Below are 521,707 nucleotides of genomic sequence, written 5' to 3'. Positions count from 1 at the left end.
CTTAGACCTGACATTCACTGGATTTTTCCTTTTTGTTCCCTCATTTCATCTTTTTTTAAAAACAAAGTGTAATTAACATACAGTGTTATGTTCGTTTCAGGTGTACAATATAGTGACTTAACACTTCCATACATCACCCAGGGCTCATCCTGATAAGTGTCCTCTTAATCCCCTTCACCTACTTCACCCATCGCCCCCTCCTCCCCTCTGGTAGCCTTCTGTCTGTTCTCCGTATTTGGGTCTGTTGTAGTTTTGGTCTCTTGTTTTGTTTGTTTTGTTTCTTAAGGTCTACATTTGACTGAGATCATCTGCTGTTCATCTTCGTCTGGCTTATTTCACTTAGCATAATACACCCTAGCTCCATCCGTGTCGTGGCAAATGGCAACATTTCATTCTTTTTTGATGGCTGAGTAGTATTCCGGTGTGTATATTCACCACATCTTCTTTATCCATTCATCAGTCAGTGGACACTTGGGTTGCTTCCATATCCTGGCTGCTGTGGATAATGCTGCTTCAAAGACGGCGTGCATGTGCCTTTTGAACTTCATTTTACCTTTAAATCATCTTTTCTCTTCCTCTCATTTTAGGGTCTTACCATCTACCTCATTTTTTCTAATCCCGCATTACTATTTGGACTCCCTTTACCAATTCTCCCATTTTTTGCACTTAAATAATTAATTTACTGTCACTTTGACTTTTAGAACTGGAGCCACTCTGCCGGTTGCTCCAAGCGAGTCCCTCTCACTTATACAGCTTTGTATCTCCCAGATTCTAATATCTTATTTTTTAAATCCCATTGAAACTCCCTATTTTCAACTCTTGAGTTCCTTTTTTTTTTTTTAAGTTTTTTTTTTTAATGTTTATTTATTTTTGAGACAGAGAGACAGAGCATGAACGGGGGAGGGGCAGAGAGAGAGGGAGACACAGAATCGGAAGCAGGCTCCAGGCTCCGAGCCGTCAGCCCAGAGCCCGACGTGGGGCTCGAACTCACGGACCGTGAGATCGTGACCTGAGCTGAAGTCGGATGCTTAACCGACTGAGCCACCCAGGCGCCCCTTGAGTTCCCTTTAATATTTGTTTTTAAAAATTTCTATCATCTTATTCTCATTTTAATTTTGACCTTTTATAATTCTCTTATCCTACTTTTATTTTTAAAAAAACATTTATTCATTTTTGAGAGAGAGAGAGAGAATGGGGGAGGGGCAGAGAGAGAGGGGAACAGAGGATCTGAACGGGAATAGAGCCATCTGTGCTGATAGTGCAGAGCCCATTGTGGGGCTCGAACTCATGAACTGTGAGATCATGACCCGAGCCGAAGTCAGATGCACAATTGACTGAGCCACCCAGGCGCCCCTCTTATCCTACTTTTTATTATTTCTCCATTCTTTATTTTCTCGTCCTCTTTGTAACCCTTTTTACCTGGGAGTGGCCATTTATGACAGACAGCAAGATGAATGGGTGCAAGGGAATCATAATGAAGAAGGGCCCTGTGCATACCTGGGGATGGGTGGATGCGTCAGCTTCCCACTGTTTTTGTGGTTGGCAATCTGACGTGTCCATTTAAGGAAGGGGCATTGTATCCCTCAGTTAACTCAGTGTGGTCACAGGACCGGTTCTTTGGAATCAAGCTGCCTTCTGGCCATTCGTGTCAATTGAGACTTATGAAGAACCACAGGTCTTAAAACCCATAATCTTCACGGTGTCAAGGCCATGGATTTGGAACAACCGTGCCAACAGCATGTTTCTTGTTGATGGCACCTCCTGATATCAATCAATTTTCCACTCCTTTCCCCCCACCCCGACCCCAGTCCCAGCTGCCATCATCTCTCACCCTGTCCACTTCAACAGCCTTTGGACTGTCCATCTAAATTTGCACTGTCTCCAACTCCACACAGCAGCCACGACCTTTATCCTGGTGTGACATCTGACTGTGTCATCCTCCTGCTTAAAAGCCTCCAAGGACTGACAAAACAGTGGGAGGTTAGGAGAATCAGGACCATCCTTCCTGGAGAACACATACCAATTACTCAGGCGCATGAGCAGGGCTCACAGTTAGTGGGCTAGGAACCCCCACCGTCCTCAGCAGGACTTTTTGCCCAACAGCCACCATCCATCACTGCCACTACCCACTGGATTGGGCCATCCTGCTTCCTGCTTTCGTTTCTCAAATTGAGAAAACATGCTAATCTAGCGTTGTGAAGAAAGCATAGAACACCCTCTGTTTCTAGCAATATGACAGTTTGGGTCATTTAGACTAACCCTCAGGGTAGAAACAACTATAAATGTTGAATACAATGAAAGATATCTTCTTACAAGCATTAAAGAGCTGACAAGAGAGTAAAAAGCTACATGGCCAAAACCTCATTGACAGCAGGGGCTCTGAGAATGCTGCAGCTGCTTGTGCCTTAGGGCATTTGCCCAACCAGCAAACTTGAGCTTCAGCTTTGACATTGCCAAGGGTTCAGGGGAGAGAATATAAAACCCATCAGCAAAGATGGGGAGTCTAATAGGATGTTCTCCCTCATAAAGGTGGAACTCCAAAGGGAAACCCTCAGTGTATGTGTGAACCAAAAGAAAAATTGCCCAATCTCTCCCACACCCAGGGACTGTGAGAAAAATTGCCTTGGTTCTGAGCAGAAGAGAGAGTAAAAAGAGCCACCCGTGAAAAATGGATTTGTAGCCCAAATCTATATCACCTGAATAGTCAAAATAACTGTAGCCATGAACCTATGTAGTCTTGGACTGGCAAGACTTTAAGGTACCTGGAAGAAGTAAACACAGATCTTTTCATCCCAGTTTCCAAAAAATTACCAAAGACAATTTCCCAAGGAAAATGAACAACTCAGACAAAAAATAACCAAGTACCGAAGGAAGCAAGGCACCGGGAATGAGAACCCGAAGAAACAGCAGAAGCATATCTGCAAGATTTCAGATATTGGACTTATCAGATACAAAATATAAAACAACTATTTAAAAGGAGTAAAAAGATAAGGATGATAATATCTGCAGGGAACAGGAAAATGTTAAAACAAACAAAAAAAAACAGATATAGAGACTTAACAGATTGTAAAAAGAAGGAAATATCACATTTAGAAATGAAAAACATAATAATTGAACACTCTATGAATCTGTATAATAGTAGATTAGACATAGCTGAAGAGAGAATCCATGAACCGGATGAATGCAGCAAAGAGAAAAAGGAGATGGAGACTATCAAAGAGAAGTTAAGAAATATGGGAGATAAAATGATAAGATCTAATATATATCAAATCAGAGTTCCAGAAGGAGAAGCTTAAGAGAATGAGATGGAGGCAATGATTTAGGAAATAATGGCTAAGAATTTCCAGACCTGAAGAAAGATTTTGATCCATCATTTTGAGATACTTAATGAAACCCATAAAGTTTAAATAAATAAAATTCACACGTAGATTCCTCAGAGTGGAGCTTGGGAACACCAAGAACAAAGGAAAGATTTTTAAAGCTTCTGGAGAAGGAGGAAAACAGGTTACAATCTACTCAAAAGAAAAATGTAGATTAGCAGCTGACCTTCAGCAGCAGCTGTGGGAGCCAGAAGATAGTAGAATATTTTAGCATATTGTTGATTAAAAATAACCACCAACTTAGAATTCTGTAGTGAGTAAAAATGTCTTTCACGAATAAAATAAAATTAAGGCTATTCATATAAAAAGTAAGAAGAAAAAAATTTGCCATTCGCAGAGCCTTCACCAAAGGCAATGCCAAAGGTTGTACGAAAGGGAGAAGGAAAGTTATTCCAGAATGAGGAACAAAGTGTATAGACAGATGAAGAGCATAGAAGCTGGGAAGTATATAGGTAGACAAAATAAATACTAACTGCTTTAAGCTGTAACAATAGTGTTATTTGAGATTTTAAAAAAGATAACATTTAAAAAATGAAAACACCAACATCTAGGTCAGGGATTGAATGGATTTTAAAGTATTTTAACATCCTTGTACAGTCCTGGAGGATGCACTGGTTAATGTAGTGCACTGGTAATGTAATGCACTGGTAAATGATAGTTTTTGAGTACAGGTTGTTGTAATTTCCAGGTGAACTTTTAAGAATAAAAACAGAGAACACACCCGTTGAACTAATTGGAGGGGCAATTCTGAATGGTCCAAAAATATTCCATTAATACAAAAATACAAGAAAGGAGAGTACAAGGAACACAGTAAGGTGGGGCAAATAGAAAGCACAAAATAATGTAGGAAAACATCTAAAGTACAAAGATCCATCCAAATGAATGGAAGAAAACCTCTCATGCAAGTATTGAAAAAAAGCTGATAGAGCTGTATCCATATCAAACAGCATAGTGTCTAAGGCAAAAAGAATCATTAAAGATAAGAAGGCTTTTGTACAACAAAAAGGATAAAATGCAGTTACATGCAAAAACATGGGTGAAACTCACACGTAGTGATGAGTGAAAGAAGCGAGACACCAAAGCATCATTAAAGTACGATTCCATTGACATTAAGTTCAAAAAAACAAAAGCAGGAGAAACAACTAAACTGCATTGTTTAGTGACCCCACAATTGGTAGTAAAATTATAAAGAAAGGCAAGAAAATAAAAATCACCAAAGTCAGAATAGTGATTACATCTTGGGAGCAAAGCAGTTGTGATCCCAAGGGGGGCCACACAGGAGTTCTGGGGTGCCAGTGAAGTTCTAAGTCTAGTGGTCAGGGCTCATTTCATAATTATGCTTTACACTATATATATATAAAGTTAATGTATTTTTGCACAATTGATTTAACAACTGGAAAAAAAATGGACACTCTTGAGTTCTAGATCCTTTTCCAACATGTGGTGTCCATAAATTCTTTGATATTCCTCCTTTCAAGAGATGGAACCTAATTCTCCTCCCCTTGAATGTGGACTGGACTTAGTAGCTTGTTTCCTACAAATAGAATAATGTGGAAGTGATGATGGGTGATTTCAGAGACCAGGCCATAAAAGGTGCTATAAATTCTTCATTGTTTTCTCTTCCATTGCTTGCTCTGGGGGAAGCCATGTTGTGAGAGCATCACGTGATGAGGAACTTAGACTGTTAGCCAACAGCTCAGTGAAAGAGCTTCCTGGGCAGCAGATCCTCCCGCCCTAGTCAATGCTTGGATGACAAGCTGCTGTCACCAACATCCTGACTGTGACCTCACAAGAGACCCTGGGCCACAACCACCCAGATAGGCTGCGCCCAAACTTGTGTCACACAGAGACTATGAGTCAATAAATGTTTGTTTTTTTTTAAGTTGCTGAGTTTGGGGATGATTTGTTACACACAAGAGATACGGAATTACACATCACTAATTTGTTGTTGACCATGGCTGCATTTCCTCTCTGGAAACGTCTTCCTCTGTTTTCTCGACTGTGCAGCAGAGAAGCTGGGCTGCGTTGTGAATGGCAAATACGTATCGCCTAGCCAAAGAAATGCCAATCAGTTAAGGATTCTGAGACTGCCCCTAACATCAGGGTGACAGTGCAGCAAGTGACTGGAGGGCAGCTTATTTACCATGCATACCTTCCCCAGACTAAAGGATCACTAAATCCACGGAGGGGGTGGTTATCTCAATTCCACACCCACCCACTCCCCCCTTACCAGGTATAGTTGTTTTGGAAGCCCAAGCTCCTTACCACAGCAGTGACAAAAGCATCTGGTCTCCTTGTCCTCCAAGACCGCGTGTCGGAAATCGTTCAACTAAGACGTATTGGCCAGAGCTCTGGCGCGGAACCCAGGTTCAAATTCGTCACTTAATATCTGTGTGACCTTCATCCACTTCATTTCTCAAAGCCTCAGCTTCCTCACCTGTAAGATGGAGATTTCTCTAAGGATGGAATGAAAGTCCGTGGCAACTGGTCGGTCGGTTCATCAGGAGTCCTTGTCTCCATCCACCATGAACCCATCCTTGAGCTCGGGGCGTTTCGGGGGATATAGTGAAATATGCCGGTGTCTCTTCCCTCCGGGAACTTGCTGCCTATGTGAGGAGACAGTGGCCATGCGCCGCTATCAGAGAACCTTTCAAGCTAGTACAAGTACAGTGCCTCATGGACTGGATGGACAGTATATGCTCTAGTACTTTTCCAAGTGTGGTCCCCGGACCAGCAGCATCCGTCAGCATCACCTGGGAACTCATTAGACACTGAGACCTAGGGGACCACCGAGGAAACCCAGCACGCTAAGGGTGGCGCCCAGTGATCTGTGCTGTAACAAGCCCTCTCCACGATTCTGAGCGCACTCAAGTCTGAAGACCATTGCTCTATGGGAATTCGGGAGCCAGGGGGACCCGGAGAGGCCTGATGGAGGATCTGGAATTGGAACTATAAAGAAGGACTAGAATATGAATAGGCAAAAGAAAGGGTGAATGTGGTTTCGGGTAAGGGCAACAGTATGAGCAGGGGCAAGGAGACAGGACAGCTTGGCATGTACTGGGTCCGGTGAGGGAACCAGCTGACGGAACAGGGTGCAAACGCTGAGAACAGTGGGAGCTAGGGTCAGAGAGGTAAGGGCCTCAAGTGCCAAGAAGGAGGTTGGCCTTGACAGAGCAGGCCAAGGGAGCCATTGCAGGTTTTTGAGCAGGAGAGTGGTGACAGCCTGGTACCTCTTCCAGACCCACAGGCTAGAGCCCCTCCCTAGGTCTCACTAGGCTCAGAAGGCAGATGAATACCTACCTGCACCAGCATCCCCTGAAGCCAGGGATATCCTGCTATGAGGCGAGGAAACTGTAAGGGAGAAGGCAGGCCAGCAGCAGCCCCGCGGCCTCCCTCCCACAGAGGACCTCTGAGCCCCAGCCTCACATGGGCCTTGTGCAGGTATTGAATTATGAATGGAGATTGTCCAGAAATAATTGCAAACATTATTGCCCCCCCCCCCCCATGTGTGTCCTCTGCAGGGCTGCGGCAATAGATTTTGTTGCTTTAACTCTCCAGGGTAGTTGTAAATTAGAGCTCTCCCTTAACAGTGGGGCAGGGATCCTGAGGAGAGGGAATCCCTTTTGAAAGCCCTAAAAGGGACAGACCCCTCAACCATGTGCATTGGTTACCCTCAACTTTTCCTTTTGTTTGATCTATTCCACCCATCCCTATTAAATAACTAATTATTTAACATCTTTTAAAGCTTTGTTATATATTAGAACAGGCAGGACACAAATGAGTGCTTTTAATAATATAAAAGCCCATTAGCTTCATTTACTGTTAATGTTAAAATAAACATGAGGCAATTTAGATCTACTATTCCAATTTCACGGAAACTTTGATGTTTTTCTTCTCTAGTCACATAATTAAGGGAAAAACTACTAATGATATTAAGTTTGTACAGTGTTAATGACAGAAACAGGCACAAGCTGAAATTGCAGCCATTAATATGAAAAAATAAAATATTTAACAGGGGAGATAGATGAGTGCAATTTTAATAAACCAAAATGAAGAAAATTAATTTTAGAAAGTTCCACAGTCTTTCACATGCTACCATTACACAAGCTGTCTAATCTATTATTTTTGTGGTCTGGATTATTTATCGACGGTCCGGAGGAATGCCCTGGTTTTTGCGTATTGTTTTGTGGATGATGAAGATTTTGCCTTTCTTTGTTTAATTCTTTCCCTTTGCTGTACCGCCAGTCCCCAAACGGAAATGGCTTTATTTACAGTGTGTGCTTGGACAGAAGGACTTTACCAACAGCCTGTAGGTGAGACGGAAGGGGTGGTGTAATGTAACCTATGGAGAGATTCTAGTGTGACCACTGACTGCCAAAGCCTGAGTGGTTACAGTGGCTGAGGTTTGACTCACGCGTGACAGCTGGCTCCCGAAGAAGAACCCCCTGTGTCCAGTGGGTTCAGCCATTGCTCTAGCTTTAGCTTTCCTCTCTGGGTCTGGGCCTTGCCACTTATAGTGGGTTGAATAGCATGTCCCCCAAACTCACTGGAAATAGAGTCTTGCTTGGTAGATGTAATTAAGGTAAGGATTGAGATGAGATTGTACTGGATCAGGGTGGGCTCTAAATCGAATGAAGTGTCCTTATAGAGACAGAAAAGACAGAGACACAGAGAGAAGGCCGGGACGAGTCAGAGGTAGAGGCTGGAATGATGTCGCCGTAAACCAACAAATGACTGGAGTGAGCAGAGCTGGAAGAGATAAGGAAGGACTCTTTCCTATAGCCTTCAGAGGGAGTGTGGCCATGCTGACACCTGGATTTCAGACCTCTGGCCTCTAGAATACATTTCTGTTGTTTTAAGCCACCAAGCGTGTGGTTATTGGTTACAACAGCCCTAGGATACCAGTGCTGTGCTGGAGAATGACAGCATGGAAATGAGCATCCCTGACCTGTCTCATGAAGGCCACGCTTCCGTGGACTTCCCCCCATTCCATTCCCATTCGGGAATGGGGGGAATGGCACAAGCTGCCCAGAAGGGAGTGGAATGTGGAAGCAGGAGCAGAAGGAAGGGAAGTCCAGGCTGCTAGGACACAGCCCCTGTAGCCAACGTAGCATATGTGACAGAGCAGCGGCAATAGGAAGGCAGCAGGATGGACTGGCCCAGAGACACAGGGAGGAGTCCTGGGCCTTGGTGGTGGCTACTAGGCAGGTCATTGAGCCTGTGACCTGAGTCCAGGGAGGTAAGGCATGGAGCCTGGCGCTCTACCTATGAGGTGCTGGGTGCTGGGGGAGCCAGTCCAAAGCCCGTTTGTCAGAACAGCAGCCTAAAAGCTGATGACCAGCAAGGACAGGTAATGGCATTTATGGTGTGTAAGGCGGGTAGACATCAGCTTCTCACCTTGCCTTCAGCGGGATCCAATGAGATAACTGTTCTTAACACCCCATTTCATAGATGAGAAAATGGAGGCCGGGAGAGCTGAAAACTGGCCTGAAATGGCATAATGAGTGAGGAACAGGGCTTCACCCCAGGAGTCCCTTCCCCCCCCAACCCCCCCACTAGCTGCAAGAGAGGCTTCCATTTGACTTCATTTATGTTTCCAGACGCGCAGCCCTGCACGAGACCTGTGGGGGACAGAGCTGAATATGACCAGGCGTGGCAGTACCAACGCTGGGTCAGTGACAGGAAAGCCCACAGGAACGGGTTATGGGTGGGGACAGCTCCATGGTTTTTTACTTCAGTGGCTTAGCATGTCTTCCAGAATTTAGGCGCCCCCCATCTGTACCAGGGATCAGGGGCAAAGCCGCCCTCCTGCACTGGGCCTTGGGCCTGGGTCGCTGCAACCAGACCTTTCTGCGTGGCCCGCCGCTCCCTCAAAGTCGGCCAAGAGGGGGCGCTGGAGGGCAACCGCGCGGCGGAGCAGGGGCTTCCCACTTCCTCCCGGAGGCTTCCAGCTCCTGCCTCGGGCCTTTCCTCCCGGCAGAGGCCAAGCCTCCAGCAGCCAGGCCCAGTGAGCTTGCTGTTTCTCCAACACGCACAGATACAGCCTCACCGCACACTCCCTCAGAACCTGGACCAGGCCCCCAGCGCGCGTCCTCCGAGCTCCAGCTCGGAGACGTCAGCACCTGCCAGCAGCTTCCGCAGCTTTCGGCCCCCATGTCAGCTCCGCGGCCCTCTCCTCTAGATCAGCGCGAATGATTCTGCTTCCTGCAGTTGCTACCTCCCTTTTTACCTTTCAAGTGACCTAGTTAACATTCTTTTAAAAAAAAAAAAATCTTTAATGTTTTATTTATTTTTAAGACAGAGACAGAGCATGAGTGGGGATGGGGCAGAGAGAGAGGGAGACACAGAACCCAAAGCAGGCTCCAGGCTCTGAGCGGCAGCACAGAGCCCAACGCGGGGCTCCAACTCACAAACTGTGAGATCATGACCTGAGCTGAAGTCAGATGCTCAGCCAACTGAGCCCCAGGCGCCCCAAGTTAACATTCTTTATACCTAGTTAACAATTAGTAATGTCTGCTGTTAACATAGCCTGTATGGTGTCCGACTCCTGCCTGGACCCTGCCTGATACCACTTCTTTCTGCCCTGATATGCCCAGTGTGTTGGTGATGTCGCTCCTCTAGTCACAGGGTGGCTGCAGCGATGCCAGTTGACAAATGTCAATGAGCAGGCCCAGAGGTGGAGAAGTACTTCTCTCTTCTTGTTCCCAACCGGAGCCGTTTTAGGAAAAGAAACATTCCTGCAGCCCCGCCCCCAATTTTCCTTCACATTCCTTTGGCCAGAATTAGGTCACAGGATCCCTTCCCAGAAGCAATACCTGGCAAGGGGAATGGGATGTAGTGATTAGTGTAGACTGAACAGGCCCCATCTCTCTGGGGCTGAGGCTGCCCTCACTCCCGGGGCCAGGCAGAAGTGGACCAGCTGAACAAAAGCCGGGCTCTGCAAGCAAGGTGGGAAGAAGGGGAAAGGTCCTGAACTGAGGTGAGTGCCCCATCATCCCTCCGGCCCTCCAGCTGGAGATGCCCGGGTTTACAGATCCCCGTGTTGGGTGCTGACTCTGGAAAGGCACAGCAGGGCACTGTGGGGCCCCGAGGGGCAAGCAGGAGCTCTGGAGAAGATCAGGGGAGGCCGTTGGGTGTGAACTGAGTGTGAAGGATGAGGTGACTTTACCAGGTAGCAGGTAAGGCTGGACTTCCCAGACAAAAGATGGCCTGAGCAAAGGTGCAGAGAGGTAGGGAGAATATGGCTCAACTAGAGACAAGGTGGCTGAGTGTTATTTGAGCACAGGAGGCACAGGGGAGTGGCAAGTGACATGGCCTTCCAGGCCTGCAGGGATCGAGCAGGGAAGGCCTGGTAGGGTATATGGTAGCCTGGGGTTTGCGCCTACAGTGCCTGCTTCTGGAAGATTGGCCTGCAGGAGATGTCTGCCATGGGGGCAGAGAGCTGCAGCGCCCTTCTCTGGTCCTAATGGGCCGCTGATCCAGAGACGCCCTCCCTTCCTCCTTCCCTGCCTCTCACCACACAGCCATTGCTTTTGTTAATATCACTGACCAGAAACCAAAGAAGTAAAAATTACAGGCCCAGCCCCAAGGAGCTCACAGCTTAGATTTAGTTTTCTCTTTTGGAAATTGAAATATAGTTGATATTTTTATCAACTCACATAAAATGTATCCTTGTAACCACTTTCAAGTGTACAGATCAATGGCATGGTCACATTGTGCAACCATTACCTTCATTTGTGTTCAGAACTTTTTCATCTTCCCCATTACCACCATCTATTTTCAGAACTTTTGATCTTCCCAAACTGGACCTCTGTCCTCATTAAACACTAGGCCTCCATTCCCCCCTCTCCCAGCCCCTGATAACCAACATTGTACTTTCTGTGTCTGCGTATTTGATTATTCTAGGTACTTGATAGAAGTGGAATCTTAGAATATTTGTCCTTTTGTGTCTGGCTTATTCTGCTTAGCATAAATCTTCAGCGTCTATCCATGTTTAGCATGTGTCAGAATGCCATTCCTTTTTAAGGCTGAACAATATTCCATTGTATGGATATACCATATTTCATTTATCCATCACCCAATGAGGGATATTTGGGTTGTTTCCACCTTATGGCTATTGTGAATGCTGCTACGAACATGGTGTTCTCAAATATCCATTTGAGACCCAGCTTTCACTTCTTTTGTGTATATACCAGAGGGGAAATTGTTGGATCAAATGGCAATTCTATGTGTAATTTGTTGGAAGGACTGCCATACTGTTTTCTACAGTGTCTTCACCATTTTATAGCCCCGCCAGCTGTGCGCCAGGGTTCCCTGTCTCTCCACCTCCTCATTTGTTTTCTGGGTTTTTGATAATAGCCATCCTGATGGGGTGAGGTGGTACAGTTTAGCTTTTGAGCCAAGGCAAACGCATGTGAAAAGTAATCAGTAGAATAATAACACAGTAGAAACATCAACAACCATGAGGAAGTGGGGAGGGGGGACCATGCAGATAGTGGATAAGAGGATTGTGTGAGGTGTGAAGGATGCCTCAGACCCAGGAGGATGTGACATTCTGGGAGAAGGTGACATCTCGAGGCAGGGACCTTGGGGGTGGGGGAGTTGGCTTTGGTTACTGCCTGGGAGGAGGGAGGCTGGGGGCTGGGCGAGCAGGGGCAGGTCTTGGGGGTCGTGGGCCAGTGGGGAAGGCCATGAATTCACGGGTGGGGCCTGTCCCAGCTGGATAATATTCCCCCAACTTGTACCCTCTCCACATGTCTTGCCATCCTTGGCCCCTCCCCACCCCACCTCTTTCTCCCTCTCTTGCAGTTGTATTTCCAGTGCCTGGTCCAGAGTCTGCACACACCAGAACCTTAATGAGTGTTTGTCAAAGGAAGGAAGAGGGGGGTGGATGGAAGGATGGTTGTTAGCCCACAGATAAGGAAAACTGAAAGACAGGCTAGACCTCGACCCATAGAATTGCAGCCGTGGCTGAGTTTTCACGATGCTCACTGCCCCAAACCACCCCACTGCCCCCCTTTGCCACTCCATCCATGGGCCATGCCAGCTCCTCAAAAGAAACTCCCCATGCAGAGACGAAGGACATCATGATTTTCCCCATGCCCAAGCCTTACAGGAAATAATTACAGGAATTAATTAATTAACAGCAGGAAATAATTGAGTAAATTACTTTCGCTTGCATGTATGAAACTGCTTGTTTGGGGGGGTGGGGACTGCTTGTATTTGAGGGTGTGGGAGAGCTAGAGTGAGGCCCCCAGCAGCCCGTATGGTGGGCACAGAGTCATCTGTCTCCTCCTCTCTGCTGTTCATGAATCAAGTTCTTATCTGGAGAGAAGAACTTGACTGGTGTCACCAAGGCGTTTAAGCTGTAATGTGTAACAAGGTGGCCACTGCATTGCTGACAGTCACTGATCCGGAAGCCAAAGGGAAATGCATTAACCAATTTAACTGTCTGGAAATCTAGCATAATGAACATCCCAAGGTGTCTTATTACTAGCTCACTGTTGCCTGCCTTGTTACCATTTAAATTTTTCTTAAATTTCTTGGGCGGGAAATGTTTCCATAAATGCAGGTCTGGGGAAAAGGACTCAGAGTCTTTCTGGCAGTGGAGGGCTCAAAGCCTCATAGATTTAAGCCATCTGGTGTTTTCCAAGACACCTTCACCTCTGCTACTGAAGTGTTCTTAGTAAACTGTGTCAGGGAGACAGGGCTAGGATGATTCCAAGATGTGGCAACATGGGTGAAGAAAGAGGCCATGAGGGGTATGGGGGCAGAGTTGATGAGTCCAAAGACTGGCCTCTCTTTTCAGGCTGTGGCTGCCTTGCAATGTGACCCAGAGTGAGTCCCTTTACCTCCTTTGGGTCTCGGTTTCTATAGAGGACTCTCTCAGTGCCCCCAAGAGCATCCCCCAAAAGTACCGTGTCCCTGCGTGTCACTGTTCCCCCCACACCAAAAGTTCTCTACCTTGACACTATTGGTATTTGGGGCTAGAAAATCCTTTGTGTGGACGCTGTCCTTGGCCTCCAGATGCCAGCAGCCCTCTCTTACCCCATCCCCCCCAACACCACAGACGTGACAACCAAAAATGTCTCCAGACATGGTCCAATGTTCCTGGGGGCAAAGTCACCACCTAGAGAACATCTGATCTGTGCATAGCTGTGGGCTCTGGGTAGAGCCACTCATTCATTTCTCAGACATTGTGAAGCCCCTCTCTTATGCCAGGTCTTCGGGATACGATGCTACCTCTCTTTGTGGAGTTCACGGAGTCTCAGGGGAGGCAGGCCATCGGAGCATTGATAGTGGGAGAGCATGGGGTGCTCCAGGAGCTGAGGACAGTGGCCTGGAGGAAGATGATCCGAGCTGAGCCCTGGAGAGAGATACCTGCATGATGGGCTCCCATGCTAAAGCCTACCATGATGCCCAGCATGAGATCAGCTCCTTTGGTTTGAGGCACTCGAAGCCCCACTTAGAAGACAAGAGTGTGTTCTGGGAGGTATGGGCAATAGGTGTTTGTCAGCCATTAACATCTTGGCCTGGGTGGAATGACCCCTGCCACTTGCTGGCATCCTTCCAGGCCTAGCTGAATGGCTGCCTGATCCATGAATTTCCCTGGAGGGCTTAGCTAAAAGCAGTCCTTTCCTTCTCACCTCCTAGAGCCCAGAGGGAATGTGACTTGTAAGTTAGAAATAGAGAGTGGGAAGTGAGACCTTCAGCATCCCTAGTGCTTGGAAGGGGCAGGGCAGGTAGGGCAGTGTGTTGGGGGCTGAGTTCGAGGCAGCCGGGCAATGGAAGTCTGGCTGTGGGGATCCGGAGCCTGGAGTCTGATGAAGAGGAAAGAGGAGAGAAAGGTATCTAGCCTAAGCCCCATCTTCACGACAGTGTTATCTTTTGCTGATCCTGAGGGTACTCACAGACTTTGAGGACACACTTGATGCAATTGTCATTCAAAGTGTGGCCTGTGGACCGGAGGCATCAGTGTCATCTGAGAACTGGTTAGAAATGCAGAGTTGGGGCCCCAATGCTGGACCTTTTTAATCAGAATCTGCATGTTAATAAGATCCTAGAGGACTCATGTGTGCCATTTATGCGTCCCTCCCTGTGCTAGACGTTGGAGAGGAAACAGAGTGGGCAGGCGCCTCTCCCCATGGTATTTCCTGCTGGCCAGGAGACAAGAGCCCCACAGCCACCTCCCCTCGTACATTATCTGAAGGGTGAAGTCTAATCTCCTTTGCCTATCGCCGAAAGCTCTTGGCAATCAAAACCACACATCCCTTTCCAGACCCGTCCTCCAGAATTCCCCTCCAGGTACCCTGGGCCCTTGCCAAGCTAAACAACGAGCAGTTTCTTAGCACACGCCCTGCCTTCCAGACTCCACAGCATTGTCCAAGTGGCCCCGTGGCTGTAAAGCACTCTCCTGAGTCTAAATCTTGCAGTGCTCACGCAAGGGTCACCTCCTCCTAGAAGTCCATCTTGTACTGCCAAAGTGAGCTCTATCTCCTGTGACCCCTCCCCACCCACTGCTGGCCCTTCTCTCTCCCCTGCCCTTACCCACATCTTCAGCCTAGATCCATGACAAGACTGAATCTGCCTGAGGGCAGGAGCCAAGTGCAATCATGCGCTCAACGCAGTGCCAGAGGAGAGCTCTGTGAGGGTCTCTTCACTGACTGACTGACTGGCTGACCGTGGACAGAGGCAGGGGGTATCAGACCCAAAGGGAGGCATAGGAAAGCGGAGAATGGAAACGGACACTTGCAGAGCGTTAACTGTGTGATAGACACTGCATGGTGTCCAGCTCCATCCTCGGAGTAACCTTTCGGGCCTCTGTTGGAGCCTTGTCTGCAGATAAGCGATGTAGGTTCAGAGATGTTAAGTCACTTATTCAACAGCGCAGAGACAGTGAGTTGCTAAGCTGGGATTCAGATATCTGTCCGCTGGCTCCGAAGTCCATGTTTGTTCACGACGCCATGAATCGGTCTCAGAAGACCCACAGTTCTGGTTGTGCTGTAGCAACCAATGGGAAGGCAAGATTTAGAGAGCTGAAGATCAGTTTGAGGTCACTTGGTCTAGCTACTCATTTTTACTGGCGGTAAATTGAGGCCGAAGGAGCAATGACTTGCTCAAGGGTGTGGCAGAGCCGGGAACATACCATGGGTGACATCAAGGCCGTGTCCCTTTCCTCTGTGCCAGACTCAGGAGGAGTGAGTGGTCAGGGCTGGGGTGGTCAGGAAGCCATTCTAGAAGGGCAGAGCCATATCTGGGTAGGGAGAGGAAGGAAGTTTCACTGGCCATCCACTGCACATTAGACAGTAAACTTTTGCCATCTCATTTAATGCTTGCGACAGCCCTTTGGTCATCCCATTTTCCAAAGTAGAAAGAACTGTGCAAGTCTTTGGAATAAGCAAAAAGAGATTAGTGGTAGGCTCGAATAGTATGCCTTTTTGGGCAATCTGTTCGTTTTATATTGTCTGAGCGATTTTTACAGCTAAGTTCCAGAGAACTGATAATAATGCAAATGATCTTGTCCATAGAGATGCAAATAAATTTTGTCTGTTGGGATGCAAATGATAATGACCCTGAGGATATTGACCATCTTTGCAACTATTTGTAAATCCATTTCAGATTGTCTAATATGTGTGCTCTCTAGATTCTCCTTTGAGCCAGTTTTTAATACCTTACTGGTCCCCTCATTAATTAGTGAGTTAAATAAAATCTTTGTTCATCTTTATATTTGTAATAAAGTACTTCTTTTACATTTTAAAAAGTGTCCTTGGGGCGCCTGGGTGGCTCAGTCAGGCGACCGACTTTGGCTCAGGTCATGATCTTGCGGTTAGTGAGTTCGAGCCCTTGTGTTGGGCTCTGTGCTGACAGCTCAGAGCCTGGAGCCTGCTTTGGATTCTCTGTCTCCCTCTCTCTCTGCCCCTCCCCTGCTTGCACTCTGTTTCAAAAATGAATAAACGTTAAAAAAAATTTTAAACAAGTGTCCTTTAACATAGAATTGCTAAAAACAAGACAACAGGCCCAATATGGAGTCACTTATGCTAAGCCCCTCATCACCAAACTGAGATTTACTTTAAAGTTTCAGCTCTCCCAGAAATGGAATCTTAAACCAATCAGGAATTAGCTGATGGGCACTAGTGAGGTCATCTGCCTGATAGATAGACCCCTGCCATTTCCTAAAGGAAAGTGACCTTGCCACAACCAATCCATTTTTTGCTAGTATAACTTCCTTGTTCCTACCCCCTTCTGCCTGTAAAAGTCCTTTGTTCTGCCTGGCTCCCCAGAGCTCCTCTCTATCTGCTAGATTGGATGCTGCATGATTCATGAATCTTTTCATAAAGACCATAAGATCTTCAAAATTTACTCAGTTGAATTTTGTTTTTTGTTTTTTGTTTTTAAAAAAAAAATTTTTTAACATTTATTTATTTTTGAGACAGAGAGAGACAGAGGATGAGCAGGGGAGGGTCAGAGAGAGAGGGAGACACAGAATCCGAAACAGGCTCCAGGCTCTGAGCTGTCAGCCCAGAGCCCGACGCAGGGCTCGAACTCACGGACCGTGAGATCATGACCTGAGCCGAAGTCGGACGCCCAACCGACTGAGCCACCCAGGTGCCCCGAATTTTGTTTTTTAATATGACAGAACTTAGCACTTAAATACCTTGCCCAGGGTCACAGCGTGTAAGAGCTACCGAACATTATATTCCAAACATCGTGTTCTTTCTGGAACACACCCCCTGCCCAACTTGACACTCCTTCTTCTAGCTCCTGGTTTGTGAGGGGTATAGCCTTGTGGCCACTTTCGCTTCTGGGAGCTTCAGTGTCCTCAGTTATGGGTTGAGGATCTCAAACCTTCCCTGCTTACATCAGTTAGTCAAATCGAGTAACTTATATGGAAGCCCTTTGGGAAAGACGAAAGCCCAGCTATACGTAAGTGGATTATGATGAAGGTGGTCCGTGGGGCTGTGGACTTGGACTTGGATCTGAGGGAGCATTCTGGCTCTACCGCTTGGTAGCCCCGTGACCTTTTTCAAATCACAAAGTCCTATCTGGGACCCACAGTCCCTGCAGCTGTCAGATGGGCTTGCCCTGCCTTCCTGAGCTGTCGTAAGGATGGAGGGGAGGTAACAGATGTGTGAGTGTATTAGACTCTTAGGTGCCAGAGAGGGGTTAAGCTTCAGTGGGGTTGTGACAGCTGTTGTTACTGTCCTCACTCCGCTGCTCTAGAGGGCGTGGGGTGGATGAAGTTTGAATGCAGGAGCTCTTGGCCCTACTCCTGGCCTCCTTCTCTGGGGACCAACGGGGCTGCTGGGAAGGCTAGTTCCTGCCTCTGGCTATCTGCCCTTGCCTTCCTCTGCATCCCTCAACCCAGCCAGCGGCAGATGTCAAGTCTGCCTTCATCTGGAGGCCCTTTCCCATCGAAAGCTGGGGAGGCATACGTTTTCCCAGTCCCTTTAGACACACTGTGGAGCCAGCGCTGGTGTTCCATGAGAAGGTCATTCACACAACCCTTGTATCAGCTCATAGGCACTTCCCCACTTGTTTATACCCACTTGATCCTGGAGCCCCGTCCCACCTGGATGTGTCTCCAAGATGACTTTTCAACAGGTGTGAGCAGGTGTGGAGGTCCTGCTTGGTGCCGGTGTGCAAAGCAGGAGGAAGGCTTGGTCCTCTCCCTCCTCCCTCCACTGGGAGAGCACATCACAGAGCCTCAGGGTCAAAGGCAGGCCGAGAATATCAAGTCCAGAGGGCGCTGCTGCTAGGTTATCAGAATCACCTGGGGAGGTTTTAAAAATCCGATTTGAGGACCCAGAGCCTCTAAATCAGAATCTGAGAGGGCAAGCCATGGCAAGCTATATTTTTAAAATCTCCCCAGGGACTTCTGGTGCCCAGCAGCCTATTTTGGAAACCCCTCTTCGAAAGCAGTCCTCCTTCTCTGAACAAGGAGGAGGCCATGACACAAAGGTGCTAAGTCAAGGGTCAAGGTCACTAAGGCTGCCCTGCATCCCCTTTTGGATCCATTGTTCCAAAAGGCCAGGTTCTTAAGGGGTTGGCATTTTCCTGGAGTGAAACTGTTTGCAGGAGCTGCTGCAGGGGGTAGAGGAATGGGGAAGGAGCTCTTTGCTTCATTCCAGAACAGATCTGGCTGTGAACAAACGAGAAAGAGCTTTAGCGTAAGCCCGGCTGAATGGATAATTAAACAGATAGCAAAATGGAATGTAGCTTCACACACCTCCTGGGAGCTGGCTGGGGGAGATAATATGCTTTCCTGTTGTCAGAAGGCACAGGAGGAAAAACAACTGGGCCTGGCCGTTGGCCATTTAACAATATTGCTTTTGTAAACAAGTTGAAAAATCCAATAACTGTAAAACTTATGGCATGTCCTTAAAAGCCTGTCGCTGTTTTTGCCATAAATGGATGAGTGTTTCCAATTGAAGGTGTTCTAATTAAACAGTCCACATCCCCGGGGTGGTGAGGTCATCCCTGCGAAGGAGGGTCTGATCCCTTCTGGTGGTCTCAGGACCAGGGGTAGGGGTGCAGCATGGCAATTTTTGGTTTTGTTAGTCATAGTGCTTGCTGTCTTACAGCTGAACAGCTTACTTCCAGCCTGTGGTCTACAGCTAGAGGTACCTCCAAAGAACATTCCAGCATAAACTTGAAGAAGCCAAGGCAGGGAGCGCCCACCAAGGGCACCCTTGGACTGGGAAGGAGGAAAGGCTGGTCAAAGAAACTCTTTGGTGGTGGAAGCAATTCAGTAGTAGAAAGTGGGGTTCTGCTTTGGGAGCTGGCGGTCTTCACGGAAGAATCACAGAAACTCAAGGCTGGTTGGGATTCCAAAAGCCAGTTGATCCACCAGCCAGCTCTCACTTTCAGCCTCCCCTTGCACCGTCTACCTGGAATTGGGCCAGACTTCGGAGGTCAAGGGCACAGTCCTTAACAAGGCTCTCGCTCCAGACGCCTGCTGCGAGGTCAAGGGTCCCTGGGGTCACCCTCACTCTGACCAGCTGGCTACAAGTTCAGGAGTTCCTATGACCCCCCTCAGGTTGACAGTTTGCTAGAAAGACTCGCAGAACTCAGGAAAGCATGATAATTTTGATTATAGTTTTTTTTTTAATTGTGATAAAATATGCATAACGTAAAATTGACCATCTTAACCGTTTTGGGGTTACAGTCCAGTAGTGTTACGTACTTTCACACTGTTCTGCAGCCAGTCTCCAGAAATCCCCTGTTGCAAACCTAAACTCAATATCCATTAAACAACTCCCCATTTTTCTCTTCCCCCGGCTCCTGGCAGCCACCCTCTACTTTCTGTCCCTATGAATTTGACTATTCTTAGGTACCTCATATAAGTAGAATTATACAGTATTTGTCTTTTTGATGATTACGGTTTTATTTTAGCAGAAGTTTACAAAGCTGGGTTGGCCCAAGGGAAAGACGCCTAGGGCAAGGTCTGGGAGGGTTCTAAATGCAAAGCTTCTGTCATCCTCAGGGATGTATCACCCTCCCATTCAAAGGGTGACAGACTCAAAGCATGTTGCCAACTGGAGCAGGTCACCCAAGCTTGGTGTCCAGAGTTTTTTTTCTTTTCTTTTCTTTTCTTTTTAAAGCTTATTTATTTATTTTGAGAGAGAGTGTGCATGAGTGGGGAGACAAAGAGAGAGGGGAGAGAATCCCAAGCAGACTCCACACCGTCAGCACAGAGCCCAATGCACGGCTCAAAGTCACAAACCGTGAGATCATGACTTGAGCCGAAGCTGGATGCTCAACTGACTGAGCCACCCAGGCGCCCCCAGAGTTTTTCTTGAGGCTTCATTATGCAGATGTGATTGATTGGATCATTGGTCATGTGAATGAACTCAATCTCGAGCACCCCCTCCAAGGTCAGGCTGATATTACATGACTCAGAGCCCCAATCCTCAATCACATGGTTGGTCTTTCTGATATAGTTAGAAAGATTGTATCATCTTTCCTAATCTGAGTCATCTAGCATAAACTATGGAGAGGCCCACCATGAATGACCGCATTAGCATAAACAATCAGGCAAGCTCTGAGGGGGCCGTCATGAGAAATGAAGAGATACCAAGGGATTAGAAGTTACCTGCTAGGGAAAGGGGACAAAGGCCAGCTAGATTCTTTATTACACACCCTCCCAACTTTGTTGCCCTTAACCCGTCGCTCTCATAGCGCTTCCTAGAAGACCAGTGAGCCATCCACTGGCGGACATCATGGCGACTCGGGGCTGAGCCTGGTCTGGTCAGTTAGCGGTATGTGGCCTTCAGCGAATCACTTAACCTCCCTGCTACGTGTCCGCTCCAGAAGGGCAGGGATGTTGGTCTTGTTCATTGATGAACCCCCCGGGGCTGGAACAGTGCCTAACGGGCACATAATAGATGCTCAAATATTTGTTGAATGGTAGACGACATTTCTGTTGTTTTAAGCCGCCAAGTTTGTGGTAATTTGTTACAGCCGCCATAAGAAGCAAACACGGAGACCCTAAACTGTACACCATGGCCTCTCCTCATCCTGCACTTTACCTGTACCAGGAGGGTTGCTGTGAGAGTCTGATGTGTGGGGGCCCAGGCAGAGCTCAGGTGCCAGGCAGAGCTGTGAGGGCCAATGACTCTCTCGTACCATAGCTGTGGTTGTGGCCAGGTTATTCCCTCCCTGGTAACAGGTGCAGCTTTCTCTGAGGAACTTTCTAGAGACTTCATGCTTTGGCTCAAGGGAGCAACTGGGAGAGGAAGGCTGGCCAAGTCCTTTGACTCTCACGGAAGATCTGAGAGTATTTTTCTAACACCTCACCAGGCCAGTTTCCCCAAAAAACTTGGTTCCCCAGACAGCAAAAGTCAACGTGCTTTTTCTCTCACAGGACAAGAAGCAATAAGAAAACATGTTGCCTCTTGATGTTTTTCCAGATCTTTACGCATCAGCTCCTATTCAGGCCTCTATTTGGCAGATGAGGACACTGGAGCTCGGGGTCAAGGTCTCACGGTAACAAGTGAGAGGCTGTGACTCCAGGCCCTGCCCCTCTAAGAGACTGGGTCGGCTTGGGGTGGACACAGTCTCTGTAGTGGGCTGAATAGCAGCCCCCAAAGATGTGTCTATGCCCAGGAGCCTGTGAACATGACCTTATTTGAGATGAAGGGTCTTTGCAGGTGTAATTCGAGGTCTTCGCAGGTCTTTACAGGATAAGGTCATCCTGCATTATTCGCTTGGGCTTGAAACCCAGTCACAAGTGTTCTTATAAGAGACACACAGGGGAGACACAGGGAGAAGGGGGGAAGGGCATGTGCCGATGGAAGTTAGACCTAAGAGGTTGCAGCCACAGGCCAAAGAACGCCTGGGGCCCCGGGAAGGTGGAAGAGCGTGGATGGACTCTCCTCTAGAGCTTTCAGAGGGAGTGTGGTTTGACTTACACCTTGACTTTGGGCTTCTGGCTTCCAGAACCGTGAGAGACGACATTTCTGTTGTTTTAAGCCGCCAAGTTTGTGGTAATTTGTTACAGCCGCCGTAAGAAGCAAACACGGAGACCCTAAACTGTACACCATGGCCTCTCCTCAGGATAGTTCTAAAGAGGGACCAGGAGGGAAACTGAGGCAGGAACCAGGTGGAAGGGACAGTGAGAGACTATGGCAGATGTGGGTGGCAGTTCAGCCCACAGACTTCTCCCTCTTCTTCCTGGTGGGAGCAGGCTCAGGGCCTCTGAGCCTCATCTGTGCAGCCAGTGGGTGAGGAAAGAGACCTCCCTCCTGGGTGGTCTAAGCCAGTCACAGTAAGTCTTGTCTCTTTTGCCAGTGATTGGTTAGAAGGCGGGCAGGTGACCCTGTTCTGGCCAATGAGACATGAGAGAAACGGTTGCCACTTCTAAAAAGGGATGTAGGGGACCAAACAGGTTGCTCATTCTCTGCTGGACCTGTGAGGGTTAGATGGAGCCCTAGCAGCTGCCTTGTGACCATGAGGACAGTGAGCTGGCTAGCTGAGGACAGCTGAGAGCAAAAGGAGAAGGGAAAGGGCCTGAGGATGCTGCCTGGCAGCCGCCAAATTCCTTCTGGAACTTCTTGGGTCAGAGATCTCTGCGCTTGCAGCCAAAGAAGGTCCATTTAGTGGTTTTTTAAGATGTTTTAAAAATCAGATCTCATAGCGAAAACATTTTACATGTGAACCCAGTACACACAGTCATGTAGAGAACTGAAATAATTCACAAAATTGGATGTGTAACACATTCTGAAATTTTCTATTTTGCTTATTGAATTGCTGGTCACAATCCAGTAAGCTGATATTATGACCCCCCTATGGTCCTGACACACAACTTGAAAAACACTAGCCTAAATATACAGAAATAGATGTCAGAGAGAGAGAATTAAATGAGGTAAGATCCCACAGACCCTGCCTCAGACCCTGAGATATTACAGACGTCACCGAGGTCGCTCAGGCACAAAAGACAGATGGAGAGGGAGAAGCAGGGAGAGAGATGGATGGGAAGAATGAAACACAGAGCCAGCCACTCACCCACAGATGCTGACGTGACCTCCTGGGAAGGCAGAGAAGGGGACAGGTGTCAGCAAATGGAAAACACAGAGGCCCAGGACAGGGAGTCAGAGATGCAGAGACGGGGCATTTAAAACAAGATGCAGGTTGGGGCGCCTGTGTGGCTCAGCTGCTTAAGCGTCTGACTTTGGCTCAGGTCATGATCTCACGGTTTGTGAGTTCAAGCCCCACATGGGGCTCCGTGCTTACAGTTCAGAGCCTGCAACCTGCCTTGGATCCTGTGTCTCCCTCTGTCTACCCCTCCCCTGCTCACGCGCTCCCTCTCTCTCTTTCTCAAATAATAAATAAACATTAAAAAAAATTTTTTTTAAAACAAAATGCAGGGATGGAAACACAGGCCTGGGAATGAAGCGTCTAAGACTGAGCTGCAAAGAGACGCGTCCCAGGCAGAGGACCGGACGTGGGTGTGTACAAGAGCCAGGGTCTTAGAGAACAGAGGCCAGATCCCCTGCTGGGATTGGCCACTGATCAGCTGTGTGGCCTTGGCTGAGTCACATGGCCTCTCTCACCCTCTGCTTCCCTCTCTGGGAAATGGAGTGAATGATCTTTCACACGAGTGCGGGAGGAAGTCGCTACGGATGTACTAGGCCTTTCCGGTCTCTGAGGACCCGTCCTCACGGCCCTCGACCCGATGGAGACCCTTAACTGCCACCCACCTGAGGCGTCCCCAGTGTCCCTCCCCCAGCGGTCCCTTCCCCCACTCCTCTGCCCAAAGGAGGGAAACCCATTTCCCTGGGAACAGCTGTGTTTCCTCAACAAACAAATGTTCCCTTTAAAACGGTTCTGAGGAGGAGCGGATGGTAATGAGCGAACATCTGGCCCGGCGGCACACTTTCGTTTTTTGGCAGCTCTGGAGCCCGCCAAGTGACTATTCCCTAATGTTCACCGCGTCCCAGCACCTGTTATTCCCAATCAGGCTTGTACCAGTACGCCTCAATTAAGAGCAGATGCGGGGCTGAGCGCGGGGAGAGAGAACCCCCTTCCCCAACGTCCCTCTGCTCTGCTCCGGCTCCGGAGAGGTGGTCTGAAAACAGCAAGGGCACCAGCCTCTGCCTTTGCCCTTCCTCCTCGCCCCTTCCCCGCCGCCTCCCTGCCTCCTTCCTGCTCTGCCTCCCTCCTGCCTGCCTCCTTCCTTTCTTCCTTCCACCCCTCCCTCTTGCCCTCCCTCCCTCTCTCCCCTTCCCTCCCTCCTTCCCTCCTTCCCTCCTTCCTTCCTTCCTTCCCTCCCTCCCCCCCCCCCCACTTTGCTTCCTTCTTTCCTTCCCTCCCCCAGCTACCTGTGTTGCCGCCTTTGGGGATGCAGATCTGGGTGACACATTCTTGCCCTCTAGTGACCCACAAGGTCCTAACCGACACGCGTCCTCCATGCAACACGGGGGTCCGCCAACTTGTCTCTGAAGGGGGCCAGGTGATAGGGAGGGGGCTCTGCAGGCCGCACGGTCTCCGTCACAGCTGCCCAACTCGGTAGCTGTGGCACCAAAGCAGCCACGGACGATACGTGCGTGAATGAGCATAGCTGTGTTCTGATACCATCGTATTTCTGCAAGTGCTTGGCAGGCTGGATTTCGCCCTCAGGTCGGAATTCGCTGAGCCCTCCTCTGTTCCAACACCCTGAGTTGGGTGGTCACGTCTTGGAATATCTGCTGTAACTGTCCCTCCCACCCAGTGTAGCACTGAGCCCTACCTGCCTCCCTCCCAGCCACTGAGCGGTGACACCTGACCCGTGCTGGGCCACTCGGAGTCCTTCCCCCGACCTGGGAACTGGGCTGAAGGCTGATCTCCCCGCAGCTGCGTGTGCCATCCTCCTCCTGCCCTCTGCACAGAGAAGCAGAGGGGCAGCGCCCGAGGAGAGAGGCTGCCCGGAATCCCAGTGCCCTCTCAGACTCTGCCCCGTCCCTTCCTAAGCCCTGACTACCTCCTGGCCCTGTGTTCCCCCAAAGCCCCTGGGTCCTTATTAAGAAGTCTGCTTTTCTGTTTATGTTTGTTCGAGTTGGCACCTGCTTCAAGTAACGCATCCCGCACCACTTTCTGCCTCTGCACGCCTTTCGTGAGACTGTGGGACATTCGTGCCCGGGCTCGCCCTGTGGCAGGTGCAGGCACTAGTGGGCTATGTCCTTGCCCTCCAGCAGCTGGTGGGTAACACATGCGTAGTGGAGATGTACATCCCTGTTCCTCACTCCAACACAACCTGCCCTGTGCTGATAAGGGGTGGGGAGGAGGAAGTGGGGGAATCCGAAGGCTTTGGCAGGGGAGTGGGTCCCCTGCCCAGGAGGGGCCTTGGAGAGCGAGTTGACTTTTCACTGAAAACATTAGGGGACGCGGCATTCTCCAAGTCAGGTTCACAGAACACCAGTCCCGGGAGGGGTTGTACGGTATCCATTCTTCCTTAGCCCTAGACCTCCTGTTCCATCCAGGTGACAATGTGCCCCTTAAAATTACTCACTCTTCCGGGCTCCCTTGCAGGAAGGGTGGTCACGTGACACACTTGTGACCAATGGGATGTAAGCGGAAGTCTGCTGGGTGGAGGGGTGCCTCCAAGGTATAAAGGTTCAGACTCACTTTTGCTCTTTGCCTTTCTCCTTCTTCCTGCCTGGAAAGCAGCTGTGGTGCCTGAAAAGGCTGTGCCAGTTTGCAACCACGGGGATGAAAGGAAGGCAGAGTGGGAAGCTAGAAGGAGCTTGGGATCCCAGTGCCAAGTCAGAGCCACCACATTGGCCCTGGACTGCCTCTTTCTGTACTGGGTCCTGGCCAGTAAGTGGGGGGGGGGGGGGGGGTGGGTGGTGGCGGGGATAGTTCTCCTGCAGCTCAACACATTCCTAACCAATGCAGTGTTTTGTGATAAATGGGGGCTGTGGAAAAATTATGTTGGGTTTTACCAGTTTCCACCATCAGAGGGTCACAAAATAGGTTAGTCAAGTTCTGAGAAATCCTAATGTAAGTATAACGGTTGAACTCAACGTTTCCCAAGATCTTTGTCCACCAACAGCCGCCCCTGCCCCCCATCACTTCCAGGACACCCACGGAACACACTCTGGGAAACAAACCGTAGAGGAAAGAGTCAAGGAAGATTGGGGTCGAATGCTGTGTGGCTTTGCGCCTGATGTTGAACCTCTCTGATCGTGAGATTCCTACTCCATAAAGTGAGAGAGGGTCATGTAGATAAAGGATAATCCAGATAAAGCACCCGGTCCTGTACCTGGTTCCTAGTCTGTCATCAGCACTTCTCATTAACCGTGCATCGTGTTTGGAAAGAATATGGCACTGGAGACGGAAGTCCTGGGCTGGAGTAATGGCCCCACCACTTGCTTCTGTGACCCTGGAGAAGGGACTCACTTCTCAGAGGCTGTGTGTTCTGAGCCGTGTGGCAGAGGTGACGATGTCCGTGTGGTGGAGAGGCCGTGTGTGAAGGTTCTGGCACAAGGGAGAGCCTCACTCAATGTCGGAGGCAGTGTCTGAGCCCACCCCTGCCTCCAGCCCCTGCGGGCCAGCTCGGTCACCCCCATGCCCCGGAAGGCTACACAGCCAGCATTTAGCTTAGGAGTTCAGGCGTGATTGCTTTTGAGTTTTCATTTTGTCAGCTGTCCGCTCTGCCTCCCAACCTACGTCCCACCTTCCTCGGGGATGACCACTGGGCCCGTCTGGGGACCCCCCCACCCCACCCCGGGCAGCCCCTCTTCTCCAGCCCACTCTGTCGCCTCACCACCCGTGCCCACCAAGCTAGCGCGGCACCCAGCCTCTCCCCGGGTGTTCCCCGGATCACGAGGTCCAGCGAGTGGTGGAGTCCTGGCGCGGCCATGTGGGGCCTTGGGGAATCACCTTCCCTCCGTGCCTCAGTTTCCTCCTCTGTGGGAGGAGGGGTTGGCAGTGAATGGTCTTGAAAGCGGAGAGGAGGACACAATAAGACTTGCTTCCCAGGGACGTGAGGAAGATTAAGTGGGAAAAAATGTGCAAGCGACAACACGACATTCACCAGTCACCACTGGTCATCTTTTGTCTGCCCTGCTTCCCTCTGAGGCCTTTCGTGTCCTCAGGTACCCTCTCCCATCAGAGCCGAGAACTTCACTTTGTATGTAACACTCATCGCGTGCCAACCAGTGCCAGCTTCTTTCCCCAACAACTCTGGAATGTTCCCAGCCCCACGTGCTCACCAGGGGCTCCCTCCGTGCCTTTCCTCGGTCTGGTCCTGGTCCCGGTCCCGGTCCCGGTCCCGATGGGACCCGCCATCGCTCAGAACGTGGTTGTGGGGCCACTCCGCCCCAGTAATGCTCTGCTCCAGTCCTGCCCACGGGCTGGGGTGTGGTGGGGAGAGGGCAGGAGGCAGGTGGCATCTTGCTCATCCCAGGCACGAACTGATGTCCAAAGCTTAGAAAGAAATGCGCCCAAAGGCTCACCGCCGCTCCGGTCCTTACCTCTTGCTCCTACCGCTTTCCACCCCGCTCAGGGCCTCTTGCTGGGCAGGGCCACTGCAGGAAAGGCCCTTCTCCCAACTGGCTAATTCCATGAGGGAAAGTTGGGAAGGTGTTTGGGGCAGGGAGGGGACTGGTGTCAGAGAGGCTGATGGTCTTGGGCATCTTTCTTCCCAGGAAGAGAAAGCTTAGGCCACAGGAGCAGACCCAGCTCTGAGAGAGCAGACCCCCCAAGGCAGGGCCAGCTCCAGTGGGCTCCCCCAGCTCTGTCCCCCTGGCCCCACTCACTCACACTAGGGTAGGGGCTGTGGGGAGAAGAGGCTCTGTGATCCTCTGTGTAGCACGGAGGGGGGACAGGTGGAAGGCGGGGGAGAAAGAATACGGGAAACCAGTGGGGGAAGGATGCTTGTCCAGTGTCCTAGAGCAAGTCTACTGGTTCCCCGCCTCCCTACCCCCTTTCCCTTCTGAATGTTGGAGCCAGGGGCTCCCCGAGGAAGCCTCTGTGGTGAGCCACATCCTCACTGCCACCTCCCCTCCAGGGCATCCGCTTTGGCTCCAGGCCCCGGGCAGGAGGGGACGCCAGGCTGCCCTGTGTCCGCGTTCATTGCGTGAAGGGGACAGGCAGTGGCACACGGAGAGCTGTCTGGCCAAAGACTCGTAGCTGCCAGCTACCTTCCCAACTTCGGTGCCCCCAAGAGGTGAGGCAAGGCCCTGGGGTTGCTGCACTGGGTTGGGCTCTCTACGTGGTACCTCTGTCTCCCCATAAAGCTCAGAACTGCCTTTCCCAGAATTCCCTTCCCTGCAGGGTTTAAGCTGGCAAGATTTGCAAAAGGGAGTCCAGAGCCCGGGGTCGGGCCAAACACACAGAGGTGCCCGGTGGGCCCAGCTTGTCATCGGTCCCCTCCTGTCCCAGCTTGGCTTCCTGCCCATGGGCCTTGGTAGGCATCAGCGGTCCCCAGGCCACCACCATGCTCCTCCACAGGCCAGCAGGGCCACTGTGGGACCTGTCTCCACGGCCCCCTTCTCCAGTTTCCCCACAGGCTGCGGCCTGCCTACCACGCCATAGCCTGGATTCCGTGCACGCATGGGGAGTGAGCGGCACCACTGGAACATGGCTCTTCCCTGTGGGAGAGGCCGTGGGGTGTAGTGGCCAGAAAAATCCAGGCCTCAATGCTTGCCACCTGTGAGAGCTCAGAGTCACTGCCCCCCGCCCCACCACGGAGGTTCAATTTCCCCATCCAGAAAATTTGAATAATGGTACTTCTCCCCAGGGTGGTCGCGAGGGTTTCAGATCATGTCGCAAGCCCCTGGCCGCGGAAGTTTCCCCCAAAGGGTCAGTGGTACAATCACCTCTTATTATATGAACATTCATATTACTTCTAGAACATACGTCCCTTTCGCAATGAATGTACTTAAGAAAAACATACCAGGAAAGAAAAATGGAACTTTAACACCAAGTGTCTGCCGGGAAAGAAAAACATACCAGGAAAGAAAAATGGAACTTTAACACCAAGTGTCTGCCGTGCCCCAGCCCCAGCCTCCTATGAGCCTTGTCCTTCTTTGAGGAACTCCCTCGGTTTCTGTGACTGGTCTGAGAGCTCCTCTATACCTGGATCTAAGAAATGTCACTGTTCTTTACTGTCCGAAATCAAGCTCAGCCTGAATCCACATGCCCTTACAGTTGGTTGTAAGGGCCAATTTCGTGTGTTTCTACAGCCTCCTATTTTTTCCCACTCCCTTCCCAGATCTTACAGGAAGTCTGACCACATGGCATCCCGGGACATAGGGCAGGGCCTGGCCTGAGTCCTGGCTGTGGCTGTTGACAATGTCACTGCCTCTTCCTCTGCAGACGATTATGTGGGGCCTGGTCTCTTTCCTGTGTCCCCTGCTGTGTGTGGGGCTGGCCAAGTGCCCATCCATCTAAGATGGGCTTAGCTCCCAACTCAGAATGGGATTTGCTAAGAGGGATGCTAAAACGAGTTTGTACCCATTGCTCCTGCAGGTGTCACCTCTAAAGTGGAAGGGGTCGGAAGAAACCACAAAGGCTTCGAATCTTGAAGGCTTTCAGAAATCCATTAAGATGCAAGCCCCCCGGTGGCAAGTGGCCATGTGGTTTATCACCCACTTGATAGATGGTTTATCCTTAGTAGTGACCACATGATCTATCAGAGAGAAAGAGGGGTCATTAGTAATTATGCTGGGAAGCGAGTGTAAATCAGGCCTTTCCCAGGCAGCCTTGGGTGTGTGGTTACCCATTTATTGAGAAAGGGTATCTATTATTTGTATCTCATTAGCTCCTGTGGACGGCTGGGCAGGTTTCATGGTCTCTAAACTGCAAACGTACAGAAAAAAAGGAAGTGATGTTGAGAGTAGACAGGTGATGTGCCCAAGACCAGGCAGACAGTTAGAAGCAGCCTCTGGGCTTCTATCTGGGTTCCATCCCCCGCAGCCCTTGTCTCTGGCCCAGCCCTTCATCAGGCTGGCTCATGGGTCCCCTCTCTGTCCAGAGAACCTCCAAGGGATCCAGTCCTCAGAGCTGTTCCCAGCATCAGGCCAGAAAGGGACACATCTAGAACTTTTAAGGCAGAGGCTACAGGCACAGGGATCTTTATGGTGTGGCTGAGGAGAAACCCCGGCCTGAAGTGGGGGACTGGATGAGATGACCTCTGAGGACATCCACCACTGGGAAGAGACGCGAACTCCTGGACTCCACCTGGATGCCGAGTGCTGCATTGTGCTGTGGACACCACAAGAGGGCGCCCTTGTACCAAAAAAGACAGCTATCTGCCTTCAAAAGTTCTCCCAAAGCCACCGAGCCAAAAAAAAAAAAAGCCCTTTTCACTTTTTGTTACTTGTCTGATCAGTCTTCTTTTTCATTTTTTTTTTTCATTTTGAAACAATGTCATACAAAAATGAAAGTTGCAAGTGCAATACAGGTCATTTTTGCCCCGAACCATTAGGAGTAAGTTGCTGAAACGACTCCCCAGGTCCACCTAATTCTTTAGTGTGTGTTTCCTACAAACAAGGACGCACTTTTGCGGGACATATACACTAAAGAATTTGGTGAACTTGGGGTATCATTCCAGCAACTTACTCTCAAGGATGTACTCTAACCAGGCAACAGCAGAGTAATGTCAAAACATCATTGCCACCTAATGTTTAGCCCCCATTCATGTTGTGTCAGTTTCCCCCAGGATGTTCTTTGTAGCAGAATGTCCAGATCAGAAACATTCCTGCACTTGTCAAGTCCCTTTAGCCTCCTTTGGTCTAGAACAGTTCCTTGGTATTTCTTTGACTTGTATGACCCCCACGCTGTTGGAGGAAGTCCCGTAATTTGGAGTTTTCTGATGTTCATGATTATATTCGGGTCCTACACCATCAGTGGGGATTCCACAGTGCTATGCTATGACGCTCTCTTCTCGTTACTTCTACCAGGTGGGGCTTCATTTCAGTTTGTCTTATTCCTGGTGATGTTCACTTTGATCACTTGATTTGGGTGCTATCTGCCAGACTTCTTCACTGCAACATTATTATTTTGTCCTCTGGAATTGATAAACATTTTGTGGGAAGTACTTTGACGGTGTGTAACTATCTTGTTCAATTTATTTATTTAGTTACGTGAGTATGGAGTCATGGTTTCTTATTTTATTCAGTAGATTACAATCTGTTACCAACATTATATAATTTGGTGCTCAAATTATCCCAGATTTGCCTAGTGGGAGCCCTTTCAGGGTGACACCTGTGTCCTTTGGACACATCCCCAGCATTCTTTGAGCATTTCCTTGCTTTCTGGAACCACAAGATGTCTTGGGCTCATCTTGTACTTCATCTGCCCCAATTTTGGAATTAGTCACCTCTCCAGGGAGCACTGGTTCTCCAAATAGGGAATGGTTTTTAGAAGCCAAGATCTGGGTGCTAGGTGTGCTTGCTGCTGTTGGGATGTTGCTGCTCCCAGGTGCTCACAGTGGTTAGAGCTAGGGAATACGTGTATATTTATACACCTGCTTACATGTTCATATCAATATATACATGTTCGTATCTATCTATCTCTGTTATTTATACACGTGTTTACATGTTCATATTAATACATACATGTTCGTATCTATCTCTCTCTCTATCCATCCATCCATCATCTATCTATCCATCTGGAAAACCATGAGTCTTACCTAGACTTTTAGTTCCAGCCTCCACCACTACCATTTGGTTCTCTCTCTTCCATGTTTGTAACTCACCTTTCTGACAGTGCGGAACCCACTGTCTTTAATAATTATCTCCCATTATCTTTAATAAATTTACATATCTAATCAATCCCCCACAGGTAGCCAAGCTCTCACAGCTGACAACACTCTCTCAAGATTCCCACCCCCCCCCCAACCCTGCCTCCGGCTCTGACACCCCTCCATGGGTCACTGCAACCACCTTCCTCCCCAGGGTTGCTGTCCTCCCCTGCTCACCAGGCTGCGCCCCGTGGGGGGCCCTCCTCGCACCATACAGGCTCCGACCCCGCTCTCTGGGTGGCCTCCTCTGAGGTTCTGGAGCCTCCAGTTCCTGAACCTTCTAAAAACTCTGCAACGTAAGCCTGGTTGGCTCTTGGCTTTCCCCACTATCGTGTTGGTATTCCATTGCCTTGGGTTCTGTCTTCCCGTATTTTGTTGCCATTGTTTCTTCTCTTGTTCTCCCAATCTTTGTACTTTTTAAAAAGCCACGCTCTCTGGGTTCTTGTCTATCTCACATGACGGATGGACTGTTTGGTTATCATCTATGTCATCCCAGCTCCCCAGCTGGACTGTGAGACTCTAGCTGGGCATCCGGGACAAACTCAGCACATCTTTGACAGACAGATACGTCTTCTCTGCAAAGGACATGGCCAAGAGTGGGTCTGTGACACGCTGCCATCCATCATTCCTTCAACACTGCACAAATTAAAGTGGCCCCACCAGGAATTTGACCCTGAGGGCCTACTGACCTCATCCTGTGCCCTGGACATACTTCGATCAGCTCCAGTCAGCTCCTGGGCCCTGGGCAGCCCCTTGCAGGGGCCAGATGGTACCAGAGAATGGGCTGGGCTTTGCAGCAGTCATGAATGTATCAGCACAGTCCAGCTGCTCCCTTGCGTGCCCTTGGGTAGGCTTCCAACCGCTAGGTCCCCAAATGTAAGCTGGCGATGCTTATGCTCTTCTGTTTTCAGGTGTTTCTCCGCACCTGTGTGGTTGGGGCCATGTGACTAGTTCTGACTGATGACTTATGAGCGAAAGTGTCATGCGTATTTTTGAGTTTGATCAGGTAATCACTGATGCAGGACCCCCCCCCCCCAGAGCCTTCTTGGTCAGCAGTGTTTCACGTGGTGCCTGTTCTTTCATCCTGAGTCTTACCCCAGCCATCATGCAAGGTCATAAACGAGAGACAAACACAGGGTAGGCTATGGAAATGTGAGGGTTCTTTGTTACCGCAGCATAACCTAGCTTTCCTGACTGATGCACCCCACAGAGTTGTGAGGATTCAGTGGTGACATATGTGAGTGTGTGCGCTAGGCTCTCAGCAGGTACTCCACAAATGGGATCTCTTTGGGGGTTCAAGGAGACCGGAGAGAGAGGGTGTGACTCAGGCAGCCCGTTCCATATCAGACACAAGAGTGAAAGATCAGCAAGGGGACTGAGCTGGCCACTCTTAGGGGGAAATAAACCCACATTTTTTCAGCTCCCAACTCGGTGCTGGGCTCATTGATGTGCATCAAGCCCCTACTGTGTGACAGGCTGGTGTTCATGATATAGGGAGCCACCGTCTGTTTGGGGTCGCAGACACAAGGGACCATCTCGTGTAATGCGGCAAGTGACAGGGGCACGGAGCAGTGGGGTGCTGGGTCCCCCTGGAGACTTCGTTGAGAGCAGCAGGCCTCCTTTCTGAGAAGGCACATACAAGCATCTGTGCACACACCCACACATTTCTGCATACACTTTCAGGGGGTTCAGGCCCAGGTTAAAATGCCTGAGCCAGGGATGCCCAGAGGCCTGGGTAGCTGACACGCACCTGGCCACATGTGGCCCTGGGAAATGTGGGAGGAGCCACCAAGGCTGGGTTTCTGTTCCCAGGAGCATATAGTCTAGGCATGGGGAAGAAAACCACCAGCCAGGTAAAGAGCAGTGGCCTCTGGGAACGGGGTCCTGGCTTGGGTTTGGGGGGGATTCAGAGATGATAGCCAAGCCGGGGGCGGGGGGCAGGGGTGTGTACGGGCACAAATCACCTTGAACTTCACAGTCACTCCCTTCTGTCAGTCTGAGAAGCCCCCTGAGCCTCCACGTACTCACTGTGATGCTGGGTGGGAGGGCACAGCAGCTGCCATCAACCCTGTCCCACAGGGGGAGAAACTGAGGCTCAGAGAGGGGAGCGATTTCCTCAGTTCAGCTCAATTGCACAAACCTTTCCTGGTGGCTCCTGTGCGTGGCAGGTGCTGAGTGTGGCAGGTGCTGGGTGTCCGCCCGCCGCTGGAGACCAGTCGTGTAAGTGATAAATCAACAACAGGGACAGTTGTGGAGCTGAGGGTGATGGTGTTCTTGCCAGGGAGGGGAATGTTGACATGTTTTGGCCCCATATTCACCAGTTTAGTCCCTCTGGGAGGAAGGAAGTCTATCACAGAGTAGACAGAGAGACAAAGGGAAGTGTTTCTTTCTCTCTTTTTTTAATGTTTTATTTATCTTTGAGACAGAGAGAGACAGAGCATGAGCGGGAGAGGGGGAGAGAGAGAGAGAGAGGGAGACACAGAATGCGAAGCAGGCTCCAGGCTCTGAGCTGTCAGCACAGAGCCTGACGTGGGGCTCGAACTCACAGACTGTGAGATCATGACCTGAGTTGAAGTCAGATGCTTGACCAGCTGAGCCCCCCAGGCGCCCCTGGAGGGAAGTGTTTCTGGCAGGAGGACCAGTGGGCCAAGTGTGGGCAGCAGAGGGCATGTGAGGGCACAGGGTGCACTGTGGGGGCTGTGGGGCGGTGGAGGCTGGGCAGGGTCCCCACAGCAGGAGGGCAGCGGCCGGAGAGGCCTGGCTGTGTGACATTCTCCTTTCAGGAACCATGTGTCTCTCAGCACCTGGCCTGGAGCTCTCTGGCAGGGTGTCCCCACCACCCCCTCACCCGAAGGCCTGGACCAGGTGCCCTCATTTGATCCCATTCTGCATTTCTGTGGGCTGATAAGGCCTTTACCCGCCTGCGACGGCATCCTGGCATTGTTGTGAGCAGGAATTAGGCCCAGGCTCCGCCCCCAACTTGCCACGTGACTCTGGGCCTCTGTTTGCTCCTCTCTGAAATGGGGATAACTCAGACACTTGCCCTGAGTGCCCCATGGGAGCCTGGTGAGGCTCAAATATGGAAGTGGGGATTTAAAGGCCTTTCCGAACCTGCAAAGTCCTACAAGAATGGAAGTTCACTGCAGGGATAATTTCCAGCCTTCCCAGAGAGTTAGGCAGGACAGAGAATATTATCCCCATCTTACAGATGAGGACTCTGCCGCACAGAGATGTTAAGTGGCTTGCCCGAGGCCCCACAGGGAGTGAGCGACAGAGGCAGGATCACAACGCTGTGACTCCGGTCTAGTCTCCGCTTTGCCAATCGCTTCCGCACAAAATCCCCCACGGAAAGAATATCTCTGCGAATTCTCCGCAGCTGGAAATACTCCTCCAGCCCTCGGGGTCCACCGTCCTCGCAGCAAATGAGCAGGTCAGGGGGCGTCACCCAGAGGTGTAACCAGGAGGCTGTGCCTCTGCTCATCCTGACACACTGGAGTTTGGGGACAGAGGTGGAGCCGGAATCTGACAAGATGTGGCCGATGTGGTTAACGTGGCTGCACATTCTAGCAGACTCAGGCCCTACTGATCATGAAAGGGGCCTTGCCCTCCATTCCTTGTGCCCGGGAGCTGGTGACTCATGGCGCCCTTGGTCTGTGGTTGTGAAGTATGCCATCCGTCCATATGTGCCTCAAACACAGCCCCTGTGCAGCCACCTGTGACTAAGCCCGCCTCGGTCAACAAGCAAGGCAGCATGCTGGGGACAGTTGGTGGGTGAAAGCTGTCGAGGATATTGGGGGGCTGTGTGTTTTTTCTGGCACCAGGCTCAGGGTGACTAAGGGAGGCACACGTAACCATAAAAACAACCCCCCCCCCTCCTTGCACCGTCTTAATAGTCTCCAAAACATTTTCCCACACTGATCTCGTTGGGCCCTGCAGCTCTATGTGGTAAGCTAGGGTGGGCAGAGCTATCCACTCTGGGGTGCCAGGGCAGGGACCGCCAAGGGCTGCGCTAGGCCACTCCTCGCCAGTCCCTTGCCTGTGGCAGACATCACTAACCGATCACATCGCTCTCCCTTTCCGGTCCAGAATCTTTCTCCACACAGCCCTTCGGGCAGCAGTTCATTGAGGACTGGCATCCCTGGGGCAGGGGACGGAGGTCAGTTACCTAAGCAGCTGGCTGACGTGGCCCGAGGCTTGTCAGTTTCCCATCTGAGACAGGAAGATGGACCAGAAGTCCTGTGTCTCTGGAATGCTCTGTTGACAAGTCCTGTCTCATGCTTCTCTGCTGCCTTCCACCCCGCCGTAGCTCTGTCTTGTGACCGCTGAGGGACCCCGTGATGGTCTCCTCTCCGCCTCCAGTGAGTTGGGGGAGCTCATCAGCACGCCCTTCCTGGAGTTCTCTGCTCAAATGCTCCCAAAGGCTCTTCACAGCCTTCCCAAGAGAGCCCGGCTGCAGAGTGCCCAGGACCTTCAGCTCATCACCCAGTGCAACTCCCAGACTCCCCTTTACTCAGCCAAAGGGAACGTTTGACCCTGTGTGTGGCCTCCCCTGAGGGAGCAGCTGAGAAAGATTTTGGCACCCTCCCCTCTCCCCGCCCCCCGATCCTGGCTGATTAGGTTCATGCTGAATTCTAGGGAGTGGAGCCAGGTGGCTGGGCTTCCCCACGGCTGCCCTCACACTGAAAGGCCTTGAGCTGTTCCACCTGGAACAGAGTAGGGACTGCTGGGATGGCTGGAGGAGGGACGGCTTGTGTTAGAGGGACTGCACGGGCCCATGGGGAAAGAGACTGTGAGTTCAAAGCCTGGCTGGGTCTCTGACTAGCTGGTGACAGCAGGTGAGTGGCTTAGTCTCTCTGAGGCTCAGTTTCCTTGCTTTAAAACGGAGCTAGTAATCACAAAAAGACAAGAACTGTAGGATTCCACTTACCTGAGTGCCTAGGGTGGTCGGACCCAGGGGGACAGAAAGTAGGCGGGGAGGATTGTTTTGGCGGTTTGCTTTGCAAGATGAAAGGGTTCTGGGCACACAACCATGTGACTATATCAACACTGCTGAGCGGTGCACTTAAAAATGGCTAGGACGGTGACTTATACTTCATGCGTATTTTACCACAAGGAATTATTTTTTAATCTAAAAAATGGAGCAAAAAAGAGCATTTATATCGTGGGGCGGTTGTAGGACTTAAATGAGATGACCCTCCCCCCCCATCACTCTGCATGTGTGCGGTGTGGAAAGGTCACGTGATGAATCCTGTCCCTTCAGGCTCTCTTCCTAAGAAGGGAGGTCGCTGCATGGAAGGGCTACCACGGGGGGTGGTGAGTTTCTCGGCAGAAGAGGTGTGCAAGTGGAGGCCAGGTGGCTGAGTGCTGCTGTGGAGGTGACCTTGGATTCTCTTCCAGCCCTGGATTTTGGGGGGGGAGGGGTGGTTCTGAGCTGCACCCATCTTGTCCTGCCCCACCTCCATCTGCTTGTGCCTCTGTCCTGCCCCTGCACCCACCGCCCATCCATACCAGGCCCCCAGCACCTGCCTCCCTGACAACAGCCTGTCCAAGGGGCCACAGTGGGCTGTTTCCATCTCGACTCGGGCCCCCGCGAGCCTCAAGAGGGACAGTTGGTGGGGGAGAGCGGGGTCAAGGGCAAAGCGTGGGGGGTCAGAGAGAGGCGGACTCAAGCCTGCCCTCCCTTCTCTGCGTGCGGGCTGGATAACAACACCCCTTTCGTGGGGTCCTCGTGGTAGTAAATGACAGAATGCAGGAAAGTGCTTGGAACCCAGTGAACTCTCGACAAACTGTAATTTATATAAATTGTTAGTTTTTGAGTGTTGAGTGGTGTGTGTATAATTTGTTTCTGAGAGAGAAGGATGGGGGCAGGGGGGAGGAGGGGTTCCAGGCCCAACCACAGGAGCTGTGTCCTTCCTGGGGTGAGGGACCTTCCACACGCCAACCAAGACCCCTGTCAGAACAGGTCAAGAGGCCCAAATACCCCTGGGGAGTCCCCCAAAGACCCCATCCCCTCATCTAGTCCTCCCTCAGTGGACAGAGGCTTGGAGGGGGGCAGGGACACCCCAAGGAGCTAAATCTTCAGCTCAGGGCTCTGTCCTCGGCCCAAGGAGAGCCCCCTCTGAGCCCACTGTCCACACAGGGTTTGGGGGCTCTGGCCCAATGTGGCTTGAAAGCTGTCTCCATTTCCTCTGTCCCAGGGAAGTTCACTCAACCATTGGAAGTCTCAGTAAAAAAGAAACCCCTGACAGGTGTCAGAAAGCAATTTAGAAGTGACAGCTCCCAGGGACAGTGTTGGAAAACCCATCACAGGACAGCCTGGGTCTCACCTGGCAGGCGAGAGTGGGGAGCAACCGTGGTAATCAGGTCTCTAACTTCCTATGAACCTTCTATGGGAGGTCAGGGCCCAGCATGGTCAGGGTTCAAGTGAGACAGAACCTGGACCAGTCCCACTAGTTTCCCATATTTGCATGATGTAAATATTATGTAAATATTTGCCAGCGATGAATTAGTATAGTCACAACAAAATCATTATTTTTTATTTTTCTTTACTTAAAAAAATGTTAACGTTTATTTATTTTTGAGAGAGAAAGAGAGAGACAGCGTGAGCAGGGGAGGGGCAGAGAGAGAGAGAGGGAGACACAGAATCTGAAGCAGGCTCCAGCCTCCCAGCTGTCAGCACAGAGCCGGACATGGCACTCGAACTCACAAACCATGAGATCATGACCTGAGCCGAAGTCAGGTGCTCAACCGACTGAGCTATCCAGGTGTCCCCAAATCATAATTTTTAAAAAGAGCTAATATTTCTTGTGCTTGCTCTGGGTTATAACACTGCCCCGGGTGCTTCGACATAGATTGATTCTCTTTTCTCGATCTTCATCACAGCAGTGAAATAGACACGGATACTCTCCCTGTTTTCCAAGGGAGGAAATGGAGCTCAGAGCAGGGAAACCAAGGCACGAAGATGGCAAGTGAAGGGTTGGGATTGCGGACCCCACCTCTTAGCCCCTCTAAAAATCCGCTGGACACGGGATATGAGCCCCTGGCTCAGACACTTCTTGTGGGGGTCAAACCAGCGCATGCAAAGTCGCTCAGGAAACTGTAAATGGAATTATTACTAAAACAACAAACTCCTTTAGATTTCCTCAGAACCAAACATAACCATCCCTCTTTTTCTGCAAGAGCGATCACTAGGGCCCAGAGGAGGCCAAGGAAGGGTTCAATGACCACTGTCTCAGAGTGGAAGGCATAGGCTACGTTGGAACCAGACTGGGCTCCCTGAAACCAGTCAGCATTGCTTTGATCCGGGTAGAACTCGTTTGATCCAGTTAGATTTAGTCGGAATCTGTTTGACGAGTCCTGAAGGAGTGTGATCCAATCAGATCATGTTAGAACCAGGTTTTATCCTGACCTGGTTAGAATCAGAATGAGCCAGAACTAGCTTGGACTGGTTAGAAGTGGTCTGAGCCTGTTGTGACTGGTGTGAAACAGCCGAAACCTATCCGGAATGGCGATAGACCCCGGCTCTGGTTTCACAGGAGCAGCTCCGAGAACATCTCGGAGATCGGGGAGCAGTGGCGCACAATGGGGAAGTGTGGAGTAGGCCGGTGGGGGTAGCGAGAGCCAGGCCTGGCCCTGCCTGGGGAGGGCCTTGCATGCCACGCTGGAGCCTATGATGTCATAGCCGTACTCACACCACATATAACCCTCCGGAGTGTTGCGTAGGCCACGTGGCTGTAAATCAATTAGCCTCTTGCCCAATGATTAATGGGAGGGAAGTTTTCATCACTTGTTCTGGGTAAATGATTGCATATGGAAGCACATCTTTGATTGTATGAGTTCTTGCTGGAGCATGACGTTTCTTGGAGAGGGTTCCCTGTGCAATGTGGAGCCCCTGCAGCCCTCCCGTGCCCCCACCCCCCTGCAACGTACATCCTGCTCCCTGTGTCCCCCTTGCTGTCTCCTCTTTCCCCCTCCCTCCCCAGCTTTGTCTCTCCAGGAGCCTCCGTGGTATCTTCCCAGGCCAAAGGGCTCACCCAGGGCCCAGGAGGAGGTCGTGTTGGCCAAACCCAGGGCCAGTTGTGCCTTGTGGACAAGTGTGACGGCACAGGACAGAGAACGACTTGCCACTGTTTGGGGCCAGAGGTGATCTACATAGTCCAGGCCCATCTACAGACAGGGAGCTGGGAGGAGAGAGGGGCTGGGGTACCCTGGGGGGTTCCCACAGAAGCAGGTCGACGAAGCCACAGGTGACTCCAGATATGAGTCCAAAGTAGAAACCCAGCTGGTCAGAAATTCTCTGCAGTGGCACCGGGGTGGCTCAGTCGGTTGAGCGTCTGACTTCAGCTCAAGTCACGATCTCGCAGTTTGTGAGCTCGAGCCCCGCATCGGGCTCTGTGCTGACAGCATGGAGCCTGGAGCCTGCTTTGAGTTCTGTGTCTCCCTTTCTCTCTGACCCTCCCCTACTTTCTCTCTCTCTCTCAAACATAAATAAACATTAAAAAAATTAAACAAAAAAGTTCTTGGGAAGATCCTTCAGAATGCACATAGGCCAGACCCTCCTCTTCCCAGAGGCCTTGAGCGGAAGGGGCTGGCTCTGGGCCACACAGCCAGGACAAAAAGAGCCTCCGGCCCCCAGACCAGAGCACTACCTCCCTCAGGAAGTGGGGCCTGTCTTTAGGGCTTTTCCATCCATCCTGCCCACAGCCGGAGCACCAGCCTGAGCCCTCTCGAAGCCCCCCCGAGGGCCTGGGAGCTCCGATCAGCCATGGTGTTTAAGAGCATGGGGTCCTGCGGGCCGTGGAGCCAGACAGACTTGGATCTGAGTCTGTGACCCTGCCTTACTAGCTGAGCAACCTTGGCCAAGAGTCTTCACCTCTCTGAGCCTCAGTTTACTCGTCCACAAAATGGGGATAATACTTGAAGTCAGCTCGTAGGCTTGTTGGGAGTTTAAATGAACTGATATGCAAAGTTCACGCTACAGGGTCTAGCTGTTCACTTACTGGTGAATCAACAATACTGTTAACATTTATAATAGTGATTATTGTTATCACTGAGCCCTTGCTTTTTGTCACAGAGGCGCTAGAAGATGACTGAGGATGCTGGTAGGGTACCTGTTCAGTACCATCTTACTTGACGTGTGGCTTCAGTTTGCCCAGATATAAAGTGGGGTAAGTACCTCTGCTCTGCCTGCACCCCAAGGGGGTCGTAAGAATCCGGAATGTGAAAGTGCTGTGCAAATTGCCACTTCTGGGGAACACGGAGATGCCTGCCCACTTCTCTGTCCGGGATGCTGCCGGAAGTGTGGTCAGTGGTCACGTGGCCTCCAGCTGTCAGCCCCTGTAGCCGGGCTCAGCTGCAGATAGCCACCTCGCCCGAGGTCGTGCCCTCCCCAGGGCAGCCTGCAGCCGGGGGATGAGACAGCAGGGGGCACAAAGTCCCAGCCATTTGGGTCCACAAGGGACACTGTCGGGCACTGGTTGAGCCTGTACCATCAGACCTGCATCGAGGTCTGTCTCTGCCCACTACCTCCTCCCCCCCCCCTTTCCTCTCACACGTGTTGGCCCCTCGTAACACCTTGCACCCCAAACTTCACCCCCAACTGCTTTCGGGGAACCCCGCCTGCAAAAACTGTGTAAGAAGGTTGTGTTGCTAACACCGCTATCCTCATTACACAGAGAAGGCAGCCCCTGGGGCCCAAACCACCCACCCCTGAAAAATAGGCCCTTTCACGCCGGCTCAGATTCCCAGAAATCCGGAAATGCAGTTCAGCTGGGAGGGAGGCTGTCCAAGTTGAGTTTTGTGTGAGTTGCAGGTGACGCTACACTGTGGGATAGAAGGTGTGTGGAGCTCCATACCTAATACACACCTCTTTCCAGAAGGCCCTACTCAGGGAGCCTGGGCAGTGAGTGTGTCCCACGGCGATGGCCAATCCTCGGTCCCTGGGCAAACCCCCACCTCTGCTGCTGCCAGTAGAGTCTTCACAGCTCGCGGCGAAGTGGGGAAAGTTGGACAGAGCGCTGGGTCTTAGGGGAGAGATTATGCTGGTCATAATTGTCTGCGGTTAGTATGACTACACAATGCTGAGAATAGAGGGTAGCTTGTTATCTCTTTCGATCGCTTCACTTGGCCAAAGCGGTTCCACCCGGAAATCTAGGTCTGAGGGCCACTGACAGGTCCCAAATCACCTGAGCGGGCTTCCTGTCCTGCTGGCCGAGAGGTCTGACCGCAGGCAAGGATCAGCAGCCTGCTGACCTTGGCCTAGCAGACAAGGTGGGCACCTTGGCCGTGGTTGTGTCCAGGACGGCCAATGGCTTGCCGATCATCCTTTTTGGGGCCTCAGCCCCCTCCAAAAATTGAGCTGCGGGTGGGGTGACCCCAGGTCCCTTCCTGCCTTTAAGGTGCCCACAGTGAGATCCTCAGAGGAGAATTCCAGAAGGAGGGGCCAGTAAGGACCGGCAGGCTGTGGGTGCCTGGCCCTCAGCCCCGTGCTTCAGGTCCCTCCAGAGAAGGAATGAGGGCCAGGTGGGTCAACAGCACCCCCGCGTGAGCGGTGAGCCCCCATCATCACTCCTGGACTAATTGCCACCCCACCCGCCCGCCAGGTGCCCGCCCGTGTGTCCCCAGCTCTGGGGCTGCTATTAACGACATGTTGCAGCAGCTTTACGAAGCGTGGCTCGGAACAATTTTACACCTCATTTGATTTATGTTCCCGGATTCGCTCCTCTCTCAGAGACTCCCTCCCTCCGGAGAGACAGCATGTGTCATCCACTCCGGCTCTCCTGCGTTCCCACAGAGCCAGTCTCTGCGTCAGGAAGGGCCGGCCTCAGACCCTAGGTCCTGAGCAAACAATCCCGTGACCTGGCTCTTCCTCCAGGGCTTTCTTCCAGATGTGTGTCCCTGAGCCGGGACACCTGTGACTGAGGCCTTCGGAGGTGGGCTTAGCCACAACAGAATCCCAGAGCAACGAAAGTCCTTGGGGATTGGTTGCCAGCACACCCGTATCTTACAGATGGGGAAACTGAGAGGTGGAAAGAGTCCTCGGTGTCTTCTAGACCCTTCTGAAGGTCACATGGCCAGTCTGTGGCAGACGCCTGCCTCCCCTCTCAGCAGTAAAGAGGGCTGGTCCTCACAGGGAGTCACCAGGTCAGCTGTGAGCCAGCCTTCCCGCCAGTAGGACCTGCTGGACTGGACTCTTTGTCCAGACAGTGTCCTTGACGTAGGCTGAAGAAATAGACGAGCAACAGGGCCATCTGGTCCACCTCCCTCATTGCAGAGGGAAGGCAAGGAGGATGGGAGAGGAAGAGTGATTCCCCGCAAAGCACACAGCCAGTAGGATGCAGGCTGGGCTAGAACGCTGGCTTCACGACCCTGGGATCTTATCCCCTTCTCCCTAAGAGGCAAGAACGTTCCTACAACCACGTCTTCTCATTCACTCACTTTTGAACGGATGCCTCTCAGGAACCAGGCTTGGTGGTAAGCTCAGAGGACGCGAGGATGGACCAGACAGAGAAGCACCCGGCTGTCCCAGCCCAGTGTAGTGAGGCCGCGAGGGAACGTGTGGGCCCCAGCAGCGGACCCCTCCCTCTGCTCAGCGAACTCCTGCCATGGGGAATGTTGCTTGCAGGGGAACCCGCTGCCCACCACAGAGGCCGGTAACCCGTAATCCCAGCCGCCCTTGAGATATGTGAACAAGGTTTGACCCGTTAGATATACCCGTCCCAGGTTATACTCAAGCTGGTGACATGAAGAGAGAGGGGACAAGGATATTCTCTGTGGCCACAGGGCTGGGGCAGCTGCACTAAGATCAAGTGCCCAGAGGTAATACTGGTGACATGGGTGGTGCGGGCCACAGTGTCCCCGCAGCCAGTTCTGGCTCTTCGTGAGGGTGATAGTTCCCACTAGCATGATACCCCGACCCACCTGGAGGACAGGGGAGGCTCTCCGTATTCATCAGAGATAACTTCTGATTTCGGAAACTTTCAAATCTATACGAAAGCAGAATAGCACCAAGAACCCCCACGTGTCCATTGCCAAGCTACGAGATTCACAAACATTCACGGTTCTTTTTTTTTTTTTAATTTCTTAAAATGTTTATTTTTGTGAGAGAGAGAGAGAGACAGAGTGTGAATGGGGGAGGGGCAGAGAGAGAGGGAGACGCAGAATCTGAAGCAGCCTCCAGGCTCCCAGCTGTCAGCACAGAGCCCGACGAGGGGCTCGAACTCACGAACTGTGAGCTCATGACCTGAGCTGATGTCAGCCGCTCAACTGACCGAGCCACCCAGACGCCTCTAACATCCTGCCATTCTTGTTCGTCTTCCCTCCTGTAGAGTTTCCAAACACTTCTTTCCTCAAAACATTTTAATTAAGAGTTCACTTTTCGGCAGAGTTTTAGATTTACAGAAAATTTGAGCAGGTGGTGCCACGGATTCCCCTAAAGTCCATCCCATACCCAATTTCTCCTACTATTAACATCTTACGTTAGTATGGTACATTTGTTACAAGTAACAAACCAACGCTGATATGTTGTTATTAAATCGAGTCCATACGTGATCAGACTGCCTTAGTTTTTCATCAGTGACCTTTGCCTGTTCAGGATCCCATGCAGGAGACCACATTATGCTTAGCTGTCAGGTTTTGGGAGCCCTTCTGGGTTGTGATAGTTTCACAGACTTTCCTTGATTCTGATGATCTTAAGAGTTTTGAGGAGTGGCTTATCAGGTATATTGTAGGTTTCCTGCTCTGGGGATTTGTCTACTGTTTTTCTCATGATTAGATTGGGGTTATGGGTTTGGGGAAGGAGGATCACAGAAGTAAAGGGCTATTTTCATCATGCCGTATTAAGGGCACTGTATTGTGATAATGTGATATGATAAGATATATGTATTTGATCTTGTCCCTGAGTCCTGAAGCCAAGCTCCTAAAACCCCCCCACTTTTCTGAGTGATAGGAGCACCTTCTGCTAAAATATTTAGTCTTTGCCCGTGGTTCCTGACACAAGAGCTTTAAGACCCTTGGGACCTCCTGAGTGATGGGTGTCTTTGTATGCTAACCGGATGGCTGTGGTTGACAAATACGGTCTTTCTTGCCAGAAAGACTGAGGCAAGATGGGAAGGTAGCAGCTCTCAGTCCCACCCTACCCCCATCCTCTGGGGCAAGGAGAGGGGCTGGAGATTGACTTAAATAATTGATAGTGCCTACCTGCTAAAGCTTCCATAAAAATCCCTAAACGGTGGAGTTCAGAGAGCTTCTAGGTCAGTAAACACATCCATGTCCTGGGATGTCCATATGGCAGGGAGCGATGTACCTTCGCTTCTGGACTCTTCTGGACTTCATCCTCTGGACCTCTTCAACTGGCTGTTCCTCTGTACCCTTTATAATATCCTTTATGATGCCACCAGTAGATGTGTTTTCTAAGTGCTGTGAGTTGTTACAGCAAAGTATCAAATCTGAGGAGAAGAGAGTGGGAAGCTTCAGTTTGCAGCCCAGTCACAGCGAAGTGTGGGTAACCTGAACACCCGCTCCTTGTGATTGGTGTCTGTGGAGGGGGAAGTTCTGTGGGGCTGAGCCCTTCACCTATGGCATCCGTGTCAACTCTGGGTCATCAGTATCAGCATTGAATTAAACCGAAGGACACTCAGTCGGTGTCTGTAGAAAATTGGCGAGTTGCTTGGTGTGGAAAATCCACATATCTGGTGTCAGAGGTGTTGTGAGTAGAGCAACAGTTTTTGCTCTTCGGACTCCCCATTGTTTTTGATGACCTTGACAGTTTTGAGAAGTTCTGGCCAGCCATATTGTAAGATGCACCCCCCCCCCACCCCGTTGGAATTTGTCTACTGTGTATCTCATGATTAGACGGGGGTTATGGGTTTGGGGAAAAACCCCAGAGGTGAAGTGCCACTCCCATTACACTGTATTAAGTGTATGTGCCATCAACATGATTTATTATTGATGTTGGCCTCGATTGCCTGCTGAAGTGGTGATCGTGAGGTTTCTCCACTGTTGGGTTACCCGTATCCCCCCTTTCTGTACTGGACTCTTTGGAAGGAAGTCACTATGTGCAGCCCACAATTAGAAAATTAAGGACTTGTGATCGAACTCCTTTAAAGTGGACACCTAGGGGCGCCTGGGTGGCTTAGTCGGTTAAGCATCCGACTTCAGCTCAGGTCATGACCTCGCGGTCCGTGAGTTCAAGCCCTGCGTCGGGCTCTTGTGCTGACAGCTCAGAGCCTGGAGCCTGCTTCAGATTCTGTGTCTCTCCCTCTCTCTGCCCCTCTCCTGCTCGCACTCTCTCTCTCTGAAAAATAAACATTAAAAAAAATAAAAAATAGTGGAGAACTTACATAATTTGAAGCAACTTCCAGACATCCTATCTTTTTACTCCTAAACACGTCAGTATGTATCTCTCACATATGGACTTAAAAACCACACATCCAGCTACATTACCACTATGCCACCCAACACCGCCAACAATGATATCATTTAATATCCAGACCATGCTCAATTTTCCCTGATTGTCCGGAAAAAAGCATTTCTATGGCTGGTTTATTCAAATCAGAATCCAAACAATATCCACCTGTTAGATTTGGCTAACATGCTCTTAAATGTCTTTGCGCTTATAAAAGTTTTCCTTCCTTTTTTTGGTTGTGTGCCTCTTATTTCCTGAGGAATTAGGGTCAGTTCTTTTAGAGAATTTTCTACCTCTGGTCTTGGCTGATGGCTGTCTCATAGTTTTGTTTAATAACTCCTCTGGCCTCTGCATTTCTTGGAAACTGGTGGTTACATCAGAGGCTTAATCAGATTCAGGTTCGTTATTTTGGCATCATATCAGGACATATGAATGTCCAGATGTCCCTCTTTTCATGGTGCTGAAATTGACCAAGGTTGACATGTTGTCAACATTTCTGCTCATGAGCTTAGCAAGTGCTGCTCATTGATGCCTAGACCGATAGCCTCTTAATAAATCCCTTTCCTTCTTAAAGAGAGGAGTTGATTTCTGTTGCTTGTAACTAAAAACTCTGCTGAATAAACGGATGTCCATTCTAGTGTGGTTTTTCTTAAGTTTATTTATATTGAGAGAGAGAGAGAGAGTGAGGAAGGGGCAAAGAGAAAAGGAGAGAGAGAATCCCAAGCAGGCTCCATGCTATCAGCCCAGACCCCAGCACAGGGCTCGAATTCACGAACCATGAGATCATGACCTGAGCCGAAACCAAGAGTCAGACACTTAACCGACTGAGGCATCCAGGCGCCCCAATCTTATGTTTTTTCACCTCAACCTAGCAAATGTCTGATTAAGTGCCCACTCATGACATGGGCATAGCATGGAAGGTCTCTGGAGCCAGAGCTGCCTGAGTTGAGATCCTACTTCTACCACTAACTAGTGTATGCTCTGGGCATCTTTCCTCAATTTCCTCACCTGAACAAATGGGGATGTTGCTAATGATAGCAATGCCTAGCTCGTAAGGTTATCATCAGAAATGAAGTAGTTAAGGGGCGCCTGGGTGGCGCAGTCGGTTAAGCGTCCGACTTCAGCCAGGTCACGATCTCACGGTCGGTGAGTTCGAGCCCCGCGTCAGGCTCTGGGCTGATGGCTCGGAGCCTGGAGCCTGTTTCCGATTCTGTGTCTCCCTCTCTCTCTGCCCCTCCCCCGTTCATGCTCTGTCTCTCTCTGTCCCAAAAATAAAAATAAAAAACGTTGAAAAAAATTAAAAAAAAAAAAAAAAGAAATGAAGTAGTTAATATATGCAAAGCCCTTAGGATACTGCCTAGCACACAGCAAGCATTCAATAATTCTTAACTGATATTACAGTAATACTACGAGTTATTTTATTTTATTTCATTTCAGAGTTCTCTTCCTACCTTTCCCACCCATCTTCTTGGGTAATTTCACCCATCCCTGGGAGTTGGCTATCATTTCCCCTAATACTTCAATGCCAAGAACTACCTTGACTGAAAGATACACCACTGATAGAATATCTTTGTTTTGGTTGGTATGGAGGTAGGGTGGCGGGAGTGGGGGGAGGCAGTTGCCAGTAAATGTAGACTTTGCCATAAGACCTACCCATTTCAGAATTGTTAAAGTCAGGGGTGGACTTTGCTATAAGACATACCCATTTCACAATTGTTAAAGTCAGGGGTGGGTGGAATTTGTGCTTAAAACTGAGAAAATCTGAAATATTCTGACAACTTCCTCAGCGATACCAACTAAAACAACCCGCTACCCTGAGGTTAGTGGAGTTTGGGTTGTGGCCTTGCCCTCTTCCAGTGCTAGATTTGTATCCATGCCTCCGTGCCCTAGGGAGAAAGACACGAGGAGGAACCTCGGCTCTGTGCTAAGTGCTCTGGGTATTGGGAATTGGACACGACCAGGACAGGGAGATAGATTTCTCCCTGCCACCTTTGGGGGAGCAGCCCGGATAGAAAAATAACTCACTCTTAGGTAAGGGGACCAGTTGACGTGGTCTGTGCCTATGGACCACCAGGACAAGACTGAGAAAGCAACCCGGTGCCTGGGTCCTTGAGTGGCTGTTCCAAATCAGAGAGATTTGGGCACTTTCTAGAAAAGATTTCTACAGCATTATAATTGTGGTTAGAGAGTTCATTAGGAATCCCGCCTTAAGGGCATGGCATGTGGAAAGAGAGATCCACGGGTGAGAGATGAGCGAACAGTGCTGAGACAACTGGTGGCAACTTGATAGCACCATGGCTTCACTCAGGGATGCCCCTGAAGGACAGTGGTGGAGAGAAGTCCTCCCAGGGCAAAAGCTTTGAGTACACTCCTTCATGGACATGGCTAATGGCTTAGTCAGAGACTTGGAAGAACACAATTGGAAATCGATAACAAGGAGGTCTGAGAAAGAGGTATTTGGGTGGACCTCTCCAAATGGTCTCAGAGGTGAAGGCAATTTGTGTCCTAGGTGAATCCTCATCAAAGAATCACATGGTCAACAAAATGGCCCATTCTGTGTATGTTAGTGGGATCATAAACCAAGCAGCCATGACAGCATGGACGTTGGTTTTGCATGGGCCCAGCAACATGGACTTCCACTCAACAAGACCGATCTGGCTACAGTCACTGGTGAATACCCAACCTACTTGCCAACAGCAGAAACCAACACAGAGCTCCCAATATGACACCACTCTCCAGAAAGTCCAGCTAAATATGTTGGTCTCTTAATGAATAGGTTGGTTACATTAGATGCCTATTGTCATAGGTGGGTATTCTGGATCTGGGTTAGTCTTTGCTGCCCACAATGCTTCTGCCCACATCATCATCCATGGACTTACACAATATCTTATTTACTGTCATGGCATTTCACACAGCATTGCTTCTGACCAGGGAACTCATTTCACAGCTAATGGAGTGCATCAGTGGGTTGTGTTCATGGAAGTAGCCGGCCCTACCATGTTCCCCATCATTCTAAAGCATCAACCTAATAGAACAAGGAGAATGGCCATTTGGAGATCTGGATTTGGAGCCAGACAAACCCGAGTATGAATTCTGCCACTGGCAAGCACAGTTACGTACATTGGGTAAGCTAGATCTGTTTCCAGATAAGGTGGAATGCACACTAAAAACATGGCAGCTATTACCATCACTTGTAACAAATAATTATAGGTGTGCCCAGAGACTTAGCCTCATGGATGTTCATCATAGTGTTGTTTATAGTAGTAAAAAATTGGATGCTACCTAATAGCCATTAATTGAGGATTGCCTTAAAAATTGTGATGCATCAGCCGAATAAAATACGACGTACTTGTTAATGTTTTAGAGAAGTATGTAATAAAATGGAGGGATATTCATGATAACACCACTAGGTGAAGAAAGCAAGCTACTTATTAAAAAGCAAGTCATTTATTGTTTTTAAAAACCACTAAATGGGAAATTGGGCGATTTTCACGTTCTCCTTCCGCTTGTGCATATTTTCCAAATGTGTTTTAATGACTACATATCACGTGTGTAGTATATAAAAAGTAAGCTCTCCCCCACGCCCCAAATGATGTTTTTAATGTAGCGAGGCGGGGGGTGGGACTAAGTAGGCTCTGTGTGCTCTATCCCAGGGAGGCTTCTGCACCTGGGAGGATACTGCCATGCCATTTCTGTGACCTCCAAGTCACAGCCGTTCCTTGGCATAACTCCACCTCTACCCCAGAAGCCCCCAGGATGCTGAGCCTGTAATGGCAGGGAGAGAATCCCATAACCCTACCCACTGGTAGAATGGGAGAATGTCACAGGGGCCTCCTCCACGACCGGTACCAGATACACCATTTTCACAGCATCCATCAGGAACGTGGCTGCCTGGGAGAAATGGATGAGGCTTCCACCCCCCACCCCCCAGGCCTATAAGTACTGGCAGAGGTTCACAGAGACACTGGACTCAGTCTGGCGGATTGAAAATATTTTTCAGTGAAGCCCCAGTATTTGACTGGAGAAACAATAATATTCCTTCTCTGGATGTCAAACATCCGGGTAAATAGAAGCCTTTTTTCCCGCCTGCTCTCTTCCCTGAGTGTTACAAAGGATGCTCTGACATGGGTTTTTGGAAGGGACTCACCTCGCCGGGGGAGGGCCAACTAGAGCCACAGGGAGTGCTTATTTTTAAAAAGAGAGGGAAATATGTGGCCCATCACAGGTTTGCTCAAAGGGCCTGGTTTCCTCAGGAGAGAGGGTGTGGGCTGGTAGGACCTGCCTTCACTGGTCTTGGTGGTGGGTGTTGGGCGGGGCGGGGGGAGCCTGGCAGGGAGAATGTATCCCACCCAGAACTGGGGTTGTGGGTGCAGCCAGAGTCAGGGAGCCGTGTAGGGGCAAGGAGAAGAGAGGGGGGTTGAGGGCAGACATTAATTGAAGAACTCCCATTATTTTCACTGAACTGGAACCTGAGGACTATCAGGCCACAGAAAGTCAATCTCACCCAACAGCTGGGCAAATCCAGTGGATTTGACTAACCCTGGAAATTAAGTGAAGGCATCTCTACCAAGTCTTCCCCCAAATGTAACTGGCATTTGGGAGATCCATTGGGGGAATTTATGGGGAAGAAGGCAGAGAAGAAAATAGTCCTAAACCTTTCTCAAGTTGGAAAATGAATCACAAAAATCTTTCCAGTTACATGGATTCCATTGAGCGCCATCTTAACCCTGTCCCGCCAGTGACCCCTAGGCTGGGTTTTCTGTTCCCCTAACTCACTGTCTGTCTCCACATCGCGGGCACCACCTGCTACCTGACACATGGATGCTCTGCTTGGATATCTGGACCCCACTCCTCACCCCCCCCCAAGGACCAGGGTATTTTTTTTTTACCTCCTTCCAATATTTCATCCTGGTCTGATGCATCTTGATCCAACTGGCAACCCTGTGGGGCAGACCACTGACCTGCCTTTCCCCCTGATGGGACATGGTGGCCGTACCCAGCCCAGTGCCAGGCCTTTGCTCTGTAATGATCATACCTGCACAGTCAGAGCCAGCCCTCACTTGAGTATCTTTCTATCACTGATGCTCAAGATGAAAATTCAGCTGCTTTGACTTGAGGGGATAAACTTGAGTCTCTTCACCAGAAGTTCTTGGAAAGCCTAGGCAGGGTCTCCCGGTTCATACAGGTTGGACTAAGCCCAAGCCCCAGCAACGCATGGAAGTCTGACTCCTCTCTGAAGTCTCCATAAGTGAGCCCTGCTTGCCACCTTCACTTCCTGTCTCTGGTTCAAGCCCCTCCCACTCTCTTTGTTGGACTATTGCAATAGCCCCCTTCCCCTTTCCACTCTGGTCTCCAGCCAGTGCACTCAGCATGCAGTGGTTCTGCTGCTTAAAACTCTTCCAGGGCTTGCCACAGCCCTCAGCACAACCCAGGTTCCTCACCCAGTGGCCCTGCCATCCTCCGTCACTTGTAGCCTATCTGCATCCACGGTCCTCTGTGTCACAGCTTGCCGCACTGGTTTTCTCTCAGCTTCTTTCTGTGCCCACCACCTTCCCACCTCAGAGCCTACGCCACTACTGTTCCCACTGCCTGGAACACCTCACTTCACCAAGAAGCTGACTCTTTGTTATTCTTTTTTTTTATTCTTTGTCTATCAAGTCCAAGCTTCAGAGAAGCTTCTCCTGACCATCCAAGCCAAGAAAGCCCATCATGGCATTCTCCTCTTTCCCCTCATGGCACTTACCATACTTTAAAGTGGGCTTCTCACTGGGCATTCACTTATTTGCTATCTGTCTTGACCACCAGACCATGAGCTCCGTTAGGGCAAAAACTACGTCTGCCCCATTCATCCCTATGTGGCATCCCCCACAGAAGAGAAGTTCAGAAATATTTCCTAAGTGAGTGAGTAGGTAAAGGAAAGAAAGAGACTGGGATGCAATATTCAAAGGGCATCAGGCGGCAGTGTGATTTAATAACCCAAAGGTATACTCTGGGGTTGGACGGTCCCTGACTGGCACCTGGGCTCAATGTTACCTGTGTGACCTTGGGGGAAACTACTTAACCTCACTGAGCCTTAGTTTCCTTATCTATAAAATAATGATTAGAGGGACGCCTGGGTGGCTCAGTCAGTTGAGCGTCCGACTTGGGCTCAGGTCATGATCTCACGGTTCGTGGGTTCGAGCCCCGCATCGGGCTCTGTGCCGACAGCTTGGAGCCTGGAGCCTGCTTCGGATTCCATGTCTCCCTCTCTCTCTGTCCCTCCCCTGCTCACACTCTGTCTCACTCTGTCTCTCAAAAGTAAGTACATGTAAAAAAAATTTTTTTAAATAGGGATTAGAGTAATTTTCCTTGCTAGGTGGTTTTGAAAATTAAAGATAATATATTTCAAGAATCTGGCCCAACACCTGGCACTAAATGAGTGTCTGAAGTATCCATGTATCCAAAAAGCACGTATTGAAAGTGTACAGAGAACTTGACTTGTGCTCGGGTCTTGGGGCTCCACAGACCCCAAGTTCAAGGACGATACCATTCAGAGGCTCTACAAATTGTAGCTATTCATAGTAATAGTACTATACTGCTACTACTAGTAATAATAAACAAATTGTTAGGAAATTCTCTAGCCAGAGTGAATGAACCAAGCCTGATGGAATCCTGCCCGGGAAAACCAGGAGATGAGAAGGGAACAGGGTGTGAAGGGAAAATACAGGAGCGAGTGTGTGTCGTTTACCATAAATTGTCCTTTGATCTTTCTTGCATGGCTGGCTTAGATTTTCCATTTAATTGAATTCAAGAATTCCCTGACCAAAGTATCCATTCACTGAATGGATCGGTATACGTAGGTTGCTTTCAGGAGGTGAATGTGGCATTGTCTTTGCCCTCAAGAGGCTTACAGGGGAACAAAATAACACACAAAAATCCTATCACCAAGCAGACTTCAAAGAGACACAGATGAGGGACCCTGGGAATTCCAAGACAAGAGCCGTAGGTTTCATGGCGAGGTAGCATTTGGATGGACAGAAGGACACAGGAGAGAGAGAAAAAGGGAGAGAACATGATGTAGGGAAAGAAGTTCGGGATGTGGAGCCAGATGACCTGCTTCCAAACCCTGGCTTACAATGTGCACCTAGAAAAACCACAGTGTCTCTGAGCCTCAGTTGTCTCACCTGGAAAATGGGGATAATAATACCTCTGCGTTATTGTGATTATTTTATGTGGTCATCTACACACACACACACACACACACACACATGTTTCCCAGGAAATGTTGGAGCCATGGCACTGAGAAACACCTCCATCTGGGGAGGTCACCAGAAGGCTTGTCCCCACTACTGTCCTCCCTGTGCAGAGAAAGACAGATTCCATAGGTCCAGGGGGCATGTGGTTGACGACGGTGCTTCGTGGCAGTGGTGAAGGCAGTGGTGCCACATCCTGCCGGGCTCACTGCTCCACACCCTTCCGCTGAATCCATCTGAGATAGAAATGGCACTTCCCAAAATCCCAAACCACTCCCATTTCCAGTCAGAGGAATTTCAGGAACCCTAGGCTGGGCCGAGCATCTGAGCCAAGGTGGGCCATGAGCCCAGCCTGCCAGAGATGCCAGTGGGTTGAAGTCGGGCATCTCACAGTCTGGCTAACTGTTCACCCGACATGCTTCTCCTTCCTGGGCTCACAGCTAGTCTCCATCCTTGTAGTTGGGGGAGGCCATGCGACATGGTGCTGATCAGTGAGAAGTGACAGATGTGTGTTCCTTCCAGGCCCGGCCAGTAAAAGCCTTCCAAGCTCTTTCTATTGGTCAGATGACAGCGGTCCCCCAGCATGATTCCAGAAGCCATTTTAAAGATGGCATGGTTGCCATCAGCCAAAGTCTCTGACTTCATGGAGAAGGATGCCCCCACCTTCACCACACCTGAGCCCCAGGCTAGAACCACCCTGCGCTGTCAGTCGAGGCATGACATAAACTTCCATTGTGTTCATCCATGATACATTTGGGTCTATTTTTCACAGCAGCCATACCTAACTAATACATCAGAGTCGGGGTATCTTACCTGAGGAGGTCCAAAGCAGGAGGGCCCAAAGAACAGATCTAAATCAGCACCCTTGGAGAATGCAAGATGTTGCAACCAAGGTGCCCAGATACCATTGCAAGGTCTGGGGGGGTGTCAGTGGAGCTGAGAGTGAGGAGCTGGGCAAAGTAAGATCAGAAATGGAGGGAGGTGGGTGATGGGGGGGCTGTTCAAGGCAGTGCAGTGGTTCCCAGCTTGTTACCATGAGTTGAGCTGATCTGAAGGCTTCAGCCATTGCCCTTGTAGTTGTACCTGCCTCACGCTGGGCTTTTGCCCTCTGCCCTCGCCCCAGCCCCTGCCTCAGGCCCAAAGCCAAGTAACTGGGACTCCATATCATTTTCTTGGGCCCTGAGCCCTGAATATCTGCTCTGCAGCCTGATGGCCCAACCTGTTTTACAGATGAGGAAAAGCAGACCCAGAAAAATGAAGGGACTAATTCATAAAGCCCAAATTGATCTTTCCACCTGGTCTTGGCTACGGAGCACAGTTTCCAGCAAAATCCTGCCTTTTGAATGTCCTGGCCAGAGCCTTCCCCAAAGGACTGCTTCTCTGCCCCCTTCCCCTCTTCTGGCAAGCTGGATTTCCAAGCCTGGCCATTGAGAATTAAAAGGAGCTGGTTTCTTCTGGTCCCAAAGCAAAACAAGCTGGTCAGTTTTTTGTCGGTCCCGAGGCAGCTCCTCACTGCCCTGGAGCCAAGCAGACACTGGCCAGTCTGTGCTCAGGGCTGAGGCTGCAGCACCCACCGGGTGGTAATGACTTCTCGGAGGGAGCTGGCCTCAGCTCAGACCGCTTCGGGTGGGGGGAAAGGAAGCTGAAGACAAAACTGTGCTTCTCGTAAAGGTCTCATGCTAAAAATAAAGCCAGAGTTAGCCTAGTGAGTGTCTGTAGGGATGCTTGTCTGAGTAGAGGAGTGTATTACTTAGTCTGGGTTCTCTAAAGGAACAGGATTCGTAGGAGGTGTGTGTGTGTGTGTGTGTGTGTGTGTGTGTCTATATATGTGAATTAATAGGAGATCTATATGTGTGTGTACATACTCGTGAACCACAGGCAGCAAACTGGAGACCCAGGAGAGCCTATGGTATAGTTTCAGTGTGAGTCCAAAAGTCAAGGAACCAGGAGAGCCAATGATGTAAGCTCCAGTCTGTGTCCAAGTCTGAAGGCAGAAGACCAATCTCAGGCCTTCAGTGGATTGGATGAGATCCAATCACTTTGGGGAGCTGCCAGATGCTTTATTTGGCCTACCGATTCAAATGTTCATCTCATCTGGAAACACCCACACAGATACACCCAGCATAATGTTTCACCAAATATCTGGGCACCCCATGGTCCTGTCAAGTTGACAAAATTAACATCATGAGAAGGGATGGAGCCCTGTAGAAGTTCCTGAGTAGGGCGGCCAGACTAAGAAAAGGATGCAAAGCAAGCCTTCTCCTAACAAGATCTGCACCCCTAAAAGATCAAAACTTTCAGTTTTTGATAAACCAGTTAAGATGAGGAAGTTCCTAAAGATTGAAACTAGTCTCAAATCTAATTAAACAAAGACGGTTTATTGGTTTGTGTACCTGAAAATTTCAGAAGTGTGGGCTTCAGGCAAGGCTTGATTCAGTGGCTCAACTGTATCACCAAAAGTCCAGTTTCTTTCTGGTCTCTCTTTTCTGCCCTCCATGGAATCATTGGGTTGTCAGAATTAGCAGGAAAAAATTACAGGATGTCTAGTTGAGTTTCAGATTAACAATGAATACTTTCTTTTAGTATGTCTCATCCTAAGGCTAATTCTTACTGTCTCTCGCTCGCTCGCTCGCTTGCTTGTGTTCTCTCTCTCTCTGTTTGGTAGCTCCTAGATAAGAGAGTACAGTGCTTTTCCAGGGCCCCAAGAAAACACCTCTTTTTGTCTTCTTGGCTTGAAATGCCTATTTCTGAACCAGTTTCTGTGACTGGGGAATAAGATGAACTGATTGACTTGGGAAGGAAGCTACTGGCCTTTTAAGAAAGGAGAAGAGGGAGAATAGATGTTAGAGGGCACCCAGTAGATGTCTATCTACTACAGTGGACTTTCCAGTGTCAGTCACAGAATCCAAGCTCCTCAAAGTTGGGTGGAACCTTAACGATGACTTAGTCCAACCTGCCACGCCATGCCTGAATCCCCCTTACAATATCCCAGTCTTTATGTTCATATCGCTAGTGACAGGGAGCTTTTCTCTTCCAATGAGCCCCTTCCTTTGGACTCCCGACAGTTGGAAAGTTGTAGCTGGAATCTTTTGTCGTGTATCTCCCACTCACTGGTTCCAGTGCCAACTAGAGGAAACGACAGGACCGTTTTCTAAATCAACTCCGGATGAATGAGTGCCAACTCTACCCCAGGTGCTGGGCTATGTGCTCTTCCCTTGTTCATCTCGATTCATTCTCCCGGCGCCGTGGGAAGTAAGCCAGTCCCTTTTTCTGGATACAGAAACTTGGGAGTTAAACCACTTGCCCTGATTACCTGGTGACAGAGCTGGATTTGAGTACGTGTGATTCCTGATGTCCCACCCACCTGCCTTTCTGCCATGCTGAGAAACCAGCCATCTTTCAAATATCTGATGACAGTGTCCTAGTTCCCTTGCTGGCTATGGACCTTGCTTTTCAGTCCTTAAAGTTGGTGTCCCACATGGAACATGCTGTTCAGATGTGGTCAAGGGTAAAAAATTTGTGGAGGAGAAGCAATGGATCCAGAGAGCTTCATACATAAACCACTCGTCAGTTGATTTCAGTCACTTCTCAATAGAAGTTGAGCACCTGGCATGCGCAGATGACATGTGAGGCATTGAGGATGAATCGGATGGAGAGGAGAGAGAATCTGTAGCTCATGGCCCAGAAGGGGAGACAGATGCAAAATAATTATAGCAAAATGTGATATAGATATATTTGAATATCACCATGAATAGAATGCTGTGAGTCTAGTGACGGGGAGGGGGAAAAGGGCACTCCAGGCAGGGGGAACAGCCTAAGTGAAGCACAGAGTGGTGAGTTCCCACCTTCAGACAAAGGGTTGAAGGAGCACCTAGATGTGAAGGTGCTTGGTTGAAAGACTGCCACACACATGTGCCAGTAGGATTTTATCGACAAGTGGGATATTTGCTTCCCAAGGCACCCCTGGCTGGGACCTTCCTTCCTGGAATGCCATACTGGTTCTACAGCCAACTCTCTCTCCGTACATTTCAACAAATTGGTGCTTCAGTCCCACATAGGAAGCTGTTTTATGGCATTTGCAAACACCATATATGGGCAAAGGATGCAGGCAGTTCAAAAAGGAATTTGGTTAGTGAACAGACAGGAGGGAACACGGTCAACCTGGCTAATAGTCAAAGAAATGCAAATTAAAATGACTGAGGCGCACATTTCCACCCATTACATTAACAGCCATAACAAAAAGGGTTTAGATGAGTACAGTCGATTTCAGTGAGGTCTGGGGGAGAATAGCTCTGATATTGGTGGGAGCCGGACCAGCTATATGATCTGCAGGTCTGGTGCAAACTGAGAATGTGGGGTCTCTTGTTCAAAAATTATTAAGAATTTCAAGACAGCAGCAGCAGAGCATTAAATCAAATGCTGGACTCTTCTTTTTAAAAAAATAGTTAAGTATTTATTTTTGAAAGAGAGCACAAGAGGGGGAGGGGCAGAGAGAGAGGGAGGCAGAGAATCCAAAACAGGTTCTGCATTGTCAGCACAAAGCCCGATGTGGGGCTCGAACCCACAAACTGTGAGATCATGACCTGAGCCAAATTCAGAAGCTCAACCGACTGAACCACCCAGGAGCCCTAACCTTGAGCTCTTCTAAGTCCTCCTGGGAGGTTGTATAAATGGATACAGCCCTGTTACAGGAAAGGAGGTGTTCCTTCTCCTACCCAAAGCCAATCCCTTCACCAGTGTTTCGGACCTGATCTCTCCCCCCCCACCCCCACCCCACCTGTGCAGGGATGGTGTTATCAATTGTCACTCCTCTCTTGACATTTACCCACTTGCTCTCAGCCCAAGTTTTCCCATCAGTAGTCAACATACACACAGTTCTTCCTTTCTGGAAAAAAGATACAAAAGCAAAAACCCTCCCTCGAGCTCTCCTCCACTTTCTCCAGCTGTCCTCCCACATCCCTGTCTCAGCCACACTTCTGGAGAGGGGCATAGGGACATGCCATTCCCTTGTCCTTATTTCCCTGTCATTTTTCCTTCCTGCTTGTCGCCATCATTACAGGTCTTGCCCAGGTCACCATTGGCCTAAATCCATTTTCTGGGACTGCCTGGCAGCACTCGACACTGGTGACCACTCTCTCCTTCCTGTAACACTCTTCCTTGGCTTCTGTGACATCGTGTCCTCCTGGTTTTCCTCCCATATCCCTTTCAGTCTTCTTGGCCCGCTGTCTTCCTCCATCTGGCCATGAAAACTGGGAATCCCTCACTCACCTGGTCTAGATTCCATCCACCCCCAGTCTTTCTCCTTAGGCAAGCTCATCCACGCCTGTGGCTTTAGTCCCTATGCATATATTGACACCTCATAAGTTCATGGCTTTAACCCAAACTCTGGTCTGACTTTTCAGACCCACAGTCCAACTACCAATTGACAACTCCTTTTGCCTGTCTCAAAGACACCTTGAACTCCTTACGTGTAGCTCCCCACCCCAGCTCTGGTCCACTTCCAGCTTTCCTGTATCTGTGAACGACACCACATTTATCCTGTTTCCCACACCAGAAATCTAGCAGCTGTTCCTCAGTTTCCATCTCCTTCCTCTTCTCCCACAGGCCTTAACTCAGATCTACTACCAAGTTTTGTTAATCTTACCTCCTCAGTATTTTCTGCTTGTGTCCACTTCTCTCCATTTCTATTCCTACTCCCTTCATCTAAGCACCTATCATGTTTCATTTTGGGAGCTGCCCGTTGGTACCCCGTATCCCTTTCCAAACTCCCTCTCCTCATTTACTACAGCCAGTACTGAGTGTTTCAAAGCACATATCCGGCTCAAGAGGGTCCCACTGCTCTCAGAATAAAGACCAACACCCTTCTCATGACCCACAGGCCCTGCCTGGTTTTGCCCGTGGCTCCCCCCGCTTTTTGAGGTCCAGCTATTGTGGTCTTCTTAACTGTGCCAAAAGACATTTGTACACGCTGTTCCCTCTGTCCAGAATGCTATTCTTTCCTTCCCTTTGGTCTAATTAGCTCCTAGTCATCCCTAAGTCCTTAGCTCAATCACTTTTTCCTTAGGAAATCCTTCCATTAGCCACCAGCCAAAGTAGGGTTCCACCATGAAATACTTTTATAGCCCCATGCCTCTCTCCTTAGTAATGCTGAGCATGGTTATAATTTTATCCATCTGTGTGATGACCTGATTGAGTCTGTCTCTCCAGCTAGAAGGTAGGGCCTATGAATGCAGACTGGATATTCTTCCTCACCATTGTAATCTTAATACTTAGTCAATGTCTGGCAAGAAGAAAGTGCTCAATACATATTTGGTGAATGAATGAATGGAAATCCATTTAGCAATTTATTTTGAGAGCTATGGAAATGTTCATATGTTTCGAACCAATAATCCCACTTCTAGGAATTTATCCCAAGGAAGTAATCCAAAAAAAAAAAAAAAAGAAAGAAAGAAAGAAAAGAAAATGTTTTATACATGAAGATATTAACTACATTTTTTTCTAGTTGAACATTAAAAAAACAACAAAACAAAAAACTAGAGATGTCCAGCAATAGGGGAAATGTTAAAGACTGGTAGAAGCGCAAAGTAAACAACACGCTCATTTAAAAACCATTGTGAAGACTAACACAATATGGAAAATAGTTTACAATATTACAATTGTTTTTCAAAAGCTGAATGCAAAACTGGAGTTTTACAACTATGTAGGAATGTTTTATGCATGCAGACAAGGACCAGATGGGAACAAGGAAAAATAAATGAGTTGATTTGTCAGAAAAAAGTGGATCATGATTGAATTTTCCATTTCATTTTGATTTCTCTTAGTGTGGTTATATTGGTTTTGCTCAAATTATACTTTAATGTATTCTGTGAGTTTCAGCTAGCAATCATAGGTTGAAGAAAACAGCCATGTTAAGCTAAGGATCCATCACAGCACAAATGCCTAATAAATAATGTTATTTTAGAACGACCTCATTAACCACTTTCGAAATAGATTTCATGATAATTATACTCGATGTGTATAATATTTTATGAACATTCATGTACATGTCTTTTTGTGGATATGTTTTTTTCCTTTGGGTAAATACCTAGGAATGGAATAGCTGGGCTATATGGTAGGTGTATGTTTAATTTTTTCCCACACACTTCACTATGAACGAGTTTTGTATATTTTAAAAATGATTTTCTTTTAATTTTTGTAGAACTTATTTATTTATTCCGAGAGAGAGAGAGCATGAGTGCACACCTGGGGAGGAGCAGAGAGAAGGAGAGAGAGAATCCCAAGCAGGCTCTGCACTGTCAGCACGGAGCCTTTGTGGGGCTCAAACTCACGAACTGTGAGATCACAACCTGAGCCAAAACCAAGGGTTGGATGCTTAACCAACTGAGCCACCCAGGTACCCCAAAATATATTGTAAAATAATGATTGTAGGGGTATCTGGGTGGCTCAGTCGACTGAGCGTCCGACTTTGGCTCAGGTCATGATCTCATGGTTCATGGGTTCGAGCCCCACATAGGGCTCTGTGATGACAGCGTGGAGCCTTCTTCAGGTTCTGTCTCCCTCTCTCTGCCCCTCCCCCGCTCACGCTCTCCCTTTCAAAAATAAAGTAACATTAAAAATTTTAAAAAAATAATGATTGTATATAGTTAAGGCATACACCATGATGTTTATATGTATGTGTATGTGAATACACACACACACACACACACACACACACATACTTACACATGTATACATGCACTGATTACTACAGTCAAGATAATTCATATATCATCTCCTTACATAGGTACCATTTTTATATGTGGTGAGAGACCTAAAATCTAGCAATATAGCATTCCAGTATTCAACACAGTACGATTAACTATAGTCACCATGCTATACATTAGATCTCTAGACTTATTCATCCTATGTAACTGCCACCTTGTACCCTATGACCAACATTCCCCCATTTGCCCATGGTAGCCACCCTTCTACCCTCCGCCTCTACGTATTTGACCTTTTTAGATTTCACATATAAATGGGAGTGTGCTGTATTTGTTTATCTGTGCCTGGCTTCTTTCATTCGGCATAATGTCCTCCAGGTTTATCCACGTTGTCGCAAATAACAAGATGTCCTTTTTTTAAAAGGCTGAATAATTTTCCATTGTGTATATATATAATATGTATACACATACTATATATTCATACATATCCATGTATATGCATATATACATATACATACATATACACACACATATAGATCTCCTCAAATAGTTACATTTATTTGTGGTGAGAGAAAAAATAGTACATATATGCCAAATCTACCTACACACCTCCTAGGATGCCTGCAGCAAAAAAGATGGGCAACAACAAGTGTTGGTGAGAAAGCGGAGAAGGCAGAACTCCCCTGCATCGCTGGTGGGAGTCTACAGTGGTGCAGCTTCTCTGGAAAACAGTCTGGCAGTGTCTCAGGAAGTTAGACACAGCGTTACCATACGACCCAGCAATTGCATTCCCAGGGATACCCCCAAGAGAAATGAAGACATACGTCCACACAACAATTTGTAACTGAATGTTCATAGCAGCATTATTCCCCAACACGTCCACCACCCAAATGTCCATCAGTGATTACAAAGATAAACTAAATGTGGTATATCCATGCAAGAGAAGATGACTGGGCAATATGAAAGGAATGAAGTACGCTCCAACATGGACAAAGCTTGAAAGCGTTAAGTGAGAGAATTCAGTCACAAAAGACCACCTATCGTATGACTCCATTTATATCTAGTGTCCAGAGTAAACAAATCTATGGAAACAGACAACATATTAGTGGTTGCTTAAGGCTGGGCACTGAGTGGTGGTGGAAGAGAATGGGGAATGACAGCTAATAGGTATGGGATTTCTTTGGGGGGGAGGCGATGAGAATATTCTACAGCTAGATTGTGGCGATGTTTGCACACCGGTGACTATTCTAAAAACCAATGAGTTGTGTACTTTAAGTGGTGAATTATACGACAACTGAATTGTGCCTCAGTAAGAGGGTAAAAAACTCGATTGACCTATATATGTGCATCTATTTCTGGACTCTTTATTCTGTTCTTTTTTTTTTTTAGCATTTATTTATTTTTGAGACAGGGAGAGACAGAGCATGAACGGGGGAGGGTCAGAGAGAGAGGGAGACACAGAATCTGAAGCAGGCTCCAGGCTCCGAGCGGTCAGCACAGAGACCGATGCGGGGCTCGAACTCACGGACCGCGAGATCATGACCTGAGCCGAAGTCGTTCGCTCAACTGACTGAGCCACCCAGGCGCCCCATCTTTATTCTGTTCTTGACGCCAATACCAAACTGTTTTGATGACTATGGTTTTATGGATTTGGAAATTGATTAGTATAATTTCAACATCTTTTTTCTTCATTTACAAATTGTTTGGGTTATTGTAGGTCTTTTTAAGAGTGAGCTTGCCATTTCCTACGGGGGAAAAAAAGCCAGCTATGGTTTGATTGGAATAGCATTGAATCTGTAGGTCAACTTTGGCAGAACTAGCACCTTGATAATATTGCCTCTTCTGATCCACAAGAATCTATATAAAATCATATATAATCTCCATTTATTTAGGTCGCCTTGAATTTCTCTCAGCAACGCTATCTAGTTTTCAATATGTAAGTCTTATACACCTTGTCAGATTGATCCTAAGTATTTCTTATTTTTGATGACACACAACATTTTAAAAGAATTATATCAGCAGAAATACTGTAAGTTTAGGCTGAAAGGACAGAGATACTACAAAATGAAAAGAGGAATCCTCCAATTCTCCTGGCAGGAAGCAGGCTGATAAAACTATTCGGCTGCAAATACATGTTTCTTTTCATTAAACTGTATTTTTTTAAAAAAAATTTTAATTCCCAATCACTCATTGCTAGTATATAAAAATACAACTGATTATCAAAGACATCAATCTTGTGAGAACTGTGAGTTTCCTAAATTCATTTATTCGTTCTAGCAGCTTTTTTGTAGATTACAATTTTCTACCCAAATGATTGTGTCACCTGCAAGTTAAGAGTTTTACTTCTTCCTTTCCAATCCGTGTGCATTTTATTTCTTTTTCTTGCCTTATCGTATCGGCTGGAACCTCTACTACAACGTTGAATAGAAGTAGTGAGCACACACGTCCGTGTCTTATTCTAGGTCTTAGGGAAATACATTCAGTGTTTTAGCATTATAAAGCCATTGGTAACTAGTTTCCAAGATAGTCCCATAGAATCACCTGTTTTTGGGGAAACCAGCTGCCATACCAAGCAACCCTACGGAAAAGCCCATGTGCGAAGGAACTGTGTCTTATTGACCATAGGCGATGAGGGATTGAGACCTGAGTCAACAGCCGTATGAAAGATGCCGTATCAGGAGTGACTCCCCCATCTTCATGACTGCGAATTTTCTTGAATGCGGCCCCAGAGAACAAATAGACTGCAGTCTCTTTGAATACCCTGAGCCAGAACCACCTAAATAAGCAACTCCAAACTCCAGACCCTCAGAAGTTACCTGAGATAAGAAGCGGGTTTTGTTTAAGCGGTTAAGTTTTGGGGTAACTTGTTACAAAGCAGTAGATGACTAATAATCATTTTGGTGTCTGGAAATGGGGCATTGCCATAAGACAAAAACTTAAAATTTGTGTTTTTGAATTTTTTTTAATGTTTGTTTCTTTTTGAGAGGGAGACAGAGTGCAAGCGGGGGAGGGGCAGAGAGAGAGGGAGACCCAGAATCCGAGGTCTGGACTCTGAGCTGGACTCTGAGAAGACTATTGGTGGGGGCTTAAGGGCAAGTGAGGAACTTGTTCTTGGAAACTGGAGAGAAAAAGAGGGGGTTCTTGATTTGCGGTTGGAGAGAGTTTAACAACACTACACCTGCAGTTATATGCAAATGAGGTGGGTAATTGGGCTGAGGAGATTTCCACCCACACTGCCTGCAGCACTGTGGAAGGCACTGCCTGGCTAGTAAAATGTCAGAGGAGAGACAGACGCTGAAGGAAAGATTGTTTAAAAAAAAAAAAAAAAAAAAAAAAAAGGAGGCAGGACTTGATGTTGGTGAAAATTCCCACGTCTCCGGATAGCGAACGATGCTACAATTAAAAAATGGCTGCTGAGTGAAGAGCAAACACAGGCGTCTCTCAGGACATCACGGTCTAAAGATGAAGCTGAAGGAGGGAAGGACGGTGGCGTCCTTTGTTAACGCTCCAGAAAGATCAAGGGCGGCGCCTGCGAGTGCTATCCTGCCACACTGTACCTCCAAAGATTTTAAGGGTGTGACTGGCTAGAAATGAGTCACCAAGTGGGACAAGATTCTGGAGCCAGACAGTTGGAAATCCTCAGCAGTAAGACTGGGATCATAGTACCTACTTTATGGAGGTGTTGTGAGGGTTCAATGGCTTAGTACCTGGGAGGACCTAGAACAGCACCTGTTACACAGACTGTGGTAAAGGAGTGATAGTCATCATTTTCATCTGGGACGGTGAAGTAAAAAAGCCTATATTTCCTTTTTTTTTTTTTAAGTTTACTTATTTATTTTGAGAGAGAGAGAGAGAGGGAGCTGGCGAGGGGCAGAGTAGAGGATCCTGACGCAGGGCTTGAACTCATCAACCGCGAAACCAAGAGCGGGACGCTTAACCGCCAGAGCCAGGCAGGTGCCCCGCCTATATTTCTTACAGCAAAGCTGGATGTGGCCTAAGCTATACTTTGGGCAACAAAAGGAACTGTAGCCTTAACATGTTGTCACAGGCCAGAGAGGCTACCTCAGGCTACCTAGACATGGCAGTAACCCAGGAGCAAACACGAGGCTAGGTCCTCGAGCTGTTCATTTGCAAGTGGCAAGCAGACAAAGCTCAGAACTGAAAGGGGGAGAGAGAGGTTGCTGTGCTCTGAGAACACTTAGAATCAGACAATCAGAGGGGTGCCTGGGTGGCTCAGTCGGTTAAGCGTCCGACTTCGGCTCAGGTCATGATCTCGCTGTTCCTGAGTTGGAGCCCCGTGTCGGGCTCTGTGCTGACAGCTCGGAGCCTGGAGCCTGTTTCAGATTCTGTGGCTCCCTCTCTCTCTCTCTCTCTCTGACCCTCCCCCATTCATGCTCTGTCTCTCTCTGTCTCAAAAATAAATAAACGTTAAAAAAAAAAAAAGGAATCAGACAATCAGAGCTAGAAGGAGTTTTATGAACTCGTCCAAATGTCATGACTTTTGTCAGAGGAAGAAGCTCGGAGGGGAAGGAACACAGCTAAGTAGGGCAGAGCCGGACCCAGCACTAAGGCACCCACAGTTTCCTGGTGCCTGCAGCCCAAAAGTGGGTCTCAGCACCACCTACCTTCTCTGTACCAGACCGGGCAAAGCCTGGCCAAAAACAGCTGTTTACTCACTGTCAGAGAGGGGCTGAAATAATCATAAATGTTAATATCATTTCTTTAATACTTCTAGCTAGCACGTATTAGGTACTTACTATGTGTTAGTCACAATTGTATTAGGATAAACCAGTTTAAGGACAATAAAAGTGACAATGTCATATGGGTCAACCTAATACATTTCTTTAATCATGATAAAACCCAAAGAAGTATCCCCATTTTATAGATGAGGAGACTGAGGCACAGCACAGAGAGATTGGCTTACCCAAGTTTACACAGCTGGTAAATGATGGAGCCAGTTTATAAATTCACAGGGTCTGACTCCAGAGCCCAGGCTTGGGTGAACCCCTTCTCTAGACACTGACAGTCTTGGGGCTCCTGGGTGACTCAGTCGGTTGGGCGTCTGACTTTGGCTCAGGTCATGATCTCACAGTTGGTGAGTTCGAGCCCCGCATTGGGCTCTGTGCTGACAGCTCGGATCCTGGAGCCCGCTTCAGATTCTGTGTCTCCCCCTCTCTCTGCCCCTCCCCTGTTCGTGCTCAGTCTCTCTCTCCCTCTCAATAATGAATAAACGTTGAAAAAAAAAATTTTTTTTTTAGACACTGACAGTCTCGGGGGCTGGCTGTGGCACCTGACCCCCAGAGTGGTGGAGCCGGCTTCCCTCGGGGAATTAGATCAGCCTCAACCTCCTGGGGTCTTATCAGAAGCTAGACCGGCCCTGTGACCTCATACTGACGGGGCTTCAAGACAATGGGACAACCTGTGAGCACCAGGCATCGCGGTGGAGACAATGCACTTCTCCAAACAATAGCCACCGGAATAATAAACACCGTGGACTTCCACAGCCCCGAAGTCTAAATATTGAAATGGAGCATCCGTGCCTCGCCACGTGCAGTGGTATCTCAGTGGAAGAAGTCAGCCGTTGCTATTGTCTAGATTCCCCAGAGAGAAGATCTGAGACTCTCTCTCTAGTTCTGAGAGACTTCCGCGACCTCTCTCAAGCCCCTCATCTGAAAGAGGGCTTGTTTGATGTGAGCCAGACGGAGGGACCCCCAAGATCCCACTGTGATCTTCGGTGGTCTGTAGCAAAACAAGGAGATAAGGACAAGGTGGAGAGTTTTCCCTAAAGCTAAAAGTATTCCATTTAAACCTTGTTTAGGATGCACAGCTTCCTTTTCATGGCTCCTGAGTGCTTGCGTAACTCCATACTCCATGTTCCTCTCTGTACTGACCCGCTTCCTCTGCGAAGGCACGCTGTGCATTTGCCCAAGACCCTAATAGCGGCTTCTCCGTTATCAGCTCTGTTTCATGACTTTTCCATCTCAGTTTCCACTGCTGGCTTCTTTCATTCTCTCACTATTTCTTTGCTCACATTCTCACAAGAGAATCTGATTGACCTAACAATGCCTCTTTTACACCAGGCTGTATCATATGCTGCTGGCCAGCCCGTCAACCAGATGGCCACCCCTGGTTCAATCAGCTGGTGGGGCCCCCAACACAGTTGCCCTTTGAGCAGGTGGCAATAGTGGGCCAGTTCCCCTCAGAAGGGACTGACATGGCTGCATGAGAGTCCAATTTGGATTTGGATTGCTCAGCTTAGGAAGGTGTCTGGTCATGGCTTAGGGGGGCCCACCTGAAACACACAAGGGGTGCCAGAGCAGGTCAGGCTCCAGGGAAAGCAGCCAAGGGGTGGACTCACACCAACTGGGCAGGATTCAGCCCAACGGGGTAGTTGCTGAGGCAGAGAGGAAGATACAGATTTAGCCATATTTGGAAGAAAACCAGTGAGGCTTGGTGAAATACTGGAAATAAGGAATGACCTAGAGGGAGGAAGGATAACGGCATCGTTCGCCAAGAAGGAACACAGAATAGGCCTGGGAGATGACGGAGAAATGGCCAGTTCATCTGACGTGTTAATGAGACCACAGCAAGTTGGTTGTTCAGGTGTGAAGTTTGGGAAGGAAGTCCGGGTTGGAAGGATAGATGCGAGGGGCATTGGTGGTTGAAGCCAGGGAGTAGATGATTTCACTTGGGAGAAGTAGAGTGCATAATCAACACTTGACAAATGTTTATGGGGTGGGTGAGTGAATGAATGGGAAAATGACCGAATGACCTGGCCAGGACTTGGGATTTGCTGGTGTTTCTCTCCTTCCCAAGTGACTCAGCCACGCGTTAAGACCCTGTGCTATGAAAAAACAAGATGGCAGATGGAAGGAATGTGGATTTGGGAGGCAACACTGAGTTCAACTGCAGGGTCTACAAGTTAGCAGACGTGTGCTTTCGGGCTTCACCCTTCACCTCTTGCAGCCTTAGCTTCTGCAGCCGAAAATGGGTGTAATGACATTTATCTCATCAGGCTATAGTGAATACTAACCAGGATAGCAAAAGTAGAGTTTCAGGCAGAGGATTTGGTATGTTTCGCAGGCACTCAGAGTCCTGCCTCCTCCTGAAACAAACTTGGAGATACTGGAGAGCATTTTGGGGAAGAGCCTAAGAGAGATTCTGAGGGTGTCATCCCGTTAGCTCACAGCTTCTCAGAAGGACCCACTGACAGTGCAAATAATCTTATCTGGAGCTAATGTCAAGACTGTAACTTCAAGGCCTGGACCAAACAGTTCTCCTGCTCTCTACCCCCACCCCCTGCAGAGGCCCTCTGTGACAGTCATGTGGTCTCACTCCCCAGTGGGTGCCTCCCTCTTTCAGGACTCTCACAGGCCCCAAGGATGTGCTCATCCCCTGCCGCATCCCCCAGAGAACCTTTCTCCCACTGCCTGAGGCTGTCTAGCTGCCACGTTCCAACCTGAAGGCCCAGTTTCCAAGTCATGAAACCCTCCCCAGAGCCAAGAGCACCCATTCTGGCACATAGTGCTGCATAGAGAATGCACAGGATGTTGCCCTCATTGAACATCAAACATTAAATACTTGAACATTAGTTTACTTCAAGTCACAAGATTTCTTCAAAGAAGGTTCTAGAACCCTATTGAGAGAAATAAAGGAAGATGAAAATGAACAGACAGCCCACCCACTCCAGGCTAGAGGATTAGAGATAGTAAAGGCAACACTGCTCCTTGAATTCTGGATATCTATAATGTACTACTGATTAAGGCTTCTAAGGGATACTTTGTAAGAACTTGGTAAATGAATACTGATGTTCAGTTACCACATTAAATAGTTAAAAAAACTACAGCTTCCTGTTAAAAGTGTATGATAGTAAATTTAACCTACCAGATTGCATAACATATTACAAAGTGACAATTATCCAAACCATATGGTAACGATGGGGGGAAAAAAAAACCAGTGGAAGCAATTAAATGATCCAAAATCAATTCAATATATAGGAAAACTATAATTGATCCAACAATGAGGAAAGGGATTACTATATAATAAATGTTTGGGAGAGAACCATAATTAATACAGAGCAGAGTTACACCTTATACTATTTTCTATCATAAATTACCAATGAGATTTTGTGCATGTCTGAAAAAGCATTAAAAAAAAAAAGAAGCAACCAAATCTGTAATTCCATGTTCATCACATTGGAAAAGGAGCCATCACCAGAGACAAAAAAAAAGATTTTCAAATCAAAGAACAGAGGACTTTTGTTGAATAAAATACAGGAGAATCACAAGAGGAAAAATAACAGCCTGGTACAAAGAAACCACTGATACATCAAAAATATATTAATTTTTGCCTTTTCACAAAAAAGCTAAACTCAGTGCCCAGATTCTGCTCCGAAAGCAGCAAAAGAGATGAACAGACAGTTTATACGGGAAGTACAGATGGTAGGTCAAAACGTGAAACAGTACGTGACTCCATCAGAAACGAGAAAGCTGCAGACAAACCAGCTCTAAGGTATCAGCACACGCTTCTCAAACTAGTCAAAATAAAAGAGCAAAACACTGTGTTGGTCGAGCTGAGGGAAGCAGGCAGAAGAGTAGAGGGCGGTTCAGAGCAGGGACCTGGGAGCCAGCCGGCCGGATTAAATGCTGGCTCTCCCACGTGCCCCTTCTGAGACCTACAGCAGGTGACTTCATCTCTCTGTGCCTTAGTTTCCTTGTCTGTCCAAAGAGATTTAGCAGACAAGGGAACCAAGGCATATAGGTGTGTATGTGTGTGTATGCTACGTAAGTGTTAGCTATCATTACGGGGGGTGGGGTGGGGGGTGGGGAAGTGACTGCCCCGTCGTTTTTTCTCAGCTGTAGTAGAAAGGGCATCCACTTCGGAGCCAAAAGATCCTTCATTCAACAGGTATTTACCACAGGCCAGATCCAAGGTGCAAATCCCAGTTCTCTTAATTATTAGGGAGGTCATCTTGCGAAAATTGCTTAGCAATACTGCATCTCAGTGTTCTCCATCTGTGAAATGGAATAATAGCACAATCGATGGCTCAGTCTGGTTTGAGGTGTGATGCAATTCCGCACCACAAAGTCCCTGGGACGGGGCGTGCGGACATCCTAAATACACCTTAGATTCCTCCTCTCTGTGCCTAGAACTTCAGCCCAACCCAGTGCTCATCCTGTCTGTATCCCAGACTGTGACATTTGCTCTCAGCTGCCTGCCAGCTCGACCAGATTAAGATCCTTAGATGGCCTCAAGCCCTGACGCTCAGGATGCCACCTCCCTCCGAGATACGTAAATCAAAATAACATCACCAACCCACAAAACCCAAGTTGGTGTTTTGCTCTGCCACAAAACTCACTCGTATGCTGCAAATGTTATCGCTCCTTTCTGTATTTTCTCTCTCACCCTTGCTTTCTTGTTTTGGTCTCCCTGTTGCGACTCGCCTTTTTTGGGTGGCTTCGCCAGCCTGCTGCCATATTGTCCCCATGCCATGGGGGCCATAAGGACTTTAGATCTCTTCCTCTCCACGGGTATTTGCATTTTAGGTTGTGGGGAACAAGAACTCCTGGGGGCTGTCCATTTTTTCAGTACCTCCATCCGCTGCCTTGATCATGGGCCGCACCTGGCTGAGTTGACTTCAGGAAGTTAGCTGGGCACGCGCGGAGCGCAGGCTGGCCCGCACACGGTGGCTGTCTTCAGTGCCCAGTGAGCCGCTGTGCCAAGGCGGGAATGTTCTCCCACCCAGCCCTCAGCGCTTCACTGGGAGCAGGGCAGGTGACTGAGTATTGGGGGGTTTTGTTTATTTCCTTTTCGCTCAGGTCTTTGTTGGAGGACCGTTCTTTCCCCCCTTTGCTTAGTATCCGAAAGGAGCTCAGAATTCAAGCACTGGGTTCAAGTCCTCCCACCCGATTCTAATTTGCTGAATCTCAGTGAACCCCTGTCATCCATTTTCTGGCTCTCAGTACCCACCCACCCACCCCGGCCCCCATGGCAAAGGGATATGGGCACAATCGTGAGGAGAGGAGCGGCTGAGGCCAGAGACTGGAAAAGGGTTTTGGCAAGGCCCCGGCCACAGCCCTTCCCCGTCGTCCGCAGGGGAATCTCGCCCCACTGAGCTGGCCCCTGCGGCCTGGAGGGGAAGAGAGAGGAGACCTTCCGCCCAGCTGCTCCGTGCCCTCGGGAGCCCCTCTGCCGCTGGCCTGCGACCGATGACTTCACCGGCTGTGTGGTTGAAACCCAAGCCTCTCACTAGGGGCTGAGCAGGAAGTTTTTTCCTGCGGTGGGAGCTTTTGTTCTGCAAGCCTTGATAGCTGGGCAGAGGAATTTCCAGCCGGCTGACGTCAGCCCCAACTGTGGCCAAGCCCAGAGACCTGCAGGGGGAGGGGCTGAGGGAGGGCTGCCTGAAGGTCAGAGGCGCAGGGTTTCAGGGGCGACTGGGGGGGGGGGTCCTCCTCAGTCCTCCCCCGAGGAGGGGGAGGGGCGTTCCCCTGCATCCACTGGCGAGGAGACCCCCGAAGAAGTTCATTCACCCTGAAAGTATAAAGAAAGGTGGGTGGAAAGTGGATTCTAATTCCGATTACCCACTTACTATTGGCTGAATGCCCTGGGCTAGGCGCTTGACCTCACTGGGACTCAATGTCCTCATCTATAAAATGGACATAATAGTGCCTCAGACCTCCTGGTGGGGGGTATCAAATGTAGGGCATTAAAAACTGCCAGATACCTAGCAAATGCTCCCTAAAGATGAGCCATCCTTTTTATTCTTAGCATCTCTCCAGGGAAGAGGCAATGAGACGCCATGTGTCGAGGCATGCCGCAAAAAGTTGAGCTCAAAAACAGAAGCTCCCTTTGCTAAGAGAGGATACTCTTCTGCTGAAGGAATCTGGCTGTGATTTTCTCCGGAGGATCACGAGACTCCGCAAAGATGATTGTATTGGTTTCCTAGTGGTTTAAACGGCAGAAATGTATTGTCCTGCAGTTCCGGAGGCTGGAAGTCCAAGGTCAAGGTGTCCTTCTGAGGGCCAGGAGGGAAAGGACTGTGCCAGGCCCCGCTCAGAGACGGCCGCCTCCTTCCTGTATCTCTTGACCTGGTCTTCCCTGTGTGTGCATCTCTGTGTCCAGATCTCTTCCGATCAGGACACCAGTCACATAGGATTAGCCGCCTTCCCCGTGACCTCATTTTAGCTTGATCACCTCTGTGAAGACCCTCATCTCCAAATAAGGTCACATTCTGAGGGACCGAGGGTCAGGACTTCAACATACGAATTTGGGGGTTACATATCCAGCCCATAATAAATGGCCTAGAGGAAAAGGCAGTTGCCTAAAGGGCAATGCTTCACTTCAAGGTGGATTTCACATTTTTTAACGCCAGAGTAGAAAAGGTAATTTGGAGCCAAAGGGCCTTCCTAAAGTCTGTTAAGGGGTGCCTGGGTGGCTTGGTCGGCCGAGCTTCTGACTCTTGATTTCAGCTCAGGTCACAGTCTCATGGTCCTGAGATGGAGCCCCACGTGTCAGGCTCCCAGCTGGGCATAGAACTTGCCGAAGATTCTTTCTCTCCATCTCCCTCTCCCTCTCCCCCTCCCCTTCGTGCGCGTTCCCTCTCTCTCTCTCTCAAAAACAAAACAAACAAACAAAAAGAGTCTGATAAATCCTCCCTGAAACGTGGCTGTTAATTCTAATAATAGTGTCAAGTCTCAAAAGCATCAGAACCTAGTTGTGGGGCCCAGAGAATTAAGTCACTTGTTTTCTACCCTAAACCTCCTGTAACCCACTTCTCAGTTCATCTGCCAGAGTCAAATGTGAAATCCAAGATCCTCCAATAAGGCTATGCCGTCCTTGATTCCCTGGGCGACAGAGTTGGGTAGGAGGAGCACTGGATAGAGTCCACGGACCCAGATTCTCGTTTTTGCCCTTGCTGCATGACCTTGCGCGTGTGACCTCCGCTCTCCGAGCCTCAGGCTCCTCGACTGTAAAATGTGTGTGCATGTGGGTGCAGATGTGGGGAGGGAGAGGCCGAGGGGTCAGACCCCTGCTTGACTGGAGCGCCATGGGACAAAGCAGGTACATCTTCCTTGAGGGTCAGTTTTACATGAAGGTAAGCAATTTAGAATGTAATTTTTAGAGTCTAGAATACACAAGCACCTCACAGGGTAGCAGGCAAAATTGCATGAATCTTGGGGTGCCTGGGTGGCTCAGTTGGTTAAACATCCGACTTCGGCTCAGGTCATGATCTTGCAGTTTGTTAGTTCGAGCCCCGCCTCGGGCTCTGTGCTGACAGCTCAGAGCCTGGAGCCTGTTTCCGATTCTGTGTCTCCTTCTCTGCCCCTCCCCTGCTTGTGCTCACTCTCTCTCTCTGTCTCTCAAAAATAAATAAACACTAGGGGCGCCTGGATGGCTTGATTGGTTAAGCGTCTGACTTCGGCTCAGGTCGTGATCTCACGGTCCGTGAGTTCGAGCCCTGTGTCGGGCTCTGTGCTGACAGCTCAGAGCCTGGAGCCTGTTTCTGATTCTGTGTCTCCTTCTCTGCCCCTCCCCTGCTTGTGCTCACTCTCTCTCTCTCTCTCTCTCTCTCTCTCTCTGTCTCTCAAAAATAAATAAACACTAGGGGTGCCTGGGTGGCTTGGTCGGTTAAGCGTCTGACTTGATGTCGGTCCGTGAGTTCGAGCCCCGCGTCGGGCTCTGTGCTGACAGCTCAGAGCCCGGAGCCTGTTTCAGATTCTGTGTCTCCCTCTCTCTCTGGCCCTCCCCCGTTCATGCTCTGTCTCTCTCTGTCTCAAAAATAAATAAACGTTAAAAAAATTTTTTTTAAATGAATAAACACTAAAAAAAAAAAAAAATTGCATGAATCTTGAAGCTAAAACATGAGTCTTTAGAGAAACACTGGGCTTGTGGTAGCTGCTCCGAACTCCGCTTTGACCCCTGACCCCGGGGGTCTGAGCTCTTCCCCATGTGTGCCAATAGGGATTCTTCACTGGAAAAATTTGAGACACTTTGGACTGGGTGCTGGCAAAGAGTTCCAGTTCAGAGTCCACGGAGCTTTGAATCTGAACTCCCTGCAGCGCCCTGCGAACCCGGGGCGTCTTTCCCTGGCGGGCGTGCGGCGCCATGCTGGGTGACGGGGCTGTGCTGTGTCACAAACCCCCACCGGGGTGTGTGTGCAGCTACCAAGAGGAGGAAGCAGTCTCTGGCAGCTTTGTGGGGAAACATCTCGGGGCTTCCCCCGTCTTCCAGTTCCCCTGATGGTCCAGATGCCAGGGATTTAAAAGTGAGAGTGTGCCTTCCCTCCAGCCCCAGCCCTCTCTCCTCCTTTTCACAGGGAAGCTTCTCAGAGGTGGGGTCTGTCCTCACCTCCCACTCACTTCTCCGCCCAACTGTATTCCAGTTTCTGCCCTGGGGGGGGGGGCCCACCTAGACTTCTCAGCAGGGCCCGGAGCACACCCTTGTCCCTAGGGGCTGGTGGCCCTCCTCTGTCCTCGTGTCACCCGCCCTCCTGGCAGGACACGCTGGCTTTCCTCCTTTCTCTCCAGCTGCTCCTCCCTCCGCACACCCTCCCCGCGCCATCTCCCCAGCTCCCGCAGCTCAAGCCCTGTCTTTACCGTGACCGCAAAACCGCCGGTCTCCATCTCAAGTTCGGAGTTCAGCCGGAGCTTCCGGCCCAGCCAGCTGGGCATCCCGTGGACCTTTCAAGTCAGCAGGGCTCCCGTGGGGTCATCGCCGTTTCCTGGACCCTGTCCTTCCACCTGTGCGGCAAAGCGCCCAAGCCAGGTTCAGATTAAAGCTCCGCAGACCCTGAACCAGAATGCCCTCCCGCCCTCCTTCCTCCGCTCGTTTCACCCACAGAATACTGCGTAGCTTCTAGCTCGCCTCCCTAACCAGACTGGACTCTCCCTGAGGTGAGGGTTTGCGCCCCGCACCTCCCAGCGTGACCACTGGAGCCTGGCACCGTTGAGCGCACAGTAGGACCTCAACAAATACGTGTGCCTTGATCCTTAAAGGTCAGCTTCTGGGCTTTTCTTCAATACTCTGAGAAGAACCACCAACAGGAGGTAGGAGAGGGGTGATCCAGAGACCTGGGATTTTTGCCCTTGTTTTCTTACCGATGATCTGTGCGCCTCTGGGAGGGCTACAGCCTGCCATGCAGCCTCAGTTTTCAAACAGTAAATGGAGGTCGAGCGAGCAGATTCCTTCCCACGGAGGGGAGGCCCACAGGGGGCACACGTTCCTCACAGGGTAGCGTGGGGCGGGAGGAACATGCTAGGAGCAGGGGCAAACAGTCCTGCTCTGTCTGGGGCCAAAGCCACCGCCGGACTCACCTACCCTCACAAGGCAGAAAAAGGCGAGGACCTTATCTTAGATTTCACAGACAAATACTAAGAAGCAGCCCGGACTGCTTCTGGGACTCAGGCCAGAATGCAGTAAAGAAATCTAGCCCCCCTCCCTGCCCCGTCCACGCTCTCTGGTGCTCTACGCTTTGGTCGCCTGTCCGAGTGAAGGTGCTGCGTGGTCAGCCCCCTCGATAACCCGTCACCACCTCTGTCCCATCTGCAATACGTGAGCAAGAGCTCGCTTTGCCAAACCGGCAAACTGCATTGCGATGGGTGTGTTTCCGTGGGTCCAACTGATCCTGGACGACCGGATAAGGACGATGGGATTTGTAAAATTAAAAGCCGAGGACCCTTGTGAAGACCCCTTTGGGAGACGTGATGTGAGCAGCCTCCTTGAGTCTCCCTCCTAGATGCCACATCTGGCACCATCCGGTTCGTGCCCATCAGGCAGGACTTAGCAGGGAATGGCTCTGGCCATAGCACAGCGGTTCCCACGGAGAAGGAGGACCTCTGGCAATGTCTGGAGACCCTCTCAACTGTCGCACCGGGGGTGGGGCTGGGGGCGCCACTGACCTCTAGTGAGTAGAGCCCCGGGATGCTGGTAAGCTTTCGATAGTGTGCCGGACAGCCCCCACAGCAAAGAATGATCTGGATGGTCTACCCTGACGACTCAAAAGAGCCAAGGTTGAGAAACCTTAACTATAAAGTCAGAGTGCTTGGCTTCCTAGCCCAGCTCCACCTGGAACAACCCATCTGCCTCGGTTTTCTCAGCTTGAAAGCGGGCATGGTTTTTTATTTAAAAAAAAATTTTTTTATTAAAAAAATTTTTTTAATCCTTATTTATTTTTGAGAGAGAGAGAGAAGAGAGAGACAGAGCGTGAGCAGGGGAGGGGCAGAGAGAGAGGGAGGGAGACACAGTATCCGAAGCAGGCTCCAGGCTCTGAGCGGTCAGCACAGAGCCCGACGCGGGGCTCGAACTCACCAAGCACGAGATGGCAACCTGGGCCGAAGTCGGATGCTTGACCGGCTGAGCCAGCCGGGTGCCCGGGCGTGGTGTTTTAAAAGAATAAATGGTCTAACTTACGTGAAGCACTTGGAACCATGCGTGTTACTCAGTAAATCACTCAAGAGAGTCTTCTTACCACCGTTATTGCTTGTGGGATGATACGGGCCTTCACCGTGCTGCTTTTCCAAGCAGCGTGGATACCAGTCCTTTCAGAGATATAGTAATAGTATATACATCTTGTATTCACAAGCGGCACCGGGGTCAGGAGGCCCCACGTCGTCACGGGGGCTCGGGCTCTGATGGACGTGCCGTCCTGTGTTCTGTTCGCTGATTCTAAGGTTGCCGAGCTGTGCTCTGAGACTCACACGGGCAAGGAGCGAGGGCCGCCCGCCTGAGTGGATTCGGTGGCTCACCTTCCTGGGCTTGCTACAGCCTCTCCAGGCTCAGATCCTGAAGCTGGTGGTCCCCTTCCTGGGCAGATTCCCAGGCAGGCCCCACTCAGCTTTTGCTGGAGGACCAAGTCTGGGCTCTCTGCCCACTCCCCGGCTGGCACTCTGGCCTCAGCTCACCCCAGTATTGATGTTGGCTGCCTCAGGGGCCTCCGTTGGCTTTCTGTTCTGCAAGGGCACAGTAAACACTGGGGAGGGGGACATTTCTATTTTCCTAGTTTTCAGCTAAACCTGACCTATACCTGGAGTCTTCAAAGCACCCAACAAAGGTAGCAGTGGTAGAAGTTTGTGAGAATAAAAAGAGAGCTGGGAGAAGCATTTTAAATTTCATGAATTATAAATACACCCAGCTTACCTTTTCCGTATATGAAAAAAAACCTTGCGATCAAGTATACGGGTTGCCAAAATATAATCACCTATAATGTCATACAATCATTTGCAGAAAAGGAAACACGATGCTTTTGTGGGAGAATTAGCTAGCCTTTCCTTTTAAGGAAAAAAAGAGCCTGGTCTTCAAAAGGAAGAGATTAAAATGTGCTATCACTTAGGGAACAATGGGCTTTAAAAAGGATCCCGGAGGAACTCACTCCTGGGATTTGCGGTTGGAGGGGTCAACCGGGCATTCTCCCAATAGGCTGCAGCTCCAGAGCGCTTGGCAGTAAAGTTTAAGGAGCGAGACCCAGTTCCGCTCCAAACCTGTTCTTCCATTCGTTGGACAGACAGGCAGGACGGTGACGGGGCTTGCCATCCTGCTGGTTATAACAGACTGGCCTGTTTCTTGCAAACTGACTGTTCCTCTCTTTAGGAAATTGGGCGTTTGAAGAAGCTTCTCTCACCCCATTTGATTCTGATGACAGGCTAAGTGCCCATTTTCTCACTAGCAAGCCATTAGCACGACGTTCAAGGTGCAGTCATCCGCTACATGATGCATCGATGCTCTGTGTTATCAAAGCGGGTTTCAGGAGAGAGGAGAGGGTGCAGCTTTTCCCATGAGATTGTGGCTTCAAAGAGCCCCCGACCTTGGCCTTCGTGGGGCTAGGATGTTCAAACTGGGGCTGGCTCTTTGGCTCTGGGATAACGGTACCCCGGACCTCTTTGTTCACTTCTGGCTTCATTCATTCGCGGACTGTTTATTGAGCATCTAATCGATGCCCCCAGGCATGATTCTGGGCACTGGGGTTACAGCAGAGAATGAAACGGAAAAAGTCCTGCCCTTGTGGAGCTAATATTTTAGTGGAGACAGGAGGCCATGTGTGTGGGGAAGAGGTGATGCCATTTTAGGGAGTTCTGGGAAGGCCTCACTGAAACGCTAATGTTTGAACAAAAACCTGGGAGCGGAGAGGGCGCTAGGCAGATGCGGGGGAAAGTGCCCAGGAGGCAGCCAGTGCACGAGAGAGTCGCTCACGTGCACGCAGCACGAGCTGCCAGGCCTCTAAAGCCGACTCCTCTCCCTTCCAATCCAGGGCTCTTTCCACTCTCACGTGTAGTTTCCAAGCATGCTGCCCCCTGCCTCTGCCTGAGAGGGCTGGGGAAGGGGCAGACAGGGCTGGCTCATCTTCCATCGGATCGCCGGGCACCTGTTCTATAGCATCATCTGAGAGCATGTCCCGAAAGTGCTCTGGAAACGAGCAAGTGTTGCGCATCTGGCAGGTGTTACAGCAGCTTATTAAGAAGCTCCTGATGATTCCTCCTGAACCCAGGTCCCCGGGGCCCGACAGGCACCCCCGCCATTTGAACACCAGGTTGAGCCTCGCTGGTAGCCGTTATTCGTGTAGGAAGGAGCCCGTGCCACACAGCTCCTGTTTCCACCTTTCCTACCCCTCACCTGGGGATCTGCTGCTTAACCTACATGTCCAGCCTTGCCTTGGTTCACACACCGGTTGGCCTGTATAAGGAAGCACTTTTGCAGCTGGACATCAGCTCACAGAAAGTGCTATACACCCCTGAGTCACCTTGAACGCTGGGCCTTGCCCTCCTGTGTGGCCCATGCTGCTGGGTCAACCTTCTCCTTCTGTGAGGGCTGGGGCGTGCTGGCCCCAGGGCTGCCCCGGCTGGAGGCCACTGGGTCCTGCCGTGCATAAAGAGCCAGCCGCGACAAATCCAGGAAACAGGCCCATGTAAGGAGTGTGAAGTGCCCAGCCGCGGTCTGGGGAGCTGAAGGCCAATTCTGCCAGTTTCCCAGCAGGCCGGAGGTGGGGTGGGGACGCTTGGCAACTGGTCCGGTGGAGGGAAGCCCCCATCCATCCCGAAGACATTGTCCACCTCCCTTTGTAGCTCAGCTCCTGATAATATCATCACCAGAAGGGTTTTCCACCCTGGATTTCATAGAGGGTAGCTGGACTTACCGATACAGAGTGGCCAGAGTTTTAAAGGCCTTGAGTATCCCTAGCCCATCCCTTCAAAGAAAAAGAAAAAGACAGGGTGAAGCAAAATTAGAAGGAAAGAAAGAAAGACTGTAAAAGTTAAACAAAACCACCCACAAATAGCCTGGAAAAAAAAAAAAAAAAAGACTGTACCATATCATGGCAATTGTGGACAGTTTGGCAGCTGAGCCGGGGATGACTCATTCCTAGGCTCTGGTTGCATAATCTTCCCCAGCCCAGGGAGGAGGATGAAACTAGGAAACTAATGCAGTGACATTTAGTAGCAAAAAGGAAGCCCACACAACATTTGTGCAAGGCCCTCCGAAAATAGCGGGCTCCTCCATGCTTGGGTTTGGAAACTATGCATTTCACTCGAAATGCCTGAGTCGTGGCACGTTTGTCTTGGACCACCCACACCCCCGATTCAGTTCATTTCGACTCAGCAAATATTTATGGCAGGCCTACTGTGTGCCGAGGTCCACGCTAAGGACTTGGGAGTGGGAAATCCAGGGATGCAGGAGGCACTACAGGGCAACGTGGAAGGAAGAATGAACGGGTTGTGGAGCCGGAAGGTGATGGCCTCAAACCCCAGCGTGGTCCCTTACCAGCTCCGGACCTGGGCTTCCTTGTCTGTGACGCTGGGCGGAGCCATGCCCACCTCTTTAAACCGTGGGAGGGTTGAATGGGAGAAGGTGCTTCCGTCCCCAGCATGCGGATTTAGCACACAGTAGGTCTTCAGCATACGCGGCAGCTGCCCGTGTGCGCTCTGGAAGAATTCCCAGCACGCGTGTATGCACATGTACATCACGGGACCAAAAGTGCCACGGGAGAAGCGTAAAGCCCTAAGGGGACTTGGGCGGGGTGGCCACGAGGTCCAGTGAGGAGGAAGAGGACTTTGCAATGAGTCTTGACTCCTTTCAGCTGAAGGGAACTGCCAGCCGGAACGGTGGCAGGTATTTCTTCAACGTTCACCGGGTGTCAGGTGTGTGGTCCCCGGCCACGAGAACGCAAGCACAAAGGAAAACCGACCCATCATCAATGAGTAACAGTCATAGCAATAAAAATAGAAATAACAATACAGGGGAGCAGTTTGGCATGATGGTCGTGGTGCCGGTTCTGAAAACAGATTCCCTTCGTGCGAATCCCAGCTCTTCGGCTGCCAGGTGTTGCGGCCCGAGCAAGTTATTTGGCCACTCTGTGACTTAGTTTCCGTCTCTCTAAAATAGGGGTGCATATAGCAACTTCCTTACAGGGTGGTCGTAAACATTAACTGCAGCATTTAAAGAAAAAGGTGGGGGGCGCCTGGGTGGCCCAGTGGGTTACGCGTCCCACTCTTGGTTTGGGCTCAGGTCATGATCTCGCGGTTTGTGAGTTCGAGCCCCTCATCGGGCTCTGCTCTAATGGTGTGGACCCTGCTTGATATTCTGTGTCTGTTGCTCTCTCAAAATAAATGAGCGAGCTGAAAAAAGGTAAGCTGCCAGGATCTTCATCACCACCACCATCTTCATCACTGCCCTGACCGTCACACATCACACAAGAGGGGGTGGTGCCGAGTTGTCCCGGAGCGGAGGAGAGCTGGGAGAGTCAGGGAATGCCAGGGAATGGAAGTGAGCTTTGAAGGACACGTAGGAGTTCGCCAGGACTCTGGAAGGAAGAAGTATTGCAGGCAGGGGGATGATATGAGAAAAAAGCCCGAATGCTCAGGAGATGAAATGTTCAGGAAACAGGAAGCAACTCGGGCAGAAAGCCAGGCTGAGAGGGTGAGCTGAACAGGGAGAGAGAGGGCAAGCGGAAAGGGGGTAAAGATCCTTCCTTTCTTGGCATTTTCCAAGGGCTTTCCTGGAGCGTGTCAGGTGGTGGGGAGGTCCTGGGCCAGGGTGGGACATGAGCACTGGCTCTCTCTTAGAGCCCTTTGCTTGCTCTTGGCTTCTTTCCGGGAGATGTCAGACACAGGCTTACTGAGAAGGCAGCCACGGTTACTGTCACATTTTTATTGAGAATACTCTTATGCTGCTCTGAGCTCTCTGCATAAGGAAACCTCAAGATAAATACATCTTGTAATTCAGCCAGGAAGAAACATTGATAATCACGATTTCTAACCTTTATTGGGAGTTACCAGTGTGTCAGGCTCTGTTTGAAGTGCTTTGCATGTATTAGCTCATTTAATCCGCACAACAACCGTAGGTAGAGGGCACCATTATTTGTCCCATTTTGTAAATAGAGGAGCTGAATCGCAAAGAGAGTAACTAATTTGCCAAAGCAACATAACTGATCCATGGCAGAGGCAGAACTCAAACCCTAAAGTTAGGCTTCAGAGCACATGCTTCTTTAATCCTTTGTAACACGTAAAGCTCGTTTCCGTGTTTCTCTTTTTGCCTTGGCTGCCGGGAAGCTCAGCTAAGTTTTCTGATGAGGTATTGTATCTTCCTTTAGCCCACACTTTCTGGCATAATTAATTTTTTCCTTTAAGGCCCTCTAGGCTCATGTGCCAAGCGACCCATCCAGGTTTTACGCCCACTATACCCCTCTTTGTAAAATGCATTCCCACTGCTCTGGATTCCCCACTTTTTCGCTATGCATTGTCATCCCTCCGTGCCTTTGCTCACGCCAGTCCTCCCACCTGGGATGACTTCCTTTCTCTCCTTCTGTCTTTCTTTCTTTTAAGTTAATGACACGTACATTTTATAATGTAGTGAGTAGAAAAAGGACGTTCTAAAGCTACGTGTATAGAAATAGAATACGCTCCCATCTTTAGTAAATAACAACTGAGACACGTATATAAAAACAACCCCAGAGAGTTGCGCCTTAAAATAACATTATTTACGGCGGAACGGTGAAATCACAGATTATTTGACTTTTCTTTTTTTGAAGATCTCTAGTTCCTGAATGTTCTCAGGAAACACACATCCCTATAGTGAGTGGTTTGTAATAGACTGTAAGTTAATTTTTTTCTTTTTCACTACAAATTTGACATTAATCCCTCAATTAATTAGCATTTCAGCCATTTTTCAGCGAACAGTTCTGTGGTATTAAGCGCCTTCATATGGTTGTGCAACCATCTGGGATGACTTTCTAACCTCATTCTCAGCTTAGCCACACACATTATCTTTCCATGACCCGAGCGATTTTCACTTTCCATTTAAAGCTTTCCCCATCCCCCTCCCCCCCACTCCCCTCGAAGAAATGGCAGCTCCTTCCTCTCCACTTCCTCATTACGGGGCCTCTGGCTGTTACTTGTACCGGTCTGTGGTATTGGTCAAGTGAGCAGGCTCTATGCTGTATTGAAATCTGGGGCAAGTCTCTTAACCTATCTGCCTTGGTGTCCTCGCCTTTAAAAATAGACACTGTTCGTCACGGATGAGGGACTCATTTTGCAAATGAGGAGATCAAAACGTGCTGAGTTTGAGAAGTTTGCCCACGATCCCAATGCCGGGAAGAGGTGCAACACACTTGAAGCAAGCTGTCTGAATTTCTGCCTAGGCACTTGATGTGATAACCCATCTCATCCTTACAACTAGCCCCAGGCGAAAGGTCACTGTTATCCCATTTTACAGATGCGGAAACTGAGGCTCAGAGAGGTGAAGTCACTTGCCTTAGTCCCTCGGCAGATCTGGGATTTGTTGGCTGTGAAGAACGCCTTCTTTTTCACCATACTATTCAAAAAATGGTCCATTCGTAAAGTATATAACTAAGGACTAAGATGGCAAGTGCAGATTACTTAGGACAGAAAAGGGCAACACTCTGAGAGTTCAAAGAAGGGGCTCGGGTGAGGATTCGAGACTATGGAGGAGCTTTCACAGAAGAGGTGAGGCTGTGCTGAGTGCTGAAGACTGTTGGTGGAGAGGCTCTCCTGTCTTGGGCCGGAGGTGAGGCGGGGGGGAGCTCCATAACCAGCCATCTCCCAGTTAAGACCAGCAAGGCCACAATGAAGTCTGGGCCTGGGTCTACTGCCCGGGAGAGGAGGCTGAACAGGCAGAGGGTGGGACGATCCCCAGGGGTCTCCTGTGGGGCCTCCCTCCCAGAGTCAACAAGGCTCCTCTCCCGAAAGCCACAGCCGCCACCCAGAAGGATGCCCTTCTGCTAGTCTTTATGACTCAGTTGACTTAGGTCTCCAACAAGGAGAGGTAAGGGAGTATTCCAGAAGCCAAAGGCTAAGAGGTGAGCAAGAGTCTAAGGCACAGAGACTGACAGATGGAGATGGAGATGATGAAAGAGGCAGAGAGTCTAGAACACGGAGAGGCATTTAGGCAGAGATGGCCTGGAGGTAGGGCCTTTCCAGAGACATGCTAGTGATTTGTTCTGGGTGGACCCCGGGGAGTGGTAGGAGATGTAGCTGGTGGACGTAGCAGGGACTTAGGGGTCCTTGTAAGAAATTTTGACTTTATTGTGACAAAGCAATAAGCAGCCACTGAAGGATTTCAAACAGGAGGACGATGAGGTCAGATTGAGTGTCTGAGTTGAGCGCTGTACTCCTGACAGTCTGGGTGGCCCATGGAGCCCTGATGCTTGATCCTGAATGTGACCTTAGGCAAGTCACGTCCCCTCTCAGGACTCGGGTTTCCTCATCTATAAAAATGGAAGAGGGGCGCCTGGGTGGCGCAGTCGGTTAAGCGTCCGACTTCAGCCAGGTCACGATCCCGCGGTCCGTGAGTTCGAGCCCCGCGTCAGGCTCTGGGCTGATGGCTCGGAGCCTGGAGCCTGTTTCCGATTCTGTGTCTACCTCTCTCTCTGCCCCTGCCCCGTTCATGCTCTGTCTCTCTCTGTCCCAAAAATCAATAAAAAACGTTGAAAAAAAATTAAAAAAAAAAAAGGGAAGAGGTTGATCAGATGGCTGCTGGGCTCCTTTCCAGCTTTCACATTCTAAGAGGAAAAAATTGACCCCTCCGGGGGAGACAATGAGGTTCCCAGATCTCTTTCTGGCTACTGGTCCATCTAGATGTTCTACAGACCAAGATGGCAGTTAGATACAAGAGTTTGGAGTTCAGGAGAGAGGTCAGGTTGAGGAGAGAACTTGGGGAACCCTTGGTATAGATGACAGTTGAGGCCATGGGACTGGATGAGATAGGCAGTGAGTGTTATCACTTCACCCTCCTTCTGAAGTGGGATAATGAGAACCTTCCTTATAGGATGGCTGTGGGCATAGAATGGGGTGGTGCAGGGGGTGGGGGGAAGGCACTAGATCTGTGGCCACGTCCCATAGGAGCATGCCAGGCAGGGAAACAGAAAGCTCCCGGGAGCCAGGAGCCAGGGAACCACCAGAATGTAGCTGGAGCAAAGTGGGACAGGCAAGCAGGTCCCGGGTTTGGTCTTGACAGGGCTGGGATGTCCACACCCCCCTCTAGCTGGGTGCTGGCTGCACGGAGTACTCATTGGTAAGACAGCCTGGATTAAAGAGCCAAGGTCCAGAGGGCACCTGGGGATCTGATCTCTGCAGAGAGGGTGACCCCACTCTCCGGGGGGGAGGGGGGGTTAAGTTCTACTATTAATAATCTATCTGCACCCCCTCCCAAGGCCTCTGCTCCTGTCCAGTCACCTTTCCTTCCTGACCTCCCCGTACCCATCTGTAATAACCAACTGTCAGGCTAGGCACCTACCACTCACCATCCCATTTCATACCCACAGCAGCCCCTTGAGGAAGGTTCTCTCGTTACCCCTCTTCAGGGAACAGGGGTAAAGTGACAACATTCACACCTAGGTCCCATGGCTTTATGTATCATCTATTTCTCCCAAGTTTCTCAAGCAATCAACCCTCCCTTCTGAACCCCAAGTTCATATATCCAACTGCCTTCTAAGAACTCCCCTGTTGGATGTCCAACAAAATACGCCCAGTAGGTAACTCCTGATCTTCACTGCCCCGACCCGTGTCACCCACCTCTTTGCCATCTCGGCGAATGGCAACTCCGTCCTTGTAGCTGACCAGGTAAACTGTGCAGGTACTGCCCGTGGTCCCTCTGTAGCCCTCATACCCCATATCCAATCAACCTTCCTCTACTCGCTGTGGATGTGCTGAAGTCATGAGGTGGGGGCAGTCTTCCAGGAAGACCGGGAAGAGGTGGCTGTGAAGGGCTACTTCTCTTCCTCTCGGGCCACAGAAATCACTGACTCCCCAACGAAGAAGAAGGGCATTGTGGGGCAGGGGTGTCCTCTCCTCCGCCCAGTCCTCTCTCCGGGGGATATCCATGCAGGGACCTCAGGCAGCAGAACCTGAATGGGGGGACCCTGGAACGAGGGAGAACCAGAGAAATGTAGAATCCTTTTCCGCAGAAGCACGCCCTGGGGGACAGGCAGCACTGGGTGAGGGTGCACGATGATTGGCCCTCCGCCGGGCATGCGCACCCCTCACCCGGCGCCGCCCGCACCTGCCCCAGCACCCACCTACGCCTGGCCTTGAGCGCCCTGGGCTTTGCGACCCTGCCTGGCTGGTCATGGAGCCACCCTGCAGATTCCATGACTCAGGGTCCCCCCTCTTGGCTGCAGTGTCAGGCCTGGCTGCACAGATGGCCTTGCTGAATGTGATAAAAGGCCATCTGCTGGCTGGGGACCTTGAGCTCTCTGTCCTCTTGGCAGGAGAGGGTGTCTCTGTCTCCTCAAGACTCAAAAGGGCCGAGTGCCTGCTGTTCTGTCCCCCTGGGGAGGAGTAGTAAATGCATGCAGAGCTGAGGAAAGGCTGCAGCTTAGAAGCTGGAACACCCAGATTCTGGTCTCACTGCTGTCTCTCACTGGCTGGGCGACCTTAAGCCAGTTACTGGCCATCTCAGATTTCCTAACTCTAAAGAGAGAGATGTAGATAAGAGGATCTCTACCATTCCTCCTGGACAGAGATTGTCTTTTATTTATGGTTTCCCATGGTCCCTGAAGCGAGAGGCAGGAGCATACATTCAGTTAGGAGTGACTGTCTCCACTGTAATGTATTCCTGTTGGTGAGTGTGTGTGTGTGTGTGTGTGTGTGTGTGTGTGTGTGTGTGTGATTTGAACCAGATGTTCTCATTCCATGTGCAAAGTTATAAATGGCCCCCATTGTCCTGCAGCTGGGGACACAGAGCAGAGATTTCACACAGATGCCAAATGTGTCTTAAGGTTCAGTTAAACCCCAACCTCCAGGGACCAAATCACAACCCTCTTGGCCAGAGTAAAGCTCCCTCCAAGTTGTACTTCCCGAAAACTTCCCTGCATCTCTGAGGAAGGATGAGGTCCCAGAAATGCGGACTGCCCCAAGCCCCTCATGAGAACGGATGAGCCTCAATGTCAAAGCCTAGGGGAGTGAGGAGAAGCTCTGTGGGTGTCAGGGTGGACTCCCGTGACGCCCCAGTTCTATAGACAGGGTCTGCTGCTGGTGGGTGGGGTGGAAGGGGACAGGTTTTCAGAGCCTTTGAGGGAGGCCATCGAAAAACAGTGCACCGGGGCGCCTGGGTGGCTCAGTCGGTTAAACGTCCGACTTCGGCTCAGGTCATGATCTCACGGTCTGTGGGTTCGAGCCCCGCATCGGGCTCTGTGCTGACAGCTCAGAGCCTGGAGCCTGCTTCCGATTCTGTGTCTCCCTCTCTCTCTGCCCCTCCCCTGCTCATGCTCTGTCTCTCTCTGTCACAAAAATAAATAAAAACATTAAAAAATAATAATTAAAAAAATAAATAAAAACAGTGCACCTCACAGCTTCAGGTGCATCTGGCATTTTTACGTGTCAGACATTGTCCAGCGTAAGGGGGTGTTGTTAAGCTCGCTGCTGCGGGCAAAGGGGGTCACAGCTCAGCTGGAACCTCCCGAGAAGTATACAGAAGGCCTCCCAGGTTTGTCTGAAAATGAGGTTCAGAGAAGTTAAATAGCTTGCCCACGGTCACACAGCTGGTCAAGGAGTTGGTTCAGCAGCAATGAGAAAACCCTCTATGCCCTTCCTACCATACTATGGGCCAGCATCTTGTGAGGGCTCTGATTTGCCGGGGGACTTGGGTGTATCACCTGACCCCTCCCTGGAGGTGGCTCGGTTTCTTATCTGGACAGGGGCAGGGATGTCCTAAGAACCCAGGAAGAGAAGTATCACAGCAAGTGTAACGACGTGAGCAGGGCAAAGCGTGGGGAGGGGATGGGTCCTATTGGGTACAGGGACTGTGGGTGGAAAGGGGACTTTGCCTTCAGGGACTCTCTGGGAGGCCAGGCTGCCCATCTCACTTCCCTTTCCCCACTCCAGGCCACTGGTCTTTCTGGGGCCCCTTCCCTCAAATCTGCTCACATCAACAGCTGGTTTGCATCAAGAAGTTCCTGACTGCTGTGGGGAGCCTCTTACAGAGACTTACCTTTCCAAATCACATAGGACTTTACAGCTTCCCAAGTATTTTCGATCATGTTAAAAATTTTGATCTCCCCATGCCTCCTTGAGATCAACAGGAAAGGAATATGATCCCGCTTTTACAGCCGCAGGGATGGGACCCTGCACAGACCACAGCCCAGCCCCCTCACTTTATAGAGGAAGATAATGAGGCCAAGAGAGTAGAAGCCACTTGCCCAAGGCCACACAGATAATGAAGAGCAGAGCCAGGACAAGAAGTGAACTCTTTCGGCTTACGGATGGCATTCTTGCTGATACGTGATTTGACCCATGGTGTCGAGACCCTTAGGACCCCCGTCATCCCGGAAGATGCCATTTAAAACTAATCCCCTTACCAATATTTCTCCCAACATCTTTCCTTTCCCTGTGAAACTCAGATAAACAGAAGGAAAGGAAAGAAAGATTGTGCCACGATCTGACCCTGCTTTTTCCACTGATGTGCGTGATGGGAGGAGGCAGCGAGAGAGGGAGTGAGGGACGTGACAGCAGGGGCCTTTGTTCCCATGGTGCCCTGTGGCCACGTGGTTGGGGGTGGCTGACCCATGTCCTTCTCCTTTCCATCTCCTTCTCTAGCCCCTGCCTGTGGTCACTGATGGCCACACTCCTCCTCTGTGGCCTCCAAGAAACCTCTTCGGCAAGGATCCATTTAATCACAAAGGGAGGACAGCATGAGCGGATTCAGACATTTTTTAATAACCAGAGCCACAAAGAAAACTAAAACAAATTGAGTTTTATCAGCAGATTCCTCTATTGCCCAGAAATGGTCATTACCCTGCATACACCATGCCTCGAGCTTTCTGCTTAATAGAGTATGGACTGAAACACACATTTCCAAAGTCTGGTCTCTGAAGAATGGAAGGGGGGGGGTGAGGAACCCCAAATAAGTCAGAAATACAGGACACCCTGCCAAAGTTTTACTCTCTGATGGATTTTGGAGGGTTGCTGGGGAAAAAAAAATTAACCAAGTGATAGGCTGAGGTCCAACTTGAAGCAAAAGTTTTGTGGACGAGCTGTATAAATGTTCAGTGTCTAAGGACTTGTCATGGAAGACCCAGCAGAATCTTGAATGGCAGCTCAGATGGGTGCTTCTGTGATTCCGTGCTGTGTCCCACACCTGCATAGAAGCTGGGTCTTGGTGCCTACCTAGCAAGGAGAGTGTGTCCTTGCCGTCTGATCCAATTGAGAAATTCCTCTTCCACTTTGTCATTTGAAGTCTTTAACATGCTCTCCTTTTCTCTCTCCCCTGTCCCTCACTGAAAAACTTAGCCATTTGTGTGAATGGACTTCATAACCCAACTCATCATAGCAGTCAATATCCCTACCAGAGAAATGAACCGCTGCCCTTTGGAGTAAGTAGGCAACCATCTTGAGCTCAGTTTTCTTCCCCAGCATGATCCTGAGCATTCACTGGCTCCCTATTGCCTTTAGGAAAAAGCTTAGACTTCTTTGCGTACATCTCAGGTCTCCCAAATCGGGACCGGGGTTGTCTTTCCAGCCTCGTCTCCAACAATGCTACGTCATATACCATCTGCCCCAGCCAAGCTACCTTGGCTTTGGTTTTGCTATGTTCCTACCCATTTATTCAAATTCTTCTCAAAACATATGAGGGCCAGAGGAAAAGATATTCAATCTCAGTGAAATCTTCCCTTTCCCTCCCCCAGCCACAGGGATACTTCCCTGTCCTGCCTGCGAACACTGATGCTCTGAGGCACTTTTTTTTGCCCTTGTGTGTTACAAGTGTGACCAATGTAATCCATCGTTTGCATTTATCCTTTTTCTTCAACCATAGAATACAAATAATGAATTTTCTGAGTGGAACAACGAATGACCTGACAATTAGCCCTTCGCAAATGCTCCATGGCAAGGCAGACATAGAGTGATCTGTTGGAGGGGTCTGCAGTTTAATGTTCCAGACTCAGAGAGGCAAACCGGCATAACATGCTCTTCGTGGCCTAAAGCTTGGCTCATTTAACTGACCAGCTTCATTAGGGTTGTTAGCACATCAAAGCAGTGTTTATTGAACCTGGAAAAATGTCACATTGTGCTTAGATTCCTCAAACTTCTCCAGAGCCAGGTGATAACATCTGCTTTCTTTTCAAGAGAAAAAGAGTTTCCTTTCCCTGAACACACAATATCTTTGTTCCTTCTGTTGACTAAGATGTCAAGCTGCCTTGAGTTATTTAAAGAGACAGAAAATGTCTTTGTTCTTCCGTGATAGGTCCCCTGGATTCCTTTCCCTGACAATAAACAGCTTCACCATTATAAGATGTATTTGCTTGCTTTTAAAAGGCACCTCTCTATCCATCTACATTCCATTTTCTGGTTGCTATCTTTACGTGTAATTGCTCTGGCCCCCTTAAAGTCATTTCTGTGGTATCACAATGCTTTGATGTTGATTATGGAAAGACCCCAAGCATTATGTCCCTTTCCCTCAAGGGGTGGTGGTGGTGGGGGGGAACCCACCTCCTCCTTTTTTTAAGGGCTAATAACTCCATTTTGCAAACATGCCATTTAAGTCCCAGCAGTGGAAACCAAAGGATGTGGCCACTTTACTGAAATCAGATAAATGGGGTGGCTGTCCTGGTTACCACAGAGACAAAAGCACACTTTCCAGGATAATGAGGGTCACATCTGGGAGCCTCAGACCTTCACCTCTTCCCCCTTGCTGAGGCCTTTTGCTTTCTGTTCAAACAAGAAGGGAAGATGAATTTCTGCTGCTACCTTCTGACTTTGGGGCGCCTCAGTGGGTAAGCAGAGCAGAGGGAGGACTAATCTGAGACATGCCTTGTCTACTGGGTAGGGCACTGGACTGGGCAGGCCTAGACTTGCACCCTGACTCATGGTCAAAATATCTCCTCTCGGGCCTCAGTTTCCCCAGCTATAAAATGAAGGCGGTTCATTAATTGTTGTGATTTGGTTTCCCCAGAAGCCGGCCTTTAGTCAAAGATTCAAATGTAAGTAGTTCATTTGGGAGGTGATCCCTAGAAACCCAGGTCAAGGGGTATGGAAGTGAGACAGCGAAGGAAGCCAGCACAAGGTATGCTGTGGAGCGGGCCATCACTGTGGATGACTGGGGGCTCGATCCCTTTGGGGGACTGTGGGACCTCAGAGTTCTCCTGCCTCAGTGGTGAGGAAGCTGGCGACTTAGCTGCCAAGTCCTGATCCCTGACTAACAGAGGGCTGTTTCCAGAAGCATTCGCTCTTGGGCGCTTACCTACCATGCCCGTAGGGATGGGAGTGAGCAGCCTTCTGTGTGGGGGTGGGTGCTGAGGAGGTAGGGAGAGGGCATTGACAGAATCTGCTGTAATAACTATCTTTACATCCCCACCGACCCCGAAATGTTGCAAGTAGGCACTTGGGCAAGGGAGGTGGATTTAGGGCCTCGGTATGATATGCAGAGCAAAGGACCCCATCTTCTATAACCAATGGTAAGCCTCTGGCTCTTGCCCCAGATTCTAGACCTCTAGACTGTTCCCAGAGGCTGATGCCGGAATCCATCTCTCACTATTCAGAATGGCCGGTTCAACCACTGGCCAGAGGAGAGGGTGACGTTCTTACAGATTCCATCCTACCTTCCTTTCCCATTGAGACCGGGAGACTGACCCACGCTCCCCATCCCAGCTTCCAAAGCTTTTCGTAGTCTAGTTCCAAGATACCTTATTGTCTTCTGTTTGCTGACCAAAATCCTCGCTGTTGTCAGGTTTTCTCCCTCCCCACCTCTGCAAAGGCCATTCCTTTTTTTTTTTTTTTAATTTTTTTTCAACGTTTTTTATTTATTTTTGGGACAGAGAGAGACAGAGCATGAACGGGGGAGGGGCAGAGAGAGAGGGAGACACAGAATCGGAAACAGGCTCCAGGCTCCGAGCCATCAGCCCAGAGCCCGACGCGGGGCTCGAACTCACGGACCGCGAGATCGTGACCTGGCTGAAGTCGGACGCTTAACCGACTGCGCCACCCAGGCGCCCCATGCAAAGGCCATTCCTATCGATAACCCTAGAGTGTCTTTCATCTAACTGATCTGTCAGCACTCAGGGCCCAACCCAAATTTCACCTCAACCGGAAAGCGCTTCATGACCACCTAAGGTTAGAAATATCCCTCTTCTCTGAGCATAGACTGCCCGTGACCTTCATCTAACCCTATCATGCAAGACTGGCATTTCTCAGAGACATACCCAGCCTCCCTCAAATGGAGGATACTCTTCTTTGTACCACTTGGCTGCCTATCTTCCAGAGCCTAGCAAGTGTCCTAAATCTAGGACATGCTGACATAAAGAATGAGCCAATTAATTCCACTTAGCAAGTATCTATTGAGCACCTGAGGATACAGACACTGTGCGAGAAGAACAGGGTGACTCACACGTAAGTAAGATGCCATTGTGGCTATGCAGGATGTCAGAGTCAAATCTGTCCCGGGTAGAATTTGTAACGCTGGCCCTTGGAGATCACCATTCCAAATCCCTTCCTTCACAGATGGGGGATCACAGAAGAAAACGGACTTGCCTGAGGTCACATGGCTAATGAGTAGGTTTACATATAGTTATTCACGATAGAAGGTCCTAGACTTTCTTATCATTCATGCAAGTTCAGAGACAATCTTCCCCTCCCCCCTCCCCCACCTTGGTCTTTTTTTCCCCTTGGAAGGAAAATGAGATTGAATAATGGCTTCTCATTCTGAAAAGAAGGGGCAAAGAATAAAAATATCAGTTACATAATAGTCATTTGCCTTAGTCATGCAGCCGGAGAGCCGTTGGAACAGAAAGATGATTAAGTTAAACACTGCATATTTATTCCCCTGCGGTCACCCTAATTGGTTCTGCCACTGTAATTGATTTGACAGGTTATTTTTACTCAGAATGAGCTGGGTTCCTCTGCTGGCTTGTGGATTTGCTATTGTTCCCAAAGTCCAGGGTGGCAATTGTCCAGATGCTCGGATGTGAGCTGGTTTCTACTTGAGAATCAGGGGGGTGGGGGGGGTGGAGCCCCCCCAGCCTAACCTGGGGGGGAAGTGGGCCTGCGGTGTGCAAGTGTGGGTGTGTTCAGGGCGTGGGCAGGGGAGAAAAGGGTAGGGAGCTACAATGTAATGCTTCAAGGAATCAAATTGGGAAGGAGCTGGGGGAAAAAAATGTAACATGAGGTGAAACTATGTTAAGGACTTTATCTTGAGGGCAGAGGGAGTCTTGCAGCGGCTCAGAGCAAAGGAATGGGGGAGAACTGTTTGCCTCCGGGGCCTTCTGTAAGTTTTGTCTATTCCAAGAAGCCACCTCTTCCCACTGCTGCAAACTGCTCCCCAGAGTACAGAGTACGGAGAACCTAGAGCCAGCATCGTCTGGTAGCCTACAGCATTGGCCACCTACACATCCTTCTTCATCTCTGTACGTGGCTCAGTGCCTTTCCCTGTGTGGTGATCAATGCTCAGAAATCCACGGGAAGTCTGCAGAGGTGAGAGGCAGGACCCTTGAGGGAGCTGGCACCTTACGGGCCATGGGGTAGGGCCATTTTCATGACCGTATGTGACTTTGGACATCAGCTCAGCTTTGAAGCCGAGTGCTAATCATCGGCCCATATGGGGTAGCCATGGTCTGTGCCATCCGCTCACGAGCTTACAACAAGCATAATCACAAGTAATAACTGAGCATGTGTGGCATCCGAGTCCCAGACCAAGTGGTCCCCACGCTCGAGCACGTACCTCCTCACAAGGTGATGGAGAAGGTGTTAGCATTATTCTTAGTCCTTACAGGTAGAGACACTGAGGTTCAGAGAAGTCAAACAAGGCTCCTGTGGGTGCACAGCTCAAAAGCTGTGGAATGCAGGGAGGCTGACCCCAGCCCTTGCCTCTTAATACTGTAATAATACTCCGTTCAATATTCTGTGCCAGAAAAAAAATATATATATATATATTCGAATATATATATATTTATATATATATTCGAATATATATATTTTTATAAATTTTATATATTTTATAAATATATATATATATATATATTCGAATATATACATATATATGTATTTGAAGCTGCTGGTTTTACCATGACGGTGAGGCATATCAGTGTGAGAATGTGACTGTATCCAGAGCAGTGTGATGCCGTGGAAAGAACACATGGGTGGGAAACACAGTCTCACCCCTTGCTAGTCTTCTAACTTCCGGGGCGTCCCTCCTTCTCATCTGTAGAATGGGCATGACAACATCCATCTCCCACGGCTGTTCTCGGGAGTGTGAGGTCGCCCACGTAGAGCTCTCACTACAGGGCCTGGTATACAGCAAGCGCTCACGTAAAGCGCTCTTTCCTCCCCTTTTGCTTACCCAGAAAGCCGAGCCACTAGAGCATCCACTCCCCCCACCTCTCCCAGAGTGGGGAATTTCCTGTGTGCATTTAACTTTGAACAAGGGCCCGGGCGCTGGACTCCCCACAGCAGGGAGTGAGCGACGGCGGGGGCCTGATCAGGCCCTGCTGGGTAGCGCACAGCGCTTCTGAGCCAGGCCCTCGCGGAGCCCGAGCCGCTGCCCTCCCTCCTGTCTGCCCTCCTGTCCGCCCAGCATCCGGCACGGCCGAGGAAGTGAGGTCATAGCCTCGGACAGCGGCTCGGAAGTCGTCGGGAGAGGCCTGCCAGCCCCTGCCACTCCGGGGCCTGCACAGAACAGTTGTTTCGTGCCTCGGCTGGAATCGCAGGCGGGAATGTTCAGCAGAGGGCAGCGGGGCAGGTGTGAATGGCGGAGGCCGCGGCAACATCTTGCAGGGGAGTCTCCCCATCCCCACCCCCCGTCCACCTCCAGCCTCGAGCGAGGGCTTCCCGGGAGCCGGAGGCACCATGTGGACTTGGAGCAGGGCCAAGATGGCCCGGGAAGCAGCTCCTCCCGTGGTCCAGGGAGACAGTCGGTGCACGCAGGGCGGGCCAGGCACTTTTACCCACTTTTACCCACCATTTTCTGGCTCCAGTTGGATTCAACGTGCACGCAAAAGTCAACTTTACCCTCCCCCCTTTTTTTCCTTGTCCTTTTTAGACTCCTGTCTTTCTTCCTACCCCTAAATAAAATCTCAGATAGGTCTTATAGCGTTTGGGGGCCCTTTTAGTCTTTTTATTTTTTTAATTTTTTAATGTTTATGTATTTTTGAGAGAGAGACAGAGACAGAGAGTGTGTGAGCAGAGAAGGGGCAGAGAGAGAGGGAGACACAGAATCCGAAGCAGGCTCCAGGCTCCGAGCTGTCAGCACAGAGCCCGACACGGGACTAGAACTCACGAACAGTGAGTTCATGACCTGAGCCAAAGTTGGCCGCTTAGCTGACTGAGCCACCCAGGCACCCCCGATCTTTAAGATATGAGTCCCTGTCCGCTTTGAGGTGTCATCTGCAGTGAAATCTGATCAGACGAGACCCAGTCAGGCTGCCCTTGACCCAACCACAGTGCGATGCTCCTTCCCAGAACAGCCCCTCTCTCCCTGCTCCAGCATGTCTGACCAGCTTCCCACCTTTAGATCATGCTGGCATGTGTCAGACATCAGTCCCTGTGTCTCCAGAACTCTGGGGCCACATAACATCTCTCTATGTCCCCTCTTAAAGAGACTCTTCCCTTCTCCTACATATCCTGGGAACATAAGACATATTTTCTTTCTTTCTTTTTTTTTTATTTTAAAGATTTTATTTTTTTTAAAGTAATCTCTACACCTAACATGGGGCTCGAACTCACGACCCCAAGATCAAGAGTCTCCTGTTCCACTGACCAAGCCAACCAGGCGCCCCTTCATACTCTTGACTCTCTTCAAAGAATTTCTCACAACTGTTCTCTTCCAATTCCACTCCTTGTTACCATGGAGGTGCTGGCAGACTGTTCCATGCTCTCTTAGCTTGTCCCACACAGATGGCCCAGGCCCTTCTTGCTTTATGATGTGGGCCTTCTTGGCACCTACTGTATTATCTCAGGCCTCTGGGGCATCAGCTGAGATAAAGAGGGTAAGCACACCATGGTACATCTTGTTGGGAGAGTTCCCTAATGTAGCGGTCATGATGGGTGCACTGCTGGGTCTTGAGAACAGCAAAGAATGAACTATGCTATCTACAATAATCTTTTAGGTGAATCACATGGGTGAAATAAGCCAGATACAAAATAGAATATACTATAGACCGTTCATACAAAAATCAAAAGCCAAAAAAACTAACCTAGGTGTGAGAGGTCAGGCTAGTGGTACTTTGGAGAGGTGTTGACAGTGAATAGGCATGAAGGAACTTTCTGGAGTCTTGGAAATATTCCATATCTTGATCTAAGTGGTGGTTACACAGGCATACTCATTTGTGAAATTCATCAAGCTATAGATGGTTAAGATTTATGCACTTAATGGAAAACAGTATGGAGGTTCCTGAAAAAATTACAGGTAGAACTACCCTGTGATCCAGTAATCACACTCCTGGGCATTTACCCCCAAAATACAAACACACAAATTCAAAGGGATACATGCACTCCTATGTTTATTGCAGCATTATTTACAATGGCCAAATTATGGCAGCAGCCCAAGTGTCCATCCATAGACGAATGGCTAGAGAAGATGTGGTATGCACACACACACACACACACACACACACACACACACACAATGGAACATTACTCAGTCATAAAAAGAATAAAGTCTTGCCATTTACAATGACGCGGATGGAGCTAGAGAGTATAATGCAAAGTGTAGTAAGTCCATCAGAGAAAGACAAATACCATGTGATTTCACTCATAGGTGGAATTTAAGAAATAAAACCAATGAGCAAATGAAAAACCGAGATGCAAACCAAGAAACAGACTCTTACTTAATGATGGTTGCCAGCCAGGAGGTGGGTGAGGGATGGGGGAAATAGGGGGTGGAGATTAAAAGGCACACTTATCACGATGAAAAAAATGATTTGTGCCCTTAATGCAAATGCCACACTAACAACTGACACAACAGAAAGACGTGTATGGGAATGAAAATGACTAAGTTCAGGGCAAGTACTACATTCAGAAGTGTTTTCTTATGTGGGGAGGGAGAAATCACCTCGAAATTTTCTTGGAGAAAGTAGGCTTTTAATTGGATCTTTAAAATACAGATGGGGACAGAGTCATTTCAAGGGTGCAGACTGGACAGCGAGTAAGCACAAGAGGGACTTAGCGAGCAGAGACAAAGAGGCTGTGGCTGGAGAAGAGGATGTGGGGCAGGGCAGAGGGGACCAGAACGGCTCTTGCATGGTGGAAAAAGGTAGGACTTGGGTCTAACCCCAGCTCCACTACAGACAAGCTCTGTGACTTTGAGGTTGGTCACTTCACCTCCGAGTCTCAACTCCTCCTCTTGTAAGATGGGAATTGCTGGGAAATAATGCATCCCAGCTGCCTAGGGTAGTGGTGATCCTGGTTAGTTCTTTTTTTAAAAATTAATTAATTGTTTTAATTATTTTAATTTGAGAGAGAGAGCAAGAGCATGTGAGTGGGGAGAAGGGCAAAGGGACGGAGGGAGAGAGAGTCCCAGGCAGGCTCCAAGCTCAGCACAGAGGCCCTACGTGAGGCTCGATCCCACGACTCTGGGATCATGGCCTGAGCTGAAATCAAGAGTCAGATGCTCAACTGACTGAGCCACACCAGGCGCCCGCATGGTTAATTCCTTTCATATCTTGTTTAAGAAATCTTCACCTTTGGGGCGCCTGGGTGGCTCAGTCGGTTAAGTGTCCGACTTCGGCTCAGGTCATAATCTCATAGTTCATGGGTTTGAGCCCCGTGTCGGGCTCTATGCTGACAGCTCGGAGCCTGGATCCTGCTTCGGATTCTGTGTCTCCCTCTGTCTCTGCCCCTCCCCCACTTGCACGCTGTCTCACTCTGTCTCTCAAAAATAAATAAATGTAATTTAAAAAAAAATTAAAAAAAGAAATCTTCGCCTTTGTCATGAAGGTATTCTGCTATGTTTTTCTCTAGAAGCTTCATTATTTTCCACGCACACCTTCATACTCAACACGTGATATATCTCTAAGCATACACAATGTTGCTTTGTATATTTTTAGGTGCTACGCCAATAATATATAATAATAATAATATTACATAATAGCATATTCTGCTCCCCGCTTGTTGAGCCCAACAGTACCTTCATGAGATGCGTCTTGGTTGATATGGGGAGCTCCCATTCAGTTTCACTGGAGCAAAGTTAATTACACAGTATACATATAACGGCATCTGTTTGCCCTTTCTCTTGTGGCCGGACATCGAGGTCATTTCCAGTGTTCGCCATCAGTAACAGCGCTCCATAAATACGCATCCGGGTGCCTCCTCGTGCAAGAGCATCTGTGTGTGCACACTGCACCCACGCGGCTGTGGCGGGAGAGCCGTTGAGGCTCGGCACGCAGAGTAGGAGCCTCCGGGCTGCTGAGGAGCAGGACTGGGGAAATAGACGGCTGGTGGGGTGGGGTGGGGGTGCGGGCTAGCCCTGCCTCCGAGCCCCGACCCGTTTCCTCCCGAGCAAATCTGCTTTCCTGCGTTATGACGTGCGGTTCTGTTGACCTCTTCCCTGGAAAGCTGGAATCTGCTGTTTCATGAAGTTGAAGAACAGGTAACGGAGTCAGGGCATTGCCTGCAAAGGGTTCCAGGTACCCTCAGGCTGTGTCAACCGGGTGGAGGTGAGGGCTGCCCCCTCCAGCCCAAGCCGGTCTGCCCCTCGGCTGCTGTGCGTGCTTCCTTCGCTCCGTTCAAGCAGGTGCCTTTTTCGTTTCTCCAGCTGGACTCCTCGCTCCCGGGCCCTCAGCGTCCAGCTCCCTAAGCACTGGTTGACGGATTGACTGACAACCTATTGACCAGCTTGGCACCGGTCTCCGGTTCACAATCCACTTTCACGTGTGTCTTTCTCTCCCAACCTGGCATGGCAGAGCCTTGCAGATTACCCAGGGGGATTACCCCCACTTTTCAGAGGAGAATACGGAGGCTCGGAAAGCTGAAGGAGGCTCGAGAGGTCCCATGACTGGTAGGTAGCAGATTCGGGACCTGGACACGTGCCTCCGTCACCTGGCGTGGTGCCCACAGGTGTGTGTGGCCGGAAAACACAGCCTTAAGCCAAACAATTCATTACTAAATAACCTGTGCATTGCCCTCCACAGTTTACAAGGTACTTTGTCTTACAGAGTCTCTTCACCTCCTCAACCGTTCTTTGGGGCAGATGCTTTATCATTACCCACCCCCAAACCACCGTTTTCAAAAAGGGGGAAACTCAGACACAGAGACTGGGGGTGTCTTACCCAGGGCCACACAATTGCAGTGTCAGAGCTGAACCTACCCCACTCTGAGCTTTCCTGTCCATCACCCTCTGCTCCCTCCCTCCCCTTTACTCCCTGGGGCAGGACCCAGAGATGTCTGGGGGCAGGTGGGCTCTTCAGGAGCCCTTCCAGGGCCACTCCAGCAGCCCGAAGGCCTGGCCCTTCCAGGCAGGGCCCAGGAAACAGGATTGGCTCTGCAGAGCCCTTCCCATGAGGCCTGGGGTTGTTTTTCTTATCTAAATAAACTCTGCACAAACATGGCCACATTACTCATGAGTAAGTTATTTGCCATAGCATAGCCCAGAGCTGGGGAAATTAGTTCACACTGGAGCCATGTCTTAACCTGGTAAAGTGGATGGGGAAGTGGAGTTTTAGACCCAGGTCAAAGAAATCCAAAACCTGTTTTTCGCGGCACCCCACTCTTCATCTCAGACCTGGGTGGGGGGAGCACTTTGGAGGACTGGGAGAACCCACCTGTGCCTGGGGAGGAGGGGGAGTGAGCTGCAAGGACCAGGACTCCCTCATCCATGGCCCCCGTCTTTCCCTGCTGGGCCTTCTGAGGAAAGAGGAAGATACGCCCACGAAGGAGGGGAGCCCTGCTTTAGTCTCCAGCCTTTTGTAAAACCAGTGCTGGAATCAACCCCTGATTCTTTTCCCCACATTTATCTGGATTTGTTCAACTTCTGGAGTTGGACCTTTCATAGGAAGGCCCTGGGGTCAGGGAGGGGTTTAAGGAGCTGTTATGTAAACGAACCTAAGTGGCCATCGTCACTGGTCACTGTCACTGTCGAGGAGGCACGTAGTCAGGAGGGTGGGGCAGGGGGAAGAGCGTGATGCCAGAGCAGGTTATCTTGGCCCACCACCCTGTAGCTTTGCAAAGGCATTCACATCTACTCCCTCGGGTGTGTTTATTACCTCGTTTTATAGGTGAGCGCGTGACTCTCAGGGAAGCTCTTTGATGCTCTCGTGAATCATACACCACAGCAAGCAGGGTTTGCATTTAGAAAGGACCCTTGAGTGTAGGATCTCAGTGGAAATCCTGGCAGAGCTGGGAAAGGAGCCTTAGTCCTTGACTCCCGGATCAGCAGATTCTGGTTTTAGCAGAACGTTTCTAGGATGCCACCTCTAGTCCCTGGACATGATGGTGTTGGTCCCAGGGAACATGGGCACTCCCTATGGCTCCTGCCCAGGGCTTTGGAACTGTAGCGACCCGGCAGTGTGGTCACAGGGATCCCTCGCTCCTCCCACCAGCTTTAGAGCAGCAGAACGGGGCTTGGAGAGACTGTGGTAATTGCACTGTGTGGGCCTCGCGCTGGAGAACTTGTCTGGTCATGTCTGCATTCTCATAGACGCTGTCACTAGGACGGGGCTGGGCTAAGACCCCCCGGATGCCCTGGAGAGATCCAGGTTTCTTGTATGAAATTCAAGCCAAAACAGTTCTAACTGTTCAGTTCTAACACAGAAAAAGTGCCACCCGTCCATGTGTGCTGAACTCAAAATAGATTCCTTCTAGAGATTCTGATTGCAAAATCCTGGATGAATACAAGGAAGCTGAAATTTTCTCTCGGGCCAGGAGTGGGTCAGGAAAGGGGAGCGGGTGGCTTGGCCATTGGCCGAAGGGGACACTGGCTCTGCCTCCTGGGTCACCCAGTCTGCCAAGGGGGGGCCTCACGCATCGTGGGTCCTCAGCACACATCTTCTAGATGGGATGAGGTGTGAGCGCTTCCCAGAAGAGGACTAAATCCAAGCAGTACTGCGTGGACAGGCTCTGTGCCCAGTGCAGGTGCACACATACAGACACGGGCAACCTCACTGAGCTCCAGGTTGAAGGGACAGCAAGAGAAAAACACATTGTTCCCTTTCGTAATTGGTATCCGTGTTTGGAGTTTCCTCATCTGGCCAGGTGCGGACTGATTCCTGATGCTGACTGGCCCTGGTGGACAAGTTTCCCACAGAAGGATCAGCTCCTACCCCTGGACTAAAAGGCTGGAATGCTGGGCCTGGACCCCCCCCCCCCAACTTTACAGAAGATGGGATTCCACAGAGAGACTGTAAGATCTCCCGATGCAGCCCCATTAGATGCATTGTCTGGGCAACTCATTCCTACAAAAACACTGGCCTGGCTCTGCTCACAAAATAACAACAATGGCAAAAATACACTTGATGAAGGTGTAACACACAAGGCCACAGAAAGCGGGGCTTGAATTTGAAGGGGAGTATATGATTGTGTGTGTTTTAGACAGCAAGCTAAGGTAACGTGGCCTCACTTGAAAAAATCGAAAGAGATGCGGGAGGAAACAATGAAAATATGAGCCTGTGCTGGCTGGGAGGTCAACCCCACCCAGCTAAGGTTCAAGGGTGGAGAGTGTATCTCTGGTAGTGTGTATGTGTGTTCGTTTTTCATTCATTCATTCACTCATTCACTCACTCACTCACTCAGATATTTGTTGAGAGACTACTTTGTGCCAGGTGCTGTCCCGGACACTCGGTGACACAATCCATTAATTAAATACACGAGTTCCCATTCTGTCTATTCAAGTCAGCGACGACAGAGCTCTTACTTCCTGGCTCCCAAATTAAACTGCATGCCACCCAAGGGCAGGCAGCCAGGCTCTGCTCTTGTGCCATTTCTTCTGCAAAGTGCCCCGAACAAGGGTGCCCACAATGGATGCTCGGGCAGCAGGCCCAGTGTGCTCACGAACGAAAGTGGAATCGTGTGTCTGGCCGCCTCCGGTGGGTGCTGGATTTCCTTTCCTTCTGCCACCTCCTCTCCTAGCTTCTCTTCCCCGGGGCCTCCTGGGTGGCCTTGGCAGGATCAGGCCCTGAGAATAGGTTGTGATTAGAGCTGACAAGAACGCGAGGTGTTACTCTCCCGCAGTCATTTGCATCCAGTTAGGGGATTCCCGAAGACCAGAGGAATGTGTCTGTTGTGGAATTCGAAGGGCAGAGCTAGAAGAGTCTCAAAGGCAAACCGGCTTCTTCAGCTGGAAGAATGACAGCTCCGAGCAGCTCCTAGGCAGGGCTCAAAGAAGGATCCCAGGGTGGGAAAGAACTCAGGAAATCCATTTGCAATGTCTGCCGTGGGGAATGCAAAGGAGTGTAGGTGGGCATGGTACCTACGGCCAGTCCAAACCCTTCCCTTCACAGATGAGGACACTGAAGATGGGGGTGTGACTGGCCTGCAGGTAGGGAGCAGGTCCACCCCCAGAACCACACCCCAGGCCAGCCGGCACTCTGGGCTGGCCATTCTGCCAGTCAGCCGAGCTCCCAGAGCTTCAGAGGAAACGCTGCCCCCCCTCACAGCCATCCCCTTCCTCTGTGAGTGAAGTCAGTCCCCATCCACAGCTCTGTATCATCCCGCACCCTGCCCCTATGTCTCTTTTGGCCTCTGTCATTTCCTGGCAATTATCCGAGGATGGTAAAATACAGTGAGGCCCAAGCTGAATCTGTACCAGCAACAGCAGGACTGTGGTTCACGTTGCCTGGATGTTAGCAATCGACACCTCAAACCAACCTTCACGGAAATCCTTGCAGGCATGTCCCACAGAAGAGGCTTTCTGATGTCCCCTGACCCACTGGCCGAATGAGTGCTGGGCTGAGAGCCTGCAGTGTAACTCAGGATGCCACGTTTTTGTTATGAGACCATAAGCACATCACTTAATGTTTCTAGGCCTCAATTTTCTTTTCTTTTCTTTTTTTTAATTTTTAATGTTTTTATTTATATTTGAGAGAGAGAGAGAGAGAGCACGCTTGAGAGACAGAGCTTGAGCAGGGGAGAGGTCGAGAGAGGAAGACACAGACTCTGAAGCAGGCTCCAGGCTCTGAGCTGTCAGCACAGAGCCTAACGCAGGGCTCAATCTCACAAACTGTGAGATCATGACCTGAGCCGAAGTCAGATGCTTAACTGCCTGAGCCGCCCACGTGCCCCAGGGCCTCAGCTTTCTAATTATCAATTAATTCCTTCACCCCAGGCACAGGTGCTGGGGAAGGAAAAGCAAGACAGGATCCCTTGACCTTAAGGGGTTTAATATCTAGTATAATGGATCGGTTAAATAAACAGATAGATGGACTCCCAGGTTCTAGGTATTAGCATGAAGGTCTGAACAGGGTTGAGGGGGGCTTAGTTCTAGAAGTGAAGGCTTCATGAAGGGCTTGAACCTCATCTCAGATGAGGAGGAGGTGTTCATGCAGCTAGAGAGGTGGGATGTGGAGACGGCAGGAATGGAAAGGGCTCTGAAGGCATGAGCAAAGGCACAGAGGCGTGAAAGAACCGGGAATATCTGTGATTCCTGGAGAGAAGATGTGGTGTGGGGCACAATACCCGGGATAAAGCAGAGATGGGCTGGGTCACATCACTCAGTGCCTGGAACTCCATGTCAAGGACTAGGGACTCTTCTCTAGACAAGTGTTCTCCAACAGGGTAGCCAGCCACTGGCCACATGTGGCTATTGAGCACTTGAAATGGGGCCAGTCCAAATTGGGAGGTTAAGTGTAAAACACACAGCAGATTTCATAGGCGATGCAAAAAAGAACATAAAACAGAGATTTGTTTCTATTGATTACACGTTGAAATGATGATATACTGGATATGTTAGATTAAATAAATTATCAGACTTGACCTGTTCCATTTTCCTTTTTTTTTTTTTTTTTAACACGGCCTGGGGAAAGTGTAAAATGACTTGTCACTCTCCTATATTTCAGTAGACAGCACTGCTGTAGGCAATAGGAAGTCACTAAAAAGCATCTTTTAGGAGCAGTGAGACATAGATGTGTGAGGTTAGATTTGTGTCCTAGAACGCTCACTCTGGCAGCAAGAGGAGGATGGAGGCGATGAGAAAATTACTGTGATAATCGGTGGTGAGCAGTGACAGGCCCCTGAATTACGATGGAGGCCAGAAGACAGGGAGGTGGATTCTACAGCGTTTGGTGACAGATTGGACGTGGGGGTGAGAGAAGGGAGGTGTCTCTAGGTTGCTGGTGGGATGGCTGTGGACACTGGCGATCGCTCAGGAGGACGGAGGACTGAGAAGGAGGTTTACGGAGGCGCGGACGAGTTCAGCGACTCGAGATGACTGTGGGCCTTTCGTGTCCAGGTGACAGTTTGAGACTGAGTTCCTTAGAGCTGGGAGTTAGTGCATTCAGGTCAGGTAGGACTTCAGGGTGAATCAGATCACCCAGGGGAAGGATGTAAACGAAAGGAGGCAAGCACCTGGCTCTGGGATACACAAACACCTAAGGGAGAGCAGGGGAAGAGGTCTGAAAAATGTATCTTTATACCGCCTGCCAACAGTGACAGCCTGGGATTCTTTACCTTTGCAGGAAGCCCCCGGCTCCGGGCCGAGAGGCGTTTCCTTCAGCAGACTCTTTTTCCTTGGTTGATTTCAGAAGAAACCGACAGCAACAACAAAAGTCATGGCTAGAAAGAAGCGTGGTCCCCTTGAGTGGAGTGACTGACACTGAGGGACACAGAAAGAAAAGAATGTGTTCAGGAGGGACCTCACTTCATAAAGCTGATGTGGTCGGGGGCCCTTTGTTAAGGGCATCAAAAGTTCTAGTTCGCCTTCCAGGCACTTACTCTAAGTAAACAGAGACGTACACAAGGCAAGCGCCCCAAAATGTTTAAAGCCGCACTGTCCTTAATACCAAAAAAAAATTGGGGGCAACCTAGATAGCCAATCTTGAGAGACCGGGGTCACAAATTATGACAGATCTGTGCGACAGAATCCTCCCCAGTCACTGGAAGGAATGTAGTCGGAGTATATTTGTTGACATAGAAGGATGTCCACAGTATATTCAATGAAAAAGCAGGTGACTGTGGCATGGTTATTTTTAGTTAGTGGTTGTGGTTTGTTTTCACATGGTTACGGCCAAGGGCCACCTAGCAGGGTGCTTGGATTGTCTAAGTGAGGCCACCTCATCCTGCCTCAGTGTCCTCTTCTGGGAAGTGGATGGTAACATCCTGCCAACTCCAGGCAGTTGTAAAAATGAGTTCATGTCATCCATGTGACATGTTTAGAACGGGGCCCAGCACTTGTAAGACCTTAGTAGCCCTTAGCGCTATTTCTAAAAGCATCTTTGCGGAGCTAAAACGCGCATATCGTACGATGCACCCATTTCAAAATGAACAATTCGCTGGTGTTCAGTATATTCCGAGACTTGTGCAACCATCACCTTGCTCGATTTTATTTTTTAATTTTTTTAACGTTTATTTATTTTTTGAGACAGAGAGAGACAGAGCATGAACGGGGGAGGGGCAGAGAGAGAGGGAGACACAGAACTGGAAGCAGGCTCCAGGCTCTGAGCCATCAGCCCAGAGCCCGACGTGGGGCTCGAACTCACGGACCGCGAGATCGTGACCTGAGCTGAAGTCGGATGCTTAACCGACGGAGCCACCCAGGCGCCCTGCACCTTGCTCGATTTTAGACCATTTCCACTACCCTAGAAGGAAACTCTGGGCCCCTCCCCCACCGCCACCCCCTGGCAGCCAGTAATCCACTTCGTGTCTCTGCATATTGGCCTATTCTGGGCATTTCACAGAAAGGGAATCATGCAGCATGTGGCCTTTTGCAACTTGTTCTTTCACTTAGCATTATGTTTTCAAAGTCATCATGCCATAGCGTGGATCAGTAAGTACCTCACTGCTTTATTTCTTTTTTATTTCTTTTTATGTTTATTTGTTTTTGAAAGAGAGAGAGAGAGAAGAGGGGAGGGGCAGAGAGAGAGGGAGACACAGAATCTGAAGCAGGCTCCAGGCTCTGAGCTGTCAGCACAGAGCCCGATGCAGGACTCGAACCCACGAACCATGAGATCGTGACCTGAGCCGAAGTCAGACGCTTAACCGGCTCAGCCACCCAGGCGCCCCTCCCTGCTTTCTTTTTATTGCAGACAGCCTTCATTACTGATGTCATTATAAACTTTGAAAGATTTCCCTGCAATGAAAACATTTTGTTTCTGTAACAAAGCACACAACCAAATTCATCTATCCCTCCTTTCAGTGAGGGTGAATCTCTTGGGAGAGGGACAGCTTTTCCTTATTTCCTTCAGTTCTATTTCATTCCTTCAAAGTCTGAGTCAACCACAGGATGTTTGTTTTCAGATGCTGAGTTGTATACAAGATGCAGAGTACCCTAGGTGTGTGTGTTGTTTTGAGCGGTAAGGAGTCTGCTCCTCTCACATACCCAGGGCCTGACTACACAGAAGGAGTGACGGCCCCCCTGGAGCATGACAGCTGTCTCAGACCCGACAGGGAATCTGAAGCCCCACCTTCGGGTTCCTTTCCACTTTCCAGAACCTACGGTCGTCACACTGAAGACAGCTGACTCCACTTTCATCCTACACATCGTTTTCTTTCTCTCCTTTAAATCCTTTTAAGGGGCGCCTGGGTGGCTCAGTCTGTTGAGTGTCCGACTTCGGCTCAGGTCATGATCTCCCCGTTCGTGGGTTCAAGCCCCGCATCGGGGTCTGTGCTGACAGCTGAGAGCCTGGAACCTGCTTCAGAGTCTGTGTCTCTCTCTCTCTCTGCCTCCCCCATTCTCTTTCTGTCTCTCTCCAAAATAAATAAACATGAAGAAATTTATAAATCTTTTTACAAATTGAGGTATAACTGTGATATGGTATATTCTATTCATTTTTAATATAAAAATAGCATGCCGGGGTGCCTGGGTGGCTCAGTTGATTAAGTGTCCGACTTCGGCTCAGGTCATGATCTCACAGTTCATGAGTTCAAGCCCCATGTCAGGCTCCGTGCTGACAGCTTGGAGCCTGGAGCCTGTTTCTTATTCTGTGTCTCCCTCTCTCTGTGCCTCTCTCTCTCTCAAAAACAAATACACATTAAGAAAACAAAACTAAAAATAGCATGCCAATATATTAAGAATAATTTAAAGGGATATGATCTCATTGCCTTTGTAGAACTACATTTTCATTTTGGCATACCACTCTTTGGTGGCTCTCTGTATGTGTGTGTGCTTTTAAAAGTAAATGCAGTTAGGGGCGCCTGGGTGGTTCAGTCGGTTAGGCGTCTGACTTTGGCTCAGGTCATGTTCTCATGGTTCATGGGTTCGTGCCCCTTGTCAGGCTCTGTGCTGACAGCTCAGAGCCTGGAGCCTGCTTCAGATTCTTTGTCTCCCTCTCTCTGGCCCTCCCCTGCTCATGCTCTGTCTCACTCTCTCTCAAAAATAAACATTAAAAAGATTTAAAAAAAAATAAATAAATGCAATTATAATGAGCCAACAATTTTCTAACTAGCATTTTTTAGGTTCACATTATAAACTGAACCCTGGACTGGAGGAGAGCCTGGGCCTGAGCCAAGGCTCTGTTTGTGACTCTTATTATCCCAGAAAATAAGAAAGGGCAAACACAGCGACCTCTACAAACATACAGGCATGTAAGATGCAAACACAAAAACACACGGGCCTTGGGAGAAAACGCACAAAACATATACCTGTTTCACTTACACGTGTAAGGCTGGACTCTGTGAAATAATGTGATTCAAACAAGACAGATCTCAGAGGCATGGGCATAGACATCACACACACACACACACACACACACACACACACATGAGAATCTCAACAACACCTGCATATACAGACTGACCAACATATCAGCATATACACAATGGTCAAGCCACCCCCCCCCCCCCACACACACCCATGTGCCTATCGGGATTCTCTCCTAGCCCCCAACTCCTACAAGTTCTGAATGCTGGCAAGGAGCTCATGCAGATCTCAGAATAGCTCTGTGAACCCTGCCATGGGCTCCTACCACCTGCCCGAAGACCCTTCCTCTCCCCCCGCCCCTGCAGTCCTGGACCCACACCTCGGTGTGCACACAGCTGCAGGTGGCCACACCTCACCCTAAGTCCAATGTCTTGTCCCCATAGCTCCCCAAGTCAGACCTGGTCCCTCTCAGTACCTTCCTTAGCGCCTATGCTCGAGCTCCTTTAGGGATAGTCTCCTCTCCCAGGGATGCTCTGTCCTCAACACCACCAGGAAGCCTGCTAGGGGGCTCCAGGGACAGAAGAACCCATGCTGGGCTGGCAGTCTAGGGTTAGCTGTCCACTTTGGGCGACTGCAGCTGAATTCCCTGGGTTTCTGTGGTCCCTGCTCTAGGAAGTGGCCACAGTGACAACCATCTTGTGGCAACTGTGAGAACTTCAAACAAGACCCTATCCTTGAGGTCCGGGGCCCAGACCCGCAAATGGTATTAGTCCCCTGACCCTCAGTTCCCTAAGCTGTCAGATGGTGCAAAACTGGAGTCTTTGTGTTCCTACGGGGTTGCCATGAGGTGGGACATTTTGTTTTTTATTTTTGTGTGTGTTTATTTATTTTTGAGAGAGAGAGAGAGACAGAGCACAAGCAGGGGGGGGGGGGGTGCACAGAGAGAAGGAGACACAGAATCCGAAGCAGGCTCTAGGCTCTGGGCTGTAAACACAGAGCCCGATGCGGGGCTCAAACCCACAAACTGTGAGATCATGACCTGAGCGGAATTCGGACACTTAACCGACTGAGCCACCCAGGTGCCGCAAGGTGGGACATTTTAAATATTTTTGGCTGGGTTCTCCCAATGTGAGATACGATCACTAGAGGCTGGAAGGTTCCGGAAACCAAAGGCTCTACCTTATGAGCAAACTAGAGAACAATGAATTAGTATATTGACTACCATGGATTGAGCACCTATACGACTTCAGCTCTGGAACAGAGGGTGAGGTTAATCACCCTCCTCATTACCCCGCACTTCATCACTACAAATGCACAAATTCATAGATTTTCCCCTTTAGCCTCATCCCCCGTTCCCATATGTCCACCCTCAAAATGTTTCCCTGTATATGCCTTTTATTGTGGTAAAATGTACCTAACTAAAAATGACCATTTTAGCTATTTTCAAATGCACAGTTTTGTGGCATGAAGCAGATTCACATTATTGTATGACCATCACCACCATCCGTCTCCAGAACCCTCTCTCCATCTTCCCCATCTGATACTCTGTACCCATAACACACGAGTCCCCTATTGTTCCTTCTCCCTAGCCCCTGGCAACCACCATCCTTTCTATCTCTATGAATTTGACTATTTCAGGTACCTTGTATAAATGGAATCAGACAGAGTTTGTCCTTTGGTGATTCGCTTAGCACAATGTCTTCAAGATTCATCCACACAGTAGCATCGGACAGGATTTCCTTCCTTGCTCAGGCTGAATGATATTCTATTGCATGTATATGCCACGTTTTGTTTATCCCTTCTTCCATTAGTAGATACCAGAATTGCCTCCACCTTTTGGCTATCACGAATAGCGCTGCTATAAATGTGGGTGTACAAATACCTGAGTCCCTGATTTTTCTCCCTTTGAGTATAAACCCAGAAGTGAAAGTGCTTGATCAAGGGGTATTTCTTTGTTTAATTTTTTTTTTTTTTAAGGAAACACCATACCATTTACCACAGTGGCTGCATCATTCTGCATTCCCATCAGCCATGCACAAGGGCTACAATGTCTCATCTTCTCAGACACTTGTTATTTTGTGTATGTGTGTGCGGTGTTTTAAAATAATACCCATACTAATCAGTGTGAAGCGTTTCAATGTATATCGTCTTGCTTAAGACACCTTTCACAATGCACACAGTTGTTTTGTGCATGTGTAATCTTTTACGTAAGTAGCATTACTTACTTATGTAACACATTACTCTGTGTTACTATTTTCACTTGGAACTGTTTTTTTTAAGAGTCCTCTGTTTGCTTTGTGTATGCAGAACTTACTGCTTCTAACTTCTGCATAGTAGGCTGTGGTAAGCATCAACCGTATCCATGTATATTGGGAACATACTATGTGCTTGTGACAAGCTCTCCACATGGGTTATTTGATTCCTTCCAGCAGCCCTAAGCGGCGGATGTGATTATTATTTCCATTATATGGAAGAGGAAACTGACATACCGATAGTTAAGGGACTTGCCCACAATCACAGAGCTGGAAGTGGGAGAGCTAGAAATTTACCCCAGCTCTGTCTGGCGCCATGGGAGAGCTCACAGGTATAAGGTGCCGCCCACCGCTACAGACAGAGGCGCTCTCTCTCAGGTGAGGGCACTCCGAGGAGAGTTCTAGGCCTGCCTAGATCCTGACTTCTGTCCAGACTGCCAATCACCTCCCTTCACCACATGTCACTTGATGTCTGTGTGAAGTGAAGGCAGAACAATGTCAAAGCTCTTTCCAGATGTACCACTTGTGGATTAAACACCCTTTAGCTAATGGAAAAACAATCAGAATTGAAGTCATGCGTTTGTCTCTTTCCAGGGTTCCACCTGGGAGCCACTCCAAATAGATGAAAACCCTTTGGCAAGTCCATTGTGAGGCCATTCCTGATAGGACTGGCTATTCCCAGGGAAACAGCGTTGCTGCCTCTGGCCCCATCCCACCTCTCTTGAACTTTGCGCTTACGGTGATGAAAAATTAACTGGGCTAATGTTTCCCTTCCAAGGACAACCTCTGCAAAAGCTGGCCTGGCTGGGCCCCAGGAGACCAGGCGCCAGAACAGAGCTCCTATCCATCCGGAGCCGCCCACCCATTCACCGCCCAAAGTCAAAGGAGCGTGCAGGGTCCTCTTAAGCGGTGGGAAGCATCTATCACTCAGCTCTCCTCACTGCTCGGTTGAAACTGGGCTTAGCCCCTCAGTTCTTCTTGTGGAGAGACTAAGCCCAGAGGAGAGAGGACTAGCCCCAGAAACGGCACTTGCTGGCCTCACATGTGGGTCCCAGCACTGTTTTTCTGCACGCACAGCTGTCCCTGTCACACGGATGATGGCATGCGAAGGAAGGGCACGAAAGCATGGGTCAGCCACACTAGCTGCTGACTAGTCATTTCCTCCCCTTCGGGAAAATGGGAGGGCTGAAAGAGGGGTTTTTCCCATGCCGTGATGTTACAGGGCTAGGTACCCCCCAGGCCCTTCCACTTCATTTACTTCTCAGATCTCTGGCTCCTTGCTTCCGTGGTGCCCGTCGCCTCCCTCCACCAGACGTGGCTTCTGCTTGCGCAGAACAAGAGGCTTGCGTTGCAGGAGAGCTCTTTCTAGACTCATCGTGTTTGCACAGTAACAGCTGTTTGCTCCATTCTTACAGCTGAGAGATGCTCAGCGAAGTGAAGGGAGGGAGGGAGCCAGGGTAAAAGGTCAGATCAAGTCACGGATGGACCTGGAGGTCCTCTATCTGCCCCTCCACAGTCCCAGCTGCATGAGTTGATGCTCAGGTTAAGATTAATGTTCTCCGAAGAGACGGTGACTGCAGGGGCCCTTTCTCCCAGGCACACACTTCCTTGCCTCGCTGCGTCTCTAGGCTGAGGATAGGGGCCTGTGGCTTCCTTTTCCGTTTGCCCAGAAATGAAGAGGAGGGCTGTAACACCGAGGAGCTGTTCTCGCTTAACCCGCACACCACCCTGCACCAGCAGGGCCCCAAGATGTGGGTTCCATCCCCTCGCAGCACTTGACTGCTTGCAAAGCTTTTCATACTGGATTCCCGTGGCTACCGCCCGAGGTCCAGAGGAAAGCTGGTGGGAGCCCTGTTGAGTGCGCGAGCAAACATTCCTTGTCCTGCCACAATGGTGCACCTAGGTAAAGAACTTTTGTTTTGCAAAGAGCTCTATCAGGGATGTCATCTTTGTCTTCCAGGACCCTGCAAGGCAGTTAGCTGAACGCAAAGGCAAGAATGTGGACTTTGGCCTCACAGAGCCTGGGGTTCAAATTCCAGCGGGGCCGCCTGGAATCCTGAGTAAGTATTGTAAACGTCTCTGTGCCGCAGGCGCCGCATCCGGACGAGGGAGGCACGGGACAGCCACCTGGAAGGCCATTACGAGGATTAAATAAGAGGGCACCATTTGCGTTACCTGGCCTGAAGAAAGCCATCGATTGCTCTTTCCTTTGCTTTTTTGATGAGGGCTGGGGAAAAGGGAGTGCAACCGGATACTACAGTGGCTGCAGGTTACTCGAGGAGGACTAGGGGGAAAGGGAAAGCCCCAACTGGGGTTCAGGGGTTCTCAGCGGCGAGCGGCAGGGGAGTTAGGAGGCGAGTGAGAAGAGCACAGCCCTTTGCAGCAGCAGCTGACAGGCCTGTGGGAGGCCATTCTCTTCAACGGCAGGGACCCCTGCAGCTTCTGGGCCGATTTTGTGGATTGGGCCACACCTCACAGGGCTTTGTAACTCCCCACCCGCTAGCGGATAACGTCTTTCTCACCAGGGGGGTTTCCTGCTGTTAAAAACAAACAAAGACCTTAGACATCGGGCTAGAGGCCTGGCAGGGGAGGGGCAGCAGGATAAACCCCCCGAGGGTCGAGGTGACTCCAGAAAGCAGCTGCCGGTGGTGGGGGCGGGTGTTGCGCTTGGAAGCCCCCGAATTCTGCCGGTGGCGAGAAAAGCCCCGGGCTCCCCCAGTATCCCGGTGTTTCTTTGCTTAACACAAACCTCCCGAGTACTCCCCCTTTTTGCGAGTTCACAGCTTTGTAAACAAAGCTCTGTCCCAGTTAGTTTTGGGGGCGTCGAATTTCGGATTTTTTTTTTTTTTTTGTATCATCAGATTGCAACCACGCAGTAATGTAATCTCCCCTCCCCCAGGATAAATTCTAAAGCGCCCCCATTCATTCCTTCCTGAACTCAACAGATGTCTTTGAGGCCCCTTTTCTGCCCGGAACCTGATTCACAAGGCCCAAGGGACCCCTGGCTCTGGCTGTTGTCCAGGGAGTCTTTGGGATCCCCAAATCTCCACTTCTGAGAGCACACCCCTCCCCCCTCCGCCCCAATCTCAAATCCCTCCTTCGCACGCACACAGGCTCGGGGCTCTCGGCCGGTGTGATCTCACCGATGAGAGAATTTTAAAAAAACAGCTCCCGGGTCGCCGGCGCCGCCAAGGCCCCTTCCCGGGATCAGCGCGCACGCGTCCAAGTGCGCGCCCCGACTTCCTGGGCCTCAACCTTCCGCGCGCCCTTCCTCCGACCGGGGTGCCCCCAGGGGTGCCCCGCCAGCCTCCGGCCGGCGCTCACTCGCTGCCAATCTAACCCCCTCCGGCCCGCCACTGCAGCCGCGCTTCCCGAGTGTGGGTGCCGAGAGTGGACGCCACGGCAAGAGCCCAGCCCTCCCCTCTCGCAGCTCCGTTCCCACGACTTCCTCCCGGCGCCCGCCGGACTTGAGGTCGGGGCCGCGCGGGGTCCCGCGCGCACCAGCCAGGGCCGCCGCCGGCCGCGGTCGCCCACGTGGGCGTGCTCTGCGCCGAGCGGGGGAAGGCCGGGCGCCCTCCCGGAGGCTGGGGGTGGGCAAGGCGCCCGGGGGAGGAGGCGGCGGGGCGCGGGGGAGGAGGCGGGGAGCCCCGGCGGCGGCGAGGGGGCGGTGACAGCGCTTGGAAAGGAGGCTGCACGCGGATTTGCATGAAACACAGACTGGGAGCGGGCGGGAGCGGGAGCGGGAGCGGGAGCGCGGCGCACGCCCCGGGCCGGCCCAGCGAGCGAGCGAGCGAGCGAGCGAGCCGGGAAGGAGGAGGGGAGCGGGGAGGCGAGGCTGCCGAGGCGGAGGGATCTGCGCATCAAAGCGAGCGAGGCGAGCAAAGTTTGGCTGGGGGTTGGACTTTCCTTCCTGGAGGCGGCACCCAAACAGCTACCCCGTGCGGAAACCCAAACTTTCTTCTGCCACTCCGAGTCTCGCGTCCGCCGCCTCCGCCCCGCGTTCGGGGCCTTCCCGACCCGGCGCCGCAGTCGTCCGCCCGCCCTCCCCGCCGCCCTTCTTCCCGCCGCGGGAGCCGCTCGGGGCGCAGGGCCGCGCGCCGAGCCCCGCTGGCTGCAGCGCCGCGGCCCGGCCCGGAGCGCGGGCAAGTTCGCCGAGAGTTGAGGCGAAGTTTGGGCGGCCGAGCTCCCCTCTGCGCCTCCGGAGCCCCGCCGCGCCCAGCCCCGCCGGGGGCGCCCCTCGCCGCCCGCGCGCCCTCCCCAGCCATGTCGTCCATCCTGCCCTTCACCCCCCCGATCGTGAAGCGCCTGCTGGGCTGGAAGAAGGGCGAGCAGAACGGGCAGGAGGAGAAGTGGTGCGAGAAGGCGGTCAAGAGTTTGGTCAAGAAGCTCAAGAAGACCGGGCAGCTGGACGAACTGGAGAAGGCCATCACCACGCAGAACGTCAACACCAAGTGCATCACCATCCCCAGGTGGGGGGCCCCAGCGACCCGGGGGGCGCGCCCGCCCAGCCCCCTGACGCGGCAGGGCCGGGTGGGGTTGGAGCGGGAGGGTGTGTGTGTGCGTGTATGTGGGTGTGTGTAAGGGGGGGGGGCAGTGGGGCTCGCGGTCCGGAAGAGGCTGGAGGGGACCCCAAACAAAACCTTCTCTGGATTTGCAAAAATTCAGAGCGTGGGGCTTCCGCGGGGCACTCTCACTTCCAGTCGCTTTTCACCTCCCGGAAAGGGGGTTGCTGCTGGAATTGGGCGCCCCCCACTCCCGGGAGCTCCGGGCTAGAAGTTGAGGCCCGCTTTGTTCAGCTCCGCGGGCCGGAGCCCCTCCTCCGCCGCCGCCTCCCGCCCCCGCGGCCCGCGCTCGTGGAGGTGGTGGTGTCTCTCCCTTTCTTTTCTTCAGTCCTGTCCCCCCACTTCTTTCCTCCGCAACAGGAATGCAGTCCGTACAGCTGGGGCTGTGGGTGAGGAGCGGGAGCCTCGTGATTGACAGATTCCTTCTTCGTTCTCTCTTTGCCTTCGGGATTAGCATTTTTATCGAGTATTTTTAGACTCGGTTGTGCCAGTCTCCCGCCCCCCTCTGCACACACGCACTTTCGTTGCAGCGCAGGGCTTTCAAATGAGAGACAAGTGGCAGAGGTTAGGGTCGTCTCTCCTCCCCCTCCTCCAAAGGATTATTTGCCCTGCTTTCAGCCCGAGATTGCGGGTTGATGTAGGAGAGAGGGAGCTTCGAGCTGATCAGATAACGAAACGCACCCCAAAGTGGGCCTCCTCAAATGGGCCCTCGCATTCCTGCAGAGCCCTCCTTCCCCAAGCGCTTTGCCATCTGGCCGGACCTCCTTTCTCCTCCGCAGCGCGCTAGCTAGGTCAGGCGAGAGCTCACAGATGGCTGATAGAAGGGGTCAGTGACTTCTCTCCACTCCCCAGGGCCCTCTCTTAGCTTAGCCGCCCCCGGCTGGGAATTCGGGTGTGTGGCGGAGGGGTGGGGGTGGGGGAAGCGGGGGTCACCTGAGCCTCCTGTCTGTCCCTCTAGGCTCCCTTTAAAGTCTGATTCTGCACCAAGGGAGTGTGTGTGCGTGGGGGCGGGATGTCCTTGGGGGTCCCAGGCTGCAGAGGAATGAGTAGAGGGTCCCCAGGGCTTGAGCCCCACAGAGATCGTTGTCCTTCCTCCTGGGCCACGAGTGGACTGCATCCTTGGCCACCTGCTTGGGGCAGCTGTACAAGGCCTGCCAGCCGTGTGAGGCAGGCACAAAGCCACATCTGTCCACGGGAGCCCAGAACGGGCCTCCTCTGGAAATAAATACCACATATGGTGGGAGTGCTGGCTTAAAAAGTAATATATATTTTTTTAACTGGGTGGATCCAGTCAATACAGGGGGAGGGAAGGCGGTGTGTTTTCTGGGAAGTGCGTTCTGGGTGTGTGATCAGGAGCCAGAATCCACTTCAGAGGAGTTGGTGTGACGGGATGGGGTCGTGGGCCTTGGGTTTTGGTCCCAGCTCTGGTTCCTAATTCTGCTTTATTCCTTCTGGTGTGTGTGTGGGGGGTGGGGGGGGTGAATGAGTGTACTTCTCCTCCCCCCCGGGGAGGGGTGAATGCAAAACCTGCCACCTTACCTGTCTGGGTGCATTGAGGACAAGTGCTTTATGCCTTGAAGCAGAAGGAAAAAAAAAAAAGGCATCAGTTATAAAATGAGCAGCCGCGTGAAGTATTTTACAGTTTACAAAGCACTTTCACATGGTTTTAATGAGATCAAGAAAGAAAGAAACTCCTGGAAAATAGCAAGGGCAGTCAGACTTCAGGTTTACCTCCTTTTTAAAGTTGAGAAAACTTTGGAGGAGGGAGGGAGGGGAAGAGATTTGGCCCAGTGGACTTGGGACTCGGATCGAATGTGCTCCTTTTCCCATCAGGAGCTGCTCTGTACTTTGAAGGTTCTGAATACATTCTTTGCTGAATGCCAGAGCACTGTTAGGTTGGGGTGGGGGCGGCTGTGGATCTTTGTTGGTAAAGTTGCTAATGACTGGCGACTGGTTGCAGGAGAGCCCTTGCTTCCCCTGGTTCACCCTCTGGGGAGGCATAGCTATGGCCTGCCTTTTCCTCTTCCAAAGTCCTCCACCGCCTGAGGCGAAGGAAAGCTCTGGATGTTTCTGAGAGTTCAAGCTGACTTGCCCCTGGCCTTCTCCTGACTCTCTTAGGAGCTGGGCATCTTCTACCTGCCTTGGCAAGGGCCTATACGAAGGTAGATTTTGTTTTTAGTCTCTTCTCAGGGAAACCCAGTTGGTTGGGCGGACCCAGACAAAATGGATTTTCATCCCTGGATTCTGTGCCCACGCCTCTGGGTCACCTTGTCTCCCTTGGCAACAGCTGCCACTGTTTTGGTCGTGGGCAGAAAACTAAAGGCCACGTCTTGGGGGAGGTGGCTAGCTGGCCTCCACGTCAGTGATATCAGCACGTCTGCTCAGCCCCAGAGAGTGTGGTGGTGTTTGTCGAATTGTCCGCGCTCTCTGTGCTACCTTTCATAACTAGGGCTTTGGAAAGTTGGCCAAGGGAAATGTTTAACCTCGTTATCCCATGATGTGTATGTGTGTGTGTGTGTGGGGGCGGGTGGGTGTTGGGCAGTGGGCGCCTAAAGCTACCCTGGGGTTTCAGAAGACCTCAGTCTAAAGAGATTTGACGAGAGTGTTTTGGCTAATGTATAGTCACAATCAGCAACAGCAACCTTTGGCAATTACAGCTGTATCCTAGGATCTTCCAGACGGCATGCTTGCTTATGTTATTACGCCAGCTCTAACCTGTCTCAGTGGTCAGGAGAGCTGGAGCGATACAGGCTTACTGATACCAGGCGTGTAAAAGAGACCAGTGCCAAGGAAGTGGTAAGAGCTTGATTTAGATACATCAGCAGAGAGGCTATCAGGATACTCTGAGGTCTGGCAGGATGGGCAGAACTTAGACGAGTTGTGTAACAGCATCTTACTTGTCACCTGCTTGAGTCTCTGAGTAAAGCAGTAGGCATCTTCCTGGCAGATGATAAGAGTGGAGTCCTCGCATTTACCACCGCAAAGTAGAGAAGGTGTGTGCCTGTTATGTCAGTAATAAGGAGCCAGGCACACTTAAGAATGACTGCTCTCACCGATGGGATCTGTGCCTTGGTCCAGTTGCTGGGAGCTGGACCAAGCTTAAAGTCTGGTTCGTTTGGAAAGGAATTTAGGCTTTCTTATGTCAAAGCACTTTCTTGTGTCGATGTCCAGAGGAAAATGGGGGAATTGAACCCAACACCAGGTCTGACACATACCCGTCTCCCCTTTCTCTGTGAATCCGTTCTTCTAACGTGGCCTCCTCCTGTTAGCCACCTGGACTTTACCAGGCTACTCTCACCCTAGGGAGAGAGGAAAAAGATAGTCATCTTTAAGGTTCCTTTCTCAGACGTCTGGGGACAGACCTTTACCAAGGCTGCAGGAGTGGCTTCTTGGTCTCCTGTCCACCCACCCCTCTCGCTGCTGCTCAGAGCACCATTCTGGTATCGCCTGTTGGAAGCAAGCCCACTTCTGGCTGCCAGGGAGGTGGTCCATCGGCTCTCCTTTCTCTCGTTAACCTTGATTAAGGGAATGACATACAGGGGCCGGGAAGAAGAGGGGCCCACAGACCGTGCGTAGCTGACTCTGGGGGCTGGCTCAGAGCTCCGGCTGAACCCAGGAGCCACTGGATGTTGCCTTGACGTTTGGAATCTTGGAACTTGCTGCTTGCACCCAGGAGTTAAATGTTTGGGCCAATTCATGTTACCGACAGCCCCTGGCTCCGAGTTCCTAATCAAATGTTACAGGGTTGGATTTTGTGGATTCATTGATAATGACTGGCCCCCTCCCAGGTCTGTGTCAATATTGCAGGCAATGGGAGAGGATGCAGAGATAAACTTGAGACGGCCCCTGCCTGTAAGCAGCTTCTACTTCAGTAAGGGAGACATTCATAAGGCATTATTTGCACGTCTAACCACTATCTCTTTTTTATTCCCACCGATCAGAAGAAAAAATGAGTTCTAGTATGGAGTGATTTCAGGGTGGAGGTGGGGACTATAATATGTCTTTTAAATACTGTTAGAAGTCACTGTCAGAAAACAGAATAATGGCAGCCATCTGTGTTCGCCAGAAAGAGCACAAAATTCAAGTCCTGGACCTTGCCATTGTAATATCTGGACGGATTTAGGAGTTCACTTTAATGTCTCAGATCCTTCACATCTATACCTGTAAAATCAGGATGATATAAGGCCTTCAGGGATGTTTTGTAAACCAGAGCGTTTGACAGATACAAGTATTATGTTTTAGCCTCCTGTGTCTATCATTTGTTCATTACTAAATTATTCACTCATTTATTAAATACCTTCTACACTGAGCAAGGCAGGGCACCGGTTCTCAAGGAGCTCCCTGTCTAGACTGGAAGATAGACTTGGCCAAAGATACAGGAAATGGACTGCAGCCTGGGGATGTACAAAGCGCCCAGAGACGTGGGGACAGACTGTTAATTCTGTGGGAGGAGGTGGGGGAGAGGAGGGAGGGCTCCCTGTAAGGTGGAAAATCAAAACGAGGGCAGGAGTTATTATCCAAAGGAAGTTTCTGAACGACAGCATGATCAGGTACATGGTGATACCTGCCTGCAAGAATCAGGACATCTTTATCTTCTGCCTTTTATTGAACGGAGTCCTGTTGTAAATATGGTACCTCGTAGCATGCACCGAAGGGCCAGGGACCTTTGTGCAGTATTTATTCCAGTGTACAGCTTTCTCCCTTTGAAGTAAAACATCATTTAGTATTGCAAACCTGAAATTCAGGTTTCCTCGGTGCGAACAGTGAGTGACTTTAGACATACTAGCTTAGAACATAACAGGGTCAATAAAAACTGGATAACTTGGAGATGATCGTGGATACTTGGAATTTCAGAATTTTGGTGGGACCTAGCGTTCTCTGTCTCTGGTTAACACTTGCTGAAATAAATCCTATACGCCCGGGTTTCTGCGTGGACGTAAGAGCTTTGAATAGCGTATTTTTAAAAGTCTTTGCAAGGACATCAAGTTTCAAATGACAATTTTAATAATGGAAAAAAGTCCGCAAATACAGTAGTCCTTTCGTTCTAATGAGAAATGCCAGAAGCTGGTGAAAATGACAGAATGTGGCTCAAGCTTATCACATCAGGAACCCAATTAAAATGAGTTTTTGAAAAATAAATATTGGTTTAGTAATGTAAAGTTGTAATTGCTGTATTATTTTAATGGAAATAAAATTAACATGATTTAATGGACTGAGCGGCCATTAATTTTCACTTGTTAATTTATTAGGGGATTTTAATGCCATTGAATGCACAATACAGCCATTGTTTTGTGTGAGCTTCTCTATGAAATAAACAGGACCAAGCAGCGCTGGTTTTAAAAGTTGAAATCAGACTTTATTTCCACTACCTTGTTCTCCCACCTTCTTTATCCACTTCTCCCCCAGCTTCCTATATGTGCTGTTAAATTGTGTAACGTGCATGCAGCTTTCGCAATCAACAAGGCTCACGATTAGTCCTAATTAACTTTTGTCCTTGTCTCCTTTGGTGAATTGACCTGTTAAAAACATATATCAACTCCGCCCCCTTCCCCAAATCCACATCTGCTCGTATTAGTTGGCTGGGAAGACGAGTGCCCAGAAAGGTTGCTCCCGAAGGCAGCCTGGGACTGGGTGGTTTACCACCTTCTGCAGACAGGAATGGTTGCTGAGGTGTTAGATGGTCCTAGCTCCTCCCCAAGGAGGGTGGGGAATCATCTAGTAACCGCTGAGAGGTTCCTGGCCTTGGAGCCTTCAGTCTCTCCACTTTCAGGCACGGTGGTTCCTGGAAACAGTTGGAAATTGCCATATTAACGCCACCCTACAGAAATTTGGTTTCTAATTTTACTCTATGCCAAGTTTTAGAACACAGATCCCCAGAGGACTTGTCCGGTTCATTTTTATGCTCTCCTTCCTTGTGCCTACCTGGGGCCAAATCCTGTGCTAGATGGCCGGGAGGAAATCGTGAATGAGACAGACACCACACCTGCCCTCTTACGTCTTCTAGTCCACTGGCTGCCAACATGGGTTCTCCGGAGTTGTAATAATGCTGTTAAGTGTTCCCAGGAGTTAAATTTGTAAAATACTGTTTTCTTGATGCCAGAGAGCCAAATCCCTCAAACTTTACAGTTTATTGAGTCTCGACAAGGGCAATTTGCGTGTGTGTGTGTGTGCATGTGTGTGTGTGCATGAGCGTGTAACATTATTCTTTGTTTTGATTTAATTAACTATTTTAGAAATAACAAATCTGTAGCACAAGTCACACTCTCTGCTGTTGATTATCTGAGGCCTCTGCTGTAAACAGCAGCCTGCCACAGTGCATACTACTGCAGAATGTTTTGACAGAGAGACTCAGTTGAAAATGAAAACACCATAGAAGCCTATTAATTAAGAAGTTCGCCTAATTCTGGACTAGGCTGAAGTTTGTTGAGCAGGCTTTTTCTCCCCATGAATGCTGTCAAAGAAAAATTTATTATAAACAAGGTTTTTGGGGTCATTTTGGACGCAGGAGTCAGCAGACCTGGGTAGGTTTCTAGACTTAGCTCTGTTTCTGATTAGCTGTGTGACCTGAGGCAAATCGCTTAACATCTCTGGGCCTCAGATGTTCTCTGTTGGAAAATAGGGGAGCTAAACCTTACTGGAGGGCCTTTCTAACTCTAAAATGCAAGCATTTTAGAAGCTCCTATTTGCATGCATTCAGTTGAACGATATATCATAGGTCTTTCTTAATTATTAATGTCCTAAGGCCCCATCAATCTAGTGCCAATTAATTTACATAAATGAAGGTAATAAAACTATAATCCAGTCTTTAATTTTAGTTATGTTACCCTTCTCTCCTCCCTGCCTCTCCCTTACCCTGTGAGTCTAAATCAGTGAAATTTAACTACAAAGGAATATAAAAATAGCTGAATTCTACGAGAAAGATGTGAAGGCTGTGTGTCTTGAGATGCCACGAGCAATTTTTCTTCTTTTGTTGCTATTTTTGGCTCTTCTCAGAGCAGGAAGTTTACTTAAACTAATGACCACAGACGCCTAAAAATGGTTAAATGTAAGAGGTAGGCATTATAAAGGATACCTGTGGAAAATGTTTGCTCATATGTCAGAGCTTACCCAGGAAGCTTCCTTTATTTATTTTCAAGCATCTATATAAAGAAAGACTATGCTGGATTTCGAAAGCTCGTGCCTTTTGTTTGGCAGCGTGGAGGTTATGAGTTTAACCCCCCAGCTAAGAGATGAAAAGGGAGTTTCTCCTGAAACAGTACTTTTTCTGTGTCACGTGGCTCTCCAGGCTTATAGGGGGCAAGTTTCTCCTCTAATGCTTTGCTGGGAGTTTGGGACTGGAGTACCGCTTTAAGAACCACTGTGTAAGGGTTTACCTTTGAAACCTACAGAGTTATAAATCCGGCTGCTTCTGCTGCTAAGTAAGTATTGCATCACCAACTGCTAAGCCAAGTTGTAGCGCTAAGGTGCCACCATTTTTTTTTTCTTTTTCCTTTAGACTGGACTCTTGAAAATAGTGATGCTTTTTGGGTGTGTGTTTTTTAAAGGTCTGTTTTTACGCTGTCACAGCTCAAAAATGCCAAAAGGCATTTTTTCCTTAAAAAATCACCTCTGGGCTAAGCCCAAATGTGGAGTAATGGATCCAGAAAGGACTTTTTGAGTAGTTGCAAGTGGCTGAAAGCAGGCACGGATGATGGAAATTGGGTTTTTCCTTTCACTTCAAATCTTTCCCGTTGTAAAGTCTCTCTTCCCCTTACTGGATTCAGACTCAAGGGGAGCCTTATTTCTCTGTGTGCCTGGGACGGCAGGGTGAGTTAGCCTGCTCTGCTATCCCTTTAAGTTTTGTGTGTAACCATTTATCTCTAACCAAGCAGGTTCTTAAAATATTACCTGAGGAGCAGGGGGGAGGGTGTGGGTGGACAGGAAAAGCATGGTAATGAAGAAAGAGCAAAGGGCGCTGGAATCTGACAAACTTGGATTGGAGTATGCCAGTTGCTAACTCTGCGGCAGCCTTGGGAACCTCTGCCTCAGTTTATTGAACCCGTTTCCTTATCCGTAAAATGGGGTTGGGACTGCCATAAATCAACCCAAATGAGATAAGAGAGACCAAGCCCTTGGCCAATATTTGCAGCTCCCAGCACATAGTAGGTGCTCAGCAAACACTCCTTTTTCCCTTTTGAGGGGGCTATTTGACTGATGGCATCCATCAGTTCCAGCAGGGGACCTCCCCCCTCCCTTTCTTTATTGTCATTTAAAAAAATTGTTTGGCTGACTAAAAATAATAGTATTGAAAACATACTTTGATGAATCAGTGCTCCTGGGGCGGGGGATGGGTAAGCTCCTGAAGAAGAAGTGCTGTGACTCATGCACTTGTCACCGATAGCCTGCCCGTAAGTGCGTGGAAGTGCGTGGTGTTTATTGTTGCTGGTGTTTTTCTGAGCCCCGGTTGGGAAGCAGTTCCGGTTGGAAGCCCCACCTCACCAGTCAGCGTGGCCGTCAAGTAAGGATGGTCGGCACCAGAAACTCGTGGCTCTGAAACAACGGGGGTGTGGGTGGTGGCACCCTGGGCTGCCCTTGGATAGGCACAGGAGGACTCGTGCCTGCACGGCTGGGCTTTGACCCTCCTTCTGGGTGTACTTCTTCTCATGGGGCAGAGCCCCAGGGCCAAGGGATGGCCCATCTAGAGCTTGCACCTCCTCCTTCCAGACTGAGCCATGAGTCCCGACCTTCAGTTCCCTGCCCCAGTGGTCTCGAGACTGCTTTCAGGTTCTGTGTGGGCCTCTTCCAGGTCCATCTGCCCAGGAAAGGGTATACTGCATCTTCCATGGATGTGTGTGCCCCCATGGGCCTGAGGGCTGACAAGGCAGGGCAGGGGGATAGACAGGCTGGATGGAATTCACGCTCGTGGGTGTCTGTATGGGTGTGCATCGAGCCCCTCTGAGTGTGTGATGGCACCAGGTGGGGGGCGGGGGGCTGGCACTTGGGCCCAGTTCTCCCTGAATGTCTGCATCCCAATGTGAAACCAAGAGCCCAGGGAGCTCTAAATGCCCACCCGGACTTCCACCTTGTGTTAAAGTGTTTGTCAAGGTAAGGAAGATAGAATATATTCCGTTCATCAGTTGCACTGATTTCCATCCCTTGAACGTGACATACGGCATGTGAGCCTTCACATGTCCTCTGCTTGGGGCCTACCAGGGGTGGAGCTAGCTTGTTTCTAGCCACCCCCTCTCTATTGTCAAGCCACGATGGAGGCCCCGCCTAGGTGCACCACTGTATGGACAAGACTGTGGAGACTTTCACAGGGATTGATTTCCCTCACCTTGAACCCGGATGGGAACAAATTACAGATCAGGGAGGAGGTGATAACGTGTTGCAGCTGCCCGTCTTAGAAGTGGAGCTAGAGTTTGACACCTGCTAATGCATTTGTTGTTGGGTAGGCTTACTGGGCACTGACTTTGTGTGGGGCCTCAGGGGATATAGAGATGTCGAGGTCAGGTGCCTCTGAACTGTGCAGAGGCAAAAAAGGGTCACAGCGACCACAGTTGTGGCGGGCTCAGGGGACAGACACTCTAGTAAAGGTCAAACAAGTGTTGATTTGGGAGCCCTGAGGAGGAGCAGCTCTCTTCCTCGGGAAGGCAGCAGGCTTCACAGAGGAGGTGGTGCTCCGGCGGGACCTTATGGATGGACAGAGCATGGGCGTGGGGCGAAGGCTGCCTGGAGCACTGGCCAGACGGAGCATGCAAGGACCTGGTGTCTGGGGCCGGCAGGACATTCCGGAGTGGCCAGGGCATGGAGGTGTCTGGGTCAGGCAGAACATTCCGGGGTGGCCAGGGCATGGAGGAAGGAGTGGCCGGAGAGGAACCAGGGAAGGCTTTGGTAGGCCAGGCGAGGCATTTGGACATTGCTCTTTGAGCGCCTCAGGGATTTTCAAGTAGGGGCATGGCGTGGCCAAAGCCACTGCGGGGTTTGGGCTCCATTTCCTCCCCCACCCCCATGGCCAGTAACAGCAGGTTTTCTGCCTGAGTTATCCAGGTCAGAGTCATAATCCCTTACACCACCATGTGGACAGCTTTAGGCTATGTCTGGACCAGGGTGAGAATAGTGTTTTGTTCACCGTCAGGAGAGAAGACTAGTTGTACAGCCAGGAGGGCTCTGGGAGCCCAAGTGTTCAGGTAATTAGCTGGTGAGTCATGCCCGCCTCTTGCCATGGATTCCTTGGGAAAGTGAGTGGAGTGATGCCTGGTCTCTCCAAGCGAAGGCCTCGAGACCAGATCTCGGCCTCCCCCTTGGCCTACCCTGTGCCTGGCGCACGGCCTTAGGTGGAATGTCTCCGGACAGTGTTTTTAATTTCTTCATTGATGATCATCTAGGCCAGCAAGCCTTCCACTCCCCGACCGCACTGCAGTCGGCAAGAATGCCTCAGTTCTGTCCTGCAGACTTACAGAATGTCCTGAGTGTATTAAAAACAGATTCTGTTCCTTAACAAGAGAGCAACATAGTTTATTTAAGTCAGTGTTGTTCATTTAGCACCCGGAGCAAGCAGATATCATGGCCATTTAGAGATTGGGTACAACTTCCCTTATCTGGTTAGAGTCGGCTTTTTGTTGCTGTTGTTGTCTGTTTAAGCTTACAGATTTTCAGAAGATAAAGTTTTGAACTGTGGTTCATGGGCCATTTTTGAGAACACTGCTAGAGACCTGCTTCTGAAGGGACAGTGCACGGCAGCGGAGAGCTCTGGATTTATGTTCAGGAGATCCACGTTCAAATCCCTGCTCCCCACCTGCTGCTTCAGTGACGTGGACAGGTCACCTAGCTTCTTTGATCCTTCTTTCCTCACCTGTAAAATGGGGAAAATAATACCTCCCTTAGTAGGATTATTGAACTTATTTGGTTAGATGAGCTATGCATTTAGGGCTCCTGGGTGGCTCAGTCGGTTAAGCGTCTGACTCTTGATTTTTGGCTCAGGTCATGATCTCGCAGTCATGAGACGGAACCCTGCGTCGGGCTCCGCACTGAGTGTGGAGCCTGTTTGGGACTTTCTCTCTCCCTCTCTCTCTCTGCCCCTTCCCCTGCTCATGTACTCACACTCTCTCTCTCTCTCTCTCTCTCTCTCAATAAATAAATAAATAAACATTTGGATGAGCTATGCATTCAAAGCACTTTGCAGACTGGAAAATATTACAGTGTCACCTGCTATTTCTTTATGAAGCACAGCTCTGTAGTGTTGCTAAAAACCCTTTCTGACAGAGATGGATTAAGGCTTCTGAGTTTACACCCAGATTTTCACAAAGGCATTAGAGAAAAATTATACACGATGCTCAAAATTCAGTAGGAATATGAACTCAGGGCGCGCATGCTCTGGGGCCTGGTACCAGAATCTTAGGCTCGCTGTGCCAGCTTGTCAGCTTTGTGGACCCGTGGCCGGTCACCTGAGCCCTCTCACCTGGGCGTGAGACAGCATGAAGTGAGTGCTGACTGTATACCAGACGCTAGCATGGGCCACTGATTGACTAGTTGGTTTTTGTTACCCATCTGTACTACTCTAAGAAGGATGAGTTACTCATGTTCACAGAGGAGGAGCCTGAGGCTTTGAGGGGTCAGCGGCTGAACAGGAATCTGAACTCCAGTCTCTGGTTCCTGACCCTGGTTGCCTGCCCCAAGGCTCCCCGGAAGAGGCTATACCATTATTACCGTTTTCAGCCTCATAAGAAGGTCAGTGAAATTGTGTCAGTAATTTGCTCCAGGTCCCATGATGAGAGATGGACTCCTCTCTGGACTTGCCTTGGAGTCTCTAGCCCTTCTGGAACCTACGGTGATGCTCGAATTCATTGAACCGACCAGGACACTTCTAAGAGTGAAAAGGAGCAGTGCGATTATTAATTATGGCCAGAAGGTGAGCATAAGCCTGGAACGTCCAGCCAAACCTGGGCAAATAGTAACCCTAAGTCACCCTGCCTCCGTGCCAGTGGCTAATGATACCTGACTAGGTAACGGGAGGATTAGATCAGCCGGTTCGTATGTTACTGCTGAAGGGTCAGGGACTGAGCTATTTGCTCCTGGTCCAGGTGAAGTGACTTTGCCTGAGATCAGGCAGCAAGTTGGCAACATGATATCCGAAAGCCGGATGAGGCCTCAGAAATAATCTAACACAGTGAAGTTAGCGCTAGAGCTTTCTTAACTGGAGCAGGAGTTAGGGAATGTTTGGCTGTGCGGATGGCTGCTCTCCAGCAACAGGAATAGAGGTTAGAGGTCAGAGCGGGGGTGGCTGCGAGGAGATGGTGAGGCATTCACCCGGCTCTAGAATGTCTGCATCCTCTCCCGGCTGTGTCCCTGCAAAACCCAGGAGATGCTCTCAGGCCCAGCGCAACCCAGACGACATTTAATGGCCAGGAGCAAGAGACTCCTCCTGTGAGCTGACCTTTCCTGCTCCCCTGTTCCGTTTTAGAGTCCCGGAGGATACCACTGGCTGGTTGTTGGTACAAGTTTAGTGGATAAACCCTCTGCTGAAGAATTTTGGAAGGCATTGAGGAAGGAATTAAAAATAACAGCAAGCATGCCTTTTCTTTCTCTCTGATTGTGGTCAATGCATGGAATGTGCCAGGGCCTCTGTGGAGCACGTGGCCCCAAATAACCCCTCTGCCAGTGGAATTCTGTAGAGAACACGGAAGGGCTAGGAGCCGTCTCACTGCCGCTTTGTGTTCTCAGGATTCGTTCCTGCGATCTTCTCTTGCCCCGAATAACTTGTTGGAAGTCTGGAGAGGGACTTGAGTCTTCTGTGTTCTCCAACCAGGCGGCTGTCATAGGGGAGGCCCTGTCTGATGAGCTCTAAGGAGAGCAGCTGGAGTGACAAAAGTGGACCGGTCACAGGCTGAGAAAAGGGAAGTGTAAATTCAAGCCAAACTTGGCAGCATTCGCTTTGGAGAACTTGAGCTGATACTATGGAGCTCTGGTCGTCATCCTTTGTGGCTACGCCGTGTCTTATAAATAGAACAAGATGCATTCTCATTCCCCCCCCCCCGCCCCCTTTCTCTACCCCACAGACACAAGGAGGCATGTGTGTGGGTGAGTATGGGCAGGGAGTATTAATTATTTATGTTCCAGTTCTTCAGAGAGACATCGTGGGAACTGGGCCCTGGGCTCCATGGAGATGACCAGGCCATGTCATGGGTAAGGCTGGAATCTCTTGCTGAGTTCCAGCAGTCCTGATCATGCAGCCCTCTCCTGCCTGGTAGTGCCCTGAGCCCGCTGGCCTTTCCCTCTGTGGTCCATCCTATATTCTGTATCGGGGCCAGACTCACTGCGTGAGGATACTTTTGGCTGCAGGTAACCTAAAACCCAACTAACACCTTCAACGGTGTGGAGGTTTATTATCTCCTCTACCGTGTTTGGAGGCAGGGAGGCTTCGGGCATCACCAAGGACTTGGGAGCCTTCCGTCTTTCTGCTTTGCCAGCTTCAGCCTGAGGGGTTTTGCCTTCAAGCTTGACTCCTCCTTGGTCCAGCGATGGCCACAGCTGCCGCAGGCATTACCCTCTTTATACATCCAGGGGACAGAAAGGGCTGCTTCTCCTTGGTGGGGGCATGGGGGTGGGGTCTCTTTATCCAGGAAGAGCCTGCTGGAATCTCATTGGCCAATGTTGTGTCGCGTGCAGTCAGGGCAGCGATAATGGATTGCGATAAGCCTCTTGAGGTCAAGGATCCAGGCTATTTCTTTGACACATTACTATACTTAGTACCTGCTAGGCACTTGGTGAATTTCAATCAATACTTGATTACTGTTTACCTTCTTCTCTGAGTAGATTCCTGAGCGCTTACCTAATGTCTTGCTAATTCGGGAGTTGTGGTGGTAAACCATTCAGAGACCAGCTGCCCCCATGGAGTTTACAGTCAAGACAAGACCCAGAAACAATTATGTAACTGTGTTTGGAGCCTCTAGTGGGTGGATTGTTGGCAGTTGGCCAACATGGCAGCTTTGGAAGAGGTGTGAAATTGGGGTTCAGGGAGATAAGTGGATGGGTGATTCACAGGGGAGACCCTCGAGGCTTTTGAAGTCTATGCCTGAGGATGACATCTTGTGACCCAAGCCAGGTCTCTTTAAGCAGTTCAGATTTCGGTCTCCACCCCTCCAGTCTTGTTTTCCTGTTGACAAAATGAAGGTAGAAACTTGCCCTTGAGTCTGGAGTGGGGGAAGGGCAGAGAGCTGAGAGCTCATGCCCCCAGGGGAAATCTTCTACTGGTTCCTGTGGTATTCTACCTACAAAACCATGTGCAATTCAATGGCACGCTTAGTGTCGTTGTGAGTCTCACTGGCTTTGAATCTCCTAGAAACTTTCTCTGAAAGCATATAGATGAAGAAATGAAAACTCTATAGATGTTTAGTGGTTAAAAACAAAGTGCTGGCTGATTTACGTAATTTTTTTGTCGTTTTCTTTTTTTTTTTATTTAAAAAAAAATTTTTTTTTTAATGTTTATTTTTTGAGACAGAGAGAGACAGAGTATGAATGGGGGAGGGTCAGAGAGAGGGAGACACAGAATCTGAAACAGGCTCCGGGCTCTGAGCTGTCAGCACAGGGGCCTGATGCGGGGCTTGAACTCACGGACCGCGAGATCGTGACCTGAGCCGAAGTCGGCGCTCAACCGACTGAGCCACCCAGGCGCCCCTTTTTGTCGTTTTCTGATGGAACTTTCTGCAGAGATAGAATACCCTGGAGTCTTCCTGCCACAGTCAGCTAATAACTGACTTCAGGTCTGCAAATATGCTTTCATTCCAATTCAGAAAAAACAAAACAAAACAAAAACAAAAAAACACAGCCTGTCCCAAGACCTCGTGTTTCATTTTCCTATTGATCTAGATGCTGGGAGAACTTGGGACCCCGGGGGAGCATCTAAAAGCTAATTAAAGATGTTTGCTTGAGGTTTGCCTGTTTTTCTTGCTTGGTTGAGAGAGTTGCAGTTTTTGCTTTTATTGTTAAAAAAAAAAAAAAAAAAAGAGAAGCCATCGCCACTGCTGATCCAGGAGGTGGTGGCTGGGGGTGTTGCACCCTTCGGTAAACACGTGACATTGTCCTCCTTCCCTCTTCACTCGGTCCCCCACAGAGGCACCTTTGAGCATAGGCCTGGAACCAAAGCAGCTACTGCAGCCACTTGCCTTGAAAATTCCCGAGTTTCCAGGAGTAGTGGCCAGGTGAGCCTGGGTGTGAAACCCAACTAAGCTGTCCCAGCGTGAGGCTTCTGGTTCTGTTTGATCAGCTCTGGTTCTGAAGTTAATGGCCCGAGCTCCCCACTCACAGAGGGAGAGTCAGCATGTGGGGAGGCCGGGGGCCCGCCTGCCATCCCAGGGGTGCCCCCAACCCTTTGTTTAACCACGGCTGTGGACCAGTGGTCTCAGATGTTTACCATCGCCTGTTTATAAGAGGGAAGTGTGGTCATATTTCTATCTCTTTTGTGGGCTGCACGGTTGCCTTACTGGGGCTCATGTGGGAAGTGGTTACCGTTAGGAGGAGGGTAAAATAACAGTACTCACAAAGGGACTTTGATCCAAGAATCCTTTTGAATGTCATCTTTTGGCCACCGTGTTTTTATTTATTTATTTTTTTGCCTATCGGCCTTCACGTCAGTAATGAGAAAATCCAACCACATAAGTGGGCCTCATGCTCCCCAGTGGGGCTGGATCACAACTGCAGTGCAAACTTCTCCTCTCCCCGGGTTTCACTGTGGGGGTGACCCCCAGCTCTGTGTATCTGCCACAGCCGGAGACCCTCCCCTCCAGCTGCTCTCTGGACATCAGTACCTGAACGTCCCAGCAACACCTGGAATTGACCTTGTGCCTTTCCTTTCCGTCCTCCTCCCACAACCTACGTTGGTTTACATCTTCCTTCTTATTGAAGCCACAGGTTCAATGAAGTGTTCAATCCTTGAGTAAACAGTCAATTGCGCACGCGGAGGAAATGCAGTCGCGGTGTCCCGTTTCTTCGGTGAGGCGGTGGGTCCCCGGCCACTGCCTGGCAGAGGTTGGCTTTATGAATTCAGGAAGGTCAGCTTGGCTTCTCTGGGGCCTTTGCAGCTACAACGTGACAAGCTTTGAGAGAATCCCGGGGCTCAAAATGAGCTGTAATATTTCATGACACCTCTCTGTCCTCTCCCCCTTGGCTTCTTGCCTTTTGCTGTTTTCTTGATGCACATGTTTTCCTAAGGGGACACATCTAAGTTTTCATCTGATGCTCTATCTTCAGAGGTGGCTCATTACTTAATGACCTTATTTAATTCAATCATAGGTGGTGTTGTTTAACGCCCCCCCCCCCCCGATATTTACTGAGCATCTTTACTTGGTGGTGGACCAGACATCATGGCCCAGGAGTTGTGAATGCATTGTTGGTTTGGACAGCCATACATCCTTCTGCCTTCCTGAAGCTTCCAGGCTTGTGGTGGAATGAGGCCCACCTGATGAGAATCTAGCCCTTGTTCCCCCGCCAGGGGAAATCAATCTGCAGGCAAAGAGGAATTCTTATTTAGCCCGAAGCACACGCTTCCTGAGCTTCTAAGGCACCGGCTGCATTCCAGTCCTGGTGCCATAAAAATACAGGAAGGAAAGGAAACGTGTTCACAGGTTGGTTAGAGATTTTAAACCGACAATCAACTCTCTCTTGTCCACAAGAAACCAGAATCTGCCCCTGGCTTTCGGTCTCTCAGGCCTATAGCTCAACAGAGTGCCCTTTCAAAACTGGGGTAGATTCTCTTTGCTAATGGCTTTTTCCATGAACCTCAGCCAGCAAGCATATTCTTTGAGGATTACAGTTTGACCGGCACACTCAGGAAGCTGTAAAGAGAAGCATCATTTTGTCTTTAAGCTGTTTTAAGGCCACTGAGGCTTGGAGCCTTCCAGAGATTAATTGGAGAATGGCGTCTGAAAGCATACCATAAGTTGGCAACGACCATTCCTTTGACGTGCTGTCAGGAGAGGGAACGAGAGGCAGAAGGCCTGAGTCCTAGCCTGGTGAACCAGCTTTGTGACTTTGGGTGAGTCACTTTACTACCCCGGGCCCCTGGTTTCCTCCTTTACAGACCAAAGGCGTTGGCTTACCAGGATTTTAAAGTTTCTTCCACTGTAAAAATTCTAGTTCTTGAGCTTGCATTCAAAGAAATGACTGGCTCTGTTACTCATTCAGATAGTTTCGGGATCACTGTACAATCACCGTGGGGGCTAGGGGTTGGGGCCCCCAGAAAACAGAACGGAAAGTGCTTTGAGGTGCAAGGTGAGCTGTGGTGGCTGGGACTCCTGCTTCATAACGATTCACATCTGGTTGTCAGGCTCGCCATGGAAGGTTCTCAATCTTGGCTCTTGAGAAAAATTCTGGTGTCCGGACCACACCTCAGACCGATGAATTCAGCCTGTCTGCAGGTGGGGCCTGGGAATCTGCATTTTAAAGCTCTCCTGGCAATTGCGCCATTTAGCCAGGATGGAGAATGAAGCCCTGGATCTTATGTAAAGCTATGGTTCAGGGGCAACTGGCATGTGTTCTGGGGTGGGGTGGGGGTGGGGGCGGGGAGTGACAGTGGCTGCTTAAAAATAAATAAAGAGTGCGGGCGCTCAGACAGAGAAGTTCTAGATTCTAAAAGCACGTTGGTTTGGCGATCGCAGCTGCCCCCTGCCCTGAGGTTTAGAGCTCCAGGTCTCTCCTATCTCTGGGTCAGTGGTTTCTCCCCATCTCTCAAGCAGCGGAACCATCTGTAGTTGGTTATTTCTGCTCAGGAAACTCCGAGTACTAAGTGGGGGGTGGAGCCGGGTAGGTGTGGAGCAGGAATGGACTAAACAGGCCATTACCCACACCCACACCTTTTTTAAATTTTTATTTATTTTTTGAGAAACCGAGTCAGAAGCCTCAGCCAACGCTGGCGTACCTTTATGTCAGATCCTTCCAATGCCTTGGCGGACTGCAGGGGCCGTGGAAGCATCTATGCCCTTCCTGTGCTTTGGTGAACGTGGCCCTGCCCGTGGTCGAAAGCGTCTGCTGCTTCCTCAGCTGTAGCGTTTAAAACCTCCCCCTGTTTGTGCCCAGCTGGTGGTGGTTTCCTGCAGGGAATCCATCCCTACAGCTATGAAATCTGATGGGGCACAGTTGTCCGGGTTCTTTTTTAATGAAAAGGCCAGAATGGGGAAGGACAGATGATTCGAATCTCTTTCAGGTGGTGGTTAAAGGAAGGCGAGGCTGAACGCTTCAGTTGGTGTAAAATAAGCTGCAGGAGAAAGGAGAACTTGTCAGTTCTGATCAACTCCAAAGAGTTTCACAGACCAAGGGGGCGGGGGGTGCTGTTCTGGGAGCTTTTACAATGACAAGGTTTGGGATGCAGGTGTAGACACACATGCCAGACGTAGGGTGGTGTTTTTGAGATGAGTGAGGAAGGCATCAGTCAACAAATACTTACGGAGCTGAGCAAGACATCCAGAGAAATGGGAAATACGGCCCCTGTCTCCAAAGAGCATACACTCTCACTGGGGGCTTGATACATAAGCATGGGGTGTGGTAGTGAAGGCCTTCTCTGCTGTGGGCACATGGTGAGTACCTGGGGGTGCCGAGGGAGAGGCAATGGAAGGTGGGGTGGGACGGATGCATCAAAGAATGTGGGTCTGAGCTAGTGAAAGGGAGATACCCCACTATTGGGCGATGTCCTCCTTCCAACATGGTGTCGATGGTTTGCGGGGGGGGGGGGGGCAGCCTTGGTGGGCACCCCATTGCTAGCAGGAATGACTATGTTCTTGCCCTCATCGACATTGCTTTCAGGAGTATGTTTTCCCTTAGTTTCCACGTACCCACCTGAATTTTTGGCATAGTTTCAGTTGGAAAGTCTTTTCTGCTGGGCCCAGAAATAACCGTGTAATAGGATTGTTCTTGGTTCCAGCAGCCCCCTGGCACCCTCTCAGTGGTGGCTGCATTTCGGGTGTGGATGGGAATGATTATTTGTGCATCAGGAAACTCAAGTTTGTCCTGGGAGCGAATTGTGTGATTGTCAGTAAACGCAGGACTGGCTTTGTTAAGCCCTGGCCGTGGCCAAGGCTGTTATTTCTCTGTGGGTAATTATTCCAGGCTTTCACGGTCACGAGCTGAGTGTAATCGGGGGCAGATAAGAAAGTTATATATAGAGCAAAGTACATATTTCTTAAGGTGGGTGGCGGAGGCATTATATATGTGTGTGTTTGTGTGTGTGTTTAAAAAAAGACCTATATTTTCTGGGCAGCAGAATTTAAGTTTCCAGTAAACATCTCCCTCCCTCGTTACTTCACCTTTTAATTTTGTGTTTATGGTCTCTGTGCTTTGAAATTGTTTGGCCGTGAGGGCAGCCTGAAACAGGCAGAACGGGCCAGGCCCTTTGGAAGCCATGGTTTAGGTCAGAGTTCTTAGAGTCACTCTTACCAGCTGACTGGCAGCTCAGATGTGATTACTAGAGCTCATCTGGAATAAAAATAGAAACCTTGAGCCTGGGAGGGGGTGGGGATATACATTTATGCATTTATTCCCCCATTACCACCTTTAATGCAGGAAGAATCCTCTGTGTGTACTTCTGGGCTGGGGTTGGTTGTTTTTTGTTCTTTGTTTTTTGGTTTTTTCCCCTCTGTTCCCCCATTTGCCCATGGGGATGCCTCTGCTCTGGAAATGAGAAGCTTGCAGAGCCCCAAGCCTGGAACTAACCCTTGGCTGGACACACACGAGGTTCAGCGGCTGCGGAGTGGAAACCGCCTCTCCCGGGAGATTCGGTGGGGCGCAGCGTTGTTGTCGGCTGAGGAAGCACGGGGAAGAGAGGAAGGGGGGCAGGAGAAGCAGAGGAGAAACCCCCCCCCCCCAAAAAAAAAAAAACAGCAGAGCTGGCCACGGCTGTGTGGTAGCAGAAGCGGCCGAGGAGACATGGTGGTATTTTGCTGCCTTTTCATACCACTTTCTGTTCGGTGCTGCTGGGAAGACCATTTCAGAAGTTCTCCCCTCCCCACCCCCACCCCAACGGAGGGAGCAGCTTCTGTGACATTCTGCACCTGTGAGCAGGTGGCGTGGCCAGGGCTGACCTCAGGCCTTTGTCAGCGCCACCTTGCTCTGGATGAAGAGAGCCCAGGGAACCGAGAAGGGAGGGCCCTTCCCTGGGGACCCTCAGCACCTGACCTGCACAGTTCCCAGGAGACCCCAAATAAAGCATTTGACCTAAAGCGAGCAGTGCTGGGTGTGAGTGCACCCAACAATTGTGCAAGGTGGGCTTTTTTTTTTTTTTCTTGGCTGTGGGGGAGGTGGCTGCTTTCGCCTGTAGTTTTTTTTTTTTTTTAATGTTTTATTTTTGACAGAGTGCAAGTGGGGGAGGGGCCAAGAGAGAGGGAGACCAGAATCTGAAGCAGGCTCCAGTCTCTGAGCTGCCAGCACAGACCCCGATGTGGGGCTCCAGCTCATGAACCTTGAGATCGTGAGCTGAAGTCAGACGCTTAGCTGGCCAAGCCACCCAGGCGCCCCCTGGGTTGTAGTTGTGAAGAAGCCAGGCCACTAGAAGATCCTGGAGGGATGAGAGCTGCCCCAACAATCTGACCTTGCCTCCTCCCCTCCTCTCAGCTCTCTTCTGGATGATCATTGCTTGCCCCCCCCCCCTCAATAAATAATCCTTTTGCCATTTTCTTTTCCCTCGGAGCTTCTTGGTGGTTTTGAATAGCAGGAAAACTAGCCAAGTTTTCTTCTGCCTGTGACATTCCTCATTGTCAACCTTATGGTGGGCTGACAGCATACTTTTATAGCTTGCCGGGCAACTTCCCATTGTTCCTTCTGGAAGCAGCCTGGGGTGGAGACAGGGCAGGTGGCCTTATCCCTATTTTGTAGGTGACCAGGGACAATTTCTTGGTTAGTGGACGAGCAGGGACTGAGGCTATTCCTCTCATCTTTGGCAGAGTAGCTCTTTGCACTCTGTCGCCTCAATGATAAAGGCACATGTATGTGTTCTCAGTAGGTCCCGCACAGGATAATGGATTCTTTTCCAGCTGCTGCCCCTAGGAAGGGGAAACCACCACCACGACCTGTCCTATGTACACTACGTTACAGTGTGCGAGGCATGTTCACGCACATGATTTCATTTCACCTCCGTGACAGTCCTAGAAAGTCAATGCTGGTGTAGATGAGCAAATGGAGACCCGGAGGTGCTAAGTGACTCGGCCCGGGGCACCAGCCAGCAAGCGGCCTGGTGTGGTAAGTGGTTGGCACCGGCTGAATGCCATGGAGGGGGAAGCGAGAGTCGAGTGGGTGGTATGTAACTAGAGATTGGAGGCCCTGGGTTTTGCTTTTCATGCCTCAGAAGCCGTGCAGGGTTCTGGTTCCTGAGAGTTATCTTCTCTGAGAGGGCCTGCCCGCATATGCCCTGCCCTGCGTGGGAGCCTAGACCCACGTGTGAGGAAGAGGCACACCCAGGTCAAGTGAAGGGCCCCTGAAGGAGTGGTGACAGGCTGCGTGGATGCAGGTGGAATCGGGGTTCACCCTGCCCAGGGCAGGGCATTCCTGTTCCAGGAGGTGAACTTTGACAAGGCATGTCCAGGAATATGGCAGTTTGAATCATGGCGCCTCTCCTGGGGTGGCAGGAAGATCACGGGCTCTGGAGTCTGACAGATGGGTTGAAAATCCCAACTCTTCTTACTTCGTAGCCATGGGTTTTTAGGACAGTCACTTCAACACCTCGAACCTCAACTTGGGGATACTCTATATGTCCTTCAGAAGCTTGCGTACCTGGGGCATCTGGGTGGCTCAGTCGGTTAAGCGTCTGACTCTTGATTTCAGGTCATGATCTTCCGGTTCGTGAGATGGAGCCCCGCATCGGGCTTTGTGCTGACAGCATAGGGCCTGTTTGGGATATTCCCCCGATCTCTCTCTCTCTCTCTCTCTCTCTCAATAAACAAATATTAAAAAAAAAAAAAAACCCAAAAACTTCATCTCTGCCATACTATGGGTCATATGGCAGTTATTCCCCTGGTCAGAAGTGACTTGACAGGTCCTCATTGACAGATGGGGAAACTGAGGCCCTGAATGGTGTGATGACTGGCCCAGGATCAGAGTCCATTAGTGACAAAGCCACAGCTAGGACCAGATTTCGTGATCCCAGACCCGGGTGTTTTGTTTGTTTGCTCCCTTGTGTTTTGCATGAATCTGGGGGGTAGTTTTCCTTAATAGTTTACACCCTGGCGAGTAGCCATCTCCCTGAGTAAGTTAGTTGTCTTCTGAGGTACAGTCTGTTAACACCCGTGAAAGAACGTGCGAGGCCTCTGAGGTCACCTTCTTGGGGGAGAGGAGCATGGGTGAGAGATGGGGGCACTTTCTTATGCTTGTCTGATGTGAACCATTGTCCACTGAATCCCAGTTTTCCACGTGTGCAGGATGGGAAGCACGGTTGAGACTCTGAGATGCTCCGCTCAGGGCTTTGGAGTAGACTTAGGTTTCTTTAAAGCCCTCGATGCTCCTCTCTACTGCATTCCCCACCCCAGTTCTCTAGGGCTTTAAATCCTCTTTGGCTTGGGGTTGGAAGTAGCTCATTATACTGGTAAGCCTCTGGTCCATTTTGTGCAGTGTTGTTAGGCTAAAATATTATAAACAGACCAAGAAACTGTGCTTCATCCAAGGCCAAGACCCTCTTTCCCCACTTGAGCGTTTGAGTTTCTGCTGCAGTGTTCAGTCTTGGGCTCAGTGAGGGAGACTGTTCGTTCCAGTGCAGGAATCCAGCATGGTTTCTTGTATTGTTGCCATCTGGTTTCATGGGGTCTATTGCTTTTGATTTTCCTCTCCCTCTTGGGAGCAAAACAACCCCCACGTGGTGTAAAAATTAGATCCCCCATCACCTCCCAAGTACCCCAGGTGCACACACACATTGCTGCCATGCTTCTAGGTGGATGTGGCTGAGCGGCATCCCCTTACTGTTTTGAACCTCCTCCTTTATTAGTCCTGTTCCCCTATTGGTCTCCGTAGGGGCCCCCCGTCTCCTCTGAAGGGATTTCCCAGTGGGTTCCAGGCCAGAGCCTGACCTGGGATGGGAGCTGCCCCCACGGTGACAAGGACTGAATGTGTTTTGAGGTGTTACCCAGGGACCTGTCTTGGCACAGAGGCTGGTGATCAGTGTCGTGGTGCTATGGTATGTGACCTCTTCAACCAGCGAGTCAATTATTTACCTCCAGATAAACACCAGCACTTTCAGGGAGGAACTGCTGGTTTCATCATGGCTGTGGCTGTGGTTTCTCCAAATTAAGGTGTTTTTTTTTTTTTTAATTTTTTTTTCTTCATGTTTTTTATTTATTTTTGAGACCGAGAGCATGAGCAGAGAAGGGGCAGAGAGAGAGGGAGACAGAATCGGAAGCAGGCTCCAGGCTCCGAGCCATCAGCACAGAGCCCGATGCGGGGCTCAAACTCACAGACCGTGAGATCATGACCTGAGCCGAAGTCGGACGCTCAACTGACTGAGCCACCCAGGCGCCCCTAAATTAAGGTGTTTTTATACGTGAAAGTACAGGGATCAGTTTCCTTAGATTTGTTTGTCATGGATGCATAGCTCCCCACTTTTTCCTCCTTAAGACTCACCTGGTTTTCTCTTAACTTATATGCTTGGTACCAGCTTTATATATTAATAATAAATGACCAACACTCTGCTAATATTTTGGGGGGGGAAACCCTTTCATATTCTTCATTTTTTCATATTTTCTAGAATTGTCCATTTGTAGAAGTGTTTGTAGGTGGCTGTCATCAGAATGTATCAGTCCGTCAAACCAGGAAAGCAGAATTCCATCCAGTATTTACCACAGGGAATTTAATATGGGGCCTTGGTTACATAGGCGAGAAAGGAGCCGAGAAGCCAAACATGGGAAGGGGAGATGACCCAGAGCCTAGTGGCAAGAAGCCACTGCCACCTGTAGGCTGGAGGGACAAAGGGAGAAGGTAGTGTTCTCAAAGCCCAGGGTCAGGGTCACTGGTGGCTTACCTAGAGCAGATGTAGCCACCTCTGGAAGTGCCTGCCCCAGATGGGGGGAGAGGGGAGAAATGTCCTGGCCTCTCCCCTCCTCCCGTCCTCCAGTCTCCCGAGTTCCTGCTGTTGTCCAGACCCTAACCAGTGCCCCTGATGTGGGGCCTGGAACTTCAGGGGTCAGCCCTGGAAGATACGGGGCAGAATACCAGAGGATGAGAAATGGATCAAAGGGCGGACAGGATCCAGACCAGCCCTGGGTACAAGCCGCCTCTTCTAATTTAATACGGTCAGAAGCCTTTTCCCATGTTTTCACATGGTCTTCATGATTATGCATGTTAACTCAAGTGGATGTACCATTGTTAGCCTACCCATTCCCCGGCTGTTGAGTGTTTAAAATCATGATAGATCAGCAGTTCTCAAACTGTGGGCCCCGACCAGTATCCGCATCACCAGGCAGCTTGCTAGAAATTCGATCTCGGGCCCCACCCCAGACCTCCTGAATCAGAAACTCTGTGGGTGGGCCCAGAAATCTGTGCTTTAAAAACCCTCAGGGGGATGCTGATGACCATTATTAGCTTGAGAACCACTGTCACAGGTGGTACCACACCTCGTTGAAAGTGGGGACAGGATGCTGAGGGTGTTGGTGGTCGGATCTCTTTATCCAGAACAATGTGGTGTAGCAGAAAAGGCACAAGACTCCAGAGCTGTGTACTTCTGGGGTCAAGCCTCACCCTTGCCCTTAACCTCCTTTTGGCTCTTTCCTCTTTTGTTCAACAGCTAAAAATATCAAACCATAGTAGTGGTGTGAGAATTAAATGAAATAACGGGCATGATGTTCCCTATAGGTTGGGTCTTCTGGAGCTTTGCAGGAGGAAGTGTGGCAATAGCCTCCAGCTTCTGCACCATAGAAAATTGGCCCTGGTACCAGTACTTGAGGTGTGTGGTCTGAAAGTCCGTGATAAACCCTTAGGAAGCTGATGAGCAAGCTTTAAGTCCGCAGGCATCTTAGACTGAGACTTGCATGTTTGGAGTCAAGCTTCCCTCCCCCACCCCATTTTTATGTGTTCTAACCTGACCCTGTGCTTACCACTTCTTGTCACTCTTGTCTAGCCACTGGGTGGATTGGGAAGACCACAGACCAGGACCCCTGGCTTTCTGTGCTGGCTGTGTGTTCCTGGGCAGATCACTTAACCTTTCTTATCTGTAAAACCTCTGCCTTGCCTCTCTGGATGACCATGGTGTAGACCAGGTGGGCCAACGGACATGAAGTCCGCCTTGAACCTTAGCGGGCCCTATGCATGGAGAGCCTCCAGGGTCTCCTCCCCTTCTAGTCCTGATGCCGGAAGTGCTAAATCTGAGTTTGTCAGTGAGAGCAGGCGTCTGGGCACCCCATCGCCCTGTAGTGACCTGTAGGCAGGCATGAGACCCGGGGTCTTCCTCATATCTTTCTCTTGTACTCCTCCCCTAACCCTACCAAGTAGGGAGTCTCATGAGAAGTAACCAAATTCAGATAGCTTAAGCAGAAGGATGTGAGTGGACCCGTGAGGGGTCAGACAGAGGCCCACTCTGCCTCAAAGCCATCCATGGAATTGCTACTGCTAAGAAGGGAAAGAGGAACAGGGTGAGAGCTCCTGCTGATGTATGGTGATCCATTGGGTCCACAAGTACTGTGTGTGGGTGGGTGGAATAGACAAGCCAGTTGGAGCTTCCTGCCTCTGGTAGCACCCAAGAGAAGCCTCTTGGACCTGCAGGGGGACCAGCCACGATCCCACAGGCGGGTTTTGGTGCCTTCCTCATTTTTTTTTTTTTTAATTTTTTTTTTTTTTTAACATTTTATTTTTGAGACAGGGAGAGACAGAGCATGAACGGGGGAGGGGCAGAGAGAGAGGGAGACACAGACTGAAACAGGCTCCAGGCTCTGAGCTGTCAGCACAGAGCCCGACGCGGGGCTCGAACTCACGGACTGTGAGATCATGACCTGAGCCGAAGTCGGCCACTTAACCGACTGAGCCACCCAGGCGCCCCAGTGCCTTCCTCATTTAATGGCGAAGGAAGCTAAGGCTCAGAGGCCTCAAATGATTTACCTGAGGTTTAAAAAGGCAAGAAATTTGAGCCCAGATCATGTGGTTTCCGGTCCAGGGCTCTTTGCGTGACACCAGTGTGCTTCCAAGAGCTGGGCGTGGCCAGCACGTTTCCAAACCCTTTCCTACTCATTCTGTGGGAGGCCCTCCAGGCGGGCAGGAGGACAGAGTGGCTGGCGTGGGGGTGGGGGGTGGTCCTCGCTATGAAGGGCCCAGCAAAGTCAGCCTGAGCCCTGGGCAGGTCAGAAGATGTGCCACCCTCCAGGCAACAAATGTTCACCTACGGTGTGGACTGCAAAACTGGAAGTGACCTCGAGATGGGAAGTGAAGCCCCTGGGAGGAGAGCCTAGGTTGCTCCCATTCAGCCTGCATTTGCGGGGTGAGCAGGTGCCATCATCCCACCCGGCGGCTACCCCTCCCCCCTCCCAGGGCAGGACAGAGGGCATTTACCTGGCTGCCCTCTAAGGTAGACTCAGCACAAAACAATCTTATTGTTCAAGCCCTGCTCAAAATTGCTACCCTGCGGAGAAGGCTGCGGCAGGGCAGGGTGGGGCGTGATAACCTGGAACTCTGGGCCTGCTGGGGCAGGTCTTAATGACTGTAAATAACTGTGGTGGAGGCCGGACCTGAGCTTTTTAACTCAATAAGTATACGTTATTTCTAATGTAGCCAGGGACGTTCTGAGAATCATAATTACCTGAGATCTGCTTTACAGGCACTTAGGGAAGGCACATGGGGCCTGTGCTAACGTAGGTAAGGATGTGGCCACATACGCCGAACAGGTGTCTCGAAGAAGCCTTTGCGTTAATTCTTTATTTAAACCCTTGGCAGGCGGCTGCTGACTTGATATACCAGAGCTTGTTGGAATCGGAGTTGTTTTCTTTTTTTCTTTCCTTTCCTGGACTTAAATGCACTTGAGTTTTAAGCCACTTCTGAGAACCTCTGGGTAGCTGACAGGGCTGCGTTGGGGGCGGGGGGTTGGGGGACGGTGTTTCAAAAACTCTTCTGTGTGTCCCTTCGACTCTCACAGCATACTTCACTCGTGATGCTTCTGGTTCCCGTGTGTGCCCGCACACGCAATTTCCCCACACTGAGCAATCCTCAGATTCGTTGGGAACCGGCTGAATGTCTTCCCTGCAGTTTAATTCTATCCAGACACTGTCTACCTGGGGGATAGCATCAGGTGCTGCCGGTGAACAGCTCAGTCCCAAAAGAGTGCCCCCACCCCCACCCCGCCATTCAGATGCCCGTCTGAGTCCTGTTACAATCTATGGGCTATTGATCAGGGGTTCAATTAATTTGCCAGAGTGACTCGGAAAACTCAGGAAAACATCTTACTGGTTTATAAAAGGATACAAGTCAGGAACAGCCAGATGGAAGAGATGCCCAGGGCAAGATATGTGGGACGGGGGCTCTGAGCCTGCGTGTTTTGTCAGTGCTCGCTGAACCCCATCCGTTCGGGATGTTGTGTTGACGTCATTATTTAGGCACGATGGATTAAGTCATTGGCCATCAGTGATTGAACTCCATCTTCAGCCTGTTCCCAGAGGTGGGGGTGGAGGTGGGGGTGGGGAGCTGTGGCTGAAAGTTCCAACCTTCTAATCACATGGTTGGTTTCCCTGGTACCCAGGTGTCCCTCCTTAGGAACTTAAGTCCCCTCACTTACAGAAACCCAGTTGTGGTTGAAAGGGGCTCATTATGAGTAACAAAAGATACTCCTGTCACCTTCACTGCTCTGGAACTGTTTCAGAAATTATAACAAAAGATGCCCTTATGGCTCTCCTCTAGGAAATTACAAGGATTTCAGGAGCTCTGTGCCAGGAATGGTGGACAAAGACCAAATATATGTTATAAATCACAATATCACAAGGAACCTCAGTGGGGTGGTGACAGGTCCAGAAAGGTCAGCCTGAGCCGAGTGGATGACAGGTCTTAGGCAAGTCCCCTCTCTTCTTTGAGTCTCAGTTTTTCCAGCAGTAAAAGGGTGATAATGATACCTGTCTCTCAGGGTTGTTAGGAGCTTGAGTTAATGCAGGTACAAAGCTTAGCTCAGCATTTGTCACCTTGCTAAGAGCTGGTAAATGGTCTCTTCTTTCCTTCCTTTGGTGTTGACCGGATAAAAACGTGGCTGGTTGCTCACCCAACGTGCTATGCCATGTTGACAAAGGAGCTGCCACACAGTGTGGCAGCCCCAGAAAGGTGAAAAGCTGCCCGTGAAGTTTCTCAGCTCATCAGGTACTGAGGTAGATGAACATTTTAACCCAGACCACTTTTATCTTTCAGCATTGAAGCCCGGAACCAACACAGGGCCTCTGGATGTGGGGACTTGAGCTAATTTGGCTTTAGACCAAGCAGCCCGCCAAGAGCTGTGGGAGTGTCTTGAGCCTGTCCTTGACACAGGTGTGGCTGGCATCAGGGCCAGCTTCATGGGCACACTGAGTGTGCAGTCACACACAGTCCCACGCTCAGGAGGGCCCTGTGCTTGGTTCAGTATCTGTTGTCAGCATCTTAAATTCCTGTTTTTCTCTGAGCTAGGGTCTTGTAAGTGAAGTCCAATGAGATGGTGGAGCATGAGCTTGAGTAGAAGAGCGATGCATGCACGTTGTTTCTTTTCTCTTTTTTTCTTTTCAAGATTATTTTTTGAGAGCAAGCACAAGCAGGGGAGGGGCAGAGAGAAAGAGAATCCCAAGCAGGCTCTACACTGTCAGCACAGAGCCTGATGTGATGCTTGAACCCACGAGCTGTGAGATGATGACCTGAGCCAAAACCGAGTTGGACGCTTAACCAACTGAGCCACCCAGTCGCCCCCATTGTTGCTTTCTGCCCTGACAGGCCCGATGTTTTCCCTTTGAACCAGAACTTGTTTAGATACAGAGAGAAGGCCATGTCATCCTAAGAAACATCAACGACCAAGAAATCCTATCTTCCACCTTCTTACTTGTGTTACTTCCCCATATCAGCCAACCACTCACACTGAAAATGATGACATAGAAAGAAAAAGAAAGCTAAGGCCACCAGCCCACAGTGGCCATTCCTTTCAGCCCTTCCTTACTCATCGGTAAGCAGAAGGTAGAGTGTTGGTAGGATGTGTACATATCAAGAAGTAAAAACAGTTGAGTTAGTTTTATGCAGTGTTGCCATTGTTCTGGTAAAGTCACAGTGTATCTGTGTGTCCAAGTCATGAAATACAGATTGTGTAAGTTCAGTGATTTCACACCTTAGTTAAAATGCTCTTTCTTATGTTTGTATTTAAAACTGCATTGCATAGCATAAACATGAGTGGTAAAACTCATATTAATAATTTAAACTTTAACTTTTTTTTAGAAGGATATTAAATAGCAAATTTGAAAAATGCCCTAACAAGCCAAGAGAGAGGCTCTGGAAGGAAAAGAAAAAGTTTTCCATTTTGATACCATTATTGGTATCTTTTCCTTGCTTTTTGTCCAAGGGGCTCCACATTTTTATTTTGCCCTGGGCCCCACATATTCTGTAACCCACTCTGGCTGGCATCCTGGGGCTGGTGCTCTCAAGCTCGTCTTGCACACGCAGGCCCTTTGCTAGATCTTTGGTCCTATCATACTATCTTCTGGGTCACAGAGCCAAGAAACAACATACAGACAAGTGAGCATTGACACTTGCTCTGAAGATTCTAGGCTGTTCAGGTTTTGGTGGGTCTGTTGATAGGGACCACAGTTGAGGAATTTCAGAGGCTACATGCACAGTCCTGTTGGTGGTACTTCGGGGCCTACTGTGCATTCACTCTTGGGAAATTTTGAGCTGCTAGGTGTTAGAGGCATGAACAAGAAGTGGGCTGAGAGAGGCTTCTGGTAGAATCCAGCTCTGGCTTGGTCTCCTTGGGCAGGTCATGTCTTCCTGGATGTTTCTTCACCAGGTGATTCTCTGTTGTATTGTAGTTGTAAGAGTGTGAGCCTCTTGGAGGCTGGATTCTTGGGTCAAATCTTGTCTTCACTTCTTTAGTAGTTATTGGATCTTGGGCAGGCTGTTCAAGCCTTGGTTTCCCCATCTATAAAATGGGCATAATGGTAACCACCTCCTAGGGTATTAGAAGAGTGCAAGGGAGGGAATTAACATTGTGTCTGGCACATAATGTCAAATAAATGGTTGCAATGGTCATGATGGTGAAGGAGGAAGAAACCATCCCTAGAAGTGCTAGGATCAAAGTAGTAGTTTCCGGGGACCCCAGCATTTGAGGTCTAACTTCAAGATTCTACGAGTACAGATGCTTATGGAAACTTTGCCTCAGACTTCTAAGCAGCTCTTCCAACTGTGTGATTTAGAAGTTACTGGCATGAGGGGAGAATTAGAGTGTTTGGAGTTTGATCTGGGTCCTCCCCTTTCCCCCTTAATCATGAGACAAGTGACAACAGTCCCTTCTCCACCAGGCCTTGTTATACTCATCTGTAAAATGGACTGCCTGCCCTACAGCATGGGGCCCAGTGGAGGGCACACAGGCATAGGGCTTTCATAAGCTTAAATTCAAGATGCTGTGTTAGGAAGAGCTCTATGGGGAATCCTCTGTTGATTTAAATCGTGTGCGCTCTGGCCAGAAGCAACGGAGAAGCCGTTGCTTTGCTTGGGCCTCAGTTCTTCATCTGCGAGATGAGAGGAACAGACTTGGATGTAGCATGAACTGCCCCCACGAGCAGGTTCTAAAAGAAGGAAAAGGGGACAGGGAGGGAAAGAGAGAAAGAAAAGCCGCGGAATTTGGAATTGTCCCCTGACTGAGACCACAATCGCGGGTTTCAGGGACTCAGGAAGGGGCACAACCCAGCCTTGTGGCTGACAGATGTCAGATGTTGGGAAGAGAAAGGCCTGTCTTACTGTAGCGGGGGTTTCTTACCACCCCTTGCCTCCCGAGCCCCGGTAGCTAGTTACTCCCTGGCTAACAGCTTGGCAGCACAGAGGCAAACCACAGAGTACATTTGAGGCCCAGATCTGCTCATTTCGAGGGTGGGGCCGCGTTTTTCTCCTGCCACAGCGAGCTAATTAAAGAAAACAAGCTTTGGGAGCTGGGAGAGAGCTGGCCACAGAGCACTTGGGGAGCGATTGCTTTGGTTGCGGAGGCCTCCGCGGTCCCCGGAAGGCAGGTGAAAGTGGGCATCCGGGTCCCACACACCCCAGTGGGGCTCTGGGGACCCATGGGGCTCAGCGGGGAGGCCCGGATGGAGACTAGGGGGCGGGGCCGTGGAGGCTCTCAGCGGGAGGGGAGATGATCTCGGTGTGGGAGGAGACCCGGATGGAGACTGGGGGGGCGGGGCCGTGGAGGCTCACCCGGTGGGGAGAGCATCTTGGTGTGTGAGGGGACCAGTGGGGAGGTTCGCGCTACCCGTAAAGACGGGTCGGTGGGTCGAAACGCTTCGCAGATCCGGACACGGTGGTCCTGGGTAATGATACGGCACACCTCCGCGGCACCGTGGATTCTCGCGCCGGCCTTCGGGAAAGCGGGCGCGCCTTCCGTGTTTTCCCGGAGAACAGACGGACCCTCACAGGTGGCTCTTGGTGTCCCAGGGCTCGGGGCTGGAACGTGAACTGCGGACCCCGGCCTTTCTGTCCCCGGGGCCGAACGGGCCCCTCACGTGGAGGGGGAAGCAAACATCCGTTGCCAAACGTTGAGTGTGTCCCCGGAATGAGGTCTTGGGCGTGACGGGAAACCCATCACGTGACGGGGCGGGGGTGGCCATTTGGAGCAAGGAAGAATTAACGCTACCTCCCCGACACTTTACTAGCTTGGTCGACTTCCCGTGGCAAGACTGCGCCAAAGAGGAGGCCCGCTGGTGTTGCTCGCTTCCGGTTGTCCCTGCTTCCTCCTCGCGTGCTCAGAAGGGGTTCCCGCAGGCGGGAGAACCGGGGAAGGATCCGGCCCGTGTGCCGAATGTTGGGATTCACCTACTCCGAGAAGTTGGGACCTGGGGGTGGCCTCGGGGGGGTGGGGGGGTGTGGGGCGCACCCAGGCCGGTGAGTCCCGAGCCAGAGGAGGTGACGCGCTACCGGTGAGGCGTGCTAGTAGAGGAGTTTTTGTTGGGGTGGTGAAGACGAGGATGACGAAGCTAACGCTCGCTGAGCGCCCCCTGTGTTCCCACGACGTCCCGTACATTATCTCATTTAATGATTGCTCCCAATTAGTACCGAAGTCGGTGAAGGATTTGGGTAGTTCAGAGGCCTATTCCTCTATACAATGAGATACTTTTTTCAGCCGAGAAAGGAAGCACGTGCCACGACGCAGGTGATGAAACCTCGAGAACACGACCCGGAGTGGAAGAAGCCAGGCCCGCAAGGCAGGCTGCCTGCCGTAGGGTTCCATTTAGGTGAAATATCCGGAGTCGGCACACCCCGTAGAGCTAGAAGGCTGATGAATGGCTGCCAGAGGTCGAGGAGGGGAAATGGGGAGTGACTGTGTCGTGGGTGCAGGGTTTCCTTTTCGGGGTGATGAACATGTTCCGGAACTAGATAAACGTCATGGTTGCAGACACTGCACGAACTGAATGGCCGCTGAATTGGACGCCTTAAAATGGCACCTCTTTGTTAGGTGCGTTGAGTCACGACATGCAGTGTTTAAAAGTGTGTTCCTCTCCTGGTGTCCCCTCTCACCAGCTTGGGTTCTCCTGTGCTTGTGTTGGATGAGCGAGAAAGGGAAGGGGTCATTTGTGGACACGGGAGCCGAAGCCCGATTGGGGCTTTCGGATTCAGCCTCTACCTTTATGAGGAACCAGCGACCCAGAAAGGCCTAATGGCTTGCCCCAGGACACAGAGCAAGGTCCCGGGCTTAGGATTTGGATTCCCAGCCTTCTCACTTTCCATTAGGAAAACTGCAGTGGAAAAGTGGGTTTTTGTGGCCCCTTTACATCACGGGGTACGTTCGGGGCCACACGGAGGTTCAGCCGTGTTCCACTTGGTGTTTTGTGCTTTCCTTGGATACTGGGGGAGCCTGTCCTATGCTGGGGGTGGGGGGACAGCACCTGGATTAGTTCAGCTGTCAGGAGGCCCCGGGCGCGGTTTCGTGGAAACCGCCAAAGACCTGGGCTGTGTCCCCGTGTGTGTGTCTAGAACAATTCCAGTTGTGCTACTCAATTTTGACATTTGGCAAAAGGAACTAATTATGTGTAAACACACGCATTTGGTGTTCGATGGGAGACTCACCATGTGACACCGCTTCTTCTTTTTGACTGTGAACATCTGACACGACAGGAAATAAGAAACTTTCCAGTACCTAATTTGTGCGCACTCTGCTTTCAAACCCTCTTGGCCCCGGCACAGGGTAAATGAAACTGTAGCTTATAGTAATATTTATGTATGGAAGTCAGTGAGCTGTTGAAATGCTTGGATGTCAGAAAAGGTTTCACATGTAGCAAAGGGTGTCCCCCCTTCTGGTTATGTAGCCGATCGGCCTGCCTTACCTGTTAGGTCGGGCTCTGGCATATTGTCCTGATTGGTGGCCACGTAGTGTCGATGATGATGGCACTGCCATTTAGGAGGCTGAACAGTAGCTGACTTAAACGTGTGTTTAATCCTGAGGAGGAAGCAAATGAGGTTTCAGAGTCTTGGAAATTTAGTTTTCCTCATGGTAGGATCCATGGACGATGACAAGAGCCGCATCTTAACTTTGGTGATGTGACCCTAGCAAAGTGGCCTACAGAATGTCCTGGGGGGCGCCTGGGTGGCTCAGTTGGTTAAGCATCTGACGTCGGCTCAGGTCATGATCTCACGGTTGGTGGGTTCGAGCCCCACGTCGAGCCCTGTGCTGACAGCTCAGAGCCTGGAGCCTACTTTGGATTCTGTGTCTCCCTCTCTCTCTGCCCCTCCCCTGCTCATGCTTTGTCTCTCTCTGTCTTGAAAATAAATAAAAACGTTAAAAAATTTTTTTTAAAAAAGGAAAAGAGAAAGAATATCCTGGCCTCTCCCACATCACGGAGTCGGGGTGAGCACCCAAGCGAGGTGATGGACATTAATGTGCTTTGTTAGCGGAGGCTCTTCCTGAGGTGACTGAAGAAACCAAAGGGCGGGAGGGGCCAAAAGAACCCCTCGAAGGACTGATGCCCACCGGTCTACGTCTGCAGTCATGGGGTGGCATTTGTCCCCCTTTCCAGGGGGCCTCTATCCTGGGCCGCCAGGCTCGAGTGCATGGGCATTTATTTGTGCCATCAAATGGGCTTGGGAGGTGCCCGCCCTGAGGTGGTGTGGGGAAGCCCGGCCCTGTCCTCCCGAAGTTCCCAGTGTAATTGCATTTTTTCACGGGTCACCTGGAAGGCCACGCGTCGAGAGGGAGCGCAATTGACCCGATGAATCCTGCAGACCCCCAGGCCCACTGTGCCGTTCAGATTGGAGTCCTGGGGCAATGCCGTGAGAGTGAGAGAGAGAGAGAGAGAGAGAGAGAGAGAGCACCCGCTCAGAGAAAGGAGAAAGCCAGAGGAGTAGGATGAGTCAGACTTACCCACTGTTTTTTTTCCCTTTTGAAATGCATTATGCTCACACATACAGCAGTCATGCACTTGCACAGAAACGTGTGAAAACCACTTAGAATGTGTGAAATGTGGCCCTTTTAAAAGGATGCCTCACACCCACATTGTCTTGAGCACAAAGGGATTTGTGAATGTTCAGCTGTTTTCCTGACCTGCAGAGATTTTGTGTTTGCCCAAGGTGCTAGCTGAGGGCCAGCCCAGGCTGACCTGTGCGTGGGATACAGGCATGTGGGCTGTGGGCCGTGGAACCAGGGCTCCGGCGAATTCTGTTAAACAGGTGGAACTCTGAGCTCCTTGGTCCTGGTTGGTCTGTAGCAGGCAGTGGTCTCGGATGGGGCTGGAAAGAACCCACCAACCACATTTCTGCAAGCAGGTTATGAGGTCCCCTTAGCCTGGTACTTAAAGTCCTCCAGAGCCGACCACTCTGGGTTTGCCTTCTCTGTGGGCCTCTATTCTTTCCAGATGAGACTCGTCACAGCGCCTCCCCAGCCTGCTGTATCCACACCCCACCACCTTGCTTTGGCTCGCCTGTATGTTTCTTGGGATGTATTCCTAGACTTCTCTGTACCCTTCTTTATTTAAAAAAAAAAATTTTTTTTTTAACTTTTATGTTTGAGAGAGCATGAGCAGGGGAGGGACAGAGAAAGAGGGAGATACAGAATCTGAAGCAGGCTCCGGGCTCTGAGCCGTCAGCAGAGAGCCGGACGTGGGGCTTGAACCCACATACCATGAGATCATGACCTGAGCCAAAGTCAGACACTTAACTGACTGAGCCACCCTGGTGCCCCTGTACCTTTCTTTCTTTAAAGCCCAGAATGAGCCCCACCTCTTCTGTTGGATCTTCCTTAACTATTTATCCCAGTTCACTGTGACCACCTCCCTTTTCTCTAAATGGTCTACTGAATCACCTCCCGGGTCTGGCACATAGTACATGCTTCATAAATACTTTTGAATGTGTCAATCTGGCCCTCTCCATGATCAGTAACTTGACTGTGTGTCTGTCATTCATCTACCCAGATGGGAGTGCCAACTTTCCTGTACAGAAGCTGTGTCTTAGGCTCATTTTTTATAACCCCCCTCCCTCTTATAGAAGAGTAGTGGATAATATCCTCCAAGGCCTAGGTACTTGTCCCCGGTCCACATGGCTTCAAACAAGGGGCACCTTGGGACTCACTTTCTATCCTACAAAATGAGGATAGTAAGATCTATTCAGCCTCTATCAAAGGCTACCACAATGACCAGGAGAGAGTTTTGGAAAACCACAAAGAGATATGCAGATACGAGTTATTCATGGTCTTATGGGTAGGTTGTCAAGAACTGTGGCCTTGACATCAATGCTGGGTCCAGCAAGGGGCTTCAGGAGTAGCGGGGAGCTGGTGTATGCCACTGACCCAGAGTCCAGGACCCCTGATACGCACTCACCATCCTTGGGCCTCAGTTGCCTCCACTTGACTACCCTTCCCAGCTCTGACACCGGTGGTCATAGAGCTGTGGGGAAGACGGGGTGGTGGCATGGGCTCCCCTCTCGTGTGTAGCTGGCACTCAGCCAAAACCATCAGGAGAGTTCCCCCCCCCCCCCCAACTGCTCACGCTTCTGGGTTGGCTATTGCAGCTTTGATATCCCCTTAAGTGACTGTGCCGGACCTCTTGTTTTTGTGCCTAGCTTATTGCTAGATCTCCATAAACGCTCACTTGAACTAACGGGAGAGGCTGTTTGCACCATTTAAGGTGGCAGAATTTTTGTCACCCTTTCCAGAGGTGTTGACATTTAAGGGTGGTTGAGGTGATGGTACAGAAGGGGAGGCAGGAAATCTGGAAGAAGGAAAGGGGGCAGGAGCTGAGCAGTGGGTAACAGGCCCCTATTTTCAAAAGTTCCTGCCTCTGCTGGTTGGTGGTGGTGGTGGTGTTCAAAGGCAGGAAAATAGATAAGATCGGATTTCAGGATTTTCACCCTCCCCACCCCATCCCTGCTTTTGCCAGCTGAGAGCTTTTGCAGAGGAGGCAGGGCAGGGCTTGGGTATTTCTCAACTTTCCTAAACCCTGTGTGGTACAGTGCCTGGTATTGCAGCATGCTCGATGAATGAATGAATGAATGAATGAATGACTCCCAGTTCTCAGGACGGTGTCCACATAAACATGAAGTCATGGGTTAAGAACTACTAACCAACGTGTCTGATTATAGAAGATGGAGCTTCTAGGAAGAAAGGACTGCCCATTTGAGGCTGCCTCTCTGTCCTGTCCTTCTGCATTTTGTGATCACCCTTCCATATTCCAGAATTTAAGAGTATCTGTGCCTGGAAAGGAGTGTAGGCCCTCTCTTCCCTCAGTTCCCGGTAGGGACTCAGTGTTGTTCTGCACATACTAAGTGATAAAAAATATACCTGTGGGCATTGCCCTTTTTCCAGTTGATTTACCATTAGCCCCTTCTGTTCTGGCAGGTGCCATAGGCAGATAACGTTGGCAGGAGGCTTGGCACAAATGGCAAAGCTGACACCAGATCGCTGTGTCCTGTGCTATCTTTCTTGTTATCTTGTTTCCTCAATGGTCATTGTCACATGAGAAAGTACTTCCTCTGTGGGCTTCCCTTCACAGAGACCTTTGGGCATAGATAAATTCATAAACCGTGTTGCATGAATGAAACCATTTCTGTTAAGAGCTGGGCTCTTGTGGAAAGCTGCCTCTGAGGAGCACCTGATCCCCTCCCCATGTGCCTGGGAGCCTTTTATCAGTCTCCTGAGGCCTGATTCTTCCTTCTCTTTTAGCCCTGCTGCCTGCTTCTCATTGGAGAGTTGCTGGGGGAGGACAGATGGCATGGCATCCCACGTGCGGTCTTCTTTGAGAGTTTGATTTTTGTGGGATGTCCCAGTGACTGTTTATCCTGATCTGCTTGCTGGTCTCCCCCAGGGGTCTCTCTGGCAAGCTGCCCACAGTACCATCTCACCCACCCAAGCCCTTTGCTCAGGACCCCAGAGAGTAAGCCCTGGCCTGGAGTTTTTGTCTCAGCTCTGCTGTTGGACCTTGGGCAAAGCTACTTGGTTTCTTTGCTCCTCAGTTTGCTCTTCTGAAAACCAAAGGGTTGGCAGAGGTCCTTTGGAAATTCCTGCCATCCCTGTCCTTCCCCTGCTGTCTACAGGGAGGGAAGTACCACCTCTTTCCTGCAGTAGGACCTCAGGCTGGAGGCGCAGGCTGGGCAAGGTCACAGTGTCCCTCCGTGCCACAGGGGAGACCCTGGACCCTGACCTGTAAGCTGTGAGTGCAGGGCACTGAGAAGCTTCTGGCATGTAAGGTAAGCAGAACCCCTTCGGGAAGCAAGGGGTATTATTCAGCCTTGTGGAATGCTGAGGCATGGCTGAGCTTGGGCAGGGCTCTTGAGAGGCTTGTGGCTGAATCTCATGGCCGTGAAGAATGGCTACTGTATATACCAGTGATAAATATTAGTCACCCTGGCAGCTGAAGGAGGTTCCTGTGCTGCATTTTTGACACTTCCAGAAAAGGGAAAGCCTTTCTCTCTGATGGGACACAAGAGGGAAAAACAGGAATGTGTCATCTGGGCTCAGGTGCCAAGAAATTCTCTTACCCTGATGGCCTGGCTGGAGAGCCCATGGGATTCTCAACCACCAGTGACCCATCTCTGCGTGAAGCTGCATACAGGGCCTGTTCATGCCCCTGTCGACATGTCTGCTGGGCCACCTCTCCAGGCCTTGCTTGGGCATGTCCCAAATCTAAGTGTTGATCTGCCCTGCTCATCCCTGCCATCTGCCCAGCCTCCACTTCCTCAGTGAAAGTCCCACCATCCACTGAGGTGCCTGAGCCAGATTTGGGGAGGTCCTCCCTGTCACTGTCTTCCCTCTCTGGCCAGCCATCCTGTCCATCACCAAGCCCTGGTGGTTCTACCTCCAGAATATCTATATCCGTTGGCTCCCCCATCTTGACTGTGGCTGCCTCATCCAAATCAGGGGATCTCTGGCCTAATTTCCTCCTAACTGGTCTCTCTGCCTATACTGGCAACCAGAGTGATCTCTATAAAATGTACATCCTATTATCTTGTACATCTGCTAAAAATCATTCAGGGACTTCCTGTTGTCTTGAGGGTAAGGATCTGAATCCCTAATGAGGCTGTGGGTCTGGCCTGACCTGCCTGTCCAGCTTCCACCTCTAGCTGGGCGTTCAGCCCCACTCTGGCCTTTTTACATTTCCTTCCTCAGGGCCTTTGCACATGCTGTTCCTTCTGCCTGGAATGCTCTTCTCCACAGTTTTCAGCTGATGTGAGTCAGGTCTCAGCTTAACTATTATCTCCTAAGAGAGCCCTCACTGTCCCCCTGCTGCCCCCATTTAAACTTTATCTCTTGATATACTCTCTTTTAGCACCCTATTCCTTTCCCTTGTAGATCTTATCCCAGCTTATGGTTCTAAATCTGTGTCGTTATCTGTCTACTGTCTGTCTTCTCCTGGAGGGCAGGGACCATCTCTTTTGTTCTCTACCATGCCCAGGGCCCAGGACTGAGGAGTACAGTAAATATTTGTAGGCATGAATTGTATGTGGAGGATGTGTCCGCTTGTGCTGCCATTGCTCAGGCACCTTGGTTCCCTCGGGGCCTGTCCCATACTCTCCAGGCCCCACTGAGTGGCCACTGAGCACCCTTTCTTCCTGGCATCACTCCTCTGGCATCAAAATATATCAGTCCCACATCTCCGTCTTTTGCAAGGTGACACTTCCTCTGATTACCTAATTCACACTTAGGTGTTAAAGGTGCTAATGACATAGTGTTTATAACCCCAGGGGATGCAAAATGATGGCATCGAAACCTATTCCCTGGTGGTTTAAGACTCTTCAGGAATATTCTGGTGAGCCCAAGCAGAGGCTAGTCTCCTTGGCCAGGTTTGTAAGGCTTTGTCTGTACAATTTGGCTTCCGTGCCTACTCCTCCAGCCTCCAGTGCCCAGGCCTTAGTCATCTTCCTCCCCCACCCGAGGACCAGGACAGGACCTGGTATGGGCAGGCCCTCTGTTAATGTTTACTACGTGGATTTGAAAGAAATAGATTTTAGTGACTCATGTGTCAAGGAAGCATTTGATGTAGTCCGACTTTGGGCCTTGGATGCCAGAGGAATGACAAATGGTGGGAACCTCAGGCACTGTGGCCATGGTAGTGCCAGGAGAGGGAGCTTTATTTGGGGAGAGGGGCGTGGCCACCCCATCACACCGCTTCAGCAACCTGCCCTCTGCCCGGCGTGAGATTGATCAGCTCTTGCTTTCCAAGGTGCCGCAGAGGAGAGTCTTGTCACTGATGCAGTTTGTGGTCACCTGTGGGTTGAGGCCAATGAAGCAGCAAAGGGCTGAAAATCATCCCTCTTGGAGAGCGCTTTCCCGGGTCCCCTCCCACCCCTGTCAAGGTCATGTGGTTTGCGCACCCCAATCATTGCCTGAGCAGCTGTGTTCAGTGCACTGCCGGGGGGCGAGGGGAGTGGTGTCTCCTCGGAACCTACGCTCCCACCCCCAACCCACTTCACGTGTCCTGTGCTGTGTACCACCCAGACTCCCCTCACCTCCCCCATGTGGATGTGGCCTGAGAATGCAGGCAGAAAGGATGAGCCTTGGGTACAAAGAGGATGGTCATTGTTGAAAGTGAGTGGGTGATCTTGGCTTCGTTTTTGGAAGGGAGGATTATTGGGGGGCAAGAGGCTTCCAGGACACTGATGTCCGGTATGGAAAGTCACCTCCTCACCTGGATAACTGAGCCTCCCCTCCCACCCCCTTGGATCAGCTCTCCCCACGTGCCCAAGGTCATCGTGCTCTGGCACCTCCCTACTTAGAAACCATCCATAGCTGCAGGTGCCTCGGGGACAACTCGGCCTGTCCCCTGAGGTCTGTCCCCTGAGGTCATCTCCCATCTCTCCCTCAGCCTTGCCCTCGGGGGCTTTGTAAAGAGTTTTCCCAGCCTGGCAGTTGAAGATTGTTAGGTTGCATGTTTGATGCAAACGATCAGGGTCCATGCAGACACTAATATCATCTGTGGAGTAAATAATTTCAAGTACAGTATTGGGGGAGGGTTCTTTGAAAATCATTGGAATTAAAAATGATCACTCTTTGCCCAAAACAGTCAAGAATCCCTCTTCTGACTTGAGTCCTGTCTATACCTTCCTCTCCCTGCCCCAGGCCACTTCTTCCCTCTTTGCTTTGCCTCATGCTGAGCCTGGAAGATTCCCACAGTCGCGCGAGCACACTGAGTTCTCAGCGGGCAGCATGATGTATAAAAATTCTGTGTTTCTGGGTCTGTCTTTTCAGTCCTAGACAGTAAGCCTCTTGAGAGCAGGAGCTCTGTGGGGCCGATCTCTGGGTCAAAGGCTGGCAGGGTGCTGGCGCCCAGGTCGCTCACTGCATGTTGCTCATCTGGACCACAGGGTGGTCTCTGCCTTGTGTGAGCTCTGTTCTCTGGACTGCAGGGGTTCTAAACCGAGCTCGGGGCCCTCATGTATGCCCTGTGGATTATGACTTAATATACTGAAAATAGACCCTTGAGTTTCATTTTCCTTTGAGAAGAACTAAAACTAGTGGACATGTAGAGATTTCACTGATTGGAGATAAAGGTAAAATTATAAAGATCAAAGCGATATTATTGTAATGAATGTTCCATAAGTCAAGGCACATTTGAAATAGATTTATTTTCCATGGGCTGGTCTGTGTCTCATCCCTGGATTCTCCTTGAAGGCAGAGGGAGTGGTCCTTATTCACCTTCATGTCCTCTGAGCCTAGCATGGTGCCTGATAGAGCAGCCACTTAAATACTTTTCAAATGAACACAGGGGGTGAATATGCACTTTGGAACTTTTGGTGCTTGGCAATGAGTAAGTTCCCATGGCTTGTTAACTTGCAAGACACCATTTCCATTGTAAATTCTCTGTGTGCGGGAAAGCTTGCCTGGACTGAGACCAGCTTGTAGTGGAGCTTTTGAAAAGCTGAGTCATTTTGCTCTCTTTGGGGCTGGGGGACCTTGTGTAAGTCACTGCGGTGCTCTGGGCCTCGTGATTGTCATCTGTCAAATGGGTGCAAGGTTGGCGTGTGGACCACGTGGCTTCTAAGAGTTTCTGTTCTCCTGCTGCTTCTCATTCTCAGATCCTCCTCCTTGACGATTGGATAGGGGCCTTGTCCCCAACATGCGCGCACAGAGCTGGAATTCTCCGTGGCCTCCTTGACTGCTTTCCAGTGGGTGGAATGCCTAGTTTCTCAGTAGCAGAGAGAAATGTTAATTTGGGGTTAGGAAAGCAAGCCAAGAGCCATCGAATAATTAAAACACACACGCACACAAAGAAAGAAAAGCGAGAGAGGGAGAAACACGCTTAATGGACAGGGGATGAGTAAAACCCAATGGCCTGAGAAAGCCCCAGTGCTGAACTTCACATGACCCCGCGTGCTGCCTGCAGTTGCGACACCCGCATGCCCCCTGCGTGCTGCCGGCCCCTCAGTGATGTCAGCAGGCCGTGGCCCCACAGGAAGCCGGGCTGCCATCTGCCTGGTGGAGCATGCAAAGCCAAGCCTGCTCTCGCTCCATGGCCCGGTTCCCTACCCACCCGTGTCTCTGGATAACAAGAAGCCCTAGCTCCCAGCCTAGTCGGAGTGGGAAAACCAACCCAGTGCTTCTCAGCAAACAAAACCCCACCCCACCGGTGATGTCCATGCCAGAAAGAGAGGACCAAGAGGGGTTTGGTGTTTTAGGGGCTCTCTGCCTGAAATCAGCAGATTTCCTCTAGGGATGATGCTACTGTGTGCCCTGGGAACTCGTCTAGGTCAGCAGTTAATGAATGGATTAGTTACCTCGTTCATTGCTTGGGTGTATATGTGTAAGACCCTGGAAGTAGAGGAATAAAGAAGATACTGTCACTACCCTTGGACTTCTGTTGGGGGATAAGACTCATAAACATGTGGAGGTCTAAGAGCTCAAATCAAGGGGTATGCAAGGATAAATGGAGCACTCGAGTTACCACCTCTGCCGGGGGAGGCAAGGTCAGGAAATGCCCGGCTAGGTTTCCCATGACCCCAGCCTACAGCAGGAAATGTCCGAAGATTTGGACTTACAGGTTGGTGAGTTGTGCAGAACAAAGGGTATATATATAAACAGAATGAGATGGGGTGTGGTGGGGAGGGGGAGAGGGAGGATGCTGTCTCTGGCTGTCTCTTTCCCTGGGTCACAGTGCTGTTCTGAGACTTGGGAGGGAAGAGGGCCGTGTTTGTTATTGTTAGTTCAGCCCTTCTGCCTGTGGTTCATTGAGCATCAGCGTTGTACACACCCTGGTGGACTGTCTTTGCCCTCGCACTGCTATGGTCCAGAGGGAAACTACACTACAGTCATGGAAGCCTGATTAAGTAATTCTGTAATTGTGAGCTCTACATGATCAGCTGTTTTTAAGAAAAAATAAGTTTAATTTAGGAACAGTTGTAGAAAAATTGCAAATAACACCAAGTTCCCACGTACCCCTCACCCGGGTTTCCTTAATGTTAGGATCTCACATTACCATGGTACCTTTGTCAAAACTAAGAAACCAACATCAGTACGTTACTATGAACACAACTCCAGAGTTTGTTTAATCAAACTTCAAACTTTAAGAAAAGGACCGCCTTTTTAGCAAATGGTTCATACTCCATAAAATTCACTTTTAAGATGTATAATTCAGTGGTTTTAGTGTGTTAAGAGTTGTACAACCGTCACTATGATTTGATTTTAGAATGTATTCATCACCCAGAAAGAAACTTCATACCCATCGTTAGCCACTGCCCATCTGCCTCCCCCAGCCCTGGAGACCTACATTCTATCTCTGTGGATTTGTCTCTTTTGGACACTTCTTATAAATGGAGTCCTATGATCTGTGGACTTTTCTTTTGTGACTGTAGTTTTTCACTTAAATAATGTTTTCAGGGTTCATTCGTGTTGTAGCATGGATCAGTACTTCATTAATTTTCATGGCCAAATAACATTTCATTGTCTGGATGTACATTTGTTTATCCATTCACTTTTTTAAAAATGTTTTTATTTATTTTTGACAGAGACAGAGCACGAGTTGGGGAGGGCAGAGAGAGGGGGAGACAGAATCTGAAGCAGGCTCCGGGCTCTGAGCTGTCAGCACAGAGCCCGATGTGGGGCTAGAACCCATGAACCATGAGATCATGACCTGAGCGAAAGTCTGATGCTCAACGTACTGAGCTACCCAGGCGCCCTTCCATTCACTTTTTTTTTTCTTTGTTTATTTACTTATTTTGAGAGTGAGAGAGAGCAGGGGAGGGGTGGACAGAGGGAGAGAGAATCCCAAGCAGGCTCTGCGCTGTCAGTACAGAACTCAACACGGGGCTTGAACTCATGAACCTGTAAGATCATGACCCGAGCCGAAATCAAGAGTCGGACGAATGCTTAACTGACTGAGCCACCCAGGCGCCCCTATCCATTCACTTCTTCAATTGATGGACATTGGGGTCCTTTCCACTTTTTGGCTGTTCTGAATAATGCTACTGTGAACATTTGTGTATAAGTTTTTGCGTGGTCACATGTTTTCATTAGATGGATAGTAAATATCTAAGCATAGAATTGCCGTATAGCAAGAATTGATAATCTTGTGTTTAACTCTTTGAGGAACTGCCAAATTCTCTTACAAAGTGGCTGCACCGTATCACAGTCCCACCAGCAATGTATGAGGGGACTGATTGCTCCAAAACTTGTTATAGTCTGTCTCTTATTTTGGCTACCCTTTGGGCGGGTGTGAAATAGTATCTCATTGTGGTCCTGATTTGCATTTCCCTAATGGCTAATGATACTGCGTATCTCTTCATGTTCTATACTGGCCATTGTATCTTTTTGAGAGAAATACCTCTTCAGATCTTTTGCCCGTTTTTTAATTGGGTTGTCTTTCTGTTGTTGTTAGTGTCCACCCATATTCTGGGCACAAGTTTCCCCATCAGATGGTTAGCAAATATTTTCTCCCATTCTGTGGGTTGTCTTCTCGCTTCCATGATGGCATCCTTTGAAGCACAAAAGTTCTTAATTCTGATGGAGCTCAGTTTATGTTTTTGTGTTTGGTGTCCTTTCTAAGAAGCCATTATCTAACTCAAGGTCACAGAAATCAGCTCCCTTACTTTCTTCTAAGATTTTTTTTTTTTTTATCATTTTAGCTCTTATATTTAGGTCTTTAATGCATTTTGATTTAGTTTTTTGCATGTGCTATGAGGTAGGGGTCCAACTTTATTCTTTTGCATATGGATATCCAGTTGCTCAAGCACTATTGGAAAAGACTGGTCTTTCCCCACTGAATTGTCTGGCACCTTTGTTGAGAATCAGTGAGGGTTTATTTCTGGACTCTCAGTGCTAGTCTGTTGGTCGTTGATCCATGTGTCTGTCTTTAGGCCAGTCGTGATTACTGAAGTTTTGTACTATTAGTCAACTGTTTCAATGTATTTTTCACAACCTACCTTGTTCCAAAAAAGAATGGGAAGTAACTCTGAGAAGTACAGTGAATTTAGAGGGATGGAGATAGATCAGGAAATTGGGGGAGAAAGGAGAAAGGGATAGGAAAATAAGATGAGATAAAGGTAATGTTAGGACCCAGTATTGCATACTATAGTCTTGTGAGATGTTAGATGTGGCCTGCAAATTTGGCTCTGAGCTTCCTAATAGCTAAAAGAAAGACAGAAATGTGACCTCTGCCAAGAGTAACATAAGTGTCCGTTAAGAATTAAAAAAAAAAAAGAAAAATTTCAGAGTGAAACCAAGTATTTTCAGCAACTGCCACATGAGAGAATTTCTCCTGTATGTCCTTGGAACAAGACCTTCTAAAGGACATAATTATTTCATTTGTGTTCGTTCTGCCCCTTTGGACTGATGGCTCCTTGAAGGTAGGAATTGCATCTTCTTTCCCTCACGCCTCCTCATAGTGCCTAGGACAGGACATGAAGGTGCTTTAAAAAAAGGTCTTGACTGAATTCTTTCTGAAATTCAGAATGTTTATTACATCCTTTGGTGACATCTCTCCCACCAGGTTGAGATTAGTTGGGACTCATTTGGAGGTAGAGAAGTGGCATTGGCTGGCTCCTGGCTGCATTTTAGAAGTTATTTCTTGCATCCTGCTCCTAGCAGTGGGTAAACTTTGGGTAAGGGAGATGGCAGTGACTTTGCAGAGAATGAAAGTGAGAAGACAACCCACAGAATGGGAGAAAATATTTGCTAACCAGGGAACTGCCAGCTCTGGTTATGCTTGGCACAGGGATGGCCCACCCAGACAGGCTCCCTCCCTGGGGGTGAGGAGTAAGCCACCTTTAACTGACTACATATGTTCTGTTGGATGGCTCTTGTAGGGTTCCTGGGGCGGGAATCCTAACGGGCAGTTTCTCCCCACAAACACCTTTACCGGTGTCTGAGAATCCAACTCAATTCTGATACTACGTGCCCAGAGACAGCATCAGATTCCACAGGTGAAGGGCTCAGTCCTACAAGGTTGCCTCCCTCCCCCCAGTTCAGATGCCAGTCACAGGCCCCAGGATGTTGTTACCTGTGCTTCTGGCCAAGTGGCTATAGATTGGAGGTCCAAGGACCTCCTCCTTAGATTCTTTAATTTGCTAGAGCGGTTCACAGAACTCAGGGAAACACTTAGAATTACCAGTTTATTAAAGGATATGAATCAACAGCCAGATGAAGAGATACGTAGGGCGAGGTATAGGGAAAGGACACGGAAGTTCCCCCACCCCCTCAGGCACACCATTCTCCCTAGTTGGTGGGTTGTTTTTTTTTGTTTTGTTTTTTGTTTTTTGTTTTTTGTTTTTGGTTTTTATGGAAGCTTCCTTGCACACTCATGATTGACTAAGTCATTGGCCATTGGCTGATCCAACCTCCAGCCCCTCTCCCCTTCAGGGAGCTGGCAGGGGTAAGGAATGAAAGTTCCAATCCTCTAATCATGAGTTTGGTCCCCCAGGCAAAGTGCCCTTGGGTGGGGCCCACAAGTCACCTTTGTTAACTTAACGAAAGATTCCCTCATTGCTCCTATCACAGAAAAATCCAAGGGTTTCAGAAGCTGTGAGGCCAGAACCCTGGACAAAGACCAAATACAGATGAGAAATACATTCACGGTATCGCAGTGGCCCTCTCCATCCCATTCCCACCAAAGGGCTTTACTATTTTTCCGTAGAATCTGGGTTTTTTTTGTTTGTTTGTTTGCTTTTAATCTGAACGCAGTCTCTAGGGAGGTTATCCCTAGTTCCCAATTTACAGATGGGGAAATGGAGGCTCAGATTGCATAAGGCACCCGCCCTAAGTCCTGCAATGGCATGCAAAGATGTGGCTCCAGCCCAGGGAATCCTGACTTTGACTTTGTTCCCTCTTTGTCCTTTTCTACCTGCTGGCCCCCAGCTTGTATCTAACTTAGGAGGTGGAGAGGCCAGCATTCTTTCTGACAGGTAGATGCAGCTTCCTTTAAAGTTGCATTTGCCTCCATGGGGGAGGCTGTCAACCAGCAGCACCCCTCGTCCCCCCGCCGCCACCAGGATCACCTTCTGCACCATCGGCCCTGGGCGAGGAGCAACCTTGTAATGATATAATAATATGGATGTCTGATTACTGCCTATAGCTTGCAAAGAACACTTCACACCTGCCGTCTCATTTGAGTCTGGCCACAGCCTTGTGAAGAAGGCAGGGTGGGTGCTGTTAGCCCTGCTCTGCCCATAGGGGCACTGAATTGCCCAGTGTCCCCAGGTGGCCAGGGTCAGAGGTGGGCTTAGAAGCCAGGTCTCTGACTCCTGTTCCGTTGCTCAGCCCCAGCCCTTGAGCAAATGTGTATCGAGTTGCCCCAATAAGCTTAGAATTCCTAGAACTCTAGCTGCCCTAAGTGTCTCCAGAAACACCTTAGCTCTTCATTATCTGCCTAATGAGACAAGAAGGAAGTCTTCTTTTCTCCCCAGAGGTGAAGTCTCACCCATACCTTTCTTTGTATCCCTCTAGCACCCAGCTGTGTTCTCAGAACAGAGCAGGTAGAATAGAGCCAAATGCAAACAGATGTGGCCTTCCTCCAGAATCTGCTGTGATGGAAATGTGATGCTTAACACCACCACCTTTTTCGAGATCATTCCCTTGTTGTTTCCATGTACTACTTTGGCATCCAAATCTGTGTGCTCAGAGCTGGGCTAGTTGTCAAAGAATCCAACAAGAAAAAGCCATGGTCTCCTTTGGGGTACTTTGGCCACAGTCTTGACCTTGTCCCTGACCCCAGCTGACAGACATGTCCTCTGAGCCACTATGGCCTCCGCAGTGATGTGGGGGTGGTGATGATGTCTGGTTAGCCTCCCTCTTGGAGTGATAGACTGAAGTAAGATTTAATGGCATGAACTCCTTCATCCGTTCATTCAGCATATTTTATTGGCAGCTCACATTTTGCCAGACTCTGGATCCAGTGGTAAACAGAGGCACCATCTGCCTCTAGACAAGACACTTGTGGTCTGGGGAGTCCAGTGGTCACAAATGTCACATTGCAGACTTTGAATGAGGACAGGGAGCCTGAGAGAGACCGGATTCTGTTTGGGGAGGGAGTGGTGGATCGGGAAGGCAACCCGGAGGAAATGACATTTGAGCCGAAGCCCAAGGGGTGAGTAGGCATCCCCAGGAGAAGAGGTGGCTGATGAGCAGCCTGGAGAGAGGGAAAACAAATGGTGAAGCCCTGATGCGGGAGGAACAGTTAACAGAGGGAAGTCTACCTGGAGGATTATGGACACTGCTCTCTAGTATCTCCTATTGTTTATTTCAGCAGGTCTTTTTGGAGTAACTGCTAGGTACCAAGTTCATCGCCAGGTGCCTGCAGGCAGCTCCCAGGTAAATCAGGGCATGACGGTGGATGTGAGGGCCTCGAAGGCACAGCCCTGCTATGTGTACCTCCATATCCACAGTGCCTGGCACAGAGTGGGTGCAAATGTTGCCCTAGGATATAGATCTGTCCTGTGAGCCTTGCAAGGCAGCTTAGAAATCTTCCCTGCAGACTGTGTGGACTCAGGCAAGGGACCTAAGCTTTTGAATACTGGGTGGGTAACAGTAATACTACCTCCTGTGGGCATGTGGGCTTTGCTACAGTCATGACTGTGACATAGCCAGCAAGTGCCTGGCTGGAGAAGCACGTGGTAAAGGGGAGCTGATGTGGTTATTGTTGTTCTTCCTAACAGTCCCACGATTAGTCTTGAAAGTAAGTACCACGGGAAATCCGTGGAAGAGAGGTGGCTGGTGCTGGGAGCTGGATGGCCAGAGAGGAGGAGGGCTCTAGGTAGCGGCTCCTGAGCAGAATCAGGAGATCCCTGAGCAGCAGCAAATGAGGAAGACCTTTGATGACAAGGGTATCCATTGGGCATGGAGGAAATGGACACGTGTTCAGTGAGCTGGGCAGATGGCTTCACAGCTCTGGGGAAACGACCCGGCCAGCTTTCTGCTTCATGGTCTTAGAAAAATCTTGTGACTGGAAATAATGGCATGTCCGATTTGGAAGGCAAAGGTCAGGAGGTGAGAAAGCACATAAATACGATGTTTATCTTGAAAAATGTTGTAAGTTGCTTGGAAATCCCCGTGCTTGCTTCTTCCGGGAGGCCTTCCTAGGGCATCCCACCCAGTTCTCCTGGGCCCTCCCACTCCACAGCACCTAAGCATGTACTGTGTGAATGTCTTTTCTCCCCTTTAGGAGGACGGTTGCTGCCTTGAGGTCTGGGGCCATGGCTGCTGTGTCTAGCAGAATAACCAGGAAGAGTAATAATCTGTTTTGAGCGCATACAGTTCATGGCAGTCTCACAGGCTGAACATTGCTGATAAGGATACAGGCTCAGACTTTTGGCCTCAAATCCGGATGCTTTCCCACCATACTGCTGACTCTGGGTTCTGCCCCCTAGGGACAGGGTGGCACAGCTTGGTTCGGTCAGACCTGGAAGGTGGGAGAGTGGCTGTCAGAACCAGGAGAGGCCTCAGACCTCCTAAGTCCAGTTCCTTCATTCTTAGAGGAGGAAGCCATATGCCCAAAGCAGAAATGGTGATGGTGAAGGGGGGCAGTCTTCATATCCAGGCCCCCCAAGTCCCTGCTTGGAGTGGATGTCCTCTTTTGATCATTAGGAAGCCACCTGGTCCCCAAGTGGAGTTTGGGCAGGTGGTGCCAGGCATGAGACTCTGGTGGGTATGAGGATGTTGCCCTCCCTCCTGGGAACGCCCTGCCCCACAAGCTCATGTGAAAGAGATGTGGTTTCTCAAGCACTGATTTTCAGATTTTTAGAGAATTCTTGTTACCTTAGAAATGCCTGGGAATAGGATCAAATGGTAATGTTTTAGTGATACTATAGAAAGCAAATGATACTAAGTACAACATGTAAATAATTTATAGTTAGAACTCCTTATTGAGAGGCTGAAATTCATTCTTTGAGCAGGCTTGTGGTGGGTGCTGAGCACAGGCCTGGCACAGGGCTGGGTGTCCTCTACACAATTGAGAGAGCCCAGCATGTACTGTCTTCCCGTGTGGGAATTACGGTGGGGGAACCCGGCGAGGAAGGGGTCTAGCCCAGCTGAGAGGGGACAGAGATATGCATGGAGCTTTCCACTTTAGAGCATTTCCTGCCAGGATTAGAATACAGCAAATCGAATGCATTTTCCACTAATAAGTGTCAGGTTTTTTTCACTTGATTTCCAGTGGTCTTCGATATTGCCAAGAAGGTAACACCCCGTCACTGAGTGAGGGTGGGACTGGGGCCGGCAAACTCAGGTCAAAAGGTAGGTCAGTTTTATACCAGGCTAGAATTTGGGGGAAAAAAATCCATTTGTCACAAAAACAGCCCAGAAGAGCTCTGCTTAGAAAATGCAGGTCTCTAGGAGGTTTTCCTCCAACATAGGATGCAAAACCAGGTAAGGCTTTGTGCTCTCTCAACATGATGTGGGGGTGCTGAGTCCTGAATACCTCAGAGGATAAAAATGCTGGTTTCCCAAGCCATCTTCCAAGACCCACCCCAAATGCTGGCTTGTCAACGGTGCCTTCCTGGGGAGCCCCAGCCAGGTGAGGTCTGCCCTTTTTCTGAGATTCCAAAGCATTTCGTCACTGTGTTCCCTTTGAGCCCGGGGACGTGCGTGTCCTGTTGTGCCTAGAACAGAGCCCTGCACGAAGGGGTCCTTATCAGATGCTGTGTACAGCAACAGGCATTTATGGAGCACCTGTTATGTATGACATAAAGCAGGCAGCTGGGTGGATGGGTGTGGGATTTCAAGGCAGAGGTCTGAGCTGAGATACACATTTGTGAGCCATCATGTAGATGAGGCCAGGCTGGGGCATGTGCATGAGAAACAGCCACATTGAGGGGATGGGGAGAGAGAAGAACACACGAGATGGTACACGGTGACACCGACGTGAACAGTGAATGTTGCTGAGAATCCAGGATGGTAAGGTGTGAAAAGCTCATGTTTTGGATTTTTAGCCCCGAGGGTGGTGGGCTGGGAACCGCAGCCTGAGGTGGAGTCCTGTAGTGAATGGGAGGTGAGCAGGTAGAAGCAGAAGGTCCGGGTCACCCATGTGAGTGGCTCATCCATGGAGGAAGGGAGCCGCAGAGGTGGGGGGCCTGAGTAAGAGATGACCTGGTGACGGGGGGAGCCTTCAATGCTTCGCGGGTCAGCTAGATGGAACTGTGCATGCAGCAGACACATAGAACCTGGCCGAGTTGTATCTGAGACTTGCCAAAGACGTCCATAAAATTCAAGCCAGCATGTTCTTGGGGGAATGGGGCAAATGGATTATTTTGTAAGAAGTTTATAGTCCAAAGGTAAAATTGCCCAGGAGGGGTTCTAAAAGTAAAAAGTCAAGGCGAGGTGGTATTATTAAAATGAAATAGCACAGGTCAGATTTTTCTAGTAATTTCAAAGGGCAAGACTTTGGATTTAGTAAGCCTCTTGCATCTCACTAGGAATTTTTTTTTTTTTTTTAACTTTGTTGCTAAGCAAACTTTTTGCTTAGCATTGTCCAAGAGCCCCTGGAATACACTGGGTGCCTCATGCGGGAAAGAAAAAGTGTGGGGCAGACTTTGCCATGAGCTCCTTCGTGTAGTGGTGAGGAATGGAGGTAGCGAGGGTCTTCGACAGCCCAGCCATGGAGGAGTTGGACAGGTTCCATCTCTCCGGATCAGTACCTGAATGATTATGGAAACTCCTCTATGTATCAAACTCACATTGAAGGTGTAAGGCGTGGCCTCTGTCCTGGTCACATTAGTAGCTAAGGGGAGGCCTGGCAGAAATGTTCATGTTTAGGATGCTTTCACATCACAGGGATAAGACTAGTATCTGCCGCAGGGGGGTGTAGAGAGGGCAGAAGGGCTGGGAAGGAAGCAGAATGGAGTTGTTCAGGAATCCAGCATGGAGAAGATGGGATTCCAGGGGTACCACTTGGTCTTATCGGAAGGAGTTAGGCTGGGAAAGTTTAAGTGGATCCGTTAGGCTTTGTAGCAGCTTTGGGACTTGAACTCAGACCTCCCTTTAGAAAAAGTGCATTTTGTTCTTGTCAGAGGGCCTTGAACCTCCACCTGATATGTTGGGCCTCCACCTGGCATGTTTTCAGGCAGGACGTGATGGTATCTGTACTGTAATCAATATTGTTGAAGAGCTTTCGTGCCTCAGTCTGTGCAGAGAGGCTGTGCTGTTTCCTGCAGCCCAGCCCCCCCCTCCGGGTCCTGGCCGAGGGGTGGGAGGGCAGCTCGCCGGCCAGCCCCACTGAGTCACTCTCTGGCCTGGAGCCCGGTGGGGATTTCCACGCGGCCCGTGTTGTCTTCTCCTCGTTTCCTGTCGGTCTGTGACGCAGGCTAGCTGCCAGCAAGTGCTGGGGGGCACTCCTGCCCCGGGCTGCTGCCAGCTGCCTTATGACCCTCGTTAGGCTCCGGGGGCAACTTTCTCCCACTGTGAATGTGTCCCTGCCAGGGTGTGCCTGCTGTCTCCATTCTGCTGGGTGGGCAGCTCCCTGGAGGCCCTGGGGAGGCTAGAGCTGGGGGGAGGGGTAGCCACCCATTAGGATGGATGGTTTTGTTGAGGGGTGAAAGCTTGCTTATGGGGCAGTTTGTCCTGGGTGCTTAGGGTTATAAAAACCCAGCTTGGCCTAAAACGGCTCTCTCTTTTATCTGCTGACAACATTTGTAAGTAAAATAGCAGACTTTTAGCCATTTAGTTTATGCACTTAAAGGAATGATTCCAATAGAATATCTGATCTCTTCGGGTCTTTCTAAAATGTCTATGTATCTGTCAGTTTCTAGTGCCCTCATGTCTTGATGCGAGGATATTCTGCTTAACCAAAAAATCCTCACCTCTTCATGCATTTTCCTCTGGGACTTACTGTGCAAAGCAGTTTATAAATGTTATCCTCCTAGTACTTATCACTACAGTAGAAGGCTATGTTAGGTAATACTGTGGCCCCTGCCCACACGTGGCTGTTTAAATTTCAGTTTAAATTAAAATGGACAATCCAGTTCCTCAGTCACAGCAGCCACACTTCAGATCCTCAGTAACCACGTGGTGTTAGTGGCTACCACATTAGCCAACGTAGAAGAGGTCATTTTCATCATGACAGAAAATTCTAGCACTCGTCTAAGGTCTGAACTTTATAGATGAAGACGTGGAGTCCCACAGAGGTTAAATTGGCTTGTCCACTTATAGCCAGTAAATGGAGGAGTTAGAGTTGAAACCCAGATCTGCCTTATTCCAGAGTCCATCCATCCATTCATTCATTAATCTATCTATTAAAGCACATTTGTGATTAATATTTCACTGGATTCATATAGCAGTCTTTTGTCTAATGACCAAATGAGAGCTTTTTCACTTTGCAAATAAACTAAAGGTTATGCTCTTTTTTTTTTTTTTTTTCTTTTTTCTTTCTTAGAAAAGAGAAATTGGTCTGTAGGCCTTAGGGGCTCTTCAAGTAGCCTGGAGGGTGCAGTTATGGGTGTGTTCTTCTGCCCTTTTCCCAGACCTCATCCAGTTGGGGGTGGCTGGTTTCTGTTGGTGTCCTCACCAGGGACTGAGAGTGAGTAAGGCAGCACTGCTTGCCTCACAGTAATCCTTTGGCCAATTTCCTGTTGGAGGATTTATGGATGTTGGTGATCTCTTAGGGTGAGGGGGTGCCTTTTGTTAAAGCCAAAAGGGGTCTCAGGAAATCTATACTAATTTTGTAGCCAGAAATACTGAGTTCCAGAGAAGGGAGGGGACTTTTGAGGGTCATGCAGGTAGCTAGGATTCTTGAACTTGTTTTCAAGCAGGATTTAGCTGATAATCTTAAGTAATCACTTTATGGTCGGGGAGAGTTTTTCATGGAGAGAAAAACACTGCAGTGATGTTTATGTGGCCTGAGACCATTCCATAGAGTGGAAAAGCACAGGGCTTTGGGGTTGTATAGACCAGCATTCAAATCCTGACCCCACCATTTGGAGATCATGGTACTCCAGCAAATACTTAAACTTCCTGAGTCTCAATTTCCTCATCTGTAAAATAGAGATGAAATAACTCACTGGATTTTTTTTAAGGTTAAATTGCAACATGTGTAAGAGGTTTACCCTTCCTGGCATCTTGTAAATGCTACTTAAATGGTAGCGATTAGCGTTATGATGGTACCATCTCCTCCTAGTATTCTAATCTTCTAGCTTGGTGTCCCACACATAAGGCACTCTGACCTATGGGACACCAAGAAGTTGGGAAACAGGAGAAACTTATTTTGAAATTATCTTTTAATTATATTTCTCAATGATACGTTCAGTGTTTTTCTGCAGCCCTCAGATGTCTTTTCAGGTGGAGGACCTCAAAATTTAAAGTGATAGCTCCAACTGCTAATCTGGAAAATATAACCTATACTTCCCAGGGTATCCAGAAAGTCTAGAAACAGAAGGAAAATGGCGTATTCTGTTTACCAACTCTTTAGAGACCCTGCAGACTAAGACTGACACAAATCCCTGGAAAATAGGTTGATTTTATTTTAAGGCTTTTGTTCCTTTGGAAGAAGAAATTGCTGGTGGCTGTCCTGGGGTGTCTCGGCAACCCAGCTGACCATCCACCTCTGAGGCTCATACAGCTTGCTGACCTCCACCGTAAGAATTCCCTTCATAATCTGGGCCTGAGGGGCTGGTGGGATCCTTTTTTTTCTTTAGAAGAAGAATCTACTATCTTTGGAGAAATGGACTTGAGAGAGGAAAGTAGACAAATACTCCCTGGAAATATTATCATAGGCAATTAGAAAAAGAAGAGCATGTTTCTAATTCTCTTTGGGTAATGGGAATATTCATAAATCAGAGTGCCTCATCAGTCGGTATCACAGTTGATCAGGGCTTTACTTGTGACCGTGTTTGAATAGAAATTAAACATGGCTGTAGGTGAAGTTTCAGCTTTTATTAAAAAATTTTGTTAATGTTTATTCAGGTTTGAGAGCAAGAGAGAGATAGAGCATGAGTGGGGGAGGGGCAGAGAGAGGGAAACACAGAATCCAAAGCAGGCTCCAGGCTCCAAGCTGTCAGCAGAGCAATGACGTGGGGTTCGATCTCGCGAACCGCAAGATCATGACCTTAGCCGAAGTCGGATGCCCAACCGACTGAGCCATCCAGGCTCCCTGAAGTTTCAGCTTTTACTTTGAGCTTTCAAAGATATTTTTCTAGGTTGTGGCCTTAGAGCCCCTTGAAAAACCTCCCAGTGGGGTGCCCAAGTGCAGATGGAAGGAAAGATGTGACATGGGGTCAGACAGGGGGAGGCTGGTAGCCAGAAGATGGCCCTGATTGTGCTGAATTTACCTGGGAGCTGGGCCTGCCCTTTCTGATTCAGAAACCTTACTTTGTCAGGCCTGGAGTCAGACCTGCTGGCTCCCACTAACCTGTAAGAAGCTGAAGCACAAATCAAGCCACTAGTTTATTTGTTGAAAAGTATAACCACTGTGGGGTTATAACCAGGGCGTGTTCTCCTTGTGGGCACCCCACCCAGGAAGCCAAGTGGTCAGAGGCGTGGGTGGATCAGGATTGGGATTGGGGGTGGGGAGAGCCCTGGGAAGCAAGTGCCGGGGGCCCTACTGGCCAGGCAATGCCTGCGTGCAGGGCAGGGCCTGTTCCTGCTGGACAGGCTCGTTTGGCCATGCTTGGGGCTGCCCCTGCACCTCCCAGCCTTGTGCTTTCTGACCATCTGCCTTCTTTAGGGATTGAGACCTGCTGAGGTCAGGTACAGAGAGCCTCTCTGGGGGGATGTTGCTCATCTCTGCTTAGATCCATGCTGGTTTCTAGTGGGATTACCCTGCAAGGCATTTGCTTTTCATTTTCCGCAGTCCCAATGAATGCATGAACCCCTGCCCTCACTGTGACTGCCCAAGCCAGAAATCAGCCCTGTGACCTGGCCTCTTGTAGCCCAGCATAGATTAAGGCCACAGGGACAGGATGATCTGAATTAACCGCTTTTTCGTCTTCCTGGGGCCTTTGCACAACAGAGACATCTGTGATGGCATGCATCCAGAGTGCGTGGTATTTATTTTTGATTTGAAATATGAAAAGCATTTTTTTTTTTTTTTTTTTTAAGACAACTGACTCTCTGAGTCATGCCCAGGGGAGCAAACAGCCTGAAATGTGAGCTGGTGCTTGCTGGATAACAGGACAGGCTGCTGCTGACTTAACTAGCGCTGGGGTTAGGTCACTGCTGGATGAAGTGCACTGACCAAAAGAGCAACATGTGGGCTAGAGCCGCGGGCCGTGGGGTAATTTCTCGCAGCCGCTCGCCTAACCAGGAACCCCACACGCTGGGTTCCCACAGGATGGGCCGGCTGCTTGGAAACCCACACGCGGGCCCATGTTGAGCAATCGCGCTTGAGTAAGAGTTATCTTATTTGGCTCAGTGGGTTATGTGTGGGGGTGTTTGTCGCTGAGCAGCTGTACATTTGACAGGAGCCCCTGGGTCTCCTAGGGGGTTGCTTGGTGGTGGTCTCCTGCGTCCTCTCTTACCAGTAGTATGATTTAAGAATACACGTAACTCCCACGTGTGCGGCCCTTTACAGTTTGCCTTCCCAGCTGCCTTTGTTTCTCAGTGCCATCCTGCCAGGTGGTCCGCACCAATGTTATGATACCCTTTTAAGATCAAGGCATGCGTTGCCGTTCCTGTCCTCTGTGGCTCCATGTGGCAGATCAAGGCCAGAGCCCTGTGCCTAGACCCAAGGCTGTCGGGGCTCCAGGGCCACCCCTTCTCCCAGCCCTCTAATAAAGATGTGGGTTTCCTGGCTTCTCCCTCCACTGCTAATGGAACCCTTGGGGTACCTTATGGGAATATGTATTTTAAACGTGATTTGGGGCGCCTGGGTGGCTCAGTCAGTTAGGTGTCCGACTCTTGGTTTCAGCTCAGGTCCTGACCTCCCGGTTTGTGAATTTGAGCCCCATGTTGGGCTCCACACTGTGGAGCCTGCTTGGGATTCTCTGTCTCTGTCTCTCTCTCTCTCTGCCTCTGTCTCTGTCTCTGTCTCTCTCTCTCTCTCTCTCTCTCTCTCTGCCTCTGACTCAAAAAAAAAAAAAGTACTTCAAGGTGATTCTTAAGGACCTTCATGCTAACGTGGCCCAGTGATTGGCACTGCTTAAACCTCCTAACTCCGGCATTAAATCTGTATGACCTCCTAGAATTTTCTTAAATTTTATGTTGTGTGTTTAGGGACAGTCTCCTTGTATGGAATGCCCACTCCCCAAGGACAGGGACCTTCCCTGTCCTGTCTATGGCTGTATCCCCATGTCCTCTGTCCCGGTGCCTGGGACAGAGCCTGGCACACAGTAGGCCCTCAGTAAATACTTGGTGGGCGAATGAGTATTTTCCTCAGCTTCATGGTTTGTATGGGAGAGTGGACAATGGAATCTCGCGGGGCTGGGTCAACTCTCCTCCTGGCTAGGGTTGTGCCATTTGTACGGCTTTGCTGAGGGTCCGTTAGCTCATCTGAGGAACGGGGGGCAGTGTGCCTCCTTTCCCGCTTCGTGGTGAGGGGGAGAGGAACACTGCCCACACAGGTGCACGCGCTCAGGGTGTCCCCGCACAGGGTAACGGGGGCAGGAGCAGACCGAGGGCTGCAACTCCCTGGTGTCTTGGCAGGAGCAGCAGGGTCATCCCGGTGGTCAGTTTTTCCACTGCCATCAAACAAGATCCATTTAGCTCGCAGACAGACAAGGTGTAGGGCTGGACTCTGTGCCCTGGGCTGAACGTTGGCCACCTCGGGCCTTCAAATCAAGACCAGACACCAGCATAAACCCAGGTGGCTCCAACTTAAAGCCAGGCTCATGAATGCATGAGTAAATATTTACCCTGTCTGAGGTCGAATGTGAACTGTCTACCAGGCGTTTTGTTTTTCTCTTTCTCCTCCCTCTCTGCCTGCTGCCCCCCCATCCCCCGCCCCCTTTTTAAAAAAAGGAAGCCGAGAGGTTGAGAGGTTAAGTGACTGGCTTGACACAGCCATCCATCGGAATGTCTTGTCTGAACCCTGCTCCTCATGCAGGTGCGTCCTCCTCCTTGAAGCCTTCCCAGATTCACTGGCCCACGCTGGCCTTTCCCTTCGCCAAGCTCGACCAGCACACAACATTCTCACTGTGATGGCACAGGTTAGCCAAAAGAAAGGACTGTTCAAGTCAGTACTTGTTTGGTGGGTAGTTGTGTGTAGATCTTGCACAGCCCTCTTATTTTTCCTGTCCTTTGTACACCCTCTTGGGAGTTCCTCAAGACGTATGCTGTCTGTGTGTTCTTTTCCTTTATGGGTTCGAGTGCATATGCCCATCTCCTCACCCGCTCATCCAGCAACACATCCTGACGGTCAGCCTGTCTGGTGTCTGGCTCAGGGCCTTTCCCCACAGGCTAAAGAAGCCTGTGCGTAGTCCCGAGTGGACATCCAGAGCCCAGAGGACCGTGTGGGCTGGAGGTGGCAGGGAGGTGGTTTTAATGGGGTCGGGAGGAGTTGAGTTTCTGCACCTCAGGAACACTCAGTGTTACTAACGAGTTCCTCTGAGGAAAAAAACAAAACAAACAAAACAACCTTATCAGGCCCTTTGCTGTTCACCGGTTCGTTATGTCCACAGGTTCCCACCTGTACCCTGGCCAGGAAGTTCCCAGGCAGGTAACAAAACAGAATCACCTTCCCTACCACTCGGGCTTTTTAAAAATGTGACTAATTCTGAGCTAACCGAGCCTCGGCCAGACATGGACATGGTTATACACGGACTCCATTGGGTGGTGTGTCATTTCTGACTTGCTGGGAAATCCTTTGGTGGTGGGGTGGGGATGGGAAGCAGGGAGCCACTGGACTGGAGTTCTTCTGGGATGTGTATGGTTTTGAGGCCTCACACGGACAAGGAGTGTGGATTATGTGCTTGTCTCATGGACAACAGAGAAGAGCCTGGACTTAGGGTTCAGCTCCCAACTGACCCTGACCTTTCAGTGGCCTGGGGCAAATCACTCAACCTTTCTGAGCCTCTGTTTCCTTCCCTGTAAAATATGGAGAGTAAAGCTTACTGCATGGGTTCTCAGAAGAATTAAATGAGCCATGTATGTTTTTTCATACATGGACGTGGTTCCTGGTGCATAGTGGCCACGTGGTCATTTCTAAAATCTTACAGATCCCCGAGAGTATTTCAGTGTGCACTGTATATTAGGTACTGTGAGGAAAAAATGGAGCTACCAGGGGTCCTTTCTCTAGAGGGAATCAGTCTTTGTGGGGAGAGAAGAACATCTATAACAATAACTATTGATCATTGCCCTAGATGAGTGCCGTGTTATAGAAATATTAATCATGCTACATAAGCAATTTGAAAGCTTCTTATAGCTATGTTAAAATGTAAAAAGAAAAAGGTTAAATTAATTTTCAATTGTATTTTAACAGTATATGAAAAATCCTTCACTCGGCATGTACTTGATATAAAATTTGTTAATGAACTACTTTATTTATTTTTTTTTTTAGATTAAAAAAAATTTTTTTTAATGTTTATTTATTTTTGAGAGATACAGAGCATGAGTAGGAGAGGAGCAGAGAGAGAGGGAGACACAGGCTCCAGGCTCTGAGCTGTCAGCACAGAGCCCGACGTGGGGCTTGAACCCACAAGCTGTGAGATCATGACCTGAGCCAAAGTCAGACGCTTAACCCGACTGAGCCACCCAGGTGCCCCCTTCCTCATGTTCTTTTTTAAAGCCATACTAAGTCTTTGACATTAATGTGTTCTCCACACTTGGAGCACATCTCATTTTGGACTGTCCATATTTCAAGTGTTCAGTAGCCACATGTGGCTGACAGCTGCCCTAATGGATGGCACAGCTCTAGGGTTTGTTAGGTCAGCTAATGTCACCGGCACTTTGGAGGAACAAGGTGCACTCACAGCAGCTGTGACTTGATTGGTTCCACGGCCAGTGAGGGAGCAGAGGGGGGCTGTAGCTCAGGTCTTCTCTCCACTGAGGACCAGGGGGCCTTGCATTGGCTGAGTGTCTGCTGTGTCCCAGGTCCCGTGCTGGACACGCTACCTTTGTTATGCCATTTAAACCTCACAGCAGCCTTGGGAGGTAGGTATCAGAAACGTTTTACAAACAAGGAAACAGGCACAGACGGGCCAAGCAACTTCCCCAAGGTCACAGTCAGAGGCGGAGCTGGAATTTGGGCCTGCTGACTTAAGAGCCTTCCACTCACCTAGCCTCTTTTCCCTGCACAGAGAACGGAGAACTTGCACACTGCGTAGCATTGGGGATGAGTACTCCAGGGCACAAGAGGGTCCCTGGCACATGAGCGCCAGGGCACAAGAGGGGCCCCGTGGCTGGCCTGTTCCAACAGGGGCTTCGGGATGTCCATTCACAAGGCCTGGGCCTGCTTTGCTTGAGGTGATATGCGTGTGTCAAAGCAGCGTTCTGTCTAATACAGGTTCCATCGGAAAGGCACCCTATGCAGACATTGGGAGGCGGGGCTGGTGATAGCTAGTGGGTGTGTGTGGTGGGTGTGGGGAGCTGGTGATGGGCAGCCATGGCAGAGGCCTGGGAGCCGGGGCCCTGCTCCCCCTACCAGCTGGAAATGCCACGCATTTCAAGAGCCTTGAAGCAGCTGAGAGTTTCTGCCTGGGGAGCTCCCAAGAATTCAGGGAGGCTGGTGTTGAGCAAGTTCTTGAATGCGTGTATGACCTCCTGCAGTTACACACTCGCTCATTTAGGAAATACTGACTGAGTACGTGCTTTAAGCAAGAATTATTGGGTGTTATCTTGACCCTGCATACGATACTCTGTGTATCTCTGAGGATGGTTGTCAGAATGGTGAGGCCTCGCCACAGCCCTTGGAGGTACTCACGCTACCCCCACTCCAGTGTAGGAGGCTGAGGCTTGGAGTGAAGGTCTCTATCAAGAGGTTGAATGGCTGCTGAATGGAAGATCTAAGCCCTCAGAACTAAGGGGTTTTGATTCACTTGTCCATCTGTCTGTCTGTCTGTCTATCTAGCCAGCAGTCCGTCGTTGAGCTCTTTCTATTTGCCAGGCATTGAGCTACAGTCTCCAATTTTTGGTTTTTTAATGTACTTGTTTTATTTTCAAGTGCAGTCGCAGCGACTGGATGTTGAATAGTGCTGATGTCTGTTGGGTGCCGGGCACTGGGGATTCCTCCCAAGTCTGTGATCAAGAGGGGGGAACCAAGGCACAGAGACCTGTTGCTCTCTGAGGTCCCACAACTCTGGCAGAGCTGGGGTTTCAGTCCTGGCCTCTGTGGCACCCTGATGTAGCCCCTGTACCTCACTGCTTCTCGATCACTGGGGTCCAGTACTGGTCCTCACCGGTACCTTCTTGTGAAGCCCGGTCTGATCTTCAGTTTTACCAACCATAAGGTGGGGGCAGGGTCAGCCATTCCACCCTCCTCAGAAACCAGCCTTCCCAGGAGATCATGCTTCTTTGGGATACTACCTAAGACTGATGTACTAGTGTGAGAGAGGTAAAGTGTGTGTGCCCCATCAGGGTATCTCTCTCTGTTCCTCTGACCTGCTTCTTTTCACTCATTATACAAGGCATGCATAGGGTATGATCTTCCCTAGACTGGGAGCACTTAGGGCCATCATCTTCCATGGAACCAATAGCCTGCAGAGAACCCAGCCCATAGTGATGGCTACCTGAGAGGTCCTATGCTTTAGAGACATGGGACTCCATCTCATGGAGAATGACCAGCAAACTGTTGACTTCCTAGAGGGAGATACTGAGTCTTAAAGAGGTCAGCCATATGGACCTTGCCGTGTAGGTACATGACAGTGCATCTCCTCGCTCTGTGAGAATGGCAGGTTCCCATGCCGGGAACCTCAGCCTGACCCTCACCATACTTTATAGCACGTGGACACTGAGAATTTAGCACTTGTTGGGTGAATGGCTCTGTCCCCACCACCTGTGCCGGGGGTGTGGCGTGGCTTTGAGAGGAACAGTCTCACTGTTTGCCCTTGTCTGCGATGGAAAATCAAACGGCATGCACACTGCATGGTGTTCGGTCCCCTTAGGAATCCCTTCCTAGGCAGGATGGAGCTAGACCAGGGTGGATGCCTTGTGCCTCCTGTAGGGGACTGCTGATGGGACAGGACCCCCAAGCCCAGCCTTCTGATCCAAGGATCAGGGGTTCTGAGGCTCTGGAATAGGAGGAATTAGAAGGGAAGAGCATTGCATAGGAGGTCTGGGTTCGGTTCCCTGCACCTGCACTTATTAGCTGCTTGACTAGAAGTGTGGCCCCAACCCTCTGAGTTCCCATTTCCGTATTGAGGAAGATGTACTTTTGAGTAGGTTTTTGTTGTTGGCTTTGGAGAAGTGGTACACGCGTCGAATGAGGGGCCGTGCTTCACAGTACTGAATTCCGGGGAAGCATGACTTGAATGTAAGATGGCTTATCATCTGCAAGCTGCTGACACCCTCCACTTGTCATCCTAAGGCAGCGCTGTGTACTTTCTCTCCTTCTAATAAACTCAAGTTGAGCAGAAATCTGCTTCCCTGTAACTTCCCCACCCTTTAGGCCAGCCCACCATTAAGTCTTCTATCCTTTCGGACAATCTACCCTGTCTGCTCAGATTTCTCTCCTCCCTACAAAGCATCATCTGCTTCGTCATCTCCTCTGACCCGTGTCCTGTGCCTCTTCACCCTCCCGGTCACTCCCTTAGAACGCTTGTCCGATTTGGTGATGGCCTATCTGTGTCGCATACAGGACACGATACAGTAGTCTCGCCAAAGCGGCAGAGACCAGGTCTTCCCCGGTGTGGGGTCTGTGCCTCCTCTCTGGGCAGGTTGCTGTGACCATCTGTTTGGAAGGGTGAACTTGACGGCATTTGCCGAGATGCTGGCAGCAATGGGAAGAGCCCTCCTGGACCTGGAATCCGTGTTCTTGCCCAAGGAAAACCATGTTCCCTTCGGCCCGTGTGCGTACTTCCTGGCTTACAGCTGTAATCTTCCACACTGTAACATAAGTTTGCCCCAAATGCCACTATTATATTGCTGCTTTTTCAGAGAAGCTTAATTGGAATTTTTAATGTATTTTTGGGGGGTGGGCTGAGTTGCCATTTGCCTCTAAAAACAATGAGAAGGAAAACAGAGTATGATCTTCTTGCCAGAAATTATGGAGCCAAATCTGAAATTAATTTACAGAGTCATTAGTATTTTCCATTTGTAAACCCAAAAATGAATATAAGTGCAGTTCCTTGTAATTAACTACAAATTAGAACAGGGTTGGGAGGACTTTTCAGGGACCGACAGGAACTCTAGCAGAAGCAGATGGGTGTTGGGGGGGCACCCAAGAGTTGCTTTGGTTTTCACTCAAGTCTGTGATTTTGGGAAAGTAAGACAGACTCAAATATTCTCCCAGAAAAACGCACTTTTCCAACAATCTGAAAACTGGCAGGGACTTCATACTGATCTGTTGTAACCTTCTCATTTTCTGAGTAGGGCAGCTGAGAGATTCAGGGAGTGTAAGTGACTTGCCCAAAGTCACATAGCACAGAACCCATGCTCTGACACTCCGGGCACCACTGCCCCTGCTTCCCAGGTGCTAATCAGCTTGAGCCTTTCTTGTTTCGCATTGAGATGTACTCCTGCCCAGAGTGGTGCTCCCTATTGGACTAGAGGTGATCCGGTCAGAGTCCCCCTCGGCCGTGCACTCAGGGTACAGGTGTAAAATCCTGTGTGTCGCACTTTAAGGAGCCTGGTGAATCCCCAGGCTCACCCCAAGCCAAGCCCCAGCACTGCACACTTAGAATGTGCTGTCGTGTGAGTGAGATCGGCCTGTGGTTAGTTAGCAGGGAATGTGTGTCAGTGTTGAGCTGTTTGCAGCAGGAGCTCTTCCTGGGGCTCCCTAAGCCAGATGAACTGGGTCTTTAAGATGCCATTGAGCCATCAGAGGCCTTTTGAAATGCTGTTCTCACTGACCCACTGGAGGTGAAGCCCTGTGACGTCATCTCCCCCAGTTGTGTGTGTATGCGTGTGTGCGTGTGTTACACAGACTTCAAATTGGCAGAACACTGTGAAAAGCCACTTCTGGGAGTCCCTGGCTACCCTCCATCACTTTTCTTACTAACAGGATGTCTTACTTACTAAAGGCATGATCCCCTTCTTGAAAAGTCTGAAGTCTAGGTATTGGGAAAAATCGTATGCCCACGGGGTTGCTAAGAACCATTATATCAATGGTAAATATTTGCATGTGACTGTGCCGGGCTCTGTTCTAAGAGCACCTAATACAGAGACGTGTGAGACACAGTGGTGCCTCCGTTCTTCTAAAGATGAGGAAACTGAGGTCTGTAGAGGTGAAGTTTAATGTGGTTGTGAGGCAGAGGAGGACACTGGCACCCATGCCCTCAGCCCTTCAGACCCTCCCAGTGTCCTGAGGGGGGGTGGGGGGGAATGCATCCCAGGTGGCCCTGTCTAGGGAAAGCTGCATGGGGAAACTTAAGGAGGTGCAAGGGACAGAGCTGGCCTGATTTTGGAATGGCAGAGACAAGAGAGGGACGCCTGTGTTTTGGAAGGCTCCTTGTCTGTTGCAGTGGTTTGCCATCTGGGTTCTGGCCAACCCATGGGATACTGTGAAGGGTGGCAGGTGGGTTAGCGGAGGAGAGAGGGTGGCCCCAGTGAGTCCCTCTTACTTGGAGGCCCCCTCCCTGTGCCAGAAGTTCAGGGAGGCAGCCCTGGGCCAGCTTGCTTCTCTCTCAGCCGTTGCTGCTTTCATAACCTTGGGCCAGTGGCTTCACCCTTTGGAAGCTCAGCTCCCTCCTTTGGGAAAATAAGGGGTCACAACACCCTTCTTGACTGTTAAGATTAGATGAGCTGATACCCAGAACTTCTTGCAAAGCATCTGGTGCCAAGTAGGCCCTCTTTAAAGAAGAGTTTTCTTTTTTCCCTTCCACTCATTTGTTTTGTTTTTTTTTAAATAAATTTTTCCCCCCATGATAACAAAAATTATAGAAGACAGAGACAAGTTAATATGTTGTTGTCTATACTCTCAGGCCAAGAATTTCCTAAGTGTTTACATTCCAAAGGGCTGTGAACTTGGATTTTCTCTGCTGGGTCTGTGCTGGTTCATACACCCTTTCCACGACATCAGGAGCCTGGCCTTGGTCTATTGTTGTTGGGGTTTTGTGCAGGTACTTTCGTTGTAGCATACAGATGTGAAACATGCACGTTACAGGTAAATTATAACTTGCCCACTTTCCATCAGATTTAACTAATGTTAATGTTTTTCCAGTATTCATTTCAGATATCTGTAATGTCTTCTTTATTAAGAAAAATTAAAAGACTGCTGAAGGTCTCCTGTTACTCCTGCCTTCTTCCTATTCATCTTCCTCCCTCCTCACAGGTGTTTACTCTCCTGGAATTGGTGTGTGTTTTTCCCAGCTGGGATTTTGTAGCCTATTGTTTATGAAGTCAAATTGCCCCCACTGGAATGTGTCTGAACCACCAAAGCAAATGATCAGCATTCGGGAAGAAGCAGCCTGCACACTCAAGGCCAGGAGAGTGTGACTTCAGAAAAAGAATAAACCCACTTGTTCCCAAATGGAAATTCCAAAATTATAAATCCCTTGCCTTTGACTTAAAACTTGACCCCACCCCACTGCGTAATTGCAAATTTGAGCTTGTGCGGTCCTGAGCTCCCAGGGTCATCTGGGCCTTTCATGTGAGTAAATACATTCCGGAGTTGATTATTGTTAGAGCAGGTGTTTTGGCTTTTTTTTGGTAATGCCTCCCCACCCCTCCCCACTGCCTTGATCACAACTGTGACATGTTACTGTTATAGAGAACTTGGAACATACAAAGAAGTAACCCTTAAAATTGTTCACTGCCCTCCTACCCTGACCTCCACCCCAACAGTGGTATCCCCACCCCCCGCCCGCTCTACCCTCCCCACAGTGTGAGGAACTGGAGGTCACTGGGCCTTCCAAGTGGGGCCAGCCCCATGGCTTCTTAGGGTTTCCTAGCAAGCAAGCCTAAACCTGTGTGTGGTCCCCGGAAGAGAGAGGTAGCCACCTGACTAAGGTCAGGTCAGTGACACTGCTAGAACCAGAAGGCCATCTCCTGGTGGCCGAAGGCGTTTTTTCCCACCATGTCTACTCTTCATGGTGCCTGGCCCTGGTCTAGGCACGGTGATAGATGGCCAACGGAGGGGAGGGAGGGGGTCCTGCTTCCTCTTAAGGGAAGTTGGGAGGCGTTCTCCTGGGCTTGACCTTTGACCTAGCTTTACTGAAAATGTCTAGGACATTTTTCATTTTATCATTTTCAACTGACTGCAAGTCAATTTAATACGTCAGCCATTTTCTGCGTACCCACAGTGAAACTATTCTGGAGTTCTTTGTTTTTTTTTAACTGAAATTATTTTCGTTAGCATCAGCTCTTTCACATGTACATTTACAACAAAACTTCTGTTTTGTTTGCTTTCTTGTTGTCGGTACTGATTTTAACTTCTGCCATTTTGAGCTTTTCAACTTTTTTTTTTTTTTTTTTTTTTTTGCCACTGAGCCCAATTCTCCTGGGTAAAACTTTGCATTATGTGAGTTACTGGATTTTTTTTTTCCATCAGGTTTTAGTCCATGACTTTCATTGCCTGCTGCTTTAGCTACTTTCACTTTTATGTTGAGCTTTTTTATCTTTGAGATTTAATTTGTACTTGGGTGGATTTTGCAGTTATTCCTGGTTGCCAAGAAGATAGGATTCTTGGATCCACTGTTTATCGTCAACAAATGTTTCAGGTGTGTGATGTCAGCCATTACCAGTTTTGTTTGGGGTTCGGTCTCTCCAGTACCCTTTTTCTTTCCTGTGGGGGACCGGAATGACAGGTCGAAATGTCTTGTTTTTTTCAAGAGTCGAGAACAAGCTTGTGAGGTATTCTCCCCTCGGATTTCTCCTTTGGGGGGTGTTTGTGCTTTCTTCTTCGTGATAGAGAAAACGGGAGCCCTTAGACGTCAGGCCTCTCCTAGGAAGGGCTGTGTTGTCTGTCTTCAGCTTCCCCTCCTCCTGCCCTGTGACCTTCCAAATTCACACTCCGTGCCCGCACCCTGGGCAAACGTCCGAAGGGGCAGCTCCAGGCCGGTGTGCCGGGAAGCCCAGTGGATGGGGACAAGTGCTCTCTCCTCTGCGGGCTGGTCTCCCTGTTGGTCCACAAGCTTGCTGGCCAGAGAGCTGTTAAAGGCCTTCCGGCTTTATCCCTCTCCGGGTGGGGATGTGCATGCTTGGGGTGTCAGGAAGCCGCTGTTCCCATAGGAAACCCCCTGCGTGAGTGAAGCAGAGGCGTTACTCATGGCCCTCTGCTGGGTTCCGGTGTCCGGGACTCTGCTCCCCCACATGACATCAGGGCCCGGCCTGCCTCTGGAGCTGAATGCGCAGGGAGGGCCTGCTGGCAAAGGTTGCTATTCCTTCTTTCCAGTCATGGCTGCGCTGGGTGGCTTCCCTGGGACAATTGCACCCAAGGGAAGCGAACTCCTCTGTGTAAGTAAACATCCACCTCCCCTCAAAGGAAAGGCCCCTGCTCAGCTTCTCCAGGCAGCCAGAATGGTGCTCTGTGGGTCAGGGCGGTTTTTTTGTTGTTGTTGTTGCTGTTGTTCCTCCGTTTGTCCATCCTTTGATTTTTTTTTTTTTTTTTCTGTCTCCTTCAATTAGGCCTGTGACTGTTTTCAGACGGCTATTTGTGTATACAAGTCATGTCAGCCATCATAATTTGTGTTTGTCTAGATCAATAAAAGCGGCCCTGGCCAAAGCCAGCTGAGAATTTATAAATACCCTTCAACTCCTCCCCTCCCTGAGAGATGGCAAGCCTCCATCCCGTTAACCCTCCAAACCATCGCTGTTGGTTGACTTGATCAGGAAAGATGTGAAATATAATGTCTTTTGATGTGTCTTCTCTTTCGCCTTTTTGTGGGGTTTTATTCAATGTTTCAACAACAGTAGCTGATTGCCCACTTCAGAGCAAAAGCCCTTCCCTGTGCCTGTTTACGGAGTTAACTGAGAGATCAAAGTGTTGGGAACCCATTTAGACACAGATTGTGTCTTCTCTTAGCTCTCCTGCTGCCCAATAAAGTGGGCTTGGGCTTATCTGAGATAGCTACCAAAGGAAGCTCACACACAGATTCTTGTGATATGCTCACTTAGGAAGAAAAGGTGAGGAATTTAAATTCACGTGTATCTTAAGGATTTTTAAGAACCAGCTTTTCTGTGTGGATGGAACTAGAGTGTATTCTGCAAAATAAGTCAGAGAAAGACAAATACATGATTTCACTCGTGTGGAAATTAAGAAACAAAACAGATAAAAATAGGGGAAAGGAAGGAAAAAATAAGATAGGGAGACAAACCGTAAGAGACTCTTAAATACAGGAAATAAAACTGAGGGTTACTGGAGGGGGAGGTGGGCAGGGGGATGGGCTAAATGGGTGATGGGCATTAAGGAGGGCACTTTTGGGATGAGCACTGGGTGTTATATGTAAGTGATGAATCACTAAATTCTATTCCTGAAATCATTATTACACTATATGTTAACTAACTTAGTTCTTTTTTTTTTTTTTTTTAATTTAAATCCAGGTTTTCTTCTGTTTGCTCACATGTGGGAGAAAAATAAGCCTCAGATGCCCTATGATATCTAGTTACATTGGGTTTTTCTATAAAATGTCAAGACAGCAGCACACAGTTTTCTGCCCTGCCTTCCCCTCTGCACAGTCTGTTCTTGCCAGAAGTTTTATGATGGGGAGGGTGCCATTTCTGCTCTCCTCCTCCCTCAGTGAAATCATTCTGTCCCTGGTCTTTAACCCTTAAAAGACTGGGAACGGAAGGCTTTGATGTTAGGGTTAAAATATAAAGCCTCTGCATTGGCCTAGGCTGGAATTCAGGTGTGTTAGGAAGCCTTTAAGAATGCAGCAGCCCCGGGGGTGCCTGGGTGGCTCAGTTGGTTAAGCACCCAACTTCAGCTCAAGTCATGATCTCATGGTCCATGAGTTTGAGCCCTGCATCAGGCTCTGCGCTGATAGCTCAGAGCCTGGAGCCTGATTCTGATTCTGTGTCTCCCTCGTTCTCTGCCCCTCCCCTGCTCATGCTCTGTCTCAAAAATAAATAAACGTTAAGAATGCAGCAGCCCCAGTAGGTTCTGGAGTTGGCTGGGTGTTTCAGTTTGCAATGAAAAACAGCTCACGTTGCCTGCTTTTCCTGCCCTTGTGACTTTGTCAAGCATCCCTCCTAAAGCAAGGTACTTCCTGGCTACACTAAAAGGCCCCAAGATGTTGGGTGACTAGATTCTTTCTTTCTTTTAACTCTGACCCAACTTCACTCAGTTAAAGGTTTGGTAAGTCTGTCTGCAGACATCGGTGTAGACTGACCCCGGCCCCGACAAGTCAATAGGTTTGATCCAGGATGGTGCAAGGTTCTGGAGGAGACAGTAAATCCAAATAGATGACTTATCTCATCATAAAAGCCATCATCCTCTCTTCTAGTCCCCACTGAAAGCAAGGGTGAAGGGGGCAGTGGCCTTAGTTCTCCTTTGACTTCAGGCAAGAGAAACGGTTTCCAGAGGTAGAATTGGTAATCACACTCCTTTCTTCTCCCTAACACTTGCTTGACCTCTGCCCACACCACGTGCACAGTGTAGTCCTGGCCATCCCTCCACAGCCTCCCCCTGGCACTCAATGCCGCAGGCTGTCAGGGGCTGGCCACTGACGCAGCCTGGAGATAGCCATCAGGAAGTGTCCCATGAGCCCTGCCGCGTGTTTGAAGGCATTGTTTGTGGAGCAAACTCCACCAGAAGCTTGCAGTCCTCACGGTGGGAAACTGTGTAGAGAGCAAGTGGCCCTCCTTCTGAGATCTCTGGGTACAGAATCCTCGAGGTGAGGCAGACTGGTCTAGAGCTGGTAGGGGCCCAGGGCGACCAGACAGCTTGTTACCCAAGCCTGGTCTCTGGAAGTAAAGGGGAGTGTCCTTACCGATGACACCAGGACAGTAGGTATGAGTGGGGCTGTCCCAAATAAACGGGCACGTGGTTGCCCTACCAAGGCCAGTCCCTGTCCTTTCAGGTTCCATTTTGTTTGACAAGGAGCGATGTTTCAGATGCTCACGGGGACAGGCAGAGTGCAGGAAACGGTGCCCGGTGGGTGAAGACCCAGCAGGGCCGAGCATTCATTTCCAGGCAGAAGGGGCTTTGGGGCATCAGCCAGTGGTCAAGTGTTACCAGATCTTCTGATTTTTTATTTTCCAGAGATGCCCCAGGTCTAGATTTACATGTGAAACCTCCCAGCTTTTAAAAGATGGCAACTAATTAAAAAATCTTAAAAACACTGTGCAGGCCAAGTACAACATCTGTAGGCTACTGCCTGTTTTCAACCTCCGGCCCAGACCAATTAATTGGTGGCTGTCTTCTGTGTGTTTGAATTCCGGCAACGGGAAGTTTCTTTCGGAAGTTGCCCAGATTGACCACAAGCGAGGTGGGGAAGAGGAGAGGGGAGCTTAACTTGGCTTCCCTTGAGCATTCATTTGCACAATAAATATTTATTGAGCACCTGTTAATGTTCAAAGCACTCTCTCTGTTATGCCGTATTTTGTTTAATGTTTTGGGGTGAGCTGTGTCTTACTCACACTCTGTATCACGGGCTGTTGTGATTCCGTGCCCCTCCTCTGAGATTCTGACCAGGATGAATGCAAGCTTAACACAGCAGAAGTCCCCAGGAGAGGATCCTCATCTAAAGAAAAACCTGGGGATGTAGAAGCTGGAGCAGAGAAATCCCAGCCAGGGACACTTGTTCTGCGTAGTCTTTGAAGGTCCTACGAGGACCAGGAGGAAGAAGTCACTGAGGAGCAGACTGCGTTCAGCTTTGTATATAGCCGAACTTTGCATTCTGTGCTTAGGGGGTTAGATGACCTCTCAGCTGGTCTTTCACTACCAGAAAGTCTTGAGGCTATCTACTGTATACCTACTAGACTCCGCGGCCTCATACCCTTTCTAGTCTGTGGCTCTTATGTCTGATGGACCCCTAGCAGGTCCTCACTTACTTGTATCTTCTGGCAGCTGAATTTGTAGCCAGAAGCCCCCAGGAAAGCCGATTGAGCTCTGACTAAAGACTCTGTTCCCCTGGGGGGTGGGGTGGGATGGGGTGAGGATAGCAGCTCTTGGAGAGACTGCCCTTGATGCTGTGAAATGTCACTCACATTTCCCGGTCTCCTGCACCATGAATTTCAAATTGGGGATAACATCTACTCCTCGGATAATTTGAGGCAACCAAGACGCAGAGAGCTTAAGTAATCTGCACCAGGCCACACAGCTGGGCAATGAGAGGTCAGGTCCTAGTTGGCTTTGACTGCTCTCTTGCCCACTATGCTAACCTGTTCGGTTTCATGTCCTTTTGTGTGTTCATTCTTCCATGTGTCTTTTTTCCCCGTTTCGGGACTATCGGCGTTCAAATGTTTAATAGCTAGGGTTTTGTTTGTTTGTTTGTTTGTTTTTTGTCCTGTGTACTTGGCCAGAAGTAGGAATTCATCACCATCTGTGAACGTTTACTGAGCCTCCATGGTTTGTGTGGAATTGCACTAGAAACACTCGACCCCGGGGCTGGGTTGGCAATAAACTAGGTCTTTCTGCAGAACTTTTGAGGACAAATCACCAACGGGTTGGAAAGAATTTCCTTCAGGAATGGTGACACTCTATTTTTCACCTTGTTAATGCTGCCCCCCACCTTTGCTTCTCTCCCCCCCCCCCCCAGTGTCAGTCTTAACTGTGTTAAGTGCTTTTTCTGCTCAGTGTCCTAGATAAGAGGTTTCTAAGTGATGTTCCTGATATGCACCCCACCTACCCCCAAATCTCTGGCTTCTTGACGGATAGAGAATTAGACATCTGGTTTGTTTTGGAATAGGAGGCTGGGATAGGGGAGTCCAGAGGCCTGAGTTAATGTAGAGGCTGCTGGCCTCTGAAGACCTTTTGAAAACCACTGTGCTAAATGACAGCAAAGCTGTAGTGACCTCAAATTGTCAAGGAGATTTTGCAAAAGCCCACAAAATAGCCTTGTGATGCTCTTGAAAGGGCCCATGTGGTTCATCAGGTGGGCCCACCATGTTGCTCTGGAACACGGGGACATGTACACATGTGCAGGAAAGAGCTCAGCGTCCAGCAAACCCAGAAGTTTCCTCCTGAGTTTGAACAACCTACTCATTTTCCCTGGCACGTCCCTTTACTCAATGGATCATTCCCAGTCAGACCGAAACTCCAGGCAGAACAGCCAGATCTCTGTGCTCCAGTCCTCGCTCCCCTGCAGGAAGGGTCGGGGGGTTGGGGGGGTGGGGGGAGGTCTCTGCGTACGATCTCTTCTCTACTGCCAACTTGAAGTTTATTGACCCACTTTGGGTTGCCTTGCCCTCCAGGGCTTTTCCCTGGTGAACTGTTGTTAGGATCAGTGTCAGCCCAGAGTAGTACTTCCCTTCCCCCTCCACCTCCCCACCCCCCCCCCCATCAAGTAATGGGATCTGCATACGTTTTCACGTGAATTACTAAGTAGGTAAGGCATTAAGGTAGCAGACCGGCCATAACTACTTTTTCAGGGAGATCTTTAGCATGTATGCCTGTCACCCTCTTTTGGAACATAACACGGCCCATTCATGTTTCAATATTGGCTCTTTGCAGAGTTTGTCATGTGCCTAGCAGAGCAAGACATTTTTGACAGTCTGTTGGAACAATGTATGTCTGGGCACCCTGCTTCTTTGCTGCATTTTAAAATCAGGTTTTCTGATAACTTTCCCATCAGGGTTTCGGGAATTTTTTTTTAGACATTTGTATTGAGGTATAAGGGACCTAAATCCATACTGAAAGTACATACTGAACGTGTACAATTTGATGTGTTTGACATGTGTGCACCCATGGAACTATCACCACAATCAAGATAATGAACATGTCTGTCACCCCCAAAGTCTCCTCCTGCCCCTTTGTAATTTCACCAGGCCCCAGGCAATCACTGATCTGCTTTCTGTCACTGTACATTAGTTTTAATTTTCTAAAATCTTACACTAATGGAATCATAGAGGATGTAATCTTTTCTTGGGGGAGGGGTCAGCTTTCTTTCCCATAGCATAATTATTTTCAGATTCTTCTGTGTTCTTGCCTGTTGCAATCGTGAATTCCTTTTCACGGCTGGGTGATCCTTCATTGTACAGATGTAAACAGGAGTTTTGATCTTAATGGTTAAATAAGCAAAGAATTTCAGCTAAGGACATCAGAAGTAAGCCATCTACATAAAATGCGTCGAGGGGGAACTTGTATGTTGGGGTTTTGTTTTATTTTTGTTTTTAAAGTTTCGTATGGAGGAGTATCTTATTAAGTATGCTTTGGAAGAGCAAATATTTGTATAGAACTCCTTTGGCCCTGAATTTTCACTTCATTAAATCGGTAAGTATTTGCAAGTAGTCCTTGCCGAGCACAAAGGACTTCAGGTCACAGCCAGGAGCTGATTTGCTCACGAGGTTCGATCAGCGGTTAGTGGCACCACGTCCCACATGTGGTAGGGCTGTCGTGTGCGTCGAGACAAAAAACTGGGCCATCCTTGCAACATTGTTGAAGCCTTGCCTCCCACAGTCTTCTCGGGGCCTGACCTCGTTTTCCAGCTCTTTAGAACTGGATGAGTTCCCTGCCTTCCCTGCTCTTGGTTCTTCTGTGGTCTGGCATTTGTAGTTTCTGCCGTCCTGTGATTCCTGCCCAGAGCACTGTGTGATGGGGGTGGTGTGCAGGCAGGAGGTTAGCCTCACGGATTCCCTCAGCCTCACAAAGCCATGCACACGAGGTAGGGGCGGGAGTTCACCATGGCGGTTTTGTTTCCAGCATTTGGGCAGCCCCTAACAGGTGCCCAACACCGTGCTTCTGGGGAATTTGAAGTATGCTTTCTTTTTCATTTCTCTCAGGAGAGGGTCACTAAACAGTCTCTTATTTGTGCAAAAAGCCAGTGAGCCTCTAGCAGTCACAGATTGTCAGAGAAGGGACCTCAGACATCCCTCATCCGACCTGTCCATTTTACAGATGAGTGCTGAGGCTCAGAGAGTGGGAATAACTGACACAGAGTCACTAATAGCAGACCTGGGACTTGGGGGACCCAGGCAACTGCCTAAGACCTTAATGTATGAGGGTAGGAACTTCAGGAGCACCTGGAAAAATTTTGGAGGCTTGGGAAAGAAGTTGTTCATCTTTCAGCCTTGGCTGAAAGCTGCTTGTACTATTAAAAAAAAAAAAAACAAACAAAAAACATAAATTGTCCCCAGATGATGTTTCTAGAGTATTCTCATGGCTCACAGTCTCCTGAGCTTGTCACCAACTTATCCCAGGAGTAAGTTGAAAATTCAGGGGTGAATGATCTGTCTTGTTGGGCAGTATTTTTGGGCACATGAATGAAAGGTGATAGCATTTAGTGTATGAAAGATTGGCGTTTGTAGCCTCTCGTGTGAGCCCCTTGACAGCCTTCCTAGATAGCACTATTGTCCCAGTGAGGGAATCAGCCCTGGAAGACAGGGCGTCTTACCTGAGGTCACCCAGGTGGCAGAGAGGAGCCAGAGTTGGGATCCATGTCCTGGTGCCCAGTCTCCTCTTGTTTCTACTTGACCCCCTTCAAGGCAAGTGGCTGTGCAGGGCAATAGCATGACACAGTGGGAAGACCCTGGGCTTTCACGTTTGGAGTTGAAGGTTGATTGTGTTCTCTTGCTTGCTGTGTGACCTCGTGGTAGAATCTTAACCTCTCTGAACTTCATTGTCTTTTGGGAAGTAGGATTAGAGGCTCTTCATATAAAGTACTTAGCAAAGAACTTGCTTATAGAAGATGACTGGTCAGTGTTGTTTTAATGAAGGTGAGGCAGGTGTGGGGAAAAGCAAGATGAAGTGAAGAAAACATGCCTATCAGGCAACAATGAGGGCAGATTTGCACAAACCATGGGGTGCCCTTGCCCCTGCTCTTGCACCCAGATGCTTAAATGTGTTCTAGTTTGGTCCATGAGTCCTTGATCCTTTTCACAGTTAAGAAAGCTTTCTTGCACATACTAGGGCCTTGCCCATACTAGGCCCTCCGTTAACATAGACCTGCTGATCAAGCCCTCTCCCTGTGGCTGCTCAGAGCAGCCGTGTGTACATCTACACTCTGTGCAGATGCTATTAGGACAGAATCCTGGCATAGGTAGACTTGCAAGGTGCTGTTCGGGCCCGGGGCAGGTGGTCCGTCTGTGGAGGGTGGGACCTGGACGTGAGAGATGGTGCTGGGGCTGGTTGTGCCATGGCACCAGGGCTGAGTGGGAGTTAGTGCCGACATGGGGATGGGAGGCAGGAGAAGACATTTCTCTCGGTCAGTTAGATGCAGTCTGAAGTCCTGCTCAGCTCTTTGCGTGCACGTGCGTGTGTGTGTGTGTGTGTGTGTGTGTGTGTGTGTGTGTGTAGAACATCCCTATTTAACTAATGGATGCTCTGAGCCCAGCCCATTCCCCCTGCTGGGAGAGCCTGCAGCCACCCAGTCTCAGGTTTGGACTTTTTTAAAGGGTGTGGGGATAAAGTTGAAAGTTGGGTCAGCATTATTTGGACGACCAGCTTAACCCCCTCTTCCTGCCTGATGGAGGGGACAGAGAACCTCGGATACCTCAAGAGGTGGCAGGGGTGATTCAGGACTTTGATCTTGCCTGATGCATGAAGCAGCTCCCTGGTGACAGGCCGAGGTTTGAGGCACCCTATTGTGGGGCAAGAGAACTCCCGGGAACCTTCCCTCTCGCTCCACTCGGCCCTGTGAGTGGCCCAGGCTCCTGCAGCCCTTCCTGCTGCCCTGTTCCTTCCAAGGAGCCTGTTTGAGAAGTCTGTGATTCACTTCCCGTCTTCAGCCCTTGTTTAATATTCCCTCCATTGTTACCAAACAATCCAGGCCCCGTGGCGTGGTGTTCTGCTGCTCTGGCCAAGGAAGGAGGAGAAAGAGCTGTTTAAACGCTCTGGCCAAGGAAGGAGGAGAAAGAGCTGTTTAAACGGCCCAGGGAGATGGGCCCCTGGCTTACTTGAAATACAGGCCTTGATAGCACTGGGGCCCCAACAGCTGGAGGAGTACTGGGTGCAAGAACGCAGTCCTGCACGGCAACGGCTGGCTCTGGCCTTCCTTCTCTTGCTGGGCGCCCCTGCCCTTTGTTGTGGTATTTGCTGCTTTGCTAGCCGACAGCTGTGATTTCCATTTTGGGTCCCAGATAGTTTGGGATCATGGATTCACACCAGCATCGGCTCAGAAGGACTCTTGGGTAGATACTGTGCCCTCCTGAGCCCCAGTGTCTTCATGTGTAGGGGAAAAGCCGGGGGGGTGGCTATGAAATGGCCGCCCTTTAGAGCCCTCCCCACCTCCTACCCCTCCACACCGCAGTCATGTGGTTCCTGAGCCTGGATGATAGTACGAGAGGTCATCTGTGTGCCCTCCGGTGTCCGGACGGATTTCCGCCAAAGCCGCCCCAGGTGTGAGCACGTCTGTGGGCCATCACACTCCCTGTGCGACCTCTGACTTCGGAGGTCAGCGGTTCCACAGCCTCCCCCACCGTTCTCATTTGAAGCCACCTTCTCTGTCAGCAAGTTGTTTGATATCCACATAATTCCTTCAGATCACGTCCTAGCTGTGACTGCCGCAGGTTTGCTGGCATTGGGGGGGAGGGGGGTGGGTTGTTTGTTTCCCTTCTCCCTCACAGAAAGTCAAAGCCTGATGTTTTCTCTCACCCTCTCCACTGTTGTCCCATTTCTGGTAGAGAAGAAGGGAATGTTGGTGGCAGTCCTCCATCTTGATCACGTATTTGCTCTGCTTCCATCGACGATTCCGCTTTGGTCCGTCCGAGGCCTGCGTGCCTAGTGGCAGTAAAGGAACGTGGCCACCTTTAAGCTACTTTCGGCTGCGAGCATGCTCCCGTAGGTATGTGGGATGTCAGCGCTTAGAAGGCAGCGAGCCACTGCAGGTGGATTGACCCCATCGTTTTATAGCAGCATACTACACTCGGCCCGGGGGTCTGTGTGCCTTCAACTCTGCTGACTCGAAGGCTGATACAATTTACATTCAACAGACATTTGTTTAGCAGATTTATTGCAAGGCCTCCTAACTAATGACTGCCCATAGTCTTAGCCACCGATGACTTTGTGTGCCTGTCTGTCTGTCTGTCTCTGGTGTGGCAGGGGAAGTGGGAGGAACTTCCTTTCTCCAAAGCATTTTAACTCCCGCACTTCCCCACTGGCGGCTTCAGCGCCGCAGGTGGGCTGTTTTGACCCGCGTCTCTCAAGACCAGCTGTTGGCAGGGGGCTGCCTGTGTGGCTCAGTCGGTTCTGCTCAGGCCACGATCTCATGGTTTGCGAGTTCGAGCCCTGCCTCGGGCTCTGTGCTGACCATGGGGAGCCTGCCTAGGATTCTCTCTCTCTCTTCCATTCTCTCTGCCCCTCCCCCGACCCTTGTGTGCACACTCTCTCAAAATAACCTTGAAAAAAAAAACAAACAGCTGCTGGTTTACAGAATGTTTCTGATACTAGGTCTCTGGCAGGAATGTGAGGCTGTGGATCCCTCTGCTACGGGGCTTGATGTCTTGATTGGGTTCATAAGGCTGGGGTGCAGCCGAGGTTTTTGTTTCCTACATCTTCTGATGGTTGATGCCCAGAGGAATAATTCCATTATCATGACCTGCTTGTGAGCAAATGTAACATGTAAGCCAGTGCTCCATCCGGGGTACCGGGAAAGCTAAGTTGGGTCTCCTTGCCCTCGAGGGGCTCCTGTCTTCATTGGGAAGAGAAGCCAGAAACGCATGGAAGTTACTTAACCGCACCAGGCCCTGGGTGCTAAGTGCTGAGGTAGGTGAGTATGGGATGGTAGAGATTGAGACTTTGAGGAAGGAGGACCCATAGAGGGCATTCTGCAGAAGGAGCCACAGAATGGGATAAGTTTTGATCTAAAGGCATAGTGAGGCCTGTCAGAGGGCTGAAGAGAGTCTCTGGACCCACGTGTCTTAGTGGCATGCTGCCACTGGCTGCAGATCTCTGGCTCCGGGATACAGAAGCCCCGTGTTCAGATGCTGTGGCTGCAGCATGTTACCTCTGCTGCTTGGGCGGGTTAAGCACTGAATTTCTGGGCCTATAGATCAGGCCTTGACACATCTGTCTGCTGTCTGTGAACTGGGGGTCTGATGAGGGGGTGAGTGGGTGGGTCCCAGTGCAAATCTTGGCTGGGACTGGGTGGGCTGATCATGGAGAGAGTGGTAAATGCCCAGGACTCTGTCACCTGGAAGTCTTTCTGTGCTCCTGCCTTGAGAGGCAACTTTCAGCCAAGAGCCATTCAGTGGCAGGCTTTTGCCACTCTGGCATTTTAAGTGCTTGCCTGGCTCTCTAAAGTCCTTCCTTGTTGGCTTGGAATTCTTATCTTCCTGCCCATAGGGGTTCTTTGCTGCCTTAGGTGAAATTGCCCCCAATGAACCCGAACCTTTTGTTAAGGTACAATAGGAAGTCTGTCCCCTTAGACAGAAAGGAATGCTAATTGGTTGATTATCTGTCCTCAAGATCGGGATGCCCAGAATATACAGACACCCATTCTTTGTTACAGGTTAGATGCAAAGTGCTTCTGTGAGCTGGTAAAGCTTTCATCCAGATAGGAGGAGAGAGTTTGTGGAAGGTCAGAGATTGGTGGCCTGCAAATGCTGTATTTTCTATGTACAGAGGTAGCCATTTAACTTCATGGTCCTTAAACTGACTTTTTCTAGACCTGTGATCATTTTCCACCCCTCCCTCACTTCCAGCTCCCCCACAGTGGCTGGCCTGAAAGGTTGGAGGATTCTAAAGGCTTTGGGGCCTTTCTTAAAAACAGGGCAAGAGTTATAAATGTGGTTAAGACTGAAACGCGGGGAAGTTCCTTTTCGAGCCCGTATTGTATGGTATCTTGCTAGGAATTGTAACATTGGAGTTGGAGCCAGCACTGCCTCTCCCATGGAATGTCCCCCCGCATTGCCCTGTTTACCTAACTTCACATGTTCTCCAACATTAGTGACATTGTTTTATCTCCCTGGCCAGTGACTCATAATTAAGGAAGTCAAAACCGTGCAATTAACACAAAACCTCCTTACTTGCCCTCTTCACCTCTGCCCACCCCCCCCCCCCCCCCACACAAATGCCCTAGACACGAACACCAGCCCGATGTTTTCTAGAAGTCTTTGGAAACTTTGATGTGTTTTGATAGAATGAGGCAGCCGGTTATTATCACCATCACCTGGTTCCACTTGTTTAACCCCAAATGTCTGTGAGAATCTTCTCAAAAAAAAGAAAAATGAAAGAAGAAAGACAATCCCACCCCTAAACGTGCAGTCTGCCCACAGGAAGTGATTCACGGGGCTCTATTCATGCAAACCTGATGGGGCAGGAGGTGGGAGGCTGGGAACTGGGTCTGGGAAAAGACGGCCCGGAGAGGATACTCAGACCTTAATGGTTTCTGCTTTGTGGAAGAAAGTGAAAAACAGAATGACTAAGAGTCCTGTAATACGAATTGTTTGTTTAGTGAAGTGAGCTAATATTGAAGTTCACTGGCAGATAAGACAGGGGAAATAGCAGTTGTCAGGGGAGGTGACTTTCTGGTGCCCTGCCCTTTTTATTTTTTAAGGAGCAAAGATCTTTCTCAGTCTTAAGGCATTTATTAGTGGAAGGTCAAGATCTGTACTTGAGCACCCCCCCTCCTGCCCCCATCCTGCTCCCTCTTACCCACCTCCCCCACATCATACCCTTTGCAGAGACAAGGGTCTAAGCCAAGGTAATTATCTAATAGTCTTTTTCTTTTCTTTTTGCCTTTTCCCCCAAAGTTAGATTTTGGAGGCTAGTAAAGATCTTTCTTTCCCTAACTGGCCATTTTTGTTTCCCCACCTGGAACATCACATTGTCCTAGAGACCAGGAATCCTTTCTATTCTGGTTGTTTCTGTCCTGTAGATAGAGCGTGGCATTTTATTTTTATTTTGTCTTTTCCTGAATTGAAATACAAATCCATCCATTTCCCAAAAGCAGTTTGGGAACAGAGCCTACAAGTGTTGGTCATGTGAACAGCCCTGCTGTAGGACAGGGCTGTAGGAGGGCCCAAGGCCCGAAGCACCCAAGAGAGTAGGAAGAGGTTTCTAAACACACCTGGATTTATGATTCTGTTTCAAGCTCCCTGTATTTTATGAGGTGAGCTTTGGGGGTGGGGGTTGTAACAAAAGTTGGGCTGAAATGGGCTTTTTGCCTTAAGCCCATCAGAACATTTCCAAGGGCTGTGAGTGTCCGGAAAGGTCTGTGAGTGATCTCTTTAAAAACAAACAAATGATCTTTAGGCTTAATTCCACTCTGAGTGAATGTTAACTGGCAGGGTGAAATGGTGATCCAGAAAGTTCTGTGAATCCTGGGAACTACTCTTTTCCCTTCTTCCAGTAACCAGAGACCAACCCAGATCTCTAGCCTCTTCCAATTGTGACCTAAAGTCTCTGGGATCCTGCTGATCCCCAAGAAAAAGCACCCCTACCCCGTCAAGCTGGTGCTTGGAGAAAAAAAAAAAAAGCTTTCGAAAACCAAGGGTGTTAAATAGATTTCCAAAGAAACCTCCTCCTCCCCTAAGACTTAACTACTTTCTTTGTGTGGAGGAAGAGAGGGAACAAGGACAGCTGTCTCATCAGAGCCCACGGAGAATCTGATCATTCTAACAGGGTGCACATTGTGTTTTGAGATCATAGGAAGCTGGGTTTGGGGTGTAACACCCAGATTCAATGCCAGGCACTGCTGCTTGCCTCTCTAGGTAACTTTAGGCACATCCCCCAACATCACATGAACCTTTTACCTGTAAAGTGAGAGGATACCCACCACACAGGAGGGAGAAGTGCCAGGTAGACACCTGCTCTGAGCTGTGAATTGTTTCTGTCCCCCACCCCAACCAATGCCAGAGCATTTCTGTAACCCACAAGTTCTCAAGGGACCCAGAAGAGTGAATTTGCCCCCAGGGGGGACATCGGGCAATATGTGGGGACACTTTTGGTTATCACAGCTGGGGCTGGGAGCGGCATCTAGTGGGTAGAGACCAGGAATGCTGCTAAACATGCTACAGTACACATAATAGTCCCCACCCCCCCCACCCCCAAAGAATCATCTGGCCCCAAACGTCGGGAGAGCTGAGGTTGATAAACAGTAGGGCTCGCCTTCCAGCCACATGTTGAAAAGGTCTTGGTGTACGTGTGCTTTACAGATGATCATAATTAAGCTGAGCTCTTTCCATAAATCAGCCTTCTGTTTTCCCCAGGAAGTGCACATTCTGTGCCCACCCTTGGCCCCTGGGGAGGAAGGAAGCCCTGAGGTCCTGATGATCTCCATGTGTTTCCCATAGGGTCTGGCCCCTCACAGAGGGCAGGCGAGGTGTTCCTCCTTTGAGAGTCTGCCCAGGGTGCTCTTTGAACCTCTAGGGCCCACATGGAGGGCTCCTCTGCAAAGGGTACTCATCACAGACCTGAGCAGACTGCCTTGGAAGACTGGCAGGGAGAGGGGAGCCCTAGATACAGTGCAGAGAAGTGGAGAAAAGGGTGGCCTCTGCTCTGGGGCAAAGCACTGGGGGGCTTCAGCCTGGCGTTTTATTGGGTGTTCACTGAATTTGGCAGCCCGAGGCATCGGATATTATCCATTTGCAAGTTCAGATGGAAATTGAGTTGTTCTTGGTGGAAGTGGTTCAGTGACTGGTGTCAAGGGTTGTGAAATCCTGGTTGGAACTCCTCGTACGCCAGTCTAACCTGGAACATTAAAAAACATGCTTCTACTTTCAGAACCTACCGAGAACGCTTCCGAAACTGGGCGAGAGCGTGTGGTCCCTGTGGCAGAGCTCATAACGAAACCTCAGTTATCCAGAACCTACCCTACCACAGCCTTCGTCTAGCCGGGGTCCTTCTTTACGGCACCGAGTGACGACAACAGGCTGGTGTTGGGAATGTTTTTTATTTAAACTCCAACCACCAAAGAAAACTCTGCAAGTGTCTGGCAATAGTATATTCCATGTATGGCTCAATTTTTGGTTTGTTTGTCACTTTTTGTGTTAATATAATTTCAAGCCTCAGAAAGTTGTCGTGGTAGGACAGGAAGTACGGTATTCTCCCTTCACCAGAGTCGTCAATTGTGCTGTCCTGCTTTTGGACATTAGTCCTGACGAGTGAGACCTTCAGGCCGCTTAAGATGCAGCTGCAACAAGGAAAGAGTGACGTTTGATTGTACTCGACTTCCCGGGGTGGGAAAGTGGACTCATACACATTACAGACTTCATCAGTGGGGAGGCTGGCTCCGGTGAAATGAAGGTTGGGAAGCCATCTTCTCACTCTGTGTTCATTTGCTGGGTGACCTGGAGGTGCTTACTCCATCATTCTGTTTCCTCAGCCATGAGAGGAAGGGAATAGACAAGACCCTCTCAAGGCTCCTCAGGTCCCAGCTATGTGTAGTTCTCCACGGTGGGTTTTCAGGCAGACATCGACTTAGCCAGAACTTCAGCTGACCAGGACGCTTTGTTCCCTGAGTGTTAGGACTCTGTGGTTTGTCACCCGCAGCCAGGAGACTCAGCACAAAACCCCCGGCAGAAGTTCTGCCCAGAACAAAGGATGCTTTGGTGTTAGCTATGTTTACCAAAGGGAATGGATCCTGGGTGAACCCCCAAATCAGATAACCCTCTCAGCAGGAGTGTTTTCTGGGCTTTCTCACTTATTACTCTGTCAGATCGTTGTCCTGGGTTGTCCATGGCACGGAAGAAGGAAGGGCATGTTCTGATGGTTGCATGCTAAGAAGCAGCAGAGAGGGAGAGCTCTCAGGCCAAGTGGAACCAATGAAAGGGGACTTTTAAAATCTCCACAATTTTTTTCTGCCTTCTGAGGTAGATGGTCTGTTTCTTAGGCGGTCTGCTGAGTGAGCATATAACCCAAACTTGAAGTCACTCAAACCTTGCTTTTATTTCGCACCAGAAAAACAAAACAAAAAAAGAAAACCCACATATAACGCAAAGCTCAAGGAGAGTATAGTATAGGGGCCCCTGGGTGGCTCAGTCACTTGAGCATCCGACTCTTGATTTTGGCTCAGGTCATGATCTCACGGTTTGTGAGATGATACCCCAAGTTGGGATTCTCTCTCTCCCTCTCTCTCTGCCTCTCCCCCTCTTTCTCTCCCTCTCACTCTCTCTCAAAATAAGTAAGTAAACTTAAAAAAAATATTTTATTGCAGGTGAGTAGACATATGGCTTGATTGTTGTCAGAAGGAGGTAGGGGAGGCCTCATCCCACTGGGGCGGGAGGGGAATGCCTCAAACGTTCAGCTGCAGCACCCATGTTCAGGGGAGTAATGGGCATGGGTGTACGTTTGTGGTATAACTAGCAACCCTAAGATGGGAAATAACCCCTTTTTCTTACACTAAGACATAGCAAATATTAGGGGAACAATGTCAAAGTACAGAATAAATTGAGTTGAAAAGGATACCAAAGGTTTGGTTTTGGGGGTTACTGTGCTAGTTGAGTCACTTCAAAAAGTTGACATTTGGTTTAGTAATTGGGGTAAGTCCACATGTAATGCAAATGGATTCTAAAAGTCTGTAGGTAGGTGGTTCTCCATAAACAAAACCAGTCCTTCTGAAATGGTTACCTCTTCTCTTGGTGTCGTATTCAAGGTCAGGAAATGGTCCTTATGCCCCTTTTAGAGTCAAGAAAAGAAGTGTCACATAGCGTGTCCTCATTTTATATTAACCTTGGGCCTAGGCAAAGTTGGGAAAGCTTGCAAGCACTCTCTCTCTCCATCAGGATGTGATGATAATGATACCTGCAAGTTTATCTCAGTCAGCTAGCGTTGAGTAACAAATGCTCCAAAAGTTCAGGAGCTTAAACCAACCATTGTTTGTGCTGACTCATGCTTCTGTTCCTCGCATGGGCTTGGTGCCTTGTGCAGGTCTGGTCCTGTCTGTCCCCCCTGTGTTAGATCCTTGGCCCCGGGTGGAGGGGGAGCTCTGCTTGAGGTGAGGTGTGAGAAGAGACCAGCAGAATCACATGATGGCTTTGATCTCCTTTGCTCCTGTTCCGTGGGCCAAAGCTGGTCCATAGCCTGGCCCGAGGTCAAGGGCTGAGGAAATACACTACCCCCACGGTTAGGAGGAGCGGCAGAGCCATCCAGCAAAGGGCAGGGATACAGGCAAGGTGACTAGTTCAATCTGCAGTGGTCATCGAGGGACCAGCACGGTGCCTGGCAAATAGTAGTAGTAATAACTTCTGTCACTATTGTTGTTATTACTACTTAATGGGCAAGTCCAAAAAGAAAGGTTACCTCTGAAAGAAGCCAGAAAGGTTAGTATTGTGCATGTTAAATAAAATTGGTTTCAACTGGAATAGGATGAGGTCAGTGAATTTGCTTTCTGTTCACTTCTTTGGCTCATGCCTGGAAATGTGACACATGTGGTCATGTTCAGTCAGTATCTGCTGAGTGGTAAGAGGTCAGTTTCCCTGATTGGCATGCGGTGTGGGACAGCAGAAAAGGCACTGTTTACCCTCCCTCTCCTCTGGTTCTCAGCACCGGCCTGGGTTTGAATCTTGGCAGTTCTATGACTTGAGGCAAGCCCCGTAAGTCCTCTGAGCTTGGTGAAGGCGGGGTATACTGGCGCGTTGCCATTTTTGCATTCTCACGTAATAGCAGTGTGCCTGGCACATGGTTCATGCTGAATAGATCTTGGTGTGCTTCTGGAACCTGTGTGCTCTGTTCCCAGTCTTCTCCTGGACCCCCGTGTCCAAATCCTCTGATGTTTCATGCTGTCCCCAGATGGCTATGGGTAGCAGATCACTGGCAACAGGGGATGTGAACGGCATGTGGCAGGAGGTGGGCCCGGCCCCACCCTGTCCCCCGGGAATGCTCTGGCCGTCTCTACCTTACCGTCGGCTCTGGGCTCTGGCATGACCACATCCTTGGCTATGGCTCCCGCCACCATTTTGGGATATTTCACGGGTCCCACTTGGAGCCAATGGGAGGAAACCTAATTTCCTGCCACAGGAAATAGTTCGGCTGGTGAAGAATATATTTAAGGATTAAAACCTCTGTCAGACGAGCTGGAAAGGGTTGCTGGAGAAAGACGTGGAGGTCTCTCATCAGGAAGCCACTGGGTGTGGGAAGAGATCTCCATCCTAAACGGGGAGGAGGCCCAAAGGCCAGTTCCTGGGACTGTGCTCTTAGCCTCAGCAAGTAAGTGGTTTTGGGCTACAAGGAAGGGCTGGGTCAGGGAACAGAGCGGGTCATAAATAGATCTTCTGCAGCGGAGCATGTTCATGGTAACATCAGCTCAGAATTAAGACCTATTTATTGGATTTACTTAACATGGGCCCGCTGCCCTGTGAGCTTGGGAGGGTGTATACTGGACACATCAGCTAAATTAGATCCAGCAGCTGAAACTCCCAGTTTGCTATTATGACTCGGGTAAACATTGGTGAGGATTTTGAGTGGGACGGAGGGAGAGAGGCTGCCAGGGCTGGCTCTGGGCGGCCCAGACCCTGAACTAAGAGGAGTAGCTACAGATGCCTAAGGAGAAGTGAACGAGATGCCCTCCCCGTTGTACGTTTGGGAGTCGTATGGCCCAGAAGCAGGGGCATGGGCCAGATGATTTCTGGAAAATACTGCCAAGCCAGACTGGTGGTCACATGCTCGTGAGCTGGAGACAGGGACGGTCTCCCTGCCATCAGGGCCCAGCCTGGCAGCCAGGGCTGCTGGTCTTTCACAGAAGCCCGATGGCAGACTGCTGTGTGATCCCAGGAGAGGAACCTTACATCTCAGACACACCGACACACAGTCACTACGAGCCTTGCCTTATAACCCGCACCGCACTGTGCACAGACTGTGCTGAGAGTCAAAGAGCACAGAAGCCTTGAGGAAATGAGAAGCACCAGGCCAACTGAAGCCTGTCCGGGGACAGCCAGGCTGTGCACCCACTTGTCAGAGCAGGGGAGGGGGCTGGTGTTTTTGAGTTCCCTACCGTGTACCTTACTTTTGCCTTACTAGAAACAATAATGACCATAGATGGCTGCTGGTTACCGTGTTCTGACTCCATGCTGAAGGCTTTCTGCACCAAGTAGCACTTAGTCTTTCCAGCAATTGAATGGAGGGGCTTACATTTCAGATGATAAAAAAAATTAAGACCAAGACCTTAAGCAGTTTGGTTAAGTTGATACGGTTATCGAGCACGGCCAGTCTTTGAATCCAGGTTTATCCAAGTCCAAAGCCCCAAAGCTCTTGCCTTTTATTACTATTTTTTTAAATAATGGGTAACCTACAACAAACTGCACGTATCTTAAAGTGTACAATTTGATAAACGTTGACATCTGTGTGTACCTGTGAAACCAGCACTGCTATGGGGATAGTCAACATAGCCTTTAACCCCTAATAAGCCCCCACTCCCATCCTTTCACCCCAACCCCAGGCAACCACTGGTCTGCTTTCTGTCACCCTGGAGAAGTTTGCATTTTTCCTTTAAGTTACTCTGTAATTTGACATAAACAGAATCACGTCTGGCTTCTTTCACTGGCCATGAGCGTTTTTAAATTCAAACGCGTTGTTGCGTGTATCAACAGTCCGTTTGTTTTCATGAAGCGGTGGGTGGTGTTGCTTTGTGTGGATACGTCCCAGTTTATCCATTCACCTGCTGATGATAAAGGTTGGGTAGTTTTCAGTTTGGGGCTATTGCTGGCGAAGCTGCTGTGGACATTTGTACACAGGTCGTCCAATGGACAGATGTTTTCACTTCTTTTGGGGAAGCACTTAGTGGAATGGGTGGATCATATGATAGGCTTATGTTTTGGACTTTTTAAGACACTTGCAAACTGTTTTCCAAAGTAGTTACACCATTTTACATGCCCACCCAACAACATCTGAAGTTTTAGTCTCTCCGTGCTTTCACCAGCACGTGGCATGGCCTTTAATTGTAGCCATTCATTCGAACAATTACGAAGTGGTGTCTCGCCATGGTTTAAATTTGCCCTTGTCTAATGAAGGGTGATGTCGGGTATCATCTCATGTCCTCACTGACCATCTTTATACCTTTTTGTGGAGTGTCTGTTCAAATCATTTACCTGTTGTTGTTGTTTTTTGGGGGGTTTTTTTGTTTTGTTTTTTACAGTTGGGTTGTTTGTTTTCTTTTTCTTTTTCTTAATTTTTTTTTTTAACATTTATTAATTTTTGAGAGAGAGACAGCATGAGCAGGAGAGGGGTAGAGAGAGAGGGAGACACAGAATCTGAAGCAGGATCCAGGCTCTGAGCTGTCAGCACAGAGCCCGACGTGGGACTGGAACTCACAAACTGTGAGATCATGACCCAAGCTGAAGTCAGATGCTCAACCCATTGAGCCACCCAGGCACCCTTGTTTGTTTTCTCAATATTGAATTTTCAGAGTTCTTTATTCTGGAAACAGGCCCTTTATCAGATGTAGGCTTTGCAAATAGTTTCCCCTAACTTAGGATTTTTTATTCTCCAAACAATGCCATTCAAAGACCAGGAGCTTACATTATGATGAAGTCCAACTTGTCAACTTTCTTTTTTAGTGGGATGTGCTTCTGATGTGGTATCTAAGCAATGTGTGTCTACCCCAAGGTCACAGAGATTCCTCATGTATTCCTTGTGTATTCTCCTGAAAGTTGTGGTTTCAGGCTTTATCTCAGGACCCATTTCAATTAATTTTTGCACAGGGTGCAAGCTGTAGGTTGAAGTTCATTTGTCTCCCATATGGACATCCCATTGTTCCAGCACCATTTGTCGAACAGACAGTCCTCTGTCTACTAAATGGTCTTTGGACCTTTGTTGAAAATCAGCTGTCCATATATACGTAACCGTTTCTGGACTCTGTTAGGCTCCACTGACGTGTTTATCAGTCGTTTGCCATTACCGCACTGACTTGGTTACTGGGCTTCCCTTGATTTTTAAAAACTCATTGATAAATAGTTTGTGTATACAGTTGAAAACTTGAAGAAGTCTTTCCTCAATTTTTAACTCCCATTAATTTTTATTTCCAAAAGTTTTTTTCATAGTTTGTAAATGTTCCTGTTTTAGGATTGTAATATTTTCTCTTCCTGAGAGTAGTTTTTGTTTCATTTTGTTTGAAGGTTTTTCTGCTCCCTGTATTGTCTGAGACTTCCTCCTCACCCCCGCCCCCCCCCCCCGCCCCCTTATTTCTGTCTCTGTGCCTTGTGTTAGAGGCGTTCTCTAAATGGCTGAGGGTTCTGGCTGTGCATTCATATTTAAGAGTGAAGCGGTAGAAAGCAGATTGAATGCTCTGTTATGTGTTGGCAGGTAAGCTCCCCTATATATATAGTGAGCTGGCAGGAACCGGGCTGTTTTGTTGAGGGTTCCCCAAATGTCAGTATTGCATGTCTTAAGGGCTGAGCTGTTTAATTTCTCCACAGGTAGGGGTCGGGGGCACGGGCCTGCCCGTCACAGTCCTGGGTGCCGAGTGACGTCAGTCACGACATCCTGTTTCCAGCCCTCGTCTGACCTTCACCCCTAGCTGTGCCCTGGTGGCCCCATCCAGAGCCCTGCTCTCTGGTTCATTTTCTGCAGAGAGCAAACCTGTCTCTCGCCGGATTGGGGGGGGTCCTGTTTGCAGGGGCTCAGGGTGGAGAGCTGTTCTGGCTGCCTTTTCCATAGACTTTAAACCCATCCTCCTGTTGGGTCCTCCTCTTGAGAAGTGTATGGTGCCTCCAATTCCTGAGTCTTTCCCAGGTTCTGAGGCACGAATGGAATCACTTTTGTTGGCTTCCTCTGACAGGTGCTTGGTTTCAGCTCACTCCACTCTGACGTCTGTTCCCCTATGGCCACGTTTCCATGTCTACACTCTTCTTGTTATCTTGGGTACAACAGAGATAGACGCATCCTTTCAGGTTGTTGTATTTAATGGAAGGACATTTCTTACCCTCTCCCTCCCTCCTCCCCTCCCTCCCCCTGACCATCCATTCCTCACCCCTCCCTTTCTCCTCTCTTCCTTCCCTCTACCAGCCTCTTCTGCCCCCCCCCCCCCGTAGCCCCTCCCCTTTGACCTCTTTCCTCTTTTTTTCCCCCCTCTTCCTTCTTCTTTGCCTGGAGCCTCCTATGCCAGAATTCTTCAGGGAGACAGCCAAGCATTGTATCCTCAAGAGAAAACAGCCCATGAAATGCAGGCAGGATCGGATGTGGAATTGGCAAACTGAAGTTTTCGACCTACAGAGGCAATAAACCTGTCGTCCTCCTTGATGCTCCTTCCCGTCCCTCAACTGCAAAAAACCTATAGAGACCATATCACAGCCCGCCCCACACCCCGACCTTGGCCCTAGTGACCCGTATTGTGTCAGAGTTGCATGTTTACAAGGCGGTCCCATTTCTACCTACTCCACGCCCTTTCACCCCTTGCAGGCCCCTGAGCAGGTGTGAGTTCCTGGGTCTACTCCAGTCTCTGTCGAGTGAGGTGTCCTGGTTCTGGGGGTTTCAGATGTTAGGGCTGTGTGTGAGGGTCTTGCCTCATCAGGAGTGCTCAGAGTATCCTGTCCCCTCTACCTCCCCTTCCTAAAGGCTCAAACTGGGGTACAGAGTTGTCAGGAACTTGGCCTTATGCTCACTGTCCCGGGCTGTCGGCTGCATGGAAGCTGAGACCTTTCTCTTGTGTTGTCCTCCACTGCCCCTGCTCTTACCCTGTATTATTATTTTTAAAACCAGAGGGTCACCCCCTTGGATCAACCAGGTGGGAAGGGGAGGGGCTCCCTCCATCGCCCCGGTCCTCCCTCACTGCCCACCTGAGCCTTTCTCCAGGGCCTCCCCCTGAAGAGGCTGCTACCGTGTCCAGCTGGCTCTTAGCTGGGGCTTTTGTCAAACACCGAAGAGTGAATGTGGCGACTTTCCTCACCTGCGGGCACTTAATTGGCTTTGCTAGAGGATGGGAGCAGCTGAATAACTCTGTCTCCTCTCATCACTTCCCCCTCTCCCTTTCTCCCCCCCCCCCCCAGCCCTCGAACTCACCCCATTTATCTAGGGCTGCTGTCATGTGGAATAATAATGCTCACTGACCTCCAGTGGAGACTGAGCTGTGGGTAGTGGGTGGGGGGAATGTTTGCATTTTACAGATGAAGTAGCTGAGGGTCCCAGAGACCTCATGACTTGCCCAGTGTTGTCTCCCAGCTGGGAGAGGGGAACCCCATCTTGACCCCAGGCCACATGACTCCATATCCGGTAGTGTTCCTTCTCTACCTCGGGGGTGAGTCCAGGCTGTTCTCTCTTGTTCTGCCTGGTAATTACCGGTTTTTGGCCGGAGGGGTTCCTTGGTCCAGGGCCCCATGGGAGGGAGGTAATTACATCCTTTGAGATGCCCTTCGTCAGCAGCTCCCCGTCAGCCCCTGTGACCAAGGCTTGTGCTGACCTTTGTCCCTTCCCCGTTCCCAGGCCAGTGGCTTAGAGTTTGATTGGATTCCTATTTCTTTCTCTTCGGTTGGTGCATCCGGTTGCATCTGGCTAGGCCTTCCCTCGTGGAGTGCCCGTAAATTGTTTATTCAGGCAGATGGGTGCCCTCGGCCCTGGAGTGGGGGGAGGGAGAGCTTGCAAATGATTCTCTACTGCCCCCCACCCCCAGCTATTAAGAAAAGTCATACCCACTGACCAGTGAGGTCCTAGCATGGGCCTTCTTGTAGGGAGAGTAGTCCTCTGTTGTGTACCTCTTTATTCACATGCACGCGTCTCCCCCCCACTCACTCTCCACCCCCATGGCCCCTAATCTTGTCCACGCTGCCAGGATTTCATGCACACACATTCAGCTTAAACATCTCAGGGACTTGCTACGGCTTTTAGGAAAAAGGCAGAACCTTTTGTCATTGCTCCCGAGGCCCTGCAGAGTTAGCCTGCCTGCTCCCCTGCCTCATCTTATGCCCAGTCCTCTCCCTCTGTCCTCCCCAGTCGCTCTGGCCCTTCTCCTGTTCCCTCCCTTTACCATATTCTCCACCCTTTTCAGGGCCTTCGCACATGTTCATCCCCCTACTTGGAATGCCCTCCTCCCATGTCCCTTTGCCCAGTTAGTTCTTCCTTGTCCTTTAGACTTTCAGGCCAACCATCACCTCCTCAGAAATGCCCCCTCCGGCCCTTCAGCAAAGCAAGGTCCCCAGGGTCGCATACTCTTGTAGTTCCCTGCGCTTTTCCTTCAGAACACTCACATAGTTTGTCATCGTAGCTGTGTATGATTCTTTGATTAATACTGGTCCATTGGACCGGAAGCTCCACAGGAGCAGGGAGCACTCTGGTCTGTTTCACGGTGACCTCTTATCCCTCACCGCCGTGTCTCTAGCGCCACACAATAGTAGGACCTCATAAAAATATTTGTGAGATAAAGGATGGTGTGAATGGGATCGCCTCGCCTGCCTGCTACCGGAGGTCACCTTCAGGAGCCTTCTACCTCCCCACCTCACCCTTGTCTGACAGTGCATTCCTGGGCTCCCAGCTGTGCTGTCCTGTCACCTTGCTTCATCTTTCTTTTCATACAGATCACCTGGAGGTTTTATAAAGAGGAAGATTTGGATTTAGCAGGTTGGGGAAGCCTCTGAGATTCTTCCTTTTTAACAAACTTCTGTGGACCCGTGCTACTTGTCCAGGGGCCACACTTTGGCCTGGCCTGAGAGGTGGGGGCACCAGGTCACAGCTGCTCCGAGGCCACGTCACCACAGAAGACCTTGTTTGAGCTGGGACAGGGTGCTGTTGTTAGTGGTGTTCGGCCCGGCCAGGCTGGGGGCAGTTGCAGGACTGGGCCCGGTGTGGGGCTGCAGGCTCCATTCCTGCTGAGCGTATGCACCACCCCTCAGGCCTGGGCTCTGAACTAGGAGAGCACTGTGGATGGTGACACCCAGGTGACACCTCCCAACGGCCCTCAAACTGAAAGTGATTCCCGAGAAGTTGGCAGTTTAGAGTCTTGCAACTTAAAATTCCCTTTAATTTCTCTCCCTCCCTCCCTGCCTCATCACAAATGCCAACTAAAAGGGAGAGGGACTCTTCTTGCTTTCTGACATGTGGGGGATTTGCTGTGTGAGTGTTGGGAGGGGTTAGCCGTGGCCTAACTCGGTCACTTAACAGCATCCCTGTGGCTCATGCACGCATGGACCTAAAGAGCCCCAGTGATCTTGCTCAGCCCTGGCCCCGTCTGCACACCTCGGTCTGGCCCGTGGGCCTTTGCAAGTGCCATTCCCTTCACATGGGGGGGTTGAGGGCTGGAGGACTCATCCCGGGGCCTGGTGTAGTCGAGGTGCCCCCTGCCAAGCCAGGAAGGCCTCTGGCCTTCCTTGGTGGACGTCTGTGTTTCCCTCCTGGGATTGCTGCCAGCCCTGACAGAGACTCTCTGTCATGGATCTCTGGCCCATGAGGCTGAGAGAGATGAGGGCAGAGGAGAGAGCCCTGAGGCTCTGCAGACCAATCTCGAACTCGGGGAGAAGGCACGCCCAATCCACTTCACTGTTGCTCTTCACCTTTCCCCATCCCGGCAGGTCCCTGGATGGCCGACTGCAGGTGTCCCATCGGAAGGGGCTCCCCCATGTCATCTACTGCCGCCTGTGGCGATGGCCTGACCTCCACAGCCACCACGAGCTGCGGGCCATGGAGCTATGCGAGTTCGCCTTCAACATGAAGAAGGACGAGGTCTGCGTGAATCCCTACCACTATCAGAGGGTAGAGACCCCAGGTAGGCACCGCCTCACCCTCTCCCTGGGTCTGCAGCGACCTGCGTGTCCTCTCCATCCCCTCCCCGCCTCGTCTCCCCTTTCCCTGTCCAGGTGGGGGGAGAGGAGGGTGTGGCACTTGGAGGGCTTTGGTGCCACCCTGGCCTTGACGCCGATCTGCCTCTGCTCTTCTGGACAGTTCTACCTCCTGTGCTGGTGCCACGCCACACAGAGATCCCGGCCGAGTTCCCCCCGCTGGACGACTACAGCCATTCCATCCCCGAGAACACTAACTTCCCCGCGGGCATCGAGCCCCAGAGCAATATTCCAGGTAGGCACAGCGGTGCGCAGGGGCACGCAGGGGCGCCGGCAGTCCTCACGCCGGTCCCCCTGCAGCTCTCTTGGCTGTCCTGGGCCGCCCTGTCCCCCCTCCGCACACGGCGCTGGCCGGAGGGCCCCTGACTCAGAACCGCACACCCGTTGGGAGAGGACCCGTGGCCTTGGCTCCCCGCTCAGTAATGATGCTTTTCTTGGCACGGAGGAGCGGCGGCGTGACCCTTCCGCCCGGCCTCGGTGCCGTCATTTATTTTGGAAGCGGAAATAGCAATGCTGTGTTTCTCTCACCGCCCTCGCGGCCGGGGCTGGAGTTTGGGCAGGATCCCCGACGGGCTGGGGGCCTGCAGAGCAGTGGGGGAGCCGAGGGCCGGGCAGCCGGTGCGGAGAATGGCCCTTCAGTAAGTAAGCCTGGTGGGGGTTTCAGCCTGGGTGGGGGCTGAGGCCCAAGCGGGAGTTTTGACTGACTGCACGGAGAGAAGCCGGCTCAGCTGTCAGAGTGCAGATGTTTTTAGAAGCCCTTCATTTACATGCAAATAATGTGTGAATCACCAGCACGCAGGGCGTCCAGGAAAACTGCTTGGCTGAGCTTGGGCTGGTCACAGCGGCAGGAATCCTGCCTGCCTTTCAGAGCGCTCTGACTTGGACAAGCCTCTCACCCTGAGTGAGTTCACTGTGCTGAGGTTGACTGTAGGTCTGTGCATGGGGCAGAGCCTACGGAGAGACCCCTTTACAGGCCCGGCCTCTTCCAGGTCCTTCACAGGGGGCGCTGGCCCCTAGGGGTAGGTCACCGTGTTCACTGCGCAAACGTTAGAGAGCTAAGTCACCGTCTGGGGTCATTCAGAGAAACAGATCATGGTCGCTGCTGCCATTGAACTTGAAGCCCACTGGGGAAGCCAAGATGTCCACTAGAGGAGTGACAATGAACAGGGTACCTGTGCAGGAGTAGATTAGCAGAGCCAAAGGGCAGCGTGAGGCAACTGCCCTTCAGAGGACAGAGGTGGGTGAGGCTCAGGCAAGTCCCCGGCCTCCCTGGAGGGGTGGGCTTACACTTGACCTTCTAGGGTGGGAAGAAGCTAGCCTGGCAGTGGCTCTAGGAACAGGTGTTTTGGTCTTGGGCGTCAGGATGGCATGAACAAAGGTGGTCACAATCCAGCCGAGGAGACGGGGGTCGAAGGGCATGAGGCCAGCTGGATTGAGGAGCTGGTGCCCTTGCTCAGAGGCCCGCAGTGCCTCCAGCACCTGCTGCTGGCAGAGTGGTGTGGACGTGTGACGGGTTTGCAGCAGGTGTCTCCGAGCTGAACCGTGCAGGCCCCGTAATGAACCACCTTCCTTCTGATTCCCAGAAACCCCACCCCCTGGCTACCTGAGTGAAGATGGAGAGACCAGTGACCACCAGATGAACCACAGCATGGATGCAGGTCAGAGTCTTGATCCTCGCTGAGTGCCTGCCCTCCCCCTGTCCCTCTACCCGGCATTTATGAAGCAACAACTAGGTGCCAGATGCCATCCCAGGCACTGGGGAGAGAGGAGCCTGAGCTGCTCAGTTTGTGAGGACGACGACCAGCAGTCACTGTGCCGTCTCATATATGCCCTGATGGAGGACGCCATGTGGCAGTGGGCACAGGGGAGGGCCACCTACCCCAGCCTGGGGAGGAGGTGTTGGGAGCAGAACAGTACCTCACAGGGTAGGTTTTTCTTGAGTCAAGTCTTGGGGATGGGTAGGTGTTGACCAGGCCGTCAGGCAGAGAGGATAATGCTAGGTAGGGTCATGGGCATGGGCAGGATAGCCTGGTGCGTTCTGGTGACAGTGAGAGCTCTGTGTGGCTGGGGAGTGGCGAGAGACAGGAGGAGTGTCCCTCAAGGTTTCACTGTGGCCAAGAGCCACTGCAGGCTTTAAGCAGAATCTCCGCCTTGGTGAGAGCTTGGCAGCGGGGTGATGGGTGGGCTTGATCACCTGACACAGCTCAGGAGGAAAGACTGAATGGAGGCGGGCGGGGTCTCGGCCAGTGGAGGCCCCCGAAACGTCTATTTTTGTGTAGTGACCAAACGTCATCTATGTATTCCTGCCGCGAGGGACCCAGCCCAGTTGTCTCCAGCCACGTCTCCATATGTTCCCGCATCATTTGTTACGGGACCAAATTGGCTCCAAACCGGTGGCTCCTTGAAAGGAACCCCAGCTGCCACATAGAATGTGCGTGGCGCTGTGCGTGGTTGGGTGAGGAGGAGGAGGGGGCCGAGCAGATGGTCCGTCCCGGAGATCGCAGGCGTGCCTCGTCCACACGGAGCCCGCCTGCCCTTGCACACGGCCCAAAAGAGAGTGTGCAGGTCCTGAAAGAGGCACACGAGGGAGACTTGCATGTTCGTTGTAAGTGTGGCTGCTTGATACCCGGCGTGGGCGTCGTGGCGCTTTGGGGTGTGGCACACACCCCCGGGAGTGGCTGACGACGCGCCCCGGGCTGCGGTGTGTCACAGGCCTTCCCGCACTCCGTGCCAAGCGACGGCTGCAAGCCTGCAGCTCCGGGATGTGGCACGGGAAGCAGGCCAGCTAAGCAGCATCTTTCCAGATGCTGCATTGCTTCTAACTCCTTTTCTCTTCCCTCCCTGCTCTTCTTTCTGTGTGTAGAATGATTAGCACTGTCAAAGCAGGGCCCAAGGAGACGGTCCGAGTACAGAACGAGCAGCCAGCCACCCTTCCACCACCCTCAGCGCGCACTTCTTCCCCCCTCCCTGCCTTCCTTTCTGTCCCGCCCTCTCTGTCATCTCTTTTTTCTTCCTCTCCTCCTGTCAGTGTACCTGCAGGGCCCTGCTGTGGACGTCCGTGATGTGTCAAAAGTAGACGTTGGGCTCTGTGGACCCCCAGTCTCTTGGGGGGGGGTGTCATCTTTGCTCCTTGGCTTTCCACTCAAAGTTGTCCATTTGGAAACAAGTCCAGCTGCTTCTCTGCCAGCTGAGATGTGATAGTGTCTCAGTTGGGGTCCGAGGATGCCCTCGTCCGGCCCTGGGTCTCCCCCAACACACATGCGTGCCCTTCCAGACCAGTGAGATGGTCCCACAGCCTTCCTGGGCCTTCTTGATTTGGGCTACCACAAAACAGGAAACCAGCATTTATTGAGTGCCTGCTGTGTACCAGTCATGGTACAGCCATTTGTCTATGCACGATCACGCTTCATTTCTACAAATCACACAATAGATGGCATTATCCCCATTTTACACCTGAAGGGAAATAAAAACCAAGGCTCGAGGAGGTTAGACCACTTTGCTGAAATCCCATCGCTGATACGCTGGTGACAACGCCTGGACTCTGTGGCCAGGTTGGAAGCTGTCTTCCACGGCTCTTCCACATCCCCTGATGTGCTGGGTTCTGGGGGAGGAAGAGAAGCCTGTGGCTCATCCCTCACCCTCAAGGAGGTTACAGCTGAGTTGGGGAGCAGGAACAGACCCTCATAAACAAGGCACATATGCGCCCATCCTGCAGGGCTGTTACTACAGAAATAGCTGCAGCCCTCTTGGGTCCAGGGACAAAGGGATGAGCCAACTTGCTCTGTGGAACGGCACTGTTTGGTTTTTTTTTTTTTTTTTTTGAAAGCAGATGCCATGTGGTTTTCTTTTTCTCCTGAGAGGGAGGGCTGGAGAGAAGGTAGCCGGGCAGGAAGAATTGGGTAGGTTTGGACACATCCCCATGAGCAGCCTCATGTATTGCCTCAAACGTCAGTCTGGTTGCAGTCTGGTTGCAGAGTTGTAGGGTTTCTGAGGCAGCTGGGTGAGTTTCCTGAGACCTGGGGAAAGGGCTAGATTGGTATTCGAAGGGGCCTTCTGGGGAGCTGTGGCCCTACCTGTGTGGGAGGGAGGGCCTTCGTCGCCTGGGCCTTCCCTGTCCGCCTCGTTTTCCTGGGGCCATAGCTTCCAAGGAGCTCTGCGCCCTGTGCTGTGGGTTTGGTCCGGGTCCTCACACCATCAAGTTGTGGGAGAGACCCCTGGGGTTAGCCGCTCATCTGTTTGTTCCACAGGTGAAGACTGGGGCCCAGGGAGAGAAAGCAGGGCAGGGACACGGGATCAGACCTCCTCCTGGGCTTTGGAGGCTCAGCCCAGGGTTTTCTGCCTGCTGTGTCGAGCTGCCCCATCTTGATGCATGTGTTCAGTAATTTGGTTCTCTAAGCCAAGAATGTTCTGCTTGTTCTCACGACTCTGTCTCACCTCACAGGTTCTCCAAACCTATCCCCGAATCCGATGTCCCCAGCACACAACAATTTGGGTAAGTATCTCTTCATCTGTAGGACTGTAACCCCCTCTAGCTGCAGCCCTGGCTGGTGGCCGGTGGGGGGATGAGGCCCTGAAGGTGAGGCTCTCCCCGCCCCTCACCATCAGCTCAGCCCAGCCCGTCAGGTTTCTGGTTACAGTGATTCTGGGGTCACCCACAGAATGGGGAAACCCGAGAAGAGCGGTGGCAGGAAAAGCAATGTACCGGGTTTGTATGTCCCCTGGGTGGCAGTCAGACGTGAGTGAATGAAAATCCCCCAAACCTTGTGCTCAGGAGATGAGACTCTGTGGTCAGCCAAGCATATGTGTGTGGTTTGACACAAAGCCACGGGCGAGCAGTGCAGACTCTGGCCCTGACTTCTGCCGGTTTGTTGCACGATACGCTTCTTTGGATTTTATCTGAGTATTTCATCTAATAATCATGTACTTTTAATTTAAAACAGCAAGATACAAGGGAATTGGGGGGGGGGGAAGCAAAATTGCCCATAATTCCCCACCCATGCACACGGGTGTTCTTTTGTCACGGTCCTCCTGATGTTTGTGGATCAGGCATATATATTTGTGCCTTGCCAATGGAGACTACAGTGTCCATCCGTGTTTCTCATTCTTCTCCTTGTTGTTTTGTAAGTGCATTTCCATATTTAGAGGCCTCCTTTATCATCTCGCATTGTCTCACGATGTTTTAGAGCAGCTGGCCCATCATTTCCATGACCATCCCTCAGTTGTTGGATTTCTGGGCGGGTTGTTCTGAGATTCGCTTCTCTACTCCAGGAACGCGCTTGGGCTCCAGCGTGGGGCCCGCTGAAGTGCTGTGAACAATTGAAATATCCATTTCGTTTTTATTGAGGGGAATTTTTTACGTGCTGGTCTGGTAGTCTTAGAAAAATGTGAGTTTGATTTTGTTTTGGCCTTTACTGCTGGGGTTCAATTTGTGGCTCAGGAAGAGAAAGCGTTAATATCCAAGCTTGGCGAATCAGAGGCGGTTGGCCTGGCTTTTGTTCCCAGTTGCTTCCAGTCCTTGACTGATAGCATCAGATGAAGAAAATCATTTGGAACGTTGGGAGATGCCTGAAAACCCTTTAAAACAGGCTGACAAGTGGGCAGTGTGAGATGTGACTTTGGGGGAATCTGTTTTAACATCTTTGTAAGATAATATCACTGTGAGTCTTGGGCTGTGCAGAGGGAAGGTCAAATTCCTGATGTGAGAGGACCAATTGAGTTATTAAAAACAAACTCTGAAGGCTAGAAGCTGTGTTAACACTTGAAAAATTAAAGGCCAGGACTGTGAACTTGACTCTGGGTTTCCAGCTTTTGAGGCTGGCTGGTTTAGATTTAATTTCTGAGCTGTTTTCCCAACCATGGCCAAGGCAGCACCATCAGTCGACAGACTCTGGGGCAGGCCTTTGCCTTTGAAGCCACACTGCCTGACTCCATGGTTCAGAATGAAAGTTGGCCCAAGTGGTAGCTTGCTGTGAATTCCTTTCTAGATTGTGTGAACCAGGATGACAGGATGGTTTTTGATCTTGGACTTGAGGCAGAGGTGTCCCATTGACCCAATTCTTCCTCCCTGCTGTGTCCCCTTCCTCAGGCCCCTTGTCTGAGGGTTGAGGATTCTTAGGTCATTTCTTCCAAAGGAAGGAACAGCCCTCAAGCCTGGCAGGCAGAGAGTGGGTGCCGGTCTGCTGGGAGCACGTGAGTGGGGCAACAAGTCAGCTGACGAGTCAGGGTTAGGACTCACGCTGAGACACCAGTGTTTCTCCTCTGCTTGCCCAGGCCCCTGGTACCTGCCCCTCACCCCCACCTTCACCCATTCAAAACTGCTGGCTTCATCCTGGCCCCCAAAATCTTACAGGCTCCTGGCATCCTAGCTGGAAGGAGACAGATGATGGCAATGATGATGGCAAACATCTCTTGAGAACTTACTATTTCCTGAGTATTGTGTAGAGTGTTTCCTGCGTGTGAACTCAGTCTTCATAACAAGTGTGTAAGGTAGCAGGGTTGGAATTTTTCACTTTCCCGACTAGGAAGCCAAGAAACAGACTGGTTACCTAACTCATGCCGAGTCCCACAGTTAGTAGACGGAGAGGCTTTGAACTCAGACCTTCGGGCCCCAGAGCATGTGCGCTCATCTGTGGCAGGACCTGCTCCCCTATCACCATGTCCTGCTCAGAAGAATGAAGCTTCGGAAGGGTACTTGTTAACTTGTAGTTGAGGGCACTTGTCAGGTTGAGGACCCCCAAGTAGGAGCCCTGCCTGCCTGCCTGTCTCTTTCTTCCTCATTGATTCCCCAGGCACTTCCTACCGGTCATCTGAGTACCAGTCCAGTGGGGGGATTTGAAGAGGAATCATGGGTCCTGCCATCAAGATGCTTATGGCCTTGTGGGGAGAAATAAGGCAGGCATCAGTGTAATTCTAAAACAAGTAGGTGCAGACTGAGGGTTCAAAGGAGGCATTGATGGCATTCCAGTGGGGACATGCCTCCAGGCTTGCCAGCATCCGCTGTGTAATTAATTCATGCAAGCAGCTTTTCTGAGTTCCTAGCAAGTACAGATGCTGGGGGTCTGGAGCTGGGGAGGACATGTGGGCACACACGGTCTGATGGAGTGGCTGGAAGGGTCTACGTCCACCTGTGATGCAGTGTGCCACGTGCCAAGAGAGCAGGCACAGGAGAGGAACTGTGTATAGGCCAACGAGGAAAGTGCTGGATGGGGTAAGACTTTAGAGTTGTGGTCGTGTGTGAGTGGGACCTGGAAGGACAGGTGGGATACTGTGAGGATGAGAAGGAGGGAAGGACATTGCAGATAGAGGGAAGGGCATGAAAGGGCAGGGAGAGCTCAGAGGACGGCTGGTGTTGTGGTTGGTTGGGATGAGGGGGGCAGATGAGGCCGAGAAGACTCCTGGGGGCACTGAGAAAAGAGCCCTGAATGCCACACTTATTGATTCCCTTCTTGCCTACAGAATGAAGGCTTTGGGGGAAGAGTGGTTGGTTATCTGATGACTGTTTCAAAAAGATTAATCTAGCCACTGTATGGAATTTAAAGTCTAAGGGAAATGGCTGGTGTCCAAAGGAAAAAAAAAACCCAAAACTAAAAACAAAACAAAATAAAAAACCACCCCTTAGGAAGCTGTTAAACCAAAGGAGGCTGCCATGAACCCTTGGGAGAAATGGTGGTGGGGCTGGGAGGGGCGTTGAGAGGGAGTCATGGGCCTGAATGAGCAGGTGCTTATCAACTAGCTTTAACTGGCAAGAGACTGGATACCTAGGAGATGGGATGGACTTGGGCTGGAAGAGGACAGTGAGTTTGCCTATGCTTAACTGTGTCCAGGAGGCAGCTGGGCAGTCAGGAGAGAGGTCGGGGCCGGACGTGCAGATTTGGAAGCCATTAGCCTGTGTGAGAGCCCTTTGCAAAGCAGAGTTGGAGAGGCAGGGTTTGTCATCACAGGAGTTTGGAAAGCCTGCGCTGTAGACCCCTGGGGCCTCCGGGGCGCCCACATGGTAAGGCCTCTGAGCAGTCCTGCAGAAAGGAGGCCTGTTGGGTTGAACATTTTGCCCACAGATCCAACCGCTGTCAGAACTCTGCTCTTCTGACCTGTCGGCCATCTCTGTAGGTTGGCCCCCTGGAAACACTGGCAAAGGTTCGGCTGAAGTCCTGGCAGTGGATGCACCAGGAGAGGGAAAGCCAACTCAAGAAGGAAAGAAGGCCAGAGAGGGGTTGAGGGGGACCCCCCAGGAGGGAGGAAGGAGGGGAAGAGGCTGAGGTTCACGTTGGAGGGCTGGGCCCAGCCAGAAGCCAGAAGGAGGCCAGCGGGCAGGCCATAAGGAGAGGCCTTGAAGTGACACACAGAGTTAAGAGGAGTATGTGGGGGGGGGGGTGCTGAAGTTGGTCAGAGGTGGGTGTGGGGAAAATAAAAGGCGAGATGACCACAGAGAAGGATGGGGGACATCTCAGGACATCTGATTATTTCCTGCAAAGAAATTACGCAGGAAGAGAGCAGAGGACATCTGGCTCGTTCTTATTCCCTCCCCACATCCAGGCAAGAGATTGTGCCTCCTTCCGCTGTGAGACCGCTGCTGGCCTTACAGGGAGGGGCCCAGAGGAGTGACTGACTGCGAGCCAGCTCAGCTTCTCGTCAGAGGCAGGCTCTGGGGAGACCCAGTGGCTCTGGCTTGCAGGGAAGGGACGTGAGCAGGTGATGTTCCTGTCACTACACATCATGCTAGCTGAGTCACCTGGGATTTCCTAAGCATTTAAGTCCAGGATTGGGCCAAATGGAGGGGAAGGAGGAGGGAAGCATAAAGAGGAAAAAGATAATGAGCTGGACCCTGAGGGTGAGTAAGTCGTTCTTGCTTTAAAGTGAACATTTGGGGAGGGGCCTTGACCAAGGGGAAAGAGGTACCAGGCAGTGCCCTGGGGCAGTGGCTGGACTGGAGATTGAGGGAGGTGATGGTTTCCAGAGTGCCTCTTGTAGAAGGTATCTTCCTCTCCTGCTAGGAGCGAGGGGCAGGGTGGTGGGGGCAGTGGGGAGACGCCTCAGCCTCCTGGGGCACCTGGGGAAAATAAACATTGAAAAAGGTTTTTTAAAACAAAATTTTTAATGTTTATTTTAGAGAGAGAGCTAGAGCATGAGTGCGGGTGCAGAGAGAGACAGAATCTGAAGCAGGCTTCAGGCTCTGAGCTGTCAGCACAGAGCCTGACATGGGGCTTGAACCCACAAACCTCAAGGTCATGACTTGAACCGAAGTTGGATGCTCAACAAACTGAGCCACCCAGGTGTCCCTAAAAAAATTTATTTAAGAAATCACAGCATCCTAATGGCAGGAAGTCAGCTTCCAGCCAGAAGATGTGACCCTTAGACTTTGCCACTGCTCTTGGCTGCAGTGAACTGATCCAAGGCTGAAAGAGCGGTGGCTGCTTTCTGTGCTGTGCATACCTCGTTTTGTCGTTCTCCTCCTTAACGAGCTAGGTCGAAATTGGGGTCCCGGGTGCCAGGACCCAGCCATCTTGGGCCCACAGGAACTAACCCTCAGAAACCCCAACTAATAAGGGCCGACCGTGTACAGAGGGGCAAGTGGTCTTCACGGCCACATAAGCTGGGGCTGAAAGGTTGAGCCTGGGCTGGTGAGGATCAGGCAGCCCAGGCAGAGGAAACAGTGAGGACTGGGGATGGGAGTGTGGCACCTCTGGGACAGGAGCTCAGGCTCCTTCCACAGGTGAGGGCCCAGACGAAGGCAGTGCATTCACGTTTTGACCTTTAGCTTTGTGGCTTTGGTGCCCCGGCCTTTGCCTGCTCCCTGCTTTTCATAGTAGAAAGCTAATTCCTGCCCCCTTCATCTGTCCCCTGCCCCCCCTCCTTTTCCTTTACCGGATTTGGATCTCTCGCACATGTTTTTAATAGGCATCCTTTAATCCAAGTGTTGCCTTCTGGGTTTTATTCTGTTTTCTTTTCCTTAAACAAAACAGAAAGTCCATGCCAGCTTGGAATAGGGCTTAAAACCGAAGCCAGTCAGTGCCGTTAGTCTGGCAGGAGGCCAGTCGTGAATTAAGTACCCCATGCCACTCGAGAAGTCTGGCCGATCCCACACTGGTGGGGGCAGGGGGCCGAGAATGCCAGGAGCAGGAGGTTTCCAACACCTCTGCTGCGGGAAGAATGATCAGCATAGACTCAGTCTGGCTGGGAGCAGGGCTATTTGAAGGGAAGGCCTTGGACATTGTTGTCTGCCACTCCGGGTGTGCTGAGTCTTGGGCCTGGAGAAACGAAACCACTGTCGGGGAGGCAAATCCCTTTATCCCTTGGAGTCATCCTCCCAGAGGAGTCTTTGAGTGGCAATATCTTCGAGTCCTTTTCAAGAAACAGCCTTATGCAAAATTGCTTCTGCATCTGTTGGAAAACTCTTCAAATTAAGGCTGGCTGGCTTGATGGATGTGGGAGGAGAGGTTGCCACCTGGCAGATTTTTGTTCAAGATTTAGTGCCAGGAGAAGCTTTGATTCCCTTGCAGAACTGGTAAGCATTGTCTGTGCATAACCAGAGCCATACAGCATATTGTCCCTTTTTGCCTTGTCTGCTAGGAAGCTCAGAGCCAAGTTGAGTGCTCTCTGGGTCCTGTTTATAATGTTATCTTTTCCAGGGTCCTTTTTATTTCTCTTGTACTTAATCATGGTGTGGCTAAGTCATTTGGTGGGGGGGAAAAAAGAGGGCATACGTTTAAAAAGAGTTTGCCACTCAAGGCAGAACCCAGAAGTGGTGACCATACATTTTGGTCTGTAGCTCTTCTTGCAGAAGTGCCTTGAGGAAGCAGCTGAGAAGTGACAGGAGGGACAGAGGTGAAAGGCAGAGCTAGATTTTTGTTGTCTGCAGAGAAGAGTAAATGCCTAGCCGGGGTGCTGCTCCAGGTCAGTCCTGCTCCTGAACATAGGCCAGCTCGGCCGAACAGCACTCTGTAAAATGGCACCCTTCAGACTTTGCCTTGGCCTGACTGCACTGCTCCCCCACTAAACTAGCATCTTCTTAATTATGTGTCAGGCTTCTGAGTCCAGTGTTTTCCACCACACTGTCCAGTGTGTTTCTGCAAGCTACAGGGATGTTTGGATAAGGGCTCAGATCTGCTTGGGGGGCCCTCTTGGGTGAGGACCCCCAACCCCCTCTCTGATTCCAAGATGCCTCAAAGCCCACATTTCTCCACAGTGGTCCTGGCACCATGTTACCCAGTGGGTGGCCTGTGGCTTTTCTTCTTTTGATGGGTAGGCTGTGCCAGTGTTCCTGGGAGCCAAGCTCGCTCTCTTCCGTCTGGACTAAGCCAGAGGGTGCTGGACAAGGCTTTATAATTTGGGGTGAGGTCTCTTCTGTACTTCGCTGGGGAAGCCAGGGCCAGCCCAGACCAGCCACAGCTGCCTCTTTAGGCTGACCCATGCCAGACGCACAGTGACCTAGAGTGTCTGCACCAGACGTCTTCCAGTAAAGCTGAAGGCACTGTCCAGACCGGGGAGGTTGGCACAGCGAGGTCAGCCGAACCTGCCCCCGGGCAGTGGTGGTCAGCAGCCCTTCCTCAGTACCTCTTGGCCTTGTCACAGGACCCAACCCCTTGGAGTGCTTGGATTGCACTTGGATTTCCTAGGCATTTTTTTTCTTTTTTTTTTTTTAGGTTTCCAAAGCAACATAGCTCACATTTTAGTGACCACATTGTTTAGAATATAGCTTATCTCGCTGGAATGTCGAAGCATCGAGCGCAGCCAGAGCCGGATGTGACCGCTGTGGCTCAACCCATCCTCGGGGGCACAGGCCACAAGCCATGGTCGCTCTTGCTCCGGTCACTCCTCCGTCCCCCGTTAAAAGTAGCTTAGATCCCCTGCCTTCCTTGCTTCCTTCCCTCTATCCTGGGAAGAGAGGAAAGGGGCGAGGACACTTTGCCTTCCCTGCAGTGGAGGCCAGGACAGGAGCAGGATGTTCTCAGGTTCATGTACACAATCAGTTCGATATTGGCAGCACCATTTATCGAGTGCTTGACGTGGGCCCAGCACCTCATGTGACTTCTCCCAATCTGTTTGCAGACAGCACCCAGTGGTAAAGAGGTTTCTCCACCTGGTGGCTGCAGGGGGAGATGTGGAGGCTGAAACTTAGAGCTGGACTGGTTCGCTGATAGTCACACGGCTGGTCCACGCCAGAGCAGAGAGTGAGTTCTGGTCTGCCTGGCGTCAAAGCTGGAGCTCCATGACCTGGTTAAACATCTAAGGCGGTGGTTTTCAACCAGGGGCTCCTTTGCCCCTTCGAAGACAGCTGGCAATGCCTGGGGCCATTTGTTACTGTCACAGCTTGGGAGGGGGAGATGTGTGTGTGCTACCGACCAGGGAGGCTACTGAACATCTTGTGACCTACAACGCTCCCCTCCCTCATCCCAGTCGAAGAATTATTTGGCCCACATTTTCTGGGTGTGTGTTGAATGCAGGGATGGTACGGGTCTGCACCTCCTCCCACGTGTGGTAGGCGTTCTCTTTACCTTAGAAAAGGGGTCACAGGCATTGACCCCACAAGTAGATCTGGGCCCTTTGCCCTGCAGGGGGCTCCCAGGCCCCTCCCAGAACAGCTTCTGAGTTTTGTCTCTTGTCCTTCCCACACTTCTAAAGGTCTGGTGAGCAGAGATCCCAGTGGGTTCTCACTCCAGGAAGCGGCTCGGCAGGCAGTGAGCTGGGGTCCCTGGCCAGTGCTGAGACCTGGCACAGTGAGCCCTTCCTGTCTGTCCCTCACACCAGCTCCCACAGACGCACCCTGAGTAACCACGTGCCCCCAAATATGAGAGCCAGAGAGAGTGATGTGGCTAGAGGTCCAAGGGGAGGAGTGAGAAGGGACAGGAGACTCACCAGTTCTCCGACAAGGGGGTGGATTCAAGTAGGCAGCGAGAGAGCTATGATACGATGCTCCAGCCCACGTGGTGGAGAAGCGCGGTGCAGGGGGGTGGCTGGAAGAGGCTGGACAGGAGTGCCGGGGAGTCCTGTTAGGATGCCGTGGCGCTGATGCCAGGGAGGAAGGACGGGGGCCTGGCCCAGGGCTAAGCACGGACTTGCTGAGGGATGCAGGGGGAGGACAGGGTGCCTGGGCAGGTGTGGACCAGAGTGGCCACAGGTGACAGGAGGGCTAGGGAGTCACAGGAAAGGTGATGCGGGATCATGTGAGGGGGAGCCTCTAAAGAGAACCAACTCCTCTCAAGATGGCAGTTTTGCTCTGAGGAGCCCTTGGTTGCGACCACAGACTGACAGCTAGGACAAATTGAGAATTTCTCTCAGGCGAGCCTGGGTCTTAGCCACCCCTCCAGACAGCATCTGGGTACGTGCGGAAGATCGTTTCTGTAATAAAAGACGCAGACCCGGTTCGCCGTGCAGACAGCACCTGGTGTCTGTGTGGTCACACCTGGCACCCGTGGAACCCCCTTGGCTGCCCCAGCCTTTTCCTTTCATGGGCTTGGATCCTGACTTGCTGCCCCACAGGCTAGGAGTTTCCAAGACTGGGCAGAGCCGAGAGCCCTTCTGGAGGCAGAGATCACTGTGGGTTGCTTCAGAAGAAAGGCTGGGAGGTGGCCGGGTAGGTGATGTGGCACGCCGGGCCTACCCGGTGGGCTTTCCCAGGTGTGGGTTGATGCCTGGCCCTTTTGGGGTTTGTCCAGCGCCTCCTTGGAGACTGTTCCACCCAAGGCCAGCCAGGCAGGACAGGACCTTTATGAGCTCAAAACTAAATGAAAGTGGCATGTTTTTCCAAACACTGGAGGATTTTTTTTTATCCCACTGGATTCTGCAAGTTTAATATCCTACAAGGCACAAGGGCAGAGGATTGTAACACGCTCTGAGAGGCAGAGAAACAGTCTTACGGAGCACCCAGGGGACCTCGTTGAGGAGTATGCGACCCGGGGGCCCCTGACCCAGTCGCCTGATGTGTCTTCCCAGACCTGCAGCCTGTCACCTACTGCGAGCCAGCCTTCTGGTGCTCCATTTCCTACTACGAGCTGAACCAGCGCGTCGGGGAGACCTTCCACGCCTCCCAGCCCTCCATGACCGTGGACGGCTTCACCGACCCCTCCAACTCGGAGCGCTTCTGCCTGGGGCTGCTCTCCAATGTCAACAGGAACGCGGCTGTGGAGCTCACACGGAGGCATATCGGTAAGGATGCCACGTTTCCCCGCCGACCCCCGCCATGGCCCCAGCAGCCACAGTGCAGAAGCCACCAACCGGCACTGTGCCGCACCTCCGGGGAGCCTGGAGAGGATGCGCTCCCCCAGCCCGCCCCCAAACTCTCTATGGCTTTGTTTAGGGGCCAGACGGGAAGAGTTCCTGGTGTTTGGTCATTCCCATTCAAACACACAGATTATGTCTGAAAATGTGAAAGCCACAGAGGAAAGCATTCACTTAAGGGAGGGGGCAAGAATGGGGAATCTATGAGAAGGGCGCATCTGCAACCCTCTTCATAAACGTACCTCGTGATCGTTGGATAGGTAGATGGGGTCAGTCTTGATGGGAGTGAGCTTTTCTTTGTTCATTTCCCATATGATTATTCTGGGCTACCAGAACAACACTGGTGCTGATATTCTGCCTTCGAACACCCAGAACATAATAAAAGATGGTTTCTAGAGGAAGAAGGCGTGTGTATGCCCCTTGGTTTGCTCATAAAATTATCATGCTAAGGATATTTGTAATTCTGTGACCCCGAGTCACTCACAAGTCCATGGAGATGGTATAGTAGGGTATTCTCAGTCCAGAGCCCCCGGGGTTGGCAGACAGGCTCCAGGGCTAGGGTGGAGTGGCAGGGGGTCTGGTCCTAAGTGAACCAGAGCACCCTTGATCTTGTCTGTATTATATCTTGGGCTTTCACAGAAGATTTCATTTGAAGAGAGGATTTTATGGTTAAGAAAAGTTTGGAAGCCATAGGTGTGGGCCCATGTGCTCATTTTCCAGGCAATAACCTGATGCCCAAGGAAGAGCAGAGCCTTGCAGAGGCTACACAGTGAGTGTGACACAGCCAGTGACAAACAGTCCCCTGCCACTGAGCCCACATCCTTCCCAGACAGCCTCCCCATGTGTTTTACTTTGAAAAAGATACTCATTCTGGGAGGCATACATCATTGTTTACTTATTCTCTTTATACTTTTCTCTATTTAAAAAAAAAATAACATCTTATTTTTGAGAGAGAGAATGTGAGTGGGGAAGAGGCAGAGAGAGAGGGAGACACACAATCTGAAGCAGGTTCCAGGCTCTAAGCTGTCTGCCCAGAGCCCGATGCGGGGCTTGAACCCACAAACCGTGAGATGGTGACCTGAGCCAAAGTCGGATGCTTAACTGACTGAGCCACCCAGGCGCCCCTACTTTTCTGTATTTTTAAAACTAATATTTCAAAAATTTGCCAAAACAAAACACATTTCCGTTGTTTTGGTCGGGGTCTCCCCATCTCTGCCCGTGACCTTGACTGACCTAACACCGTGGCCCCTCCTTATGGACTCTGACTCGGCCAGCACCCCGCATATTTGCGACACCAAGTCTTGCAGCACCAAACCAAGAAGAAATGGGGGTGCGGCAGTAGTGGGAGGAGGAGGCGGGGAGAACACCCAGTGGCCCCCTGGTTTCTATCCCACTTGACGTCGTGCCCGTAAACCCTGGCTCCGTTTTCCAGCCCTCTGGGCCTCTTCCCCAGAAGCAGCAACAGAGGCCTTCCCGTGCAGCAGAGGAGAACATCCCTGGCTGAGAGGAGAGCTCATTGTCAGAGCATTTACGTAACTGCTTGCTCGAATTGCAGAGGCAATTTAAAAATAATTCCTGTCCATCTGGAATGGATTTAAGAGATGAAGGAAAAGTGAATGATATAAACCTATGGTATGTTTCAGAAAAATGCACTGGGGAGGGAAAGGTACAGGAGGGGGCATGAAGCCATCCCTGTAAAGCAGGGCGCCTGCGAGGTCTGCTGCCTCAGGAGGAGCTCTGCAGGTCTGCTGAGTGAATTTGTGTAGCAGTAGCCGTAGTAACAGCTCGTACTTAGCGGGCGCTTGGTGTGGGTGGCACAACAGCCCTGGGAGGTAGGTATTACTGTTACCCCATCTTTCAGACGAAGAAACTGAGGCTCAGAGCGTGAGTAACTGGATGGAGGCCCATGGCTAGTCCGTGGCAGAGGCCGTCGTTGAGACTTACCCCTGCCCTCGCCCCTGGTCATCTCCGTCCTCTAGCTTGAGGAACCCTTGTTTTCCCGTGTGTGGGTTTAGGCTTGGGCTCTGGGTCCTGTTTGTCTGGTGAGGCTGGCGGAGAGGCAGCCCCTCCGAGCATCGGCTCAGCTCTGCCTCCTCGGCTGGCCTCAGCCGGCCCTGGGGCCAGACGCTGGGCCGGCCTGACCCACATCTCTGTAGGGCGAGGCGTGCGGCTTTACTACATCGGAGGGGAGGTCTTCGCCGAGTGCCTCAGTGACAGCGCCATTTTTGTCCAGTCTCCCAACTGTAACCAGCGCTACGGCTGGCACCCAGCCACCGTCTGCAAGATCCCGCCAGGTAAGAGCTCTCACCCCTGCCCTGCCCCGATGCATCTCTCTAGCCCCGGTGCGTGCCTGGGAGAGGTTTCTGCTTTCTTACCTTGTCTCCTCCTCGCTTTTTGCGTTGCCAGCCCGGAGGTGCCTCGCTGGGGTGTTCTCTGTGGCTTCCGATCTTGCTGTGCTCTCCTTGACCCTCCAAGGAGCAGACGCAGCATCTGACGGATCTGCCTCTGATCTGTGGGTACCTGCTTGTTGCCTCGTGCGCACAGATGCTCGGGCATTATGCTTTCTTCTTTCATTGCACAAACTCACACAGCATGTGGGCACGGTGCCAGGTGCTTGGGGGAGACGGAGGGGTGCAGGAGGCCCTGCTGCTGTCCCCACAGACCTTAAAAGACCAGCTGAGTATGTAAGACAAAGACACAAATGAGTTTAATACAAGGAAGGGTGCTAAGCACCAAAGCAGCAGCTCAGATAAGGTGCTCCTGGATCCGGGGGGTTGGCGGGGTGGGGGGAGGGGGGACTCATTTAAATTTTTTTTTTAATGTTTATTTTTGAGAGAGAGAGAGAGACAGAATGGGAGCAGGGGAGGGACAGAGAGAGAGGGAGACACAGAATCTGAAGCAGGCTCCAGGCTCTGTCAGCACAGTGCCAGGCACGGACCCACGGACTGTGAGATCATGACCTGAGCCTATGTCAGACGCTGAACCGACTGACCCACCCAGGCGCCCCACGGCAGAAACTCATTTAACTGCTGAGATGGACTGGGGAGAGCTTCATGGAGAAGGCATTCAGGCGTTGAAGGCTGAGTAGACAAAGGGGTGGTGGGGACCGTGAGGGCATTCCAGGCAGAGGGAACAAAAGCCCAGAGGCAACGGAGAGTAAGGCACATATGGATGGTACCCTGGCTGGAGGAGAGGCCACATAAGAGACAGGAAATGTTTAGAAAGTATGATGGGACCAGACCACAGAAGGCGGTCATGACAAAGTTTTACTTTTATTCTCTGGAATGCTTGAGGGTTTTCTGAGTGGGACTGAAAACCCCGCTGACAGGGCGGGGGGGGGGCGGTGTTGACGACTCCCACCTATGCTCCAAGAAAGGCGGCACCCCAGGGGATGGCTTGTGAGGGGCCGTGGCTGTGCTGCAACACCCGAGGAAGATCGACCCATCAGGGCTTCTTGAGTTAGGAAACCGAGGCTGAGCGTCCCGGCCAGAGGGCCCTGCTCACAGGCACGCAGTCCCTGGGCTTGCTGCTGGCAGAAGGCAGACTGTGACTGGCTAGTCCTGTGTATGGCACATATGTGGCATATGTCTTCCTGTCTGCAAGGCAGCAGATGATAGCAGAGCGATGGGTTTTGGGCAATGTCCGCTTAAGAATGCCAGGAGGTCTGGGGCACCAGAGGACTGGGTGGCTCAGTCGGTTAAGTGTCTGACTCTTGATTTCGGCTCAGGCCGCGATCTCACAGTTTCATGGCTTCGAGCCCCATGCCAGGCTCTGTGCTGACAGGGCAGAGCCTGCTTCAGATCCTCTGTCTCCCTCTTTCTTTGCCCCTACCCCACTTTGCTCAAAACAAACCTAAAAAAAAAAAAGAATGCAGGTCTGAAATAACAGTACTCTACATTTCCAGGGCATTGTGTGGTTGTGTTCCCAGAATACATTTATATCTTTGCTCTTAGTCCTTTCTAATCATTCTGGCTCCTTAGGAGACAAGTTCAGAGAGGTCAAGCCACCTGACCAAAGGCACAGCTAGTAAGTGGCTGAGCCAGGATGAGGCTAGAACTGTGTGACTCCCGAGCCTGGTGCTCCTCTGCTTCTTGGCTCAGCTGGCAGCCAAAACCCACTTTCTGCCCTGTGTCCCCACACATCTCCTTGGAGAAAAAATGTTGTTGGCTCATGGAGGACCTCCGTGGCCAGCCTCTCAGAGACACGGGCTTATGACAAGAAAGTGATCAGCCCCAAGTCATACAGCAAAATTAGGTGCCCAGTGTTGCCCTGCTGATAAATGTCACCTTAGCTCACCTTTTGGGCTTTTCTAGCATGTTGCTGTTGTCTTTATTTTTCTGACACGTTCCAAGCACTCAGGTGGTAGGACCTCCGGAGATTTATCATAAACTTCATTTGTGCCTGTCTCTGGTTTTACTGCCTGGAGGGTTAGACACACATCCTCACTTCGCTGCAGATGTCACTCTGACCCAGCCATGTGCCCCAAGGCCAAAATGCGGCCCAATCTCTTGTTCCTTCCTGGCCCCAGGTGGACTCACTAGGGAAGCCTGGGTGGAACCTGGGCCCCTCTGTTGGTGGCCTTTCATCTGGCCTACACTCCTGTCACGGCCTCCCCTTCCCCGGGTGCTCAGCGGTGCCCCACGCAGCCATGGATATTCTGGCTTGGGTCCCTTGTGTCTCTGGTCCCTGGCTTCCTGCCTTGGCCCTTTTGCCCAGGGCGAGGCCCACCTCTACTAGGCCATCTCTCTTGTTCTTGGTGGCCCGCTTTACGGTCTTCCTCAGTGTTCCGTGGCTCTCGGAGCTGGAGCCTACAGGCCAGGGTTTCACCCACCCCCACGGGTCAGCTGCACCTCCCCACTGAGGTGGGGATGGCTTCAAGGCCACGGACCAAGTCGGCCTATCCCTAGCACGGTGTGGAGTGTGCGGCTGGCGCATGGAATGGCTGCCCTGTCACACTTCGGCCGTGTGAGTTCCTCCGTCTGGATGACCCGGGGGGTGGCTTTAGCCAGGTGTGGGGGGCACGGGACACGGATGTGCTCCGTCCCCACGAGCACTGTTTTCCCTCTCTCGGCAGGATGCAACCTGAAGATCTTCAACAACCAGGAGTTTGCCGCCCTCCTGGCTCAGTCTGTCAACCAGGGCTTCGAGGCGGTCTACCAGCTGACCCGGATGTGCACCATCCGCATGAGCTTCGTCAAAGGCTGGGGAGCAGAGTACAGGTCAGGTCGGGGGCACGCATCACAGGGACCCGGCTGCGGGAGACTCAGACGGCAGAGCTAGGCCAGCCCTCGCCCCAGAGACCAAGGATGAGGAGGAGCTGGGCACTGTTCGCCCGGTGCTGCGACTACACGTTCTGTTTCCTCCTCGCCACAACCCTGGGTGGGGATGCTGGCATCACCCCCGGCGCACGGATGAGGGGACGAAGGCCTAGGCAGGGAAAGTGACTTGCCTGAGGTCACATTGTTAGTGGAAAGGCGGAGCCCAGAGCCGGGCCTCGTGGCTTCTTCCTCATTGTGCGTTTGGGGCAGACGGTTTTAGGACCACCCTTTCCAGGGAGTTAAGTCGTCCTCCCCTCCTTCCCTCCTCTGGGGCTCCGTCTTTGACTCGAGGGACCCTGATGATCTAGGGTATTAAAATTTGAGAAGCAGATAGGAGAAGAGATGTGGGAAGTCAGAAAGGAACATAGTTAGTTTACTTGTTCAGAAAAGAAATGATTTTTTTTTTTCTTTCAGAATTTCAGATATTGCTTTAAACATGGCACTGGTCGGTTCTACCTGATCTGCTCTATTGAATCTGTCACACCATCCTGGCTTGGGTTTAGAGAATCCTATCCCTTTTCTTGCTCCGCCTAGACGGGAGGTGTGTGCCGGGGCTGTGTGCCCCTCCTGCCCTGCGCTGCCCCTGCCCAGCCCCCGGCTTCCCCGGCAGACGCAGAGGTGCCCACAAGTCAGCTGGGGCCAGTGCCTTGCAAGTGACTCCCCCCTTCTCTTCATTTTTCCAGATGTTTGGAATCCATTTTGTTTTGTAGTCATTGTGCACCCTGGCCAAACCCATTTCAATATTGGCTCTGTGCCACCGTTTATAATGAAATCCAGATGAGCATGACTTATGGAAAGTCAGATCCTCGTTAGAGGATGGCGGTCCGTAAAATCTTCTTCCATTTACCGTATTTTAGCTGCTGTTGCCTGTGTCTGCCCCATAGTGCAAGGGAGCACAGCACCTTGGTCCGTGGGGTCTCTGTGAAACCCAGGATGAGTGACCAATTGAGCAACCCAAGTGGTCGGGCCTCTCAGCAGAACTTACGGCCCAGTTATGACAGCCTAAGGAGACTAGCCAAGGCCCGAAGACCCAGCCCGAAGAGAGATTTTAGCCCACCTTTTAGCCCTGGCTGAAACCATTTACGGAACAAGGATGAAGGGTTATAAAAGGAATATTTTTTGAGTGGGGGAGGGAGATACTTAGACGGCTGCCAGTGGGAGAGAGCCCACAGGAGGTGCTTTCACTCCCTCCTACACCCACACGTGCGTCCAAAGGACCACGCTCAGGCACCGTAGGTCAGAGAGGCACCTCAGCATCCACAGGCCCATCTCTCCACCTCTACTCAGGTGAAGCGTTGGCCAGGCAAGGAGGGTGGTGGCCTTAGGCTAGCAGCTGTCTGCCTAGCACGGCACTATGGCTCCCCTGCCCCGAGTGCGGGGAAGAGGCCCCTTGGTGGTGGAGGAAGCCGTTCCCGGGGGACACTGTGTCACCAGGCGAGACGTACTGCCAGCACACCCGGTCCTGTACGGCCCTCCGCGTCACTGCCACCTGGCAGCCCTGAGGAGCAGCCTAACAGGCGGGTGCGGCCCCTTCCCAGAACGGTCTTGCCCTCCTCCTGCCTCTCGGGCCAAAGAGTAAGATTTCATCCATCCTGTAAGATGACCAAAAGGAGGGAGGGCCCAGGGCCCAGGGCCCAGGCCTCTCACCTCCAGCTGGCACCCGCACCTCCGGCCTCAGCAAGATAGCCTTTGCTCACTGGAGGCTGTTGGGAGCTCGCCTGCGGGCTGCGTCATCAACCAGCCTGAATTTAGACAAAGTGCTTTGGGGAAACGAAACGTGTGGTGTGCCTTGGTTTTTTCCAGTAATTGTTCCATGGCTCGCTCTGCTCGTAAGATTTTCCAAAATAAGTCCATAGATGGGAATTATATCAGCACATTGGGAACTGATGGCCTGTGGACTCTGTCGGCGCCTTGCGAAAAACACCCCTCGATCAGACAGACACGCGTCATCATGGCCTGCTGGGGCCCAGGGGTGCCCGTTCGGGACAGATGGGACCGAGGGAGACCTTTGCTCAGGCTGGAAGTTCTTCACCGGGCGGCCGGGGGGCTGACACAGGCAGAGGTGGGCAAGTGCGATACCCTAAAATTTGCCTTACACGTTTAACCCTTGAAGGGCTACCTCCTTTCCCAGCAAGAGAACCTGATTTACTCAAGGCTCTTCCTGGCTGGAGGAGTATGGCTTGGCCGTCTCCAATAACAGTTAGTGGGATCTCCTCTAGGGCAGGGGCTAGCAAGGTGCCTTGGATAGGTCTCTGGCTTTGGGAGGAAGACTCTCATGAAAGCAGGCAGAGGTGTTTTGACTTGTATGTGTGTCTTTCCGGACAATTTTGACATCTCCCACCCCACCCCTTTCTCTGTGTCTTGCAGGAGACAGACAGTGACCAGCACCCCCTGCTGGATTGAGCTGCACCTGAATGGGCCGTTGCAGTGGCTTGACAAGGTCCTCACCCAGATGGGCTCCCCAAGCATCCGCTGTTCCAGTGTGTCTTAGAGACATTGGGTGTGAAGGGGGAGGGTGGGAAGGGACGGGCTTGGGGGAAGAAGGCCGTGTAGGACGTGGAGAAAATTGGAACTCAACTCACTATTGTCAATGAAGAAGTTTTTCTCCCTCAATCAAGGCGGCACCAGCCTGTTTTCCAAAACACAAAAGCAAACCCAGAGATGGATCTTAGGAACAGCTGTGTCTGCTGAACACATTTGCCCTTTGGCCCCAGTTTGGAGGGCAAGAAATGGCTTCTGCTCTGGTGGCTTGAGCAAACAGGTAGTATTTCACCACCTGCCCCCTCCTCCCAGCCTCCTTCTGTTTCAATGACCGCAATCTAGGATGTCACTGTCCAACGGGAAATGGCCCTCGTTTCCGGACTGGAGTGGGAAACTCACCTTGGGTGTTCTAGGTAGAGTAGAGCCTGCAGGGCCACGAGCAAACCTCATGCCTGGCCCTCTGGCACTTTTAACAAAGGCTTCAACTGAGCCTTCCTGAGCTCCAGCACTCCGGCAGACCCCGCACCCCGGGAGCTGGACTGACTTGTGGCGGGGAGGGGGCTCGTCTGTCTCCTCTCCTCTCCGAGCGGACGGATACGTGTGAGCCGGTGTGTTCAGAGCATGCACACAGGCACAGTGGGGAAAGCTGGTGAGACACCTCCTCTCTCAAATTTGCCCTTTCTCACTTTGAACGGGTGGGAGATCTGCCGGGGCTTCTGCAATGTATAGAACATCTTCTCGCGTTGATCTCAGAGATGTGAATTACACAAAGTGCTCACACAAAGCAGGAGGCAGCGGTCGCATCGCAGTGTTTGAGCGTGGGTCTCCAGTCATCTGTAAGAGCTCGCTTGCTATCCTTATGCATCCGGCTATCTCGGTTTACGTAGTCAGTTGCGCTAATTAAATGAGCTTTATTCGTATGCTCGTTTAAATGTTTATTTTATATTAAAAAGAAAAAATCCTGGTTGGCACACTGACTGGGAAACCAGCGTGGGGCCCAGCGACCTCTCTCTCAAGGTGAAGCTGTTCCAGGTTTTGTTGAGAAGACACCTGCCAGCAGCACTTTTGGAAACTGAAATTAACAGAAGCAAATTCACCAGAAGGGAAAAATCTCAGGCCAACACAGGCAAATGAAAAGGGCTATTAAAATTGTTTTTTCTTTTTTCTTCTTTTTGTTTTACACCTTTGAAAACTGCAGGCTTGGTGCACCGAGGCCTGCCATCCTCCCCCTGGGATGTAAGATTATCTAGCTCACAGTAGAGGATCATCAGTGACGACTATAGCAGCTATATTGTATAATAAGTACTGTTCCCAGTGGCAATTAGTGAGAAAATGGTTATAAATTATTGCAACTGGAAAAAAAAAAAACTCTCCTTTTTTACTGGCCTTTTGCAGAATCCAGCAGACAGAATTGCCACGTGCAATTGGTACTTTATTCCTTGTTGCTGTTTTTGTATGAAATGACTTATCCCGTATTTTTGCATGGATTTCTACCAGGAAAAGTGAAGGGATTTCCTATGGAAGTCCTGTCTTCTTCCAGGTGAAGGGGAGAAAGTGTATACTTCTGGCAGGTAAAAACCTCAAATGTGATGACATTTCTGATGCCTTACGGAGATGTTGGGGGCTTCCTGGTGCCTCCCCGGCAGGATCCTAATGCCTCTGCAGCTCTAGCCTTATGGTTTCCAGGTAGGAGAGCTGCTGTCCAAGCTCCCTGAGGACACAGGAAGAGATGGGAGGAGCACCTTGCCAGACCTACGCTTGGCTTTTCCCGGGGCTTGTTGACACAGAACCCAGAGACCACACAAAACCCCTGTCGACCTGAGAGGGTCAAATACTGCAGGTCGGAAGTTGGCCTGCTGTGCAATGATCTGTGGACTGCTTCTTCCAGGAAGCTCTGAACCTCCTGGATGTGCATTCATGCTCCGGGTCAGGTCTGAGACTCGTGGTGTGGAATATCCCATTTTGGCCTCTGCTGGTGCAATCGTGGCCTTCCTAAGAGCCAGGGCGGCGGTTCCCGAGGGCCTGAGTTCTCCACCTGCTCCATGACCCTCTGAGGACTTCCTATGGCACACAGCTGTCCTCCAGTTACTCGGGAACTAGCTTCAGGTACAGCACAACCTCGGCGACCCAGTGGCTATGCATGGATGGGGTCTTACAACCCATGATGTTCAGAGCTGAAGGCTACTTTTAGGAGGCATGAAGTTTTAGTTTTGTGTTTCTCCAAAAGCTCACTCGGCCCCTCTTCTTTATAGACTGCTCCTTGGAGGAGGATGTGAGAGGAAAATGTAGGTAAGTCCCCCTCTGGACGAACTTCAGTCCTACCCAGAGGTGAAGACCCTTCCTGTCACAGAGGCTGCCTAGGTGCTTTGGGCTTGTGTAATATTAGCGTCCTTCCTTTAAGTCATAAAGCTTGTTTTCTGAATTTGAAAAACCCATTGTCTGAATGGCATTTACATGTTAAAATCTTTTTAAAGGACAGTTGAAGGGGGGCAAGAGAAAACAGGGCAGTCTAGTGGGGGTGGAGGGCAGGTTTAAGCGTAGGTGTCTGGGCTCCCCTCCAAGTTGTCTTCACCTTGTGGCTCGTGCTGCCGCTAACCCAAGCCACCAGCACCGGGGTGGAGATCCTCGGCTGCACCCCAGACCCCCTGAGCCAACGTCTGTTCTCTTCCCTTTCCTCCCCCACCCCGGTTCCTAACTTTATTTAGTAACTTTGGTCCTTCCAGCACAAGCAAACAGTAGGTAGCTGCCCCAGCAGGTTCGGGTTACAGGCCTGTGCTGGAACATCATCTCAGTTGGCCACTTTCCTGGCAGGCTGTAGACGATCTGACATTTTGAGACGAGCCTAGAGTCAGGAGCGGGGACTTTGACTCTTAGGAAGCACACACGAGGGCAAGGCTGCTGGCAGACTTTCCCGTCATCCTGATGTTGTCTTTTTTTTTTTTTTTTTTTTTGACCGTGGTGATAATTTTTTTTAAATCATTAACGTATTGGAATGAGCTGTAGCACGTTACCTTGTGCTTAGTTTTTTTTCTCCATCTTCCTTTGGCTTCCTAGTGCTTGGACATATTCCAGGGCTAAGTGCTTTTACTCAGAGCGCAGGAAAAGGGTTTCTTTAGGTAGTATGTGCATGCATGTACGTAGTCTGGGCAGAAGGCAGATAGGGTTTCATCCTTAGCCCCAAGCTGCCCTTTCTGACGCTCCGGGAAGGTCTCCGTAGGGCCAGGTCTTGCCTCAGGCCACTCTCTGAAGTCCTTAAAAGGAGAGGGAGGAAAAGGAATCAGGGGACTGTTTCCAAGGGGGTTACTGGTACCAAGAGCGGGCATGAGTTGAGTTCTGGACTCTCTGGGACTTTAAGTGGCAGAGTGGGGAGTTTTCCCCCAAATCTGTGTCTGTCCTCGCTTTACTAGAAGAAAACCTCACTCAACACAGCTGCGGCGTACCATTTTTCTTTTTGTGTCATGAATGTTCCCTTCTAGATCATCCTTTTGAGGAATATCAGCTACTTCTCAAGAGGGTGGGAAAGCAAAAGCAAAAAAGACACAAGAGGATATGGTTCCCACATGACAAGGAGGCATCTCTGGTGGAGGGGTGGCAGTCAGTGGGGAAAGGACTTTTCAGAAACACAGCTATCACGTAAACTCGCCTATTGTGTAAACTGGATTGAGCAATGCTCTCAGTGATTCTGTAACTTTTTGTTATGCTGAAGTATAATGTACACTCTAGCATTCTGGTGTTTTTATATTTATGTAATAATTTCTTAAAACCATTCAAGACTGAGAACTATTTAATTTTTTGAAATAAGTTGGAAAGGTCTCTCCTCCCAAGGACTGACTGTGGCTGGGAAGAGTCGGGGGCCCAGCGGCTCAGCCTCCCGAACCGACCGTCTCCCCCCAACCCCGGGCAGGCCACAGGCAAGGCAGCGATCCTGATCCCTGGGTCCCCTCCAGGCCCTTTGGGGTGGTGTGAACTTGACGCAGAGGGTTAGAGCCAGAGCCCCCTCCCTGCTGCTGTGTCGAGGTGGTCCTGGACTCTGGTGGGGTGTATCAGGGTGGGGGCACAGAGCGGGGAGGCTGTGATTACCTTCACTTCTCAGCCAGCCTGACCTTTTAATACCTTTGTAAAAAGCATGTATGTATTTATAGTGTTTTAGATTTTTCTAACTTTTGTATCTTAAGAGCAGAGCACCTGTTTAAGCATTGTACCCCTCTTGTTAAAGATCTGTGTCCTCTCTTTCCCCTGTAAGTACCCTTCTAATAAACTTTTCATCGAAAAGCTCCCATGCCAGGAGCTCTGTCTCATTCTTGCAGGGTGGGGAAAAGATTTGAAAGCGAGCCCTCCAACGTCAACAATGGCTCCAGCCCCCCTTCTTTCTGCCAAAGCCTCTCGTGCTCCCTGGTGGCCCTCCTCCACTCACCGAGGGTGACGTACGTGCAGGGCCAGCAGGAGCCCCGGGGTTGGCCCAGCCGGGGCCTCTCCCTCGCTTCCCACACCTAAGGAACATACGGTCCGATCGCTGCGTTGGTACCTGGCCCTCATTTCCTCTGTACTTGGAAGGCCTAGATGCCACCAGATGAATCCTCCCCCAGGCATGGAGGTAGTTTTAGGTTCATAAAGGTTTTCACCCCTTCCAGCTCTGAGGACTCGGTCAGCGCCTGCGCAAATGCATTTTAAATTCGAAACTCCCAAGGACGGACGGAAAGACTCGGTTGACTCTTAACACGGGCCCCGAATGACGTGGATTAAGAAATAGGATTAAAATGAACAGTTTGGGCGGGGAGGCGATGGCATGGGGCTCGAGTAATCCTTTAGCCGGCCGCTTCTACAGCATCTTCTAAGGAACTCCCCAAACACCTCCCCTACCAGGAGACAGGCCAGTTTCACAGGTGCGGCCCCTCCACGAACCACATCAACTCCTACCTTCAAAATTACTAGTTCTGCCCTCCTGCCCCTGTCTTCCCCGTGGTTTTAGCCTCTCTTTCTCGGCAGATGACTCCAATCCCACCTCTAACCCAAACTGTTCCTTCAGACCCACAACTTTAAATTCCAGCTGCCTCGCAAGTGGGCTCCGAACAACGGCCCCAACCCAAATCCTCTTCCGGCGCCCTCCGCACACCCCCAGTTTTTAGCAGCAGCCTCTCCCGGGTCCCTCTCCCCCATCCTCCCGAGTCCTGAACGGCTTGATGCAGCTCTCCCCTGTGCTCTCCACCCCCTGCTGACCAAGCCTCCCTTTTGTAAAGGCCCTACTGCCCGGACGTCCTGGCTCTCCTCGGCCCTCACACCGTGTCCTCTTTTTCTTGGGCCTGCGCCTACTTCTTCCGGGTTGGTGTTCCCAGACCACTGGATGCACTCTCGACATTCCTTCCTGAGTGACCTCATCTCCCCACATGATTGCAAGCCACATTAACGCTAATGACTCCCAAATCAGTATTTCTAGCCCAGACGTCAATCCCAGGCTTCGGACTTGCGTCCAACGGCCTGCTGGCTACCGGTGCTCGGGGGTGCCGCAAGTACCTCACCCTCGCAACTGGAAACATGGAATTCTCACCGCCCTCATTACACGGCCTCCCTCCCCTCTGGCCTCCAGCCCCAGAAGTCACCAACACCCCGCACGCCCTAGCAGCCCTGTTTGGCCGTGCCCAGTACGTGAGGTCCTTAGCACCCGGAGAGCAGCACTAGCTTCCCAACGGCTCCTGGCCTCTTGCCTGCTTTCCCGGAAACGCATCTTCCACGAGCGGCCCTGTGACCCACGTGACTTGAGCCCTCCAGTCCACCGCGTAAACTCCAAAGCCTTTATCACGGGCCACCGGACTCTTGTCACTCGACCCCTACCTAGCTGTCACGGCTCGCTGGTACAGCCGGCAGCCCAGGGACAAACAGGTGGTGTTCCTTACACAGCACACTCCTCTCCATGATGACAAGCCCTCTTCTCAAGTCTGCGCTCCCTGCCCCTGTGCCTAACACACCTGCAGGTCTCCTCGAGAACTTTCACGAATGCTGAGACTCAGGTCAGACCCCTCCTCCGGGAAGCCATTCGCAAATCTATCGCCAGACTTCCCAACTGAGTGGTAATTGTGTTTGTCCTCCCCTCGAGGCTCTGAGTTCCTTGAGGGCAGCATTTACATCTTATTCTTGTATCCCTGGCTTCGTTGGGCCACCGATTTTTGCTGAATAAATCAATTAGTGCCCACAGCTAGCAGATTCTACCTCGGCAATCCTTTCCATCTACTTCCACCGTGCCCTAAGTCCTTACATATGGTTGAAGGAATGCCACCAAAATGCAGTTCGTAATTGCCTTTTCTCATAGCTCTTCTAATATCCTCCTGACCTGTGCCCCCCTCGTCCGGAGATGGAGGGTAGACGGCAGAATTACCACCCTTCTATTTCTCCATCCACAGCAAAAACCACTAAACACCATGCTGGGTCCACTCTCGGCCTCGGAATCCTTCGCAACACAGCCCTCCAGGCAGGTAGCGCGACTCGATTCGTTTTGGCCAAGACTGCTGCCCTTTCCCAGGAATGCAGTTGTGGTTACCTGTCTTTTCCGTGCTAAACCCCTTGGGCTCCTTGATTACCTCCCAAGTAGGCACTGGTCCCACCAAGTAGTATTTCAAGGTCTTCTCCAAATTCACTCCATCCTTGTGCGCCCCGTTCCTCTCACTGGACCGTGTGGGTTTTCCCGACGTAACCCCTTGCTTTCTCTCCCCGTACCTCTGGTTCGTGCTGCAGCTCCCACTAAGAATCTGCCGCCTCCCCTCACGCTTTGGCTCCAGTTCCACCCTAGCCCCTAGCTCCGTCTGAGCACCCCTTCCTCCAGTCCGTGGGTCTCCCAAGTGTGGGCCTGGCCGGCAGCATCAGTACCGCACGGGACAGTCGAAACGCCTTCCCCCAGGCCCCGCTGGGGACCTGCTGAACCGAAACTCTGGGCCGGCGCCCTGCGGGGGACTCGCTGTGGGCTCACGTCCGAGAAAGACTGCTCTGAGACGTACCATAGGCTCTCCCCAGCCCACGCTGCGCTCGCCTTCCCACAGCAGTGGAGGCCGGTCCCGACGCTTCACATGCTGCCCGGCACTCTAGCTTTCCTGGCCTCGATGCGCTTGCCCCCCGGTCCCCACCCCGCCCCCATCACCTGGGCTGGATGATGAGCTCCCAGAGAGAACCCACACCCTTACCCAAGTCTGCGGCCTCTGCCACGCCTGCAGAGCCTGGTACCGAGAAGATGCGCCATCAGGGCCGGACCCTGAATCCTGCTTCAGCGCTTACCTGGGTAAAGGAACAGGTGACGGCTGCTCTTCCTCAACTCTGACTCTGAAGCCTTCTAACTTCACCACTGGCGACATCCTGAGAGTTCCCCAGAGCGGCTGGATTGGCACAGACCGTGTCCTTGGGCTTCAGATGAAGAGAAGGTTCTCTCTCCCAAACTGAACTGTTTCTACAAAGTTCCTACCCCAGGCCTCAGTCCACATTTTTGTAGCACTAAAGCCATCTGGTTGATCAGAGAAAAGGGAGAGGCAAAGACGAAAAGCTTTATGTGACCTGTCACTGCCTCCCAGATTTGTGCTTGTGGGGAGAGAGGGTTTGAACCCATCAACAGATAGACACAGATATAAAAGGGTTTTGGAGGAAAATATCTTTTTCCTCCCAGACCTGTGTTCCAAAGATGCAGTAATGGTCACTGGCTCCAGGTTCTGAATCCATACTTTTCCAACAGGAAACAGGGTAGAACCACAAATCATTAAAAGCTGGAACGGGGCTCAGGAGTGTTCCAACAAAAGGCCCACGTTTGTTGCCATTCCCTCTTGTTAATTACTCGCTCTGCATGCACGTCAGAGAAACACCTCAGAACAGAGCAAGACCCTTCCTATTCTAGAAGCACTTGGCTTTAGTGCTACAAACACACAAACTCAGAATAAAGACATCTACACTAAGAGCAAGACTCGTGATGTTTATGACATAGGTGGTGCCAAAGATAAGAAACTGAGCATTTCTACGACCTTCTCTGCAACAGCTTCAATGCCAGAGATGCAAAGATGGATCGCTACCCTAAACCCTGAGTGGAATCTAAATCAAAACGTGAACTTTGCTCTGCACGCTCAGCCTGCTGCTTTTACGAGGCCTACCGATTCTGGGAGAGTTGACCGTCTGGGTGTTTTCTAACCGGTCCTGCAGGAAGGTGGTACGCTTGACCAGACTTTTCAGTTTCTCTGCCTAGAGTCCTCCGGTAAGATGTGGTCTTTAATGACAGAATGCCATACCTAAATTGCCTGACTGCTTTAAAATCTGGGGTGGGGGTGAAGGACGACTTGCACTCGTTACAGAATTCTCTGCAACTCTGTCTCCGTCAATCAGGACGTTCAATGAATCAGAACCTCTGACCACGCTAGACACATGTTTGCTAAATTTAGCTTTGCATCAGCAGGCGCTCAGAATAGCTCTTGGAGCTCTCATGTTACCCTTAGACAGTGATTCTTTTAAGGCTGCTCCTCCATGGCAGGCCGGCGCAGAGCAAGGGGCACTCCACGTGCTCTCTCGATGGCCATTGTTAAGAAACTGGCCTAAGGTAAGGGAATCCGGTCAGCCACAGCGAAGATGTTCACTGCCACCTCTCCGCCGCGGGAGCAGGAAGTTAGCCATAGATCACCTTTCACGCGTTACGAGGAGTTTGCAGTTAACGGCCTGACATGCTCGATGGTCCTTGAACCACATCCCATATTACTCAGCCGTCCAAGTCTAGCGTCCCTGAATCTCTAGCTTCTCTGAATTAGATGTGGCCAAGTTCTATAAATAGAGAGAGAGCAAACTGGTTCTGTCAATCTTCTCATACTCTGGCAGGATAACATATTTTAAAATTATAAAAATATCTATGTCTTCATCGCTCTAAAATTATTACATAACACACGATTTTTGCAGGGGGGAAAAAAAAGTTTACTTCTGTCTCTCCCTACCTTCCAACCCTCATGGACCTTCAAATGTTGTGATCATATTCAGCAAACTAGCAAACGCGAATCCAAACCAAAATTAAAGGCCTACTATGGGCCCAACTCTGTGTTACACAAATAGAGAAATGTTGGAGGTAAAAAAAAAAAAAGCCGAGTCTCTCACTTTAATTCCCGGACAGACAGTCCATAGTAACTGGCGTTGGCACGTTCGCAGCTCATGTCAGGTTGACTGCAACTTTCACTGCACTATTAGCTTATGATCACTTTTTTTTTTTTTTTTTAAATGCTTACTTTTGAGGGAGAGAGAATGTGAGCAGGGGAGGGGCAGAGAGAGGGAGACACAGAATCCAAAGCAGGCTCCAGGCTCTGAACTGTCAGCACAGAGCCCGACGCGGGGCTCGAATCCACAAACTGCAAGATCATGACCTGAGCCAAAGTCGGACGTTTAACCAACTAAGCCATCCAGGTGCCCCAGTTCGTGATCACTCTTAACGTGAGCCTTTAGAAACCGCTGGATACTTTTATCCCCGTGTGCCCTGGAAGGGGCCAACAGCCCCAGAAAGCTGAGGTCTTGAAAAGGTGAGTTGATATTATACATACACGAGGTAGATTCCACGTATTAGGAGTTTGGCAGACTCTCCACTTATTCACTATTTATGCCCAATCTGAAGTAAGGCTTCCCCCAACATATGGCCTACTAAAAAACAACAAAATCATAATACACATTGGCAGACTTTATAAATAAATGATATTTTAATCACCTGGCTTTGTTTAATCCACAAGATCACATTCACGGCTTTTTCTAGTCTGTCTTCCCTAACCACGTGACCTGCTGTATTTTCTGGAACCCTTCACGTTTTAAGAAAACCATTCTGCCTTTCATTTTGCAGCCCCAGAGCCAACTTCCCTTACATTCTTAGTAGCTAATGCAGTCACATCAAAGAAACATTGACGGAATGGTGATCAATTAGAGTCTCAGAGACCTTCAGAATAGTTTAAAAAAAAAAAAAAAAAAAAAAAAAAAAGTCACCAAGCAAGAAAACTGCCAGTGGTGCCCGTGATGGCTCTTCCTTGACCGCTCCTGTCACTGAAACCTTCCCCTCTGTGGCTGCCCTGGCCCAGAACCTGGAGCATTTCACTCCTTCTGCCACTCCTCCTGCAGCGCTTCCAAGGCGGTGCACGGAGGGGTCTGAAACTTGTTTCTGCTGGTGACCTAAGGAGTTCACAGTCCACACTAGGCCAGAAGCAGTTCTCGGCCTCTGTGTCGGCAGCGGCCAGCCACGCGCCAGTCTAGAACCGTGGCGGTCACCGCCGCGGTGAAGGTTAGTGGCATGCATTTACAAAGTGTCTACAAAAACAGAAATGGGAATATTTGCTGTACTTCCCGCTCTTCCTTGGAGAGGTTGGTTCCCTTTGGTGAGCAACTCCCCTAGGGTTGACCCCCTCAGCCCAGGAAGTAACACAAGGTACTCGGGTATTCGTTGCCTGACCTTTCACATCCCTTCCCGTCTTGCCCATCCTCACTGTTACTCTTTGGGCAGCGACCTGTTTGGCTCGCAGAGAAGAAGAGGGGGAGCCACCTCGTTTTGAGGGTATAAAGTGTGACGGCACAGCTCTGACATCTCAAGCGCTCTAAGGAAGAAGAGTTTCTTCATGGTTATACTAATGTGAAGGCCTCCGTATGCATTCACATACTGTTTCGATGGCCCAGATAGGGAATTCCTTAACTTTCTTTCTCAGTCTCACCACCCCCCACCCCGCCCGCCTCCCCCCCACAACAACTTGGTAGATGAGATTGTTTTGCCTCATCTAGTATAATCTAAGAATTCACCCTGGTTTTTTCCATTGTTTCTAGCATGAGCTGAGACACTGTATTTCCAATGAAGTGCCCAGAAGCATTTTTCAGCTAGAGACTAACCTGAGGGCCACGGACTCTGGCTCCACCTACACTATGGCACAAATCAAGCCTGTGGCAGCTTCCTCGCCTCCCATCAAAAGCAACAAAGCTTGGAGCAGGAAGCTCCCCGAAAGCAGAAAATCCAGAAGCTTGAGGAAAAGTGGCACCAGCTCCTGACCTGTAGTAATCGAGTGTGGCCACAGAGGACACCACATAAAAGGTGGACTGGGAATGGCGCGGTGGCCTCCTTCTTCAACCGGGGCAAATCACACCGGCCCCTGAGCCTCGTTTCGCTCCCGTTCCTAGAAAAAGTGTATTTGAAAAAAACTCCCTCCTTGCTGTCATGATACTCCTCACTCCCTTAAGATATACTGAGAGAGGAAACCCCTACTATCCCCTAGTAAGAACTAAAATTCAGGGGACCCTAGAACTAAATCAGGTGGCCACCACGATGATGGGAAGTTCGGCAGAAGAGAACTGGGTGGAGCAGGGAAGGATCTCAGGCAGTCAAACCCTAGCACAAATAATTTAGTGTTCTTCATCCGATGAAAGGCCTTCAATTTCATCTCTGTCTCCCCCAATTGCCATCCAGAAGGCCTTGGCCACCTGTGGAGAGAAGCGTGCAACACATTTTAGGCAACAGCTACATTTCAGCTTGTTTCATGTGTCAGTCAATATGCTGAACTGATCAAGACCTAAAATGCTATCCTTGCCCTCCAGCCTTCCAGCAACATATATCAAGACCCTTGAATACCCTGACCCAGGACTTCGACTTCTAGAAATGCATACTGAGTCTAAAATCAGAGTTACGTACAAAGGTGATGGATGTGTAAGGTTATGCACAGCTTCACTATTTCTAGAAGCAAAAAATGCACATGGCCTACGCGTCCAAAAGGGAAATGGATAAATTAGGACACATTCATACAATGAAATACCATAAACCACATACATTTCCTGCCAAGAGCATGTGTTGCATTGGTAATAAAACAAAACAACTGGGAGTTTTCCAGCCCGACAGTTAAGAAGGCAAACATCCTGAGTCTCAATGAAAGTTCCATGTCAGTCAACATACATTTGAGAAATCTTGGTTTGACTACAGCAATTATATTACTACAGTGTAAACATTCGATTCGTTCCAAGTTAGTATCCAAAGAAAAGTTCACACTAAGACACTTACAGAAATCAACAAGTGTGACATATAATAACAGTAACAGACCTTTTGTAGACACTCAATAAATACCTGACTGATCGTCTCACCTTTTCTGCATGCAACTTTCTTTGCTCGTGAGGAAGCGTCGCGGCCTTGTCTAGGGGAAAAATATATCTTAAGAAATTCATCTAATAGCACAGGAGGGTCTGGAGTGTGTGGATGTTGTAATGCTAGAAGATGGGAGATGGGTTTCAAAGACAAATGCTTATGGTGTAGTCATTAGAGGTGTTAGGGAGTTTAAGTCTTCCCGATTTTCCAGATGGGGATGATGTGAGTCAACTGGCAGGGGTCTTACTGATTCCAGGTTAATGAGACACACTGAAAGAAACTGAGAGAGGCAAGAGAAGAAGGGCAAGTAAGAGGGAAGAGAGTGGAGAAAGAGGAAAATTGTCCCCGGGGAATTTCTACCAACAGAAGATGGCACGGTCCCCCCGGAGCCAAGGCTCTCCAGACAGCTGACACCAGAGCATGGAATCCAATCAGCGGTGACCAAACCAAATCCTACCACGTGGAACAGAGGAGCACCAGGATGGGAATGTGTCAGACGCAACGGATCCAATTACCTTTCATTTCCTTTAACTTGGAAAACAGTCTTTCAAAATTCTCCAAATCTCCTCCGCCGGTAGTAAGACTGGCCAATTCTTGAATATCCAGATCTAACATGGGATCTGAAAAAAGGATTTGTCACATTAGTTGCCACACATCACTTACCTATGCGCTAAATACGCACACAAGGCAATCAGTGCCAGCTCTGACGGGGTCATCACCGTCTTCACTGCTCACAGTCCTTCTGCCTGCCTGGCTGCTGGCGGGCCTTCGTGAATGAAAAGTAGCATATTCTAGCCTTACAGCATTACGCTGAGGCAAAGAATATGGCTTCGTTTTAGAGATGAGAAAACTAGAGCTCTGGGTGGAAGTGACTGGCTGGCTCCAGGTCACAGGTCACAGCTAGTGTGAGCTCGGATTCTGACTCCGGTGTTTCCAACTCTAAAGGCCACACTCTCCGCTGAGGTGCACTGATCAACAGTAAGCGTCTGGAATTTATGCCGTATCTTCCCGTACAACAAATATTTTCGCACCTATTACTGACAACCACCATATAAGGTGGTTAGGACAGACCTCAATGTCTGCAATTTATACGCGGAGAAAGCTGGGTTTAAAAACGAATTCATCTAAAATTGCAGTTTTTCGGAAGTAGAGCCAAATCCTAACTATTACTACAAAGCCTTTATTATTTCTACCGCACCCTATTACCTCTTCATCAAAATTTGTTTTTAATCAGAATTCTTCCTCATTCTCCAGTCCATACCGACCACCTCTATGATGTCTTCCCTAGGCATCCCAGATCACAAGCCTCCTTCCCTAGATTTCATTCCATACTTAGCGTTTCTAGAACTGTCTTGGCCCAGGCACATGCTACTTTGCATTCTGACACCTCCCCACGTTACTGAAATACCACTACAGTACGAGAGAGTTCATCTTTGTGCCTATATCACCGAGTGCTTTCACGTATGTAATTCCTTTTCATTTTTGCAACAGCATTGTTAGGAAGAATTTTCTTTTACATAAGGGGAAACTAAGGCCCACGGAGGCTAAACAACTTACTCGGGGTCATCTCACCACTAGTGGCAGAGCCATGATTGGAACCCAGTTGTCCAGGACCCCAAGCCCACGACTTTAAGCATTATATCGCAAGGCCTGTCTCCACATTTTGAGGCTGTAAGCTGCTTGAAGACAAGGACAACTTCTAATTCTCTGCATCTACTACAATGCCATACAGAGAACTTGGTGTTAAAAATGCGTTTTGGTTAATAAATTTGCTTTGGACAAATTTCCACGGACATTTCACGTAGGCAGTTGACATACGGGGCTGGAGATAAAAATTTGTGATTTATCTGTGTATAGATGGTAACTGAACAGAGAAGCACTTCATGCTTAGATATAGATTTGGCAGAGGAGGGTAGATGGAGTGCTGAGGGATGGTAATATGTGAAGGCTGGGTAAAGGAGGGTCATCTATCAAAGAAAGAGAAGGAATAACCAGAGAGGTAGGAAGAAAACCAGGACATGTGCTAGGGGAGCCAAAGAAAATGCTTCCAAAAGGAAACGATCCACAATGTCGAATGCTGTCAAGAGGTTAAGACAAGGACTGGAAAATGTCTACGAAATTTAGTGGCATGGAGGTCACTGGTGAGCTGTTTCAGTGGCAAATGGGACAAAAGCTGAAGAGTAATAGTGGGTGAGGGACGGAAAGAAGTTCAGTAGAGAGGAGGGAGCTGCGGGGTTGACAGATGCTTTACCTTTGTTGGTTTGGTTTTGCCTTTTTTTCTTTAATTTTGACACAATTTTGGTACTATCAAAAAGTTACGAAAATAGTAAGTTCCGCCTTCCTCCCCTGGCATTAACATCTTATGTAACTAAAGGACAATTATGGATGTCAAGAAGTTCAAAATGGCAAAGTGCTATTAACTAAACTACAGACTTCATTCAGACCTCACCAGTTTTCCCACTAATATCCTGTTCCAGGATCTTACACAGAATTCAGCCGTCAGATCTCTTTAGTCTTCTTCAAGGTGTGATAGTTCCTTAGACTTCTGTCATCCTTCATGACTTTGACACTTTTGAAGAGCACTCATCAGTTATTTTGTATCATGTCCCTCCAACTGGGTTTGTCTGATGGTTTCTTATTAGACTGAGGCTATGCCCCTTTGGCATGAAGACCACAAAGGCCCTTTCAGTGCCTCCTGTCAGGGGACAGGTGATGTCAGTGTGTCTTATTACCAGTGATGTTAAAACTGGTGCCCGCCGGGTGTCTCCAGTGTAAAGTTACTATTATCCTCTCTGTACTAAATAAATATCTTGGGAAAGATACTGTGGAACATGCAAGCATTGTGTCTCTTCTCAAAATTTCATCTCCTAAGTTTCATGTTCATCGGTGGATCTTGGCCACAACAATTATTACTGTGGTGTGTGGCTAATGATGATTTTTCTTTCCCTCATTCCTTCTACCTTTACCAGAATTCTTCCATAAAGAAGAACTTCCCTTTTTTCCCTGGTTGTTTTTTTACTCAGTTATTTCTTATGCTAGTATGGATTCATAGATATTTTAGTTTATTCTGTGGATTACAGCCCAATACTAAATTCGTTTTTTAATGTTTATTTATTGAGAGAGAGAGAGAGAGAGAGAGAGAGAGAGAGAGAGAGGGAGGGAGGGAGGGAGGGAGGGAGAGGGGCAGACACAGAATCGGAAGCAGGCTCCAGGCTCTGAGCTGTCAACACAGAGCCCAACGCGGGACCCAAACCCATGATTCATGACATCATGACCTGAGCTGAAGTCGGACGCTTAACCGACTGAGCCACCCAGAGCCCCTACTAAATTCATTTTTGCTGGTCAAATTGTTCCAGCATGAGCCACAGGAAGCTCTTTCAAGTTGGTTCCGGTGCCCTTTCAACATGCTCTCCCCCCCCCCCCTTTTTTTTTTCTTCACGTTCTGGCCCCACAGGGTAACTCTAGGCTCATCCTGCATTTTTCCGGTCTCTAGCCTTGGAATCAATCACTTCTCCAAGTGACCCTGGATCCTTTTATTGGAGGATGGTATTTAAAAATCAAGATCTAGGGGCGCCTGGGTGGCTCAGTCAGTTAAGCGTCCGACTTCGGCTCGGGTCATGATCTCACAGTTCGTGAGTTCAAGCCCCGCGTCGGGCTCTGTGCTGACAGCTCGGAGCCTGGAGTCTGCTTCAGATTCTGTGTCTCCCTCTCTGTCTGCCCCTTCCCTGCTCATGCTCTGTCTCTCTCTGTCTCAAAAATAAATAAACATTTAAAAAAAAATTAAAAAAAAATAAAAATAAAAAAAAATTTAAAAAACCAAGATCTAAATGCTAAGGGTGGTGGGGCGCCTGGGTGGCTCCGTCAGCTCAACGTCCGACTTTGGCTCAGGTCGCGACCTTGCGTTTTGTGACTTCAAGCCCCATGTCGGGCTCCGTGCTGACAGCTGGGAGCCTGAAGCCTGCTTCGGATTCTGTGTCTCCCTTTCCCTCTGCCCCTCCCCCACTCGCTCTCTATCTCTGTCTCTCAAAAATAAATAAATATTTAAAAAAAAAAAAAAAAAGAATTTGAACGCTAAAGGTGCCAACTGCTATTGGAGTATGGTGCTTCCAGGCCCTCTCAGTGGAAAGTGGTAGGACACATACGCACGTCTCTCTCTATTGCTCTAGCGCAGAAGTATGCTGTCACACGCTAACACCTTCAGTTCCAGCCCAGTACCAAACGGTGCGTCCCGCCTTCTTCTTTCCTTATGTGACTTCTTTCTCGGACAGTGAGAAACCTAGCTCTCATTATCTATATTTTTTTAATTTTTTCAACCCTGATACATCTACAGTATATATGGTGTCAGAATTTCTAAACCATACTCCTGTGAGAATCTAATGCATTAGGCAGAGTTCACCATTTCTGTTCAGTTCTGTTTTTAGCCTCATGGTATTTAGTCAGATGCTGTTTCCCCATGTTATTCAGGCCAGTTCTTGTCTTCGCTACCTCTTCAGTGTGGTTACTGTTGTTCGTTTTTGTTTTTGTTTTCCCATGACAGAGACTTTAGCACGTCTAAAACCAATAGGAGAAGGGCACCTGGGTGGCTCGGTTGGTTAAGCGTCTGACTTCAGCCGAGGTCATGATCTCGCTGTTCCTGAGTTGGAGCCCCGTGTCGGGCTCTGTGCTGACAGCTCAGAGCCTGGACCCTGCTTCAGATTCTGTGTCTCCCTCTCTCTCTCTCTGCCCCTCCCCCACTCATGCTCTGTCTCTCTCTCAAAAATAAACACATTAAAAAAAATTTTTTTAAACCAACAGGAGGGACCCAACTAGAAGACAAGGTTGAATATATGAAAGAGAAAAGAGATTATATGTAATTTTTCCTTCTTTTTATGTTTCTATTTCCAAACACTTAAGTTTTCTACTGGATTATCTTCTAATCAGAAAGTGTTTTAAAAGCTGCACATGGGCCCTCCGTGGTGGCATCGCGAGAATGCAGAACTGTCCGCAGTTCCACAACAAGAGAACGTTTACAGTTATTATCAACCACATCCTGTGGCTTTTGGACATCTGAGTGGATTCGAGTTTCGGTTCCAGGACCCTCTTGTTAGATGCCCTTGGACAAGTTATTAAACTGCTCTGGGCCTCAGCGTCATCTCCATAAAATAACTTTTCTGCTGAACTTCATTACCCAACACAGGAAAGCAGATATAAAAGAACTTTAAAAGGATGTGAAAGGGCTTATAAAGTTGTATTATTCTTGTTGCCATCAATTCTGCCAACTGTTAAATACTATGAAAAAAAAAACTGGAATATGGAGATATAAAGCTGTTTCACCACCTGGTTCTGTCTGTCTCAGCTAAGATGATCTGGATCAGGATCCTGCTGAGAGAATCCGAGAGAAAATGGTACCCGCAGATTGCTTATACAGCGATTCTCCCTCCCTTGCTGATAGCCATCCACCAGGCTCATGTTCATTGGGGTACACCATCCATTTTCTTCCCTTGTTCATCCTCAAAGTCAATTTCCCCCTCGATGATGTATGTCCCACACCTATTCCAAGTTCCACAGAGCTGTCTCCTGGCAGCCAAAGGAGGAACTTACCCACGATGCTATCTGCCTGGGCATCTGTTGTGTTAGATGCACCGCCCCGATGATCCAAGAGAGATTCAGTCCTAGCTGCTGCTGGCAAATGGGGCTGCTGTTGAGGGAAATACACACAAGCAGTAATTTAATTGCAGGCTATTTCAGAACTGAAGCCAAAAAGGCTCACACTTCCACTCCCCAGTTGGCTCTAGAGAAGCAATAATGGGAGCTAGAGACAAAGAGAGATGGAAGAAGGGTTGATGTCACAGAAAAAAAAAAAAAAAAAATCAGAGGCTAAAAATTCACTAACTCGGGAGTATTTTCCCTCAAGGAAAAACTAGAAAGTGTTATGATTCTGCTACTGCCTATTAAAACGTGGTTTTTTGTTTGCTTTAAGAGCCATGTTTTATTCAAAATGCAAAAATCAACGTAAGTGTATCTCCAAGAGCTCAAGACTGATGAAAAAGTTGCCTGGAAAGACCACATGGCACTGTGTCATTTGCTCTTGGTTCCAGCAAGCTGACCAAGGCACACTTGGACCAAAGACCTTGAGGACACAGGGTTGAAGTCAGACTAGGAACTTCACTGAGGACAGGGACCCTGCCTCTGGTTTGTACAGGGCCTCGTACATGGGAAGTATTGAGAAAGAACCATCAATTTTATTTCACAAAGATCTGGAGGCAACTTTATGTCTCAAGGAAATCCTAGCACGCTTTTTAAAGTACGCTAGCCCAAAAAACCCCATGGGGGAGCCTAAATTGTGATCATCTTGAAGGGGCTTACTGCTTTAATGCTGAACCAGCCTTCTCTCAACAGGCACCAGGCACAAGAGGACTGTTTTAGATTCTCTTTTTATCCTCGTTTTAACTATTTTCTGCTGCCTCTTAAATGGAAAGGAAAAAATGACAAATGGTATAGTCATAATGACAAGGAGAAATTAAAACCAAAGGATCCAGGAAAAATCTTTACCTCTGAGTGACGCATCTCTGCTGACCCAATGCTATGGTTGGCTCCAGCCAATGAGCTGAGAAGGCTAAAGCCTTGGTTCCTATCTGAAAAGAAAACAATCCAGTCACGGACATGTGTTATTTACGTTTTAAAGTGTTAAAATGACTGTGATGAAAACACAGTGGCTATTTCCTCATTATAAAAGTTCTAACTATAAAAACTGTTACTCTGGGACATTAGGAATTTATAGATCTTTTATAAAAAAAAATTTTTTTTTAACGTTTATTTATTTTTGAGACAGAGAGAGACAGAGCATGAACGGGGGAGGGTCAGAGAGAGGGAGACACAGAATCCGAAACAGGCTCCAGGCTCTGAGCTGTCAGCACAGAGCCCGACGCGGGGCTCGAGCTCACGGACCGCGAGATCATGACCTGAGCCAAAGTCGGCCACTTAACCGACTGAGCCACCCAGGCGCCCCAGGAATTTATAGATCTTAATGCATGGACTCGTGCTTGCATTTTCTTCATACTTGTTATTTGAAAATACGAATTTTTTTGGAATAGAAACTTCTTAGGAAAATAGTCACCAACAATCACCATACTCTCTCAATTCTGAATAATTTTTAAAACTCACAGACACAGGTCCAGGCCAAATATAATGGCAGGTCCAGCACAACAAACAAGACCACTCAGTGGTTCTTTTGCAAAGGTTAACTATTAAAACACTCATGTTTTAATAGTCACTATGAACCAATATGGCAGTGTTTCAAACGGTGTTTCAAATGTTCAGAAACGTTTACAAAAAAGCAACACAGGTCCGTTATCATCAGGTGAAAAGGAGCATGCATGCTTTTTAAAATAAAGCTTTCATTTTGTAAGGGATAAGGACTCCCTATACTCTTAATGTTTGTATTTACAATGGAGGACAAATCTGGAGCAGAACATCTAGAAATGACGACAGCCCTAGCGCCGATCACAGCTTCCTCAGAATCACCTGGAACACCTATTAAAACTAGCCTGGTATTCAAGGACCCTATCTCAGACTCACTGAAGCAGAATCTCTGGGGCAGACACCAAGGAAGCTGAACTTCCATTTCTCGAAGTTTACTTATTTATTTACTTTTAGTGATTGCTACGCCCACCGTGAGGCTCAAACTCATGAGCCCAAGATCAAGAGTCGCACGCTCTTCCAACTGAGCCAGCCAGGTGCCCCGAAAGCTGAACTTCTCACACATACTCCAGGAGAATCTTTGAAGGACAGGGATCAGGGAAGTCGGAAGGACAAAAAGAAAAGAAAATCACTACTTTAGAGTAGAAGGCGACACCCACAATCCAGGAGTCTAAAGGTACAGTTGTCAAAAAGCTATCTTCCTTCCCCTTGCCTTTCCTCTATCTGTCCCTTCCCCGGACCCATCCTCAGGTCTTTAAACCACCTAGAGGTTCCTAGGTCCTACTCCCGTCGTGTGAAATCTGTTGCCAGACAGTCACACAGAGGTGCTGACAACAGAGAGACACCTGCCGTCTCCGTCCTTCGACACCAGAACGACCGCACATGCCAGGCGGAGGCCCGCAGCTTTTTCCAGCTCGGCCTCTCACCCCGCGGGTACCCTGCCCGCTGCAGGACCTGTGTGGGCGCTGGGCAGCACCAGGGGCCTGTTGATTTTCTCACACCGTACCCCAGCGTCCACGTACCCCTGGAGCCCCTTTTACCTCCTCATCCAACTCGGTCACTCTGCCAGGAACATGCCAGGCCACGTGCTCGGGTGCGTCTCACGCAAGGACCAAGCGCTAAGGTGTCACCAAGGAAGGCAGCGGAGACCCAGAGGCTGAGAGAAGTGGATCCATGTGGTGTCTCATGCTGATGGCTTCAGAGAGCCTGGGATATTTGGTCCAATGTGCTATAGATTTTATTTTTTTTAATTTTTTTTTTTTAACGTTTATTTATTTTTGAGACAGAGAGAGACAGAGCATGAACGGGGGAGGGGCAGAGAGAGAGGGAGACACAGAATCGGAAGCAGGCTCCAGGCTCTGAGCTGTCAGCACAGAGCCCGATGCGGGGCTCGAACCCACAGACCGTGAGATCATGACCTGAGCTGAAGTCGGACGCTTAACCGACTGAGCCACCCAGGCGCCCCAGGATTTTAAAGCAGTTGTACACAGTTCAGTGCTCTGACAGGGATTCTCCATGTCATGGAGCTCTTAGAGTAGACTTGAGGCTCTTTGTACAAAAGGCAGTACCTGAGTAATAGGGTACTGCTGTAAAAGAGTCCTCACCTCTGTTACTGGAAATACAGTGGGCTTGGGGTAATCTTCAAATCCATTTCACAAATCCCTGCCTATTCTAATTCCACGGCTTATGTTTTTCCTCTGTTGGGCATCACCTAAACTTGGCAGGCCAGGCTGCAATCCACGAAGACTAAGGCAATGTTGTGTCAACTTAGGCATATTGTTTGGTCAAAACAGTCTGTTTAAAGTCCCTCGTTCTTTTTTTTTTTAATGTTTTTAATGTTTTTATTTATTTTTGAGAGAGAAAGAGAGACAGAGAGAGAGAGAGACAGAGAGAGAGAGAGAGAATATGAATCTGAAGCAGGCTGCAGGCTCCGAGCTGTCAGCACAGGGCTGGACTCGGGGCTCGAACTCACGAACCGCAAAATCACGACCTAAGCCAGAGTCGGACACTTAACTGACTGAGCCACCCAGGCACCCCAAAGTCCCTCATTCTTTATAGTGGCTGCCTCCGAGGAGGGGGTCTGGGAGGGACAGGAGTTAGAAGAGCCAGACTCAATGTAGATCACGAAAAAGTCTGAATAGTGGGAAGAGAACTGGGCTCCAGGTCAGAAAGCCTGGATTTCATTCCTGGCTCTGCCTCCCAATGTGATCACGGGCAAATTAATGAATCTTTCTGTGTCTCAATTTTTTGATCCGTCAAATAAGAGGAGTGCTATATTCATGGTTGTTAAGGTCCTTTCTGCCCTAGGTGTCTGTGATTTTATGAAGAGGTACTCTTTAGCCTCTCTTACAGTAGCTCTGAATTAGCTGGGCTTTTTAAAAAAATTACTAAATAGAAAAACAAGAACCTTAAGTTTCCTAATCCTTTTAAGGTTCACAGATGACTACGAGTTTATAATCAGGTTTTGGACTAATTATAATAAGCTGGAAGGACTTTCGCTCAGGATTTTCTTATAAACAACGGAGAAATGTAGTCAACTGACAAGAGAGTTCACGATGTTCCCCTGCTTATATTTTAAGGAGATCAGAAACACAGCAATTGTCATGATTAGAAAAGCAATTCATTCTTGTTTATACAAAGCGGATCGCTCGCACATTAATGTTGCTCAAAAAAACTTGGATGATATTTTATCCACCTACGGCTTTAAACAAACTCAGTCCTGCCTAGTTCAAAACGTGTTTAGCAAAATTCTGCCCGTGTGCACCCACTGTAAAACCATTCTCATAGGAAAGGATTACATAAATCTTTTCTTGTTTGCCAGATTTTTCTCCCCAGGACTCAGGGCATGGAAATATCATCCCTATTAAGAAGAATTTATTTCTTTAGCAGGTAGTTGTTGAAATTGGCTTTTGCCCCTCTCGTTTTATCGATGCCACAAAACACTACACTAGGAAGGAATAAATTAATGCACTTACTGAACGGATTCTTCTGGAGCTTCAGAGCTAGAGAAAAGGGAAGTTGTTAATGGTGGAAAATAAATTCTCCTGGAAGGCACAGTAAGTATATTAAACTCTGGTCCTAAAAACATCTAATTCCGTTTCAGACTACTCAGTTGGCACCTGTGGAATACTAGATTTTAAAAAGGATAGTCATGAAAAACTCTAGTGGTGCTGGTCATTAGCACAGAATTCTTACACAAGTGTCAGAAATAGAGCTACAGCCTCTAGAATAAAGATTTCATGTGCCTTGGGGAGGAGCTTCTATTTATATATTTATTTTTTTAATAAGTTTCCAGAAAATTTCATATAGATGACAGTGTTTGAGTATCTCTTCATAAATCTAAAAGCACAGGACTTTGGGGATGCTTGGGTGGCTCAGTCGGTTGAGCGACCAACTTTGGCTCAGGTCATGATCTCACAGTTTGTGGGTTTGAGACCCGCATCGGGCTCTGTGCCGACAGGTTAGGAGCCTGGAGCCTCCTTTGGATTCTGTGTCTCCCATTCTCTCTCTGCCCCTCCCCCACTCATGCTCTGTCTCTCTCTCTCTCAAAAATAAAATAGAAACATTAAAAAAAAATAAAATAAAAGCCCGGGATTTTTGTAGAAACGTAACATGCACTTCACACAGCAACTGTGACTTCCACTCCCTGAGACACTTACAGAACTGAAAACTTGGGCCCAAAGGGAAATCTTAGCAGAAGGTTAAACGTACGAAGGAGGCTGGGATATCCGCTGACGGCCTGATAGGACTCAGGCTGCACTGTGTTAGCCAGAGAGGTTTTTACTTCAAATTTCTACACAACACAGCCACAGTATTAAGGATTTCCACGACCACACACCCAAAACGTCTTAGATGACCTGTTATGTATTTTCTGTGTCCATATTCAGCTTTTATTTCTTTAAAGCGGCAATTAGTTGGCACCATCTGTAGAAGTTCAAGTTTTCTTTACATCCCCTTTCTCTCCCCACAAAATATTTTGTTTTCTACCCAGTGATACACGTGACCCCACTTACACCACAGCTAAGATTTTCGACTTCCATAGAGACGCTGGGCCTATTTTTTCTTATTTTTAAATCACACCATGAAAACTTATTTTAAGCAAGTACTCCATCAAAAATGATTTCACTAGTATTTGGGAAATAAGCCTACACATCTTTTTCACATTCTACTTCTTTAAAAAAAAAGTTGTGTTTTTTTTTAATGTTGATTTTTGAGAGAGGAGAGAGACAGAGTGTGAGTGGGAGAGGAGCAGAGAGAGAAGGAGACAGAATCCGAAGCAGGCTCCGGGCTCTGAGCCGTCAGCACACAGCCCGATGCGGGGCTGGAACTCACAAACCGTGAGATCATGACCTGAGCAGAAGTCAGACACTTAACCGACTGAGCCACCCAGGCACCCCTATCACATTCCACTTCTGCTTGACATAATGAAATGAATGATTCTGAAATCACAGAAGAATTAGAAAAACTGATTTATTCTCTTTCAATGAACGATTCATTACTTGGAAAGACAAAACTCTGATGCACCGTAGCTGGCAGTATGTGAATCTGTGCTCTCCCACACCGGGGCACCTGCTCCCAAGTCTAGAACTGTTTCTGCCAATACCTGAAGAAGCAATGAACATCACCAGAAAGTAACCAGACTATGCTTTTTCCCTTTATCCTGACTATAAACGAAATGTTCACCATAGAAAATTCGGAAAGTAGAGAACAGTATAAAGAAGAAAATGAAACCATAAAAGATGCCAATCAATGCTTTGGTATATGTCCTCCTGCTCCTTTTCTCTATGCACGCATACACACAATTTCTTAACAAACTGCACTAAACATCAGAATGAGTACTGTCTTTTCCAAAGTTGTAAAGGAAAGCTTTACACTAATTTCTTTTTAATTTTTTAAATCTTTATTTATTTTTGAGAGAGAGAGAGACAGAGTGTGAGCAGGGGAGGAACAGAGAGAAGGAGACACAGAACCCGAAGCAGGCTCCGGGCTCTGAGCCATCAGCAAAGAGCCTGACGCGGGGCTCAAACCCACAAACTGCGAGATCGTGACCTGAGCTGAAGTCGGACGCCCAACCGACTGAGCCACCCAGGTGCCCCTACACTAATTTCAATCATGACTCCACCATAGGGTCATATCTCCAGAGCCTGAAGCACACTCTTGAAAATCCTCAGAGGAATGTTTAGAATCAAGTGAAAAGTCATTCAGAACCAAGTGTGGGGAACCATAAGATGTTACCATAAAGAAAAAGAGGACTTTTCTTATGTAGTTCATAACCAGTTCTAGAAAGAATACCAAAGGAAAACTACCAAAAATGTTTTGCATGGTGGCCACAGGCGGGGGGCCTGCCTTACCTCCAGGGTGACTAGCCTGAAGGGATCTCCCACCATTCATTTGCTTATGGACAATTTGGGGGGCGATTTTTTTTAAACCATAGTCTCATCATTTGACTCATTTACTCCATCTTCTCTAATTGTTCACAATGCCCTCTTCCCCTTGTTCTCTTACAACAAACCTCTTCCACCAAGTTATGCCTTCAGTACGTGCGCGCACACACACACGCACGCACACACACACACACACGCACACACAGGGATCTATTTATTTTATTTTTGACCACAACATTCACAGTTAGACGAGTGTTAAGAGATCATTCAAATCATTCCTTCAAAAGTTCCACAATATTAGGCATGGGATAAAAAGAGGAGCGACTCACTCTGATTCAAGGAATGTGAGTCCACAGAATGTAATGTTGGTATAATTCTACCCTATCCTAGAGATGAGGAAACTGGGGTCCAGAGACATGATGCCATTTTCCCAAGATGACCAAGGCAGAGACAGACCCTCTAGAACCCTCTTTGTTTACCACTCTCCCTCTCATTAATTTGATGTTGTTTTATTTTCCGATAACATTAAATTTAATGATTAAATTTTTATTCAATCATTTTTTACCCTCTCTTTTAAAAAAAAATATATACTAAGGGCATTAGCCATCTACTTTCTCAAGAGAGTAGGCTAGGTATCAGGTAACCAGACAGACCTTGTGTTTTTGGTACTTATTTCTTGCCACTGCTCCGTACCCCAGTTGTAAATGGTTCCTTAAACTGGAATCTGGGATTTCTACTTCAGCGTCTTGTTACCAAGTAAATTCGGGGGGAGCATACATTAATAAATGATTATTTCTTTTTATTTAAACAAAAATTTTTTTAATATTTATTTTTGACAGAGAGAGAGCGAGCAGGGGAGGGGCAGAGAGAGAATGGAGACACGGAATCGAAGCAGGCTCCAGGCTCTGAGCTGTCAGCACAGAGCCAGATGCGGGGCTCAAACTCATGAACCGCGAGATCATAACCTGAGCCGAAGTCGGATGCTCAACCAACTGAGCCACCCAGGTGCCCCTAATTCTTCCCATTTATAAATGGGAACACAGAAAACTATCAAATGAAAGAATTGCTGTTTCCACTATTAAAATTCCGCTTAATCCTTACCCACCTGCATCACTAGAAACTAGATTACAATGAAGACAGTGGAATCTGGGCATTTCCTCTGAGGAAGAGTTTAGAATATATCCTTCAGCTCACTGTTTCTCAACCATTTTCATCATGGCCCCTAAAGGAAAAACTGCTGTTTCCTTCTCTACTCATAACCAACACTTCTGACACCAGATGTGTGGGTTTTTCCACACCGTACGACTCTCCAATTCTCGTATAATGTCAATTGGATGTCCTACAATTGACGATTCTGATACTAACTGCCTACAGTTAGCCCAGACCCCCCAGGCTAAGGGCGCAATCCCACAAGGCTGCCCTCGTTTCCCCGCCAACTTCAGACACCAAATACAAGTCTCAGTGGTCACCTGAACTTCCAACTGGCTATAAATTGAGAGCTCCCACGACCCCTCCCTTGGTTCCATACTCTGCTAGGATGGCTCACAGAACTCAAGTCAGTTAACTTACTAAACTTACCAATTTAAAATGAAAGAATGTAACTTGGGAACAGCCAAACGGAAGAGACGCACAGGGCAACGTATCAGAGTGTGCTACCTTCCCAGCGCCTCAGTGTGTTCACCAACCTGGAAGGTTGCTTAGGGTTTCTAGGGAGGGTCCCTTACACAGGCACGATTGACTAAATCTTGGACCCTCGGTGCCTAACTCAACCATCAGCCCTAACTCAACCAGTCAGGGGGTGGGGCTAAAGGCTGCAACCCTCTACTCACGTGGCTGGTTCCCCTGACAACCAGCCCCCCACGTTTAGGGGCTTTCCAAAGTTAACATAACTCAGGTGTGGTTGAAAAGGGGCTTGTTAGTGAATAATAAAAGATGCTCCCTTCACCTTTATAGATCTGGAGCTGTTTCAGGATCGGGACACAAACCAATTACTAATTTATAATATTACCTTAGAAGCTCTGTGCCAGGTACCAGGGTTAAATACAACTCCACTCGGCCTTTTTAGACTTTTATTCCTAATCATGCATGATATACCCTCCCCACGGAAATATTATCACAAACGTACTGTATGTATGTTTACATAGTATATGTATATCTGTGCTTCATATATAAAATGAATAATTTTTTTTTACCCCCCCCCCCAGAATCAATTTTCACCCCTTTGGGGGCGATGATGCCCCATTAAGAATGTTTATGAAACAAGACACTGGTAGCACCAAGAATATAAAACCAGGTTATTATAAGTTAACCCAAAAGTTACGTCTTATGTTAGAAGATTTTTAAATCTCTTTCTAGACTAATAATATGCCTACAACTTTAGTACTACAATTTTACCTGTTTGCTTTTACAATATGAAATTAAGTGACAAAAACACTTTAACTGAGCCCCTGTGTACATAAGAGTTTTACCTCAAACTGAAGAGAATAATTCCTTGTGACTCTAAATGATTTAAAATAAACTATCTTACGCTCACAAGTAATGTATAAGTATTTATTACATTAACCATCTAGAGCTTTATCTGTACTTAGGATTAAGTGTAGAACAAGAGAATAGACCCACCATTTCAGACAGCCTTTTAAAAAGGATTTATTTTAAATCCAACAAGAGAATATCACGATTGCAAATATCTATGCACCCAACACTGGAGCATCTATATACATAAGGCGAATATCAGCAGACATAAAGGGAGAAACTGACAATAATATAATAATAATGGGGGACTTCAGCACCCCGGTTACATCCAGGCAGAAAATCAATAATGAAATGGTGTCTTTGAATGGCACATTACACCAAATGGACTTAACAGCTATATAGAGAACACTCCATCCAAAAATGACAGAATACACATTCTTTTCAAGTACACATGGAACATCCTCTAGGATACATCATATGTTAGGTCACAAAACAAGTCTCAATAAACTTAAGACTGAAATCATATGATGTATATTTTCTGAGCACAACAATATGAAACTAGAAATCAATTACAAGAAAAAAAAACTGGGAAAAAAACACAAACATGTGGTGGATAAAAAAAAAACAAAAACAAAAATATGTTACTAAACAGCCAAAGGGTCAGGGAAGAAATCAAAGAGGAAATTAAAAAGTACCTGGAGACAAATGAAAATGAAAACATCATGGTCCAAAATCTTTGAGATACAGCAAAAGCATCCCTCTAAACAAAATTTCCCTTAGAGAAATTTATGGCAATACAGAAAACAAAGAAAAATCTCAAACAATTCAACCTTACACCTAAAGGAACTAGGGAAAAAAAAGAACAAACCAAGCCCAAAATTAGGAGAAGGAAGAAAATAATAAAGATCAATGCAGAAACAAATGAATTACCAGACCATAAAAACAATAGGAAAAAAGAATCCATGAAACTGAGAGCTGGTTCTTTGAAAAGATAAAAAATATTGATAAGTCAGACTTACCAAGAAAAAAAGAGAGAAGACCTATGTAAAATAAATAAATAAAAATAAATCAGAAATGAAAGGGGAAATAATAACTAACACCACAGAAATACAAATGATTATTAAGACTCTACAAAAAATTATATGCTGACAAATTAGACAACCTAGAAAAAATGGATAAATTCCTAGAATCATACAATCCTCCAAAACTTAATCAGAAATAGAAAATTTGAACAAACCAATTACTGGTAATGAAATTGAATCAGTAATCAAAAAAACTCCCAACAAACAAAAGTTTACGACCAGATGGATTAACAGGTGAATTCTACCAAACATTTAAAGAAGAGTTAATACCTATTTTCCTCAAACTATTTCAAAAAACAGAAGGGGAAGGAAAGCTTCCAAATGCATTCCACGAGGCTAGCGTTACCCTGATACCAAAACCAGACAAAGACACTACAAAACAAGAAAACTACAGGCCACTATCCCTGACGAACATACATGCAAAAAATCCTCAACAAAATATTAGCAAACTGAATTCAATAATACATTAAAAGAATCATTTATCACGATCAAGTGAGATTTATCCCAGGGATACAAGGATAGTTCAATATTTGCAAATCAATGTGATTGATATATACCACGTTAACAAAATGAAAAATAAAAATCGTGTGATCTCAATATACGCAGAAAAAGCACGTGACAAAATTCAACAACAATTCATGATAAAAAACCTCAACAAAGCGGATTTAGAGGCTACATACCTTGACATAATAAAGGCTGTGTGTGAAAAACCCACAGCTAACATCACACTCAGTGGTGAAAAATAGAGCTTTTCCTCTAAGATCAGGAAAAAGACAAGGATGTCCAAATACACCACTTTTATTCGACACAGTACTAGAAGTCCTAACCACAGCAAACAGACAAAAGAAGAAATAAAGGGCATCCAATCGGCAAGAAAGAGGTTAAACCATCATTATTTGAGGATGATATGATGCTATACATCATATAAAATGGGATAAAAATCCCTAAAGACTCCACCAAAGAACTATCAGAAATAACAGATGAATCCAGTAAAGTTGCAGGATACAAAATTAATACATGGAAGTTAGTTGCATGACTAGACACTAATAATAAAGTAGCAGAAACAGAAATTAAGAAAACAATTCTATTTACAATTGCACCAAAAATATCAAATACTTAGGAATAAACTTAACCAAGGAAGTGAGAGGCTTGTACTCTGAAAACTGTAAAACACTGATCAAAGAAATTGACGACAACACAAAGAAATGGAAAGCTACTCCACGCCCATGGATTGGAAGAGTTAGTATTGTTAAAATGTCCACACAAGCCAAAACAACCTACAGATTCAATGTAATCCCTATCAAACTACCATCAACACTTTTCCCAGAACTAAAACCAAATTAATCCTAAAATTTTTATGGAACCACAAAAGATCCCAAACAGCCAAAGCAATCTTGAGAAAGAACAAAGCTGTAGGTATCACGATCCCAGATTTCAAGATACACTACAAAGCTGCAGCAATCCCAACAATATGGTACTGGCACAAAAATAGACACATAGATCAACAGAACAGAGAGCCCAGAAATAAATCCAGGCCAATTAATCTGCAACAAAGGAGGCAAGAATATACAATGGGGAACAGACAATCTCTTCAATAAATGGTGTTGAGAAAACTGGACAGCTACATAAAAAGGAATGAAACTGGACCATTTTTTTTCAACCATACACAAAAATAAACTCAAAACGGATTAATGATCTACACCTGAGACCTGAAACCATAAGACTCCTAGAAGAAAACATAGGCAGTTATCTCTTTGACATTAGCCTTTTTCTAGATAGGTCTCCTCAGGCAAGGGAAACAAAAACAAAAATAAACTATTGGGACTACACCAAGATAAAAAGCTTTGGCACAGTGAAGGAAACGAACAAAAAACCAAAATGGCAATCTACCAACTGGCAAACGATACTTGCAAATGATGTATCTGGTAAGGACTTAATATCCAAAATATATAAAAAATGTATACAACTCAACACCAAAAAAACAAATAATCGGGTTAAAAATGGACACACATTTTTCTAAGCCAACAGACACGTGAAAAGATGCTCAATATCACTGTGAACCATCAGAGAAATGCAAATCAAAACCACAATGAGATATCACCTTACACCTGTCAGAACAGCTAGAATCAAAAAGATAAGAAACAGCAAGTATTGGCGAGGAAGTGGAGAAAAGGGAACCCTTGCGCACAGCTGGTGGGAGTGTAAATTGGTATAGCCAGGTGGAAAACAGTAGCAGGTTCCTCAAAAAATTAAAAATAGAAAAAACGTATGATCCAGTAATTCCGTTACTGGGTGTTTACCCAAAGAAAACAGAAGCACGCATTCAAAAAGGTACACGCACCCCTGTGCGTCCTGCAGTATTTACAGCAGCCGAGATATGGAAGTAACCCATGTGTCCACGGACAGATGAATGAATAAAGATGTGACATACGTACACAATGGAATATTTCTCGGCCATAAAAAAGAATGAAATCTTGCCATTTGTGACAACACGAATGAAGCTAGAGGGTAATACGCTAAGTGAAATGAGTCAGGAGGAGAGACACGTATCGTATGATTTCACTTAGATGCGAAATCTGAAAAACAAAACAAACGAGAAGCAGAAATAGACTCCTAAGTACAGAGAACAAACTGATGGTCGTGAGGGTGTGGAGGATGGGCAAAATGGGCGAAAAGTAGTAGGCGGGACAGGTTTCCAGTTCTGGAATGAATAATCATGGGGATATTAGGCACAGCATATAGAGAATACAGTCAGTGATCCTGAAATGGCGTTGCCAGGTGACACGTGGTAGCTCCTCTGTGGCGAGCAGGGCATAAAGTACAGACTCATTGAATCACCATGTTGTACACCTAAAACTAGTAACACTGTATGCCAGCTGTACTTCAATTACACAATATACAAAATAAAACTCTAAAATTAAAAGGTTTTACTTTTATTTACTTTTTAAATAAGTAACGTTTGTTTACTTTTGAGAGAGACAGAGACCGAGTGTGAGCAGGGGAGGGGCAGAGAGAGACAGAGACACAGAATCCGAAGCAGGCTCCAGGCTCTACGCTGTCAGCCCAGAGCCGGATGTGGGGCTCGACCTCAGGAACAGCAAGATCATGACCTGAGCTGAAGCTGGACGCTTAACCCACTGAGCCACCCAGGCGCCTCTAAAAGGATTTATTTTAAGCGCAATAAGCAAAAACGTCCAAATCTCAGCTATGATCACTACTTCCAGTCTGTCTCGTTAACCTCTCACTCATGCCAGAATACCTAGGCTGAGGGAATGAACTCATCTGGCTCTGCCAGTAATATCCCAGGCAGCCTGGGTAAATTATTTAACCGCTCTGCGTTCATTTCTCTAACCGGCCAATAACGTAAGCCAACATGCTGTAATGGAAAAACAAACAACAATCCTGGTCGGAAACCTGCCATCTGGTCTTACCTTAGCTACTGAGTCACTCTGTGAGAATGGGTAAGTCACCTCCCCTCCCTGATGCCTCACTCACCCGCCCCACCCCCCATCTGTAAAAGGAAGACGCACGCACGGAAAGTCTCCGTTTTACAGGCCTTCACCTGGCCAATCCACACTCTCGTAACAAAGAAGACAATGCCCTTTACTAAATGCTACAAAATTCAAGAACATGAGTCAACCCACCCAGTACAAGACTTGATAGAAAAAATACTGCGTCAAAAATGCTGGGAAGAAAAGCGTGATTGCTCTCCAAGATAACAGTCTTAAAATTTCAGGTAAAGTACTTTTCTCCACTTGAATTAGGAACAACTATCATTCATGAGAATTCATTGCAGCCCCTTTTGGAACCATATCTATTTTCTGCTTGGATCATCTCTTAGTGTAATGTGCTCCATAAACTACCTCCTGCTATGTTCAATAATGCTTTCATTTTATTTGTAATTGGTAAACCATTTTAAGCTTTAGGAAATGTCCCTAAGTTATAGTAGTCTGGGATTTGGGAAATCAAGTCCGTATCTACCCTATATATACTACAGATTCCAATTAAATCCCTTCTCAGCTTTGGTTTTTCCAAACTTACTACTTGAGACAATCTCCATTCTTCCCCTCCCCTTGATTACTTCAGTAGCCCTGAGCTACATTTTTTCCAGTGCCGTTGGACCATTCTTCACCTCCTAGAAAGACTAGGAAGAAGAGTGATCAAAATGAAAGCCAGTAACAGGGAGAAGCAGAGACAATACATCATTCAGAGAGAACATTTTCACCACTCCATGACAAAGTAAAGCAAATGTCCTTTCCCCAAACTACCAGCGTAAAAAAATATTCTATCTGCTAAGTAATAACACAGTTCTTTGATTTCTCTATGAAATTAATTGCTTCTAGAACTATTTCACAAAGTACTGAAGGACCTGTTATTTGAAGCACTCAGCCAAAAAGGACGGATGGTCATCTGGCCATAGAAGCCATTCCTGTACTGGATAGAAGAGACTAGCTCAAAAGTTCCTAACAGCTTCGGAGAGGGCATGTGTGCACGAGCAGGGGAGGGGCAGAGAGAGGGGGGAACAGAGGATGCAAAGTGGGCCCTGTGCTGTAAGCACATAGTGGGGCTTGAACTCACGAACCGTGAGATCATGACCTGAGCCAAAGGCAGACGCTTAACTGACTGAGCCACTCAGGTGCCCCTCCTAACCGTTTTCTAATCCAATGTAGCTGAGAGACTCATCATCCTATTAACCAACTGGTAATGCTGGCTTGCTAGTTAAAGTAATTGTTACTGGGAACCGGGCAAGGATCTCCAGACGGCGTGTGTAGCATGCGATATGCACTCCTATAACTCCAGTGGGTCTCAGTGGAGAATCAGTGGATTAAATTACTCCTAAAATCTCCCCCAAATATAAAAGCCTAATGATATTTCCACAAAGACAATCTTTATTTGAAGGCAAGTGTCTAAGGACTTCACTACCATCATCCAACAGCTCCCCCCCCCACCATTCTCCCCTCATTTCTTCACAATTTTAATTGGTGGCCCAATGTCATTGTCTCCAATACTACTGCCTGAATTCCTAGCAAGTTCAGTAGACATACAGTAGATCCTTCCAACAATCTCTGTCCTTTACCGATGCTGTCCTCTATCCAACTTCAGCCATGTGCTCCCAGTCATGCCTAAGACCTTATCACTACCAATAGCAACAACCCCCCCATAATTTCAATTTCATGCCTCCCACTCTCAGACCACCACCCACCTTTCCACCCACTCCGTCCCAACAGGGCTTCAATCCCACTATTCCTCAACTCCACTGGCACCTCCAAACTATCACCTTTTCACTGACCCTATCCCCACCAATTCTTTCTCCCTTTCTTTTAAATTCCACAACCATCATAGTTACTCTCTTATATACACTAATTCCTTCCATCTCTCTTGTGGTGATACCCTTGCTCGGTAAAAGCACAACTGATTACTCTGTTCATGCACCCATACAGCTTAAGGTAGCTGGGGAACACACACACACACACACACACACACACACACACACACACGTTGCCTGACTTCACTTTAAATTTATCATACCACATTTCTAGTGAGCCTCTTCATGCCGGCTGGCAATCTTACTTTATTTACGTCACTAGGTTCACATTCTCTCTTTTCTAGAGGACTTCCGTATTTCCTTCTCCCTCCTCAAACCCTAATGCTACCTCCTTCTGGCCTCTCAGCTGAGAACCTGCCTTGCTACTTCACTGAGAGAATTGAAGCAATCAGAAGAAACTTCCACAGATTTCCACACCATATCTCCCCACCCAGCAATATATTCCCTTCCTGCCTCTTTCCACAGATCCATTCTCCTCCTCCTGTCCAAAGCCGATCCCTCAGCTTATCCGCTGGAGCTGGCCCCTCACCTACTCTAGGACATCACTCCAACAACCTTCCTTTCTCCCTCCTACATCATCAGTTTTCCATTCTTTACTGGCTCTTTCCCTTCAGCCCAGGAACATGCTGCTCTTGCTCTGATCTTAAAAACATAATGAAACCTGGGACGCCTGGGTGGCTCAGTCGGTTAAGCGTCCGATTTCCGCTCAGGTCATGATCACAGAGTCGTGAGCTCCAGCCTCCCATCGGGCTCTGGGCTGACAGCTCAGAGCCTGGATGGAGCCTGCTTCAGATTCTGTGTCTCCCTCGCTCTCTGCCCTCTCCCCCCAATAGTGCTCTCTCTCAAAAATAAACATTAAAAACTTATTTTAAAAAATTTAAAAAAAAATAATAAAACTCAGCCACACTCTTCTCAGTAGCTCCCACCTATTTCTTTGCTCCTTTTCTCTGCAAAATTTTCAAGAGAGGTTTATAGTCACTGTCTCCAATTTCTCTCCTTCCAAAATCTCTTACACCTACTTTCCCAAAACTATTCTATTCAAGGTCACTAGTGGTCCCCATATTGCTAAATCCAGAGGTCGATGCTCAGTTCTCACCTGACCTGACCTGTGAGCAGCATTTGGCACAGCTGACCGTTCCCTCCACCTGAAGCGCACTCCGCTTTTGCTTCTAGGACTCTACTCTCTTGATTTTCCTACCTCATAGGTCATTCTTTCTCAGTCTCCTTTGCTGGTTCCTTCTCTTCTCCTGATCTTGGAATGTCCCTGGGCTAAGCCCTTGGTCCACTTTATTTACGTTTTACTCCCTTGGTGAGCTCTTCCAGGCCATGCATCTGCCTCTCTTCTGAAACTCCACACATCCATCCAACTGGCTACTTGACATCTCCACTGGGAAGTCTAGTAGCCGTGTCAGAGTTAACATGTCCAAAGCTGAATTACTCATATGTCACCCTGGCCCTCACAGTCGGCCCCATCTGTAGTTTCCTCATTGTAGTTGACGGCAATCTATCCTTCAAATTGCTCGGGCCCAGATCCTGCAGTCCTTGGCTGCTCTCTTTCTCTCATATCGCACCTCAAACCATCAGGAAATCAGGCTAGCTCTACCTGAAGATACATCCAGAATTTGACCTGTTCTTACATCTTCCATTGCTACAGCTCTGATCCCGGCCACCACCGTCTCTTACCTGCAGGACTGCAATGGCCCCCTAAGAGACCTTATTGCTTCCTCCTCACCTCCATCACCTTTTCTCCGCACAGCAGCTACGGTGGTCCTTTTAGACCTAAAGCTGGACCACGTCACCCTTCTACTCAATGACCTGCAGCAGCTCCCAGCTGACTTTGAGTAGGTGTGAAAGTTTCACTGATGGCCTACAAGGCCTCGAATAACCTGATCCTCCGCCCCCTCTGACCTTCTCCCCTCAGCCACTGTGTGTTCCTTGATATTCTTCAAACACATCAGGCGTGCTTTCACCAGAGGGCCTCTTGCTGTACCTACTCCCTATGCCTGCTGCGTTCTGCTCCCAGATAGCCACCTGGTGCAGCATCTCATCTCCTTCCTCAAATCTCAAGCGCTCAAGGAGACCAACCTTGACCACCCAATTTAATACTGCAGTCTATCTGGCAACCTCAATCCCCAGCCCTGCTTCATTATTTTTTCCATATGGCGTATCACCTCCTTAACCTGCCATGCAATTTACTAATCGTGTTGTCTGTTGGCTACTGCCCCCCACCTGAATGAAAACTCCACAAGGACACAAATTTGTGTTTTGTTCACTGATGTATTCCAAGCGCACGAAACAATAAGTGGCACACGAGACACACACAATAAATACCTAAAAAAAAATTTTTTTTAGGCATTTATTCATTTTTAAGAGACAGAGTGTGAGCAGGGGAAGGGCAGAGAGAGAGAGAGAGAAAGGGAGACACAGAATCCGAAGCAGGCTCCAGGCTCCGAGCTGTCAGCACAGGGCCTGATGGCGGGGCTCAAACCCACAGACCGCGAGATCATGACCCGAGCTGAAGCCGGACACTTAACCGACTGAGCCACCCAGGTGCACCAATAAATATTTTTTTTAATGCATGAATGAACTTGAAATTGGATTTAAATTATGGACCAGAGAGAGATTTGAGGTTGACAGAAGAAAAACTCAAATGGCTCAGGTACACCTTGGATCTCACTTATGCTCCTAGATGATTGGCTACTTACAAAGGCTGTTCTTTCTTTCGGATCTCAAGGAGGCTTATGCAATATGAACACTGGTGACTTTGTCCTAACACTAGCCCCTCCTAGAAACAGGTACCAAGGAAGTATGGAAGGCAGTGCCCACTATTTTTGCCTTTGCCTCTCTACGCTGGGCAAGCCTGTCTTTTCCCTCTGGCTTTGTATGTCAGAGGACTGACTTGCAAATATGCCACGATTTAGGAATGGGAGAAAGCAAGTCAGTCCGGGCTAATGCTGCTGTCAGAATGCCTAATTTACTCCTGTGGATGGAGCACACTAGAGGACTATCCTGGATGTCAGTGGTTGTCAGCCAGGGCCGCATATTTTAATTCCTGAGGCACTTAAAATATATACTGTAGCTGCCCCTCCCTTCTGAAATAAATGGTTTGCCTGAGCCACACCTTGTAAAAGGGTCTCAGGTGATTCAAATGTGCAGCCAGAGCTGGGAGCCATGCATGGGGATCAACCTCATTTTCCAGATTAAAAATAAAGCCCAGAAAAAAAATGAGATCTAAGGTCACATAACTGAGTGGCAGTGTTAGGACTGGAAACTGCTACTTGATTCTTTAGAGAAACAGCAGTAAAGGAGAGATTTCATTACAATATAATAATGCATGAGGCTATGTATTAGTTAAGTGCTAATATTTTCGTTAAAATCATGGCATCTATGTTCACAAATGAGAAAGTTTCTTTACCGGCAACGATCTTTAGAGGTTTGGATCAGGGTGTGTTTAGCTAGCCTTGGAAGGAATTCGGCACACTACCTCTCTTACTATACTCTAAAATCTTGTGTAAACATTTCTTCCTTCATTAAAATAACTGGATGAAGTCCCAGTAAAAAAAAAAAAAAGAAGATGACCACGACAAAGACCTCTAACGTCTTTCTCTGTCAACCAACTTTGCAACTTAAAATTTTTTTGGTTTAAAAAACTTTGAGGAGTGCCTTGGTGGCTCAGTTAAGCATCCGACTTTGGCTCAGGTCATGATCTCGTGGTTCGGGAGTTCGAGCCCCCTTTGGGCGCTCTGCTGTCAGCACAGAGCCTGCTTCAGATCCTGTCTCCCTCTCTCTCTGCCCCTCCCCTGCTCTCTCTCTTTCTCAAAAACAAACAAACAAAAACTTTGAGTGGGAATGGCTGCATAACAACGAGAATATAAGTAATGCCTCTGAACTGTATACATAAAAACAGTTAACGTGGTAAATTTTATGCTTCGTTTATTAACCGTAATTTTTTAAAGAGAGAAACAGAAGAAGAAAAAGAGAAAGGAGGGGAGTGAAAGAAATCTAGAGGAGGAGGTCCCCAAAAGACAAATTAACCAGTCTGAGCACCTGCTAGCAGACATTCAAGAAAAGCCTGCTGGGAGGAAGGAGCAGCTCCCCGGGCAGGGAGACCGCCAGCAAAGCGAGGCTCTGCAAAGAGCACAGGAAGTAGGTCACTCTGGAAGAGTTAGAGGTCCCACCCCACAACCACACAGAGCTCAGTCTCTAATCTAAGATGTGGCGCTACGCAAAGGGTGACCTTCACGCTTCCTAAGACCTGGGTTGCGTCCAAATGTCACTGCATTTCCATATCTAGGGCTCCTCCTAGAGAGAAGACAGTTAAGTTTCCTTCATACCACATAGTTCAGGATCCTCTTAATCTTGGAATTAAGCTGATGGCAATAGATTGGTTTTTTGTTAATGGCAAATCAGCGTACCAACACTGAGGAGAAAAGAAGAATGCAGACACACTCAGAGCAAAGAGCCATGAAATACCAGTGGCATGCCTCTTTGCTCTGCAGTTCTCCAAAGAATATCGTTTAGGGTCTAAAACAACCTGAGCCGAAGTTGGACGCTTAACCCTGAGCCACCCAGGCACCCCGGGCCTTATTTTGACTGCTACTGAAAAAGAATAAAATCTACGTTGCAATTCAATGCAAGAGACACTTTAGGATCCCCCCTAGGAAGAATAAAGTGAGGAAGAGGAAGGACAGAAGGGAAGAAAAGGGGAAGGAGTAGCTTACTATACCACAAGGAGTTTCGCTGATGCTGACGTGGGTCAGGTCATATCTCAGGCAAGCTAAAGGGCCCCGATCTCACTTAACACTCAAGTGCTGGGGCGCCTGGGTGGCTCAGTCAGTTAAGCACCCGACTTCGGCTCAGGTCATGATCTCGCAGTTTGTGTGTTCGAGCCCCGCGTCGGGCTCCGTGCTGACAGCTCGGAGCCTGGCGCCTGCTTCGGATTCTGTGTCTCCCTCTCTCTCTGCCCCTCCCCCACTCATGCTCGCTCTCTCTCTCTCTCTCTCCTTCAAAAATAAATAAACATTAAAAAAAACTTTTTAAAACTGATCTTCCACTTGACTCTTGTATCTCAGGGTGGATGGGGTGAGCTCAGTGTAAATGGGGTTTTTCTCATCGCTTTCTGTAGTGTTTCACCTCCCACAGCATACTTGCTGAGACAGCCAGGTGCTACAAGACAGAAACACACAATCAGCAATTCCTAAAGGACTGAGTTATGGGTTGAACTGTATTCCTCACCAAATTCACATGCTGAAGTTCTAACTCCTAACACCTCCGCATGTGACCCTATTTGCAGTATTAATTAATTAAGATGACGTCACACTGAAGTAGGGTGTGCCGTTAACACAATATGACTATCGTCCTTACACAAAAAAGAAATCTGCACACAGACAGGCACACAGGGAGACGGTCACAAGCCCAAAAACCGCGAGACGGGAGAAGCGAAAAGATCCTTCCCTAGCATGGCCCCGCTGACTCCTTGGTTTCACACACCTGGCATCTAAAGCTGTGAGACCATAAACACCTGTCGTCCTAAGCTTCCCGCTTGCCGTACTTTGTTACCGCAGCCTGAGCAAACTAATACACACAGTAAGAGGGTAACGCGCACCAAGCAGCCTACCCCCTTCACACTGCATTTCGGGTCCAGCTTCCCGCCCCACGGCCACTTGCGCCGCATCGGTCCAGGCCCCACCTCCTCACTCTGGCTCTGCCTCCACCGGCTTCAACCGCCATCGCATTACCCTTTGAAAGATGCCAACTTCTCTGTGTCACTCTGGTTACAATACCTCTAGTGACTCACCAATTCCTATAGGAAAAAGTCCAGATTCTCCAGATTCTCCTGACTAGCAGTCAGGTGTCTCTCTCCCAAGCTAGCTCCAACTGCTAAGTGACCCTGGAACATACAACCATTACTCTTGATGCCATGCTTCCTCCCTTTTTGTCACTCTCCCCTTCAATAACCCAAATCTGGACCATCCCAAGAACACCACTGCCGAGACCTGCGTTCACCGTGAAGATCTATATACTCGTGCCCACCGCAAAGACCACATCTATGACCTCCGTGTGTTTACTGCTTGTATGAGTCGTTCTGCACTCATCAAAGACTGCCTCGCGTGATTACCCAGCATGTTAAAAGTGCACACTTTGATCCCACAGCCGGACTATGAGCTCCTTAGGGATAGGGTTCATGTTTTCTAATTTTGGGGGTATTTCTCAAAGCCAAAGACAATGCTAGGCATATTTTAAGCAAGCTCTAGGTTCTTAAATCCTCACTGAATTAACTATTAAACATATATCATAAAAAAAAGGCGGGGCGCCTGGGTGCCTCAGTCGGCTGAGCGTCCGACTTCAGCTCAGGTCATGATCTCCCAGTTCGTGAGTTCGAGCCCCGCGTCAGGCTCTGTGCCGACAGCACAGAGCCTCGAGCCTGCCTCGGGTTCTGTGTCTCCCCTTCTCTCTGCCCCTCCCCTGCTCATGCTCTGTTTCTCAATAATAAACAAACGCTCAAAAAAAAATTAAAAATAAACAAACATATATTATAAATTCTTAATAATGTTACTTTTGGCTCTTCCTTCAACTGGGGGCTTAAAATTGAACAAATCTACAAATTTCATGTAATCCTCATGGTCCCACATATATCCAAATAATTTAAAACCTACAAGGAACAAGAGGAAAAAAACTCCTTAGGACTTTTAGTACCAAGTTACTTACCATTCTTCATCACTACATTGGACCAGACGTTTGCATTCAAGGCTTGAATGATTCGCTTTACTCCTGTAGATTCTGGGAAGTCATCTAATCAGGAAGGGGAAATAGATACATTTATACAAACATTTATACACACATACATAAATACGTGTGTATGTATGTATATATATGTGTGTGTACGTATATGTGTGTGTGGGTGTGTGTGGGTGTATCCCCCAAGGAAGTGTAACTGTGGATTATCTTATTATCTTGCTTATTTAGCTGGTATTTCACACTGTAAGTTATGTAATAAAGAAAAAATAAATGCAGAGCTCAGAGCTCCTAATAGGAATATCCGTGAAACTAAATCAATGAAATAAATGCACAATATAAAAGGTTTATACGATAAAGTCATCTCTATCACCTCACAATGGAATCCACTCATGTCCTCCTAAAAATGTTAGTTCCTGTTAATTACACAATCCTGGCATACCACTAGAAATACCAATTTTGGTTACTTATAGAGAATGAGTTTCCTGAAGGCAGGAAAGGTCCTCTTGGTAATGCCATAAAATCCTGTAAATGCCCTATCTTCTTCTGGGAACCACAGAATACAATCACTGTTTATAACAGGTTTTGGAGAACAATTTCCTTATCAGAGAGACACAGTTTAAGGGTGAGAAGTAAATTTACTGTAAGTGTAGGAGACAGGCAAGGGTCATTAAAAATAAAAACCAACAACTCAGTTTTGCCGGTTTAGTATTCGTACTATCTTGCTTCTGGAACTTAACTGATACTACTCAAAATAATAGGGCAATAATCCTGGTTAGCATACTAAGAAGATGACATTCTTGGCTTGCAGATTTGTGTACAATGGAAATTGAACATGAAAGACTGTATGGAAAATAATGGCAGAAAAAGTTTTCATGTGGTTGGAAGACAAAGTCTCCTAAGAGCTTACAGGGCACCATCCATGTAGAACCTGTGTCCAGTGGCCTGACCTGGCACAGAATTAGAAGTCAGACGATCTGAATTTGAACTCAGGCTCTGTAACTTGTTAGCTATTTGATCAAGGGCAAATCACATATGCCATTCTCAAAGAAAAGTGGGGCTGACACCACTCTGCATAGCCGCCCCCCCACCCCACCCCGACAAAGGCTGGCGGGAACCACCAGCTAATGTGGTGCCTGAAGGACACCAGGCACTCAGTAACTACTGATGGATGGATGAATCATTTAAAAGATACCAACCTACAAACCCAACAAATACGGTGAGGCTTAAACTGAAAATACAAAGATGAATTTTATTGCCATCGTGTCTAAATGAGGAAATAAAAAGGCAGGTTTATCCTCACTATGAATAATTCTGTTCTTAAAAGAAGAATACCTCAGATGACAGAACCAGAATCCATAAAAAGGGTCTGAAATAAAGAGCTAGAACCAGGAAGATGAAAGTTAATCCAAACAAGCATGAATTCTCATACCTGGGGTTAGAACACACGCATACAAAGCATACAGTTTGTTTTTAAAACTTCTAGGGAGGACTTCATCACTTCACCTAAAGATGATATGTTAAAAGTTTATTTTAATATTAAGCTAAATTAATGCAAGAGCATTGTTCAGACAAGGAGCAAGGAGATGTGTGGTGGTATAAGGGAGAAGAAATTACAAAATAAAAACAGATTTAAATAAATGACTCAAATGTTGACTCTCAGGGGCAACACTAAGATGAGAAAATTCTAGTGCCAGAAATAAGCAATTATGTACATGTTCATATACACAAAACAAGGCACAAGTTTTAGCGGACCTGGAAAGATGTGAGAAGAGAAACTGTACTTGTTCATTTTTAGTTATTATTAAAAACGTACAGGGAGAAAAATCAGCCTTTTTATTTCATTTTTGTCCTCTTCTTCTCTGGCACGGTTTTATTTCCAAAGGTAACATTTTGGAAAAATTCCAAATAAGCCAGAATATAAAAAGATATTTCTTAATTCCTTTCAAAAAAATTAGGTAGGTTTCATGTAATGATTACTTCTATCCTATCTATGTGCTTTAATCCATATTGGTTGTGCCTTAAAATATCTTTTGTAACAACTGGCATCTTCTCGATGCTACACCCCAAATGGTCCCCTAACTACAAGCCAAGCACCTTTTCCATTTCTTCCCCGTGGAACAAGTGAGAGGTCAGAGTTCATGATGCCAACACAGTCTTCACATTTCTAAACGGAAATGATCTCTCCCATCTCTGAAATACCACAGCACCAATATATATTTTTTTAAATATTTATGATATTCCACTTGGTAATTCAATTGTTCATATACGTTTATCTCTTGTACTAGATTATGAGGTTTTGGTGGGCCAAAACCTGTCTTATCTTGGTAGGTCCCACAGCAGGGAGCACAAGTATATTTGGAAGCAGAGAAGGTAAGAAGAGGAATGAAGGGGGGGGAAGAGAGATGTGGGAAGAAACAAAAGGTCCAGAGTATAGTGGAAGGCAGTTAAGTGAAAAGCTGCCCCGGGGGGAAAGGAGTGGGGATTCTGGGTCTATTTGTGGTTTCAAATGTCCAAAAGACATAAAAATAGGGCTGACATGCCCTTCCTAAGGTCCCTGGAAATTCAGCCTTAGGATATTAAGAATTCAAAATAAGGAACATTAACTATTTATGAATATAGGTCAAACCCTCTTTTTTTTTTTTTTTTTTTTTTTTTTGGCAGTGGAGAAAGTATAAGAGATTGGAGAAATGACTGAGATTTAAGGTAGAAATCCTCTGTCTTCACCCGTAAGAAAAACGCGAACAGTATTTCAAAAGTCCTAACATGCATGGTGAAGACAAATAAATGGATTATTTGATTACCAGTAAGACCACATCAATGGGTTTTGCACAAATCTTTCCAAACAGCTGAGGAAAAAATATTTTTTTAATTTCACTTCGATTCTTCTTCCCCAAATTAAAATGCTCCCTCATCTCCGAATCCAAACGCCATGTTTCTCCCGACCCATAAATACTTACCATCCTCCTCCGGCAGCTCTTCCGGACTAAGCTCTACCAATTCAAAGCCATGTCTGATACACCATTCTTGAGCTTTTTGTCGGTTTACGCCTAACATGCAAAAGAATCTTCATAAGTAAAAAAACTTTCCAAACAGAATATTGCTGCAATACTCTCCACAAATCTCAGTGCTGCCCTTAATGTCAAGGTTACTCTAAAGGCACCCAAAATAAAGTAATGTAAAGAAGATGATTTCTCGGGGTGCCTGGGTAGCTTAGTCGGTTAAGTATCTGACTTCGGCTAAGGTCATGATCTCACGGTTCGTGGGTTCAAAGCTTGACAGCTTGCAGCCTGGGGCCTGCTTCAGATTCTGTGTCTCCCTCTCTCTCTGCCCTTCCCCCACTCGCACTCTGTGTGTGTCTCTGTCTCTCTCTCTTTCAAAAATAAACATTTAAAACAAAAAAGATGGTATCTCAAACCCCAAGTGTCCGTTCATAAAAAATAAAATGTAAATATTACAAGATTCCAAAGAGAAATAGCTGAAAATAGTTCTATACAGTAATAAAATCACAGGAGATATACTAAGTTAAGAGAACAAAAGTACTCTGCTTCCCAAGGCACAGCAACTGTATGTACCAACCGTAGCCCCGTTGGCACGCCTTACCATTTTCACACACTCTGTCACAGACCAAGATCATGACCTCAGGTAGCCATGCTTCTGCCAGTGGAAGCCAGGAGGAAACACTATCAAGACCAGATTTCTGGAGGGAGGAAAAACAAACAAACCAACCAACCCAGAAAAAGAGACAGTAAGAGACCTCATGGAAAAGGTGGGGGGGGGGGGAGCACAAAATAATTTCCTCCTCAAGGTCCCTGGAAAACCAAAGCTTACTTGCGTGCTGTCAAAGTAAACCACCAACGCTTGGACAGACTCCGCCACCTCGGCAGTGACGAGACATTTGTTTGGCACCACGCACAGATTGATGTCTGCCGAATAGTATTTGTTATCAATGGTCCAGGGGTAAAACCTCACGGCATCATCGGCAGTCACTTCCACGAGAAGATCTTCTGCTCCAAGGATATCTGAACAAAAGGACACAACGTTAGCATGGAAAGTGCACAAACTGATACACACTGGTCAAGTTTCACGGTAAAGAATCAGACTAACGGGGTACTCTGGCTGCTTCTCTTTCGGTAAAGATTTCAAAAAGCCCCCCATTTATCAGGGTATTTCCTTCTCTATCATTTGATTGTAAAAGTAATGGTGGCATAATCGAACTCATGGGCTCTTTTAAGAACACAAGAACGATTGTGATTAGGTCAGACAGCAGGCAACAAAAGAGCTATTTAGCCAAACACCCAGAAAAAAGCAAGCAGAAAAGAAAGAACAGCTTACGTTTATTTTATTGCCTACATACTTCTTGTGAGAGGCAGGATTACAAGAATCTTCAGGAATCTGGAACTATTGTGTACTTACCGCAAGCTGAAAGGAAGACAGCAGTAAGGCTAAACCATTAATAAAATAAAAGCTACACATATTCCTTGGGCCAAATGCTTACACATTAATTCAACTAAAGATAGAAAAGAATGGATTCTGATAAATGACCCCAATTCCATTTATATTCAGCCTTGTTCAGATTCTTCGAAAGCCAACTCAAATTTTTGTTCGATAAAGACACTTTTGGCATCATTTAAAGACATAACAGCCAAGCAAATTTATTTAGGATGTAACTAAATCTTTCAGAAACCCATGTGCAGTGCGGCTATAACTAATGAAATTCTTACAGTAAAAGCCAAATCAACGATGAACAAATATAGATGAGGACATGGAACCACTGAGCAGTTTGCTTCCGTAATGCCGTAAAGTATTCAGAAGTGGAAAACATTAGAAACTGTCCTACCCTAACCTCCCATCTCTCACATCCATACCCACAACCTATGTTTTATGTGGAAAGTAAGTTTAAAGAGGTAAAATAACATGCCACTAAAATTGGGTTCTTATAAGAAGGTATGGCGGGTGTCTGGGTGGCTCAGTCGGTTAAGTGCCTGACTCTTGATTTGAGCTCAGGTCATGATCTCACAGTTCATGAGATCAAGTCCCAGCAGGGCTCCACACTGACAGCACAGAGCCTGCTTGGGATTCTCTTTCTTTCTCTGCCCCTCCCCCCACTCTCCCTCGTGCCCTCCCTCTCTCTCTCACTCTCTCTCAAAATAAACTTTAAAAAAGAGTGACTTTAGGGGTGCCTGGGTGGCTCAGTCGGTTGGGCATCCAACTTCGACTCAGGTCATGATCTCACGGTTCAGGAGTTTGAGCCCCACGTCAGGCTCTGTGCTGACAGCTCAGAACCTGGAGCCTGCTTCGGATTCTGTGTCTCCCTCTCTCTCTGCCCCTCCTCCACTCATGCTCTGTCTCTCTTTCAAAAATAAATAAACATTTTAAAGAAGTGACTTTGTTTTTTAAAAAAAGAGAATATATGGCAAAATGGCCACAAACTCCTTTTCAATGCAAAGTAAGATGAATGTTATTTTATAAAATATTCCTCAAACTCACAGTTAGCAGGACATAGAAAACTAGAAGCTAAATTTTCAGTTCCAGAGCGAAGATTATGTATTTGAAACACTGCCATAGTTTCTGCTCAAACAAAAAGATCTGGGGAAATTATGTAGTCCAAAAGACTGCTAGGATTAATGTATAGTAACTTACAAAGCATGTACGTGCATATATGCATGCTTTTCACTGGTAAACTATCTTCGTGTGGTTATTAGGAGGAAACGGTCTGAAAATAAAACGCCTCCTTTTTTAAAAAAAAATTAAAATAACTAAACTTAAAATAAATTTAAGACTACATTTGACATATGGCACACACTGTGAAACTAACTTTCTAAAATTTTTCACTGCAACCAGAATTGTTACTTGTAAATTACCATAGGTCTATGCCAATATTTGAAAATCTGAATTTGTCTTGTCTGTTCAAGAAATCGACAGTTCTTGCTGCTTAATTTCTACACAAAGTAATCGTTCATGAATTATCAAGCAATTCCTTAGCAGCCAGCTGCAATGTCCTCCATGGGGCATTATGACAAGTTCAGGTAGGAAATGAGCAGGAAGAACAGATAAAGTGTAAAAATCAAAGATTCTGTTTTCATGTAAGTGTCTCACAGAAAAAGAAAAAAAAAAAAAAAACACCAAACCTCCTAGATCAAAGTCTATGTTGCATTCAAAGCTAATCTTCCTAACTCCAAGCAGGTGGTCCAGCAATATGCCGATAAAAGCACATATGGAAGAAGGCAAACTAAACCAAGGGGAGTAGCAAAAATTGTATAAACTGATTTTTTAAGGGTAGGAGGAGCTACCATATGGAATCTGTTTTCTTCATTCATGGGCATTTTTTTTTAAATAACGAACAAATTAACTTTTTTTTTTTTTAAAGTAGGGAATACAGAGAGTAAAATACTGTTTCCATGTGTTATGGGGCAAAGGACAAAGAGTGGGACCAGAACTCCTGCTGTCACCACAAGCGGTTCTTGAGATTTCCTACACCGCTTGTCTTGTTAAAAACTGGAATAAAATTTCAGCTATGCGCTTTTGAAATCACAGTCTTCAACTAACCTGGAAAAATAAAATCAATTAAGGGGTCACCTCCTTACTGACTGCAATTTAGGACACTGGGATCCATTAAGCGTGGTTCGTTTTATTAATCGGTGCATAGAGCACAAGACAACAGAACCATGTGCTTCTCAGAGCTCTTAAAATTTTAGTTTTGTCTCTTCTCTGATTTCCAAGTGATTAAGATATTTACCGAACACACAGAAAGAAGCAATTTCTCTTTTCTCTACACCTGGATGAGAACAGAACCAATAGGCTGGGAAAATGAATTTCACCTGTCAGTGTTTTCCTAGCTGGGTGTGTGTATTTCCTTATTCCTTGTGCTCCCTGGAATAACTTGATGGCTCAATCCACTTATCAGATTCTTTCATTTGTAACATTTTATGTCCAATCAGATACTTTCAGAGAGGCTGAATATGGACTTTATCATCATACCTGTGCCATCTCACAACTAGAGAAAAGTGAACGGTCTCATTCTTTTTGTCATCAATCTCATAATGTACACTTTAATTTTAAAAATGTAAATGTCTACACTAAATATGGCTTTTCTCACTTACTTGTCTTTTCTATTTGGTTTCAAACGTCTAACAAGTTTATTCTTTTCCACATTAAAACAAGAATTGCTCAAATGCTTATGCACATGACTAAGAGTTTCTGGAGATGAGCCAGTACCGTTTACTCATTTCACAGATGGGAAAACTGAGGACCAAAAAAAAGGGAGGGGGAGGGAGGGGAGGGGGAGGAGGGGGAGGAGGGGGAGGAGGGGGAGGAGGGGGAGGAGGGGGAGGAGGAGGAGCCGCCACTTGCCTAAGGGAGAAGAGCCTAAAACGAAACTCAGGTCACCAGCACTTTTCCCTACTACACTGTGATGCAATACTGGTGATATTCAGGATCTGAGCTAGATCACACTCAAGTGTCTAATGGTCACAAGCCCAAACTAACCTATGGGCTTACAGTATCTCCCACTTTTTTATGAAAACCAAAAATAATAGCCAGAACAAAGGCATCAGAATATACGAGCCTGAAGCACAATTAACCCATCCGAAAACGGTCTATGGGTTTTGGGTATTTATATGTTATAAGTGAGTTACAGTGATTGTGTTTTGGTTTTTGTTGCTGTTTGGCTTTTTGCCAGACTTCCTAGAGAAACCCACAATGTTGTTTTTTTTTTTTTTCCCTTCTTTGCCCTTCACTAAAATGAATTTTGATGTAGTCAAAACAATGCACAAATGAAGTCAAGAGCAGTTCTCCCTCCGCCTGGTGGATGCTGGCCTGTCTCCTTCCCGCTGTTGGCAGCCACCTGGTGGAGCTGCAGTACATCATCGTTTAAGAGACAAATACGAGATGATGAATTGCCAGTCTGTTGCCACAAACTTGGTCTCACAGCTTAAAATAGTAATCTGTAGTGTTTTCGGACGAGAAGTTAAACGTCAACCCAGTTCCAGGAGCAAGTACGAACCTTTCCCCGGCTTTAAGTGCAAGTATAAATCTCTTGCCCTGTTTGAGAAACGGGTACACATAGCCACCAATTCTCCTGCCACTCCGATTTACTTCTTGCTTCTTTCGCGAACTTCTTTCCCCGACAGTCCCACACGGCAAGTCAGGGACAAGATTCAAGAGAACGGAAGAAAGGCGTATGCCAAGGAAGCATGTCAGCTCCGCAACCCAATGACTGCTTCGTCCCCACACCCGCTCTGTACTTCTGTCTGTCCTAATGTCGCTTCCCTCAGAGAGTGTAAATTTGGTAAGCAGTCAAATCAGAGGAGGCATGCACACAGCCATCCTTAGTTCAGCATCGGTAAGAGGTGATACTCTAGCATGAATTAGGAAGCAAACTGGAGTTCCAAGGTGAATTCTACCAACACCAAAAGTACACATTTGCAATCCCTCCCTCCCTCTCTCTCTCACCCCCACACATACTAACCCTTACCTTACCCCCTCATCTATCCACTCCAGCCAAAAAAAGACAAAACAAGTCCATTCTAACTTAAATGCATTGATACTGCTTTAGATTAACCCTATCTTCTTCAGTAGAATTCAGGACACTTTTGACACCAGTAGAATTAATGTCCCCTTAATGAATCGCGACATTCTTTGTGAAGAGAAGCTGTCCAGTGGTTAAGTCATATTTTCTATGCCCAGAGGGAAATGATAGCTGCCACTCCAAATCAAGATGATCCTTCCAGAAATCAGCCCTCTTCTGAGAATGCAGCTGATTTTCTACTTTCTCCGAGAACTGAAGCTGCCTTTTCCGCAAGGTATCATAACCTCCCACCCCTGGTATCCACTCCTCCGGGGACCCAAGGTTCCTCTCCCTCCCCTCTGCACTGACAGTACTAACCAGAATAGAAAAGGCCATAAAACAGAAAACATGAATAGACACTTCTCTAAAGAAGACATCCAGATGGCCAACAGGCACATGAAAAGATGCTCAACGTCGCTCCTCATCAGGGAAATACAAATCAAAACCACACTCAGATATCACCTCACGCCAGTCAGAGAGGCCAAAATGAACAAATCAGGAGACTATAGATGCTGGAGAGGATGTGGAGAAACGGGAACCCTCTTGCACTGTTGGTGGGAATGCAAATTGGTGCAGCCACTCTGGAAAACAGTGTGGAGGCTCCTCAAAAAATTAAAAATAGACCTACCCTATGACCCAGCAGTAGCACTGCTAGGAATTTACCCAAGGGATACAGGAGTACTGATGCATAGGGGCACTTGTACCCCAGTGTTTATAGCAGCACTCTCAACAATAGCCAAATTATGGAAAGAGCCTAAATGTCCATCAACTGATGAATGGATAAAGAAATTGTGGTTTATATACACAATGGAGTACTACATGGTAATGAGAAAGAACAAAATATGGCCCTTTGTAGCAACGTGGACGGAACTGGAAAGTGTGATGCTAAGTGAAATAAGCCATACAGAGAAAGACAGATACCATATATTTTCACTCTTATGTGGATCCTGAGAAACTTAACAGAAACCCATGGGGGAGGGGAAGGGGGGGAAAAAAAAAAAAGAGGTTAGAGTGGGAGAGAGCCAAAGCATAAGAGACTCTTAAAAACTGAGAACAAACTGAGGGTTGATGGGGGGTGGGAGGGAGGGGAGGGTGGGTGATGGGTATTGAGGAGGGCACCTTTTGGGATGAGTACTGTGTGTTGTATGGAAACCAATTTGACAATAAATTTCATATACTGAAAAAAAAAAAAAAGAAAGAAAAAAAAGAAAAGGCCATAAAATAGAGACAGCACAGACCTGGGGTCAGACAGACCTACATTTGAATGCTGATCCTCTGTGAGAACAAAAAATTGACCTCTCTGTGTCTCATTTCCTCACCGGCAAAGGGACAAACACACTTCTCAAATGGCTTCTTGCAGATTAAATGCAACAATGCGTGAGAAGGTGCAGGCAGGCACTGGGCACTGAGTTGCCCCCAGTAAGTGTTCATTTCCCTCCTCCCGGGCTCAGGCGTCTGCCCACGTGCTGCACTCTGGACAAGAGGCTGGGCCAGAGATGCACGGGCAGAGGCGGTAAGCAAAAGTGCAACTGGGAAACGACCGCGTCCTTGAGCTGCTCTGGCCCCTCCCTTCCCAAAATATGCCTTCTCAAATGTTTCTTTTCCATTGTTAAGGCACAGACTGAGACAGAAGAGAAAGCAATTAGGAAAATTATAGGAGGCAGCAGAGTCTGACGTCAGTTGAAGGGGAAAGTAGCCATTATGAAAGAAAAGAATTGGGTAAAATGTGCTTTAGGAAAAACTATGAAGGCCAGACTTCTCATTAGCCAGCAAGGAAAGGCGAAGAGAGACCTTTAAAAATCATCAAGGCTCCATATTGTTGCAACTAGTTACAATCTCACAGTGCGATTTCCTGAAAGGTCCTAGAAAGGGGCCTGCTGTCACACACTTCGTAGCAGTTATGAACAGATTATTCCCCAAGTACAAGGGGCCATCTCCACTGGTGTGATACTTAACGCTTAGAACTGTGCAGGCCTAGGGCCAGGCCTCTGTAAGGACCAGTGTGGGGAAATCCTCGTCCGTGATTCTCTGAGCCATCACCCTGCCGCCTCCCCGTGCGAGCGCAGGCAGCGCTTGGTTCAGTCTAAAGGACAGACGGCCGGTTGGGGCAGTACTAGGTTGCCCCGAGGGAAGAATAACTGGCTTAGGGCAACGTACTGCTGCTTGAACAAGAGGACAGCAATTCTGGTTTGCTTACAACACTTCATTACCTTTTCCTCACACACTCCTCCTCTGGTCACCCTCGAAATTCACATTTCCACATGCTCTGGGGCGACTTTTTAGATCACCGTGGAAAAGTGTGAAAGTTGAAGCAGAGGAAATCCAACTCAGTCCTCCTCCTCCTCCTCCCCTAGTTTACTTTCTCCCAGTAGCCATCTGGAATTGGTCACCACAGCTTCATCTTAAAATAACTGGGGGGGGGGGGGGAATGCAGGGAGAAAACATGGTCTGTGCCTGCCCCCAGAAGACCCCATGATGCAGTAAGACACATCTGCACAAAAGAACAGGAAGAAGCTGGCAGCAAGGGGAGAGAGAACATGGAAAAGTGTTTTATGAAGGCCAAGGAGGAACCCCCAGCTTGTATGTTCTACGGGCTGAACGCAAAGACCACTTTATCAATCCCAGCGGCATAGCCCGTGAACCATTCCCCCCCATACGGGGGGAGAGGGACTTCTTTGAATTCCATTACTATTACTTATTTATTCAAAACCACAGTTCTAGATCTACATTTAAGCCAGGGTTCTCTATAGGGAGGTGATTTTGGCGCTCCTGGGGACACGCCAACACCTGGAGACATTTTTGGTTGTACCAGGTGATTGGCCAGGAACATTGTGGAACATCCTACAGTGCATACGACAGCACGTGTACAACAAAGGATTACCCGGCTGAAAATGTCAACAGTGTGAAGGCTCGGAAACCCTGATCTAAAAGGAACTTGTGGAATGGACCTGGCTGTGTTTATGAAACAAAACGCAAGTTCTGGAATGCAAAGTTGGTTTTATTCTTTCTTCCAGAACGGAAACTCGCCATTACAGCCAGGCATCACATGAAATCTATCTCTGATAAAATCGATCTCAAACAGCTTAGTTATTTCAACCATAAGAATTTTTTGGTCATTAACCTTAGATGTTTTGAAAATTATTTATGAATGGTGGTTTTCTGGGAAAAAAAAGAAGACATAAGCCTCGACAGGCCAATTAGGAGAGTACTTGTCACATTCAAGTAATAATTTTTCATTAACAAATTAGCATCAAGTCAATGTAACACATCCAATGTCCCAGGACTTAAAAGGTCCTTCAGGAAGGGTAAGACCATGACTGGGCAACCCCTGGTCAAAGGACCACAGAAAAAGAACACTATAACACTGTGGACTTCATCAAAATTAAAAATTTTTGCATTTCAAAAGATACCATCAAGAAAACCCAAAGACAAGCCACAAAACAGGAGAAGAAACATGTGAATGATATGTGTGACCACTTCCAGAATATTTAAAGGACTCTTACAACTCAATAATAAGATGAAAAAAAAACAACTTAAAAATGGGAAGAAGAGAGGCACCTGGGTGGCTCAGTCGGTTAAACGTCCAACTTTGGCTCAGGTCATCATCTCACGGTTTGTGGTTTCGAGCCCCGCGTCAGGCTCTGGGCTGACAGCTCAGAGTCTGGAGCCTGCTTCAGATTCTCTGTCTCCCTCTCTCTCTGCCCTTCCCCTCCTTGTGCTCTGTCTTTGTCTCTCAAAAATAAATAAATGTAAAAGAAAAAAATGGGAAGAAGAACTGAATGGACCTTTCACCAAAGAAGACATAGGAATGGACTATATGCACCTGGAAAGAATCTCAGCATCATTAGCCATTAGGGAAAGGCAAATCAAAACCACAGTGAAATACCACCTCACACCCACTAGAATGGCTATAATGGAAAATACAGGCAATAACAAGCGTTGCCGAAGAGGAGGAGAAACCGGAATCCACATACATTGCTGATGGGAACACAAAATGGTGCCATCACTCTGGAAAACAGTTTGGCAGTTTCTTCAAATAGCACAGTAGCTTCTCTGAATGTGCATAAGTGCATTACTCATAGTAGCCCCAAAGTGGAAACAACCCAAATGTCCATCAACTGATGAATGGTTAAAGTGTGGTATGCCCATACAATGGAATATGAAGTACATGCTAAGTATAGATGCATCTCGAAAACATTAAGCTGAGTAAAAGAAGGCCAATACAAGAGAGTATATACTATAGGATTCCTTTGAAATAAAATGTCCGCATAAGGCAAATCTATAAAGACAAAGTACATTAGTGGTTGCCTAGAGCTGGGGGCGAGAATGGGGAGCGACTGCAAATAGTCACAAGCTTTCCTTCTAGGGGATAGAAATGTTTTCCACCAAAAGTAAGTGGATCTTATATTTAAACTATATCCAAATGAAGCTGCTAAAAAACCAAAAAAATCATGGAAGCTGGAAGATAATGTCCTCATTTTACAGATGAGGTAAGTGACTGAGGCACATGATGTTTCAGAGACTTAGAACGATGATGGCACAGGTAGGGGGACTGAATATTTGTAGGAGGAAAGTTAACTTGCTTCAAGTCAAAACAGCCAGGAAAAGGCAGACCTCAGTGCTCAATTCGCAAAAAGTTTTCCCCCACGAAACCCATGAATGACCCCAGGAGAATGCAGACAGAAAGGTAATTTTCTTGGTTTATTACCAGTTGATCACATGTTCCTGCTGTGAGCATCCAGATTTTGATCCAAGGACAGTAACATGTTTCCCCATCTCTGTGTAGAACCAGCCTTCAGGTCAGTGTGGAAAATGAAACCCTGAAGAGGGTATTTGCTACTGAACCTACAACATCACACAGGCTCTTTAAAAGTCTGACAACTGTCCTCTTTGTCTTAACCTATGTCAATCCTGCTTTTTATAAGTAATTATTAGAGATGTGTCTGTGGTACTGTGTGCGTTGGCTCCAACACAGATACAATGTCACGTCCAGATTATCATTCTCGCCAGACACACTCAAAACAATTTTTATACCTTAACCTTTTGAAAAATGGGTCTATATCAGATTTCATTATTATGAAGTGTCACTATTTGTTGAGGAATTATACAGGGCAAGCTTAAACCAAATGACCACTACGTAGTTTCTAGATGTTTTTACTTTTGTGCACAAAAACAAGCAGCTGGATGGCCCAGAAATAAGGGTCTGAGTCTAGATACTCTTAGAATCGTCCAGGATGATACAATGCTCTCTGCGTCATAAATGGTTCTGTGCAACATGGGTTAATGCACAATATTTTTCCGCTGGTGCTTCTCCTCATACTCTCCACCCTCTTTCCAGGAATGCCATTTGTTGGGAAGGCAAACACCTTACAATCATTTCATCATCAACAATAACCTTACACAAAAAGTCAAATTCCCGACTCCACTAGGAAACGAACTGAACACCAATAAAAATGTCTTCATTTAATCATTTAACCTGTCACAGTTCATCTACTAACGCTCTAAACTACCACGAAAGAAAAGTGTACACTTAATTTGAACCATAAAAGTTCTCATCTTTGTAGAAAAATCTTTCACTGTCATTTTTCCTATCCCTACCTCCACCTTGAATACACACAGTTCTGGCTGCCAAGAAATTCATCATGTTTCATGTATATAGAAGAATTAGAACTGAATCTTGGCTCTCCAACATGCAAGGCTGAACAACCTTAGAAGATCACAACTTCTTTGAGCTTGCATTTCCCTCTCTCTCTCTCACTCACACACATACACACACGCGCGCGCGCTCATACTAGAAGATAACATGGGCATGTTTTGTAAGTTCCTTTGGGTCTAGAGAAAATATGAACTTGTATTTAATCTTTCTTCCTCCTTAGGTTGATGACTTAACATCCCTCTTTTAATAACAATAAAAATCCTAAGCCCTCTATTAATGTCAATTGAAAATTTAAAAATATATTAAGAATCATAGCTAAAAACACTCCTCTACCCCCATTACCAGTAGAAATCGCTGCTTAGGCTGACCACCTACTGAATCACTCTGATGACAACCTTAGCCCGTTGGTGGAAGATCTTGTTAGTCCAATCTTTCCTCCTTTGAAGAAAATAAAGCCTTGGAAATACACAAAGGCAGAGCTATCCTACCACAAAAAAACAAGCGACATTGCTTAAGCAAAAATTATTATTAATTCCCAGAGTGAAAAAAAAAAAAAAAAAAGGTTCCACTCAGAATAACAAAGCAGCTATAGAAAAAAAATGCAAATTAAAAGACCCAAGCTCTTATCCTCTTCTGTTGCTGGACAATATTAGCTAAGCTGTATAATAAGCCCCTACCTTTGAAATAACGTCTCCTTAGTAAACTACTTTAGGATCCTTTTGTAACTATTGGGGTCTAAGAGACCTAGACACAAACTCCCAGTCTTGAAGGAGAGTGAATGTTTCCCAAAGAAGCAATGTCATAAATGATGGCTGGCTTTGCCTGTGTAATTCCCCAAAGCCTAGTTTACCCATCATATAGTTGAGCTAACTGGTTCTTCAGCTTTAGAAACCTTTAGAAACCTAGGGGCTGGAGCACTGTTTCCATGGGTAAGTTTGGAATCTGAATTCCAAACACAAAAAGTTCAAAAGTGGAGTGTCTACTGCAACCTTAAAAATGCAACATGGATGGACCTAGAAGGAAGGCATCATGCTAAGAGAAATAAGTCCGAGAAAGACAAATACCTTACGATTTCACTTCTACGAGGAATCTAAAAAATAAAACAGACAACAAAAACTCATATATATGAGAACAATTTGGTGGTTGCCAGAGGGGAGGGTGTTGAGGGCATGGGCGAAATAGGGGAAGGAGATTAAGAAGTACACACTTCTGGCTATAAAAGTAAATCACGGGGATAGAAAGTACAGCAGAGGGAACATAGTCAGTGATATGGTAATCATTTTTTATGGCGACAGATGGTAACTACACTATCGTGGTGAGAATTTCGTAATGTTTATAACTGCCAAATCACTATGTCATACACCTGAAACTAATACATGTCAACTATACTTCAATTAAAAAAAACAAAACAAAAACAAAAACACCTCAATCCTGGGGAAATTAGGATAGCTGACTGCCCTAAAGGGAAACCCAAATCTTCTCAGCTGGGCAAAAGTCTTCCCATCGATGAGAAAAAAAAATGTATTTTGTTTAAAAGCTACCATTTCACCTCCCCCTGGCCCAGGGAGGTTTCTCTAGGAAGGAGGGCCCTCCTTATCTGCAAGTCCCTGGAAGACAGCAAAACACAACAATGGCTGTGCTCATTTTCCATTTCCCCGGGGAGCTGTGGAAACCAGGTGACCAGGACCTGGGGCCCGGGCCTTAGTTAAATCCTGGAAGAATGTACAAAGGTCCTGTGTGGAATTGCTAAATTCAAATTAGTGAGAACTTTTAGCTCTGTTTCAAGCATTGTTCTCCTACAAAAGCAAATGACCACGGGCTAAATCCTATTATCCCTTCAGCCTTTCAAAGAGAACCCCCATAGCTCAGCTGCTGCCTCTCTGGTGCCTTTGCTGTTTTGAGTTCCCCTATCTGGAGTTAATTGCGAGCAGGCCTGGTTAAGAGGCTGCTCCTAGAGCCAGACTGCCTCCGTTCAAAACCTGGCTCAGCTATTTGGCCTGGAGCAAATTACTTAATTTCTCCGTGTTGCAATTTCTTTGCAAAATGAGAATAATGATGGGAACAATAGCACAAAAATGTTGTAATAGTTAAGCAGATTAGTACGCGGTGAGTGCTCAGAATACAGGTTGTCAAACTTTTTCAATAAAGGACCGGAGAGTAAATATTTTAGGCTGGGGGCCATGCTGTCTGTGGTGCGACTGTTCAACTCTGGAAAGTATTTATAGACAAAATGTAAACAAACGGTCACGGCTGTGTGCCAATAAAACTTTATACAAAACAGATCCAGGGACCAAAGACTGGAACCAGCCCAGATGTGCTTCCATAGCTAAACAGTTAAACTGTGGCACATCCTTACCATGGAATGATGTTCAGCAATAAAAAGGTATGAATTATTGACACTCTAGATGACTCTCTAGGGAATTCTGTTGAGCAGAAAAAAAAATCTCCAAAAGTAATCTACTATAGAGCTCCAATTGTATTTTTGAAATGACAACATTTTAGAAATGGAAGACGGGTTAGTGGTTTTCAGGGGTTAGGGATGAAGACTGGGGGCATAACCTGGGAGAGAGGTGGGTGCGGTTATAAAAGGGCAACACATTGGATCCCTGCGGTGTTGAAACTATTCAGTATCTTGATTGCAGTAGATACACAAACCACAGGTGATAAAGTTGTACAGAATACATACACAAGCACAAACGCATAAAAGTCAAACTGGGGAAATCTGAGTAAGATTGGTGGATTGTATTAATGTCAATAAACTGAATATATTATAGCACAAGATACATGGGGCAGTTTTCCAAAACACGCACACACACACAAATTAAGAATGCAGAAGTAAGAAGCACCGTATAATCTAACATAAAAATAAGTAACATGGTAACACAGAATTTTACATCTAGAGGAATGGTAGAGATGATCTCAAACCATTTCCTATTTTTAATGTTCATCCTACATAGGAGTGACTAGTAAATAATATGCCTCTATTTTGAGTTCACTCAACTGAGCAAATAAAAATTCAGACACCGTTCAAACTATCGGGCATACATAATGTTTGGGTTTTTTTGTTTCGTTCTGTTTTTTTTTTTTTTTTTTTGAGAGAGAGTGCAAGTGCGGGAGGGGTAGAGAGAGGGGGACAGAGGATCCAACGTGGGCTCTGCCCTGACAGGCTGACAGCAACCAGGCCTTTGTGGGGCTCACATGACCTGATACTCAACTGACTGAGCCACTCTGGTGCCCCCATAATGCTCTTTTTAAATATAGGTCCTCCAGACAAAGATATTTTTCTCCTCACTCAGAATTAAGACTTCAACCCTCCTAAATGGAAATCCAAAGATATTTTAAAACGTTCTTTTAGGAGTTAATCTTCTCTATCGTTTCTTATACCAATGCCACCACCTTAAATAGTTCTGATTGCTAAGGAATTCCAACACATTTCATTCACATGTTCCATGCATAAAAGTCCGGAATGTGATCGTATGCACCCACACTTAGTACTTGAGCGCTTTGGGCAAGCCAGCTAGTATTTTTTCTAAGCCACAATTTCTGCATTTATAAAATGGGGATAACCTGAATTCATGACTTCACAGATACAAGAACCAAATTAAAAGGTGTGAAAACGCATTTGAGAAGAGTTCTGAGGGGCACCTGGGTGGCTCTGTCAGTTGGGCATCTGACTTCCGCCAGGGTCATGATCTCACGGTTCATGGGTTCAAGTCCCACATTGGGCTCTGTGCTGGCAGCTCAGAGCCTGGAGCCTGCTTCGGATTTTGGGTCTCCCTCTCTCTCTGCCCCTCCCCTGCTCATGCTCTGTCTCTCTCTCTCCTTCAAAAATAAATAAACATTAAAAAAAAAATTTTTTTTTTAAAAGAGAAGAGTTCTGATACACATTCAAATGCTTATTATGATTGTAAGATCTCCAAATTCCCACACTTCACTAAAAGTAAGAATTCTGTTCCGAGTGTTCAGATGTAGAACCTGAATGGCTTACAGTTGCTGAGTTGGCCTTACACACTTCAAAAAAAAAAAAAAAAATCAAACAAGTCTCTGGAGACTTTTCTACTAAAGCTCCTTCTAGGAGTGGAAAAAAGTATTAAGGTTCGTCAAAAAATTAAAAATAGAATTACCATAAAATCCAGTAATTCCACTACTGGATATTTACCCAAAGAAAACAAAAACACTAATCCAAAAGGACATATGTACCCCTACGTTTATTGTAGCATTAACAATAGCCAAACCACGGAAGCAGCCTAAGTGCCCCTCAACTGATGAATGGATAAAGAAGATGTGTGAATATATATACAATGGAATGAAAAAAAAGAATGAAAATAAAAAGAATGAAAAAAAAGAATGAAATAAAAAAAGAATGAAATCTTGCCATTTGCGACAATATGGATGAATCTAGAGGGTATAATGCTAAGTAAAGTAAGTCAAAGAAAGAAAGTCCATATGATTTCACTCACAGGTGGAATTTAAGAAAACAAGAACTAAGAAAAAAAAAGGCAAACCGAAAAACAGACTCCTATATCAAGAACAGATGCTTCCAGAGGGGAGGCAGAGGGGAGGCAGATGGGGGGCAGGGGGGGGGCGGGGGGGGGTGGGGAATGGGTGAAACAGGTGAAGGGGATTAAGAGTACACTTACCATGATGAGCACAGTGTGATGTACAGAAGTGCTGAATCACTACATTGTACACCTGGAACTAATACAACACTGTATGTTAACTGTCCTAGAGTTAAAATAAAAACTAAAGTTCCTTCTAAGAAAGTAGAGTAAAATGTTACAACTTCGGTCTCTACATTTTAATATTTTCACAAGTGGAACACACACTTTCACTGCATCCCTCTTGAGAGCAGGAACAGTACCTTAATTGTCATTTTAGCTACAGTAACTGGTACAAAAGAGGCGAGCTGTGCTTCGTATCAGGCTATACTTTTCCAGAATGAAAGTAAAATCTTCATATAAATATATATGAGGTGGAAAGAGGTCTGGCCCTGGAGTACAGACACTGGCTCTCACAGCACATACAGCCTTGCCTTCAAGCATCCTGAGACTTCATTTCCCTTTAAAGGTCTACAATGTGGGGTGCCTGGGTGGCTCAGTTGGTTGAATGTCCAACTTCAGCTCAGGTCATGATCCCGCTGCTTGGGGGTTTGGGGGTTCGAGCCCCCATGTGGGGCTCTGTGCTGACAGCTCAGAGCCTGGAGCCTGCTTTGGGTTCTGTGTCTCCCTCCCTCTCCGCTCCTCCCCTGGTGGTGCTCAGTCTCTCTCTCTTTCTCTCTCTCTCTCTCTCAAAAATAAATAAACATTAAAAAAGAATTTTTTTTAAAGTCTACAATGTAAGTCTGTAATGCCCTTTTATCTAATATCAGACACCCACCCAGAATACTGAAAATAACGCCTTTGAGTGACAAAATGAAAAAAAATTTTCCACAAAATCCATGCATGCACTTTATCCATAGCAGGGGCCTACTGATTTTTATTTCATGTTTATTTATAACAAACTTGGTTATCTGGTTATGAAATATTTCCCATTGTCGGTTAAAAGCAGTAAAAGACATCAGATGTTGAAAGAAAGACAAACTGGAGAAACCCTAAAGGTTCTTCTTCCTGATGGATGAAACGAAACCAAACCGTCCCCAAAAAGATCAGATTCAATCCAAAATCATTCTATGGCCTAATATCACTGAACACTTGACAAACATCATTCATTGTGGTCGTCTCTCTTATACCAAAATTAGCCTCAATTCATGATTAATTTAATTCAATCTTATAATAAAACAGAAGGAATGCTCGGCAAATACCGCAGGCTAGTGGTACCCACCATTTCCCTATCAATAACCTGAGAAGAAATGATAAAGCCCTTTTATAGTTCACTTTGCCTTACAAGTAATGTCTTCACTGGCAGTCTTATTTTTTTCTCTACAGAATATTAACGGAATCACAAAGGCTATCTAATTTTAATCAACACAAAAGTTGGCTTTGAGTTACCTAAGAGGAATTTGACATATAGAAACAAAGTGGATTATTTTACAGAATTCATTTTACCCCCAAGAATGCTACCATACTTTAAAGTACTATAGAGTTACTATTTGCCAATTATAGGTAATCAACTCCTTCAAGAAGTGACTGTGTCTGCCAATTCTGATCCTTAAAGCACACAGAGTACCACAGTCATCAGAATATTCACCAAATATTTCAGAGACTGGCTTTGAAATGACTTTTATATATATCAGTAATGGAAATCCAAACGCACGTGATTATTTTGTAAAGTTAAATACATCAAGAATTTTAAGAATCTTGAGCAAATTCTATGTTCACTAGAGGCAATATATGATAGAAAGTAATTTATGATGTGATGTTAAATGAAAAGATCAGGATAACATTTATATTAAAATATTATATGTAAAATATAAATAATATACATTTTATATATTGAATGTATTAATTTTATGTGCATATACAATCCCAGACTTCAAGCTATACTACAAAGCTGTAATCATCAAGACAATATGGTACTGGCACAAGAACAGACACTCAGATCAATGGAACAGAATACACAACCCAGAAATGGACCCCCAAACGTATGGCCAACTAATCTTTGACAAAGCAGGAAAGAATATCCAATAGAATAAAGACAGTCTCTTCAGCAAGTGGTGCTGGGAAAACTGGACAGCGACATACAGAAGAATGAACCTGGACCACTTTCTTACACCATACACAAAAATAAACTCAAAATGGATGAAAGACCTCAATATAAGACAGGAAGCCATCAAATCCTCGAGGAGAAAGCAAGCAAAAACCTCTTTGATCTTGGCCGCAGCAACTTCTTACTCAACACGTCTCCGGAGGCAAGGGAAACAAGCAAAAATGAACTACTGGGACCCCATCAAAATAAAAAGCTTCTGCACAGCGAAGGAAGCAATCAGCAAAACTAAAAGGCAGCCAAAGGAATGGGAGAAGATATTTGCAAACAACATACCAGATAAAGGGTTAGTATCCAAAATCTGTAAAGAACTTATCAAACTCAACACCCAAAAAAAAATCCATTGAAGAAATGGGCAAAAGACATGAAGAGACACTTCTCCAAAGAAGACATCCAGATGGCCAACCGACACATGAAAAAATGCTCCACATCACTCATCATCAGGGAAATACAAATCAAAACCACAAGGAGATACCACCTCACACCTGTCAGAATGGCTAACATGAACAACTCAGGCAACAACAGATGTTGGCGAGGATGCGGAGAAAGAGGATCTCTTTTGCACTGTTGGTGGGAATGCAAGCTGGTGCAGCCACTCTGGAAGACAGGATGGAGATTCCTCAAAAAACTAAAAATAGAACTACCCTAAGACCCAGCAATTGCACTACTAGGCATTTATCCACGGGATACAGGTGTGCTGTTTCAAAGGGACACATGCACCCCCATGTTAGCAGCACTATCAACAATAGCCATAGTATGGAAAGAGCCCAAATGTCCATCGATGGATGAATGGATAAAGGTCCTTTTATCCTCTTACCAGAAGATGTGGCATTTGTATACAATGGAGTATTACTCAGCAATCAAAAAGAATGAAATCTTGCCATTTGCAACTACATGAATGGAACTGGAGGGTATTATGCTAAGTGAAATTAGTCAGAGAAAGACAAAAATCATAGGACTTCACTCCTATGAGGACTTCAAGAGACAAAACAGATGAACATAAGGGAAGGGAAACAAAAATAACATAAAAACAGGGAGGGGGAAGAAACAGAAGAGACTCATAAATATGGAGAACAAACTGAGGGTTGCTGGAGGGGTTGTGGGAGGGGGGAATGGGCTATATGGGTAAGGGGCACTAAGGAATCGACTCCTGAAATCATTGTTGCACTGTATGCTAATTTGGATGTAAATTTCTAAAAATTAAAAAAAAAAGAAAAAATACCAGGATAAAATTTATATTAAAAATATTATATGTAAAATATAAACATAAATTATATACATTTTATATATTGCATATATTAATTGTATGTGCATATATTTAATTTTATTTAAATATTTTTAACATTTAATTTACACATATTTAAATTTTTATATACAAAATATGAAAATGTAAATTATGTATAAAACATAAAAATTATATATAAAATATCAGGAATTGTATCAGGAATTATAAATATCAGGAATAAAATTATATGTGAAATATAATTACCATTTTTCTTTTTAAACGTAAGTATTGGAAAAAAGACTGGAAGGAAATGCACAGAAATGTTAAGAGTACTTGTGTCTGGCTGATGAGACCATGGATGACATTCTCTTTTCTCCATATGCTAAATCTTACTTAATGAGTATGCACTAAAGAAAAAGAAGTATGCGCTATTTTTACAATGAAACAATTTTTAAAAAAGAAAAGAAAGGGAATAAATGGAAGGAGCACTGTTAAGGGGTAAGGAAACGGCATAGAGTATAACAATAAGTGTTATAATTAAACTTTTACCCTGGCAAAGAACTTTTTAAGTGGTCACAAACGGCAACTAAGTTATAGAATATTTGTTGTTGGAGGGGCATCCTGCCTAATTCTGTCATTTGACAGGTACAGAAAAAATATATATACAATTGTGTGATGCTTCACAATTGACACAGTGCTTTCAAAATGGCACCTGTCCTTCAAATAATCCTGTGAGATAGGCTCATATGCACCATTTGTAGGCCCAGGAAACTGAGGGTTCCCAAGATAATGTGCTTTGATAATAATGACTGCCATTATCTAACGTTTACCAAATGCCAACCTCTGGGGTAAGCACAATTCTGCGAAAATCATCACCATTTTACAGATTCGAAGACTGAAGGGTGAAGGTTAAGTGTTAAGGTTAAGCCATCACACAGCTGAGATCCACTCATTTAAAATAGGAGTCTTGGTTACAATCAACTTCACAGAATCATTTACTCAAAATGCTGAGCCTCTGACCCAGTCCCATGCTCTTTCTACTACACTGGTCTCGCCTAAGGTTTCTTTTAAGTCGTTCAGTTTGACAGCCACTGTGAAGCTCCAGAGGCAAAGAAACTAGGCCAGTAACACCCCAAAGCCAATGTTGGATGACAACCTACAGTAAATAACTAGGGTGGAGGAGACAAGGCCAACTCACATACAACAAGGAGGAACCAAAAGGAAACCTACTCTCTACCTCAGGAGCAGGGATAGCAACAGACATCCCAATTCCTGCACCTTACACCCGCGTGAGTGGGTACAATTTCCAGAGCGCCTTGCGGTTCATCTCAAAGGTTCCCGCAACAATCCGTGGACTGGGCGGGGCAGGGATGAGTCCCACTTTGCTGAAAAAGCTGGAAGAAATGCAATAGCGCGCCGGGCGGGCAGAAAAGCAATGAGTGTGAGAGCCAAGGGAAGACACCTGCGGGGCCTGGGCACCCGGACCGGGTCTGAGCTGCACCCGTGGAGCCTCTGGCCACCGCCGAGTGGAGGAAGAGCTCAGGGCCCGCGGCGGCGACAAAGGCACAGAGGGAGACCGCGATTCCAAGGTTGCCGCCCGCCGAGGCTCGGAGAACTTGAAGGTCGGCCCGGGAGCCTCGCTACTCACGTTGGACCAGCCGGTCTCCGGTGAAGGTGGAAGAGCAGCTGGTGACAAGCGCACAGGGGACGCCCGCAGCCATAGCTGCACTAGCAAGTCAGTTCCGTCCCGGAGCCGCTTCCGCCTTGGGCTGCACCACGGCTACCGGTGCGCGGGGGAGACACGCAAGGAAGGGCGCGTTCTCGGCAGGAACCCGCTACCCTGACTCCTCCCACACCCCTCTTCCGCTGCCGGCGTAGAACAGGCCGGGCTGCGCTTGGGGTTGCCATGGGGACGAGCACTAGCCGCACCTGGCTTGGGCGCCTGGAGACCGCGCCTTCTCCGGGAGGTACCGCTCCCCGGCCCTAGCCATGGCACAAGAGACTGAAAACTACGACCCCATCGGATCGATCCTAATCCAGGTGGGAAACGGGCCTTTCCTGACCCTGCCCAGCTAAGATACGTACGAGCGAGGCGCAGCAGCGCAGATCCACTCGCGCCCAGCCTTTTGGAGCGCCGCCCCTAGACTGCCTCCAGCATGCGAGAGGCACTGCCCCTTCGAGAACTCCCAAATATGCCAACCGGAACCTCTGCCGAGAGCCTAACACGCCTCCCGTGCCATACCCTGTAGGTTGCGCTTCAGAAGCTCGACCGTCCGTTCTGCCTCTGGTAAAACTCTCGAGACCATACACCTCACCCCCAGAACCTTTACTTCCAAAAAGTCAATCTTACACCGAGGCACCATTTTAAAATGTTATATTCTGAAAAATCTGAACCCATGATATGGGGGAGAGGGAATACAAATCAGGCACTTTGGGGAGATGGTAAGAAATTTGGGGAGAAGTTGAAATATGTTAACTACTTTTCTTACGCACCTAAATTTTGTGTATCTAAAAGGATCTTGAAAATAAGTTTGGCCCCTGGGGATGTAATGTATAGCGTGGTGACTATAGTTAATACTGTACTGTTATATTTGAAAGTTGCTAAGAGAATACATGTTAAAAGTTCTCATTATAAGAAAAAATTGTAACTATGTGTGGTTATGGATGTTAACTTACTCTGACATTTCGCAGTAAATATAAATATCGAATCAGTATGTCGTACGCCTGAAATAAAACGTTGTATTTCAATTATATCTCAAATAAATAAATGAATTAAATAAAAGCTTGGGAACACACACAGGAAAATACAGTAAAGATAACTTGGATTGCCCATCAAGTTTAAGTCTTGAATAGAAATGTGACAAATTTTTAAAACTCCAGGAAATAACTTTTTCTAACCTGAGTGGGGGGAAATATCAAGAAAGTCTTAACTTCTCCAGGATAAGTCAGTTTGTGACAATTACACTCAGATTTTTCCCAAATGGTAAAAGCATTTTGTTTTTTCACATTTACATATGGTAGCTTTAAAAACATCTCTACATAAATCATCACTTTTAACTTATATTTAGCTCCATTTGTCTAAGGCTTGAAGTAATTTGCCTAAATTCATTCCATTCTGACTCATACTCAGATCTGCAATGGATTTTCCTGCCAGGATATTGGTCTCTTACCTCCCACCTAGGAGAGAGTTCTTTAAATTCACCTTTTCCAAAATACAAACCCCTAAACTCGCCAACTTCATAGAGATACCCGTTACGAATAATACCCAAATCTTTTTACCTCACCTTTTATCATCCTCTGTCACCAGCATCCTAGATGACTTTAGCCAAACTACAAAGTCTGAGGGACCAGTCCCTACAAAACTGCTCCCTCTTCTACATGGGCCTAAGTTCAGAAGTCCCCAGAATCAACATCACGTAAGGCCGGCTATCGACAAATTTGGGGGCCCTGACCACCTTCATATTGGCTAATTTGCTAAAGCAACAGAATTCAGGAAAGTGCCATCCCTACCATTACAGTATTATAACACCAAAAGGATACAAATTAAAGTCAGCCAAGGAAAGACATACATAGGGCAGAGTCATCCTACCCCCTTAGAGTCATGCACGGCTTTACCTCCTACAAGCTGTGATGTGTGACAGTATATGGGAGTACTGACAACTAGGGAAGCTCACCTAGGACTTTGATGTCCAGAGTTTTTCCTGGGACTCAATTACACACTGCCCGTGTTCTGACCTTTTATCTTCAGCCTGTCCCAGAGGTCACACTAATGCCTTTAGTCTCCGGTTCCTCTAGAGTTTGGAACGGATACTGTGTGACCCAAGGCCCCCATCAAAAATACATTGTTAGGCTGTCTGGTAACCAAAGACGCGAAGCAAAGACACTTATCAAGCAGGACACTTGAGGGGCCTAGAGATCACCTCTCAGTATCCAAGGGCAAAGGCCAGACCTCTTGTTGGATAAAGCTGATTCTTTACTACACATACCCCTTCTAAATCCGGGGCCCATTTTACAGACTCCAACAGGAACGCTCGTGGAGATTCCTACCCTGCAACAGCCAGTTTTGCCTACAGTATACTTCATGTTGACTACAGGGACGGTTCTGTTACTCTTTAGTTTTCTGTATTTCTCCAGACCTGGAACATCTCTAAAAAAGAGACCAGAATCTGGGGAGAATTCTCACACCTAATTTCATACTTTCCCTTGAGACAATTCTCTTTCCCAGGGCTGCCCCCCTTGTGGTTTGGAACAGTGTAGAATAGGGTATTGCCTGAAAAGCTAGAAGCCTTTTCACTTCAGAGGGGGACCCAGAGGTAGCTATTTCATCAACGTAGGCTATAACATCATAATATTGATATATTTTATCATTGGATTGTAAAATGGAGGAGAGCTCAGAACAGTCATATCCAGGCTGCTCTCTAGACACAGATAAAATTCTCCCTGGTGATGTGTAGAAAATGTATATAACAAAGAAATGAGGAAGACCTCCCCTACTTTCTCACCACGTCTGAAGTATTTATGAGCATACAGCCCTACTCTCAGACACGCAGCGTGGATTCCACTTCTGCCTGGGGCTTACATCCTTTAAACAGGTTACTATTCAACAGTACCTCTAGTGGAAAGCACTATGTTGGGAGTCAGAACACTGAGGTCTGACCCTGGCAATGACATTCTTCCAGGTGGGTAACTTTAGGCTAATCATTTCACCTCTTTGGGCCTCAGTTTTCTCTTCTGTAGGAGACATAGCTTGAATAAGATCCACTTCTGACTCTAAACTGACCTATTTGTCCAAAGCTACATAATTTCTAAAAAAAGAAAAAAAAAAAAGCTACATAATTTCTTTTAATCATAAAGTGGACCTCCTTTATTATCAGCCTAGGCATTCAAATTCTTTCTATAATTAGATAAAAATTATTATATAACTATATATAAATATATTATAAATTTTAAGGTACTTTATATGATATATATGCATACACAGTTGCCAGAAAAGCAGAGGTACTTCAAATCTCCACTTGCTTCACCCTAAACAGATCTGTGTCTCAATCAGAAACATTAAGCAACCCCTTAGGCCAGTGATTCTCAAAGAGCGATCCCAGGACCAGCATCTTCAGCACCAGCTGAGAACTTAGGAGAAACACAAATTCTCAGTCCCCATTCCAGACCCACTAAACCAGGAGTTCTGGGCGTAGAGCAACCCAGCGATCTGTTCTTATAACAGATAACTCTAGGGGCACCTGGGTGGTTCAGTTGGTTAAGTGTCTGACTTCAACTCAGGTCATGATCTCATGGTTCCTGGGTTTGAGCCCCACGTCGGGCTCTGTGCTGACAGCTCAGAGCCTGGAGCCTGCTTAGGATTCTCTGTCTCTTTCTCTCTCTGCCCCTCCCCCTCCCCCTTTCAAAAATAAATAAATGTAAAAAAAAAAATTTAACATAACTACGGCACACTCAATTCTGAGAACTTCTACTTTAGATAGTATTCTGAAATGTAAACTGTAATATGATTTCAAAGAAAAATCACAGTAATCAAAGCTACATAGTATTTGTCAGGTATTGTGCATGGTTCTAAATGCTATATGTGTTTTAACTCCTTTAAGACTTAAAACAAAGCTATCCATTAAGGACTGTTATTATTTCACATTATGGAAAAGAAACTGACCAAAGATGTGTATTGTGGGTAGACCCATATACATAGAAAATGCAAGCAATCTCCTCAAACCCTTTCAATCTGTCAATCCTGGTATAAGATAAAGTCTTCCTGGGGCACCTGGGTGGTTCAGCTGGTTAAGTGTCCAACTCTTGATTTCCGCTCCAGTCATAATCTCGAGGTTCGTGAGTTCAAGCCCCGCTTCAGGCTCTGTGCTGACAGATCAGAGCTCACAGCTCTGGATTCTGAGTCTTCCTCTCTCTCTGTTCCTCCCCCACTCATGCTCACTCACTCTCTCTCTCTCCCTCTCTCAAAAATAAACATTAAAAAAAATTTTTTTAATAAAGTCTTCCCTTTCCCTTTTACTCCTCTAGATACTTAAATCCTGCCTTTTCCACTGAATTTTCACCAGTCTTTAACTTTGTATATTTATAAATACACATTTGTATATTTGTAGATATAATGCATGTACTGGTTAATGGTTAGGCATGAAGGTTCTGGATTCACACTGCCTGGATTTGAGTAGTTCCATCAAATAACCAGCTGTGTTACCATGCACAAGTTACTTAAGGACTTTACACGTCAGTTTCCCTCAAGTATAAAATAAAGATAATAATATGAACTCTGTCTTAGGAGTCTTGTAAGAATTAAAATATAAGATAACATATAATGTATAACACTCAATGGATGTGGGTTTATATTAGATAAGGTCTCTTGCTCTTTAATATCACTTAGTTTTCTGTTCATTCTGTGTCTTTTTAAGATTAGCCCGATTTTTACTGGAAGAAAAGGAAAAATTAATTTCAGCCTGTCTTTTTAACCAGGACTACTCCATTCTTAAACTTTTTTTTTTTAATGTTTATTTTTGAGAGAGAGAGAGAGAGAGAGAGAGAGAACAAGCAGAGGAGAGGCAGAGAGAGGGGGAGACACAGAATCTGAAGCAGGCTCCAGGCTCTGAGCTGTCAGCACAGAGCCCGATGCGGGGCTCGAATGCACCAACTGCAAGATCCTGGCCTGAGCCAAAGTTGGATGCTTAACCGACTGAGCCACCCAGGCACCCCTGGGACTTCTCCATTCTTTTTTTTTTTTTTTTTTAACGTTTATTTATTTTTGAGACAGAGAGAGAGACAGAGCATAAACGGGGGAGGAGCAGAGAGAGAGGGAGACACAGAATCGGAAGCAAGCTCCAGGCTCCTAGCCATCAGCCCAGAGCCTGACGCGGGGCTCGAGCTCACGGACTGTGAGATCGCGAGATCGTGACCTGAGCTGAAGTCGGACACTTAACCGACTGAGCCACCCAGGTGCCCCAAGGGACTTCTCCATTCTTAACTAAAACTTTATGGGTGATGCTATAGGGCAAATAAGTTATGTCTTGTTTCCCTGTTACAGATGGATTTTTGGGATATCCCATTTTACCCAGCACAGGATTGGGTCCATTGATCCTGGATGACTGGATAATGATCTAGTCATTAATTCAGTCTCCAATAATGTATGTTCTTTTCAAAAAGGAAGCGAGCTGGGGGAGCCTGGGTGGCTCAGTCGGTTGAGTGTCCGACTTCAGCTCAGGTCACGATCTCACAGTTCGTGAGTTCGAGCCCCGCATCAGGCTCTGGGCTGATGGCTCAGAGCCTGGAGCCTGCTTCCGATTCTGTGTCTCCCTCTCTCTCTGCCCCTCCCCCATTCATGCTCTGTCTCTCTCTGTCTCAAAAATAAATAAACATTAAAAAAAATTTTAAAAAAAATGAAGCGAGCTGGACTAACATGTACTATTATCTGGAAAATACAATAGATGATGCAAACTAATAATAAAATATTTTGATAAAATATCTAAAATACTTGAGAAAAAAATCTTTAAATATGCATAATCAATGTTCTAGTTATAAGCTTTTTTTGTGTGACTTATTATGAAAACACAAGCCTTATATGTTTGGATTTCTCAGGACAGTTCTGATTGTGAATATTCTGTCCCCTTGTCAGATCATGTACCAAAACCACAACCCACATTCTTACTTTTGGTTCAGGACATAGGGTTACCATCTCCACACAGAGCTCTACAAGGCAGCCTGTAATTAACTACTTCTTGCACTTTTAAGTCTCTAATGCAGGCTTTTTACAGTCTCAGCTGCATCTTTCCTCAACCGATCAGAACAGTGAGGCTGTAACTGTAGTAATCATCATCATCATCATAATTAAGAGAGTTGCCAACCTTACTGACAGCTTCACACTGTACTGAGAGCTTTAGATTATCTCAAGCCCTAGTGACAACTCTATTAGGCAGGTATCATGTTTAGCACCAGTTGACAGAAGAAGAAACTGAAGTACGAAGAGCTAAAGTAACTTGCCCAAGGGGATAGATCCCACGCGCGTTGATCCTGAAACAGGTTACGGCAGGTTCGTGAAACAGTCTTGGAGAAGTGGGGTGCTGAGTCCGGGAGGCCTCCTGCATGCTTTCTTTTATTAATAACTCTTACAAGCTTTGTTTTTATACTTTACTAATGATCATCTGATGTCTTTTTAAAACATCTTTATAAATGTTTTCTTGACTCGGGGCACCTGGGTTGCTCAGTCAGCTGAGCATCCGACTCTTGATTTTGGCTCCGGTCATGATCTCAGGGTCATGGGATCGAGCCCCCACATTGGACTCCATGCGGAACATGGACCCTGCTTGAGGTTTTCTCTCTCTCCCTTCTGTCCCTCCCCTGCTCACGCTCCCTCTTTCAACAAACAAACAAACAAACAAACAAAAACACCAACCTTGGAAATACTGGAACTAATTGATATCATCACTGTCTTTCTTATCACCTCCTCCGTCTGGTTTGCCAGGAACAAACAACATAAAATGAAGGGACAAGTGGGCAAGCATGATGAGAATGACTCAGCCAAACCCTATGTTTAGCAGAGATACATAAAATGCAGTTATGGAACTGCTTTTGACAACATGGAATCCAGTTGTGTGGCCAGATTTCTAAATGCTAGAGCGAATCTTCACTGCATTACATCTCTCAAGTGCTTCTTATTAAGCAGCTCTGTCCCCAAACTGTCAAAATAATAATCTTCTTCCTTCTGTGAGTTCGAGCCCTGCGTCAGGCTCTGTGCTGACAGCTCAGAGCCTGGAGCCTGCTTCAGATTCTGGGCCCCCCTCTTTCTGTCCTTCCCCTGCTCACACTCTGTCTCTAAGTGACAAATAAAACGTTAAAAAAAATTTTAGAAGAAAAAAAACTTCCTCCTAGTAGGAAATATACGGAAAGCAATGCATTTGATGACCACAGAAATGATGGGGGGACACGTAAAATTTCAATATGGTAGATTGGATCCATTTGAAGAAAGAACAGAGATTTAGAACATAATTTTTTTCTTCCTACCCAAGTCTGGTTGACACATTTCCTACAATGTTTGTCTCTATTACAACTACTATACAAACAGATGTGTGGTTATTGAAAGGGGAGAAAAAAAATATCTAGCAAGAAAATTAAAAAAAAAAAACAAAACTCTTGAGGAAGATGAAGAGAGCAATTCAAATCAAGGAACATTTACTAAATGCCAGTTATGTCAAGGAACTTCACTAGGTTTTACCATGCAGGAGCAGAGAATTAACATTTGTTCAGGGCCGTCCTATGTGGCTGGCCGTGCACAAAGCACTCTACATGCTTTAACTCATTTTATTCTTGCCACTCTTCCAACAGGTAGCCAATGATCCCCATTTTATAGATGAAAGCATCAAGGCTCTCAAAAACTATGTAAATTTGTCCAGCTCAGGAAAGGAGGAAATAGGATTCTGGTTTCTATCTGCCTGCTTCCAAAACCTACATTCATTCAATTTCACACACATTGCCTTAGTTTTATTCCACAGTTCTATGAAGTAGAGTAATTCTTTTTTTTTTTTCCCCTTGGTAAAGAAACCAGGGGAAATGTGATGGTGTGCATGGACGTCACGTGACTGGTGATGGAGCAAGGAATTATGTTCACTTGCCCTTACTGTGTACTAGAGCCGTTACATATTATCGCATGACTCTGGAAAGAAGTGTAACTGTCCACACAGGGGAGACTGAAACAGACAAACAAACAAAAGAGCCCTTTGGTTCCATGATAAATAACCCAGGGCAGTTTCATTCCCCACCAGCTTCGAAAGACATTACAGAATAATATGTGAAGCTACAAATAATACTACAAACACTAGAGCTACAAGAAGGAAATTCAGGGCATTCAAAGGATGAACCAAGAAATGCGGGCCTGGACGCGAGGCTCGCCCTTGAGCTGCTTCTTTGTACTTTCCAAATGCCTTTAGACAATCGACGGTAAACCAGCTTGCAGCCGTAATTTGGACAAAACAATTGAAAGAAGTACACCGTCATCCTTAGTGCCTACGAGCAAACGGTAGGTGTGTTCTGATTTCAATCTGTGAGCCCTCAAGGCTTTCCATGACAATTTGTGCAGAGTACAAATGACCAGATGTGTCTACCAGACTGTGATGCCCATCAGTGAAAAGATGCAAATTCTGATCTTTTGAGTCCTTGGCTCCACGGGAATATTCCAAAGTAATCAATACCACAGGCTGGGATCACCCTGTATGTCCAGTTAGACTACCAGAGAAAAGGTAAGGGCTGCAAAATGCCTTCAGCAACCCAGTCTGCAGATTGTTATTGGTGTCACTATTGCTGAAACAGGTGTTGGGTTCATAAATTTGCATAACAAAATGCTTTTCTTGTGGCAGCAGCCCACACGATAATTAGTGCCATCTGTATTTATGTATTGAAGTTTGGTTTCTAATACGAATTCGGAGAACCTGGGGATGCCTAATCTCATAGCACCCATTTTATCGTGAGGGTGGCGGACCTCAGAGAGGTGTTCATCGTTTCCGAGGAAAATACAGATTGAAGGAGAACGTTGAAGTGGTAACGTATGCCACTTTTTCTTCGCGGATCATTTTCAATTCTGACTACGTAAGACAGAGTCAAGGCCACACACCGAAAGAGCCGCTTCTGCAGAGCAGTAAACGGGGAAGATCCAGCCAGAACGGAAAACCAGCGGGCCCTGTTGACCTATTTACAATTCCTTTTTGAAAAGCTCTGCTTTCACTAAAACCTCTCTTTGCCAGAACTTTTCTGTTTTCTTACCTCTTGGCCAATTAGAAGGAATCCGAGTTTGGTGCAAATTTCATATGAGTCGTGAACTCAACTGTTTTGCCAGGTGAGAAGCAGAAGCCATTCGAGTGGTAGTTTTACCCTTGGATTTGTTTCTAATGGGGGAAGGAAAAATAGAACATTGTATGGAAGCTTAGTTTTTTTTCAATCTGAAAGACAACAGTGAAACATTCTAATAAAGAGTATCTTAGAACCATCAAGACCGCTCTTTCCAAGGAACATCATAAAATCTCCCTGATTATCCCCAGCAATTCAAGAAAATTGAAAATCTTTAAAAATAAATAATTTTATTTAAAAGAAATCTTTAAAGTAAATAACTGCAGGGGCGTGTGGGTGGCTCAGTCAGTTAAGCTTCCGACTTCAGCGCAGGTCATGGTCTCGCGGTTCATGAGTTCGAGCCCGGTGTCGGGCTCTGTGCTGACAACTCAGAACCTGGAGCCTGCTTCAGATTCGGTGTCTCCCTGTCTCTCTGCCCCTCCCCCTGCTCACGCTGTGTCTCTCTCTTTCTCAAAAATAAACATTAAAACTTTTTTAATAATAAAATAAATAATTGAGGGTACCTGGGTGGCTCAGTTGGTTAAGTGTCCGACTTTGGCTCAGGTCATGATCTCATGGTTCGTGAGTTCAAGCCCCACATCGGGCTCTCTGCTGTCAGCCCGGAGCCTGCTTCTGATCCGCTGTCTCCGTCTGTCTCTGCCCCTCCCCTGCTCGCGCACATGTGTGCTCGCTCGCTCTCAAAAATAAACATTAAAAAAAAATGAATGTTTTAGGTGAACTCCGTATGTATTCTTTCAATATTTTATATTATTTAAACCTATAGGTCCATGAAGACCTTTATCAGTTAAAGGAGAAATTAACAAATTTCCCGCTTGAGGAAAAGGGAGAGACTCCAGACATTCGGAATCTTGAAACCGCAATCAAAAGGACTGAAATGGGGTTAAAAGTAAGTAGAGCTTTAGATATTAAATAAAGCGCTGGAAGGAGATTCCTCTAGGAGAAAAGAACTGTGGTTCTCACAGGACCCTGTGTAATTCTGTAACAGAGGTGGATTTAGACTGGTCATCAGCTTTCTTATTCTGTTCCTGTCATTAAAATGATGATTAACTGATTGTGAAATGTGCCAGGATGCAAATCAAAGTAGTTAAAGTGTTGGGAATGTAAGATCATGCAGTGACAATCCCTAACACGTGATTTGATAAAAAGAATTAAGAATTTTAAAAATAACTATTAGTCGTCCAACAACATGCCAGACAAAAAAGAATTCATACCAATGCCTGCAGAGAGTTTCTATCAGATTCACTGAGATTCTAAAGAACAAGAGTGTATTTTTCCCTGCTAGCTTAAGTATTTTGCGATTAGTCATTTTTGTGATATTGTAAGCCAGTCGGTGAAACTAAAGAGATGTACCACTGTTGGAACAGAAATACAGTACATAGGGACTTCATCATTATACATGGGTTGAAGGGCAGAGGAGAACCCAAGTTTCAGACCAGGATAATAATCATTTATAAAACAAAAATCTCTTAGCACATGCGCCCAAATAAGGACCATCTCCATCTTTGAGGCCTCTAACTGTCATTGTCCCTGCTCTGGTCTCAGCCTTTCACTCTAACGAGCTGTCAGCTTCACAGCTCAGCTCCAGAGGCCGTGGGAGATGTGGTGTGTTTTTGTTGCCTCATCAAACTGGCACACCATTGTCCTATATGACCTGATGGTGACAGGGCTGTACCCAGCTGGAGTTTTCGGGTTGGCCATTTTAAATGATCTGTAACCTAAGGGCCAAATTCTTTCTTCGGCTGCTGGCTTGAAGTCCCTATAAGGGAAAGATTACTCGGTGTCTGTCTTGCCTTGTAAGCTTACCTGGCTTAGCGATTTACTGGCTATCGTGCATGGTTTAATTTGTGAAGAGCACTACAGGTCACTCAGGCTTTGAGTCTCAATTGTTTATTATGCTTTTTGGGACAGTTAAAGTCATTTAGCCCTGAGATGCCCAATGATACCTTAGGCATGTAATAAACACATAGCGTGTTGTGTCTTTTGGCTTAATCACACAATTCAGAGTGTTACCCTAATGAAGTAAATTAGCTGAGTATCTTAGGTCCAGTCTCATAGCCTAAACTTTCACTTTTCTGTAACAGATTCACATCGAGAAGTATTTAAATGTTGTAAACCATCATGTGTTAACGACTCCTATTAATGATGATAATTTATATTCTCCTCATGCTTCCAGATGGTAAGTAAAATACCCATTGGCGGCGGGGACAAAATAAGTACAATTTAAAAAAAATCTTTCGGGGCACCTGGGTGGCTCAGTCGGTTAAGCGTCCGACTTCGGCTCAGGTCATGATTTCGCGGTCCGTGAGTTCGAGCCCCGCGTCGGGCTCTGTGCTGACAGCTCAGAGCCTGGAGCCCGTTTCAGATTCTGTGTCTCCCTCTCTCTCTGCCCCTCCCCTGTTCACGCTCTATCTCTCTCTGTCTCAAAAATAAATAAACGTTAAAAAAAAAATTAAAAAAAAAACAAACTTTCCCACTCAGGTCAGGTGACCATAAAGACAAAATCTTCTTGGCTTTGTTCATATCCATTCTACTTTCAATAGTTTTGCGTAAGAAGTTAATGGCAGAATTTAGGCTTGGTTTATTCTGCGTGACTTTTATTACCTTCTAATGCTTAACACCATGACAATTGTTTCAGGGTCCTAGTTTTGGCTGTTTTCTTTAGTAAAAGGTACCCAAAATTCAACTCCTAAAGGAGGTATTTTAATGCAAGTCTGTTTTTACACTATTAAGGTCACATTGCACTTTCTTCACAGTTTTTAGCATGTAATAGGTACTTTATTGTAAAGGTGATTTTGGTATCCAGGGTAAATAAAACAAAAATAATGAAACTTGCTTGAAATATTCATAATGTAACACATCCTAAGAGATGATTTATTAAAATTAGACTTGAGTTAAATTGCCTTGCCTCACTTTGGACCCTCTTACAGGTAGGGCTCCTGAATTTGAGTGTATATAGAAGAAGGTTTTGTGCTAAGCTTAAAAACCTTGTGGCCCTATTTGCATCATAAACATGTACCAAGCATCGTAGGGTCCAGTTTCAGAAATACAGTACAACGTTGGATCACAAGTAACTTGTTCTATGAGTGTTCCACAAGACAAGCAAACATTTCTAATAAATTTTAACTTGATAAATGAGTGATGGCTTGCAATACGAGTGGTATGTGACGCCGAATGTCACATGATCACAACTGACCTTATGGTTCTTCTCTCTCTCTCTCTCTCTCTCTGGGACTGTGGGTGATCGTCTCCCATGCTCGGATGCTTGGTCTCACACTGCAGTGTTTGGCAGAAATCAGGGATTTTTCAGAACACTTGAAGGCGCCCACAACAGGCACTAGTGTATTTTTTTGTCACTTCAAAGCACCTATGGACAGTCCTTGGCTTTTCCATACAAGAGTAAGCTTAGAAATGCTTTGCTTCATTCTAGGTCAGGCTGCCTGCAGATATAAACCCTTTCCTCTGCTGCCTTATTGCCAGTTACATTAAATACAGTATCGGACAGGAGTTTATTAATACTATACTGTAGTCAACATCCATGTGAGCATATACAATGGCCCCTTGCAGAAAAAGGTTGGAAAGAAAGGCGGGAAGAAGGAGATGATTACAGTGGAAGAAGGAAATCATTGAGAAATACGAATAAGATATGTGAGTGGCCGAAACTGCAAGATTTTATGAGAAGTCTACGTCTTCATCCTGTCTGCAAAGGAAGAGGAGAAAAAGGCCGAGGAACCCCTCACTTCAAATGAGATTAGGGAGATGTGTAAAATGTGGGAAACAGTGCAGTTTTGTGAAAAGCACCACCTGAATAAGGCTATTAATGCGAGCAATGAATCTGTTTAATGACAATGCAATGTCACATTTCCACAAAATCCTCAAAAAGAGGCAAAAGCAAGGGTCATTGGATAGGTTCCTTGTTAATGTTGCGCGCGCACACACACACACACACACACACACACACGATTCCATTGAGTCAATAGATAGCAGTGATTCCATTAGTGATAGTGAAAGTTGCCCTACACAATAACCCTCCTCTCTCGTCTCCCTCATACCAGCCACGAAGGTTTCCAAAGGTAAGTGCAGGTTAATTTGTTTATTTTTCTTTATATTTTGTGTTTTCTTTATTATTTTGTATTATATTAGGGTATTGTAAACATTTTTATATGAATACTTTTGTGGGTTTTAAAATATTTATTTTAGAAAGAGAGAATGAGGAGAGGGGCAGAGAGAGAAAGAGAGAGAGACAGAATCCAAAGCAGGCTACAGGCTCTAAGCCGTCAGCACAGAGTCCAATGCGGGGCTCAAACTGAGAGATCATGACCCGAACCGACGTCACATGCTTAACTGACTGAGCGATTCAGGTGCCCCTTTATGAATATTTTTGGGTTGTGGAACGAATCATCCAAGTTTCCATGGTTCTTTATGGGGAAATTCGCTTTGATATATAAGTGCTTTGGATTACAAGCATCTTTCCGGAACACATTATGCTCGCAAACCAAGGTTTTACTGTAGTTCACAAGGAAACGTGGCAATCTACAGACGTAACCAAGTTCCAGCATTCAGTAGTGGGGAGCAGAGCTTTGGGGTACCACTGTATCAGTCTCCCTTTCCTGCACATGGAATGCCACAGGCATCCATCATTCCTTGTAGACGCAACTGTCCCTCATCTGTCTAGTTTTTAGTCATTTTATTACTTTGATTTTTAAATTAGGGAATAAAAAAATGACTTGAAAATAGGTTAATATAAATCTTCTAAAACAAGGAATCTGTAAGGAAGGAACATAATAGAAGGGGTTCCTGGAGAAGAAAATATTGGAGGTCAGTTTCCCAACTTACATTGATGCTTAGTTGGAAATCAAAGGAGCCCTACAAGGTCAAGTGGGAGGCCTTTGTAGATGGCAGCCAACAGACAGCAGGCTGTGGCCAAAGATTATGCATACAGACATCAAGTAAGAAAGCCTCACAATGGAGGGGGTGGGGAGTAAACAGGAAAAGAGGTCTGTCACCAACTCCAATGAAGTTCTCCCATCCTGTATCCAGCTTTCTCTTGGTTCTTCTATCCTGACAAAGAACAGAGAGTCTGGGCTATATGCAAGTTAAGATGGCTGAAAAGAGCACACTGTGTAGCAATTATACCCACAGAGAATCAAGCAGAAACATTTGGGCAGAGACCTTTCTTCTACAGTTCTTCTCCCTTGCCAAGGAGTGTCCTTGCCCCTTACTAGGGTCTGGAAGAGGGAAGGAAGCCTTCACCCTTAATTGGGGCATGGAGTTGGCTCCCAGAAGTAGTCCTTGGATCCTTTCTCTCCTATTCAATACAATAATATAATCACTGGCCCTCCTGGCAGGAAGATGGGAGCCTGGCAAGTTTGTATGAGCCTCGCAAGCCTGGGGGAGTATATCCATCATAGCTGTGGCGCTAAAGTAGCACGCAATTTGAAAATGAAATGCAAGGAACCAGGTCAAAAACTGGAGAAAAATCCAGATTGGGTCTTTAAAGTAAGCAGGCCTGGGGCAGGTCCTGGGAGTCCAAGTGTGAGTCACAGGGAGTGGCTCAGGGAGGAAAAGAAGTAGCAACGGTAGACGGAAATGGAAAACAGGAGACCCCGGGCAGTCAGGAACTGTTGCCTATGACGGGAGTGTTCCCTGGTAGATAGTCACACCAGATTCTGCACTTGTAGGCGTGTCCCCCGAGACGATCGTGAATAGATGTGGCTTCAGAGTTCATATCCTGCTAGGAGTTTTCTATGCAAAGCAGTTTGTAGAACCCAGGATTCCTTCAGATGCTCACGCCCGGGGGGAGTGGGACTGGCCAATTCACTCCGTTTTTCTTCTGAGGTTCCATGACAAAGTTCTTGTAACACCCAAGTAAGAAGGTGTTTTTTCATGATGGATGGCATGACTCACTGAGAGACAGGTTACTTATCTCAACACTGATCAGGAGGTCAGAGAAGAAGACAAACATTAAACAGTTTAAAATATTTTACTTTATTAACAGTACAAAACTTCTTTTGCTAAAAAAGGCTACTAATTAGAATATTCTGGTTGTTTTATCTTGTTAATCACAATGGCTTTATACTGGCTGTAGCTAATAACCCGAAACATATTCTATGCTTAGTGGAGATTCGTCAGAGATGCTGGTTGAATGGAAGTCCGTATTTCAGTTAGTCTTCTGGATAACTTTTAAGTTTTCGGGGGGGGGGGGGGGATGGATTTGGCTGACTTGTCATAAATTTGATTGGTTTACCATCATTTGCACTCTCTAGCGTGGCTGAAGAAAAGCTCACCCCACGAGTACGTGTCAATTCTGGCATTTTCTTATTTTTCACTGATGCTCCTTATCATTATCTTCAAGATACAGGGTGGTTTTTTTGCAGGAATCTTTTTTAAGACACTGGTCCATTTTTTCAGGCTTGAGTGAAAACTACGTAATAGAACCCATAAACCCACTTCATGAGTAAACTACAGTGTATTCTAACGCTGTGAAAAAATGTGTACCAGTGCAGACCCCGCCGTTCGTGCCTTTGTGGTTTGGAGTCCCCGCTCCCAGAAGGCCTCCAGGACCACAGGTGACATGACCACATGAGGGATCCAGGGACAAGCTGAATATTAAATAGCAGCACACAGTAATTTCTTATTTTCTATATTTCTTATTTGATGTAAAAAAAAAAAAAGTTCTTATGTTCTCATCACACAACCAACGGCATTATTTCATGGATTGCCTGGGATGTGGACATCCTGTTTGAGAGGCCACGGGGCTAGAATGATGGTTCTTAAACTTTGGTTTCACTGGCTCCCAGATGGTCCTGGAATTTGCATTTTAACAAACACCCTTGGCATCCTGAATGCAGATTAATTTGTGCTTGGAATCCCAGGACAAGCATAGCTCCCTGGAATCAGTATTCCTTGGCCACTGAGAGGGCCTGCCTCTGTCTGGTCAAGGACCTAGTCCTGGAAATTCAGCTACCCCATTGCCCTGAAGGGTTGGAGTAAGCCTCTTGCACTAGGAATGAGCCCAGCGTGGCACCTGGGAGTCATGCTGGTAGGACTGTCACTGTTCACTTAAACTGTGAGTCTGGTGGAGTGTCAGAGGCCAGGAGTCCAGACCAGCAACTCCTTCTGAAAGGGGTGCCATTTAATCAGAACTGTGCATCTCTGTTGCTCCTTGGACGGCAAGCACGGTTGCTATGAGTGACTGAGAATCAACATTGTTCCGATATTAGGGGCTTCATGTTAACTATGGAAACCCAGGAAACTGGGAGAGTTTATTCCAAATGACTATTGTCCCTGGACATACCTTAAAAATGACTTAGAACAGACCAGATACAATAGCCATCATCTTCATTTTCATTATCAGTGTGGATTTCATCTTGTCACAATTTTCCTAACACTTGACAGTTTGCAAAGGACTTTGTTTTACCCCATGAGGCAGATATTTACCCTTTCCTTTTAAAAATGTGCATGCTGAGGATCACAGCCATCCCAGGTCACACTGGTCGTTGATGGTGAGGCCCAGACTTGAGTCTGGTCACATGTGTGCAATGGAGCATTCTCCCACGCCGTGGCTTCCTGGAAACCAAGAAGCCTAATTTTCACAAAAGATGGTTTACATTTTAGCAAGAAGGGAAAATCTGGTCATTGTGTCCGGTAGAAACAAAAACCGGTAGGGACACAGAGTGCTAACAATGGGTGCCCCCCAAATGCAAGATTTTCTTAGCAGTCGTTCAGAAAACAATGATGAGGACATTATCCAAAGTGGCATATTTTCTCCAAAGAGCTAAAAAAAGCTTCTGTATTGTTTTCCAAATATGTTTCACCACTGTCCCCACTTTGGCCGTGATTCGTCTGTGTCAAAGTGTGGTTCTTCCTCTCACATGATTGGCTTTCGTGGATTTTATTGCTCGTAATATCTGCTCACACTGCTCTTAACGACCTCGCTTTGCTCATTGACACTGGGAGGTTGACTACCATCTGTACCAACACTCTCAGAACCGCACAGAGATCTTCATTTTATAATCTGTTGTGCCAGTGTTTGAGAAGGGGAGACAAGAACAAAGCAAATAGATGGTGGTGAGAAGCAGTGAGAGAGAAAGAAGAGGTTTGCATTACACGGCCAGCGTACATTAGAAGGTACATTTCCCTCAGTAAATGAAGCATCCTGGAGCCCATCCATTCTGGGTTGTTACACGGCAGTACACAAATCCCACTTGTATAGACTAGGACTACATCCTGGTCATACAGAGGTGAAGCACAGGGAGCAAGATGGTAACACTTGGTAATCTACATGAAAGGTATTTGGATGCTAACTGCTCTTTCCATTTCTCTGTGGGTCAAACATTTTTTTAAACGGGCAGCTGGGTGGCTCAGCCAGTTGAGCATCCAACTTCAGCTCAGGTCATGATCTCACGGTTCGTGGGTTCGAGCCCCATATCAGCCTCTGTGCTGGAGACAGCTCAGAGCCGGAGCCTGCTTCGGATTCTGTGTCTCCCTGTCTCTCTCTGCCCCTCTCCTGCTTGTGCGCTCTGTCTCTCAAAAATAAATTTAAAAACTTAAAAAAAATTTTTAGTAAAAAATAAATTTTTTTAAAAAGCATCAGAAAATGAAAAAATAACAAGCCAGAAAAACGTTTGCAACAGCCATGACACAAAAATTGCTAACATTCTTTTTAAAAATTTTTAAAAAGTATTCATGCCAATACAAAAAAAAAAAAAGTTGACAGAGGACAACAAACCACTCACAGAGATAGAAATGCAAATAACCAGTAAACGTGAAAAATGTTCAATCTCACTGGTAAGCCAGAGAAATGCAAATTAAACAATATATTACTGTTTTTTCCTTACAAATTAGCACAACAAATCATTTAAACCATTCTAATAATCAGTGCTGATGAGGTAGCAGTAGGACGGGCATACTTTTGTTTTACCACTAAAGGTGTAAGTTGGCACGAAGTTCTAAAAGGCAGCTTCTCAACATGTGCGAGAAGCTTTTTAATTCATTTTTTTTAATTTAGTGGTTGTACTTCTAGGAATTTGTCCTAGGAAATGAAAAGAGAGAGACATGAATCTGTGTATGTTTGTTAATTTCAGTGTTCTATTTAATACCAATAAATGTGGAAATAACCTTAAATGTTAATAGTAAAAGCATGATTAAATCTATAACACATCTGGGGCTCCCAGGTGGCTCAATTTGTTAAGTGACCGACTTTGGCTCAGGTCATGATCTCACAGTTCGTGGGTTCGAGCCCCATATCAGCCTCTGTGCTGGAGACAGCTCAGAGCCCGGAGCCTGCTTTGGATTCTGTGTCTCCCTGTCTCTCGCTGCCCCTCCCCCGCTCCCACTCTGTCTCTGTCTCTCAAAAATAAATGGACATTAAGTTTTTTTAAAAAAAATCGATAACATATCTATGTGTGTATTACATAGCTATTAAAACTGATATTATCCAAGAAATTTAATGACATGGAAAAATTCTCACAGTATATGTTGAGGGGGAAGAAAGCAGGATGCAAAATTATATCTCAATTCAAATTCACTTCTAAATACATAATAAAGAGAGGTAAAAAGATTGATAAGAAATACACAAATAGAGGGGCACCTGGGTGGCTCAGTCAGTTAAGCGTCAGACGCTTGGTTTTGATTCGGGTCCTGATCTCACGATTTTTGGATTTGAGCCCCACATTGGTCTCTGTGCTGACAGTGTGGAGCCTGCTTGGGATTCTCTTCTCTCCCTCTCTCTGCACCTTCCCTACTCACTGGTTCTCTCTCTCTCAAAATAAACATTTAAAAATATTTTTTTAAGGAAATCCATGAAGAGAGTTTCACTTCTAAGAAGATGGTGTAGACATACTTCTCCCTATTCCTTCTGATAAATACAGCTAAAAATCCTAGACGTTATCTATAAAACAAGTTTATGAAGACTTAGAAAGAAGTCAGACCAGTTAGGGGGCCCTGGGACCTAAGGAAGGACATATGGTGAGGCCCCTGTATTTTCTTCCTGCTTTACGTATCCTGTTATCCAACCTGTATCATTTTCCTTCTCTCTGAAGAGCTTCTGGTGACATTTCTTGCAAGACTCTGGTGACGAATTCCCTTAGTGTTCATCTGTCTGAGGAGATCTTTATTTCCCCTTTGTTTTTGAAGGATAATTTTACTTAGATACAGAATTCCAGGTTGGTGTGTTTTATCTTTCCACACTTCAAATATTTCACTCTGCTTTCTTGCTTGCATGGCTTATGAAGGGACGTCTGATACAATTTATACCTCTCTTCTATAGGTTAAGTTGGGATTTTTTTTCTTTGTCTTCTTTCGAGATTTTCTGTTTGCTCTTAGTTTTTCATAGTTTGAATAGGATATGCCTAGGTATAGTTTTTCAGGATTTATCCTAGCTTGGTATTCTCTGAACTCTCTGGATCTGTGGTTTAGTGTCTGTCATTAATTTTGGAAAATTCTCAGCCACCATTACTCAAATATGTCTTCCGCTCCTTTCTTCTTTCTTTTTCTGATATTCTCATTATATATATGTATGTTACACCTTTTATAATCGTGTCCCAGTTCCTGGACATTCTGTTCTGTTTTGTTCAGTCTTTTTCTCTTTGCATTTCAGTTTGGGTAACTTCTATTGACATTTTTTCAAGCTCATGGATTCTTTCTTTGGCTGTGCCCTATTAATAAATCCTTCAAAAGTATTCTCCATTTCTTATGGTGTTTTGATTTCTAGCATTTTCTTTATATTCTTTGAGTTTCAAGGTTTCTGCTTACATTAAATATCTGTTCTTGCATGATGTCTATTTAGAGCCCTTAGCTTATTAATCACAGTGATTTTAAATTCCTGGTCTGATACTTCCAAAATCTCTGTTATATCTGATTCTGATGTTGGCTTTGTCTCTTCAAACCTTTTTTTTTCCCTTGCCTTTTAGCATGCCTTGTCATTTTTTCTTTTTTTCTTTTCTTTTTTTTTTTTTTTTGAAAGCTGGACATGATGTATGGGTAACAGGAAGTGAGGTAAATGAGTCTTTATCTGGCTACAAATTGTGCTGTATACTGTTTGCTGTAACTGTAGGTGTCTGAGGCTTCCATTTTTTCAACCGTCTTTGTTTTTGTCTCCCCTGGGGTGTTTGATTTTTCCTAGAAACTTCTTCCTAAATAGGCCTGAGCCCGAAGTCCTCTCATCTGTAATCCTCTGTAGATGTAAGTGTGTTGAGGGGAAGCATTCAATACTCCTTGATCAGGCCTCCGTCTTTCAGTGGGTCTGTGCCTCTGAACTGTTACCTTCACTAGTTTTTCTTGGAATTTCCCCCTCTTAGGTGAGACAGGAAGACTGGAAGGGCCTGGAGTTAGCTACTTGCCCTTCCTCGGGTCAGATAATAATTTTCCTTGAGAGCTGGCCTTCATTACAGAGAACAGAACGAACAACAGAACTCTCTGGGAGTAGTTGGAAGTGGTTTCTTTTCCCTTCCCCCTGCCAGAAGCAGGAGGTGATTTTTCTGTGTCTTCCGGTGGGAATACGGTGAGGCCCCTGAAGGTAGTCATGAAAGTTTTACCCCGCCCCCAAGCTTTGTCGCCACTGAGGCTTTTTGTTTTGTGTTTTTTTTTAATTTTTTCTTAACGTTTATTTATTTTTGAGAGTGACAGAGTGTGAGAGGGGGAGGGGCAGAGAGAGAGGGAGACACAGAATCTGAAGCAGGCTCCAGGCTCTGAGCTGTCAGCACAGAGACCGACGCGGGGCTCGAACTCACGGGCCTGGCCCGTGAGATCGTGACCCGAGCTGAAGACGGACGACCAACCGACTGAGCCACCCAGGCGCTCGGGCCCCACTGAGTTTTTACAGCTCAAGTTAATACACATTGAGCCTCTGGCCATTTGTTAAGTGGAATTTAACTCTTCTTGCCAATACCAGCTCCAGCAGCAGGCTTCCATTCTGGAGCTTTAGCAGGGTCTGTCTGTCTCAGTCTCTCTTCAGTTTTCAAGGCAGTAGTTTTCCCTGTGATCTGGATTCTCTGACAGATCAAAGAAGAATTGCTTTTCAGTGTGTTGAGGTTCTTCTTATCACTCCCATCCTCACAATAACTTCCAAGCTCTTTACGCGTTGGAACAAAACCAAACGTCCATAAATTGCTTTCTAATGAAAATTTTACAAAAGTGGGCATCACAGTAGAGTCAAGAGATTGGGTCATTATGGTTGAGTTTAATTGATCCTAATTATGTTGACCAATTTAAAAAAGTGGAATCTACTTTCAAATGAAAAGTTTTAGTTTGTTATAGAGCGTGTGCTCACGAGAGAGGGGGGTGGGGGGGGGAGAGAGAGAGAGTGCGCGACAGAACAAGAGAGGGAGAATCTTAGGCAGGCTCCATGCCCAGCAGAGTTCAAACTCATGAAATGTGATATCATGATGAGCCGAAATCAAGGGTCTGGCGCTCAGCCAACTGAGTAACCCAGGTGCCCCTCAAATGAAAAGTTTTAAGACATACATTACACACACAGTCATTCTTATAACTTTGTTTTTACATTGCCCACCCCCACCCCCGCCATGGAACTGCCCACTGCTTAGTAAGAAAGACCTTCAACCACCTTTGATCCTTAAGTCTTTACAGTTATATAAAATAGCAGACATTTAAAGAATGTAAGTGCCAACTGCTTAGGGACAAGCATTTTGAATGTATTTAACATTGGCTATTCTGTGATTTGGTTTTACAAAACAATACAACATGCTATATTTTCTCTACCAAGAAATATTTTATAGTATAGTAATTCTGTCCGACATGGGTCATATAAACTCAGCCAGAGATAGAGCTTTTTATTCATGCTATAGTGGTCATTATCAGACTCAGAAGTTCATATGCTTAGTAAACAAGTACAGTTTCATAGTAGTAAAAATGCTCAAGTTGGTCTAGTTTATTGTAATTACCAATAGAATATTTCCTATAAAATCTAATTGAACTAGGAAGCATTGTTTCAAAATTACAATTTGTGAAGCTGTTGAGATTTGACTTAAAATTTTCTTTTTCTTTTTTAAACTTAGGTTGCTTCCAGCTGTAATTGATCAGAAATCATTTATTTTCCCTCTAGAATCTGAGGGTAAACTTTGGCAACCCCAAAGACAGCACAGTACATTTCCACAAGCCTTTCCAAGAAAAAAGGTAGGCATAGAGATACCCATAAAGACAAAAAGGGGATTAGTGGTTGTGGAAGCTAGGGGGAGGGAAGAATGGGGAGGGACATCTAATGGATATCAAGTATCTTTTGGGGATGATGAAAATGTTCTGGAATTCAATAGTGGAGGTGGTTGCACAACACTGTGAATCTACTGAACACTGCTGAATTATGCACTTTTTTTTTTAGCATTTTAGTTTTTATTTTGTTTAATGTTTTATTATTTATTTTTGAGAGAGAGAGAGAGAGAGAGAGAGCAGAGGGGAAGAGGGGCAGGGAGAGAGGGAGACACAGAATCTGAAGCAGGCTCCAGGCTCTGAGTGATCAGCATAGAGCCTGACGCGGGGCTTGAACTCACAAACCGTGAGATCATGACCTGAGCCAAAGTTGGACGCTTAACCAACTGAGCCACCGAGGTGCCTTGAATTGTACACTTTAAAGGGATAAATTTAAGGTATATGAATTATAGCTCAATAAAGTTGTTAGAAAAAACTTTTTAAGAGCAAAGGTAGGAAATTCGCTTTGTGTTCTAAATGAGAAAACATGCCTATTGTTTCAATTATGTTCGTGGTAGGGTGAGTTCCTACCACAAGACCGCTTTCTTCAGAAAGCAAATATATCACAACAGAATGCCTTCCAATGCCTTCCAAAAAATGGCTGCCAATTTTTTAAATTGGCAATAATCACACCTCAGATAAACCAATGGCTATAATACTGCCACTGTGCAAAGCCAGAATTTTGGAACAGAGCCCTAGAAGGCAAGTTTCCAAGTGGCAAGGAATTGAGTTCAAGAGGTTACTGATTTTGCCTGTCGAGTGTTCTTGCTCTTTAATTCCCGTTCCCTCCCAACCCCCCACAAGTGATAATAGCTCACCTCCTGTCAGTGCTTTTGGAACACTAACTTGTTTAACCTTCAGAACGATTCTAGAAAGACGTGCTATTATTGTCTTCATTTTATTGATGAAAAAACCAAGATTCAGAAATGTTAAAGAAATTGCCCAAGAGAACACAGCTAGTAAGTGTCAGGGCCAGGATGATGAACCCAGAAATGTAGGCATAACCACCGTGGTACCCCTTTGTAGGCAATAACTTTGTTGAGGTATAATTAATATACCATAAAATTCACCCTTTTTAAGTGTTCAGTCAGTGGTTTTTAGTATCTTCCCCAAGCTGTGAAGCCATCATGCAGTACCCTTTTTATAATGGCATTATCCGTATTTTTCCTTTACCACACTTGGCAAAATTTCTGACTAGATTTTTTTTTAAGTGTCAGCTTCTCTCACTAGAATGGAAGTTGAATGAGGGCAGAAGCCATGTCAGTTTGTTCACTGCTGTATATTGCCAGGGGATTCTCCATAAATGCTTGTGGAATGAAGAAAGGACATCATAGGGACCCCTAAGGGGGTGCCCACCCCTGTGTAAAACCAGTCCAGGCTCCACTACACTTGCAAAACAGCCAACTCTGACCATGGTCATGGCACTTCTTACACGGAGTTCATTTGGCCACTATCTGTGTGCCAAGAATTGGCAGAGGCACACTGTGATCAATGATGCCAGGTCCCTGCTCTCAGAGCTTACATTCTAGTCAGGGGAGACAGACCATCGATCAGAAAATACCACATCATAATAAAGGCTGTTCTGAAAAGAAAAGGGAGTGCTATGATAAAGGGAGCTTAAACTTCTCACCTCCCTTACTAGTAAGTCTCTGCTTCAGCTCAATTTTCCCCCTTTCCCCCAAGAATCTCAGGAGGGTCACTGGTGGCCCACAAGTAGAAGATTGGGGCTCTTTGGAAACAAAATATCTGAATCTAGGACTCTCTCGAATGTATAGCTGCTATTATGATTCCAGAAAAAAATAAAACCACAGCCAGAACGTATTTTCCCAGAAGAGTTTTGAATCCTGGAGAATGATCATAAAGATAGGGAATCTTATGTGCAGTGTGTAAGCCTAGAGTTCTTTTAAAGACTGTGAGCATGGGTGAGCTTCATTTAAAAGGGGCATGGACGGTTTCCTACCCTGACTTTACCTCGAGGGCCTAGATCCCTATTGTTGTTTTATTTCTAATATCAGTGACATCTGCTTAAAAATGCATAACCGCTGACATACAAGATAGCCCTAATTTTGCATTGTAAACTCAATGACAAACAGTGCTGTTTTGCCAGCTGTTCCCGCAAGCCTACTACACCAACTTAAAAGCTTATATTATTAAGTAGCAGGGAAATCCAACTGGGATATTACCACCTTTAATTGTCCACTGCCAACCTGTTCGACTAGGTAAACCCCGGTTGCTTCTTTAAGCTTCCTTTCTCCAAAGTAGATAACGATCTTTGGAGTTCCATTTAACACCAAAAACTTGCATGACAAACAATTAGGAGTTGCTCAATTATAATTACACTCATAATCAAGAATGGTTTATGAGGACAGCTACATGCCAAAGAATGAAACTGGACCATTTTCTCACACCATACGCAAAAATAAACTCAAAATGAATTAATGACCTAAATGGGAGACCTGAAACCATGAAATTCCTAGAAGAAAACAGACAGTAATCTCTTATACATCAGACTTAGCAACATTTTTCTAGAAGGTCTCCTCAGGCAAGGGAAACAAAAGCAAAAATAAGTTATGTGGACTACACCAAAATGAAAAGCTTTTACACAGCAAAGGAAACCATCAGCAAAAAAGAAAAACAAAAAACAAAAAATTAAACACAAAAGAAACAAGGCAACTTACTGAATGGGAGCAGATGTTCTCAAATGATATTTTCAATAAGAGGTTATACAACTAATAAATATGTCAAGAACTATAAACACTAAAAAAACCCAATCTGATTAAAAAAATGGGCAGGGCATCCGGAATAGACATTTTTGCAGAGAAGGCATAGAGATGACCAATAAACACATGAAAAAATGATCAACATCACTGATCACCAGGGAAATGCAACTCAAAACCGCAATGAGCTATCACTTTCCACCCGTCAAAATGGCTAGACTCGAAAAGGCAAGAAACAGCACGTGTTGGAGAGCACGTGGAGAAAAGGGAACCCACGTGCACGGTTGGTAGGAATGTAAACTGGTGCAACCACTGCGAAGAGCAGTACGGAGCTTCCTCAAAAAATTAAAAAATGGAACTACCACATGATCCAGCAACTCCACTATTGGGTATTTACCTAAGAAAATGAAAACATTCATTCAAAAAGATGCAGTCACCCCTATGTTTATTGCAGCATCATGTACAACAGCCAGGATATGGAAGCAACACAAGTGTCCATCGATAGATGGATGAACAAAGAAGATGTGGTACATATACACAATGGAATATTACTCAGCCATAAAAACGAATGCGATCTTGCCATTTGTGACAACATGGGTGGACCTCGAGGGTATTATGCTAAGTGAAATAAGTCAGACACAGAAAGGCAGATACTATAGGATTTCACTTAAACGTGGCATCTTAAAAACACAAAAACAAACAAACAAACAAAAAAAAACAAATGAAGCAACAAATACCAGACTCTTAAATACAGGGAACAAACTGGTAGTTACCAGAGGAGAGGTGGATGGGGGATGGGCAAAATGGATAAAGGGGATTAAGAGGTACAAACTTGCAGTTATAAAGTAAGTCACAGGGATGAAAAGCATAGGGAATATGGTCAGTAATATTGTGAGGGCAAAGAAACAATTGCTTATTGATCTTCTTTTTCTTTCGAAAAAGCCATATTGTGATGACTTTTCTTCACAGTGTATCTTTGCTCCTCATCAACACCAGCTCGGCCCCTCTTTGGGGCACCTCAGGCTACAGGGTTTGAAATAAAAACAACAAAGGAGAAGATGGAGGGAAGAAGAGAAGGAGAAAAAGTTTAGGGGCCACGAGAGCATTTGATTTTCTTGTAGTATCTGGTGAGCAAACTCCTACACTGTTCAGATCAAAGGACCTCCTTACAAGCACGATACAGGCTGTGGAGCAGGGAAAATAAACGCATCCCATTGCTTGAAAAGGATTCCGTCTCTTAATTCCATACAATGGATGCTTTATCAGTCGAACAAACATAAAAAATACACTGTGATCCACTATGATGCAACAATGTGCAGGGTCAGGGTCTGAGATGGGAAGGATCCATTTTGTGGATTTGGATCGAATTGAAAACGTGATTTTCAAACTTTGCTCTGAAACTGAAGTTTTGAAGATTTTGGACATCATGAAGAATAATATGGTGGGAGATGAAAGAAAGAAAACGAGCAGGTAAGCATGGCTTCCCAGACTGTCGCTGAGAGTTCTGCCTCACTTGGCGTTGGGTGGAAAGTTTTGCAGATGAGATGGTAATTGCATTTCACAGACCAGAGCACGCACAGAAGACAAGGCCCCCAATGAGCCAACCACTGTGACCTCCATCTTCTCACAAGAAGCTAGGCTCCATGAAAGCAGTGACTTTTAAAAAATGTCTGCTCCTTTTCCCCGGGTTTTTAAAAACCCTTTTATTATGGAGATATCCAAAGAGAAAACAGTCCAGGAATGACCATTTGTCCTTCACCTAGATTTAATAACAATTAAACTTTGCCATTTTTGTGTCATCACTTTTTATTGAAGTGTTTTAAAATACAGACCTAAGGACATTTCATCCCTTCATGCTTTAACATGCAGCTTTAAAAATGAGCATGTTCCTATGGGTGAGTCGGTTAAGCGTCCGACTCCCGCTCAGGTCATGATCTCACAGCTCATGGGTTTGAGCCCCGCATCGGGCTCTGTGCCGACGGCTCAGAGCCTAGAGCCTACTTTCAATTCTTTGTCTCCCTCTCCCTCTGTCCCTCCCCTGCTCACACTGTCTCTGTCTCTCAAAAATAAATTAAAAATGTTAAAAAAATGTTTTAAAAATGAGCATATTCCTACATACCCACAGCACCATTATCACACCTAAAAAATGAACAATAATTCATGAATATAATAAATACTCAGGTCATACTCAGATTCCCCCAATTAATCCTCAGATGGCTTTTACCAATCTTCTGTCCAAACCTGGATCTGCCAAGATACATCCTTTGCATTTGATCATTTCTCAAAGCTCTATTAATCCAAAGCAGAGAGACTCTGTTTCGTTCATTGCTGTAATCTGTGCCCAGACAGTGCCAAGCCCGGAGTAGGCTCTCACTAGATGACAACAACATCGTGGTTAGAAGTATGGGTTCACATCCTGGGTCCACCACTTCCTACCTGTTCCTTGGCAAGTCACTTAACCTCTCTGTGCCTCAGTTCCTCATCTGCAAAATGGACGTAAGAATAGCCCCTACCTCACAGAGCTGCTGTAAGGATAAAGGAGCTCATATTTGTAAATGTTTATAACAGCACACCATACGTGGGTGACTGTTATACAAGTGTTAATTCTTATTATGTGCTGATGAATACTGGTCAATCTCAATTATGTGCCTAATACGTCCCAGATACTATTTAGCCATCAGCCAAACATCTCTGCTCTCATGGAGCTTACATTCTAGTTGGGGAGGGAAACCCCAGTCATTAGGAAAACAAAAAATGATGCGCAAAGTGATTATATAGTATGTTAGTTGGTGAGAGAAAAGCTGGGGAAGGAGCCTAGGGGCGTTGGATGGTCTCACTTGAGCAGGAATCTGATGGATGAGAGGGAATGAGTCTTTGGCTATGTGGAGGCAGAGCATTCCAGGCAAAGGAATTGGAGCATGCAAAGACCCTGAATTAGGAGTATGAACGGCAAGGAAGCTACAGGGGAATGTGCAGGGGGAGAGGAGTAGGAAAAGTGGTAGGGGGCCGGATCTCAAGGACCATTGTGAGGACTTTGGATCACTGTGATGGGAAGCCACTGGGGTCTTGTCCTTCAAGGATATAAAAGAACAAGGGCAGAAGCAGGGGGACCACTTAGGAGCCGGTGTGGGCCATGACGATGAACTTGTAGCTCATCCTCACAACATTCTGAGGGAAGGAATTATTATTATCCCCATTTGGCAGATATGGGACTGGAAGATGGGAGATGATTCTAATCTAACCCCAAGCAATAGCAGAACTGGGATTCAAATGCAGGTCTGTTTGACCTCAAAGTTCTGGCCATTTCTCACCAATGTGAGAAAATACAAAAACTTGGGCTACCTGGGTGGCTCAGTCGGTTGAGCATTCAACTTTGGCTCAGGGACAGCTCACGGTTTGTGAGTTCGAGCCCCACATCAGGCTTGCTGCTGTCAGCGCAGAGCCTGCTTTGGATTCTCTGCCCCCCTCTCTCTGTCCCTCCCCTGCTTGCACTCTCTCAAAAATAAACAAACGTTAAAAAAAAAAAATACAAAAACTTGAGTCCCCTTCCTGTGTTTGCCACAGGGAAATTTACAACTGAAAAACAAACAAACAAACAAAAAACCACAGCAACATAAAGCCCTGATTCGGTTCACAAATGGCCCTAACTATAGCCAGAATTATCCTCAGGTATGTCCCTCCACCCTTTCCCAGAGAAACTTCTCAATCAACACACCTGCTCAAGGTGAACTTTTTTACTTTCCGATTTGTTGCAGTACAACTAATGTGGCAATTATGAAGCCATGCTAGAATTATTCATAATACATTATGATACTCTATCATGTGTGATACCGTTTTGCTATAACTGGTTACTATTCACTTGGCTTACCTATACACTTTCAAGAGGTTCACAAGCTATAGCTTATGGAACAGATGACTAAGTGTGAGCTTTGGGGCTATTTCTATAAAAACTAGGCATCAAAAATAGGCCATTAGGACTATACCTCCTAATAATATTGTTTCTATAGAAGATTCACTTAGCTACATATTTATGACTCATGACACCTTTCCCAGAAACAGAAGTAACTTTACTACCTACAAGTGCAAGGACTACCCGAATTTCATGAGATGGTATTCGACGGTTCAGTAACATTTTGAAGGTGGCATCCCAAATTTCTCATGCCTTGCTCTGTACCTTCCCAGGAAATACTAACTTCTGGACACGCAGGAGAGCCGTTGTTCTCTGGCTTCCCTACTCAGGAGGGTAGTTAGTAGCAGAGGGAGGAGGGTCATAGAATTAGTGATTGGCCCATGTGCCATAAAAATTGGACAGAATGTCACCTTTGGCCCACACCACAGCCATCCACTGATGATTGTGTCATGGTGGCACATTGTAATGATAGCATAAACATAGTGAAACTAAAAAAAAAAATGTCTTTCATCCCCGGTGTGCTATTTCCTCAACTGTTTTACTTTTAATGGTACTATGTGTGATGTAGAAGATCTGTGTGTGTCTGTGCCGTAAGAGGTTCAAAGTTTATAGATGGGCATCCTACGGCGTTGGCAACGCCATAACACAGGTTTAGGAAAAATGCTCCTGTAGGGCTAGCGGGGTATGCCAACTCCCTGGGCTTTGTTATGACCAGGAAGTACATCAGCTCTAAAATCTGTTTCAAGCACAACAGCTTCTGACCACCATGTCCTTGTCTGCCAGCTCCCGTAGTATGTTCTCCTGACAATTCTTCAACACTCTTAAGAACCTTTACCGACCTCTCAGTATTTCACTCTTTATCACTTTTGCCCTATTGTCCTTTTCCTCCTTAGCTAAGTTAGGTTGCATGCTTGTGGCAGAAACCGTTGCTTCCCTAGCCGATACCCAACCCCCTTTCTGCATTACTGACAGCCGTGATTTGGCTCAGGACGACATCACGCGCGAGGATGATCCCTCATTTCTGAGCCCTCCTTGCCGTTAAGCACGACCATGTGTCGCAGTTCTGTCCAGTGAGTACTGAGTGGCTGATTTTTAGCCAGAGATATGGCTGCTCAATAAAGACTACATTTCCCAGCCTCCCTTGCAGCCGGACACAGGACCAAGTACTGGCCAATGAAGTGTAAGGGGAGGTATCGTGGGCGGTTGTCTGGAAACTTCCTTAAAAGATGGCTGGCTTGCATCCTTTGACCCTTTTCCTGCCTTCATTTATCCTGCTGCCTGGAAGGAAGCTATGATGGCTAGGACTCCAGTAGCAAACGTAGACCCACAGGAGGAAGCCTATACACTAGGGATGACAGGGAGCAACTTCATGAACTTCCAAACCAAGCCTGAAGAGCCCAGCCCCGCACTTCGTATACACGAGAGGAATCCATTCTGTCTTATTTAAGTAATACTCTTCCAGTTTTCAGTCAGAGACAAATGTAGTCCTGGCCTTCCCATTACCAAATTAATTAATTTTTCTATGTGTGGATTTATATTTTAGGTCTTCTCCTTTGTCATCATGCAAGTGTCTCCCCTCCCGTCAAGGTATCTTCTTAAGGCCTTCGATTTTGCATTTATCGCTTCTCATTAGCCATCAATTTCTTACTCCTCAACCACCCCCAGATCTTTGTATGACTAGCTCAGTTTTTTCATTCAGGTCTCAATACAACTGTCATCTCAGAGAGGCTGTCCTTGACCACCATATCTAAGGGAGCCTCCCATTATTCTCTATCCCACTTATGGCCATCTGAAATTAATTATACATCTGTTTACATGGTTATTATAATTCCTTACATCCCTTCAAGAATATCAGATCATGTGGGCAGGGACTTTTTCTTGTTCACCCACACCTAGCAGCCTTTTTTTTTTTTAACCTTTTATCTATTTTTTTTTTAAACATTTATTTATTTTTGAGACAGAGAGAGACAGAGCATGAACAGGGGAGGGTCAGAGAGAGAAGGAGACACATAATCTGAAACAGGGTCCAGGCTCTGAGCTGTCAGCACAGAGCCTGATGCAGGGCTCGAACTCACAGACCACGAGATCATGACCTGAGCTGAAGTCGGCTGCTTAACCCACTGAGCCACCCAGGCGCCCCAAAACATGAAGCGGGGGGTGGTCAGAGAGAGGGAGACACAGAATCTGAAACAGGCTCCAGGCTCTGAGCTGTCAGCACAGAGCCCGATGCGGGGCTCAAACTCACAGACCCCGAGATCATGACCTGGGCTGAAGTCAGCCGCTTAACCGACTGAGCCACCCAGGTGCCCCGCTTTATCTATTTTAAATGTTTATTTATTTTGAGGCAGGGGGAGGGACAGAGAGAGAGGGAAAGAGAATCCCAAGCAGGCTCTGCACTCTCAGCGCAGAGCCTAATGTGGGGCTCAGTCTCATGAGCCGTGAGATCATGACCTGAGCTGAAACCAAGAGGCAGATGCGTAACCGACTGAGCCACCCAGGCACCCCCACCTAGCAGGCTCTTAAATGCTGGAATGAATGAATGAATACATTTTGTTGTGAGTAGAGAAAGAGATAGAGGTTAGGGGAGGTCTCCCAGAGGACATTGTGCCTCATCTGAGCTCAAGTTTGGAAGTAAGAGTATGTCCAGAAGACACCAGAGAGAGAAGAGGACATTTGCCAAAGAGGGAACAGCATGCTCACTCACAGAGGTGGAGAGGACATGTTGTATGTGGCCACAGGCTGGCTGCTCTATGAGCAGTCACGATAGAATATAGCAGAAGGGGCTGGACGGTAGGAAAGGGCCAGATTATGCCACCCTAAGGGAAACTTTTGGGGGATGTTAAAGAGGTAAGAGACGTATTTTAATGAGTGATCAGAGACTCCGTCCTTCCAGAGTTTATGCAGAGGATGGACTGGCAGTAAGGAGACCACCACACTGGCCATTGCAGAGGTGTATTTATCAAGGAGGGCCCGGACCAAAGCAAGGCCCATGAGGATTAGAGTGAGAGTAAAGGATTTAGTAGGTAGGAAGTTGCATCAGGAGTGTATCAACTAACATTTCTTTACAACGTGGCAGCATGTTACGATGGAAAGAGGTGTTAAAGTCAGAGACGTAAATCAAATCCTACCTCCTCACTAGTGGGCCCTTGAGAAGTCACTTAACCAATTATCGTCATTGGTAAAGGAGTGATAATACCACATACTCCCTCTGGTCCTTTTTTTAAATAATTTTTTAAGGCTTATTTATTTTTGAGAGAAAGAGAGACAGAGTGTGAGAGGCAGAGGGACAGAGAGAGAGGGAGACACAGAATTCAAAGCAGGCTCCAGGCTCTGAGCTGTCAGCACAGGGCTGGATATGGAACTCAAACTCACAAACCGTGAAATCATGACTCGCGCTGAAGTCGGACGCTTAACCGACTGAGCCACCCGGCCACCCGTCTCTTGTCCTTTTAAAGACTAAAGTGAGTCAGTTGGATTAGGACAATACCCACCTGTTATGGTGCCTGGCACATGATGGGAGCTGAGTAAATGCTTGCTCTCTCCCCCAACCTTTCTCATAGTCTACAACTCAACTCCTACAGGAATCAGAAAACAGGAGGGCCCATCTGACTAGTAGTTAAGTCTTAAGGTTTTGTGAACCTGAGGCAGTTAGGCAGCAGCTGGGTAATTTAGAAGCAGCTTGGAGTTAAGTGATGCTGTGATTGTTGGTCCCTCCAGCCCCGGCAGAGAGGTAGAGGGGCTGTCGTACATCAGAGAGTGATAGAGTTGAAACAATAGTAAATTTGTGAATAGTTTGATTTTAATTACCCTTTAATTTTAAATAGGCCTTTTTTCTAAAGAAATTATTTTTTGAATAGACACAAAAATACAGAATGAAATCCATGTAACCCACAAGCAGCTTTAACATTTGCCATAACGTTCCCATTCTTATTTCATCTAGTCCCTCCACATTTTTTGAAGTCTTATAATATATTATATTACTTATTGAGAGAGATGGGGGAGGGGGGGAGAGAGAGAGAGAGAGCACACGCAAGAGCTAGGGAGCGGCAGAGAAAGAGGGAGACAGAGAATCCCAAGCAGGTTCCACATTGTCTGCACAGAACCCGACGTGGGGCTTGAACCCACAAACTGTGAGATCATGACCTGAGCCAAGATCTAGAGTCGGACACTTAACTGACCTAGCCACCCATGGCCCCCGGTGAAGTCTTTTAAAGCAAATCCCAGCCATCATATTATCTTACCCTTAAGCATGTCAGATAAGGACTTAAAAAAAATAAATAAATAACTGGGGCACCTGGGTGGCTCAGTTAAGCGCCTGACTTCGGCTCAGGTCATGATCTTACAGCTCATGAGTTTGAGCCCCATGTCGGTCTCTGTGCTGACAGCTCAGAGCCTGGAGCCTGCTTCAGATTCTGTGTCTCCCTCTCTTCTGCCCCTTCCCCACTCACACTCTGTCTCTCTTTCTCCTTCAAAAATAAATAACATTAAAAAATTTAAAAAACCCAGAAAAACCATAACTATTATCACGTCTAACAAATTTAACAATGCGTTAATACCATATAATTTCCAGTCATTGTTCCGTTTTCCCCAATTATCTTGAAATTTTTAAAAATTGTTTTAATGTTTATTTTTGATAGAGACACAATGACAACGAGACAGAGCATGAGCGGGGGAGGGGCAGAGACACAGACTCTGAAGCAGGCTCCAGGCTCTGAGCTGTCAGCACAGACCTGAGCTGAAGTCGGATACTTAACCGACTGAGCTAACCAGCGCCCCAGGTCTTTTCTTTTCTTCCTTTTTTTTTTTAAGTTTATTTATTTATTTGAGAGTGACAGAGACAGTGTGAGTGGGGGAGGGAGAGGGGGAAGGAGAAGGAGAGAGAGACAGAGAGAGAGAGAGAGAGAGAGAGAGAGAGAGAGAATCCCAAGCAAACTTTGTACTGCCAGCACAGAGCCTGACTTTGGGCTTGAACTCACGAAACTGTGAGATCATGACCTGAGCCAAAGCCAAGAGTCACTTGCCTTTCCAACTGAGCCACCCAGGTGCCCCTACCTCAGCTCAGGTCCTGAGCTCAGGGTTATGAGTAGAAGCCCTGTGTTGGGCTTCATGCTGAGCATGAAGTCTACTTTTAAAAAATTATATAAAGTAATATATAATATATATGTACATAAAGAATTCATGGGTTTTTATATATTTATAATATATAATTATATATACACACACACACACACACACATACACACACACACATATATGTGTATGTATATAAGGAACTCATGGGTTTTTATATATTTGAAGTGTTTTGATCCATAGCAGTCATTTTTTGGCCAGTAGGCTCCTGAGTAGTGCTTTATCATTTCAAGATACTTAACGTACATTAATCATTTCAACCTCACAAACAACCCTGTGAGGGTAGGTATTATTACCCAGTGTTGCAAATGAGAAATCTAGAGCACGTGGCTTGAACCACGATTTGATGTCTATTGTTCTTTCCATTAAATATAATAATGGTTGAAAGAATCAGAGTATTAAAGGCGACTGGATTCTTTTTTCTTTTTTCTGGTTTTGAGATTAAACAGCAGAAGTCTTTAACCAGTGGGAATATAATATTAGGCGATATCCACTTTAGAAGGCATTACTTGCAGCAAACACTGTTGAGAATAATGTTATGCTGATAATACTGTAACTTAGTAAATAGCCTGTCTCAACTTTGTTTGTGAAGCATTTCAATTTTGATTACTCTGTGCGGGATCTACGGCTCGGATGTATGTCATTTTATGGTCTGCCCATGTCTGGGGAGCTGGTATTTCACGCTGCCTAGTGTTTTTAATTCAGAACTTCTTCGAAAAGAAACCTTAGCCTCTTATGTTTAAACCCTAGTTTTAATAGCATAAGCTATTTCCTTCTTATATAGCTTTGTGGGCATAGTAATAAAATAAATACCACAAAATCACTGATGAGATGAAAATTGAGCTCCCTGCTTCTGTGCAGCCATGTAGGTAAAACAGTAATTGGCTCTGATAATAACTTTTGTTCTTACAAACCAAAGTCTAAATGAGAGTCACATTTGATATATCTGCTTGTAATTACTATCAAAAGGAGAGAATTCTAAGTTGAGATTGTTTAGTGACTCAAGATAGATTAAATAAATTACTGCCTTTTCTTGATCAATTTAAGACAAATTTCTGAAATTATTTTTGATATTTTATCTTACTGTCAGGAAAAATGATCTTCCCGAGTTTGCTCTTCAGCAGAATGGAAGGATGAATTTTGTTTTTCTTTTTTAAATTGACAACTGTTTTCTTAAAAAAAAAAAAAATCTTATTAGTAGATCTGATAATGCAGCTAATGCTTATAAGTATTTTCCTATATATCTCGATAGGTGGTTTGTGAGACAAATTTAGGTGATGAATGTATTTGTAGTGATTTACAGTGAAACCATTTGGTACCTTAATGTTATTTAAATGCGGGCTCTTTTAATATGTTTTTAAAAGGGAAATTTAATCATGTGTTATAATATATTATTTTGGCATACCCATGCTTTGGTGCCAACAGAGTAAATATTAGAATATTAATAATTTTAAAGGACCTCTCCCATAGCTTTAAAAAACGACTGATAAATAATTGATATTACAACCTGTCATTTCTTTTGGATTTCTATTTACATTTGGATTTCTTTCCATAAGGAGCTATGTCTAATGCCACAGAAACATACATATGGGCAGAAAACCACCAGATTTTAATGCCACTTTTAACAATGGCTCTGTATTTGGTCATTTCCTCCCTACACCAGTACAACAGCCACACAAAGTTGATGGAGCATAAGAAAACTAAGAAAACTGCTATGGTCCACCGAGCCAATGATCCCAGAATTAAAAAGTTCTAACAAAGCTTAGACATGATAGATGAAGCTATTACCGTCAATTGTATCCAGGGTTCACATTTTAAAAACACCCTAATTACAGAAACTACATCCAGTCAATATAATACATATTAGCAATTTCCCAATCCTTGCTGGATGGGAAATTATTCTGAAAGTTTAATTAAGAAGGAAAAAATTATGTTCAGGTATTAATTTCAATAAAAGAGGCATTCAGCTTCCACACAAAAGCCCCGGAGTAGTGCTGGGAGTGTGGGTTACCCACAGAAGGAAAGTCATTTATAATTAGGCACAACATTGTTTTCACAACCACATGTACTTCAAGGAGAAGGAAACAGAAATGCCTTACATGCAACCTGTATCCCTGCATGGGTTAAATGAAGTGGACAGCTGAGCACAGTTATTTAAAGATTTGGTTTAAAAACTGCTATTTAAACAAATAAAAGGAAGGTTTGGAGCCTGTGCTAAGAAATAACTTATCAGGACAGCACGCATTCCATAGATATTTCTGTAATGTTCCCCTTCACCTTGACCTCAGGCACAGCCCACTTATGAATGTTGATGACCAAACAGCCGGGTCATGAACTAATCTTCCTGGTTTCTACAACCATTTTTTTTTTTAATTTATTTTTTTTATTTTTTATTTTTTAACGTTTATTTATTTTTGAGACAGAGAGAGACAGAGCATGAACGGGGGAGGGCCAGAGAGAGAGGGAGACACAGAATCTGAAACAGGCTCCAGGCTCTGAGCTGTCAGCACAGAGCCCGACGCAGGGCTCGAACACGGACTGTGAGATCATGACCTGAGCCGAAGTCGGACGCCCAACCGACTGAGCCACCCAGGCGCCCCTACAACCATTTTAACAATTGCATCAGATCACCCCCAGAACTAAGACACTCAATTGAAAGGAAAAAAATTTTTAATTGCTCACAACACTTCCTTTTGAAAAAGTCACAAGGGACCCATCTTTTAGGATTCCATTTACATGAAATGCCCAGAATGTCTAAGAGACAGAAAGTAGACTAGTAGTTGCCAGGGGCTGGAAGAAGGTGGAGGGAATGGGGAGTGACTGTTAATGGGTAGGAGGTTTCTTTTGGGGTGATGAAAATGTTCTGAAATTAGGGGTGATGGCTGCACAGCTTTGTGACTATGCTGAAAAATCACTGAAGAGTATATATACTTTTAAAGGTGTGAATTTTATAGTATGTGAATTATAGATCACAATAAAATGTCACAAGACTTCAGAAACTGTCAGTAATGTCATATTCCTTAAGTGTCAACTTACCTTTTAGCATCAAATCATAGAAAGCCAAAGCTGGGGAGGATGGTGGGGGGGAGGCAGGAGGGGTAGGGGTGGAGGTTGGAGGGTGGGGGTGAGGTGAATAGTTCTCCAAGAGACCTTCAAGTCTAACTGCTGCGTTTTGCAAATAAAGAAACCGATTTTCAAAGAAGGAAAGTAACTTACCCAAGGTTACATGCAGGCAGTCGGGGGCGGGAGGGAGCAAGATTGGAACTTAGGTCTCTGCACACCTACCCCGTGCCCCTTTCCACCACCACGGTGCTGTCTTCTCTGGTGGTTTATAGTTAGGCATCGCAGCCGTAGCTAATTTGAATTATTTAAAATGAGGAACACGTGGTTCAAACAAGATGCCTTTTTTTTTCCTAATGAAAGCACACGTGTATCCCATAGATAGCAAAATCTCTGTGAAGGAGTCACTAAATTTGTTGCGGTAAATTCACCAAGTCCCCACTGAGATTTACCTGTAAATGTCCCTTGAGGAAAGTGGCCGCATTAACAGACCAAGGGAGCCCTCTACCTGTGTATTTGTAGTATAGATTTCATTGGCAAAAATCCTTGACCTGGAAAGCTAAAAATAAACCGAGACCAGGTATCCCGGTCTTTTGTCCACCTTGGTTGGCTTCTAACATTATTTTTGAGGAAATGAATGGCGTCCAAGGTTGTGTCTGTATGAGCGATAGGATACGTGGAGGAAAATCTGCAGAAAGTTCCTTTTCTGTAAATAAAAGAGACCAATTCACAGCCTAAATAAGAAACCCAAATATATATGTATATATATATATATATATATATTTTTTTTTTTTTGCAATAAGAATTACATTAAAATAATTATTTTCAAAGAACTTCATACTCCTTTGAGGATATAAAATGTTAGTAAGCATTTTTGTTCATTCAGCATGAAAGTTTCATTGTTTCTTTGTTCCAGCGAAAGATAGGGTTGAATGTAAAAATCATGCACGATCCTGAAAACATCCACCACAGAAGTGCTATAAATTCGACCTATGGAATCAGTTTGCCATACATTAATCAGAGAAAAGCATGTGTAAGTAACGAGTTGTTTTCATGAGCTCTTAATTTCTTCAAGAATCAAAAGTCATATATTTTGTAAGATACAATGTCGATTTTAAGTAAAGATTTTGATCCTTTTGTCCTTAGAATTTGGGGGAGATGAGGTGGAGTGGCTTTCATTTGGTTTATAATTACAAATGATGAAAAATGTGTAAACCTACTTTTAGAGGCTCTCTTTGTAGCCCATTCAATTTTGTCTATTTTACCTGCCGTTCCTAAATAATCTGGCATCGTAATTTTAACAAGGATGAGATAATTGAACAACAACGAAAATGAATAGAGGAATTTTAAATATTTTATTTCTTTGATAGCAGGCTCACCGCTAGAAAAAGCAAAAGGAAACAGCAGCGTATCATTGGCTTCCATGGCATATGATCATATAGTACACACAATTTAAGAATATTATTCTAAATCTGAAGCAAGCATGAATTAATTCTTTATGTCAGCAAAAGGAAGAGAGGGAAGAATAATCAAATGCAGATTGGCATTAAATGATCCCAGAGTCTGTGCCTCTATTTGGCTGCTAGGTGTCCCAAAGCCAGGACTGTACTTTCTGTGTTGTGGGGTTTTCTTAGGAGATTTCAAAGAAATGCTTCATTTTCATTGAGATATCATTTGATTTGAGATTATTTCTAAACCTGAAAAACAGTCACTGAGATGACATCTATAAATTTTTAAATACACTTTTAACCTCGAAAGCTCTTAAATGCATGCTTTGGTGACATCAAGACTAAAACCAAGATTAATTTTAGAATTCAATTGCAAAACCATTTCTAACCAGAAGAGTCTCTTAGATTAATCTTCTGAATTTCCTACGCAGACATTTTCATCTGCCTGCTTCATTCATGTAACCCTGAACTGTATTTTTAGTTTCTTTATATGTGCCTTATGTTATTTTATCAGCTTTGGCTTGAGAGCACTTTATCATAGAAATACTTCTATCGCCTAAGAAATAACCGGAAAGTTTGATATTTTTATTCCTGCTGAAACTTTATTTAAAATGTCACTGTGAATAATGTGAAAAGGTTTTTATCTGCCTCCCATGAGCCCAAAGCCCTTGAAATAAAAATATTATTTCTCTGGCTGCACAGACAGAGGCAGATTTCTCTTTTGTTGCTGTTGGTTTTCCCCTTCCATCTAGAATTAATATTGGCTTCGCTGGTGGAGTGCTGAGGCTTTGTAGCCCAAGGCAACCATCGCGTTTCAAGCAAACTTTTTCTCACATCAAAGTTTAAAAAGGCATACCTCTAGATTTACAGAGGATTATGTTTTACTTTCATGAATGTGAGTGAAGATTCAGAAATAAATAGGAATTCAGAACTCTACCCAAAATTGGGGGCAGAAACTTAGTCATTTGTTATATTCTTTTTTCTAACTCCCAATAGGATGAGTGCTTTGGGGATTGTGCCCAAGTACTTTGAACACACAGGGTTTGGGAAAGTACTTTGCCTCACACGACACATAGATAATATACACTCATCTATTATACTGATGATCCTTTTTTCCCATTAAACTTAACTCCAAGAAAATCTACGCCAGCATTCTCTAAAATGTATGTACATTATATACATCTTGCTCACGCTATCAGCATTTCAATCAAAAGAGTTAATCCTATCAGTTTACGTTGATGTAGGTATATACAGTGGTACCAACTGAAAAATGGTACTTTCAGTTTGGATTTATAAAACAGAAACACTGTGCCAAAAGTCCTGTTAAAGAAATATTCGGGTATCGGTTTTAAATAGTCATGTTAGAGCATTTGGGAACAAATACAGTTGTGATTTACCACTTATAAAAATGTGTTTGAAAGCACTTACCCAAACTGAAGCAATGTGTCTAGTGTTGTGATGTATAGTTAATTAGAAAAGCAGCATCAAGGCTAATCCTTTTTTAGAACTACTCTAAACACAAAGGGGATTATGATTTGGCTGCCGAGGGCCATGTGTTCCCTTACTTCCTATGAAACTTGAACAGCTTGTCAAAAGCTTGTAAATAATCTTAGACATTTTGGACAGAGCAAATTTGAATATGCAGCTGATTTACATGATTAGTTCCTAGAAGCTGATATTTTCTCCATTTTATGAAGAGGTATATCCTTCCTGATCATAAGGGGCTGATGCAAAGATTTTAGTGCATTGAAAACACATATACCCCAGACAGGCAGACAGACAGGCACACGTGCGCGCGCGCGCGCACACACACACACACACACACACACACACACACACATTTCCTTCAGGTTTTTATACCCTGTAACTCTATGTAAAATCAACTTACAAAAAAGTACTGAAAGTGAAACTCACTAATGATTTTTTCCATATCTTAAATCTGCCAAATTAAGCAACGACAACAACCCTCTAACACGTTTTAGAGTGAAGCCTCACAGGTATGGCAAGACAAGAAGAAATCTCTGATCTTCATAATTCCTCACTGACATCTAGTCCCACTTAGACTTTCTAAGGCAACGCATTCAAAGGCCTACAGAAAATTTGACTTTGATTTATTTGTTTTAAATAAAAGGGGTTTCTTACAAGGCTTGAAACATGTCTCTGTTAGCATGAATTTTAAAAGAACGATTATGAATGCATAACAAAATAGCCAAACAAAACATTGCTTTGTACTGCTGCACAAATAACTCTGATGATAACTGTTATGACCTAGAAAAGAAGCATAAAAACATTTTTCTTGGTGGCAACATATAAGTTGCTGTAGAATTATACCAGTTCTGGTCCCACTTTCCAAATAAATAAATATATAATGCAATGTAAACTTAGAATCTTTTATTTATTCATGAGGTTGAATTTAATACTATTATGATTTCCCGATTTTATGAGTCATCCGTTATGCAGTGTTGTTCACTAACTTAGTTGGGTAGCAACCACACTTCACAAGTCATAGTTTCATTCTTTACTGTTTTACTTGGGGTGTACATAGTAATCTCTCTCGTGAAAGTACATTCATTTCGGAAATGATAAAGTAATGGAAAGCGAGGCAATTGTGTTAATGTCAAATGATTAGAAGCACCAGAAGTAGGGGGGAGGGGTGGTCGGGGAGGTAGGGGGGAAGAAGGCCGATTTCAAAACATGATTGTGTTTTAAGCCCATGCATATGGCCACAATTACAGTCACAACGTAATTTGGCAATGGAAGCAGAATTAGATTTAAACAAATTGATGTTACACTGCAGTAATTCAGAATGAGCTTGTTGCATTTATAAACCATAACAAGAAGCAGAGTGAATTAATAAACCCTTCTTGTCACTAAAAATAAAAAAGGGAATAATTGCTGAGATGGAGTTAACAGATGACTATAGTCAGCATCCTTTCAGCCTAGATACGGGAAAGTGAAGGTCACCCCCATCTCAGATGACAAAGAGGGGACATTTTGTTGGTAAACAAATTAATCTTTTGAAAGGTCGCCATTTGTTTTAAGTTTTTATCCAGTTCTTGTCATCTGGAATCAGAGATTGACTGTCATTTCACTAGGCAGGGGTGCAGTTGAAGCAGACAAAGCTGCTTCCGTACATATCAGCATTCCTTGACAAAACTCGGTGCCTGATTGTGATGCTATGGGCTGCTGGTTTACAGCTGTCTCCGGACAAGAATGAAGGCCCACCGCTGAATTCCAATAAGATGGGCCTGCATATTCAGCCTGCTGTAAGCTGGCCCTCTGCCCACAAGTAAAATGTATTGTAGTTCAAGCCAGCAATTATCTCTTTTACTTCCTTCTGTGCTGCTTCTGTTCCTTTTTTCCAAAAACAGATGTGGGTATTCACTCAAGTTCTGCATCTATTTCTTCCTCACACCTGCCGGGTCAGAATTCTGACAGAGGTAGAGTTTGAGGGAGCCAGCCGACAACAATCAGACGTAATTTCCTTGAGAGCGGCTTAAAAAGAAAATGTTGATTTTTCAGGAAATGTGGAGTCAGCATCTTGGTCCCCCTCCCTTTTCCCAGGAGCATTTGGTAAATTAAATTAGTGGAACAAAAGGAAATAGCTTTAAAGACATTCAGAAATGCCATATCCCATTTATGACACACAGTCATTACCCAAGGACTGTGATGGCATGCACAGCATCCCCACCTCTGTCGTTAGAGAGAGCTTTCTCATCAGGTTGCTTAGAGTTCTCAAGAAAACAATGACTTCTCATGTTCCTTCCTCCTGATTCCTAAAATATATCCCACCAATATGGCGGTGGCGGTGGTGGGTGGAAGGGGTGGTGTATCGCCTTCGTATGTGGCTGCTGTCTAGAATTTTAGTTCTGCCTGGGTTTGGAGTACTGGAAAAGCTGAAGGAAGTGATGACAGAGTTATCATCGGCTGCTTTCTGGCTCTCACAAAAGCCCACGATGGCTCTGGGGTGGGAAGAAGCCATCAGAGGCTATGCTTGCATCGGATATCATTCACCAAAAATCCAGCGGTAGTGAGTTCTCCAACTTCTTGAGGGTTTCTTGCATGTTTCCTGAGTTTCTGTGCTGAGATCCTGCATGCATTTCCAGACCAACCCTACGCTGAACTCCAAGCACCTGCTAGCTCTGAGCGTAGCGATTCTGGGTCCGACTGCCTGGTGTGAATCTTGCTAGATGGGGAATCTCCCAGAAACAGCCTGCGTTGTTTCATAAGTAAAATGTCCATAATAAGAGTATCCCATAGGATTGCATTGAGATTTAAATGAGAGAATTCAAAGCACTTAGCAAAGGTCCTGGTACAAATAAGTGCTCTAAAAATGTTAGGACTAGAGACAATTGTGATATTGTATTATGCCATGTTTTATACTGACATTTAAAACTTACATTCACGTAGGGGTTGAGGGAGAGAAACAAAGTATTACTGAGATAGCTTCCAGAGATTCTATTTAATATTTCCTAGGATGATGCCTTTTTCCCCACACTGATACCAGGGCAGGGACCTTGTGGTCTGATCCATTTGCCTGTTTTTCAGATCTTCCACTGCCCCGACCCGTGTTTTGCTCGTATTAGGTGCTCAGGAGAGAACTGGTCTGTCTCCTTCATCTAGTCTCTGCTTGAAACTAAGTGACTGATGCCAAGTCTAGAAGTGAAGAAGCGATTTTGCTGTCCCCGGTTACCCTGGTTGCACGGGGCATCTTCCCACTGGGCCATCGGATAGAGTTTTCCTAGTGAAATACCCTTGCTCCTGGATTCCTGCAACAGCCTCGCCACCAACTAGCTGTTTCCAGGAGCAAGTTACTCTACCTTGCTCATTCTCATTTTCCTGGGTTATAAAATGGGGAGCTTGGGTTGGAGGCCGTCTGGTGTGGTGGGAAGGGTTTGGAATCCAGTGGATCGGTTTGGGTCCTATCTGCCATTTTCTAGTTATGCAACCCAGGTGAGCAAATGCACATCTCGGGTTGTCAGTTTCTTCTGCAGAGTCAGGATAATGGTGCCCATTAGGCAAGGGTGTTCTGGGAATTATAGTAATATAACATTGCTGGCACATAAGAGGTGCCTAATAAGGGTCCTGCCTATGTAGAAAATGAACTAACCTTAGAAGTCTCATACTTTCTTCCCCTTCTTCATACCTATGCTTCCACAAAAGGATCTGATTTGGCTCCTCTCACACTTCAGTATAAATGAGTAAAAAGGTTTAATGCTCTCGTTTTCAAACTGTTACAGAGAACCCCAGTGAGTTTCGGGGAAGCTGCAAACATTCAATTCACACTTAATTTTTTTGATAAATATTTGAACGATTTTAAAGTGCAGCAAAGAACAACACAGACATACTTAAGTTAGGTGCCAAATTTTAGCACATACTAAGATACCAGCAATGGGTTAGTTTGCACTGGCGGGTTAACTCTGAGCGCACGGGCATGCACGCACATGCACATTTGAATTTCTTATAAAGATGTCTTTCACTAGCTAGGGCGAATCTTTGTACTGGTCACGTTTTGAAATTTAGGTCTGCTCATATCCACTCTTATAATAATCATACAGATAAATAAGTGAAGGCCAAATACAGGTCAAGGTCTTAAAGCGGTACCTAGCCCCTACTAGCGTTCGACTGGTATTGGTATCACGACACATGCGAGCTATCACGCATTAAAAGCCAGGCAAGTTCTCTGGAGCTCACATTTGGCAGCACAAGAGCCAATGGTACATGGTAAAATTACAATAAGACACATTGCAATGTGATCATACAGCATTATGGATCATCTCATTGCTCATTTTAAGTTTGGGTTGGTTCTCACCTGGTTGGAAATGTGCTGCACACGTTCCATCTGGCGGTGCAGGGTCGGCCTGTTGCTTCACTTACAGCTGTAGATAAAAGGTCAGCAGTAAAGCATCATCTTAAAATTTGCCTCAACCCACAAAAGTAGATTGTTTTGAAACTGAGTGAATATCCAAAACAAGAGGGTGCAGAGATATCCGAAAAGAAATTAAAAAAAAAAATTTTAAGCTTATTTATTTGAGAGACAGAGAGAGAGAGAGAGAGAGAGAGTGGAGTAGGGGTAGAGAGAGAGGGAGAGACAGAATCCCAAACAGGCTCCACACTATCAGCACACTATAACCACCCAGTTCAGGGCTCAAACTCACAAAACTGTGAGGATCTTGACCTGAGCTGAAACCAAGAGATAGAGGCTTAACTGACTGAGCCACCCAGGCGCCCCTAAAAAGAAATTTAAATGGGATGTGATGGAACATCTTAAAATGTTACATGACATGTTTGAAAAGTACTTCCATTATTATTATTATTATTATTCAATAATAAAAGCACTTATGAACTGTGCCAGACACTATGCTAAGTGCTTTATGAACACTATCATATTTAACCCTTATACCTATAAAATAGATGCCATTTTTATAACCTTTTAACACAGATGGAGACTAAGATTAAGCTACTCACCTAAGGTTATGAAATCAGTAGGGGAGTTAGGATTCAACTTACTGACGAAATCTACTGGACATACTCCCTAAATTAAGTACTCACCAACTGATCCTTAATTACCAAGGAATTTGAACATGTGTTAGATATTGTTGAGATTCTGTTTTGAAACCAAAAATTCCTACTGTTCTTTAAAGCTTCTGGACCATTTTAGTTGGGGAAGATCCTGAGGTTACAAATACCATAACAAATTGTTAGCTATTTGAAATTCCTTATCTATTTGCATCAGAATTTTCTCTGTCTTGTCCATGCAAGAAAAAAATACAGAAATAAATTGTATGCTGAGATGGATGTAAGGTGGTAGTTATTATCTGTGACTCTTGATTTCATAATTTGCCTTCATCGAGACAACCTCATTGTTTCCAGTGTTGATTTACATATAAATAGATATATACATATACATGTTTATATATAATTCAACATATAGAATTATACTAAACTCTTATAAAACTTGCATTTACTTACCTATCAGAATTCTATTTAAAGTTGCATTTGAAAAATAGGTTCTACTCCTGAAAATAAATTTGAAAATCCTTGGCATGGACTATTACCTCTCCCATGGGTTTTTGTTTTTTAACAAGAGTAAATCCTCTATTTAATTGAACCAAAGGAGTGAGACTCTATTAAGGGATTTCAAGCATGAGTGGACAGGGAGAAGGGGGATTTGGGGATGCAGGAAGAGAGCTTCTCACTGCCCTGGAATCATCCCAGGTCAGCAGCCACCTGCTAACCAGCTAGCCTTGCTCCCTGACGTGACCCACTGCCTTTGCACTTTGTGACTTGGGCTTTGGACTTGAGTTTTGGTAACTAGGAGGCTGTGTTTCTAACCTCATAATTCCACTTTGAAGAGCCAAACATTATGTAGATGATAGACCCTGAGTCAGCTCTAGGATAGGTTTAAGGTACCAGGGGTCCATGGATAGAACTGTAGTTCAGTACGTTTGGTTTCCAGTGTATATTATTTTATGCATTTGAAAAACATTATTCTGCACCTGGGTGGCTCAGTCGGTTAAGTGTCTGACTTCGGCTCAGGTCATGATCTTGCGGTTCGTGGGTTTGGGTCCCACATCACGCTCTGTGCTGAAAGCTCAGAGCCTGGAGCCTGCCTTGAGTTCTGTGTCTCCCTCTCTCTCTGCCCCTCCCCTGCTTGTGCTCTTTCTCTCTGTATCTCAAAAATAAATATTAAAAAAATTTTTAAACATTATTCTGCATAGGGGTCTATAGGACCAAAGGGGTCCGTGATCCCCCCAACTTAGAACTCCCTATGATAGATTTCCTTTTCTTTTATACAAACATCCAGTATGGGGCAAATTATGTATCAGAACAAAGAAGTATCCTAAAAACTCTGTGTTCTTTATGGATAAAAGACCTACTTCTTTAGTTAATGGTATAGGAAACCTACCAAAAAGTGGATAGATCTGCAGATTTTCATAAGAATTGCATCTTCATGAGTGAAAATATAAAACTTCGTTCTCTCATCTAACTACTGTGGCTTTTCCATTGCAAGCAGGAAAATGGAACCGCTACACAAGAGGTAATACTTGCATTATTAGAGTGAGCATTCTGCTTAGGATGAAGCAGAAGAAAAATACTATAGCAAGTAGCACAGTAGCATTAGCCACAAGAGAAATGGGCCTAATAGAATTGTTTTTATCATGGCCCAGGTTAATTATCCACTGAGAGATACTTGGAATGAATAAATACAATTGCTGTGTTCTCCAATATTCTAACCCATTGTACCTTAAACTGTACTTGAATTCAAGTATACATTCTTAGCCTTTTAAAACCTCATTGGTAGAACAGAAGTAAGTACCCATAGACGAGAGTAACTCACCCTATACTTTCTTTAGAAGCATCACCTCTGAAGCAGAATGTGTAATGGAAGCCCAGAAGATATCTATTTGGAGGAAATCCTTCTCAATAGCCTGTAAAGGTGGGACAATATGCCACCAAAATACCCAATTTGTATAGTCTTTTGATTTCCATCTCTATTTGCAGTGAAGCCTGAATAAATCTGTTTATGGTTGGCAACTGTGAGGTCTGGAAGCAGCCATGAGCTCTTCAGTGGAAAGAACCAGAGACCAAGAGGAGACTCAGAAGACATGGGTGCTAACTGGTCCCATGCCGCTGCTATAAGCTCCATGCTATCAAAGGAACAACACTTAGTCTCTAAGGACTGGGATTTCCCATCTGTATCCTGAGAAGACAAATTGGCTGTTCTGAGTCATCGCTGGGACCACGGCGCTGATTCTGTGTCTCCCAGATCAATGAATGCTACACAGGTGCCTTGGAGAACTGCCAGTCTCTCAGGGGAGACAACGTAGTGATGGGTGTAACCGCTGGGGGGAGGCCTGCGTCAAAACAGGCCTTGGAGGAGCTGGTGGGCATGGCTGAGAGAAGAGGGCCATGCAGTTGCAGCGCTGGAAGCCACACAAGCAAAGGCAGAGGTGGAGAAGAATGAGTAACAGAGGGTAGCCTGGAGCTTTGCCTAACCATCTCGAATTTTTATAAAGGGAAAACCAAAAGATGTGGTTGGACAGGTACGGCCAATTGATGGTTGGCCTTGAAAGGGCTACTGAAATCTAATTGTGTGATCTCAGCCTCGATCATAAGAAGAAGGGCTGAAGGCAGTTTCTGAAATTAGATCACTTCTCCAGATTCTCTAACTGAATGGCAGCTTTAGAATTCTCCTGAACAATCTCTCTCCCTTGATGTCTTCATTGGTTATTAAACTTTATTTCCTCTCCTTTTGGCTATAAAGATTTCTTGAATAGCATTATCTAGCATTGTCTCTTGAACTTGTTCAGTGTTCATGAAATGGCCTATTTAGATTTCCTCAGACAGCCTTCCCCCTGACCATTTACATACAACTCTATCTCTGTCATACGAGTGGCCACTCAGAGCTGCCAATCTAGCTGGATGGCTGGGCTTTCTGTCCAGATGCTGAGTACTTCCCCACTACTTCCTAGGACTCTATTGGAAACCCATCCCTAATTCCCATGTCTCACATCTTCCTCCCCAGTGTTAGTCCAAAGCAGGGTCTGGGGCCAGATTTCTGGAGGCAAGAGAGCCAGTTGGAGCACAGGGGGTCATTGACTTCTCATATACCCTGTCTGCCCGCCCCTCCACTCCACCCTGTACCCCTTTGGCTGCACCCCCTCCCTTCCTCATTGCCAATTACCAGCCTCAGCACAGGACAGTGTGAGGTCTCCCCAATCTCACCCACTTACCAACTCTCTGTGGTCCCAGCTGCTCGTGCAACGAAATGTCCCAGGGGACTATCTTCATCTGAGTGTTTTCTAAAATACAGGTGTGTTTCCAAACTTATCAAAAGGAGTGTTCATGGGGTAGGCTTTCTTCTTCCTTTTTCTCTCTTTTCCAAGAAGTAAAAACCTTAAGAAAATGTCTAAAGTGTTCTTACTTACAACAGGAGTCACAAAAGTAAGTCTGCTGGGACAGGGCTGGTGAAAACAGACTGGGCGTAGAGCTGTCTTCATTATTGGAGTGCTGGGCTGCAGAGACCGGCCCTCCCTGGAGGAGGCAGCCACCTCAGCCCTAGCCCTGTGGCTGGGTTTTCGAGAGAAAGCTGGAAACGCGTGTTTGCGTTTTCGGCGAAATCTCTGGATTTGTAAATTCTTGCCCAGATAACTTAAAAAATCCTGTGTAGTTCAAAGAAACTAGTCTCGAGGCTGGCTATACCTGTATGGCAGGTCAGCAATTCGCAGCTTCAAGAGCCCTGGAAGACTATTAATTCGGGGCAACCCAGGGTGTGACCCGACCCTCAGCTTGACAGGATTAGAGATTCCATTTTGTCAGAGTTGGACCAGTCTCTTGAGTACAGCTGAACTCATAAGAGATCGACCTATAAACTGGAGTGCCACTTGATTTATTCTAAGGAGAGCTATAATGGTTGGACGAGCCTGGATGTTCAGGTCAACCCGATCTGGTGAGCACATTGTATCCTTCTTAGAAAGCTATACGGAAGGCGCAGTGAGAAGGCTGCTTAGCGGACAGGGGAACTGACTGAGGGTAATTAGTTGGACGATCTTCATGGTGAGCAGCATCACACATTTATAGTCTGATGCATCCATCTGTGAAGCTGCTCCTGCCAAAGGAATATGAATCAATCCCTGTGGAGAGTGCTTTATGGACGCTAAGAAATTCCGACTCTCTGATTCAACTTTTTATAATAAATATCTACTACCTGCTTGGACTGGACGAATTACACTGCATTGTGCTGAGCTTCTGATATCCATGCCCACATGGATCCCAGTGGAGGGAGTGCTCTTCCTCCCATCTTACTGATAAAGAAGCCGAGGCTTAGAGAAATTAAGTTCCTTGCTCCAGTCATGCAATTAGTAAGTGGTACGGCCCGGATTCAAACCCAGGCCTATCTGATATTAGAGCCTCTGTTCTTAACCACTGCCTTCCTTTTTACTAATTTCCTACTGTAACCAGGCCACTCGCCTTCAGGTGATATCTCGCTTCTCTGATAACACTAGTTACACTACATTCCTGTCGGGGGGCTTGGGTCTTTTAAAGCAGTTTATGCCTGGGGCTGACCGCATTGATCATGTACCCATGTTTTTTAGCTTAACACTCAGAGCTGGGGAGAGAAGTGGGGGGAATGCATCTCCCTGTCACTGCTCTTTCTATCTAAGTAACTGTAGTACCCACAGCAGGAGAGAAACCCTGGCTGGAAGAAACAGTATGCATCAAGAGGAGAAAGAGAAAGCTGAGAAGAGAGGTGGGAAGGAACCGGTCTGTAATACAAAGTATCCTCAGGGATTTCCCGGTGGGATACCCTGCTTCCCTATCTCCCCATGGTTCTCAAGCCACTGGGGCCACTAGGAGCAAGGGAATTCCCCTTTCCCGGTGCCTGGCTGGTGAGGGGCCCAGATACAGCTGGTGGTTAGGTTCATTTGCACTAATAACTCCCATGAGCTTGCCTGGGGACCTCACCCCACTTTGTTTAATACGTTCCTAAGAAAATTCTCTTCTGAGTCTCAAAATGCCATTTTCCATTTCTAACCGCAAAGGGGTTGATCCTCGTAGGAAGTTACCAGGAAGCGTTGTAAAGTGCAAACAGGCAGGGACCCAAGAGAGGGAGCGGACCACAGAGAAAATACCGTCCCAACATCTTCTTCTCAACCCATTTAAAGATGTGCTGGATACCCAATACTGGATTCATTTAATATCACCATAATTTAGGGGGAAAGAGGATTGACTCTTTCAGCCAAGAATTTTCAAAACTGTAACCCTCTTAGTTATGGAGTTATCATTTAATCTAAAACATTGCAATCCCAGGGGAAGATATCACCATTTCCCCACACGCTCGTGTTTATCATTCCATTTGTCCATAGTTTCAAGTGTGGAACGTCAACTTCCATAGACGGAAAGACAATTCTCCCACCAACTCCATTTTCTAATCTCGAACACTCGCAGGACACCTAGCTGTGCTTTTGCCATAGGCTGCATGTGAAGCTGAAATGTGTTACCTGCCCAGGATACTACATTTTAAGAAAGAGCCGGCATTTCTGAGTGCTTCTCCATGCTGGGCATGGTGGTAAATACAACAGACACAAGTTGTCTCGTGTAATCTTTACAGTAACCCTACAAGTTGGGTACTATTTTACCACTTGCATTTTATATTTGGGGAAACTGAGGCAAAAGTGGCTAAATAACTTGCCCAAAGTCACACAGCTACAAGTCAAAGGGCCATAATTCGAACTCGCCAGCCTGATTTCCAGGTTGGCATTCTTAATTCTTATTCTATGCTCCCTGCAGGTGGCTTTGAAGATGATGACTTTGACCTGCACCGAGCCAAAAATGGCTCCCTTGATGACCAAGGAATTTGCTGGAGAAATTTCTCCACCTTGGTCTGGGAATAGAAGTAAAAGATCAAATTACTCAGTTAAGAGGCTATATTAACCCAAGGATCAGAAAAGGGGAGCTGGTTCTTTCCTACCCCCACCCCCGCCAGGTTTATTGAGATATAATTGAGAATAATATTGTGTAAGTCTAGGGTGTCCAATGTCATGATTTTGTACACATATATACTATACTGTGAAACGATTACCACCTCTATCACCTCACATACTTACCTATCGTGTGAGTGTATGTGTTGTGAGAACAGTTAAGGTCTACCCTCTAGAGCTGAGGCTTTTAAAGATGGACACTTACTTCAGTTAGACTGTAAACTCCTTTGAGAACAGGGAACCTATCTCCAACATCAAACATGGTGGCAGATCTGGTAAGATCCAGTACGAATTTGCTGTTGGTTGGTGTGTATGTGGTCAATGACTTTGAATAACAACTTGGTAAGGACCTCTGCAATTGAGTTAGGCTGTGTCAAGTTAATGTAAAGAATGAAATACCACGTACCTCATTTGGCTATATTTGTAACGCTCTCCTCTTTTCCGCCATAAAAATATCTCCCCAGATCTCTTCAGGTAGAATTTTATTTTCTCTTCCCTAGATCATCATGGAGTGCTTTTAAAGCTTTACACATTATGTCTCAAATTTACTGAGCCACATCAAAGAGCAACTGAATAAATAAAAATACATCATATTCCTGAAAAGGAAAAATGATTATAATAAAAACTTCCAGTTGTTTCCAAATTAATATTTATATCTAATGTAATTTCAATCCAAAAACTTACGGGTTTTATTTGGTTTGTGTGGAATATTAATTCTTTCCCACTTGCCAGTGTTCATCATCTTGAAAAATAAATGGGCAAAAGCTTCAGGACTTTTTTTCTCCTAAAGAAGATTAATGAAGGTAAATTTTTCATACAACTTGTTAAAACATATGATAACATTAACATAATTATAATAGCATCCTACGGATAGAAAAATTAACAGATCAGTGGAATAAAAAAATGAGCACGGATATTGACCTTACTGTAAAAAAATAAGTTTGAATGTAGGAAAGGTGTAAGTTGGTGGGGAAGGGAGGGACAGTTAGATGTGTGGGGCCAAGTTACTGGACTAATGTGTTGGAAAGAGAGCACTCGGTTAACTCCTAACTTTACATCCTAAACCAAAGAAAACTCCTGATGGGTTAAAGTAAAATGTTTAAAAAAAAATAAGAAAACTATGAAAAGAGAACTATTTTTCAGGTTAGCCAAAGGAACATTTTTTAAAACACCATAACGTCACATAATATTAACAATCCCCTTTATACGAAAAGTCCACATTCATATTGGACCCCAATCCTGAATCAGTCACTAACTTCTATGTGATTTGGGGGCAAACGACTTACATTCCTTGGGCCTTAGTTTGTTCAGTTGTAAATTTAGGGCGTTGATCACACCATCCCTAAGATTTCTTCTAGTTCCGACAGCCCAGGATTCTGACTCTGAGCAAAATCGATTCCTTTTGGTTCCCTTCCTTTCCCTTTTCTGACCAACACGACCTATGAAACAGAAAAGCAGACCAGGTGAAACTGGTTTCTCTTCTGACCGTGGAAACGAAGTTCACAGGAGGTGTTGATGTTTTTCTTTTTGCAATTATGCATTTCGCCAAGCATCTGTGGAGTACCTGTTATGTGCCTGATGCTGTCACCACCTGACTTTTATGTGTCACCACCTAACTTTTATGTGTCACCACCTATAATACTCAGGGCATGTTGGAGAGATCACTATTCCCATTTCACAGATAAGAACTTCAGGGCATAGAGGTTAAGGTATATGACCAAGCCATGTAATTAATATGTGGCTCACTCAGAATTTGGGCTTGTATTTTCTTCTGACATTGTGATTCAGAGTCTAGGAAAATTATCCCAAGAGAAATTGCAGGCAAAGGACAAAGTCTTACACACACACACACACACACACAATTACTAATAATATTCCTTACAAATCAGTTTCTCTAATTAACTAATGACTAAAGTTGTATTTTTTAAACAAGCTTAATTTATATCTAGGGTTAATTCTGTCACTGACTTAAGCAGAAATATCTGAACTGGAAGCGTTCCTAGCCTGCTTTCAGGTTTGCTTAGGCATCTCTTCCGCAGGGTTTACTGATACAGCATAGAAATTATGGCAAAGCCCAGTGGAGTCATTGAACTGAAAGTCTCAATACTGCTCAGGAAGGGATGCCAAATTAAATAAAAAGATCCCCAGCAGTTCTGCAGCTGTGTGCCAAACCAACTGCTGGTATGAGGTAAATGAGGACCAAACTTCCTCTCACTTGTGACCCTTGCCGGTATTTAAACACCAATGCCCGGAGACCAGCACACTGTTCTACAATAAGGGAATACATCGCAATAGCAAACATCATTATGATAAATAATAAACCCATTCACAAAGTCTTTCTTAGGTCTTAACTCAAAGGACCGCCATTTAAACTCGCTTCTTCTCATGGGCCCCAAGTAAAGGTTGAAGCTATCTATTCTATCTAAGTATCAATGTGTGATCTGCAGCCCTAGGTTACAGAAAGATTGCATAGAACACAGAGGTCCTCCAGCTGCTTTCTTTTCATATCTAGTGACAATGTTGGAGCGGTAGTGTGGTATAGTATCCACCAATATGCCAAAATCACAAAGGTAAGCAACTCAAGCCATTCTTTCTTCTTGTATGAGATGTAACAGACATGTAGATGAAATCCCAGTACTTTATCGTTCTCTTGTAATCATTTTCCAGAATTTTTTTTTTTTTGAGAGAGAGGGAGAGAGAGAATCTCATGCAGGCTCCATGCTCAGCACAGAGCCCGACATGGGGCTTGAGCCCACGACCCTGGGATCATGACCTGAGCTGAAATCAAGAGTCAGAGGCTCAACCGACTGAGCCACCTAGGCGCCCTGCTTTTCCAGAATTTTTAAATTTCTACCAGAATATTACAAAGAAATGCTGTTACATTTATAGAGAAAAAAGAACGACAGGAAGTAATTAGACTTCTATTTGTTAGTCTGAATCCACCAGAAAATCCCTGAGTCCAGTGTGTTTCAGCCTCCTTTGAAGAAACGTTTTACAAAAAACCAAGCTCTCCCTTATCTTTAAATTTTGAGGTATGGCCTGATACTAACAAATCACAGCAATGACCGTTGTTAGCTATGCATTAATTCCTTGTCCAGAATACTGGTTCCTTGGAATGACAATAGGTGTTCCATGAAAGAAAGAGTTTTGTGGTCCCATAAAAATGAGAAATGTGAGGTTGAAGAGAGTCAGACTGACCTTCACACACTTAGGCCACCTGGAGTCACTGACTCACTGGTGCCCATCATGAACCTCTAGGAGGAGGGTAGCCAGTGCAGTTAGTTTTGCCCAAACTTCCTCAGACCCTTCTCGGCAGAACAGCTCCTAGAACTATATTCAGAGGAATGCACCTCGGGAAGTTTTGCTTAAGTGCTGGATTTGAAGTATTTTCGATGGAAAAAATTGTAGACGATACTACATATTTTCCTTTCTTAGTCTCATTTTATTGGAATCTAGTATTTTCTTGGAGGCTTTGGGACATCATAACAAACTCCACTCGTTTTTGTTTTTTTTATGCGATGTGCTATACGGGGCCTGTGAGGTGTACAGATGCTCACACCGCAGACTTCAGTGTGTTCAACGTGATATTTCCTCTGGAGTCTCCTCCATGATCCTCTCCGCTCACCTCACCCTTCAAGTCTGTTCCCAACCCCATGGTCACTGCTGCTACTAACTACCCTTGCCTCGTCCTAAGACCCCTTCCAGTTCTGAGAACTACAACCCTCCATATGCCTTTTCCTTCCTCCTTCCCTTCCTTCTTTTCTTCCTTCCTCCCTTCCTTCCTCTCTTCTTTCCTCCCTTTCTCCCTTCCCTCCTTCATTTCTTCCCTCCCTTCCTCTACCTCCTTCCCTTTCTCTTTTACCTTCAATATTGGCAATTTCTGCTTTCTCTTTTTTCTCTATCACTCTTGCTGGGATTTTCCAATTTTATTAATCTTTTCTAAGAATCACTTTCTCTATTTTTCTCTATTATTTGTTTTCTATTTCATTGATTTCTCCTCTTATCTTTTTTATTCCCTTACTCTGACTTATATTGAGTGTATTTTACTCTTTTTTTTTTTTTTTTTATATTAAGACTCCTTAAGGTAGAATCTTAGATGATTGATTTTTGGCTTTTCTTCTTTTCTAATGTAAGCATTTAGGATGATAAATTTTCCTCTCAACAGTGTTCTAGCTGCATCCCACAAATTTTAATATGTTGCATTTTTATTACCATTCAGTTCAAAATTCCCCGAGTGATTATTTCTTTGGCTCATGTAGAGCCACCCTTATGTAGAAGGGTGTTGACTTGGTTCTCTCATTCTTATTGAATTCTGATTTAATTCCATCAGGGTCAGAGAACATACTCTGTAAGCTTTAAACTTTTGAAGTTGTTTGAGACTTATTTTATGGTCCAGGATATAATTCATTTTGGTGAGTGTTCCATGTACATTTGAAAAGAATGTGTATCCTACAGTGGTTGGTTGTAGTGCTCTATAAATATCGATTAGTTCAAGGGGGCTGATCTTGATCTAATACTCAGATATTCTATATCCTTACTGATTTTTAAAAATCTCTGTGTTCTACAAATTACCGAGGGGGAATTTTTAAATCTTCAACTCTGATTGAAGGTTTATCTACTACTTCCTTTAGTTCTGATGATTTTTGTTTTATGTATTTTGTGTTAATGTTATTAGAGACATACATGTTTATGATTTTTATGTTTTCTTGGCTAATTGACCCTATTTCTCTTCCTCTTGGATAATAGTCCTTGTCTTAAAGTCTACTTTGTCTGGGGCACCTGGGTGGCTCAATCAGTTAAGTGTCTGACCAACTCAGGTCATGATCTCATGGTTCGTAGGTCTGAGCCCCACATCAGGCACTGTGCTAACAGCTCAGAGCCTGGAGCCTGCTTCAGATTCTGTGTCTCCCTCTCTCTGCCCCTGGCCCCCCTTCTCAAAAATAAACATTTTTTTTCAAAAGTCTACTTTATCTGATATTAATATAGCCACTCCCTCTTTCTTTAGCTTACTGTTTACATGGCATATCAACCTTTTGTTGATGTTGTCACTTCAACCTGTGTCTTTAAAATTCACTTCTTATTGATAGCATATCATTTTATCTTGGGTTAAAATTCAGTCTGATAATCTCTGCTTTTTAATTAGAGTGTTTAGTCTGTTTTCATTTAATGCAATTATTGACATGGTTTGATGTAGAAAAACTATTTTTCTACTTGTTTTTTATTTTTACCATCTCTTTTTTGTTCCTTTGTTGTCTGCCTGATTTAGGATTATATAATTTAAATTTTTTTAATATTCTGTTTTATTGACTTTTGAACCATACCTCTTTGTGTTATTTTTAGTGGTTGCTCTAGGAATTACAGTATGCATCCTTAACTTATTATAGTTTCCTCAGAGTTAATATTGCACCAGTTCACATACAATGTAAGGAACTTACAACCATAGAATTTCATTTACCCACCTCCTTGTGTTATTGTTGTCATGTGATTTACATATATTGTAAACTGCACAGTATGTTATAATTTTTTGCCTTAAATAGCCAATTGCCTTTCAGAGAAACTAAGAGAATAAAAACACATAGTATTTTATATTTACCATAGACATCTAAGTTTCCGTCTTGTGTCATTTTCTGTCAGCCTAAAAAATCTTCCCGTAAGCATTTCTTGCCTGCTGAAGGCAATGTAACACATGCCTGCTGGTGACGCATTGTTTTCTTTTGCCAAAAAAAGTATTTATATTGCCTTTATGTCAAATTTTGGGTTGCCAGAGTTTTTCTGTGGTTTTTTTTTCAATGCTTTAAAGTTTCATCATTTCTAATAAGTCAGCCATCATTTGAATCGTTGATTCCCTCTATATAATGGGTCTTCTTTTTTTTTTTCCTGGATGCTTTCAAGTTTTTCTCTTTCTTTAGCTTCCAGGGGGGTTGATTGTGTTTATCCTACTTGAGCTCCTAGGATCTGTAAGTTTATGTTGTCCAGAAAACTGGGAGACATTTTGGCCACTATTTCTTTAAGTATTTTCCTCTACATTTCTCTCTTTCCTCTCTTTCTAGGACTTCGATTGAATACAAATTTTACAACATGATATTGCCCATAGGTTTCTGAAGATCTGTTCTTTTTAAAATAATTTTTTCTTTCTGTTCTTCAGGTTAGATAGTATCTATTGATTTTTCTTCAAGCTGACTACCATATCCAATAAACTTTTCATTTCAGGTATTACACTTTTTAGTCCTAGAATTTCCATTTGTTTCTTTTTCTATAGTTTTCATTTCTCTACCAAGATTCTCCATCTGTTAATTAATTACGATCATATTTCCCTGAAGGTCCTTAAAGTATGTACAATAATAGCTTTAATGTTTTTATTTGCTAATTCTACCCTCTGAGTTATCTTGACAGCTGTTTCTTTTTTTAGAACTATTAAAGCATGACCAATATACAAAAACTGTACATATTTAATGTATGCAACTTGATGAGTTTGGAGACTACACATACACCTGTGAAACCATCACCACAATCTATATCATAAAGCATCACCTCCAAGATCTGTTTGTATTGACAACTGTTTCTCCTATATGAGCATTTTCCCATTTCTTTGTAAACATAGTAACTTTTTATTATTGTGAACATTATAAATGATGTGTTATGGAGACTCTGAATTCTGGTACCTTGCTCTCTGATGTGTTGATGCTTATTTAATACTGTAATAATCCATTTACGTAAATTCAAAAACAGAATAAGAATAGCTGGGAGTGGAATTCAGAATAGCGGTTACCTTCGGGTTGTGGTAGTGACTGACAAGGAGCATGAGAGAGGTCTTGGGGGTGCTTGCAATGCTCTGCTTCTTATTCTGGATGCTGGTTTCCCACAGTGTCTGCTTTGTTAAAATGTATCAACTGATGACCTTATGATTTGTGCCTTTTCAAAAATGAATGTTAGGGGGTGCCTGTGTGGCTTAGTCAGTTCAGCATCCCACTCTTGATTTCGGCTCAGGTTATGTTCTCATGGTCGTGAGATCAAGCCCCTCATCTGGTTCCATGGCCTCCACGCGGGGCATACAGCCTGCTTAAGATTCTCTCTGCCCCTTCCCACTTCTGTGTGCCACACATGCTTATACATGTGCACACGCTCTCTCTAAAAAAAATGAATGTTACATTCCAATAGAATGTTGAACAATTCCTGAGATGAGAAAAAGTTATGGTGTGCATCTCTACATAATAAGTCCTCACAGTGGCCTAATGGAAGATCAGCGATGCTGAATTTTATGCAAAATTGGATTATATAAATTTGCAATTCCATGATATAAAATGATAATATTGCATTATTGCTTTATACACAAAGTTTGAGGTAATTTAAATCCCCCCAAATGTAAAAAAAAAAAAAAAAAAGAAAGAAACAAACTTTCATTTTTTCCAAAGCTGGTGCAGGCTGATTGAATTTGAGATATATTTATGCTGAAGTCTCCACAGAGAGACACCATCTGAATAAATAAAAAACACCTTGTACCATTAGGATGTAAACTCAGCACATGTAACAAATAACAGTGATTAAACACAGCAATGATGTTTTCTCACCGCACACAATTAATGGCTATATGGCAGCTCTGTACTTTCTTGTCATCTAAGATGGCTAAGGTGGCTGCTGGGCTCCTGCCATCATGTCTCTATCCCAACCAGAAGAATCAATGCAATTCCTGTAGCACTGGCCAGAATCTTGTCCCAAAGACAAATCAAGCTGCAAGGGAGGCTGAGAAATGTAATTTCTGCCTGTGTCACACGTTGAAGGCCAAGCAACAGTCTTTGCCATTCCTGCCATTCGCTGTCTGGCTGTCTCAAATTATGTGAGTTGAGATTTGACATGCTTCCAGGAAAAATTCCCTTCCATAAAATTCAGCTGCCCTGTAGCTAATAATATCCCTCTTTTCCAGAAGATAAAAAGGAGACTCAAAGAAGTTAAATGACTTAACCCAGCACACTGCTGATTAAATGACAGAGGTAGGACTGAAATCCAGTGCTCCAAGCCCATGGTTTTTGCTTTTCTGCTATAGATACCTGTCCAGGGAGTTCTTCTAGCTCCAAGAATGCTGGAGAGTTTTTCTGACAGAAAGTGAGGCCCGGACTGTACCTATGTTAAATGATGCTAAGAAAGGAATGAAGAGGGGAACAGAGTGATAGGGCTTTACCATGAGGACAGGAGTAGAGCTACTGACCTAAGCTGTGTTTGGCTTGAAAAGTTCGAGAACTCGGAAAGCAAGAAAATAGAGTAAAAAAGCCCTGGGTCATGAAGCAGTGATGTGCCCTTTTTGCTCTGCCTCTATTGGGCAGATGAGATGTGTGTCCTAGCCACTTTCCCTTCTGGATCTTTAGTGTGCCGTCCATAATATAGGGAGGAGGGCTGAGGCAGGACTGCAGAATACGGTCATGCAGGGTTGTATAATGCGGCTGTGTAGGTTTAAATTCACCCAGCAGAAGATTCTGGAGCAGAGTAGAGCGGTACAACACAGCTCCAATTCTACCCCCTTCCTGCCCCTCAGAAACGAAATACCATTGGTAAATTATCAAAATATTGAGATTCTCAGAAATAGTACAAAATCTGGAGAGAAGACAAGCAAGCAAGCATCCTTACCTTTTTTTCTCTTTTGACAAGGGGACGTGGAAGAAAGAGGTGAAATTGGAGAGCAAACAATGTCTGATTCTTCCAGAGAGAAGTGAAGTCTTTAGGCTTCTACTGAAATGATCCAAAACCCCTGGGGCTAGAGGGAGGGAGGGAGGGATTCATCCTCAACTAAGGAGAGCAAACCCTGATATAGGATGTTCATCAAAACCTCAGGAGAGGGGAGAGAGCCTGCATATTTTAAGAGAGACTGTATGTATCCTAAAATGGAGGCTTCCCTGACCCGGGCCCTCAGATAACAGAAAGGTACAGGAGACCCAGAGTACCTGCTTCTCATGTGGGAAAGAAAACACACTGGTAGCAGACTACGGGGGAGGGGATGCTACATCAAAGCAAGCAGATGATCTGGGCAGAGCTGCCCAAGAATATACAAGGGGGAAAGAAATGATACAGCCACTACGCTGATTTATTATATAAATGCCAGTATCTCACCCACAGCTAACAAAAAGAGAGGAAGAGGAAGGGGGGAGGGAGAACTATGGGCTGCAAAAGACAAAGCCTAACCTAGAAAAAAATATAACTCAAGGAACAGAAGGAATTTTCTCACCATTTCTTCATATTATAGCACAGCTTGCTAGGAACATAAATTAAGTAAAACTAGAGCTCATCCATGAGATGATAAAATAGCAGAATGAGATAAAAAGGGAGGTTGCAGACATAAGGAAACAAATTGAATACCAAAATACTTTATGGAACTAATAAATAAACTATAAATAGGAAGAACAGAACAGACACTGCGGAACACTGAAATATGGGCATGGAGAAAAGACTGTAAGCACAGCAAACGCAACGGAAAAAGACAAAGGAAATTAATTAGAAGCTAATAGATATGCATAGTAGTTCGTTACAAGCTAAGCTGCTGTAACAAAGAAATCCGAAAATGTAATGCCATAAATAGATCAATTTATTTCTTGTTCACAAAACAGTCCACACATGAAAAGTCTAAGGCTCACAGGATGACTCTGCTTCCTTCTCTCTGGAGGCTGTAGCATCTCGTTCCTGTGGTTACAGACACTCTTGTTCCAGTGGTTGAAACTGGCTCCTCTCTACCCTTTCAGCCCATAGGAACGATAAAGATAGTCCAGGGTAGGCATTCTAAGGAGATGGCCCAGAGGTTACACTTACCACCGCTGCCTACGTCTTACTGGTCTGATTTTGGTCACATGTCCACCCTTAGCCACACTGGAAAATGTAGTCTGCGACTGGATAGCCATATGCTCAGCTAAAATCAGGGTGTTCTATTCTAAAATGAACCAGGAGAGAAGTGAATCATTAGGAACCACAACATGAAAGGTAAAGATGAGCCAACACTTAATGACACTTGGTATCTCTAAGAGAGAACCCAGCAAAAGAGAAGACATAGCCAATGATATGATGGAAGAAAATTTTCCAGAGATGAAGAAAGAACAAAATCTACAGGTGGAAAGAAAGCACTGAATCCCAGGAAAATTTGATTTTGAGTGTTACGGAATAAAGGTTTTCTAGTTAAGCGCCTGAACTTCAAAAACACAGAATGTTTCACACATGAAGGCAGAAAGAAAAATCACTGACAAGGGGTGAAGGATGAATCAAGCCGGCATCAGATTTCACAATATTCATGGTAGAAGACAATGTGTCAGTGTCTGCAAAGTTTTGAGAAAAAAAAAAAAAAAAAGGATGACCCCAGATGTAATTCAAGTATAACTACCCATGAACACTTGTTAGAAAGAACTGCTTGATAACCAAAGGCAGGCGATTAAACAACCAATCAAAGTAAGTAACTCAAGCATAGAGAAGCCATAATGAAAGGACTGTTGGTGGCGCTGGATCCATTTATGTGTAGAATGGATGCTAAACAATCCCAGCAATTGTGGTTTCAAAACAGAATGTGGATATTATAAATCTGGGCAATGTAAAAATAATAATAAAACATTGGAAGGTGAGGGAGAGGGGATGCCAGTAGCAAGATAGTTCTAATGCTCTCATCTTTTGAAGATGGGATATGTTATTCAAATTTCAAACACGACTTTAGGGGCACTGGGGTGGCTCAGTCAGTTGGGTATCCGACTCTTGATTTCGGCTCAGGTCATGATCTCACGGTTCATGAGATCAAGCCCCGAGTCAGGCTCTGCACTGACAGCACAGAGACTGCTTGGGATTGTCTCTCTCCCTCTCTCTCTGCCCCTCCGTCTCTTTTTCTCTCTCTCAAAATAAACAAACATTTTTTAAAAACATGATTTTTAAAAATCTAAAGGTTTTTCATAATCACCTTTATTTAACTACAGGGTGGGTATCTACAAGTTACTGCCTGAGAGCTAACCACCTATTTCTGTACATAAAGTTTCATTAGAACACAGCCCAACCCGTTTGTTTACATATTGTCTATGCTACTCATTGTCTATGCTACCTCTGTACAGAGGAATCTTTTTCAACTCATAGGAATCTTGTGGTAAAGAAATATTGATTTGAGGTTTAATAATTTGTTGGGTTTAATTCAGCCTTCCCCCTCCTATTAAATTCATGTCAAAAATTAAGTTTAATAATGTAATATAAATCCTATTTTTATAAGATGATATATTAATCATTCCAAAGATGTCAGGGATAATGGATCACCTAACGATATTTGGCATGGTTTCTTAAACTTTCATCTTTGTGTTTTTCTACATTAATTGGACTCTTTATAATGAGCATATATCATTTTTACCAGAATAATAAAATAGAATGGTTTTTCTATTTGAAAACACTAGAAGCAAATATACCAAGATATTAACAATGATTAATTCTGGCTGGCAGGAATATGATTGCTATTTTCTTTTTTAAGCTTTTCCATATCTTTTAAATTTTGAAAAAGCTATTATAGCAGGTTTAGGCATAAAACGACAGAGTTTGGGAAATAGCAATGAAGTACCAGATATAGGGAACATTGTTCTATATATAGGATAGTCCATACCATTTCCAGCCTAAAATGTAAAGCATGATATAAAGGAGAAGCCAGAAGCAGAGGAAGTTTGACTTGTGTTAGGCAATCAGCACATTCATGAAGCTGGTTTCTTTAATTTGCATTAATCTCCACCCACCATTGCATGCTTGTCCCCCACCCTACCCTTCTGGCGCACACACCATACTCCAGCCACACTGAGCTCCTCGCCTTCCGTGAAATCTTCATATGTCTGTATGCGATTCTACTTTGTCGCCACCATCCTTTCCCCCTATAATTGCAGCCTCTTCTCCACGTGATATAATTCAATGCTTCTCTTAAGACACAATTTAAATATCACAACCTTGAGTGCACATCAGAATCACCTGGGGGGCTTGATAAAAAATACCAAGGCCGAGGCTCCAGTCCAGCTACTTGGATTTATTTGCCCAGAGTTGGGGCCCAGGCAGCAGGATTTCTTTCTTTCTTTTAATTAAAAATTTTTTTAATGTTTTTATTTATTTTTGAGAGAGAGAGGGAGAGGAGGGAGGGGCAGAAAGCGAAGGGGATAGAGGATCTGAAGCAGACTCCGCACTGACAGCAGAAAGCCTGATATAGGGCTCGAATCCACAAATGAGAGATCATGACCTGAACCGAAACCAAGAGTCAGACACTTAACCAGCTGAGCCATCCAGGAGCCCCTAGGAAGCAGTATTTCTGAAAAGCTCCCTGAGTGATTCTAATATACAGCTCGGGTTGGTGTTCCAAAGCCTTCTGCAATGCCAGCAGGCAGAGTTAATTACTCCCTCTTCTGCACTCCCATTGCCCTTAGCTCTTCCATTCCTGGTGAAACTTAATGCTGATTGTATTAAAATTAGTGTTAGGTAGTAAGTGCTCAGTAAATGCTGAAGGTCATTACATGCCTTCTGCCTCCAAGCAAGCGAATGCAAAGTGGTTATCCTTACCATGGGAATGTGGCCGTAGAGTGGGCTTATGTTCCGCACCCAGCGACACTGTCCCTGGGATTTATTTCTGTAATCTTGAAAGGATGTCAACCTCCAGTGTAACCTTCTTCTCCATGTCCCTACACACACACACACACACACACACGCACACGCACACGCACACACACACACACACACACATACACACACACAACCCTTGGGTCTGGCTTTTACATCGTTGAGATCTATGCAATTGAAACCATTAAAGAAAGCATTATGAATGTGCTGACTGCCTGGCAGAATCTGAATATCATCTGCCTTCCACCCTTTGTGTTTTTATGTCAGATCCTGTGACTTTGGCTTTCAAGAGCGGGTTGTCAGGTGTACTTTGTCAAAGGCTTTCAGAAAATCCAGATAAATGATGCTCTATGCTCTGAAACTGCCAAACCTGTATTTTACATCTTCACAATGCTTGACAATTTTATTTAAGTGGAATCTTTCTTTCTTCCTCCAATTTACCTTTGCCTCCATGACCCTGGTATCAATCAGACAAGTGGAGACCCTTCCATCTCTGCTACTGAAAATCAGCTATACACAGGCCTTGTCTGGGGTACCGTACTTTGGGTGATTAGCTCAGCCTCCCTGATTAGGAAATCCTGGAGGCTACTCATGTCTGGAGGTGTGGTGGGTCAAGGAGAGCTGAGGATGAGAACGAGAACAAGGTGGATGGGCAAGATGGAAGTTCCAGAATAATACCACGTGCACATGAGCCCTCGCTGTCATTGAGGCAACGCCCATGGCAGTCTCCTTTCCTCCTCCAACTCACCTGGAAGGAAGATTGCACTGACAGCCTACTCTTTTCCTGTTAAAAAAAAAAAACCAAACAACCCTACTTATAGGGGTGCCTGGGTGGCTCAGTCAGTTAAGCCTCAGACTCTTTATTTTGGCTCAGGTCATGATATTACAGTTCGGGAGTTCAAGCCCCACATCAGGCTTTCAAGCCTACTTGCAATCCTCTCTCTTCTTCTCTCTCTGCCCCTCCCCCACTTTCCCTCTCTAAACAAACAAACAAATAAATAAATAAACACTAAAACAATTTTTAAACCCTAATCATAGTCATTTTAAACTCTGCTTACCAAACGTTTGGTGTTCACAGTCTGGTAGCTGCTTACAGTTTCCCTTAAGCCCCGCATCCTGGCAGTGGGAGCCTAACACCTTTGTTCACACAGACATTTTTCAGCCAATAGATATTTATTTTGGAAAGTGATTTTCTCCACCCCAACCTCCAATCTTCATGAAATTTCCCTTTTGATTTCCTTGACCTTGATGAGCAAAACAAGGTATGGTACAACTGAGTCCAATGGCAAATTTCACTAATGTAAGATCAGATGAATCTTAAACTTGAATAATCTGTGTTTTTCTAGTATACTGTGTAACCTTAAACAAATCTACTAACCTTTCTGTCTTGGTTCTTTATGAGTCAAATAGCAAATTGTTACCTAGTTCCTTTAGAAGTTATGCAAATTAATTAATGTTTGGAAAATTTAAATCAGTCTATAAATACCAAACAGTGGCATCTTCCCTGCTGAGAGCACCCAGGTAATTCATAACGTCTTATAATAAAGGTAAGAATAGTATACTTGAGCTATACCATTAAATGTGATTTATATGAATACATATAGTCTTTAAAAGCTAGAAACCATTTAATAGAAAGAATTCATATTTCATGACTATAATAAAAGCATTTAATGACTTTAGAAAAGGTAATCATCTAGTGTAACTGATCTAGACATCAAGTCTTTAACTCTCTCTGAAATGTTCAAGAATCCACTCAAAGTTCATTTTTAACCTGTTAATGTTGACTGATATATTTATCTTTAAATTCTCCCACTTTGCTCATTTTTTTTGTTGTTTTTTTTTTGTTTGTTTTTTTACTCTCAAAACTCTAATATGTATTTCCTGAGGATTTTGCCTGTACAAAACTTTGCTGTATTCAAAACCTCTTCTGTCAAGATTTAGTACTTTTATATCGTAGTCATTAAAACTGAACAAAATCTTAATAGTTCCTTTATTAACTACTCTAGTGACTTTGCATAGTGGAAATCACAACATGTTAATTGGATTTAATTAACTATTTTAAATTACACAAACTCCTGACAGTAGACAGTAGCACAGGGTGCTCATGGGCAATAAAATTGGAGCTGCTATTGCTACTTTATTAAAACTTAATGAAACTATTCATAATCTTATTTATTGTTTACAAGAAGAAAACTGTGTTCATTTTGAAAGCAAAAATGCCTGCTGAAAACAAATTTTTTGATCATCTAGGTGAAGGTTCAGAAGTTAATAAAAGGGTCTACCATATCCAACCTCACCGTTCTCCCAGCTTCTCATCACAGAAATCCCTATTTCACCCCCATACCAGTCTTACAAACGGAAGCCAGGAAAGGTTAGTGATTCAATGACCATTTTATGTGCTTAGGAATGTGCGGGAAAGAGCACTGAGGTGGGATGGGGGGACCTGAGTTTGAATTTGGGCTCAGCCATTATTTCTTCTAGGTGTCCTTAGACGAGTCAGGTTCTTACTCTGGCCTGAGTTTCCTCCTCCATAAATCAGAAGGTTGGGCTAAACAATAACTAGAGTCTCTTTCACCTCAAAAACCCATCATTCTATGAATTTCATATTGATTCGGATGTTGGTGTTACTGTGTGTTAAAATTATTATTGTGTTTATACGGTATTATTAGAATTTTTCAGTCTTCTGAGCAGATAGTTTAAATGCTATTCTGGTAGCATTTAAAAATTTTTATTTCAATATACTATTATGCAAAAATATGAAGCCAGAATTAATGTAATTGGCATTTCAGCCATGCATGTCTTAGTCTAAATTCTAGTGTTCATGAATCCAATGGATTTCTGGTTTTTAGAATTTTTTTTTTTTTTTGAGAGATAGAGAGCACACGCACGCACATGGAGTTGGAGAGGGGCAGAGGGAGAGGGAGAGAGAGAATTTTAATCAGGCTCCACGCCCAGCACAGAGCCCTACATGGAACAGATTTCTAGGTTTTTTTTTTTTAATTCTTTTTTTTTTTTAACATTTATTTATTTTTGAGACAGAGAGAGACAGAGCATGAACGGGGGAGGGTCAGAGAGAGAGGGAGACACAGAATCTGAAACAGGCTCCAGGCTCTGAGCAGTCAGCACAGAGCCGGACGCGGGGCTCAAACTCACATACCGCGAGATCATGACCTGAGCCGAAGTCGGACGCTCAACCGACTGAGCCACCCAGGCGCCCCCAGATTTCTAGTTTTTAAACAAAAGGTCACATCATCTTCATCTCAGTATCCCCAGTGTCTAGAACCATTTCCAGCATTTTCGAGACCCTACCTGTTGGTTGAACGAATAAGTGAATGAAAGAGTAAGTGAATGAATAAGGACTGAGTGTTGTAAATATCATCCTCTCTACTTCTCTCTGCTACTTAATTTAATTAGCTGAAGTATTAAAAATGCCTAAGTGGATCCCCTTTTGTATCTCAAATAAAACCAAGTGATATGGTCTTTAATTATTCCTGTGTCACTTTCTATCCGTTGTCTGGAATATTTTGGACGAAAGTTGGTTCCCGAGAGTTCTCTTGGTCCTTGGAGTTTTGAAGTTCTCTGTCTTGTCTGCTCGTCTACTGACCTGTTGGTGGAGGAACAGCAGAACTCAAGAGAACCCAGCATCATTATAAGTCCATTAATGTGTGAAGCTCACAACTGTAACTGTTACTTTTCTAGTTATAAACCATTATTGTTCAGCAATCTTTATGATACATGATTTTACTTAGTTTACATATTTACTACCTATGAATACAGAATAACTCCAGCAGAGTTCTTGCTTTAGTACCATATTATGTTCTTCCTTGATCAAATTAGGATGAATGAAATAGTGAATGAGTGAATCAATAAATCAATAAACCAATGAATCTATGTCCACTTTAGCAATAGACATAATAAAAAAATGCTGCAAAACAAAAGTGAATCTAGAACCATGGCAACTTGGTCCGGAAAAAAAACACATTTTCATCCCTCAGTTATCTACCAGAGAACATCTGGCTTTCCATAATATTTGTAATTAATCAACCAATTAATCAACATATATTTATTGAGTGCTTACCATATGTATGGTACTGTGCAAGGTAACGTAAGTGTCAGGAAAGCACAAGCCATGAAAATGTAGACACAGTGTCTAGTTTTGTACATATTCCCAATGTCCTTACCTACCATTTAAGCTTCACCTCAGATCTGCACATGTCCAGCACGAGGTGAAAGATTAACAACATCCAGAAGAGAGAGTTGTCTTGGAAAATGCAGGATGAACTTCCCAACTTCTTCTTGAACTCTCTTGCTATATCCAAAAAAGAAATAGCTTGTTTGTTTGTTTGTTTGTTTGTTTGTTTTATGGTTAAGAATTAAGTCTTGGGGCGCCTGGGTGGCTCAGTTGGTTAAGAGTCCAATTTCAGCTCAAGAGATCAAGAGTCCAACTTGATCTCTTGGTTTATGAGTTCGAGCCCCGTGTCGGGCTCTGTGCTGACAGCTCAGAGCCTGGAGCCTGCTTTGGATTCTGTGTCTCCCTCTCCCTGCCCCTCCCCCACTTGCTCTGTCTCTTTCTCTCTCTCAAAAATAAATAAACATTAAAAATTTTTAAAAAAGAAGACTATAAGACTCACAGTACACAAACCAAACTTTCAGGCTGTGTATGACCTCAAGCAAGTTGCTCTCTGGTCTTAGAATCAACTCCAAACTCTACAAATAGGGCAGGCCTGACCTGGACTTGCTCTATGCTCCCATCACATGGGCCTTCCTTCTGGTCCTCATCAGGCCAAGCACATTTTCACACGGGCCTTCTCAAGTGCCTGTATCTCTGCCTCGAAAAGTCACTTCCTTAAGCATCCACCTTTTCCTTCATAGATGACCACGATTTGTAATTATGTATTTATTTGTGAATTTATTTAATGTCTTTATCCCTCCTAGAAGCTCCATAAGTTCTCTCTGGCTCACCACTGCATCTGCAGCCCCGACACCTAATAGGCACTTAACAAATACTGGTTCAATGAATGAACTTCTAATCTCTAATCCATTCAATAAGAAAGTAAGAGTGTTATGAAAGTTTAATGAGGCAATGGTGTTAAGGGACAATTTCCCAAAATAGGTAAAATCATGGATCTCATACAAATTTAAAATGAACACATGTCAAAGATTTTATTTATTTAACTCTTTGATTAAAAGAGAGATCTGTAGGATGTCACACTGGTTTAAAGAGAATCCAAAGAACACACATTTGTAGATCAGAAATATTAAAATAAATTTGCAAATAGATGCAAAATTGACTTTTCTATGGGAAGGAAGAGTGTCTCTTCACCAGAGACAATTTATTTTCAAGTTTATAGACAAGAATAATTTGCATTTGCATTAGTATTAGCTTTGTTTTGTTTTGTTTTTACAAATTAACCTTAATCTCTACTGAGTTATGAAATAGTTCAGTCAAAGATTAGGTCCAGATAACCCCTAGAGGCTACAGCATTCCATTCGAAAGATATCCAGTAATCTCTTTTGCTTATTCCAAAACTTAAACAAAAATATTCCTATAGTCTTCCACCATTTTTTTTAAAAGTTTATTTAGAGAGAGAGAGAGAGAGAGAGAGAGAACAAGAGTGGCAGAGGGCAAAGAGAAAGGGAGAGAGAGAATCTCAAGCAGGCTCCACACTTTCAGGATAGAGACTGAAGCAAGGCTCAATCTCACAAACCATAAGACCACGACCTGAACTGATGCCCCAGTCTTCTACCATTTTGATCAAAATGATCTCAACAAGGGGAGCCTGGGTGGCTCAGTCAGTTAAGCGTCCAACTTCAGCTCAGGTCATGATCTCGCAGTTTGTGAGTTCGAGCCCCACATCGGGCTCTGTGCAGACAGCTCAGAGCCCGGAGCCTGCTTCGGATTCTGTGTCTCCTCCTCTCTCTGCCCCTCCCCTGCTCATGCTCTGGCTCTCTCTGTCTCTCAATAATAAATGTTAAAAAAAATTTTTTTTAACGATCTCAACAAAAAATTCAAAAAATAAGTCTGGTATCATTAGGTTTGTCCTGATTATTTATACATGTGCAACAAGAATATTAATTCTCCATCTAGGCCATCTTAGGTTTGCTCTGCTGAAAGTTTTCATAAGGAATCTCAGATTAAACTTTTTAAATACTCTATTATGTGCTATCTTAAGGCTAGGAAATCAAGCCCTGCCTGCCACATTTCAGCTACAGGATTTGTAAATGTGGGTAAATTCCTCTCTTCTAGAGGTGCTCCAATATCCTAAAGTTCTTGGGCCTGCCAGGACATGACCTTCTACCACCTGTAAGGATGGAAAACCTATAAGCCATGTACCAGGCCAGTCTTTTTGGAAGGCTTTGGAAGCACTGGCTCCATACGGTCAACTTCAGTTCTTTAAAAGTTACTTGTCATTCATGATTAATAAGTATCATTCTTAAATATGAAATTTCAGGCAAAGTCTTGGTTGCATAAGTGATTTTTCCAATTATATCTTAGTAAAAGGAGAACAGATTTTTACTGAAATTATGCAAATAACTATCTTGCCATGAAAAGTAAGGAGACTCAATGAGAGTTTCTGAATTTGAGAGATGAGGGGGAGCACATTTAAAGTATTAGAGGTTTGATTTCCCTATTTTCTAGAAATTTTAAGAATATCCAGATTACATATGCACCTATTTCTCTCTGTAAGTCGATCTGAACAGAGCTCCTTTAATTTGAGACATTACAGTCTAATTTATTAATACCATCTGGAGACAGGAAAAATTTCTACATTCACAATGAGAGACAAAGACTTTCCTGAATTACGTAAACACAGACATACAGATACAGACGGGACTTATAGCTTCAATGCTATAATTTCAGCTACAGATGAAAAATAAACACAGAAACATACTTGCTGGTCCAGATACCAAACAGTTATTCTCCTTCTCTGTAGGCATGACATTCCTAGTTGGTCTGAGCTCAAAACACACAAGTGGACAAACAGAAGACTAACAAACTGTATTCTCTATTGTCTCTCACTCAATGGGGAATTAGATCTCTATAAGACATTAATCCATTTATGGAGATCACCAAATTCTCAGTCTCTAGAGCTACCAAGAAGGAATTACTTAGCCATAAATGAACCTAAGAGATAAACAAAACAAAAAATTTTTGTAGGGAGTAATACTAAAATTAGAAAAGCACTCAGTAAGGTTCTGTTGCCACTTTGAATTCACCCACAGGTGCTAAGAAAATACATGCCTGGCGTTGGTTCCTGTGAGGTGCACCATGTCTGGCAATTTCAGGTGAATCTTTTGCTCATCTTGCTGAGGTCTCCAAAATTATTAGGGATATATATATATATATATATATATAGGGATAATATATATATATATATATATATATATATATATATTAGGGATATATATATATATAGGGATAATATATATATATATATATATTAGGGATATATATATATATAGGGATAATATATATATACATATATATATATATTAGGGATATTATATATATATATATTAGGGATATAATATATATATTATTAGGGATATATATATATATATTTTTTTAATGTTTATTTATTTTTTGAGAGAGAGAGAGACAGAGTATGAGCAGGGGAGAGGCAGAGAGAGAGAGGGAGACACAGAATCCAAAGCAGGCTCCAGGATCTGAGCTGTCAGCACAGAGCCCGATGTGGGGCTCTAACCCACAAGCCATGAGATCATGACCTGAGCCGAAGTCAGATGCTTAACTGACTGAGCCACCCAGGCGCCCCAAAGGATATATATTTTAAAGTAAAACCATGACTCTTATACAACTATAAAATGAAAACATCCAAGGTTTTATTCACCTCATCGATTAAATGAGAACATCAGTAAGATGTTACAACTGGTTCAAAGGAGAATCCAAACAACAGATATCTTTACAAATCAAGCATACTGAAATAAATTTGCAAATAGACACACAACTGACTTGGGGGGTGTTATTTGCATGTGTATAAACAGGAAATATATGCATTGCTTTCAGTTTTCCATAAATTACCCTTAATCTCTAGAAAATAGACAATTGAAAACAAATGTGATTATAGGGCCAGATAATCTCCAGAGGTTCCAGCATTAGGATAAAAAAATACCCAGTCTCTTTTGCTTATTCCAAAGTCTTAACTTCTTCCTTCCAATGCTAAATGTACACACATGTGTTTATCTAAGATTAAGTGAATCGCTCCAACCAGTACTAAAGCAAAGGTTATAATCACATTCGCTGGGTTTCCCTCTGAGTTTGGTAATGAAAATATATTGAATTAGAAGGAGCTCTGTTTTTCACATCTGCAAGTCAGGCATAGTTCTTGGAAACGGGATTTGATATTTAAAGGTGGAAAATATTCGTTGAGGACACAGAATTAGTCTTAACATTTTAAAGTGGTTAAATCCAGTGCTATAAAAATTAAAACCTGAAGTCCTAATTTCAAAAGGGGCTTAAAGAGTTGTACTCTGGATTAGCACTTCTTAAATTTTTAAAGTACAAAAGATTGACCTGGCATGCTTACTGAAAATGTGGATTACTGGCCCCCAATTCTACTGGATCTCAAACTTCAGGACAGATTAAGTATGTCCTAGAGTCTTCAATAATACAGATTCCCAGGCCCTGGCTTCAGAGGTTTGGGCAGACCCAGGAGAGGGCCCAGGAATATTCATTTTTAATACAAAACTCTCCCCCAAAATGACCGCAGTAAGCAAACTAAAGAGTTCTCTTTGGATTCATTGGTTTATGAGGGAAGTCTTCTGCTCCACAACCCCTCGGCGATCATTCCTCTGATACCTGTAACACTAGACTTAATAACAACATAGCATGGTCATCGAGGGACTAAGGCAAATGGAAACAATACTTGTTCTTCTTAGGGTCTGTGCCAACTTCCCAACTTAGTCCAGCTTGGTACACAGCTTGCGGACAAAGATTTCCTTGAGACCTACGGTTCCTTTACTTTCCTTCCTGTTACACGAAAGCAACAAGAAGCTGAAGCCCTGTCACAAGTTTATTTCACATACTCCCTGGGTTTCTGGGTTTCTGGCTTCAATACAACAGATTCATCTTAATGAAAGTATTGTCCCTGCTAGAAGGCTTTGCTCAATTATTCATTGATTCATTCATTCATTTGTTTATTTAGTTAACAGTCTCCTGTCCTTAAAAAGCCCTGGGACCAGCCATGCTGACATAGTAGGAGTTCTAAGTATTGTAAATTAGTTGCATTAATACTAACCATGTTGCTCAGTTACACGAAATTAATCTATTTGGGTGATCACATCTTCTGGTGACATGAGTAATGTCTAAAAATAACTTTTCTTTTATAAAGTCTGACTCATTGTCACAACAGCGGAATAGTTTTAAGCACATAGATTTTTTTCTTTCAGTAAAAAACATCTCTATGGTTATGATGACCGTGTACTTGATTTTTCCGAATTTTAAAAAAAGAGTAACAAGATTATCAATAATTGAAAAATGTTACATATAAAGAAGTTTTAGTGTGCCCTGAAATGATATTTCTACCTTAAAATGAAATTATCATAATACAAGTTTATTTCATATTGGCATTATTGGAAATGCCATTTTTTTCCTTGGGTTAGAATTAATGGCTTAAATGAATGTGTACCGTAGCTGTTTTTCCATGCAGAGGATGAAGGCACTAGATGTACTCTCACAAATAAGAAGATGAATAGAATAAGTTACACTTGTGAAACTGATGGAGCTCAGACGTTGTGGAAACACTTGGCATTAAAACCATATTCTTCTAACCTTCCTTTCCAGGAATTTTAAGTATGATAGAACGAGGACTGATTCCACCAACAGCAAGGATTACCTTTCAGAATCCACCCATTGCACCTAGAGCAGCTCTTCTGCATAATTTTGATGAAGCACATAAGATTCCGCCTGCTGGTAAGACAATCTTGCCTGTATGCTTAGTTGCGGATACACGGGAATTACCCCCCACCAAAATCTAGTCTTCCAATATCCAACTTTTATCTTCAATAATAGGACATGATGAAAGTTGTAACAGTTGTGAGTCTCACTTGGCTGAATAAAGTAACTTCAGTCTCTTTGTCACATACCTACGCAGGGCCTATTGTCTGTGTGTTAGAAGGTTGGTTTTTTGCAGAGGCCTGCAGCTTGGTTGGGAAAACAAGACAGAACAAAGATAAAAAAATACAAAGAAGCATAGCATAAAAACCCAGTGGATGTTAAAGTCTAGTGCTACAGGTGGGCAGAGGAATGATAGAGGCAGGGTGAGATAACAGACTTCAAAGAAGAGCCTGGATGAAATAGGGTGTTCGAGAAAAGTACCCATCTGGGAGTCTACTAACTAGTTGCAGAACCTCAGACAAGACAATTACTTTCTCCAGGCCCCAGCTTTCCCAGTTGTGAAATGAAGAGGTTTGGGCTAAACTAATTCATCTGTTCAACAAATGTTTGTCGAGTGCTTGCTTTATCAAAAGTAGCATTTAAGTGCTGGCGACCCAACAGAGAATAAGTCAGACAACCTTTCTGTCCCCATGGTGCTTACATTCCAATGAGAGACACAGATAATAAGCAGGTGAGTAAATGAGAATTTAAGCTAGTGATAAGTAAGAAATAAAACAACATGAATGAGAGTGGAAAGGAGGTGGTTATTTTGCTTGTGAGGGGAGGGTCAGGAAATGCCTCTCAGAAGATGTACAAGGCTTGAGTTGAGGTACAAATGATCAGAAGAAGCCACTAATGTAAAGATCTAGGGGAAAGTATTTCAGATATAGGCCAGCACAGATATAAGGGCCTAAGGACTAAGGAGGGAATGAGCAAGGCTAGTGTGGCTAGAGAGCCAAAAGCCAGAGAGAGAGAGAGAGAGGGAGGAGGTGAGACTGGAGAAGTAGAGAGGGATGACATGCTGCAGGCTGGAACAGAGACTATGAGTTGTCCTCAATATTCATTCTTCTCTACTTCCACAATAATGGAGTCATGGTGGGCACATGTCAGGTTAGCTAAAGACTACATTTCCCAGGCTTCCTTTCGGCTAGGTGTGCCATGTGACCAGGTTCTGGACAAAGAAGATGGAAGCAGAAGTGGGAAGGGAAATTTCTGGCCATTAGGAATACTACTACTATAACATTCTCGTACATGTCTTTTAATGTACATATATATGCATTTCTGTTGGATACATATCAAAAAGTAGAATTGCTGAGTCCCTTCTGGGAAGGGAAACTTCTGGGCTTCTGCCTTTCCTTTCCCTTCTCTGGCTAGGTGGGAGGCGGATGTGATGGGCAAGCACATAAGAGTCAGAGATAGAACTCTGTGTGGCACCTCTGAGTTTGGCAGAGCTGCCCTGCCAACGTGGGACTGTCTTCCTTTCAACTTCTGTGTCTTCCTTTCAAACTCTTTATTTGTTTAAACCATGTAATGTATTTTAAGATCTTTCTTTGTAAACATCTTTGACTATAGCAGAACCAGCACAGCTGCCTTTCAAACCATGATGAAGAGTTGGATTTAATCATAACTCCAATGAGAACCCAATGAAAGGTTTAAACAAGAGGATGAAGTGATCTGATTTGTACTTTAATAAGACCATTCTGACTGCTTTACAGATGATGAATCATAGGGGAGCAAGAAGACTAGTTAAAGGCTATTTTGGTAAACGAGGTGAGAAATGATGGTGGATTTGAGGAAGTATCAGAGGATTTGAAGAGAAGTGAACAAATCCAGGTAGAAATTTGGAGGTGAGCCATGAGGGCTGGATGATGGATAGGAAGGAAAGAGAGGCACTGAGGATAAATATGTATAAATGTATGAATGAATTATGTATGAGTGTGCCCAATTTTGTATTCATCCTACTGTTGATGGGAATTTCAGTGGTTTATAGTATAGGGCCATTAGGAATAATACTACTAGGAACATTCTTGTACATGTCTTTTAATGTACATATATATGCATTTCTGTTGGATGCATATCAAAAAGTAGAATTGCTTCATAGGGTATACGTATGCTCAGCTTTAGTAGATATTGCCAAATGATTTTCCAACATGATTATGCTGATTTATTTTCCTACTAGCAGTACATGAGAATTCCAGATAATATATATCTTTATCAACATTTGATTTCAGTTTTGTTTCTTTTTAGAATTTTAGCCATCCTGATGAGTTTGTTGTGGGATCTCTTTGTGGGTTTAATCTTCATTTCCCTGATGACCAATAAAGTTGAGTAGGGTTTTTCTGGTATATGTATTGGTCATTTGAGTATCTTCTTTTAAAAAGTGATTCAAGATTTGAACCTATATTTTTAAAAAAATGGGTTGTCTTGGGGAGCCTGGGTGGCTCAGTTGGTTAAGCATCAACTTTGGCTCAGGTCATGATCTCATTGTTCATGGGTTCAACCCCTGCAGCAGGCTATGTGCTGATAGCTCAGAGCCTGGAGCCTGCTTTGAATTCTATGTCTCCCTCTCTCTCTGCCCCTCCCCTGCTCACACTCTTTCTCTCTGTCTTGAAGATAAACGTTAAAAAAATTTTTTTAATGGGTTATCTTTCTTTTTCTCAGTTATTTATGGAAATTATCTATGCATTCTGGATTCTAATCTCTCATCAGTTATATGTATTGCAAATAATTTTTCCTACTCTGTGGTTTGGCATTTCATTCTCCTACTGGTGTCTTTTTTAATTGAACTTTTGATTTTGAAATAATTGTCACTGGGATGTAAGAAGTAACACAGAGAGATCCCTTGCATTCTTAACTCAGTTTTCCTCAATAATAACCTATGGCAAAACTATAGTGCAATATCACACCTGGATGTCGATACTACCAAGATACAGGATATTTCCTTCAACCAAAAGATACTTCATCGTGTCCTTTTATGGTCACACCTACTCCCCTCCTGCCCACATCCCTTCAATAATCCCTGCTGACAACAGTCTGTTCTCAATTTCTATAATTTGATCATTTCAAGTATGTTAGATAAATGGAATCATGCCTTGTGTACCCTTTTGGGATTGGCTTTTGTCACTCAGCATAGTTCTTGGGAGATTCATCCAGAGTGTTGCTTATATCAATAGTTTGTTCCTTGTTATTGCTGACTAGTGCTCCATAATATGAATGTACCACAGCTGTTAAACCACTCACCTATTGAAGGATATGTGGGTTGTTTCCAGTTTGGGGCTACTGCGAACATTTGGGGCTACTATGAACAGCTGCTAGAAATATTTGTGTACAAGTTTTTTTTTTATGAATATATGTTTTCATTTCCTTGGGATAAAGGCCCAGGAGTATAATTGCTGGATCTTATGTTGATTGTTTGTTTATTTCCTCTACATACATTTAGAACGACATCAAATAGTGTTAGAATTTTTGTTTCAACCATCAAATATAATTTAGAAAATTCAAGAGGGAAAGGAAAATCTACTGTTTTACCTATATTTTTGCTTATCATGTTCTTTCTTCCTTCCTGATGTCAAGATTCTTTCTTTTATCAATTCCTTTCTATTTAGATAATTTTCTTTAGCTATTCTTTTAGAGTTGGTATACTAGTGAAAAATTATCTTCATTTTTCTTCATCTTAGAATGTCTTGATTTCCCCCTTTATTTTTAAAAGATCCTTTCACTAAATATAGGACTCTGGGTTGACAGTGTGATTTTCTTTCAGTACTTAAAACACAAGTCGTGCCACTTCTTTTGGGGCTCCATGGTTTCTGATGAGAAATCCACTGTCATTTGAATTGTTTTCCCCCTGGAAAGATGTTGTTTTTCTCTTGCTGACTTCAAGAATTTTTTTCTGGTTCCAGGTTTAAAAAAAATTTTTTTTTTAACATTTATTCATTTTTGAGAGACAGAGAGAGAGAGCGTGAGCAGAGTGGGGGCAGAGAGAGAGGGAGACACAGAATCCAAAGCAGGCTCCAGGCTCTGAGCTGTCATCACAGAGCCCAATGAGGGGATGGAACTCACAAACCTTGAGAACATGACCTGAGCTGAAGTCGGAAGCCTAACCGACTGGGCCACCCAGGTGTCCCCAAACTGGGTAATTTCTATTTTCTACCTAGTACATCATTGATTCCTGTCTCCCTCTTCATTCTGTTGTTGAGCCATCCACTGTTTGTACTTAGATGATTTTGTACTTGTATTTTTCAGTTCCAAAATTTTAATTTGGTTTCTCATTATATGTTCTATCTTTGTATGTGTGGAAACTTTCTGTTTCTTGGCTGAGATTTTATATTTTTTAATTTGTTTCAGATGATTTTTTAATTGTTTGTGAAAGCATTTTTATGATGTCTTGTTTAAAGATTCTGTCCAATAGTTCTAAGATCTCTGTCATCTTGGTGTTGGAATCTATTCATTGTCTTTTTAATTTAGTTTGAGGTCTTCCTGGTTCTTGGTATGGTGAATGACTTTCACTAGGAACTTTGACATTTTGGGTATTATGCCATGAGACTCTGGTTCTTATTTAAATGTTTTAGCTGGTTCCTCTGACACCTATTTATTCCCTATGCATTTGAGGAGTAAGCCAAATTGGCGATGAGAACACCTTGGTTATGTATTATTTGATTTCATTTGCTAATATTTTTACCATTTTGTTCCTCTGTGAGGCTGGCCTAAATTTTCCTTTCCTTTAATGTTTTCCTTTTGCTTTAGTATCAAAGTTAGTCTTGCCTCAGTAAGTGACTGCTATCTTTTTATATTCTCTGGAAGAGTTTGGATAAAATTGGTATTATTTCTTTCCTAAATGTTTGGAAGAATTTGTCAGTGCAACTATTTGAATCTGTGGTTTTCTTTGGGGGTGTATTTATATTTTTAGGTTTAATTTCTTTAACAGGACTATTTTGATTATCTCTTTTGTCTGGGTTGGTTTAGTAAATTAACTTTGTCCAAGAAATTTGTCCATTTCATCTAAAATCTCAAATTTACTGGAATGAAATTATTTACAATATCCTCTAATTATTTTTGTAGTATCTGTAGGATCTGTGGTGATGTGTTTTCATTCCTGATGGTTACTTCTGCTTTTCTCTTTTTTGTTGATCAACCTCTCCAGTTTATCAATTCTATAGTAATTTTTAAAGAATCAAATTATGACGCTATTGATCCTTTCTGCTATATTTTCTATTTGATTGTCATCTGCTCTTATTTTTATTATTTCTTCCTTCTTTTTACTTTTTTGGGGTTTAATTTTCCTTTTTTAAAAAACTTATTGGTAATATACTTGGGTCACTAATTTTCAACTGTTATTTGTTTCTGATATAAAAATTGAAGGTTATGAATTTCACACAAAGCACTATCATAGCCAGAAAAAAATGTTTGTTATATCATATTTTCATTATCATTTAATTTAAAATATTTCTAATTTCTTCTTTGACCCATGGAATATTTAGAAGTGTATAGATTTCAGTACTTTCTAGTTATATTTTTTATTACTGATTTCCAGCCTAATCCCACTGTTTAGAGAACACACACTGCATGCTTTCAATTATTTGAAATCTGAGTTATTTTATGACCCTACCATGTGATCAACTTAGGTGAACGTGCATTTTTTTATTTGTTAGGTAGGGTATTCTGAATATATTCAATTAGGTCCATTTAATTATGTTACTCAAATTTATGTCTCTGTTAATTTTTTGCCCATTTATTCTGTCAGTTGCTAAGAGAGTTTTGCTAAAGTCTCAAATTATGGTTGTATAATTGTTAATTTCTTTTCCCTTTTTTAGTTCCATCAATTTTTTTGTTCCTATTACACATACTTATAATTTACTCCTTTACAGAGGGAATGTATTTTCTTACCAAAAGAATTAAGTGCACAATGATTTTAAGCAGGAGTGCACAGTTTCTCTAGAAAGGACCAGATACGAAATATATTATAAGCATTGCATACCACATACAGTTTCTGTAACGTATTCTTCTTCTTTTGTTTTGTTCTGTTTTGTTTGCAACCCTTAAAAAATATAAAAACCATTCTTAGCTTAAGGACCGTACAAAATCAGACCACAGGATAGATTATACCTCTGGACCATAGTTTGCAAACCCCTGACTTTAAGTATTAAAGTTCAGTGTGTTCCAGTAATTATACCTAGAGCCAAATGAAACAAAAATCAATGCGTATATTTGTATGCCTACTATATGCCCAGATTCCAAAATTTTATTCTTTGCCTTTTTAATATTAAGAAATATCTCTGAGTTCTTTTTTCCCACTCTGAGATCTTTTAATGTAAAACAATTTTTCTGGAATCACATCCTCTGGAACATATTCGTTCTATCATCACAACCACTTTCCTCATCTTTGTCAAAAATTAACCTTAACTAAGTGCTTCTGGCTGTTTTACTAGAGCCTTTTGAATGGTGGCAGTGTCAACATTCTCACAATCACTTATTTCTTCTACCATTCTACTTACAATTGATTTCCATTTCATTTTCAGCACTATCCACTTTTGTCCCTTTGCTACACTTTCAACTTTGCTAGTCAATTCTTTTTTTAAAAAGTGTTTTATTTGTTTATTTTGAGAGAGAGAGAGAATGGGGGAGGGGCAAAGAGAAAGGGAGAGAGAGAATCCCAAGTAGGATTCACACTGTCAGCTTGGAGCCTGATGCAGGGCTTGATCTCACAAACTATGAGATCATGACCTGAGACAAAATCCGGAGTCAGACACTTAACTGACTGAGCCATCCAGGCGCCCCACCAATTCTGTCTTTTAATTATCCATTTTTGTAAAAACCCATGTGGCTTTATCACTGAGACAAGAAGGCAATACTACCATATTCTTTGCGGTCTGTATGTGAATTCAAAAATAGATATACAGTGACCAATCACTGACAGACTTTGATAGATGTGACAGTATTGGTTTCTAATCATGATATGCATCTGTCATTTATATAGTGATTTTTGGCACAAAGATCTAGAGTAAAGTTTGTGCTTTATGTAATTACTCACAATTAATATACCATAGTAACTGGATTTGGACCATGTTTTCAGGAGACTGGTATTTAATTAAACTGTGGTAATAAATTTGGGCATACTGAAACAGTGCAAAGTAAGTACTGCCTGTATATTAAATGTGAATGGTCTAAATACACCAATTAAAAGACACAGATTGTCAGATTGGATAAATAAGCAAGATTCAACTATATGTGGTATACAAAAAACTCATTTTAAATTTAATGACATAAAAAGGATAAAATAGAAGGAGGAAGAGAAGTGAAAAATCTTCCTTATAAAAGAATCCCTAATAACATATAAGTAGTTGTTCCTCCATAGAGGAGGTGTAGCTTAATTCTCCCTCCCTTGAATGTGGACTGGATTTACTGACTCATACCCAAATAACAGAGTATAGAAAGGGGAAAACTGGAAAATTTACAGTTGAGAAACCTGGAAAGCCCTACCTTAACCAAATGCCCAAGGTTAATATCACCAATAATAAGTTATGTTGATAGTTTATGTCCTCTGATATGATGTGATGAGGAGAGAACATCATATATGTAGTGTTCTACCTAAAAACCCATAACCCTGGTCTAATCATGAAAAAAAAAATCAGATAAAGCCAAACTGAGGAAATTCTACAAAATACCTGACTAGTACTCCTCAAAATTATTATTGTCATGAAAAATAAAGAAAAAATGAAAAACTATCTCAGACTAGAGGAGACTAAGGAGATTTGTTGACTAAATACACCGTGATATCCTGATCAGATCTTGGAACACTAAAATGACACTGTAAAAACTAGTGAATCTGAATGAAGACTGGCATTTAGTTAATAGTAATGTACCAATGATGGTTTCTTAGTTTTGACAACTGTGCCATGGTAATAAAAGACGTTAACATTAGGCGAAATTGAATGAGGGTATACAGCAACTTTTCTGTAAATCTAAAATTATTCCAAATTTAAAGTTAGTTTTTTTACAAAAGTCAAAAATAAATGTTGGGAAAAGGCATCAATTAAATGTAAATTTAAAATTAATAAAAAGGAGATCGATGGGAAAGCTATACCATGCAAAAAATAATCCAAAAAATCTAAATTGCCTCTATTAATATCAGACAAATGACACAGTAGCAAGAATAAAGAGGGATATCAATAATAAAAAGTCCAATTCAGCAAAAAGACAAAAGAATCCTGTGTATGTACCTAATAACAGAGATTCAAAATACTTGAGGCAAAAATCAATAACAATATAGATAACTTGAACATTAACAACCTATTTTAACACATTTAAGGAATTAAAACAAACAGTAGAATGCTCACTCATTTCAAATGCACATTCAACAAAATAGATTATTCTGAACCATAAAAAAAAATCTTATGAAACTTAAAGGAACTGAAATTTTACAAAATATATCTCTGACTATAGCATAGTTAAACCAGACATGAATTAGAGAAAAATATCTAGAAAATTTCCCAAATATTTACAAATTAAAGAACATACTTTTAAGTAACTCATTAGCCAAAGAGTAAATCATGAGGACATTTAAAAATATTTTGAATTGATGCAGAAAAAGCATTTGACAAAATACAGCATCTTTTCTTGATAAAAACCCTTAAGGAAGTAGGGATAGAAGGATCATACTTCAAGATCATAAAGACCATATATGAAAGACTCACCACACTATTATCCTCAGTGGGGAAAAACTGAGAGCTTCCCCTTAAGGCCAAGAACACAACAAGGATGTCCACTCTCACCACTGTTATTCAACTTGGTGTTGGAAGTCCTAGCCTCAGCAATCAGACAACACAAAGAAACAAAAGGCATCCAAATCAGCAAGGAGGAAATCAAACTTTCAGTATTCACAGACAACATGATACTCTATGTGGAAAACCCAAAAGACTCCACCAAAAAACTGCTAGAACTGATACATGAATTCGGCAGAGTCGCAGGATATAAAATGAATGTACAGAAATCAGTTGCATTTCTATATACCAATAATGAAGCAGCAGAAAGAGAAATCAAGGAATTGATTCCATTTACAATTGCACCAAAACCCATAAAATACCTAGGAATAAACCTCAACAAAGAAGTGAAAAATCTATACACTAAAAACCATAGAAAGCTTATGAAACAAATTGAAGAAGACACAAAAAAATGGAAAAACATTCCATGCTCATGGATTGGAAGAATATTGTTAAATGTCAACACTACCCAAAGCAATCTACATATTCAATGCAATCCCTATTAAAATAACACGAGCATTCTTCACAGAGCTAGAACAAACAATCCTAAAATTTGTATGGAACCAGAAAAGATCCCGAATAGCCAAAGCAATTCTGAAAAAGAAAACCAAGTCTGGAGGCATCACAGTTCCAGACTTCAAGCTATATTACAAAGCTGTTATCATCAAGACAGTATGGAACTGGCACAAAAACAGACACATAGGTCAATGGAACAGAATAGAGAACCCAGAAATGGACCCACAAATTCATGCCCAACTAATCTTTGACAAAGCAGGAAAGAATATCCAATGGAAAAAAGACAGTCTCTTCAACAAATGGTGTTGAGAAATTGGACAGCAACATGCAGAAGGATCAGCCTGGACCACTTTCTTACACCATATACAAAAACAAACTCAGAATGGATAAAACCTAAATGTAAGACAGCAAGCCATCAAAATCCTAGAGGAGAAAATAGGCAACAACCTCTTTGACCGTGGCTGCAGCAACTTGTTACTTGGCACGTCTCCATAGGCGAGGGAAACAAAAGCAAAAATGAACTATTGGGACCTCATCAAGATAAAAAGCTTCTGCACAGCAAAGGAAACAATCAGCAAAACTAAAAGGCAACCAACAGAATGGGAGAAGATATTTGCAAATGACATATCAGATAAAGGGTTAGTGTCCAAAATCTATAAAGAACTTACCAAACTCAATACCCAAAAAACAAATAATACAACAAAAGACATGAATAGACACTTTTCCAAAGAAGACATCCAGATGGCTAACAGACACATGAAAAGATGCTCAACATCACTCATCATCAGGGAAGTACAAATCAAAACCACAGAGAGATACCACCTCACATCTGGCAAGATGTGGCTAAAATCAACAAGTCAGGCAACAACAGATGTCGGTGAAGATGCAGAGAAAGAGGAACACTTTTGCACTGCTGGTGGGAATCCAAACTGGTGAAGCCACTCTGGAAAACTGTAGGGAGGTTCCTCAAAAAATTAAAAATAGAACTACCCTAAGACCCAGCAATTGCACTACTAGGTATTTATCCAAAGGATACAGGAGTGCTAGTCGAAGGGGCACATGCACGCAATGTTTATAGCTGCACTATGAACAATAGCCAAATTATGGAAAGAGCCCAAATGTCCATCAACTGCTGAATGGATAAAGATGTGGTCTACACACACACACACACACACACACACACACACACACACACAATGGAATATTACTTGGCGATCAAAAAGAATGAAATCTTGCCATTTGCAACAATGTGGATGGAACTAGAGTGTATTATGTTAAGAGAAATAAGTCGGTCAGAGAAAGACAAATATCATATGACTTCACTCATATGGAATTTAAGAAACAAAACAGATGAACATAAGGGAAGTGAAGCAAAAATAATATAAAAACAGAGAGGGAGACAAACCATAAGAGACTCTTAAATACAGAGAATAAACTGAGGGTTGTTGGCAGGGTGGTGAGTGGGGGGATGGGCTAAATGGGTAAGGGACATTAAGCAGGACACTTGCTGGGATGAGCACTGGGTGTTATATGTAAGTGATGAATCACTAAATTTTATTCCTGAAATCATTATTAAAAAAAAAAAAAAAATAATAATAATAATAATAATAAAGTATTAAATATTTTAATTGAATGAAAATAAAACATATCAAAATTTATAGAATGCAACTAAAATACTATTTATAGAGAAAATTATAGCATTAGATGCTTATACTAGAAAGGAAGATAGATCTCTAACTAATTATCTAAGTTCCTACTTCAAGAATCTAGGAAAAGAAAAGCAAATTATACCCAAAGCAAGCAGAAAGAAGTAAATAATAGAAATGAAAGTAAAGGAGCAGCTAGGTGGCTCAGTCAGTTAAGTGTCTGACTTTGGCTCAGGTCCTGCTCTTGCAGTTCATGAGCTCGAGCCCTGCCTTGGGCTCTGTGCTGACAGCTCAGAGCCTGGACCCTGCTTCAGATTCTGTGTCTCCCACTCTCTCTGCTCCTCCCCTGCTTGTCCTCTGTCTGTCTCTCTCTCTCTCAAAATAAATAAAAACATTAAATTTGTTTTTCAAATTTAAAAAATAAAAAAGAAATGAAGGTAAAAAGCAATGAAATTGAGAATAGATAAAAATAGAGAAAATTACTGAAACCAAATCTGTTTCTTGGAAAATATCAACAAACTTGGTAAACCTCTAGCCTAACAAAGGACTACCAAAGATAAAAAGAGAGAAGGAACAAATTACCACTATCATGAATGAAAGAGGAGTCATCATTACAAATCCTATAGATATTTAAAGGTTGATATGGGAACATTATAAATACCTTTACGCCCATAAATTGGACACCTTAGACTAATGGACAAATTCTTTAAAAGACACATGCTACTGAAGCTCATCAAGAAGAAATAGATAACCTGATTAGTCCTATATCTATTAAGGAAATTTAATTTGCACTTAAAAACTTTCTTAGAAAGAAAACACAAGTTCCAGATGGCATCCCTGGTGAATTCTACCAAACAAGAAAGAAATATTACCAATTCTACTACAAATTCTTCTAGAAAATAGAATACAACACTCCTCAGACCATTTTATGAAGCCAGCATCACCCTGATATCACAACTAGACAGACATTAGAGGACAAGAAAACCACAGCCTATTCTTCTTCATGAAAATAGATATAAAAATGTCCCACAAATATGAGCAAATTGGAATCCCACAATATTAAAGAAATAATACATCATAACCATGTAGGGTTTATCCTAAGAATGCAAGACTGTTGCAACATTTAAAAATCAATCAATGTAAATCATTGTATCAACCAAGTGAAGAAGAAAAACCATATGACCATCTCCATCTCAACAAATAAAAATAAAATAAAATTCAACATGCATTAAATAATAATTTTAAAAAACCTAAGGGAAATATAATATAAAGGAACTTTCTCAGCCTAATATAGGACACCTACAGCTAAAATCATACTTAATAGTGAAAGATCAACTGCTTTCTATGTAAGATCAGAAACAAGGCAAAGATGTCTACTTTCACCACATCTATTTAACATTGTATGGAAGGTCCTTGCCAATACAATGAGGTAAGAAAAAGAATAAAGGTATGCAGATAGAAAATAAAATTTAAACTGTCTCTATTTGTAAACAGCATGATAACTACAAAGAACATTTGAAATAATCTACAAAAAAGCACTGAGAGAATGAATAAGAGAGTTTAACATGGTTTCAGGATATCAGATTAATATATAAAAATTAATTGAATTTCTATATACTAGAAATCAACAATTGGAAATTGAATTTTATTTTTTATTTTATTTTTTTTTTTTTAACGTTTATTTATTTTTGAGACAGAGAGAGACAGAGCATGAATGGGGGAGGGTCAGAGAGAGGGAGACACAGAATCCAAAACAGGCTCCAGGCTCTGAGCTGTCAGCACAGAGCCCCACGCGGGGCTCGAACTCATGGACCTCGGCCGCTTAACCGACTGAGCCACCCAGGGGCCCCGGAAATTGAATTTTAAAAAACAATGCCAGGGTCCCTGGCATGTTCAGTCAATAGAGCACGTGACTCTTGATCTTGGGGTCAAAGGTAAGCCACGTTCATGAATTAGAAGACTCTATATTGTTATGTTAATCATCCAAAGTTGTCTATTAATTCAATGCAATCCATATTAAGATCAATCGAATATATGGGTAAAAACTGACAAGCCAATTCTAAAATTTATATGGAAAAGCAAAGATGCAAAATAATTTTTTTTTTAATATTTTTATTTATTTTTGAAGGAGAGAGAGACCGAGCGTGAGCAGGGGAGGAGCAGAGAGAGAGAGGGAGACATAGAATTTGAAGCAGGCTCCAGGCTCCGAGCCATCAGCCCAGAGCCAGACGCCGGGCGCCAACTCACGAACTGGGAGATCATGACCTGAGCCGAAGTCGGACGCTTAGCCGACTGGGCCACCCAGGCGCCCCGCAAAATAATTTTGAAAAAGAAAAGTAACGTTGGAGAACTTAGGTTATTTGAGTTAGTATAAAGTTCTAGTTATCAAGACAGTGTGGTATTAGCAAAAGGATGAATATTGAGATCAATAGAACAAAACAGAGAGTTCAGGAGTAAACCTACACAAACATGGTCAATTTATTCTAAACAAGGACATGAAGGCAATTCAATGGAGAAAGGATAATCTTTTCAGCAAATGGTGCTGAAACAGTTGAAGATAGTTATTTAGAGAACCTTGACCCATACCTTGCACCATGTATAAAAATTTACTTGGAATAGATCATAGAACTAAATGTAAAGCCTAAAACTAAAAAAAGCTTTTAGAAGAAAACAAAGGGGGAAATTTTTTGTTTCCTCAGATTAGGCAAAGATTTCTTAAATACCACAAATCCATAAAAGTAAAAAATTAACATATTGGACTTCATCAAAATTTAAAATTTCCTCTCTTTGAAAGACAATATTAAGAAAATGAAAAGAAAAGCTACAGACGAGGAGTTAATATTTCAAAACACATATTTGACAAAGAATTTTTGTCCAGAATATACAAAGAACTCTTATTGAAACTCAATAAGAAACTAAATAACCCAATCACCTATTAGACAAAAGACTAGAACAGAAATTTTACCAAAGAAGATATACAGATGGTAGATTGGTAAATGAAAGCATGCTTAACATCATTAGATACTAGGGAAATACAAATTAAAACAAGTCTTAATATATTTAAGATAATTAAAATCATACCAAGCTTCTTTTCTAACCACAATGGTATGAAACTAGAAATCAATTACAAGAGAAAAACTGGAAAATTCACAAATATGTGCAATTTAAACAACCAATGGGTCGAAGGAGAAATCAAAAGGGAAATTAAAAAATACCTTGAGACAAAAATTGAAACATAACATGCCAAAACATACAGGATGCAACAAAAGCAGTTCTAAGTTCATAGCAATAAACATATATACTAAGAAAACAGAAAGATCTCAAATAAACAACCTAACTTTATACCTCAAAGAACTAGAAAAAGAAGAACAAACTAAGTCCAAAGTTATAAGGAAGGAAATAACAAAGATCAGAGTGGAAATAAATAAAATAGAGACAAGCACGACAAGAAAAAATATCAATGAAACCAAGAGCTAGTGTTTTGAAAAGATAAACCAAATTGACAAACCTCTAGCTAGACAAACTAAGAAAGAAAAAGAGAGAAGACTCAAATAAAATCAAAATGAAAGGGGAGACATTACAAATGATGACACAGAAATACTAAGGATCATAAGAAATTATATGAACAGTTATACATGAAAAATTAGATAACCTAGATGAAATGGATGAATTCCTAGAAACGTAAACTTACCAAGTTTGAATCATGAAGAAATAGAAAATCTGAAGAGAACAATTACTAGTAAGGAGAATGAATCAGTAATCAAAACTTCCCAGTGAAGCAAAGTCCAGGATCAGATGACTTCACTGGTGAATTCTGCCAAGCATTTAAAGAAAATTTATACCAACCCTTCTCAAATTCTTCCAAAAAATAGAAGAGGAGAACTTCCAAACTCATTTTATGAAGCCAGCATTACCCTCATACCAAAGCAGACAAGAAAAGAAAATTACAGGCCAATGTTCCTGATAAACATAGATACAAAAAATTCTCAGTAAAATATTAGCCAATTGAATTTAACAATGCATATATAGGCCCATACACCATGATCAAGTATGATTTATTCCTGGATGCAAGGATGGTTCAACATATACAAATCAACACATGCAATATACTACATTAACAAAATGAAGGATGAAAATCATATGATCATCTCAATGGATACAGAAAAAGCATTTGACAATATTCAATATCCTTGCATAATAAAAACTCTCAACAAATTGGATATAAAAGCAATTTCAACATCATAAAAGCCATATATGACACCCCACAGCTAACATTATACTCAATGAACAAAAGCTAAAAGTTTTTTTTTCCCTAAGATCAGGAATATGACTAGGATGCCCACTCTTGCAACTTTTATTCAACATAGTTCTGGAAGTCCTAGCCAAGGCAACTAGGCAAGAAAAAGAAATGAAAGATATTTAAATCAGAAAGGAAGAAGTAAAATTGTCTCTGAAAATGACATATTCTATATATAAAGTTCTAAATACACCACCAAAAAATGGTTAGAAGTAATAAATGAATTCAGTAAAGCTGTAGGATACAAAATCAATATACAAAAATCAGTTGCATTTCTATACACTAACAATAAACTATCAGAAAGAGAAATTAAGAAAATAATCCCATTTACAATAGCATCAAAAAAGAATAAAATACTTAGGAAGGAATAAATTTAACCAAGCATGTGAAAGATCTGAAAACTATAAAACATTGATGAAGGAAATTGAAGAAGACACAAGTAAATGGAAATATATTTCAAATTCATGAATTGGAAAAACTAATCTTGTTAAAATGGCCATACCACCCAAAGCAATCTCTAAGACTTGCCATTCCAATGGCATTTTTTTTTTTACAGGGATAGAAGAAATGATTCCTAATACTCAGAAACTCTGAATAGAGAAAGCAATCCTGAAAAAGAAAAAAGCTGAAGGTATCATACTTCCCGACTCCAAACTATATTACAAATCTTTAGTTATCAAAACAGTATGGTATTGACATTAAAAACAGACACATAAATCAATAGAACAAAGAGCCCAGGAATAAAACCATGTTTTTATGGTCAATTAGGTTTTGACAAAGGATCCAAGAACATACAATGGCAAAAAGGATAACCTCATCAACAAATGGTGTTGGGAAAACTGTACCTCCACATTGAAAAGAATGAAACTAGACCACAATCTTATACACAAAAATTAACTCAAAATGGATTAAAGACTTCAACATAAGACCTGAAGCCATAAAACTCCTAAGAAAGCACAGGGGTAAGCTCAATGATATTTTGGATTTAAACCAAAAGCAAGGGATAACAAAAGCCAAAATAAATAAATGAGTCGACATCAAAGTAAAAAGCTTCTGCACAGAAAAAGAAACCACCAACAAAATGGAAACACAACTTTTGAAATGGGATAAAATACTTGCAACCCACAAATCCAATAAAAGGTTAATATACAAAATACATTAAGAAGCACATACAATTCAATAGCAAAAAAACCAAATAACCCAATTAAAAAATAGGGAAAGGACCCGAACAGACATTTTTCCAAAGAAGACAAAGGGCCAACAGGGATGTGAAAAGGTGCTCAACATCACTAATCCTTAGGGAAATGCAAATCACAACCACAATGAGATATCCCTCACACCTGTCACAATGGTTGGCCTCAAAAAGACAAGAGAACAAATGTTTGCAGGTGGTGGAGAAAAGGGAATCATTGCATACTGCTGGGGAAAATGTAAACTAGTAAAGCCACTAGGGGAAATAATATACAAGTTTCGCTAGAAATTAAAAGTAGAACTACCATCTGATCAGCAATCCCACTTCTGGGTATACAGCCAAAGGAAACAAAAATCATTATCTCAAGAGGTGTGTATTCCCGTTTTCACTGCAGTATTCATAATAGCCAAGATATGGACACTATTTAAGTGTCTGTGGATGGATGAATGGCAAAAGGAAATGTGACATAGATTTGTGTGTGTGTGTGAGTGTGAATATAATGTAATATAATATAATATAATATAATATAAATATATATAATATAAATAATATTATATAAATATTTATAATATAAATAATATTATATAAATAATGTTATATAAATAATATAACATAATATAATGTTATTCAGCCTTAAAAAAGAAGGAAATCCTGCCATTTGTGACAACATGGAGGGGACAACATGAATCTGGAGGGTATTATGCTGAGTGAAATAAGCCAGGCACAGAAAGACAAATGCTGCATGGTATCACTTATATGTGGAATTTTTTTAAATATCAAATATATAGAAACAGAGAATATAAAAGTGAGTGCCAGGGATTGAGAAGTGGATACAGGTTGGTAAAGGGTACAAACTTTCCACTATAAAATGAATAATGTCTGAAGATCTGATGTAAAACATGGTGACTATAGTTGATAATGATATAGTGTATAATTGACATTTGCTAAGAGAGAACTTAAATGTTCCCATTAATTTTTAAAAAATAAATAAATATGTGAGGGGCACCTGGGTGGCTCAGTCGGTTTAGCGTCCGACTTCGGCTCAGGTCATGATCTCGCGGTCCGTGAGTTTGAGCCCCGTGTCAGGCTCTGTGCTGACAGCTCAGAGCCTGGAGCCTGTTTCAGATTCTGTGTCTCCCTCTTCCTTTCTCCTCCCCCACTCATGCTCTGTCTCTCTCTTCTCAAAAATAAATAAATGTTTAAAAAATTTTTTTTAATAAATAAATAAATATGTGAGATGATGTACGTGTTAACTAGATGGGAAGGAATTCTTCCACAATGTGTGTGTGTGTGTGTGTGGGTTCTCAAACTCCCACAATGTACACTTTAAATATCTTACAATTTTGTATGTCAATTATGCCTCAATAAATCTGAAATTAAAAAAGAGAAGGCACAAAGAAATAATATTAAGATGAACAAAGATACATAGAATTTTTTAAAAATTGTCGTATGATAACTTTATGCCATGTATTTTTTACTGAAATGAGAATTTTCCTTGAGAAATCAAAATTGTCAAAATTAACTCAAAAAAAAGCAGGAAACTCAAAGAAAATGATGCCATTAGATCATTTGAACTGGTAATCAAAAATAGATTTCTGTGTTAAACAACACATGTGGGTGTGTGCACACATGTATGCACACAGAAATATACCAGAAGGAAAAAGTCCTCAGGCCCTTTTATAGGCAAGTTCTACTAACTTTAAAGGATCACTAATCAACATCTTAAACCATTTCATAGAAAAAGAAAAGAAGAAAAGCTTGCCAACTGATTTTATGAAGCTACTATAGCTATGCTACCAAAACTGGATGAGGACAGTGCAATAAAAAAATACATGGGTTGGGGCACCTGTGTGTCTCAGTCAGTTGAGTGTCCGACTTTGGCTCAGGTCATGATCTCACAGTTAGTGAGTTCAAGCCCTGCGTCAGGCTCTGCACTGACAGCTCAGAGCCTGGAGCCTGTTTCAGATTCTGTGTCCTTCTCTCTCTGCCCCTCCCCCTACTCATGCTCTGTCTCTCTCTTTCTCTCTCTCTCAAAAATAAACATTAAAAAAAAATTAAAAAGAATACATAGGTCGATCTCGGGAACACAGAGGCAAACATTCCAAATAAAAGTTAGCAGTATGCATTTTTACCTTCATCATGATAAGGAAGGATGTGAGGAAGACTCAACATTAGAAAAACCAAACAACACAATTCACCACATTAACAGATTAGAAAAGAAAAATCCTATGATCATCTCCATATATGGGAAAATTAAAAAAATCATGTAATGCAATTCAACATTAATAAATAGGTGAAAATCTTCGAGCAGAGTAGAAGTAGAAGAGGATTTTCTGACCCTGATTATTGCCTTGTTCAACCAAAACCCCAGGGCCAACAATATTCTCAGTAGTCCAGCTTTAGGAGGATTCTATCTTTCCATTAAAAGCAGAGACAGTTCAAGAATGACCACTACTGCCACCATCATTGAACATTGTCCTTGAGGCCCTACCACAGGCCATAAGACAAAGAAAGGGAGGAGTACTAGCCAGGAATGTATGGGACTGCAATATCAGAAATCCTCACTTAACAGTGGCTTAAACAATGAGGAGTTCCTCGGTCTCACACATAAGAAATCAGGAAGCAGGCAGCATAGGGCTGGTGGTACTCATCAAAAGAATTGCAACAGCTCTCTTTCTGCTTTACCTTCTTTAGCATGTTTGATTTCATCCTCATGCTTGCCACCTCATGGCTCTTCCACGGCTCTTGCAGATCTGGGCCTTGATGTACACATTCAAGGCAGGGAGAGGGGAAAACAATCAGTCTCTTCCCAGAAGCCCTGATAGATTTTCCCCTTACATCTCACTGGTCACGTGGCTACTGTTAGCTATAAGAAAGGCTGGGAAAGTGAGGGTCCAGAGACAGGGTTAGGTTTAGGTTTAGGGCTAGGATTTGGGACATATTTACACTAAATTCTTCATATATTAAGTTACGCTTAGTCCAATCCATCCATGAAAATTCTGTTCTTTGTTGGATATTAAATATACTTACTATTTGGGGCATATTTATACTAAAACATTATTTGTTGTTTACCTAAAATTAAAATTTAACTGTATGTCCTCTAAATTTTTTTTTTTTTTTTTTTTTTTTTTTTTGCTAAATCTGGCAACCCTAGGAGCTGGACAGATTGAAAAAAAAAATGAAGTTCTAAAATTAGCAAGAAAGAAAGGGGGATGGCTATTGGGCAGGTACATATCAGTAACTACCATAAAAGCATACAGGTTTGTCCAGAAAGACAAGATTTTTTCCCCCCTGACATTAACTCCAGCAAAGTTTATCATACAGATAAACATTTTCCAGAAGGGAAATCAGGTAACAAAATATAGGCAGTACCTTATGATACAATTCCATTGAAAATGCAGACACATTCTTCAAATATATGTGTCCCATAAAATCTAAGGCCACATAGAGTTATAATTTAGTGACAGAATTTCTGCAAGTAACTAAGAAAAATGTTTAAAAACTTTTTAGATATACCATTAACTGTGGATTATCCATATGAAATTACAAATCTTTTAGATCTTTATTCTACCAAATTTCATTAAAATTTTACTAAAATGCTCTAAAAATTATGCCTACTTAAAAACTTGTCAAGCTGCTGTTTTGTCTGAACATGGGAATTTAACCAAAGATCCCACTTGTCTGCAGGAGCCTGATAGTTTAACAAAAAGTATACTGAGCCTGCAGACAATAGGAATAGTAGCCTTTACGGGTGAATCTGTGGATTTAAAGCAGCCTGAGTACAGGGTGTGGACTGGTCTTCAGAAGTGGGAGGGCAGGAGAGTACAGAGGTCAAGGCAAAACTTACAGGCTTAGAATGGAGTCTTCACTGCCCAAGCTTAGGGAGGGTGCTGGTCAGTTTTACAGTCAGGGAGTCTTGCTGGCAGCCAGGAAGTCTGAAAAGCAGGTCAAACCAAGTTGCCTTTGGCGGAGGTGAATTTTAGTGACAAGACTCTGGAATTCGTGCTACTTTTTAAGAGATGGCTGAAGAAATTGCTTGCAGCCAACTTGAGACAATGTGAGAGAGTTGGGAGCTCATGGTGGGATTCCAAATTGTATACTGAGGTGCTGTTTTTGACCAGTATCTGTCCTTTCTAAGATGGTTATTACAAAATGGACAGAGAAGGGGTGCGCTAAGACAGTTGGGAAAAAACCTCACTCTTTTGACTCAGTTAACTGTTTAATTATTTTTGTTTTCTTTCTTGGAGACAGTAGGGTAAGGATTTTTCTCCCCTGAGAATTTCTCCCCTGACTTGAATCCCCTCAAGTCAGACTTGAGCTATTTGTAAAGGGCAGTTGGATTTGCTGCCAGGCAAGAGGAGAGATGTGGTTTCTCTCCTGAGCACTGTCTGTCTAGCAGGTAGACCTACCCACCTATGGACCGGATGTGTGCTCTAAAAGTTGTTGCTTATAGATTTCATTAATATTGTTATTATAAATATTATTTCAAAAGTAATATTTACTGTGTTCTTTCACTTGTATTATTTCCCCCAAGCCATTTAAATTCTTCAGAATTGTCTTTTTTACTGACTACACAGAATAGTCCAGCACAGGTAGTTATATTATAACCTATTAAATGAACTTGGGAATATGGCTATTTAAAAAGATCTTATAGTGAAACATTTTTATATGACAAATATTACTCTCTAATTTGCCTGCTATTTTAAAATTTGCCTTTTCATCTGGGCAGTTTGCATAAAACGAGCTCATCTTATATTCTGATGGAACAGTTGCCCTCCCTTGCTTTTTGCTTTCCTTTTGAAGTCCGTGATCACAAATGTTTGATTGAATTGATACAGGCAGGGCTGAGAGTGAACAGTCAAAGGGTGTCAGAGCCATTTGACTTTCAAGTGGCAAACCCAATAACATCCACCCAATGACTCAGCCTTTTTCTGGAAGAGGTAACATTGCATCGCCTCTGTCCACAGCCCCTTTCGGTACACCTCAGAAACCACAGCTGATTCCAGTGGAAGTGAAGAAGGTCTCTGCCAAGAAACAAACATCAAAGGTATTCATCCTTCTAACAAAAGAAAACTGTTGTTATTTACAATATTCTCAGTGAGGTTTTTGGTAGTGCACACATCTGATAGAATTGTACCACTGACATAGAAATAAATACTTCAGCTGTTGAGATGCATTTGATTTTTACAGGGGGATTGCTGTATAAGTAAACTCTAGCATTACATTATCAGTGGGGTCTTAAAAAATTCAAGCATGTCACATTATTGTCACATTAACTAAATGACTGGGCCAACCTATATCGCTAGCTGGTCCAGGAGTCTGGAATACAATAGCTATTGCTTTGTATCCAAATTCACATTGCATAGGGTATGTTATTATGAGGTTTTACTCGACTTCATTTGTCTTTAGGCACAGGCTAAAAAGCAAGCTCTCCAGTTTTGTCCAGATATCCTAATGAGGAAAGAGAAGAAATTCTGTATTCTCTGACATTAGGAGCTCACGGTACAACATAATTAATCCTCATGGAGATTCTCTGGGTTTAAAGGTGCTGGACTTTTGAAGCTTGCTTTCTTATGTTTATGAGCCACAGAGTTGTGATAATTGAAACTTTTCACCAGAAAAAGGAGACAGCTGGCAGTGTCTTTTTCTGGGCTTACCCTATGTGGTCATATTTACAGCTGCTCCCATTAGAAAAAAAAAAAAAAAAGAAGGAAGAAAGAGAAAAGGAAGAGTGGCAGAGAAGAAATGAATCCTACTGTGTCTACATAGACTGTTACCTGCTCTTCCCAGACCTTCATCTTAACGCCCAAATCTTCCTCAAGATGTTTTCCCTGGATTTGCAGCACTGGTGGGCTGTGCCCCCTTAAGAGATTTCCAAGCTGTTTATGTACCAGCATGTCATGTGACACCCCAGTTGCCATGGCAAATATTTGTGTTTCATGAAAAATGTGGGTAAAAAAAAAAAAATCAATGTAAATGGCCAAATCCCTAGACAGATAGGCCTTCGGGCTAATGTTTGGCCTGCACCATGATTGTTTCAAATTCAGCTGTTTAACAGGCTGTGCACAGGCCACGGGCTAATGTGCATAATGGGAACAGGCGGGGGCACCTGTTTTGATTCTCACCATGTTTGAGCTCTCAAGTCCCACAGTGTTATAGACAACAGATCTACAGGTAATACAAACATGACTAGGTCCCGTGAGGTAATCGATCTATCTCCAAAAATAAAAAAAAAATTTTTTTTAATAATGACGTTTTCCCAGTGCTAATTAGCCCTGCCTTTTAATTTCCTCTCTGTTGACTTCACAAAGCTTTCTCCCTAGTGCTGGAGCAGTAACATTTAAAGACTCTTTCCTGTGGTCCCGAATTGGTACATTTCTGAGTTGACTCTTCAATGGTAAATGTAATTATTCATATACTCTGTGAAAAGCGTCCTGGCATGGAAAAGGCTAACAGAAACACTGATAGAGCCAGAATGGACCTTGAATCAGCATCCCCACCGGGCAGTGCGGTGCCCCACGGAGAAGCCTTTTCTTGTAAATACTTCTTTAAGTGTTCCCCAGAAGCGGGACTTGGCATCTGACTCTAGCTGTTTTTGTAAATATTTACTTTGTCAAACTCTTTCTTCAAGTCAAACAGGGCTCTTGGCAAGCAGAGCAGCATTGTCTGGGGTGGGAAAGGTCTTTCTAATTATGAGCTCCTGCCTGCATGGAGAGAGGGAACAGGCTGGCCCAGCGGGGGGAACTGGGGGGGAGGGGGTGGGGGGAGGCTCTGTGCTTCTATTTGTTTTGTAAAATTGCCCATGAGAGTCATTTTGATTTAAACTGTGTCTCATTCTTCATTGTAGGGGAAAGGCAAAAGGTCAAGAGGACATCATGATAGGAAGGTCTGTAATTTGTGTGACTAGTTGAAATTTGGGGTTTGTCACCTGATGTCCCTGCCTTTTGCTGCAGGGCAAAAGTATGGGAGGCAGGTTTGACAGCTGGAGACTGCAACAGAAGTTCTTTGGCTCTCCTTTTATAAAAGACATTAGATCATGTTTTCAGAAAAGGAAAAAAAAAAAAGGTTCATTTAATGTGAAAAATCACTCCCTTTCAGTTTGGACTGAATTACTGCTCAGGTTTCAATCCAGAAAAGTGATTTAGCATACTCAAAATCTGGCTCAATCACAATGGTCTTCAACTTCAATCTGAGATTCTCATCTTTTAAAAGTACACTAAAAAGAAATACAAAATGAAAAAAATTCACTTACCCCCCTAGCATGCACTTGTGTGTGTGCATGGGTGAGTACGTGTGCATTCATACACACGTGCACACGCACACACAGACTGCCTATGAACATAATTGCTAAGGGTATGGGATTTAGAATTAAGCTGCCTAAAACTAATAAGGTAACAAAGAAGTTGGAGGAATGAAATTGTTCCCACAAAGACAAGTACGTGCCAGCAAGGAACATTCCACCAGAGTCTGTATGAGTAATAAAAGTTCTCAACTAGAAGCAGGAAAGAGCTGGATTCTCCTCCTAATATAGGAATTTTGAGCAAGTCACTGAAATTTTCAGTGCCTCACCTCTTCCTCTGACAAGGGGGGATAATAGCTCCTTTCTCATAGGTTTCTTATGAAGGTTGGTACTGTTAATATGTGCAGAAATGCTTTAGAACTGTAAAGCACTTGTTATCAGAATTCACTGGTCTATTTTTTTTTTTAAGTTTATTTATTTATTTCGAGAAACTGAGCATGAGCAGAGAACGGGCAGAAAGAGAGGCAGAGAGAGAATCCCAAGCAGGCCCTGCCCTGTTGGCATAGAGCCAGATGTGGGGCTGGATTTCACAAACCATGAGATCATGACCTAAGCCAAAATCAAGAGTTGGACAATTAACTGACTGAGCCACCCAAGCACCCCCACTGGTCTATTTTTAAGGACATCTTCTAGGCCTCCCTTCCTCTGGGGATCTTCTCAAAAAAGAATTTCAGAGGGAGCTTAGCCGCCCCTTTTCAAGGAAAAAGAGCCCGCCTTTTGGATCTCCTTGTACTTCCGCAGAGCTGTGACTAGTCAGAGCTGTATCTCCAGCAGTGATTCAGACAGTCCTTCCGAACCGGGACACATTGCTCTAGGATAAACTAATCAACGCAATCAGAGCCTTCCTCCAGCTTCCCTTGACTTCTTGCTATGAGGAAATTGCGAGCTTGACTCTACACTTTAAAAATAGGACGTGCCTTAAGAACACGAAGGCATTCTGTATCTGGAATATGCATAACAGCTAAAGTTGATTGTGCACCGTCTACGCCCACCAAATATGCTATAGTGTCGTTGTCCCCAGGCCCACACAATTGGTTTTTACCAACTGTGTGGAGGATCCAGAGGACACAGTGAGGTTCCGGAGTCTGTACCCTCCCACACACAAGGTTATGATCTTCCACATGGGCTAGTTTTCCAAACGTTACTACTACCATGACTATAACTACTACGGCTACTAACTACCACTACTACAACCACTACCACCACCACTACTAGTATGACTAGCAGGATACATGTGTCATGTGCCGCCTCTGTGGGGGGCACTGTTCCTATGCTTGACATGGATTAGCTCACTTCATTTCACAACAACTCTATGCAGCACGTACTATTATTCTCATTTTACTGGAAGGACCCGAACACAGAGAAGTTAAGGGCATCCAACTAGTAAGTGACAGAGCCAGGGCGCAGAACTGGACTCTGTGACTGCCAGAGCCTCAAAGCATTAGAAATTTTTTAAACTTTCAATCATTTTTTATGGAAATCTTTCTAAGCGATACTATATCTCCGCCTTCCTAATGTAATCTAACATTTTCTCTACCTGGTGTCTTGTATGCAGAGAACCCATTTCTGGTGTATTTTTTTGTTTGTTTCCTTCACCCTCAGGATGGTGCCTGTCATGTCTGCTTTCATTGGCTGTGACCTTAAGAGCCTTTTCTGTCTTCTAGAACATTAACCAAATAACCAACACTCAAGAAGTAGAAGGGTAAATTTGAGTCAGTCAGGCTCCGCACAAGGATCCAAGGAAGAAGATAATAAACAGTGGAAGAGTTTGTAGTTATTTCAAGAAATCTGAGGTCTTTATTTTCAGGGATCTAGTTAAACGCTTAAAGTTGCTAAAATTGCCTCCCTCAGCAAAACATCAATTTATTATCTCAAGGCAGGCATGCTAACAGCTATGTTAAGATCCAATTAATTTCAACTAATATTTTGATAATAAAAAATCTACTTTGTGGGTAAAAGAAGCAAACAAATGTATTTATTGGACACGAGGGTCCAGATTAAATTCATGAGTGTGTTTGCTTCCGGAAATGGGGAAAGGAGAGGAATGAGCTAAAAAGGAATACAGAGAGGATTTCAACTGTACTTTATGTGTTGATTTTTAAAATTTCCATATGTATATAAATATATAAACAATTTAAGCATATCTGAATTTTATAATAATAATTATAAATATTTAAAATATACTCTTAAAATATACAATGTTTATATATATTCTTGTCTTCTTTGTTTCATATATATATACATACATATATATATCATATATATTATATGTATTCTGTATTATCTAATGTTATCTAAATCATCCGCATGGAGATTCCCCCAGTTTAAACTACTGGACTTTTGTAGCTTGCTTTCTTGTTTATGAGCCATGGATAGATAGATAACAGTATATGTTATACACAAAGCAAAGAAGACAAAAGATTAACAACTGCCCGTGGTAGTTTTTTATTTTATTCTCTGTACTTTTCTGTATTTTCAAAACTTTTTCCAAATTAAAGAAGAAAAAGGAAAGGAAAATCCTATTTCATAAGTCATACCTCTGCTGTAAAATCACCTTTGATATAGAAAGAATAGGTTTGGGGGATAACCTTTTAATGTCAATTTTGGGGTCCTGTTGTTACATTATTACTCTCTTTAGTATCTCTCCAACATATGCCCTTGATCCTTATGTTAAAAAATTGTGATTATTTTACAGGTGAGTCAGCTGAACTATTTTAATCAGGCAACATGTGTTACAGTGACACCACCCCATCTAGTCTCACTTCCCCCATCTGTATAAGGAAGGGATTAGACCAGATTCATTTTCTACAGAACTTCCATATCCCCATAACACTCAATCCAAGACCCCCAGGAAAAGGAGAGAGGCCGAAGTGCCCAATAGGTGGGGCTCCAGGCCTCGCACACCACAGCAGCTGTGCTAAGTGTGTACCCGTTTAGCATCAGATTATATGGTTTCTGAACAAAGTGTTTCAAGTTTAAAAATATATACTCTGAAAACCAGCGGGGCGGGGGGTATCTAGGAGCAGCTTTAGGTTTAATGTGCCCTATCTACTAAAAGAAATAAGCCTACTTCTTTTTTTATTTTTATTGAAGTGTAATTAACATACAGTGTTAAGTTAGTTTCAGGCATACAATATAGTGATTCAACCAGTGTATCCATTACCCAGTGCTCATCACATGGGTACTTTTAATCCCCTTCATCTATTTCACCCATCCCCCCACAAACCTCCCCTCTAATAACCATCAGTTCTCTATATTTAAGAGTCTGGTGGGGTTTTTTTGTCTCTTTTCTTCGTTGGTTCATTTGTTTCTTAAATTGCATACATGAGTGAAATTATATGGTATTTGTCTTTCTCTGTTTGACATTACACCCTCTAGATCTGTACACATCATTGCAAATGGCAAGATTCTTTCTTATGGTTAAGTAATATTCCATTGTGTGTGAATATGAATATTCCATTGTGTGTATGAATATTCCATTCATTTCCTTGGGTGAATACACAGTATCATATGGTAATTCTATTTTTAATATTTTTGAGGAAATTCCATACCGTTTTCCACAGTGGCTCTACCAATTTGCGTTCCCACCAACAGTGCAAGAGTGTTCCTTTTTCTCCACATCCTTGCCAACACTGTTATTTCTTATGTTTTTTTTTTTTTTAATTTTAGTCATTCTGACAGGTGTGAGGTGATATCTCATTGTGGTTTTGATTTGCATTTCCCTGATAATTAGTGATGCTGAGCATCTTTTCATATGTCTGCTGGCTATCTGGATGTCTTCTAGAAGAAAACCTAGGTAGTAATTTATTTGACACTGGCTGTGGAAACATTTTTCTAGATATAGGTCTCCTGTGGCAAGGGGAACAAAAACAAAATTAAACTATTGTGACTACAACAAAATAAAAAGCTTCTGCACAGCAAAGGAAACCATCAACAAAACAAAAAAGGCAACCTATTGAATGGGATAAAATATTTGCAAATGATATATCCAATAAGGGGTTAATATGCAAAACATATAAAGAACTTATACAACTCAACACCCCAAAAAACACAAATAATCCAATTAAAAACTGGCAGAGGACATGAATAGACATTTTTCCAAATACGTCTACTTCTTTTTTTAATTTAAATTTTTTTATGTTTTTTAATTTAGTTTTTGAGAGAGAGAGAGAGAGAGAGAGACAGAGCATGAGCAGGGGAAGGGCAGTAGAGAGAGAGACACACACACACAGAATCTGAAGCAGGACCCAGGCTCTGAGCTGTCAGCACAGAAGCCGTCACAGGGCCTGAACTTACCGACTGTGAGATCATGTCCTGAGCGGAAGTTGGATGCTTAACTGACTGAGCCACCCAGGCTCCCCCAAATAAGCCTACTTCTTGAAGAGTGCGGCGTGCCTCCCTGGTGGGTTTTGTGCCCAGCACAAACCTGTCTCCTTTCTTGTCTTGCCCTAAAGGGTTAAAGAGAGGGCAGGTCATACTTTGGCAAGAATTAGAGAGCCCTGTAGCCTGGAGATACAAGATGAGATTCAGAAAGAAGTCTAGAACTGTTCTTTCCTCTTTTAGATTCACTTTCCCTCCTGAAACCTCATTTAATTTACATTCTTAAAGGAAGGAAAGGAAGAAGATTACAAAAACAGAAACAAAACCTGTGGCATCTTTTAAAACAATTTCCATTTTGTCTGATTTATTAGAAACTGCCACCGTCCTCAGTCGGTTAAGCGTCCGACTTCAACTCAGGTCACGATCTCGCGGTCCGTGAGTTCGAGCCCCGCGTCCGGCTCTGGGTTGATGGTTCAGAGCCTGGAGCCTGCTTTCGATTCTGTGTCTCCCTCTCTCTCTGGCCCTCCCCCGTTCATGCTCTGTCTCTCTCTGTCTCAAAAATGAATAAACGTTAAAAAAAAAATTAAAAAAAAAAAAAAAAAAAAAGAAACTGCCACCCTCACTTAATGCATTTTTGGCATGAAACTTTCAAAGTGAATTAAAATTATACAGCTTTATGTGCAAAACAATTTTTTTCTTGCAAGAAGTAAATGACAAATTGTCTTTACCTCTCTTCATGACATCACCTAAATGTACATTGCTATTGCATGTGACTAGCAATTTTACTTATATGAACCAGAAAAAAATGTTAGGTTATCAGTAAGCCACAAAATAATCTTAATTTTTTTACTTTATCTTTTTCATTCATGAGAGTGTGATCTGATCATTCACAGAAAATTTGGGAAGTTCAGAAAGGAGGGAAAAAATGCCAAAGTATCCAAAAAAAAAAAAATTTCCTGTAATACCATAACCCTTTGGCATTATTTAAATTTTTGGCTTGGCCCACTATTGGTATCATACAGTATATTCAACTGTGATCTATCTCTTTTCTCCCAACAATTTATCATAAGCTTTTATACATATGACTTAAAAGTCTTTATAAAATGTTTTTGATGGCTACATAATATTCTGTCTTAAAGATATACCATAATTTTCTTAGCTATTATCCAATTGTTAGATATTAAATTATAAATGTCATTATTTATATTATTATAATAATATAATATAATATAATAATAATTATATTATAATCATTATAATTATTTTATATTTTATTTATATATTATTATATAAAATATATATTATTTTATATTTTATATTATAATCATTAATATAATAATTATTTTAATTATAATAATTATTTTAGTTATTAATAAGCAATTAAAAATTTTCCTGTTATAAATCAAACTGCCATGAACATTTTTCATATTTGTACATAAATCTTTGTACTATTTAAGCTACTTTTTTTTAGAGAAAGAGGAAGCGAGAGCATGTGAGTGGGAAGGGTAGAGGGAGAGGGAGAGACAGAATCTTAAGCAGGCTCCACGCATAGCATAGAGCCCAACATGGGGCTCAATCTCATGGCCCTGACATCATGACCTGAGCCAAAATCAAGAGTTGAACACTTAACCAGCTAAGCCACCCAGGCAACCCATAAGCTACTTGACCATTTCTTGGTCAAGGGTATGGACATTTTCAGATCCAAGTGGTCTGCTGGTGTTTCAAAACTCAAGCTGTGAGTTTGCAAATAACTTGTATGATCACAGAACGGTTTTGTGCTGTAAATCCAGCCCAAGTGGCTATGAATTTAAATTGTACTATTCCTTCCTTCCTTCCTTCCTTCCTTCCTTCCTTCCTTCCTTCCACTAATCTTTGTTCACCTTTTACCATGTGCCAGGAAGTGTACTAGGCACTGGGGATACAGCAGTGAACAAAACAAACCAAGTCTTTGCCCTCTTGGGACTTATATTCTGGTGAGGAAGGCAGATATTTAATATAATGTCAGGCAGTGATGAGTGCTATGAATGAAAATAAAGTGGAATACATATGTAGGTTCAGCAAATGTGAAAAGGTGGGGTGTCATAAGAATTTTGCAAGTATCTTTTAGCCATCTGGGATCATCAGACTTGCTATGTACACATTTTTCCCAAGAAAACTATAATGTCAAGCTTTACTTTGGTGATAACACAGGTCCTTTGGGAGGCTCACTCTTATTCCTTTACCCATAGAGAAGATGATGATGGTTCTTTTCTCAGGAATATAGGAACACAGGCTTCTTTCCATTCCCCTTCTGCCAGGTTCCCTGTACATATCCCTGGCAGGTTCCAACCATCAGTCATAATTGTCCTCAGTGGTCCTTATCTATGTCACATGCTCTCAGAAAATATTAGGAAGGTAGCAGAAAAAATGAAATCAATGCAGCAGTAAAATGAGATGGGTCTCTAGAAAAGGAAAGTTCACATTTGACATATACACCGTCTATTTTAAAAAAGTCTTCCTGATTTTGTTCTGTTTGATCTTCAACCAGAATTTGATCCATTGAGTGTTTTTGTTCCACAGGAACATTTTTTTCTCCTCAGAAAGTGTTTCAGAGTTCAGGAAGACTCGTTTGAATAAATATATCTTTCAAAGCGATTGCAGAAATTAGCCCTAGAAAATTGCCACTCATCCGAGCGGCCTTTACACACAATTCTCTCCCTTTGTATGTCTCTGCTCAGTGAATTCTCTGTTTTTGCCTTTTATCCTCTTTATAAAGCTTAGGGACTCTGACTCTCATTTTTAATTGACAGTTATAGCTTAAATGCAGTTTCTAGGTCTTACGAACTGAGAACTGTTTTGGGGGATTTGCAGACCCTGAAATACTGGAATATCACTCTTTGGGGTTCTCTCCCCGTGACCACCTGTACGTATAGTTGGTGTAAACAGCTCTTCCTCTACTGGTTTGTAAATTTCTAGAAAGAGCTTCCTATTTAAAAAATAGAGGGGAAAAATTCCCTAGGTCTTTCTTATAGTACATGAAATGACTCAATTGAAGATATATCTTCAATTTGCTGGCTCTGCTAACTCCAGGAGTTTATTAAACAACACATACCAATTAATAGGTCAGAGAGACCTAGGGTGTCAAAATCACTTTAAGTCAGAGACACTTAGGGTATCAAAATCAGAAGCACCTTGAATGATCCCCTAATGGAAACAGCCCACAGGAGAGGTGACTTCCCAAGGCCATGTAGTAACGTGGTAACAGCCTAGATCCTATGTCTTCTCACTTCAAATCCCTCACTTTTCTTCCATGCCATGGTTCATTAGCATGTTCATAGGGGTTAGTTGAACAGGCCACTTTCCAAACAAGAAAGAAATAGCAGGTCCAGACCAGGTCAGCTCTGATGAAGGAGGTAGTAAAAGGAAGGTTGAACAAGGACAGCACAGCTTGGTAAGGGGTCCTACAGGACGTTCTGGACAGTTAGGGCTTTGGGCATGGATGGTATGGGGGAAGGGAAAGGTGACTAGTTATGTGATCTTGGGCAAACCACCTAACCTCTCTGAGCCTGTTTCCTCATCCACACTAATAACCTAAACATGACTGGAGGTAAGACACTGTGAAAGGCTCTTTACACATATTATGATCTTCACAGCAACTCTGCAGGGATCTATCATCTTTAGAGATGAGAAACATTTAAATTCAGAGAGGATGTTGTCGTAGCTTGGACCACCGTAACAAAATGACATAAGCTGGGGGGCTTACACAACAAACATTTATTTCTCCAAGTTCCGGAGGCTGGAAGTGCAAGATTAGGGTGCCAGTGTGGTTAGGTTGTGTTGAGGGCCCTCTTCCTGCTCTGCAAACAGCCACCTTCTTCCTATATTTTCACATGACAGAGAAATCATCTGTCTTGTCTCTCTTCTTATAAGGGCGTTAATCTCATCATGAAGCCTCCACCTTCATGACCTAATTATTTTTTAGAGGCCCCACCTCCAAACACCATCACACCAAGAACTGGGCTTCAACATACAAATGTTATGGAGACACAAACATTCAATCCATAGCAGATGGTAACTTGCCCAGGAATGTGTAGCAGACAGCGGCAGAGCTTGGACTCGAACCTAGGTGAGTCAGACTGTAGGGCCAAGGCTCGTTTCTCTGAGCCCATAATAGCCTATTGAGTAAAACAAACAAACAAACAAACAAACAAAAAAGGCAAGGCCTTCATGCTCTAAAATTCAGGACTGTAATTATGCTGAATCCCTAAATCCTGATTAGGTCAGCTACTCTCTCTGAATATTATTTATATCTTTCAAATAGTGCTGACAATCTGAGGTACTGATATCTGTTTTGTACAAAGCTTAACACATTTCAGACTGTTAACAATTATTAAAGAACAGGCCAGACCAATGGCCTCCCTGGTTTTCAGGAAAGAATGAAAGTTCCATCTCTGAGAGTCACTTCACTCATACTCTGAATGTAAGCACTCAAATAGAGCCCTAATGGCAGGAAGAATTTATTCTTTTTCACACAACAGCGCTGCCAAAGCTAATTAATCATGGATATGTTTGAGTTTTGGAGAAACTGAACATCAGTTTATGGATTCAAAAGCAATTTTAGTCTGTCCTTCTAGGCAAATCCTTCCCTAAAGATGATATCCATGTTGGATTATCCCATATACTTGACCATTTACCACCAGGAGATCTTGGTTATATCTAATTTAGGGATCCTCAGATATGGTTTAATCCTGCATCCACATGCTGTCCACATGTGTGAAAAGAACATTTTTCATAAAGACATTCATCTTAGAAGTACATGCCTTTTTTTCCTAGAGTTTTTCATTGTGGCAGTTATTTCTAAAATTTAGGAGGTAATACTGGGCCTATCTTTTTTGCTTCCCACTTATAGCTTACCTGCATATGTAATCATCGTCTTGCCTTCCTGGGTTTTGTTTGTTTGTTCGTTTGTTTTAAATTCAGAGTTCTGCCTAAATTACTGCTCCAGAAACTCTCAAAATTACCTCATTAGTAGTAACACTTTGCAGATGATGAAGAGCATTTCCCAGCTAGTCGATTTAGTTAGTTAGAGCAGGATGCTAAACAATGCCACAGGTTTAGGCCCTGGTGAAGGTGTGGCCAGGAGCTCAGGAAGGACCAGGAGAGCATGCGGATGGCATAACAGAGAGCCATCTCCACTAGAAGGAAAACAACATTGATATTCAGCAACATCATGTTGGGAGTACAGCATATCTTAAAAACAAAAAGAACAAAAAAAAAAAAAAAGGGAGAAAGGGAGAAAGGGAGGGAGAGTGGGAGGAAGGAAAGAAAAGAAGGAAGGAATAGAAAGAAGGAAGGTAGGCGGAGAGAAAGAAGGTCGGTGACAGATAATTGCAGACAAGTTCATGGAGATAAATAGTAAAGGAAAAATAGCAGAAGAAACCGGAATCTGAAGGCTGGCCTGACCTTTAATCAGGGCTCTTATTCCTAGCAGGCTGTGAAGCAGCTTTGTCTTTACCTGCTCAATGGATCCCACAATGCTGATGCACTGCTTTAATTTGGGAAGCCTTCCTCTTGAGAGACATGTCTTTTCCAGCTCTAAGTGTGAAGTGCTCCCAAGTGTGGCATTCTCTGTGACAGATGTACTACAGTTATGCTTTAGCTGACTCCAAACCCATAGCTTCCCCGTGCCTGAGTGGTCTATTTGATGTCCAAGAGTGTGTTTCCTTGGAGAACAGGTCTTTACTGGAATATCATCCAAGAAGGTAGGGAGGTATAATCCCTTTGTTCTCAAACAGCCACTGTTCAATTCTGTAACCCCATTCCCAAACCAGGGCTATTCTTTCAAAAGGTCTGAAACTCATTTGCTGACGTACATACACGCCCCACACCTACACCATTTGAAGGCACTGCCTGAGAGAGACTGGAGTCCTCTTCTTTCAGAATCTTCTCCCAAGGTTGCTCCATTTTCATCGATGGTCCCAATTCCACATGAGTCTCTGTAAAGACAAGGAATTTCAAAAAGGGTTTAATATTTCCCAGGAAACCAGGTTCTTGAGCAATTGTCCCGTCCATAGCTGCATTTCCTCTAGAAGCCTCAGGGTCTCGTTAACAGGATCAAAAGTGTGACTGGCAGGACCAGCCAGCTGCAGACACTTTCATCTGTGATGACTGTCCGTGTCTGTTGGTCACTGATGAAGCATGGCCATTCTTCTCTTGACTCTAACCTTCCCACTATTAGAACCCATTCTTGAAGGAAGGCAGAAACGTACCCACAGGCCATTTCTGTTGGAACCTGTGCCACTTGCCATGACTTCTCCTGCCAGCGCTGATGTCTGCTACACAAGGCATTACTTCTCCAACTCTCTCTTGCCCATCCAAGAATCCGTTTCTATCCACCAAACAGTTTACATTCTCTCTTGATGCCTTGAGAAGATCATAAAGGGCTAGGGTCTTGGCTAGAAGACTTTTTCCATCATTCCTATGCCTGTCACAACTCTTAAGTTAAAAGTGTGCAAAAAGTTCACTGCCATTTAAAGTCTGCCTCTAGGGGCGCCTGGGTGGCTCAGTCGGTTAAGCGTCCGACTCTTGCTTTTGGCTCAGGTCTCGGCTCAGGTCGTGATCTCGTGGTTTTGTGGGTTCGAGCCCCGTGTAGGGCTCTCGGCTGACATCGCAGAGCCTGCTTGGGATTCTGTCTTCCACTTTCTCTACCCCTCCCCCACTAGTGCTCTCTCTGTCTCTCTCAAATAAATAAATAAACTTAAAAAAAAATTTAAAGTCTGCCTCTAAAGTTCAAGGAAATCCCTCCTCTTGGACTTAACACTTGCTTTTCAGCATTTTTACCTGAGGTGGCAGTCTAATTATTCCACTGCCTGAGAAAAGAAAAAGAATTTGAAGTGTTTCTTTTATTTAAAAAAAAATTGTGTTTGTTTATTGTGCTACTACTATAAATGATCTCTTGGCTTCTTTTAGATAGCTTTCTGCCTTGACTTTGTTAATTGATACCAATTAACATTTGTTTAGTAGAGACAAAGCATGAACAATCTAACAGTTATACTCAACACAGTGCTGTGACATAATGGTTATTGATTAATTACTCGGGTCTTTTTTTTTTTTCTTTGAGTTCTCTAAAAACTCTTCAAAATGCAGAGAACAATATAATCCTACAATTTGGTAAAGATTGGTAAATGGTGACATATTGAAGACAATCTATTCCTTAAATCCCTAAGCAAGAAGCAATCAGCACAGTAGGTTGATACCTGGCTTACAGAGGAGAAGGCAGAGCCTGAAATATCTATGCCCACCCTTCCCCCTTCCAGACCATTAGGAACATTTAGACCATAGGGCAGAGTGTCTGTTTTTCTAATGCAACAGGTTTCAATGATGAAATATAGTGATTTCACACTGGACACAGACACAACCAAAATTTCCTTTTCTTTATTTTTTTGAGGGATACGTGTGACATATATCACTGTTGTCACCCAAACCTCTTCGGATTTTATTTTTAATCACATCTATTCAGTTTTTTCATGCAGAAAAGTATAAGGAAAAAAACTGTCCATGACCCCATTCTTAGAGAACCCTCTTGACATTCAGAAGTAAATGTAGTATGTTTACATGACTTAAAATTTCAATCAGTACAGATGGGAGCAAAATGAAAAACCAAAGTCTTCCTTAGTTTTGTTATGAGATTTCAGATTCTCTCTACCTGGGGACAACTCCAGGTATGTCCCTAAGAAGATACGAGATTTAAGTAGAAAAGAACAAATGTCAAGAGAAACCTAGAGAGTGGCAAGGGTGAACACACACAGCATAACACTCCTTGTAAAAAAAAAAAAAAACAAAAAAAAAACAAAACCCTCCTGGATCCTAACAGAAGGTGGCAAAAGAACTGTAAATGTTGGAAAGTGACGACCCGTTAGAAAGTCAGAAGAGGCAGGACAGCTTGATGCACACATTTGAAGTTATAGTCAAGACTGCAAAGAAAGATTCCACCCTGCTTTTCAGGACTGGTGGATAACAGATGAACAAGAAAGCAGGAATATGATTCCACTCATGAATGTGTACAATATGTAAATCGCAGAGACTATGGGTTGGCTGACCATATCAAAGTAAACTAAATGCATAACTTTTATATGATCGGTTTCCTTAAACAATTTTGTAACACTTGTATAAAAAACTTAATAGCTTTAAAAAAAAAGTTAATGTTTATTTTTTTGAGAGACAAAGAGAGAGAGAGAGAGAATGAGTAGGGGAGGGCCAGAGAGAGAGGAAGACACAGAATCTGAAGCAGGCTCCAGGCTCTGAGCTGTCAGCACAGAGCCCGACGCGGGGCTCAAACGCACAAACCGCGAGATCATGACCTGAGCCAAAGTCGGATGCTTAACCGACTGAGCCACCCAGGTGTCCCCAAAAATTTAATAGCTTTGAGTAACCTCTAAGATATTCTTCTGTTGATGAGTTTCGTGAAAAATCCTGGCCAGACTTTCCTATTATGACGTTTGTAAGTCAAAACTAGGATCCATCTCTTCCTAGCATTGAGTAATGAATGATGATGTGACAGTGTGTGTCTTGACAACTCATTTGAAAAGGTCACAATTATATTTCATCTCTGGTGACGCTTTCCTTCTACAGGCCATGAAAGTCACAATACCTTCTAGAGCTGTGCAATCACCATGGGAGTACGACTTCTCTATTTCTAATGGTGTCATAGACAGGACAGCCCCGGACTTCTCAGCATTCAAGGAACATTTTAATTTATCCTGGGGAAGTATTTTTTCTCTCTTGGAACACATCGAGAAGTTTCTCAGGGACTATGCAATACCAGAAGTTAAAATAAAAGGAAACAATTTGGTAGCCTTCCTTCCAGAGTTTGAGCTGAAGAATAAACTTACCAGATATGACTTTCTCTCACTGGTAGAGAACCCAGTTCACATCCAAATGATGTTAAATCTTCCGGGCCAAAGGTACAAGGGCCAAGATGGAAAATCAGAGGCTGCCATCAAGATCCAAGCCACATGGAAATGCTTCAAAGCGAGACAAATTTTCTTCATTTATCGCCAGCAGAAGTGGGCTTCAGGTGTGATTGCCATCGCGTGGCTCTTACATTGCCATAAGACCCGAGTGAAGAAGATCCTGCAGGAATCACGTGAAAGACACCTGGAGAATTTCCGTATTCGAGCCAAGGTACACAAGGCTGCCAGCTGTTAAGGCAGACCTCTTTTTCTAAACATTTCTTGCTTGAGCGATTGCAGTAAGTTGTCTCTTCATCTTCCCTTTCTCTCTCCAACTACCCTCCCCCTCAGCCTCTCTCTCGCCTTCCGCTCCTCCCCGTGAATGATGCACAAACCCTACGTGTGTTTGTACATCATATTTTAGCCCTAACCAGGAATCTGGCTTTTGCACCTGTAAAATCTATTGCATTTTTTTCTATAGAAGAAAAGTCCCTTCACTTTGACCATGGTAGTTCTGTCAGAAAATCAATGTTTTAACTGTACTACCTTTTCTCCCTATATATACCTTCTGGCACTTTAATTTGCTAGGAAAAAAAAAAATCCTCTCTTGTCTACATTGCTGTCACCACTTTGTCAGAAAGTATTTAAGTTTGCAGACAGCCTTTTAATTAGTGCTCACAATTTCATTTATGTTTGCTTTCTCTTTTTTTCATTCATATTCTGTTAATTAAGTGAGCTGCCTCTAATCTTCCCCTGCCAGTAGCATCATGTAGCCACCTAATTAAATTAATTGGGGAAGATGTTTTAAGTATGTAATTAAATCAATTAATATAATTTATGCCTGGCTTAACTGTACAGTGGAAAAACAGCTGAAGTTTGACTAGATGAATCCACTACAGCTTCCTGTCACTGATCAATGCTCTTCTTGATTTTTAGCATCTGGCAGCCAACTGGAATCGCATCAGGACCTCCAGGAGGACTATTATCCATATCCCATCATTAGGTATAACACTTTTGCCTGCAAATCTATCAGCAACCTCTATTACCCACCACATTATGGCTCCTTGATTGAGTTCAAGGAAGGCCCCTTGTTTTATTCAAATTGGTCTCGGCAGGAAAATGTTCTCGACATGATGAGAGTAATAACACAGGGCCCTCGCTCGAAACGGCGTTTAATTTGGGGATTAAGCAAATAAAGTCATTATGTGGGGGCTGCTATTCAGTGGAGAGGTGATTTGCTGTAATTCGCTTTCATCTGTATGAAATGAACTAAAAAGTTGTATTTTTTCCCCCTGAAATAACAGATAATGTTTTCGATCTTCTTTAATGATAGAAGAACACAGGCTTGCGTGTGTTGTTGCTGTTACGCCAATAAGCCAGGATATTGCTTGTACACTGTTTTTAATCAAATGTGCAGTCAAAATGATAAGCTACATTCTCTGAAATTATTTAGTTCTAATTACGAGCAGATGGGATGCTTTATTTGCACCTAGGGCGCCTGAGCAAAAGGAAATGCTGTGTGAACAAGAATAATTAAGAAGTTGAATAGTGTTTTTTGCGCTTAAATAATCTGCAGTTTCATGTTAATTAGCACTAATGTAATTATTTAATTACATTTATGAATTGGGGAACTTAAAAGCTGTTGTCTGCAACACAGTGGTAAAATAGGTATGCCAAAATGACATTGGGAATCTCAGAAATCTGCACGGGAAGTTCCTTTAAAACATGAGCTGCTGTCAAAAGGTGTGGGGTGGTCTGCCTCCTTATTTTTGTTTTGTTTTGCTTTTTAACCTACCTGGTGTGTTAAAAATTTCCTGGGTGAGGCCAAATGTCCTAAGCGGACTTGGGAGTTTTGACAAACAGCAAAACTCATCACATCTGCATCTTATATACTACTGGCTCTTTGTTAAGGCCTTTTAAGTAGAGCGATGCATTAAGTAATCTATTGTAGTAGAATTCTAGGTTGTAATTTATTTGTGCTCCTGTGTGAGTATATGTGTTTGTGTACCTATGTACAGTATAGAGCATTTAACACATTTTAACAGTAATACAAAAAGCAAAAAAAATTTTTTTTAATTATTATATAAATATAATTATCTTTTAACTTAGTGAAATATTAGTAGTAATAAAGTAATGCAAACTTTCCTAGAATCTAGAGTACTTACATCTAAGTACTCCCAGAAAAGTTCAGAAGGTACTTCAGTTGCACAGTCTTGTAGTTTGGGTCTTTTTATGGCTCGCAGAAGAAATTAGTTCCTCCTCAGGATGTGAGGTAAAACAGATCTGAATTTCATTCCAACTTGGGGTTTTGTTTTGGTGGGACTAGTTTTGCACACAAAATTAGTCCACACTCAGAAATTGCACTTGTAACCGATTACAACCAGAGAGGCTAATTGCAGACACAATTAACAGACTTGAGTCCTTGGAATAAGGTGCAAGAGCCTTTCGCTTCTGCAATTGTGGACCTGACCTGATATTACATGGGAAATTTTGTTGTGTTTTCTGTTTTATTCAAAACCAGAAATAAGGGCCCATGGATGGCTCACTTGGTTGAGCATCTGATTCCTGCTTTCTGTTCAGGTCATGATCTCATGGTTTGTGGGACCAAGCCCCACATGGGGCTCTGTGCTGACGGCACACAGCCTGCTTAGGATTCTCTGTCTCCTTCTCTCTGTGCCCTCCCCAGCTCGCACACATGTGCTCTCCCTCTCTCTCTCTCTCAAAATAAATAAATACACTTTAAAAAACCCCTAGAAATAGAACAAGCCCCCTACTTTGCAATGTTGATAGCATGAAGGTATTTCAGTCACGATTTCCACAAACTCCTTCCCTCCACCTCTGACCCTTCAAACCCCCGATGCAATCAGCCCTGCAGAGAAGTCTGATAGAAAAGAGCCTTCATCCAAAGAGGTAAAATTTTGAAAATAATGAGCAATAATCTAAACTGGGTAATAAAAAATAATTTTAAATGAAAACATTTTAAAACTCCAAAAGGGTTTGCTGCATATAGATTAGGTAGAAAATAACCTAGTCAAAAACTTGAATTGCATTATTCTAGATATGATATTAAAACTAGCTTTCAGGGTGCCTGAAACTACAGCGACTTCAGCTCAGGTCATGATCTCCCAATTTGTGGGTTCGAGCCCCGTGTCAGGCTCTGTGCTGACAGCTCAGAGCCTGGAGCTGCTTCAGATTCTGTGTCTCCCTCTCTCTCTGTCCCTCCCCTGCTCACGCTCTGTCTCTTTCTCTCTCAAAAATAAATAAATGTAAAAAAAAATAAAATAAAAAACTAGTTTTCTTCTAGAAGACATATTCTCAGTTTAAATAAACACATAATAAATCTGAAAGTCTTTCCTATTATAGTAATTTTTGTTTGTTAACAACATAACCCATTTTTTAAAACTTTTTTTTTGAATGTTTTTATTTATTTTTGAGAGAGAGAGAGAGACGGAGACAGAGCATTGAAGGGGTGGGAGGGGACAGAGAGAGAGGGAGACACAGAATCCGAAGCAGACTCCATGAGCTGTCAGCACAGAGCCCAATATGGGGCTTGAACTCATGAGCCACGAGATCATGACCTGAGCACCAAACAGAATAACCCATTTTAAAGTTTATTTATGGGGCGCCTGGGTGGCTCAGTCGGTTAAGCGTCCGACTTCAGCTCAGGTCACGATCTCGCGGTCCGTGAGTTCGAGCCCCGCGTCGGGCTCTGTGCTCAGGTCATGATATCATGGTCTGTGAGTTTGAGCCCCGCGTCAGGCTCTGGGCTGATGGCTCAGAGCCTGGAGCCTGTTTCCGATTCTGTATCTCCCTCTCTCTCTGCCCCTCCCCTGTTCATGCTCTGTCTCTCTCTGTCTCAAAAATAAATAAACATTAAAAAAAAAATTAAAAAAAAAAAGTTTATTTATTGGGGCTCCTTGGTGGCTGAGTTGATTAAGCATCCAGCTTTCAGCTCAGGGCATGATCTTGCAGTTGGTGAGTTCAAGCCCTGCATCAGACTCTGTGCTGGCAGCTCAGAGCCTGGAGCCTGCTTCAGATTCTGTGTCTCCCTCTCTCTCTGCCCCTCCCCATACGTGCTTTCTCTCTCTCTGTCTATCAAAAATAAATAAAATGTCAAAAAATAGAATAATGTTTATTTATTTATTTTTGAAAGACAGGGTGCAAGCAGGGGAGGGGCAGAGAGAGAGGGAGAGAGAAACCCAAGCAGGCTCCATGCTGTCAGCATAGAGCCCAGTGTGGGGCCCCAGTCCACGAACGATGAGACCATGACCTGAGCCGAAATCAAGAGTCTGATGCTTAACCGGCTGAGCCATCCAGGCGCCCCAATAACCCATTTAAAAAAAAATGCTAATCATGCATCTTCTGAGAGATAAGAACAATCACATATATTTTTTTCAACTAAGCGTTTAAAAGGCCCAATCACACACTTTCATATGAGAAGAATACTTGGGCTCTGATCAAATAGTATTTGTTTCTACATTTAATGCTTTAGGTTTTATAAAATGACCTGTGGCTATTAAGTTAAGTTTAAATAACGTTAACCTGTCACTTTGAACTTATTCCACAGATGTAATTCTCAAACCTTTCTTTAGAAGGTTTAGAATGATTATGGTGTGCCTTTTTGTGAACCCCACTTTCCCTGTGAATACTTGAAGATTTTAGCTAGTTGCAACATGGCCACTTTGTCTCCTGCTCCAAGGACTTACCTATACAGTTCATGAAAACAAAAGTAAATAAAAGTGAAGACCATTTTTCTCTAAACACATGCCCCTCTACCAAATCTATTCAATGTAGTAATTTTGTTTTCAGTGTTGGGAGGGAATCACTAGTCAAAATCAGTTGGTAGGCATATAAGATTCAGGTAGGCATTTAACACAAGTTACAGCCTTGTCCCCTTTTGCTCTTTCCATAGGAAATTTGCAATCAATTCTGGTGTAGTGTTAGCCCTAGAAATAATTACACCGTGTTGCTAGCCACTTGGGGTTGCACTAACTTGTTTGAACCCTCAAAATTAAATATTAGTAGCTGATCACTGTACAGTACATTGCAGTTATAAGCATTTGGTTGTTTATGCAGTTTTGCACCCACAAGAATAATTGCATTCTCCAAACCAGTGATCACATGAAGGCCGGCCTTTCAGTAATGTTTTTGACCACAAAATATTTATCAAGTATTTTCAAGTCTGTGGCTTGATAATATGAACATTAAGATAATTACATATTGCAGAGTAACGCCTTTGAAAGGAGGAGCTAAGAAATTTGATTGAGGGGTGCTTAGCAGTCTCAGTTGGAAGAATATGCAACTCTTGATCTCGGACTCATGAGTTCGAGGCCCACATCGGGTGTAGAGATTACTTAAAAATAAAATCTTTAAAAATAAGTAAAGAAATAGGGGCACCTGGGTGGCTCAGTCGGTTAAGCATCCGACTCTTGATTTCGGCTCAGATCATGATCTCGTGGTGGTGACATGAAGCCCTGAGTTGGGCATGGAGCCTGCTCAAGATTCTGTCTCTCCCTGCCACTCTGTCCCTCTCCCTCTCGCATTCACTCTCTCTTTCTCTCTCTCAAATAAATAAATAAATAAATAATCTTAAATAAATACATAAATAATAAAACTTAATCGACTGTTCTATACTTTGAGTAGTATTCCTAGATGTAACAAAAAGTTTTAGCTATTTTTAACAGACAGGAGAGGTGGGATGCTGTTGGTTAACTGTCCGGAGAAACTGATCAGCCTTGTAATTTCCTAAGATGATAAAAAAAAAAAAAAAACACAACACCTCAGTCTTTCCATAGTATATAGGCTAATCTCTTAATTGGATATTAGATATTTTTATCATTTTTATTAATGAAATACAATGAAATACAATAATATAACAAAATAATCTACTATGGTTTACAGCAGGAATAGAATACTAGGGTCTATTTTAAGCAAAATCTATCTGTCAAATGAGAAAGAACTGCAACAAAGAATCCTAATTCCTCTAGAAAAATCAGAGGTCTAAATAAAACCTACAAACTAATTCTGCTTCCAGTTTCTTTGGCTGAGTTACTTCCTTCACTTTTAATTTAACCCCTGTGCTCCTTTATTACAGTGTATCATTTGGTGCTACACTTAAACTCAGTGGCATTTTAAAATCTATTGACATTAAATGAGATGTGCCACGTCTGCAGCTCTGATGCCGTGAGCAGGTATGAGGCACCTCCAGCCAAGTAAACCCCCCCGTGATGATTTTCCTCTCTCACTTCTCTCCCTCCTTTAAAAGAAAAATAGGGAATTATTGAGGTGGGATTTTTCTCTTTTCTCTATGTAATCTTTTATTTCATCGCCAAGTGATTTAATGGCTAAAAGGAATCTATATAGTTCAGCTTCGTTTTTTTCCTCTCTGTGAATCACTTCAGCAATGTATCCTTGGAGCAAACACAATTCGTGGTCTCCGAGATACTCCCCTTCCATAAAGTTGTGGATTCTGTTTTTGTGAGTCTCGTGAAAAAACAACATCTTTCTGCTGATCTGCACTGTCATGGAAGCCTAAAAGATAGAACTTTTGTGTACAACTGACCCTACCCCAAATTGTCATGAGACAGTAGATCCCTAACTCCACTCCCTTCTATCGAAAGATAAGAACTAGGGGTCACTTCCTTTTGTGAACAGGGGCAGGGTAGAGGACCACAGCTAAGAGCATTATAGCTGAAATCACATTTTTACTATGCCTCCAAGCACACTGGCGTCCTTCTAGTTTCTTGAGGTTTTTTTTTTTTTTGAGTGGACACCTCAAAGACATGATAGGCTCTGCTCCTTTCACCTCAGGGCTAGGAAATTAGGACTTTCAATCAAATCTTCATGGTCTTCAATGTATATTTTGGCAGGTAGTTATGGGAACCACAGTTCAGCTATGGTATTGCTACAGTAGGTGCTTGACACAGGTGTACTGCCGAGATCTCCCAGATAGCAGTTCGCCAAAATACACACAGCGTTTGAGATCAGGAACAAAGTACACTTCGACTTTCAAAATTCCTTTACAGCCTGAATTAAAATGAAAACACATTGTATTCATCCAACTAATCCAAATCAACACTCATTCATTGGTTGGACCAGAGTTGGCCCCATGACCCTGTAATATTAAATCACACAGTTGGCCTTGAGCTATCTGATGTTGTACGTGAAGTACAGAAACAGCATTGAACTGAGTGTCAGTCAGTAACACTAGCTCATGAGCTTTTCGTGAAACGGAGTACTATTAGGATATGCTCTGAAAAGAGTCTTGTATATACTAAGACAAAACTATACTCTTTGCCATTGCCTTCATTCTCATGAAAAAAATATTAAAATGTTTGCTCAGCAGCCCTCAAACTTACACTCGTAACAAGTATTGAGAGCCCTAAAAAGCACTGGTTACATAGGTTATATGCATCAATACCACACTAGAAACCAAGACTGAGAATATTTAAAAATATTTAATTTACTTTCAAGTAACAATAAGAAATCCATCACCAATGTAACCTAAATAACATAATTTTGTTAAACAAAGCCTTTATTTTCCCAAACAAAAAAACTCAATGAGAAGAGTTGCACTAGTTAACAAGTTTGCAAATCTCTTAATAGAACATAGTTGTATTCTCATATCTATTTCTGTATTCATCTGTTGCAATATGTTGTTTTGACTGAAGCATATGAAGAAAATCTGGCCCTACGCAGATAAGTATTTGGAAAAGGGAAGACTATTTTATATGTTTTATAGCCTTTTCAGATAATTGTGTATATTCTGCTTCGATTTTATACCAAAACTCAACAGTGAATGGTAATTTTTATGTGAGTTACAATGTGGAATTTGAAATTGTATCAATACTTTTTTTGTATTTTGTGAGAGGACAAGACTGAACAAGGTAACCATCATCTCAGTATTATTTGGAAAATAGTTTTGACCTTCCAGAACCACTGAAAGGGTCTCAAGACCTTCCATGGTTGCTAGACCAGGCTTTGGACATCACTGGCTTTAGCTGCATGCAATGCTGGCCCTCCACTGATAAAGCCGTTGATAAAAAGTTCGAACAAGAGAAAGTCTTCACTCTTTTAAACAGGAGACTTTCAGAACCACACAGAATCCATCTGGCCAGGTTAGTTTGAGAATGTTTTCGACACTCAACAAATATTTAAGCACCTCCTATGTTTTCTATGTCACCATCACAAAATTACCTAATCCCCCTTAGCGGTCCCCCCAAGACAATGCTCAGTTTTATTTTCATCAATCTGGCACTGGATATACTACATACATACATAAATAACCAGCTAGGCTCTCACTGTACGTTAATCTCTTATCTCAGTAGCTTGTGCTCTCACACTTACACAAGTAATTAAAACCTGGGTATAACCATAATGTCTAGATCACATTTCTCTGGATGACTGCAGTCTGCTAATGGATAATTGATTGTGACATATGTCACATGTTCCCTGAAATTTTTACAGTTAGACTACCAAAGCTGGATGTTAACTTTTCTTTATGAATTGGAGTAATTCAGGACTACCTCTATAACAATGTCACTTTTGCTCAGCTCGCATCCAAGTATGCTTTCTTGAATGGAAGAGAAAGGGATGGAGTTATCGCTATTGCTGTTGTCACCTGATATATGCCTGTAGGAGTGTGTGATGCATGTGAACATCACACAGCACGTGTTTCAAAATGGGGAAAAGGTTGAGAACTTCTGCTCCAGTCCATCAAATTGAGGAACGGCTGACTACCATCTCAGGCCAGGGTGATTAGATAAATGACGACTTGGTAACTAGAAGTCCATTGCTAACCCCTTCTCTGCCTCGGGGAACCTGGAAGGAATATGACTTGGAGACAAAAGGAACTAGGAGTCAACCACAGGGTGATAAGCAGGCTGTTCAAGAGTATGTGCTCTAACGTAACAGTAGAGGCCTGTCAGAGGCACACACCGGTCCCAAGGAGGCACAGTCACTGAGCACGGCCTCACTCATGGGTTTCTGTGGTTTCTGTGGAAGAAAGGCCAACTCCAGCAGAGCCAGTTCCCTGGGTGCAAAGAGGCCATTAGCATCATCTGATAGGAGTTTGTGCGGGAGTGGGAATAGGGAAGGGAGAGGAGACAAATGAAGGGGTGAAGGTGGAGGGCTGATGGCCAGGAACCATTGATGAGCGTCCTTGGCTCAATAGACCAAAAGTAGTCGGGTAACTTCAAAGAGGTGTCTCTCAGGTATCCTCCTCTGGAGTGAAGCAGAGGCATAACATTTTGAGAAATGACGGAACACTCTGTCAAAGAGGATGGCCATAAGGAAGGAGGCTGGGTCCCTCTCTAAAGTGATAAGGAAGAGAGAGTTCCCCGTTATGCCAGTGCTGTTGCCTCCTGCGCTGATGAGGACCCAGAAAAGGCTAGAGGTCCCACTCACCATTCTCTGATCTCCCCCAAATTCTCCAGATCAGAGAACCCATTTTATAAAAGTTGAAAGGGAGGCAACGTATTCGTTTCCTGTCACTCTCTAACAAGTTCCCACGAGCTTAGTGGCTTCAACAATAAAAAAGTATTCCCTTAAAGTAATAATTCTTTGTTCAGAAGTCCGAGAGGGGCTAAATCAAGGTATTGGTAGGATGTGTTCCATTCTAGAGGCTCTATGAGAGAATCTGTTTCCTTCCCCTTTCCAGCTTCTAGAAGCTACCCACAAAGGAGTGAATGAAGAGAGCCGTTGGCCTCCTTCTTCCGTCTTTAACACCAGCAACAAGCATCTCTCTGTGCCTTTCTTCTATGGTCACACCTTCTCTGACTCTCTCCTCTCCTGTTTCCCTCTTCTACTTTTAAGAATTTTTGTGATTACATTGGATCTAACCAAACAATCCAGGGCAATCCCCTTATTTCAAGGTCAGCTGATTAGCAAGCTTAATTCCATTTGCAACTTGATTTCCCCTTTGCCATGTAACCTAACGTATTCACAGGTTCCAGGGATGAGGACACGGACATCTCTGGAGGGCCATTTTCTGCCTGCAGCAACAATTAGAAATAAAAGTGAGAGAAGAGGCAAAGACTTTATCCCTTCTGGAGATCTCTGCTCACACCTGATGAGTGTTGCCTTCTTTCTTCTTTTATGCAACCACATTTCTGCAAGACCTAAATATGTCCTGTCCAAACTGTATAGTAATGTGCAAGTATATATGATCTTGGACAAGAGGCAAGACACTTAAAGTAGATGGTGTCTCAAGGCTCCCCCAGTGACCTTTGAAGTACCATGTGTCCGTAGATTATATTCTCAAGTGTCATGTTTCATCACCTCCAAGCAGGTCTGCTGAGCTCCCCAACGCCACAGCATCCTTGCTGATAGCCACTGGTTAAGTCACTATTGTATTTAATATATGCACTATCAGCATCAATGAGGGTTTTTCACCCAGGGGTCAACACATGTACTCTGTGGGTGTACAAGACATAAGGATAGGGGTGCCTGGGTGGCTCAATCAGTTGAGCATCTGACTTTGGCTCAGGCCATGATTTGGCAGTTCATAAGTTTGAGCCCCACTTTGGGCTCTGTGCTAACATCTCAGAGCCTGGAGCCTGCTTCAGATTCTGTATTGTGCTCTCTCTCTGCTCCTCTCCCGCTCTCTCTCTCTCTCTCTTTCTCAAAAATAAACATAAATTTTTTTTTAAAAACGGGGTGCCTGGGTGACTCAGTCAGTTGAGCGTCCAACTTCAGCTCAGGTCATGATCTCGCAGTTTGTGAGTTCGAGCCCCACGTCGGGCTCTGTGCTGACAGCTCAGAGCCTGGGGCCTGCTTCAGATCCTGTGTGTCTCTCTCTGCCCCTCCCTCACTCACACTCTGTCTCTTTCTCTCCTTCAAAAATAAACATTAAAAAAAAATTTTTTTTTAGTTTTTTTAAAGACGTAATTATAAATCTGACTTAAAAAAAAATTGACTCCCAACTTCTGCTCTGGGGATGGCAACAGTCATTACATTGTATCTTGTCCATGTAGAATGGTCTCTTGCTTGTCACAGGATTTGTTGTTGCCGTTGTTATAGGCTTTGGAAGTATGTCTATCCCCCATAACATCAAAATACCTTATGTTTACACAGCATTTACAAAATGTCTTCATATCTGTTACTTCATATGATCCTCTATAACAACGTTCTGAGATTGCTTTCAGTTCTTTGAAACAGGTGTATTGGTAACCGGTTCTATCATAATTTTTCATAGACATTTTATTACGCATTCTGATCAATGGTAACAGAGGTACCAAGTCATTTGTTGGAAAACTGACCTCCAGCTCTTGGTTGCAACACAGACTTACTCACTCACATGCTGCACGCGCGGCAACAAAGTGATCAGACATCCTTTATATTTTAAATTGGACATCATCTTAATGAGACATCTCACACTGCCTTTTATCTTTACTTCTGAAAGGAAATGCATTCATGGAATGCTCTCAGGCACTTTTCTTACTCATACTTTATCCTTTAGGCATTTTTCCTGCCTTCTTATAGTTTTGATATAGGAGTTACTCACAATAATCTTCCTAAACAGTTATCTGAATATCAACAGAATTATACAATACGCAAAATCCTACAATAAGTTAAAACGATCACACATCAAGACAGCATTGTTTGCAGCAGTCTGTATTAACTTTCATATGTGGAATGAAGTTCCCGAAACTACTTCAGAAATTAATAATTTTTCAAAAATAAGTCACCTAATTTGTCCTTCTGCCTCTTTAGTTCTTAAGTTCATCTGCATAAAGCAAACGGGAGACTTTAAGATGAATTGTAAACTCATTTAATTTCCAGACATTGTCTGGTGTTTAAACACTGACATCAAAGCAAAGAGCCAATTATCAGAGTGCATTTGATCTGAAGCCCTGTTGCCTGAATTGCTATAGTTTTCCTTATGCCGAAAAGGAAATCTGTGTCACATCTCAAAGATGCAATATTTAAAATCACTTTATCTATAGCAGCTTCACTTGAAACATGTGTTTGGGCTCACTAACCACAAGGAGGCATTGAAGCATCTCTTCAAAATGTGAAAAGCAATTTTACTTAAAAAAAAAAAAAGTTGCACCTACAGTTGCTGAATTTCATATAAGCAATTATACCTGCCTGTGAGTACGCACGCCTTTTAAGTTCATGTTTTGAGCCACTTATTTTTTTAACCCCTGAAATGCCAGCACAAAGTGTTGCCTCCATTGCATCTTTTGTGAAAGATTTTTGGACAACGGTAATCCATACGCAATTTTCTCCTGCTCTGTTTCCAGTGAACATGAAGGCCAGCCACAGGACTTTTATTAGTACTGACAAAGTAACTGCATTACCCTTTATTGCCCTTTAAAAGGTTCAAATTTCTTTTGACCCAGTGAGCAGAAGTATATTTCTTAAGTATTCAGAATTACTTAAACACATATTCCTGACAGCAAGGGGTGTCTCTGAAATCTGTGTATCAGTTTAGAATGATTTTGGGGACACATCTTCAAAATGCTCCACAGAAAGCACAAGTTAAAAGAGCCAACATAGTTTTGTTTTTGTTTTTGTTTTAAACCCTGAGCAATAATTTTCTTCAATGTTGTTTTGAACCTTCACGTTAAACATCAGAAATTTTCCTCATGTTTTTCTGATCTTGATTCCCGGTGATTTTGCTGGTGTTGAAAAATATGAACTCTTCTCTTGCAGAATATGCTGCTTAGCACATCTTCCAGAATAATGCTTAATCCCCTGAGAAGCAAGGATCTCAGTCTCAGGAGTTAGACTGTGTCTGCAGGATGCTGCAGAGAAAATTCTTTCCTGGAAATGTGGACTGTGACACTTGGAAATCCTAGTGTGCCATTTTGCCATACTGACTTGCTCTTTCTGCGTTTCGACACCCTGTTTGTCTTTTAGGATATTCCCAGCCTGTGCGACAAAATATTGACGACTTCAACACAAAGCAGAACATGCAGCTGGGGAGGCTGTGTGACATCTTAGGTACAGTAAATACTTTCACGCAAATGACTCTTTGGAATGTTTATCAGAGGATGTTGATAAAAGTGTTTATTTTTTTGCTTTTTTCCCCCCCCTACAAGGAAAAAGTGTGGATTTCTAATCTACTTTGCAGGGCAATTACATGTTTTGTTTTAAAGAACAGATTTATAGTGGAGTCAACTTGAGTTAAAAAATGACATTTTTAATTAATTTAGTTGGGTAGCTTTTCTAAATTCTAAGGATTTCTCCCCTATAGCCTCAAATCTTCTTCATTTACTGAATCTGGCAGTGAATGAAGCCAACATTTTACATTTGTGTCAATACTGTCTATTCTATTATCTGGGCAATAAGTGGAAAGTGGTATCAGAAATGAAAAACATTGTTTTCATTATAAGACTAAGAGGGACGAGAAGATAGACTTTTAAAAGAAGCTTTTATTTAAATATATATCATCTTGTTATTAGAAGAAAGGAGATGCTCGTGGAGGGAATTTTTAGAAATATAAACCTCCAGTTGAAGATACATTTTTGTAAAAGTCAAGTTCTGATACTGGCTTGATCATTTCTAAATCAGACACCAACCTGGGCCAGGAGAGAAGAATACAAGAATGCCATGGCTTTGGTCAGTGCTATTCAAGGCTAGGGTTTAAGTGAGGCTTAAAGAATAAAGGTTGCCAAGGCTAAGCACTAATACTGAATGGGTTTAGGAGGTACTGGCCAAAAATTCAGGGTAAACAAAAACTAGGTTTTTATTAGTTACTAAATAAGAACTTCTGTGTTTTTGTGAAAATATAACTGCTTCGGCCCTTATTTAAGCAGAACAAGGAAGAATTTTAAATTATCAATGACCAACTTAGCTGGCTCCCTGGCATGACATACTTTACATGATTCATATATATTTCAGCATCATTATTATTTTATAAATGCCATTTGGTAACAAAAATACATCAGTACTAGAAATTTACAGTGTCCTAAAATAATAATAGTGTAATTGCTTTAATCTATTATGTAGGCACTAATATTGTTTTTCAGTATTACAAAAAATTTTTTTTTTAATGACTTGAGATTGATTTGTTAGTGCTGAGCTATTTCAACTAAAAACCTGACTGGGTGGAAACCACTGAACTGCAGCAGAGGGCAGACTTTGCTCTAATTTATTTGCATTAATTTTTTCTCTAGCTTTTTATATACCCTTCTATATATAGCACAAACCATCACCAAAGAATTTCTTTACAAAAGAGTCTCATTATTTGAAAGACTTGAAAGTATTAGGTTTCTATTTTAAATAACTCAATAATTCAGTCTATGCCTACCTGTGATGGAAAATTTTGCTAATATGAACACTTCTGAGATACTATGAACCAAATGCTTTTTTTTGGTACACTCTCATCATGATATAGCGATTCGATCCTAAACCCTCTTCAAGAGGAGTAATGGAAGTTTAGAAACAGTTGTTAGAGGGTAGAAAAAGTACCTGCTGGTGAAATTTAAAGAAAAAATGAAGAAACTAGGAAGATTAGTAATTTTATGTAAGAATAAATGATTATCTTTTTTAAAATTATTATTCCATTAATTCTTAGCAAAGTGTGTCCCGTTTTTGCTTCTTCAGGGGAAACAAAGAGATCTGATCAGGTTGGTAAGACCTGTCATTCAGATATTGGTTGTGAAGTCAGGGTATCAGGTGGAGACCCCAATGGCTAGTATTTTCAATTCCTAGAGGAGTTAAGCAAGAGAGTGGCTTTTATTGACTATTGACTAGCAACCAAAGCAATCTTTGTCTTCATATTAATTGCTTTCCAAAATTACCTGTCAATTAATTTTGAGCATTTGCAGATTCACAAACCATACTAATATCATATATTAGCGTTAGTGATACGTATTCTTTTGCCAGAAATACATAGGAAAGGTGAGATTAGCAATACGATTGGTTGTCATTTGTAATCTAGAAATTTCTTCCCAAGAAAAATTTAGTTTTTTCAGCTACGGAATCTTTACGTTCATTGTTTGTTTTTGTCTTTCTTAAAAAATACTTTAAAAAGATACTAGTTTGGTTTTTAAAACCAAATAAAGAACACACCCAAAAGCCACAATGAGGTTAATTTAGATTGGTTTTGTACAGATCTTCACAGTGCAATTGGCTTTTTTTTTTTTTTTTTTGCATTTTAGCATTTCTCTAAAGAAAAGATAAAACCACCACCAAAAAAGCAGATACAATGATTCCTTCAGAAGAAGAGCTGTACCATGCCATTAGTTTAATAAGACACCAGTCCCTTCTTGAAAACACAAGATTGGGATATGATTTGATCATTCAGCAACTGAATACAAGTTATCTACTATTCCCTCAATTGATTTATTTTGGAGTTTATGTGGCAGTTGGGTTTCAAAATGAAAGAGGGACCCCACTTAAATATTTACATTTATGGCGTGCCTGCTCTGGGCTCAGCACCGGGCCAGGTCAGGGGACACTCCTCCACAGGGAAGATTTCTCCCACAGGCCGTTGTGTAAGATTTTCTACTTCCCAAATCTCTCCAGTCTTCCAAATCCCTTTGGTCAAGCCACAAGTATGTCTTGAGTGGCTTCTGTGTACTCCACTCGGTACCGAGGCTTGGGGGAATATAGGAAAGAGCATACACCTTGCCTTTAAAGAGTTTGGAGAGACAAGATCAATAGATTTGAAACAATAGGATGAAACCACAGAGGATACTACATCATGTTAAATCTCGAAGCATGGATTAAAGGAGCACAAGTGTGGAGGGCGGGGTGCAGAATCACTGCTGGCTTGCCCTGGTCAGAGTGGTCCGAGCGGCAGATTCGCACATGGCTACTGTTTGTTGAGTACCTACCATGTGCCGAATATGGCACCAGATGCTTTATATATATTCTTTCATTTAATACTCTTCAAAACTCTATGCCCAGGTGATTCTATTCTCCATTTTAGAGATGAAGAAACCAATGCTTAGGAAGGATAAATGGTGTGCCCGGCATTCCTAGGCATCTGAGCTAGAATTTAGTCACTCTGTGTTCTATATACTCTGCCAGACTTAACAGAGGAGTCTTAAAATCCCCTCAGAGCCCTACCTGACCAAAGAAACATTTTACAGCAGTCCCTCCCTTGAACTTCCCTTAGCACCTGGTCTGGGAGTTTCCCTGTGCCCACTGCTCTCCACCCCATGTTTGATGACTGTTTGCGCACATGAAATGGTTGCTCCTCACGGGCAGCCTCTCAGTGGCTTATTTCCCTCCATGTCCAGCCAAGTGCTCTGCCCCTACTGATCAGCCAGTTATTATATGAATGAATGAAGGACTCCATTGGCTGCTGATTTCCTGTCCCTGCTCCTTAAAATCTTAAACCCCTGCAGCCTGGAGTGGGTAATCTCATCTAACTATCCCATTTGGGTGGGATATTTAATTAGGATTTCTTTCTATGTACATAATAAGCACATCTCAAGAAGAAAAACAGTTAAATTAAGACAGTGTTTTCTTTAAACCAAGAATCACTAGATGTCCTATTTAAGTAATATACTCCTCTTTGGGAATGGAGCAGGGAAAAGGTTGGTTTCCTGAAATAATCATTGCCATGGTCATAATCAAACCATTTATTTGGACAGGACGTTCCCTGAATTGGCCCTGCCAAGTCCAGGCAGAATAAGAAATTGCAACTTCATCAGCTTTCTAAAGTTAATAGCTCTGTTTTATAATTTACTGAAGTTAATGGGATAAATTTTTAAAGCGGTATGCAATTCCCATTGATGTTAATGGTAGTTCTGGGGCTAAATCCCTATGTATTATTTGAAAGTGCACTTCCATGGTATCTCACAGCCCTCCTTCTGAAGGAATCGTGTCTATTTTTTTTTTTTTTTTTTTTGGTGGCGGTGTTATCGGTTCTTTAGAGAAATGCTAAAAGGCAAAAAAAAAAAAAAAAGCCAGTTAAATTGCGAAAATCCGTACAAAGCCAATCTAAATTAACTTCAATGTGGCTTTTGGATATGCTCTTTATTTTAAACTGTGCAACATCAATCCGATGCCGGAGTTCAGAATGTCATTTACCTTTACACCAGTAATTAACATTGTGCCTGTTGTTTCTAGATGCCAATGTGAGTGTCATCTACATCTGCTCCCATCAGATGAATGACGAGTTACTGCTATATTACAATAAAATCCTGAGTCTACAGGCAGCTGTCAAATCGGGGAACCTTGAGGACAGAAGTGACCTGCAGGACAGGTTCAAAATTATCACCCCTGAAGCTATAAACATCTTCCCTGTGAGTTTGTCTTCTAATTACTACGGCTTCAGGGATGCAGTAAAATTAAATTGGAAATTTTATAACTTGCAACGCTCTGGTACACATCAGTGAAATATTATTGCAAGTTTAACAGCTTTACTGATTAGACTACTAGTTGGACTGTAGGAAATAAATATCCCAGTTTAACTTTCAGACTTAGTTGAGCTACCCCTGCCCAGTTTCTCTACAGCTGAAACCTAATTGCAGTTATAGGTGATACCATCAAGTGGGTGAATTTATAACACCTACAGTTCCTTTGTCTTAATTTTGTGTGCAGACACCAAGGCAGAGACAGGCTGGGCCCACCCAAGGTCACCAAGCTAGTTAGGGACAGGAGCTCGACCAGGGCCCCTGTTCTCTGATTTCCACACTCTTATTCCTTGTTACTCCCTGGGCCCGTCTCCTGGAGGGAATCTGGCCTGATTTACCATATCACAGGGCTCAGAATGAACAAGGTTTAGATTTTGTAACTTGTACTGATTTTTAATGAATGGAATGAATTCTAGATGGAGCTCCATCCCTACCCAAGAGTTTTTGGGAAATTCATGGAGCCACAAGGGCAGTGTTCTAGAATAAGGCAGTCCAAGAGATGGCTTGAAATGAATTTCTCCACGTTTTAACAAGAATTTAAACTATGTTAAACAACCAACGTTTTAAACACCTAATGGACTACACAATTCTGAGGAGGACTTTTTTTTTTTTGTATAATTAAGGGTCTGAATTTGCAGGTAAAGATATAGCTGTCTCCACTCACAAGTGGGATGCGCCAAAGTCAATGCTCTATTTATCGGCAAAGAAACTGATGGCATGCTTTACTATTTATGTGTTGTTGCTACCCATTAACCCTTCAGATGCACCATGATTTGACCCCCTCCCTGCCCAAAAAAGGCCTGCTATGGCTGAGGAGGGTTGCCATAATATTTCATCAGGATTTACTCTCTTCTACCAAGATGAACATTTAATTTTTTCATAACTGGATACCTCAGTGTTCCCCCAAAAGCTCTTTGCCTAGCTCTGATTCATTGGCACTGCTTGGCTGTGGAAGAGGACAGCAAGGCAGGGGCAGGGTGAAGAGAAAAGACAGGGGACGAATCATTGCCACTTACCTATGCTATTAGGAACCCAATATCCTCCATCAGTGCAAGGATTGTTTGGTGCTTCCTAGCTAACCCCTGGCCTCGATAGCAGGGTCACTGTGGACATTAGAAAGCAGGGAAGACAAAACCATCATTAGTGTGTAGTTCATTTCCTGATTTTATCCAGCCAGAAACTGGAGCTAATGCCTGGTAGCTGCTGATAAGGAGTTCCTGTACATCTGAAATGTCCATGTACATCGAAGGGGCATGGACTAGGAAAGGAGCACTAGTTTGGGAGAAGGAAAGTGAGTGCATAACTAATATTTATCAAATGCTTAGCACACATTTTCTCATTTGGTCCTCAGAACACTGCAACATGACAGAAATGACCAATCTCTTTCTATGGCTGAGGAAACCAAGTCTCCTGTTCTGGTCAAAAGTTACTGGTGGGCTCAAAGTGTGAGCCAAAATGTGTCTGACCCCAGAACAGTATCAGGAACTGGAATGATTGCTTTGTTCCTGGATGACCCTGTGGCTTGGGCAGCTCCCTTTACCTTTCTGGTCCTCTGAGCTTCGTCCATACAATCAGGTGATGGCTAGGGCATTTCAAAGCCCTTCCCAGCTCTGCAATCCTGTTGTTACCTGAGACATATGCACTGCAGACCACTCTTCAGCTTCTAAGCAAGAGATAGGCAGTTGGCACTAACCGATGTGCTGAGTCACATTCGTAGTGTGGGTTTGCATCTTTGTGGGTTTGCATCTAGAAAGAAGTAGGGAATATTTTAAGTACTTAATACTTCTCATAGTTTACATTTAAATTATTTGAGTAATTAATCACTGGTAGGCAATCAACTTTTTAAAATACAAAAAATTAAGCTCTCACTTTCAAATCAGTTCTTGCTCATGTTTAGTTATGGCTTTATTTCCTTTTAATGGGTTTGAGAGATTGGATCAGTGCTGATTTTCATCCAAATGGATGGCTTTGAGGAGATTTTTTAAAAGCGTGCCAAAAATCTGTTTGTACATCTCTCCAAGTTACTATACGATGCTTTAAGCTGTAATGGCAAAAAAAAAAAAAGTGCTGTTGTAAAGTCATCATGTCTATTTTTGAACATTTTAATATTTATGAAGACATCCCAAACAACTACTTTTTGTCTCAGGTCAAAAAAAAAAAAAATTAGTGGTGATCAGTTAAATGTGGCTATAACACTATGGAATTAGGAACATTTTATTTAAAAAAAAAAAATTTTTTTTAACGTTTATTTATTTTTGAGACAGAGAGACGGAGCATGAACAGGGGAGGGACAGAGAGAGAGGGAGACACAGAATCTGAAACAGGGTCCAGGCTGTGAGCTGTCAGCACAGAGCCCGACACGGGGCTCGAACCCATGAACTGTGAGATCATGACCCGAGCCAAAGTCGGACGCTTAACCGACCGAGCCACCCAGGCACCCCTGGAATCAGGAACATTTCAGATCTTTGTCATCTGTGTTCACCTCCTGCCTGGATCTGATGATACTGATTTATTCTGAATGGTCATCCAAGACCCGCGGTCAGTAATGTGCCCTGTGCCATCACTTGCTCATATTTAAATCTTTATTAAACACATATCGAACACAATACTATGGTACCATCTTGCCTGAAGAATAAGGCAGGCCCACAGATGACTGACTATAACAGAGTCAGGCCGAGTACTTGCCAAGAGAGATCAGCAAACCTAGAGGAGACAGAGATCCAGCTTGGCTGGAAGTGACCCGGTGCTCTAACGTTAGATTCTATGGCTCCATCTCCACCCCTCATCACACCTCATAAGTTCACCAGACCTTCACTACTCAGTCTATAGAATGGGAGAAGCTACGGCAGCTGGTAGCACGAAATTGTGCTAATACCCAGGTTTCAATCTTGCCTCTGCCCTTTACTAGCTGTGTGGCTTTGGGCAGATTACCCAAGCTTCGGTTTCCTCATCTCCAAAAGAGGGGCTGTTAATTGGTACAGTGTTCTATGGATCAAACAAGAGAATAATCTCAAAAGGCTTTGACCATGTGACCTTTACATCGTGAGCACTGCCACCTTGAAACACTCTTCTAGGTGCCCTATAAAGCCCACCATGTACATTACGATTCGTGTCCCTGGTTCCCCCAGATGTTTAATTTTTTTACATTTCCTCATCTGAATCATTTGTAGGGAAAGGAGAGGGGTGAGATAAACAAGGAGGAAAGAGGGTGATCAACCAGATGGGAAACACAAACTCAAGAGATGGTACCAGCCATTGCCCAGTGGAACACTAGGTTTCCTAGAATTGCATTCTTTGAAATAGGTGTTGACAATAGATTTAGGGGCGCCTGGGTGGTTCAGTCGTTTAAGAGTCAGACTCTTGATTTCAGCTCAGGTCACAATCTAGCAGTTTGTGAGTTGGAGCCCTGAGTAGGGCTCTGTTCTGACAGCTCAGAGCCTGCTTGGGATTCTCTCTCACCCCCACCCCCCACCTTCCCTTCCCCCACTCACTTACACACATGCACACTCTCTCTCTCTCAAAATAAATAAACTTAAGAAAAAAGAAAATGGATTTAAATTACGGCAGGAAAAGCATATTGCACAGATCTAAGAGAATAGAACACTTGCTCTGGAAGAAGGGCCTAATAGTATAAATCATATAAGCCCTCTTCTCAGAGGAGCTCTGTGTTTTGTTTTTTTTTTTCCTAATTGGGGGCAAAATATACATAACATAAATTTTACCATGTTGAATGGTAAAATGTTTATTTATTTCTGAGAGTGAGAGCACAAGTTGGGGAGGGGCAGAAAGAGAGAGGGGAACAGAGGATCTGAAGTGGGCTCCGTGCTCATAGCAGAGAGTCCAATGCAGGGCTTGAACTTGCAAACCATGAGATCATGACCTGAACCAAAGTTGGACACTTAACCAACTGAGCCACCCAGGCGCCCCTAAAATTTACCATTTTAATCATGTTAGGTGTGCAGTTCAGTGACTTCAAGTACATTCCCATTGTTGTGCAACAATTGCATTATCCATTTGCAAAACTTTATCAACTTCTCAAGCAGCAATTCTGTACCCACTAAATAGTAAGCCCAGAAGAGCTCCGGTTTTAAAGGGAAAGTTAGGGGCACCTGGGTGGCTCTGTCGGTTAAACATCTGACTCTTGATTTCGGCTCAGGTCATGATCTCACAGTCATGGGATCGAGCTGCACATCGGACTCTGCACTGAACATGGAGTCAGCTTAGGATTCTCTCTTCCTCTCTCTCTTCCTCTCCCCCTCTCTCTCTCTCTCTCAAAATAAATAAATAGGTGCACCTGGGCGGCTCAGTTGGTTGGGCGTCTGACTTCAGCTCAGGTTATGATCCCGTGGTTGGTAGGTTCAGGCCCCACATCGGGCTCTGTGCACAGGGTGCAGAACCTGGAGCCTGCTTCAGATTCTGTCTCCCTCTCTTTCTGCCCTCCCCTGTTCACTGTATCTCTGTCTCTCTCTGTCTCAAAAATAAATAAACATTAAAAAAAATTTTTTTAAATAAACATTAAGAAAAATAATAAAGGAAAAGTTATTTGAGAGCTGGAAAGACTCTAGAGACTTCAGTCAATGCATCATTTGAATACGGGGACTGAGGTTCAGAAAGGTTGAGTTTTCTAAATCACCTTGCAAGTTATAAATTCAGGCAGGACTGAAACCCAGGGGCTCTCCCCACTCTCTCTCCCATAGTTATCAGTTACACTTTCTTTTTTTTTTTTTTTTTTTTTTTTTTTTTTTTAATGAAATGTTTTTTATTTTATTATTTTATTTTATTTTATTTTATTTTTTTTTATTTTTTAATATATGAAATTTACTGTCAAATTGGTTTCCATACAACACCCAGTGCTCATCCCAAAAGGTGCCCTCCTCAATACCCATCACCCACCCTGCCCTCCCTCCCACCCTGCCCTCCCTCCCACCCCCCATCAACCCTCAGTTTGTTCTCAGTTTTTAACAGTCTCTAATGCGTTGGCTCTCTCCCACTCTAACCTCTTTTTTTTTTTTTTTTCCTTCCCCTCCCCCATGGGTTTCTGTTATGTTTCTCAGGATCCACATAAGAGTGAAACCATATGGTATCTGTCTTTCTCTGTATGGCTTATTTCACTTAGCATCACACTCTCCAGTTCCATCCATGTTGCTACAAAAGGCCATATTTCATTTTTTCTCATTGCCACGTAGTATTCCATTGTGTATATAAACCACAATTTCTTTATCCATTCATCAGTTGATGGACATTTAGGCTCTTTCCATAATTTGGCTATTGTTGAGAGTGCCGCTATAAACATTGGGGTACAGGTGCCCCTATGCATCAGTACTCCTGTATCCCTTGGATAAATTCCTAGCAGTGCTATTGCTGGGTCATAGGGTAGGTCTATTTTTAATTTTCTGAGGAACCTCCATACTGTTTTCCAGAGCGGCTGCACCAATTTGCATTCCCACCAACAGTGCAAGAGGGTTCCTGTTTCTCCACATCCTCTCCAGCATCTATAGTCTCCTGATTTCTTCATTTTGGCCACTCTGACTGGCGTGAGGTGGTATCTGAGTGTGGTTTTGATTTGTATTTCCCTGATAAGGAGCGACGTTGAACATCTTTTCATGTGCCTGTTGGCCATCCGGATGTCTTCTTTAGAGAAGTGTCTATTCATGTTTTCTGCCCATTTCTTCACTGGGTTATTTGTTTTTCTGGTGTGGAGTTTGATGAGCTCTTTATAGATTTTGGATACTAGCCCTTTGTCCGATGTGTCATTTGCAAATATCTTTTCCCATTCCGTTGGTTGCCTTTTAGTTTTGTTGGTTGTTTCCTTTGCTGTGCAGAAGCTTTTTATCTTCATAAGGTCCCAGTAATTCACTTTTGCTTTTAATTCCCTTGCCTTTGGGGATGTGCCGAGTAAGAGATTGCTACGGCTGAGGTCAGAGAGGTCTTTTCCTGCTTTCTCCTCTAAGGTTTTGATGGTTTCCTGTCTCACATTCAGGTCCTTTATCCATTTTGAGTTTATTTTTGTGAATGGTGTGAGAAAGTGGTCTAGTTTCAGCCTTCTGCATGTTGCTGTCCAGTTCTCCCAGCACCATTTGTTAAAGAGACTGTCTTTTTTCCATTGGATGTTCTTTCCTGCTTTGTCAAAGATGAGTTGGCCATACGTTTGTGGGTCTAGTTCTGGGGTTTCTATTCTATTCCATTGGTCTATGTGTCTGTTTTTATGCCAATACCATGCTGTCTTGATGATGACAGCTTTGTAGTAGAGGCTAAAGTCTGGGTTTGTGATGCCTCCTGCTTTTGGTCTTCTTCTTCAAAATTACTTTGGCTATTCGGGGCCTTTTGTGGTTCCATATGAATTTTAGGATTGCTTGTTCTAGTTTCGAGAAGAATGCTGGTGCAATTTTGATTGGGATTGCATTGAATGTGTAGATAGCTTTGGGTAGTATTGACATTTTGACAATATTTATTCTTCCAATCCATGAGCAGGGAATGTCTTTCCATTTCTTTATATCTTCTTCAATTACCTGCATAAGCTTTCTATAGTTTTCAGCATACAGATCTTTTACATCTTTGGTTAGATTTATTCCTAGGTATTTTATGCTTCTTGGTGCAATTGTGAATGGGATCAGTTTCTTCATTTGTCTTTCTGTTGCTTCATTGTTAGTGTATAAGAATGCAACTGATTTCTGCACGTTGATTTTGTATCCTGCAACTTTGCTGAATTCATGTATCAGTTCTAGCAGACTTTTGGTGGAGTCTATTGGATTTTCCATGTATAATATCAGACAGAGACCCAGTAAAAAAAGAGAACTACAGGCCAATATCCCTGATGAATATGGATGCAAAAATTCTTAATAAGATACTAGCAAATCGAATTCAACAGCATATAAAAAGAATTATTCACCATGATCAAGTGGGATTCATTCCTGGGATGCAGGGCTGGTTCAACATTCGCAAATCGATCAACGTGATACATCACATTAACAAAAAAAAAGAGAAGAACCATATGATCCTGTCAATCGATGCAGAAAAGGCCTTTGACAAAATCCAGCACCCTTTCTTAATAAAAACCCTTGAGAAAGTCGGGATAGAAGGAACATACTTAAAGATCATAAAGGCCATTTATGAAAAGCCCACAGCTAACATCATCCTCAACGGGGAAAAACTGAGACCTTTTTCCCTGAGATCAGGAACACGACAGGGATGCCCACTGTCACCGCTGCTGTTTAATATAGTGCTGGAAGTTCTAGCATCAGCAATCAGACAACAAAAGGAAATCAAAGGCATCAAAATTGGCAAAGATGAAGTCAAGCTTTCACTTTTTGCAGATGACATGATATCAGTTACACTTTCTAAATAGTTTGTGAACCAGTGCCGCTAACATTCCCAGAGACATTTGCATTTGCTTAGCATTTCTCCACGTGTTGAGTAGATAATGTGGATGACAACTGGAGAAGTAGGTGCGAGTCTACAAAATCCCTTAACTCCCTTAAGACTCTGGCACCTTGTATTATATAATTTGCATGGCATTTTAATGACTTTATTTTAATTACTACCATTTAATAACAACAATTACTACCATTTACTGAATATCAACTCAATGCCAGGTATTATAACAAGTGCTTTACATTCATGATCTCATTTTAACCTTAGAAAAAGCCAGCAAATGGGTATTTTTATTTCCACTGAACAGATGGAGAAACTTAGGCAGTGGGAGTATTAGTCACGTGCCTGAGTTCAGGTAGCTTGCAAGTGATAGAGCTAGATTCACAGCCAGAACTCCTAAGCCCCCAGCACTTTCTCACATGCCATGATGCCCTCCTCTGTAGAGGAAGTGAACACAATCTGGGGTTCTCATATTCCATCCTTGGCTAATGTCTTTCCCGTGCCCATCCTCACCTGATAAAATCCTACTCATCCCTGAAAATTCACCTCAATCCTAACCTTTTACATAACAATAATACTAGCTAACATTCACTAAGTGCTTATTATGTCCAAGGCACTATTATAAGTGCTTTACATGCATTATCTCATTGAATCCTTACAGCATCCCTAGGAGATGGGTACTATTATTATACTCATTTTACAGATGAGGAAACTGAGGTCCAAGGAGAATGAATAATCTGCCTTCTCAGCTGTCCCCATCAGCACATGGCCTCTGCTCCCTCCTCCATGCCTCACAGCCCTCTGTAACCCTTTATGGTCCTCCTCTGCCTCGTATTAGCTATCCATTGGCTGTGCTCATTTCTGTCCCCAATCCTTGAATGCTTTGGTACGTGCTGACCGTCTGGCTCTGTCCTCGACCCCTTTTAGACATGCCAAAATTATTTACTTAATTAAATGAGCAGTCACAGGTATTGCTGAGCTGGGTCTAAATAGTCAAAATTAAAACAAAAAGAGTTTTCCATTGGAAGATAAAATTTAAGTCTTGCTGAAATTTTCACATATCTTCCGTCCATGAATCCTCTCCAGAGTGTTGGCTAAGAAACACGATAAACATTATAAAAGTACCTATTTCCTAAAACGGACTTGGTGGCGGAACTTTGGAAAGAGACTATCAAGTGCCCTTTTCCTTCCGAGTCCTTTAAAGAGTTGCCAGATTAGAAGTCCTGTATAGTGAAGCATACATACTGTAAAGCTTTTCTCTTCACTTTTTGTATTGATTTTCCAGACGCTTTAGTGTTAAACCATGCCAGAAGTGTTGCAGAGATGAATCACTATTATCCAAAGGCCGCCAGCCTCTTTTCCTTCTGACAGAAGGATAATTCCACGTGGATCAAATAAATACAGATGTGTAGTAATTAGTTCTATTCCCAGTGAGCCTATTTCCAACACACTAAAGATGTGAGCGATTATGGAGCCTCACCCCAACAGCTTTTATCAATTTAAACTGCTAAACAACAGGATAGGTCATAACCCAGCCTGCTATTAATAATGCATTTATTGTGTGCAACATTATAAATGAAGCATATGGACTAGAAAAAGAACACCTTTCAACAAGAATGATATGGTCTCCCCTTCCCCCCCCCCCCCCAGAAGCATCATATGTGCCTGGCCACTTACCTGATGTACAGTCCCAAGGCGATCAAAAGAATAAAAAATCTCATCCAAGGAAAAGAGGCCTATATTGTCGGCGGGTTCCTCCACAGAGATGATTTGGCCGTGGCGGATATGTTAGGCATCCCCATCCTGGGTCCAGAGCCTGAACTGGCTCATCTCTACAGCAGCAAATCTGGAAGTAAACTGGTCTTTGACAGCGTCAATGTGCCAGTCCCTCCTGCAGTGTATGGCATCTATCGTCACCAGCAGGTATGTGGGTGGACGAGCGAGGCTCTGTTCAAATATTCCATACCTTCCTGACCTTGTGGGAGCTTCGGGTCTTCTGGAGCCAGCCCTAGACAATGAAGAATATGTGGAATGCTTAAGTTATTTGATGGGATCTGCTTTAGGCCTTCCTGTTTCAAAATATCTTCCTATTGGCCTTGCAGAAATTGCTGGGATTGTCAAGATATTTACTCATTTGGATGAAGCCATCGAAGGCCCTGTTGATGTACGAATCTGCTACCAGTATTTACCGCCCTAACATGGATTAGTTAGCTCATCATCACGTTAGCTAGCCAGTCATTGAGCAGGACCCTTAAGAAATGTGAGAGTCAGTTTTGGTGAAAAAGGGCAGGTTTGGAAAACCCCAGCAAGTGAGCCCTTCTGCTGAGTCAGGCTGTAGAGGGCCTACAACAGAGGGCTACAGACATCCTTGGCTCTGTAAAACAATCCTGTAGCTCCACAGGAAGGGGCCATCAAGGGAGTAGGAGAAAAATCCCAGAAAAAGGACAGGAAATGGGTCCGAGAAAAAACTATCTGCTTCTGCGTTTTTGCTTTGGGCCAGGTCTCTGGCTAGGCACTCCTCCAGCAGACCTCCTAACTATTTGGAGAACTCTAATATTAGTCACCAGAAATGATCTTTAAGTTAGCTCTGGCAGGTGTTCTCTCCCATTTAACTGCTATTTTTTTTCACAATAAGGAAAATAAAAAGGCAAATGGCTGTTAACATTTCCCAACCTCTGTTTCAGTACGTCTCTTGACCATTACTCCCAGCCGGTCACAACTATCCCAGGCACCCACTTCTTGGGAAACTAAATAACTATGCACAATGAGGCAGTTTGTGAGGAACAGTATTTAGGGATCCTCCTTCCTTCAGTCACTTGATCATCACGTTCTGTACGTCATCGCTGCTGAGCCCCAAAGTCAAGCCTTTCAACAAATCATACTTCTCAGAGATTAGTTTGAAGGTATTGTTAGCTTATTAAGTTGCCCTAAAAGGTTTCAGTCTTGCTAGAGTGTTCTTGGGCAATACATGGGCTAAGGAAGGAAGTTGCTCTTAAACACAGCCAAATCTGGAAAAAGTACAGGCAGTTTTAATAAGAGTGAGAGAGAGACTCCCCTGAATTGGTGTGTCCCTTTCACTGTCATTAGTCTCCACTGGAATTTGAAGGTAACAAAGTGGATTGCTTGACTCTGCTTCCCAGTAGAATACTCTGCTCAGAGACTGGATACAAGTGAAATGCACCTTAAGACTATATAATTTTACACGTGTACATTACATTAAACAGTCTTCAAAGCTTTAAAATGTATGTGCGGTACTTGTATTAAGTCTTGCGTTCATCTCCACTGACGAGAACTCAGGCAATCTTGGCTAGGAAATATTTTAGAACTTTATATGTTGATTGTGGAATGCAGTAAAACTTCCCTCTCGTGCCGTTATTCAGAAGCAGGATTAAACACCTCGTCGTAGACAAAGTGGATTTCAGGGATGCGTCATGCAACCTATGGCATGTGCAAATTGTTTCACAATAAACCAAGTTATCACTGACTTCTACTCCACTTGTTTGAAAACGTATGTCTGAGGTCATCAGGAATTAAAGTGCTCCATTGAGATTTTTCCAGATAGTGGCTGCCCTACCTAATCTATCTGTGTCAGCGATTTGAATTTGCAGATGGTGATGAATCAGTAACACTGACTTTTTACCGATGTACACCATAAACTTAAAGCCAGTGAAAGAAAGCTGTGATTATTTTAATTTAGGTGAATAAATATTCCCGACTATCAGCTGGATTTTAGCAATACACATTTTTCCACTTCTGCTCTACACCAGTATAAAATGAATGGCAATTAAGAAATATATTACCTCTTTTGAAGAGATAGGCTCAAATAGAAAATTGATAAATGTTTGGAAATAGCATAAAGTCATCTGGTTTATGATGAAGTAATTTATCTGTTTATTTTTTAAATCTAGCACGAGCGCAGTGAGCATTTCCTGTTTTGATCCATAAAGTAACCATGCAAGTTCTCTTTCTGACACGTGCTCCATATAAAATATTGACAGCTTTGGTTAAATAATCAAAAATGGCAATGCTATTTTAAAGCACTGTTCAATTTTCACTTAAAGATAGCACATAATTCTTTCGAGTGGTGCAGTCTTTACAATACTATTGATCCTTTTCATTACTGTAGGGGATCCATCAACAGACACCCATTTATAGGATTCTCAGAAGCAACAAATAATAGGATTTGGAAGAAACAGATAATAATTCTGTTAGTAGTTGAAACCTCCAAATATACAATATATCCAAGCATACAATGGAAAAGGCTATACAGGCTAGCACGCTAAAAAACCGTGAACACCTTTCCTTGCTAGCAAAAGAATTTCATCAGATATTAACAACCAAAGACCATTTATACTTCTGTCAAGTGTGATCATGATGCAGCAAAGTATGATATAATACAGAATCTATCTTCTCAACACAACATTAGAGAAAGAAAGGATGTCACTCTGGAAGGCACATTACAAAACCTTCTAGGCTATGCTCGTAGCCATATGGTATGCAGACAAGAGTACTTGTCATTTAAACACCAAATTATCTACAGACACTACTTGATAATTAGGGAGCTAAGACAATTCCATTTCCACCCTAATCGAATACCCCATGGTTGCATGGGGCTTCCGGGGATCCCAAGTATGCCCATTTTGAGATCACTTCCATACTGCTGTGTAGTGTAACATCCCCAGGAAGACTTGCTGAAAAGACACAACACAGAGAACAGATTGTGTCTTTAATCAAAATAATTTTAATCTTCTTGCTCCAGACTTTAGCAGAATATGATCTTGAGCCCTTTCACACCCTTTGGTTAGAAAAACCAAAATTCAAAAATCCATTTGGTAAGCCAATCTCGTCCAAAGAGAAGACAATAAGAGTGTCACAGAGACCTCTCTATGGACAGAAGACCATAGTCAAGAGAGCTCAAGAGAGAGAATGCTTAGAACTGTTTTTGTTTCTTTCTGAGAAATACAGACCAGAACATCTGATGGGAAGACCAGACAAAAAGTCATTTTGTGATCTAATGGGTTATTTTTCTCCAAGGCTCTACTTCTACAGTATTACTTATAATCAGGCAATCTGGGCTATAGACTTCTGTCTGATTCAAATTTATTCCAAATGGCTTATTGACTGCAAGGAAAATTGCTTCTCTTGCTCCTCTTCTGACTTCTTTCTCCGCCTCACCCCCCTCCTCCACCTCTCTGCAGGCTGAAGTAGGCAGCATGGCGGAGAGGGAATGAGCTTAGGTGCTGGGGTCAGAGCATCCAGGTGGAGTCCCTGCTCTGCCACTTAACACCATGTGATCATGGGCAAGTTATTTAAATTAACTGAATCTCGGTTATTCATATATAAAACGGAACTAATAATGGTGCCTGCTTCATTTTTGAGTATTACGTGAGAAAAATCATGTAAAGAACCTAGCCAAAGGCCTGGCTCCTACAAAGAGTTCAGTAATGCTAAATATTACTGTCATTGTGATATTAAAACTTGAACTCCTATCCCTTCCCTTTCCATGGGACTGAGCCCTGTTCTCAAGAGAATACTGTCTCAAATAGAATGTAGTTGTTTTATGAATGTTTTATCTCCTTGACCTGTCTTGTTCACATAATACATATGACATACTTGGCCAGTTGACTATCCAAACAAATGTATTTCGTGTATGTTAATGAGGGAAAAATTAAATGTTTATAGGTTACAACATTTAAAAACTCAGCAAAGCTCGAAACAGTTAAAGTTTTCAAGACTATAACTCTTTATGGTCTTGAAACTATAAAAAAAATCATTTGAAGAATCAGTAAGTAAACACATCATGCTCTAAAAAAGAAACAAAACAATACCAAGATTCAATTACAGATATTCAGAGATTCTTTCTTTTGCCTTCAAAAGACAGCAAAATGATAATTTCAGAATTTCTCGTAACTAAGACTATACTTTTAAACATGCCTTTCGTCCCTCCTGGCTAGTGGTTTCTTCACCTCATAGATACACCACTTAAAACTTCTAATCTGTCTTAATAATTAGAAGATAACCAAACGAACAGGTCATTTGAAGATACAACTAAGTTAATGCGATACGAAGGCATCTAGGAAGCTAGCGATACTAAATGTTGCTGTGTCTTGGGCCCCACAGATGATAGAACAGCTGAGTCAGCTGGTCATAGATCACCTGGAAATCCAACGCTGGCTCTTTAAAATGGACTATGAGTTTGGAGGAAATGGGACTGCGTTTTGTGACATTCCTTCCCACCTAAAGCACTACAAGTGGTTCCTAAAGGAGAGCAGCAGATATGGCCACGAAGACTGGAGCAAGAAATGGGCACAAGTGAGTGTTCAATGGTGACATAAACCCACAGTGTCTGTGAACCGTTAGGAGATGAAGCAAAGGCTCAGCTGGGAGATGAAAGCACTTTCTTCTAGACTTAGCTGGGTCACCAATCAGCAGTGAGACCTCAGGCGAGTCCTTCTGACTTTCTTGGGCCTTCGTCCTTATGCACACAGTGACTGGGATGGATCAAGTTATTTTAATATTTTTTCTGACTTTTAAAAAAAATCTTCAAAAATTTAAGTAGAGTTAACACACAATGTCACACTAGCTTCAGTTGTGCAACACGGTGACTCAACAACTCTATATGTCACGTGGTGCTCACCACAGGTGGAGCTGCCATCTGTCACCACACAATGCTATGACAATACCATTGGCCGTATTCCCTATGCTGTCACTTTCATCCCAATGACTTATTCATTCCATATAACTGGCAGGCTATATGATTAGGTGATTTTAAACATGTCTTCTTTGGGCCCTAAGAGTCTTCAGTCATGTCTTCAAGTTGATTATGATAATCAGGGAGTAATTTTTTTTTTACCATATTCAAATAACATGACAAATCCCATCATTTGGTCTAAGTGGGTCTTGATCAGATGCTTCTAACAACTGTTGTTGTTAAGCTGGCTGTATTTTATTATGAGAGAGAAATTCTATTAGCGAACGGTTGTCACCTGGAAGCTGACATAGAAAAGCATTCTGTCAGCAGTTATATGGTTTAGAAGCCAATTCAAGGAAATTTATGTAACTGCTGGTCCCTATGAGATGTCGAGAAAATACTACATCCCAGCCAGAAAACCTCCCAGCCAAAACTAAATACTAGGTACGAAGCCTTAGTGTATGAGTGGACGTGTAGAGATTTTTCCATGTATACTGGTGGAAGGATGAATTGTACAACTTCTTAGTCTGTTCCAAACTTACTTAATAATTAAAGTCATTTTAATGGCTCAATATACAAATTCAACCCACCATTCTTTTTTGTTTTTTAATGTTTATTTATTTTTGAGAGAGACAGAGCACAAGTGGGGGAGAGGGTAGGAATCCAAAGCAGGCTCCAGGCTCCGAGCTGTCAGCACAGAGGCCAATGCGGGCCTCAGACTCACTAACCAAGAGATCATGACCTGCGCCGAAGTTCGACACTCAACTGACTGAGCCACCCAGGCACCCCTTCAATCCACCATTCTAAAAGCTGCCTCACCTTGCATCCAGGGGCCTAGTCTTGCCTGGTTTCTCTCTCTATATATATATATTTTTAAGATTTATTTATTTTTGAGAGACAGTGCAAGTGGGAAAGGGGCAGAGAGGCGGGGAGGGGACTGAAAATCCGAAGCAGGCTCTGTGCTGACAGCAGCAAGCCTGATGCAGGGCCCAAACTCATAACCCTTGAGATCATGACCTGAGCCAAAGTCGGGTGCTCATCTGACTGAGCCACCCAGGTGCCCTTTGCCTGGCTTCTCTTAATTTCAAATCTCTGTTTTCACTGACCTACTGACAAAAGCATAATGAATGAGGAAAATTCGGGTACAAATTCTCTTAACCGATTCCTTCCCTGCTGAAGTACATAGCAGTGGGCTGGGCAGTGAGTTGCATCTGCTTTGAGCATCCCACTCCAGCAGTTTATGAATCAAGACACACAAGTGACGAAAAGGGAGGGGCACACAAGAGAGAACCACATTATTCTTGCAGAAGTGAAATGACGAATAAATCCAGAGAACAGTCAGAAGAGAGAGTTCCCTTTGACAAATGTTCCTGTTCTCCCCATGATCTATTCTGGGCTTTTCTTCTCCCTCCATCAGTGAATGGACTAAATGCAGTACCTGTCAGGGCCAGCTTTTTACATATTATTTAAAGGATACTAAAGTGAATTACTCTTCTAGAAAAAAAAAATAAAACAAGGAAAATGTATTTAATTTTGAGGCCCATAGAGATTTCTCTTGTGTTCTCTTTAAACTGGATTTTATTTCCTATTGTATAGAATATTCTTTTTAAAGGCAAAGCTGCTGAGATTAAACCATGAAAATATGACTTTTTTATTAAAAAAATCAAAAATGTTAGTGTGCAAAGTATTTGCTGGTCTCGATATTTCAAACTAATAATTTTTAAAGAATTCCCTGATACTCGACTATGATAAATTTAAAATGTTTGACTTTAATTTTGAAAAAATAGTTAGAATAATGACATGTGGCCAAATTGCACTTAAAAGTCCGACTACACATTATTTAATTTCAATGATTTTAAACTACACCATTTAAAATTGTCACCAAATACATTCAGCGTTAGTGTTAATATTATTAAATGTGAAACTCTTGAATAATTAATTATCTAAATCATTTTTTTAACTTAACAAGGAAAAAATAAGTATTCAGCAGAAATCTTTTTGTATGGTGAGGAACTGTGCTTAGCTAGTATGTAGTCAGAAGCCAAAACTAAAAATAAAAAATAAAGCAGTTCGGGAAAACTTGTGTGTGTGTGTGTGTGTGTGTGTGTGTGTGTGTGTGTAGGAGACTATGGACCTCCTTTTGCCTTCAAAGTGAAATTGTATTCAGGGTGGAAGTGAATTGCAATCTTCACTGAGGGCGCTATTGAGAATTTAGGATTAGAATTATCCTTTGTTCCAGAAGACCATGGTAATGGTGCACGCTTAGACATCAAAGCATTACTTTATGAGCACAGACATGTTTTAATGTCCTATTACAGTTTGTAGACCTGTTTCTTTTGATAATGAAGATGTTGTGTCATCAAGCCTTGCCTGGCACATACAAAACATATGCTGGCAGGTTATTAAAAATTTCAGCTTCTTGATGAAAGACTATCCTGCAGGCTAAGAGTCCAGAGAAAGACTCCATTCTGGGAGAATTATTAGAAATGAGAATATGACTGTAAGCACTAAATTATGTTAATACTTACAAATGCCATCATTTGCATAGCAGCTTATGACACGATACTGTGATTTTTCTCATTGGTATGTTGTAGGCAACAGATTAAAAACAGTGCTGTTTATGGGAGTTTGAACTGATTTGAGATTCTCTTGCATCTTATACAGATATTGGTTTTAGATGTAGGCATGATTCAGTGTGGACTCAAGGAGCTAATACAAAATTCGTCTTTTTTTTTTTCTACTTATCTAATTTAGAACCAGAGTTATTTGGTTGCAATTGAGGCTTGAAACAAAGACATGGAGTCAACAAATGCTGGAAAAAACTGTAGTCACATTACCAAAAAATAAGTGTAGACACGTAGGTGATTTGAGGGAAAGCACAACGTTACATGGTGGCCACGGTGGAAACAGAACACAAGTCTCATTTTTTCTCATGGTGGTTTGGTATCAACATCGCTTTCTTCATCCTATCGGTTAACAAAACCTCCTTCCCCCAACAGGTCCCAGTAAACTCACTCACTCAATGTTTGTCAAGGTTTAATGAATCCACATACTTGCACACACTCCAAACACCCCACTCCCCAGTTGGGGGCATCTCTTTTCACTTAGCGGGAATAAAGGCGTACACAAAGAAAGGCACACTTGTAGGGGAAAAAAGCCTTCCTGGCCACTCTCACCTAAGACAGTGTAGGGAGACCCAGGTAGACATCTGCTGTGGTACTGGTCCTTCTCGTGGCTTTGTCTTTCTTTCCTTTTTCAAGGGTAAATCTTCCCTCCCTCATTCCTGGGCTTGGTAGCAAGTGATACTACTGGGGAGGCTGCTTTGCAAGAAAAGATCTTTATAGGACAGTTTCTCCGTGGAAAGAAAGAAGCCAGTTTACTTTTGGATTTCTCTGTGCAGCCCTTCTTTGGACCTCTGTTTCCCTGGAAGGACAGTACAGGGTGCTGAGGACTTTTACCACTTATAAGAGGAAGGGGGGAAAGGAAATTGAACTGGTTTTTGACTGCTACTACATAATATTGCCCGTTTAGCCCTATGCCAGAGCAGTTTTATGTTCACTTGTACTTTTGTGGACTTTGTTACACATCTGAAATTAATTTGGGGATCACCAAGGAAAACAATCTATATTTTAAAATATTAAAACTGGGGCGCCTGGGTGGTTCAGTCGGTTGAGCGTCCGACTTCAGCTCAGGTCACGATCTCGCGCTCTGTGGGTTCGAGCCCTGCGTCGGGCTCTGGGCTGACGGCTCAGAGCCTGGAGCCTGCTTCGGATTCTGTGTCTCCCTCTCTTTCTGCCCCTCCCCCGTTCATGCTCTGTCTCTCTCTGTCTCAAAAATAAATAAACGTTTAAAAAATAAAAAAAAATATATTAAAACTATGAATTCAAGGCATCCACATCTAGAAAAAGTAGAATAAACCACAGCAGTTATTTTGCGTCCTTGTAGAACTAAGCAAACAAAATGACAGAGGAGAACCATCACCTACCTAGTCAGTGCCTTCGAACTCTGTGTCTCAGGGCGCCTGGGTGGCTCAGTTGGTTAAGTGTTCGACTTGGGCTCAGGTTACGACCTCCCGGTTCGTGGGTTTGAGCCCCATGTCTGGCTCTGTGCTGACAGCTCAGAGCCTGGAGCTTGCTTCGGATTCTGTGTCTCCCTCTCTCTCTACCTCTCCCCCACTTGTGCTCTGTCTCTGTCTCTCAAAAATAAATTTAAAACACGTTAAAAAAAAAAAAAAAGAACTCTGTGTCTCTATAGTGAAGACATCCATCCACTAAGACCCTGTTGTGGCTGGGTCTTAGGAGCTGCTGTAGGATGGCTGAGCTTAGTGCTTATGTGGAATTTAGTAGGTATACTAGGTGATCCCAAAGAACCATTACCCTGCAACCACACAATTTTTTTAGAAAAGCTAAAAGATTAAAGAAATATTTAACCAAATAAGTACATAATCACTTTTCCCAGTTGTTTTCATTTTTGTGTATTAATTTTCAAGTGTGCTACGTTTATTTCTTATAGCTACAATAAGAGCATATATGCTATTGAAACATCAGATCCTAAACATCCTCTGCGTTTACAGGTAGCAGTCACAATTGATGGCTGTATAATATTCCCTCATATTGATTTACTCTAATGTATTAAACCATTCAACTAAGTTGGAAATTTAGGCTATTTCCAACTTTTTTTTTTATAGTGGTGGGAGGAGGGGAGGAAGAATGAGGAGGAAGTAAAAATTTGTTTTTATTTTTGGTTTTTATATACATTTCTTTTTATAGACAATTTATATACAATTCTTCTGCTGAATTACTTCCATTTCCTTCAGAGAAAGACTCGGGAGTAGAATACTTCATGGCTCTTGTTACACACTGCCACATTACTTTCTAAGAAGGTCGTGCCAATTTCCAAGGCTACTAGCAGAGAATAAGTATACTAGTTGTGCCACAACCTTACCAGCACTGGATTATTATGAACTGTTTGCATTTCTTAGATGTCAAATGCATCCTCTAATTGCTCTTAGTTGGTTACTAGAAAGGGATACTTTTTTCACATCCTTATTTATTATTTGCCTTTTTTTAATGTATGTTTTTTAAAGTTTATTTACTTGTTTTGAGAGAGAGAGACAGAGACAGAGACAGAGAGACAGAGAAAGAGAGACAGAGACAGGGACAGAGATTGAGAGCAGGGGAGGGGCAAAGAGAGAGGTAGACAGAGAATCCCAAGCAGGCTCCACACTGTCAGTGCAGAGCCCGATGCAGGGCTTGAACTCACGAACCGTGAGATCATGACCTGAGCCCAAATCAGGAGTCGGGCCCTTAAATGACTAAGCCACCCTGGAGCCCCTATTATTTGTCTTTTATATCAAAAACACAACATCTTGATATTAAGAGAAAAATCCAGGTTTTCTAGGTAAAGAAAAAATCTAGGGTAATCATTTTCCCTAATCATTAAACTACATATGATTATTTATTTTTTATTGTTTATTTTTATATATTAAAACCTTGACCTCCGAGATTATGTATTTAGTATCTGCCAGAATATTGGTCTACACATGAGATTAGGCATTTTCTTAGATTCTATAAATTTACACTGTTAAGGTCTTGATGTTTCCCTGTATTTCTCAATAGTAACAATAACAATAATAATAATTATTAGCATTGTAGAATAGCTGGGGGTGCCAGGCCTCTCGGCACTTTATGTGAATTGCTTCATTCAATCTCATAAAAACCCTGAGATTTCTACTCATTTACTTCCACACCACTTTGATAATTATTTTTATTCTGTTTACAGATGGAGAAACTGATGCGTAGGTAGTTAAGTAACTTGCCCAAGCTCACGTAGCTAATAAATGATGGTGCCTAGCTTGGAACCCACAGCCACTCCTCTGGCGCAGTGTTCTTGCCACACCAAGCTGAGACCTTTTAGAAAAGACTCCTTGTTTGAAAATCCTGGAGCAGTGTTTACCTCCACACCCCGCCCCCCAATCCCTGCCGTTGTGACCCACTGCCCGATGGGCAGTTTTCTGCGTTCTACAGAGACATGGGAAACACCAACATCCCTGGAACACAGTAGCCATTGTGCTGGAATTTCTCTCCTTTCCTGGCTGACAAGGAAGCTGCTGTCATTTTCCCTGAAAGGCAGCAGGCAGGGAGTTCAGAGGGCACATACCTGAGAGCTGCAGAAGAGCCCAAGCCCTCCTGGGCAGTCCCCGGGGTTTAAAGCTTTTGTAACTCAACTGCCTCACACACCTGCAGATGTTCTCGGGTGATGAGAGTGAGTTTTAGATATGCCCTTTGATTGTTCCTGGGGGTGGCTTTCAATGCCTTCCTCAACTTAATACATGAACATGATCATTTTAGTAAGCGTATAAATTCTCACAAAGCTTAGGGCAGCCAAACTTCAAGATCAAATGTAGCATTAAAAACATAGTGGGCATTTAAAACCTTGTTTTTTGGATAAGCAACCACATATTTTGTTTGTGTTTTTTCGTTTTTGTTTTTTGTTTTGTTTTTTAGTCTCCTGTTCCAGCTTGACCTGGTAAATTCCCTCTTAAGCTGAATGAGTGTTGGAATAGGCTAGTCTGAATAATTGAACATTCAGGATAAGCAGGAGGTGGTCTAGCTCCACAGGGGTTCTGTAGCCCAGGCACATCAAGGTCACTAGGGGGGAACCATGGGAAATCACTCTGCTCTCCAAGTCTCTACCTCTTCATCTGTAAAGAGGGATAATATTAGTACCTGCCTTGTGGGGGAGGGAGGGGGTGACAATTAAATAAGATACCCCTGTGAATTGGCTAGCAATGTACTCAGCACACAATAAGCCTTCAAGAAATGCTACCTGTTATTATTAATATTACCATAAAACTGTATTACAATTAAATTGCAGGTAACGTTGAACAAGAATGCACAATTAAATCTTCCTCTGGTGATTCAGAAGTTCTTTTTGCATCTTGTAGCCTTCCAGAACATTGTTCTATGCATCAATTATCGTTATATAGGATTGTGGCTGTCGAAGATACGCGATATTGACCCAATTGTGCCCACCCAAGTGATTTACCGAATAATGCCTTTAAAGGAATAAACCTTGACAGCAGCCTGGTTTCCCATCACTTCAAAATAAAAGATAATTCCAGTTATTTTAATCTTCCACATGTCGAAGAGAGAGGCAGTGACCTGATAAAGTGGAGCTTATTCTGACCACGAGATTGAGACCCAGTTGCTTCATTTTCTGGTTCCAGTTGGTGTCTTTTCTAATTAGTGTAGCAGCACGTCACCACAATTGTTGGAAAGCTTTAATCATTTACATATTTTTCCTTATCTCTGAGAATGACTTAGAATGTTTTCTTCCAGTTCAATGGTTATTTTCACAAAGCTGCCAGGGTTGAGTTTGAGGTGCTTGCCTGTGCCTGAGGAAGATGACAGGAGAAGGAAAATTGCCTCCCCAAGTAAATGAAAGCCGGGTCCCCCTTCCGAGGACCTATAATAACCAGCTACACAAGCTGTTGGTTTGTGTGTCCTATTGATTTAATATGCTTCTAATCAGTACATAAAGCTATGGGCCTGCAGTGTTAATTTTTCATATGCTTACAAAGTACCCTTTGATTTTCTGTCACACGTTAATTACAGCGTTTTGCCATTAAATAGGAAGCTTTGTGTAAACTAATTACTAGGTAATCATTGTCTACTGCAAGCGTGCTGTTTGTACCTTTTATTTTATTCTAAAAATGCACAGATCTCACAGTCTGGAAACACTCTACCTTCCAGCCATTAGCTCTCACTAATTCATAGCATTATTGTGGTGAGAGCGTAGGAGTTGTAATTGTTGTGGTATCAGAGCTGTTAATTACCGGAGTAAACAGTTGAAATGGTGCCAAGGTCTATTGTACAAGGCAGAGAAAAGGAGGTTTAAATGTTACTCCCACCATCTGGGGACTAGGGGAGAGGCAAATGCTTGAGAACAGCAGTGAGGCGCTATCGCCGCCTCAGCTCCAGGGTTGGCGGCCATATGGATCCGGAATATTTTGAATCAATTGAATTTAACTGCCAGTTTTTCGCAATAACAGCGTGGAAGGAAGGAATAAAGCAAAAGATGAGAGAAACGAGAATTGGTTAGTGTTTTCACATCCAGGAAGTCCCCCTTGGAGTTCTTTTGGAAATATCTGCCTTGCTGAAAACCACAGAGCAGGCACGGGTATTTGGAACAGATTCAGAATGAGTTTTACTCTCTGTCTACGACTGCGCCATTTGCTTCTGGTCGTCTGTCCTCAGTGCCCCTGGGTGAGAGAGGGATGCCCTTGAGAAGACTCGGACTCTCCTGTCACTGTACCAAATCCAACAAAAATCCTCACTTTTGGAATTCACTGATTTATTACCCTGGTATTTTCACCAGCATGGTCTGCAGAAAGAAAACAATACTAAATTGCACAAAGCTTTCCTATCGGCCTCGAGTATATACATCTGTACTTGTGGAAATACCAAAGGAGGTAGGGCTCTCTGCTCTGATTAAGAGAAGTAAATGCTTGCCCACTCCTTTTGCATAAAATTAAAATAAAAACTCTCTTGATGGTCTCTCATTTCATCCCACAAATTCACTCCTCTCCTCTATACTTGAATGAAAAAAATCAAAGTCCAAAAGGCACACGCGCTTTCTTCTGTTTTCAGTTGCCAGTTAAAGAGCTTTTCTCTCAACCGACGATATTTCTCCAACTGGTAAGAAAGAGACCTATTACCAATATATTACCAGTAATAATAATTATGGCTACTTCCACCTTACAGTTGATTTTTAAACGGCCTGGTTTCTGCCTTAAAAGACTGCATAATCTTTAAAACTGTCATCTGTGTTTATTTGATGTCATTCATAGTTCGTACAATTCCCTTCAAACCCATTTTCCAACATTAAAAATATTTTTAAAAAATCTGCCACTTGCAGCTGTAACTACTTTTCAATATTATTTCTAAACCATGAACATATTCTTCTTTTTTTAAACCACCCTGGATTATTTATTTTTAATTGTTCCTCTAGCAGATGTTGAAGGAATTCGGGGTGTAGTGTAAACAACTCCTTTGAAGACAGAGATCACAGACTGCCACGTGCACCAGGAACCAACCAAGGGCAGTGTTTGTGGGGCTTTCGTGACAGCAGTTTTGGCCCTGGGGGGACACGTTTCCTGCTTTTGTGTATGTGCGGGAGTTCAATTAAGAATTTCAAGAAACGCTTAATCTTTATGTATTGAAACCCCAGCATGCAGCGCGACAGGGTGTGCCCAGAAAGAAAACCACGGCCCCCTGTGAGGAGGGGGAAAAGAAACAGCAGTTTCGGTGCTGCAAAGTTGAAAGGGAACGAACCTCTCCAGTGTCTCTGGTCGGGGGCGAAGCAGTTGTGCTGAGCTTTGGAATGGAGGCACAGCATATGTGCCTCAGTTGGACAAAACGCTTCTCAAGTCAAATCAACTGCTAGGCCTGCATGTTGGTACAAGGTGGAGGCCTAGATAATGAGGGACAGACTCCTCGAGAAGCAGCGAGTGGATAATGCTACATAAGTATGGAATTATATACCGTATTTTCACCATTCTGTTTAATGAGAGCCGCCACCGCAGCGAATCACTTGCCACACAGCCGAAATGGGCCATTAGCTATCAAGGGAAAATTGTCTTTGCCGCTTTCAGCAGATGGAGCAAATATTTTACAAAGCAATTTTACATACCAAAAACATTTGTGTGCCTTGGTAATGTTGGCTGTTTTACATTATGTTACCTTCTACAGCAGCATAATTTTCCATCTCATCGAAGGCAAAGTTGGCATTTTTGATTTTTAAATTCTCAATTAACAATTAAACATGGAGTATTAAAGCAGTCCTTAAACTTTAAGTAGGTGTGGGAAGTAGTTTATGACTTGCCGGAGACGTTTTCATTTTTTCTTCATCTTCTCAGCATATTTTTGCACGCTAAAGAGGGACTGCTCCTAATGATCTTAATGGAGAGAAATGAGTGAAAACTTCACTACCGACTGCAGAATGAGAGTAACCAACGCACAGATGATCAGAACGTTTGCTGGCTTAAAGCTTCCAGCACGGATTGTGGGTACGTGGTTTGGCCCGCCCACGTGTGTCTGCTTAAAATGTTTAAACTTCAATTAACAGAAAATCTGACTCAAAATGGCTTGATTATCTCAGCCAACTGAAAATCCAAGGATTAGTCTGACTTTGGACAAGGCTTAATCCAGCAGCGCAACACCGCTAACGACGCCATTACCCCCCACCCCTCCTCCTGGCACATAATGTCTGTTCCACCCTAAGGCTGGCTGTCCACAGCGCTCCAAGATGGCTGCCAGGGGCTCCTGGAGCTTCTCCTTGGTCAAGACAATAGGAGGAAAGAAAACTGGAGTTGAGGGTGAGTCACTGTCAATCGCGGAAGTTCCTAAGAGGAAGTTTGGGACATCGTGACCCTGAACAGGGGGACAAAGATGCTGGGCAGCCAACAACAGATGTCCACTCGACCACTCTTTCATAAATCTGACGGCACAGACTCAGCATCACATGTGGATGATCTCATCTGACCCAGATTGACCATTTATACCCACTGATGGCAGTTTCAGAAACAGATCCCATCGAACTACGGCATACTGGTAGCAACTGGATTTGAATCCCAGTGTGCCACTTCATGGCTGTGTGACGGGAACTGGGAATGATAATATCTACTCAGAGAGTGGCTTTGAGATAATAAATATAAAAAAAAATCTCTGGCACAGGCCTGCCACATGGTAAGCGTTCAATAAGTGAGAGCAATTATTTTACCTAAACGGTGACTACAGTGATAAAATGCATCCTGAGCCCAGCAAAGCAACCTTTCTAAATTCACCCTCAAATTTGGAATCCCTCCCTTCTCTCCATCTCTGTGCCACTAGCCAATTCAAATCCTGAGCATCTTTCACAGGGCCCCACACTTTACCCCCTGAAAGAGGCAGGAGGGCTGGTGAAGGGGACTCACCCAAGAGTCAGAGGCAGCCAGAGAGTGCCTACATGAGCACAGGAGTCCCATCCCCTCTTCTGCGAATGAGGCATTTAACTCATTTAACCATGAGGATGGTCCATATGGTCCCTCTCAACACTGACAATCCTGCTTAGTTTTTTAGGTCATTGCTCTGCCCTTTTGACCTTATACCACCCTCCATTCCACATCGGAAATCTTTATAAAGAAGAACAATCTAGCTAGGTCCCTTGGTTTCTCCTTTGAACACCACAAACAATGTGAGACGTGAGAGATTGGAGGTGATTAGCCAAGAAGTTATTTTACCTAACTTACCACTGCAGGTCTAGCAAAGAAGCTTCTAAAATAAAATGAGTTTTGGTGGGATTGATATTTAGTACATTCTAATTTGTATTCCTTCTTTCTCCTTTCCCACCCTCACCAATAAACACACACACACAGACACACACACACACACACACACACACACACACACACACACACAATTTACCTGGGAAAGTTAACTCTCTAGAGTTTGAAGTAGCTTTAGTCATTGAGGGCAGTATTAAATTGGATATGCCAGCAGCTTCCCCTGAGAGATCATGAATTTCCTTCAGTCAAATATCTCTTCCTTCAAATGTACACCGTCTTGATAGAAATAGAGAGTGAGCTGAGAGGCAATGCCTATGCTTGATAGACAAGATTCTCTAGGATGCACTGGTCTGGCAGATTGAGGCCCTGTGCCCTATGCTACTCAGGTATCCTGGAACCTTCCAAGGTCCTGATGATTATCAACGCACACTGAGCGTAAATGTGGGTGCTGGAGAAAGGGTGACAAGCCTGTGCAATGGCAAAGATGGGGCTGAAGTTTCTCCTGGATGGGAATTGCTCTAGAGCTATATCAGCTCCACAAAGGCCAACAGCTAATGTGTGTTGGCAGACCCAGTGCACTCACGATGGAAGGAAAATCTGGAATTCTGACTTTTTTTTTTCAAAGAGTAAAGTGAATTTTTCTAACATCTACTTATCACCCACAAGATACGTACTTTCCTTTCCACACCCCCAGAGTCGTTAGCTGTAAATGATCTACTCCGTGTGGGTCCTGGGATCTCTGAAATAGACTGGGGTAGTCCACTACCTTGATATGACTTACTGAGGTGAAACCTTCTAAGTACTCATTTCATAAGCTTGTAGGATTTTGTAGGATAGAGAAGACAAGACACCCACCCCCAGTTGCTGGCCTATAACAGACATTTTGCATATGTGTACACACACACACACACAATTTGGGAGGATGAGAAGGGGGCAAAGAAAGCAAACTAGCATTCATTTCCACAACCTCCATTGTTTTCTGTCTGTAGTCACATGTTAAAAATCACCCAGTAACAGGGGTGCTTTTATATGGAACGTCAGTTTGCTGGCTTTTCTCGAATCTAGGAGCTACAGGTCTTGGTGGTTTTGTATGATTTGGTTCAGGTTGGTAGGGGTGAGGGGGACACTTCTCTTTTTGTTAGTACTAAGGCCATTCTTAGTATAATCCTCATATTTCCCATCAGAGGCTTTCAAGATAAATGAATGGAATAGTTAATACCCTCACCCCATTATTCCAACCCATACCGTTTTCTTAGAGAGCTAATCATGGCCCCCGGCTGCCTCCATGTGCCTCACTGTCCCCTAGTGAACATCACCCCACCAGTGCCTTCAGCTGTGTACTTCTCTTGACGGGACACGATTCATCCTCCAGATTCCTGCAGCAGACTTTCCTCTAGGAAATTTACCCCCTTGCTGTGGCTTTGTGCACAGCAGAAATGCTGCCGCGCGGGCAGAATGGCTGGCTGTGCGAGCAGAGGCAGTGGCGGCAGCTTGGCACGGTGTCCAGATGCCTCACACAGGCCACAGCCTTACAAGTTAATTACTGGCCCTCACATAGCATGTTGCATCTGAGGTGGCGCTTGGTAAATGTCACCTCATTTGTCTTCCCAATGCCCCTCAGAGGCAGGGAATCCCATAAAATCCACCCAGGAAGAATTGGTGGTTCTTAAGTGGTCATCCCCCCAGGTGGTTCCTGGGCAGCAAGGAGGGAGCCTGTGGAGAGGTTCCACATTTTCCCCTATTCTGTAACTTCAGCTGTTCGGGGCTGGGTCTGTGTTTACCACTGCCATGATTCATTCCACATTTAGGGTTCCCTGTGCAGAGCACTGGGGCAAATGAGCTCGAAGCCACTGGCCACACTGTGAGGGAGCCCCCATGGAGCTGGAGAGCACAGAGAAAGGATACCCAACTAGTGATAGAGAAGGCTTCCGGGAAGAGGTGTGACCAGAACTAACTCGGGACGAGGAGTCGGCCAGGGGAGGAAGTGAAGGAAGGCAGGCTGAGGAAAGAGGCTGAGCCAGGGGAGTGTGGGGCGAGGCTGGGAGCTGGAGAAGGGAGACCTGAGGCTACATGAGGAATCACAGGCTCAGTCACAGAGGCCCCTCTTCATGCATTGTCTGGGGAGTTTCAACTTGATCCTCAAGTTGATGGAGATCTAGTTTCAAGATTTAGGTAGCAAGGCTTCCACCTGTTCCTTCACCGCCTCCTCTCCATCTCCACCTCTCCCCTAAGACACGCAAACTCTTTTCCCCCAGTTCAGCTACCTACAAGGAAGGCCTGACACTTTGTCATTTTTCCCCCAATTACTTTTATTGTGGTAAATGCATATAACATAAAATTTACTGTCTAAACCGTTCTTTTAATTAAAAACAAAATTTTTTAATGTTTATTTTATATTTTGAGAGAGAGACAAACAGAGTGCAAGTAGAGGAGGGGCAGAGAGAGGGAGACACAGAATCCAAAGCAGGCTCCAGGCTTGGAGCTGTCAGCACAGAGCCCAACACAGGGCTCAGACTCATGAACCGTGAGATCATGATGACCTGAGCCAAAGTTGGATGCTTAACTGACTGAGCCACCCAGGAGCCCCTGTCTTAACCATTTTTAAGTGGACAGTCTAGTGGCGGTAAACATGTCCACAACACTGAGCAGCCATCACCACCATCCATCTCCCTAACTCCTTTCATCACGTAAAACCGGATCTCTGTAGCCACACAACACCGGCTCCCCATTCCCCCGACCCCTAGTCCCGGATGGGCACCATTATACTGTCTGTCCCCATCATTTTGATACTCCTCATACCTGTAGTTTATTGATATATGCATGAGTGAGTGAATAGATGAATTATTTCTCTTTAGACTGACTTGATGTGAATGGCCACACAGCAGATCACTGGGTAGATGGTTTAATGCTTTTCAGAAGCAGGGCAGGAAAAGCCCTTTAATCATGGCAGCATAGAAAGAAGTCTCTACTGTCCCCGGGGGACAGCCTGGCCTGCAAAACTTCCCTCCTTGACCCCGAGCAGGGTGGGAATCGACAGCCCTGCTTCAGTGTCCCAGCTTTGGGGCACCTCATGAATCACAGACAATTGGTCTTCTTCGATACAGTAGAATGCTTTTAACTGAAACAAGTATAAAACAAAAAATAAAGGTGGGTTTGGAGGATGGTGTTCCAAGGAACAAGGCAGAAGGCCAAGTTATTGGAACTGCACGTTGTGTATGCTTGTTTATGATTTAGATGCAGGGCTTTGGAGACCCGAGGCGATGGCCAGGAAAGAGCAGAAGAAATGTGTACACTGTGCAGGATGTGGGAGGCAACAATTTGACAACGATTTCCCTGCTTCCACCTCCCAGGCAAAGGCTCCGGGCCTCAGCCAGCTTCCCCAACCCTTCTGAACAGACCTCCAGCTGCTGCACAGTGATTCATCCTGAACGAGCACAGGCCAGGCACTCTCCCTTTCTCAAGGCATTTTTGTTTTGTGTGTCCATCGCTTATTAAACTAACTAATGGAACTCTCCCACCAGGATTTCCTGGATATTTCAGAAATTATTCAGATTATTTGTACCCGTCTAGAGTATATTCTTAGATATTTATCTTCTATTATAGATTTTTAGAGGGCACTGGACCCAGAATGAAACAGATATCCCAAGGAGCTGGTGGGGGTGAAAGGGGGTGGTGGGCAGGACAATCACTTTTGAATGTCAGGGAAATTGGAAATAAACGAGTATACAGGTTATTTCTAAGATTCCTCTCGACGCCGCTCACCAAAACAGCAGATTCTTTTCTTATTCTTTCAAACTGCTGAGCACTCATACATATACCTAGAAGGCCCCCAGCAACCCAAAGCAAGCCCAAGTTTTTCTTGTCAGTGTCCCATATTTTGAATATGAATAATGCCCATCAAATGGCTTTGTATCTAGTGCCTTGCTCAACTTCTGCCAGAAATAAAGTCTGAAGAGGTGGGGCTCTATTTGAAAATTGTTAGATAGTCCCAGACTATCCAGAAAAAAAAAATGGTCCTGGCAACCTGAGGCTCTTTATATCAAAAAGGCAGGCATCTTATTCTTTAAGGAATTTCCACCTGTTTTCATTTTGACAGGAGGCTCTGTGGTTCAGGCTGTTTGATGATGGTAGGGGGCCCATCTCGTGTCTAGTCAGATGAGGCTTTGACCTTGTGGGGAATCCCAGCACCCCTCCCCACCTCACTCTTACAACCTGCTCCCATCTAAAATCCCACCTCTTCAGTATCAGCCCTAAGTTTAAGGCTTTGCTCCCACAGCTGTGGGATGTGGAGGCCTCCCAAAAAGGGGGAAAGAGCACAGCTTAAAGAGATAGAGGTGCCAAAGAAAGACCCTGCCAACTCCATAATTTCTCCCAGGGCCAGTCCTATTAGGGTAATAGAACAACAAACATTCGGGTCTGAAGGATCCTAGGGACTAGGTCATTAACCCCCCCATTTACATAAAGGGAAACTGAGGCCCATAGTGAAGTGGCACATTGGCCAAGGACACTCAGCTAGCTGGGCAGCCTACAGTGCGTCTGCGGCCGGATTTCCTGATGTCTGGACACAAGGCCGCCCTTTGGAGACAACAGGCAGAATTAGCAGCAATATTTAGGGGCCAAATCACTTTGAAATGCGAAAACGGAAATGGCTGGAAAAACAGAGAAAAATTTCAAAATGGCTTTCTGACTCTGGGTAAACAGTAACCACATTTTTTTGCCTGTTGGAGGCCTGGTTTTTAATCACTCCACAAGCAGTTTTCATTTCTGTAGTAAAATTGCTTGTGGTTCTATTTAATTTGTTTCTGCAGGAGCCAGCTTTGGTGAAGATCTCCGAGGAGCTGGCGGGCATTTTAGCACAGCACGCACAGCCAGTCAATGAGAAACGGTTCCCGACGTGGAGGAAATTCCTCCAAACATTTCTCAGTCAAGGTAAATAAGACTGTAAAGTTTCTATTGAGGACTGGTCTACACAACCTTGAATTCTAGTTTTGGGTCAACCTCGCACCAATTTAAATACCTCGCATCTCTCGTACTGGTTTAGGTTAAGTGCTCCTACAAGGAGACTTTTTTTTTTTTCTTATAAACTTTGCCTAAATATTTATTGTGCACTCAGCCTCTTACATAAATAGGAGCTGAGCACACCAAGTGTGGCAGGCGTAGCTCAAGATTCGGCCCTGTTTTTGCACCTCAGACTTCCCCTGACAGGTGGGCTTTGGAGGTGGATGACCTGGTTATGGATCTCATCCATGACCTTGAGCAAGGTTCTAAAACCCCCGGAGGCTCAGTTTTCTCCCCTACCTACCTCATGGGGTTGCTTGGAGGGTTCAATGGAATACAGATGTGAACGTCTTTACCGTGCAGCCTGACTCAAGATGGGACTTGAGTGTTAGTTTCCCCTTCCTTTTTGTGGGAGGGAAGAAATGGTCCCCCCCTGCAGTTCTGAAGGCACGATTTCTAAATAAGTATCCTCCAGTGTCCTTTCCTCCTCCTCCTAATTCATCCTTATTCTCTAAGGACACCAGGAAGTCTGTGGATAGGGGGATGAACGGACTGAATGATGCTTGTCCGCAGTTGCAGAGGTCCCTATGGGAGTGGCCACACGCCCATGTAACGCCCCCCACTCTTAACAGATTACAGTGTAAGGCAGACATTCTTACCTGCTTACCCACATGAATGATGCAAGAAGGCTAGGATAACAGGCCACAGAAGATATATTTAACACTCTAATCTCTACTGTCAGGTGACAATAGAACTTTTTATATTAACATTAATATATAATAATATAATAATGTGAGGTCGGATAGCAGCAGCACCAGCACAACGGTGATATTGCACAGCAGAAATAAGATAACGAGGGCCAGAGAGTGCTTATTATGTGCCAGATGCTATTCTAGTCATATGCATATTAAATCCCCCTAACAATCCTACGAGGTGGGTACATTATCACCCTTGTTTTCTAGAAGGGGAAACTGAGGTACAAAAGATTAATAAGTAACTTGCTCCAAATCACTCTGTGAATACATGGCAGAGCCAGTAAGCGGCTACCACTGTGTTGTTCCAGGTGTCTTGGTGGGATCCAGCGGGTACATTTATCAAGGAACACATTCTAGCTCAGTGAATGAGAGAGCACCAGAAAAGATAGACGTGTGGCCTGTTGGAATACATTGGGCAGGCAGTGTGGACTGGGAGGGAGTAGTGAACACTCTGTTCATGAATTATTTAAGCAAGGGGTCGGATGGTCAGCCGTCTGACAAGCATGCTGAAAAGGGGGTTCTTCACAGGTGCGGGGAGAGGGGAGATGACACACGCTCTCCAGTGTCCTCTCAGATCTAAACTTCTGTGATTCTACCAATTTCCACATGCACCCACCGACAGAAGAGTAAAAAGGAAAGAGTTAACCCCATATGCATAAATGGGAAAGAACAAGGTCCCTACAACAAAAATAGACAAGAATAAGGGGTTCTTTTTAAGTTAGGAGGGGAGGACCATGAGGATCTCCAGGTCCATCCAGGATAGGACTTAGGAAGTTTCCAAATCTTCCAAGGTCAGCCTGCAAACCCTCCTCTGATCTACCTCTTTTCATGGGAGCTTTGTAGCTTAGAAAGGGTTTTCCCAGCCACTGCCTCACCTGAGCTGTATAAACCACAAGCTCAGGCTGTCCTCAACTTCCTATTCATCTCCATCCTTTCTTCCAGCAACGTTGTAAACACAGTGCCCATTTATGGGAAGCAGAACAAACTTTACTAAGCTAATTTTATAGATGAGAAACAGCCTCAAAGCTAGGAAGTCACACAGCAAATATGTGGCGAGTGGGAAACACAGGTAGAGCCTACAATTTTAGCACGTCTCAAAAATCCAGTTCTAGTATGCCATGTGTTTCCAAATCTCTAACTGGCTCTGAACCCAGTGCATACAGCAGGCCTGCAGAAATGTTTACTGACCAAAGTCGGCCGTCCCCCGCACCCCCCCCCCCGGCTTCTTGATTCTAAGGCCACATCTCTTACCACCTTCCATTATTGCCTGTTTCATTTCATTTCTGCTCTCTCAAGTGTGCTTCTGGTCACAAAATGTGCCACAGATTCAACGTCTACATTGTCACAGGATTATCATCAAAGGCAATATATTTTTTTAAAAAGAGGAATTAATTGCTTTGAAAGGAAAACAGTTAACAGTGAAAAGATTCTGGTCATAATGCTGAGAAGAAGGTACAAATGAGCTTCTTTGGAGTAAAAAAACTAAAGTAATCTTGTAAGTATAAAGGATAATGTGTTTCCACTGAAGCACTTGCTTTCAAAATATAGGTGACAGATAAAGCCACAAAGTTAACTCAATTAGAGAGACTCAGTCAGTGTTTTTGTTTGTTTTTGTGGATTTTGTTGTTCTTTTGTTGCACTTACCTTGCTAATTCCCCCAACAACTCGTATTTAGGTACAGCACACACTAGTAGGTCCCATTTAGAGAAAAGCACATCTCATACTAACTAAATAGATAAATGTTTTCCTTCCAAAACTCAGCTTTCTTTAGGGCCAGCTCCAAACAAACTTACAGACATTTAAGGAAAGTGCCTTTTATATAAAGTAACTGATGTCTGCATTTGAGAAATGCTAAAATCTCGGGATTTAACCACATATGCTGTTCAAAGCCTGCGGGCAGAGGTCACCTCCTAGCAAACTTGTGAAATACGCACCAAGTTTATCTTAATACTGTTGGGATCCAGAGGCTGCCCTGTCTAGAGAACGCTTAGTTGTTTTTACTTTTAAATTATGCTATCTTAAAAAAGGGGGGAGGGGGCGCCTGGGTGGCTCAGTTGGTTAAGCGTCTGACTTCTTTCAGCTCAGGTCATGATCTCACAGCTAGTGGGTTTGAGCCCCGCATTGGGCTCTGTGCTGACAGCTCAGAGCCTGGAGCCTGCTTCAGATTCTGTGTCTCCCTCTCTCTATGTCCCTTCCCCACTCACACTCTCTCACTCTCTTTCTCTCTCTCAAAAATAAACATTTAAAACATTTTAAATTATGCTATCTTATTCTTTATAAATAATACTAATTTTTTTTCTATGAAAGATATATTTATGTATGTATGTATGTATGTATGTATGTATGTAAGACTTATGTTAGGCCTAAGAACAAAATATCACGGCCATGTAAGTTTTGTGGATGCCACTAAACTAACTCACAAACTTAGCCAGGGCTCATATTGTTGCTGTGGCTGAGCATCAGGTTTCTCTCTGTGGTTTCTGTTATTCAGAGCAAAAGGTAAAGTATGATAAATTATAAAGCTGTCATTATTAGTAAGGATACTTCCTCAAGAAAGGTAGCATCTCCTGACTCTATCTTTAAAAAAAAAAATACTGGGGCACCTGGGTGGCTCAGTCGATTAAGCGTCCAACTTCGGCTCAGGTCATGATCTCATGGTTCATGAGTTCAAGCCCTGCATCGGGCTCTGTGCTGACAGCTTGCTTCGGATTCTGTGTCTCCATCTCTCTCTGCCTGTCCCCTGCTCATGCTCTGTCTCTTTCTCATTCTCTCAAAAATAATGTTGTTTTAAAACAATGCTTTATAATTGGCTTTGCATAGGAATCCTTTGACATAATAGTCAGTGTTCTCTCATTCCTGATAAAAATCCTAATGCATCAAAACTTCAAAAAGCAGCGATGTTGAAACAGAGAAGGCACTTGTCATCAAGGTATAAACTGCAGACCATGGGCAGTTAATTCCCCCTGAGGTATTTGCCTATAGTTGTTAGGTTACCAATAGGCAAAGCCTTGATGATCTTATGGTGTCTTTATGGTGAATGAAAACTAACATTCATTGAGTCCTAGTATATGCCAAGGACTGGGCTAAATACTATAGATACAGTATCTCTAAGATTCACAACAATCTGGTGAGGTAGGTTATATTATGTCCATTTTGTAGATGAGGAAAAGGAAGTTCAGAGAATTGAAACTTCTTGCCCAAAGTTCACAAGACATGGCAGATGCAGGATCTGAGCCCCAGTCCATCTGCCAAAGCCTGGGCTTTTTCCTCCTGTGCTAAGTGGACACAATCCACACGAGAACGTCTTTTCACCTACTCCCTGTTTTTCCCACCAGGAGGCGTGGTGGAAGCGTATCCACCTGCAGAAAGCGTCACCAACCTGACAGTCGACATGCTGATAGAGCCCAATGGAGAAATCAGAGTGTTGTCAACGGGGGACCAGATTCATGCAGAAGGCCCCTTCATCAATTCTGGTACCACCATGCCTCAGACCTCGGTGGATCCCCAAGTTCTCAGTTCTTTGTGCCTCAAAATTGGAAACGCTTGTAAAATGAGAGACGTGGTTGGTTACTTTTCTATAGACCTGGTGACATTTATCGATGCAAGCACCATGGAACAGCAGGTAAGTTGATGCCACGTGAAATACTAAAATATGTAAACACTCCATACCACCTGCGCCTAAGCAACAGCAACAGGGAATATCGGGGAGTTTCTCAGATTCAGTGCCCCTTGCGTGAGCTGACCCTGTAAATTCAGCATTTATGGGGCCTGTGCCTAAGGTCTTCTTGTTCAGGTACAGCTGGAGTTTCAATGACTGCATCTCATCCCCCTTAGCTCTGTCGATGGGGCCTCAATTCTGCCCAATAGTGTCTTATCATGAGTCTATCTTGTGCCATCCAGGGATTGAACTTGTCTAAGACTTGTGCTTAAATAGAACGTCAATACCTAGAAAGGAGTTCAGAGTCCCTGTTTCCATTCCTCTCCTTATCAGTAGTTCACCAGCAACTCAGGTTGTCAATTTTTTCTTCTAAAAAAATGTACTGGGCCATATGTCATCAATATACAAAGGCCTTAATGATAATGAACATCACATGCCCCCATTCAGCTTAAGAAATAAAGTGGTACCAGTCCCATCTCCAGTCCTGGCATTCCTTGCCAACCCTCCTGACATGGCCCCTTGTCCTCCCAGAGGCTTACATTTGGGGCTCTGAGGCCTTTCTGTATCTTAACGCTCTGACAGCACATGGAGGAACCCATAAATTACTGTTTCATTTTGCATGTTTTTAAGCTTTCTATAGACTATGACACACTATATAGTGTTATTATTATTCTATGACATGGTTTTATACATTCAATGTTTCATCTGTAACATTCTTCATATGCACGGGTGAGGCTCTGATGTAGAACAGTCTAATAACTTTAGCCTTTTTTGCTTTCTTCTCACCCTCCCCCAATTACAATGTTTATTTCCACTACTACTTCACAAGACTCATTTTTTAAAATGTTTAGTTCCTCCTCTGTGAGTGCTGGGTGACCAGACCTCTGTCTGCAGGGTGACATGGCCTCCGCCCTCCCTCTCTTGATATCCTCTGGCCATTCAACATTGTAAACGTACTTTAGTTGTTTTATAGGCATTATTCTTGGTTTTATGATTCTCCGTTTCAGTCAGATGATGGTTTCAAAGCGAAAGTTTATGTTTTGGGCAGCTTTCAGCTTGCTCAATAATCATTTTCCATTTGCCTTCCTGGGCCCTCCATCGGTTTCACATTCCTTTCTCAGGCTCGCACATTGAGAGAGAAAAGGACAAACTGAAGGGCATCTATGAACCTACCTGGGGCGGATGGAGGACAGAAGCAATGCCCTCTGGTGAAAGAGTGGGGTGGCAGGGAAGCAGGGGACACTTCCCTCCCCAAATATTTGTCATGAGAAAGAAGGACTAAATCTGTGATCCCTCGGGCGGTAGGAGGATGGAACTATGGGGACTGCTGACTTGTGATTTCTACTTATTCAAGTTTGGTATGGGGAAAATTGCATGACAGTGAAAGGGATCTTCAAACACAGAGCTGGTCCTGTCCCTGGGCTTACTATCCTTCTAGGCTTTGGGGATTACGGTCCCACCCTTCACTTGGCTGGTCCCATGTGTCCTGCCAGCCTTTTCTCGCCTAACTCCCTCTTTTTTCTCTCTTCTAACCACACTGGTCTCTCTCAGTCCCCCTTATTCATCATACTACCTCCTGCCACAGGGCCTTTACATGTGCTGCCCCTCTGCCTGAAATGCTCTTGCCTCTTCTTTTTCACCTTGTTAATCCCCCCTCCCATCCGTAATATTTCAGCTGAAGCCACACTTTCTTAGGGAAGCCTTCCCTGACCTCCCTGACAAAGTCACATTCCCCTGTTTTGAGTTCTCACATCACCAAGTACCTCTCCTTCCCATCACTTTGCCTTAGTGACAGTTTTAAACTTATTTATATGATTATCTGATTACACCTGTCTCCCTCTGTAGACTGTAAGCTCCTTGAGGAGAGATATATGATGTCTGTTTTTGCTCCCCACTCAATTCTCAGCACTGTTTCTGCCCTGGCCCAAAGGAAGTGTTGAGTCAGTATGTGTTGAAAGAATGAACGAACAACAGAGGAATTCCAGCAGGACACTAGATGTGTGGCCAAGGTTTTTAGAGAATGAATTCGGGCATCAGTTGATGGATACATAAATATTAACCGATGATTCTGTGATTTGATCACATTATGACCCCTCATTGTCTCTTCCTGTTAATACTTGAGTATATGGTCATTTGTGTTATGATTTTCAACAGAACAGCATTGGAGGAAGTGCTCAGTGAGTACACCAAAGGCTGTTTCTACATTGGCAAGGGAAGTATATTAGCTCTGTGCGCACGTGTGTATGTGGGTCAGTATGTAATATAGTAGAATAATATAATATACACCAATATATAATGAAATATAAGTATACATATATGATAAAAGTATAAATAATATAAACACAGAAATAAATATAATTTTATAAATACATTTATAAAATTTTTATACATAATATATATAAATAAAAATATTTTGGGGCAAAATCACTGACATACTCTCTAGTCATTTTGCAAGTAACATCACTCCAGAAAGCATCTTAATTTCTCTCCTGTGGGCATGCTGTGTGGTACCAATGAAGAGACTGACATATTATCAATGCCTCATTTTTGCCAGTCTAATAGGGGGAAAAATGTTACCTCGTCCCTCAGCATTTCTTTGATTTTTAGTGATGATGCACATTTTTTCATGTTTGCTGGCTCTTTATATATTTTGTCTTACTTGCCTTATCATATCTTTTACCCACTTAAATTGGACTATAATATGATCATTGATTTGTAGAAGCTCTTTGTACATAAGCAATTCTTACCTCTTGGTTGTTATAGGTTATAAATATGTTCTCATATTTATTGTCATTTGTGGCTTTCCCTTCTTTTTTTCCAGCCTTGTTTTCCACCATAAAATCATTATTTTTTCCTTTGTCATTGATTAGTGATATCTTATAGAAACGTGTTCCAAGAGTTCAGCAATATTTTATACATCATCAAATTTCCACCCACGAAACTCAAAAACCATTGCTAACTTTCTCCTGAGCCCACAATCATGGCGATAGTGGTAATTTTCTATTTCTATCATGCTTTCTATATTTATTAGTTGGCAATCTACTACAGTAGTTTTTCCTTCTGCATCTTTCATTCATATATATATATATATATATATATATATATATATATATATACTAGTTGGAATTTGTGAGTTTCTGTTTTCTTCAGTCAATTGCATTTTGATGTTTTTCTCATTTTGATGCTCAAATTGTCCCAGATTTCACTCCTGGCAGAACTTCAGAGTGGCTCTTGTGTCCTTTTGACATGTGCCCATCATTCTTTGAGCACTGTCTAACTTTCTAGCACAAAGGGATATTCTAGGTTCCTCTTACATTTCCCTGTTCCAGACCTAGGATCAACCCAAGAGCCTTGGGTCCTTTTCGTGGAAGACAGTATTAAGATCTGGGCTCTTCGTGCTTTCATTGCTACTGCAGTGTCCCATGCTTCTGGTCTCTCTCAGTGGACAGAGCTTGGAAGTATATGTATTATATATGTAACACACACACACACACACACACACACACACACACACACGAATGCATCTATAACTATTCCTATACCTATCATTGTATATATTTTATTTAAAAAATATTAATGTTCATTTATTTTAATGTTCACTTATTTTTGAGAGAGAGAGAGACAGAGTTTGAGCAGGGGAGGGGCAAAGAGAGAGGGAGACACAGAATCCGAAGCAGGCTCCAGGCTCTGAGCTGTCAGCACAGAGCCTGATATGGAGCTCAAACCCACAAACTGTGAGATCATTATCTGAGCCAAAGTCGGACACTTAACCAACTGAGCCACCCAGGCGCCCCATCAGTGTATATATTTTAAAACCATGTGTTCCTGCTAATCTAACACTTCAGGATTCTTTCTAGACTTCCCCTTTTCCATACTTAAATATAAATACCTTCTCCAACAGTGAGAAACCAGAGTCTCTTTATCCTCAATATATGTACTTATTTGCTCAATCAATTTGTTTGTTCAGTGTACCAGCCTCCCAACCAACCCTGCTGTCTTCTTCACCTACCACATCTGTGCCCATTCCTGCCCCTCCTGTACTTGGACACTGAATGTTGTCATTTGTGTTTTATTTGTAATGTTCTTTGTCATCCTCAAGTTTCAAATAGTTGAATATAGCTCTTTTTTTTTAATTAGTATTTTACTTTGAGCTTATAGCTTTCTTTCTCTTATCCTCGGTTTTCTCAGCTATGAAGTAAGTTAGCTTATCTGACTTCTGAGAAACCTTCCCATGCAAAAATTATGTATTTCAATATTTTCATAGTACTTATTTTTATATTCAAAATTAATATTAAGAAGAGTAATCTACTTTTTAGAAATATCACAAGGAGATAATCATAAAGGTTTATGTATGCATATGTCAATCAGAACATTATTAAGGATAGAAAAAATTGTCAAATAACCTAAATTCCAATAATAGAGAATTTGTTAGGCAAATTATGACAGAGCAATAGAATTGAATGCTATGAAAATAGTAAAATGAAACTTCATAGAATAGTTGGAAGGGTAAAATGCAGATTACAAAACAACATATGTAACATGCTAACCATTTTATAAAAAGAAAAAAAACCATATATATGCAGAGCAAAAAGAACCTAAAAAAATACACTAAGAAGTTTCAAGTCATCATTTCTGGATTGGAGGATTGAGGGTGTGGCAGGCAGAGTAACGGCCCCCAAATGTGTCCTAAGCCTTGAAGTCTGTGAGTGTTCCCATATGCAGCAACACAACTATTCGATTAATTTAAGGATCTTCAGAAGGCAAGATAAGCCTGGATTATGCAGGTAGCCCATATAATCACAAGGGTTCTGCTGGCTTTGAAAACAGGAAGCGACAGTGAGCCAGGGAATGCAGACAGCCTCTAGAAGACAGAAAAAGCAAGGAAACAGATGCTCCCCCAGTACTCCTGGGAGGAATAAAGTGCTGCTGACACTGATTTTAACCCAGTGAGACTTGTGACTTCCGACCCATTAAGTGACTAAGTTTATAGCAACTCGTTACAGCAGCCATAGAAAACTAATACAGAGTGATTTCTGTTTTGTTCTTTGTGCTTTCTGCATTTGCATTTTCAAAAGTAGGCAGTATTGGGGTGCCTGGGTGGCTCAGTCTATTAAAAGTCCGACTCTTAATTTCAGCTCAGGTCATGGTCTCACAGTTCTTGAGATCAAGCCCCATGTCAGGCTCTGTGCTGGCAATGTGGAGCCTGCTTGGGATTCTCTCTCTCTCTCTCTCTCTCTCTCTCTCTCACACACACACACACACACACACAATAAATAAAAGACATTTAAAAAATCTTTTAAAAAGTAAAAATTATTATATGTGTAATCAGAAAAAATATATGAATAATGATAACTACAAATCTGTATAGGATGTAATACACTTTCACATACATGACCTTATATATACACATGTCCTGCAATAGACGAGGCAGGCAGAAAACTGGGATGGCAGCATCTATCTCAGATTCTTGCTCTCTGGTTCCATCTGGGCCCCCATAACTCATCATGGTAAAAGCAAAGGGGACTGGAAGCCAAGAAAAGAGAGATAAGATGACAATGGTGCACCAAGGATGGCCCCACAACTGTAAATCAACTCCAAATAAGAGTGTAGAAAATCCTGTTTAGCCTTAAGGAGATGAGGGTGAGGTTCTAAGCTAGCTGTATGGAAGAAAAGTTTTGGAATACAGGGTTTAAATATTGGGAACATCAGCCAGAACACAGGGTCACTGGAAATAAAAGGAAAAGGGTCAGTAAATGAATCACAGGGATGTAAAGTACAGATTAGGGAACGCGTCAGTAATGTTATAATAACTTTTCTGGTGACAGATGGTAACTAGGCTTATCACAGTGAGCACTGAGTCATGTGTATAAAAGTCAAATCGCTATCTTGTACACCTGAAACTAATATAGTATTGTATACCAACTACACTTCAATTTTTAAAAAAAATAGTAAAAAAGGCCAGTCCCTGGGAAATGGAGGTGGTAGGAGCATAGTATAAAACCACTCCCGCCGGTAGATTCATGTCCAAGATTCCAGTACCCTAGGAATGAGGCGATTCCAGACTTTCAGAGACTCCACGCAGAATACACAGAGCTACAAGGTAGCCACGCTGGAGGTCTGGCCTTCCCACTGAGAGGAAAGGCCCTGTCCCATATCACCATGGAGGGATCCAAGCCTTAAACAAAGAGCAGCAACTATTCCCCCGACGGGTCCTGGAGCCAAGACTCCTTTGATGGGTGGTATCCACTGGGTTCCAGGAGGGGCATGAAACACCTACCAAAGGCCTCAGATTAAAGAGAGACTGATGTGTTCATTAAACAAGTACTTTCCAACAGCTTACTCTGGCCCCATGCTAGCAGCTGAGAGAACAGAGATGAGATATAAACAAGACCTGTTCCCTGTCATGAGGAAGCTCATTTCACATCCATCACCCGATTTCATCTGATACACATGCACCACAATCGTTTTTTATTCTTACTCGTTCCTAGGCATAAATATTACCCTCATGAGACTTGTAAATCCTCTAGAAAATGCACTGGACATTGCATTTTTTACCTCTTTGTGATGTCTAACACAATGATAGTCACATGATAGCCAGTTGGTTGATGGACTCTTTGAACTTCTAGAATATCCAGATCTGCTGAGCTTACTTACTCACTTCTGGGAAATTCTAAAATAAAGAACTAGTATTTGTTGAGCATCTATTATGTATAAGCCATTTTGGTCGGTGCCAGAGAGGCCACAAAAACACAAAGGAAGTGGAGGCTTGCCCTTAGGGAGTTCACAATCTAGTTGGGGAGACAGACTAGAAAAATGAGTCACAAGTAAAAACATAAGTGACAACCACATAGAACAATAAAAGAGACATCAAAAAGGTAATGTCAGTCTAACTGCCTTCTGTTTGGAGCAATCAAGAAAGGTTTGTACTGAGTAGGTGGGATTTGAGCTGAAAGACAATTAGGATTGGAAGGAAGATAAGAAAGAGTGTATTCCAAGTGGGAAAGGTGTGTGAAGGTTGGTGGTAGAAAAGCACAAAACACATATGAAATGAGGACCTAAGTTTTACAAACATTGTATCTGACTTGCCTCCTATAAATACGCACTTACATATCCCTCTCCAGTTCCTTTTCTTTATATAAAGTCGCTAAACAGATTGGCAAAGATGCTTTCTGTTGAAATTTCCAGATTAAGAACTTGTTTGTTTTCAGGTAATTGTGAATGTTTGAAGTAATCATTTCTATTATGATCATTGAATGTTATTACTTAAAAAAAAAGGCGGGGGAGGATATGCAATGTCTAAGAAAAGAGTTTAGATGAAAATGGCCTCAAGCAACTAGCCAAGGCCCTTCCTAAATACAAAAAGTAGCTACAGAAGGAAGTAGGACAAATTGTGAGGAAAGACAAAAACAGAGACCCCGACGTACATCAGAGACTATCCCACACATTCTGAAAACTGTCCCAAAGAGTGTCTAATACAAATATATCAGCCTAGGATAGAAAAAAGATAGCTGGGAATATTTTCATCATGATGGGTAATAAGTTCTGGCCGCAATCTGTCCATTAACCAGTTGTGATACTTTAGACAACTCACAGGACCTCTCTGAGCCTCATTTTCTCCTTGACAAATGGTGACTTCCTGCCCTCCTTCCCACAGGAGGTTCTGAGAGGCTGAGCCTATATAAGGTGCTGTTCTTATTAAATCAAATGGCATAATCACATGTAAAACTGTCACCCGAGCCCTCAGCAGGTTCTCAAACTGTGAGTGGAATCTGAATTGAATTAGCATTATTTTTAAAAGTCAGTGAGCATTATATCATCTCAAAGTGATATAGAAGCATCAAAAATGAATACACTTATTTCAGAGAGTAGAAAAACCAAGGTCTACAGAAATATCATAATTCCTTCTTATTTACTGCTATATACCCAGCACCTAGCACCACGTCTAGCATATAATAGATCCACAATAAATATTTATTAAATGAATGAATGGTTACTTCTCTCTGAGTCCCCCTCTAGTACTCTCATTTGCAAGTTCTCCCTATCTCTGTTTTCAAGATATACAAGGTATTCACCAAGGAACCTCAACAAGATTTACTTTTTCTCTTCAGTGAAGGTATTTTATTTATATATAAGAAGGTTAACAGTTTATTTCTAAATTAAAATTTAATAGGCCTTTGGTACAAACAGCAGTGCCTATTATTCAGTGTTTTTAAATGCTATAATGGGCACATTGTTGATCACAAGTTAATACCTAGTGAAGGGAAAATAGATCCCAAAGGATTTTGAATCATTAAAGTAAAAGACCTGTCCCTTTAAAAGGTCTGCATCTTCATGTCAATGAAAGAGACCTGTAATACGCAAGTAATAATAATGATGATGGTGATGATGATGACTTGTACAATAAGCACAAGGGCAATGATGACAATAAGTTTTACAGTGAAAATTACAATTCTGTTTCTTAACACTGATAGTGCAGGTAGACTGGTGGCCAATTTTGCTATACATAACATTACCATATGTGATTGTCCTTAAACGTTGGGTTAACCCCCTTACATTGTAAACTTTAACCTTCAGAAAGGATGAACCCAAGTCTAAACATCAGCTCTTGGGTAGAACTTTGGTTGGTCTACATATAATAGACCCAGTTCCTCTGTTTATATCCAGTTGTCCCACCCAGGACTTTGGACGTCCACTCTCATCATGGAAGATCCTTGCTTCCTTTCAAATGAAACCCAGAAACTTCTCTCTGGACTTTGAGGTCTTTAACTTTAATCACCAGAAACATTGCCAGGGCAGGGCAAATCTGGGCACTCACACTGCATCCTGCATTTCTGAGGAGGTAACACATATCTGCAGGACTCAGGATGGCAGCAGGTAGGGGCAAAGGAAAAGGCTCCCTACCAATGCTAAGAAAGACTAGAAGACTTTTCTACATACATGTGTTTAACAGCTTGTCCACCAGCATCACAAAACCAAAGCTGAGTGGCCCTTTCCTACTTCCAGTTGTCACCTGTGGTCAAGTATTTTTATTTGATAAAATTTTCGCTTTTGAAGTTGTCCTTAACACTCATTTTAACCTAATGAGGGGTCGTACAAACTACATACCATCCGTACAATAATGTTGCCTTGACAAAGTACAAGGTAATTTGCTCTAGGCCTTACCTATTTCTTAAAACACCCCTGAATCATCCCCCTCCCACCATGTGGCACAAATTACTTTTCTCACTGATCATGTCCAAAGTACTCTCCAAGAGAAGAAAGCTGACCTGCATGGTGGCACCCATGTTCAATAAATGCATTCTCCTCCTGCCTCCCACATGCCCCTCTCATTCTTACCACTCGCCTTTCCTTTCTTTTATGTCAGTATACAACTGTCCTACTTTCAAAATGTTTCAAAATCCAACTTCTCAAGGAAAGGCCACCTTAACTAATCCCCCTTCAACTGTCACTTCATTCTCTAGTCTTTTGGAGCACAAGAATAGTACTGATGGCCAGAGTAATTATTAATAATAATATTAACTATTTATTGAATTTTTGTCACATCCCACACACTTGTTATGTATTTTTACATGTAGTATTCCTAATCCTCACACTCTGAGAGGTGGGTGTTATTATCACCCCTTATTTACAAACGAAGAAACTGAGGCTAGAGTGACATGTTCAAGGTCACATGGCTACAAAGTAACAAATCCAAGATTCAAACCATGACTTAGCTGGCTGACAAGCCTGTGCTCTCTCTCTCAGCAGATGCTCACTGTGGTACGCACTGAATTGATGGTGACTTTCTGTGTAAGCCTCTCCCCCTCCTCAAACACCATCACCAAAGAAAATGTATGTTTCTCTTGTATATCCTCAATATGCTTGTTGAATTGAGTTGAACAGCTTAAAGCCAGAAAACACATCTCCTATTTTTTTAAATATATTCCATCCTTGTGCTCTGCACATAAGGTAATCATTAAATGTTAATGACTAAGTGAAATGGAATAAAATCAGTGTTGTGGTAGCCATTTTTAAGCTTTAAGAGTTTAAATGAGCAAGCCCATACACAGCACCACAGCTGGGAGCGCCATATTGCCATTAAGCCAGAAGGTGGATTAACGGGATGGGAACATTTGAAAACAGACACCACGAGAATGGTTAAGTCAGTTTCCCAAACCACTTTCTACAAGTAGCTACTGCTTTTCCCCCCATAATAATTTCACAATGATTAGCCTGCTAGGTGAGAAGTCCCAGGCAAAAACCTGAATGTCAGGAGAGTTTAGAATGACCACTAAGTATTGGGCCAAAGTTGAAGGTGATATGGACAACAGGTAGAGTCATTCCAATCCAGCTGGTCAAAACGTAAAAGAACTGCCATCTATTATGAGCTTCAACTTTCAGGGTAAATGCTTTTGTTCTTTCCATCAGATTGATGAAATGCAATCTCACAGTCCAACACATATGGATATCAAAATGTGTATTTGGTGACGAGTAGTGTCTCATGCTACCAGTTTCTGCTTCCTTTTGCTTTCTTTGCTCATAGCACAAAATTTCCTACTTTTTGCCAAAACCTTACTATGTAGCTTTTTAACTTAATTAAATATATAGGCAATTACTGACACCATCTGTCTTCATAGAAAAAGAACAAGACGTGACACAAAAGACTGGGATTTTGAAGGGAATATTTAGCAAACAAAATCTTCTAGCCCCACTATAGTGATATTTATTTTTAGAAGCCCTTATGTTATTTTAAATCATTTATGTTTCTTAGAAATAATGAATTTGAGCTATACTTACAATGTGGTGGCTTTGGTGTGATTTTTTTAAAAGGAAAATATCAAGTAATCCATTGCTTTTTCAGTAAAACAAAAACTTAAACACGCCGTCGAACATCTGTTACCAGTACAGTCTAACACAGCACTTAAAATCCTTTAAAATCCCTGAAAACCTTTATAAAGTTACATGAATCTTTTGCATAAATAGAACTGTTTTAACAATATGTATATTCCTTTAAACATATATTTTGCTTTCTTAAACATAAGATTCATTGTGTTGCCCATCGTTCCAAGCTCTTATGAATCAATAAATGAAATGGCTTCGCTTCTTGGCGAAGTGCGTCTCCCCCTATCAGGTCACATTACTAGCCCACACGAGAGTACCTACTTATTTGTGTCTGGTTTTTTAACCTTTTTTTGATGTCTCTCCACAAATGTCTTAATATGTAAATGATACCAAACCAACCCACTGAAACTCGATCAGCCTAAGTTAGGAACCCATACAAAATGCAAGTCCAAATAAAATACCAAGATTCAGCCCCCATAGGGAGAGCATAGGCAGGGAATACAAAGGAATTCTAGAGAAGCGCCACATATGGCTACAAGAAGAATATGGAAATGGCAGTTACCACCAAGGAGGACAACTGTGTTCTCCTACAGCAATTCCCTGACCTAGAAGAGCAGGCTTTTGAGCCCCACTGGGCAGCAACTGAGTGTCCTACATAAAAACAGACGGGTGCAGGATGACAGGACATCAATACAAAGAAGGTACTTTTCAAACGAATACCTTTAAAACTTCTATTCATGGTAAAGATTTATGAGATACCAAAGTATATGCAATCTCAGATTTGAGGGGGAAAACACCCATGTATATATTTTGTATTTTTTTACTCACTTGTTGACAAAGGAAATATGAAGAGAACTAATTCCACAATTATTTTCTACAAATTGCTTGAAGACTGTATAAAATGCTTCTATTAGTAGGGGCAAAACTAAGAATTCACACTTATCTGCCATGACTTATGAGCCTTCTGGTGCAGGCTGCTAAGCATAAGCTGTATATTAGGAAACCACGCATTGAATTTTAGAAGAAGAGATGGTGAGAAGGAGGGAGGAAAGGAGGGAAATACCTCCCTTAATGCTGTTTCTTTCATTTGCTAGAAATTGAACCTAGGGATGAATGGTGTCAGAGGGGGTCAGTTAAAGCAGCCTCTGGGGTGAAGCTCAGTGGAACAGAGGCCTAATGTAGCAGCAGAGCCCTGACCGGTAAGCTAGGACTGAGGAACACTTAGGTGAAACCACAGGGTGATTTTCAGTCAGCAGCTACTCAACTGGAATTTTTCCCAAGGCCCTAAAGCTCCACCCATACATTTCTGGAAAGTGCCACAGGACTTTCATTGATCACGAGCAGGAATCTTGGTGTTCTGCCTACATGGGAAGACAATATCTCTTTGTCTTTATAAGGCTCCTTTATTATAGGCTCTCAAAGTGCTTTATAGACAAATAACGGGGGCCATGAGGTAGAAAGGTGTTAAGTGGCTTGCCCAAAGTCCCACAGTACATCACAGGCCTTCCTCTGGACTCAGAACCACCTAGTAAGTGGGTGTGACTGCTGGCATCACGGTGCCCTCTCACATCCAAACATTTGTTTCCCTCCTAGGCGGAGAGAATTTCCAAGATCAAGGACAGGAGAGAAAGCCTGGACTTCAAAGTATAGCAAAGCTAGACTGTAATCCCACCTCCGCAGCTTAGCTGTGGAACTTGGCACGTTTCTAGGTCCTGTGAGCCTTCACTTCCACTTATAAAAAAAAAAAAAAGTGAAACAGAGAAAAAGCATGAGCAGGGGAGGGGCAGAGAGAGAGGGAGACAGAGAATCTTAGCACATAGCCCAACACGGGGATCCAACTCAGGAACCGTGAGATCACAGCCTGAGCCGACACCAAGAATTGGGTGCTTAACCGACTGAGCCACCCAGGTGCCCCTGACTTCCATTTTTATAAATTGGGAATGTTAGCATTTGCCTCACAAAGTTGTTGTGAGGATGACACAGAAAATACCAAAGTGCATTTTGCATGACAGACCTTAAACATACATTAATTTCCCTTCTTTTTCACTTCCCCAAGTCTGCCTCCTAAAGTCTGTCCTCCACTCGGTCAAATGGCAGCTTTCTAAACATTGCTGCCATCAAAAAAAGGTGGCATATTAGCTTGATGCACTGCTGAACCCTTCACACCAGAGTCTATAGACAACAAAGGCAAAATCACGGAATTCAGAATCAGCTCACAAGATGGTCAAATCCAAAAGGTTCCATTATGACAAACACGGTACCTGGCACTCAGCCCTCTACTGTCACCAAATGAGTCAGAATGTTTTGGATTATTAGATTAACTTGATGGGGATGAGGAAGTACCCCTGTGGAGCCCCAAGCCTCCAAAGGCAGGCTGAGGTGCTGGGAGGGCCCTGAAATGAGCGACAGAAGGGAAGAAGGGAAGCGGACACGTGTAGGACACAGCTTTCCTGTGTTATGTGCCCACTTGCTTAAATTAGACCTGCCTCTCTTCTAGATTTAACCATGACCAGCCCCACTTCGTCCACGAGCTGATACAAAATGAAGGCCTGTGGTGGGATGTAGACAGAGGTGCACTGCATTTTTAAAAAGTGACATTGTGACCCCAGAGCTAATTGAATCTTTTTGACATATGCTAATATATCATCCCTTCTAGTCCATGACTGCGTATTAAGCCAAGGTATCAACCCTTGCTGGGTACTCTTTTGCTTTAGTGTATGTGGCAGATATTTTTCACTCACATATGGAAAACTTGTTAAGGTACAGACTTGAGGAATACGTAGGGTAAATTCAGAGGGCAGTTTGGAAGGTGGCTTATCACAGGCTTCCTCATTCAGTCACTACTTACACGCTCAACTAGACTCAAACAAGTAGCCATGCGAATTGTGTAGGCGTCCCTCCAAAAATCGGTCTCCCGGAGAACAGGTTCTGTGTGTGCATTAGCTTTATTGAGATATCACTTCCCATAAAATTCACCCTTTTTAAAGTGTACAGTGCAATGGTTTTTAAGTATATCCACAGAGTTATACAACCATGACCATAATCTAATTTTAGACCATTTCCCTTACCCTAAGAAGACATCCTGAACCCATTAAAAACCATTTCCCATGCCCTCTTTTCCCCAGCCACTGGAAACCATTTTCTGCCTCTATGGATTTCCCTGTTCTGGACATTTCATATAATTGGATCATACAATAGGTAGTCCTTTGTCATAAAGGACTTCTTTCACTTGACATAATGTTTTCAAGGTTCATCCATGTCATAGCAGATATCAGGGCTTCATTTCTTTTAATGGCTAAATAATATCCCACTGTATGGACATACCACATTTTGTTTATCTGTTTACCAGCTGATGGACATTTGGGTTGCTTCCACTTTTTGACTAGTATGAATAATGTGCTGTGAACATTCATGTGCAAGTTTTTGTGTGAATACTGTTTTCATTTTTCCTGGTTATATACCCAGGAGTAGAATGGATGCATCACTTGGTAACTGTAAGTTTACCTTTTTGAGAAACTGACAAACTGTTTTTTAACATGGCCGTGCCATTTTACAATCTTGCTAGCAATGAATTTCTAGCAAGGGCTAGCAATTTCTCCATATCTTTGCCAACACTTGTTACTGTCTCTTTTGTTTCAGCCATCCTTGTAGGTTTGAAGTGTTTTCTCTACTGTCTGTGTTTTATAGGGAAGATTTTTTCCCTTGTGTTATTTTTCCTTGTGTTATTGATTCTTGAGTAATCCAACAAGATTTATTGTGCATACTTACATCGAAAGTGCTGTGCTAGTATTATGCAAGATGCAGATATAGATAAGACAAGTTCCTGCTCTTGGTCTCAGACTGCTCTCTAGGAATTTCCCAAATGTAAACAAACTTGCCTTGGACTGGAAATCAAGAGCTCTGAGCTCTGATCTGAACTCTGCTCCTGACCAGGCCTCTTTCCCTCTTGCAGCCTGAAGCCTAGAGTTGGAGGGGGACTGGACTAGACCAACTCCATAGTTTGGACTGCCTGTGTTTCTTGCCTACATATTTTGCAACTGAGGTTGTTCTTTATTAAAAAAAAAAATCTGATTTCCTGCAGATGTCAAGGAAAGTGGGAAGGAAAGGCAAATCTCTGCTGCCAACTCACTGCACTGATGGGACCAGTGCCATGTACTCATCCAGATCTCACTGTACACAAGTCTTCGGTGTCCACAACGACTGGGCACAGGGATCCTCCCCAGTGACAGCCACAGAACAGGAGCTTTCTGCTTTGAAAATTCACACAAAAGCCTTTTGGAGATTATTTGTAGTAACTTTAAAGGAATACTTCTCAACTAAGCAAATCATTCACCAGCCCTGACATTTATAGCGTGAAAATTACAGAAGGAGAATAACTATCTACAGTATGAGATTATTATATTGAATGGCCATGGAAGAAGCATATACAATTACTAGTCCTAGAAACCCGTAATAGGTTATAAAAATTGGGTTTTTGTGTTTATTTTAGTCTAGTGCCTAATGTCAAAATAAGAAAATGGCCTTCTAAAAATTCATGATACAAAAAGGAAATACTTAAAAAGAAAAAAGAAATGAGTATGTAATTCTGTACCTTAATACAAATAATATTAGTTAGGCCATCAGTCTTGAAAGTAATAGAGGGAGGATCATAAATATATACAAGTAATGGAAGTAACTTGGAAAAGGAGGCAGAAAAGGCAAGAGTATATTAAAATTTTTGTAATTTTTTTAACAAAAGTGAAAAACATCAATAGAGCTGCTGATGATGTTAGGTTTAAATTTCAATATTTTCCATTTTGGATCCGCAAATTAATTATGAATATAGTTCCTGCACACCCTGAAAGAACTTCTGAAGTCACAGAGAAGCTTCTAGCACTACAAAGCAACTGGACTATTAATGCTGGTGACTAGGTGTCACAGAAAGAGCTGGACCAGGACTCAGGAAATGTGAGCTTTGATCCCAGCTCTTCCCCTAACCAAGGGACCTGAGTGAGTCTGTTCACCTCCCAGAGTCTCATCCATAAAATGGGGACAGGGGAATGATGGAAGACATATTAGGTCTGTGAGACAGAATTGTTTAAAACCACTCTGGGCCCTGAGTATTTTGGTTTCAGAGAGCCTATCACCCTACATCATATTAAATGTATTTAAATGTACTTTCATAGAATAGGATTTAGATATAACTGTATGAGTTGTGTTGCATTTAACTAGCACGTCAAATTTGGTCAGTATTTTAAAAACATTGATTACTTTGTAGTTTTTGTTTTATATTTGGAATCCAGTAACATTTTCCCCCCCAGAATCCAAATATTTTGAAGGCCTTTGAAAATCATGGAGGCCCTAGGCATGGTGGATTACTGGGCTCTGGGTGCTAAGTGGCAGGACCCAGATTTTCTGCTGTCTCTGACCCCACAGACTCCACAGGCCCAACATGAGACAGTACTGAAAATGGATGCTGTAGTTGCTCAGAGACAGCCTTGTGAAGCTGTAATATAAATTGAAGGATAAATAGAATTAATAGGGACAGAGGGGGAGGCTTCCGAGAAATACTAAGAGTCTCATTTGTTGATCAGGGCGCAGGGCAACTGCCCCATGGACGGGCAACAGTAGTTCTCCTTAGCCTCTCCAAGAGACTGGGCCATCCCAGAAGCTGCCACTAGGTGGCAACATGCCAAGACGCTGCAGTCCCCTCTGCCTTTCTATTGATTTTTTAAAATGTAATACAAACAATTCTTACCAAATATCATAATCATATTAATATTTTGCTAACTGAAAATTCTTACAGTGCCTTGTAAAAACTTCTTTAAAATTAAGTATCATGTATTTTGTTTACCACCATGGGGAGCTCAGCACTTCTGCTGATAATCAACATGGGAAAAGATATCACATAGTAGCCACCTAAGACAGTACTCTGTTTGATACCCAGGATTCTAGAGCCTGGGTCTTGTTTTGTTTTTTAGTTTAGTTATTTATTTGAGAGATACAGAGAGTGGGAGAAGAGCAGAGAGAAAGAGACAGAAAGAGAATCCCAAGCAGGCTCCACACTGCCAGCATGGAGCCCCCACACCATGAGATCCTGACTCGAGCCAAAACTAAGAGTCGGATTCCCAACCGATTGAGCACCCAGGCACCCCCGGAGCCTGTTTTAACAGCATCTGAGAAGAGGTAAAAGTGGTCCTCATCTCTGAGAAGCAGGGAAAAATACTTCAGTCAAGAGCCAAGCAAGTGAGTTCTTATGCCTACCCCTGACTCTGCTCCTGCCAGGGCTACAGGGAAGAAGTCAGGGTCCAAACAGATTTGTGTCTGCCAAACTCCACAAAAATAGTCCCATACAGTTTCCTTGTAGTCACTGAATCCTCACAATACCCCTCAGAGATAGAGGCCATTACAGACAGGTCTGTGTTAACATACAAGGAAGCAGAGGCCCAGAAAGAAGAAAGTTAAGATCACACAGATAGCAAAGGGCAAGAAAAGACTCCCAGTGAGTTCCTGTAACTCTGGTCCCGTGCTCCTGCCATTCCAGTGAAGCTACGTGCCTCCCTCCATGCATAGGCCCCTCCAGTCTCCACTACCCTGAAGCTGCACTCTCTTCTTTCCCTACCAAGCTGCCTCTATCCGTCTCAACCTTATTTCATCTTGGCCTAAATATGGTGAAAAGCATGGCCCCTAGGGAAGGCTTCATGTCCTGTTGGTCATATAGACCAAGGTTTGTACGTCTTGCATCTCCCCAGACAAGGAGGGCCTTGAGACCAAGGCCCAAAAGTGACAACAGAGAAAAAGGTGCCTCCCTAGCAGGGGCCAATTCTGCTCTATCCCTACACCCGGCCAAACGTATCCTCCTGCTGAGAAGGGAGAAAAGGTATTTGAGATCTCACTCCATTCTCCAGAACATCATTCAACAAAAACATCTCAAACTCATCACAGCCAAATCTAAAATTGTGATTTTACCCTTTAAACTATTCCTCTAGCAATCTGCCCCCCTCAGCACATAGTAATTCCATCCTTCCATTTTTTCAGGGCAAAAGTCTTGAAGATATCCTTGACTCCTCTTTCTTGCACACCCTGCATCCAGCCCATCAATAAAGTCCTTTAGGATGCAGTTTTAAAAGGTATCTATAATATGACCACTTCTCCCACCCTCTGTTGTTACCATGCTGACCCAGCTACCACCATCTCTCACCCATTTTATTGCAATAGCCTCCTAACCAGCCTCCCTGTTTCCATCCTTGACCCCTCATGGTCCCTTCTCCCCACTACAACCAGAGTAACCCTTTAAAGTTATAAGTTAGATCATGTCACTCCAGTTGAGTTTGGTCTCCAAAGTTGTGAGTAGGAAATGAGGCCTTGGCATATTACTTTGTACAGTAAGGACAGAGGGAACCTTGGCCTCCCCATGCCTGTGTTGCCCAGCAAGCAGAGGGGCTGGGCTGGTGGCCTGGCCTCTACAGCTTAGCTATAGCTATGGGGACCTGTGGGTTTGACAGAGGGTTTGTTCTCACTCAGTGGTGGATTTCCTGTCACAATGAGACTATGAAGAAAGACACGAAAATGGACAGGGAGGTGGTGAATGCATCCCTCAACCAAAGCAGGCTGCTGAGGAGGGTAAGCTGGGGCCACACTCTGCTTTAAAGGCCTGTTACCGTCTCTGTGGTAGGTGAATTCTCAGTGCTTCATCTCCCACTTGCATTAGCTGGAGAATCTGCCTACAGAGTGAGCAATCGTCACAATTCTGTCAGCCTCATAGATGCATCTGTGAGGGAAGGTCCTTCAGGACTATCCTCCCCAGTGATTAGTTGGGGAAAGTGTGGCCCAGAGAGGCCACTTGCCAAAGATCAGGGATATCTGTCAGATGCTGGTACCAAAGCAAGTCACGTAGCCTATCTGGATATCAGGTTCTTCTCCTTACAATAAAAGAGGAAGATGATAAAGAAAAGGAACAGAAAACCTAGACAGGAATGTGCAAAACATCTGTGAATCCCCTCAAGCTCTGAAATTCTATGATTCTTCCACAAATGTTGTTTGATCTATAAATCAGTCTGTTGGTCCCATAAGACTGGACGCCCATAAGAGAAGGTTGGCAAGACCAACCTCTTTGCTATAAAACTTTATTTACAAGTGGAGACAGTCACATAATGTGGGCCTGGGTACATGTGCCCGTATCTGTAGGCTCTGCCTCCCATCCACTATGCCTGTCATGGGAAAGAGCCAACACGGTGGGGGTGAGCGCAGCCTTCACCTGCCTGGAACACCTAAGAAAAAAAGGGTTCAATACTGGGCCCCTCTCCCACACCTTCCACATTGGAGCATGTTATGACCTTTTCATCCCAAGGCTTGTGGCCCAAATAGGATGCAGAACCTGGGAATAGGATAATTCTGGGCAAGCTTGCCTCTACCTGACCCTGCCTTCTGCTTGTCACATGCCTGTTTAAAGGTCGATGAGGTTCTTACAGTTTCTGGATTGCCTCCTGCCCCGTGTTCTCCCCACTTTTCCCCAGGTCTCCTGATGGAGCTACAGCAAGGATTGCATCCAGTGCAGTGCTGGTCAGAGCGGCAGAGAGCTGGGGCCTCTGCAGTACTCCCCCACCATACCCCTGCTGGCCCTGTCTCTTGCTGAAGTTGCAACGGGCTTTTTTGCAACCAATATGATAGAGAATATACCCACGTGTGTAATTTTTCATTTTCTAGTAGCCTTGTTTAAAAATGTAACAAACAAAAACAGGGAGCATCTGGGTGGCTCAGTTGGTTAAGCATCCGACTTCGGCTCAGGTCATGATCTCACAGTTCATGGTCCAAGCCCTGCGTTGGGCTCTGTACTGACAGCTCAGAGCCTGGAGCCTACTTCAGATTCTGTGTTTCCCTCAGTTTCTGCCCCTCCCTGCTTGTGTTCTATCTCTTTGTCTCTCTCAAAAATAAACATTTAAAAAAATTTATAGAAATGTAACAAAAAATAGATGAATGTGGTCTTTTAAAATTTTTTTAATGTTTATTTATTTTTGAGAGAGAGAGAAAGACAGAGCATAAGTGGGGGCTAGGGGCTGAGAAGGAGGGAGACACAGAATCAAAAGCAGGCTCCAGGCTTTGAACTGTCAGCACAGAGCCTGATGCAAGGCTCAAACTCACGAACCATGAGATCATGATCTGAGCCGAAGTCAGACACTTAACCAACTGAGCCACCCAGGCGCCCTTTTTTTTTGAACGTGGTCTTAATAACGTATTTTACTTCACCCACCATAACCAAAATATTATAATTTCAATGTATAATCAGTATAAAATATTAGCAATGAGATATTTCACAGTATTTTTTTACCTCCTTGTCAGTCTTCAAAGTCTGGTATGTATTTTACATTTATAACACATCTCAATTTGAAGCAGCCACATTTTAAGTGCTCAATAACCACAAATAGTACAATCTAGAATATACATGAAAGTCTATATATAATGTCGCTTCCTGCTAATATGCTGCTAATATTAACCACTCACTGTCAACATTTTGTTATATCCTCATCTAGTTTTTTCTATGTATAATATTATTTTTGCAAAGCTGAAGTCATATATCCTTCTCTTCCTCCTCTTGCATATATGACAGAGAATCCCAAGCATATACCTTCCTACACCATCAAAAGTTGTTCACAATCATCATCTTTAGTGATAATATCATAGAGTATCCCATCATTTGGATATGTTATAATCTTTTTTACCAATACCCACATGTTGGACAGCTGCAATCTTTCAATCTTACAAGTAATGCTGACATGAGTATTTTCGTGTTAAGGATTCCTTGTAAGGTCTTGATGCAAATGTCTCTAGGATTCTAGTCATTTTTAACAAAATGATTTTTACATCAGCAGTAAGTCAAACAATTGTCAACTAGTGATTTATGACTGGGAGCCAAGACACCTTGTTCTCTCATCCCACACCTTTGATACCTGGCTCTGTAACCTAGGGCAAACGACTTCACTCCAATGTATAAAGTAAACTGTATTAGATGATTTTTAAGAGTCTTTCCAACACTAGCCTTCAGTGATATTTTTCCCTTACCCTCATATCTAATCAATTAACCTGTCAAGCTAGTCATTACAAGTCCCGCATGTCACGTCAAAGCCACTCCCTAACATTTAAAAATCCATCCACTTCTCTCCATCCCCACTCACAGTGCCTTTGTACAGGCCGCCATCATTGCTCCTCTAAATTGTGATGGGAGTATCCAGGGCAGAGAGAGATTAGGTTCTAAAGTTAACAATGAAATCCAAAATCAAGAATGGGATTAAAGGAGGTATGTGTGAACGCAAGAGGGTGACCTAGAGGAGATGCGCAATGAATATTTCCTATGTTGGAATCGGACACCAGCTTCAAGAGGCCCACCTAGATCCTGATCCCTGAAAGCTGGAGTGGAGTTCACAGCAAGGCATCAGAGGTGCTGAGGTGTCTGCTGCAAAGCCCGCCCCGCCCCATCCACAGGACAGGACGGGGTGGGAAGACAAAGGCTCAGCAGCCTCCCCCAAAGGGCTGACAGTCTAGAGGGGGAGACGGGACCCCTATACGCAAAACAAGCACGCCTCAGGCAGTGTCTTCAATGGAAAAACCAGATGGAGAACAGAACAATTATCTGAGCAATTCCGGCAAGCCTGCTGTTGAGGAAAAAGCTTAACGAAATTTGTTCTACTATTTCTTTTGTGAACCAAGGGTTTAGGGCAGTCTGGGGAAGCAAAACTACTTCAGCTCTAGAAAGAACACAATCCTAGCCTGTGCTCTATGATCTTAAGCAAACCACGAAGCCACGTTTTGATCTCAGTATCCTCATTGGTCAAATGGAGGGAGAGTAATACCAACCTTGCCCACATCTAACCACCTACTGGACTGAGTTGTTGTGAGGTTGACCCCAAGGATTATGAGTGGGAAAAACAGTTGTTAAAAGGGGCAATCTAACAGCTACACAGGCGACTGAAAATGTGTCTCCTAAGATCCTACTCCTCAAGGAATTGCTTAGTGATCAAAAATAACATTTGTATTGAACTTTCATCATTTGTAAGGCAATTTTAGGTGCATTTATTTTGTTTTCGAAGCCCTGTGTGATAGGTGTTATCATGTGCTCCTTCCACACTCAAGAATACCGAGATTGAGGGAGCTTAAATGACTTGGTCAAATTTACACTATTGGCAAGGGCCAGATTTAGGCTGACTCCTTGGTTCTCTACTGTGCTGCCTTCCCATTAAAAGCCTTATCACTAGGAGTGCGCTTGTCATGATGAGCACTGGGTGGTGTATGGAATTGCTGGATCACTATATTGCTTGAAACTAATACGACATCGTGTGTGAACCACACGGGAATTAAAACTTTAAAAATCACCAAAACATTGATATTATTAACATAAATATTAATAATGTTTGTTACATACATTTCCCTTTAATCCAGGACACGAAAACATCAAAAGAGAAACTCTGGGGAAAAAGTGCCTGACATCCAGGAACGGCAAATCCACTTTCTCGTATTAAGAAAAAGTAGCTGTCCCCATCTGATTTGCATTTTATGCCATACAGCAGGAAATATTTAAGTTGACAAATAGGATATTTACAACTGCAACAGATACTTGGCAGTTAGTTTTTAACAATTGTTGCAAATGTGATTTATTTGCTATTATAAAAGGGCATTACTGTGCAAATATGACTCCTGAAATTAGCTTCAGTTTAGCAAGGGGCCTTGACAGCTTGACCTCTTAATATCCTTATAATGATGCCATTTACATTCAATGCTTACTCAAGTCACTCGCTGCTACATTTGTTTGAGAAGAGTCCACTCTAGGGCAGATGTATTATGTATTTTAACACGTAGAGTTAGTATGTGGGGCACATGGAGGCCTTCTAAGAGGAAAAACTGTTTAATCAAGTCTTCATGAAAATGTGTTCGTTTCCAACTTCCTACAGTGAAAATGCGTTAATGCTAATTACAGTGTACTACAGAAATACAATACTTCATGTTTTCTCCACAAGACATTTTCATGGCATGGATTATAGTAAACAAGGGCATGTTTTCATCCTCTGCAACTTTAGCTTTTAATGTGACTGGGAAACTGGTACAGGTTAAGGAATGGCTGGGCCAAGAGTAGTGCCGTTTCTGCCAGCAGGGAATGGGAAAAGGGTAGACTTGGAGCCAGGAACAACTGGATTCAAATCCCAGCTCGGCCATTTCCTGGCTATGTGGACTCTCTCTGAACCTCTGTTTCTTCATCTATGACATGGGACTGTTATATTTTAGGTTCTTATAAAGATCTGAGATGTTTGTGAAGCACCTGGCACTTTGTAGGTACTTGAGACCTGGGAGCCAGTCATATTTGGGTTGTTTGTCCAAGCTCAAATGTCACCTTCTCCAGGATGCAGCCCTGACTTCACTAGACAAACCCAGCAGTACTTTGTTCCATCCCTTTATTATATCACGTATTACATTGTGTTGTAAATGACTGAATACATATGTATCTTTCTCCTTGATGGAAGGACCTTTGCATCTTAGCTTTGCCTCTCCAGTAACTAGCACAATAGCCTTGCACTTGCCTTCACTAACCTTGAGCATTGAACAGCTCCCAGATTCAGTGTGAGCGTGGGCATGACAAAGGCAATTAAGGATGATGGTTCACCCCAGGAGAGGGGAGAGGTAGCACATGATTCACTTCTGCCATTGCTGGTTTATAGTAAATGCCCAGTAAATATCCATCAAAGGCATTAATGGACTGACTTAGCTATCGAGTGGCTTACAATAACTTATTGCTCACATATGTCTATTTTTCAAAGCATTTTAATTTTTATTGCATCATCATATTCTTCTAATAGCCCTGCTGTTCAGCTAGGGTGGGCGTTCTTATAGTTCTCATTTCCCGATTGAGGATACTGTGGGCTTTGTGGGGTGGTGAAATGATTTTCCCACACTTGTGGTAAATGGTGGTCACGCTGAGACATACAGGCCAACCATGAGTTTCCCCCAAGTTTCATAGTGAGATTTCCTGGCACCGCTTTTTCTGGAATCAGGGCAGTTTGCCCTTTTCTCCTATTCACTCCCTCGTTCCCCCTCTATCTGCTCCTCTTCAGGACCCAACCTCTGAAGCTTCCGTCCAGTCTCATTTTTCTCAGCAGAAAACATTGCACGACTGGGGAACTCGTACAGGGTGAGGACTGGCTGGGCCAAGAAAGACCAGTGCCATCTTCCTCCTCCTGGATATGGCAAACCACAGGCAGGAGAGCCAAAGTCCCCATGAGCCTTTTGGAACCCAGCATCTCCAACAGATTATCTGGGCCAGGTGTTCCCGTTTTTGTAACTTTTCACAAGAACCTTCAATCTTCTGGTTAGAATCCGATCAAAGGCTCCCATCCTTCAGCTGAATGAAGTAGAAACAGAAGCAAAAGCATCTACTCCATTCAGTCACATGTACACTGGTTTGGGTGGGTCCCACATGGTTTGGGCTGGTTAGGGTTGGTTGGGGCTCTCTCTCCCGGTCGCTGATCTCACCTTCACTTCTGTGGCTCCTGTTTTAATCAGGTGTGGGCAACAGGCCTCAGCCTCTCATACAGCGACCAGCTGGCCCTGACTCAGCTCACCTTATACCTGACCAACGGCCATCTGGATTGCAGTTTGAGCACCCTTAAAGTGCCCAACTTTGTTCCCAAGAAAGAGAAGAAAATGAGCTGCCTTAATGCCCTCTCAGTGTCGGTAAGCAACAGATGCTTCCTGATTCCCCATGGTGTTCAACAACACTCAACCGCGGCTTCCTGAGCTCTGGCTATGTGCCCAGCTCTTTGAGTATAGAGAGAAGAAAGAACCTCAGGCAAGTCACTTAGCCTCTCCAAAATGGGTTTCTAGGATACTATTGTATTGGCCAGAGGAAAGGGGAGACGGTGTTCCAGAAACGGAAAGCACCATATTGGAGGGGTGAATGAGCATGGGGTTTTCCAAGGGTAGGTCTGTTGGGGCATTTCCCCTCCATCTCTTCTCATCTTGCTTCCCTGGACAAGTTCTTCAATTACCAGCAACTTCTGACAAAACCCATTTATTTTTCTAGCTCCAATCTCATTTTTGAGCTCCAGACTCCTAGATCCACCATTCTACAAAACTTCTCTAGAATCCTCAGAGTCAAGCTGTCTCAAACTGCATTCATTGTCTCTCCTCCCCCTATATTTCCTCGTGGAGGGTCCTGCCAGAGGCTGACGGGACACCTCCACCTCCATATCCAGTCAACACCAGCTCATGTTGATGAGCGTCAACTCTGACCCCTCCTCTCCCTCCACAGAGATACACCCTAGTTTTGCTCCACCTAACATTCTCTGCCTCCTGCCTCTCCCCTCAGCCTAACCATATATACAGTCAAGGTGGTCAAGGTGAAAAGCAAATCTGAGCATGTTGCTCCCCTACTTATGATTTTGAAAGGACTCCTGTCATCTTCAGGAAAATTCCAACTTCCCAGGAGGACCTCCATGACCCGCTTCTTTCCATGGCCCCAACCTCCCATCTCATCACTAATCCCAATGCTAGTGTGGCTGGGGCCAGCAGCCTCAGGGCTGGTTGAGGTTTACCAACCTTAGAACCCAGGGAAACAAAGCACAAATCTCCATGGAGGCAATGGGCTAGGTTGGTTTGGGGGAAAGAGAACAGAGGTCAAGTGGACCAGCTGGTGCTTAGTGTACATGGAATATGAGAGCAAACAGGGGCTCTGGCTACAGCTGCTCTGACTGCTACCAGAGGGTTTCTGCTGCCTCTCCCACAACAGTGGTCTTCATACCCTTTCTGCAAATGAAAATCTACTTGAGACGCTAATATATCAAACATAAAAAAGGAATTCCAGTGGTTAGTAGAACCCATACTTGTGCCCTAGAGATGCTTTTTTCAGAGCAGGAGCAGTATCTCCTGACTCTCTGCTGAGCCTCTTCAGATCCAGGAGATACCTCTGGATTTAAAGAACCCTTGTTTGACTCTCCCCAGGGTCGCTAGAGTCACCTTCCTTGGCAGAAACTCAGCATACATTTCAAAGGGTAGCCTGGAAAGGGTATCAGATATCTTGGGGGCTCAGGCAGCAGCCTCCTTCCCAATCCACTTGTCCAGTGAGGTACGCTTGATCACAGGAAACCCTTTGATCTCCTTGCTTATTAAGAAAGAAGCAGAGGGGTGCCTGGGTGGCTCAGTAGGTTGAGCGTCCGACTTCAGCTCAGGTCATGATCTCATGGTTCATGGGTTCGAGCCTTGCGTCAGGCTCTGTGCTGACATCTCAGAGCCTAGAATCTGCTTTGGATTCTGTTCTCCTTCTCTCTCTCTGTCCCTCCCCCATTCACACCCTGTCTCTCTCTGTCTCAAAAATAAATAAACATTAAAAAGAAGAAGAAGCAAAGTTGGGCTGGGCAGGAGAAAAGGCTGGGACCTTTTAAATAGGTCCCAGAACCTTGATGAGAATCTACTAGGTCCAACTCCACCTGTGGCCCCCATCCTCGCCTAAAGGACCCACAGGACCCTAAGTGCAATGCTGGACAGAGGGACAGCAGTAAAATTTGAGTCTTCTGACCTAGCAAACCTAACTCCATGCCATTTCTAAAAGGAAGCTGGAAGCTGAGTTAGTATGCAACACAAGACTTTGAAAGGCAATTTGCTGCATTTAAGTATGTTGCTTCAGAAGGCTGTAAGCAGAAGTTGTACTTTGAATTTGAAGCACTCTCCCATTTTCCCCATCTTGCCTATAGGTTTCAATCCTAGCTACAGGCAACATACAAGAATTCTCCTGTGATCAAGAGTCTTAAACACTTCTAGGAATTGCCTGCACTTGAGAGGGAAGCTTATGATCTTCAATAATTCAAATGTCTCTACGATCACTAAATAAAAGCTATGCAGGTTTTCTGATGTAGGGATAAATTGAAAGTGCTTTTGGTTTTAGAAAGATAAATGGATGTTCTCGCCCTGGTGCCACCATGCATGTGTGCACGCATGTGCTACTGTGCATGTACACACATGTGATAGGCCATTTTTAAAAGCATCATCCAAACTTGCACACACAATGCAATTTACAATCAAACTGAAGCTTCCTGAACAAGTGTGAACAGGCTGTGATACCATCAGATTTATGATCAGTCAGCTGACAGCCCCCTTTGAAGACTGAAATAAAAGGAAAGAAACTGATATAGCCACAATGATAAAGAAGGCACATTTAGGACTGATGCCTACAAAATGCTGCTGGTTTGGACCTATTCCTTTAAATAATATGCTATGCGGGTGGGGAGGGGAGAAGGAAGCAAAGACTGTTGTTCTGGGCTCAACAAAGAGCTGTTGCCCCAAATCAGGAACAGGTGGTAAAGAACTGTCATCCAGACCCAGACAGGACAGGTGTATGGGCTTCTGATCCAGGGTCCTCCACAATTAACTGCTTGAAGGCAGAAACCAGGTCGAATGAGTCCCAGACGTGCATGTTTTAGAAAAGAAAAGGAGTCACCCAACGACATTTGAACTTTTAATTAACATTCTGTCAGAATGAGCATAAAGCATTACTACCCTTTGCAATCATTCTTACTCCTCCTCTCTCGTGGACCCTCTGCACCACAGGTGGTGAGTGGCCAAAAGGGACCATGTTCACAAACATCTTAAAACAACCCAAGTCATTTATAAGCATTTTAACAGCACATGATCGGTAATGAATGATTAAGTAAAACCTTTTGTGTTAAATTATGATGTTAATAATGATTCTGTCTCCTGTAATTTATTATGAATTCTCAAATGCTTCGGGTTTGATTTTGATAGAATGCCACAACAACGGAGTTTATGTGATGACTTTATTTTTAGAACTCCTTCTTTGAAGGCACACATTTCCCCACTACTGCTGCTACTGTAATTATGTACAAAACCAATCACTCATTAGAGTTAGGATACATTATCTTCTAGACAGATGAGGCTAAATAAGCAACACATTAATAATTCAGAGAGCAGTTCATTATGCATGTGGATGCCTGCTTCGTAACTGAAATAAGAACCTCATCAGCCTCTGCCAACCCTTAAACAATAGTTCTGTGTTATTGCAACCACATTCAAGTTTACGCTTGTTAAACTGCTACTTGGATTATTTTATCAAACATTCATTTATTTGTGGTCCCTTACTGCCGAGAACAGATTTTGGAAGCTCCTTTTTTAAGTTAATGATTTGAGCAATGGGTGTTATTAATTCTCAGAATATTATAAACATGATTAATTTTCAGGCAGAGATTTATTACATAAGGATTTCAACTATGTCAACTGAAATGCATCACTGTCAAAACAAGTATCATGGAGAAAATAGAATATGCTCCACACTTCAAGTGCTGGTGCTCAGAACTCAATCAATTTAAATTGTGGCTGAAGCAAAATTATATTCTCCAGTGAAAAGGAGTATTTCAGGCTTCCTTTATTTGGCTTGAAGCATTCTTGTTAGATTGTGATTTAGAAAGGTAGTTTAATAAGACTAGACTTCTACCGATAATATTTTGTCTTCTATTTTTTTCCCCGTTTTCCTAGAAAATGCTAGAAATTTCCACACATTCCAAATGTAGCCAATGGGAATTTGGATTGAAGGGCACTTGTCTGAAGTTATGGATCATGAATTCTGATCTCTCTCTCTCTGCTTCGGTTTCCTCATTTATAAAATAAAGGAGGGCTAAGTGACCCCCAAGGTCTCTTGAGGGATTTGATTTTATGGGGCCTGTAAGATGGGCTTCTGTACCAAGCCTGGCCCAGGAAGCCTCCTGTACAGTGGGGTGCAGAGGGGGACACGAGAAGGACCTATCCCTCCATACTGCGGCCTTCCATTTAAAGATCTTTACCCTGCAAAACTGTTTAGAAAGAAGTAATATTATTGTGACAGGTCACATCCTAAGTCCTTATCAGCCATCACCTTAGCTACCAGTTAATACTTTCAGCAGGAATCAACTAGAAGTAAATCCAGCAGATGTATACTCAACACCAACATTGTGTTGGGCACTCTCCTAAGCACAGAGGATGTAAAGGGAAGTAGCAAAGAGCTCCGAGTTTATTCAAAGACACAGGCCAACAAATAACGATAACGCATAGAATAACATGATAATAACATCCAAAATGTAATAGCCTTTACTCCGCACCAGGTACTTTAAGTGCTTTACATGAATCTTTATACAACCCAATATATTAGGCAGATGCTATGATTATGCTCATTTTTAGATAAGAAGACTGGGGTTAAGAAATGTTAAGCAACTTGTGGAAGGTACTCAGCAAGCAAGTGTGGAAGCCAGAATTTAAGCCCAGGCCTGTCAGACTTGAAAGCCTGTGTGTCTGCCCACCGTTCTGTCCAACCTGACTTGCACTGGCTGAGAGTCAGTGATCTGGCCCCAGAGTACAGCTTAAGCTCAGGTCTAAAGAAGTTTCTGGTTGAGGCCATAGAGAAAGCTCTTCTTCCAAAGGAGGCCTCATCTCCCTCTGTGATGAGGTTGTTTCCAGGCATACTGCCATTATCCACTGGCTTCTAATCTGCTCTGAGCTAGGCCAAGACTCAGCACTATGGCCAGATGGTCATAGAGGAGTCTTCTCATGCTGTAAAATCCATTTAGGTTGTAATTTCCTTGGCAAACCTAAAGAGATTTTATAGCATCAGAAGAGTTGATTACACAAGTCAACCTTTAAAAAAAATGTTTTCTGTTTGTATAATGCTTTGTACTTTAAATAGGCATGAGCTTATTTGATTCCCATGAAGACCCCAAAGAACAGATAAGACGAGGATTATCATACCATTTTACAGATTAGGATACCGAGGCTATGCAAAGTTAAGTGAGCTGCCCAAAGTCATAAAGTTAATTAAGTAGCAGAGCTCAGGTTTTCTGATTCAAGACCCTTTATGATGAAAAGGTTTCTTGGTTGGTTAGTTTTTAATTTCAATAACTTACCTTATTTGTGAAATTATTTAGTTTAACAAATGATAATAAGAGCTAACCTAACATTTTTTGACCACTTACTCCATGGCAGACACTCTTCCAAGGTCTTTAGATACTCATCTAATCCTCATAATAACACTGTCAGCTGTGCTATCTGGCTGAATAAAAGACAACCCTAGATTATCGACAGTATTTTCCTCTGGAAACTATGGAGTTAGTTAAGTCTGAAAAGAGTATTGGCATTATTGTAACACATTTTTAAGCACTTAATATAAGCCAGGAATTTCACCCAGCATCAGGGATACAAAGACATTTGCCAGAGTCCCTGTCCTTGAGAAGTTGAAAAGAAATAGAAAGTAGATTGGGGCACCTGGGTGGCTCAGTTAAGCGTCTGACCAGCTCAGGTCATGATCTCATAGTTCGTGGGTTCGAGCCCCTGCTTCAGATTCTGTCTTTCTCTCAATCTCTCTGTCTCTGTCTGTCTGTCTGTCTCTCTCTTTCTCTGTCCCTCCCCCTGCTTGTGCTCTCTCTCAAAAAATAAATAAATAAACATTAAAAAAAGAAATAGAAAGTACATAGCACATACACAAGGAAAAAAAACAAGGCCTCGTGTAGGTGCCATTTGAGTGATGGCCCCTCAACCTGTTGCTGCAGTTCTTAGGAGAAAAGACTGTGGACTGGCAGGGACAGGCCTAGTTCTTCCACTACAAAGAAGGAACTTGGCCTAGCCTTACAGACTAGGGCAGTCACTACATGGCAAGAGGAAGGAGACCTGCCCAGCAGAAGGGACCAAGGCTGAAGAGAGCCCCATGGTCTATTGGAGATAGCAATGAACCAGGTGGGCTGAGGCAGAGAATTCGGGAAGGAGAAAGTGGGAGAAGTGGTTGGAGCAACCCCCTGAGCCAGTGTGGGAGAACACCAGCCCAGGCATCTAGATTTCGTCTTATAGGCATGGAGGAGACACTGAAGAGTTCTGAGCACTGACCAACCTGGGTCTGAGAAACAATAATCTTGTGGTAACGCTCGGAACCCCAGGCACCGGTGGGGGTAGGAACAGCCTGGGAAATTACATTTAGTGTAGGTCCATAATGCTCTGGGGCCTGTAGACACTTTCAGAGAAAGAGCAATAACAATAGTAGCTACTGTTTATCAGGTGCCAGGTGCTGGGCTAGGTGCTTATTTAATCACTTGTACAAAGTACAAGTTGAATGACACATTCAAGGTCGGCCAGGTTTTCGACCTCAGTCTTTCTGACTCCATATAACTTTTCCACCACAGAATTCTGTGTGCATCCCCACCTCCCGAGTAGGAAGGAGAAGCAGCTGTCCAGGCCATGAAGCTCTGGCGTAGGATGGTGACGGAGGCAGAAAAGACACAGCCTGGAGACACATACCAAATGTCCTGGCTTTTCTTTCAGATTCTTAATGAATCAGAACCCCAGGTCTGGGAGGAGGGGACTTGCAGTCTGTCTCTGTAGAGACAAAGAAACCTCAGGATAGCCTGTCCTTACTTGTCGCCCAGTAACACTGGACAGTGAGCTCCTTCACCTTGCTTTGGAGCCAAGATACATGGTGTTGAGCTCGAGCCCACTACCTCTCTCCCTCACCGACGGGGGCCTAGTCTTGGGTTTGCTAGTCTATATGCTATGGCAGCATAAGACAAGTTTAGAAGACAAAAATAACCTTGGAATTATCTTGTGAATTCATGGTAATTACCATGCAATTACATGCTCAGTAACCACAATGGAATTCCAGAGTATTTACAGTTCACTTCCATATACAAAAACTCAGGCTTCTGGGCCTTTGTTGTGAAGGCAGGAACATGGCACAACCTGCCATGATAGGGTGAGCAGGCCTGGTGGTCATGCTCCTCCAGACTGAATGGCTGAGCCAGAACTTCTCTCAGCCAGTTCTTATTACCCCACCAATAATCCCACCACTGGGATAGCCCACTGGGGCTACACTGTCCTCCAAAAGATGTCTACTGGGGGCAAGGTCTGGAGTGACTGCCCTGAGTTATTCTCTGGGGATCTGCTGTCATTCTCTAGGGTCTGCTTCTGCCCCAAAGCACTCACTGACTGGATGCCCCCTGAATTACATTGGAAGAGTCTCTTAAGTCAGAGGAAGTGCTATAGACTTACTCTATTCCATGCATCCATTCTTTCTTCCTTTCAAGAAACGCTGAAATGCCTATTCTGTGCTAGCATCACATCCAGCCTGGAGATTCAGACACCAAGCAGTGGTCTGCCTTCAGAGAACTCCCACTCATGACAGGGAGGCAGCCAGGGGAACAATTCATGATAGGTCAGAGTGATAACAAAGCACAGCTGTGAGGCATGTGCGGGTCCAACAGATTTTCTTCTGCAAAATTAAAATTCTCGGTGGCTGCATATGGGGCAATACTAAGGGAGATGTACAACTCAAGATGCATCAGCCTGTGAGAGACTAACGTTTTTATAGATGTGGACTCTGCCTACATGTGGGAAGACCAAGCTTAACAGTGCTGAAAATGTGACCATCAGATATGGTACTTTCTGTAAATGTTGAAAGAAATGACAATATATGTGGGGAAATATGTCACAAAGGATGACTATGAAATCTGAGAGAGAGAGAGAGGGAATGCATGTGTTATACAGGCAGGGAAAGCCCATTCGTCCTCCTCTGGGCACTCAGTCAGCCCCCGGCTCCCCTGCATTCTCTCAGAGACAGAGAGAGCAAGTCTTAATGTTTCACAACAGTGTCAGGCCACTATGATCCTTGCAGCCAGCTGGGGACCCACAGTACCTCTTTTTCCTTCTCTTGTTCCAAGTCACTGCACAAGGGCAAGCACCTGGTTGCCCAGAACCCAAAGGTCCCCAAAGTTAAAAATCTGTGCCAGGCACCTTCATTTACTATGCCCAAAGGTTGGCCGTGGCCCTACACGCTGCTCTCCAAATTTCCAGTTATCCCAGGACAAACATAACTGATTTTCAAAGGCGAATATCACATCTCACAAAGGACATGCTACAAAATTGCCAAGATAAAATACTTTCTTGTATACATACTAAATTTTAAAAGTTTTTAGGAAATATTATAATTTAAATACTTCAGGCCTAGCATAACCAGTCTCTTTGGGATAGTTCCCACTGACAGGCAAGCAAAATAAGGAATAGCAGTTTCTCAAACAAAGAAAGCAGTTAGAATCAAAATTCTACCATTGGTCCTCTCAAGAAGGTGGACTACCCTTAGTGACTTGTTTCCAAAGAGTGTAGTACAGAAACAGGTAAAAGTAACTTTATAGTAAGAAACCTGGCGAAAACTACCTCAGCAAGATCAAAATTGGCATCATCCATCACAAGTTGTGTTCATACAATTTGATGTACAAGGTGATGAAAGTACCTGGGTAGTCCTCTTCTCAAAAACACATTATCCCAGTGTAGTCAGGAGGAAAACATGGGACAATCCCGACAGAGGACATTCTACAAAATACCTGATCCGTACTCCTCAAAACTGTCCAGATCATCAAAAACAAGGAAAGTCTGAGAAACCATCACAGCCCAAAAGAACCTAAGGAGACAACTGAATAACAATGCGTCATCCTGGATGGGACTGTGTAACATAAAAAGGGATTTAGCAAAAACTAATGAAATCCAAATAAAGTACAGGCTTAAGTTAACAGCAAGGAGGCAATTTGTGTGCTTATGTGACAAACATACCGCAAGGTTACAGGATATGAGATAGGAACTCTCTGTATTATCTTCATAACTTTTCTGTTAATCTACTTTATTTATTTAACTTTATTTATTTAGTTTTTTTTAGTATTTATTTAGTATTTAACTTTATTCTAAAGTTAAAGTTTATTTAAATATTTTGTGAAGAGGGGCACCTGGGAGGTTCAGTCAGTTAAGTGTCTGACTTCTACTCAGGTCATGATCTCGCTGTTTGTGAGTTCAAGCCCCGCGTCGGGCTCTGGGCTGACAGCTCGGGGCCTGAAGCCTGCTTCGGATTCTGTGTCTCCTTTTCTCTCTGCCCCTCCCCTGCTAGCTCTCTCTTTCTCTCAAAAATAAATAAACATTAAAGAAACTTTTTTAAACAAGTATTTTGTGAAGGGTCTTACATGCAACTGTGGTCTTTTCCAGTCACCAGCAGCCAGTCGCTATGCAGTGATGACGACCCAGCTGAAGCACAACAATCTCTCACTGGTTTTCCCGTATGTTTTTCTCCAAATGTGTAAGGCCCATGGCATCGGCTATGACATTGAGGTACGAAGGCCAAAAGTTGGCCAAGGTGGACCAAACATAAGCCTATGGGTGATCTCAGCAGCTAATAATTCAGTGTCCCTGCACACAGATATTCTCTAAACATGAGTTTGACGTGTATTTCTAGGAAGGCTGAGGGCTGCTTGGGGAAGGGTGAACGAGCAGCTCCACTGGCATGGGGGGCACTTGGTTCTCAGAAATTTAGCTCTGTCCCAAGCCTGCACACCCACCTTGGTAAAGCAAAAGCCTTGTAGCTCACCAGACTTGGGAGGCATTTTGGGGACCATCTCTTGATCCTGAAGCATGTCCTGAGCTCCCTGACCCCGCTCGAAGCTGCTTATCAATGAATATCCTCTGTCTGAGCCTGCTTGAGCTGCCATAACAGAACACCACCGACGGGGTGGCTTAACCAACAGAAATTTATTGCTCACCATTCTGGTGAGGACAAGGACACTAGTTCTATCAGATCAGGGCCCCACCCATATGACCTCATATAAACTTAATCACCTCCTTAAAGACCCTATTTCCAATACAGCTTCAGGGCTTGCTTCAACATATGACTTTGAGGGGACACGCAATTCAGTCCCTGCCATCCTTCTACTTCCATATAGTAGTTTTTTTCTAGAAGGAGTTCTGATAAAAAAAAAAGTTTTTCCCAGTTTTTGTCTGTTGCCAGTGATACTGATGGCTCCTGCCCAGCTGCTCCCAGATGAGAGCAAATGTGATGTAATATCACCTACCCAAACTAGAACCTCCATTTTGTGCCTAGAGACACATGTTGCTCTGAGAAATAGTTTCATGATTTTGCACTTCAGATTTTCAAATCTCTGACACTGATGGCTTATTCTAAGACCTGAGTGACCCATGCGCTCTTACCTGTGGAAGACCCATCCCACATGACATCACACATATTAAAATACAGTCACCTCCTATATTAAAAGTAACCTATAGATAATGACACAACTGAGCGACAACCAAGTGACCAAATGTTTTGATTTGCAGACATTCAGTTCTACATTTATTAATTTTCATTTCTCATACTTGAGAACAAATAGAATTTTTTAGGGGCCGACTCTTTTTGCAGACTCTCGAAAAGCATATAGACCTTAGACATGAGGTCAACAGTGAATAGAATGACCCAACTGCCACTTGGCAATCCCCACCACACTGCAGGGCACCATCAGAGAGTGTAAGGCTCTTCAGTTAGATTGATTTATGCTGTTTGTAAACACATATAATGGAGCTCATATTCCTTTAAAAATTACATTAAAACTGGTCATATATAAGAAAGAATGAAAAAGCCAGATTGAACTGATTTATCTGAAATTAACTGTTGCATTTGTTCTCTACAATCTTTTTGGAATTAAACAATTTTTAGCCCCAAACTGGTAAGACCGAAACACTTCCATGTACCAGAAGGTGGCTAAATCTAACTTTAGCTTTCTCTGAATATTTTTATTTTATTTTATTTTATTTTATTTTATTTTATTCTAAAATATCAAAGCAGAACGAGCTCTGTGAATAGACATATTTGGCAGGGAAAGTCGCCTGCCCAAAAGATAATATGCTCCATAACTTTCATTTCCCTGAAATTACTATTAGAGATTTATTTCTTTGGCTAAAGGCTTTCTACTTGATTGGAGTTCCAGTACTTCTGGGAAAAGTAAAGCACCAAATTTTTTACGTTATTTACACCTTTGTGACTCTGAGTTGATCAGATTCATTTCTAAGAACAAATTTTAGTACGAAAAACAAATTGCTATGGCCCCAGGGGAACAGAGGATGGTGTAGAGGGAGAAGTTCCACTGAAGGTGAGAAGAATAACAGAAAGGGGCAGAGGGGCACCCAAGACATAACTGGCTCTGTCTCCAGGTCACCTGAGCTACACACCCTATAAAGGACGAGAGATGAAATGGGGGAGAGAGAGAAATATGGATTGGGGGCAATGGAGTGACAGAACAATGTGAAGAAGAAAAGAGAGGATAGAATCCCAAGACAGAAAAATACACCAAAAAGGGGAAGTGGGGATAAAGAGGAAAAAAAGAACAAATCGTAACAAGAAAGTACAAGAAGAGAGAGAGAGGTTAAAAAAACCCAAAAACCAGGGGTGGCTCAGTCAGTTGGGCGTCCCACTTCCGCCCAGGTCATGATCCCACGCTTCGTGGGTTCGAGCCCCACGTCAGGCTCTATGCTGACAGCTCGGATCCTGGAGCCTGCTTCGGATTCTGTGCCTCCCTCTCTCTCTGCCCCCCAACTCTGTCTGTCTCCCAAAATAAATAAACATTAAAAAAAATTGTATTAAAAAAAATGAAGTCTTAAAACTCTGAGGTAAGAAAAAGGAGTCATTGGAAATTCTCCAACAATATCCTTGCTCCAGTTTTTCTGAGATGGGGTCTCATCTTTTCACACCCTAGGGTCCATCCCTTGTCTGAACTGCCTTCTTGTTCTCTTAACTGCATTTTCCTGAAAAGACGGGTGATGAACCAGCATTTGCAGAGCCCCTACTATGTGCTGGCCACTGAGCTAAGCATTAGCTTAGCTCTTCATTGTCCCTTTGACCTTCACATCTCTTCTGTATGAAGCTATTCTTTCTCCTATATTACACCAGGGGATTTCGTTTCAGCATTTCCCAACATTACACAGCTATGCACTTTGTGGAACTAACATTTGAATCCATAATTGTCCATAAAGGCAACTATGATTCTTTCTCTTACACCAAACGTGTCCCGTATGTACCTTTTCCCCCTTAGGACTATTTATATTTCTATAATCTTATTACCAACCCAGTTCAAGAATGCTGGGAGCTATTTCAAATAAAATAGTCCATCTAGATACCCCTTATGTATTCTTCAGCTGAAGGAGCACAAACTTCTCTATAGCCCCCATGACTCTCTCTCTACCTTACAAAAGAGAAAAAAAGCTATGTTTAATACTTAACTTCTCTAAACTGTTATTGCCTCCTTAGGTTATGCTGTGTCTAAAAAGATGAGTGTAGCCTCTGCAACCCCCTCCCACTCTTGATCAAATGTAATGTGGGTGCTCTTTCCAAAAACAGAAGCAACATTAATAATACATCATTGTCAATGTTCCCAAAAGAATCTTCAAAAGTCCTTATTCTCAACATTTATGTCTTTCTTCCCATTATGATCACAGAATTTCCAATGTTTTTCATCCAAGCTCTTAAGAGGATAAAAGGGAAATGAGATCACCTCACGAATTTATTTTTCCTTGCTGAATATTGGAAGGAAGCATTACCGAGTTTGTAAGCAACTTGGTGGGTCTCGTTCTTGGTATTTCTGTAATGCTACAGAATACCCCCACTGATTTCCTAATGAAATGAAGTTGTAATGAAAGCCATATGGAGAAAAGCGTCATGTTTACTGCCTGCGACAGTGTGGGGCAGGGCTGGTCTCACACATACATAGGCAGTGTGCCACGGGCCTAAATGGCTCCATAACCACCAGCAATCATTTTCTCAGGCCAGGGCATTGCCATGGTGGCAATCATTAGGGCTGTTCACAAATGTTCTGATTCTCCTCCTTGCAGGCACATAACAGAATTATTCTTCCTCAGCCTTTTCCCTGAAGTCAAGTATGGCCATGTAACTTATTTGGGCCTGTGAAATATGAGCAGAAGGGTATTTCATGCAGAAGCCTTCAAGAGCCACTTCATGAGTCTCCATGTCCTTTTTCCTGCTTTGGAAATCATGGAAGCACACTGAGACAGAGCCTCCGTTGCCTGGGTCCCTGAGGGTCCCAACAGTGACCAGAGACCCATGCCAGCCCATGTGGGAAATGGAGTATAAGCCAGAACCACACATTTGTTGTTATAAACAACTAAGAATTTGGTTGTTTTTTTAAAAATTATTGCAGCATAACCTAGGCTACCTGATTGATTCAGAAATCAGTATCAAGAAAAGGATGCTCTCCAGGGGCGCCTGGGTGGCTCACTCGGTTAAGTTTCGGACTCTTGATTTCGGCTCAGGTCATGACCTCACAGCTCAAAAGTCTGAGCCCCATGTCGGGCTCTGTGCTGACAGCTCAGAGACTGGAGCCTGCCCCAGATTCTGTGTCTCCCTCTTGCTCTCTCTGCCCCTCCCCCGCTCATGCTCTGTCTCTCTCTCCTTCAAAAATAAATATTTTGTTAAAAAATTCTTTAAAGAAAAGGATGCTCCCCAAACTAAAAACTAGTATCATTTCAATATGTAATCAGTATAAAAGTTATTAATGACATATTTTACATTTTTCTTTACTCAGTCTTTGAAAGCTATAGCACATCTCAATTTGGACTACTCATATTTCAAGTTCTCAGTAGTAGCCCCATGTGGCTAGTGGCTACCATATTGGACAGCACAGAAAGGGAAGCAGGACACCTGACAGATCAACCAGTCAGTGGTTCTCAACCCAGACTGCCCATGAGAATGACTTGAGTGAGGACCTTCAAAAAGTACAGATGGCCAAGCAGGGCTGGGATTAGGATGAGGCAAGTGACACCTGTACCCAGAGCACAAAATTTAAGGGAGTACAAAAAATACTCATTAAGAAAGATAAAACTATTTTAATGCATTATCTTAAAGATCAAAATTAATGCAAAAAAATCCATGGTCAATAAAATTTCATAATCTTAAATTAAAACATACCGAGTTTTTCCTTTGCCTCAGGCTCCAATATGGCTCAGCATGACACTGTATGTAGGGCCCACTCCAGAGTGGCCTACATTAAATCAGTATTTCTGGAGGTAGGGCCCAGATGATTCTAATGTGCAGCCAGCATTGAGAGTCACCGTTACAATCCAATGTGTGTCCTGATGCCCATATTTCCTAATAAAATGAGGAGTCAAGAGGCAGCCTTAATTCTGGCATGTGATTTTTTTTTTTTTTAACCAAATCTCATGAACAATTTTTGTGTTTGGACTCCCAGTGACGAGGAGTTCACGATTCCCCAGGGCGGCCATTTCCACTATTGGACAACTCCAGTGTTAGCTTTTTATTTATTTGGAAAAAGCTGTTTAAAATAGTTTTCAAAAAAGGATAAAATCATGCCTCTCATACAGATGCAAAAATAAAAACATGATAAACATTTTACTTAACAAAGAAAAATTAGATGCTATAATCAGTAGAAAAAAGAATCCAAAAAACCCAGATTATCTTTATAGATCAGGAATATTGAAATGGACATGCAAATGGAGAGAAAACTAGCTCTTCCACAGGGAAGCAGGTGAAGAAAATTGACCCAACTTCTACCAGACTGGAGAGAATCTGTCTCAGTCACCTACAACTTATAGAGTAGTAAGTATCTCCCACTGAATCAAGGCAATAGGGTGTGCCATAGACAACACATAGTTTCTACTGACGTACAAATTATTTTCCACACAACAAATAGCTTCCCTATATATTTTTACCCATTGCTCTCAGAAGAGTGGTTTTCAAATCCTGATTTGCAGGAGAATCGCCCAGGAAGTGAGCTAAAAAGCAAATTCCCTCCCAAAGATCTTGAATTTGGATGATGCCTTTTTAACAAGCACACTAGATGACTCTGATAAAGGTGTTCTGAGGATCATATTTCAAAAAACACTAGCCTAGACAAGAGATAATAAGTGTTGGCACGGTTGTGGAAAAAAGGGAACCCTTATGCCTGTTGGTGGGAATATAAATTGGCTCAGTCCCTGTGGAAAACGGTATAAAGATTCCTCAAAAAAAATTGAAAATACAACTACCATATGATCCAGCAATTCCACTTCTGGGCATATATCTGAAGGAAACGAAATCACTATCTCAAAGAGATATCTGTACCTCCATGTTCACATTATTCCCATAGCCAAGGCATAAAAAAACCCTAAGTGTCTATTGATGGATGAATGGATAAAGAAAATGTGTGAGATATATATATATACATATATATATATATATACATATATATATACACATATGTATATATATATATATATCTCCCATATTTCTTAATATATATACATATATATATCTGTGTATATTTTTATATATATATATATATATATATATCCATGAGGAGATATATATATATATATATATATATATATACACACACACACAGATATATATATACATCTGTCTCTCTATATATATATTCATGAGGATATAGATAGATATCTATATCTATATCTATCCATGAGGATCCCCTCAAGGTCCACTCATGTTGTAGCAAATTTGCTACAACATGGATGGACCTTCAGGGCATTATGTTAAGTGAGATAAGCCAGACAAAGACAAATACTGTATGATATCACTTATATATGGAATCTAAAAAAGCTGAGGTCAGAAACAGAGTAGAATAGTGGTTATCGGGCTGGGAAGCAGGGGCATTGCACAGATATTGTTAAAGGGTACAAACTTACAACAAGTAGATAAATAGGTTCTGGTAATCTAATGCACAGCATAGTGATTATCATGAATGATACCGTTTTATATAGTTCAAAACTGCTAAGAGACTAGGTCTTAAATGTCCTCACCACAAAAAGAAATGATAATTGTAGGATGTGACAGAAGTGTTAGCTAAGGCTAAAGTGGTAATCATATCACAATATATAAATGTATCATATCAAGGCATGGTATACCTTAGACAGTGTTCTATGTAAATTATATCTCAATTAACAACAACAACCCTGTCCTAGACCATATATACTCCATATTCAGGAGACAGCTTTTCCAAATGTGCTTCTCACAATGTTTGATGGTAGCTCTGGATTTCAATTCCAATCAGTCTTAGTGGTCTTGGTGTAGTAGGTTTCTTTGTTGCTAAAATAAAATGCTATTTCTTTTTTCCCAATTCAAATTTTATAGGACAGACAAGGAACTGTTTTTATATTATATGAACACCTGAAGAGAGACAAGTTGGGAATGTTGTGAGTACAAAGTGTGTCTACGAGATGTAATAAGCTAAGAAAATAGACTGTGACAACCAATAAGAACGATACTTCTCATGCATTTTAATCAGCATGCTGATTTACTGGAAGTCTATCTTGTTTTATTTAGATCTTCAACTATTTCATATAATGACTCTAGATATGTCAGTGGGGGTTCATAACAATAACTGATTAATTATCCAAAATTGATGGGAAAGAGGCTAGTTCCAACAACACATTACGTTCAAACACATACACATCTAAGGCACAGTGAATCTGATGAGGAACCAGCTCAGACATCCGTATTGTAGGAGGGCAGTTGTCATTCTGGCTTGCTTAGAGAAGTGTTCTGGTGACTTGGCAAGATGCTCCCCAGAAAGGCAGGATCCATAGCCCCTCCTCAGCTCCCGTTTCAGCTCTGCTACAATCTTCTCAAGATGCATGTTATGAAGAATCTTGCTAGCACCACTCAGGAGGCTGCTCTGTTTCCTATTTCCTGCAAATTTCTCTCCAGCATACTTTGGAGAGCTAACAAATTTGTCTTCTGATCTAGGATTCATGCTTTAGAGACACAATCTTATCATATCTTGTGTGTGTGTGTATATATATATATATATATCTTATCATATATACAAGACATACCATATCTTGTGTGTGTGTGTGTATATATATACACACACACACACACACAATCTTTTCATATCTTGGAATATGGCCATTTGATACCTCTAAGTTATCCTAACTTAATTGGGAAACTGTCCCTGTATTTCTCTTCCTTGTGACTTCTACCTTGGTGTAGACATTGTGGCCTCAAATTGAAACACATGTACACACTCAGATCTGGTCTCATGAAAAACCAAATAATAGACAATTCTTCTAGTAAGCATCAATGTCCTGAGCAGCCTCAGTTCCCCCTAGGTGCTTAGTCCCCTGGAAACTGGTCCCAACAGCTGCACACTGAAACAGGCAAAGATGTGCACAGGACAGCTCTCAACTCCCCTTTCCAAAGTATGGTCCTTTGTTTTACCACAGCAATGTCAGTTACAACAGGCCATCATCAGTGCAATGACACTCAATGTCACTGATCCCTTTGAACTCATGCAAATGTTTTGATTTCCTCCCCTTTGGAGCCAGAATGTGGCTAACAATTTAATCTAGTGTTTACAGTCTTAAACACCTCTCTTCACTTGGGTGGAGAGCTTGCTGGCTTAGTCGTCCCCTCCAGTACCCATCTTTCCCCAAGGTCCCATAAACATGTAAAATTCACTGGGTCATGTTAGAAGAGTCCCTTCACTGTTTATTTTAGGCTCTCTTCCCCACTCTTTTGTTATACTTTCAGGAGAGCAACAGGAATGAGACATAACACCCCAACAAGTATTCATTCACCTTATCTGCCTGGATGTTCGTGTCCAGGAGGAGAATAGAGCCAGGGACACCTCTGTACATGTGCAGGGAAGGAGCTACCCTCTGCTTTCCAGGTGCCTAGAGATCATACCAAGGAGCAACCAGCTCACAGCATTAGGAAAGGTCACCTACAGAGTGAAAGGGCATCCAGAGGGCTGGTTGGCAAGGAGCACAACCATAGGAGCTCAAAGAGGACGCTGCTCTTCTTACAGACCCAGGCCAGCAAGGGGGCAGCATAAAGAAGGCCTGTTGGCAGGTGGTAGAGCCCAGCAGAGGCTGACAGGCAGGAGCAGGACTTGCGTCCTACAATTGACATGATGAAACAGGGATAGTGTTAATAGGGCAGAGGCAGAGTTTCTGCAGTATGGACCACAGGAAGACTTATCCACATGGGTACTTCGGCACAGAGGAACCAAGCAAGAGGACAGCATCAGGGAATCGAGGAGACAGAAAAGACTAATGTGAAAAAGGAAACCCCCAATCATCAAACTGATCAAGCAGCAGGGCTGGTTTGATGCTGAAGCCCACAGAATGAATAATGTAGACTGGTGACCAAGAGGAGCTCACCCAGCTATGCCTATACCTGCTCCTGAGACTTCAGGCAGGGATGCCTTGATGGGCGGGCTAGCTTTGGTGGTGGAAATAGTCCTACTGGTGTAGATGGTATTACTACTCACATATCCTACAGAAAGGACACTGATGATTGACATGCGCCTCCTGAAGACTCTAGAGCCTTGTCCACTGCTTCCTATCTTATCTTTCTCATCCCTTCCTGTAGCCATAGAACCAGAGAATGTTGGAGCAAAGAAGGACCCTGGGAATTAACTGACTCTCATAGTGTACAAAGGAAATGGGGGCATTGAGTAGGGATGTGGTTTGCCAACATCACACAGTAGTTGTGTCTCATGACTCTGAATCTAGTGTGCTTTTCCCATATAGTATGGCTGCCTTGTATAGAGAACCCTATTATGGAAAAGAGATTCTCAGCCTACTGTGAACTGCATCACTACCTGTGCAATTTTGCACCAAGTTTGTTAATTTCCTTTTTGAGTATTAGGTAGGATTCAAGATTATCCCTGAAATTCTCACTTGCATGCAGCTGCGCTTTCTTGAATGTGCCATAAAAGGACGGAATTATAGTTAGTACAGCAGAAATTGCACTGACATGTAGTCATGGAGGTTGAGAAAGATGATTTAATAAACAATGGCCAGGAGACATTGTTTTTGAGAATTCATATGGAAAAAGGAAAGATGAGCAAACACATCTTTGTGTTGTTTTTGTTGATTTTCTCTGAAGCTTTAAGGAGAGGCTTTTCATGAGATGCCTGGGCTTTGTTTGGCTTTGTTGCCATCAGTTCACATCAGGCGAAGAACATTAATCAGCTACCTGTTTAGGAAAGAGGAGGGCTCCCAGGGGGATGACCTTACAGGCCAGAATTTGGTGGTTTGGCTTTGCCAGGATAACTTCACATTGACTCCATTTATACTAGTATATTTCTGGGAATAGCAGAATTCAAGAAGAACTTTCAAGGAAGGAAAATGAAGGAAATTCTAGAAATGAATTAATAGAGGTTAATTCCTAGGGACCATGGACCCCAGAAGCCTAAGAAGGGATGATGAGAGGGGCATGAATCCATATATGTGGACCCAGCTTCATACACACACACACACACACACACACACACACACACACACACACTATAATATTTTAAAGTATGGGTCTCAATCTTTAGTATATATAAGAATCATCTGGGGTTCTCAGTGAAACTATACATTCCTGGGTTCCAAACCCAAAATTTCTGATTTTGTTGATCTGAAGTGGGCCCAGGAATCTGTTTTAAGAAGCAGCCAGGGTCTAATACCTACTGACTCTGTGGCAATGAAATACAAATCACTTTTATTTATTTATTTTTAAATGTTTATTTATTTATTTTTGAGAGAGAGAGAGCAAGCAGGGAGGGGAAGGAGGAGAGAGAGAGACAGGGAATCTGAAGCAGGCTCTGCACTTCAGCACAGAGCCCGAACGGGGCTTGAACTCACAAACCATGAGATCATGGCCTGAGCTGAAGTTGGAAGCTTGACTGACTGAGCCACCCAGGTGCCCCAAGTACAAATCACTTTTAAAAATTATTGACTCTGGGGCCCCTGGCTGGCTCAGTCAGTAGAGCAGTGACTCTTGATCTCAGGCAGGGTCATGAGTTCGAGCCCCACATTGGGTATGAAGCCTACTTAAAATAAAATTTAAAAAAAATTGCTTTAATAAACAAAAATAAAAATTACTGACTCTGACATTGTCTTTGACTATTATAAAAGAAGAGATAGATACTAAAGTTCAGTAACTATGAGGGGTAAGCGTCCTTGGCTTTGGGGACTGTAACTCCAAAAGTTTGGAAGCATTAATCCAGTCAAAGTCCTTCATTTCAGAAAAAAAGAAGTAACTTCCTCCCAAAGTCACATAGCCAGTGGCAGGACAAATGGTCTACTGTCCTGGGGCCTGGGAAGCTTTCTGCTCCCAGCCTGACCCATGGGAAAGCCCAATCAGGCTGGAAGGCAGCCATTCCAAAAATGTTTAAGCCTTGCACTCTAGGATGACTTATTTTACAGGTAACAATTGGGAAGGAAGTAACCTAAAGTTCTTTGCAGTTGCCTGAAGTATCTTTGGTATCCTACCCTCAGGACCGAACAATTCTTAAAAATCAATCCATTCATTTCATCCGTTTTTCTCCTTTGATACAGAAAGTTCACAAAGTAACTAGAAGAAATAACCTGAAGTTTCGTTTCTAAGTTAAAATTTACAACAGTCTAGTTGTTTGAGAATATTCACTGACCATAGGACGGTATGCAGCTTGTCTCTGAAATCTTCTTCAAGTGTGTGTTCGGTTTTATAAAGATGCCTGTTCAGGAATGGGGCACATTCTCCTAGGAACATGGATGGAGCACACTCATACATAGCAGTAATTGCTTGCATACATAAAATAGAAAATAACTCCCAGACAAAAGTCTCTAGAATACTGAGGTGCAAACAGCTCTGTAGACAAAGACATTGTTAGGTATGAATTATACTTAGCAACAATTCTTTTAAACTGATTTCAACAATTTTTTAAGTGAGCTAATACTACTTTCCTAGCTCAGTGGTACCCTTTTGCTAGAAATGACTGAAGCTATTCTTATATTCTGCTAAGTTGATTAATAAAAAAATATTTATTGCACAAATCCTCTTTGTTGACAAGTTAAAATGGAGCCTCATCTTTCATATCTCCCTGAAGATTGCCACCTTGTGAGATTGAAAATACTCATTAAATTCCATCACCAGACAGGCACAAATGAGAGGGTGATTGTTTTTAAGCTTGTGAGGGGAATCGTTGGTAAACTCATTTGTTTGGATATCATTAACAGAACAATCGGTGAGGATCTCCAGGGGGTCCTCATGACCTTTGCTCGAAATCTCTTCATCATCCATCAAGAAATATCAGCACCTAATATGCAAGGCGAGACCAATTTTAAGGTGAGGTGTTAATTAACTAACGATTCTGGTTAATTTCTATACAAGGACTGAAAATACCTCATGCTGTATTGTAAACAAGTGCTAAACCATTTTTTTTTATTGTGAAGCAGTACATATCTTATAACGTACAGGGTCAATATTATAAGGTTCCCACTGAACCTGTTAGTTAAGTTTAATAGTCTGAAATTTTTTCTTTGAAATATAGTAGACTTGTTTTCTGATATGGGAGGTGAAACTGAAGTGTGACAATGGAACCAAAACGGAGACTGTCACAACCAAAAATCCTGAATGGAATCTACTTACATTTCAGAAAATGCCATGTCTGGCCAAGGATTCCTGGGGAATCCACCTATGTAGACCAGAGAAGTTCTGAGACCTCAGGAAGGATAAAGTGTCGTAGAGAGAAACAAAAAAAAGCCCTTGGCATACACATGGGTCATTTACTCCACTGTTTCTCCAAAGTGGAGCAGATATTTCATCACTAACCTTTTTGAAGGTGCCAGATGGCCTTTAAAGATGTTGGTCCAGAAAGCTACTTGTATGTAATTGCTTAGAAGTCTCCAAACTGGAGAAACAGGTACAAGAGCAAGAAAACGGAGCAAGATCCACACAAGAGTTTCCGAAACACTGGCAGAGCAGAGATAAACACTTCGTATTGATCACCAAGATCTGCATCTGATTCCCCGAATGGGCCTTCATCATGATTGAACAAACAGGTCAAGTAACTCAGAGGACTCAATCGGAAACCACATGTGATCCTTCTCTTAAATGGAAAGCCCAACAAAAGCTTGTTGTAAAGATGTAAATTTTGAGTGTTTTTTTCCTTGCATTAGAGCCTGTTCTAATAACAGTAATAATGATGATAATTCCTCTTCAATATGATTTTATGAGTTGGAAGAATGACCATTGCTTTTCCCACAACATGACTGAGAAGACTCAGTGAAAATTAGGCCCAGGGTTGCATCAACTTTCACTGGTCCAAAAGGACCTAGCTCTTCATTTATATTCTAAGTTACTGTCAACTAGTATCATTTCATCAGTTACTGCCATGTGCAAAATCCTGAGCAATTTAGTCTGCGTGAGCATAGTCAGTTTAGTCTGTCCAAAAATAATAATCAGTGCTACAGACTGAATTATGTCCTCCCAAAATTCAGATGTTGAAACCTTAACCCCCAATGCGATGGTATATGGAGAAGGGGCCTTTGAGGGGTATTATGTTTAAATGGGGTCAAGAGGTTAGGGTTCTCTGGATGTGAGTAGTGCCCTTATGAGAGACAAGAGAGTCTGTTTGCTCTCTTGCTTTGTCTCTACTCCCCAACCACCCTAAGAGAATACAGCAAGAAGGGATGGTTGCCTGCAAGCCAGGAAGAGAGTTCTTACCAGGAATTAAATTCGCTGGCATCTTGACCTTGTACTTCCCAGACTCCAGAACCATAAGAAACAAGTTTTTGTGGTTTAAGCCACCAAGTCTCTGGTTATTTTGTTATAGCAGCCTGGGAAGACTAAGACCACACAGACTCGGTAAACCCTGAGCTTGACAAAATGAAGGCTATTTCTCTGTTGTTTACCTGACTTTCAAAATCATCAAAAGTCAGATATTCTCAAGTAGCTTTTAAATATTTCATGGTTTCTAGCCTTCTCAGGTGAGTCAGTGTTATCTTGATTTTTTTTTACTCTCACCAAAAGGTCCAAAGGCAATAAATCTGAATAAAATAGAAATAATAACAAAAACCTGAAAGTGGAATAGATTCATTTTTGGTAATATTTTCTACCACCCTAGCGACATTCTAATAAGTATTTTCAGTTTATAAACAAGGATTTACAAAGACTGAATAAAAATGGAAGGTGGTGCAGATAAAGCATTTAACAAAATATAATACCATTTCCTCATAAAAACACTCAGCCTAGGAGTAAAAGGAAACTTCCTCAACCTGTTAAGGGTATTAGGAAAAACCCACAGCTAACATCATAGTTAATGGTATAAGACTGAAAGTTTTCCCCCTAAGATCAGGAGCAAGATGTCTGCTCTCACCACTTCTATTCATCACCATATTACCCTATTCTAGAAAGGGCAATTCACCAAGAAAAAGAAATAAAAGGCATCCAGATTTTAAAGAAAGAAGTAAAATTATCTCTATTCTTCAATAACATGATCTTGTATGTAGGAAATCCTGAAGAACCCAGAAACAACCTGTTAGAGCTAATACACTTAAATTCAAGAAGGACCCAAGGATCAGTAGTATACAGATATCAATTACATTTCCATATACTAGAAATAAAAAATACAAAAATATCTTTTAATTTTTTTAAGTTTATTTATTTATCTTCAGAGACAGAGAGAAAGAGAGCGAGCAGGGGAGGGGCAGAGAGAGAGGGAGAGAGAGAATCCCAAGCAGGCTCCGTGCTGTCAGCACAGAGCCCAATGTGGGGCTTGAACTCATGAACCATGAGATCATGACCCGAGCTGAAACCAAGAGTCAGACACTTAACCAACTGAACCACCCAAGTGCCCCCAAAATTATTTTTTAATTCCATTTACAATAGCATCAAAAAGAATAAAATACTTACGAATAAATTTAACATAAGAAGTACAAGATCTGTTCATCATAAAAGAAAGAAGACCTAAATAAATGGAAAGATACTCCATGTGTTCATGGAGTAGAAAACTTAATACTGTTAAGATGCCAGTACTCCCCAGATTGATCTACAGATTCAGTGGAAGTCCTAGAAATTCCTAGCTGGCTTTATTGCAGAAATTTTTAAGATAATCCTAAATTTCCTGTGAAAATGCAAAGGATACAGAATAGTCAAAACAATCTTGAAAGAGAAGAACAAAGAAGAAAGTTGCTTCTCAACTTGAAAACTTAACTACAAAGCTACAGTATTCAAGACAGTGTGGTACTGGCATAAGAATACACATAGATCAATGGAATAAACTTGAGAGTCCAAACTAAACCTGTACATCTATAGTCAATCGATTTTTAACAAGAATGACAAAATAATTCTTTTTAACAAATGGTACTGGAGAATACAGATACCCACATACAAATCAAGTTGTACCTCTATTACAAAGCATACACAAAAACTAAATAAAAATGGATCAAAGACCTAAATGTAAAAGCTACAATGATAAACCTCTTAAAATAAAACACAGGTATAAATCTTCATGACCTTTTGGCTAGCAATGCCTTCTTAGATATGATACCTAAAGTGCAAGCAACCAAGTAAAAATAGGTATTAGATAAAATGGAGTATTATTCAGCCATAACAAGGAAATGCAGTTCCGATCCATGCTACAACACGAATGAACCTTGAAAAGATTATGCTAAGTGAAGAAAGCCAGACACAAAGGCCACACATTATAGGATTCCATTTGTATGAAATGTCCAGAGTGGGCCAATCCATAGAGACAGAAAGTAGATTCGTGGTTGTCAGGAGCTAGGGAGGGGGGAAAATGAGGAATGGCTGCTAATGGGCACAGAGTTTCTATTCAGGGTGATGAAAATGTTTTGGAATTACATAGTAATGATGGTTTCTTCTGAGTATACTAAAAATCACTGAGTTGAGCTCTTTATAAGGGTGAATTTTATGGTATGTGAATACTACCTCAATGAAAAAATGGGGGAAACAGGTGGGGGGCATTTTTCTGCCCAATGGAAATAAACACTATCAGCCTACTAGCCCTCATTTTAGGATGACTAGACCAGTGCTTCTCAAATTATCTGTACTGAAGTTTTGTTTTTTCCAACTTACCATGGATCAGTACTTCTGTAAAATACAACAAAAATGAATTACTAGAAAAATGAAATAAAAAAAATTAAAGATGTATAAAATAGAAGTCCCTTTTTTTCCCCATTAGATTTAGCAGCCATAAAAATTTCTATGATGGTTTCCAAGTTCTTACTCTCATATTTTTTACTTATTTCAAGACTGATGACACAATTTGTAGATAGGTGCTCATTGACAGGAACGTTTTGAGTTTAACCAGTCTAAATTATACTCAAGTCAAAAAGGAACAAATAATTGGATGGGAGAAAGAGTTGTAAGGGGTCTTTAAGTAATGAATATTTGGGGTGCCTGGGTGGCTCAGTCGGTTAAGCGTCTGACTTCGGCTCAGGTCATGATCTCACGGTCCATGAGTTAGAGCCCCGCGTCGGGCTCTGTGCTGACAGCTCGGAGCCTGGAGCCTGTTTCGGACTCTTTGTCTCCCTCTCTCTCTGCCCCTCCCCTGTTCATGCTCTGTCTCTCTCTGTCTCAAAGATAAATAAATGTTAAAAAAAATTAAGTAATGAATATTATTTTTATTGCTCATTTACAGACCGCCATTGATGACATTGAAGCCATTCTAGGAGTAACAGAGGAAAACAAAATGAGATTTGAAGAACTCAAACAGTCCATAGATGCTAAAAACCCCTCTAAACCTGATAAATGAATGATCCTGGAATATATTGCTGATTTTAGATTTTAATCCAGAATTGAAAAAAGGCAACATTCTTTTTGCTGTGACGAATAAAAGTGGGGAGCTGAGTTAGTTTGCTTTGTTCGCTAGGAGGTGTAGTAGAACAGATTATAATGTAATGCTCCTTTAAAAAAATTATTTACTAAGTGATCTTAGTTTACTTACTAAACTAAAACCTATTTGTGCTTTTACTTGAGAGTGTTGAACAATCTCTTCTTCTGTCTGAATTCAGTAAGGAATATTCTAACAAGAAAGTTACAAGTCTTCCTGACAACACTTCGGGATCTACCTCTTTATAAACTTCAGGATTATGGAGCTTTTGTTTATCCTTTATAGAGTTTTGCCCTCCTATTTCTAACAGCATTTTGTCTTCTACATTTAAAAAATTAAATAAAGGCTTAATCATTGCTATTTGGCAAAACACAAAGGTCTTTTTTTCCCCAAGAAAATTACATTTACATGGATTTTTTAAGCGACCCTTTATCATTCACTGTATTTTTTTTTGTACCTAGCCACTATTGTTTGTTGTTGCCATTTTTCAAAAAGTAAGGCAAGCCAACATCTAGTTAACCAAAGCATCAGAATTTATCTAGGTGGCAGTATCTGCTCTTAGTTTAATATATACTGTAATTCGAGCCCTCTAGCTTGAATGCACATTTGTAATCTCTAATTCTCCATTTAATACAGCAGTAGGATTTTTACAATAGTAATCCGACAGAACCTTTTGAAGTGCAAATTTTTAAAATATGCAGCGTTGACACTCTCTGCATTTGCTTCACAATCATTCAAATATTTCAGTTATCATCCAGGTTTACCGAAGGGTGAAATATGCAAGTCACAACACAAAATCAGACTTGTTTTAAAGAATAACCTTTACATCTTTAACAATATTCTAATGTATTGGGGAAACAAGGAGGTTTTTTTTTTATGTATGGAGTTTCAGTAACGTTTAACTGTGCCTTAGCCACAAGCTAAGAGCTCCTGCGGTAAAGTCAACATTTTTGTGTGTGTCAGCTTTTGATTTTGCTATAGTTGGAAATACATGAATTAGCCAGGCTTCCTGCCTGTGCTAGGTACAACGATGACCTCTTTTTCTTGCCAGATCATTCTAATCCATATGAGGGGCCCATTGTCCAGACACTTGACGGATAGGAAGTGCTACATGCCCATTAGTGTCTCGCCTCCATTGAAGCCAGAGCAACATAAGGTCCAAGAGACTCATTAGTTCACTGGCACAATCATGTCCTGAGAGTAAATGAAACCCTCTGTCTCCTTATGGCTCTCATCTGCTCTGGACTTTAAAAGAAAACTGTCTCTGTTTTGTTCAGCACAGCAGTGGATCTTTCACATGGTGAGAACCCCTCTTAACAGTACAAAACTGTTTAATCTATCAGGGAAGTTTTGTATGTGAATTTTGATTAGCACTCTCAAGCCTCAAGCTGCTGGCAATAGTAAAATGAGTAAATGAGTTCACTCTCCTGTACCTTTTTTTTTTTTTTTTTTTGTACCCACCGTGATTGGTTTTCTCAAACAATGCACTTTCCCTCCTTGCGTCTCTCATTAGCATACACCACAGAATGCCTATTTCCAAATTCAGGCCTCATATTCAGATTCAGGTCTTACTAGAAAATTACTGGAAGTAAGGTTCTCTACCTAAAAACCTACAGCTTCAAAACAAAAGGAGAAAATTTGGTATGATGAAACAATCACTTCAGGTAATTAAATGGAAGAAACCAGAGGACCAGATGAAATTAGTGAAATGTTTTAATTACAGAACATTTGGAAAGAAGCATAGTCCATTATCTTTGAGCACATATATGTAGCAAAGATACTATGCTACTAGTAAACTAAGGTAAGCTTGGAAAAAAATCACATGTACGTGTACATTGTTTCAAGTATCCTGAACATAAATTGAGATGAGTTACTGAGCTTTTACTATTCTACCTAAGGAAACGAAGTATTTGTCAATAAGAGGATGTCCCTTTACTTATTACCCATTTTCTATTGATTTTAAAGAAACCAAATAGATAATATTTAATGATAAACTGCTGTCTACTTACCTACCTTCCATAACCTACTTACATTTACCTTTAATGAACACTTATGGGCTAAGCGTGTAATGTACTAGAAACTCCACATACATTATTTTATTGCATCCTTCCAACAACCCCAAGTGGGTACAGGCTACTACTGCCCGCACTTGACAAATGAGGAAACAGATTTAGTGAGCGTATCTCAGTGCATTTCTCAAGACTAAATGAAATTGAGGATTTGCTCTTTTACCACAAATTCTGGCGTGTTGCGTAAAGTAGAAAGTTCAGATTCACTTGTCCCAGATCACACAAGGGACTTACACTTTTTTTTTTATAACAAATCCTAGTGTTGCTTAAAGGACAGTTCAACTTACACTTACAGCTAAAAAATCAACTTGCACAATTCACAGCATCATGAGGCATCAGAATTACGTAATCAAAGAAGTCAAGAGAAGAGAATGTGGTGTCAATGGATCTGTGAGACTGGTGGAGGACTGATGATGCAAAGGTGCAGAAGGGTTTGGAAGCTGTGAAGTCGTGTTTGTTTGAAAATGCGTCTGAGGTCAAGAAACTAGGGAAGGGTTAAGAAAGGACTTCCAACAAGACAGTAACCTGGGAGGAGGTTAGGAGCTCTATCATCCTAAGAATTGCAAGGATCCTATTGTTTGGGTATAAAAATATGATTTTATCATAAGTAATATATTAGTAACCATCTGATAGCTTTAACAATTAATAATCATTTGTATGCATCTGGCCCCTTTCTTCTAAGGGCTCAAAGCACTTTACATTTGTTATCTCATTAGTTCCCAACACTGTCCCTTTGGGGAAGGTAATAAGTATTTTAACATTTAAATGTTTATCTTTCAGAATTTGTCAGGCATACATTAATGATATTTCCAAAAATGTAAATGTTCATTAGTTTTATTTTACTGTTCCTCTGGCTTCAAGGTGCATAACAAATTTGTTCAACTCTTTAAATGTACTAATAGTAGTAAATCCCATCCAGAAAACTATAAATTGCCAGTGGAAGTTGGGGGTTGGAGAGTGAAGTATATGCTGCTTTTCTCACTGGAAAAAGTTTGGTCCACTTCATTGCAAATACAGATGAAATGTGCCGTGGATCTCCCAAATCTTTTTTGTATCCCATTCTTCCCAAAAGGTGTGCCTCAGCAGGGTAAGGACTCTATCTATAAGCCTGAGCTAGACTTTGTTTTACTGATGATTGTATCCAAGTGGAACAGAAACTGGATACATTCTATCAGGAGTTACATCCCAAAGAGTCACAGAAGAGTGAGGGTCAGAAACTTGTCTCTCCAGCCCTCACTTTCTCTGGGCTGATCACACCTTCCTCAATTTTCTAACCAGAAAAATGGCAGCTAGTAATACCTGCTCCTCAGGGAAGCAGTAGAGATTAATTGGCCAATGCTGGGAGAGTGTTTCCAAGATGAAGCGTTCTACATAAATGTTTAAGTATTATTATTGCACTGCTACTTCCAATGGAAGTTCTAACTTTGAAATGTGATTATACACTTTCCCAAAAAAACCCTTCATAACCACATATATAGGTTTATTTTTCACTCTAACAGTCTAACTCATGGTTGTGAAACTTTATTGCACTTGATGGAGGACCCTGGCTTTTATTAGTTTTATACTGCTGGTTGCTGGGGTATTTATGTAAATGAGGGAAAAATACCAAGACAGTAAATAATAAGCATGTCCCTGCTGTTTAAAAATCTGTTGGTAGAAACAACTTTTGTTTGGTTATAAGAAGACCCTAAACATAGCACAGAAAATATATAGCTTCGGCATCTCTGTATAAAATAGCATTTTGGGTTTAGGTATTTTTTCGACACTGGTTTTCTCCCCAAACGTTTCTTTGCCACCCTGTAAACATTTCGTTTTACCTCTATAGTTGCTACCACATGTGTCATATGCATGTGTGCGGGAAAGAGAGAACAACGAGTAAAACTACATTTTAAGAATTTTTTTATTTAACAAAATGTTATAAAGTAGACCAAATAGCTAATTATAGCTCCCAGAAATAAAGGCCACACCCAAATTTATTGCAGTCACCTCATACCCAGGAATGTTATGATGAAATCATGGTCCCATAAACTTGACAACAAAACAGTAGAACTTCCATTGGTTGGAAAATGACTTCAAACTCAAATTCTCCTTCATTTAAAGATTCATTCTGCTTGGCTTCCCAGCAGAGAATACAAAATAACTTATTTTGCAGTCACTGAAACATTTTAAATGATCTCACAACACACAACTTCCAGGTTCCCTTCACAATGCCTTTCTACTGATCTTCTTTTTTATCTTTTATTTTTAATTTTTTTAATGTTTATTTTTGAGAGAGGAAAAACAGAGCGTGAGTGGGGTAGGGGCAGAGAGAGAGAGGGAGACACAGAATCCAAAGCAGCTTCTGGGCTCTGAGCTGTCAGCACAGAGCCTGATGTGGGGCTCGAACTCATGAACCGCGAGATCATGACCTGAGCCGGAGTCAGACACATAACCCACTGAGCCATCCAGGTGCCCCAATTTTTATGTTGAGTATCTATAGCCATGTTTCTAAGCCAAAAAATTAAATTCATTTGCAATAGTGAAAAATTAGAAAGGTCTAAACATTCAACAATAAGGTATTATCTTAAAATTATGTAATAGCTATATAAGGGACCTCTATACAGCCATTTAAAAAATCATAGGTTACTATAAGTACTGTATGACCTAGCCATTCCACTCCTAATCACTTATTTATTCAAGAGGAAAAGTGTATGTTCATACAAAGACTTGTACATGAATCTTCATAGCAATTTTATTTCTAATAGCCCCAAAAACTGGAAACAACCTAAATGTCCATCAACATGTAGATGCATAAATTATGGGACATCCTTACAGCAGAATACTCAGCAATGAAAAGGAACAAGTTATTGATAAAATCAAAGACATGAACGAATCTTAATCGTGCTGAATGGAAAAAATCCAGACAAAAAAGAGTACATACCATTTACATAACATTCTAAATAATTGCCTGGAAGTGGGAAGCTGGGGGGCAGGTGGTGGCGAGGAATAGAAAGATTGCAAAGGAACAGAAGGAACTCTGTTAGTAGTTTCACTAACAGAAACATAGTTTCACTATGTTGATTGTGAAAACTGTCTCTTGGATGTATACATATGTCAAACTTACTAAACTGTACACCTTAAATATATGTGCACTGCTTGAATGTCAATTATACCTCAAAAAGCAGTTTTTTTAAAAAAAAATCATGGATTAGGAGAACATAAGAGAATGCAATAATCTTTAATTATTCTTTTTTTGAGAGAGCGCAGGTGCGAGCGAGCGAGGGAGGGGCAGAAGGAGAGGGAGAAAGAGAACCTCAAGCAGGCTCCACAACCCAGCACAGAGCCCAACACAGGGCCCGATTTCACGACCATGAGATCACGACCCAAGCCAAAATGAAGAGTCAGATGCCCCACCAAATGAGCCAAATGACATTTAATTATTAAGATGCATATTTTTAAACAGCATCAAGGCTAGGACTCCAGTTATAACTTTTTAAAAATGTGTACATGTGAATACACATGCACACTCATGACTCTAGGAAGTCCCCCACCCCCCGCCCAATGTTAACAGTGGTTACTTCTTTTTTTTTTTTCAAATTTTTAAATTGTGGTTTGTTAACATATAGTGTAATATTGGCTTCAGAAGTAGAATTTACTGATTCATCACTTATATACAGCACCCAGTGCTCATCACAAGTGTCTTCCTTAGTACCCATCACCCACTTAGCCCATCCCCCACCCACCTCCCTCCATCAACCCTCAGTTTGCTCTCTATAGTTAAGAGTCTCTTATGGTTTGCCTCCCTGTCTCCTTTTTTTTATTCCCATATGTTCACCTGTTTTGTTTCTTGAATTGCACATATGAGTGAAATCACAAGGTATTTGTCTTTCTCTGACTTATTTCACTTAACATAATACACTCTAGCTACATTCATGTTGTTGCAAATGGCAAGATTTCATTCTTTTGATGGCTGAGTAATATTCCATTGTATACATACACTGTTTCTTCTTTATCCATTCACCAATCAGTGGACATTTGGGCTCTTTCCATAGTTTGGCTATTGTTGATAATGCTGTTATAAACATCAAGGTGCATGTACCCCTTCAAATCTGTATTTTTTTATTAAATTTTTTTTCAAATGTTTTATTTTTGAGAGAGAGAGAAACAGAATATGAGTGGGGGAGGCACAGAGAGAGGGAGACACAGAATCCGAATCAGACTCCAGGCTCTGAGCTGTCAGTACAGACCCTGATATGGGGCTCAAACTTGGGAATGGCAATATCATGACTTGAGCCAAAGCCGGACGCTCAACCAACTGAGCTACCCAGGCACCCCCAAATCTGTATTTTTGTATCCTTTGGGTAAATACCTAGTAATGCAATTCCTGGATCGAAGGGTAGTTCTATTTTTAACTTTTTGAGGAACCTCCATACTGTTCTCCAGAGTGGCTGCACCAGTTTGAATTCCCACCAACAGTGTAAGAAGGTTCCCCTTTCTCCGCACCATTGCCAACATCTGTTGTTTCCTGTGTTGTTAATTTTAGCCATTCTGACAGGTGTGGGGTGGTTTCTCATCGTGAACAGCAGTTACTTCTTAATGGTAGAGTTTTCTTCTTTCTATTTCACAATGAACCTGTTTTCAATTAATGCAGCAAATGAAACAGAAATCTAATTTTGGGGAGTCTGGTAAAGAAAAATATATGAAAGTCTTCACTAGAAGTTCTATTATCAAAAGTGATAATGAGGGAGGGGTGCCTAGGTGGTTCAGTCAGTTGAGCCTCTGACTCTTGATTTTAGCTCAGGTTATGATCCCAGTGTTAAGAGATAGAGCCTCACATTGGGCTCCGAGCTGAGCATGGAGCCTGCTTAGGATTGTCTCTCCCTCCCTCTTCCCTGCTCGCTTACTCTCTCTTAAATTAAAAGAAAAAAAAAGTGATAATGAACTTAGGGACATGGAGTGGAAATGTCACAACCACCCTGCTGTTCAAGCTCCCAAAGCTGTCATCAGTTTCCCTAGCATCAAAGATTGAAAGTTTTATTCTAAGCTTAATACTCTTAGTCTGAATATTCTAGAATTCACACCAGACCATGACTTCAGTGCTGTATCTGCTCGTGCAAACAGAGATGCACGTAGGGCAAATGCTTCTGTTCACTGGCAAATATGTAGAGGGACACATAATGATTAGGTGACATTTTTGGTTTTTCTAAATGGGCATAGAATATACACAAGCACACACACGTGTGTGCACACAACATTTGCTTTAGATTTAAAGGTCTTGATGGGTTTTAGTTCCAGCTCTTTCCTTTATGGGCAAGTAACTTCTCTCCAGTCCTCAGTTTTCTGGTACGTAAAATAAGAAAATGGAACTGATATTTAAGCTTCCTGCCAGCTCTAATGATTTATGATTCTACCCCAACCATCATCAAAGTACCAAAAAGGTTAAAACCATATATGCCACACAAGGAAGTGACTTCTTTTAGCTTTATTCTTCCACTCATTGTAAATCATGGATGATAATATTTTGTAACTTTGTATAGCCTCTTAAGTTCCCTTATCTACTATCCAAAATGGCTGTGATTTTAAAAAGTTACAAAATATTTTATAATTTTAAGATAATTCCTTGAGATGCATGGGGCACCTGGGTGGCTCAGTTGGTTAAGTGTCCGGCTTCGGCTCAGGTCATGATCTTGCGGTTCATGAGTTCAAGCCCTGCATTGGGCTCTATGCTGACAGCTCAGAGCATGGATGGAGCCTGCTTAAGATTCTGTGTGTCCCTGTCTCTCTCTCTCTGCCCCTCCCCTGCTCATGCTCTGTCTCTGTCTGTCAAAAATAAACATTACCAAAAAAATTAAAAAAGATAATTCTTTGAGATGCAGTTTTCTCTCAGAAGAACTTGTTTTGACTAAAGATAGTAGCAAGCCAAATATAACCTTTAGACTGGGATCATGTCTTTCATTCTTTGGGCTTTTACTTTTCTCGTACTCTCTTGGGTTTTGGTAATCACGTAAAGTAATGGAAACATTTTATTTTGAAAGCATCATACCTGAACTGCTGAAATGTGTACCTTTGGTACTAGAAGATTGTGGTGAAAATAGATGGGATAGAAATGAGAATCAAAGTTTTAAATGTGCATTTTTGTTTCTGTAAACCCAAAGCTCTCCTTTCTACATCTGGAGAGCAGCCTGCAGTACAGTCTCTGACATTTTCTTTAATTTGTATCTAAGCTCAGAAAGAGGTGGATGATACATTTTGCAACACTCCATTTTTCTGTATAGCAGGTGCAGTCCCTGGTGAGCTGCATAAATGAGACATAAACCCCTGAAACTAATTTTACCTGGCACCTTTAATCCCATATTTTACTGACCTAAAATACACTGTTTCCTAGGCCATGTCTGTAAGTGGTCCGGCCAGCCTTTCCAGGAAGTGTTCTGCCATCCATGTAGGAGAGCCAGAAAAAGGATGGGGAATTACGGTGATTCCGCATCCCTTTATGGAGCCCGCATTGATTGTTACGGCTAAAACACTTCTTTAAAGTTCATTGCCAGAGCAGAAATCTCTTGGCTTCCTTTATTCTCTCTACTAACTTAGATTCTTGGTACTAAAACCATGAATACAAAAACTTATAGATGACATAGGGTTTTAAAACTACTTACAAACATTTTTAAGATTACTTTGTCTTTTGGGGCACCTGGGTGGCTCAGTTAAGCATCTGACTCTTGACTTCGGGTCAGGTAACAATCTCATGGTTCTTGAGTTTGAGCCCTGCATCCGGCTCTGTGTCTGCTTGGGATTCTCTCTCTCTCTCTCTCTCTCTCTCTCTCTCTCTCTCTCTCAATCTGTCCCTCCCCTGTGTTCTCTCTCTCTCTCTGTCTCTAAATAAACAAACAAACAAACAAATAAATAAATAAATAAATATTTTTAAAGATTACGTTGTCCTTCAGTACACCTGTAGAGTTTTAAATTTTTTCTAATTACAGAAACATGCCCATGATTAAAAAAACAAACATGATAACATAGCTTCTTAAAAAATAAATAATAAAAAAAACCAAAAACTTTTGAAAAACAGGAACATTCAGGGAAGAAATTTAAAAATCAATAATTATTTTGAAGAAGGTGGGGGCGGCTATCTGGCTCAGTTGTTGGAGCATGCGACTCTCCATCTCGGGGTGGTGAGTTTGAGCCCCATGTTGGGTGTAAAGATTACTTAAAAATAAAATCTTAAGGGCGCCTGGGTGACTCAGTTGGTTAGGCATTCGACTCTTGACTTCCGCTTGGGACATCATCTTGCAGTTAGTGAGTTCTAGCCCCACTGGCAGTGCAGAGCCTGCCTGGGATTCTGTTTCCCTCTCTCTCTCTGTGTCTCCCCTGCTTGCTCTCTATCTTTCAAAATAAATAAAAATAAACTTAAAAAATAAAATAAAATAAAAAATAAAATCTTTAAAAAGAATCAACAATTATTTCACCACCCAGAGAGAATTACTGTCAAAGCTGGGGGGGTTATCTGCTATTATTCCTACCTAGGGTCTCTGGATTTGCCATTCCTTCTTCCTGGCACACTCTTCTCCCAGAAGTCGGCCGGGCTCACTTACTCACTACATTCAGTCTCAACTGTCACTAGACCAGAGGGGTCCTCCCTCCTGTAGCACCCATCCTTACTCTCTATCCCCCTACTTTGCTTTTTCTTCAAAGCATTTAACAATATGTGGTATTACAAAATAGACTTATTTTATTTTTTACTATATGTCTAAGAGTGTAACTCCTAGAACAGTATACCTATCACAAGTAAGAGTTGCTTGATTAATACATATATTGCATTTGTTTTCTTATCATATATATATTGAGTTCCTATTATATAGAGTCTTTTAACTTTGTATGTATAATTTTTTTAATTTTTTTTAACGTTTTTTTATTTTTTATTTTTGAGACAGAGCATGAATGGGGGAGGGGCAGAGAGAGAGGGAGACACAGAATCGGAAGCAGGCTCCAGGCTCTGAGCCATCAGCCCAGAGCCCGACGCAGGGCTCGAACTCACGGAGTGCGAGATCGTGACCTGAGCTGAAGTCGGACGCTTAACTGACCGAGCCACCCAGGCGCCCCTATGTATAATTTTTTAATGGGATCATATCAGATATACTGTTTTGAAGACTGTGCTTTTCACTTAGCGATAAATTATGCAGACACATCAGAAATTCTTATCCAATGCAATGTTAATAATGGCACAGAGGATGTTAATAATCCCCTATTGTTAGAGTGTGCATGGGCACTCTAATGTATTCTTCAAAATACATGTGAAGGTCAGCGAGGTAAGATCATTATTAATAATATTAACAATGCCTTATATTCACAGGTACTTTATAGTGTACAAACTATTTTCATATCTCATTTGAGCCTTACAATAAACGCAAAGTAAACAGAGCAAAAACTCAAAAGAGGTTAAATAATTTCCCTAAAATAATAAAACCAGTAATAGGGAGTACAGACTCAAGCCTAGGTCTATCTGTCTCTGCAGTCTAGGCTCCTCACTGGATCTCATCATCCGTGGTTGACCCTGTCATTTTATAGATGAGCAATCCATGCTTAGAGACGGGAGTAGTGATATGCCCAGAATCACATAGCTTCTTCAAGAAAGAATACAGATAGAGTAGAATCTAGGACTCCTGACTCCCCATCCAAAGCTCTCTCAACTACACTATCTCTCAACTACATGCTGGCTCAATAAATTAGAAAAAAAAAATCCTAAATTGCTCCATAGTTAAATCAGCGAACAATACATGCTGTTATACTTCTCTGAAGATTACACAGTATATTTGCTTGGTGCTGAGAAGTGCCAACCTGATGACACTTGCAATCCTGAGCTTATTTGATGTGGTTGGGAAGCAAATGAGATTCCAGTGCCCCTGTTGCGCATAGGTGCTCAATGAGCATTTCCTGCATGGTGGGGAAGTGCCCTATATTTACAGTATTTGATCCAGTTTAACAGCAAGATCTAATGTTAACATTAGCCTTGTAAAAGTTTTCACCCTAGTTCACACAAAAACAAGATTCTGAGATTATGACTAGCAATTCTTCATGAGTTGATTTATCTGAATAAAACCTATAAGGTTTTGAACCATTAGGCATTCGATTTAGAAAAAAAAAAAATCTTAGCATACAGAAGAATAAACTGAAAAATGGAACAGATTTGTTTCTTATAATAATTATGAGCAATATCTCAAACTCAGCATCCTTAGACCATTGAGCTGTGTAGGATGAATGTGCTAATTAATCAATTACTACCCAACAATGTACCCTGTTTATTTACTGAAATGCACCAGAAACGTGTGCAGAACTGGTAATTATTAATCATCTTCAGTAACAAATATGACTCAAGTTCACCTTCATATAATTAATAGAGCATGTAGTTAGCTTTAACATCTTGCTTTATTAGAAATAGCAACAAGGAATTAAAACAAAAAAACAAAAAGACAAAAAAACAAAAAACCTGAACCACACGTTGTGGTTCACTGAAATGGTGGCTTGGACTAAATGTGCCTATTATCCATAGCAGTGTTATTATTCAGACCCATCCAAATTATGGCCAGATGCAAAGTTTTTAAAGCTAAACTTTTTAATTTGAATAAAACATTAAGACTTACCAAGAAGTTATAAAAACAGTCCAAAAAAATTCCATATATGCTTTATTCAGGGTCCCCGAGGAAAACCCACTTTTTAGAGCGTGATAACTAGCTTAGAGTTGGGATCTTTGTGTATGGTGCCCAAACTTCTTAGCAAATTTAAAATTCTCAAGATATTTTAAAATATCTCAATTTTAAAGATTTTTTAAACTGTATTTTGAATACACACAGTAATAGTTGTTTTATATAAATTTTGCAAATGATCTAGTTTTAAAAGTCATTTTTTTTAAATTATGTAGGCTCCCAAATTTCCTTTGAAACAGATAGACTTCTAGGCTAGCAGGGCCATATTTTAGAACTACAATGCTATTTCTTAATTATGCAACATTTAAGGGATGTTCACTTGTGTCAGCAACATTTATAGCTGAGTCTAGCAACACGTAACTCTTTTTAACTATGTTCAAGACATGAGGTTTTGAGTATTGCCAATGAAGTTTCAAAACCCAGCTCTATTACCTATCTGCTCAGTGAGTGTAATTAACTATTTCAACTTCTCTAACTTCTGACATTCAGAATGAGACAATAGGTGTAAACTACATAGCAGGAAGAAACACTCAGGAACTGGTAGATACTATTATGCTCCTATTATTACCCTCTGTGGCCACTTTTTCAGAGTTTTCTTGGATTGGGGCACCTGGGTGGCTCAGTCGGTTAAGCTTCAGACTTGATTTTGGCTCAGGTCATAATCTCACAGTTCGTGGGTTTGAGCCTCGCATCAGACCCTGTACAGACAGTGCGGACCCTGCTTTGAATTCTCTCTCTCCCTCTCTCTCTTCCCCTCCCTTGCTCATACTCTTTCTCTCTCTCAAAATAAATAAACTTAAAATTTTAATTATAAAAAAAAAAGAAAGTTTTATTGGACTAACATTTAATGTAATTGTACAGAAAATTAAAAACTTATCCCATCTGAAATACCAGCAGAACATCACTTTGAAATCTAAACTGACAAATCATAAATCAGTGGGTGGACTACTGTATTTCTATTATCAAATGATTCAAGGCCCCTTTAAATGGAAAGCCCCCTTAGGGCATCTCAGTATTTGTTTATAGATCATTAACTACTTGACAGTGAGACTGGGGAGGGGGCATAAAGACTTACAGCTAACGTGCTAAAAGCCACTGTGGATTGAAGATCAGCAATAAAGCCACAACATCTTTGGAATTCAGTATGAAAATGCAATTTGTGCTACAAAAATGTCATATGCTTTCATGCCTGTATCTGTTAGTAAAACAAAGCTCACTTTACAAAGCTGGGAACATAACTATGACCCATATGACAAGGTAAATGTATTTGGCCATGTTTTCAAATGCTTCCCCAAACACTGACTACATAGGATTTGTAATATTAGAAACATGCCCATAAAATGGATTGTGTTATCTATTAGCATAAATCGCTATCTGGTTTCGAAAAGTCACCAATATGTCTCCTTGCCACCGGATTCTGGCATCGACAGCAGGAGAAGGAAATAGAAATGTTTTTCTAATGAAAAGCTCACAGAGTGTTGGAAGGTCAGAATTTTGATACTTGATTCTGATGTATGATCTTGGGTAAATTTCTTACCTACTCTATAGTTTAATTTCTCTACCAAAATTAAAACTTTAATTAAATTCAAACCACTGACCCTACATATGATAATTATTTTCTCCATACACTAATTATATTCACTTTACTCACTTTTTTTTTTTTTTTGGTCATTTTCTCAAGAAGTAGAGTACCAACCATATGCCAAGTTACTGTCCTAGGTGCTAGAATCAAAAAGGTTAACAAAATAGGCATTAAGTCCCTGGTTTTAGGAAGTTTCCAGTAGGGGTAGAGCTTGAGAGTACTTTAGACAAAACATGCAGTTTAGATGACATCTTTGTACCCTCTGTGTTCACAGTAACATGTTCTACCAGAGTAATGCTTCCTGCCACTCTTTGTAACAGCAGTCCTAGCTGCCAGCCAACTCCTTGGAGGCTTTCAGAACATCAATCAGTTCCACAGGACTCAAGATCTAGGTAAGAATACACAGTTTTTTCCTTTCCGAATGACTTCTGCTATAACTCAGTACTTCCATGAGGATAATTTTGCATAAAGCCAATGTATACTGTCCTTGCCAGGGCAGACACAAGGATACAGGAATGAAAAAAAAAAAAAAAAAGATACAGGAATGGAGCAGCAAGCAAAGTTTGCCACTAATGGGAGTGGGGAGAATTAATAAGTATTCATCCAGCTGTAGGGGTAACTCACGCCACCTCCTCTGGTGCTGAGCTTGGCTTGGAGGGCTGAGCCATTAAGCAGATTTTGGGTTCCTAGGAGAGCGGGGTCAGTGGCTCTTTGGGGGTATCTGTTTTTAAGTTCCAAGGCATGCTGGAATACGAATCAGGGCAGCATCATCTCCCTAGTCCTTCTTTCCTTGAACCAAAAGTCCTCAAGCCTCAAACTGGAGTTTGTAAATGAACTCCTAAATGTGAACATTTATATCTCTTTTTCATAATTCCTTTATCTTTTACCAACTGGCTGACATATATCCCCAGTGTCTTGCCTATAATTCTCTCTGCCCTAAGAATAGCAGTGAATTAAAATCTGCATGCCTATCCTACTTCCTTTTAAATCACGTTAGAAAAATATAAGTAAATCATAATCTCACAGCAAGGTTGTAAAAACAACATAAGAATAAATATTCTATATATGTATGAGGTCACATATATATATGAGGTCTATATATGTTTGGGTCATGTCCACTATGTATGCTCTCTATATGTATTTCTTAATAAGCACTAACAATAGAATGTGTTAATATGTAATACCACCTGTAGAATTCATGATCTTTTTCAAGCTTTTTATCGAAGTATAATACATATACAGAAAAACGCACATACTATACATGTTCAGTTAGAAGAATTTTCACAAACTGACTACACTCATTTAACTAGAATCCAGATCAATCACATGTTCATCAATCATAACAAATGTAGCACTCTAGTGGGGATGTTGATAATAGGGGGAGGCCATGCATTTGGGGGGCAGAGGATACAGGAGAAATGTCTGTACTTCCCTCTTAATTGTTCTGTGCACCTAAAATTACTCTAAAACATGTCTTAAAAGAATAAATATAGAGATAAATAAAACAACAGAGTAACCCCAACACCCAAGAAGTCCCCTCATACTCCTTCTACTCACTGCCCACCCCCTAGACCTTCACCCCTGCTAAGGGTGAACACTATCCTGCCTTCTAACAGCAAAGATGAATTCTGCCCAGTTTTTATACGTCATATAAATGAAAGCATATTATAAGTACTTTAGTGTCTGGCTTCTTTCACTCTTATGTTCATGAGATTCACACATGCTATGTGTGAATGGACTGTCATCGCTATATAGTATTCCATCAAATGAATACGCCACAATTCGTTTATCTACTCTACTATTTACAGTCATTTGAGTAATTTTCAGGTTGAATATTGCACACATGAACAGTGTTGCTATGAATATTCTACTACCTGTCTTTTGGAGAACATGTGCACATAATTTGTTATGGACCGAATGTTTGCATCTCCTTGAAATTCATATGTTGAAGCCCTAATACCTAATGTGACACTATCTGGAGATAGGGTCCCTCAGGAAGTGATGAAAGTTACATGAGGTCTTAAGTGTAGGACCCTCGTCTGATAGGGCTGGTGCTCTTATCAGAAGAGAAAGAGGCAGATAGAAGAACTAGCTCTCTATGCTATGGGAGGATATAGTAAGAAGGAGCTATAAGCCAGGACGGGAACTCTCTCCAAGAAGAACCCAATCCGCCAGCACCCTGATCATGGATTTCCCAGTCTCCAGAACTGTGAAAAACAAATTTCTGTTGTTTAGGCACCCAGTCTGTGGTATTTTGTCATGTATATGACAAATATATATACAAAATATATCCAAGACGGCCTGGCTGGGTCATAACATTGCATACAATGTTACATATGCAGCTGTAATACATACTGCCAAGAAATTTGTCAGATTGGTTGCCAACCGTGTATAAATGCTCTAATTGTTGCATAGCCTCATCAACATTTAGTACTTTTCTACTTACCTACTTCAGCTACTTTGGTAGGTGGGTAATGGTATTGCAATGTGGTTTTAATTTTCATTTTTTGGATGATTACTGAAATTAAGCACTTTTTCCCATCTGGATATTCTCCTTTGTGAAGAATGCATTCAAATATTTTGTTCACTTTTCTATTGGATTGTCTTTTTTTAGTGATTTGTTCTAGATACCAAATGCTTTGTCTGATAGATGTATTGCAAATACTTCTCCCACTCTATGGATTACTTTTTGACTCTCTTAGTAATATTGTGCCTTTCAATGAACAGAATTCT

At 44.9% G+C, this 521,707-nt stretch overlaps 3 protein-coding genes and 3 long non-coding RNA genes across 27 annotated transcripts; 2 read left to right on the top strand and 4 right to left on the bottom strand.

Annotated features, from left to right (window-relative positions):
- Window positions 1–5,272: 5,272 nt before the first annotated feature.
- LOC122239216 lies at window positions 5,273–6,742 on the bottom strand. The gene is made up of 3 exons (XR_006218170.1): window positions 6,681–6,742; window positions 5,646–5,817; window positions 5,273–5,429 (listed from the first exon to the last, which is right to left on the bottom strand). It is a non-coding gene; the product is annotated as an uncharacterized LOC122239216 (long non-coding RNA).
- Window positions 6,743–113,150: 106,408 nt separating this feature from the next.
- Window positions 113,151–232,909, top strand: SMAD3 (SMAD family member 3). 5 transcript variants are annotated; one of them, XR_006218557.1, is made up of 10 exons: window positions 113,151–113,808; window positions 206,351–206,544; window positions 206,721–206,852; window positions 208,201–208,275; window positions 211,059–211,109; window positions 220,547–220,759; window positions 222,988–223,125; window positions 225,906–226,050; window positions 228,517–230,736; window positions 230,883–232,909. XR_006218557.1 is itself a non-coding variant. In XM_042988577.1 (9 exons), exons 1-9 carry the CDS (start codon window positions 113,603–113,605, stop codon window positions 228,638–228,640), a joined length of 1,278 nt encoding a protein of 425 aa, XP_042844511.1. In that variant the 5' UTR covers window positions 113,151–113,602; the 3' UTR covers window positions 228,641–232,909. The 5 variants fall into 5 exon arrangements, 4 of the variants coding, with proteins under 4 accessions (XP_042844511.1, XP_042844513.1, XP_042844512.1 ...); XM_042988577.1 differs by having other exon boundaries at window positions 228,517–232,909; XM_042988579.1 differs by lacking the exon at window positions 113,151–113,808 and adding an exon at window positions 164,802–164,821 and having other exon boundaries at window positions 228,517–232,909.
- On the bottom strand, window positions 223,133–226,037 carry LOC122239443. The gene is made up of 3 exons (XR_006218558.1): window positions 225,560–226,037; window positions 225,128–225,251; window positions 223,133–223,507 (listed from the first exon to the last, which is right to left on the bottom strand). It is a non-coding gene; the product is annotated as an uncharacterized LOC122239443 (long non-coding RNA).
- A 5,386-nt stretch (window positions 232,910–238,295) lies between the features above and the next one.
- AAGAB (alpha and gamma adaptin binding protein) lies at window positions 238,296–292,800 on the bottom strand. The gene is made up of 10 exons (XM_007084537.3): window positions 292,700–292,800; window positions 272,731–272,921; window positions 272,503–272,599; window positions 271,860–271,949; window positions 268,873–268,956; window positions 247,253–247,335; window positions 246,302–246,398; window positions 241,237–241,341; window positions 240,721–240,770; window positions 238,296–240,069 (listed from the first exon to the last, which is right to left on the bottom strand). Exons 1-10 carry the CDS (start codon window positions 292,770–292,772, stop codon window positions 239,992–239,994), a joined length of 948 nt encoding a protein of 315 aa, XP_007084599.2. The 5' UTR covers window positions 292,773–292,800; the 3' UTR covers window positions 238,296–239,991.
- A 134-nt stretch (window positions 292,801–292,934) lies between these two features.
- Window positions 292,935–505,663, top strand: IQCH (IQ motif containing H). Of its 18 annotated transcripts, XM_007084540.3 has the most exons (22): window positions 292,936–293,091; window positions 302,660–302,782; window positions 303,978–304,072; window positions 314,910–315,027; window positions 330,830–330,946; window positions 358,682–358,802; window positions 366,234–366,362; window positions 387,701–387,780; window positions 389,581–389,619; window positions 402,964–403,515; window positions 404,220–404,286; window positions 416,148–416,231; window positions 420,315–420,490; window positions 429,623–429,895; window positions 434,093–434,284; window positions 450,798–450,918; window positions 455,078–455,364; window positions 479,746–479,916; window positions 489,229–489,351; window positions 496,166–496,227; window positions 501,028–501,136; window positions 505,455–505,663. In XM_007084540.3, the coding sequence occupies exons 1-22, from the start codon at window positions 293,041–293,043 to the stop codon at window positions 505,566–505,568; spliced, it is 3,204 nt and encodes a 1,067-aa protein (XP_007084602.2). In that variant the 5' UTR covers window positions 292,936–293,040; the 3' UTR covers window positions 505,569–505,663. The 18 variants fall into 18 exon arrangements, 17 of the variants coding, with proteins under 17 accessions (XP_042844495.1, XP_007084602.2, XP_042844496.1 ...); XM_042988561.1 differs by lacking the exon at window positions 330,830–330,946 and having other exon boundaries at window positions 292,935–293,091; XR_006218555.1 differs by lacking the exons at window positions 501,028–501,136; window positions 505,455–505,663 and adding an exon at window positions 494,503–494,635.
- Window positions 421,633–422,598, bottom strand: LOC122239442. The gene is made up of 3 exons (XR_006218556.1): window positions 422,471–422,598; window positions 422,142–422,347; window positions 421,633–421,704 (listed from the first exon to the last, which is right to left on the bottom strand). It is a non-coding gene; the product is annotated as an uncharacterized LOC122239442 (long non-coding RNA).
- Window positions 505,664–521,707: the final 16,044 nt, after the last annotated feature.

Source organism: Panthera tigris, chromosome B3, assembly GCF_018350195.1.
Source record: "Panthera tigris isolate Pti1 chromosome B3, P.tigris_Pti1_mat1.1, whole genome shotgun sequence".
Lineage (NCBI taxonomy): Eukaryota > Metazoa > Chordata > Mammalia > Carnivora > Felidae > Panthera > Panthera tigris.
Note: the sequence above shows the minus strand (reverse complement) of the source record. Positions and strands in the feature narration are given on the sequence as shown.

Excerpts from the sequence above, each read along its gene's own strand:
- SMAD3 (XM_042988577.1), top strand. The coding sequence starts at position 113,603 with ATGTCGTCCATCCTGCCCTTCACCCCCCCGATCGTGAAGCGCCTGCTG. Across the intron at positions 206,853-208,200 it reads GCCCCAGAGCAATATTCCAG|AAACCCCACCCCCTGGCTAC; the intron begins GTAGGCACAGCG and ends TCTGATTCCCAG. Across the intron at positions 223,126-225,905 it reads CGTCTGCAAGATCCCGCCAG|GATGCAACCTGAAGATCTTC; the intron begins GTAAGAGCTCTC and ends CTCTCTCGGCAG.
- AAGAB (XM_007084537.3), bottom strand. The coding sequence starts at position 292,772 with ATGGCTGCGGGCGTCCCCTGTGCGCTTGTCACCAGCTGCTCTTCCACC. Across the intron at positions 272,600-272,730 it reads TTTACTTTGACAGCACGCAA|AAATCTGGTCTTGATAGTGT; the intron begins GTAAGCTTTGGT and ends TCCTCCCTCCAG. Across the intron at positions 241,342-246,301 it reads CCAGGCAGATAGCATCGTGG|ATCCCATGTTAGATCTGGAT; the intron begins GTAAGTTCCTCC and ends TCCTTTTTTCAG.
- IQCH (XM_007084540.3), top strand. The coding sequence starts at position 293,041 with ATGGCACAAGAGACTGAAAACTACGACCCCATCGGATCGATCCTAATC. Across the intron at positions 455,365-479,745 it reads CAAGCACCATGGAACAGCAG|GTGTGGGCAACAGGCCTCAG; the intron begins GTAAGTTGATGC and ends TGTTTTAATCAG. Across the intron at positions 489,352-496,165 it reads GCATCGGCTATGACATTGAG|GACAGACAAGGAACTGTTTT; the intron begins GTACGAAGGCCA and ends CAAATTTTATAG.